This window comes from Neovison vison, chromosome 6 (genome assembly GCF_020171115.1).
Source record: "Neovison vison isolate M4711 chromosome 6, ASM_NN_V1, whole genome shotgun sequence".
Lineage (NCBI taxonomy): Eukaryota > Metazoa > Chordata > Mammalia > Carnivora > Mustelidae > Neogale > Neogale vison.
The window spans coordinates 14524376-15101091 of record NC_058096.1 but is presented as its reverse complement, the minus strand read 5'-3'; the positions used below and the strand labels follow the sequence as shown (position 1 = coordinate 15101091).

At 38.2% G+C, this 576716-nt stretch overlaps 1 protein-coding gene and 1 pseudogene across 2 annotated transcripts; both read right to left on the bottom strand.

Moving 5' to 3' along the window:
- Nucleotides 1–32110: 32110 nt before the first annotated feature.
- On the bottom strand, nt 32111–32225 carry LOC122910984 (annotated as a pseudogene).
- A 125189-nt stretch (nt 32226–157414) lies between these two features.
- On the bottom strand, nt 157415–539070 carry GRIK1 (glutamate ionotropic receptor kainate type subunit 1). Of its 2 annotated transcripts, XM_044251035.1 has the most exons (17): nt 538852–539070; nt 298441–298608; nt 294612–294869; nt 281449–281630; nt 264385–264438; nt 259956–260129; nt 251375–251518; nt 215042–215149; nt 212634–212678; nt 207615–207728; nt 205600–205803; nt 204701–204924; nt 198786–198904; nt 194024–194241; nt 180524–180749; nt 175279–175529; nt 157415–157878 (listed from the first exon to the last, which is right to left on the bottom strand). In XM_044251035.1, exons 1-17 carry the CDS (start codon nt 538967–538969, stop codon nt 157723–157725), a joined length of 2763 nt encoding a protein of 920 aa, XP_044106970.1. In that variant the 5' UTR covers nt 538970–539070; the 3' UTR covers nt 157415–157722. The 2 variants fall into 2 exon arrangements, with proteins under 2 accessions (XP_044106970.1, XP_044106971.1); XM_044251036.1 differs by lacking the exon at nt 212634–212678.
- Between the last annotated feature and the right edge of the window lie 37646 nt (nt 539071–576716).

Sequence of the window (576716 nt, the reverse complement as noted above, 5' to 3'; positions counted from 1 at the left end):
TAAGAGATAAGATTCTTTCAAGTGAATTCATGGGAGTAGACAGTGCTGGGGGAGCAGACGGGAAGCTTCTATTCCTAAAGTCAAGAGGAGGGGCACCAAGAACGCCTCACCTAGAGATGGGATTCTCTGCGGGAAGGGGAAGCTGACTTCTCACTCCTGAATGGGTGCCTCTAGTCTGCAGAACCTTGAATGTTCCCTCTCTGTCGCTCTCAGAGGCAAGTTAAGAGAGGATTCTTGGGTGAATCTGAGGTGAGTTCTTAGGAATCCGAGAGGGGAAAGTCTGCTGGTGATCGGGCTGAGGAGAGACAGCAGCTGGGGCATAGCCTGCACTGTCACCGGTGGCCACCACACCGGAGCCCGCAGTGGGGCCAGGCGTGTGTCATAGGAGGTTGGGAGGCTACAACCATATAAGGGACAGCCTTTATGACAAGGGACGAAGTCCATATGCGGTGAGGGGCAAGTGTCTCAGTGGAACGGTGGCTGTCAGCGGTCCCGGTCCATCTGACACGGCCTCACCCATGTCCCTGGGGAGGATCTCTGAGATGGCCCTGGCTGGGTCCCCCGGTTGGTTATCTGCCTTGACAAAAGGGTCAACAGCCAAGCAGGAAGCATCAACAGGAGCTGCTGAGGAGGGGAATGAAGAGGCTGGCCCTGAAGGAAGAGGCCACGTACCTTTCCACGGGGTGGGGCCCAGAGCCGAAGATCAGCCACTGTCCGGGGCCGGAGGAGCCGGGCTGCTGGACCCAGGGTGCGCACCTTTGCCCCTGCGGGCATTGCTCGTGGGCTCCTGACATTTGTGGCCCCGCAGGCTGAGGGTTCCCAGATCTGTGGGAACACAAGAAGCCACCCAGCCGGCTTTTCGTGTGCAACGACTGGATTTTCACAAACAATATACGTTTTAAACAGATTCTGTCCCGGGTTTTGGGATACCTGAAAAGGACAAGGGGAGTGAGATAGGAGAAGGGAGTTGGGGTAAATTGGAAGGGGAGGTGAACCATGAGAGACTATGGACTCTGAAAAACAATCTGAGGGGTTTGAAGGGGCGGGGGGGTGGGAGGTCAGGGTACCAGGTGGTGGATATTATAGAGGGCACGGCTTGCATGGAGCACTGGGTGTGGTGAAAAAATAATGAATACTGTTATGCTGAAAATAAGTAAAACAAACAAACAAACAAACAAAAAACTGTTCTTAGACTCCACAAGGATGGTAACATTCTGAGATGTGCGCCAGCCACCACCAGGGGGTAGGGAAGAGACATGGACAGGGTATCAGAAGTGGTGGAGGAAAAAAATCAAACTGTTAACTGGATCGTGTGTCTTCCGAGTTGGGCCCATTTCATGTGGCGGTGACAGCTCTAACTGCCAGGTTTCGTTTTCCTTCAGGGTCCAGGGTCTTCTCCTGTGGCTCTGAGGCATCTGCTAGTGAAACGTGCCCATTTTCTTCTTTATTTCCTATTTACGGTGTTGTGGTCTGGCTTTTCTCTCCCTGTCTTTCATGAAACTGGTTTCTAAAATTCACTTTGCAGTCAAGTACCCTCCCATGCTCTTCCTCTAGGTCCTTACCCTCGAGCAGGGCATCTGGGCATCTCCGAGGTATGGCTGCAGATTCTTCTGGCACTCCTCCCGGTGAAAGGGGGGATCTCTGTCTCCTCTCTTGGAATCTAGCTGTGAGTGCTTTGACCAATAGATCACAAAAGGCCATGCAGTTTTCCCTTAAAAAAATAAATTGGGTGGGGCGCCTGGGTGGCTCAGTGGGTTAAAGCCTCTGCCTTCGGCTCGGGTCATGGTCCCAGGGTTCTGGGATCGAGCCCCGCATCGGGCTCTCTGCCCAGCAGGGAGCCTGCTTCCTCCTCTCTCTCTCTGCCTGCCTCTCTGCCTCCTTGTGATCTCTGTCTGTCAAATAAATAAATAAAATATTAAAAAAAATAAATTGGGTAAGTTGGGGGTGGCGGGTGGGGGGATGAAGCATGAGAGACTGTGGACTCTGAGAAACAAAGTGAGGGTTTTGGAAGGGAGGGGGGTGGGGGGTTGGGTGACCCTGGTGGTGGGTATTAAGGGTATTAAGGGGGGCACGTATTGCATGGAGCACTGGGTGTGGTGCATAAACAATGAATCTTAGCACACTGAAAAAAATAAAATTAAGATGTTAAAAAAAAGAAAAGAAAAGAAAAGAAATGTCCAGAACAACTGTTCTTGGACCCCTCAGTCACCATGAAGGAGACCAACTACTCCAAGGCCATTAGGTAGTGAGAAAGCCCAAGGCTCATGGGAAGGCCATGTGTGGGCTCTTCCATCGGCAGTGCCAGCTAAGCCCAGGCCTCAAGTCATGTCAGGTTCGGTGCCAGATATGTGAGTCAAGAAACCTCCACATGATTTCAGCTCCCCGTCAGGCAAGCTGTGCCCAGCTATTTGAGTCTCCCCATCTGAGGTCTCTGATCTCGTGGACCAGAGATAAACCATCCTTGTCCTGGATTCACAGAATCCATGAGTGTAAAGAAAAATTATAGGGGTACCTGGAAGTCTCAGGCAGTTAAGTGGCTGCCTTCAGCTCAGGTCATGATCTCAGGTCCTGGGGTCGAGCCCTGCATCGGGCTCCCTGCTCAGTGAAGAGCCTGATTCTCCTTCTCCCTCTGCCTGCCGCTCTGCCCACTTGTGCCCTCTCTGTCAAATAAATAAATAAAATCTTGAAAAAAAAAAGAAAAGAAAAATTACAGTTACGGCACTGAATTTTGAGGATGATTTGTTACATAGCATTCGATAGCCAGGACCATAGACTGGAACATCTGGACCGTAGACTGCCTTCTCTCCATTTGCATGTCTAATCATCACCACAAACTTAATATAGCCCAAAGAGACCTTCAAATACTCTTTTCTGATCCGAACCCTGCTCTCCTTCTGGTTGTTTCTGTCTCAGTAAATTATACCATTGCTCATGGCAAAATCCTTGGACTCATCCCTTATTTCTCCCTTAGCTTTATTTTTTACAACCCATCTGCCAGCAATGCCTGGTGGTTTGACCATAAAACCCAGCTCTAATCCCATTGAGGGGTCTTCTTGCCTGATACCAAGATATCATCTCTCCACTGTGTGGCTGAGATGCCTTCCAACTCTTCTCTTGATTTTCCTCTTGTCCTTTTGCTTTCCATTCTACACAAAGGAAAGAGAGTGATTTCTATGACACGGGAGCAGGTCACATCTCTCTTTGCCTAAAATGCTTCAGTGGTTTCCCTTTTTGAAAAAAATAAATAAATAAAATAGAAACTCTTTTCGATGGTTTCTATCTTTTCTACCCCACCCATTACATTTCATATCACTCCCCTTTTTTGTTTTTCACTTTCAGTCAGGGGTCCTCCCCATTCCTTCGATGTGCCAAAGTTTTCCTTTGTCCTTTATGGAGCACTTGAAAAGGAGTTGGCCAAGAACTTGGTTTGGAAGCCTTTGGTGACCGCTCCCCTCCAGCCTTCAAAGGCGGTTGACAAGGCTGAGAGGATCTTGAGAAGAGACAGAGAATCACGTTAGGAAGCAGCGCTCATGGGACTGAAACTCTAAGCTGCAGCTTAGGAAGAGGTGCGATGAGAAGGTTGTTAGAGAAGCCTTGGACATGAACCACCTAGAGTCTGGGGGACACAAAGGACTGGTGCCAACTCATGAAAATAAAAAACAAGACGAGAGGTGGATGGGACAGCGTGGGCAGCAGAATAGAGAGCTACATTTGAGAGGAACTGGATTGAGACTGGTATGGGTCAGAGCTGTAGAAATATGGAACCCAAAGGAAGGCAATTGTCTTGGGCTTATTTCCAAAGGGATCCTCTGTAAGAGGGCTTCAGCCAGGCAGCAAGACAGCTTTGAAAAGAAGCTGAGATTGACTCTCAGGTACAGCCGCTGAAGAGGAACCGCAAGTAACCAACCAAGCAAGCAACCAACCAACCTGTGGAGATTGAAACGATGAGCAGGAAGTGGGGAAAGAGGCTTGGGGAAGAGCTTTCTGTGCCTTCTCAGGTGAAGAGGCAATTGCACGTGCAAAAGCTGAGGGACAAGAGGGGGGCTGGTTTACTTGTATAGCTGCGAGGTGTGTAGTATGCTTGAATGCTAGGTGTGAGAGGGGCGGGGTGATGATGGCTCCAGATGGAGGAGTGACATGAGACGAGCTGGGAGAAGGGACAGAAGGGTCCAGATTTTCTTAAGTATGTTGTGAAGTTTGGAATGCATCTTAACGACCGTGGGAAACTTAGTAAGTTGCAATCTGACCAGTCTTGTGTTTGGCTTTCAAAGTCGGCTTTGGCTCTAGTGAGGAGAATGGCTTATGGTATGAAAGAGTGGAATTGGGGAGGTCAGTGAGAGACTGTGGTGACAGACAGGAGACTGGACTTTGTTGCCGTGCCAGCAGGAATGCAAAAGAGTGGCCAGATTCACAAAACATTTAAGAAAGAGGTGGTGGATTTGAAGTGGGAAGATAACTGGAAAAGAAGAAGAATCATGGACAACGAATCCCAGATTTCTTTCTCGAATAATGGAGTAGAAGATGTTGGTATTCCATGAGGTGGTGAGTACAAGATCAAAGCAAAGGTTTGAGGGACAGGTGCATATTCAGTGATGAAGGCACAACAGGTGAAGGACAGAGTGTGCGAGCTGATATATAAGAGTTGAGCTCAGGAGGCAGAGCTGTGTCAAAGCTTCACACTTATGCCATTAACATATGGTCCATGTTTGAAGCCATGTGTGTGGAGTGTGTATTGTGAACAGAGAAGATGGTCTAGGACAGATCCCAAAGGAATCTGCCCTGGAAAAGGAAAGAACCCACAGAGGAACACCAAAGGGAAGGGAATATCAGAAGACAGGAATAACATGGAAGAAGTGTGTTAGGAAGAAAAGTGGTATTAAGAAGGACAGGACTTGGGGCACCTGGGTGGCTCAGTGGGTTAAGCCTCTGTCTTTGGCTCAGGTCATAGTCTCAGGGTCTTGGGATTGAGCCCCACATCGGGCTCTCTCTCAGCAGGGAGCCTGCTTCTCTCTTTTTCTCTCTCTCTCTGCCTGCCTCTCTGCCTACTTGTGATCTCTGTCTGTCAAATAAATAAATAAAATCTCAAAAAAAAAAAAAAAGGACAGGACATTTCCACTGATGATGAAATGTTCAGACTGAGCTTGACCATGACCAAGTCTAGGGGGACTGGGGAACCTGATTAGTGGGAGGCAGAAAAGCAAAAACAGCATCTATAGGAAATACTTGTTTTGCTGTAACCAACAAATGCATGAAAAGATCTTCAAGTACAATAACAAGAAGCTGAAATAAAACTAAGGTTTTACAGTCAAAGATTTTAAAGATGATCCAAACTTAATGTCAACAAGTATGTGAAGAATGAGTACTATCATTTGAGAGGTAAATTGGTGCAAACTATTGGAGAAATGTGGCTAGAACAGAATGGTAGGGTGACAAAGGCTTAGGGTAGGGGACTCCCTGTATATTATAATGGGTTTGTTTTTCTCAATGTATTTTTTTATTGTAGTAAAATAAATACAACATAAAATTTATAATTTTAACCATTTTTCAGGTGTACAATTCGGTGGCATTAAGTGCATTTCAAATGTTATGCAACCATCACCAGTGTCTATTTCCAGAAATTTTCATTATCCAAACAAACTTTCTACCCAATAAATAATAACAACAATTCTCCCCTTGTCCCAGCCACCATAACCACTATTTTACTTTTTGTCTTTATGATTTAACCACTCATGTAAGTGGTATCATATAATATTTATCTGCTTGTGTGTAGTTTATTTCACTTAGCATAATGTTTTTATGGTACATTCACATTGTAGCACGTCTCAGAACTTCCTCTTCAAGGCCGAATAATATTCTACTGTATCTATATACTACATTTTCTTTATCCATTCATCTGTTTCAATATTTTTTGTTTGTTTTGAGTATAGCTGACACACAGTGTTACATTAGTTTTAGGTGTACAGCTTAGCAATTTGACAAGTTTATACATTATGCTGTATTCACCACGGTATAGCTACCATATGTCCTATTATGTGGCTATTAAAATATCAATGACTATATTCTCAATGACATTTTAAAGTAATGGTTGTTCTAGTATTAAAAATTTTGGAGTATTGTATTAACCATTATGAGTAAAGAGAAATTATGGAGTATTGTATTAACCATTATGAGTAAAGAGAACAAGCAAACACATTTGTTGTCTTGAATATGGAATTATATGTAAAATAAAAATTAATTTGGTTTTAATAAGGGGAATGTGAGATACAGATGAATGCAATTAAATGAATATATATTAAATATGTATACTATAAATATATATTTTATAATATAATACATATTAAATTTAATGACTGTATAAGGTGAGTTACTGAGTTAAAATAAGGAGAGAAAGTTATGCATGTTTCTCCATTGACTACATGACTATGTATTCTCATCTATTAGCTCCTGCATAGTTTCAAGAGAGAGATTAATGTCTACTTTTAGGCACTACCACTGAGGAAAACCTAGAGAAGTTTCTGTAGGAGGACTGCTGCACTGATGGGCTTCTCCATCTCCATGGAAACAACTCCTTATCATGAGATCATGACACTGGAAGGAAGAATACAGCTGAATGATTCCAAGCAATGACCATGATGTGCATAGGATTGGACTTTCCATTTCAGGGGATTGAGGGAGCTTGGGTGTGGTTTTCTGGAATTGATGGAATGTCTACCAATTGCATCATCCCTGGAGAAAGAACTGAAAAATGAACTATTTGGTCTGGTTTAGTAATTAGCTGAAATTTCTAGAAGCTTCCCCATGTAGGAGCTGAGTAAGTTGAATATTTGTGAGCCCAAGTCACAGAAAAACAAGTTATTGCAGAAAAACTGGGTTGTGTGTGCAAATACCGCGACTTCCTTTTGAAATACGATTCTGAATCTAGATTTTTGCCTGGAAGTCCAAGATAAGGAGAAATTTCAAAAATACTTCAGTCCTTTCTTTTGAGAAGTTAACCTTGTTTAAAGCATGATCTGTTAAAAAACACAGTAGTTTCTTTTATGAGGAAGCTGTGTGCTTTTTTATGAGGCTTTATAATAAAAATGTTTTTCGGTAGTAGGGAGGACTTTAGAAGTAGGAAAAGTGAATAATATTTAGTTATAGTAACTTAGAACCAATTGTGTCTCTTCCTGTGCTGCTTTTTTTTGTTTGGAAGACAGAGAAAATTTGAAACCCACTTCTGACTATATAGAACTTTATAGAAGCAATGTGTTTTTTTAACACCATTTCTGTTAAATTATTTATTTTTCAATTCGTCTGTAGCTTATATGTGAATTTATCTTATATAATAGTCCAATAAAGTAGATAGATATAAGATATTGAAATTAACAGCTTTCCTATTTATCAGCAATAATCAGCCAGAAAATATCCAGATAAAAGATTTACCTTATATAATGATAAAAACAAAATAGCCATTTCTAGAAGTAATTCTGGTGAGAAATTGCTGAAACTTACTTAAAATAAGTTGAAAAGCTATTTTTGAGAGATGTCATGGAAAATTTAAATAAATGGAGAGTGATACTGCATTTCTGAGTGGGGAAAAGGGTGTATTAGTCAGCTTGGGCTTCCATAACAAAACACCACAGACTGGGTAGCTTAAACAACAGAAATTTATTTTCTTGAAGTTGTAGGGGCTGGACCAAGGTGCCAACAGGATTGGTTTCTGGAGAAGCCTCTCTCCTTGGCTTGTAAACACCCATCTTCTAGCTGTGCCTTCACGTGGATTTCTCTCTGTATGCTCACAGAGAGAGATTTCTCTTGTCTTTTCTTCTTATATGACGGCAACAGCAGCCCTATAGGATTAGAACCCCACTCTCAGGAACTCATTTAACCTTAATTACCTCCCTAAAGTCCCTATGTCCAAACACAGTACCACTGGGTTTAAGGAGTCAACATATGAATTTTGAGGGGACGCAGTTCAGTCCAAGCAGAAGGAAAATGTGCAGATGTTGGCTCTGGCCAAATCCATGAATTTCCAATTAAAATACTAAAAAGATTTTTGTGTGTTGGCAGGGTTGTAGAACTTCAAATAAAATTACTCTTCCCTTTAACTGAAAAGATAAATACTTCAGCACAAATGAATAAAGAAGATAAATGAGGATAGGTCGAGGTTGGGAACATTATTCACACTATGTACTGAAAATATTATAAAGTTTCATAAATTAAAAATGTGGAAATGGGCTAAGGTTAGCATTTCGGTAGAACAGAATAGCTATCCCTGAAAATCCACTTTTAAAGGTGTATAAATATATTTATACATTATATATTATTATATTATTATTTTATATTATATATAATATATATTAATTATATGTCATATGTAATATTTATATGTAATACAATATAATATATAAAGTATGTATTATATATTTATAAACTTATATATAAACATATATTATACACATGAAATATATATTTCAGTGTTTATATAGTATAAAATATACACATGACTCTTCAGGAAAGAAGTTTATATTTGTGCGTGTGTGTGTGTGTGTGTGATAAATGATGCCAGAAAATATGGCAACTGAGGAAAAATTCCTTACTTCACACCGTACTCAAAAACAAATCACAGATATTTAAATAATAAATCAAATCATAGAAAGATTAAGTGCAAGTGAATCTTTATCCAACCTTTGACAATGCCAGTACTTTGTAAACTCAGAAGTAATGGCAGTAAAAGTATATGGAAGATACATTTAGTAGATAAAAGTAAAAACTTCTGTATGTTTAAAAGGAGTAATAAAAAACGTTTGTTGCCTGAATGAAAGATGTCATGGCAGCGTGTGAGGAAACATTTTAATTCATAGTGCGGGCACTCCCTTTGCATTGGCTGGATGCCATGTGGTTACTGACTCTCTTCCTGATTATGTAAAATATATATGGATTCAAGGGTACGTGTGTGTATGTGTGTGTGTGCATATATGTACAATGGTGGCTGCGTGAGAGTGTGTGTGTATATGTATGTGTGTGTAATCTGCTCTTCAAACAGCATGATCACATTTCTTTTTTCTCCTGCCAAACTGTTTTGAGGACCACCGTGTCTTACCTACACTGTGGAGTGTCAGGCTAGGAAGATCGGGACCTCGGTGGGCTATGAGCCCCCCTCACAAAGGCCAGGTCTGTTTTCTCCTATGAATCTGCTGGAGTTGCTACAAGTCTTTCCTGTCCCATCATCTCACTGCGACTGTCTCCTCGAGCCCTTTGAACTCTGCCCCCTCACCTCGGTTCTTTCGTTAAGCTTTCCTGCTGGAATGGCTGGTCCTGGAAGATGCGCCGATGCTCTATCCAGGGCCCAGGGAAGAAGGTGGACTCTAACCACTACGGTCATGACACTTTTTCTGCGCCTTTCTTCATGGATAGGGGCTAAAGGGAGCTGCGAGGTGATGGCAATTAAGCGTAAAAAGGAAAACGATTTTAGTAGCAAGTTTAAAGCAGTCTCCCAAAGGGCTAATATCCTTCCTATGTGAACATATGGTAAGACTCAGTAAAAAGAACACCAAAGTTTGAAGGATGGACAGGTAATAAACATGAACAAGCAAGATACCAAAGAAAACAGGGATACCCAGCAAGCAGCCATTCAAGGACTTTGGGGCCAGACAGCATGGGTTAACATTCTGCCGCCTCCCCGTGTTACCTGTATCTTTGGGCAAGTTAGTTAATCTTTCTATTTCTCAATTTCCTCATCTGTAAAATGGGGATGATGATGGTACAAATAATAAAATATTAATAATAACAACTACCTAACATGATTGTTTCAGGTACCAAGTGATTTTATAAATGTAAAGCTCTTAAACTATTCCTGGGACATACACTATTTAAATGATATAGATGATGATGATTATTATCTCATTTGAAATGTAAAAAATGCTAAGTAGAAAAAACAATGGATCGAAATTTTCTATTAAATTAGAAAAAAATAGGAACAATGAGGGGTAGTAAAATTAGTACTCTCACACAGGGGTAGGATTTAAAATAGATTTCATGAGAATATGTATGCATGTATACACACACACACACACACACACACACATAAGACTCAGAATGCAATAGTACACAGCCATAAAAAGATGAGACCTTGCTATTTGTAGCAACACAGGTGGACCTAGAGGGCATTATATTAAGTGAAATAAGCCACACTGAGGAAGACAAATACCATATGATTTCACTCATATGTGGAATCTAAAAATAAAAAAAATTGAATGAACAAGCAAGTCAGACCTATACATACAGAGAACAATCTGATGGTTGCCAGAGGGAAGAGGGGTGGGGGGGGGTGAGTAAAATAGGTGAAGGGGAGAGGGAAATACGGGCTTCCAGTGATGGAATAAGGAAGTCCTGGGAATCAAAAGCACAGCATAGGGAATCCCAACAACGATCTTGTAGTAGTGTGGTGGCAGATGGGAGCTATACTTGTGAACACAGCATAGGGTATAAAGAAGTTGAACCACTATGTTGTACACCTGAAACTAATGTAATGCATCAACTATACTCATATAAAAAAATTTAAGTAAAAATAAAATACATTTCAAGCTTTGGGAAAGCAATTATTATTTAAAACACTTTTAATTAGCCGTAACCTTTGACCCAGTAACGGTACTCCTAGCAATCCATTTTGAGGCATACCTAAAAATTCCTTTATGTATCAAGATGTTCATTGTAGTGTTATTTAGTCTAGTAAATACTTGTGATTTCCTTTAGAAATAGAAAAAAGAAATCCCTATACATAGACTCAAAACTAAGATTTATTAAAGGCGTATCTGGTGTCAGACACTATGTTCAGTGCTTTTCATGCATTTTTTCCTTTAATCCTCAGAATAGCTTCAAAAGGCAGATATACTATTTTTATCCTCCTTTAAGAATTTTGTTCAGCTAAACTGCTTATGATAAACATGGAATAGAAGGAGAAATGCTCTTGGCAAATGCTAAGTATAAAAGTAAGATACTTAGTATTATTATAAGCATGCATACTAATATCTCCCTGTGGATAAAAAAAAAAATTGAAAAGAAGTCCATCCAAGGTGAACATTTGTTCTTATTTATTCAAATTGGCTTTTGTCAGTACACATGAATCTAAAGACAGTAGCTACCACCACAATAAAACTATCAAATATAATTTTAAAGAATAAAAACCTGAAAGAGAAAAATGTAAGGGTATGACAGCCAGAAATCTAAAAGCAAGAAGTCATGTTTCACTCAGCTGAAAGCCAAAATCCTGTTGGTGGCCTCCAAGGGCTGCCATTTTGAACTTTGCCCCCTTTTCTCTGGTCTCCCTCCCCCCACCCCAGCCTTGTCCCTCTCTTGGCTCCCCAGTTCCATAAGACTCTTCTTTCTCAGCACACTAGGTGCTTTTACTCCATGGGCTTTGGCTCAAGTGGTCCTTTCTCCTGGAATGCTTTTTTTTTTTTTTTTTTTTTTGTAGATACCCCTAATGCCCTTCGGGATGACATTTGTCCCATGTCCCCTTTGCAGTGAGAATCCCCTAGCTCAAAGTGCATCCTACCTTTGTCCTCTAATCCTACTTCCAACCCCCGTCCACCACTCTCAATTTTCTCTTTCCATAATACCCGTCACCTTCTAACATACTAGAGGTTTAGCCTGTTTCTTTTGTCTAGGACTTATGATCTGTCTGGCTCTACCAGAGTGTGGCTTTTAAGGGCGGGAGATTTGAGTGATCCACGCTGTACCTGTAGCCAGGACAATGTCTGGGACACAGGAGGATGTCCAAAATGTTTGTTGAATATTACTGATTTTGGTGTCTGGGATGAGAGAAAGGAAGAAGAGTGAAAAAAAAAAAATTCTTAGTTGAGCTCTGGGCAATGTGAGCAGTGGCTTCATTGGAAAGTTGTTATAATCTTATGCCTTTTGACTTACCTGTATTGGTGACCCTATGGCACCTGCCCCGCCCCCCCCCAATCCCCAAGAAGAATTGGATTAGTGTAGCTGTGATATTATATGGCTTGATTTATCTAGGTTTATTCTGCATGTAAATCAATCGATGTCTTACAGTGACTTTAACATGAAGAAAGCTCCATAGTAGTCTACTTTGGAATGTACTTTGGTCTAACCTCTCCCCCTCCCCCACTGTTACTCTTTTCAACTGTTCTGGCTTTGTCAGAACTTAACTGCACATGGTCTCTCTTTTTTCCCAGCCATAGATGGCAGCACACCACTGCCTACGATCAGATAAACAGGCTGAGTTCGTAAGTCAGAGCTGTTGGTCAGGAGAGAGCAGCTAATGAGTAATCAGTCCAAGCTGAATGGCAAATTAATGTCTTCATTAAGTGAACTAACTGCCTTCCTTTATAAACAAGGTCAGGGTATTTATAACTATGGTGCATTTCATAAAGCAAAATGCATCTACACTAATGTAAGTTCGCTAAGGAACCCATGATTTATCTGCAGGAAGCATATGCAAAATCTTACATGGAAACCATCTTTAATAAGGATCGCTACCATTCTGATGTCATCATTAATAAAAGTCACCTTTGCTACGTAGCCTCATTTTTCTTACACAGGGTAAATGAAAAAGGGATTGCCTTAAATAGAAGCCACTCATACGGGATGATATTGGTGGCCTGTTCCAAATCAAGTTCTTAGTAATAAAAATGAAGTGTGATCCTTATCAATCAAATATGTCCACCACTTAGGTTAGAGAAGTTATTTAATGTTTAGATTAGAGTGCACAGGTATAAAGCGTGATGTTTACTAACCACTGTATGTTGCATGTGACATGCTTAATCTTGTCATTGTCAGAGAGCTATGTGAAGAGTTCAGAAACTCTTCTCACAATGTGACCAGATGTCAGGGACCTGGGGAACTTCTGGTTCTAGATCAGTGCTGTACAACAGAAATATAAACGAAAGCACAGGTGTGAGTCACCTGTGATAACTTCATTGTGTATTTTAAGTTTCCTATAAACCACACTGAAAAAAGTGGAAAGAAAGAGGTGATGTTAATCTTAATTCTGTATTATATTTCATTTAACCCAATGCATCTAAAAATATTTAGCAGGTGATCAATATAAAGGTTATTGAGATATTGTACGTTCCTCTCTTCTATACCAAGTAGTCTAAAAATCTGGTGTATGTGTATTACCCACAGCTCATCTCAGGGCAGACTAGCCACACTTCAAGTGCTCAATCTCTGTGTGTCGCCAGTGGTCACTGTAATGTCCAGTCTCATTATTTGTTATGCTTTGAAGTGCATCTCTCCAAAATTGGTATGTTGAAGGACCAGTCCCTAGTACCTCAGAATGTGACTTACCCGGACATAGGGTCTTAACCAAGTTAACATAGGTCATTAGGGTGACCACAATCCGATATAACTGATATCCTTGTCAAAGGAAAAAATGTGGGACAGACACACAGAGGGAGGACAGAGATACGGGTGATGTGTCCACAGGCCAGGGAAGGCCGGAGACTGTGAGCAAACCTCGGGGCTGGAGGAGAGCCCAGGAGCCCTCAGAAGAAACCCACCCTCCTGTCCCCTTGATTTTGGATTTCTAGCCTCCAGAACTGTGCAACAATTCATTTCGGTGTTTTAAGCCATCCTCTTTGTTGTAGTCAGTTAGTACAAAGAACCAAATATAGTTCCTTTTTTGGTAGTGGTGATTTTATTCCATAAATCGGTATCTTTCCTTTCTTGTCTTGAACCTTTTCTCCTCCTCTTCCTGCACTTCCTTCTGTGCTGTCTGTCTCTCAGCAGACTCTTCTGGAACCTTCCTTCGGGGCCTACATGCCAGTCCGGCATTTCCACTGCACGAGAGCGAGAAGCCTGATTGGCTTCAGGCCCCTAACAGCCGTTAACAGCAACAGCGTCCACTGTTCTGTCCTCTGGAGCTGCTGTTACGTGGGAAAGTGCTGAGCGAGAAAGGGCTTTGAAGCCACAACTAGATGAGAATGAGCATTTTGTGCATCTTACTTGCACATAGTCAGCACTCAAAGATGGAATCGTTAACAGACAGAGCCAGTCCCCAGCTCAGGTTTGGTGCTCGCTGCTCGAAAATCAACACTCCAGAGACAAGTGAGGTCTAAAAAGAAAGGTTGCTTTAGTCAGGGAGTCGGCAACCTCGGAAGATGGTAGACTAATGTCTCAAAGATCACCTTACCTGCCCAGGCAAATCCGGAGAGTATCAGGGGGGAGGGCATGGGAAGAAATGGGGTGGGGAGGATGTGTGTGGGAGAGGCAGGTGGCCAGGGGGTTCTTCATGGGTGGCATCAACTTGAACAGACTTGCTGTTTTCAAATGTACCCGGGCCTTATCTGCTGGGAGGGTCTGGTTCTTCACTCCTCAAGGCCAGTGGTCTGCAAATCTCAAAGAAAGTAAGTTAGTACAGCTACAGATCAACAGACTTAGGTCAGCAAGCAAGGAGTGATAAGCTTGAAGCATGTTAACCCTTAAAGCTTGTAGGAGAACTGTTATAGGATGTGTCCCCCAAATTATTTTGATTTCATCTCCTTGTAATTATTTGTAGCTGCCAGCTTGTCAGAGGGAATGAGGAAAGTGGATAGGGTCCTGACATTTCTTTTGCCATCTGGCAATCGTGGGCTTCTATGGGTCAGCTTTCCAGCATGGAAGGTATCCTTCTTTAGCCAGGCACACATGTGTTACGGGTGACACAGATCCCCCCTCCATCTCTAGAAATGGGGACTAATGTGTACACGCACACACACACACACACACACACACACACACAATTGGTTCTGTTTCTCTGGAGAACCCTAACACAACTCATTGTTCTTACTAATTCATGACAAGGGAAAACTTCATACTTTATAGATGTCATAAATGTTTAAAAAGATGTGAGGATAGGGAGAAGGCTTCTGGCACTTAACCCAATTTCCTCCTCAAATAGCAAAAGTTGGATCAACATATGCCTGTAGTTATAAAGATGTAACATAATCTTTGGAGTCTTCAGCAGCAGAATCCTAAAGGGCCCCTGAACTCCCTGCTCCTCTGCTCAGTCTTTGCCTTGCTCTAGACCCATCCCAGCTGTTTCTCCTAAGTGCTCAATTATCTGCAGATTGTTTTCAATTCATCCTGAATCCAGTGGAAGACCACTGGGGCGGTATATCAATAGAGCTGTCCTTGGAAATAATGAAATTTGGAAATAATTTTTGGCTGCTTCATAAATGAAAGCTATAGATCCTCCCATGGCCTTTCCTGGGGAGGCCAGGCTGTGGACCCTGCTTCTTTCTGCTTGACACTGAAGTGCTTGGCTTTCAAATGCTATTATGTCCTTTCCCTAGCAGGGAGTGGGCATCTCCTTCTCTCCTGCAGATTTCATTCCCATGGATCCTGCTCTCATTTTTCCTGCTCTGATTTTGGATGCGTTCCTTTGGAAGCCCCCATTGTTGTCCTAGGGCTCTCTGCTCTGTTGCATTCTGCTTTGCTCACCAAAGACTGCCCGCTGCGGTGGCTCCTAGTCTGTTGGGGTCAAATGCATGTGAGACTCCCACTTCTCTGTACTTTCTCTAGCTGTGAGTTTTAATCCCTGATCTGAGCCTCTTGTTCCCTTCTCCTCTGCCTCACTTTTCTGGTGGATTTCTTTCTCCATCTACTCACATTAATTCTGTTCTTCCCAGCGCTCTGCTTTTGGCACCAAACAGGAGTTTGCTCTAATCCCTCGCTGGGAGCTGTTGCTGTCAGCCAGATGGCAATAAGATGTTAAAAGCAGCCCTTTGAACCTGTGAATTGAGAGACAATACTCTTTACATCCCTGGAAAAACAGCTCTTATTTTGTTTTAGTTGGGGTAAAATAATATTTTTAAAAATTCTACTTTCTTAGTTAGATTTTAAGTAACAGATTAAGAATAAGTAATAGATTTTATCTATTTGCAAATACACTTTTTAGTATTTTTTATCTAAAGAAGTGTTGGTGTTTCTCAAAGTTTTGCTGAATATTACTTTTTTTTTTCTATTTTTTTTCTTTCTCTTCAGTTTCTGGTGGTAATGGAGATTTAAATGACCCATGGTATTATTCTTTTCTGTATTAAATAAGCTCACGTTTTAAAAAAAGGATTTTATTCATTTATTTAGGAGAGGGAGGGCACAAGAAGTGGGGAGGGATAGAGAGAGAGAGAGAATCTCTAGCAGACTCCCTGCTAAGCGGGGAGCCCCATGCAGGGCTCGATACCCCAACCCTGAGATCATGACCCGAGCCAAAATTAAGAGTTGGACACTTGACTGAGCCTCCCAGGTGCCCCAACTAAACTCACTTCTTACGTTAGTTTAAAAAGATGGATGACTAGAATATTTGAAATTTGACTCTGAATAGAAGGTTATCATTTTTGTCTGACAACGAGCACCGGTACTCCTTTCTTATGGTATCTGATGGGTGACACACATGGACCTTTGAAACAAGCAGGGTCAGAGCATCCTTCTTTGGGACTTTTCAAACTGTAGCCAGGAGAGAGAAGCCATCTGTGTTAGTTAGCTATTGCTGCATAACAAAGAACCATAAAATCAAAGTGGCTTAAAACAGTAAGCATTTATTAGCTCATTATTTGCAGGTCGGTTGGGCAGGCTCTGCTGATCTCATCTGGGCTTCTGTACATGGTTTCAGGGTGGAGATAAGTTGCCTGATTTAGGCTGTGGCACTGGGGTGTCTGTACCCCACACTGCAGGTTTGCATGTGTGTTGTATATGTCTCTTACCTTCCAGCATACTAGCTGGAGAATGAGCTATAAGAAAGCAAGTGACAATATGCAAAGTCTTATAGACCAAGGCTTAGAAGTGGCACATTGTTCTGCCCATATACTATTGGCCAAAGTCCCATGGACAAGCCCAAAGCCGGGGCAGAAGAACACACCACCCATGAGGGGACCACGGCTAGTGTGTGGATACATGGAAGGATGAAGAATTGAGATACTTCCATTACATCACAACAACTTCTTTCCTTTTTGTTCATGGAGCATTTGGGAATGAGCTCCATGTGGAGATGTCTGTCTACAGTAGATGAAGACAGAGCCAAATTCTAGATGGAAGCAGATGGGAAAGAAAGATGGAGAGTTCTGATAATATTCTTGTTCTTACCAAGGTCTCTTGTGATATCTGAGCTTTTATTTATTGTGATGTGGGCTACTCCATAGCTCCCCAAACTCCCCTTCTTTGTATAACTTACTATAAACTTGGTTCCTATTACTTGCAGACAAGGGATTATGATCCACATAGACAATTTTCCTGTATCAGAGGGACTTTATATAAAAAAGAGGCTTTCTTTATTCCAGTGTAAAGTTTTTAAGGCTTACTTTTGGAGAGGGATAATTTTTTTTCATGTTAGAAGTAAGCTTTAATATCTGTATTTCACGAGAGATTACTGGTTTATCAGATTAAACTGGACTACACAAATTTCAAATTAAAATGTTACTTAATATTGTGGTAAAATTATTTACAATCACTGTCAATTGAGTAAAATAGTATTTACATGAATATTTACAGTATGTATATTGGGTCACCCATGAAGTACCCACTTTATACATACAAACACACCCTCAACACCACACACACACACACACACACACACACATTTTCTTTTGATGTGCAATAGTAGCAAATTGTATTTTGAATCCACCTGTAATTTTCTCTTGCTCAGAGAGTAGATACTACTATCTTTCAGTACAATTACTCTTCAATGGACACTTTGTTTGTGCAAAATCAAAATCCTATCCTTGAATCAAAAAGCTTAAACCACACATACTAAACAACTCTGAATAAATTTATTAGAGACTGAAATCATTGTGAGCAGAATTGAATCTTTGTGCGAGAATGATGGTGTTTCTTGTGGGTGAGGAGTGGTGGATTATGTCCTTCTTTCAGTGAGGAAAGGGAGGTTTGGGGAGTATACTCTGGGGACTATAGGATCACGGTGATAGGGGTGGGCTGGAGGGGCCAAGAAGAAAGAGGACTGATACCTTGAGCTAATATCTTGAGCTGCCAAAACTCAAGAAGCAGTGATATATTATCCATCCAGTACTACTGTTTTCTTTTTCTCCATTATAATTTCCTTGTTATTCTTAATATTTTAGTAAATTTTCTTAAATGCTCATTCAATTCAGATGTTTGCTATACTTTTAGGATTTAAGAAAGGGGATTACAATTCTCCTTGGATATAGGAATGAACCTGGCTTCCATGGAAAAATGATAAGAGATGCAGTGCTGACCTGTGGAAAAAGTCCCTGGAGCTTGGTCTAGAATGAGAGTTGATTTGTGGACCATGTACGAATTCCATTGGTATTTTAGACTGTGTCTCTCTTTGTCAAATATTTATTTTTCCTCCATCTTTTTGCTGTGGAAGGATTCTACTTTCTTACTCTGCTAACTCAGGAAAGACCATTTCTGGGCAGAAGAACTAAGAATCAGAGCATACTTCTTCATGTCTCCCTTTCCTCAGCCCTGGGCCTGGCAACATTCCAGTTGGTGCTGCCCCATCACTCAGGATCCTGGAATGAAGTTGAGGTGAAGAAAGCCACAGTCAACTTTCATTTGACATGTGTGGGTGTATGGTTAACTTTATGTGTCAACTTTAGTGGCTCACAAGGTGCCTAGATATTTGACTAAACAGTATTTCTGGGTGTTTCTGTGAGAGTATTTCCACATGAGATTAACACTTGAACTGGGGGCCTCTGTAAAGTAGATATCCCTCATCACCATGGATGGGTATCATCCAACACACTGAAGGCCTGATGGAACAAAAGGAGGAGGAATGGTGATCTGCTCTTTTTTGTGTCAGTCGGGACATCTCATCTTATCCTCTCCTTGGACAGAGACTTCTACTGTCAGCTGTCCTGGCACTTAGGTCTTTAGACTCAGACTATAACACCAGTTTTTCTGGGTCTCCAGCTTATTGATCATTGGGCTTCTCAGACTTCATAGTCACTTGAGCCAATTTATCATCTATGTATCTATCAAGTATCTGTTTGTCTGTCTATCTATCTATCTATAAGTTATTCTGTTTTCCTGGAGAACCCTAACTTAATAGAGTAGGCAAAAAAATCAACATTTATAGCTATTAGCCAGTGAGACCTTGGGATTATTTCTTACTGCATCAAAACTTGTCCTGTCCTGACTCATACATTGGGATTTTTCATAAACACAAAGGAAGTAGATCATGGACAATTGTATCTCTTGTTGCCATCCAGTAGGGGGTGTTGATCTATTTTATGTGATATCTGCAGACTGGAGACCTATGAGCCTTTTGGTTGACTCTTTGATTTATACTTGGACTTTCATGTCAGGCCAAAGAATGTATTTTTACTCTTCCAAAATGTTTCTTCTACCTAAGTGGCATATTGGTTAACTTTCTCACCAGTCCCTATCTTGACTTTTGTCCCTCCAGGGACTGTAATGATAGCTGTTTAATGAGCACTGTACTCAGACTAATTAAGAGAGACTGATGAACTTTGCTTTGATTTGTGCAAAGTTGTCGAGAAGTATATTTGAGAAAACAACTGTACCCTGGACAAACCTGAGGGTTTTTGTCTTAACTATTCTCCAAATTTGTGTATTAGGAAGTCAATCTGAGTATTTTGTGTGTGTGTGTTTTTTTAAGATTTTATTTCTTTATTGGAGAGAGAGAGAACGAGCAAGAACAGGGGGGAGGGGCAGAGGGAGAGCAAACTCCCCACTGAGCAGGCAGCCTGATGTAGGGCTTGATCCTGGGTCCTGGGGATCATGACCTGAGTCAAAGGTAGAAACTTAACCGACTGAGCCACCTGAGTGCCCCTGAGTATAGGTTTTAAATGTAATGATTTGATTTGATTTTAAGCTAATAATTTCAAATACATTAAAAGTAATCCATGCAATTCCAGAAGAGCAGGGACCTAGATTAATTAGAAATGCCTCATTAGTTCCAGTGCAGGGAGAGTTGATAGGAACATCCCACTGACAGCTGAGGAGCAACTGCACCAAAATGAGTAGCCCGAAGCATACGCAACAGGCGACCCCCATAAATACTCACTCTTCTGCGCAGGTATCTCTTGGTGAAGGCAAAGAGAGGAACCAAAGCAATTACCCAGATAATTAAGGAAAAACAAACCTGTGTGTGGAAGGTAACTTAGGGAGCTTCCACTAAATTTTCTAGGCAACCATTTTAATTCTTTTCCTCCCTGTTGTCAGCAGGAATGTGAGCTGGCTCATGAGAGCTACTTTGACAATTATAATGCTCTCAGTTGGTAAATATTGCTTCCCAGGAACTCCACTACTCATCAATCTAGAATTTGAAATAGCTCTGTGAGATCTCAGGGCTGTGTTGTTCCCACTGATTCATGGCAAACCCCCAATAACTGCTGTGAAAATGTTAGGCTATTTGTGAAACTTTGGGAAGCAGCTTCTAACAACTCTTACTTGTTTTGTGATTCTGGAATAAGATAAGAATTGCACCCTCACAAGTGAGGCAAATCCAATTGTTATGGCATCCAAGGAAGAAGATTTAGGGTCAATCTGTGTATGAGGCATTTGCTGCATCTCACCCCAAACACCTTCTTATCAGGGAGATCCTACTACACTCATGTTAGAGATGAGAAAATGGAGTCACAACCAGGCACACAACTGGTGAATGACAAAACTAAGTTTGATCAATGCCATCCTGATCAAAATTCCACCAGAATTTTTCAAAGTGCTGGAACAAAGAATCCTAAAATTTATATGGAACCAGAAAAGACCCTGAATTGCTAAGGATGTGTTGGAAAAGAAAAACAAAGCTGGAGGCATCACATTGTCTGATTTCAAGCTTTACTACAAAGCTGTGATCACCAAGACAACATGGTACTGGCACAAAAACAGACACATAGATCAGTGGAACAGAGCAGAGAGCCCAAATATAAACCTGCAACTCTATAGTCAAATAATCTTTGACAAAGCAGGAAAAAATATACAGTGGAAAGAAGATAGTGTCTTTAATAAATGATGCTGGGAAAATTGGGCAGCTATGTATAGAAGAATGGAACTCAACCATTCTCTTACACCATACACAAAGATAAACTAGAAATGGATGAAAGACCTCAAGATGAGGCAAGAATCTATCAAAATCCTAGAGGAGTAAATAGGCAGTACCCTATCTGACATTAGCCACAGCAACTTCTTTCAAGACATGTCTCCAAAGGCAAAGGAAACAAAAGCAAAAATGAACTTTGGGGACTTCATCAAGATCAAAAGCTTCTGCACAGCAAAGGAAATGGTCAAGAAAACAAAGAGGCAACCCACGGAATGGGAGAAGATTTTAACAAACAACACTACAGACAAAGGGCTGGTATCTAAGATCTATAAAGAACTCCTCAAACTCAACACCCCAAAAAAACAGATAATCACATCAAAAACTGGGCAGAAGACATGAACAGACATTTCTCCAAAGAAGACATACAAATAGCTAACAGACACATAAAAAGTATTCATTATCATTAGCCATCAGGGAAATTCAAATCAAAACCACATTGAGATACCACCTTACACCAGTTAGAATAGCCAAAATTAACAGGACAGGAAACAACAAGTGTTGGAGAGGATGTGGAGGAAGGGGAATCCTCTTACACTGTTGGTGGGAATGCAATTTGGTGCACAGCCACTTTGTAAAACAGTGTGGGGATACCTTAAGAAATTAAAAATAGATCTACCTTATGACCCTGCAATTACACGACTGGGTATTTGCCCCAAAGATAAAAATATAGTGAAAAGAAGGGCCATATGTACCCCAATGTTCATAGCAACAACAGCCACAGTGGCCAAACTGTTGAAAGAGTCAAGATGCCCTTCAACAGATGAATGGATAAAGAAAATATAGCCCATATATACAATGGAATATTATGCCTCCATCAGAAAGGATGAATAACCAACTTTTATATCAACATGGATGGGGACTTGAGGAGATTATGCTGAATGAAATAAGTCAAGCAGAAAAAGTCAATTATCATATGGTTCCAGTTAGTTGTGGAGCATAAGGAATAACATGGAGGACATTAGGAAAAGTGAATTGGGGTAAGTTGGAGGGGGAGATGAACCATGGGAGTCTGTGGACTCTGAGAAACAAACTGAGGGTTTTGGAAGGGAGGGGACTGGGGGGTTAGGTAAGCCTTATTATGGGTTTGAAGGAGGGCATGTATTGCATGGAGCTCTGGGTATGGTGTACAAACAATGAATCTTCGAACACTGAAAAAAATAAAATTTAAAAAATTTAAAAATAAAATAACATTAAAAAAAAAACCCTAAATTTGAACCAGATCCTTCTGATTCCAAAATTCTTCCCACTCTCCCAGTGGCTCTGGGAGAATCCAGGGCACCTAAAAAGCTCCATGATTGTTTCTAGTGTTAGTTGCGTTGGAAACTGTACATTAGGCTCTGGCTCTCCAAGTTTTGCATGCATTACAGTCTCCTTTAACTCTTCTTGCGCACAGGGATACCTGGGTGGCTCAGTTGGTTGGCTGTCTGCCTTCAGCTCCATTCATGATCCCAGGGTTCTGGGATTGAGACCTTCATCAACCTCCTTGCTTGGCAAGGAATCTGCTTCTCCCTCTGCCTGCTTTGCCCGCTGCTCTCCTTGCTTGTGCACACTCTCCCTCTCTTTCTGATAAATAAATACATAAAGTCATAGGAAAAAATCTTATTAAACACAGATGTCTGGCATCACACATAGAGGGTCCAATTTAGGTCTGGGTTAGGGTCCAAGAATTTGTTCTTCTAACAAGTTCCCAAGTGATGTTGATGCTGTGACCTGGGGACTGCACTGGAGAACCTCCACGGCATTCAGGTCAACTCAGAGAGCCAAGTTTGATGTGAAAATGGACATTCATGATAATGAAATCAGAGATCTGCAGAGTCAACATGAAGAGAAGGTTGAGAATGGGTCCTGGTAATAAAACTAACACTTTCTAAAGAGACTATGTCTATCACGGATGGATGGTCAGAATAAGAGCATTAAATAATGGGGCAGGAAATGTATCTGACAGTTTCCATCTGGAAGGAAGAAGTGATTAAAAGGTTAGTTTCTACCTTTCCTTCTGATTCCCAGGACACCAATCAACCTTATGAACACTACTTTGATTAACTTAATTAGTTTGATTAGTTTGTTTTGTTTTCCCAGGTATCTGGTACCTGAAGGATGCTTTGCAAGTATGACTATTTTTCAGGACTAGCTCTTTGCATTTTCTCTGCGAACACCATTCATACTGAAGTCTATGTAAATGGTGCCCCCTGGAGGAGTGGAAAAGAATAGCACCCATCCTCCATGAATGATCTAACATCGTCATGATTTGAGAGCCCCTAGAGACTACTCTCATCACAAACTAGCAAACCTGAGGACCAGTCCAGGAGCTATGAGGACACGATCTCTGAGAGGCCTGCCCTTGAGAAAGGTTTTTCTAAGTAGTACCCCAAGTGACGCAAAATGTAAAGTTCTTGAAAGAAGTGAAAATGGGCGGAGAGCATGGTTAACAAATCCAAATGCTATCATGATGTTTTGTGGGAATCAAATTATTTTAAGATTCACTTACGAAGTAGGGGTGGTGACTGAAAGCTTCAGACAGATATTTAGGCACTTATTAAGTGATCTCTCTTGTCTAGAGGACAAGGCAGCCAGGAGTGCCAGGTGTTTTCCTGTCTCTCCTCTGCTCCTATATCTGGAAGCAAGAGATCCTCAAATGTCTCTCATCCTCGGGGTCTACAGGAAGCATAGTCGCTCAACGGGGAAGTTCAATGAATAAACGTGTGTCTCGGTGAGACAGCAGGATGTCTCTTAATTTGAACCCTTTGGTCTAGAAGAGAGCCCTGAAGAGGCCCCCCATTGGAAGGCTACACTTAGCCTTTGTGTTAATGCTTCTCTATGACCTGCAAGTTTTCCAAAAACACCTTCATTCAAAGGATAGGTCTACCACAAAAGAGTAACAGTTCTGCGACTTTATTTAACCTTTCTGGGCCTTTGTTTCCTTATTATGGGTTGGTTACAAAGATTATGGATAGAGAGCCATAGGTAGACAAGGCTGAGAGCAATGATTAATACCTACTTGCATTCTTCAAATGTGGCTTGTTATCATTATTATTTTTTTTTTAAGATTTTATTTATTTATTTGAGAGAGAGAGACAGTGAGAGAGAGCATGAGCGAGGAGAAGGTCAGAGAGCGAAGCAGACTCCCCATGGATCTGGGAGCCTGATGTGGGACTCGATCCCGGGACTCCAGGATCACGCCCTGAGCCGGAGGCAGTCGTCCAACCAACTGCGCCACCCAGGCGTCCCGCTTGTTATCATTATTGCTTAGACACGCGTGTCGAGAAGGTTCTCGGGATGATTTGAACCTGATGGGTAGTGAAGGGCTTGGAAAGTATTTAATTAGTGGAGAGAGTCTTAAGAAGTCCAACCCATGTATAATGGGAGAGCTAGAAAGACGCAAAGGTAGTTAGATAAGAGAAGAGTAGAGAGGTATGACTGCTAGAGGAGAGGACTCTTCTGGAAACGAGGTTATCAGGAATACATGATTCCAGTCTGGTGGTAAAGAAGGAGCTGTGGAAATGGGAGGCATATTTCAGAGAGAAGAAATGATGTTGTCCATGCTTGTATGCCCTTAACTTTCCCTCCCTCTTAAAGGTCATCTCCTTCTGCAGAGAGTTGCTTATGCTGCTTGTCATAGATGACTAGGGTACAGAAACCAATTTACATGGGTTGTGACCAGCATTAAAAAAAAACCAAAACAGAACAGAATATATAATATCAGTGTCCACTGCACATGGGGAGTAAATATTGTTTTATAAAACTTTAGTCGGTTGTGCACGTATAGGGTCACGATGTAAAATGTATTTTTTTTACTGTGGATCTTGGTACAGAGGTTTGAAAGTCACTGCTCTGCTGTGTTCACTGAGCTGGGAAGTTCTCTCATGTCTGCTCTGGCAGGGTCCTCTTGACTTCTGATTCTGCAGGCTGCCTTTTCCTCCCCAGCCTTTGGGCACCTGGTCCTTCCAGCAGGAGCCTGGGCTCAGGCCCCCCACTGTTACAGTGCTGCTACCTTTGCAAAACCCTGCAGGTGAAGATGGAGGCTGGGGGCAATCTGCTCTCCCTCCTTTTGCTTTTATGGCCCAGCCTCTCACTTATTTCAAACTATCAAACCCTGTGCCAAGTGTTATCAATATATTGGGGTAAGTAGGAGAGAAATAATTTAAACCTTGCCGCTTAATTTTACTTTTCCTGCAGTCCAAAGAAAGGGTATTCTGGAATTTAAATCCCGTACAAGGCTCACTTCCTAGATGCTTCTGGTTTAAAGTGGTATTTCCCTGACTGCAGGACCACATTCTTCACAATGCAAGGGCTTTTCCCCCAATTTTAAGCCTATAAATATTTATTAATTTTCTGGGGGAAAATTCTGTCTAGTACTCACAGAGTTCTATAATTTCTTTTTTACTTCTGGCTATTTAAAAAAGACCAGTCAAATTTAAAATACCCATTTCAGATCCAATCTGATGCCATCCATCTCCTCCCCTCCTCCCAGCATGGGCCATGCTTCTCCACAGTGACTCAGACTAGGGAGAAGGCTTGGTCAGCTTTTTTACTCCTTCCCCCCTCCCTTTGTTGGTACCTTTCTCCTTTCCTGGGGAGCAGAGATGTAAAAGGACCCTCTAGCTGAGACACGTTCAGAGAGTAGGCAGATCAGCAATGTCTGTTTCATAAGCCAGTGTAATCCTGTGGATCAAGACTACCATTTCGACTTGTTTCTGATACCCCCAATGTCTGAGAGTGCTCCTCTGTCTTCACGGAAAATATCAGAACTCTCTACTCTCCACGGATGACTTACAACTATCAATCCCTCTTTTCTCCGTTCTCCTCAATCTTCTACTTGTTTGGGGGTGGGGGAATGAGATGGGTCTGGGGATGCTTGGGATCAGTACAGTTGGGAGCAGATGGCTGGAAGCAGCTGGACCTGTAGATCCATCGGATTAAAACCTTCTGGAGGGGTTCATAGCCTCCAGCTGTTGGCAGCTCTCTTTAGATTGTGAGTTCTTGATCGGTCTTTGTCTTCAGCCCTGGGTCTTGGTAACCAGTTTTGAGACAACAGAAATAATACCATCAATACCCCATGGCATATGGAATAAGAGATCCATACAACTACTCTTCCCATACTCTGAAGAGTTAAGCTGGAAGGATCTGAGACTAAAGTTTAGAAACGTCTGTAAACATGCCTGTGGACACTGCCAAGAAGGGTGTCTCACGTAAAGACTGTCCAGTTGGGCAAAGGCCTATGGATTTAAGGGTGGACTTGGTTTATATTATAGCTGCAACACTGTCCCCAGGCAGGTATTTTTCAGAATTAAGATGGGAAATAAAAAATGCAAAAAAAGAGAGGAGGAATCCCCTTTTTCCAGAATGAGTGATATCTTGGTTTATAATGCACATTCATCAAAGAGAAAGAACTAGAAAAAAATTCATGTTACATTTACTCTCAGCAAACTTTTATTTTCAGAAACTACAGATGTACAGGATTTCTAAATTTGGCCAGGAAAAAAAAAAAAAGACATTTTAAAACTGCCTCTATATTATTTGGTCATTTTAGTAAATAAAGTCACCAAATTTGCAGTATGGAACTGTGAATTAAAAAAAAAAAAACATTTTTTTTCTCAAATACCATCTTAATTTACCATCACGGAAGCAGGCTTAGCTATTCTGAAAAATTCAAGTGGTAAAAAAGGTACATTAGATGTCCCCTCCCCACCTTCTTTTAGTTTGAAGTAGATGTTACCTAGGAAATGTGCAAATTAACTTATGAAATAGTATGGGCTGCCTTGGGCTCTGGGCAACTCCCAGAAATGCCCCTGGAACCTCCATCCCCATGACCTCTTGGCTGAGTCATGGGGGTAACTCTCACGTTGTCAGTGGGGTTGGCAGTTCTCTTGCTCAGGCTACCAGAATTGATATTCTTTTTTGTCCTCTCTCTCCTCCGCTCGGTGGGGCTTTCATTCCTGCAGCTCCTGGCATGGGTTCAATAGCCGTGTTGACGTAATTCCTGGAGTGTCTATAGGACCCAGTGATTTGCCTCCAGTTTACCCAGGTGACACAAGTGTGTGATTTCAAGATTCACAGCTTCCATGTGGCTCTCACCAATCAAGGGAAGAGTATCCATTTCTCAACCAGGGGTACTTGTTTTTGGTTCCTTCTTTCAGATGCCTATGCCCTCCTAACTCAGAGCTTGATACAAGTTACCTAGCGCCTAGACTGGAAGAAAGCAGCATACCTACAAAACTACATCCCAAATTGTTTGTTCTTGGCAACCAACAGTTGAGGGAAAACCCCCACTTCCTTACTTCCGAGTGGGATAATATTCAACATGCATATTTAATGACCAGTTGGCTTGGTCACCATGATGGAATTGGGCCCTGAACAATCAGTATGGCCAAACCAGTGCATACTGGTTGAGTATCAGCTTGGGCAGGGGTCCCAGACAGGCAGGCTCCTGGGCCTCATTGCCAGTACATTAGCTTTGTTCAATATGCAAAATGGTTTTGAAATCTGTTTCTGAGCCTTTAGGCTAGGCACACACTCTCCATTCCCAGTTTCCCTTCTAGTCTCATTTCTAAGAGCCTGATGGCTTTGCTAATTTATGTTACCCTGGCTTCCTGAAAAGCATCTGCTTGTGCCAGACTCTTCTTAAACCTTTCTTTGGGGTCTGGTCTCTGACCAGGGGCTATTAGCTCTAATTTTTCTCTTAAAGTGTCCTCTTAGCTTGTCTCCACATAGACCAGTCCTCATACGAGTGGAATTATACAAGGCCACCTCTACTTGTTGGACCCAAATTTCCACAGAGACAGGCGTGCCACTCTGGATCTGAATTATACCGATATTTCAATGGCACATTAAATTACTTCTGACTTGGGAATGAGAGACTAAATATTCAAAAAGACAATGGCAAAACCATACCTAAAAATAGAACTCTGACCCACAACCTGCAGCCACCTTCCTATTAAACCAACCCCCTTTATCCACAATAAATAGCGCAGGAAGCCAAACTGCTGTAAGTCAGACCACTATCTTGAATGCTCTAGGAACCTGAACAAGGGCCTCTGTAAAAATTGGCCCCAAATTGGCCAGGACTGGATTAACAACTGACAGTTTCCTGAACTTTTGTTCCTGCCTCCAACTGAGGATGAAGTGGAGAAAGTCAAATAAGCACCCTTCGTCAATCACAGAGGATATTTTGCTAGTGGTTCCCATCCTACAGCTTCCATGTGTCCACACCCTCCCATCAGGGCATACCGGAGCCTTCCCTTTTCCTACTCAGAAGCATTCCCACTCCCCTGCCTGCTTTTGAGTCTTTGCCAAAATGCAAGTGACCATGGCCAACTGCTTCTTATCTTAACTCTGAAATAATAGCCTTTGTTTGTTCTCATTTGGTTGGTCTTCACTTATTTCCAAGCAGTAAATTCAATTCTAACTACTTAGATAATCAAAATAATAATAAGGCCCTCATTAAAATGATAAAACACAGCAGAGAGGAAAAATAATATATGTATATATATATATATATATATTTTGTATTCTGTAAAAGTTTAAGGGGTGGTGGGGGGAAATCTTCCCTGTAGGACATTTCGAATTTCCTCCTGATTCCATTTTCCGATTTTTCCTGCCACCGCAGAAAATTGTAATAGAACAGCCCACTTTAAAATGTTGAACTTTGTTACTCTTAAGCTGAAAACTTTTTTTGAAGCTTAAGGCAGTTATTTCTGTGAAAAGATGGCTTCTGGGTTTATTAATTAAAAAGAATGCAGGGAGTATTTGAAATATTATCATCTGGATGACTTTATTCCACATTGATAAATACAGTCTCACCATAATTAAGATAAAATGAAAAGAGTTTGAAATATGGTGATAGCTTAAAACGTGAAAATAATTCTTCTTAACATGAATAATTATCCTATCAGTTTTATAACCTAATAAAAATCAAAGTAAAAGAAAATCCCTGGGCATTTTAATTAAGAGAAATCCTACGTATTCTGGGAAATTAGAAACATTACCAACATATTCGCACTTTAGAATCTTCATTGTAGATGTTCTTTCCCAGGAGATTGTCCAAAGAAGGGGATCCCATGAGTCTGTTTCTCTACAGGACCTAGCAAATATAAAGCTCGATATGAAGTAAATAAACTTAGCTGCAATTTACTTTATTTTATTTGAATTGAGATGCAGAGGAGAAATATACAGTCTTTGGATTTTGTTTCCCTTACATCTGTTCCTCTAAAAAACATAGATTTTTCTTCTATATTCTAGACAGAGAGAGACAGAGGAGTGACTCCTCTTGAAGTTCTGGTGTGTTTTTTTAATTTTCTAGGAATTTACTAACGTTTACTACGCTATGACTTATACACATGGCTCACAATATGGCTTTAAAATTATAAGTCCTTCAGAGAATTCCCCAAATGCTCTCTGGGTAGCTATAGCTGGTGTATTTTGAAGAAATGGACAAAAAAGCGTTCATTTAACACTTGTTGACGAATTGATTCAATGCAAACCAATTTTAAATTAACCTCCATTTGGAAGACGTGTTGGAACCATGACAGTTGTGTAAGACTTACTTTGTTAACATTTGATTTACGTTATCTGGCCTACTTCACCCCTCCCATCTTTTCTTTAATTAATTCACATTGACTATGTATCTTTTGATTTCTTAATTACTCCCTTTTCTGCCTGTGTAGAATAAGAATGCCTTAGACTCATCGAGCTCTAGATTTTTTTTAAGACTTAGAGGAGGAGCTACGGTATTCCCCCCTAGTTCACCTTTCCTTTGTGGGCATGACTCTCCTCCACTTTTCCCATACTTGACATAAACAGGATCACCTGAAGAACTTATTAAAAACTTGGGGTGCTAGAACTACTCCAGAGTATCTGATTCCATAGGTCTGGAGCTGGGCCCAAGAATGTTCATATCTAACAAGTTCCCAGGTGAGGCTGCTGCTGCAGCGGGTTTTGAGATCTACAGCAACTGTGCTCTGTGCATGAAATAGGAATTCCTGTGTGTGTGCGTGTGTGTGTGCGCGCGTGTGTGTGTGCGCGTGTGTGCGTGCCACGCTCATGCCTATTGATAGTGGTGGCGGTGGTGGGACCGCTAGCGTAGGGTAGGTTTGACCAGGACAGGATCTGGACACACAAAAGCTTGCAGAGAGTTCCTGGTGAGAGAGCTGTAGAGGTTCTGGAATGAGCCCAGGTTCCCAAGGTCTAAGTGAGAGGGGGAGGGGAGAAAAAGAAAACCCGATGTGTTCCTGATAGCTGGATGCATCTTCTGTTTGGATTTCACTGGAATGAAACCCCGAGATGGCTTCAGGACCCCAGAGGGACAGCTTAATTGTCACATCTCAGACTCATAGAATATCGGTCTCTGCATTTTATGCTCTCAGACTACATATTAAAACTCTGTGCACTGGCAGAGTAAGTTAGATAAATATTTGCGCATTGGACTGCACACAGCTATGACTTATGTTTCCTTGTTCTGTTCTGTCTCCCAAGAATCTGTGAGTCAGTGAAATTGCTGGCTATGAGATAATTGGCTGTGAATTTTAATCCCATCTTCATGGTCATTCACCTGCTTAAAGATGGGGGTGGGCGGATCTTTAGTGAGTCTGTAACTTGCTTCTTTCTCTGCCAAATGCTAAAGACAAGAAGCTCTACACAGGTTGCTGGATGGCTCCAGTTATTATACGTTCTTATGAAGACACTGCAAACAGGCAAATGTCAGCTCAACAGAATAATGGTACTCATTGATATTTGGATCATTCTTGCGTAATATAAAATTGCAGGTGATTTCAGGTTCTCAAAGGGCTCTATAAGCCTCAGGTCTTAACACTCCCTTTGGTTTTAATGGCACATTATCTTTTTTGTTTCAACTTTGTTTTAAATATTTTATTATGAAATTTCAAACATACCCAGGATTTGAGAGAATAGTGCAACGAACATTGACAGTACTGCCATCCAGCCCTCATAATTATCCCTATTTTGCCAATGGTGTTTAATTGGTCTGCACTCCTGGGCCACATTAATTTTATTTGTAAATATTTCAGAATTAATTTCTAACAGATAAGGGTTTTAAAACAATATAGCCACAATAGTATTACCACACCTAACAAAATTATTATTTGAAATATTATTCTAGGCCATGTTAAATTTGATTGTCTCAAACATTTTTTTTTTTTGGTAGTCCTGTTTGTTCAATCAGGATCCAAACAAGGTCCTTTATAGGCTTGGAGTGATACAGACTTTGATTGTCCCATATTTCTTCACTGGTAGCAAAGTCTAAAAACATGGGTTTAATTATCTAAGGTATAATTAATTTAATTACAAAGGAGAAGCAGGATAAATGCTTGATTCTCTCCCTTTATCTAATTCAGAATGATGAGCTCAACAACTTCAAATGTGACCAATGAGGTTTTTACTTTTCAAAATATCATTAGGAACTTAAAAATGTTATATATGTATATATTTTATAAGTAAATATATTAAGGATTTTATGACATATTTAATTATTATTTTATATACTTCAATCCATTACAATGGATTATAATGGGTGCTCAACTCGTTTCTTTCTTAATTTTAAGAGGATTGCTCTTAAACTCAGGACCTAACTGCTTCCATATCACTTTGGTTATTTTTTATAACTGTGCTTAAAACTAACATATGCTTATTGTAAAAAAAAATTAGAGAATAAAGACTCATGAACATGAAAATTACCTGTATTCTCCCTACTTAGAAATATCCCTTTTAAACGCTTTGTTGAATTTCTTCCTATTCTGCATTTATGCACATCATTCAATATCCATAGTCCATCATTATAATCGCTCCCTCAGGGCCTCTCTGCATTTCTACCCCTTGCCTTCCTCACATGGGTGTAGCAAAACCTCAGCTCTCTATCTTCTCTGCACCTGTGTCTGAGCAGCTGACCAGAGAATATCTAACTGAAATGAAAACTCCTTAATTTGATGACCTAAAGCGTCAACTTGCACCTACTATGACTCAGAAATCCCCTTGTTTCCAAGAATAATTTCATATGTTCTCCTCAAACCTTCCACAACTCCTCACTCTTTTATCCTCCCTAAGTCATAGACCTTGCCTTCTATTTAAGTGAAATAAAGCCTTCAGATGATAACTCTAAAATTCTGCCTGTCATCTTTGTGCAGGGGCCATGCTAATCTTCTCTGTATCGTTCTGATTTTAGTATATGTGCTGCAGAAGCGAGCACGATAACTCTAAAATTCTGAATGCAAACTTAACAAAGACCATCCTCATCTGTAGCTCTCTTCACTTTCCCCTCTGTCATGATGTATGGAGGGCACCGTGGGACAATCAATTGGTTATTCACCGTAGCCAAATATGGGACAATCAATTGGTTATTCACCGTAGCCAAATATGGGACAATCAATTGGTTATTCACCGTAGCCAATTCTAGCTTCTCCTCTTGTTCTCCGGACTCCTGCTCTTTGACCTTTTAAAGCATGTCACTTTGATTTTCCTCTCTCCTTGTATCAACTTTTTCTGTTTTTTAATTGGATCATTTCTCTAACCATATTCCAATTTTCCAACTCTAGCTTTTTATTTTAAGATTTATTTATTTATTTATTTGAGAGGAAGAGAGTTGAGGGAAAGGGCAGAGGGAGAGAATCCTCAAGCAGACTCCCCATTGAGTGTGGAGCCTGATGCAAGTCTCCATTTCACAACCCATGAGATCATGACCTGAACCAAAACCAAGAGTGGGACCCTTAACTGAATAAGCCACCCAGGCTCTCCTCCAACTATCATAAAACAACATCAACAACAAACAATCACTTCCTTGGTTCCATACCTGCCCAAATGTTTCACCATTCCTCCATTACCCTGAATAATCAAACTTCCCAAGAGTTTGCCAACTATCTTGTTTTCATGTCTTTCACTCTTCCTTCATCCATTTAAGCCCCACCCCTCTCCTGAAATTTCTTGTCTTAAGATAACTGGTAATCTCCAGGCAACCATATGTAATGTACACTCTTCTGTCCTCTTTGCATCCTCCTTTCAACATTTGGGAGAGTTGGCCATTCACTTCTTGAAACACTCTCTTCTCTTTACTATCATTGCACTATTATTTCATAGTTTTCCGAACTCATTGGCTTCTCCATTCAATTTCCTTTCCTATCTGGCTCCTATCATTCCCTAGGTGTTGGCATTCCTCCGGTTTAAGTTCTTGATCCCCTTCTCTTCTCCTTTTACTCTTTCTCCCTGGGTGATTTCATTCTTTCCAGGCTTTTAGGGAATCATTAGGACTTAAGACTCCAAAGTTTATACCTCCAACCCAGAAAATTTTTCTGAACACCATATCAAACTCTTCTTACCTGATAGCTCAACCTGGATGTTTTGCAGACATTTTTAAGTATACATTTTGAAGTATCCTAGACAAAACTTCTCATTTCCTCTCTACAAATGAATCCTTCCTCCATCTGTCTTATCCCAGCAAATGGCTTCATTCTTCTCCATTTGCTCAGTCCAGAAACTAACAGTCAGTCCTGATTTTCCCTTTCCATAAACCCTATATCCAAAGTATCAATAGCTCTGTGTGATTCTATCCCCCAAAATATCTGGACTCTGTTCATTTCTTTTTCCCATCTTCACAGTTAACTCTGGATGTACCCCATCCTTCACTACAGGATGTACCCCATTCTGGACTACATTAACATCTCTTTAATGGTCTCTCTGATTCCACATTTAGTCCCCTATAATTTATTTTCCACATTATAAATAAGAGCAGTCGTCTTCTAGAACTCACAAATAAAACCTTCCTTAAGAACCTTCAGTGGCTTTTCATTATCCTTGTAATAAATCCAAACTCCTTACAAGGGCTGGATGGTTCTATGGATCTAGGTGATCAGTCTCTGCTGAATTCTCCAACATCAGGTGTGCTGTTTTCACACTGTACCAAAGTCACTCTTTTTCAGACAGACCCAAGTCGCTCCACTCTCAAGATTCTCATAAATGCTACTACCTCTGCTTTTTTCTCTCCACTGTTGTCATATGTGACTCCTTTGTTGGAAATCAGCTTAAATACTATCTGTCAAGTTGATGTCTTTTCTGGCCACTCTAACTAAAACAGGTAGCATTTCTACTTCATTTACCTGTGAGGGAAGGGATCTGAATCTCTCTCAAATGCCAACTGCTTATTTTTAATATTTTCTTCTCTGAAAACAATTTCTTCCCTTATTAGCCATATAAATCTCAGTGATCTATTCTTGGAAAAACCAATTTAAACATAAAAATGCTGACTTTGATCTGATAATAGTTTCATAAGAATACACTTGGGTTAAAATTTGAAATTCTACTTGTTACTTTTAAAAGCATCTCTTTCCTCCTCTATTTCTTACTTAGTAGACAGATGACAAATCAGAATGGATGAAATAAAGGGGAGGTATGGCACAACTGCTGGTGATAGGACAGTTTTATAGGACTTCATGCACCTTTGGGCAGAGGACCCAGGAAGATATGCCCTGAATGCCTGCTCTGTGCTGGGCACTATACTAGATGCTTAACTAGCTGGTCCAACTCGGGAACACTACTCTGCCAGTGACACCAACTCACAATGTTTGAGAGTTGGGAAACGTCTCAGAGGTCATTTAATTCACTCTGTGGTGAACTTACCTGCTAAGTGATTCTTCTTACAATATGTTACCTAATGCTTTCCCAGTTTCCTCTTGAACTCCCTGCCTCCTTCTGCAGCTCGTTCTATGGTTAATAATTTTAATCATCAGAAAGTTTTAGCTTAATGCTGTATAAGTCTATCTCCATATAATTTCTACCCACTAGCCCTGCTTCTATCCGGTGTAGCCAAATAGTGGGATGAACCTGTCTTCCCCATGAGAGTCTTCTGGGTCCCGGAAGATGGCCATCAAGGGGCTCTCAGGTCTCCTTCAGGCCAAATGTTATCAATATGATCTTGTATTTAGGGTTCCTATGACTTGAACTGAGCGGCTACATCCAGAATTCCTGCAGACTTCCTCCTCTCATTTCCCCTCATGGCTCCAGGCTACATGTGCCGAACTGAGATCATTCCAGAACCCCTTCTCTTTAAATAAAAACTTCTTGAGGCATGAGTTTGCTCCTATTATTATTGTCCACAGAATAACTACCATCCAAATGTCTGCAGAGTACTTGTGCTGCATATATATTAACTTTAATCCACACAATATTCTGGGATGGTAGGTATTAGTTTGAACTGTTGAGATTATCTTTTTATAGGTCAAAAATGATTGCATATCAGCAATTTCAAATGGTTCAATTATTATTAACTTGATTTTATAGATGAGAAAAGTAGAGACTTCAACCGGTTACATACTTTGTTCCCGGTCACAAAGCCAGCAAGAGCCCACTGAGGTCTTCACCCACGTCTGTCTGGTTCAAAAGGTGGCTCATTTGCTGCACATCCTGCTTCTTTATAAATCACCTTGCAGCTGCAGATGCAAATATTCAAGGTAAAGACAAAGAGGCCAGTCTTTTGCAACACAGTGTGGCAGAGTGGAAAGGAAAGAGGAATTTGAGGTACGTGTCTATTTGTTAAGTCTTTATCCCACTACTTACTATTTGTGTGACCTTGAGAGCATTATTGAACCTCCCTGAAACCTAATTAGCTCATCCCTAAAATTAGGTTATTAATATTTAACTTGCAGTACTTGTGTGAGGATTAAGTGGATTGACATTCTGTCAGGCTCCTGCCCACTGCTCTCCTGTTGCCCGGCATGTCATGCTGTGGGTCCTGAGTACATTTACTCTCATTTTTCTCCATCAAGGTTGGCCAACTTTTTCCTAAAAGGCTCTTGTTCTCACTGAAAAACTACAGTCATTTTACATCTTACTTTGAACCATGTAAAAGCCATTCTTGGCTTGCAGACCATTAAAAAACAGGTGGGCCAACGGGCTGGAGTTGGGTGGTCCCCGCACTAGTTGGCTACCATGTAGTTTCTTCTCTGTTCTCGAGTCTCCAACAGCTTGTTACCCATACTCCCTCTCAATGATGAGATTGCTTTTTCTCTCACTGAGGAAATAGAGGCAACTAGGAAAAACCTAGCTCTGGCTCTCTTGTCACCCCTTTCATCATTGTGCCCACATTCTCTCCCTTGTCTCTGTTTGCTCGAGTTCTCTGGACTCCTGACACAGACCAGCTCCTCTGCTTATGCGCTCTACACCAGTGCTTCCCACTTACTCAGGAACATTGTTCTAATAATTGTCCCATCACCTTTAAATCTCTTCCTTGACCTCACTTTCTTCTCTACGTATCACTTACTCCCCATTTCTTACAGAGTCCCATGAGTGCATGAACTAACTATGCTGGCTAATTCCAACCTTCTTCTTCTCATTCTTTCTTTACCATCACATATCAAGGTCAGTAACAGCCTCCAGGTTCAGGTTCTCAGTCCTCATTACAGTGATTTATCAGCAGCTTGTGCCAGAGGATTATTCCTTTTGCCATAAAACCTGCTTTCACTTGCTTTCTTGGGTACTACTTGTTTCTTCTACTACATCATCTACTTCTTTCCCTCTTTAATCACTCTACTTCTCTTCAGATTCTTGGCTGTTCCTTCTCTGCTGGCTCTTAATGCTGGAGAGTCTGGGGAATAGTTCTTGGAGCTCCTCTATTTTCAATCCGTATTCATTCTTGTAATGGTCTGAAAAACCTTCTGGCTTTATCTATGTGTTACGACTACCATACATACACCTCCAGCTTGATCCATTCCCTGAGCTCCAGATTTTATTTTTATTATTATTTTTAAAGATTTATTCATTTATTTGTGTGTGTGTGTGTGTGTGTGTGTGTGAGAGAGAGAGAGAGAGAGAGAGAGAGAGCAGGAACACAAGCAGGAGGAACAAAAGACAAAGAGAGATAGAGAAGCAGCCTCCCCACCAAGTGGAAAGCCCAATGCTGGCTGCATCCCAGGACCCTGGGATCATGACCTGAACTGAAGGCAGGTGCTTAACTGATTGAGCCACCCAGAGAATGCACAAGCAGAAGGAGCATCAGGCAGAGGGGGAACCAAGCTCCCCTCAGAGCAAGGAGCCCAAAGTGCGACTCTGATCCCAGGACCCTGGGATCATGATTTGAGCTGAAGGCAGACGTTTAACCAACCAAGCTACCCAGATGTCCATGAACTCCAGATTTATATATCTGCTTGTCCACTTGACCTCTCTACTTTGAAGTCAAGTAGGCATCTCAAACATAGCTTGTCTGTAACCGAGCTTTTGACATTTTCCCATTAACAAACTTGGCTTCTCTCAGAGTTTTTCTCATTTCTGTAAATTGCAACTCCATTTTTCCAGTCACTGAGGCTAAACATCCTGGCTTCATCCTCTTTAAAAATTTTTTTAAATCAACTTTTGGAGATATAATTTATGTCTTGTAAACTCTGTCCATTTACAGTATACAATTCAATGAGTTCTGACTGATGTATATATCCATGAAATACAGCCACAATCTGCCATTGCACTCATCCCCATTTAGTAACTGATATAAATTTGTTGAACCTCAGCTATGTGCCAATGACTGTTCCAGGCACTTGGGATGCCCTATGAATTGAAACAGTCAAAAATCTCTATCACCATGGAGTTTACACACATTTTATTAATTTACCTTGCTCCTCAATCATCTTCCATCCACTAGAATAAAATCTCTGTGATAACAGGGATTTTGTCTGTTTTGTTCAAGGCTGTATCAGTAGTGGCCAGAAGAACGCTGGCAAATAGTAGGATTTCAACAAATACCAGCTGTTGTCTTTTTATTTTATTTTTCAAAATGAAGAAGTAACCCCTCGTCCAAGCTTCATTAATTGGAATAGATTCCTGCAGTGTCCTACTTTGGGCCTTGGGGGAATCTGCAGCCTGTGAAAATTGAAGACACAATTGAATTGCTAATTTAAAATTGGAACCAGTTCAATTCTATGATCCTCTAAAAATGGGATTTAAGCTGTGAAGTAGTATTAATCTAACTTTTCAGAGTACTTATCAAGAAAACTCTAGTTCTCTGCCAGCAGCCTCTTCTAAGACCTTTTGGTTGATGGGCCGCTGCCTGACTGTCAAGCGCTGAGACTGGCTATTCCACTAATTGCCTCTTCCTTAGGGATATGTTGTTTAACACCACTGTCGAGATCACAGTTTCCCAAAGTGTGGTCTTTTGATTACTTGTATTAGCGTCAGTCACTTGAGCCACTGAATCAGAATCTTTGGGGGTAGGCTTCTGAGACCTGGGGTGGTTGGTTACTTGATGTTTGCAATTATCTGTTTTATAATCTGAGTTAGGGCAACTGGATCTAGGAGGATTGAATCACTGTAATTGAAGGCAGCCTGGCAGAATCCTCAGCAGGGGGATGGAGATGTCCAGGTGAGGGTTAGAGGCTTTGAGGGAAGCCCAGGCTTATTGTTTTTGGTGATTCTTTGGTTATGGATTGAACTGTATGACGACAGTAAAGTGCCAACATTAAATACCTCAGAACGTGACCCAGCTTGAAAACGGAGTTGTTGCAGATGTAATCTGCTAAAATGAGATCATACTGGAGTAGGGCAGGTCCCTAATCAATATGACTAACCTCCTTACAAAGAGCAGACTCCATGTGAAGACGAAGACACAGGGAGAATATCATGTGAGCAGGGAGGGTTGGAAGGAGGCGTACACAAGCCAAGGAATACCAGAGATGGCCAGCAGCTCACCAGAAGGTGAGGAAGAATTCCTCTATAGCTTTCAGAGGGAGCATGGTCCTGCCAACACCTTGAATATGAACTTCAAAAGTCCAGAACCAAGAGACAGTAAGTTTTTGTGATTTTTAGTCAATCCAGAAAAGTGGATTACGATCCTTTGTCATGGCAGCAGTGAGAAAACAATAGGGCCCTTCTTCAATTGTTCATCAAACACCTAAAATGATATTGTTGAGGTAGGAACATACACCAAAGAAGAAGAGCCAAGAGTGATGAGTTCAGGGACCTCTAGAACTTAGGAAACTTTAGGTTTGAAATCTCAATGGGAGAAGAAAGATGTCCACATCTACGAGAGAGCTGATGCACGAGAGAAATGGCATTATTAGATCAGTGGGAAAGACGTAAACTTGTTAATATATAGGAGGGAGAAATTTGACTGTCAATATGCAAAAATAAAATTAGATTCCTACTTCATACTATAATAATAATAATGACAAAGTCCTCACTTCCACTGCATTTACTAGTGCTGCTCTAGGAGGTTTTTACATTTCCTAGTTGTGACTTCATGCTTACCTATCAGTAGGTTCTATCATTTATATACCCATTTTACAGATTAAGAAACTGGGGCACACTGAGGTAAAGTGTCTGGCTAAAATAATGGTGAAGTTGGGATGTGACCCCAAGCAGTCTGACTCCTGACTCCATGATTTTAATTAAGAATGCTATGTTGCTTTACACATCATACTGAATTAGTTCAAGGCACATTAAAAACTCAACTGTGAAAATGAAAACTCAAAAAATTTAAAAGAAAACAAAGGAGAATTTCTGTAAGACTTTAGAGCAGGGAATACATAAGATGGGAAAATGCAAATTATAAAAAAAATTGATGGCATATTCTACACTAACAATGAACAAAACTTTGTTCATTAAAAGACCTCATAATAATAGTGAAAAAGAGATAGATATTTGCAACATGTATAATTAACAGAGGATTAAAATGCAGTATATATAAGAAATTTGGCACATCAGTAAGAAAAGAGAAACAACACAATCAAAACATGGGCTAAAAAAACAGAACATGGAGCCTCACAGACAAAGAAACATAAATGACTAATACTTATGCAAAAAGATGACAATTGTGCACCTGTTATCTTGGCAAAAATTAAAAAATCTGACAACACTAAACAGTGACAAAGATATAAAGCCATAGCAATTCCCATATATGTCGGGGGTTAATGTACATTGGTATAGCTGCTTTGGAGACCGATTTTACACTAGTTAGTAAAGTTAAAATTTCATGTGTCCTATCATTCAGCATAGGAATACACCTTGGGGAGACTTGTCCAGATAGTCAAGGAGACCGGGACATGTTCATAGCAAAATTGTTTGAATAGCAAACATTTAGAAACAACCTCAGTGTCCATCAACAGAAAAGTGGATTAAACATGTGGCATGCTCACATGATGGAATACTATGCAGCACCGAACATTAATAAGTCAGAGCCAAATTACATTCATGAAAAGAACCCCCAAACATTATGTTGCCAGAGAAAAGCAAGTTGCAGAGAGTGTATAAGACTTAAAAACATGGGATTCCTGGGTGGCTCAGTGGGTTAAAGCCTCTGCCTTCAGCTGGGGTCATGATCCCAGGGTCCTGGAATTGAGCCTCGCATCGGGCTCTCTGCTTGGTGGGAAGCCTGCTTCCTCCTCTCTCTCTCTCTGCCTGTCTGTCTGCCTACTTGTGATCTCTGTCTGTCAAATAAATAAGTAAAAAACCTTTAAAAAAAGACTTAAAAACATATAAAAAGGACTGTATAAAAGTTCAAAAATAAGAGAATACATAGAGGCCAAAAAACAAAAGAATATATAAGATTAAAAGAATACAGCACAATACAAAAATTGTGAAGTGCTACATATAGGTAGAGTAAAAGTATAAAGAAATTATTAGAAAAGGCAAACCCTAAATTCAGAACAATGATTACCTTTGAGAGTGAAGGGAAAGTTGTAATTTGCAATGGGTAAACAGGAAGCATCAAATACAATGGATTCATGCTGTTTTATTTCTTAAACTAGGTGGTCGGTGCACAGGTACCTGGATTATTCTTTATTTCTTTTTCTGTGTCTTAAATATTGCAAAAATACATTTTTTAAAAGATTTTATTTATTTATTTGAGAGAGAGACAGAGCAAGCATTGGGGGAGGGGAGAGGGAGAAGCAGGTTGTCCAGTGTGCAAGGAGCCCAATGAGAGAGACTTGATTCTAAGACCCTGGGATCATGACCTGAGCCAAAGGCAGACGCTCAACTGACTGAGCCACCCGGGCGCTCCAAAGTACGTTTTTTAAGGTGAAAAGAGATTGGCTGTCAGCTACTGAAAACTGTGAGACACAAGCGAGTCATCAGAAAGTCAAATGTTGTTGGGGCTACAGATCAGAAAAGGTCAGAAGTGGCCACAATCTCTGCTTCCTCTGGCTTTGCTTCACTCCCCTTGTATTCTGGAATGATGGTGGAAAGAGAGGTGCCGTAAGAACCTTGCTCCTTCTCTGTCTGAGGTCCCCAGTCCCCATGTTTCTGTCCTAGGATTCGCTTCCTTCTGCTTTAGATAAGGTACTATCTGGGCAAGAAGTTTTCTTTTCAGAGTGAGTACTTCTTTTTTGCTGGGTGGCTATGGTTTGTAGTCTTTCGTGTGTGACAAGGTATTTTTGATTCAATGTTTTCTAGTGTGCTTTTTATTAACATGCTCTTAGTGAGCAAATAAAGTGTGACTGACATGAGCTAATATTGCCCCTCTACACAACCGAAGGGTCTTCTAGACAAGCAATAAATAAGAATCAAGAGCTTGGAGTCTGGTGTCTCCAGAGTGGCTTATAATCCTTCTCTGGGAATCTATTTGGGCTCAACCAAAAAGAACATCTGAAAAGAGGAGTTTTTTTTTTTCCCCCATTGGAATTGATAAATAATCTTGCTGTTGCTTATGTTTTTCCATACACCAGTGTTAACAGAGGAAATCATTTTGGATGTTGGTATTGGAAATTAATACTTTGCTACTGTGAGTTTTGCCCAAGTATTGTAGGATAGTGGGAAGAATAAATCTGATTGCAGAATATGACTTTTTGTGTCCTTTCAATAATGCTGCCCTCTTACAGGTATTTTGCATATCAGCCTCATTATTAATGTTAATTATTAATATTATTATTATTAAGGAGGACCAGGGAAGGAAAGAATACAGAGGAGTTGCCTGGGTTGATGCAAATTTAGAAAGATCCAACCTAGAAGGTTCTTTCAAAACCTGAAAGTATGTTTTCTCTCTCCTGAATATCTGTATTTATTTTAGAATTATTATTTTGGTCACAGTAATAGGGACATACCTCCCCAGGCTGTTAGTATCTTTCATTGTTGTGGAGATATTCTGTTTGTTTTCTGTCAATTGTTGGTTATTTAAATTTGGTTTCATGACTGAAATGGAATTTGGATGCTGAAGAATTGAAAGGTTTTAATAACATTGTTAAAATGCATAGCTTTCTAAAGAGGTAATAGGAGGCAGGTATTGCCTGGATGTAGTAGGATTTGGGTCAAGGGACAGGTGCAGTAAGAGTACCCTTTTTCTTGTCCCCAGGGACATTGCTTTATAAAAGCTGTGTTCAGGATGGGTCATGGGTGGGGGGGACTTACCCCTGGAGTTCTGTTTATTGTACATACCAGGTCCATCAGGGACCATCTACAGCCTTTGTCTGGTTATTAAAAATTCTGTGATGCTGTAACGATATATTTTATCACTCGATTATTAATCATCTAACAGCATCCAAACATTTTACCAGACAAATGACTGAATTTCTTTAGTAAAGAATTTGTACCTTGCAGTTATCCGAAAGAGAAGAGTTCTCTTAGAGTATCATTGACTCCTTAAAAGCCTATTTATTTTCTTGGATCACCTGCAGTTGCTTACTTGGCAAAGAAAGGGTGAAAAGTCTTTACTAGACGCAGGCTGTGGAAATAGTCATGTCGGTCTGTTTCACGCTCTATATTACTACGTAAAACAGCACCTGCCATGTAATAGATGCTGTTTAACCATTCAAAGAAGGAAGGAATTAGTGAACAACCGGACAGCAGATTGAACATGAACGTTAACTATTACGTTCTTCGTATTTTTTTCCCTAAAACTTCAGAGACCATTTTGCTCTAACTGGGGCTACTAGGGAATAAGGGGAGTAGTAGAAGTGCCTAGCAAATAAAAAAGTAGGAAGCAGCTGGAAAGCATTGGTAGGTCAGAGGCTCCTAATCTTCTTCTGTTTTATAGATACAAGATTAGAGATTCCCTGTGAGTTTTGATTAAGGATGCACAGTTACACGATTAAATATCAGTGAGTCAAATTAGAAAAGGTTTAACTCCAATCTCAGAACTCATCAAAGCCCCCACCCCTCCCCTCCTCCCTTGCATTAAGCCGTCTTTACAACATGGGATTAGAGCGAACCATCTAAGACTTCATGTCCTCGGGCTCTCTGTTACCTTTCCTATACAGCTGTCCTCATTCAGATCACAAACAATTCTCTCGTTGGGAATCAAAGCTCATTTCCTCTTGAGGTTTCTGTTTATACCCATGACTGGGTCCATTCCAGTGCCTCTCCACAGAATTATTTATTTTGGCGACCTGCAGGGTCCTATATCAGGTAAAACATGCACTCGTCTTATGCTCTGTCACGAAACGTATTAAAACTTAGTACACTTGTCTATTTTAGAAAACACCTCCTTAATCATCCCAGTAATTATGCAAACGCTCCCACGAGGCTGGCTATAAACATGTCCTTCCCTTGGAGAGACGCTTTCTGATTCTCTGTCCTCGGAGGCCACACCAAAGGAGTGTGGGCAGAAAGTGCAATTAATAACTCCACTGAGGAGAGGTTAATATGGTCTTGAGGCATCTGAGAAATAAAACTGTCACTGCTTTTATTAAAGGCTCTAATTCAGGCACAAGCTTGCATGGTAACGATAAAATGATTTCAAAGGAATAAATAAAAGGACAGGAAAGAAAAATATTGATCCGAATTCTAGACTCTATTCTAGATTCTGCAAATGTATTTCCTTGGTAGATGAAGAAGGATATCTATTGCCCTTTAAATGTGTTATTTGTTGCAAGAAAATGTACAAGGCCAAAGAGACACTATTCAGACTTGTCTACTTGAGGCTCAATACCTACCCATAGTTTTCTAAGCACACTGAACTCCTGGGGGTCCATATTTTATGTGGCTCCATATCTTTAAAGGTGATAGGATCAAGTTTCTTTATGTAGATTTTCCTTGAAATTCAGGTCATGTTAAAAAAGTCTATGTTTTCTTTTTTTTTCCTTTTGTCTCACTTTGTATACCAAAGACGGCTAGGGAAAATATAAAGAGAGAGACTTTAGTTTCTTCCATAGAATCCCAATATATAAAATAGAACTCATGATCAGGCCATGATGTAGAGTCTTGCAGAATGGGAAAGGACAGATATGAAGATAATGGGGTGCCATTTACTGGTCACATGGACTCTGTAAGGAGGTCACGACAAGGAAGAGCCCTAGACTCCTGACACATGACAGCCAACTCCGGCTGTGGATACGTACGTGAGGGGGTATATGATTTTTGTTCCCTGATCTAGGTCATTGAAAATAATCTTCATTTCAGAATGTCTCCAGGGCACAAGGGGAGGATCCCCAGGACACTGATGAGGTAGCCCTTCCAACCTTTACGACTGGAATGTAGTTTTCCCTGGGAAGGAGGAATCCTCAGACACCTGGAGATAAGGATTGGTGGGGAAGGTCTTTAGGGTCAAATTGAAAACCCTGGGCTTTATCCTTTAGACTGAAGCGTCAATGAAAACTTTTGGGTAGAGGAATAATGGGGTAAGAAGTAGGGTCCAAAGAATATGAAGTGAGGCACAAACTTATCTGAAGGCTTTCTAGGAAAGAGGCCAGTTCAGAATACTTTTTTCAATGATCCATGCCTGAGAACATGAAATAACATTGGTTGATTGATAGAGCCGAACTCTATCAGGTCCCCATTTCCATTTGGAACAGGTACCCCCACATCAACAAATTGGGAAGTGTCTGTTTCTTGGTTATCTCTTTAACTCTGAAGTTGTCTTAAACTTCAGAGCTTCTTTTGAAGATCTGAGACCACAGGAGACATTCTACTACAAACTTCTTTTAGAGTGGCTGGATGAAGATGGTAGAGCAAACACTGTGATGTGCCAGGCCACGTGCCCTCAGCCCACCCAATTTCAGGATAGCTGCCCCAAGTACCACTGCCAATGTTCTTCCCCAGTCACCTGTGCCAGGCCTCTCAGAGTTGCTATCACCAGAACTGTAGAAGACTGCTTCACCTTGGTCAGGTGTGATCCGGGATTTCAGCTGATAGCATCTTCAGAGGCAATATTCTAAGTGGGCACTATTTCAGCCTTTCACTGCCCTGTACAACAACTCTGAGGAGCCTTCTGCACAGTTGCCCAACACATCTCCAGTGAGACTGAGCCACAGAAGCCCACAGTGTTATCTAGCTCATGAAGACTCCATTGATTGACTTTCTCTCTTTCCTTTTTACTTTTCCCATGGCCTTACTCCTGCTTTTGGGGATCAACTCCTGAATAAATGATGTGCTCCAAGTCTTTGTCTCAGGGTTTTCTTCTTGGGGACCCTAAACTAAGACAAGTGGTGCCTTGGCTGGGATAACTTTTGGCTGTGAGGTTAGAGCAGTGTCAACTCTTGAATTTTTCTTAGTTCTATACAGATTGTTGCTTACTGATTTCTTTCCCTTTTATTTCATTAAAAAAAAGTATGCATATGTGGCACAAAGCTAAGAAATGTTCTTCCTATGCCTAGAGTTTACAAACTGAGATGCTTATGATCTAAAAAAGCTTATTGTGCCAGATAGTCACAGAAGATTTTTTGAGAATTTTCCATAACTCTTGAAATGTTCAGAAGAAGGAGGAATGGCGAGGGCACCCTGGGGCATTCTGGGAAGTGCGATTGCGGGTAGTTTGACATAGTTATCATCACTTCCGTTCTGACACTGCAAACGTGAAAGTGCTTTCAGTTCCATTCCTTATCCTATTTTCACCATATTCTGAATCTCACCAGCTACTCCGGTGAGCTGTTTGCATTGCAGTTAGGATCTCTGGAGCAATGGCCTAATGGTCACTGCATTGGACAGAATGAGATGATTGCTTTGCTTTGAAAACAAGAATGTTTCTGGTCCATGAGAGCCATCTCACGGAGTGGACAAAGCTGTTGCCTAATAGGTGGAGAGCAATGTATGGTTATAAGTGAAGAGTTCAAATTCTGACCCTATCACTCACTAGCTTTGTGGTTGTGGGCTGGTTATTCAATGGCGCTGACCTTTGATTTCTTCTTCTGTAAAATAGAGCAAATATTAGTACCGGCTGATTGAAAGGTTTGATAGATCAAATGAGGCAAACCATTTAAAGTTCTTAGCAGAGGGACGCCCTGTTGGGTCAGTCAGTTAAGCATCTGTCTTTGTCTCAGGTCATGATTCCGGGTCTTGGAATCAAGTCTGGAGCTGGGGAGCCTGCTTCTCCCTCTCTTCCTTCTGCCCCTGCCCCAACTTATGTGCGTGCTCTCTGTCTCTCACTCCCTCTTAGATAAATAAATAAATAATATCTTTTAAAAAAAATATCTTAACAGAGTGTCTGGTGCATGAGTAAAGACCTGAGAGATGTTAGTAAAAATGGAGATGTTGATAATGCACAGAAATTTAGCTCTTTCTGTGTGGTCCTGGAAGGTCCCCAGGATTGGTATTTGGGGTGAGTAGAGGAGGAGTGGGGGAGGGTGGACTATTTTCTGTGTGTGAATCCTCGCAGAGGCTGGGTGGTCACTTAACTTCTCTTAGGCAGGACACCAGAAGGGATTCAGGAAAGGAGTAGAAAGAGAAGATCTTTAAGATGATCACCAGCTTCATCTGACTTTGCTGTAGAGAAGCAGGGAGGCATCAGGCGAGAGTGCAGATGTGAGTCAGGAGTTTTGAAAAGTCCACAGTATTCCGCTGAACTCTGAAAGCAAGAGTGTGGTATGTGGTGAATGGCACCAGGAACGTGGGCATCTCTGCACTGGGGAAAGGCAGGGTCGGCTGGAGAAGGAGGTCAGCTCTACCCAGAGCTGTAAACAGAAATTGACAAGTTCTCTGGTCTGACCCTGGGCTTGCTCCATAGCATCGTGGGAGCAGGACTTCAGTCTCCTGTGCTCCTTGGTCCTTTATCTTGGCACCACACTGCCTATATCTATGTGTATGTCTGCTTTATCCTTTCAACTAAGGTACTCACATTTATGTCTATTTCTATTTTTGACACAACAGCAAGCAGCTTTTTCTTCTGAATGTCTGTTGGTTTAAGGGGATTTTTTTTTTAATTTTTTGGTACTTATGTGTATATTTTTCTCTTTCACATTCCTGGTACTCAAGTTAAAAAAATGAGATGAAACTGAACATTTATTTGAATTTCAACTCCACGCTACATTCCTTTTGATGGTGAGCTTATCTTGAAATTCCAATTTGGATGGCATTTGTTTCATGACTTGAAAATAATTCAGGATTCTTTCAGTTGAAAATGTGAAATCAATGCCTTTTTGATGAATAAGGGTTCTACATCTGAATAATAAATAGGCTGTTCTTTGTTTTCATAAATAGCTGGGAAAAAAAATCATAAACTCCAGTTATCTGCTGTCATTAAACTCATCCTGGGGATGTGTGGAATCTACTTTAGAAATACTTATAAAAATAAGTTCATAAGTGTAGATTATCCAAAGAGAAAACATTGAGTGTTAAATCGAGAGAGTCCGAATAATTTATTGGTTCTATATGAGCACCAGAAAAGCTTAGAAGGCAAGCAGGAAATGGAGCACAACATCATAGTAATGACCAAATATAATGCACTGCTATAAAGATCTTAACATTTATGTTTATCTCAGGTTAATTTACCAGTTACCTCATGGCCAATCTTTTCCTAGTGGCTGTAACTGGTGATTTATATTAAGCATAATGAGTAGCACATGCTTTCTGATTATTACCTTGTTGAGGCAGGGAAATACACCACAATTAAATGAACACCACTGTTATTATAGTTTTCCAATTAGTGTAACTGGTTTAAATGTTATAGACATGATATTAGGTTATCTTATTAATTTTGGGTCTGTATTAGCTTAGAAATTTATCTTATATAAATAGAGCCCTTATGGAATTCTGCTTGCTTGATTTTTATTTAGGGGAACTAGTTGATCCTTTTGGAGGAAGATTTCTTCCTGCAATTTCCTTCCAGAAACAAGTTCTAGCTCATTAATTTTTGCAGAACATAGGTAACTTACCGTTTTTAAATGGTTGTCCTTCTGAGGGAGCACAAGGAAATAGAATTGAGCAGCCAATTACAAAATTAATTTGAGTTCAGCATAGAAACTGTGTAAAGAGAAGAAATATAAAATATAAATTCTGCTACCCTGGAACAATCATTGCTACAATAGAGGTATTTTTCTTTTCAGCCCTTTTTTGGGGGTAGGATGTAACTATGCATGGTTTTTCTGTACATATATTAGGTACCCCGCTTATAATGAGCATTCTCTTATGTTACTAAATATTCTGTAAAATATTTTTATTTTGGAATAAGTGTTCACAGAAGTAAAGGGAAATCCCAATGCTCCAACACCCAGTTACTACCAACGGTTACATCTTATATAACTACAGGAAAATGTCAGAACCAGAAAGCTGACATTGGTACAATAGGTATCTGTCATTATATCACAAGTATCACTATGTATAACCACCATCAAATGAAAGTACAAAACTATTGCATCACCATAAAGATCTCACTCGTGTGATCCCTCTTATGTCACACCAGTCACTGTTTCCTGCCATCCCTCACCCATGCTAACCACTAATTTATTCTCCATCTCTATAATATTGTCATTTTACAATCATCCAGCGTGTGAGCTTTGAATTGGCTTTTTTCCCTTACTCAGCAGAAGGCCTTTGAAATCTACCCATGTTATTGTGTCTATCACTAGCTTAATCCTTTTTTTTTAAGATTTTATTTATTTATTTGACAGAGAGAGCTCACAAGTAGGTAGAGAGGCAGCAGAGAGAGAGAGAGGAGAGAGAGAGAGAAGGAACAGGCTCCCCGCTGAGCAGAGAGCCTGATGTGGGACTCGGTCCCAGGACCCTGAGATCATGACCACGCCCGAAGGCAGAGGCTTAACCTACTGAGCCACCCAGGCGCCCGAGCTTAATCCTTTTTAATGCTGAGTAGCATTTGGGGGTGGGGGGACCACAGTTTGTTTATCCATTCACCCACTGAAGAATATCGGAATAGTTTCCAGTTGTTTGTTAGTAGAGCCAAAGCTGCTATGAACAATCGTGTAAAGGTTTTTCTGTGATCGGTTTTTATTTCTCTGGGATCAATTATCAGGATTGTGGTTGTTGGATCATATGGTAAGTACATGTTTGGTTTAGCTTTGTTTTTAAAGAAATTACCATGTTATTTTAAAGAAACTGACAAGGTTAAGAAACTGCCAAGTCATATAGCGTATGAGTGATTGTACCATTTTTCATTTCCACTGGCAAGGTATGACAGATATAGTTTTTCCACATCCTCATCAGCATTTGGTATTATTGCTATTTTTTATTTTGGCTGCCTGCTTTGACTGGGGTGTAGTGATATCACATCATGGCCTTACACATATTCTTTTAAAATATGATTTTGAGTGACTGAGGTTGTCTTCCCGCAGCATTTATTTGAGACCTTCATTGGTGATTTTTTTCTATGCCAATTTAACCAATAATCATTATTACCTGTTGAAGGATCTTTCCCCAACAATTCTATGTTCACTATACTCACTTATTGAGCTATTAGCTGGCCAGGGAAGACAGCCTACCAGTTTTCTCTTTCTTTACCTAAAATAAGTTTCTTCTATTTTGCCTTCCGCCTAGCCATGTCTCGCAGGCTTGCAGAAAGAGGGAGGGAGGGATCAGAGTGTGTCCTGATTTAAAACGAATATCCTGACGCGGCTGCTCAGACCCAGCCTCTGAGCTGATTGTGCTGAGTTTCGTCTGGTGCGTATCACCTGGAGTAATTTTAAATCCCAGTTATCATATCAACATTAATGTTCCTCACCACATTGCACAATGAGTCCTTGCCATCGTCCATCAGAGGGATCACATTGGCCCTTCCCAAGGCCACAGCTCATTGTCCACAGTTACTTCGTTGCCATCTGGGGAGGGCTTCAGAGAGGGAGAACCTGAGGGCTGGGATGCTCAAGGAGGTGGGTTCACCCCTCTGATTAATGCAGTTCCATAAAAAAGAGTTTCTCTGAGGGAACGAAGTGCGACTCCATTTGTGGGAAGACAAGATTGAAGAAGAGCTCTCCTTAATGCATCAGGCAAGAGCTGCTTGATAGATATCTTTGCCAAACTCCCTTCCTAGGAAGAAACGAGTCCTGCAAACCTAAAAGCTAATGGCATGACAATTTAAAAATGGTCATTAGACAGGAAGAAAATGTGATGCCTATTGCGAACTGTAGAGGTTGCAGAGAGGGCCACATAATTAGAGCATAAGTCTGCTAGCCGTGACAGCACGCGGTCCTGGGAAGACAGATTCACCAGTCGGATGCTAAACTCCCCAGCTGGGCTGAGCAGGTGCACCTCCTGTTGCTGTCACTGCAGATAATCCGCCTGGGATAGGACACCTTTTTTTTTTTTTTTTTAAATATTTTATTGATTTATTCGACAGAGAGAGAGAGTGAGAGAGAGAGAGAGCAAGCATGAGAACGCACATGCAGGGGGACGGGAGAGGGAGAAGAAGCAGGCTTTTGGCTGAGCAGGGAGCCAGATGTGGGATGGATCCCAGGACCCTGGGACCGTGAACCGAGGGGAAGGCAGACCCTTAACTCACTGAGCCACCTAGGAGCCCCGGGATATGAAGTCTTAATGTATGAATTCACCAGGACTAGCCTTGAGACTTGATAACACCATAAATTGCCAGAAGACATTCTTTCTAATTGACCAGTTAGTAACAACTTTAATGGATGATGAGCTGGATTTTTAGAAATCAATTGCTAATGAGTGACACAGACAAGAAAATGATATAAACAATGCCCACTTTGCAGACAAAGTTATGAAACAAAGATAAAAACTGTAGGATAAAGACAACAGCTAGACGGAAAATGGACCTGAATGGAAAGCAAGTAAGAAATGGAAAACTCTCAGGCCTTAAAATAGGAGGCCAAGGATCTAGTCTAACACCAGGATGAGCTGTGTGAGCCTGAAGAGCTGTCCTTCTTCCTTCCTTCCCATTTAATGTTATGTGGGCGAATCCAATGACTTAGAGAGTCTGATGTGGGTTCCTTTTTTTTTTTTTTTTTGAATAGACTTTATATTTTTAGAGAAGATTTAGGCCCACCACAAAGTTGAGCAGGAGGTACAGAGATTTCCCATATATTCCCAGCTCCTATGTATGCACAACCTCCTCCACTATCAAAATCCGAAACCAGAATGATGCACTTTTCACAACCGATGAGCTCACACTGATACATCTTTATAGTCCGAAGTCCATAGTTGACATTAGGGTTCACTCTTAGTTTTGTACATCCTATGGGTTTTGACAAAAGTATAATGGCATGTATCCACCTTCATAATATCACACAGAGTAGTTTTGCTGTCCCAAAAGTCCTCTGTGCTTTACCTCTGCATCCTTCCTGCCCCTTAACTTCTAGTAGCCAATGATCCTTTTACTGTCTTCATAGTTCTGCCTTTTCCAGAAAGTCATGTAGTTAAAGGGAATCATATATAACCTTTCAGACTGGCCTCTTTCACTTAATCTTATGCATTTAATTTTCCTCACATCTTCTCATGGTTTGACAGATCATTTGCTCTTAGCGTTAAATAACATTTCATTGCCTGGATGTACCACAGTTTCTTTATCTATTCGCCTACTGATGTACATCTTTGTTGCTTCCAGGAGTTGGCAATTGTGAATAAAGCTGCTATAAACATCCATGGGCAGGTTTTTGTGTGAATATGCATTTTCAACTCCTTTGGATAAATAACAAGGAGTGTAATCATGGTGCCAGTGGATTCAGTGATGGTGAGAGCCTACTTTCTAGCAGCTGTCTTTTATCTGTAACTTCATGTGGTGGAAATGAAAAAGGGAGGTTTCTTGGGACCCTGTATAAGCGCACTCTAATATCATTCATAAGGGCTCTGCTCTCATGACCCAAGAAACTCCCAAAGCCCCATGTCCAAATACATTCAAACAAGGGACTGGGTTGCAACATACAAATTTTGGGAATACAGCAATATTAATTTGGGGGACATTCTCAATCATTAATGCTTCACATGTTTTTCTGTTCCTTGCTTTCTTCTCCTTCTGGTTTTCCCATTGAGCATATGTTATACTTTTTTGTCACTGTCCCATGGTTCTTCAATATTCTGTTTCATTTTCATCTGCCTTTCTTCAAATCACCTTTTTGTTTTGGAAGTTTCCACTGACATGTCTTCAAGCTCAGAGATTCTTTCCTCAACCATGTTCAGTCTACTAATAAGTCCATCAAAGGCATTCTTCATTTCTATTACTGTGTTCTTGGTCTCTTAATATTTATTTTTTGATTCTTTCTTAGAGTTTTCCTCTTTCTGCTTTCATTCCCATTTGTTCTGGTGTGCTATCTATTTTTTCCATTAGAACCCTTGGCATATGAATTACGGTTGTTTTAAATTTCTGGTCTGGCAATTCCAATATCTCTGCCATATCAATCTGTTTCTGATGCCTGCTTTTTCTCTTTGAGCTGTATGCTTGGCTTTGGAACTTTTTTCTATTGCCAGACATAATGATCAGAGTTAAATGAACTGGGTTAAATAGGTCTTTAGTAATGTGGTGGTAAGATGTGGGGGAGGAAATTGTTCTATCGTCTGTTAATTCAGTCTCAGTCTTCCTATGAACTTTTGCTTCTGGACTGTGAATGTTGCCTTTGCCTTCTGTATCCCCCTGAGGTGGGACGGAATGACTGTAGTTGGGTATTCCCTTCCCCTACATAGAAGGCTAGAGCAGGCTGCACCTGAATATTTTTCCTTTCCCAAGGTTGGTTAGGCTCCAAAAAAATCTCTGTTGTTTAGGGTCTGGGGAATTTTTTTTTTTTTTTTTTTTGGTGGGTCCTATTAGGAAGACAGAATGCTCTAGGATATTCCAAAATGGTTACCTTTCCCCTTCCCCAGTGGAAGCAGGAGTTTTTTCTCCTATATACACTGTTCTCCTATATTCACTATTTTCCTCCTATATTCTCTGTGAGAACCTCCTGGTAAAACTGATAAAAGTGTCTGTCTTCCCTAAGCCCCCATGCTGGGGTCTTCTTGGAGTTTTTAACTCTCAGGCTTGTCCACACTGAGCCTCCAGCAATTTGCCAGTTACAGCTTCTCGTCTCGTACCTTGACACACGTTTCTGCAAAGGCGTCTGTTGTGGGTTTTTGCTCCAGTAAGTTGTGATTTTCTGTCTTTGTCTATTCTCTCCAGTTTGGAGAGCACCAGTTTTCCCTGTGACCTGACTTCTCCCACAGATCCGAGAAGAGCTGTTGGTTTTTCAGTTGCTTTAGCTTTTTATTTGTTGGGACAGCTTGACAATTTCCAAGCTCCTTACATGTTGGACTGGGAACTGGATTGGATCATTCTTTGAAGAGAAAAAAAAAAAGTGATAGTCTTTATTTTAAGGGCAGTTGTAGGATTTTTATAAAAAGGAGCAGTTAGTATTGAATTCCCATATATTCCCTCTCTCCTCATCTCATTTTCCCATATCATTAATATTTTGTAAGTGTGGTACATTTGTCAATCAATGGACCAGTATCAATACACTATTATTAACTAAAATCCTAAAGTTTACACTAGTGTTCACTATATGTTTTACATTCTCTGGGCTTTATCAGATGTATAATGCCAAGTATCTACCATATCGTATCATCCAGAATTAGTTTCATTGTCTAAAAAAAATCCTCTGTATTTTACCTACTTCCCCTTTCCTCCCTCCACCTAGCCCCTGGCATCCACTGAACTTTTTTTTTTTTTTGACAGAGAGAGATCACAAGTAGGCAGAGAGGCAGGCAGAGAGAGAGAGAGAGAGGAGGAAGCAGGCTCCCTGCTGAGCAGAGAGCCCGACGTGGGACTCGATCCCAGGACCCTGAGATCATGACCAGAGCCGAAGGCAGCGGCTTAATCCACTGAGCCACCCAGGCGCCCCCACTGAACTTTTTATTGTCTTCACAGTTTGCTTTTTCCAGTTTGTCATATGGTTGGAATCATACAGTATGTAGCCTTTTTAGAATGGCTTCTTTTATTTAGCAAAATGCATGTAAATTTCCCCATTGTCTCTTTGTAACTGGACAGCTCAAGTCTTGTGATGAATTAATTCGATCACTAGTTATTAGATGCAGGCCCATGTCTTGAACCTGCTGGGACCAGAGACATAAAAAGAAATAAGAAACTGCTTTGCTCATCTGAAGTTCACATGGGAACCAGTGGAGAGATAGTGATTGGACAGTGGCCCGGCCACACAGATAGGAGGGAAGGAGAGAAGAGGCAGTGAGGAGAGCCAGCAGTGTTAGGTGATGTCTCAGAGAAGCAGAAAAGGAGGGTCTAGCAGTGTGGTGGAGGAGACGAAGTTTGAACATTAGCTGGACCAGCTTTCCATTTTGCAAGCAGGGAAGGGGAAAAAAAATTGTTAGAAAAAATTTGTCCTTCCACCAGGGGACAAAGTAATACATTAGAGGAGAGTGAGAAAGTGAGACAAGAAAATAAGGAAAATGTATTTGTAGTTCTGGTGGTTCCGAATGAATACTTGGTACAAGGATCTTACATTATTTCTTCTTGGAACATAGAAGACTCTTTTCTTGGTGCCTGGAACAAAATGAATTCCTTTCCCCTGGTAAACCTGAGTTTAGAGAGGGGTCTTTCGCTACTGAAAATCATAGCATTTTGTAACTGAAAGGAACCTTAATGGAAATTTAGCCCAAGTCATTCATCTTACAGATGAGGAGAGTAATGGCTAAAAATTAAATGATTTTCTCAGTTACCTAAGGAAGAGAAGTGTGGGGCTGGAAAGTAGGACCTCTAATTTTGATTCTAATGGTCCCATCCTTCCATTCTTCCTATAGGCACACACACACACACACACACACACACACACAACGAGCAACAGAATTGCCCTACAGCAGCTTCTAGAACATCAATACAAAGAGGAGAGAACCATAGGTGAGGCTCTTTCTTACCCCAGGAGGAGGTGAGTTCAGATGTAGCTGAAAGAAGGAACTATGACTAAAGGGAAGATGAAGGCAGTTGAGGTGGGAGAGAAGAAAGGGATGGAAACAGGACAAGAGGGGAGCTGTGGGGCAGAAAGGAACGATCCAAAGAACACTCAAGGTATTTTGATATTTGATCCACCACTTTAAACAGAATGTTGCCAAGTCGAAGGGGTCAAAAATGAAGTGCTAGACAACTTGAAATTCCACACGACCTGAGGGTGGCTAGAAATAACATCAGTTCCAGGAGGAAAATCACATTCCTGTTGTTTTCTGAGAAAATCTCAAGTATGAGGTCATGAATCTGAGTCAACACACTCTCACAAATTTTTCCCAATTCGACCCCTTTTCTCTAGTTTTCCATGTTGCTCTAGGGTACTTGGGTATTACAGCAACTGTCCTATTACTGGGAGAGTTGCTGGAAAGCTTATCTGCTTTTGCTCGGCCTGTTTGACTCCTGTGGGAGGGCTCTCCCAGGCAGCCGTGGGGGACCCCAGACAAGGGGCTGGAGGGCGTTAAGTTCTGTCCTTCTGTCTTCTTACTTTTCCTCTGCCTCTTCTCTCTGGCCTCCGTTCCTCTCTCCCTCTCTCTCCTCTCCCTCTCTCTTCCTCTGTCTCTTCACTGTGAAATAGATGTGTCTGCATCCCTCCCAGATTGCCTCCTATGATGAAAACTCCTTCTTCTGTTGACTGATGTTTGCATCTTTCCTTCTTCCCCTCCAGACAGAGAGGTTTTCCTCTACTATGGAGACAAGGAATGGGGGTGACAGGCATGGGTGACAGTAACAGAGAAAAGGAACTTTTCTAAAGTTAGAAGATAAAATGTGACCCTCTGGGTGAGTTGCAATGACACATAAATGGCACGGGGTCCCTGGATTCCTCTATCCAGCAACCTGTATGAAGAGGGGTGTGGACAGGGTGGACATAGAGAGAATATGAGAGTGCTTTCTGATGTGGCCCCCCATTGCTCTTACTTTCAGGATAAAAGGGTAAATGTATTCAGAGCTAAACTTTACAGTTTTTCAAATACTTGATCCATTTCAATTCTGTCCGGGGAATAGAGGCTTACATCACTCTTGTTTATTGAGTTTACTGATGTGTTGTTCAAGGCTTTCAGTGTGAACATGCTGAAATAATCTCCTTTTCCTGACCTTCAATCCTAAAGTCTAAATGCTTTTACCTCTGTGAGAAATTTTGGAGCAGAGGCCGGGGTGGAATGCTATGGCAAGAGACTGGAAACAGAGTGGAAGGGAGAGAAGCTGATGTGAACTCAGGGTGGGTGTTATGAGAGTCTGAGAAGTGGCAGCTAATTCCAACTTCAGGAATCTTGGAGGGCTTCCTAGAGATGACATCGGAGACGCCCTATGGAGGATGACTAGCAGTAGCAAAACCTGGTGTTATGCCGAGGAAGGATACGTACGCCTGTGGGCCACACGGTGTAAGACTTAAGGCAACCGAAGGATGGCTCCCAGAAGGTCTGCTTGTGGGGGCTGCTCAGCTCAGAAGCCTTCTCCTTTCTATCCAGTGAAGGTTTTGAGCCATGGATGAAAACTTCCCATGGTGGTATTCCTGCTCTGTGGCCACTGGGTGAACCCCTGACTCAGCATGTGCCTCGCCATTCCTGAATACCTGGAGTTTCATAGCTTGAGCTAAGACATAAGAAGTGCAGGAAGATGGGAAGGGAGTTGCTAGCGACTGTGCTCTGGAAGGAAGTGTCCCAGACACCGATGAAATCTGTCGGAGCCCCTGTCCCCTCCCTCTTAGGGGTTGGCTGTTCAACTCTTAGAGTTACTGGTCATTGCCACTACTTTCCTAATAAATTCCTTTTTGTTGGTTGTTCTACATGTGATTTCTAGTTTTTTTTAAAAAATATCTTAGCTAATTAATTCCCCACAAATCTGCCTTTCAGAAATATCCCATGTGCTAACAGTCCCCTACTCTGTTCTTTTTGGAGAGGTTCTTCAAGTTTAGATCACAGCAGACCTCCCTGGTGGCTTTAGTAAAACACAGATTGCCTGGACGGTCCTCCCTGGAAGAGTCTCTGATTCAGCAGGGCCAAGGTGGGACATGAAAATGTGTATTTCTACTTCTAACAAGTTCTCAAACGATGCTCACTGCTGCTGACCATAGAACCACACTTTTGGGAAACTGATTTATGACGTAGTAACTTTGGAATAGTTCTAGAAAAATAAAAACGAATCATGAGATGCATTACACGTAAGTGTTTATGCTTATATGGCTTAAGCAACCCATGCCCAAGTATCTGACACCTTCACATAAATGGGATAATAATCATTTCCAGTTGAAAGAGAGCTGATTTGGGTATAGATGGGATCATAGGCCCTGACTATCCCGTATATACCAATTTCAAGTAATGTTTATTCCTGCTGGTTGTTATAAACAGAACTGAATAGTTATTTCTTTTATTTTTATTTTTTTTCCCCAATTTATTTATTTTCAGAAAAACAGTATTCATTATTTTTTCACCACACCCAGTGCTCCATGCAAGCCGTGCCCTCTATAATACCCACCACCTGGTACCCCAACCTCCCACCCCCCCCACCACTGCAAACCCCTCATGAGAGACTATGGACTCTGAAAAACAGTCTGAGGGGTTATTTCTTTTAAATAGTTGCACAGAACAATAAAAAAGTCTGTTGTTAGGCCATGGGTCTCACTTTGTTTTTGTGGTTGTTGAAGGAACACCATCACTGTGGCATACAAGTAGAATTTGAGTAAACGTGGAGGGAAAGGAAGGTCCAGAGCAGGGGGCCGGCCACCAGACAGACCTTCCCAGGTGGGTACTGGTATGGCAGAGTGTGAGGGTAGTTCTGCCAGCGCTCAACCAGAGAGCTGGGACTAGGAGAAAAGGAAGGTCATGGGCAAAATGGATCTCCATAGCACAGGCCAAAACTGTGGTCCACAGGTGGAATTTCTTTTTCTCCCAGAGAAGTCTGCTATTTCGGGCCCTCTGACTGATGCAGCCTCATCAGGTGATCCAGGATAATCTCCCTTAATTAAAGTCAACTGAATAGGGACTTAAATTGGAGCTACAAAATCTTTTCACAGCAGCACCTAGATTTAGTAGGACTAAATAGCTAGGAACTTTAGCTTAGCCAAGTTGACATATTGAAAAAGCCATTTCAGGGGATATGAGCAGACTGGAGAGAGAAAGAGAGTACCAGGAAGGGTTAAATGCTGATTTTTGAGGGCTGAGAATACAAATCACTCCCTCTTCTCAATTTTGAAGATGCTCTGTATTCAGGAATTGTCTCCTAATAGACTCGGAGAAGTGTTGGGGGGAGGGGAGAAAGCCATTAATAATGGTTTCTGCAAATGTGTGCAAGCTGAATGTGGAGGGGGGAAAAAAAAAGTTGTTTTCAAGAAATAAGAGCTGGCTTACCTTTAAAAAGAAAATCAGCTGCCTCTAGCAAAGTGGAAATGCAGTATTGTCCTGGATGGCAATTTGCACTGGATGGCAGAATTTATCACCAGTCTGGCAGGGGAGATCCTGAAAACAAAAGCTTTTATCTTTCAGTGAGTCAGTAACGCAGGCTTGGATGACAGGTGGGGAGTGTGAACCTGGAAAGGAAAGTTGCCTGCCCTTCAGTTCCTGAGCATTTGATGAGAAGATGGTCCCGCGGACCACACTTTATTTTGCTCCATCATAAAAATGACTGTGGTCCCTGCAGCCGAGGGAGGTTCTCTGGGCTATTAATTAAAGATCTATCCTAAAAGTTCCATGATTGTCAGGGAATCCATCACTTAGTAATGTCAGGTAAACTGCTAGGAACTCAGAATTTAATTTGCATCTCAGAGCATCAGAAGTCAATGGGGCGCTGACGGCAGCCATGGTGGACAATGGCATATTCAGTAAGAACCCACTGGGACCTGAGGGGTTAGCAGGTACATGCTATTATCAGAGGACAGCAGAAAACAAACTTTCATAAAGTGTACCTTTCAGAGGAGAACCACCTGGCAAGGGTGGAGTTCACAAGAAAACCCTGAGTTGTAGCACGCATGTAGGAAAATACTCAGCAGGGTTAGAGGGATGGAAAAATAGTACTGCTTTTTCCCTTCGTTACTTTCTTCGTCCCTTGCATTTGAGCCTTCTAGTGCCACTTCAGTGCGCACTGGGTACCCAAAAGATCTTTGTCAAGTCTTGGGGCATCTGGGTGGCTCAGTGGGTTGAAGCCTCTGCCTCAGGGTCCTGAGATCGAGTCCCGCATCGGGCTCTCTGCTCAGCATGGAGCCTGCTTCCTCCTCTCTCTGCCTACTTGTGATCTCTGTCTGCCAAATAAATAAAATCTTTTTTTTTTTTTTTTTTTTTTTAAAAAGAGCTTTGTCAAGTCTTCCCTCCCAGGATTTTGGTCTGCCATTGACCCTTTCCCTTCCAGCCCTCTCCTTTTAAGACATACCTCTCTTACGAATCATACTCTCAGAACCCTGTTTTCAATTTTCTAACTTCTGGGAGATGCTCTGATGACAATATTGCTGCTGACTGTGGAGTTCACTCACAGAATATAATACCAAGTTCCTCCTGGTTTGAAATAGAAACGTAACTGTTTTTTCCTCCTCTTCTTTCCCGCAGTGGAAGGATGGAATACAAATACTTTCTTCCAATTCCTGGAAAAAACTAGTCTGTTCCCTGCCCTTGCTTCTGAAAAGAACAAAAAGTGTGGGGTGGGGGGAATATCTGAGCAGAGAGCATGTGTATCTAGGAAAGTGTACTTCTATACCCAAGTTTGGAACAAGAGAAGATTGAAGAAAATGGAGTAATGACGCCAGATATCATCTTTATTATTAATACCGCTGAGCTTGGAGGGTGTGACACACCTGTAGGCAAGTAGAATCCTGATCCTGAACCTAAGAAACGTACAGGCTTACCCTAGGAAGTCCCAGGCTATGTTGGACCAGGGCAGGCTCCCAGAGGAAGGCTGCTTCTCTAACAAGCCCAGCATGGAGAAGCAGTGGTGGTGTCTCCTCCCACGGGGCAGCTCTCTCTGGGGGGAGATGAGGGGGCTGGGAGGCACATATCAGTTCCTTAGCTTAAATCCTCTAAGTATGTTTCTCATCTTCTGGGGACATGGTAAGTGAGAGGGAGGAAAATGGCTGGGAATGTTAACAACTAGACTCCCTTCCTATGATGGGGCAATTGTTCTCCCCATGAGAAAAATGAACTTGGGGAGGTGCCCCTGGACTGACAAAAGGAAGAATCTACGGTCAGTGGAGCAAAGGAGTTCTGTGTCCAGCTTCTGGTAGTACTCTTAGAGGACAATAAGAACTAAGAAAGAAATGGCTTTGTGTTTGTTTAGGGAGGCAGGACCCCGGGCACTGGATTTACAGTCTTGCCAAAGATTAACACACACCAAAGCAGCATGGCCCAGAAGTGGTAGAATGACTAAGGTTCAATTTACCATCAGGTTATCAGAACAGGGGCTCAGAACCGAAATGGTTTATAGAAAACTGAGGAGTAGTAGGATTTCGCATTTCCTGAACTCTAAGATGTCCTTGACTGTAAGATGCTGAATTATTTTGTGTTCTACCAAGAAAGAAATTTGCTATTAAGTTGTGACATAGCACTATCGTATCCCCTAGGATTTTTATTTTATATTTGTGAAAATGTTTTTTCTAGATTTCTCTAGGCATAGAATTCTGCCATCTACTACTATTGTGCATAAATAAAAATAAAAAAAGTATAAGCCAAATAAATTTTAACATATTTGTAATACTTTTTCCTTTTTAGTCTTGCTTTTATGAATCTCTTTTTGATTCAGAGTTGAGAAGGTTTGCCTTTTGGTTCCAGTGTTTTCCTGTGTGCTTCAAGAGTACTGATCAGACAGTATATATTAAAATCCTGTTGCAACATTGTCTCTGAGACTTTCTTCCGAGCCACTTGCCACTTCTCTTGGTCAGGAAGAGGCAACTCCACCATGATTGCCATATGACGACCGTGATGATAAGAACCTTTGATTGAAAGAAGCATCCCAGTTTCAGAGAGGCTGAGATGTAAATTTAAAAATGTGTACCCTAGAATAAATGAATAGTTTTTTTATTGTTGTTGTTTGTTTTTGTTTTTTGTACATCTGAGTTTCATTCCCACTGCCTTGTGGGCTTCTAGGCTGTAGGGCATATGGCTGGTGATTTTAACAGGTGGGGACCTTTCTGTTATATCTTTAACCACGTAAACAGGCAGTGTTTGCTATCTGTTCCTCAATAGTCTCACTGTGTTGGTCCTTATGAGGCATTCAGCTAATTCGGGAATAGAAAAATTGGATATAGTTATGACAAAATGCAGTGCCTCTCAGTTTTATTACCTTATGAATTAACCAAATGCTAAATGTTAAATTGATGCGTAGGTCATTGGAACGCTACTGAACTGTATGATCTTGGCTGAGTTTTGGATTAGTTTCTTATAAAGTGGACAGGTTACATAAGAGCATCTTTCAACATAGCTATTCTATGATGACAGTCTAGCACATCATGGCTCAAGATATAATATCTATGGGAAATAAGATCTAAGTTGCATGGCTTGCCTTTGCTGGGGAAACGCAAAACCAACATGATTCCGACAGAATGATTGGCAGTGAACTGACTCCTGAAAGATCAGTTATGGCAAGATTTATTTATGCACAAGCAAAGGACTGTTTGGTCATTCTGGACAATTACGGTTGCTGCCTTCAAGGGATGTCCTCACAGACAGAACTGCAGATCTTTTCTAAGAGGTTTTATAAACCATTGTATTTTAATGGGGTTTCATTCCACTTCGAATCATGACTAACAACAAGATAAAGTTCATAGGCTCAAAAATCACCGTAAGAACAGAGAAAGGAATCTGCAGTGAATCCAGAAGTTAATGAAAGGCCTGATGCAGGAAAATGTGTTTTCTAAGAAATGCCATTCTTGTGAATGATGCTGGGCTGACCCTCAGAGAAATAATGAGTCTGTGGCTTTCCTGCTATAATCCTCCAGAAGACTAGCAGGCCTATTCCTCAGAGGTCTGTGTCTTTCTTTTCCAGCTGTGGTGGTTTATGGTCCTCTGCCCAGCTTCCTTCCCAGGATCTTCCTCACTGCATCTTTTCCTGCCTTGCTGTGTTTGAGGGAAGCCCAAGACTCTGTTTATTATTATTTGTTTATATTGCTAAAAATTATGGGAAAACATACAAAGATTGCCAAAAGTAACAAATCTCAGAGAAAAAACATCTCAAAATATATGAAGGAAATCATCTCTAGAATTTGCTGAAATATGAACAGGAACATACCTTTTGGAGGACTGCTTTCCAGACTCCTTCCATGATACTCCCTACTGCTTATGTTGGCCTTCCCTACCAGTCCTGTGGGCACTAGGTTCCAGCCGAAAATGCTTAGGGATCTGCCCAGGTTCAAGGAGATCTGACAGTGAACTGTGCTACTTCTGCCTACCTGCCTTCTTTCGTGATAATCCTTCATTAACCTTTAGGCTCCACTCCCCTGCCCTCCTCCCCCACTTATCTTTAGTCCAAATGGCATGTCCAAAGTATAGATGGTCTATAGAATATGACCATCCTTGTGTTCATTTTCAAGGTATTATGTCCTCTCATAGCCTTGATTCTTGAGGATGCCAAGTTCTTTCTTGCTGTTGGTCCTTCCTTTCATTCCTTGGTTCAGGTCAAAACTTGCCTACAGTCTCTCTGAATGCCAAATGAGAGGTTCTTTCCTGTGCCGTGTTTGTGAATGTTTAACTATCAGCTCTGAGAAGCAGGAGAAAAATCTGACTTGTAGAGTTTGTCGATTTCCATGGTGTAAACACTGATTCAAACTTTTGGTGTGAGGCCCCTGAACTCTGATTTGGGAAAAGATGCATGTAACAGGCTCTCATTAGTTGGGTTCAGCACTCCACAGTCTGGTTCTCTTTCTAACTAATTTCTTCAATATGGTGGCTGTCATGGCACAGGGAGAAAGCAATTTTATTCTTACCTCTCCTTCTTTTTTTTGGAAGATTTTATTTATTTATTTGACACAGAGAGAGAGAGAGAGAGATCACAAGCAGGAAGTGGGGGAGAAGCAGGCTACCCGCTGAGCCTGATGTGGGGCTCGATCCCACCCTGATATCGTGACCTGAGCTGAAGGCAGAGGCTTAACCCTCTGAGCCACCCAGGTGCCCCTTACCACTGCTTCTTTAAAAAAAAAAAAAAAAAACAAAAAAAAACTTTTGTCCCTTTTTCCCTCTCATCCCTAGAAGAAATCCCAGGCAGAGCCCATAGCTTCTCTGGTGCCTTTTTTTTTGTATTAAAATATCTACCTAATGTACCATTTACATAAAAGAGGCTGCTGGTTGGTCTGATGTTCAGGGCCCTGCTGCTCATTTTCTACCCAGGTTCCGGTGACCTGGGAGTGGGTGCAGAGGACCTTTTCGGAGCTAACATTTTAGGAAAATAAGAAATATTTTTTCAAATCAATTTTGACTTTATTGATGTGGGTCAGCAGTGGTTGGATTGTAATGGATGTTGGTAAATAACCATTGACTGCATGTTGAATTGATTTAGTATTATAAACTTGTCCTTTTAAGATTTCATTTGATTTTTTGTTTTTAATTCAAGTATAATTAACATACAATATTATATTAGTTTCAGGGGTACATAATGATTCATCAATTCTACATATTACAAAATGCTTTACCACGACAACTGTAGTTACCTTCTGTTGCTTTAGTGAATTTGTCTTTTTTATGGTGCTTCTTAATCTGACCTCACAAAGAATTTATGGACTTTGGAACTAGATTTCTTGGTTTTGAATCTTGGCCTTGCCTCTTAGCAGAGTGACTTTGAGCATGATACTTGACCTTTCCGTGCATCTGTTTTCTCATTTGTGAAGTGGGGAAATTAAGAGTCATCTGTTATATAGTGTTGTCTTGAAGGTTATAGCATTATTATGTATAAAGTATTTACTACAGTGATGAGAAATGGTAGGTGCTGTGAATGTGTTGGCTGTTACTGTTATCACTATCCAAAAATAATGGACCATGAAAACATGTGTTCCAACTTTCAAGGTATAATAAAGCATATAAATCTATAAAAAACAACAACAAACAAAACTCCTATGTATCTCCAGTCTAATACATTTGAACATTTAAGTTAAAACTTCTTCCCTGTTCCAGGTTGGACTTGTGCAGTCTGCAACCCTGTTGCAGAGAAGAGCTTGTGGTCAGTTTCACTCCTGTTTCCATACAGGAGGGCTCTTCCCACCCTTGTCCTTTGTGCACTGGGCTGCTTCTGGTTTCCATAGGGTGATGACTGTGGTGGTGGAGGGTGTTGGTAAGTGTGAGAGCAGGTTTTAGTTTGCTGGTCCAGTTGGTGGTGTTGGGGTAGCAGATGCCACAGCTGACTCTGTCTTGTGGGACGCTTTTTTTTATGGCTTCCTTGGAGATTCCCCCAGAGGACTGCCCAATTCCGGTCTTCTGGCAAGGAGATACCTCTTCAGGCTGGCCGTTTTATGTTCTCCCTCAGAACCTAGATTCTGGTTGTTCATATATTGCTTCCTTATTCACTTTTGTCCTATTTAACTCTAGACATACAGGTTACTACCAATCAGACCCTGCCAGTTGGTTCTGTTTCCCAGCTGGCACTACAGCCAATCTCTCACTTTCAGGTTTTCTATGAGTTGAAGGGACACATGTCCTCTGAATGGTTCTCGTAAGCCCTCTTTCTTCTCTCCACTTGGCTTATGGAGATCCTGGTCTCTCCTCTATGTGTGGGGAAAGTAAGTACCTCAGCCCAGAACAGGTGGGGTGGAGCATTCCTCTGTCTCTGATCTCTTCAGTCTCCTCATGAGATTCATCTTTCCAACAGCTCTTCCTTTTCAATGAATAATTCAACTCTTGGGAATCTACCCTAAGGAACTAAGGTCAAACAAAGAAAAAGCTTTCTGCTCAGAGATGTCTTTTTGATATCCCTGTTGCTTTCTCTTATAGGCTCTGGCAGGGGGTGACAGGCAGAAGCTGTCAGAATGGGTTTTAGCCACTCTTGCAGATGTCACTTTAAAAGTATGAGTATACTTGGCAGGGAATATTTTCCATTTGGGGTCTCAGGTGAAAATATAAGATAGGAAGATTGCATTTTAATACCTGTGCTACACCAGCTTCCTTGTGTTCTCTCTCTTTTTTAAAAAAATTAATTAATTTATTTTTTTCAGCGTAACAGTATTCATTATTTTTGCACCACACCCAGTGCTCCATGCAATCCATGCCCTCTCTAATACCCACCACCTGGTTCCCCCAACCTCCCACCCCTCACCCCTTCAAACCCCTCAGACTGTTTTTCAGAGTCCTTATGTTCTCTTGATTAAGTCTGTATTTCCCGTGCTCTTCTAGCTGGCTAGACTAATTCCCTTTCATGACTTTTTGTGTCTTGACAATTATTTTCTAGATAGCCTTGGTAGCACTTCAGACATTTAACAAACATACCTGTTTTTTGGTTTACCTAAAAATGTGTCCTTTTACAAAAATTATTTTGACCCATACCCTGGGCTGTCAGAGTATTTTCTTCTTCTTATAAATTAGATCTTCATATAAATTAGATATCAAGAAGATTAAAACCAATGTTGACATACTATGTTATTGCTCTGTACATGGTATGTGTTATAATTCACAATAAATTAAAGCAGGAGTATTTTTCACAAGCTCTCACCACTGCAGGTTTTCATAGTACAACACATGGTAAGAATGCCAACCAGTTAGAAGCAATTGAAATGCCCAAGAAATGCTTTGAAACTCAACTTTTGACTTCAAGAATTCATTTATGGTTCCATTAAATGGTATTTTACATGCAGTATCACAAAGCTCCTTTTAAACACTCTTTATATGTGGAACTTATGCATCATGAAAGAATCTTTTACTGTACACCAGGATACCTCACATCTTAATAGAGACTTATCATTGATTTTATTTGAAATAATGTGATTTTTGAGAACACAAAAAACTAATTTCTGTTTAATTAACTTGTAACCTCAAAAATTTAAATCTGGAAATCTGGAAAATCTGGTTAATAACATGAAATATTAAAGATATATAAAGGGTTATATATATATCTGAAAGGATGAATCAAGTGATAGTATTAGAAACTTTAAATATTTTGGGATTATGTTAATGTATTTATATGATATGTTTATAATTTTATGTGGTTTATATTATAATGTATAATTAGCAGCCCTAAATAAACTCAAATAAAAGGAACTATTAAATTTTATGAAAGGGCAAATAATGAGTTGGAATATAAGGTAAAAATAAAAATATTTTATTAGTTCTTCTTGGTAACTTTGTAACTACTTAGATTACACAAAATAATGAAATGGAATCCATGAACCTAAAAAAGTACAGATCTAAAATTATTAGAAAATAATCTTAAAAAATAAAATTACTAGAAATAATCTGAATAATAAATGAGCAGGACCCACATTAAGGAAAAAAAAAAAACCAAAAACAATGGCAAGATTAACAAATGACCTAAAATAAGATTTTAACAAATGAAAGACATACTATTTTATTGGTTGGTAGGGTTAAATATCATAAAATGGTTAACTTGTCCCAAATTAATTTCCTATTTTAATATAATTACTCAAAGTCCTGAGAGGATCACTTTGGGAGGAACTCTGTAAAAAGCAGTATCTTTTTTTTTTTTTTTAAAGATTTTATTTATTTGAGAGAGAGAGCAGAGCAAGAGAAAGCAAGCACAAGTGGGGGTGGGAGGGAGAAGGGCAAAACAGGCTCTTCACTGAGCAGGGAGCCCATAGGGAGGCTCAATCCCAGGACCCCAGGACATGACCAGAGCTGCAGGGAAATGCTTAAAGGATTGAGTGACCCAGGCACTCCAGCAATATCAGCTTTTAAAAAAGTAAAAAAAAAAAAAAAAAATATATATATATATATATATATATATATATATAAATGCATGGTGAGGAACTGTACATTAAGAAGTGTTATGAAAGGGTGCCTGGGTGGTTTGGTCAGTTAAGTCTCTGACTCTTGGTTTCAGCTCAGATTGTGATCTTAGGCTTGTATGATTGAGTTCCATGATGGGCTCTGCTCTGGGTGTGTGACCTGCTTAAGAGTCTCTCTCTCCTTCTCCCTCTACCTCTTCCCCTACCTCTCTAAAGGAATGAAAAAAAAAAAAAAAGAAAGGGAGGGAGGGAGAAAGGGAGGAAAGAAGGGAGGAAGAAGGAAGGAAGGAAGGAAGGAAGGAAGGAAGGAAGGTAGGTAGGTGGGTGTTATAAAGCCAGAATAGTTTGAGCCCTGTAAGTTTGACATAGGCTGATCGCAAGAACCAGATGCCTTGGATGAATTCTGTGATGTGCACATTTTGACTCGTGCTAAAGGAAGCAGTGCAAACAAATGGTCAAAGGATGTAGTAGTCAGTCAATGGTGTTGGGGCAAATCCATTATGTGTTCACAACAAATATCTTTAGATTTTTATCTCATACCTTACACTAAAAATAAATTCTACCTAGATAAATAAATTAGTGCAAAGTCATGTAATTTTAAAAGTTTAGAAGGAAAGTATCAAGTCTCTGGATGAGGGAAAACTTACTAAAACTTAAAAATAACAGCACAAAACCATAAGGCAAAGAGAGACTTTTTTAACACTACAAAAATAGAAACTGCCCATTAAAAACAGAATTAAGAAGCAAATACTTTGTGGATTTTTTGACTCTCTTATGAATCAGGTTCATTTTCTTTATTACAAAAAACTCCACAAAAGTCAATAATAGAAACTTTAAAACCACAATAGATAAACGTGCAAAACTCATTATCAGAAAATCATAAAAGCTGAGCACAGCTAATAAATGAGCATATGGAAACGATTTCAACAGTATAGTAATCAAAGACTTGCAAATTAAAATGACAATAAAATGTCATTTCTTCCCAGCAAATTAAGAAACACAATTTGTTTTTAATGAGAATACTTACTGCTAGTAAGATAAGGGTACAATAGAATGGGTATGCTTATCTACTGTAGGAGGGAATACAAATTGCTGAAAATCTTTGGGGAAAAAAATTTGGTAACATATACCTTCAAATATTTCTTCTCTTTGAATTAATAATTCTAATCCTGGGAATCAATCCTAAGGAACTAAGCCCAAATAATGAAAAAGTTTTCAATTTAGAGATGTTCTTTTCTGCTATGTGTAATAGTTAAAACCGGAAACCATTTTGATGTGCCACAAAATAAAATAGTTAAATAGGGTCAGTTATTATCACTTGAGGCACTATTTATGTAATTATTTTAAGATGCTTTTTAAAAAATTTATAATAGGAGAAATGTCATGCCGTAGTAAGGAAAGCAAAGTACTTCACATATATTTACATATATATACACCTATACTTGTATGTACAATTTATATATTCATGAACTTTAATATCCCGAGTGAACACAATTACGTAAAACCAAAAGGTAAAAAAGGATAAACAAAACCCCAAATTCCATTTAGATAAGCAAAAAAGGAATATCAATTTACCAAATGTTAACATTGATATTGTTTTGTATAATGGGAATATGGTTGATTTTTTTCTCTCCCTTTTTTTCTTTTATTTTCCATAATGAGCAGATATTACTTTTAGAATAGACAAAACAAAGTTTTAAAAAGTAGTACACCCACACATAATGGTTTCCCTGTATTGATTTACATAAATGCGCCATTTCATTGAGCAGAAATCCATTAGTGCCAAAATCCACTTCCTATTACCGTTTGTCACTTCAGGCAGTTACTAAGAATTCTTCCCACCTTAAAGAATATAAACCTATTTCTTTAGTTCTGCAGCCTAAGTTAAAAGGTGGGGTAAGTGCTAACATTTCTTTTTGAAGAAAGAACATCAATTTCAGTGCAGACTCTCTACCTAACACTGAAAGTGTCATTAGGAAATTGTAGTTTTTCACCTAAAAGCTTAAAAATCTAAATTATATGGATGAATCAGTTTAGACTCATGAATAATATGAAAAGGTCTTTTAATCATAAAAAGACCTGGACAATAAAATGAATCACTTTGAGGTTGGTTATTTTTGTAGAAGATGAGTTTTTTTGTCTCCCACCAATATTTGAAAGAGTGAATGTTGCAGCTGGAAATCATTCCAACAGTAGGGGGAAAATAGAGCTATAAATAGGGTAAAGAAACAAGTGAGCAATTAGGAAAGAGAGGAACAAACTCAGGGCAACAATAGAAGCTGGAGAAACATCAGCTTTGGGTTCAAAGCTGGAAGCTGTCCACGTTCACCAACAGCTTGTGTCAGTGAAGAGAAAAGGCCCTCCAGAATGTATGGTCCCATGTGATTTTTCACCATCTGACTTCACATTCTGTAAAAGATGATCCGTTCAAAACTTTAGAAATGAATAACCCTTTGCTGCCATTTCAAGATTAATAACATGAATACCTGTTAGCAGTAAGCATTCCTAGTGCTAATAATAAGAATATCTGAAGTTTAGCTTGACTTAGTTTTTTTCTACTGAAATGTTCATAGGCAACATCTGCAGATTTTTAACTCTTTCTACAGCTGAGATGTGCATAGGAAAATAATGATTAAAAAATATTTTATTTATTTGAGAGAGAGGCAGTGAGAGAGAGCATGAGCGAGAAGGTCAGAGGGAGAAGCAGGCTCCCCGTGAAGCTGGGAACCTGATGTGGGACTTGATCCAGGGACTCCAGGATCATAACCTGAGCTGAAGGCAGTGGCTTAAACAACAGAGCCACCCACCCTGATTTTTTTTTTTTTTAAACTGATCTATTCTTCCCCTGGAGAGATTATCTTCTGGTCAGTGGGGAAGGAATTACCTACATGAACAAGCCAGTTTGGAAATTAGAGCAATTGGATGAATTATATAGTCCTTCTAGGCAACACCCCAACTCTGTTGTATAATGGTTTTCAGGGTTTTAAGAGAAACTTCTCCACCTATCGTGGAGTTCACGTGTATGGAGGGAGGCTGTTTGCCCTTAGCCATGGGTGAGGGCTAGTGTGGGATGGTCCTTGACTCCTCCCTAGAGTCTGTCTTCTTTGGGGTCCCTTTGGATCCTGACTTGTTCAGACTGACAAGTTTGTAGAGTTTGTAGCTGCAGAAATCCCAATCCCTTCTAATGGCTGATGCCAGGTTACTGGGAGAGCTATCATTTCCTCTCTGTTCCCAACAGTGCTAGGCTTTGATTTCATGATTTCCTTAGATTAAATTTTCATGTATATGTGTGTGTGTGTGTTTGTATATGTGCATGTGTGTTTATTTTCATGTGTGTGTATATTCATGTCTGTGTTTTGTGGGGACAGCAGGAAGGGGAGAGAAAACATAGGTTGTGAAATCTCTTTTCTGTCTATGAAGTGCTGAGCATTTATAGGCAACATTATCAAGTTTAATCTTCACAGAAACCTTTGTGGCCAGTTATCACTTTTTAATCAATAAAGAATGTGAGATTGATTTGTGATATCAGAAATGGAGCCCATGTATATTTGAATTCAAAGTTTATGCTTATTCGATTACCTCTTAGAAGTGGTAAAAATGGAAAGAAAAATATTTTATGCTCCTTGGTGTTCATTTTGTCATATTGCCATTCAGATAAGTTGTACCAGTTTGCGATGTTACAGATTGGGCCGAAAAGTCCTAGTGGGATAGCTTCTTCATTAAATGTATGTGCTGTTACCAAAAATATTTCCTAATTTGTAAGTGCAAAATAGTATTCAAATTCACTTCAGTGCACGTATCTTTGATGTTTAGTGAGAAGGAACATGTTTCCATTTAAAAAGGTATTTGCATTTTTTCTTGTACTAATTGTTACCTATTTTCAATTTAAATGATAGAGTATTATTGTTCTTCTTACAAATTTTAATGAGAGATTATATGCTACAGAAAGAAATATTTGGCATACGTGATATCAAATATTGTTCCTATTAGTTCCCTTTTCAATTAAATTTTTTGATAAAATTTTGTTTAAATAAAATTTTGAATCTTACATGTATACATTTGTTAATATTTCTTTGGAGATTTTATTTGTTTCCTTTAACTTGAGAAAGTTGTCATTCTTCTGTGGATACAACAGGTATTTAAATTATTCTACTTTTTATGAATTCATTTAAAATGATATTTTAATGGAGATTGAATTTATTTTAGTCAATGATATATGGTAAATATCTAACTTAATTTCTTTTTAAATTATATCCTTTATCAATATAATTTGTTAATAATCTTTATTTTAGCCACAATTTCAAGTTTGTTTTATGAATATTAACTTTCCATATAAAGCTGATGCAGTTTCTATTCTTTTTTTTTTTTTAAGATTTTATTTCTTTGTCATAAAGAGAGAGAGAGAGGGCACAAGCAGGGGGGAGTGGCAGGCACAGGGAGAAGCAGGCTTCCCGCTGAGCAAGGACTGGGATGTGTGGCTGGACCCCAGGACCCTGAGATCATGACCTGAGCCAAAGACAGATGCTTAACCAACCGAGCCACCCTGGTGTTCCAAGCTGAAGCAGTCTCTGATTTATCTATTTTATTCTACTATCCTTTCTTTAAAATTTTTTACACAGAAGTAAACTTTCATAAATGATGTTTTATAATATTTTATTACCTGATAAAACTAAATTCCCCTAAAGTAACACTTTGCTTTCCCCATATTTAAAAAAACCTGTGATAATTCCATTTTAAATATTTCTTTAATATCAATTATTCTAAATATTTTTTCAGAATAAATTTTACAATAATTTTTTTAATCTTACCATCATCTCCTACTGGGAATTTGAATGGGATTATAATATTTATAAATTAACCTTGGGGAAATAGTAATCTGTTTATCAAAGTCTAAATGACAATGCTTCATTTATTCAAGCTTTCTTTTATATCTCCTACTTAACATTTGTTCATTGTAAAAGTTCTGTGTGCCTTTCAGTAAACTTTTTCACTGATATTTTATAATTTTATTACTATTAATAATAGATTTTTTAAATTATTATGTTTTAGCTACCTGTTATGGGATATAAGACTTCCATGAACTTTTTAGATGTCCCGTCTTTCCATTTCACTATGTTATTTTATTATTCTTAACTGACAATTTATTCACAATAGCAGATTCATTTGGCCCTTTTAGTTATGTAATTGTTCTAATTGTGCATAATGATTTTTCAGCTCCCAGGGTAATGTTTATGTCGTATTCAAGTAATAACAATATTTATTATTATAATTCTAGTAAAAAACAATCATAGAAGACACAACCACTAATTCTTCCTCTATTCAAATTCCCTTCTGAACTGTTCAAATTGAAGAATTAGTTAGTTCTCCTTGATGTTAAGAGCTACATGAACCTGTCTAGTCATGGTTGATTGGGTTAAAGAATGGGCACATGACTCAGAGGAAGGTAGTTCATTGGTCAGCAAGGACTGGGAGTCAGATGGTATTGGATGGGAGCTATGTGCTGTTGGGGATGGAGTTGTCACTGTGGCAACTCCAAATTTCCTGTAAATCCCAGGAGCAGGAACTGGCAGCCCTATAGGTAACAGGCTGATGGGTATTAAGAAGGGCAGGTGTTGTGAGTAGCACTGGGTGTTATACACAACCAATGAATCATTGAACACTTCAAACTCAACACACAAAAAACAGATAATCACGTCAAAAAATGGACAGAAGACATGAACAGACACTTCTCCAAAGAAGACACACAAGTGGATAAAAGACATATGAAAAAAATATTCATCAGCAATAACCATCAGGGAAATTCAAATCAAAACCACATTGAAATACCACCATACACCAGTTAGAATGGCAAAAATTAAGAAGACAAGAAACTACAAGTGCTGGAGAGGATGTGGAGAAAGGGGAACCCTCTTACACTATTGGTGGGAAGGCAAGTCAGTGCAGCCACTTTGGAAAACAGTGTGGAGATTCCTTAAGGAATTAAAAATAGAGCTACCCTGTGACCCAGCAACTGCACTAATGGGTCTAACCCATTAGCCCAGTGGCTAACCCCAAAGATACTGATGTAGTGAAAAGAAGGTCCATCTCTACCCCAATGGTCATAGCAGCAATGGCCACAATTGCTGAACTGTAGAAAGAGTCAAGATGTCCTTCAACAGACAAATGGATAAAGAAGATATTGTCCATATATACAATGGAATATTATGCCTCCGTCAGAAAGGATGAATACCCAATTTTTGTATCAACATGGATGGGACTTGAGGATATTATGCTGAATGAAATAAGTCAAGCAGAGAAAGTCAGTTATCATATGGTTCCACTTAGTTGTGGAACATAAGGAATAACATGGAGGATATTAGGAGAAGGAAAGGAGAAGTGTATTGGGGAAAATTGGAGGGGGAGACAAACCATGAGAGACTGCGGACGCTGAGAAACAAGCTGAGAGTTTTGGAAGGGAGGGGAGTGGGGAGATGGGTGAGCTTGGTGGTGAGTATTAAGGAGGGTATTAAGGTATGTATTGCAAGGAGCACTGGGTATGCTACATAAACAATGAATCTTGGAACACTGAAAAAATAAAATAAAATAAAAAAAACCCGAAACTAATGATGTACTATACAGTGGCTAACTGAACATAATAAAAAATAAGCCAAAATCACAATTAAAAAAAGAACAAAAGAACTGCACACTAAAAAATGGTTAAGATGGCAATTTTATGTTCCATGTTATTTTACAACAATTAAAAATTTTTTAATATAAAAAAAGAAAGTCAGTCTTCAGGGCATTCACACGTGCACACTCTCCACCTGCAAAAAACAATCCAAGGGAACATCTAACCTCAGAAAGAGAGAAAGGGACAGAAAAACAGAAGCTTCTCAATGTCTTTCAACTTGCGGCGAGCTGTTTCTTCTTTAGATTTTACATGCTGCCATGATAAATCCTCCTTTTTGTTTCTGGTGGGTTTTTGTTTCTCACAACCAGAAGTTGACTAAGACAATGTTAATAACAGGTGTCCTTACAATTTTCCTGTAGTTAATAAGGATGCCGCATACATTTCAACCCTTGATTTAATAGAAACAATTATAGCAAGGTGTAACCCTTTTATTCCTTTAAAATATTTTTATATAATGTTGAATTCTATTAAGTATATGTGGAGCATGTGTTGAAGTCATCATATTGTTATGACTTTGTTAGATTTGTTAAGTGGAGCCCAGGGTGTTCCATGATGAGTCCTTGTTCAAAAACAGACCACAAGAGAAAATGACATACAAAAGTTTTTGACTCACAGGCCTGCGGGGTGGTACTTTGCATCCCTCCAGTGTCCACATGGGGAGGTCAAGGCAGAGTGCAGAGAGAGAGAGGGATAAGGCCTGGGACACATGCCTCTATGATGGTTCATGGGCAGAGTGCTTTGGGCTTTCCAGGCTAAGGCCAGGTTGGTCAACTCAAACCCAAAGAGAGTTTCTGTAGGCTCCATGGAGGTCTATCTACCGGTTGCACAAGGGAAAGGGCCTGAGAGGCAGAGGAGATGGTTGAAGCTCAGCGCTATTGCAGAAGCCATATTGGGAACTGACATTTGTTTGTGACTCTGGGACTTTCATTTACAGCGTGTCCTTGCATGAGGGGTCATTATCTGTTTAAGGCCCTATAGGACACATGGTCAAACAGAGTGGATGCCAAAACCATAATACCATGGAGGAGCTTAGCTAACTCTGCACACACATTTTTTTTCCCTATTTAATCTATACATTGCGGATTATATCTATAGATAACCACATATATTGAACTATAAATCCAGATTTTCTGGCGTTTGGTTAATTGATTTTTCATCACCCCGCACAATGGAAGAGTATATATTATATCAAAGGACAGAGATCATGTGTTTTCTAATTTTCCTGGGAGACCATCACAAATTTATTAAGATATATTTACTAATTATTTTTAGTATTACCAGTAGCATGATGGCCTCATCTAATGGTTCCATCTCTGCCAAGGCTCTGATTCTGTCAGATTCCCAACTTTCTTTCTTATCAAAATTTGCCTTTTTATGACTCAGAAATGTAATTCAGAGAAATATATGCTTGCACCATGGGGATGTGGGGAGCTATTGAGAGGTACTCCTTGCCATCACCCTGAACTCAGTACTACTGCTGAAGAAATGGGTTTGGACACTTTTTTTTTTTTTTTAAAGATTTATTTATTTATTTTAGAGAGGCGGAGAGAGAGAAAGCGCTAGTAGGTGGAGGAGTGGCAAAGGGAGACCAGGAATGCTCTAGCAGGTTTCCCACTGAGCAGGGAGGGAGCCTATCACGGGGCTCCATCCCAGGACTCTGCACTCATGACCTGAACCAAAATCAAAAGACAGCTGCTTGGCAGACTGAGCCACACAGGCACCCTGGACCTCTTTTTAGTGACACTGGCAGTGGCTCAGTTCAACCATCTTTGCAAAACATGACACTTCAAATACACATTAACACATATGGTATCTCACTGGTCTTTTTCCCTCCAAATTTTAGTATGAGAACTTTTTAACATGTAGGGTAGTTGCAAAAATAGGACAATGGATTTAAAAGCTTACTACCATTCCTTTTCCCTTAGCTTCTTCCTTCTAAAGTTTAAAAATTTCATTCACTTGTTAATTGGCCAACTATTACTGTCATTCAGAAGGATTTCATGGATTTTTAAAAATTCCCTCATTTCTTTTATGTTCAGGAATGTCTGTCTGATGCATTTAAATGTGCACAATCTCTTAGTTGGAGATAATACTCTTGGGAAAACATTTTCTTTCCCTTAGAACATAGTAGGTATTATTCCATCATCTGGCATTCATTGCTATGGTAGATAAATCCAAAGCCAGCGTGATTTTTGATCTTCGTGGTTGATTTTTGTGATTTGCCTGGATGCTTGTGTAATTCATTTTTCTTGATGTCTGATAGTCTATCAGTGTTGAGGAACCTCTATCACATTTGAGATACTCAATCATAACACACTCTTCTACACTAACACATCAGTTTTTTTTTGGAACTTCAGCGTTTATTTTTTCTTGTGCTATAACTTATGACATATTTTTCAGGTCAATCTGTTGTGTTTTCTACCTCCGGGGCATTAATTCTTGGAATGGATCATCTTTGTCCTCCATAAAATTTCATTCCTCTCTAATTGTTTGAATGTCTTTGTCTTTTTCATCTGTATTCATTGCTTTACTCTCAACTTTCCACATGCCAGTAAATTGCTCTTTAGAAATGTCGATTCAGTTCCTTGCAAGTTCTACTTTTTTTTTTTTTTAGCTCAGAAATGATGTTGATTTGAGCAGCAATTTCTTGCCCTATCTATGCAAAACCCCTTTCATCTCATCCTATCCTTTTATCATCTTACTGTGTCCATTAAATAATTAAGTTGTTTTACAGCATAACACAATTTGTAGAGGAATTTCCCTCTTTTCATTGAGTAATTTTCCCTTCTAGGCTTGGTTCTTTGTCTTTTTGAAATTCTGCTCTTTTTACTACTCCCACCCTTTTGACTGTCACATGTTTGCAGAGTTGCCTTGCTGTTTCTTTTCATCTTGCTTGTGCTTTGGCAGTTCTGTGCCTGCATTCTATTTGATCTGATACAGAGCTGGTGACTTCTTAACCCACTTCCTGTCAGATATAGGAAGAATTCGTTTTCTTCTCCAAACTACATTTTGAAAGCCAACTTTCTTTTTGTCTTCTATCCATCTTTGAGTAGCCTAAGAAGAGAAGAGAAAAAGGGAGGAGAGATGAGCTGAGGATCTCTCCTTTAGGGTTCTTAAGATCTCCTCCTTTCCAAGACTTTATTAAACACACATCCAACGCAACTAGCTGAGAGGTATATCACATTTTCATGGTGGGGGTGTTTTTGACCTTTAACGTGTTCTTCAACTCAAGGTGTAGCTCTGGAATCCTGATTTTCATCAGAGAGACTTACACATATTGACTGCTTTCTCCATGTAAGCTGCTTTACCCAAGAACCATTCCATTCTTCTGTTAAAAGAGGAAAAGATAAGGGTATGCATTCAGTCTTGTTTCTGCTCAGATTTAGGGTTATTAATGAAAAATTTCAGGACTTTGTACACTCATTGACATTCCTTTTGGGATAGCAGGGGGTCTGGTAGGAGGGATGTGGTTAGGCATGAAGCTGTACTGCTGCACCTCCCTTCACACCTGAGTCTCCTATAAATTCCATTCTATTACTTTAAAAAAATGCATAACCCCATTTTCATTCTTTCCCCCTCTGTTGGTTGCTATAGCTCTCTTTTCCTCACTTGCTTAGATTTCTGTGGACAAAAATTTTGTGTTGCAACTTGAATTTGTTGTGCTGACCCAGAAATCCTGCTACGTACACTACTAATGATGCCGTGAGGAGAGTATTAATATACCCAGCCTGCAGAGATAAACAAGGTCCAGTCAAGTAATATGCCTATGGATGTTCATGTTAATAAGTAGAAGCTCCATAAATTAAAATCATTTCTTTCCATTTTCCAGATCATTACTTTTTGCATTTGAGTTCCCTAAATACTAGGCTAATTCATTCATTAATTAAACAAATATATATATTTAATATATAAATACAGAATGAATTAAATTTGTATACATATACAAATATATATATTTATATATTGTTTTACTGTGCTTGATGTATTTTGAAAATTACAAGATGAAGGATCTTTTAGAAAAGAACCACACGCTTATTTCTGTTTGTTCAACTGACACATTCCCAAAGAGCTCTATGTAAAATGAACTATTCTAGATTATATATTTCATCTCTATTTATTTTAAATACATTTGAATATATTTAAAATACATGTTTATGTTCACTATTGATTAACTTATTTCCCCCCAGATTTATTGAGATATAATTGACACACAATACTGGGTAAACATAAGGTATATAATTTATTGATTTGATACATTTATATATTGCAAAATGATTATCTCCATAACATTACCTAACACCCTCATCCTGTCATAGAGTTAATGCTTCTTTTTTTTTGTGATGAGTGCGTTCAGAATCTCTTCTCTTCATGGCACTCAAGTACGTGATACAGTATTATTAGCTGTAATCACCATTCCATATATTAGGTATCCAGACACAGTTATCTTATAACTGGAAGTTTGTACACTTTGACCCACATCTCCACATTTCCCCCACCCCGGTAAGTGCCACTTTACTCTCTGTTTCTCTGAATTTGACTTTTTTAGATTCCACATGTAAGTGATAATATATTTATTTTTGTCTGATTAATTTCATTAGCATAATACCCATGAGGTCCATAAAAGGTTTTGTAAATGGCAGGATTTCCTTCTTTCTTGTGGCCTGATTAATATTCCATTGTATATATACCCCATATCTCTTTTATCCATTCATCTGTTTACAGCCATTCCAATTGTTTCCATATCTTGGTTATTGTGATTAATGCTGCCATGAACATGGGAGTGTGGATATTACGATGAGATCTGATCTCAGTTCCTTTGGATATATACCCATAAGTGGGATCGCTGGATCATAAGGTAGTTCTATGTTTAACTTTTTGAAGAACCTCCGTACTGTTTTCCATTGTGGCTGCAATGATTTACTTTTTTTTACCAATGGTGCAACAGGGTCCTCTTGTCTTCACATCCTTGCCATATATTCATATTTGAAGTAATACTGCATGGGGCACCTGCATAGCTCAGTCAGTTAAGCATTTGGCTCTTTTTTTTTTTTTAATTTTTATTTGTTTATTTTACATAGACAGAGTGAGAACACAAGCAGGAGGAGGGGCAGGCAGAAGGAGAGGGAGAAGCAGGCTCCCCACCAAGCAGAGAGCCTGATGCTGGGCTGGATCCCAGGACCCTGAGATCATGACTTGAGTCAAAGGCAGATGCTTAACCGACTGAACCACCCAGATGCCCCAAGTGTCTGATTCTTGATTTAGGCTCAGGTCATGATCTCAGCGTTGTGGCATTGAGCCCTGCATTGGGATCCATGCTAGTCATGGAGCCTACTTGGGATTCTGTATCTCTGTCTCTCCTTCCCCACACCCTCCCCCAACTTCCTCTCATGCATGCCCTCTTTCTCTAACAAACAAACAAACAAACAAACAAACCACACTGTAAAATATGTGATAAACTAAAGAAAGTTTTAGGAATTTGATTTTCAAAATATGCATTTTGTTTTGTTTTTAAAATGATGTACACACATATCAGAAGTCACCAAGATGCTGGGGCACCTGGGTGGCTCAGTGGGTTAAGTGTCAGACTCTTGATTTCAGCTCATGTCATGATCTCAGGGTGGTGGGATTGAGCCCCATGGAGGCTCCACACTTAGTACAGAGTCTGCTTTCCCTCTCCCTCAGCTCCTCCCCACAATTCATGATCTCAGATAAATAAATGCAAACCTTTCTTGAGAGGTTTAATCCAGAATGAAATTTCATTTTGCTGTAATGGTTTATGGGAAGCAGAAGACCAGGGAAATGGACTTGATTATATTGATGTGTCCTAGGTCTCCAATTCCTTTAGAAAGCAGATTTCTCAAGATTTTAGATTTTCACTTCTCAGGGTGGCAGTGCTTTTTTTTTTCTTTTTCTTTCACATTTACTCACTTATCTCATATGGATTCTAGTTTAAAAGCTCCTCAAAGAAAAATGTTCTTCTGAGTATAGGGCACTCGACCAGCCAAACGTGTGTCTTGTGTTGATGAAGTACCTTCTGCCTCACACAGAGGATTATCACACGTGGTGCCATTTTCTTTCACTGTCAATGGCCCATGATGATCATTCTGCATTAAGGATCTATTCCTGCTTTCCTGAAATCATTTCCTACAGGCAGTTATGTTTTTATCTCAATTTTTACTGGACACTGGGGCATTTGTTTGTGAGAATATGACAAAAACCAATGTCTTTATTTTTGCCAAAGCTAGAAATTTTTGTTTTTGTTTCTTCTCTTGGTATTTTTTGGCTGTTCCTGGGTGTAATGTACAGAGGGTTCTATGTTCATGTCTGAGTTTTATTTGTATACTCACTGCTTTCATCTTCTGGTTCAGTGATTCTCATACTATATTGAATGTAAATGTAGCTTAGGATGCTTCTTAAAACATAGTATGGACCCGCCACTAAAAAATTCCCATTCAAAAGCACTGTGGTAGGACTTAGGAAACTCTTTTAACAGGGTGTTCTGATGATTCAAAGAAAGGTAGCCCATGGTCCGAATTTTTAGAAACACCACATTAGATCACTTACTATTTGGAATTTGGTCAACCAAGGAGCACATCTTCAGTATGATTATCAGACTAGTAAACATCCTTTGTAGTTCACAATGAACTAAAGGGTAGAACACCTCATATAAAGTGGCACTCTAAGTTTCATAAAAGGGGAATGTGGAATTTAAGATAGTAGTGCTAGAGATAGATATTTGAATGGGTAATTTTATTTAATTAGCCCTTAATTCCACTAGCTTATTCTAAAAAAAATGTGCAAAGGCAAATACTAAAATCTTATTGAAAATAACGATTTTCATTTTCCCCTAGAAATGGCTAGCCTATGGTGTCTGGTCGTTTGGTCAAACACTAGTTGTGATGTTGCTATGAAAGTATTTTTTGTACCTGATTAATGTTTACAATCAATTGACTTTAAGAGATTACCCTCCATTATGTGGTTGGGCCTCACCAATAAGTTAAAGACCTTAAGAGTAAGGACTGAGGTTTCTAGAAGAAATTCTGCCTTAATTGCTACAACATAGAAATTCTGCCCGAGTTACCAGCCTGCCAGGTTGCCCTGAAGATATCAGATTTCTTGGACCCACCATTGTGTGAGCCAGTTTCTTAGAATCTCTTTCTTCTCTCTCTTTCTCTGTTTTTCATTTCTCTGGAGAACCCCAACTAAAATAAATGGTAACAATTTTTGTTTTGTAAAAGATTCTTCTTGACATCCAAAAAAAGTGCTTTGGGTTTGGAATTGAAGACAAGGATTCAAATTCAGCTTTGTCCCTTGATAATTGTGTGATTTTGGACTAGTTACATGTTCTAGTTGTAAGTTGCCTTGTTCGTTAAGAGGGGATAATAACATCTTTCTAGGCTATTTAAAAGTGTTTTTGTGAGTCTCAATTATGATAATTCATGATAATTCATGGACATGCTCTCTGAAAAATATGTATTATAATACATTTGAAGAGTTTAACTATCACTGATGTTTCCTACCTTGAATGCAGGAAATATGTGACAATCTTGCTCTTATTTCAGTGGTTGGCAAATTGGGGTTTACTTTTGGAGATCTTACTTGCAATCTTTAATCTTGTACCTGCATCTGTTCCTCCCCCCCCCTACCTTTTTCTCACACACCCTGCCTTATCTATTGGTTATTCTGCAAGAACAACTTGTGTCTCTGTTCTCTTTAGGAGAATATTATCAACCACTATTTTTTGGAGACCGTATTTGTGTATCATTTCCCTGTGTGGACCTTACAAAGTCGGTGCCAGATATCTTTTCTGTGATTTCAGCTAAAGGTAGTTTAGTGATTTTCTAGAGAAACTCTTCATTAGAAATTCATCATTTATTCTGGAATGAGCTCATTTTTTGCATACATTTCTGGTTGCTTTGACTTTCATTTTTGTTTCCAGAGCTCATCTTACTAATACCATCTGGAAGAACTGGGTAGCATCATCCTGCTTATTTATCAGACATTTCCTATCACGCATTCCCACAGTTCAGTGAATAGAGTGTCTCTGTTTTGGAATTAACTTGCATGGTTCTAATGACTAGCCATTTGGCTTAGTTTCTGATTGTAGATGAATCATTACATCTGTACTGCAGAGGGTTGGCCATCTTTTTATTTCTGCCTTCCTGCAATGGAAACAACTAGTTAGGTGAACCTAAAGAAGGACAGAAAGTGTGCTAGCACTTCCTTTATCTAAGTCTCTCAGTGAGGCCCCTTTGTCTTTGTTTTGTTTTGTTTTAAGCAAAAAGGGATTTAATACAGGGAATCAGGAACTGAGAAAATCATTGGAAAGAGTGGTTGGGGCCCTTAGGTAGTCTCCAGGAATGATTCCTAGGACAAGACCACTGTTCTTGCCTACTGGGGGAGCTGCTACCCCTATAATAATCAGAAAGGTGACAATCAGTGGACACTGTTGGTACTGTAGAGTTCAAAGACATGCTACTTTGTGACTGTGATTCAAGGATCAGGAAGCACCACTGCTGCCCCCAAGGCTAGCTTTCAACACTCATGACCTGAAATAATGCTACAGAAATACACAATGGGCCCACAGGTGAGTTTGCAGCAGAAACAAAGAGATGACTCCAGCCTTTGATCTACCCTTCAAATGCTTCTAATTTGCAAAAGCAGAACCCTACCTGCAAGGAGATGGGAGGAAGTGTGGTTTTCCTTCAACTCCTGTAGGATCAGAAAACACGCTAGAGGTTCGGAGTGGATGCTGAGAGCCAGTTCAGAGCACCCACCACAACTGGTTTGGGGCTTTAGGTTCTTTCCAACTCTTCTCATCTTTGGCCAACTCCTTAGTCTTGTATTGAGAAAACTCTGGCCTTCACTTCCCTACCTCCACCATTACTAGATAGGATGCTTTTTTGTGAGCTCCCATAGCTCTATGCTCTAGCGCTGCCATGCGTGTGCCACTCCATGTCGTAATAGCCTGCTTTCTTCCCCCACTAGATGGCAAGCTCCTTGAAAGCACAAACTCAAGTCTTATTCATTATTGTGTAAGTAATGGTTGAGAATAGTAGTTCCTATATTATAAAATCTCAAACTCTCCTGTTTTTTGTTGCTCCAAATTCTCTTTTTTAAAATTTAAATTCAATTAAGTAACATACAGTGTATTATTGGTTTCAGAGGTAGAGTTCAGTAATTCATCAATCTTAGGTAACACCTAGTTCTTCTTATATCACGTGCCCTCCTTAATGTCCGTAACCCAGTTATCCCATCCCTCCAACCTCCTCCCTTCCAGGAACCCTCAGTTTGTTTCCTATGATTCAAAGCCTCTTATGGTTTGTCTCCCTTTCTGATTTCATCTTGTTTTTATTTTTTCCTCTTGGGATTAGGGTTTAGCCTGTCAGGGCATTTGCATTACCCGCAATTATTAATCCCTGAAGATACCTGAGAAACCAGGAGGAGATGAGGGTACAAATAACAGAAGGCAAGTTTGGGACTTCACAAAGTGAATGGAATTGTATTTATCAGGAGGGGACTGCTATTTAATTCACAAGCACTGATGCCTATATTCATCTGTGACACTGAAGCAGTTTTGTAATGACTAGTGTTTTTCTCCACGGTTCCTTCATGTTACTCTTTCCTTCTGCTCAAATTTCTGAGTTGTCTTCTGCAACCATGGGGAAGGGAATGTTTCATTTACCTCCATTCCATAAGAGATGGGGCATAGGTTTGTTTCCAAATGTCTGAGTCTGGTATCATATCCTTTATTAAGCATTTTCTGGAAGAAAGTATAATAGTTTTACTTTGCTTCACAACCATCAGATACATTAGATCCTGTGAGTCTTGGTAAATTATTAAGTGGTTATTGATTTTGCTGTGGTGAACATCAAGATGTATTGACTTTCACCCCAGTCAATAGTTTCCAAGGCATAATAAATCTTGATGTTTATTGAAACATGTATGTTAATCTCTCCGTGTGTGTCTCAACATTCAGATATTTATATTGTACTCTTTCTGAAGACCTTTGTAAGAACCATTTTCCCCAAAAGATCCTATTATTTTTTCCCTTGTTTTTTCATTAGTTCCTCATTTATTCTTTAAAATTTTAACCTAATTTATCCTTCCCTTGGTTGATAAAAGTAAGGAAAACCAAGGTTTGTGAAGAAATCTGTTTGCCTTTCACAAACGAGTTGGGGTTAGTCTTCCTGATGAGTTTGTGATTGATTACAAAGCAGGTATTGCTTTCTGTCTGCATCCATGTCAGGGTTCAGTAGAACAATGAGTAAGCTATAGATTTTCCCTTTCCAATCTATAACTTTTTCATTGTTCTAGTTTGTGAACAAAGAATACTTTATCCCAGAATCTCCCAGAACAATACTAAATCAGGGACCACATCTGAGAATACACTTCACTGAATCTCAGTATTTTTTTCCAGCTATAAAATAAATATAACAAACATAAGGTCCAACTTACATTTAGACAAAGTTAAGTGATCAGCTACATGATACAGTTTAATGGGTACAAAACAACAACAAAAACAAAACACCTCTTATTGTTTCCCAGAAAACCTTACATTCTACCAGTAGGGATTTATTGTAAGTGTCCTCTTAGAAAGTAAAAATTGCTCCTGGGTGGACAACAATATCAATTAGCTGACCATTAACCATTTATTGACTCTTTTCTATATGTTGTCTTCTTGAGTTGACACTTTACTTGGTTTACTCTGTTGTATCTATGCTCCATGTTTCTTTTCTTTCTTTCTTTTTTTTTTTTTAAGATTTTAAAGTTTATTTTGGGGACAGAGAGAGCGGGAAAGTTGGAGGGGCAGAGGGAGAGGGAGAATCTCAAGCAGACTTCCCACTGACCATGGAGTCCAACATGGGGCTCCATCTCTTGACCCTGAGATCATGACCTGAATAGAAACCAAGAGTTGGATGCTTAACCAAGTGAGCCACCCAAGAGTCCCTATGTTCCAGGTTTCTTTAGCCTAGTTACTGTTTTTCATGTATTAATGGGTTGCTCTGTGATCGGTGGGGCCAATGAGATAGTGCTTATTTAACCAGTGAAGTTTTCCCTTCCAGCTAGAAAACTGCATGTCATCAAGGAATGGGTGTTTTGAAGGCATGTGAGAAAGGCAAGAAGGAAAGGATAGATTTAGAGTAAGCAAATTGCCATCCTGTATATGTATGTATTGCTCCCACCATACTCTGAAAGTCTGTGTTCCTACCATCCAAATTCGTGTGTTGAAATCCTAACCCCCACATGTGAAGGATTAGTGAGGTGGGGCCTTTTGCAGGTGCTTAAGTCATGAGGGTGGAGCCCCCATGGATAGAATTGGTGCCTTGTGAAAGACGATACAGAGAAATCTCTTCCTCTTCTGGCATGGAAGGCTACCACAGAAAGTCTGATGTCCAGAGAAGGGCTCTCATCTAAGCACGCTGGCATCTTGATCTCAGATTTCTAGTCTCCAGAGCTATAAGAAATAATGTCCATTGTTTATAAGCTACCTAGTCTGTGGCCTTTTGTTATAGCAGCTCAAATGGATGAAGACACCCCCTCATATGTATATATCTCTGAAGCAAAATGAAAATAGTTGTTTCCCGTGAGTCCGTTTGGTAAGGTGACATTCCCAGGGAGTTTTTAGACAGCTCTTGAGACTTTGAATGGCAGTTTGATATTTTGATTTCCAGGGACAAATGAGGTCAAGAAAAGAGAAAGATATTACAAACCTGACAAAAATCAATCTTTCTGATGAAAACAATTGCCCTAATTGATTAGTGCCTCTAAGTATTTTAGGTCTTGGCAGGAGGAAAAAGCCAGTCTGATAAAATTGTCTCTTGCAAAAGGGAGAAAGCCTTGGCTTGATGTGGCAGAGACAGCATGACCACGGCCAACTCCACCTTTAAGCAATGTGATCTTCAAGAGCTTTGCACAGTGCTTAAGGCTGATATAGAGAAAATAACAGCTCCCGGATGCAAATTTCAAGCTAAGAACTTAGAAAATGCATTTTTAAAAAAATGTTCAAATTGTTTTTAACGCTCTACTTCAGGCCAGTGTGATTCCTGATAAAATGGTTTGCAAGCATTCCATGGGTGTTAAAGAAGAGTCATTCTGAACTTAAATACATAGATTTTCATGAAGCTTTTATAGTCCGGGTAGCCTTTGTACTTTAGACTCCTAATGTAAAGAAGAACGACGTTTAAGACACATCCGGTAAAAGCAAAGTATATTTCCTGTGGAAAAGGAGACTAGTTGGTGAAGTTGTAGATGACTCCTTTTTTTCATGCTATATAAAAATTTGGATTATAAAACATATCCGTACAAAACCCGTTTTTTCCCTGAACACCTGCGGGGTTTTGGAAATGTTTTGCTGGCTCTCCTACAGGGTCTCCATGACAATCATTTCCTCTGCAGCTATATAGATTGGGTTTGATTTGGATCTGGATGGCACTGGTGTTTCGTGGGAGGTGCAAACCAGTCTTGCCTTGTTTGTGAAAGGTTCCTGGTGAGGTTCTACTTTCCTAGCTGTGTCATCCCAGGAAGTGTTCCCGCTGGCTCTTGGCACATTGTGAGGAAATTGGTTTGAGTTCGATACTCGAAGCATCCAATATGTCCATTTCATTCCATACCTCAGCAATTACTTTTGCTCCATGGTTAATGTTCTTTTGTTCTTTATTATGCTAATTGTACTATTGTATATCAATATCTTATGTTCTCTATTACTAATTACCTTATGTTCTCTATTATTAAAGTAATAGTTTGATATGAGTAATAAAATATAATCCAACATGTAAGTTTTAGAATTAAAACAACACTACTTAAATATTTTATTAAGCAGTGAAAAGTTTTTCCCCATAAAAAGGAATTTGAGGGGTAACAGCTGATGGGGAAATGTACTGAGATTAGGGACCCTTTGTACCTACAGTGGTTTCAGCAGCCACTGGAATGCTTTGCCTGGAGACCTGTAGAACTGACTTCTATAGGTGTTCTCTCTGGATTCTTTCCTTCTTAAGTTGTGTGACTGAGAAGGGCTTTCCATGGGAGAAACTACAGCATAGAACAGTACAGACAGCATGGTACAGTGGAGAGACCCCAGGTCTGGCTTCCAAGAAATTCAGAGTCTACTGTGTGTTTAATGTCTGATTTGGACAGGTCCCTTAACCTACCTGGACATTGTGTCTTCACCTGTAAAGTGATGAAGATGATGATGGTGTACACTGATACTTGCCAAGCATTTGCTGTACACAGGAGTGTTCTAAGTGCTCAGGAAAAATGAACTCATGTAACTTTCACAATATTATAATGAAGTAGGTACTATTTTTCCTCATTTTACAGATGAGGAAACTGAGACATAAGAAGGTTAAATTTATTTCTTTTTAAAAACTATGTATTTATTTATTTTAGAGAGAGAGAAAGAGAGAATAGGAGGAGGGGCAGAGGGAGAGAGAATCTCAAGCAGACTCCCCACTTAGTGTAGAGCCTAACTGAGCCACGCAGGACCCCCAGGGTTTCTTAGGTCACACAGCGAAGTTGCGAACCATGCTGCCTGGCCCCAGGGCTCTCACTATTGACAGTGGCTTAAGTCCCTTTAAAATCCAGGATTCTATTTTTTTAAGATTTTATTTATTTATTAGCCAGAGAGAGGGAGCATGCATGAGTGGGGGGTGGGGAGGAAGAAGCAGGCTCCCTGCCTGATATGGGGGTCAATCCCAGGATCCTGAGACCAGAGCCTGAGCTGAAGGCAGCTGCTTAACTGACTGAGCCACCCAGGCACACCTCTGGGATTCTATTTTTAAGCAAAATTGTCCTCTGTGAAGAAATAGATGAAACAATGTACTTCAATGGATTTGAAGGACCCTTGATAACTGTAAGCATAAATTACTAGTTTGTTTTAGAAATACATATCTCTGCATCTCTGCATCTCTGTATCTATCTATCTCTATCTAGCATCTCTCTGTCCATCCATCCATCCATCCATCCATCCATCTACTTATCACCTTTTAAAAATGTGTACCTGGGAATCAGTCTGCTCAAGCTACCCTCAAAATTATAGTACCAAAGTGATGGCTCCTAAGAGAAACGAGTAATTATAGCTTGCTGCCAAACAGCACTGAGAAGTATTCTATCAAATTGTTTTCCTTCTAGTGGCTGGTTGTGTCACAAAAATAACTTATATTTAAGGAGGGTTAGAAAACATCAACAAAAAGAACGGCAAGGGAATCAACTCCATTAAAACCATAACAGTACAAAATAATATCATGTAGATTTGGAACCATTTTCTCTGGAAGCCTCTAAATGCTACATAGATTCATTCATTCTTATGACACCTCTAATTATTCACACATTATTTATGGATTTGTCTTGGTGTCTCTTATGTTATCTCTATGGTCTGCTTTGCTGTCATATAATCCAGTGGTAAGTGGTGCAGGGGCTCTCTCTATCAGTAGTTCTCAGTGCTCTAACTTCTTTTTCTTCAGCATCTTAGAACTGGCGGTTCCCTTCCACACTGTAGTTAAGGGGTAGGTGAGTTTTTGAAATGTTCTCCTTTCTTTGGGCACGGAGTGTCCAGGTTCATACAGTGAAGTGTTACTGACAGGCTTATTTACTGAAAGCCTCAGCTTTCTTTTAATGCTTAGGGTACAGATGTGGTTAAAATCATCCACTGACACCAAGATTTCCTGTTAGTGTTTTTGGAGTCATCGTGTAAGAGTTCCTTGGAAGAAGGTGACTCTGGATCTAAGTGCCTTACACACTCTTTCTTTTTTCTTTTTATTTATTTATTTAAATTCAATGAATTAACATATAGTGTATTATTAGTTTCAGAGGTAGGGTTTTCAGTGATTCAACAGTGGTATATAATACTCCGTGCTCCTTACGTCATGTGCCCTCCTGAATGCCCCTCACCCAGTTATTCCGTCTCCCACTGACCTCCTCTCCTGCAACCCTCAGTTGTTTCCTATGATGAAGACGCTTAACGGTTTGTCTCCCCTGTTGATTACATCTTGTTTTGTTTTTTCCTCCCTTCCTCTATGCTCTTCTGTTTTGTTTCTTAAATTCTCCATAGGAGTGAAATTATATGATAATTGTCTCCATTTGTCGATGGACATTTGGACTCTCCGCAGTTTGGCTATTGTGGACATTGCTGCTATAAACACTGGGGTGCAGGTGCTCCTTCAGATCACTACATTTCTATCTTTGCAGGATATACCTAGTAATGTACTTGTTGGATCATAGGGCAGCTCTATTTTTAACTTTTTGAGGAACCTCCATACTGTTTTCCAGGGTTGCTCGACCAGCTTGCATTCCTACCAGCCGAGGAAAAGGGTTCCTCTTTCTTGGCATCCTTGCCAACACTTGTTGTTTCCTGACTTGTTAATTTTAGCCATTCTGACGTGTATGAGGTGCTATTTCATTATGGTTTTAATTTGTATTTCCCTGATGCCAAGTGATGTTGAGCATTTTTTCATGTGTCTGTTGGCCATTTGTATGTCTTCTTTGGAGAAATGTCTATTCATGACTTCTGCCCATTTCTTGAGTGGATTATTTGTTCTTTGGGTGTTGAGTTTGACAAATTCTTTATAGATTTTGGACACTAACCCTTTATCTGATAAACCATTTGCAAGTTTTCTCCCATTCTGCCAGTTGTCTTTTGGTTTTGTTGACTATTTCCTTTGCTATGCAAAAGCTTTTTATCTTGATGAAGTCCCAATAGCTCTTTTTTGGGGGGGGGTCTTAGTTGCCCTTACTGTTGGGGCGATGTCTAGTCTGAAGGTGCTGTGGCCAAGATAAAAGGTTGCTGCCTATGTTCTCTAGGATTTTGATGGATTCCTGTCTTACCTTTAGGTCTTTCATCCATTTTGAGTTTCTTTTTATTTATGGAGTAAGAAAGTGGTCCACTGTCATTCTTCTGCATGTGGCTGTCCAATTTTCCCAAGAAAATTTGTTGAAAAGATTGTCTTTTTTCCATTGAACATTCTTTCTTGCTTTGCTGAAGATTAGTTGACCACAGAGTTGAGGGTCCATTTCTGGGCTCTCTATTTTGTGCCATTGATCTATGTGTCTGTTTATGTGCCAGTACCATACTTTCTTGATGTTGCACAACCTTTTAGTGAATTGCCTATTTTGCCCCATCCAGAAGTTGGTAGTTAGGAACATGGAAACAGTGTAAGAAACTTTTGCAACCTCATGCTTAGGATAGTGATGTACATAAATAGGCATATTGCAATCCCATAGTAAAAACTAAATCCAGGAACTAAATTCTTTGTGAATTTGTTTAGAAAAAGAGGTTAGGGAGAAAAGGTGAATTTATCCAAAAGAAATTGTACCACGAGACTGGCTATTAAGTAGCCCCAGAGTTAAGATATTTTTTTAATTAATTGATTAATTATTATGTTCAGTTAGCCAACATATAGTACATCACAAGTTTTTGATATAGTGCTAATAATTCATTAGTTTTATATAACATGTCTAGTTTGCATGTCTAGGTCCATTCTTATAACACCTTGAACCAATATAATAGAGAGAAAAACCTTCTAACCTATGCCATTAAGATATAATCAATGGCAATTAGTCCTAATATGCCTGCTCTGTGCTTTCCTGACAGCAGGGAGTAAGTATAAAATAGGATAAGATTCAGGCTGATAACGGGCTAGAACTTGACTAAGCCTGAACAGGAAGATGGGCCAGTTCCTGTGTCCAACTCTGTTTAAAGTTGTGCTGTCCAGTATGGTAGCTGCTAGCTACCTTTGGTTATTATAGTTTAAGCTAATTAAAATTAAAGATAATTGAAAAATTAGTTTGTCCTTTACACCAGCATAGTTCAGGTGGTCGGTAGCTATGTGTGGCCAGTGGACACCATACTGAATAGTGCAGATGTAGAACACCCATTCATTGCAGAGAGTTCTTTTGGGCAGGAATGGTTTAGAGTCAGCACTTTAACTGTTAGAAAGTGAGAAATCTCTAACTCATTAGGAAATAGGGGATCATCTGGGGCATTGGTTAATTAGACAGAAGGTCAATAAGTAAAATTTGACTAGGGGCACGAGAAGGGGAACCACAATATGTTCTGGAGGATTGCTCTTTCCTGCTTAATTATTGCCCAAAAGCTGGCAGAAAGTGACCTTTTGTGGCAGAAGTGAGTGGGAGCTTGGATTTGTCTTTCACTTTCGTTTAAAGAAGCCCCTCCTGACTTGGATATAAAGTTTAAAGATTTCCTCCCTCCTTTGGTCTTCTGCATTCTATTTTAATATGCTACCACTCATTCTAGAAATTCTCATACCTAGGTTTTATGAAGATTGGTGTGCTTCCACACAGACCTCACCAGAAAATTTAATGCTACAGGCCTCAGGCTTGCTAGTCTGAAGCGTTCTTTGTACCCCTTGTCTGCCTCCAGTTAACTATCTTTTTTTTTTTTTTTTAAGAATTTTATTTATTTATTTGACAGAGATCACAAGTAGGCAGAGAGGCAGGAAGAGAGGGAGAGAGAGAGGAGGAAGCGGGCTTCCCGCCAAGCAGAAAGCCTGATGCGGGGCTCGATCCCAGGACCCTGAGATCATGACCTTCACCGAAGGCAGAGGCTTAACCCATTGAGCCACACGGGCGCCCCAAACTATCTTTTATAGAGAAGGAATCCTCTTGAAACCTTATACTGCTCCAGATTAGGAGACTAAGTATTGTCCCTACAGTATAAAATACAACACAATGGTTATAATGTCTGTAAGGAAAGATTTGGAAGAAATGACTGCAAATATACATTCAGTTGCTTGAATAAAAATCAGGGCCATGGGGTGGACTTAAATTATAGAAAGGAAGATGTTGAGTGGGTTTCTGAAAAGCTTATGTGACCTGTGAGATTTCTGCTCTGGAAAATTTTTAATTAGGAAAGTTGAATATGTGTTGAACATCTTTTTCCTGCTTAATTGCGATCACCTTCTAAATTGTCTCCTGACTTTAGCATTGATCATAGTGGCCCCCCAAAAGGTATACTCACATCTTACTCCCTAAAACCTGTGAATATGACCTTCTTTGGAAAACGGGTTTTTGCAAATGTAATTAAGTTAAGGGTCTTGAGATGAGATCATCTCGGATTATCTGGGTGGCCCCTAAATCCAGTGAAAACCGTCCTTATGAAAAACAGAAGAGGAGAAGACACAGACACACAGGGAGAATGTCATGTACAGATGAAGGCTGAAATTGGAGTGGCCACAGCCAAGGAATCTGGCAACAACCAGTAGCTAGAAGAGGCAAAGAATGGATTCTCCTCTAGAGCTTCCAGAGGTAATGTGGCCCTGCTGAAACCTTGATTTTGGACTTTTGGCTCAGAGTTCTGCCTTCCACAACTATGAGAGAATGCATGTCTGTTGTTTAAAGCCACCAAGTTTGTGACAATTTGTTACAATAGCCACAGGAAATAAGAATACAGATCGTTTCTGAAATGTCCTCAAAATCACTTTTAGAATGATAAATTTGAGGCATAATCCTCATGCAAAATATAAAATACACATTCTTTAGAAGAGCTTCCAAGAACCCCTTGATCTGGTCACTGCCTGCCTTTCTCACTAGGTTGCTCTCTGTCCCCCTGTTACATTTAATAAGAGCAGACTCCTTTGTTCCCTGGATGTACTGCCAGTTTCATCCCACTGTGTTCTTTGAACACAGTTCCTACTATCAGCAATGTCCTTCTGAGGCTTGTCTGTTTCTTTTAGCTCTTGATCTTTCTTTTGAAACGCTGCTCGGTGTCTGTCCCCAGGAAGACATAAGCTGACATTACTCTGTCTTCCCCTCCTTTCCCATTGTCACCTCTGCATCATGAATAGACACCCATTATGACACAGTACTTTTCTGCATCCATCCATTCAAAAATTGAAAATGAAATTTTAATAGGTAACACATCCATAGGTTTCAAAAATAGTTAAAAAAATGATTAAAGAACTAATCCTGGAGAAGACTTGCTCCCATGGTTATCCCCACCGGTTTCTCTCCATTCCCTAGAGGTAACCATTTTAGAATACTTTGTTTCTTTACGCATATACAAAATTTTCCTTATACAATGGTGGCACACTATATATGTTGTTCTGAACATTGCTTTTTTCCATTTAGTATTATATCCTGGAGTTTTTTTGCATATCACTTTATAGAGTTCTTCCTCATTCTCCCATTTTTTTCTGGATACACAGCATTCCACCGAGTAGATGACCCTAGATAATTTAACCAGTCCCTAAATATTGGACTCTTGGTTTAAATCCATTATTTTTTATAATAAATATTGCTCTAATAAAAACTTTTATACATGTATCACTTTATACGATAAAAGTTTAGGATAGATTTCCAGAAGTTAGACGTCTGGGCCAAAGGTCAAGTATAAATGTACTTGTGCTAGACATCACCAGATATTCCCCCACAGGCACAACGATATTTTGTATTCCACTGGCAATATACAAGTGGGCTGTGGGCATGACTTATCAGCACAGAGTGTTGCACGCTTTTGCATTTTTGGCAAACATGGTGGATGAATGTAATAGTTTCCTACTGTTGTATAATAAATTACCACAAACTTAGTGTCCTAACACAACACATATTTATTATCTCACAGTTTCTGTGATTAGCAGCCTGAGTGTGGGTTAGCTTGGTCCTCTGATCAAGGTCCCACAGGCTGTTAGTAAGAACTGCAGTCCTATCTGAGACTCAAGGTCTTTCAAGTTCATGTGGTTGTTGGAGGAAGTCAGTTTCTTTGGACTGTAGAACTGAAGCTCTCGGCCTCTAGATGTTGTCTGTCTGTTGTTGATGGTTCTTAGCCCTGTGACCTTTCCCCCAGACAGTTGACATACATCAGCTTGCTTCTTCAAGATCAACAGAGGAATCTCTTGGTATAGTCGCTAAGATGGAGTCTTATTTTAGGTAACATAATCGCAGAATGTCATCCATCCCATCCGCCATATAACATAACCTAATTTAAGGAATAAAAATCCCAAGATTACTGCCATATTCTTTTGGTTAGAAATATGTCGTAGGTCCTAGCCACACTCAAGGGAAGAGAGATACATAAAGCTTCACACTTGCGGTTGAACATACTGGGGACTTCAAAGAATTCTGCTCATTGCAGTGAGAAATGTAGTTTTAATATGAATTCCTTTTATTGTAAGTACTTTTGTAGGTTTAATGGAAACTTTTCTTTTCTTTGTAAACTACCCATGTTCCTAGTCTATATTTCTCCTAGGCTTTGGTTATTTCTTTTTTCCTAGATTTCCAGAACTTCTTTATGTATCCGTAAGTGTAACTCTTTGACATTGATATAAACTGCAAATATTTCCTTCCAGCTTGTTCTTATGCTGTTTTGAATGTAAAGTTTATGAATTTTATGTGGTTGAACTTTTAAGTTTTTCTTTTTACTTCTATTTTCTGAGTCATAGTTATAAAGTCTGCTTTCATTTGGTGGCTTTAAAGTAATTCAGCCTTTCAACGTTGTTATGACTTTATTTTTTACACCTTAATTCTAAATTAATTTGAAATTGTCTTTGAATATGGTGTGATTGATGAAAACAATAATATTTTCCAGGTGGCTATTTTGTTTTCCCTAACATTATATATTAAAGTTCATGTTTACCACCACAGATTTGAACACACCTTTATCACATACTAAATTCCCGTGTAAGTTAAAATCTATTTCTGGAATTCATCTTCTCTTTATTGGTTTCTATATATGCCCAATACCACACTGTTTAATTATCAAAGTCTTAAAATGTATTTATGGGCTTATAAGTCTTTTCTACTTGGTAGAGTTCCTGGTTATTATTATTAGCTTATTTTTCCATAAGAACTTCAGAATTATCTAGTTTCAGAACAAAATTGCTTTTTTAAAGTATTCTTGTTGGGATTGTTAGATTTATAAATTAACTTAGGAAGAATTGAAATTTTTATGAGATATATATTTTTTTGATTTATAAACGTAATATACCTTTCCATTTATTCACTTTTTCTGTCAGGAATGTATCCAAGTTTTTCCTCATATTGTTTTTTCACATGCCTTGTTAGTCTTAGTCCTAGGTATTTCATTCTTTTTTGGAATTATTGCTGGCCCATTTGAAATGGAACTTTCCATTTTATCTTCTAAGTGTTGTTTATGTACATGAAAACTATCGATTTCTATAAATTTTACATATGACTAAATTACTATTTAGAAAACATTTCTTGAGTACCCAACATGTGAGAAGCTTCTGTACAAAAACTGCACTCACAATACACAGAATATTCATGGCCCTTCCCCCAGCGAGGAAGCAGAAAGTGAACAGGTAAACAAATAAATAAATGTATAAATGACCATTTGTGATCAATGCATAAAAAGTGATTTAGTAATATAGAGTAATTAAGTGGGTCTTCCCCAGTTATAGAAACTTTGAGGATTTGGTCCACACTTTATTTATCTCTGGGTCTCCGGAGACTAGCACAATGATCAAGAGACAAAAGGCAACAAATATTTATTGATCTGAAAAGAACTAATTTGCTTTGAGCTTAAGGGCAATGATGCTTTAAGTCTGTTAGCCTGATGACTATACAGCCCAGATTTTTCAAACAATTTTATATTTTATCTTATTTTTTTTAAAAAGATTTTATTTTTTACTTGAGAGAGAGAGAAAGAGAGAGAGGGAGAGAGAGAGAGAGCAAGAGAGAGAGCTCAAGCTGGGGGAGAGGCAGAGGAGAGCAAGAAGGTGGCTCCCTGCAGGGAGCCTGGTGCAAGGCTCAAGCACAGGACCCTGGGAGCATGACCTGAGCTGAGGGTAGATGCTTAACCTACTGATCCACCCAGGTGCCACAAACAATTTCATATTTTAATTCACTGTTTCTATAAATACATGATCACAAGATGGTTCTTTAGGATTGTTTTGGAAATTGTCAACCATAGTTAAAGTTTTTATCCAAAGAGTCCTTACCTGTTTTAGGCTTATGAGCAGAGTGGACTTTCAGTCATTGGCATGAATATTTTGAAGCTTTGAAGATGAGGATATCCCCTCTTTCAAGTTTTAATTGAGGGACGCCTTGGTGGCCAAGTTGGTTAAACATCCGCCTTTCGTTCTTGGGATTCAACCCCCCCCACCTTCCCCCTCATTGGGCTTCCTGCTCAGCAGGGAGTCTGCTTCTCCTCTTCCTCCCTACCTCTCCACTCTGTGTGCTCTCTCTCACAAATAAATAAATAAAATCTTAAAAAGAAATTAAGTTGTAATTGAGATGTCAAAATTAAACAACTTTGCTGAGCCTCATTGGAGTTTGTGTGTTCTTCCAAGGCTAGGAGTTAAGATTTACATCTTTTATACTATTTGGAAATAAAGAAAAGGCTATAATGGTGAAAATTCTACTTATATATATATAGGCTTTTCATTGTTGTTTTATTTTTCCTTTTTAAACGTTAATAAATGGCAAGTAAAGGGTCTAGGATTTAGTCCGTTAATTTTTATTTATTTATGGCTTTCCTAGCTTTGAAAAAGAATTCAGACCAGCTTAAAGGAATTTATGAAATGCATCAAATTTACATATATTGAAAAAGTGTGAGAAAGAAACTGGGTACAAAACAAACTTGGAGACATATGGTAGACTTGCTGTCAGAAGCCTCCGGTTTGGGCTCTTATCTTATTGAAAACATATTGAGCATTAACACAATTTACTGTCCAATTAAAATTTTTAAAAATTCCTAATAATGGCAAAAACACATTTCATGCTTACTCTCTTCCAAGCATCATTTTAAGCTTTTTAAAATGCACTACTTAACTTAATCCTTTGCAACAAGAACCTGATGGGATATGTACTAATATTGTTCTGGTTTACAGGAGAGGATCATCTATTACTAATATTAAGACAAGAAAGGAAATTATTGAGAGGATTCTTATAAAGATGATGCTGTGAACTTTTATGAGCAATATTCCCCACAATATCTGTACAGTGGGTACAACAATGAATTTCCTATATTTTTTATAGCTTCCCTTGATCTAACGGCCCTGTGATAAGCTCAGACTGATTCTACAAGGTGGCTAGTGAAGGAAACACAAGTTCTGCTGGTATAGCTTCATTCAGGAGTGAATTTAGGAATATCTGGAAGAATACATTATTTAAATATCATGTAGGCAGTGCTTTAAAAATGTTACATCTTCTAATTAAGTGATAGATGGATATAGGAAGTGCTGAGTTTGAGATGGTTTTAAAGTTGAATTAGGTGGTTTTCAAGTTGAATTAGATGGTTTTCAAGTTGAATTAGAAGGCCTTTCACCCATAAACATAGCTGGCTAGCAAACTTCCTTTTTCAATTAATGGCTATACCAGACGGGTGAAATAAGGTGTATCAGGTAGGTTATGCTGTGCTAAACTATGGTAACAAATAGGTCCCTGCATTGCAGTGGCTTTGTATACAAGATTCTTATTTATCCTCAGATAAGGTCCAGTTTGTGTCTGAGAGCTCTTCCATCTTGTAGTAGTGTTTTCTCGAGAAAATAACCTCCAAGGTCAGTGTAGCGTGGGAAAACAGCAATCTCAGAAAAGGAGTACCCACTGTTACCTTTCTGACATGGAAACTAGCACATGGTTTCTGTTCATGTTCCGCTGATAAGAATTAGTCCCATGATACCACTCTGATGCATGGGGTTGGGAAACATGGATATTTACTGAGCACTGACCATTTATGTCACAGAAGAAGCAAGTTTCTTTATTTTCTTCTTCTTCTTCTTTTTAATTTTTTTTGGTTTATTTTTTTCTAGGAACTTGTCTCTTGTTACCTATCTTCTTACCCCTTTAGACCTCTTGTCTCATGAAGCCATATCCTTATGATTCCAGATCCCTTCTCTTCAAGTACTTTGTCCTGATTGGAGGAGGTATCTATAAAGATGGGCCAAGAGACAGAACAGTAGGGAGAATGAAGAGGGAGGGGACATCCCTTCAATTGTCAACTCTCATTCTTTCTACTGCTTCCTCCCATTTCCTTCCCTAACCTCCTAGCTCTGGCTGATGATTGCACGATTAAAGTAAAGAAAGAGAATATCATTTTGTTGCTCCAAAAGCCTCTGATATTTCTCCTCCTCCTCCTCTTTCTTTTCACTTAATTTAATAAACACATTATTTTAACCCAATCTGTGAGCCAGTCATATATAAGCATTGGGTATCCAGAAATGCATAGTATGTGGCATCTGTGCTCCAGAGCCACGTGGCTCACTGGTGAACACCAAGAACTGTAAAATGTTAGAGATAGAGTGCGAACTAGAAATAAAATAATAAAAAAAAAAGTGAACAATTAAATGAATGATTTAATGCTCAGTTGAATGGATACTCGGGATTTTCACCTTTTGTGCAGAGAAGGCTTGCTTCTCAGGGCAGTTAAGGTAGAAGGCAGGCAAGGCAAAGGGAGACACAGAAGTTACAAATATTACCAGTGTCTCCAGTCTCTTCCTCAGCCCTTCCCTAACCCTTAGCCCATTCTTCTCTTACCCTACAACATAAATCCTGACCTGCCCCAGCTTCCTGTCCTCAACCCTTGGGTGCCGGGACATGGGTGGAGGCAGGGAATGTCACTGAATGTTGGGGATGTCGGAGATATATCTGTGTAGCTGGATCGTCAAATTGTTACTGTTATCTGATCCCATTCTTTTCCTCAAAGGAACATTACAGTACAGTTTGGAAAGATGTGGCACCACTATGTGTTTATTGCATATGCCAAGGTGATTTATGGTGTAAACACAATTGTGTAATGTAATCTGGTGACTTAATTGCCATTCATGGCACTATTTGCTTGGTAGGGGTGATTAAATCTCCAAGCAGTGCTTGACCTAAATGATCTCTGAGGCTCTTTCGAACCTATAGATTCTTTGATTGTGTGCAAATATGTGCCCTAAATTCTAAACAAGTGATTTCAAAAATGAGCCTTTGGAATATAAATCAGTGATTAAGAGAGAGATTGCCTGCAATGTAGCAAGTTCTTATTTCTCCAATTTCTCTTCATTCTTTAATTTTTACCTATAAATGATTCTCTTATTTTTTCTACTATTTCTGCATATTAACACAGAATTTTTCTTACTCCCAAATTGCTGTTTTTTATTATAAGCAACTCTGAATCTTCATTTGTTGTTTCATTGAGTGAAAAAAAAAATAGATCTCCAAAAGAAGAATATACTTCCAAATGGACAACAAGGGAATATTTTATTAATTTGTTTCTCAGTCTTTGCAATCATGTGCATTAAAATGTTTAGCTGATTCTTTTTTTTTAATGAAATGAGAAGTGGTTGTTAATTTTTTATCATTGCCCTAAATAAACTGTACCATTCCTAATGGATGTATAACCAGAATTAATCTCAAACAGAAATCACTAGTGACATGCAAAGAGGATTATGTGAGTTTCTTACAGGATTTTATTGAGAGGTATATTTTCCTGAAGTCAGTTTACATTTGCATTCAATTTTTGTGCTTTCTGTCCCATGTTTCAAATTTTTAAAAGAAAGAAAACTTGTACACAACTTGGGCACAATAATATTGGATAAATTAGACTTACAGAGGTCATTAACGTCTTTCCCTGCTTCCTTCCAGACAAATGAGAATTCATTTTGACATTTCATCCACTCAAGACTAGGAACTTTGCCATCTCGTTCGGTAACTAATTTTAATATCTAACGACACTTTTGGTCAGGATTTCTTTTTTTTTCCCACAAACCGTGGTACTGAAATGCCTTTTGTTGTTTTCTACTTTTCCAAACCTGAAGGAAAAAGGTAAACAGTTGGTTATAGTTTTTACAAAGTCATGAGTTTATGGTAAAATCATGATTCTTTTATTAAAGTCGTCAAACTAATGTTGCCTTTTATCATTATTTTATCAGTTTCTTTAAAATAATCTTTTAAAGTCACTTCAAATTTTATCATAAAGACCACACTTATTAATATTTTATAAATAGATACTTATAAAATATTTAGGACTGATGCTGTCTAAAGGGTTGCTCATCAAAATTCTTCTTTGATGGAAGGTACTTTTCTTTTTTTATTTTTTTTTCATTTATTTATTTTCAGCATAACAGTATCATTATTTTTTCACCACACCCAGTGCTCCATGCAATCCATGCCCTCTCTAATACCCACCACCTGGTTCCCCCAACCTCCCACCCCCCACCACTTCAGACCCATCAGATTGTTCTTCAGAGTCCATAGTCTCTCATGGTTCACCTCCCCTTCCAATTTCCCCCAGCTCCCTTCTCGTCTCCATCTCCCCATGTCCTCCATGCTATTTGTTATGCTCCACAAATAAGTGAAACCATATGATAATTGACTCTCTCTGCTTGACTTATTTCACTCAGCATAATCTCTTCCAGTCCCGTCCATGTTGCTACAAAAGTTGGATATTCATCTTTTCTGATGGAGGCATAATGCTTCATAGTGTATATGGACCACATCTTCCTTATCCATTCATTCGTTGAAGGGCATCTTGGTTCTTTCCACAGTTTGGCGACTGTGGCCATTGCTGCTATAAACATTGGGGTACAGATGGCCCTTCTTTTCACTACATCTGTATCTTTGGGGTAAATACCCAGGAGTGCGATGGCAGGGTCATAGGGAAGTTCTATTTTTAATTTCTTGAGGAATCTCCACACTGTTCTCCAAAGAGGCTGCACCAACTTGCATTCCCACCAACAGTGTAAGAGGGTTCCCCTTTCTCTACATCCTCTCCAACACATGTTGTTTCCTGTCTTGCTAATTTTGGCCATTCTAACTGGTGTAAGGTGATATCTCAATTTAGCCATCAGGGAGATTCAAATTAAAACTACATTGAAGGAAGGTACTTTTGAAACAGTCTTGTTGAAGATAATTTTATCCAGAGCTGTTGTTGAAAGAAGGGAAAGGGTGTCACGGGCCCAGGAACAGATCAGTAAGGAGGCCGCTGGTCTGGAGGTCAAGCAAAATATGAATTCTGAGTTCATTATCATTCAGGAGGGGATGTGTATGGAAAGTGGTCTCTACAAAACCAAAGGATGTTTTGACTCTTGTGAGTTAAGAAAAGTGTGTGGAGGCAGAAAGCAAAATTGCAAAACAGACGGTGGAGGGATGGCCCATCTCTTGGGTGAAAGATGGGAAAGTCCAGCTCAGGCTGATGCACTCAAGAATTTCTCTAACGAGCTGGATTTACAGCTGTGTGCAAGGCTGAGGGCAGTTATTAGTAAATAACAGGGAAAGAGTGGTAGTGTCCCAATCACTGGTTTATAATCAATCAGAGCTTGGTCTCTGTGTGTAATTCTCCTAGGGGATTGTTAGGAGGGAAACACTGCTAAGGTGAGACACTGACTCATGGGGCCCCCATTAGTTGCTTACTAGGGACAGATATCCAATTTCTGTACATATAGATGTTCTGCTTATTAGGAAAGCAAGAGAAATGACTGAGAGACCGTGTGTTTTTCTTTCGTGGTCTGTTTTCTAAAAGTAAATATCTCAGTGCAACTTAGTCTAATTGCAAATACTTGTAAGAGGCTAATGAGATGATATATTCTTATATGAAAGATTCTGATGAGCATAATGCGTAATAGAAGCAGGCTCCATCTTAAGGACGTGATGTATCTACAAAAATGCGCACGAGGTTCTGGTATAGAGACAGAACAATAGATTTATTTGTTATGAGTGGGTAGGGGATAGGGCTTATTCACCAGGGTGTTAAAAAATATAAAATCGTGATTTATTCTAGCCCTGTAGCCTCAACCTTTGACAACCTACTTCTGGTATATGATACCTATTATTTAATTGTTTTCTTTTCATACAAAATTAAAGATGCTGGTAACTGGTTTGCATTCAATACAGGGCAGATTGGGGCTAAATAAAGCTACTTTCTCTACATTAAGTGAGTCTCATCTCATTCATTGTACTTTGCTTTGAGGAGAACTGTGCCTTTTGTCTTTAATGTTGGAAATATTTTTATATTTCCTTTTTAATTCATAATGTGACAAATACAATAAAATAGAATTCAAGATACGTTGACAAACTGAGTATTTTGTTGTTGTGTTTTTCTCTTCTGCTAGTCTTAGTCTTTTTTTTTTTTTAAGATTATTTATTTTAGAGAGACAGCATGAGCAGGAGTAGCAGAGAGAGAGGGAGAAACTCAGGCAGACCCTGTGTTGGGCTCAGAGCCTGACGCAGGACTCAGACTCACAACCCCAAGACCATGACTTGAGCTGGGATCAAGAGTCAGATGTTCAACGGACTCCACCACCCAGATGCCCCTTCTTAAAAGAGTTTTTTAATTTAAATTCTACTTAGTTGACATACAGTGTGACATTAAGTGTTAGATATAATGTAGTGATTCAACACTTCCATACAACTTCCTGTGCTCATCACGACAAGGGCGTTCCTTAATCCCCATCAGCTGTTCAGCCATCACCCCACACACCTCCCTGTGGTGACCTTCAGTTTTCCCTCTGTAGTTAAGAGTCTGTTTCTTGATTTGCCTCTCACTCTCTTTTTTTCTCCCTTTGCTGGTTTGTTTTGTTTCTTAAAGTCCACGTATGAGTGAAATCATACGCTATTTGTCTTTCTCTGACTGACTTATTTCACTTATCATTATACTCTGTAGCTCCATCCATGTCCTTGCAAATGTCAAGATTTTTCTTTTTTATGGCTGCAAACTCAGTAGTTTTGGTCAAGAGACTGCTGTTGTTGGAACAGACGTGTTGGGGGGCAAGCACAAGCCTTGTTCTCACTGATCTGCGGAAGTAGGAGAATCGCTATTTGTCACATAAAAACTGATCTAGTGCGATCACTACACAATGCATGAAAGTGAATGTTAAGAGGAAGTCCAACATATAAAAGTCAGAAGCTGCCAATATATGCATCCTCAGTCCTAGCAAAACCAAATCCCCCAAGATCCATTGTGATTATAAACTCCTAAGTACTTTCTGTACATCAGGGATCTTTGTAACTCATAAGCTGGTAGTACTGTCCTCCTCATTATTATTTGTATGATTATTTGATGTTTTGTTACACTGTCCCTTTCTTTCCAATATTTAAATGCCAGTAGGTATGTCATGAGGTACAAATGATAATTTAGCACCTCTTTTCTGTCTGGTAGAAATGTCTGCATTAAAGGGTATTTGAAGCTGAGGTATTTACAAAGTTGGCAACTGTGTCTTTCCATCGGGAGTCAAGATGAAGGATGTCAAAAAGAATGGCCAGATCTACTAGCAAACAATGTAGCCTGCAGATAGCTCTCTTTCTTTATTTTCGAGCAAGACAGAACCTGGAGGTACTTGGTGGCGTGTTTTTGTTGCATGCATAGCATTGCTTGTTCTTTTCAATATATAAGAATGCACTCCCCTGTAAGCAACTGCAAATCTGAATTCTTGGATATGTATTATCTCCTATAACAGTTAATCTAGACATAGGTGCTTCAAGGTGTGGGGTGACAGCTCAAAAATGTCAGGAAAGTCAGAAATCATGTTGCTCCTTCCCATTCTCCATCTCCAGTCTACAGGCTTTTAGACCTAGTGTCTATCTGTTACAAGTTGCAGGCTGTCTTGCTGCAGGATTGGAAGCATCACGATGGTACTTAAAGGGAAAAGGGGGAAGGATGAAAGCCTCATGCAGTTCTCTCTGGTTTCATCAGGAAAGAGACATCTCAATGGCTAAAAGAGTGTGACATGGCTACTTCTTCCTGCCAACTGCAAGAGAGGCTTGAAAGGGGAGAGAGAAAGAGAGGGAGAGAGACTAATTTTAACTAATTTTAAGTTTATTCTGTTGTAAAGCCTGGAAAGTCCAAAGTCTATAGGGCATAGTGGCAGACTGGAGACCCAAGGAAGACTTAATGCCCTACTCTCAGAACAGAAGTCAGAAGAAATCACAGTTGCCTTAGGGTTGGCCTCTATCCCTTTTTCTGAGGACAATGAACTCAGGAGTACTTTTCATGGAGCCTCCGTGGTCATGTCAGCAAAGACAGGCATACCGTTCTTTTAGGTCTTGTCTAAGAAGGTGACCTGGAGAGACAAAGAGATCTCTGCAGGTAGGAGTTGTAGGTATTACAGCATTCCTAGTGCTGGAAGAGTATGAGACCAACTTGAATAAAGACCCATTCACTCAATGGCAGTCTGCTCACGCCCCCATAACAAAGTTCCATAGGCTGGTGGCTTAAAGAACAGAAATTTATTTTCTCATAGTTCTGGAGGCTGGAAGTCTAGGATCAAGGTGCCAGTATGGTCAGGTTCTGACGAGGACTCTCTGGTTTGTAGACGACGTCTTCCTGCTTTGTGCTCATGTGGCCTGTTCTCAGCTCTCAGATGTCTCTTCTGGTAAGGGTCATAATCCTAGCGCAAGGGCTCCCTGCCGTGAACTCATCTAATCCTAACTGCCTCCAAAGGTCCCATATCCAAATATCATATGAGGGGTTATGATTTCAACATATGAATTTTGAGGGAACATAATTCAGTAAGAAACATTCAGGCTGAGCAAATACAGATGAGAGATCCCTGGGGGCAGTCTCTCAAGAATCCACCAGAACGGGGGAGACAAACCATGAGAGGCTGTGGACTCTGAGAAACAAACTGAGGGTTTTGGAAGGGACGGGGGTGGGGGGTTCGGTGAGCCTGGTGGTGGGTATTACGGAGGGCACGTATTGCGTGAAGCTCTGGGTGTGCTGCATAAACAATGAATTTTGGAGCACTAAAAAGAAATAAAATGAAAAAAAAAAAAAAAAAGAATCCACCAGAACACACAGAAGAGGAGCTACGAACCAAGTTAGAATTTTTTTTTTTTTTTCTTTCTTTTTCCTCTTGGAACCTCGACCTTGGAAGGGTTGGAAACTAAAGTGAGAAGAATGGGGGAAAGAATGAGAGAACACCTTTTCTCCTTCCCCAGTAGTCTGCTAGCCAGCCCAACCTGACCCAAAGCTGAGGCTGGCTTACCTTTAATGATGGATAGAAATTCTGGGGGCCAATATTCTAATTATTAAATTGCAATAATGTTTCATGTAACCAAAAGAGTTTTAGGCAGGCTGAATTCTCATCCTGGAGCAGAGAAAGAACTAGTCTCATTCCATAGATTTTAAGGGGTAGAGAGGAACAAAGAGTTAATTTGATGAGGCATGCTGGTTCAACTTAACTATTAGCTTTATTTTACCTCCCGATCCACTTTTAAGAGAAAACAGGTAATTTGTTAGAATGATGTCTTGATAGAGTGATTAAAAAATCCTGGGGCACGATCTCTGGATCTGAGGATTTTTACCTTTGGTTTTTCCTGGCGGAATCTTGGAATTAAAACGTTTCAAGTAGCTGTAGTATCTGCAGTGGCCACTTGGTGGCAGCAGGCTAAGAAACTGCATCGCGCTCTGAGACCCAGGAAATCTTGGATTTTTGTGTGAATAGCATTCTTTGTCTTAGTGCCCCCAGAGCAATGCCTGTTCCTACTTTTTGTGGAAGCACCATTTTCCGTGACACTGTTTGTTTGTGGTTGAGCCCTCGCTGGCCAACTTTTGTGATGCTTTCTGAATATCATATATTCTGGTTCTGTTTATAAACGTTCAAATAGTTTGGTGGAAATTTAGCCGTTTGAAACCTCCGTCGGTTTGGAGGTTTTTCTTTTGTCCTCTCATTTAATCCAAGCATGAACTGCACATTGGGAAAGAAACACTGCTCTTACTTTTCCTATTCAGATTTTCTCAAATAATACATACTTCCTAAAAATCCTTACACACATCAAAAAAGACCATTTTTATGCTACGTTTGTGTCTTCATTTTTCATGTTTACACATGTCATTAATAGGGTGAGTTTCCTCTAGATTTGTACCAGATGGTGTGAGATTATATATATATATATATATTTTTTTTTTCTTCGTTAAAATCTACCCAACATTAATCTTATCTAATTGGTTCATTTCTTTAATAACAAAATCTCATTTACAAGGATCCAGTAGCCAACTGAGTCTTCAGCTGCCAGGGGGACAAATGTGGTTTTTGCAAACCAATTACTTTTCTATGGCTCTTTAGAAATGAAAGTCAACTGTTGTCTGGAGGGAGGTGGTGAAGTGGGGAGTTAGAAAACCATGACGGTTGGGGTTTGAGCCAGCTGCTGTTTAAAGCTGGCCCCAATGTTTGTGGATACATTTGTGGTGTGTCCTCGGGCACAACAATGAGGTTTTCTATGAATTTTAGATGAAATAATTTGTTCAGGCAATGAATGCTGCCTGTATGGCAGGCCCTGAGCTGTGGGAACTCAGTGACACGGTGAGCATGAGCCGTGGTCCTGGAGCTCCCAGTGCTGCTCTGAACAAGCATGACTTCCAACCAAACATGCCAAGAAGGGTACGTGTAATCACAGACTGAGGTTCATGCTCAGGAGGAAAAGAACACGCTATAGAAATACAACAAAGAGTTAATAGCACAGCCTGATCCAGGCTGGAAGGTCAGGCAGGACCTCCCTAAGAAGTCAGACTTCAGGTAAATGCTGAAAGGTACTGAGACTGACTGTTGGAAAGTCAGGGGGGTCGAGAGGGAGACAGTGTGGGTGCAAAAGAATGAGCGTGTGCAGAAGCCAGAGGTGGGAATCAGCATGGTGCGTCTGAGGAATGGAAGGAAGGCTCTGGATGTTGGAGCACATTGAGTCGTGGATGAGGAAGGGTAGGGAAACACAGTCTGACCCAGAGGACTGGGGCAGGGGTGCGGAGTTGTTGGCAATGGTGGTGGCCGTGATGCATGTGGTCAGAAGGTGGCCTCTGGCTGCAGCAGTGAAACAGGGAAGTGACATGTGTCCCAGAGCCCACCGGAGTGGAAGGGCCACTGTGCTGATCCTGGCACAGAAAGGGACATGCAGACCAGAGGAGAGAGGGCCAGGAGGCAAGGGACAGGGTTCAGGAGACAGGGAGGGGCTGAATGTTGAGGTCAATGGAGTGGGAGGGCATGTTAAGGGACGGAAAAGCCTCAAGTGTTTCTGACTCGAGTAACTGAAAATTTGGTATGTCTTTCTCATTGAGTGAGGGAACACAAAGAGGCTGGCGTTAGATTTGAGACAAAGCAGAACCCAGATGCCTAAAGGTAGGGATTGAGAAAGGCTGAGATCTCTCCAGACAGTGGAAAGGAGAGAGAGAGAGAGAGAGAGAGAGAGAGAGCAGGAGAGAGAGAGAGAGAAAGGGACTGGAGTTTAGAGGGCTAGTAAGTCACACGGGTCCAGTGTTCCTGATGGATTCTTGGCCCACCCCGAAGGCTCAGTTCATGGTCACTTCCCTGCCTTGCATGCTCTCCCCTTCACTCTCCCTACCTCTTGTCCTTCTTCTTTTTCTTTGTTTCCCTTCTCCCTTTGTTACAATTGTATCTAAATTTGCTCATATTGAAAATCAAAATTTTCCATCTTATGGCTCTCCACAGTCTTTTCCAGAATTTCTGGGAAGGGTCTGTGCAAATTCTAGCAAAACAGTAATTTTTCCAACTGGCTTGTAATTGGTCAGTTTAAATTTTTTTTTTTCTGTGCATCTTTCCCTCTGTTTCTGTATTTTACGTCTTTTTACTTGAGATCATGTATAGTGTGATTTTTCGACAAGTTACTAAACTTCCCTTCGGTTTAGTTTCTCGTTTTGAAAAACAGATGAATAATCTGATGATATAATAATTGTGCTTTTCTAAGGGGTGGCTTGGAGGGTTAAATAAGTGAAAAACTTGTGAAGTGCATTATGAGAACACAATAATTGTTAGCTGTTATTATATGCCGTCATTATGGGCTGGGGAAGAGGAATAGGTTGGGAGACCCAGGGATACAGCTCGAACTTCAGCAGCGGAGGTTGTAGCTGTGTTGAATGTATCCATGAGGTGAAAAGCCAGGGTTTCCTGAAGTTTATGATACAAGTTGTGTCCTACAAAGGAAGTTTGGAAGGTTTTTCCTTGGCCAGTGGAGAATAGGGAATGGGTGGGAAATGGGTGTTCCTTATTCCTTTACGGTGCAGTGTAAGGTTATACTCTTTTTTATACTACTTTGTGTCTCTGTGGGTGGGTCCCCTCTTAGTGATCTGAATAGCATAGACTCAGCTCACTAATAACAGTAATAAAAACTGACATTGGTGCTGTCATAGGGTTTATTATAAAAGCCCTATCAGATTGAACATATTCTCATCTCATCTTGGCAGTTGGGAAACTGAGATTATACAATTTAACACAAGGTTACACCGATGAAGCTGAGTTTGAATCCTAGCTTCAGAGTGGACCTGCGTGAACAATCTGTATTTCTCCAGTTTCACTTTCATTCTTAGAATGTTTCTGAAGGTCCAAAGTTTCCCACTTTCTTTAAGAAGAAGGCAATCATGCACCCTTTCTTTCCTTTACTTTGAAAAAAGAGAGTTTAACTGGGGAAGGTACATGTTGGTTGAAACAATCTTTAAGGACACATTTAGTCCTGACTTTCCATAGTTTTATGAGTGAAGAAATGGATGAATTCAGAGAAGTTGATATTGATGGAGGGAGGAAGCGCAGTTGTGCAATCAGATCACTGATGGCTGGTCGCTGGAGAAGGAAGACATCTAAATGAAGGAAGACAAAACAATCAGATTCCCACCTTCTATATTAGAAAATTTATTTATTCACTGAGTATAAACATATTAAATACCACCTCCAGTCCAAGGACTTTATCATGTCAGAATCCCCATCTTTATGATGCTTACAGCTTCATGAGGAGGAGGGAAATAGAAAAAAGACACATAAAGTACACTGATAATACACTTCTTGATAGAGACAATGTGTTATGGGAGCAGAGAGAATCCACGTCTAGAGATGTCTGGTTACAAAGTGGTGGGGAGTGTGAGACAGTAGAGGTGGATTTGCAGAGTAAAGAGATTATAAATGATAAAAGTAGAGGAACCCATCTCTGACCGAGAAGCATGAAGAGAAAGCCAATTCTTTGGGGGAAGGAAGAGTGGACCTGAATGAGTCTTCATTGCACCGGATTGAAGATGGACACACACATTTCCTTTGCTGAGTCTCTTACGACATAAAAGATGTCGATTCATCGCAAAATCCCTGTTGCCAGACCCAAGATAAAAGATCAGTTACAGACAAGAGTCATCATGGGATGGAGACAAGAGGATGGAAGGTGATGTATTTCTCACAGCTGGCATGAGCAGTGTTCTGGCATTCTCCAACGCCCGTTTTCATTCTGTAGTGACAGTAGCGGCTTCTCCTTTTGTTTGTCCCTGTTGTAAGTGCAGTGCTCGATGCAGAAGTGCGTGCAGGAGGTGTCCATAAATGGGCAGGTGCAGGGGAGGTGATGGGGAATGTAACAGCCTTGGGTTAGTCAACAGGAAAGAATTTGTATGCATCTCATGCTCAAAGAGGAGAACAAAATGTTACTCAAGTCTAGCATTTCTTTTCCCTTTGAGTTTCATTTGTTCATCTGTTTTAATTTACTGTGTTCCTTTGGCTCTATGAGTTCATGTGGTGTCCAGGGTAAAACTCAGGAATTTATCTTTCATTCATCAGCATTTCTAAAAATGGACATGTTAATGAGCAAAATTTGGGTTTTCCTGCCCTGGCCTGGTGTCTGAGATAAATCTTTGGAGTCTGTTCATTTGGGCAAATGAAGAACACTTGCTTGATAATGAGACCACTGTCCTAATTAACTAAGCTTTATGAAGTAATTATCTTAGCCCATGGAGTGCGTTACCTTTGCCCTCATTCAAAAGACTGGGCAGATGGTGGGTTCTGGGGGATTTGAGGCTGACATTCTTCGGAGTTTCAAACATAATGGTTATTGAAAGGAAAGGATTACCTTTAGTAGGTTTGTCCCTGTGTTTACCAAGAAGTGGGCTGCATAGGTTCGTCAGAATAGTGGCACCCCAAGGCAGGAGAAGGTGCTGTGTTCGAGGGGGTGGGTACACTCTTCAATAACCTGGTTTACACTCATTTGATCATCTGACGCTATTGATATTCACACTTCTATCCCTTTGTTCTCGGAGGAAATGAATATTTTCCTCAACGAGTTGCTTACTGGTCTCCCCTATGCTCTTGTGACCCCTTGGGGGTACCTCACCATTTCCTCCTTTCTTGGCCAACCCTTGGTCTATTCATTGTTGACCACCGATTCTTTATTGAGACTCACTGGGAGAGCCTGTGTAGAGAGAAATCTCTGGTACTCTGGGCATCATGGTGTTTCTCCAACCTCATTATCATTCCAACAGAAGTCTAAAGAAAACAAAGCAGACACATCTGCTGACAATCTATCTCATATGTCTGATATCGTTTATATAGAGATGTGTGTGTGTGTGTGTGTATACGTGTGTGTACACAGACAAAATAAGACAGCCTGCTTTCCAGGCAGGGTTTCGGTAGATGTAAAATAAATAAAATCAAATGGCTCTACTAATCTTCTGGAATAAACTGGTTTTCTCTCCCTTCAGGACCTGGCTCTGGGTACAACGGCCTTCCTCTGAAGTAGCCGCTTGGTAGGTCATTGGCCTCAAGAGCCCCCATCACTGCCTCCAGAGACCCCTTTCGCCCACTGACATATAAGAAGGGGAATGTAATAGATGCTTCAAAGCTCATGTGATGAGGGTGACCTAGTTGGGAGAAGTACTAAAGTATCTCCAGTATAAACCCTTTTTAATTCTCACCAATGATAAGACAAATCATGTGGCGTCCTGAGTACTTCCAATTAGCAAGTGAGAGACTCTAATTAAAAAATCAGGCCCACTGCATGGCAAGTGTGTTTTGGCTCTTTTATTTTGATAAGTGGTTTTAAGTATTTATTATAATAATCCACAGTCTACGGACTAATGGGCTGTAGGATGTCTTTTAACCGCGATAGAGTCTCGAGAAAATGGGGCCTCATTGTAAGCGCTTGCAGTTAAATCTTGCTTGGGACGTAAAATGAGGCCACTTTTTGATCACAATGATCACGTTTTCTGATTAATGAAGTGAAAAATAGATCATTTTACCCTATAGAAATTACAATACCGTGTATATAACAGTATGAACAAAAGGCATTAATTGCTATTAATGGTCTTGATGTCTATCCTGCAGCATCACATTTGATTGCTTTCTTCATTTGCCTTATTCAATTATTTGGATTTCTCTTTCATTACGGAAGAACAATTCTCTGAATTTTATGGCTGGGTCTTCTCACGTCGGAACTGGAGTCGGATTCTCAGTGCTGCGTCTTCCTCTTTCATGTTCTGTAACGTCAGAATCTTTTCAGACACTCAGTCTGTTTGTTCCTTTCTCCGCCCCACACAACCGGCTGACGGCTGAGGTTGGCGGGACAACACGCTGCCGGGTTCATGGGTTTGTACCGATCGGTGTGGCCTCAGCCAGTTTTATTTAACCTCTTGCCCTGGCACGGACTCAGTAGGGCTTGTGGAGGGAAGTACTTGTGTGACAAGTGGTGAGAACTCCTGAGTGGTGTTCATAGTCTGCTAATGACCTCCTTAATTGGTAGACCTCAGCAGAATGAACGTGAAGGCAAATCTCTTGGCCTTGAGTTCCCTCAGACGGTACAAGGGCCTTTGTAATTGATGGGCTTCAGTTCTTGTATAGGCCAACAGGGAAGTTAAAATAGCTCTGCCTCTCAGAAGTTTGCCAAGGACTTGAGGCCATCCTGGATGCGGCAAGTTCCTAAGTGATATTCTGCTATTCTCCTTAGCTACTAAGATCCTTTCCAAAATTTCTTCAGTTCCCATAAATTAGCACTGACTCTGCAAGAACCAGAGGGCCAGTTTCATTAATAGCCTTTTGTGTAGAGTGTTGCTGGGGATAGTGATGTCCTCTCTAGTCACAATTGGGGCTTTGAGTACAGACTGCCTCCCTGGCTTCCTGTCCCCACCAGCCTGCAAGCTGTTCTTGATTTGGTGGGACTTTGGGAACTTTTCTTAGTTACCTGCCTTGGCCGTCCATGCTCAACTCACAGGGATTTATAGCCCCTCGCCTTTGAAAACCTTACTGAAGGTAATGCAGCCTCCTGTGATCTCCAGAGTACTCTCTCCCAGGTTCACCAGTATATTGTTAGTGGTACCTTCCCAGACATGGCCAGCTTTCCCTTGCCCCCTGTGCTGGACTCCCAACCTGTCCTCTAGCTATTTCAAGAGAAATTATTTCTTTTTTTTTTTTAAGATTTTATTTATTTGTCAGAGAGAGAGAGGGAGAGAGAGCGAGCAAGGCAGACAGAGTGGCAGGCAGAGGCAGAGGGAGAAGCAGGTTCCCTGCCGAGCAAGGAGCCCGATGTGGGACTCGATCCCAGGACGCCGGGATCATGACCTGAGCCGAAGGCAGCTGCTCAACCAACTGAGCCACTCAGGCGTCCGCCAGAGAAACTTATTCTAAGGGATGCACTTTGTTCCTGACTAAGACTTCTTACTCCAAATGCCCCTCACCCTTCTCCCTAGTAAATGCGACCATACCGCACACGGGCACAGACCATCTCTCTCTGATCTCATTGCTTAAAGCCCAGAGACAGTCCAGCCGGGGCCTTTCCCCTTTTCTGTTTGGTCTTCTTTGACTCTCCTGAGCTGAGAACTTTCTAATCTGAAAATCTAACCAAACAGTGTTCTAAACACTAGAGAGAGAAAACCTCAAGGAAGGTTATCCTGCTTTAAGACCCATGCCCACAACATTTCCCTCTGGCTGATTTTTAATTATCAAAGCCATTGTTTACTTATTTAAGTCACACTCTACTCACAGTTAGCAAATCATAGTTGAGAACTTCCCTTACCTGTCCAAATAGACCTTTTAACTGAAACTTCAGTGGGTCTCGTGATACTGTCTTTTGCTCTCAGTCATCTGGATGGTTTGCACTGTCTTACTGGCAATTTCCTGCCTGCTTCATCTTAGAATTCATTCTGTGCCTTTAGAACTTGGAGAACTAGAAATGAGGATGTAAAAAAAAGTGGTTCTGGGACAAATTCCAGCATGTGTGGAGGCAGGGGTGAAGTTAGTTCCCCACACCAACAAGAAACAATTCTCAGGCACCAGTTGGGTACCCTATAATTCAACTCACCTCTGAAACTGTGTAGTCAGAGATAATCTTAGATTCTGCAGGTTAAGGGCTCAGTCCCACAAGCCTGTCCTCCACTTCAGGTATCAGTCACAAGTCCAGGTGCCTCTGACCAACTGGATACAGAGTGGATGTCCTCCTGCCCCTTGGAATTTAATTTTCTAGAGTGGCTCATAGAACTCAGAGAAATATTTTCCTTACTAGATCACCAACTTACTATAAACGAATATAATAGCTCAGGAACAATGGGGCGGAGGAAAGGCATGGGGCAAAGCATGAGAAAGCTCAGAGCTTCCATGCCCTCTCTCCCTATCTTCATGTGTTCAGGAACCTGGAAGTCCTCTTACCCCCATCCTTTTTGAGGTTTTTATGGAGACTTCATTAATAGATATGATTGATTAAATCATTGGCCATTGAACTCCACCTCTGGAGCCTCTTCCGTTCTCACAGATGGTGGTGGAAGGGGAAGGAAAGTTCTAACTCGCTAATCACATGGTCGATTTTCCTGGCAATAAGCTCCACTTTCAGGTCACCTAGGGGCTTTCCAAAAGTCACCTTGTTAACAAAACACACGACACCTTTATTGCTCTCATCGCTTAGGAAATTCCAAGGGTTTTAGGAGTTCCATAGCAAAAGAACAAAGACCAAATATTTATTTTTTTTAATAAGTCACAATATCACAGGGTGCCATTCCTGGCCAGGGAGCAGAGCCAAAATCCTGACATTGGACTCATTAGGACAAGGCTCTAATCTGTTGAGCCCACCAGCCATGATAAATATATATATATATATATATATATATATATAAATAATATGTACTATCTACACATATATACACACACACACACTTGATATATGTGCAGGCACTGGAGTCTGCAAAGAACAGGAATAGAAAATCAAATGCATTTGATGATTAATGAAACCAGAATTTTAAGTGGCTTCTCATTATATATTTGCTGATGACATAAAAATTTCCTTTCTGGAATAAGAGAGTGTAAACCTTTGGACAGGGAACAACCACGAATTATTATTTTCCCTCTAACTATATAAATGAGAGATTCTATAACTGTACTTTCATTAAGTGTATCATGCAAATTGTCACCAGAGATAGAATTGTTATAGATCCAGAATATTTATTTAATAGCAGCTGCCACAGGACGCCTGCTTTCTGAATTCAGTGGACCAGGATCTTCTCACTGTGACCACCCCCTCTCCCTCAAGGTTCATTTCTTGAGAGTAGCTTACCATCTGCCTCAGAAGCATGTAAAAGGATTTATTTCAATTATAAGACATTTCACATCTCTTTCTGCTTCTTTTAGGGACTCCTTAGAAAATTAAAAATACTCCATCTGGACTAGAGATAATAGGTATAAGTTTATGCATTATTATCTAGATGTCTTTTCTTTTTTTTTCTGATGGTAATATTAGCAGTGTAGATTTACTATCTTTTCTTTTCTTTCTTTCTTTTTTTTTAAATTTTTTAAAATTTTTTTTAGCTAAAAATGTATCCAAGAGGGTCTCACTTTCCTTTCAGTGGAGAGTTTTAATTGTGTCATTATAGGACTTTATTTCCTAAATAAAGCACAAAGAAAAGAAAGAAGGCTTTAGCTGGTTTCCTTATCTCCTAGAACCTATCCCCCTTCCCACTCCTGACATTTAGCTGGAACCCTGTCTCTGTCATTCCGTGATCTTTTCTTTTGTTGGTTCTCTGTTACTAGAAAATGTGAAGACAAGTTAATAGACAATTTACTTTTTGTTTACAAAAACAATTCAGTGGCCCAGCACAGGACTGTGTTGCAGCTGTGAGGATTAGCAGGCAGGATGGCTAAAGCTTAGAGCAGTCCTCAATGCCTAAATGCAGGTCACATGCCCTGTGCTAGTTTAAGTGTGCGTGCAAATGATGGCAGTCGGCCGGCTCTTCTACTCTCACAGAAACAGGCTTTGTTCAATATGTAATTAGTCAGTTGGGAAGTTATAAGTTTCCTACAAATAATACTGAAGCATTTAAAATAAGTATTGGTATAGAAAAAGGGTCCACTATCATTTAGTCAAGTAGTTTTTAGCTAGAGACAAAATAAAACTGATTAAAAGGCAGTGCAAATGGTGATCAGGATGAAATTCTTGATATTAATAATACTAATGAAGGACCCACTTAGTGAGCTCCCTGATGTACCCAAAGAAGAGCTTCCAGGTTTCCACAGCAAACTAAAGAGTTTAAAAGAGAAAATAGGTTTGTGGTGATGTGCTCATTTCCGTGAAAGAATATTTTAATAGCACTGAACTGCTATTGTGATGGGGGAGAGTGGTCAGAGTTTTAACCATCAGTATGGCTGCTTTTTTTTTTTTTTTTAAATGTATTTATTTATTTATTATTTTTTATAAACATAGAATGTATTATTAGCCCCAGGAATACAGGTCTGTGAATCGCCAGGTTTACACACTTCACAGCACTCACCGTAGCACATACCTTCCCCAATGTCCATAACCCCACCCCCCTTCTCTCAACCCCTCTCCCCCCAGCAGGCTGCTTTTCTTAAAATCATAATGATGAATCTCTCCCTTTGTCAACATATGGCTAGTCATCTTCAGTTATCTTAATGCTATCAGGCAGAGTGTGCGGTTGGTTTGTGCTTGAAAAGGAAAAACAGTTAAACGATCAAACTGATTTAACCCTGAATTCCAGCAGTGACGGAGGGTCTGCTTACCTGATGAAAACTGGGGGGTTTTCACATCTTGCAAAAGACTGAAATAGTGCTTTATATTTGCATTATTGAATCTATTAGTTACATCTAAAAAGTTGAACAAATAATTGCAGTGTGAAAACATGAAGATTTAGCTGAGTAAATGTAGAGATCTAATTGGTTTTATTCAATGATTCATGAATTGGTAGCATCCCACCTAGGAAGTAGAAAGAAGCTCCAAAAGGCTGTACTGAATGAAAGGCTAGGACAGAAGGAGGCAGGACAAGGGAGTTACTCTAGCAAATACCTGCTTTTTTGGGCAAGGTCACCCTCCACTGGGTGACAGCTGGAGTCTGTCAGACAGGTTACCTCACTAGTGTTGACTAGGTAATTCCAGGCTGACTGGTTAAGACTGCATTCCTGGGAGAGGCTGACATTGCAACTAGGTTAGGTATTAAATTTGGTGAAGAGGGCTTAGCACAAGTGACTCCATTTTGGGCTTGTTGTCTTTTTTAAAATAGTGTTTAAATTAATTCTCTAGGGAGAATTCTTATTAACTCTATTAAACAGTTTCTATCCTTACGAAAGATAAACAAGTTGAAGGTAGAGTGAATTATTGCATGAATGCACCAGTGCAGCTATTCTAGGAGGATCTAGAGGTGAGGACACATCTCAACGGGAGCCTTAGTATTTTTATGTGGGTGGGATGTGATTCAAAAGAAACATCAAATGTTCTTTCTAAAATGGAGCTAATAATAGCATCTTCATAAGGTTCTGTGAAGAATGAATATAAAGCTCTGAAAACCATGCCTTTGCATGTGGTAGAAAGTTAAGTATTGATTAGTATTATTTTATTAAATTGAAGAGGCAACATTAACCCAAGTGTAATTTGTGGCCTGAAAGGGTTTAGAAAGGCAGACCACACAGTTGTTATTGTCAAAGAGATGGTGTCCACCATGCTTTGACTTTCCTGGATCTGGGACACTTTTGACCTAAAAAAATCACTTCTTCCATCGGAAAAAATATATTTTTTGATTATGTTGGTATAAAGAGGAACACGATCCAGGATAGATTCATTATTATGTATGTATTATTGACTATATATGACTATAATAATATGTATTATTATTATAGTCATATTTTTTCTGATTTAAAAGAGATAAAATTAAAAATTTTTGTGGGCCCCTAAGATTTCATGGACTTTAGGCACTGTGTGTACGGCATCTGTGGATTAATGGTCCCTGTGATCAGGGTGTGGCTGAAAGGGAGGTTGCTACTTAGGGAAAGGTAGACCAGGAAGACAGTCCTTCCACGTAGAGACTCTGTGTGGACCCCAGGATCCGGGTTCACTTTCAGGCTCTGTCATGCACCAACTTAGTGAATTTGCATCATTTATTTAATTTCTCTAAACCTTAATTTCCTCATTTATAGAATAGGTTAAAATAATAATATCGGAGTGCCTGGGTGGCTCAATTGTTTAAGTGTCTGCCTTCACCTCAGGTTGTGATCTCAGGGCCTTGGGATTAATTCAACTCCCCATCAGGCTCTTTGCTCACCTTAGCCTGCTTATCCCTCTTCCTTTCCTGCTACCCAGCTTGTGCTCTCTCTCTCTCAAATGAATATCATCTTAAAAAATATTTTTAAAAAGATTTTATTTATTTCAGAGAGAGAGAGAGAGCACAAACAAGGTAAGTGGCAAGCAGAGGGAGAGGAAGAAGCAGGCTCCCCACTGAGCAGGGAGCCCGATGCGGGGCTCAATCTCAGGACCCCGGGATTGTGACACAAACTGAAGGCAGACACTTAATGACTGAGCCACCCAGGGGCCCCATCTTAAAAAATATTTAAAAAATAAAAATAATAATACATACTCAGAAGATTGTTTATAAGAATTAAAATGAGATTATTCATAGAAGGTAGTTGTTGTAGCCGCTAAGACCTAGCAAACATTCAATATATGTGAGCCATTTTATTTTTAGTTAATGTGTTGGTATATTTTAAGCATCAGTGACTTCTCTCTGTTCTACTCCCATTGTATCCTTTTTAGAGTGACTTTCAGCCTTCTGTGGATTTGGGGTCATGCCTGAGGTTCTTAATGTCCTAACAATGGTTTTTATTATTATTCTGGAGTTTTGGAAGATTCAAAGATGCCCATGGCTTGATTCCAGAGTCCAGGGGGGCCTCAACCCTCTCTTCCTGCTTATATATTTTCATATCAACCACAAAAGTCTGCCCTGTGTTTTGCACCCAAAGGATGCTGATTAACTGTCTGCTGAATTGAAGAGGCCAAGGGCAAGAAGACATTTAAAACTAAGAACTGTATCACCTCACAAAGTTCTAGGGCCATATGGAACAGAATACTCTTGACTAAACTAGGTAAACATACAGAAATACTAGCAATTTGAGATTTTGAATTCAAACCCATGACTGTGACAGAACAGAAGGAGAATAGTCCCATGATATCTTATCTTGGGGCAAAGCCGCCTCTGTTAATAGGTGCAAAACATAGAAGTTGTCTGGAGGTTTTGTTCCTCATTTACTCTTCTTAGAAGAACTATCCTCTTTCTGGAAACATGGTCCTTTTAAGCCACTGTTAAAATACACACAGAGGGGGGGATAAAAGGAGCAGTCATACTGCTCAGGCAAATCAACCCTGGTGGCAAATGGAGTGACAGACATTACAGCCAAGTTATTCTTTCATCCCATAGGAGGTGATTCCATTGGCAAGAAGACAAATTTCTGCTGCAGTTTCACATGAAAAAAACAAAAAAAGAGATAATTTTAGAAAATTTAATTCAATTTCATGTTCTCTTTTGATTAAATTTTAGCCAGAACCAGTTCCAAGGAGGAGCATAATCTCATTGGAATCATATGGTGACACAATTTACTTTCTTGAATGAAACTGACAAAATTGACAAGTGTTAAAACAAAGGGTGTCTATGATGATCAAACCCAAGAGAGTCAGCTTCAGAGTGATGGAGAGTTATTTGCAAACTTCCAGTTTTTTTTTTTTTTTTTTAATAAGCGTTACATTTGTAGTCAGTGTCTTGCTACAAACTTTGACATTTTACTTGCAGTTAAACAATGAAGAGATCAGCATATAACTATTACACTGTAAGATGAGATCCTGTAACCACCATCAATGAGTGGGTATTCTTTCTCCCATGACATAGCAGATTCTATCTTACCAAAAATACAGAAATTTAGATGTTTTAAGGATGATTTTAAAAAACTGTCATTATTGTGACTATGTTGCTGTTAGGATCCATGCCACCATATTGATCTTGATTTTCTCTTTTCTTATGGCTTCTCATCATCCTCTGCTGTCACTGATCTCTACAAAACCCTAAACTACTGGATTTCCCAGGATTCTTGTCTAGGCTTTCTTATCACCTTACTCCACATGCTTTCCTCTGCAGTCTCATTCACTCTCCTGCTTATGGCTCCTGAAATTTCACCTCAAGTCCTCTTTCTGGAGTTCCACTGAGAATATCCGATTCTCTACTTGACATCTTATTTTATTTTATTTTTTAAAGTAGGCTCCATGTCCAGTGTTGAGCTCAATGCTGGGCTTGAACTCATGATCTTGAGATCAAGACCTGAGCTGAGATCAAGAATTGAATGCTTTACTGATTGAGCCACCCAGGCACATCAACATTTCCATTTAGGTTTCTAGACAAATGAAATTTAACCCAATCCAAGCTTGATTAATTATCTTCCTTCTTCCTCTTCCCCTTCAAAACCTTCTCACTTTCCTGTTACTCCTGTCTTAGGGAATGGCAACCAACATCCTTCCTTGTCAGCCAGTTGGGTGTCAGCATACTCTTGTCATTCATTCCACATCTAAACACCAATTGGTTGCTGCCTTTCTTTCCAGAAATCTCTGCCTTTTTGCTCCACACTACCATTGGTGCTATCCTAGATTACTACAATGGCCTCCTGGTAACATATCTAGACTCCTGGTAGCATTTTTTCCTGCCTTCCTCCTTTGTAAAGGAGATCATGCTGAAGTAGATCTTTTTTTTAAAAAACGCCATTCTGATCACATCATTTCCTGACTAAAGAACTCAACAGCTTCTCATTACTCTTAGAAAAAGGAGTAAGTTCTTTTCCTAGTTCATGAGAACCCTCTACCTAACTAGACTCACTTCCTGTGGAGTCTGGGATGAATACCTTCTGTGACACTCAGCGGTTTTGGATGCTCAGTAGTCCTGCCTCTCCACAACATCTACCTTCATCAAATGCTCTTCTCTTCTCTGTTTATTTGCAATAGCCATCAAGTCTTTTTTTCAGCTTCCTGAACGTGCTATGTTGTTTTGCTCAAGCATAGATGTTCCCAAATCAACTGCTGGTTACCTTTCACATTTTAACTTAAAGGGGGATTTGCCTGGTAGAACTTTTCTGAACTCCTTTTGTTTATTCCCTGCAATACTCTGTATTTCCCCATTTTGTAGAATTGTATATATTTGTTTAATGTAGTCTCCATGAGGAAAGAGACCATTTCTACACCCAGAACTTAGAATCAGCTGAGGCATGTTGCAGTAGCTCAGTGACTTTGTGACATAAATGAAGGAATAAATGAATATCTAACAGAAGAAGACATATGGCACGAGTTTTCAGAAAGACAGTTGAACATTCTGCATTTAAATATAAGACAAAATAATGATTTCCATTTAGGGTAAGGATATTATTGCAGTTACATCTAGTGGAATGGGTGTTTATCTAGTTATCAGGATACCTAGGTTGTGTTTGTCTAGTTATCAGGAGACACAAACTAGTTGTGATCTTGGTTAAGACACAAAACACTTCACACGTTACTATCCTAAATATTGGAAATGGAAATAGTTAACTGCTTTACCATCTGAAATAAAATTACGATTATGACAGTGCTTCAAAAATGTAAAGACATATATTAATAAAATTATCTTGGGGCAAGCCTATCTCAACTCCTAGCATCTCTTTGCATTCCCTGTTGTAAAAGATAGTGGGAATTACCATCTTGGTTTTAGGCCAATATTTTTCAAAGTGTGGCTCGAGGACCATCTCTTCATTTGAGTGTGTGAATGATAATTTATTAGAAATTCAGATTTCTGGAACTCACTTGAAGATTTTCTGAGTTAGAATCTCTAACAATGGGTCTCAGGGCAATCTAACCATGCATTAGTCTATATATCCTTCTTTCCTTCCTCCCTCCCTCCCTTCCTTACTTCTTTCCTTCCTTTATTATCTATCAATTGATCAATCTTCACTCTACCTACTCTTTACCCACTGTCTATCTAATTATCTACTATTTCTATAAAAGCTCCCAAAGTAATACTTAGGCATAATAAAATTTGAGAATTACTCTTTGCCTTCCTTCATGGTGGTCCCATTGGTCAAAAAATTCTATGTTTGTTTCCCAAGTATTAACAACTTTTACATATTTCAAGACTCATTTTAAGTTACTCACTTCATCTTGAGGCTTTTCCAGATTTTTCTAGGGTTCCCATGGAACTTCCTTTGATTATATTTTAAGGCACTTAAAATTCATCAACTTTCGCACTTAACTATGCATACTGGTATGTTCTCCAGTATGCAAACTAATTGTTTCTAGGCTAGTCTTACTCCTTCGAATAGATTTCAAATTTCCTGATGTACAGAAATCTGGTTTATTCCATTTCCATATGCCTCTGAGTATCTGGGAAATGTTGAGCTCAGAGTAGGTATACCAAAATTTGGAGGGAGATGCTTGGAAGAGACAGACCTTAAATAGATGGAGAAACTAGAAAATCCTTTTTTTCTGTTCTTTTTTTCTGTTGTGGTCCTTGTTTTCACTGGTATTTCTTTAGACATCCACGTCATATTAAAAACTCTCTGGTTAGCTCTTTATAAATCTAAAAAAACACGAAACAGAACACAAATTTAACTCTTGGTGGAAGGTCTGCAAATCAGATTCACAGCAAGTAGGAAGATTTCCAGGAGCTTTAGGAAAAGGTGCTACATCTTGGGCATTAGTTTTAGAGACTGATTACAAAAGTCATTTTCTGGTTGTGATTTTGTAATCTTACTTTCAGGTGAAGTGTGGTCATTTTTGATGGGCCAACGTACCACACCCACATTATAGTGTTTTTCTTCATCAATCATGATTTCTTTTTCTTTGCTGTGAGTTTTTAAAAACAAATTGAACCAAAAGGTAAAATGGGATTTGTGCTGAGTTGAGAAACAGATAAAAGAATACTTTCAAAAATCCATTCAGAAGGGATTAGAAGACAAAACGTTTTCTCTTTTCTTGTTTTAAAGATACTAAAATTTACGAAGGTTTTTTTAGGGTTTAGGGTTTAGGATTTAGGAATCTGTAGTCTATAGTTAAAGAAAAGAATTCGAGACACCTATAAAGTGTGTATGTGTGTGTGTGTGTGTGTGTGTGTGTGAATGGACAGTATTTTGAGGGAATTTACATTCCCTCACTGGAATGGGGAAGTCTGGGAATCATCAGAATCCAAATGCTCTTGCCATTTATTGGTTTGCTCTTGCAAAATCTCCTCCAAGTAATAAGCTGGTTATTAATATTTTAATCAGAAACTTGCTGTGTACCTGAAGTCCAGGTCACAGAATTTGCATCCCAAGTGTGTAGTTCCCTCATAAATTACTTTGAAATAAAAATAATAATGGCAGTGTTACTTTCAATTTGTGAGATCTTGATTGTGTTTTCCTGTTTCTGATCTCATTTTGATTTTAATCCTCGTAACACTCCTGTGAAGTCAGGAAGCAAGGTTTACTATCCTCAGCTAAAACCACAATCTATGGTATCATTCACCATCTCTTCCGGGTGATTTGTTTCATAACATATTGCCAGCGCCATCTCCCCGCCTTTTTTTTATGGTACCTAGACATATCAACAATATAGCTAAAATACACATCTTTCTAATATACTGTGTTATATTTATAAGTTTAATTAATATAAAAATGTGTATTATATGCGTCATAAACAATTAGGGATCTCTCTGGCCATTCCGGGGGGCAAGTGGTACACTCCAGTATTGCCTGATATTCATCCGTGAAACTCACAGGACCCTCTCATGATCTGGTCCAGGATGACCTTCTGTTCCAAAAGAAGAGTCATCTTATACAGAGCACAGAATTACACAAATGTGATATCTATAGACTGTATATGGCCCTTGAGAATTCTCAGGGAATCCTTGTTTGCAAACCCATTCATTCTCACCCAGGAAGTCTTGGGGTATGAACTGCTTTCTGCTGCAGTCTTCCTGTTTTTGTCAAGTACTGCTCGTGTGCCACTTTGGGTTCTCTTCCAAATAGACTCTGGACAACCCTACATGGATCCATCTCTCTTGCCCTTGAACATCATGTGCTCTGCTCCCTGGATACAGGAAGACTGTCCCTGGGCCCTGCTGGGTCTCTGGCACTGCCAATAGGTTTCCAGGTGCTGGTGCTGTGATCTGTGACAAGCACAGGAACTACCTGTAGGGCTGGTAGCAGTGGCTGCCCAGTCAACCTCTGTCAACTCCTGATGTCCCAGCAACATTACTGATAGACCTAGCCAGACAGCCAGGGGTTGTTCAAGACTTCCTTGGACTCCACATCCTTCTCTCCTTTTCCCTTTCTTGGGCTTCACAGAGACTCATTTCTGCATTTCTGTATCTATTTTTTTAAATTAAGTTATGACTGATATACAGCATTATATTAGTTTCAGCTGTACAACATAAAGAGCTGATATTTATATATAGAATGAACACCACAATACACAGACTCACTTTTAGTCCCCAGCTGTCCCCTAAAGGTCTGTCTGCCCACTCAGTCCCCCAGCCTGTCTCCTGTCATTGTAGTCTTATGCTGTAACTCTGTGGTTCTCTTACACTTGAAGAAGCAGCAAGAGCTGGGGACAGCAGCGTATTAAATTATGGAGCTGGAATTCTACTCAGGTCTATCTAAAGCCAACATCTATGCTTTTAACCACAGCCCCAGATTATTTTTCTTTTAGAAAGTTTATCTCTTCAGAATGGGGCGGGGGAGTGATAACTCAGAACATGGTGGAGAGAGACACTTTTGTTGATGCTGTTGGGTGTTTAAGGTTGGAAGGAATTTAAATATATTATTGCTTCAGAGAAGAGCCTGAGAACAAAGGATTGGTGTCAGGGAACATGCTAAGTAAATTAGGAATTCTAGAACTCTGGAAAAGACCCAATGATCCTTGCTCTGGGAATTCAAACATAAACTAGAAAGATGGACCTTCCTCTTATCATCTTAAAGATGGTTTGTTTTGTGTGTTGGTAGGATGGAGTGAGTTGAGTTACAAAATGAGTGATAAAGTAGAAACCTATTAATTTCAGTAAAATCATAGATGGTTTAACTAGTATCTATAATTTGGGGAGCAGACTCCTAAGAAGTAGCCTTTAACTTTGAAGAATGTCTACAAAATGGTCATGTAAAAAAAAAAAAAAAAAACCAGCTCGATCCTGGGATTGTGTTCAGATAACTCTCAGATGTTTGTGACTAGAGGTAACACATGCCCCCACCCCCATGCCAGTTCTGTTTGCCTGAATGAAAAATGAAGGGGAAGAACAGGTTGAGAACTCGGGAATGGGATGGGGCTGTATTAATTTCCTAGGGTGGCCACAAATCACCACCAACGTGGAGGCTCAATACCACAGAAATTTTTTTCTCTCACAGTTCTGGAATCCAGAAGTCCTAATTCAAGGTGTCAGCAGGGCCATGCACCTTTTGAAGTTCTGGAGGCGAACACTTCCTTGCCTCTTCCAGCTGATGGTGGAAGTACCATTCAAATCTCTGTCTATGTCTTCACGTGGCCATCTCTTCTCCTTCACCTGCAAATACCTTCAGAAGATCCTGTCTAATTCACTTAATTTTCATGTGCGCTGGAGGTAAGGACCTGGACATATCTTCTGGGGAAGACACCACTAACCCCATTATAGGGTAAAGGCATTTGGAGAGGAGAGAAGGAGGAGGAGGTGTATGTAAGGGAGTGGTGGCATATATGTCCCACCCCTTCGCCAGAGCTTGTCAAAGCCAGTTCTTAACACTTACAAGGGGGCAGTTTAAGAAGCTTGAAGACTTGCTGTGAATGTGAGCATCAGCAGAGCAACTTCATGGCTCCCACAGAAAAGGCAACTGAGACATCACCCTAGTATCCAAGGCAGACTAGAACCTCTGAGTGGCCACCAGGTGAAGGGTGCAGTACCTAGTGTTGCAATGGGAATGTCTTCAACCTCTCTTCTCCCAGAGATTCTGTAAGCCATGGAGTGATAACTCCTTAAGACACCTCCTTTAGTATAGACCATGTATGGCAGGTGTAGCTGAAATGAAAACCCATAGCAGATTTGTCCCTTGCAGTCATGGCAGGCAATCCTGGCCTCCCTGAAAAAAATCGAGGAAGTTTTTGGGAATCTCTTGGGTCCCTCCATTAAGCAAATGGGAACTAAGAGCTATTGTGATTTACATATTAACTTAATAAACCTCCATTGCCTCTCCCATAATGCTGCCATCTGGGAGGGTCAGTTTACAAAGGTACAAGAAGGATTAAAACCACATCTTCATAAGGTGCCTGGAAACATGCAGTCCATTGTTGCTGCTTGTGACCTTGAAACCTCGTTTGCCTCGTTTGAAAGATCAGGAGGAAACAAGCACTGAAGCTGATAGTGAGAGGTGGTCCAGGCAGACTTGTCAGAAGCCCTGGAACAATTCAATGTTGTGTGGTGCATAAGCAATGAATCTTGGAACACTGAAAAAAATAAAATTAAATTAAGATGTTTAAGAAATGTTGGGAGAAGCTGAGGCATTGACTGGGGAAGATAGGGGAAAAAAGGTAGTGAAAAAAAGTAAAATAGAAAACGATTTTAAAAATAGTAATATGTGGTCTAAAGAAAGCATACGTTCCTGCAAATGATTATGCTAATGAGTTGACAGGGACCGAGGGGGGCACAGTTAGGAGGAAACACTGTGAGCTCTGTGTTTCCTGAGCTGGCACTGCCAGGAGAAAGAGAACAAGCCATAGTCTATGGCTGAGCTGCAAACGTGGCTTTGTGTGCAGCTCTTCTCAAGCCTGGAATGCAATAGTGATGCCTGAGGGAAAGACTTCTCAAACTGGGGACTCACCCCTTGTCAAGGCCTGATCCACCCTGAAGGCTGTGTCCTCCAACATGCCAGCATGTACATTCTGCTTATATTCCTTATCCTTTCAAGTAGGAAAGAGACAAAGAAGTAATTGGCTTTGTTCAGTACAGAAAGTAGGAAATACCAGCACAGTGCTCTTTTCTTTTTTCTTTTTTAAACCACTTCTGTTACTTTTCAGAATAGATGAACAAAGATCTGTGGGCCCTAATGGGGTTCAGAAAAGTGTTTTCCTGCGGAACACATGAAATGGTGGTGGTCAGTTGTCAACAACCCTTGCTCAGACTGTAGGCAAAGAGCTAAAGATGCACTCATGGCTGGTTCAATGATCCACTTGGGGCCCCTGCAGATTCTGGCTTGGGGTTACAGTCTCGGCTTCTCCCCTGTGGTAGATGGAGGAGTCCAGCAATTGCCTTTTAGAAGGGTTTGGCCCTGTGATTTCTAAGAAAACGGCCTTGGGAATCAATGAGCCCATTCATTGCAAACCCTGCAGGGGGCAGCAGAAAGCAAGCATCTGGTAGGAGTGCTTGGGCAGCTCTGGGCCATTGCAGTCCTCATTCCTGCCCAGGTGTAGGGAAAGTGGACATCCTTCAAACAGGACAGTGGAGAGCAGAGCAGGGAAGTTTGGACAGACAGAGATATTATGGTCCCCCTGTCTTTGTAGCTATGTCTGCTGCCTTCTGGAGGCTCTGAGAAATCCCCATCTCCAAAAGCACCTAAGACATTATTATCACAATAATAATCACAATCATCATCATCATCATCACCATCACAAGACATTTCTTCCAACTGACTGTGGGGTGCCCAGGACAAGGCCTTTTCCCCATCTCTATATCTCCAGCTCCAAACACAATTCCAGGCACCTGGTATATGCTCAATAATAAGTGTTTGTGGCATGAAAACAGGGATGGATGAACTGGTATCCCATTTTAGTTTTCCCAATATTTCTCCATCACTCATGATCAAAAATTCAAATATCCGTGGTATAGTTAAACTGGATAGAAGGAGTAAAATTAACCAGCTCTAGATAGCGTAAGACAAATGGAGTTAGACCTGAGCCTTCTCACAGCTAGGTAACGGATCAATGGCATCATATTCTGTGATACTATTCGGCAGGGTAGGCCTCAGTGTGGTAAATGGGGAGAGGTTACAAGAATAATAGCTCATAAGTTTGCTAGTCTCTGTTCCTGTGGTATTGGTGATAACTGATCACATTTGACCCAATTAAAATGCACCTGAGATCTCCAAGTCAGAAAGGGTTATTTGCAAAGCCACCAATCCCATATTTCCTTCTGGAGAGGAGTGGAAGATGCTGTTCCAGTGAATGGAATATTGACCCATAACAGATTTTCACATATGAGGAGATAAACCAGCAAAGATGCTGAAGTAAAAACAAAGATGTTCAAGCAAACAAGGCTTGAACATGGATGTGATGAAGGCCGGTTTGGGGATGAACAATACAAGACTGTCAATGTCGTATTTTCAGGGTAAACTTCATATTCCTTCCAGCAACCATGGGCTTCTACTGAGTTTTCTCTGTGCTGCCCTGTGTGTGAGAAACACTGTGCCTTTTGGGGAGAGAATGGGCAAAAGTTATTTGAAATACTTTATGTGTCCAGAAAATACATTAACTTGGTATTTTATTTTGTCCACACTGTCCTTTTAAAATTTTCATGAAACTGTCAATATTTCTCCTATAAAAATAAATTTGATTCTTCATTGTTCATGAAAATATGCAACTCTTGGTGTTAAACTTTTCTTATTTTCCTATAGTTTTCTTTCCCTAAGAAAATCTGTTGGCACAGAAATATTTTCTGTTACACTTGTCATTTGCAATCATCCTCTTGCACATATCTGCCTCATAGCTGCCTCATTAACTCTGCATTTCTTTTGAGAACTCAGCTTGAGATTATCTTTTTCTCTCTTGCCTAATACAAATTCATTTTTTTCCTGATCACTGTTATTATTTGTTTAACCCAGAGTCATATTTTTAGATGCGTTTTGTAAGGAAGATGCTGTACTAGATAAAACATACACTACCGTATTCAAAAATATCACAGGAAAGCAACTCTCTAGGTGATGGGTAAAACTGGAGATGCTCTTGACTTAATGTCCTTAAAGTAGAACAATAATGGGTGTGTTATACAATGCAGCCAGTTTTGCAAAGAAAATGGTGAAAGTAAAATTAGACATAATGTTCTTAATAGTCTTCCAACAATGCCAAAAGGGAGAGACTATGGCATATTCCAAGCTGTTGACATCTCTTGCCTGTAGGCTTTCTTCATTAGTCATTTATAATGTCTACTTATCTAGGTCCCTTATTATTTATATATTTTATGCTTTGTAATACAGCAACTGGAACCACCAAAGATTCTGTTCTTTAGAACACCAGCTGGGTTGCTTTTCTACTAAATGGGCATAGTGTTCTGGGAGATCAGGCATCTAACATGGAAATGTGCCCTCTTTCTTTGTAGAAACTGTCGAAATTTGAAAACGACTTTTTCAAGTAATAATTTGTTGTAGCAGGAGCAAAAGTTCACCATCACTTACTGAGGGTTGGGAGTAGGGAAAATTGTGGGGTGTTACTTTCTTAAGAAAACAAAAGACGATAAATCTCCCTGAAGATTTGCTATGTTCTTTGTCTCTTTCACTTTCAAAGGAAGAAGGCAACATTTTTAGTGGATAAAGGACCACAGTGGTGTTGCTCCTGAGACCTGGGGTGTCCCACCTGGGGTCTTGGGGACTTCTCAGCAGTCACTTCTGATTTTCTGCTCCTCAGTGAGCTCTGCAACTGAGAAGTGATGAAACTGAGTGCTACCTTTCTCTTTAATTGGTAAAGTTGCAATACCTGTCTTCTTCAATGGAAAAATCTGTGCTGACAATAGTCTACATGTGGCCAGAATTATGAGACCAGAAGATAACATAACATATAGTTTTAAGGCAGAATAACCTTTCAGCCATTAGGAAGAAATAACTGAATCTTCTATTCAAAGATTAATAAAAAGTAAATGCCACAGTGGGGTGCCCAAGGAGGAAGGAATGTCACTTTAAATTTTACACACACACACACACACACACACAAACGAATATTACTCAGCCATCAAAAGATATGAAATCTTACCATTTACAATGATGTGGGTGGAACTGGAGGGTATTATGCTGAGCAAAATAAGTCAATCAGAGAAAGACAATTATTATATGGTTTCACTCAGATGTGGAATTTAAGAAATGAAATAGATGATCGTAGTGGAAGGGAGGGAAAAGTAAAATAAGATGAAATCAGAGAGAGGGGGACAACCATAAGAGACTCTTAATAATAGGAAACAAACTGAGGGTTGCTGGAGGGGAGAGAGAGATAGGGGGACTAGGGTAACTATGTGATGGGCATGAAGGAGGGCACCAGATGGACTGGCACTGTGTGTTCTATGCAACAGAGGAGTAACTGATATTTACACGTGAAACTAATAATACACTATATGTTAACTGATTTAAATAAAATAAGTTAATAAAAAAATTTAGGCAGAGAATTGCCTTTTTAGGGTGGAGATTTCTAGTGCTTTTAGTTTTTGGAAATAGAAACCGACAATCCCCTGGAATGGAAAGCCCTTTTGCGGCACCATCCTTGGATAGACTGCTTAATTCTCCCAATAAGAGACTAGTGGCCATCTAGGATTCTTGGGGAAAACCTTGATATTCCTCCTTGTCTCCATCCAGGTTCTGCTGTTTGCTCATGTAAATTATTTTTATTTTGTGTATGTGGTAAGGAAGACTTTTAATAGTTTTCTCCTAAAGAATAAATAACTTACTTTGTTATTACCTCCTGCATGGGAATATAGATAGTAGGACAAGCCGCACATTTTTTGAGAGGGTCACAAAATTGAATTATGGTATGGAAAGTGAGGTGTATTTCATGACTGAATGGAAGGACTGAGATTGAGCCATTTCCTATTAGGGAGGGAATGCCCTGGGGATTCCAGCAGCTGCCTCTGAGTCTTATTCTGTTCATCTGGAGAATTAGGAGAGAGAACTGGATCTAAGCTTGGAGAAAATGAAGGGGGGAAGGTTTGATTCTGGGCTCAACATGTAGAAATGGTAGGACCTGCCATGTCCCAGCACCAAGGACTCTAAAATGCAGAGTCTGGGTGATACTGAGTGTGCATGTATATGTGTGTATGTCTGTGTCTGTGTTTGTGTTTGTGTGTGTGCCTGTGTATATGTGTGTGTGCATGTGTGTATCTTTATGTGCATGTGTATATATGTATTATGTATATGTGTGTATGTGTATTATGTGTATGTGTGTGTATAAATGTGTATGGTGTATACGTGCATGTGTACATGTATAAGTGTGTGTATGTGTATTATGCATGTGTGTGTGCGTGTGCTTGCGTGTATGCCTGTGTTTGGAGAGCACAGTTATAGGTCGGAATCAGCGATACACAAGGATGATTTGGGAAGCCAGTCTCAGTCCCTGGGAATATTAACCAACATGTATCCATTGGACTAGGTCAGCTGAAGTGAGAGTTCCTTGGAGGTATCTGGGGAGAAACAACTTTCCAAAATTCACTAAATGGTAACTCAAGATCAAAACTACTGATGTCTGGGGCCATGACTGTGACCAAGTTACATGACTGGGCACATGCAAGAGTAGGAATTTTAAAAATTGTATCTGGTTTCGGCTACAGAAATAAACTGTGATGAGGTGGAGATTGACAGGCTGTCAAAATCTGTGGACCTAAATCCTGGTCAACCAGCATATATTTAGCAAAGTCTTTCATTCACGATAACAACTTTTCTTTGTTTGTTTGTTTTTCTCCAGGTATTTCATCTTCTATCTGCCACTCCCTGTATTCCAATCAGATTGCTTATTGCCTAAGGGGATAGAAGGAGCCCTCAATGTTTCAAAAGTTTAATGCCTTTGAGAAATTTGGAGGATTTGAAGCAAAATGTTATGAGAAATACAGTCGGTTAGCTTTTGCTGCATGACAAACTGCTCCAAAATTTAGTGAGTAACACAAAAAGCATTTGTTGTGCCCCAGTTCTGCTGATTTGGGACAGGTTAGCCAGGTTTGGCTGATTGTGGATGGGCGTGCTTGTGGTTTTGTAGTCGGCTCACAATGATGGCTACGGAAGACTGAGGTTTGGAGAGACTTGGCTCTTTGCCTTCCATTATCCAGTAGGCTAGTCTGGCATTGGGGTACCAAGAGGGAGGAAAGACATGTGCAATTCCTCCTTAAGCCTCCATCAGAGCTGGCACAACATCACTTCTGCCATATTCTGTTGGCCAGAGGAAGTCAAAGGACATCCCAGATTCAAGCAATGGAGAAAGAGACTCCTGTCTTGATGGGAGGAGCCATGCACTTTGCAAAGGAGCTGCCTCTGGAGAGCGAGGCAGAATTGAAGCTGTGTTTGCAATTTACCATACCATGATAAAGGACTGGGGAACATTGTGACCAAGGGAAGGGTCTCACCCTTCTCTGCATCTGCTCACACAATAAATAAGAAAAACAGGTTTTCCTTCTCCCATTCTGGAAAAGGTAAGAAGCTAGGGGTAAGTAACAATGGTAGTGCTGAGAACAATGTTTTGGGGGCAGAGTCCTAGGAAATCTTCAAAACCTCAGATGGGTTTGTAGGACCAGAGAGAGAAAGGTGCCTTGTGGAAGAAGGTCATAGAGGAGAGATGTCTGAAATGTGAGGCTAGGCTGTTGGGCCACAGATATCCAGTAGAGATCCCTAGTTCCCAGCTAGGCACATAGACCAATAGAGTGGGTCTTGTGCCTGCAGATGTGGCAGGGAACCAGCATTGAGATAACTGAGCCCAAGTGAGGTCATGTGGCTAAGAATGAAGCCATCTTGGAAGCTCCTGGATAGACTTAATACTGAAGACAGGGATACTTACTCTCCCCTTCTGTCCATCCCAACACTTCAGTACTAAGTAAGCCAACCACCTCTACGTGAACATTCACAGGTAAGAGATACCCTGAGATTACATTTTTGCCATTCCCAACAGAGTAAGAGCTCAAAAAAAAAAATTAAGATGAAGTACAGAAATTTTTTTTTAAACTATATATTTTTTTCAGTATGGAGACTGAATTCAGCTCATTTCCTATATAGGAGATGAAAATGCATACAGAACTTTCCATTAAGACATTAGGAAAAGACAATATATGAAAAGCCCTCATTTGGGGCTCTGGGGCAGTAGGAGTAGACTTTCTGATATGACCAGGTTCTCTGGCCCAAGGAAAGCTTCAAGGACCCAAGTCTGGTCATTCTTCTATAGGTTATTGCATGGTGGCCAGCTACACAGAAGGCTGTTCTTCTTATGGTAGAAAGAATGAGGTATTTGTGGTGGTTTATGTGACTTCACTGGGTTAAGGTATGTCGGGATAGCTGGTAAAACATTGTTTCTGGGCGCTTGTTTCCAAAGGAGATTAGCATTTGAATTGGTAGATTGTGTAAAGAAGATAGACCCTCACCAATGTGGCAGAGCAATCTAATCCACTGGGGGCCCAAATACAACGAAAAGGTGGAGGAAGGACAAACTCTCTTTTCTCTTCTGTGCTGGGACATCCATTTCTTCTGCTCTTGGACATTAGAGCTCCTGGTTCCTTTGCACATTGGGACTTATACCAGAAGCCCTGTTGTTCTCAGGCCTTTGTACTCAGACTGAATTGTAACACTGGCTTTTCTGGTTCTGCAGCTTTCAGATGGCATATAGTAGCATATTTCAGTCTCCCTAATTGCATGAGCCAATTCCTATAATAAATCTCCTTTTATATATCTCTGTATATCCTATTCATTGTATTTCTCTGTAGAACTCTGACTAATATCATATACAATACTTAATGAAGTTCTAGAAAGTGTTATTCCAACTTTGAAAAGAGGTCTTTGAACCATGGCTGAGGCCAACTATTACAATGGGGCAGGAAGTGTGCATACCAAATGGAATTGAGAAAGGTTGTGAGGAAGAGTCTTGGAGGTGCCATGTTTGAAGTTACTTGTACTCTCAAAACGACAAAGTTTCTAATCCTGAGGCCAAGGATTTACAACATGGAACTACCACCGGTAGTTCAACTGAATGTTGAGAATTTCTTATTATTTTTCATTGGGTGGGAACTAAAGTGCCTGTGTTTGTGGTAAGGCTTGAGATAGTGCTGTTGAACATGGGGGAAAATGGAGCAGTTAACCAAGGAAACATTGATCAGACCCTGTACAGCAGGTATAAGATGGGGATGAGCTGAGAGAAATGCTTCTGAGGAACCCCAGGACTTCCTAGAGTCTGATAAAGGGAAGTGGTGGCTTGAGTTAATCAAAAGAAGTTACTGAGTTGAACAGTGTTCTTTGGTTTAATATAAATTAAGAGTTGGTGAAAAATTGAATGTCTTAGGAGGGTCCTGAAGGAGTTGATGAAAGAAGGCAAAGGTGATGAGTAGGGGAAAGACCAAAATAAGCATTCTTATAAATGTGAGGTGATGGGCACATGGGGACAGGGTGTAGATACAGAGAAAAATCACCTTTAGTGCTTCATTGTCTAGCTGTGAATTATTTCATCTCTTTAGGTCTCAGTCTCATTGTTTGTGTAATGGGGATAATAATAGTACTGGCCTCTTAGAGTGTTGGAATCACGTAAAACATTTCACATTGCACTGAGTATGCCATAAGTGTTATCTCTTGTCATGATTACTTGCCACACCGAATAATATCAGAATATAGGGAAGGAGCTGGGGATTCGAGTCATCTTATCTTGTTCCTATTGCCTCAGTTGAAAAGCTTCTAATTAGTTTAAGGATCTAGCCCCTAGGATTGATGTCACAGTGAAGAGAAATAGAGGACAAGGGATAGGTGCTGGGCACTGTTCTAAGTACTTTGTGTGGGCTAGGGTGAATTAATGCTACAATTAATACAAAAAGTCCACGATGAACAAAATGACCAAAATTTTAAATGATGGTAGGATCACTAAAAGTGCCATCCTAAGCCACGTTGGAGCCTGAGGCAAAGCAAAAAAAAAATACTGATCTTGCCTTTATTTAAAATTGTGATATCTTAAGCACCTTGGTGGCTCATAGGTTAAGCATCGGACTTCAGTTCAGGTCATGATCCCAGGGTCCTGGGATGGAGCCCCATGTCAGGCTCCCTGCTCAGCATGGAGTCTGCTCCCCCTAGTCCTCTGCCCTTCCCCCACTCTTGCGCTCTGTCTGTCTCTCAAACAAATGAATAAAATCTTTAAAAATATTGTGATAGTTTACTGAGGATTTTTTGAGAGAAGGAGAGCACAAGCGTGAGAGCATGTAGGGGGCAAGAGAAGAGGGGCAGGAAGAGAGTGACAGAGAAAATCCCAAGCAGGCTACATGCCTAGTGTGGAGCCCAGCTTGGGCCAGATCCCACGCCCCTGAGATTGTGACCTGAGCTGAAACCAAGAGTTGGATGCTTAACTGACTAAGCTACCCAGGTGTCCCCACTAAGATTTTTTTATATTAATTGTGATTTTTTTTAACATATGGTGCACTTGAATATTATTTATCCCAATTACTGACTTTCTGGTCCCTCTTAAACTTTGTGCTTCCCATTCTCTCCTTCCTCTTGATGCGTCTGTGTGTAAAAATTTATGTAACCACTCTCAGCCTCACTGGGGCAGATCCTATCATTACCACATTTTGACAGGTTTAAAAAAAAAAAGCATAAAGAAGATGTATATTGGTTTCCTATGGTTCCTTTAACAAACTACCACAACCTTGATAGTTTAAGATAGTGCACATTTATTGTCTTCCAGTCCTGGAGATGAGAAGTTCGAAATCAGTTTCACTGGGCTAAAATCAAGGCACCACTTTGCCTCTGGAACCTCTAAGGGAGAAGCCCTTGTCTTGTTTTCTCAGACTCGAGAGCTACATTCATTGCATTCTGTGGCTCCGTGCTCCCTTCTTTGGGCTTCAGGGCCAATGGCATAGCACTAGCTTCAGCAGACACATGGCCTTCTTCCATTGTAGTCAAATCTCCTCCTGCCCTCCTGTTATGAAAACACTTGTGTTTACATTGAGGACCCACCCAGATAATCCAGGATCTCCACCTTCTCAAGGTCTGTTCCCTTAATCACATCTGCAAAGTCCCTTTTGTCATATAATGTGACAGTCACCAGTTCTGACCTCTTTGAGGGGCATTAATCCGACTCCCATGGGCTGGATGGTAAGTGGCAATGTTCAGATCAGACTGAAGTAGACTGGCTTCTGCACCCTTTTGCTGGAGGCAGCTGATGTATCTTTAGGCCCAGGGACTAGTTAAGGAGGAGGCTGTATGAATGAGGATAAATTTCAGTCTCTTTCAGGGGCTGCCCCTGTAGTCAGAGCTAGGGGTAAGCTAGTGGGAGCCTTCCTCATCCTCATCCTACACATCTAATACTACCTGGAAGACAGTGTGTGAGGAGCTACATGGATTTGATTCTTCCAGGTGTCAAGACCCTATTTGATGTCCTGAGCTAGGGAGCGGGAAGTTTTAATAACAGAAAATGATGCCCAAGCTTCTTTTATCCCACGTTCTTCCCAACTGTCAGGAAGTTCTTTTCATGAATCCTAAATATTCACTGATTAAGTCCCATTTTCTTTGTTCTCTTGGTGAGAAGATGGAAAAAAATCACCTTCTACTATATGAACGATCCCATTTATGATTTCAGTGACTAGTGATACTTCAGCCTATTTTGTCTGATTATACACAAAGTAAAAAGAAGCAGGTCTGTGGGATAAACACTGTGATGTATTTGCTGTTGGATCTAAACCTATATAGTGAGGATTATCTTTATTTTATGCCAGCAACTTTTTGTAAATTATACATGGGCATTCAAGGACTCGACCATTTAGGGCAGGGTAGGACAGGTTTCTGCTGTAAAGGGTGACGTGGTAAATACTATTTAGGTTTTGTGGATCATACTGTGCATTGTCTGTTGTAACTCCTCAGCTCTGCTCTTTTCTCACAGAAGCAGCTATCAACAGTTTGTGAAGGAGCTTGTGTAACTGTGCTCTAATTCAGCTTTATTTATGGACACCAAACTTTGAATTTCATATAGTGGTATGTTTCATTAAATATTTTTTGGGTATTTTCCACCATTCTTTGTACATGGACTGTACAAAAACAAGGAGTGCTTTATAGTTTGCTGATCTGGGACCTGGAAATCCTCAAATTTTGTAGTTTATTTCTGGATGATATCTGGAAGATAAAATGAAGTAGGCCGGCATGACATTATTCTACTTGGAGGGCCAGGCATGTATAATGTCTCACCCATGGTCTTGTCTAATCTCCTATCCTAAAATCTGCCAATGACTTTATTTTTATTTATTCTTTATAGATTTTATTTATCTATATGACAGAGATTGAGAGTACGCAAGTAAGCACAAGCAGGGGGGACAGGAGAAGGAGAGGGAGAAGCAGACTTCCTGCTGAGCAGGGAGCCTGACATCTGGCTTGATCCCAGGACCCTAGGATTGTGACCTGAGATGAAGTCAGATGCTTAAGCTACTGAGCCACCCAGGTACCTCTCAATGACTTTAAAATAAACTACTGAGACGAGATTTTTTAAAAAAACTTATTTATTTATTTTAGAGAGAGAGAGAATGAGAGAGAGAGAGAGAAAGAGGGCAGGAGATGCAATGGGAAAGGGGAAGAGTAATCCACTAGTCTCTGTTGAGTGCAGAGCCCAGTGTTGAGGTTTGATCTCATGAATCCTAAATACTCACTGATTAAGTCCCATTTTCTTTGTTCTCTTGGTGAGAAGATGGAGATCTTGACCGGAGCTGAAACCAACAGTTAGACCCTTAACTGACTGCACTACCCAGGTGCTTCGAGATTTTATTTTACTTTATTTTTAGATTTATTTATTTTGTAAACAATTTTTAAGGATTTTATTTATTTATTTAAGACAGAGAGATACAGAGAGAGAGAGAAAAAGCACGAACAGGGGCTCTCCCAGAGAGAGAGGGAGAAGCAGACTAACTGCCTAGCCAGGAGCTGCTGGACGATGGCGATCCCAGGATGCTGGGATCATGACCTGAGCCAAAGGCATATGCTTAACCACCTGAGCCATGCAGGTGCCCCCAAGATGAGATTTTAAAAGTCCATCTTCCACCTAGTTTATCCTTCTACCTCCAGAGCTTGGTTTAATACCAACAACTGCCCTTTTCTCAGGCTCCTCCCCCCTTTTCTCAACCTCTATTATTTGAGTACATTTTTTTTAATCAACCTCTATTATCTGTGTACATTTCCCCTCTCTGTCTTCCCCACTTGGAATATTTGTTTCTTACATATAAATTTTTCTCCAAAATGACATGTTGAAGTGGAGAGCCATTGGAAAAAAAAAAAAAAGAGAGATAGTATGTCCTTTGTTGTGTCTTCATATGTCACATACTTTTGACCCAAATTAATGACAAAAGGCAACAGGCAGAATGTCTGCATTTGCAGATACTCCTTTTGGGAAACAAGTCTTCCTTCTCTCAGCCCTGAATCGTCCATCACACTGGGTCTATCCTCTGCTAATCAGAAAATGAAACAAAACAAAACAGCCGGTCTGGAGACAAACCAGAGTATGAAAGAACACACAATCAGATGGTGAAAAAAAGTTGAACCACTGTCAGGCTGATTCATGCACTAGTGAATTAATGGTGCCCTTACATTCTGGTTACAAAGATCTACTTCAAAAGAAGCTACTCACGATAAAGGATCCCCAGTCTACTGACAAGGAGAAGAAGTCTCTGAACACTTAAAATTACTTCCTTATCTTTTGGAAAATATCTTCCCACAATGCTGAGCCCTGGTATCAGCGGAGAATTTATTCGTTAGTGTAAAAGGATTTAGAATTTCTTCAGTGCTCTTTTCATTCTGTTTAAGATGTCTTTGAAGAATTGCTGTCCTTAGGTTGTTATGGGACAGTTGACAGAATGTAAGAGCAGTTGCTACACTATTGATGGACCCAAATGTCATCAAGATCTGGTTCGGATGGATGTAGCAATGAGACCCCTACACAAAATATTGTTGCCATGTTAGGCCAAAGATATCAATGAACAATTTAAAAATTCGCCTGCGTGCTAAGGGCAGTCACCCTGCCGTGTGAGGAGTAGTGCATGAGGGGCAGGAAATTAAAAGGCTTAACCACATGCCCCAAACTGTCCAAGCTGCTTCATTGTTCAAGTGAAGTGAAAATACAAATACAAATAGCCAGAAGGGTGAAATTTAAATTAAACTTCAAAATCATTTTGTGTTTTAACCATCTACGATATTCTCAGCACTGCAAATGAGTCTACTTTCTTTGGAAGCCTAGAAAAATAATTCAATATAAAAAAAACTCCTTCGGGCTCTACCTTCCTCCTTTACATGCTCTGCACATTTTCACTTTTAAAACAAAAGTTTGTCCAACATCCAGAGGAGCACAACATGGCTACTCAGAAAGAGTTTCTAACTCGGGATGGCCATTGCTGATGCCTTCTCCAGAATGAGGTCCAGTGGGCAGCAAGATTTCAGGCCAAGATTGCTGTGATTTCCCTTGTTAGATGGCTGCATTGAGAATTGCATTGCAAAACAGACATCTGCAAGGGAATCATTAGGAATCCTCTTCACTGTTTGCTGGCTTTGTGTGTTGGATAAAGATTTCTGGAGACTGTTTTTTCTTGGCATGTTTTGCTACTAATCTCCAGTCAGGAGATGGATGTAAATAGGCAGGATAGTTCTCTGAACAGTTCAACTTTTTTTTTTTTTTTAAGATTTTATTTATTTATTTGACAGACAGAGATCACAAGTTGGCAGAGCAGCAGGCAGAGAGAGAGGGGGAAGCAGGCTCCCTGCTGAGTAGAGAGCCCAATGCGGGGCTTGATCCCAGGACCCTGGGATCATGATCTGAGCCAAAGGCAGAGGCTTTAACCCACTGAGTCACCCAGGCGTCCCTGAACAGTGCAACTTTTATCTTTTGAGTCAGAGACCACCTTCAGAAATTCCTCTATGGAGGGAAGTGGGGACCCATATTGGAGCTAGGCAAGAATCTGACTGGATTGGTAATTCCATGTTTTCTCTAGGAGGCCAAGAAACCTTCTGAAAGGTTTGGGGTCATTCCCGAAAAGAAAATTAAATTTCTAAGTGTCTGAAATTAAGATAGTGAGCTAAATGCAAAATGTGAAATAGAATAAGTTAAAAATCAGTTTTTCATGGGGGAAATAACCCGGTCATAAATGTCAGAGGCTGTAAAGTAAAGGTCTCATGTCTCTCTTTCCCTACAATCCATGTAAAAGCAAGTATTTTCTTGCAAAGATATCTATTGCATTTGCTATATAGCTACTGTTTTTTTTTTTTTAAAGGACTGATGGCTTTTAAGGAGGCTATTTTACAAAATTCTATACATAGGGTTTGAAGTAGGGTAAAAAACAAACAAACAAACAAACAAACAAAAAGAAATTCATGAAAAAGGAAAAAAGGGAGTCCAGTCAGCAGGTTTTATGAACAGACGAAGTTCCTTCAGGCAAATCTGGTGAAAGGGACCAAGGTGGCTTCATGCCCTCCTGGGGAGCACCTGGGTTTCTGGGCTGCCTTGCCCACACCAGGCAGCACTCCATCACTCAAATAAAGCTCATCATGCCAAGAGAAATTTCTGCATTTGATCATGGACTGCATTTTTGCCTTGAAAGGAGTATTTTCTGTGTTTATTTCTTTTGACTTGAAAGTGCTTTTTCCTTAGGCAGAGACAAAAAAGAAAAATTCTTATTAGTAGTCAGGAGAGCCAGGAAGAACTTTCCCTGTGACTTTGTGACTGAGTGGTTTTAAAATCTGCCTGTAAATGCTTTGATATTACTTCCTTCGTCAGGTGGAGTCTATGTCCCAACTGTATGAACATGAGTAGGCCTTCATGATTGACTTAGTGAAGAGGATGGAACAACAGGGTTATGCTATAGGGCTTCCAAGCCTAGGTTAGACCATGCCATGTGGCTTCTGTGGTTTCTCTTTGGGATAGTTGGAGAGCTTCAGCCACCATGCTTGAAGTCTAGCTATTCAGAGACAATGTGGAGAACACTGCATAGTAAAGGATTAACGCAGAAAGTATTAGGTTGTCCAAACCCCTCGTGTTCAAAAGAAAGTTTTGACTTTCATTTAGGTCTTGAGAGATAAACTCTAAGTGTTTGGAATAACCCATGTTGTTGCTTATCTTAGCCTTGGGTTATGCTGGATGGTTAATTTTAGAAACGTGACTGATGGTGGGGGCCTTGGGCTGTAATATCAGCTTGAACTCTGAAGAGCTATGGTCAGTCATGTAGATGATTAGCTATGCTTACATGACCAATCTTCAAAAAAAAGAAACAAAAAAAACCCCAAAATTCCCCAAATACTGCACACTAAGAGCTCCCCTCGTTGGCAATGCTTTGCATAAATTGCCAAATGTTATTGCTGGAATTAAGTGCTGTCCATGTGACCCCCACTGGAAGAAGAAACCTAGAAGCTTGTGCCTAGTGCCATCTGGGTCATTTTCTATACAGCTCTTTCCAATGTTGATTTTAACCTTCATCCCTTTGCTATAATATACCATAATTATGGGTATGACAGCTTTCCTAAGTTCTATGAATCCTTCTTGTGGATCCTTAAACCCTACCGGATTTAAGGTTCGTCATGACTACCGAAATTATTTGGTCCAAACTTCTCACAGGGAACTAATTTAAGCCCAATAATACTAAATAATACCTAAAATAGTATTTTACAGGTAAGGATACAGTGGTTTGAAGAGATTAGGTGACACTTTCAAACTCATCCTGTCATTGTCTCCTCATGAGACCATATTTGAACCTCTGCAGAAAGTCTTATACAATGCTATTCCGAGGGAGCATTTATGGGTTCATCACTTTGTTTGGCAGTGTGTTCAAGTGATGGTCTAACAATGAACCAAATATATTTCAGATTTTCAGTGTAGCATTGAGACCAGCATTTCCCCTCATTTTGTGGCTTTGTGATGTTGACAAGTGCAACAGTGATATGTTGTAACTTTTCATCCTGCCCTGATAGTCAGGCATGCCATTCATTCATTGATTCCTTCATTCACTCATGCACACATTCATTCATTCATTCACTTGCATTTGTGACAAGGTACACTGCTAAAGATTTTTTTTTTTAAACTACGCAATACTATGTGTGGCCCATTCTGGACACTGTGGCTGTTCTTTTCCTCTGTGTTCCTCAATCTGCTGCTGCCCCATTAAGGGATCTGCCCCACAAGGGGATGACTGTGATGTTTCTGAGAGTTTTTGAAGGGCAGTTGTGGCTTCAAAGGGACAATTTATACTTTATTTAAGAGATTTAGCAGGACTTTGGTTAGTAAGTGACTCCATTCATCAGAGAAAGGGGAGGATTTGCTGTTGAATGGGTAAATGCACAGGGAGAAATTTCAGAGGCTGACAATTTTCCTCAACTCCCCTTTTCCCTTTATATAAAGTATAAAGCCTCCCATATAAATTAGGAATCTAATCAGAATGGTATGCTCCACTCAACTGGGACAGGCTTAATTGGGAAATCCGCTTAATCAGGACATCTCCCAGGGAAACGATTTAGCCCGATGATACATAATGTCTATGATTGCGGCTTAAAGGGGGTGGTAATTCTCTTTAATTGAGACACTTTCAGGTAATTTAGTACTGCCTGAAACTAGGTGTGTGTATGTGCTGTGGCCTCTGGATTTGTTTTTCTCCACAGTAAGGTGTGCAGGATTGATTCAGAAAACAGTATACATCAGTTCAGCATTGCCCCACATTCTCATCCCTCCCCACGATGCGAAGAAGGGTAGACTCCTTGGGAAAGAACTGCCATGCACCTTTTCAGCAACTTGGAACTGGCACTTCAGTCCATTTTGGGATGCAAATATGGGCTAATTAGCATTTTTCCTTTGTGCTTAGTTTCAGGGGAATTTGTTCAGGCAGCAAAAACCAGTTCTTTTCTACTGATTCTTGTTCTTTCTTTTCTTCTGAGTGGCCTTCCTGCTGGGACCTTATACAAAATCCTGGAAATTGACCTAACTTTTGTTGGGTTGAGCAGCATTAGAGAATAATTGATTGCAAGAAGCTATGACCTGAATTCTTATGTTGAATTCAATGTGATAGAGTTTGGAGATGAAGACTTTATGAACCTTCAATGTGATAGAGTTTGGAGATGAAGACTTTATGAAACTTTTACATTAAGACAAGGTAATGAAGATGGATGGAAGTGGTGCTCTTACAAAAAGAGATACCACAAATGATGTCAGCATCATCACTCGCTTTTAACATCAGGAAGATATTACTCATTTTCATCTATTCTGCGACAACTGTAATTCAACATCCATCCTTAAAACTGAAGTGAGTCTCTTATAGGTAGCACATATTAGGTCTTGACTTCCAATCTCCAGAACTGTGAGAAATAAATATCTATTGTTTCAGACATTCAGTCTATGGTATTTTGTTGTGGCAGCTGGATCCAACTAATACATGGGGCAATGGCACATGCATCAAATTCTTTTTTTAAAGATGCAGCTGCATAATGATGGAAAATTGGAATGAGGAAATAGGATGGTCATTACCAACATTGGTTAGATTTTTCTTCAATTCTTTTTATTCTTATGGGAACTGAGTACTGATCACAGTCCTTACTTTGTGTCACCCTGTGACTATTGGTCTATGCATAAACTCTACACTTAGGCATTTACTTATTCAGTCACACATTTACTTATTCCCTTTTATTTCATGCACTTTCTCTCTCTCTCTCTCTCTTTTTTTTTTTTTTCTTTTTGCTTTCTTTTCCCTCTACAGCCAACATTACATCATGCTTAATGTGTAAGGTTCCTGGTTCGTAGGCAGCCATCTTGCTGTGTTCTCGATGGTGGAAGGAGGGAGAAAGCTCTCTGGGATATCTTTTATAATGTAGTTAATTCCATGAAGACCAGTCCGCTCTAATGACCTCATCACCTCCCCAAAGCCCCACTTCCAAATATCATCACATTGGGGATTAGGTTTCAACTCTTGAACTCCGGGGAGATATACACCTTTGGCTTATTGCATACTCAGTGGTGTGTATCTACCATATTTTATCTATCATATTAGTTAAGGTAACACTACACATGCAACTGGTTAAGTTCTTCACATTTCAGAGGCTTACAAGAGCATCAGGTTAATTAATGAAGTTTAAACTCAATTAACAGTCTGAAGTGGGTGCTCCAACTTAGGTGGCTTCAGGGAGCCACACACTCCATCTTGTGATTCCACAACCTTGAACACATGGATCCCATTCTGCTCCAGGGATCACCTCCATTCAAGCCTGGTGGAAGGAGGAAAGAGCAAGAAGATTTGCACTAGGGAAGTTCTGATAGCCAGGTCTGCAAGTCATCTACCAAAATCCAGCCAAACATTCCTTTCTCTGGAATTCAGCCATGGGTTTACACCTAATCTCAAGAAAATGCTAAGAAATGTGTTTCTTTTCTCCTGGAAGAGGAGGGAAAGCCTTAGTGATAAGGCAGCAGTTTCCTGAACATATATATCCTTTCTCAGGGATTGACAGCTGGATTGCCTCTGGTTTCCTACCACCAAGTGTTGCAGTTAACACTCCCTTTTTGATACTCTGTGGACCTGTGTGAAAATATCTTTAGTTCATAAACCCCGGGTTGGAATTGCTTGGTCTTAGGATATTTATGTGCTCATTGTGACTCTTGATTGGCAACACCTGTCTGCCCTTACCAAGAGTTTTTAAGGATGCCTCTATTCCCACATCTCCATGTATACTTCTTGCTTCAGGTTTCTTTTTTATAGACTAGTGTGTATATAGAAATATATCATTGTAGTTTTATTTTTCATGTTTCCAATGGCTAATAATTTTGGACATCTCATCACCTTCTTGTTAACCCTTGGGTTCCCACATCTGTAAATTGCCTGGCTGTATTCCTTGCTCATTTTTCCACTGTGGTTTCTATCCTTTTCATGACTTGAAGAATACTTATCTGTTTATTCTTTCAAAAATTGTTAATTAAGGAGTCTTTCTTGCTCCCAAGGTCATAATGGTCACATTTAAAGTTCACCCTTGCAATGTTGTTGGTCAGGGATTCCCTTTCATTTTCTCCATGTGATGAATTAATTTTGTTACATCATTTATTGAAAAATCCTTAACCATTAATTTATAGTTTCAGCCTTATCATATCCGAACTTCCCACATATATGGGCATTTCTCTGTGAACTCTATTCTCTCTATTAGTCTTTTTTTTTTTTTTTAAAGTAAGCTCTACACCCAGCATGGAGCCAAATGTGGGGCTTGAACTCACAACCTTGAGATCAAGACCTGAGCTGAGATTGAGAGTGAGATGCTTAACTGAGTGAACCACCCAGGTGCCCCTCATTTGTCTGTTTTTGTGCCAGTATCATTTTGCTTTTTCTTACTGTGACTGAATATGTCAATATCATTACATTAGGTTTCTCCTTTTTAAAAAGTTGATTTGGCTACATGTTGGTTTTTATTCTTCAATGTAAATATTGATGTATGTTTATTCAATTCGTCAAAGAAATTTAATTTTGATTGGGATGCTTTATGTAGATTAATTTGAGGATGATTAACATCTTTATAATACCGAGTCTTCCCATTCAGGAGCCTGGACTGTCTCTCCATCTATTCGACCCACCTTCTACGTCCTTTATTAACATTTTGAAATTTTACCTATTGTGTTCTTATGAATTTTTAATTAACTTAGTTTCAAGATACTTTATGGTTTTTGTTGTTATTATGTATAAGATCCCATTTGATTACATGTTCTAAGTAGTTATTGCTGGTAGAGGACAATGAGTTGATTTTTGTAGTTTGGGCATGTACTTGGCAGTCATGAAGAACTCAATCTAATTACTTTTAATAGTTTGTCTGTTGAGAATGCTGATTTTTTTCTATTTATATTACAAATAACATTTTATCTTTCTTCATAATACTTTATATAATTTTGGCTCTCTAGTCCTAGATTAAATAGTAATTGTATTAGTAAATATACTTGTTTTGTTCTTATTCTTAAATAAATAGACCCAAAGGTTCTCATTAAGCATAATGTTTGATGCCTTTAGTTTTGGTATTTCATCTTTATTAAACATACAGTTTCCTTCTGTTTATCTCATATAAGGGACTCCTAAAAATATCATAATAGAAATAGAATCTTACTCAATGCTTTTATCTTGCATTACTTGAGATAATAGTATATCTTTTTTTCACTAGTCTACTAATGTGGCAAGTTGTATTGATTTATTTTATATTTGAAAACCCGGTGCGTTTCTGAGATAAGCCTAGGTTGTCCACAATATATTATCAACTTCAAAGATAAAGCAAGTGTTATTGCTGCTGGATGCAAGGCTGGGAAAAAAGAAGCTTTAGTTCATCCTAATCTTTCATTTTATCCTTCATCTCCCTTTCCATACAAACAGGTTTTTCTTTTTAGGCACTTACACAAACGGTTTTTGCCATTTAGAAACTTTTAAAAACACTAAGGCTCAGTTAAAAAATTATTTTTTTTTCATTCCAGAATATCAGAAATTTTGGAAAATACAGTGAAGCAGGAAGAAACAGTCACTTCAAAACTGCATCCAGAGAGAACCTCTCCTAACATGTAAACTGAAGTAGGTATAGCATGAGATGCTTTTCCAGAACTGCATTCAGACAGCAGGTCTACTAAATAGGGAAAAAAGACCAGACTCCAATACTCACCACATCGATGAACACTGCAGGGAAGAGGCTATTCACCGAAATCCTGCAGAGTCTGTGGATATTATTTTTTTTAAATAAGGTTATTTTTTATTATACTTTATGAGTGTTGCCTATACAATCTAATAGATATAAAACTCAGTCAAGAATTATAAATGACCAAGAAAGGCATACTAATAATCACATTTTATACTTTTGTAATACTTTATAATTCCATATATAATCTCTTATTTGATCTTAAATTTCCTGGATATAAGACAGAAATAATTTTCTCCATTTTACTGAAGAATATTCTAAACATCGGTTTAATATATGGCATATCCAAGATATTAGACATGTTGGAGTAGGTTTTGAAGCTAAGAACGGAATCCAGATACACTGTCTCTACATAGTTTTTTAATTGTGATATAATTGACATTATATCAGCTTCAGGTGTACAATATCATGATTTGATATTTGTATACGCTGTGAAATGATCACCACTGTACGTCAAATTACCATCTGTTATCATATAAAGTTATACCTTTTTTCTCTTGTGCTGAGAACTTTATTAAAGTATTTTATTTATTTATTTGAGAGAGACAGAGATAGTGAAAGAGAGTGCAAGTGGGAAGGAGGGAGAGAAGCAGACTCCCTGCTGAGCAGGGATCCCGATGTGAGGCTTGATCTGAGTACTCTGGAATCATGACCTGAGCTGAAGGCAGATGCTTAAGCAACTGAGTCACCCAGGTACCCCTATGCTGAGAACTTTTAAGATTTACTCTCTTGGGAACTTTCAAGTATGCCTTATAATACTATTGACTGTGATCACCATCCTGTCCATTACATCCTGCATGATGTAAGCTGTGAGTGGTCCTAGTGATTGAGCCAAGTGGCTAGAGAGGTTTGGGCTGAACTTCAAGTCATATATCTCTCAAGTACTTTAGTAGGGAATAAAAGAGACTTGGACCAGTTGGTGAGGTCTAGAGTAAGCTGGGGCTCTGGAATGGGCCTTGAAGCTAGGCACAGAATATTCTGAAATAACTGCTAATGAGGCAGAAGATTATGAAGCCCTTTCTGTTGTTTGGCCATGGGCTTCAACCATCTGTATTAACACATGATGGCATCTTTCATTTCTTTGTGTTCTGTCAGGAATGGAAAATAATTTTCTGGATCTAAATATGGCCTTCATCTTTTCTTATGGATAATTTTGGATCTGGTATATGTTTTAATTGATTTCACAGAGTTTGTGCATGATGGCTACTTTCCATCATCCCTGTAGAACTATTCTATACACTACTCTAGTGTGCTCTATGTGCTGGAAGGAGACTGTACCATACACTCTGGCTCCCTGGCCATGTGACTTCCCGTTGGGTCTATCCAATGGGAGGTTCCATTGCATAATAGTCCATAGTACCCCCACTCCTCTATTCATAGTGGCCTATGATCATCAACAGAGGCTGTGTTCTTTTACCTTTTTCCTACAGCCACAACTCCTATTGGTGCTTTTTCTCCTGTGGCCAAAGCTCTGGTTGGGTCCTGGTAACATAATTCATTCTCACTGATCCTTCTGGTTTAAGGATGATAATGCCAGTCCTTATCAGCTTTCTGCATTCTTGCCCTCACCTCTATAAATAGCCCCTTTAATAATAAAAGTTCTTTTATTAATTTATTGAGTGCACCATCTGTTTCATGTTGGGACCTTGACTAAGACTCTTGTTGAAAAGTCTGTCATGTCTCACAGACTGGTATATTTTGGAGTTTGGGGGATACTACAGGCTTATGATAAAACCTTCCTGTTCTAAGTAAGCTCTATACCCAATGTGGGGCTCAGACTCAAGAGTCATATTCTCTAGGGGCACCTGGGTGCCTCAATGTGTTAAGCCTCTGCCTTCAGCTCGGGTCATGGTCTTAGGGTCCTGGGATCCAGCCCGGCATCCATCTCTCTGCTCAGCAGGGAGCCTTCTTCCCTCTCTCTCTGACTACTTGTGATCTCTGTCTATCAAATAAATAAATAAAATCTTTTAAATTCACATGCTCTACTGACTTGACCAAGCCAGATGCCCCACAAAACCTTCCTGTTCTTTGGAGCTGGTTTCCAGCCCACTTGGCTTTGTTGTGCCCCAGCAATGAATGTTGCAATTTATAGATGAAAATGATCATGAGGAGTCCCTACATGAGCCTGCAGAAACACCACTTTCTGATTCTAAAATGCAGGTCGTTTGGCTACAGAATACTACAGTTTAACTGTGAGCTGCACATTGAACCTCATGCCTATTGAGTTTCTCTATGATTTTGTTTTGAGACCAGATGGAGATTCTCTAGTAGAGTTTTATTTTCTTCATCTTAACTTCAGGCTTTAAAATTAACAATAAATAATAATAATATAATACTTAGTGTCAGGCATGATGTGCACACTGTTAATGGTCTCACTGTTGATATGAAGAAACTGAAGTCCAGGGAGAAGTGAAGCAACTTACTCAAGTTCACACACAAAGTAAGCAGCTGAGCAGAGACTCACCCCAGGTGTACTGAACTCCAAATCCCAACCTTGAAAATAGTTGTTTCCTTCTATTTCAAAAATTCCTTATATTGATTTTATTCCACTCCTTTTCTCTCTAAGAAGTAACTTGTAACATCAGATTTCCACATGAGTTAATGTAGATTTCAGGAGACGTATTGGGTTTCACTTTGAAATGTCTAATGATAATACTTTAGTTTTGAATGTTACTTATTACTTACTGATCCACATAAATCCCAATATAGAAGAAAAATAGTGTGCTGAGTAGTGTCTGTATCTCCATATCCAATTGTCAATTTGTTCTTTAGTCTAGGAGAGTGACATTTTGATTCCAAATCACTAGATGTCTTGGCCAGTAGGTCAAATATGGGTTCCTGCTGACTTGAGCCAATATGACGCCAGGCCAGAAGATCAGTCTTGAAAAAAAAGTGAAATTCATGGTCACCTTGTCTTTAGCCCACCTGAACCTCAGGTCTGCAGTAAATACATCTCTCCTTTCAAAGCCACAACCCTTATTGGATGGCCTTCTTTAAAGGAAGTCTGCAGGTTCTGGTAACTTTTCCTTTCCCTTACTTGCTCATACATGGTCATAACAGGTCTCCATCATTGCTATTCCTATCTCTACTCACTATTTGGGAAATAGGCCCTCATGAAACTGTCTTCTTTGCTCCAGAGGGTTGTGCCAAGGGGTTCTTGCCATTATCCTCAGGTAAGAAAATTTTATTATTTACCCAAAGCTAAGCCAGGAATATGTCAAAGAATAAAACTCAGCTTTAATATTCATCTTGGGGCCATGAAAGAAAATTGGAGGGATCTAGTCAACCATAAAGAAAGCATCCTGTTGGGAGAAATAAAGATAAAAATTCCATCTGAGGACCTACAGCCCTTCTGTGGTGCCCTCATCAGCTTCTGAAGCATCCTCCATCCAATTCCTCTGATGATGCTCAGAGAAGCACCAGTGTAAGCTGAGCTGATATTCTTGGAGCTCTTTTAGGTAGTTGCTTGCAAGGTTAACACTGAATCTTAACTATAGGGAAAGAGAGTTTTAATAATATTTTGATTAAAAATTAATTCCTCCTTTCCTTCTGTTCTCACTAAAACTCTCCAATATCCTGATTACACTGTCAGGAAAAAAAAGACAAAAACAAAAACAACAACAAAAAAGAAACAAAAACAACAACAACAACCACCACCAAAACTAAAACCAAAATTATCTATCTTTGACTTAACAAAATCACAGACTTTTCATAATTTGTAGCTATATACATGATTTTTAATGACAAAAGCAAGGTGATTTGTAATGAAAATTTTAGAGTGTGGTTCAAGAGCGGCGAACCCCTGGAGCAAACGTGAGGTAGAAAATGCCTCTGTGGTTTCTGTTAACGTTGTAGTTAAAGCTAATAAAGTGTGCTTTGAAAGACCTGAAGTGGAGAATAATGTGATCAAAATGATCGTTTGAGAGAATGTACTTATGATTAGCTCTAGTCTTTCTCTGAGTTCTTCATCTTGTGCATATTACAAAACTGATCTGGTTTATCTCCATGCTAGAGTAACAAGTTCAAAGATGGGTCCCTCTTTAATCTTTTACTTTATCTTCTTAGATGAGCATGGATCATGTTAGCTAGTCACCTGCAGATGTATCTGGCAGGGGAGTGAGATGCCTGTCTTTCTTGCTTGAAGCCTTCCCATCCTCTCAGATGGGTTTGCTTGGAGCCCCTTCATGTGATTGGTGGTAGCAGTGTGGACCACATCTCTCCCTCATAGGGAAAAGGTACCACTTTCTAAGCTGGATAATCTGAAATATCTCGCACACTTGGTCTTTTCTAGACTCCTTCCTTCCCTACCTTCCTTCCTTCCTTCCTTCCTCCCTCTCTCTCTTCCTCTTTCTTTCTTTCAAGGATTTTATTTATTTATTTATTTGTCAAAGAGAGAGACAGATAAAGCAAAAGCAGGGGGACAGCAAGCCGAGGAAGAAGGCTCCCCGCTGAGCAGGGAGCTCGACATGGAACCGGGATCATGACCTGATCCAAAGGCAGATGCTCTAACAGACTGAGACATCCAGGCATCCCTAGACCTCTGCTTTCATAAATTGGGGAGGAGAGAGGGGCAGCAGGAGCTTGATTAGAGTGATACTAATAATAGAACATGAAAAGGATAGCTGCCTGCAGGTTTTGTGGCGTTGGTTACAAGGTGGACTACTTGACGCTTCTTGGTTTTCAGCTAATTTCAGCTAACTTCAGGTGCTAATTCAGGTGTAAAAGGAGCAATCACATTTGATATATTTTAAATCTCATTTAATGTCATATAAAGCAATAAAAATAGCTTGATGTCTGGTAGATCTTCTAGTCCATCTTTCCGCTTTAAAGAAGCACAATCTCTAAAACATCTCAAACAAATCAGAACTCCTGTAATGTTTCCAGAGAGCTAGCATTTGTGTCCTTTGGTGATTGGTGCGAGCATTTTATCACTGCTATCAAGAGTGTCCAACTCACTTATGACCTGTCTCCTTTAGATTATGGCATAAGCCCCTCTCTGCCTTCCTCAGTGGAGGAGTAAAACCATCCATCTTCATGTCCCAGTTCGACACTTTATAAATGTGAACATAGTTGCTCTTTAACTGAACTCAGGGACCCACCCTTCCTCCCCTCCTTCCTTCTTCCCTTCCTTACCTCCTTTCTTTCCTTTCATCTGTTAGTCTTAAATTTTTGAGTAAATTCATTTTGTGGGTGTGTAGTCACCTTGGCTAACATGCTACATACTTTTAGGGTCTGCGTTATACTTGTGTCTTTTATTTTCACAAATGACTTCTGAGGATCGTCAAGGCAACTGCAAACATTTCCACCTTGAGGAAGAATCTCCTCAACACAGAAAGTTGCTTGAAAGATCTGATGTGTTTTGTGAGTTTCTGGGAATTCGCAATATTTTGTTATATATTTGGGGACAAAATAAGATCTAGAAAACCTAAGGAGGGAAGTAAAGAGGGAAAATATGAATCCAAGGTTTTCCAGGAAAGCTTAGGAATGGAAAAGATGAGTAAGTTTTATATTTTAGTGGAAAATTTAACAGCTTTGATCAGAGTCACTTGCATGTTTAATATATAAACTATCCTGTATTGTGTGAGCCGTTCCTGGGAGTGGTGGCGAAGAGGGTGATTTGGGCTTGAAATAAAGTGCTACACAAGTTACCATCATGGACCAAATAGCATTAAATTAAGGTCAAATTTCTCAAGTGTAGATAAGTCACAGGAGAGAGATGGGAAGAAATGAGGGAAAGTTTCATCCATCTGTGGCATTTGGCTGGAGTCTTTAGGTCAAGTTTGGTCAGGGAGAGATGGAAGTAGGGAGAGAGGAGGAAAGAAAAAGCTTCCATATAAATGAGAAAACATGAGCCAGGCACAAGTTGTAGTTGGTTGGTTCTGGTTCGACGAAATTAACCTGGTGTGTGGCTTCTCTAACAGCATCATTTTCTGGAGGAAGTTAGAAGGAAATCATCTAGGAAATCTATGATGAGATCATTAAACATTTCACTGAAAGATACCCTTGCAATTAATTTCATTTGCAATATGCATGCTTATGAATCATTATATTTGTTGGGATGTTGTGAAAAGGTCAAAACTAATTATATATTTGTTATGATGAGCTTAAAATTCTAGCTGTCATTTGTTATCCTGGCTCCCTTGGGACAATGTAGACTCGATTCCATCCCTACATTAGAGTTCTGAGTGTAATTTTTTAAAGCTTTAATGAAAATGTTTCTTTCATCATTATAATTTGGTTTGTTATGCTTAATGCCACAAAATTACTTTTAAATCTTGGCATGGCTTTATTAAAAATGGTCTCATTTTAATTTGCTGCTCTAGGTACAGAATTCATCATGAAGGCAAGGAAAAGCAGTCTGCCTCTTCAGAGATATCCTGGAAGTCGTTTAATGACAGATCTACAAGTACTGAAGACATTATCAACGCATTTAAAATTCTCTGTGATGTTGGTTACTTGAAAATCTTTATCTTGTGTGTGTGTGGCACATGTTTCCTGAAATTGTTATATTTCTTGGTCTCTTACTGAAGAATTTGCCAGTATATGTTCCTTGTGAGTAGATGAGAATGTAAATCCTAGAAAACGCAAAGGCATTCATAGTTACAGTCCCTAAAAATCAAGTGAGTCAACAAAATTTCACCTTTGAAATGTGACCTATTCATTTCTAATATTCTTAAAGGCAAGGCTACGTATTTGAAATCTGACCTATTTGTGTGTAATATTTTCCAAGGCAAGGACTATATCTTCTATAAAATTTGTGACAGGCCTCTACATGGCTTATCCTCAAAAGGTTGTCATTCATTACTCAACAAGTCTGTTTATTACCCACTATGTATGAGAGGGTAAACAACTTCGATAGCATTATTGATATATTTTTTTTAAGATTTTATTTATTTATTTTACAGAGAGAGATCACAAGTAGGCAGAGAGGCAGGCAGAGAGAGAGAGGGAAGCAGGCTCCCTGCTGAGCAGAGAGCCCAATGCGGGACTCGATCCCAGGACCCTGAGATCATGACCTGAGCCGAAGGCAGCGGCTTAACCAACTGAGCCACCCAGGCACCCGCATTATTGATATTTAAAAGAAATAGTTTGAGTTACCTTGTAGACATTTATAATCAACTGGGAGTTCATGATCTACTTGTCTCCTATGAGATTCCTGGAACATGATAAGGCTTAGGTGTTTACAGGAACTAACACATTATGCCATTCATATGTTTTAATTATGATTTGAATGACTTGCCTTAGGAACAAGAAATGTTCAAAGAGTTATTTCAAATCTGTAATACAACTAGTCTGCACATTTGGTGGCGAGTTCATTTTATTAACTATCCAGGGCTAGAAATGACATTTTATTATTTAAGTATCTTGGCAAGACATTGATATCCTTAGATATTGCTTTTTGAAAACATTAATATCTATCTATCTATTCTATTAAATGCTAATGGGAGATAACTAATTGTCCCTACGATACGTCTTTAAAAGTTAGGTCAAGTTTGTTTCAATACAAAACAAATATATGTTTTAATATAAATAAAACAAAAACATTAAATACATAACTCCATTTAGTACTGTGATTAAGAGAGTCTGGATTCTGAAAGATTGAAATTAGAATCTTGGTTCTTTTGAAATTAGAATCTTGGTTCTTCAACCAATAGGCAGTCTGAGCTTGGGGAGCTACTTACTCTTTTTTCTTGTAATTCCTTTTCTGAAATAGAAACAGTAATACAGAGTGCCAGCTTCATAAGGCTGCTGAGGGGACACTGTATGATAAGGTATGTTTTGGGGGAAGCCTGAGTTTGGCCAATAGTACTCAGAGTTAGGAAGGAACAGACTGTGGTTGTGATGATGTGGCTGGAGCTATGTTGCATCGTTTGCCACTTTATAGTTAAGTGACCTGGGCAACCTGTTTAAGCCCCCTGAACCTCGGTTTTTTAACTCTGTAAAAAAATGTTTACTTTAGGGTTGCTGTCACTATTACATGAGCAAATGTTGTGAAGTACATATAATGCAACTGGATTCATGCATCCTCATTAAATGATAGCTGTTATTACAATTATTAACATCTGATAGCCTGACTTTGATATATACCAGGAACAGAATTCGTATCAGACTAAGAAAGGGGGATCTACCTATCTATCATCTCTCTTCTATCATTTATCTATATGTATATCTAATATCTATCTATCATCATCATCTATGTATCTATCATCTATCAGTCTTCTATCATTTATCTATATGTACATCTATCTATGTATCTAATCTTTCTCATAATGTCCAAATGAAATGTCAAAGTCAATCAGACACCTTCCAGATTATCTTGGATTGCTTTGACGGTGGCTAGTGGTCCTTTGACTTCTATTTGGATCAGTTTTGTCTTTTGCACTCAGTAGAAATTTTAACTTTGTTAGTAGAATTCTGTGGCTGCCAAGAAGATGAAGTCTGAGGACCAATGAGCAAAATATCCTATGACTTATTGTCTACATTGGAGTGCTTTTGTGAGGACAGGGGTGCTACTTAACCTATAAGACTTCACAATTTCAGGCTTCATGCAGAATTGTTGAGGGCAAATTAGGACATCAGGACATTCTATGAATGAAGAAAAGTGAATGGAAAATGATGGGGAAAAGGAAGGAAAAAGCATATGAATTAAATAAGCAAACCAGATAATACCTGCCCACAAATCCTTTTTGGAGTCTCAGTTAACTGACTAGCCTGTGCAATAGTGAAGTAACTTCTCCAGTTTGTTATCTTGTGATGCAAAAACAACTTCTTTGTTGTACTTGTGACACAGTAGGAGGACGCTTACCTGCAAAGCCAGCCCACATGTTTCTGGATTTCTAAGTGTCAACTTGTCAGTATGGTTTAACGTTGGTCATTTCTCTCCCAAGGCCTATGGGACTTTGAGTTACTAATAAATATAACATATATGTCTCTATTCTGGTGGATTTACTGTTCCTGTTTTGTCCTGCATTTTTCCTCCACACAGGCACTTTTTAAAGAACTGTAGCTGGAAAAAATTACCTTTTATATACAGGACAAGACATGAACAAAACTGAGACGTGCTTGTGCCTTTCAAGTACCAGCCTCACTTTTTATTACCTCCTTGCCACCCTAACATTAATATCTATCTATCTTCTCCAAGAACCCCATTACTTTAGGTGGAGTGGCTTATTTGTCCTAGCCCTGTACACTCATGTCTCTCCTACGGACATTCTTGATCAGTGAATACCAGTTCCCTTGTCCTTGCTCCAAGCTAAAGGAGTCAACGAATACATTCCTTGAGCAAGCAGATTGTAACTTGAGTCTTTTTAGACAATGCTTCACTTTGTTACCAAACACATTGGCCCCTCTGACGTTGGACAGAATCTGGTGGACCTTATCTTTGGGGACTGGTAGACTTCATGTTTCTTTAACAAAAAACCACCGCAGCATGGGTAGCTCCTAGAAACACCTTTCCTGGAGTAGTCACTCTTATGTTATTCCTCCTTTGAAACAACAATCCCAGGAGCTTCTTGGTTGAGAGAGGGGAGCAAGGGAACCCTTAATTATAGGGAACAAACTGGGGGTTCGTTGAAGGAGGGGAGGAAGGGGACTGGGCTTAGTGGGTGTTGGGTATTAAGGAGGACACTTGTGATGGGCACAAGTAAGCAATGAATCACTAAATTCTACACCTGAAACCAATTTTAATATATATGTTAACTAATAAGAATTAAAATAAAAACTTGACATAAAAAAAAGAGCATTTTAGTCTTTTAAGTCAGGCAAAGGGTTAAATTAAAGCAGGGACTGCTGAGACAGAAAACTAAAAGTTTGATCTATTTGATCTTTGTCTTGTTTCCTTGACTCATTTCAAACTAATTTCTCTCTCTCCAGCTTCTTCTGTCCTAAGAATTGAAAACTCTGAGCTCCTAGATGTTTCTACAACCCCATGAGGTCAATGCAAGCAAGGAATCACTTCTCCCCTTTCTCTGTACTGAAGTCAAGAAGGGCCCAGACTGGAAGCTTGAAAAGGAAAATAAATCTTGGCCATGAACATTGTCCTTCAGTCAAAGCTGAACTCCTTCTCTCTGGCTGAGTATTTCACCTGGGCAATCTTTTTCTATTAGCATTAAGAAATTGCTGAAGGAAGAAATGTAAGATCCAGTTTTTAATTAACTTTGCCATTGATTTCCACATAAGTGTGTATTAATCACTGTTCTTTGGTGAAAGGGATGAAAATCTCCAAGATTAATGATTTTTCTCCTCAGGGATTTTTCTGGACCAAGTTCCAGATATTCCACAATTTCTTCTTTTTCTCTTCTCTGAACTCACTACCTTACTCTGTTCTTTGCCCTAAAATATAGAGACACACAGAAACATATGTACATACATTCACACCAAACACACTTTCGGAATGAAAATATTGAGGTGGAGAAAGAAAGATGATCGAGCATATTGAGTAGTTTCCATAAAAATCCTATTCTGCTGTGTTGCCTCGTTCAAAATATTTTTTAACCCATTTGCTCATAGCAAGTATCATATGCCTTGAATGAAAATGCATGTTTGCATTTTAGTTATGGCTAAGTGAAAAGGAAAGTGGTTCATAGGCCTTAAAGCACCTGTAAACCAGATTGACACACAATATGTTTTAGGTATTAGAAGTTGAAGTACTTCTTTCCTCACAAATTACTGTAACAGTCTGTGAAGAGATACGGTAATATTTTCTGAAATGAGAGAAAAGTACCATACTGTCACATTAGAAAATGGAGAATAGAATGCCTTTGGTATAGTTTTTAGTGAACTGAGTACATCATATGTTTCCCCTCTAATATGTTACCATTCTAGTCCATCTTTAGCTGCTTGATTCACCTTATTTCTGTTTTTTTTTTTTTAATCTGTTTCTCTCTGTAAGCATATTGTTTCCAATGTAAGCATCTTCGTGGTATTTATGTGAACATCTTAATGAATTCTTGAATGAAATACATTGTCTTCTAATTCTGATTGATCCCAAATCTGAGCCTTGATCATAATCACAGGAAAATATCTGTCCAGTATCTGTTATTGCTCTTTTAAAGGTGATTTTTTTCTTTTTATGTCTAGAAACATTTTTCTACTTGAACTTTATAGGGACTAGATTAAAAGATTCTTTTTTAAAAATTCTTTTTAAAAAACTTTTTATTTTTTATTAACATATAATGTACTATTAGCCCCAGGGGTACAGGTCTGTGAATCGCCAGGCTTACACACTTCACAGCGGTCACCATAGCACATACCCTCCCCAGTGTCCATCACCCAACCAAAATATTCTTGTAGTTATAGAATCATCCTACAGAAACTAATGGGACTTAATCATATGAAATGTTGATCCAATGCCTGCTCTTCATTGGTTCCCAATATGATGAATGATACCCTGACTCTCCGGTGAAGCCTGCCTCTCCTCCGACCCCAATCTTGGACTTTTTCTTAGCCCCATTCTTCCCTCATGACCACCATCTAAATCTCTGGCCGATGAGTTGTGCCTCCGAGTTACCTCCATCATGCAGTGCTCTCTGCCTGCCACTGCTCTGGTCACCTTGCCATGTCCTTTCCCTGGGTTCCCGAAAGAGCCTTCCAGTGACCCCGTCTCTTCAGTCTCCTTGGCCTTCAATTCTTTCATTATTTTCACCCAGAGTGATTGTCACCTATCAGGTCCATTGCATCCCCTTGCATTTTGCCACACCCAGCTCCTTTTTAGCCCTATTTGCTCTTCTCTCAGGGGCTTCAGATGTGCTGCTTCCTCAGCCTGGAACACTTGCTTCTCCACCTTGTGTCCCTCCCTTCACCCTTTACCTGATTGACTTGTCATCCTAGTTGAGCTATGCTTTCCTTCGTGAAGACTTCCTTGGTTGACTATTTCTCCTGCATGGTCCTTCAGCTTCTGGCTTCCACAGAGGAAGTGCTAATCCCTCTTTGAGGAATATCATGTTTTTCTTTTTTGCTTAACTAAACTATGTGAGGGCAGGGACCATCTCTAGGCAGAACCTAGAACAGTGCCCAGAATGCGGTAGATACTTCTGTTTTTTGAATGAATATCCCTTTTTTCAGAATCCTTTTATCTTATACTCACTGATGTTCCAAGTGCCATTTTAAAGTACTTATGAAGTTAGATTTCAAAGCACAGAGATGAATAGTTTCACTTTACTATAATAGCTAGGTATTTTGTATGAACTAAAAGTATTTTTTTTTTAAACTTAGTCAGAAGTGATTCTGTCTGAACAGGTGGAGAGAGTCATCAAAATAGCAAACTGACAACAGATGACACTTGGCAACCAAACACTGTGAATGGGAGCCGTGTAAAGGGGAACAAACCAACACTCAAACCTTTTCTGGAAAAACAAAACAAAACAAAACAAAACAAAACCCTGTTGTTTTATTATTATTTAGAAAGAACACACAGAAATTTATCCAGAAGAGAGGAAAGGCATAATAAGTGAGCATACAAATTCATTTCAAAAGAACCAGTGCCGCTTCCCAAGTACTTTCTGTCTCTGTGAGCTTCTTAAACTTTTGTATTTCTTATATCTCTATATATAACCGTAGTTATATATATAGACACATGGAAACACATCATGCCCTTGTCAGGAATCCTTCCTCCCAAAACCTGTAGTGAGCGTATCTTTTTTTTTTTTTTTTTTTCTGAAAGCTGCCTGTAGATGTGTTCTTGGATCATGCCACAGTCTCTTTCCTCTGAGTTCGTCTCTGATGGCAAGTAAGGATACTTGTGAAGGGAGATTTCCCCTTAGTTCTTGACTTTTTCTTTAGCTTTTTCTGATTTTTGAGTGAGATTCCCAGTTCCTCCATGATGGCATTGAAAGAGAGACACTAGAGAACACGAAATAATAGAGCATCAGTGTAACCAAACTAGCGTCCTCCTCCGCTGATCTGTCTCTCACCTAGGTTTTTATGAATACAAGATATTGGTCTAAGGCAACCTGCCACAGAGTAAGTTCCCGGCCAGTTCCCACACCTCCTCCTCCACCCACTGGCCATTTGCCTTTTCTATTTGGGGAAACTGAGGCAGCAGGCTAGCTGGGTAGACTTTGGGGTTTCATTCACTGATGCAGTAGTATAAGACTACCCAGTTAGGTTCTCAAAATAGACAACTTACCTTTGCTGAGACACGAAAATAGAGTTAAGTTAAGTCATTTCCCCCATTGAGATGATCCAAACATTGATAGGTTTATCAAGGCATACGGACACTTCAGTAATGCTATAGAAAATGAACAAACCTTCTCTACACCAAGGCTTTGTTTTTTTCTCCCATGAAACCTTACTTTGTTCCTAAAATAAAATCTAATTCTTGATGACTTTCCTTTCTGATAAAAAAAAAGAAAAAAAACAATTTTAAATTGTATATTTTCTCCAAAAAAACAGAGATCTGGCAGCAGCAATGATGCAGCTGTGGTTGAAATGAAAATAATATGGTACTGAACTGCACAGCAAAGATGATGGCATTATACAAGGAGAAAATGGAGCAATGATTATGAAATATCACACATATGCAGATGGCATATATATGTACAGATCTATTACAATTACACTGTATGGATTCACATGCACAGTATACAAATGCTATAATAAAACATAATTTACTGTCATTTATTCCAGCCAAGATAAGATCTTCAAGTGACAAATTCTTGCTTATAGAGCTGTCCATAAAGTAGTATTGTTTTTTATGAGATCACCCTTAAAACACCCTTCAAACCCCAAAGCCGTTGGTAAAGTGTGTGGAAGGGTAACTGTGTGACTCATTTGTGATTAACTTGAAAAATGGATATGTTAAACACAATGACATTCCACCAGCTGATTTCTTGAGGTTGTGAGGGCCTGATAGGAAGACATTGGTGATTCACGCGTGCAATGCGGGAAATGTCTCCTGCAGTCCTTGCATATCAGGAGGCGACATGTATTTTTGAAAATCTACACTCCATTTTTGTTCCATACAAAAATTGAAGTAGTTTAAATAAACAGTACTTTTTAAAAAATATATTTATTTATTTATTTATGAGAGAGAGAGAGAGAGAGAGAGCACACAGGAAGAAGAGCAGAGGGATAGAGAGAGAGAGAGAGAGAGAGAAATATCTCCAGCAGCCTCCATGCTGGGGTGTGGAGCCATAGGTGGGGCTTGATCTCACAACCCTGAGATCATGACCTGAGTGGAAACCAAGAGTTAGGATGCTAAACTGACTGAGCCACCCAGGTGTGGCTAAATAAGCAGTATTTTTAATTTTTCTACTTGATTTGAGAACCAGACAGACAAATTTAGATCTTAGATGTAAATTACTGGTCTATCAGACACATACCTCCAAAAAGAGTACTCATTTTTGTATGACTTTGTCTTTTTTTTTTTTTTAAAGATTTTATTTATTCATTTGACAGACAGAGATCACAAGTAGGCAGAGAAGCAGGCAGAGAGAGAGGAGGGGAAGCAGGCTCCCTGCTGAGCAGAGAGCCCGATGCGGGGCTTGATCCCAGGACCCTGGGATCATGACCTGAGCCGAAAGCAGAGGCTTTAACCCACTGAGCCACCCAGGGGCCCCAACTTTGTCTCTTTTCCACATGTATGTTTATAGGATTTGAATTTCATTTCCATTTTCTTATAGTAGTGAAAATTCATGTTATGCATATTAATTTCTTTTCAAATGGTAAGTTGTGGCTTCAGCAAACTGAGAGGAGGGATCATGTCACACAAAGAAAAACTTCAAAATATTTTCTATGAATTATACTTTCAAAAAATATTACAGTAGGTATGTCATATATTAATTTTTTTGTAGCATAATGTGATGTGAAATTTATATTACTAAGCTGAATTGAATGTTTTATAGTGCCTTTGTGGTGGATGGTGTTGCATTGGGGTTTTGCAATTTTTGCTCAGATATTTATTTTAATGTAAGTTTTTTTGTTTGTATTTTTTATTTTATTTTATTTTTTTGCACAGGACATTTCTAATTTCAGGAAGATCATGAAAATGGAAGGAAGAGAGAGAGAGAAGGAAGAAGTGCCAAGGATTTTACACCTCACACTATTACACACAAATCTCACAGCAATCTTATAAGGTAGGAATTATTATGCTCATTATGTAGATAGGGAAATTTACTATTGGAGAAATTAAGTAATTTGTCCAGGAAATGTGGCTTGCAAGAGAAAAAGCTCACATTTGAACTCAGTCCATCTGACTTCCCAGACTCAATTGCTTTCACTTAAAATCTCCAACACCTTAATTTTTTTTTTTTAAAATCACTATAGAGAATTTTTTGTAGGTTCTTTTCCTATAAATATATGTTAAGAAATTGCAATCTTTGTGTTTTATTTCAACTCCCCAAACATTTCATTTTAGACATTTCTCTTTATTTTGCCCTAAAACTACCAAAGCAAGTCTCCAAATGTGGCTCCCATAAGAGACACAACCAGGAGGGGGCTAGAAACCCTCTCTCTCTCTCTCTTATTTTGGGTAGTAGGGCAGTCACAGATCTTATCTTGACAATACATTTCAATTATGTTTCTCTTAAACAACACAGTTTTCCTTCAAATTTTGTATTGCCTTAAAATACAACAAAGGTCTATTCTTTTGATCAACTCCAAGTATTTATTTCTTGCTGCCAGCATGAAAGTGAATATAAATATAGTTTTATGAGTGGTTTGGTTTCTTTCTCTTTGGTCACAAACAATGATTTCTTTTTGATTCTCACTTTGTCTCCAACTGTCAAAAAAGAAAATGGCAAGATATTGGAGCTGACCTTTCTGCTTCCAAGTTTTTGCTGTAGTCATAAGGCAAGATGACCTTTAAGGTCCCTACCAGCCATGAGCTCAAGCAAACCACACTCTTGTATCCACAGGAAATGAAACTGTTGAAGGTCATCTCAGCACAGAGTGGCATGAGAGGGTCTCCTATTCATTCTTCAATTTGCCTTTTATAATCTCAGAATTAAAGACTATATATATATATATATATATATATATATATATATATATATGTAGCTTCTGAATTAGGATAAAAGTTTAAGTAGCTTTCCAAAGCTTCTATTTCTGGACATGGTTTTCATGAACTCTCTTGTGTTCACAGGGCCATAGAAAATTAAGTTTAAGCATGGAAGTTTAAATTTGTAAACCTACTTCATTAGAAAGTGTCAGACATATTGATGACCACCTAGTTGCCATGCTTGGTAGGTAGGGAAATTAGAGGTAGGATAGATACCTCAGCAGTACCCTCCAGTGCTTTGCAGACTAGAACCCCCCCAACCCCGTAGCATGCATCCTGGGTCCTTTTATTTTTCTCTGGTGGGTGGAGTTCATATTTTCAATGGATCCACACATATGACCACGAATTATAGTTGTGAGTTGGCCCAGTATCAGAATGCTGGAATTTAAATTTTAGCTACAGTACCCAGAAACTGGGTTACACTGAGCAGATATTTAGTTTCTCTTTGACTCAGTTTCCTTATCTATAAAATGGAAACAATAGTAGAAGTCTTTTCATTGAGTAGTTTGTGAATGGTTGGGCAGGTACCTGTAAAACACACAGGACAATGCCTGGCACATCTCTTTCTTTAAAATAACTTTGTATATACATCACTGAAAATATTTTAAGTCTATGGAACTTGCTATATGTATTTTGTTTTGTTTGTTTGTTTTTTGGAGGGAAAGGAAGAACATTGAAAGGTTGATGCTCCTTTAATTTTAGCCATTGTTCGACTTTTTATGCACCAATTCTTTGTTTATACCAGTGTTTTAAAGTAGGTTTTCTACATGTATAATACATAGCATTTTCAATGCTTATTTACTTGTTTTACCCAGCTCATAACCCATTTTAGTATTTATGTAGTAATAGGCTTTATGACAGCTTGTGTCTTGCCTGTGAAGGATAGGTGTTCAAGCATAATAAGGAAATGAAAATTAACTGCAGTCTCTTGCCATAAAAAAAAAATATATATATATATCTCTGCTTCTGAACCCATTGACAATGAATCCCTATGATGACAAGTCTGATAGGAAAATCCACTTATAAATAAATGGGTTTATAGTAATAAACTATATTAGTGCCTTTGATGCTGTTCTGGACATCGTCCAAAGACAGACAGGTGTGTCTATGTATGCGCAAGTGTGAGTGTGTGCGCCTGTGACTTCTCTTGTAGAGGGAAGGAAGCTGAGGTACAAGTAGTCTGCTAGAAACCAGTAGCGAAGCTTCCGGCAGCCCCATAGCTCTTCTGGTTTTTACAAGGAAAAGGATTTGCTTGTTTTGCAGAGAGCCATTCCTCTTTTCCACTTGTTTTGAGCGTGCGGTGTGTCCTGAATGACCGCCCCCGCCCGCCATCATTTTCTTCTCCTGCCTTCTTTTGCTTTCCTTCTTTTGCTTCCTCTTTGGCTAGATTTTTAAAAGTAATTGCTGACAGCATGGCACCTCCTTTGGAATAATCCCCAATATTTAATTTCTTGGTACTGGTGTGACCATAATATACATTATTCTTCTTTCCTGACACCTTTATCCTTGTATTACAAATATTCCCTCAGAAGGGGTGGGAGGAGCTAATCGAGTTCTTGCTTTGTACCTAAAATAAACTGCCTTAAAAAAAAGTAGCCTGGGGGTGAAGAGTGATTTCTTTTAAGTTATAGGAAAAGCTGCATTTTAAATTTGATTTGAGTTTACAATATTGAAAGGATCAAGGCTAGGCTGACTGGGAATGACTTTGCTAGTTGTAAACTTGGCATCAGATTGTGAATATCAGATTGATTTGTTATTGTGTATTTAACATTTTTGCATTCGGTGCTTTATTCATTGGTACATTTAGAAGAACTGCTTGGAATGCATTCCTTTACACCTTACATTTTAAATAGGTTTCTTTTGCTACTTTATTGGGCTTTTTATTTAAAGACAAACGAAGTGGTCTGTGACATTGTCTAATAAATTTTCACATTAAGTGCTGAAGAAAGATATAGATAATATTTGTGTCATCTTACAGATATAAAATCTTTCATTTTAGATACATCTGCTTTAACTTGAAAGCAAGCTGTAATCTGAAGTCTTTTTGTAAAGACCCTTTTTAGTAAAATAGATCAAATTTTAGTGAAATATAGAAATCAAGGAACAGGTTACTGAGAATGAGATTATCATTGCTCTTATTTTCTTGGTCTTATCAAATTACTATCACAATTCTGTGGAGGGAATGTTTCAGTGATATATTTTTTAAGATTTTTATTTTTTTATTTGAGAGAGAGAGTGAGAAAGAGAGCATGAAAGGGGGGAAGGTCAGGAGGAGAAGCAGACTCCCCACAGAGCTGGGAGCCCAATGCAGGACTCCACCCATGACTCTGGGATCATGACCTGAGTTGAAGGCAGAGGTTTAACCAACTGAGCCACCCAGATGCCCTGATTTTTTTTCTTTTTAAGAAGAAGTTCTAAGCATTCGTATCCTTAACATTTTTAAACTCTGAGGTTCAATATGGGAAAAATCTAGAGTGTTCAAAATGTCAGGAAACTTTTTAAGGAATAAGGATGGAAGAATTCTATTCATACATTTGTTACCTTAAGACTTTGGAAATTCTGGTCACCTATCTGCATACATGTTTTATGTCTTCACAGGATAATTGATGATCTAACAGCAGAGATCAAGCTCCAGTGATCTCCCACTAATTATGTTAAGGAAGGGGGAGGGGAATTGTTGGAGTAGCCATGTGTACACAATCTTTGTGTGAGGTTCTTGTATCCCAGAACTCATAATTTGGCTACCATCTACTCTTGTTTTATCAGTTTTCTGGGTTCACTCAGAATCCCTGGGCCATTTCTTCTGCAACTATTCTTGGACTTAAATTTGAGAGGTTGAGAGTCAGCCATCACAGCATCTTCCAGAATAGTGTTTATGATTAATTGTGCCTGAAAGCTAATGAGAGAGCTGAGTCTCATCTCCTCAACTGTGCCCCAAATTTTGGGGTAGAGGAAATCTAGACACTGAACTAGAACTTCAAGATGTGGTCTCCTTATTGCCACCTGTGACCCAGAATCCACTCATCGTCCAGCCCATTTTCCTGCACCTTCCATATTTAAAGTGGCACTCCACTCCCTTTAGCCCTATCTTCCCTTTGGCTACAGTTTGTCAATCCCACTAACTCATTTTCCTAGTTCCTTTTAATCTTATGTTGTCACCATCTCTATATCCTTTTCCGTCTCAAGTCCTCTATCTTATCTTTTTGCCCCCACACTTGAGGCTTGATGCCAACATCTTTGCTCTCTCAGATCCTAGATGTAAGTTAATTCTTTGCATGAATGCATACCCCAGAATTCCCTGTTTTCCAATCTGAGCTCCTTTGAACTATAAACATACACCTGGGGGGGACACAGTTACTCAGTAACACCACGTACATGAGGATCATCTTTCTGGGGTCCATCTTTATTAAAGATTGTATTTAGAAAAGTTTTTCTTCCATTAAAATAAATACAAGTGTATAGTGGAGTGGATATATATATATATTATATATATATATATATAAATATATAAAATATATAAAAATTACATATATAAATATATATTATTATTTTTTTAGAATTCTTAAAGTTTTCACTTGGAGTGGCTGCTCAGGGCTCTACACCCAAACTGTTAGGTATCAGTTCATTCTCCTCTAACATTAGGTATAATTTCATGGAAAACTTTGAAAGGTGAGGTTAACACTGGAGCAGTACTTCATTTTGATATTAATCCATGTGCTTTTTCCAAATCTTCTGACTCTAAACCCTTTTTCCACTTTTAAAGTCATAGCAAGAGCTTTTATATGCATTACCCTCAGGGTAGGGATGACAGAAAGGAAAAAAAGTAAAATTTGCAGCTTTGAGTTCTTAAATAGATTTTTGTGGATCTATTGAAGCCACAGCAGTCTTTGAAGCTATTAATTACAACAGCCAGGTGTCTGAAAGAAGGAAAAAGAAGGCACTTTGAATTGTAAAAGTTTGCCTTAGAGCCTTCAGGGTCCAGCCAATGGGACTGGGGATGGGGTATGAAGCTAGGACGGTTCTATGTCTGTTTTCAAGGAGAATCTTCCAGCTAGGGCCTGGGAGAGCCTAGATGCTGAAGAATACCAGAGAATGAGCCCCTCACTTGCCACTCTTGGGTTAAACTCCCATGGGCTAAGATAAGGCAAATAAATGTGGGACAGCGGAGTAGATGGGGGAATCTGAAAATGCAGATTGGACATATTAAATTCCAGAGTTTGTGCCCACTCTCTGTCTCAGACTAAGAGGAAGCAGTCGCTAGAGTGCAGAAATGGCATCAAAGCCAATCATCAGGCTGGTTGGAGATTGTCCTCTGCCTCCCATGGCCTCTGAATGTTGCTCAAGGGCAGCTAAAACTTTCCATTGCCCTAGAGTGGACATGAAAGTGGCTGATAGGTATAGAGAGGTGGCTGCAAAGTGGTCCACTCAAGTGTTATGAGCAGAGAGCAGAAAGAGTTTTTGCTCTAAGGATAAGCCTCAGGTGGGCCGGACATATCCAGAAGTGAGCAACTCTCCTTGCTTAAGAATGGCAGAAATGTGTGTTTGCATGCCAACCCATAGGACCCACAGTGCCTTTCTCCTGTCTGGAGTCATTATCAGAGGCCAATGTGACAGTCTTCTTTGGCTTTCTGTCTTCTTTCTGGCTTCCCGACATTACCTGACCTGCCTCAACCCCTCTTGTAAGCTCAGAGCCTACAAATTTCCTTGGAATATAGGTCTATGTACCAATATGTACCTGACCCGGCATCCACGTTCAAGGCCTGAGATGGTATGATGAGGACAGGCTTTCCATTGCCATATAGACAAGAGGGCCTGGTCCTTTCAGCAACTCAGAGGCAGAGTTGGAGCCTTAAAAATAAGCTTTAAGAATTTTTTGCATGCCCCTTCTCATATAGAGAATGGTCTTAGCCTTGAGCTAAATTGAGCCTGATGGAGGGTTTTAGTTGTCCATAGTGTGTGTGTGAGCTACCATGCTTGCAATACCAGCTTATGTCCTTATGTAGAGGATATATATTTTTTCTCAAGCTATAAACCGAGGTGTGCAAGAAAATTATCTCATGCTATTAAAAAAATTAACAAATCCCACCTTAGTTTAGAGATCCCTGGGTATTTTTTTTTTTTTTTAAGAGAGATCCCTGGGTATCTAGTGGATATTATCAACTCAAGGTTACTCACTCTTCATTTAAAACTAAGTTTCTTTTCTAATGACTCAGTTAAAATGAGTCTCTCCCCATCTCCCTATTCCTCTTCTTTCCCAGGTGTATCTGGGTAGAGGAGAGTTTAATAGAGAGCCTGGGCATTGTAATAGTGGGAGAAGCTAGTCTATGGCCATGCTTTATCCCTTGGCTTCCACTGGGGTGTGGCATCCTAGTGGGTCTAGGATGCTATACTCTCTCTCTGCTGTGTTCTCTGAGATGCTTGTGGCCCCACTATGGTCTTCATGTCACATTGAATCTTTTATACTCCAAACTCAACTCTTTTAGTCCAGTGGTTCTCTTGGCTCTTCCACAAAGCTCTTCATTGGGAAGCATCATGGAGTTTTCACTCAGACACTCTAGGACAGAGCAGGAGTATGAAGCTGTTCGGGGTTCATGGCTTAGACCTTGTTATTCCACCATTCTGGAGACAGTTGGATGTAAAATTTCTTTCAAGTTTTGCCATATCCTGGGTTATACCCTCTGAACCCCAAAATAGTATTTTCTGTTTAGGATCCTTCCTGAGCTTTTCTGAAGTTTCTATTTCCTGTCCTCAGGTTGGGACTTGACTCAGGGATGGTCATGAAGCCTTCTCTCAGGAATTCTGGTACCATCAAGTTTTAATGACTTCCCTCCCATTCTTCCCTTCTTTCCTAGGGGTCAAAAATTGGTCAGAAGTGGAACAGGAGGGAGGAAAATATTTTGTGCATTTCTCCAACTTTGGGTCTCTGGGTTTTGGATCCTGTTAATTAAAGATAAACTATATGAATTATAACAACTAACTTACTCAATGAAACATCTGGTTCTTTAACCTGAAAGCCATGGTTTTCAAGATTTTGCCTATGCTACAGATCTGTAAAGTCTACTTAAAACTCAAAAGCTAAAAGTTTGATTCATGTCTGGCTTGGAAGCAATACATATAAAAAAACCTTGATTCTTGAAGGTGGTGGAGGGTAGGGGTAAAAGTAATAGACAGTAAGAGCACATCAACCTTTTTCTTTGTTTCCTTTTGTCCTTAGTAGAATTTAAGTTCCCTTTGCAGAATAGTTTTCCCCCATGCACTCCAGTCCCACTGATATCCCCTTTCTTGAGTTGTGATTGAGAATGTAATCAGTTCCATAGCTTCAAATAACTTCTAACTATATGTCTTTGTTTGGCACATTTGTTGTTTTATTTTGTTACTATTTTTACCTATCCTGTGGGCTCATCAAAGTCTAGAATGATTTTACTTTTGTAGCCTTCCTTGTGTTTGTCATGCTTTGCTTATGAGTGGATGAGAACTGTTCCATTCTTTGATGCTATGATGTTGGTTTTTCTATATCCAAAGTGGACTATTCTATCCTGAATCATGGGCAGGGATAGGTAATTCTGCTTATGGCAATAAGAATTTAATATGTCCAAGGTAATTGCATAATATTGTTTACATTTATATTTGGCCAAACCTTTATTATTATTTTTTTGGTCCTGCTTCTATATTTTTATTTCTTTCCCACTTTTTATCAAACTTAAAAAATATTGTGGCTGGAAGAGAACTTTAAATGTCATCTCCTAATTGCACAGATGGGGAGACTGAGAGTGAGGGAAGAACACTGACTTGCCCAAAGTCACATACCCATTCAGTAATAGCACAGACACCTGCATTCTTGGCTTGTGATTCCCAGGTCACATTTCCATTGAGCCGTTTATACCTTTTAGAATTTGTTTGATTTAGAAGACACTACCATTGTACCCTGGAAAAGTTATTTCTTTCTTTTTTTTTTTAAGATTTTATTTATTTATTTGATAGAGATCACAAGTAGGCAGAGAAGCGGGCTCCCCACAGAGCAGAGAGCCCGATGCAGGGCTTGATCCCAGGACCCTAAGATCATGACCTGAGCCGAAGGCAGAGGCTTAACCCACTGAGCCACCCAGGTGCCCCATTTTTCTAAATAGTTATTAATTGCTTCCTGGCCTCTCCATGAATTAATGAATGTTTGGGTTTCCAGGCAAAGGAAAGCCTCTTTCCACAATTACAGAAACAACCTATTGAGAGTTCTCCAAATCATTTTCTAAATAAAGTGATCAGACTATGTAAGAAATGAAGCTGAGGACACTTGGAGACACATTATCAGATGATAATGTGCCAAGTGACAGTTAGGACTTAAGATAAATGTGAAGATAGGGCGGGTTATCTGTGGACAGGAGTTTCTTAGTTCTTATGGTTGGTAAAGACTAAATGATAAGGGCACCATTCTTTTTTTTTTTTTTTTTTTTAGTTGAAATATCCGAATGTTTGAATTCTAAGCACTTCAGTTAAAAAAATAGGAAGAAAATTCTGACCCTACTACCTTAAACTTAGTGGATAAATGGAACAACAACAGTAACTTCTTTACATCACTCAGGTCTTACTCATTATTTTTATGTGTATTTGGCGTGTATGTTGTGATATGGAGACATGGTTGTATTGTGCAATTTGGCCAATTAGCCCTATTTGGTTTGCCAATTACAAATCTCAGATCCTGTAGCATGTGAAACTACACAGAACATTTGGTTTTCTATCACAAAAATGTTCTTATTTGTGCAAATAATACTTCTTTGAAAATTTAAAGGAGAATCCCATTTTCCATGATATCAGTCTCTATGGAGGATTTTGAAAACAAAAATGAATTTAATATGCTTGTGCATCTGTGCATATAAAATTCCATAACTGTGGGAAGCATAATGAGATGGTTCCTAAAGGCAAGTTAAAACTGCAGCATCAAGCAGAAATTTTTCATTATCTATAAGAGTTAATTAATAATGCCATTTGGCACATTCAGATGTGCAGAAAATAGTGCAAGAAGTAAGAATGCTTTGCTTTCCTTTTGCTTTCAAGGCTAGGCTGCTTTTAAAGTGCTTACTGGGAAATAGACCTTATAGTGTAAAGGGTTATGGGCTTGGAAACTAATTTGGAATCATTGCTTTGCCATAGATGGCTTACATAGAACATTATATAGTGCTAGTCAAATGCAGTAAGGTATTTGGAAATAATTTTGGGAAAGGTTTAACTATATGATCCAGCTGAATTTCCTAAGAACATTATCTCTACCCACCATATGTTCCTTAGGTAGTTCCAATTTTGCTGAAAAAACCCTAAAATAATTCAGGTTATAATTTTAGTCTAAGACAAAATCAGCTTTTTTTTTCCTTATTATTATTGCATTGGCTTATAAAACAGGCTTGCCAGGAACCAGATTAGACAACATTCTGGGCTCCATAGTTCTTGATGTACTTGTTCAATCTTTCATATCTCTCTGCTCTCTTGCTAACTTGAAACAGTCTTCCTTCAGGTATAATCCACAGAAAAACTGCCAGTGTTAATAAAAGCTCACTCTTACCCTTTAACTTGAAGTCAAATTGCTGTATTCTATTTAGCTCCATTTTTAAAAATTATTAGAACTATTTTGCTGTATTTTATATGGAACCTCTTTTACATCCATTCACTTGTTTTAGTTGTGGCTCTGGACCAAGAAACACTCCTCATTCTTTGCAAGTGCATTTTGGCTCTCTGAAGACCTTGCTCATGCCTTCCACGGATTGTCTCTTCTTTAAGCTAAGCATCCTAGCCATCTAGCTTTAAAGAAAACTCATGCTTACCAACATTTTTAAACACTTGTATTTAAGATTGTTGGGGAAAAAACTCATGTAAGAAAAGCTATTTTACAAACCTCTTGTACTGAAGATAGTTTTAATAAAACCTCATGTACATGACCTAATTTTGGAGAGAACTGCTATATTTAAGCTAATTTTTATGAAAACTAATGTGCAAAGTCGTTTTAAGCACTCACTTCCAGATTTTGTTAAAAAATACCTGTTCCTGGATTGTAATCCCTGAGAAGGAATCTATGGAGATGAAACCTATAATCAGTATTTTATGTAATTTCCCTGGGGGATTCTTAGGTACACCAAAGTCTGAGAACTAATGACGTGAAAACAGACTTTGGAAATTTTTTTTCATGCTCAAGCTCCCGCCCCCTTTTTTCCCTAAATTTCACTTAAATGCAATGGTCCTTGGTGGGGTCACTGTGGTCTCAGTGGTTATTTACTTGGTATTAAGAACTCGTTATCTAGGGCATGTATAGAAGGAGAAAGAAGATAGTGTAGGGAACCTATATTTCTGAAATGTATGGAGGTCCTTGGGGATAAAAGGGTGCAGAGACCATAAACTTCTGATTTGATCATTTGGTGTAGGCTTAGCTCCTATAACTAAATATGAAGGTTATCAATTGAATATAATGAAATTTTTATCTCAAAGATGTGCAGTTTCTTTTTGAATTCTCTCTAGAGAGGGTCTATTGAACATTGAATGCCAAATATGTGCTGTATATCTTGCTTAGAATTAGTGGTCATACCTCTAACATCAATCAGTAAACATGAGTGATGTACTGAGTGCCAGTTATATGCATATAATGCTTTAGATCTCTACTACATGATAGAATCAACTGGTTATCTTAAAAAAAAAAAAAAGCTATTGTCCTGCCTCCATTCCAGAATAATCAAAATAGAATTGCTGGAGACGAGGTTCAAAACTTCTACTAGATCCTCATGTATTGTTGATTTGGGTCCTTCTCTTGCGTGCAATGAAATTGCCCTTGATTTTTAATGCTTGTGTAAGGAAATATGGTTTTAGGTATAGTTTGAACCTCTAAACTGGAAAACTTCCTTTCCAAACTGACTTCGTATTAAGTTTCATGGTAAACTGTACTTACTGCCCACCTGACCAGAGAATAATACTTAATTTCTCTATAAGGAACTAGCATCTGCTAACCAGTATCTTTTAACAGGATTATTACAAATGATCTCATTTTCTATGCCATGATATTATTTCTTTTAATTCTCCTAGTAAATATAGGTCAACAGATTACCTTCAACTTACAACTGAGAAAATTGAAGCTCAGAGAAATTAAAAATTACCCCCCAAACCAAAACTCTTGTTTATTAAATGGCAGTTATGTGACAGGCATGGCTAATGTGTTGTGTACATTATCACTGGATGAGATGCACACATCACACCAGTGTTCCCTAGAGTATGATCTGTAGAACAATGGTCTGTCAAGATGCTTTTGGGGAAAAATAAATTCTGTTATCTAATAAGCATGGGGAGTACTGAATACTTTCCAATTTTGTTGAAAATGCCCAATGCACACACACACACAAAGATAATTCCCAAAGCATTATAGCATATTAAATACCCTGAGATATCATGTGGTAAAGGAATGTTTAGAATAATGCTCCATAGTTTCCTCAAGCAGGAAAATCTTGTTTGGGTGACAGTTTCCAGTGGGACCCATTGTGAAGGACACTCCTTCAAATATAACCCTATGATGTAGAAATTATGTCCTGGTGTTACATATTAAGAAACCAAAGCTCTAAGAAATTCAGTCACTTTTCTACAATCATTCAGCATATGGCTATGCTAAAACCTGCACCTAAGTTTGATTGATTTTGAAAATCGTCTTCCGATTCTAAAATCTAAGACTCCAGGCTGCTGACTAATATCTATTTCTCTGTTAATAAAGCTAAAATAAAATTGTTGAAAGGAATAACTGTAATGCTGTATCTTTTCAAATATCTCAAGACATTCTGAAAACTGTAAAATAACATATAAATATCAGGAATAGGTAGGATACAGCTTAAAGTGGCACACAAATATTAATTTTATCCAAACCTCTGAGTTACAATTTTAAAAGATAGTCTGTAGAAAAGTGAATTTTGTTATTACTAATCTTGATCATCTAAACTTCATCAATCATCCTTATAATTTTTTGGTAGCATCTTTGACTTATTAAATAGCCCTTGGAATATAAGTTTATATAATTTGTGATTTCTATATACACAATCAATGAATTATGAATAATAAAATATTTATTCCAACACCTGACTCTATTGATTATGAAGATGCAAATTCTGACCTAGGACAAATTCTGGTGCTTTTAATAGTAAATAAATGTTGGTGTAATTTATAGGTATTATCTTAAAAGTACATTTATTTAAAGAAGAAAGCAAGACTGAGAAACAATCAGGGCAGGAGTCAACTTTCCTAAACATGCTTTACTGGAGAAATATAACGTTGACTGGGGAGATCTGTGGTTCAAAATTTGAAACCCACTTAAAGCTAAGCAAAGAGAAGGCAAAATGCTACATGATTGCACAGATGGCTTATCTTTACTTCTGAGAAATATGTTTTGGGGGCTAAAATTCATATGTCAAAAGGTAATCCCATTTAAGAGAACAAAGACCAACTTATTCCATATTGAGGGGAGATGAAAGGCATCTTCAATTCCCCTACTCACGGCAAAGAGGAAAAGAAGCTCAGAGGGACAGCAGGTATCCTTCATAAGAACAAATTAAGTATGCAGTTGGTTTTCTGTGTCACCAAGCTGAGACAGAGTGGGAATTATTTACAACATTTTGAATGCAGGTGTAAAATAAATCTCCAGAGATCTGTAATGTGTGTGGAAATTCTTTCCTCTATTTATTTTCTCCTCCTTGCCCTTCTCCCCAATACACTTGGAATGAATTGATAATGACTAAGGGTCCAGAGAAGTGAGTGTGAAAGTGGTAATGCTCAGAAAAGATTGCTATGAGGACAACCACTCTATTCTGGGTGAGTAGGAAGGGAATAAATAACGTCTTGTGAAAAGATGTTTGTCAATGCAGAGTGAGAGTAAGTGGAAAATAGAAGATGTTATGCATTAGTTCCTAGTTTAGGATCTTCTTTGGAGCTTGCAAGAAATGATCTGTAACATGAAAAAAAAATCACAGTTCTTTAGAGACTCCGAGTGTACTATGATCTGAACCTACAGAGGATTGTCAAGTAAATGTTACAGGATAATGATAATGAATTTCTACTCAGGGATCATTCTTGACTGTGTTGTGCCTTCCTGAGTGATGTTCAATTTAGCTAAGGCTCTTCTGTGACGCCAGAGGTTTCAAGTTTATTTTCCATTTTCTGGATCACGTTTTTCAATTTTTAAAATCCAAGACATCTTTGAGTCTTTATGTAAATAATACAGTTTAAATAGTGGAATCAATTTGAGTTGAACATCAATTTGTTATGGAGTTACTACAAAAAGATAGGGCTTGGGCAGTTTGAACATGTGGATCTACAGAACATAAGGGACAGGGAGAAGGAAAGAGGAGAAAAAAGTCCACAAAGATGAAAACAATTCCACAATATTTGCATTTTGTTTTTATGCTTTGCACTGTTGGAAGTCTGGATCTACTTTTTCATGAGGAAAGACTTGCTTATTTTTAATGCATGAATATAGAACTAAGATAGTCATTGTCTTAATGGTATAGCAGATTCTGGAAAATACACATATCTTGGGAGTTTATTTACCCCAATACACCTCAATTTCAACACAGATTGCACATCTGTTCTCATTGCATTGAATTCAACGTCTAGAGTCCATGAGTTTTGCTATCTTAAAGAGATAGGGAATTGTGGCTATTTATGCTTAGTAAATACAGATATCATCAACAACACCAATTAGCAGAAACAATCTCTACTGGGCATACTTTTTTTCCTTTAACTGATTACACAGTATGAACTGAGGACTGTGTCCGAATCCCTCTCTCCTCTCGAATTAATTTGCCACATTCTAAATCCGTAGATAATGTGGTTCCAGAAGTAGAGTTGGTTGGATGGGTTTGCTTACACTGCAGTCCATAAAAGAAACAAAAAGCCTTGCATGCAAAAGAAATGAGAAAAATATAGAAAAAAATGAATAAATCAGAAGCAAAAATGAATGTTTAAATGAAAATTTAAATAAAATGAAGCTGGCAATTATGAGAAGCACATTAAAGCATAACATGTACAGGCTTTTATTTTTCAAATTAGTTGCATAAAACAAGACACCTCAAGAGTAAATTGAAAGTTAAAACAAAGCAGAACAGTCCATTTTCCCCTTCAAGCAAAGATAGTTTTCTCTAACAAGAAAGGGGTGCTTAATGTTCTCACAACTGAATTGTAATTGTGGGAAAATTTTTCATGGTAAAACCACGTTATAATCAATCCCTCCCAGCATTGGGACTATAAGGAGAGTTTCCACTTAACGGAGGTGGGACTGGTAGGGGATTATTAATCAGAACTGGCTACATAATATGTGGGGTTCAGTACAAAGTGAAAATGTGGAACCCCATTATTAAAATTTATTAATTTCAGGACAGTGACAACTGAGCATTAAACTAGCCCTGTTAATAATTGTTTATAACCTCAAAATTTTAACAGGAATATTAAATTGAATGGGTGGCCTAATGCACCACAACTGGCATGAGCTTTGTACTTTGCTTATTCTAGAATGCTTATGAAGGAATTCTTTTTAATACAATCGTCTTATTCAGGATGGTGTAAGTTCTTGGTATGATCTCTATCAAAAATAGCAGTGACAGGCAAAAATGATCAACTACTGAAATCGACTATAATCCTAAATGCGATTTGGAAAAATAAAGTCTCTAATATGTTTTGCTGTCACTCTGTATAATTTAACATATTCCTGGGCCTCCCCAAATTGGTGAATTATCCTTTTAAGAATCATATTTCGAGAGAGGTGAATGCTCAGTTACAAAATACCTCATTTATATCTTTATGTAAATTGCTTTGCATTAGTACATGTGCTCAGCATCTAGACTTAAAGAAAGGATGGTACCATTTATCTCAAAGATCTTTTTATAACTTTTCCAATTTCGGATTTATTTCATGCTTGCTTTATCTAGGTTTTCTATCTTAAGAGCAAATAGCTGTCCAAGAAATTAACTGAGTTTGGAATTTCTGCACCGCCATTCCAAATAGTGCTAATTGGATTTAGTATACAAGGCACTTCCTTCTTCTCATTAATAAATGATGGGGCTACAATGCCAGGAGCACCTGGCAGGGATTCAATAGCTCTTTGCTCTAACTCAGAAATGGCTCTTCTGGGCATCTAATTCAATAGACTGTTACCAAAAAGGGCAGGCATCTTTAAACCCCCAAATTTAAGACACGTAATGCAAACTAAAACTACCTAGTCTTAGAAAGTGACGACTCACCTGTTCAATATCATTGTTCTTCCGTGATTTGTATATGAATTCCCCAATGGCTACAAATACAGAAAGGACCAGTCCAGCAGCCAGAACAATGAAGATGCCCCCAATATTTTCTACTCCCAGAGCACTGGCCTCTTTGTTGTCCTCCTCGGGGCAGCCATTTCCCCGCCACCACTTCTCTTTCATCATATGCAGCTTGCCCTCTTCTTGTAACTGAAGAATAGCAATAGTGATTTTATCCCGGTAAGGAGACCCTGTAAGGAAGTTCATTTGGAGATTGGTCACCAAAAGGTTGACGACGTCAAGAGGGATTATTGTCTTAAAGGTAACCACTTTATGGCTTTTGGGAAACCCCAATCCACACACTGACTGGCAAAGGGCATAGAGGTTGAATTCTGTATTCTGAAGTTCTTTTTTTTTTTCAAAGATTTTATTTATTTATTTGAGAGAGAGAGACAGTGAGAGAGAGCATGAGCAAGGAGAAGGTCAGAGAGCGAAGCAGACTCCCCATGGAGCTGGGAGCCCGATGTGGGACTCGATCCCGGGACTCCAGGATCACGCCCTGAGCCGAAGGCAGTCGGCCAACCAACTGAGCCACCCAGGCGTCCCTGTATTCTGAAGTTCTAAGCAATTGGAAAACGGATAGCTGACGGGCTGAGATGAACTCTTGCTCAGACTGTCGGTTCTGTTTCAACAAGGAAAAGATGAGCTGGGAATTCTGTGACAGCCCCCTGCTTCTGGTGAACTTCCCATAAATCTTTTCCCACATTGGTGGGTTTCACTGTTTAGATTCTGCTTTTTCTCAATTGTCGAACATTGTGACAGCCTGGCTAGACAGTCACCAGTGCCATCTTATCTTCTTCCTAGGCAGCAGCTAGACATTTTCCAGTTCCAGTCTTATCTCACATTTTCCCAACATTGTCCTCTACTTTCTCTCTCCATTTCCCCAAATATGCAGTAGGAAGGAAAAGACTTCAAGTCACTAGGGATAGTGGAACCATCAACTGGAAGTAGTATGGGTACCAGGATAACTGCATGAAGCAGCCTCTCTTTCAATGCCCACTGGACCATGGCAAGGTCAACAAACAAACATTTATGGTGTAAGCCACTTGAACATAGCAGATGTTGATTATAGTAATTAGTCCATACTGACTAATATACTTAGTAACATACTATTAAGATTAGGATTGAAATACTTCAAAGGTTCTAAAAATTCCACAAGGTTTAGAAAATTTGCAGACTTCACTGATATCTTTTAGGCTCAGTCGTCTAGTAATGTCACTGAACTTTTAATTATGTTAGGGTTAGATAGTACTGTAGCCATAGCTGGCCCAGTACTGGCTTCTGATGCCAGTTGATGCAAAAGAAGATTTTAAAAGATGGTAAGATGCATTTACTCAATTTCTCATTAGATGCTAAGAATTTTTGTTGGTATTTAGTCTACTCAGTAGAAAGGTAGCATACCTTCACTCTTTCCATTGAAAACTTTAAATAGTTCTTCTTGGTAGAAATAAAAAAATGCAAAAATCAAACAAAATAGAAAAAATGGTCATACTAGAACCAAAAGAAATCTTAAAAATCATATAGACCAGTCCATGTATTTTAGCCTTGAAGAAATTTAGAATGTGAAAGTATGAGTAAAAGTACTAGTTACTGGCAAGGACTTAACTCATTTTCTCTTACTTCTCACCTAGTGTTATTTCCCTGAAAGCTGCTTGCTCTACCCCACAGCCTGCCCCTCTTCCTGTCTTCAGTCTCCACATACACAAACCTTATGTTCTGTGGTATGCTTTATGTCAGAAAAGCAGAAGGTTAACATTGTGGCATGTGTCATTTTTCTTTCTTCCTTCCCAAAACTTCCTAAAGTGATTGTTAGTACTCAAAATCAAATTTAAAAGAAGGGCAAAATGTTTTGGGGTTAGATTGTGGCTTGTCAATTAGAAGAATAGATTTTTTTTTTCCTTTGGTGAGAAAATGACTCTTGTAAGCCAAATTAAAAGATATTGGCTGCTTGCTTAAACACCCCCAGAATAATGGTTAGTGTCAAAATTAGCATCATTAACATACCCATAGCATGTGAGCAATTAAGTGAACCAGGAGAGCTTTGCTTTAATGTACAAGAAAATGCTTTGAAGAGCATTAAGAATGATTCTTATGGTGGCGGTTGCTGCTGTAATCATAGCAGTATACACAGTGGGCACTCAATAAATGTTGACTGACACTCTCCTTCTGCCTTCAGGCTGCACAATACCTAAAACATTTCAGACAGACGGGGATCGGATCTCCATTTAAAGTTGTTCTCTAAGGAAGGTAATTTCCAGCCTCTTGGTAACCTGTTTAAGCTGTAACTGCTCTCATTCTCCTGAAGTTTTATTTTTAAAATCCCTTAGGAGGCACATTTCCAGAGCTTCTGTCCTGAGAGTCTCAGAGAAGCAAAGTTTTCAATTTTGTGTTGTGACTGAGCCTACTTTGCCAATCTTTGACCATGGGAAAGAGTTTAGCTCCTTCGGGGAGTCAGGGAGGGCAAGACCAGAATTGTGTGGAGAATTTTTTTGTATCTGAATATATGTTAGCTTCAGTCTTGTTGTTGTTGTTTAAGTGGACTGAGTGACTTCAGAAGTGATTTATTACAAGTCACTTGAAAAAATATATATGTATACACACAGATCTTCCTGAATAGCAACTGAGCTTTCTTAAAGAGTCAATTCATCATAGAAGAAACATCTCACAAATTTATCCAACAGCTGTATTCCCAATGGATGTATTCTCTCTGAGGTCTGCCATCTGTTCCAATTATTCCTTCATTGTTTTTGGTTTAAAAGCCTGACAGGTTTATAACCAGTATGAAAAATTCCTGGAGTGTATTTCTTTTCATCTAGGGAGGCGGAAGAGCTCTTCAACTTTGGAACTTGTGTGTTAGAGTACGGATGAGGCTGGAAAAAAGTAGACTGCATGGGAACACTCAAATCTCTATATCATATAATAAACAATGCTGTGATACTCATTGAGCTTCGTTTACATGAGGACAAAGTCATTTTCAAATTGCTGCATTAATTTAGGACTGTTGCAGAAAGAAGCCCCTTGCTTCCTTTCCATTATCCCTACTCCCAAACTTTAACTTCAGTGTTGTATTCATTCATTAGAAGAAATGTTCATTAAAAGTATCATGGTAAAGTACAAATATTCTCAGAAGGAATGATACACAATGCTATTTTCTCTCATCATTACCAGGTAGGAAATTTGGTGAACAAGGAGTAGTGTTGAAGGTGATCAAGGTCTGCTTATGAGGCGGAAGATAAAATGAGGAAAATGCAGTTTTCAATTCTATAATTTAATCTAAACATAGTTCTATTAGGGAACCACAGTTGCTCCTCTGAGAAGATGTAGAATATAACAAAATCAATCTTAGGGTCTTGATTTTGAAGATTCAGGTAAAAGCAACCCACTCCTAGTACTTTTGTCTGACTTTTGGTCCATTTAACTAAAATCAGCAATTGTTGGATATAAAAAAAATAGCATCTGTCTAATGCTCCTCGTGCCTATTATGGAAAATGAGGTGACCGAGGTTGGTTAGGGAGATAGTAGATTGTTTTACAAAAAGACTCATAACATTCTTTTAATTAGTGTCTAACAATTTCACTGAGACTCCTGCAGAACATGTTCACTTAATCAAAGGAGAGTTTACCAATTGGGGAAAAAAAAAAAAATATATATATATATATATATATACATATACACTTAACTAGCAATATTGGTATTTTCATCAGGGAAAGTTATTGAAAATAAAGGGACAAGAAAGTAGTTATAGGTTCCCCAACTCAATCATTTTTCAGATTTCTTTAGAATTCATTCTTGATAATGATAGTAATAATAATAATAATAATAAAGTTTATTTCTCCAAAGTATATATTTCTAACAACAGCTAAACAGCAAGGAATCAAATTGGTTGTGTATTCATAATAAAAGGTAAAGAAAGTTGATCTTTATCTGGTTAATTAAATTAATATTGATCAAAATTTGAATATAAGATATTTAGTCTTTTTTTTAATGAATTTGGGACTAAATGTTCTAACATTTTGGACAGCCCACCTAAAATCTGATTTTTTTAAATGAAAAATAGAACATTTAACAACTTGTATTCAAATTCCCACATATGCAATTCACTAGCCTGAAAGACAATTGCCCCCTTTGAATGACCACATAGTCTCTAAGTTTCCATAGTTGCTACCATTCCCTATGGGTTTCTCAAGCAAACAAGTTTATTCAGTTATGGTGTCTCGTTAGCCTCTATAAGCATTTGTGTTTGTGATCTCTGTTTAATGTTGAGGGTTGAACTGGACAATCTGCTTCAAACAACAAAAATAATAATATAAATAAGCAAAACTAATCTATCTTGGATCCTTTATAATATGACTTGATTTTAACCAAGATATCAGATTATTAGACTATCCAGTGGTCTAAGGTGGCCCCTGATTTCTCTTCTTTGGAAATTTTACCACAAAATCACTAATCATTCACTTGAGAGAAGCAGATTACCACCAAACCCAAATCTTATATGATATAGTTTTTCTATAGAGAGAGAGCTTATAATTGTTCCTTAAATATAGAACACAGTTCTATGTGTTAAGAATGCAAGAAAACCTTGTTATATGGGTCCATATGCCTGCAAGGCAATGATATCCCTAGGGAAAACAGTAGCACAAAATACAGAAATAGCAATATTTGGAGGTTTTAGATAGTTATCCTTGATTGCATCTAACATATTGCCAAAGAATTATAACTCAATCTTCATCATTCTTCTTTTATAGATATAGAATTCTAACCTTTCAACTTTCAGCATCTATATGCACAATTAATTTTGATATATTCCAATATAATTTAAGAAAGAATAACTAGATAGACATGCATAGGTACTGAAGACAATAATGTTAAGAGGATTAGTCAGGAAGATATTCTTTTAAAGATATTTTTTTGAGAGTAAAATAATAAAGTTGATACACTTAACCAGGTATGTAATGGTAAAGCTTTAAAGAAACAGTGGGTTGAAAGCTCATTAAGTTAAATATTTGGGAATTGTCAATTCAAAACATGCCTCTGACCTATATGGATGTTTCCCTTATTGATTAGTCCACCATATGTATTGTAGAACTTCTCGGAGTGTGGAGTAGATATCTCTGAGTTTACTCCCTTCTATCCTTCATAATCGACATTGCCTATCTAGTCTTGGCTCATGCTTTGCCTCTCTTACCGATAGGTGTTCCCACTCCGTAACCTTTAGAGTCAATGAGGCCCCCAATCTGAGTGAGGTTGCAGTTTCTCTGTGTCACATACTCAATGCTGGTGGACTCCATCAGCAGGGCATAGTCAGTCGTGAGTACTCGCTGGATTCCTTCATCACTATTTTTAACCAGGGCAGTCTGTTGCCTGCTGCTCATAAAAGCCCACATCTTCTCATAGGTGGATATCCTTGATTTCTGCAGGGAAAGAAAGAACACCCACCAGCAGAGGAGTGCTGAGAAAATGCGTCCTAAAGCTACTCAAGATCCCAGTGGCCCAAGTAGTATAGAGAGTCTCTCTTTTCAGGTAGAGAACCAGTATGGTGGATCCCTGGACTTCAGTTTGGTAGTTAAGAAGAGCCCAATTACTATAGGAAAACACTGGAAGTTCTGAGGCAGCTATGGAGGAAAAGGAGGAGATTTTGCCGATTAACAATATAAGATATTGGCTCAAAGTCCTTATGTTGCTTTCTGTTAGGGAAGAAAGAACACTGGTATTGATGACAGCATTTACCTAATGGACTGTGGTCACTAAGAACAAATCCTCAAGGCATACTGGGCCAAGGAATGACTAGCTCACTCCAGGACTCTCTTCATGGACTCCATTCCCCTTTATCCCCTCAACTTCAGCAGGCACTGTTTTACTATCTTCTGGTATGTACATCTCTGGACCTGATACAGCATGCCTTTGCTGGGGGCAGCCCCGAGATAAATCACATGCTATTACTGCTTTGTTTATGAAAGAGCTTCCATTCATTCATATCTTCTCTGGAAACCTTAGAATACAAATGTTCTTTTCAAGTTGAAATTCAGATCAGAAAATTCTTCATACTGTACTTATATGCTTTTTAATGTATATGCTAAATTTTAATTGCAACTATATTTTAGAAAACGAGGGCTGACTATTTCATTTCAAAGTGTTCTATGATGTTGTCTTTCCCCTTATTCTTCAGCTTTTTGATAGATTCAATAATAAACCATAAATATACTTATGATATCTGCATCTATACATTCCATTATCTCATTATCATACTTTCTTTGTTAAAGTATGCTGCCTTAGTATTCATATTGCTTGGGTATGGATTTTCTATTCTTTTGAGTAATGATTTATGATTAGGCATTTTACATTTTACTCTGTAATTTCCATATTTTTCCATTTTTTTTCTGAATTTGTCTTCATTTGCATCCACACTCCCCTCCATTTATTTTGAAAATGAAAGACATTATGGAAATTACTGATAATTCTGAACTAATTCCTGCCCCCACACATGAGACAGCTTCTTTGGCAGGCATCGGGTCTATCATCTTAGGAGTGCAGAGAAGCTTAAAACATGATTTGGGGCCATAAGCAATAAATGGAATACCTGTGGAATCAACTCTGGCGTGGTTATTCATTCTCAAGTGTTCCTGGGGGCTCAGTTAATTCCTAACTCTATTTAGGACCTGGGTTAATGCTGTAGACTTTATGAGTAAAGGGAGGACAGATGGCTTTATTTTGGATTGTTAGGCATTTGAAGATCCCCCTGAGAAAGGTCTTGGGAGACAAACAACAATTCAATAAACAGTACCTTATAGATACTGGTATTTTATGGAACCCATTCTGTCATGATTAGGCCCCTGTGAATTACTCCTCAACCCTAGAGATATTGCAAATTGGAGCTCATGTGTCCATAACAAAGGCATGTTTTTTGGGATCAGGGTCAATGTCTCATTTGGTGTGTGATTTCAACCTCTAAGAGATAGATAATGTTAAATTTGTAATAAAGAACTACTTGAAGGAGTACAGGGATGTCAGTCTGTCTTTTGGTAGTAAATGCACAGCTGGAAAATATTTTCCTCCTTCAGGAAACTATGTTAAGTGAAATAGATTTTTTAGAAGTATGAAATTCTAAAGTTGTCACAGACTTTAGAAATTTACTCATTCAAGCCGCTGTTTCCACAGGGGAGGAAATTTTGCTAAAGAAGTTTTGGAGACTTCATCAAAGTCACAGAACTAGTCAGTAGCGGAGCTAATACAGGACCCCAGGACTCCCAACATCTAATTCAATGCTCTTTCCACTGGACCATGATGATCTGGGGGAAGCGGATGTCCTTATTGCCAAATTTCCTCTGAGGTTGATTTTAATCTTATTTTCTCTGCCTGTAACACTCTAACTTAAATTCACAGATTTATATTATTCCCTGAAGCAGTTTGCTCCTTTGTATCATGTTAACACAAACTTAGAGTTGGCCTCCACATTAAAAAATCCCATGAAACATCCATTTTTAATCATATTTAACTTTTATTAAAAATGAATGTTCTAAATACTTAGAAAACTGGACTTTTAGTTTAAGGACGTTGAGGACAAAACAAAGTAAATTATGAATTCATTCATGGTAAATGGACTAGTGTGAGGAATTCAGGTCTTGAAGGACATGGAGGGAGATGAAAAGATTCAACTCAAAACCTCCAAGCCTGTCATTGAGCCCCATCAGATATGTTCTCAAATTATCTGATGTGGGGGGTTGTCTAATTTCTCAGTACATGAAAGACCTATCTATGGTCTTACTAAATGTAGCTAGCATGCGGCTTGTATAATATGTGGCTCACAAAAAGAACTCAACAGCCCTCAAGATCATCTACACTCAAGGAATCCATCATCATGTACCACAATATCTACGAACAAAAATTCTCAACTTCTACTCTCAATTTCTTTTCTTGTCTCATCACAGCTTGGTAACACCATTTCTCCCGAGTTGGCATGATCTTCACAACACAACAGGCATAGTGATGTTCTGTGGAGCTGGAGATCACGGATTTAATTCAACCATATCTACTTCTTTCTTCTCAGGGTAGAAGGTTGCTCCTGACCTGAACTCCCTGTGGTGCCAGAGGCGAAGTCTAGCTGGTACAAACTCCTTTGCAGTGATGAGGGCAGAATTGGCTCCCAGTAAGAAAACTACCACTTGGTAGAGGACTTGGTCAAATTGAAGGTATAGGAAACAGTCTAAATTTCTTTGACCCCGCCCCCCTTGCCATTCTTTTTTTTTTTTTTTTTAAGGTTTTATTTATTTATATTTATTGGACAGAGAGAGAGATCACAAGTAGGCAGAGAGTCAGGCAAAGAGAGAGGGGGAAGCAGGTTTTCTGCTCAGCAAGGATGCTGAGGCAGATGCGGGGCTCGATCCCAGGACCCTGAGATCATGACCTGAGCTGAAGGCAGCGGCTTAATCCACTGAGCCACCCAGGCCCCCCGCCCCCTTGCCATTTTTGATGCAGCTTAATAATGGTAAACAAAATGGATCATAGACTAGCACCTTTCGGTTTCCAGCTAAAATTCCCTTTCATTATTTAGAAATTTTGCTTTTGTGGGACACCATTGTATTCCACATTTGGAATTACAGACTATTTGAGAAGCTGAGGAGCGTAGATATTCAGAAAGACTCCCAAAATATGGCTACAGAATAACTTTTTAACTATTAGAAATACCTCTGGGTGACTCAGCACCTTAGGACACAGTCCGTTTTCCACCTTTGAAGCCTACAGAAAGAACTTCATGGTTGGAAGAGTTTCCCTTAAGGATTCTTTAACCCTTACATTCTATTCTCTGGACCAGCTCCTTCATTTCACTTAATGCAAGTCCTAACTTTGGAGACATGCAGAAGATCACATTTGGTTAGTGAAAGAGCCAGAACAGAATCAGGGTCTCTTTCCTTTTTACTTCTGAGTTCTGTCCGTTGTCATGCCCTGTTCTGCAATGTTTATTTTTGTTAGGTCAAAAAGTACTATTTTTGTAGTAGTTAGGTTTATTTCTTTTTAACAGAATTTCCATTTTTAATACACAAATCTTAGTAATTCTTAAATGAAACTATTTGAATGACAGATATTTTTGTGCTTCTAAATCTTCTGGAGTCTCAGCTTGCTACATAGTTTTAATAACATATATTTAAAAAAATAGAAACAGTGAATGCCTCTTATTTCAATGAATATGTCAGAGGTTAATTAGAATATTTGTAAAGTACTCTGAGTTTCTTAGCAAAAGTACTTAAAACTGAAGTCTTATTTATTAAATCTGAAATTGTTTTTTGTTTTTGTTTTTGTTTTTCCAAATACTGTAAGAGCATCAGGTTTAGATAATTTCATTTTGCCTGGTTAAATCTGATTATGTGGCTGTTCTGTTGCTGATGAAACACTGTTGGCAAAGATTAAGCATATTTTCATCTAAAATCCCTTATAAGGGAGTATTACTGTATCTCTATTTGATGATCATCATTTATTTCTCTTTTTCCCCCTATAGTGCATGCAAGTTAAATACTCACTGGAAAATGATTTACAATGTGTCTGTGTTCAGTTAAAAAGTACTTACTGAAAATAGTAATAATCACCAGAACATGCAGTGTTTACTATTTGCCAAGCACTGTTCTAAGCACTTTGTGTATATTAATTCATTTAATCTTCAGCGTGATCATTTGAGAACGATGCCATTTTTATGCCTCTTTTATATGTGAGAAATCAGAATGCCACATGAGGAAATGATAAAGCTAGGATTTGATTCTAGAAATCTGGCTTCAGGCTCTGTGTTCTTAACCAAAAAGGAATCAGTTATTTGTTTCAATACACCAAACAACAAACTCATGGTTTGGCTAATGTTTTAACAGCTAAATTATCTAAAGAGACAACTTTAGTAAGTGGTGGTGCTATTTTTCTATGATAATCAGAACTGTTGCACCTCTTGTAGTCAACATCTAATATATGGCATAAAGTTAGGCAGATAACATACATAAAAAATTAGATTGTATTTTCAAAAGTGTGACAGTTGGAACTTAGAAGGAAGTGTAGATATTGTTTCTATTTTTTTCCTTTATGGCATTTTATATTTCATATAATTCTGTTGTTTGCCATTGCAGGGTTTCTGCTATAACGTGTAAAACAGGTGTAGATTCTGTAGCGTAAGAGAGTCTTAAGACCAAAAGAACCTCCATTTTATAGACATATCCCTCTAATATCTCGTTTGTACTGAGAAAAGGATGATTTATCACATTATTTCTTCAATCAGGTTATAGGGCTTCTACATTGGAGGTATATAATCTTATTACTTAGAATAAGCAATTGTGTAATTCTGCTTAAGACCAATATGCCTGAAGACTTTACATATAGATCCATGTTTATATAAGATTATTAAATATATATATCCATAACGCCACATGCATACATATACACTGGGAATAAATTATTCATATTTGATCTTTGTTGTCTTATCAAAAGTGCTATTATGAATATGGTGAATATAGCCATATTGAACAAATAAAATGCCAAAATAGTTACATTTTAAAATTTTCTAATTATTTTTTCTTTAGATAAATCTTGATTTAAGATAAATATTAAAAAAAAAGATAAATATTAAAAATCAGTTAGAGACCTGGAAATCATCTAGGTAGAAATCCAAGCTTTTGAAGCAGACACATCAGAGGTAATTTGCCTTTAAAATAATAATTTTAACTCATAATTTAAACATGTTGTTTCATTAAATAATATATTCTCATGGAATTTTAAAAATATGTTTTAATTTACAAAAATCCCTTTGAAAGAAGATCTCAGAAGAAAATATTTATACTTACAGTGAGGGCCTCTGTCTTTCAAATGTATATAATATGATCATTGCAGTTGATTGTGCTCTTATCTTGAATTGATAGAAAGTTATGACATTTGCAGAATCTTCAAGGTTTTAAAAATTCATGTGCTCCCTTTAAAAAATTCCCTCAGTGAGATTTAAACACCTTTGCTAAAACATTTTTCATGCTTTTCTCCTGTCTAGAGTTAAAGATTTGTCCATTATAGGCAATATACCAGGATTTGAAAAAGGCTAACTTTAATTGACCTCATGGATTTTTTTTTTTTCCCAAACAGATACATATTTCACATATGGGGACTTAACATTTTGGGTACTGGTTGTAAAATTAGCTGAATCTTTCAAACACAAGCTAATATCTTCTTATGCAGAGAAGTCTGAGAAATGTCTTTCATTTTGTACTTCCTTGTATGACATTCTGTCTGAAACCTGTCTCCCCATAATGGCTCATTGCCTCAGTTCCACTGGTGTGGTGCTCAATAACTTCCTTGAAATGTCTTTGGGGTTGATAACAGCTCCTAACTACTCTTTGGAAGGAGATTATAAAGGTTAGAAAGTCCCTTATTCCCATAGCCAGTCCAAAGTCCCTAGACCATGAAAGCAAGAAATGACAAGCCTGTTACGATTTTTTTAAACCTATTTTATCCAAGTCTTTTTAGACGGAATCATATAATCTGTGTAATCCTCTAGTTTGGGTCTGAGAGGACAGTGATGTGTTACAAGGCAAGCTTCTACTAAGAAACATTTCTTACATGAGTATTTTCTACCCTTCTGGCTCACAAGGACTTCTGTTCACACCACTTCCTGTCTGTACAAGACAGGCTCCTAAACCACCTGTCGCCTTGTGTTTATCAGGTCTGTGTGCATCTTTTCTCTTTATTGCTCTTCAGGTCTTTAGCGTTGCACACAATTTTATACCTGTCCCCCTCCTACCTCTTAACACTACCAACCTCATGCGCAATGACTAGAGCTATGACTGGGGATCCTAGAAAACATATAAACTGAAATGAATCCTTCTGAATTACCTTACTTTGCTTCTCAGCTGAATTCTAAGGACAGCCTTACCATCTGGATGGCTATCTACCATCTGGAAATGGTTCCTCTGCAAACACCATGTATGTATCTAAGAAAGCTTCCAAAAACTAAGGTTTTTGTCTGGCCTTGCCTCTGAAGGTCTTTGAGATCTTGGGCACAGACACTCCCTCTGGACTCCTCTGCCCATTAGCAGAAGGCACACCTTCCAGAGATCACTGACAGTAAGAGAGTTGATCAAAGACTAACATAGAGGGACAACTGGGTGGCTCAGTTGGTTAAGCAGCTGCCTTCAGCTCAGGTCATGATCCCAGCGGGTCCCACATCGGGCTCCTTGCTTGGTGGGGAGCCTGCTTCTCCCTCTGCCTCTGCCTGCCATTCTGTCTGCCTGTGCTCGTGCTCTCTCTCTCTGATAAATAAATTAAAAAAAAAAAAAAGACCAACATAGAGTTTTTTGTCTGTCCATCTATCTGTCTGTTTTTTTTTTTTTTTTTTTTTTTTTTTTTTTTTTTGTTAAATTCACTGAGACTGAAAAGGTAGGAGTAATAGCTAGGGGTGATTATTGAATGCTAATGGTGATGGCGGTGGTGGAAATTATAATAATATCTGACTTCCTGATTGATTACAATTTGCCAAGTGGTACTGTAAACACATGACCTATTTAGTCATTTATTCTTTAAAATAATCTTATGAGTTAGCTATGATCCTCAATAAACAGAAAAGGAAATCAAGGTGTGGAGCTTAAAGAACTTGCCAAGGTCTAGGTAGCTAATAAGTGGTAAAGTCAGAATTTGAAGCTATGCTGTCTGGCTCTAGAGCAGGCACTCTGAAGCACTTCACCATAACTTTTAAATCATATCCCAGCAACTGGTGTTAGGTGTATTTCCTGAGGAGATGGGCTGGTATCCTCAATTTCTGAACAATGGACCAGCACCATTATCCTGTTTGAATGCTGGTTTGCAAGGGGCATTGGAAAATCCTCCTTATTCAGGCCTCAAAATGTTCTTAGACTTTTTATGACAATGCTTTCTTCAACTGAAAAAAAAAAAATGTGACTTGCCAAATTGTCGTCCTAAAACTAGAGTTTAGACTCTTCCATTTATTCTGAAAAGTAATTAGCAATTACATCAAGAAGAAAAAAGAGAATTTTCACACTTTCCTAACTTTCTATGAGAGAAGGAAAAACTAGTGTTTTCGTGCTCCATTATGAAAGGGGAAACTGCCGCTGAATGCTCTTGCTGTCAACTTACTTAAGTATAAAAGAGGAAATAGGTTATGTCAACCTTGGGGAAGTTACACCCAAGTTGTATCCACAGCTTGGCCATGAACAGACTGACCTTTGTATTTCCTACAATGCTGGTGGTGGTCTGAGGGGTTTGGGAGGTCATGGAAAACCTTTACTGTTCCTGATTTTGGAAAAATAGAAAGAACTAAACAATTCTTCTGTAGACAGCTGAGAAACCAATATAGTTAATATCATAGTATTAATTAGTACTATTCTTAGTGGAAAATAAAAGGGAGTTTGTTGAAAATTTCTTGTAAGTGAAGTGTCTTGAAGTTCTGAATTATTAAAACATTGACTTATAAAAAATTCCGTTTACTAATTGACAGCCTGACAAGGAGAAATAAAAGATCCCCTGATATTTGGAGAATTTCCTCACACATCTTCAACAGTCCCTGGATGGTTGATAAAAAAATACCCTGCCTCTCTTTAACCTTGTCTTGGTAATTGACCTAGTGGTAACTGAGACCCTTTGACCAAATGGGTATTGTATAATCCACAGTGCTTAAGACTTTAAGACTCCAAGTGCTGATGACCTTGAGAAAATTTGATGCTTAAAAAGCATCATTAACCAAGTGACCTTGGCCACAAAACCAAGAGTTGTTCCTTTTTATATGGACAATATCAAATTCTAGCTGTCCATCTAAAGCCTAGTGAATGCATGTGGAATTGAATTTATGATTTAATCCTAGTTCTCTTGTGTAAATACAGTCCTTGATGACCAATGTAATTGTTCTATGTACAAATGACTCAGGGAAGGAAAACTGCTTCAGCCTCTCCTGTCTCAGACACATAGCACATTGACCAGCACTTGCTTAATAGATGTCAATTTATTCCTTCGGCCTTACCTGAATTCCCATGGTAGTGCAATTTCACCTGAGCTACTTTAAAAAATTAAATTTTGTTGTTGTCGTTTTTTATGTTGAAAATAAAATAAACTAAACCTGAAATCTGGGGTTGTGTTGTCTGCAAAAGCAGAAAAGTCTAGGGAATAAAGCCAGTGGATTTTGATTAAAATTTTAGTGAGCAACTTCTGGCCACACTTTTCAAAGAGGAACTTCTCTAAATGCTTATGACTCAAAGACCAGAAGGGCTATCTGTACCCCAATGTTTATAGCAGCAATGGCCACAGTTGCCAAACTGTAGAAAGAACCAAGATGCCCTTCAGTGGACGAATGGATAAGAAAGATGTGGTTCATATACACTATGGAGTATTATGCCTCCATCAGAAAGGATGAATACCCAACTTTTGTAGCAACATGGACAGGACTGGAAGAGATTCTGCTGAGTGAAATCAGTCAAGCAGAGAGAGTCAATTATCATATGGTTTCACTTATTTGTGGAGCATAACAAATAGCATGGAGGACATGGGGAGTTAGAGAGGAGAAGGGAGTTGCGGGAAATTGGAAGGGGAGGTGAACCATGAGAGACTATGGACTCTGAAAAACAATCTGAGGGGTTTGAAGTGGCAGGGGGGTGGGAGGTTGGTACCAGGTGGTAGGTATTAGAGAGGGCATGGATTGCATGGAGCACTGGGTGTGGTGAAAAAATAATGAATACTGTTATGCCAAAAATAAAAAATAAAAATAAAAAAAAATTAAAAAAAAAAAAGACCAGATAGGAAGGATTGGTGTATTTTGTGTCTTCACGGATTTGGGTAATTTCTATAGTTCTTTCTTTTTTGCTATTTCCTATTCCATAGCTGTAAAAACAATTTAGAATCAACTTGAAAGCAAAGAGACAGATTTTTACCATTTGGATGTTGCCAAAGGGATGGAGATGTATATATGTATCCCTCCCCCCGGAAACAAAACACTTCAAGTTACACTGTGTGTAATAAGGAAATGCTTCTTATTAGAAGTTTCCTTGTGATTGAGTGGAGATGAGACCCAGCTGCCCAAATAGCTGATGACCCAACAGTGGGTCAGACTGGTCGAGGGTGGTTTTCCTTATTCATTCAACAGCCCAAGAGGATATTGTCTTTGATTCTGAGAGAGAGGGAGGGAAACCTGACCACACAGCAGAAGTGAACTGTTAATGAAGACCTGGCTCAGGACTTAGTTTTTTGACCATTAACTCCTGTCACTCAGTGACTCAAGGTGGAACTAACCTGAGAGCCAAAAGCCTGGAATGTTTCTTTCCCTTGTGGAATAATCCAGCTTAAAAACCCTGTGTATCCCTGTGAAGCTTTCTGACAGCTTGCCTCCCTCAAGGGGAAAACTAAATCGGATTTAGTGCTTGTTCTCTTTTTTGCAAATAAATTCCTTCCTGATAAGTAGGGTTGCCGGCTGCAAGCTAACTTGTCCATTGAGGAACATGGAAACTGTGTCTCTTCCTGTGTGGGTCTCTATTATCCCCCCTGCTGCAGTCGGAATGTGTCCCCCCCTCACATTCATATGATAATCTTTAACCCATAAAGATGCTGATATTAGGAAGTGAGGACTTTGGGAAGTGTTTAAGTCATAAGGATGGAGCCTTTATGAGTGGGATTAGTGCCTTATAAGAGGCTCTAGAGAGATCCCTTGCCCCTTCCGCCATGTGAGGGTATAATGAAGAGTCTGTGACCTGTACCAGGGACCTCACTTGACCATGCTGACACTCTGATCTCAGACTTCCAGCCCCCTGAAATGTGAGAAACACAGGTCTGTTTTTTATAAGCTACCGGGTCTGCAGTATTTCAGGATAGGAGTCAGAATGGGCAAAGACACTTGTTTACCTTTCCCCCTTTTTCCCTCCCTCCTCTGATGAATTCCGTCTGTCTTAGAATTCATTATGCATTTGTTCATCTTTTGAAACATGTTCTCTGAGTGCCTACTATGTGCCAGGCATTGTTTTCGGTTCCGGGGATGTAATGGCAAACAAAACAGAGCAATTCTCCATTGGGGAGGGTATGTGCTTTTGGGTAAATTGGAAGGGGAGGTGAACCATGAGAGACTATGGACTCTGAAAAACAATCTGAGGGGTTTGAAGTGGCGGGGGGGTGGGAGGTTGGGGTACCAGGTGGTGGGTATTATAGAGGGCACGGCTTGCATGGAGCACTGGGTGTGGTGAAAATATAATGAATACTGTTTTTCTGAAAATAAATAAATTGGAAAAAAAAATTAAAAAAAACAAACAAACAAAAAACAGAGCAATTCTCTACCCTCAAGGAGCTTCCCTTGTAGCACTCTGAAGTTTGGCTGAACCCTGGCTCTTGTACTGACAGCTTTGTAAGTATGGGTAACGATACTTACTGAGCTGTGCCTCATTTTCTTCCGTATAAGGGGGTAATACTAGTCCTCGCCTCAAGGGGTCTTTGTAAAGATCAGATGGGATAATCTACATAGAGCATTTACAAACAGAGTGTGTGGCCCTGAGCCAGGGTCCTCTGCAGGCTGGTATTCTCATTGCTGTTAGTACAACCATCACGTTCTTTCTCCCTGAGATGCTTATTGACTCATCATTTGCCTGGGGACCTGAGAGACCACTTTAATTCATGCCTTATTTTCAGGGCCAAGGAGCAAGCAGGGGCCCTCTTTGAAGAGGTCCAGGGAGCAGAAGTTGTGAGAGTGTCACATGACGTTGTAGGGAAATACACTATCCAACATACTGCAGTGGGTCCTGCTGGAAAAATGGGGACTGGTACCCTTGATATACAAGAGATGGGAGCAGAAACAGAGCAAAACGAGGCTAAGCGGTGCTTTGTGAATACACAGCCTGTTCGCACAGTAGTAAAGTCGGGTCTATCGTCTTTGCAACAGGCAGCCTCTCCCTCTTCTATAATTGTAGTATACATCCAGAAGGTAGCAGATTCTTCTCTGCCTCTACTTACCTCCTTCCTGATACTTTAAAACTTTTTGATGCTGGTAAAAGAGGTAAATTATTTCAGATATTTTTTCAGACATACCGAGTTCTACTTTGGCAGTGTCCGTTGGTCCTTTATGCCTTGCAGGTAACTTTTCTGGTTTCTGACAAGTATCATGATAGATTACTAGCTTGAGGTAACTTCTGTCTCTTCACACTATTGATTTTACAAAAATCCAGGCTTTCATAAACTTGGATAGCCATATATTTAATGTCACTTGTCCTTAAAACAACACTTGTCTAGGGAACAATCACCACACTTTATACAGTTACTAAATCAATGATGTATTTCTTAAAGCGAAAAGAATGTTTAAAAATCATCTTTTTCTAATATAGGGGAAAACCAAATCCTAACTTTTCATGTTACTCTGTTTTTAATAACCCTCTGGACTTTAAAACAGAGTAATTTTAAACAAAGTACTTAAAGCAAAGTAATTTTTATTTATTAATCATTATTAATTGATTAATAAAATTTACTGCATAGGTAGTACCTATTTTTGTGAACCAATACTGGTGTACAAAGAAGTATTCCCATTTTTCCCACCCTTAGGTTTTTTTGGTTCTAAATTAATATTCTTCCTCAGTTTTTGTCTACTCAATCTTGAGGTGACAACTTCGTTTTTGGTTAGCTAGGTATGCAACCTTGACACAGGTGTTTTTTTAGAGTTTATTTTGGTTGCACAACTGTTTTTCTTTTTTCTTTTTTTCTTCACATGAACAGTTAAAAGAAGGTTCTAATCCATCCCTGTCTAGCATCAATTTTGTGACTTTGAAAGATAATTTAGTTTCTGAAGATTTTGTTTTCTTCATTAGTAAAGTGAAGGGTTGACACTCTTGATCTCTAAGGTGTTTTCGCTATCTCTACAATTCCCTGGATCTTTTGAAATCCATCCCCCCTAGCCCCGACCCCGGGAGCTATGATATCTGGCATTTCATAATAAAAGTACTAAGGCTTATTCCATAAACAAGGCAGAAATCAGTTGCACTACTCTAAGTAAGCAATTAAAAAGACTTGAACAATGAAATACACTTGACAATAAAACTATATTGACTTTAAGTTAATTCTTCTTTGGTGCTTCGGAAGGCACTCCTGGCTACTGGAAAGCTTCAGACCACTCTGGGGGCACTGTCCTCATTGGTGCAGACACAATATTCGACTGGGATCCCCGGGGAATTTTTTTTGTTGTTGTTGTTCTAAATCTCCAAATAAATTCCAGTATCAACACATTGATTTATTATCTGCTTCTATCTCATTAAATACAGACCATAAAGAACAAAACAATGATATTCAAGTATTCTGTATCTGATTATCAGAAATTCAGATTAAGGAATCTTTATTTTACAGGTTTCATGAATGAGTTATTCGTTAATGGGTGGTTGGACTATGTTCAGAAAACAGCTTTTTTTGTGTGTGTAAAGGAAGAACATACTGATCTGTGGATCTCAGTGTACTAAATTGGGGCTAGAAGGGGCAGAGAAATTGTTTTATGGTGACTGCTGAGGGTGCATGGGTTCCTTATAATGGGAGTGTGCTGTTATAAGTTTAATTAACAAAACAAAACAAAACAAAACAAAATCGCCCACATCTTTTTTTTTTCTTTCTTTCTTTCTTTCTTTTTTTTTTTTTTTTGGAGAGACTCTTTTATTCCACGTTCCCCTCCCCTCTGTGTGAGAAAACCTTTGAGAATACATTGTCAGTTTCTTACCTTGAAGAAGGTCATTGTTGATCCATCTCTTACCGCCCCATATTCTATCTTGGTTTGCTTTGCCAGATCATCGGCTGAATCTATGGGGGATTCCATTCTCTCTACTGTCAGGAAGGCAGCCAGATTGGCAGTGTAGGATGAAATGATGATTAAGGTGAAAAACCACCATATCCCTCCAACTATTCTGGTCGATAGAGCTTTGGGCATCAGCTCTGATCCTGTGATGGTATCACCAGAGTAAGAGTGTTAAACAGAGTTAAGAGAAGACGAAAGACTCATGATTTGACACTAGTCTAGGGAGATAATGTATTTTTTTGTCATAAACATTATAAAGCCACTAAGGACTCTTTTGTGTGTAGGTGAAATAGACGTGTTTTTTTGAAAATAGAGCAACATCTAAATGATCTTTTATCACTAATTGCAACTATTGCTTAAAATATAATTTATCAACATTTGATGGTATTAGATTTTTTTTTTTAACCCTGGGCTATTCCATGTCTAATATTTATGGAGTTAGTTTAATTGCTTAGATTTGGGTTAATTTTCTTGTTTTTGTTAAAAAGTCAATTCCAAGACCTTGGGGCTTTTACTAAACTAACTGACATGCATCTTATTGTGTGAAATAAAATGTTATCAGTCTTTGTACAACTATGAAAGCTTTGAAACACTAACTTATTTTTGATTGAAGAATTTTTGATTTAAAGATTAAAGAATGTGAGAAAGTTTTATAAAAAATTAACATATTATGCCATTTGTCCCTATACTTTAACAAAACTTTAGGACTTTACAATCAAACGAAATAGGATAAAGCTACACTTGACAGTAGATAAATTAATTTCCATTGTTTTATGTTACTTTTAAAATCAAATTATTTTTTTAATGTATACTCTTGTGGGACTGAGAAGAATATATTCATTGAAAAGCATACTGTTGTCGTTTAAAGTGCTAATTTCTATTTTTATTTATTAAAATTTTTTTTTTTAAGATTTTACTTATTTATTTGAGAGAGAGAGAGTGAGAGGCACAAGAGTGGGTTAACGGGCTAAAGGAGAAGCAGACTCCTGCTGAGCAGGGAGCCCCTTACTGGGGCTTGATGCTGGGACTCTGGGACATGACCTGAGCTGAGGGCAGATGCTTAACCAACTGAGCAACCCAGGTGCCCCAAAGTGCTTGTTTTTTTATTATACTTCAAAGGCTGGCTATTTCTTAGGTGGAAAGGGGTCCTTCCTGGTAAACTTACATGTTTAGATGTCATCCGATGTTTATTATTTGTAAAAGATAACATGGGGAGGCATGTAACATGTTTACTGAGAGGACCTTTCTCTCTTAAAAGAAAGGGTATATGGGCCAAGTTTACCAACACAAATGGTCAATATTTGTGAAAACTCTCCAGCTCAAAACTGTTGGTCAACCCGAACCCCATCTAGTAGTAGAATTAGAAAGGGGCAGAAGGGGGGATGCAGGGTTCACTCCAATTGTCCTCATTCATAGGTGGATTTTGGACCACTATCCTTGCCTGAAATTCACCATGGGTTCTGTACTTATCATTTCCTCCATGAACTTAGAGACATGGTGAGTTTATATCATCCGTTAAAAAGTGGAAAATATAAAAATCTAAAAGGTAAAGTTCAGCAGGTGAAGTATCTGTTTTCAAAGATTCTTTCACTATTCTGATTGGATGTTTTGGAGTTTTGGAGTTAATGGCTGAAGATGGAATGGGGAACACAGATAAATGAATTTATACTAAAATTTAATCTATAAACAGACACACATAATGCTCATGAAATCAAAGCCAGCTCAAGGCTCATGATAAGCAGATCAAGGTTGGCAGAGTTTCTGGGTTTTGAATTAACAGATACATTTTCCTAATGCTCTTACGTATCTGGGAGCTTTATTCTCTTTTAATGAGGTAAGTAGTTTCACTGCAATTTGTATTTCCTTCTTTTGTTTGTTTGTAAGAGTCTGGGTGTGTAATATTACACAGATTTATAATAGTTTCCATTAAATTGCCTCAAGGATTTAGTGGGATAGTTTGTTGCTGTTGTTTTAATCTTGTAGTTTAATGGGATTTATGTGCCTGTGGGTGACCGCGTATGCTTAATGCCCAAGGTTATTTCATATCTTTGTACTTAATTGATCTAGCAGCCTTTTGGCAGTGTGATATTATTTAGATCTTTAGTTGTTATCATTAAAATACCATTTATTTCATAAAATAGCCATGGGAAGTAAGTAGTACAGTTAATAGGTATATTTTCTTAGCTTATAGGTATAGATTTTGTGCTGCAAATTTATCCTTTTGTTATTTGGTTGCATTCATGAAAAGATAAGGCAGTAAATTTATTACTTGCATAATTATGTATTATGTGGCAGTAAAACTGGACCACTGAGTAATCAGAAATAATATAAATGTACAAATAATATAATTTTAATCAGAAAAAATATGTTTATCATACTTCACAATAAATATACTTGTGACTGAAGTTTTAGTTTTCAAGAAAACTAAAGAAGAATAACTACTAGAAATCTACTCAGATTACATTTTAAACCCTTGGTCTACGGTACAAATTAGATTTCTTGACATTACACTGTTTTTTATTTTCACACAGTTTTGTGACTTTCATGATTTTCAGCGTTAATTGAAATACTTAGAAATGGCTTTCCTCAAATAGAGATGATTTGTCTAAGTTGGAAACTGGAGAGGATGAAGTTATGTAAGCAGTAAAAGTCGAATAAAACATCATTAGAAAATATTTGGGATGAGAGACAATACTTGCTGAAGTCTCTTTAGTGCCTTTTATGGCAGACATGACAGCCAATCCTGATCCAGACTTTGCTCACGCTCTGTAGAAAAGAGAAAGTCTGATCATCACATTAAAAAAGAAATGAAACAAAATGGTTTCCAATTGAGTACAGTGACAAGCTTCTGCTAGCAAGAGAGAGCACAACAGTTGATAGAGACATTAGCTACCTGGTCCAATGCCACACACTCAGGACAGATGCACTAAACAGTCATCAATACCACCAATTTGTATATGACAATATTTATGTCCGCTGACAAGTATTTTTAAAGTTCTTGAAAAACAAGCAGAGTCTGGTTGGGGCTGACTGCCATGTACCCAAGGTAGTGGTAACTAGCAGACACTGCATCCCACGGTCTGCTGTGGATGTTGGTAAACTCCAAAGAGAATATGAAAGAGAGTTTGGGGAGCTGGGTGCACTCACAGGCACCCAGGCAGTCAGGCTCATTACCTGCAGGGATTTCCTGCATCAAGGGCACGCACAGACTGCTCTGTGGAATCCACACCTACATTTTTCTATTCTAATGGTACACAGAAGCAAGCTATAGGGAAGGTGTGTGTGTTAGGAGAAGTTGGTCTCCAGGTTCTTTCATAGTAATTGCTCCTGAGATAAATGCCCTAAGAATTAAATGCACTGGTGAAGCACTCTATGGGTTTTCCTGCAGGATTTACAGTTCTGTGTTACCCTCTAAACCTATGCAAGTGTTTTCTAGTAAATTCAGTGCTATGTCTGTAAATATTTAGCAGTGCCCGCATAAACCACTGAACTGCCTGATGAGAGAATTTACTCACTTTTCTCAAATATTTGGTGTTTTCCTCTCTCCCTCTTGTTTATAACCACAGAATATAAACATTTCAAGTAGTATGATTAAAACTCCCTCATGAGAAGCCCGAGGTTCATCCCCTAGTAGCAGACATATTTAATATATATCCTCGTTGAATTTTCCTCTGCAAATTTATTTCAGTGTATTGTCAAATGAGCAGATTATTCTAAAAAAGACAGCATCTGTAACTTATAATTTTCTTAAATTAATGCATTTAATCTTGGGATGTCTTTTCTAGACCATACCCCTAGATTCAAAGCGGAATCCACAAAAGGGCTGGATTTCTTCCAAAGGTTAAAATGACTCCCTCCTCCCTCCCCAACAAAATCAAAATCCCCCATCTCATAGAAAAATATATAAAATATATTACTTTTCTATGGTTCGAATTTTATTTCCGCAACCTTCACAGTTTACAGTTGCTATGGTTACCAATTGAGGGAGATTGCAAAAAGTTACAAGCGAGGATAAATCCCAGTAGGGTTTGTTGGAGTAGTAATTAGGTGACCATTTTAGGTACTGTCAGCTACTGGAAAAATGTAAACCAACTTGATTTTCTTTTTTTTTTGAAGATTTTATTTATTTATTTATTTGACGGACAGAGATCATAAGTAGACAGAGAGGCAGGCAGAGAGAGAGAGGAGGAAGCAGGCTCCCTGCTGAGCAGAGAGCCCGATGGTGGGGCTCGATCCCAGGACCCTGGGATCATGACCTGAGCCGAAGGCAGAGGCTTAACCCACTGAGCCACCCAGGTGCCCCATAAACCAACTTAATTTTCAAATGATTCAAATTCCATTCCTTTAGAGCCCCTGACTCATGACTTATGGTTGGAAAGGAAAAGTCTCATGCTTCCATCTATGCAACTTTGTAAATAATTTCTAAGGTACTTTAACCATTACTTCCTTCTAGGAAAATTTGTATTGCTGGATAGAAGTCTTCTTTTAGAAATACAGCCAAGAACTTACATTCAGGTCATAATTTTATCTTTGCTCTCTTTAGAACTGACTCGGAAGTCAGGTTGTATTTTTTAATTCCTGAGGTGGTTTTTCAGCCTACCCTCTAGCTTTACGGTGGAGTTTACCAGCAACAAAGCCTGTCAGCAGATTGTGGGACGCATGTGACAAAGAGAGGCAACCGATGTACCTTGCTGCATGAGAGCTCCAACTCCAAACCAGAAACTGTTTAGTAAAGTAAAATTGTTTTCCACCACGTCTGAGTCAGGGTTGCATGGGTGGGGGTTATACCATTCGTAAGGTGTAAACCTGCAGTAGTTAACAGAAACAGTCTGTAAACATCAGATAAATACATGAGGCACCAAGCAAAACCTGCTGAACAATGCAGAAAACCCAACAATTAGTGGTGAAAGCATCAAACCATTACAATAAAGGCCATATCCATCAACTTACAACTTCGGTGAGCAAGGTTCAAAGGAGATGTGGGGCATTATCTTTACCAAACTTCTTATTTCTAGGCAACGTGCTCTGGTCGGCTGGAATTGTATTTCTCCGGCCTATGTCTAATGAATTCTTCTGAGTTTTTATTCATTTTAATTTTACTGAACAGCCAGTTTGACTATAAAGATAGGTTCACTCATCCCAAGGATTTACCCAACTATAGTGTTAAGACATTTTGTTGCTAGCTGCTGGGGGACACAAAGAAGAGGGGTGACTTGCCTTCAGGGGGCATCTGTGGACAGATGCTCAAAAGAAGGATGTGGTTTAGTGATTGGGTAATGCACCAAAGGAGCTGCAAGGGCAAAAAAGTGAACAGAAAGAAGGACAAGATTTGGAGTATATTCAATTTGTTTTTAGGATACTTCATGTATGGAAAGAAAAATCATAATTTTTAAAGGAAGTGATGAAGTATATGTATATATTTTAAGTAGGTTCCACACCCAGCATGGGCTTGAACTCAAGACCCTGAGATCAAGAGTCACATGCTCTGTCACTGAGCCATCCAGGCACACTGAAGGCTGGAAGTTTAAACTTAATAGTATCCTGGCCCAGGGATGGGGGAAGTGATTCCTCAGTGTTTACTCCATAGCATGTCTCACTAGGAAATGTCACACTCAAAATTCCCTTTTGATTTGTTTTTATTTATAGAATGATGGGCTACAGTCACTTGATCAGCAGCCCTAGTGAATTAGGAAGTTGATCTTGAATAAGTCACTTAACCTCCCTGGCCTCAGTTTCCTTTTAGTAAACAAGAGGGAATCCAGATATCTCTGGGACGGATGAAAAGAAAAATCTGGGGAACTGGATAAACTTTTGGTTCTTTCTCTGTTTTCCAAATATCTGTCTGACTTCTGTAGCCCAAGGAGTTGCCTGTTCTGTGGTTATTTTGTAGGGCTATCTTGCCAAGGGGCACTTATTTCCCCAAAGAGACATAAGCAGATGCTCTGCAAAGGATCTGGAAATGATTTAAAATGCCATAGTTCTTAGCACTGGAAGCTTTGCCATTTGCCATTGGGTTCTTTTAATGTAAGCAGGAGCATTAGAGTAATGTTAAAACCCCATAAAACCGATGGGAACATACGGAATGCTCTCCAGCCATAAGGTTTCAGCAGTAAACAATAGCAGGTTGCTGACACAATGGGGAGAACCGGGATTAAGGTGAATACATTATCTATAGTGAAAAGCAGGACACACTGTGAACCATGCACAAGGAACTGGGCAAACAGCTCCTCTCAATGAAAAACCATTCTCTAGCCCCCCTGCACACCTTCTGGAAAGTGTACACTGTCTCCTCATCAATTCTTATGGGTACAGGGATAATAGCCTCATGGTTTACCCCACAGTAATGGTATCCAACTCATGACTGTGCCTCCTCCGCAGCTGCAGGGCACACAGTGCTGGTTCCTGTGAAGCTTATGAATATAGCTGTAATTGACAATGCCGTGCCAATACATTTTAATTACTGTTTCAACAATATAATTAAGTTTTGAATTTATACACTCTTCTAACCATAGTAGTTTGCTGAGCTGAAGAAATGAATACCAGTATTAATGAACCCACTAATTGAAACAGTAAGCACAGTAAAGATGCCATTACTTAAACAATATCATTGTCACTTGTACAATAATTTTAAAATATTAATTGCAATAAATTAGGAATCTTACGCACTCACAAGGAGTCTTTCTCAACAGACCATAAAATGGGGCAACCACTAACCCCCCTGACATTCAGGTACTTCTTCCTCATCTATGCGACCACCAGCAAGATCACCACTTTCCTCTTTGAAACGCTGCCTTTGGTTTTGTGTCAGTGTTTCATACTTTGCAGTTCTAAGTGAACAATTAATCTAATTTTCTAAGGCAGAAAGGAAAACTGTCTAAACAGCAGTATGATTCTGCCTGCTCTGCAAAGATTATTTTAAGTTCTTTCTTTCCAGGATTCTGAGTGATTTGCATTGAATGGAGGGATATTAAGTGTCAGTAGAACGCCCTGCTGAAAGACACTGGGTTTTCATGATAAAATAGGTCTACCTGTTGCCTGGATGTAGAAATTTTAGCTTGAAATGCCTAATGCCTGCTTAACGATAGCCAGTGAGACAGCAGTGTCAGCATCAGGAAAGCTGGGGGGGAAATTAGTATATGATGACCTGCACCAATGATATTCTGAAGCTGTTATTCCCAATTGATATTGATATTTAGTAAAATGACAGAGAAAGGGACAAATGTGTTTAGTATTGGTGTCAAAATTTGCATATAAGAGAGTAACATTATGTTGAAATGTAAAGGTTCATTTTGGGTTTATGTTTATAAATACCAAGCTTTTACTTGAATGGGAGATATAAAACAATCCCGAGACTGGAAATCTCTAATTAAGGGATTCTTTTATGGCCGGGAATGGATATTGGGCTGCATCAAGGAGTGGGAGAATGGTTCATCGTTTAAAGGACAAAGCTTGTGATATAACCGTTGGGTTTGTATTATAACTTTAGAATTACGGTCAAAAGTTTTCTTAATTTTTTTTTTTGTTACTAAATGACAACTTAAAAATGTTCATTTTTAACAAGATAAACATAAATCATAAAATGTAAGCAGATGTGATATCTGGATATTTGGTTTATTTAAATTGTGTGTTCATGATAGACATAATTCCTTGGGGTTAAGTGTTTTCCAAAAAGTAATTAAAAAAAGGTTAACCACAAACCAAAAACCCTGACATGCACATTTTTAGCATCATAACTAAACAAGTCATAGTAACTTAAATGTTTATATAGTTTTCTTTAGTTTGTCTAACTTTATGAATTCAATTCAGTTTAGCAAATGATTTTTAAACATCTATCTAGTGAGACCATTAGCCTAAATGCAGTGATGGGCTTTATTTTTTTCCCCTTTAAAAGAATATAAAAGGATATACTTCAAAACACAAATTCAAAAACCTTCCCAGAGCTAACAATGATTATGAGATTACATTTTTTTAAATTTCTATTTCACTAACTCTGAAGACAAACCACAAAGGTGGTAGCAGGAAGCTGTCTCACATCTTCGCTTCTTGGTGCAGAATGACCAAGTTCACTGTCTCAAACTATGGTGATGGGAAGTAAAAGCAAATTGGCACATCTATGCAACAAGGGTTTTGTCTTTGGGAATCATCTCCAAAATATATTTAAGGGTTTTATGCAGAGGAAGTAGGAATGGATTCAAGAGTGTAGAGATGAATGTAGTTGGATCCCCATGATGGTACACCTGTGCACTGCAGGGAGCTTTTATCCACCCCCACATTCCACCACAACGGTGTTTGCAACAATCCCACTTTTCTAAGACCCAGAGTGAGAAGAAAGGCCATGAGAGACAAGGAGAAAAAGCTAAACAAAGATCTGGTTTATAAATGGTGCTGTTGGTGAGTAGGAATATTGTGTAGATAATATTGATTGGGGGGGTGGGTTTCCTAATAGAGATAGAATAAAGTCAGAAAATATAGGGCTCTGAGTCACTGATTGCTGATACAGAAAGAGTCAAAATGAGGAGGGGAAAATGACTGAATGTCACATTATTCTGACATATTCTTATAAAAATAAGGCAATTTAAAGGCACAGCTGGGGTCCGGTGTAAAAAGGTACTTTCAGCCTGTATTCTTGAAAGAACTTCAGAATGCTGCTTACATGTTCTGTCTCCCATTGGCTATGATCAAGTCAGTATGATAAATAACATTTCTGGTCATCAGCATTGTCTTGTTTTTTCTACTCATCAGCATCCCTGCTTAGACAGAGCAGCAGATTGGGGGAGATGGAAACCCATGTCCCTCTGCTGCTTGGTTGCTCTGCTGTCTCCAATGTCACCCAACAAATGTGGGCCCCAGAAGAGAAGAATGGAACAATGAGTCAATGCAAAATTTCTTATTCCTTATTCAAATGTTCATCAAGTGGCCATTTATTATATAGCCATTCTAGGGCAGTATTAATTTCACTTACTAAGAAGTAATAAGAAATGCACCTCCAGAGGTGAGCAACTTATCTTTTAAAATTTGATACCCAAAGCAACATCTTCTTTAATTTTTTAAAACATGGTCTCTCAGTCTTGGTGCTATTGACATTTTGAGGTTACTCTTTTTTGTTGAGAGTTATCTGCCTACTATAGGGTGTTCAGTGACATCCATGAACTCTGCCCACTTTATGTCAGTAGCATTTTCCATCCTCAGTTGTGATAACCAAAAAAATGTTTTTAGAGCATGGACAAATGTTACCTGAATGATTAAAATCTCTCCTAGTTGGGAACTACTGATTTAGAACATTAAAGTATAAAAACACAGTATCACTGCACATACACACTAATATATTATCTTCTGTGGGGAGACTTATGGAAAGAGAGCTTTGGTCATTATTTAAAGTAGCTTAATACTTGGCCAAAATTTGGAAAATGACCTGGGATCTGGTAATGATACACTTTATAAGGCATGAATTATGGAGAAAACCTCTATTTCATATTGAATGTATAAATAACCACATGTGAGCACACATATTCATTTAGTTTGACTGTATCTGTGTGTCTCATGCATCTTTAAGACTTTCTAGTCTGGGTTATTTTCCCAAGCTAGCTTTATAATTATGCCAGGGAAAGAGTTACCTAGCATTAATCAAAACCAGAGAGTGGACAATGACAGAGAGCTGGCATGAAGATATATTTCTCATAGAAATTCCTGGAGGGAAAACAAAAATTGATCAGGGAAAAAAGTTTGCTGAGTTTTGTTGAAAGATGAAAAAGATTGAAAACAAGTGGGGAACATACAAAAGCAATTATTTTTTTTACATGGTCTATCTAGGGATATCAAATGTTTAAGCCAAGAAAGATGAAATAGCTGTGTTTCAAATTCAGCATCAAAGGTATTTAGAAAAATATAATCTACTGAAAGGTATAAAGATCCTTTGAAGAATTGTGTAAAGTGGAATGGTTAAATATAGAGTTATCTCAGAAAATAAAAGCTAAGCTGAATCATCAGTGGTAGCATAAATATTTCATGCCTCTAGACTCTACCTGTTAGTAATCTTTCTTTTTCATGGTTATTTCTAGAATGCTCTTTCACTCTTTAAAGTTTTTAAAAATAAATTTTATCAAATTTTCAAAGTAGTTTTCTTTGTTCCTGAGGCTTATGCAATCTTGTTTCACCCAGTGTTTCTTATTTGCTACAATAATTCCTAGCTAACCTTTCTTCTGTTTCGTGTAATGGAATATTCCAAGGGTCAAGTATCTGGACACCATTTTTCTCTTCCTGTTGAAACATTTGAGATTTATTAACTGAGCTGTTGCTTTGTTGTAATATAATTCAGGGAAAATAGGTAAATAAACATTTTATGCTGCCTGAAATACTGTGATGATTAAATTAATATAAAAATTATCTTCTTGTTGTCTTTTAAAAGTATCCTTATTTAAAAAAAGTCAGAAGATATTCATTCACAGCATGGCCTTTGAGGAAGAACTTGACAGAATAGAGCACTAGGCAAAACTAAAATAACATTTAAAGTTCTTAACCTATGTTTACCTAGTCTAGAGCATGCGTGATAATATGCGACTGACCTAAATCTGTTTTTGTAAATTCAGTAGTTCTCAAACTTACCTTGCAATTACAAAGAGTACACAACTGACTCCCAGGCAGGCTAAGAGCACATACATCCAAATGTCAGGAGACAGGGGGTTGAGGAAGGAGAAGACTCCCGGATTGGTACCATTGGGCTTCCTGTAGAGAATGCTGATGCCGAGGGTCATGAAAGGTTTGGAGAAGTCGATGACTTTCTCCCGAACGTAGGTAATGGTAAGAGGAGCCACTGCCAGATCAGCCTTCTGCAAAAGCAAGTTAAAAATCATTGTCTTAGTCCTCTCACTTCCCAGCAAATGTCTGGACTTTCCTGGACTTTTCCTGATCTATATTTCTCAATTCCAAACGTTTCTCATGCAAAAAGCTTCTGTAATGATTGGCTCTAGCATAAAAACGGTTGATTTACACAGTTGTTCTTGTGAAATAGTATTTATTAGCAAAAAGAAAAACCAGAAGGTATGAAATACAAACAGACAGACATATATATACATTCTGGAACTAAATGGAGGAAAATGCTGCTGGGGGTTATCTTTAAAAAGGACAGTGAGCCAAACAAGGAAGGAGCCTCTTGGTCATAAAATCAGATGACAAGATGAGACTTTAAGCTGCAAACTGTAGAATTCATTATCAAATTTAAGAATCACTCTGGTTTATTCTTCAGCATGAAAAACGGACCTATAAATTTTTGTCCTCAGTTTGTGTCCTTACTTACCCTTCTACATAAGCAAACTCCATTTCCTTGTTGTTTTCTCCTACTCCTTAAACCATTATTAGGGTTCAAAACAAACAAACAAACAAACAAACAAAAAAACCCATGACATTTCTTCTGACCCCGACTCAATCGTTTTTTTCTCTTACCTCTTGCTATGCATTTTGTAAGACACTTAAAACACACATATAAAAGATGCATTTCTGCTTACATGATCTATAAGTTCTTTGACCATTCCATTCCACTCTCCTTTGTCATTCTGAGCTCCGTATTTACCATCAGGGACAAGTTTGACGTCATAAATGAAACCCAAGATGTTGGACAATTCCTTCAACAGGTCCAGGCAATAACCTTCAAATCTGTCATTTCCATATAAAGGCTTATCAGATTTCCTGTACATCACATAGGGTTCTTCCTAAATGAAACAAATCAAATAGGAAAGCCCTGTTATAAGGAAGGCAGAATTTCCTCCATCAACAGTCAGAAAGTATAAAATATTTGAAAATGATTATTAAGATTTCAGAGTAAGTAAGTTAGTCACTCACCTTCCTGCCTTCCCTAAACTCATTTTCCTTATACCCTCTACCAATACAGAACATTTCCCATATTAGTATCTCTCCTTTTTCAGCATGTGAATGAGACTGTTTTCCTCCACTGCTGAGGACAGGGCTGTGAGTGACTAGTATGATACGGACACAGTTGAGGACACAGTTGAGGTCCAGCAATGAAGGACCAGATGTCTGGGTGTCTGGCCTTCATCTATCCCCACACCCAGACTTCCTTGCATGTTCCCCCTCCTTCCTGGCTTTTACATGAGAGCTTTGTCTATGAACAAAAAGGAAATTTAAATCAACAACTACGGCTTCTTAGTCTTCAAACTTCCTACCTACTAAATATTCTCATTTCTTCATCTCTCAGTTAAATTTCATTTCAGTTTCACTATTCACTTTTATCTTCATATTTTCATTGGTTTTCTTTAGGGTATCTTGTACAAAGACTATTTCGATGTCTTCTTATATTATCAGTTCTGTCTTCTTATTTGAACTCAAATACTTCAAATCTTATATTTGGTAATTCTTTGCTTATATGCTTACATAATAAATCCCCTATTCCATGAATAATTAGCATTTCCTTACTACCACCTTTAACCTTATTTTCATTTGGCTAAATGAAAATTTATTTTATAACATATGATAGTTACTAAATTACTGGTATGTCCTATAGCTTCTCATACATTTTTCCCCCAGACATTTAAGAACCATTTAGGCTTATCCTCAAACAAACTGTTAGAAATAGAAAATTCTACATTTCCAAGAGTTGGTTGCTGGGAAAGTAGTCACCAGAAAAACAAAACTATTTTTATTATGGATGAACAATTCTCAGAAGTTAACGGTTTCATAAATAAATTGGTCTATCATTAGAGACTGAATCAAATAAAGCAGGAATGTCTGAAAGATTTTAGAGGTGGCCACTCCTGACTTTAATTCTTTGGGTTAGGGCTGGAAAAGAGAAAAAAAATGAACAACCTGTGGATATACAATGACAGGATGGGGGTATGGTCAGGGTTCTAATTAGTAGCAGAAAGTCCCCTCACTTGGGTTTTGAAAAACTTCTTAGTAAAGGGGTTATTTACAGAGGTGTGAACAAGGCAAAGGGAGCCAATAGGAATGGAGGTGGGAGGAATGGTGGCGTATAAACATCCAGGAACCAACATAATAAGGAAGCTTGTAGCACTTATGGCTAAGGCAGGCAGGAGGAAATAGTGCTCCTGGAATCCAAGACAGCAGAGGTCTGGAAGCAGGATCACTGACAGAATAAAAACTGTGGTTATGAAGCATAGAGGTTCTGAGAAAACCACTGGAGTGGCAGGAGTAAAATGTTCTTACTTCTCTTTCCCTACTTCCTTGATCTCTTGCCAGAGTGTCTATTTGGACGAAGCCAACCAGCAGCCAGGCAGCAAGGGAGACTAGCTGAGTGGGGCCAGAGAGTGGAACAGGGCAGAGTTGAGAAAGGATTGAAGGTAGGAGATATGCAGAACATTACAGGAAGCTTCTAATTCAGTACAATTATAGGTGCATACAAACATGAGTTTTTAGTGTCCTAATTAAAAATTAAAAATAGGCATTTGCAGACAAAGTTGTTGGCATGAAAAAGATAGCTGAAGAATTCTTCAAAGTCTAGGGCAGGAGTATGGAGAAGACCCTGAATTCCACTCAGTCTACTTACCAAAATGGTGGTGACGATGAGTGTCCGGTTGGCCAGTGAATCTGTGATATTGTTGGACCTGTCTTTATTGCCATCGGTCATGTTAAGCCCACTGTTGGAGTTCCAAATCCCAATCTACACAGAACATAATACATCAGAGGCTGCTGGCTGTCAGTGACCCCATTTACATTAAAGCGAGGCCCCTTCTACACCAGGAATGGACATAAAAGCTTAGAGTCTGGGGAGAAGACACTGAAGCCACTCACTGTGGGAAAATGAACGACAAAGGAATAAGTGTGCACAGGGAACAGGAAAAATTAGTGCCATTTTGGATAGAGTGGGGAGAGGTCTTTTTGTTTATTAATATATTAAGCTCACTGTTCTTTTTTAAATAAAGAATTCTTAAATGAGTATCAGATTTTTCTTCCAATATGTATGTGTTGAGCGCCTATTCTATGCCATGCCGTTTTCTGGGCATTGGAGGACGTAGCAATGGACAAAACAACCAAAGCTTTCTTCACTGGCAGAGCTTATGTTCTAGTGATACAAACCTCACATTGCCAAAGTGGTACCATTGGTGTCTGTAAAATTTATAAGGAATGAGATGAAAGGAGCTAGCTGGATGATGGAGAGATGGGGCATCTAAAAGGGAAAAACATAAATGGAAGAAAAAAGTGTGGAGGAACAGTAGACTGACCCTGTCTTCATTGAGGAGTCAGTGCTGGGCAGGGGTGCCTATTACTCTTCTGTTTATTTGTTATGTCTGTGCACTGCACTATGAACTCCTTCAGCAAGGGTTTCATTCTTATTGCTCATTGATCTATCACAGAACCACCCATGGTGATTACTAGTCAGTGAAACCCAATGTTCTTTTAAAAATTAATGACCCACAGTTTTCTCCAGTGGCCAAGTCACTCCTGGGTTTGTAGGCTCTAAAGAAGTACATTGATTTGTTTAGCTTTTGGAGAAACCTAGGAGAAAAGCCTCAGGGAACCAAGCTGTTTATCTGAAGCTTTCTGTAGGCATTTATCGCCAGCCTGGTGAGACAGACAGAATGCAGATGTGTTTTAAAGGCAGGCAAAGCTAATGTCTGCGTGACCTTGGGCAAGCTGGTAACCTTTCTGAGCTCTGGTTCTCTAACTGTAAAGTACGTCATCTGGATATGGAGAAGACCAAATAAGAAGGTACACGTAAAAGTGTTGGTAATTGTTAAGAGCTACACAAACATTGATAATAAAGGGAATTCAAATAGCTGCCCCAGTGACTTCTTCAAGCTTGCCCTGCTGGGAAAAATTTGGATTGTGAGTGAAATTATTTATTTATTTATTTTAATTTAGAGGCAGATTAAGTAGAGGAGCCATGAAGTACAGGGGCAATTGAGGAACACTAACACTTGGACACACTCTGAGGTAGGCTGGGGTAGACCCATGTTTGATCCCTGAATATAGTCTCCCAATGGGAAGACATTGCCTGCCTGGGCAGAATATAAGCATTACAGACAGACTTTTGTCCAGCTCTTAGCTTTGCAATATCCCAGCAGTGTGACCTTGGGTAAGTTCATTAACCCTGCTGTGCCTCAATTCCTCATCAGCAAAGTGGAGGAAGGAGGGCTTTTCTGATGATTAAATAAAATATCACCAGTGGGAATGTTATGCCTCTTCTTTCCTTTTCTACCTCTTTACTTTGATTTATTGCCTAAATATAGCAGCTGGAAATTCATTTAGCTTGACAAATACTCTTTTCAGACACATAAATTTTTTGAGGAAGTTTCAAGAACTATCACACATCCACACATCAGTGGGAACTATTTCAATGGCACTGTTTTCTTTCTATGCTTAGTAAGAGTTAGTTGGCCAATGAGATAGGGAGACAGGTCTAGGTTAATGGGGGCTTGGAGCTAGTGTTTGCTTTTGGAAGTATTTTGAGTCTGTCTGTAATGAGGTTCCTAGATGCAGGCTTGGGATATAGGACAGCACCTTTAATACCCATTTAGTCTTTCTACTGTCAAGGTTGATACCTGTCATAGAACACAGCCAATGCACACAACATCTGTGAGCTGAAGAATCTTCAGATTTCTTTGGTTGGTTTAAACTCAGGAAAGGGGGACAACTTTTTCTGCTCTTTCTTCTCAATGTGTACTTCTTCTCCCACTTTTTTGAGGCAAAGACCTTTGTTTTTAGGAAACATAACTCAGATAGACATACCTGGAGTCTGTTGGTTTTCATCCAAAGCTATACTTTACGTTGTGAGCAATTGACTACTAACTTGATGAATGATGTGTATAAATTGGGCTGTGGCTATACTTCTAATTAAAACTCGACTTAGGCACTGGGGAGAATGGAACCTAACTTAATTAAGTATTGAAAAGTGGAGAAAATAACTGTGTTTGTAACCTATTTGTTAAGTGATGGAATGTGTTCTCTTAATTAATTTCTATTGATGTCAAGTGTGTTTGAAGGAACTATACTAATATTTGAAAATGGTAGTATTGAATGGCCTCACAATATCATTCTCTTTTAACATACAAACTTGAAACGGTGCACAAATGTGTCCCACATCTTAATGTCTGGCTTTTATTTCTTTTACCATCCCGACCCAGAGTGAGGAGTTCAGATATCATTGCTGCAGCATTTCCAATCAACTGAGTCCCAGAGTCCCATTCAGTGTGAACTTTCTTCCGTGAAATGAGAAAGGGAGAATATTTTTTCCTACTATCTGTGTAACAGAGGTCTTTTTAAATGTGAAGAGTATCAAGGTTATTCCAAGGTTATTCCTGGGAAGTGGACAGTATACATATGTAGTTTGAATGACCACAGCCTTCTGTTTTTGAATTGTTTAACCAGCAAAACAGAAGTCTTGTGTGTACATGTGTATGTGTATATTTTGAAGATAAGTAGTCAACTGACTTTACCTGTTAATTAAATGGACACATCAGCAAATGAATGTCTCTTTCAAAAGAAACAAGATCTCAGGAGTCCTGTGCATTGGAGGGAGGGATACAGTTAACCAGATGCCTGGGCATTTAGTATTTCAGTCTTGTTCTCTGACCTTAGAGGAGTGCCTCCAGGAAGCAGAACCTCAATTTTCAAACCATAGAGCAAAAGCAGAGAGCCGTAATTTGCCAGTGAGAAGTAGCAGAGGGTGGATCAATTATTTGTGGGGAGGAACACTCAAGAGCTAAATTGTCTGGTCTTGCCTTCTTTCACTTTGTAAACGGGCATGCGGGAGCAGCCATTTATTATCTAGGACAAGTAAGAGAATCTTCTGAAAATGAGTGCCTAAATGACGTTAAGTAAACTTTTTTTAAAAAGTGACACAACAAAAGGGTGTTCAGAGAGTGACTAGCATCCATTTCCAGACCTACAGAGTGATCCAGATAAAGTCAAAATCCAAAATTGCTGAGTGAAATATCAAGTATGTAGGAAAGAAAATAAAAGACTTGTCAGTTTCTTGTACCATGAGACTTATGAACACATATTTTAGTGACAGACTTTGGAAAGATTGCTACATCTTCTTTTGGGAAAAAAATGCAGGTGGACTCTTCTATACTCAATAAGGTCAGCATTCAAAGAGCTTTTGGAATTTGAATGGGCGTCTTGTTGGAAAAGGACAATAGATCTTATGTGCCAGTGCTCGTGTTACTGTAAATTGTTGATGAGCAGTCGTAACACAAAACAGCACACCACAGTATATGCAACTTACGACGCAGGCAATGTTAGGTCAGCAAGAAGGGAGAGGTACAAAGGCATGATGTTGTATCCCTGGGAAGTGTGGGTGGGAAGTGATGATTGCAGTTTAGTGACAAATAGAGGACATTCCCCTCCCCTGCAAGTAATTTCAGAGCTTGGATTCCATTCCCTAGGATATTTGGTTTGAATTAATTCAACATTGCATAAAGTGCCTGGAGTCTCAAGCTGGATTAGTGGAATAAGCTTCTTTCTGGGGGCCAGTTAGGTCCGTCTATTTATTAGCAATAAGGAAACGGGATTGCCTTCCCTATGCCTTTGGTAGTCTGATTCATTGAAGATTAAAACATGGATATTAAACTTACATGTTTTTAAACTTAAAAGGACATTTTTGAACTCATCTACTGAGTACTACCAAAAGAATTCAAGTTTTGGACCACAAGGAGAAACTGTTTACACTTTCCACGGCTTAAATGATAATTTGGAAGATAAAAGCAAACCCAACAAAACCATTCAAGTTGAACAACCTGAAGTAATTCAAGTTGCACCCGTCAATCATTAGATATTTTAGCAATTAGGTTTAGGGAGAGAGAGAGAAAACAAAAGACAATGTTTGCGTATCACTCGGACATTTTCCTGATCCAAATGTTTTTAATGTCTAACATTTGCCTATACAATAAATCTGTTGCATTCATTGACAACATGATACTGTACAATAAACTATGAAATAGGGGGTGTTAGAATTTACAAGATAATCTCATTTCCCTTCCAGAGCCTCTAATGTTTTTGTCCTCTGGAAACTGGCTCTGAAACAAATAGCCAGACGATATGCACTGACAAAGATCCTACGCAAAACAAAGATATCTCCTGAGAGAAGGGAATTTCTGAAAATGGCTCCTGTTTTATGGTGGTGACTTTGAGGGAGATGTCTTATCCTAGCCTTCTCAGTCTAGCCTATCTGAACAGTCGGATGGATCAAATCTATTGTTTTTGTGCCTCTTAGGGAAAATATTTAATGGTTTGGAAAGGAATATAAATGGACAAGTGTCTGCTTCTGTTGCAATAACCTGCTGTCAGTGCTAACTAGGACTGATTCTGCCTGAGAGAAACAAAAATAATCTGGGGGGAAATATTTAATCCATCACTATTTAATACATCTCAAGCGTGTTTTCAATTCATGAGTCATGTTATTGAGAGACAACATACTCAATCACCCCATTCTCTATACAGATGATTGCCTCTAAACTGCAATTAGAGATCTACCCATCGGGTAAAACCAGAAAGGTGCAGGCTTCTCCTCTGACATTCCCCACCCCACTCCCAGAGCTCCTGCGGTTTTTGTCCGAGTACAAACCTTCTTCCACACTTTATATAAGTGTTTAGACACTTCGCCAGCAGCCTTGGTTTTCAGAAGGAAAAATAAAAATAGCACTTAATTAAAATGGAGCATGGAACCCAGAAGTATCAAGGTGTGTGAGCGCTCAGCGTGGTACATTCCCCACCCACTGTTTGGAATCTTGCAAGATGCACGTTAATTTATCTTGCACATAAAACCTGAACACAGTAAAGAGATGAACTAAGTACTTGGGTCCCACAGAAGTTACTTCCACTTAGTAGTACAGCCCGATGTTCACTTTTCCTTTCCCACATAAAAAAAAAAAAATCATCTAAAGATCATTTTAATATGCACAGCTTTGTTGCAGAGTGAAAGGGTCTTCATCATTCTTTAAGAAGACCTGTTCAAGGTATTTCCATAAGCAGAATCAATCTACACACTCACACACACACTATTGCTAAGCAAGAAGAAAGCACACTACACTTGATGACATGTTCTTTGATTATGGGCATCCAGGCAATAGGAACTTGAGTGGAAGTGAAAAAATGGGACTTTTTTTTTATAAACAATTTTCTCTGTGGACCCCATGAGAGGCTGACATGAAAAAATTGGGCATCTCCTCCCGTGGTTCCTGAGAGAGACGGGCTGGCTTCCCCATTGCCTTAAGGCCCAGTCATTCCTTCCAGGAATGGAGCCCAAGTCACCTGAAGAAAGAAAAGTTATTGCAAACAATGAAGAGATAAGAAACAAATTGAGAAAACACTTTCATCTAATTTGATTTTGTCTTTGATGGGAAAACACCAATGGAGTGTGCATAATATTGCCGTGTATAAATAGCTGTGAAGACACAATGATGGCTCCGTCTCTTCTATCACACGTCGGAGCCAGAGCGATGTTTTCTTAACAGCTTTTCTTCCCCATTCACTTCTATACATTAACAGAGTGGTGGAGGGGGGAGAGAGGCATGCACAGAAGAGCAGACATTTTTTTTTTTTTTTTAAACAGCCATTAGAAGCTTTCAGTCCCTAAAAATATTCTTTTCTTTTCTTTTGTGTCCACAGCCCTGATGGAGGCGAGGTGGGTGCCTCGTGCTCTGTCAGACGTGTTAAACTAACAAACCAGCAAATCCAAGTGAAGAGACCCCAGGGAAAGAGGCAGAGAGATGGAAAGACAGGGCGGGGGGAGAGACAGACAGACAGACAGACATAGAGAGAGGGCCAGGAAGAGCCAGAGAGAGAGAGGGAGAGAGGCAGAGACAGAGACACAGAGAGAGGCAGAGAGACAGAGCCAGGAAGAGAGGGCATTTTCGAAATGGGAACCTGTGCACATAATGTGTACCCTCCGAGCTGCAAACTAATAATTTTCCTCAAACGTTTCCACACCAGTGGTCACCATCTATTACATTCAGCCTAATTAATCTTTGTTTGTTTTAATTAGGCTATTTAGGAATGGGGCATAGTCGGGACCTTAAAAAAATATGTTTTAGTAACCAAAAGAAACAGAACATAAATGGAAATCTTATCTCATTTTTAAAATCTACCCAAACATTTCAGTTAAGTAAGTAACTGGTTGCCAAAGGTACTCTTCTATAGGAAATGTACCTTCTTGTCCACTACAGTGAAAAAAAAAATGTTGGATTTCAGAATTTTGATTTTCAGATGATTGTTTGGGGGGTTTCAAAGCTTTTTTTTTTTCCTTTAAGTCCTAAAGGGCAAAAATCTTCACAATATAAGTGTTAATTAATTCCAGTACATAATTGTGAATAATAAAATTAGTATAATAAAATACACCAAGAAGCCACGTTCTTTGACCATTATTGTTATTATTTAACTAAATAGTTCACATTTGCATTACTCTGCATGAGCTCCTATGGAACTTGAAACTTTGAGAGATTAAGAATTACAACTAAAATAATCCTAAGATCAGAATGCAGCATAAAAATGATTTTTTGGCCTATTTCTTCCTAAAATCAAGGCTCCAGTAAGTCCTTTCTCTCCTACTTTAGTCTGTCCTTCTGTCAATCTCAAGTGCAATTAAAATTCATTGCTGAGTAGAACTTGGAAACCATTCCATAGATAAATCACTGACAAACTCCTTGTTTTCCACATCTAAACTCAATTTCCTAAAACCTTTGAGAGATGGGGCTAATGACAGCTTACCCACAGGGCCATATGTATTTAATACTGTAATCATGCCTGCTGTATAAACTAAGCACTAGATGAATGTTAGCATTGCTATTAATAACACACAATTTCAGAAACTAGCACGTCAGCATCTATCAGCAGAGTATGGAGAGAGAGCTAAAAACTGGCCATAAATGAACATGCTAAGAAAATCATCTTATCGCTCTGCTATTTGTGGGTACAATTAAAATGCTTAAACAGTGCTCTTTATTTTATTCTGAAATTTATTATTGAGAAGGTTACCTTTTCAGTTCCTTCTTCTTTGAGACTAATAATGTCCAGATCAAAATCCTTCCTCAAGCCATCGGTTTTATTGAAGGTAATGCGCCCAGTCAGACCATCCCACCGGGCCTATGGACAAAAGGAACATGGCATTACTGTTTCACACTTATCATAATCCTAACACCATCAAAATTGTAATACCTCGAATTCATCATGGTATCCAATTATTTGGTTTCACGGTGGTGTTAGAAAGCATCGCATCGCTTCAGTAGCTCAACGGCAGAACACTTCCCTGTTTTATTAGCACTCATTTATTTTGTCAGTTCTAACATCTAACATCAGTCAAATCTGTGATAGTGACAATTTAAATGGGCAGTATGGAAGGAATGACTGTAAAATACTCTACACATGAAGTAAACAAAGTCTGGGAAGCCATAATATTCTGTTTTCCAAGGTCAAGTCAAATCCCTTTTAAGGTACTGACAAGGGAAGTATCCCCTCCCCACTTTTTTTTTTCTCTGTGAAAAGGATATAATCCGGTGATGCATTATTGAATTTTTAGGGTATTCAGATTTAGGCCTTCCAATGTCTTTTGGCCACTGTATTAGTTTTCTGTAGCTGCTGTAGCAAATTATCACAAAGGGTGACTTAAAACAACAGAAATTTGTTCTCTCATATTTCTGGAGGCCAGGAGCAGATGTCCAAAATCAGTAACACTGGACAAAATCAAAGTGTAACAGGGTCATGTCCCCTCACTGGAGACTCTGTTCCTTGACTCTTCATGTTCCTGGTGGCTGCCAGCAATCCTTGTCCTGTGGTGGTATCTCTCCAGTCTCTGCCTCTGTGGTCACATTGCCTTCTCCTATTCTGCCATCTGTCTACTTGTCTCCTATAAGGATACATGTGATGGCACTTAGGGCTCCTGTAGATAAACCAGGATACTTACTCCATCTCAAAAATCCTCAGTTGAGTTATATATGCAGTGTCCTTTTTTTTTTTGCCAAAAAGATATAACATTTACATGTTCTAGGGATTAGGACATGGATACCGTTTAGAGGAGCCATCATTCTGCCTGCCACATGTATATCCACATCATGTTAAGAACTAAAAGTCACAGCGGTCTCCCCTTCACAGAACTCACACTGGACATCTTTGGTAGTTTCATTAAATAAAAAAGAGTGACCCCAGAGTTTCTTGAGCTTCAGTCTCTAGGTGATTTTTGGTAATCTGGTCTAATTCAAGTTGACTTACAAATGAGGACAAGAGGAAACTCAATCCTAGCTGTTTTTCTCTTTCCTGGCTTTACCAAAATCACTGGACATTTGTAAAATGTGAAGAAAATCCTGAAAGATGAACTATATCTAAGTTGTCTATACCATGTGCACCTGCTGACTGATTTATCTATTTGGCAAGAGGTAGAGCAACACAGAGGAAGTATGAGTTTATCACAGAGCTGGGTTTGAATCTCTGAAGTATGACTTCATGGAAGTGACTTAACCTGAATCTGGATTGTCTCAGATTTCAGCGTCTGATCCATGCAAGGTTTCTGTGAGATTTAAATGGCACTTCACACAATTCTTAACTCACTGAAAGCACTGAAAACTTAAGGATTACTTTGACAACTATCCCTTGTTTTCCTTCCCACATTCTCCATAAACTCTGGAGTTTGGCTTTTATTACCTCACATGTCAAGACTCACATGTAGTGTCTTTTCGGATCTCTTCTGCATTTCATATTACAAACCAACATCAGATTCATTGTCCCAAAATGAAATTCTCATACTCGTGCGATTTCTCCCAGTACATAAAGTACATAGTGGACTCATGCTGCCTACAGATTAGTTGAAATCCTGACTTTACATTTGAGGTTGTGATGGTTAAGTTTATGCGTCAGCTTGGCCTGGTCATGGGATGTTTAGTTATCTAGTTAAACATGGTCTCTGGATATGTCTGTGAGGGTGTTTCCATTTGAATCAGTAGACTGAATAAAGCAGATCTCCCCAAGGCGAATGGGCATTATCTAATACATTGAGGGCCTGACTAGAACAAAGAGGCAGAGGAAGGGGAATTGTGCTCTCTCTGTCTCATTGATTGAGCTGAGACATTGGTCTTCTCCTGCCCTTGGACAAGGATTTAGCACTGTTGGCACTGCTGCTTCTCATCGTCTCTGTGCCAGAAACTATCTCAGAATTTAGCACCTAGTAGTTTTCAGTTTAGCAGGAACAAGAACATTAATGTATTTCAACAAAGCCCTATGGGTGTGAAGAAAATATCTGCACATAGTAATTGAAGAAAGAAGTGTAGGGAAGAAGTACTTACCCCAACTGCCCAGAAAGAAAGATTTAGCAACGACTCCTACAAGAAGGAAGGCCCAAGCTCTCAAAGGATGAGAAATTGACCAAGCAGGGCACCTAGGTGGCTCAGTCAGTTACACGGCTGTGTTTGGCTCAGGTCATGATCCCAGAGTTGCAGGATCAAGCCCTGCATTGGGCTTGCTGAGCGTTGAATCTGCTTCTCTCTCTGCCCCTTCCTTCTACTCCTTCTCTCTCTCTCTCTCTCTCTCTCTCTCCCTCTCATGTGCTCATTCTTTTTCAAATAAATAAATAAATAAATAATCTTTTAAAAAAAAGATTGAAAAAATAAAGAAGAAGAAATTGGCCAAGCAAAGTTCTACAGCCTGAGTAAAAGGCACGAAATAAGTATGTCTGCCATGGATCTATAATGCAAGGTAAGGAATGATGAGAAATGAGCCTAAGAAGGAGGTAGGTGGGCATTTGTTCTTAAGGGTGTTATGGATTGTGCTGCTTTTTGCTTGGACTTTGCTCAATAGACATGTGGGAATGGTCAGAATGTTTTAAGCCTAGGAGTATCTTGAGCAGGTGTGCTCTCTAGGGAGATCATTTTAGCAGAACTAGGAGAAGATGAGTCAAAGATCAAGACTGCAAGCAGAGGATTGGATGGTAAATAGTTCTCACAGAACAAAATAAAACATATTCACATGCACACATATGAACATAGGGACAGCACAATTCCTCCATCTCCCTGTCCCACCAACTTGCACACCATTAACTATCAATGGAAATACTTCCCTAGCAGGGTAGCTGGTTTCAAGAAGAAAGCATTGCCATTAAAGTTCTTGCAGACAGAGTAGAGAATGGGATCAACTCAATTATCAGGATCCAACACAATTAACCCAGATATATTTTCTGGCCACCATGCAGATGGAATAAGAATCATATTGGAAGGAGATTTTACCACTTGATAATGCTGGAAGTTAAATTCATGTCAGGAAATGACACATAGATACATGAATACTTTAGCTCTCATCTGAGCCATCTGTATGGCCAAACTAGATGTTCAGTGACACAAAAGAAATACCTCAGATCCTTGAAATTTGCCTCCAGAATTTATTGCCAAGGGAAGTCATAATGCCAAATGCTAGCACTAGCTTTAAAAACGAGATGATATATTTTTACAGTTGACAGTAACACCTGTTGTTACATTTGGTGAAATACAGGTAGTCACATTCTCTATACTGGGACCAAAAAAATCGATATTTGAGCCAAGTAAGGCGTGTCCTCTCCTGTGTTTATTTAGGTACACTTCCTGGCATTGCAATCTCTTTTTCCTCTCCACCATATTCCAATCCTACTTTTTATACTCTGGCCACTTCTTATTTTGCAAGTAAAAGGCTGATTTCATGGATTGGTGGGGTAGATGAGAGTCACTAAATAAACTGCTGCATTCATGTTGTAGCATCTAACTGAGGGTGGGAGACAATTCGTCTAAGACTTCAGTTGGGTGGAAATCTGTGCAGTGTTAGGGGTTTGGACTAAATCAGTGTTTCAGGCCCGTTCTTCGTGCTTCTCAAAATGTGTAGTTTTAACCCTCCCTCTGATCGGTGTGGAAAGAGGTAGTTTTCTTCATTAAAGTTCTACAGGATTTTCAGACAGGTTTTTTTCTACAGACAACTTTTCCTTCTTGGGGGTCATGCTGTGAGTCAATTCGATACATTGTCCAGAGTTTAGGGAGCTCTCTGAAAATGGGCAAAATTGGTAGCATTTATCTCTTGATGTAGCATGTAGCTCATAGCAGGGTCTTAAAATCCAGTTCAGAAATCCAATTTCATTTCCACTAAGTGTGTCTATTGTGTCCCTTTGTTTGGATTCTGTTGCGTTGCTTTGGAGCTTGAATTTCGTGTTCCAGTCACTGGTGCAGTGTAATTCCCACTTCTCGCTTCTCCTTCCTGCTCATCCAAGTGGCAAAAAAGTTCCTTTTTGTGCTTTAACAATGCTTCCTTCCCTGCCTCATATATCTACAAAGACTCCCTGCCTGGTTCTTTACTGAACTGAAATATCTTTTGACCTTCAAAGTCAAGCTTCTCTTGCTGACACAATTGCCTTGTCTTCCTACCTCCCATCCCTATACGAGCACTTCTGTCCATGTTCTTTGTTTAGTTTTTCAAAGTAATTGTTGATTAGCATTTATTAATCATCAATGTATTATTGATTAGAGTGAATAGGCAATGACTAACTCCTGGGTATGAGGAATAAGATCCATAAGGAAACGATTTTCTGGGGCAAGGCTGAAGCAGATACAATTTAGATAATGACATATAATTATATTAGTCATAATTACAATTTGTTTGCCTTATGTAGAAGCATTTGCGCAGGGGACAATTATAGTATTCTTAACTGAAAACAATACTTAATCTATTGTCCCTATTTTAGGAAATAGCTTTAATTTCTACCCTGCATAAGACCTCTTGACAATAATTGTCTAATAGCAAGTAGATCAAATGGGGTGACTTTTTTCTTTTCTCTTATCAGGCACATTATTTGATGGCCAAGAAACAGAAATCAAGAGCTGAAAGAAGAAAAAGAGAAGTTTTCATTAATGTCTTACTTGTATGCTCTTTCTCAAGATAATCTTTACTATCCAAATGAATTATATATATTTTAGTTTTGAGGAAGTGAGTGGCTCGTACCTAACTCTAGGCTCTTGTAATAGTTAACTTTAACTTCATTTTGTAAAAATGATCGCTTCTACTCATTTTTTTTTCCTAAAGGGAACTTAAATATATAAAAGCACAAAAAGCCTTCTTTCTTAGAATATTCCCTGACACAGCCATTCCTATTTACCATGGGGAATAAATTCTTTCTTATTGAAAGAATCTTCCGTTTTGAGAGCAGGAGAGAATGTGCTTCTCTAGTAGATAAAATCTTGTAAGGACAGTGGTTTCTAGCATTTTCATTTATGTATTAAGGAATTTTGCTTTTTTGTAAGAATATTGTAAATAGAAAGTTCATGGCAAACCCAAAGGTTAGCTTCCTTTTGAATTAGATTAAGATGAGAGAAAGAAATTTTTCCATGACTATCCTATGTGTTATTGAAACTTACCAAAATTTGAAAAGAAAGGAAAAAAAAAAATAAAGACTGCATGCCCTTTGTCATTGTGGCCCTTGTCTAAGAGGCTCTCCCAAAGATGACTTAATTCTCTAAGGAAATATATCTTAATTCCCAGACTTTGTAAAATGTAAATCTATGATGTATGCGATCTCTGTCTAATAGAAAATATAACCCTCAAATTATAATTTTATTGCCCTGGCATGTTAACCAGTTTTGATTTTCCAGGTAGCCTCCACAATTACTTTTCCTCTGCATCTCCCCAGAATGAGCTTCATTCCCTCAAAGTTAAATGTGTCTTCAACAGTGGCTCACTTTATATTTGTGTTAGTCACATTTGTAACTATTTTAAAGTTATACTTTGTTTTAGAGATGGTTCTACCAAGATGATGAAATAAACTTACCCGCCAAAGGTAAACTTATGGATCATTTTGTCCTCTTTATCCTAGTCCTGGAGCAGATCCCAAACAGTAATGGATTTTACCTTTGCTGATTCTTTATTTCTCTTGCTCTTTTTTTTTTTTTCACTCTATATTTTGATACTGACTTTTGCCCAAGTATCTCAGTCTGTAAGTACCTTGCCTAACTCATGATTTGGGCTCTTTCTATTTTTATACTGGTTGCAGGGACCAGTGTATCTGTGTCTGGTCTCTGACCACTGGACCAACTCTACTGCATAGTTAAGGGGGCATTTTGTGTCTCAGAAGATCTTGATTTTGAAAAAAAAAAAGTCTTAGTTTTTGCCATGACCAAGTCTAGGGACTAGTGGTTATCTGCATGTTAATCTAGTCTCAAGAACACAGGCAGAAGAACACGCTGTGTACATGGGAATCTGATTTGCACGTGGCCACTAAGTCATTCTCTATTGGTTGCAACACTGAATTGGAATCTGGCATTTTGTTCTGAGTACATGGTGGTCTGTCTTGTAAAGAAAGTAATCTAATTCTCTGTCAGTAGTGTGACAAATGATTGAAAATCTGGTCTGTTAGCCTTTTTCTTTTGTCTGAGCAAGAATACATCTCAGGTTCGCTGGAAAGGAGAAATACTCCTTGAATTCCATGTCCAAGATTTTTTGTGTTCTATGTTTACTTTCAACTCATGGCTAAGAATGTGGAATTAAGGCTGCAACCTTCAGAGACTGTATCTTTGATTACTTATGTTAATATACCCAGGATTCCTATTATATAGAGAAACTAAAGTTTTATTATATCTTATGTGCTACCCTTAAAAAAAAACTTTCAAAAATTTCTAGCTCAAAAGCATTTTTATGTAAAAACCCAAGTGCATCTTTGACCACATTTAAGAATTTTTTAAAAAATTAACTGAAACAATCAATACATGTCTTTCCCTTAATTTTAGCCATATTGAGTTACAGTTTCAGTTTTCCTTTTTTTACCAATCTGTTTTTTTGTTTCTTGATGAAGAGGGTAAGTAGTCAAATTTCTTAAACTTCTTAAAAAAATATTTTATTTACTTATTTGAGAGAGAGAGGAAGAAAGCATGCACAAGTGATGGGGAGGGGCAGAGGGAGAAGCAGACTCTCTGTTGAGCATGGAGCTCGACTTGGGGCTCCATCCTAGGACCCTGGGGATTATGACCTGAGCTGAAGGCAGACACAACCAACTGAGTCACCCCAGGCACCCCATGAACTTCTTAAACTTCTTATACTGGTTTACTGAATTGCTAGAATTGCTACATAATGTTTAAAATGAAGGAGATATAAAATTATGTATGGAATCACATTGAATTAGAATTCTGACAAAATTTTTGTTTCAACAGTAATTGTGCTTTGTGATGTATCTGTTTAAACATAATTTCCAAGTTCCTTACTGAGTTTAAGACCTCGAGCTAATGATAAATGAAGTTAATGGATAATCTTTGAGTATCTAAATGTCTTCTCAGTAAAGGTAATACTGATGTACTGGTCACTATATATGTGTGTGTACATATATACATGTATATCTCTATATATCTTATTATTTTTATATGTTATAGAGAAACTGTCTTTTGGGTCATGGTATTGAATATGCTTCTTTTTGTCACATTGAAAAAGATGTTCAAAGGCTATATGTGGCTCTATAGGGTTGCATAGTGCACATAGTGGTTCTGTGATAACAGACTTCTCCTGGGGTCCTCTTATAAAGATTCTTGCAAACACATCAGGCCCCCAGATAATTCAGTATAATCTCTCCAATTTATGATCCTTAACTTGATTACATCTACAAAGTTCCTTTTGCATATTTTAAGCTATGGGGATTAGAACATGGAGATTTGGGGGCTGGGAAGGTGCTATTCTCCCTACCACACAAGGGTAAGAATCTAAATCCAAGAAATTCATCTGCACAGCATTCCTATAATGCCTATGTATATTTTGGTGAATTTTTCTTTGAAGTACCCAAAAGCTGATAGATTTCCTGACCTGTCAGGCAATGACCTTCCTTACCACCTATAAGTGTGAGATTCCATAAATCACAGAACCAATAACAGACCAGTTTCCTGAAGCAGTTTCTGGCTCTTGGGTCTACAAATAAAAGAGAACATATGTTCCTTAATGGTGGGTTTGCTATATCTAATTAAATGAGATTTATTCTCAGATGTAACAATCCTGGTATGACCTCATTTATACAACCAATTTGTCAAACTCTATCCTGGTAAAACAGAAGACAGATATTTGTTGTCTTATGCAAATGACCACACTGCCATAAAATTTAGTAAGCTGTTACTGAATTCTGAGACGTCAGGGAGAAGAAAATACCATGTAAGGAACGTGTCATGTATAGGTTAATATGTTGAGGTTTGCAGGTAAAGAAAGGACATCTTCACTCCCTTAATAGAACATTTAAAACCATATTAGCAATACTCAAACCCAGATAGATAATCATACAACTTTCTCATCACCATTCATTTAATCTTACTTAAGTCTTCTACATCTGGACCACCCTGCTTTCATGAGGTCTACTCTGGACCTACAAAAAGAGTTCAAGAGGTCCCAATTCAGTGCTCTTGTAACAGTCCAAATCATCTAAGTGATATCACTTTAAGCTCCAAAGTCTGTGGGGAGTAGGGAGCCTGATGTAGGGCTCTATCCCAGGAACCAGAGATCATGACCTGAGCTGAAATCAAGAGTTGGACACAACTAACTGAGCCACCCAGACACCTCAAGGTAGGTGTATTTTTGGCACCAGCCTTTCTTTATATTTGTATGAAAACCATGTTGATAACTTTTATAAAGTTAAATTTTGACAAATAGGAAGTGGTTTAGGTATATTAGGTCCTTTGATCTTTACAGCAGCCAGATAAGGTAAGAAGAAGTGTCTCCACTTTACAGAAGAGACGAGGCCCTACAGTTACTAAAATGCACTGGAAGTATCCAGAACCTATTCTACCTCATGTACTCTCTCCTTCACTACACTGCATTCCTATGAATAAGGTCATGAAAAAGAAATTGAGGAGGTGTGGGCCAGTTTCTCCCAATTTAAATCTCACACTTGACTTTGCATAGATCATGAGGAATGGACATTCTCAAGCCAAGACACAAAAAATTAAAAAGGAAAGACAATTGAAATGTAAAATCAGCACCAAAATCTTAGCTTCCCACTAACTCAGTGGCACTTTTGAAGCCTGAGTTGCCCAAATTGACCCAACTTGGATCTTCTCTGTTTGGTTAGAAAAATAAAACCTCTGACCTGGCCTCTAGTATCTTACTTCTTAGTTTCTTCATGGAGCACAGAGCAGCATGTCCTGAAGATCAATATCTCATGGCTAGAGAGTTCTGGTATCTTGACTAAGCTAAAAGAAGTCATCAGCCTTTCTATTAGAAATCATGGAATAACTGGACGTACACACAGCATTCCAATGGCCATCAGGGTGCAGAGCAAGAGGAACATCTAGAAAATGTTGAACTCTTGGTATTAATGCTAGTTTGGTTGAAATGCCTCTAATTTTCCTGTCATCACTTACTTCCCTTTGCTGCCGTTCAGAACCCACCTTACCTGTCAATTAGTACATTAAATAGAGCAGGATGGTTCTACTTTCTAGGGTTTCCATTTTGGATTTACTTGCATGTGCCTGTTCATTGATTTTGTACCACAAATGTTGATAACTTTTGCTGACTTAAAATTTATCTGTAAGACTGAGGACCATGTTTTAAGGCCTTTATCTTTGGTCACAATCAGTCTCCTCCCTTTGAGCCTTCTTCCTGGATTTCCCCTGGATTTCCTTCTTATCAGTACATTGTCTTCCTCATTGTTTATCGAGGTAAAAAACCTCCTTTTCTGTTATTCTGAGATGTCATCGATGCCTTGACTTTTATAAGACACATCACATGGCAATGTGACAGAATCAATTTGAGGTTCAGAAAGCTGTATGGAAAATGCAGTTTCCAAGTAAAAGAGAAGGATTTAATAAAATTGTAAATTTATGTACTTTCATGAGTTTAACAAAAAAAATCATAAATTGTATTTAAAAGCAACAAAAACATACTGCTAATAAGCTCTTCATTGGTCTTCACGTATTATTCATAAACAAATTTTAGTTAATCCCAGCATTGTAGAAAAGATCGTTTCAGACATAACAATAGTTAATTTTAATTGTTATCAAGTTTTAATATGGTATATTAGGAAGAGCTTGACTTTGGAATCAAATGACATAGGTTTGAATCTTGGCTCTATCTTTGATTAGCTGGGTGACTCTGGACAAGTTCCTTAAGTTCTTCAAACTCCATTTGCAAAAATCAATACAGTCTTTACCTAGTTGTTGTAAAGATTAAAAGAGATAATGCTTCAAAGCATCTAACAGAGTACTGTCAGATGGAAGCTCAATAAAAATTCAGTTCTTTTATTACCTTGACCTAGTTAAAAATTCCTTAACTCTCCTCACAGATACATGATTACTCGCAGACCATTTTGCAATAAACCTTAATCCATCTCAGAGCTTTTCTTTTGTTAAAAAGAAAACCACAGGCCCCAAATGCTGTTACTTGGACCACGACAAGTCACCAAACCGGGGCTTAGTATCTAAACTAATTAAAGTTTCAACCTCCTCTAAGAATGTAAACCTTAAACTGTCAGTCATGAATTTTCTGATGGGTGTAAATGAGTTTGTAACATGATCCCTGTCCTTCCCACAGTGGAAAGGACATCCCCCAAATGGAAAGTGACCTTGCCTGAAACAATCCTTTCTTTTCCTTATAACTTTCTTGCCCCATCCTCCTTCCTATAAAAACCATCCATTTTGTACAACTCCATGGAGCAACCCTCTACTTGCTACATGGGATGTTGCCCGATTCATGAATTGTTTAACAAAACCTATTAAATCTTCAAATTTACTCTGTTGAATTTTGTATCTTAACACTCTATGCTGCTTGTCAGAAAAAAAAAACAACTGCCTTTCTACATCATCAATTATATTAATGGAGTGGCTTTCAAATTTTATTCTATTTTATTTTTTTAAAAGATTTTATTTATTTATTTGACAGAGAGAGATCACAAGTAGATGGAGAGGCAGGCAGAGAGAGAGATAGAGGGAAGCAGGCTCCCTGCTGAGCAGAGAGCCTGATGCGGGACTCGATCCCAGGACCCTGAGATCATGACCTGAGCCGAAGGCAGCGGCTTAACCCACTGAGCCACCCAGGCGCCCATGGCTTTCAAATTTTAAAGAGTCTAGAATCATCAGGACACATTTGAGGTGGGAATGAGGGAATCTGCATTTTTTTTTTAAAGGTTTTATTTATTTATTTGAGAGAGAGAGAGACAGTGAGAGAGAGCATGAACGAGGAGAAGGTCAGAGAGCGAAGCAGACTCCCCATGGAGCTGGGAGCCTGATGTGGGACTCGATCCCGGGACTCCAAGATCACGCCCTGAGCCGGAGGCTGTCGTCCAACCAACTGAGCCACCCAGGCGTCCCGAATTTTTTTTTTTTTTTTAACAAACACTCCACTTGGTTTTGATGAAGATGGTCTTCAAACTATAATTTGAGAACTATTGAAATAGGGCTCAAAACTTTTCCGTGGACCCTATAATATTCCCCATGTTTGCTGAATATTCTCACTAAGCAATACCAGTAAGCCATCAAGCGTGGAGTCTGATTCCAGTTCCAAATGAGCTCAAATTTGGATGATTAAAGTCTTTCTCTCTTTTTGTAGGGAATATATAATTAAAAAGTAAATAGGGGTTCCTGGAGTACTCAGTCAGTTGAGTGTCTGACTCTTGATTTTAGCGTGGGTCATGATCCCAGGTCCTGAGATAGAGCCCTACATGGGTCTCCCCACTCAGCAAGGAGTCGCATCTCCCTCTTCCTCTGCCCCTCCCCCTGCCCTCTCTCTCTTTCTCTTAAATAAATAAATAATTCCTAAAGAAACAAAAAGTAAATGAGTGGCACTGATAACAGTTTCCCATAATTAGGAAAAGTGAGCCTTGAGTGGTATGGTCAGTACAGTCTTCAGGAGAAGATGGAGATTGAAGTCACAGAAGACAAGAAGGGTTTGAAAAACTATATGCTCTTATGACTCTCAGTGTAGTATTGGTCTAGTAAAACACCATCACCATGTAGCTAGGCATATAGTGATTGGATCCTATACTCTTATATTCTAGAAAATTTTTAGAAATAATATAGACTTGTCTGAGAGAAAGCTTTTTGGTGTCTTGTGGGAAAAAGATCTTCTGAGTCTCTTCAAAACCTGTCCTTGCCCTGAAAAAATAGATTTGCCCCCAAAGATTCTGGTTGCTATAATTATCCTTGGGGTCACACTAACCTCACAGTTTCTCTTTTGGGATATATGCATCAATCCCTTGCATGGTCCCAAACCAAGTTTTTAGGAATTTTTTTTTGTTCTGGGTGTCTTCTTCTCCTTCCCCTGCCTCCCCTCCTTCTCCTCCTCCTTCTTCTTCTTCACATCCCCTCCCTGCTTCTTCTCCTTCTGCTTCCTCTTCTTCCTCTCCTACTCTTCCTTCTTCTTCTTTTTCTTCTTCTTCTTCTTCCATTTCCTCCTCCTCCTTCTCTTCCTCCCCCTCCTCCTTCTTCTTCCTCCCCCTCCTCCTTTTCCTCCTCCTCCTTCTTCTTTTTTTTTCTTCTTCTTCTTCCTCTTCCTCCTCCTACTTCTCTTCCCCCTCCTCCTCCTTCTTCTTCTTGCCTTCCCTTCTTCTTCTCCTTCTCCTCCTCCTTCTTCTTCTCCTTTCTCATTCTCCTTCTCTCTTACCCCTCCCCCTCCTCCTCCTCCCCCTTTTCCTCCTTCTCCTCCTTCTACTTCCTAGCATTTCCTCAGTGGAACACTATCCTGGTGATAGATGAGATTCCTTGGCACGACCATAGCAGTCCAAAGTTTACACAGCAGTGTGAATCTGAATGAGGCCTGGAAATTTCAGGGCCATGCTCAGAGTCCAGGGACCCCTTCTTGCTGTCAGTCCTGGAAGGATTTACACTGATCTTCAGGTATTTTCCAGTGCTCCTGCAGAGCAACAATCATAGCAGTTATAGTGTATGTACCATGGTGTTTCAGATTCCTCATTAGAGCATTTCCTTGAAACAGTATTTTGAATTATCTAGAGAATAAAAATCCACCTTTCTATATGTACTATTTACGATTATTCCCTATCACCCTTTCCACCTCATCTTGTCATTGAAGGGGAGCAGGATTTGTCACCCCAAAATATGTCATAAGCATTATTTTAGGCTGATTATTATTATTTTTTTTTTTTAGAAAACAGCAGATACAATGAAAGTCTGAAAACCAAACAGAAATTATTCTATTGTGGAACAATTTACATTTATAAGGGAATCTCCAAATTTGTAAGGAGGTCTCCTTCTCTGTCACAGGAAGAGGAGAATGACCAAATCTGTAGAAACTTATCAAGGGAAAAGACATGGATTTAAATCTGCATTAATAACCATAGCCTTGCTTACTGTGTTTTGCTGGAAAACCTGGTTTCTTTACCCCTTCAGAATTATCTAGGTGTCCTGGGCATATCCTATATATACAGGAAGTATACACATTATTAAACTTCTGTTTGTTTTTCTCTTGTTAGTTTTTTTTTTTTTTTTTTTTTTTTAAACAAGGTCATCTCTTTCAAGAATTTAAGAGGGGTAGAAGGAAATTATTTTTCCTCCTTTATAACATGTTTCCTCCCAATGGCTCTACATGAACTTTGTCTTTTATTCATATGCATTCCTTCCCAGATTGCACGCATATTCAAAACTCATTAACTTGTTTTTGCTACTACCTTTACCTGGAATTTTCTTTCCTGGTATGTTCTTAGATATACTTACTGCTCATTAAATAAAGGTTAGCTTCCCAAGGGCAGGAGTGATTATCTATTCTGTTCATCGATGTATCCTAATTACTAAGAATAGTATCTTCATCTAGTGTTCACTAAATACTATTGAATGAGTAAAAAGAAAAAAAAAATCAAGATCAGTTCAAATACTGTCTTCTCTCTGAAGTCATTCCCAATCCCTTCTGTTCGACTGTATAGCTTTTCTTCTGGAATTTAATGGTCTTGTATTTATTTTCTATTATAGCCCTCATCATACCAGTCTTGTATCATGATTAGTGTATTTCCCTCCAGATTATGGACTCCACAAGGTCAGGAGCAGGTTTGTATTCATCTTTGACTTTCACTGCTCCACTCCAATTTCACCTAACAGTGCTACATGCATAGAATATACCTTGTACATGCAATAAATTGGATTTCTGGCTAAAATCTTCCATTTAAAATTATTTTATTTCATCTTTAGAAGACACAAGCATGACATACTTTAATCAGAAATTATTTTGAGATAACAAGAGCCCTTCTCTGTTAAACGTTCCGTCAGAGACTTTGGGATCCTATCTTGATCACAATAGGATAGTCCAATTTTTCTCAATCTCAATCCCCTTTAACTTTGAGCTCCCTGCAAGTAGTAAGACTTTTGTGGTTCTGGGAAAATCACTTCATCTCATGGGGTTTCCATGTCTGCTTCTATACATGAAGATGTTCAATGGAACATTGAGAGTCCACTGTTCTATTTCTTCCCCTATTTGGTTTGGAAATTTGCCCCAACTCCCTGCATGTGCTTACACCAGTATCTGCTGCCTGAGTGCAGAGTCCAGCCGTGTTAGGAACCCACTCTGGCCCTCTCTAAAAACTAAAACCACACTTTTGGAAGTTAAACAAGATAAATGGCCAATCTAAGGAGGAATGTCCCAACTCTCTAATGAATCTATTAGAATGTCATGCTTAGGAATCCTAATAAGGAATAAGTCCTTTCCTTTGTTTCTATCCTTCCTTGGTTATCCTTACTCAGCTCCAGGATACTTGTTGAACTCTTTTTTTTTTTTTTTTTTTTTTTTTTGAGAGATACATAACTCTCTTGTTCATCAAGCAAATAAACTTAGCTTTACAAAATTATCTTGTATTTTAGCTCTGAGGTCTTCTATTATTCTCTGACAATTCATATTGCTATAAATCCCAAGTGCTCATCTTCCTACAACTTCTTAATTCACCCTTTTGCAGCGGTGCCCACCAGAGCAGAGAGACGCGAGTAGGACTTGCCTAAAGCAGTATCATGATATTCTGGCAGAACTGCTGAGTAAGTCCTTCAGTTTTGTTTTCAAACATCACATTAAGCAATACTTTTTCAACCCAAATACTTTGCAGCATTTATTTCCTCGGGACCAGAATTCAAGGGCTTAGATTCATTCAGCCTCTCAAGAACTTTCAGTCAAGTGAAGAAAAGAGTCAAATAAATACAGTGGCATTTCATGAAACTGCCTTAAAACCACCAAAGATTTAATTAGACTATGGTTATTTGACTTAATGGTGTTTTAAAACAATATTCACAAATTGTGGGTGAGAAAAAAATCACTCGTGCCATACTTCAAAGATGTCGCCTTTAAAATTGCTTTAAGGGGGAAGCAGCATACATTACTCTGCCTATTGTAGAATAATTAAGTTGGAATGGTAAGAGTCAATTGTTTTGATACCATTACAGTTCAGTTGAATCATGTTAATTAGAATAGGTTGGGTTTGTTCTCATTTAGATCAGCTCCCATTCTCTCTCTTGGTGTGGAGCAAAATTTACTATCAGCCATCACTGAATAAAATGTTTTAAAATAAGAAAAACCAATTATAAAAGATGTATTTTCCAGATCTCTAATTAGCAAACTAGACAGAAAGTATATCAATAAAAGTACAACGCTGGTTTAATTTTTAATAATCTTATTACTGCTGCATTAAAAATACATAAAACACCTTTTGGAGACAGGAACACAGCGACATAGCAGTGATGGAGGTGTTGCTGTCCCTTAGCAGTGAGAATGCAGTAAGTGAAGTTGGTTCTGTGCAGTGTGAAGCCTCCTCCTACAATAATACAGCTGCTGAACGTCTGTTTCTTTGTCATCTGACATTTGTGATACCAGTTATAGGTACTCTTTAAGTTCTTGCCAGATTGTACCCCCGGGCCAGTTTGAGCAACAGATACTGAATCTGATTTTGCAAAAAAGGCATTACACAATCAAGGAGATAATAAAAAGATGCAGCAGGTACTTAAAATTTTGCACCAGGTATTGCTGTTCTCACCTGTGCACAGCTTCTACTCACCCACCACCCACTGTGCAGTTACCCTGGGGCAATGGCCTTACAAGCACTCCTGGACAGGCCTATTGCCAGACGCTGCTGGCAAACGGGTCACACTCCAATTACTAAGGCAGGCTGCTTATTTCCATTTAATGTAATTTCACTGAGCCTAGGGAATAAAAGATCATCTTACATGTCATCCATATTTTTCTTGGTATTAAAAACATTACAGATAAGCAGAGGCTTGGCGTGTGGCATCAGATTCACATATTTTCCCCTCCATCCTTAACATGCTTCGGGGCAAAGTGCCTTTAGAGGAGTCTCTGGGGGCTGCTTTTGGATAGTCCGGCGTTGGAGAATTTGCAACGGCTTACTTATTTTTAGAATATATTTATTCAAAATCTGTTTCTTCTCTATTGCTTCGAGATCATTTGAATTGCAATTCTTCTTTATTGAAAGACGGCTTTTGGCTTGATTCTCATGTATTCATTAACCCCTTAGTTCCAGTTTATTACATTTACCCTCTCTGGAAGGCTTGGGGTAGCCTACTATCTTAGCACCATCTTGATAATCTCTAATTGGCCTTCAAAATTCATCTTTGATGTTCTTTCCTCCAAGAAGCCCTAAATCTTAAAGACCAGGTTAGGTGTTTTTATTAAGTTTCCCATAATGTTCTGTAATTTGCCCTATGAATGTATGCATTACTCTGCATTGGATTAATTGCTACCTTGTATTTCCTATTTAACTATTGATTCATTGAGAGCAATGTATTAGTACTTCAAATAACTTAAAATAAATGTTCGTACTGTACCTGTTGTGAGACTGTCAGTTAAACATACTGAACAGAAATTTCTTCAGTGGAGGCAGTTTTGGTATGTAAACAAAGCAGCATGGACTCTGGCATCCCAGAGTCCTAGAATCAAATCCTCTCTCCGCTTTACCCATTAGACAAGGTAATCAAACCAACTGAGTTCCACTTTCCTCATTTATCAAATGGGAAAACAAAAACCTACCTTGCAGGAATGTTATGAGGATAAGAGCTAAAATATTCTTCATATCTAAGCATCAAAAGGTTGTCTGGAGAGGGTCATGGTTCTATTTACTTCTTAGAGATTTCCATTAAGTGCAGAGATTGAATTCAGTCTCTGTCCACGGAGATGCCATGTTGTCTGTGAAGAGGTGTGTATAAAGCATGTGTAAAGCATTTGATGTGAGGAAGTTACTCGTCCGTTAATGTAGGATATGTCCATCTGCAAACATGCTGGCGTGGATGTAGATAGGGGACCTAACAGTATTAAGTAGACCAGTGGGTAAAAGCAAACCTTACCTCTTTGCTTTTCAAGGGTTGGGTATTAACTGAAAGGTAGCAGTTACTTCTGTTCTGAGTGGAAGCAAATAACTAAGTGATCTCATGTAAGGTTTACCAGCAGTTTTAATGGGACGAGGGCATCACACGTGGAAGTGTTACAAGGCACAGAATTGGAACTCAGTCAAGCAATTTGTTGAAAGAGATGGCTTGCTTCCATGATAGCCCTTCTTTCAACTCCCTTGAAATAGAGGACATGCTATAGCCTTTGAAGGCAAGTACTTTGTCAGGTTTGCTCCAGAGAGATTATCAACTATTCTCATTCTCTTGGGAATAGTCTAGTCTCTTCTGAATTTAAATTTTACTTGTGCTTTATTCTGAAGTCAGAGGGTTGCTGGCAGTTGCTTGGATGAGAAAAATCTGTGAAGCAAGAACCTTACTGTGTGATCCAGGCCCTGGGTGGGGGATAGAAGGTACTGATATTCTGGAGAAGACACTAAAGTTAACAGAAAACCAGGATGTGTTCACATCCTTCTTTGGTCTTAGCATAAGTTACTTAAATGGTATGAAAGTTAGCACATCATTTAAAATTCTGAGTATTTGCTCTTGGCACCACGTGACTATGGGCTTCGTGTACACTGAGGAAATCCAATTATAAATTGATTCAGTCAATGATGTGGCTTCCTGGAATTAAAAAAAAAATAGCCAGCTTTCAAGTTGATAGAGGATAAAATTCTAGCATCCCAATGGCTCAAGATAGAAATTAGTAGGAATAAATCTTTAAAAAATTACTTCTGAATCAAGATAGAGCTTTGCTTAGTACCTACTGAGAGAAACCAGGGATGACCTATAAATTTTCAGTTTCTGCCTCAGAACAATCAAGTGTGATACCTGACAGAAATCCTGTCATGTAACTAGGAACTTCATGTAAAAGCAACTTTTGAAAAAAAAAAGAAAAAACCAAAAACAAAAAACACAACTTTCGAAGCACTGGGCAATGGTGGGGGGCAATGAAGAGGACATAAAACTTACTACTACTTGTTTCATTCTCAATTTAAAATGTGGATGGGCAAATTATGTATTTACATAACCTAAAACTAAAGAGCCAAATACACTAATTTCTCAGTTCACAGGTAAAAGGAACCTTCTTGCTACAACAAAGTAGGCTGGCCAGTAGGACTTGGTTTGCCCTGGATTGGGATTATCTGGGTTTTAAAAATGAACTCTCATATCCTGCGGATAACCTTGGTCCCTGGCAAACCAAGGGTTGGTCATTCTAATTCTAGGACAACTCCAGTATTGAATGGTTCTTCTTCCCCATAAGTAGATTCATGATATTAGTCAAGGTATCTTAATTTCTTTCTTTCTGAAAGTTGCATACATAACTCAACTAAGAAATGTTTTCCAGGCATGCATTTCAATATATTTTGTTCATTTGGAAAGCTTTTTGAACTATAATGACAATTAAGAATTGTATATACTTAAGGTATACAACTTGATGATTTGATATATGTAAACATAATTTTTCCTAATTTCTGAGTCAGTAAAATACAATATCGAACAATATAGCTCCAACATTCATTCTGTGCATTTGATGGGTTCACAAGACCACAGTTCTGGAGATTTGGGGAGACCAATTCCTAAAATTAGTAGGCAAATTAAATATATGTAAATCAAATTCAATGTGAAATATTCTAAGAATACTTCCTATTCAAAGAATCCTATGGTAAACCTTTCTTTAAAGTGAGTAATTATTCTCACATTTGGTCTTGAAAAATGAATTGTCATACTGGTCTTGTTTAAGTTGGGAGCACTCTATGCTGGAGTGCATGATTTAGAATAAAACTGATGTGATTGAAATCAGTCTTCTTTCTCCTACCAGTGGCCATTTTAGTCAGTGCCACACTCAATTCCCCTTTATCAGTCTGATGTACTTGCTACAGGAAGTGTTGGATGCCGTTGATCTAAAGGAGCCTGCCAGTTTGGAGGTGCCTAGGGGCTATGCACCAAACTCTCAGGGGTGTGGTACCCAATAGTCATTGAATGAGTAATATTAGGGTGTGTTAGCTTCCCAAGGGGTGTATGCATGCTGGGGTGAAAAACACATTCCGAACTTCACTGGTGTGATAAAGCTGGGGCTAGATGTCTCTTAGTTCCTTTCTCTGTCCTACTGAACTTCCCTCATTCCACCATTGGCTTCTCCTGAGAGCACTCTCTCAATAAATAAACTTGCACAAGAGTCTGTATCTTAGGTTAAGCATTCCTGGCTCCTCACCTGTACTATACATTATGATCATAAATACATAATTTACCAAAACTTTATTTCCAGCTGGCACCTATGTTACTATTTATTTGGCTCACATGTTAATAATGATAATATCTTCAAGACAACATGGAAAATTTCCCTAAGGTCATAGAAGGTAGAAAGATAGGAACCAGAACATTGACTGCATATTATATAATGTGTCATCTCATTTAATCATGATTAAAACCCTCTAAGGTCCATGGTTTTATTTCCTTTCTTTATTGATAAGAAACTGAGTCTCAGAGAGGTCAAGTTAAGCTCATTTGTTAATGGGGAAGCCAAACTTAACTTAGTGGTCTCATTCCAAATATTTTCTTATTTTTGTTTGGTTTTGTTATTTTATTTTTCTACCTTCTTTTGCTTCTCCTTCCTTTTATCAATTCCTCAATTTTTCATCCCAATCTAAAAATGATGAAAATATCTTTAGTTCACCAGTACCCAATAATTTTATCAATAGTCAAAGTAAAAATTGTTGGACTTGAGCTTTTCATAAGCTATAATTAATATTATGTAAAAAAAAAAGAAAAAGAACGAACAAAAGTACTTGTATAATTTTGTAGATAAATTTGACCCTATCTAAGTGAACATATTATGCACTAGCACCTGAAATATGAATTCTATCAAGCTAAATATATGAAGAATAATTATCTAATGCTTAAGTAACCTTTCACAGAGAGAATTTCATTTATTGTCCTTATTTCCAAAATGTTTTGCTGGCAAATCTTGTTGATAAAATGTGAGGGCTGTGAGGGTAATTGCAATTCCTGGCTAGATGTATTCTTTGTGTAAAGATGCTCTGGTTCCATTTCTAATAACAGTAAGATGAAAAGAAAGTGTGTTTGCTCATTGAATGGAGCAAACTTAGCTGAGGTTCAAAATTAGATCAATAGTTTTTCACATTTACAAATCTTCATTATTTCTTTAAAACCAAGACCCTTGCAGTTGTTGGAACTGTCTTTGAAAATATTTGACAGTAACAGAGAAAGTCAATGATCAAATGGTTTCACTTACTTGCAGAACAGAAGGAATAACATGGAGGACATTAGCAGAAGGAAAGGAGAAGTGAATTGGGGGAAATCGGAGGGGAGACAAACCATGAGGGACTTGGAGTCTGAGAAACATACAGGGTTTTTGGAAGGGAGGGGCGTGGAGGGATGGGTGAGCCTGATGGTGGGTATTAAAGAGGGCACTTATTACATGGAGCACTGGGTGTGGTGCATAAACAATGAATCTTGGTGCACTGAAAAAAATAACTTAAATTAAAAAAAAAAAAGAAAATATTTGACAGTGACCACACACACTCATCACCTATACTGATTCAGAAAAATGTTTATTTTTCTATTCCCTTCTCAGAATAATTTTAACCACAACTACTGCCATTCTCTGATTAGATATTTTTGTGTGTGTCGTAAACCTTGACTAGATTATTTGAGTAAATCTACATTACTTGGGTAATTAGATAATGTTGTTATCAGCCTGTTTGCCATTGGTTCAGAATATTTACTTTAAAAGAGTGTAGGATATTTAGAAGGAGAAAGGAATATGTCCTCCTTAAAAGACACTGCCTATTATTTATCATGCCACATAAATTTTAAAGTCTTTTTTATCAAGGAATCAATTAAAAAAAAAGGAATGAGTAAAAAAATCTCTAACATTTATACCCAAAAGGTTAGCACAAGTCATGTGTCAAAACCTGACCTTCCAAGGCAAATCTTAGGATTGTTGATTTAAATAAAAGCCAACAATGAACATTTTCATCCTTTTCTCTGAATATTCTTTCATAGGCTGCACGCAAAGGGAGTCAGCATTCAAATATTATTTCCAGCCTATAATTAGTTTGACGTTCAAATGACTACTTTGGAATTTCAATAAGGTAGACATCTAAAGCTCTGACCGTGGGCTGAACTTGCTGGTTGGCCCACATAGGACCAAGAAGGAATGGTGGAAGGATGGAGAAGAGGTTTGCCCTCCTCCTCTGCAACCCCACATTTTCCCCTCATATCCCCCACATCCCTGCTGTTCTGAAAATAAGGGGAAAAGAAAGGCTTGATCCAGGCCTTTCTTCTTTTCTTCCTACTCCTTCCTATTCCTCAGCATGAGTTCATTGCTTCTCTGTGTTTCTCTGTTAGATCTTCACTTAGATCTGACATCTTGAGGGCAAGAGGCCATACTTATTCTGGCTAATTTCTCTCTTAGCATCTTCCATATTCTGAACACAGATGAAAGGTGATTTAGGAATAATGGTAAAACAGCATGAATATACTTCTCCCATCCTTGGTTAGTGATGAATTATACAATACAGCGAGGATAAAGGATGGGCAAAATCATTTCACTTCATCTTGTTATCTGCAATGCACTTGTCACCAAACCAGAGTAAGAATCACCTCAGTTTCTGGAGGTTAAGTGTAGGAAATAACTGCTTGTTTTGTTTGCTTTTAGTGGTTTCTTCAGGTGATGTTTGGTACACATCACAGTTTGCCTTACAGGATTGCTCCTAATCATTAACACAGTGTAGAATGTTCCCCATGAACTGGCCTCTGCTCACCACCTACCATGTTATCTCCTACAGTAATTTATCCTCGGCCACCAACTAGTCTCCAAATATGGAATACCTTTCCCCACCATGCTGCCTCCTCTACTCTAACTCACTTTTTGAAGTGAGCTTCATCTTCTCTGAGAAGACTTTTTTTTTTTAGGGTTTTATTTATTTATTTGACAGAGAGAGATCACAAGTAGGCAGAGAGGCAGGCAGAGAGAGAGAGGGAGAAGCAGGCTCACTGCTGAGCAGAGAGCTTGAGGTAGGGCTCTATCCCAGGACCCTGAGACCATGACCCACACTGAAGGCAGAGGTTTTAACCCACTGAGCCACCCAGCCGCCCTCTGAGAAGACTTTTAAAGCAACTCAGATGAACAGCACTGTTGCCTTGGTAACCCCTACTTTATCTTAAAGATACTTCTGGTTTACAAGTCAGTCCAGAGGAAGACACATATTTGTCTTCATGTTTACCTTCATGTATGAATCTACTTTCTTTTAAGTCAGGGACCACATGTCACCTGTCTGATGGGCACAGTTCTTGTCACAGTTCCCAGCACAGGGTGTATCTTGCTTAATACTCACTGCAGAATAAATATTTCAGAATAACCCTTGTAAATAGTAGGTGTGAGTATTTGTTCCTTCATTAAACAGTTCTACATTGGAAGAATTTTCATATCTAGGTGATGTAGCTAACACCCATTTTTCCCCCTTATTGTAAGGAATCCTGACTAATCATCCAAACTCTCACCTGAATATCTTGCTTTCTAGCTTATTGAGAAAGTGGAAGCAACAAGTTCCCACAACTGCATCTACCCACCTAATTACCAGCATGTCTGCCTGTATTGTCCCATTTCCCTCATCTTACTAGGATGCACTATCCATGCTCATACCCCATGTGTGCACCAGACTCTCTCACCTGTGCAAGGATATTGCTTCTACAGTTTCCCTCTCTTGCATTATCGATTTGTTCCTCTCTGACTGATCATTCCAATCAGCAGACAGATGTGCTACAAAATATCTCGCTTTGGAAAACATTTTCTGAATCCCATGTAGGATACACCAGACATTTTGACAAATGTTATTTTCTTTCCTTCTCACGCTTGTGTGAAGTAGAAATGATTAGCTTCATTTTATGAGATGAGGGTGTGACATACGCAGAGCTAGGCACAGATTCAGACCCATATTTTCTGACTCTGAAGAAGCACTTGGCAGAGGAAATGACCAAGTGTATCAGAATGGTATCCAAAGAACACACACCCAGTGCCTGAGCACCCAGAAGGTTCTCTCCCATCTGTTTGTGATGCTCAGAGACTGTTACTCCTACTCCCTGATCTTTATTTTCCCAATTGAAATATGAAGAAATTGGGAAATTTGCTATAATACCATGAAACTTTAACAAGCTACCCTTCTACAATGTCATCTAAAGAGTACAAATTAATTCTGCCAGATGTGAAGTTGCTGAAAACTGAACTTCAGAAAAGTTCTGTGTTATTATATTTACAGTGTAGATGTTTCATTTCTTTAGTACATCATAAGTGCAAATGTGAGGAATAGGAACTATAGTGGACACAGTCATATTTTGCATCAAAGTAGTGTGACTATTCACTGGCCACAGAGAGCCAGATCCAGTAAAAGCCCTGATCATTTCATTCAAAGGGGAAGAGGGAAACTCTGAGTCCCTAGTATCTTTGACTTCAGGCTGTCATGGGGTAGGAAGCATGTTATGTCCCAGAGGACTCTGAAGAATCTTGCTGAATAACTCCAAGGTTATTAGACATATTTATTAAATAAATAAAAGCACATACATAAAGAAGCATTGTCAAGTATTTGGGGGCATGTTAATTGCATACCACTAGGTAGAGATGAGAGCTTTATCTAGTCATCTTAAAAGTCTGGAATCTTAGAAAGTCAGTGGAATACAGAGGTGGAGATGGTCGACTCAACAGTGTAAGATTGTAGCTGGGTTGAAATCTAGCTTGTAACTTTGGGCAAGTTATCCAAACCTGCTAAGCCTCAGTTTCATTAGGTAAAGTGGAGGTGAGACTTGTAGGGGTGTTATGAGGCCACGTGGAAAAATAGTTGATCAACCTTTCTTCCACTTTTTGGAGTACTTACTACAAGGACACAGACTCATAGAATCTCAAGGTCACTTAAATCGTTGACGTGACCTGCTTAACTGCACAGCTCAGAAGTAATAGTACCAAGATGACACTGGTCTTTTTCTTGAATTTAGACTCAAGTATATATGAGTGTGAGTGTGTGCACACATACATGTTTTAGAAGCATACTACCTTAACACATTATGAGAAAGGGTTAATGGAAAGTTATTGTATATATATAGTCATACACAGTAATAAGCTTTCCTCCTTTGAATGGAATGGTCTGCCCCCATCTCATGGGAAGTAATTCATTTGCTAATCCAAACACAGAAATATAACAAAGGAAAGTAGTACTCTTGACTTTTGATTATCTGTGTTAAAAAAAATCTGAATTTAAATTTTATTGTTTTTAGCTTTAAACTATGGCTGTTTTAGGTTGACTGCTGAGTTGTAGGTGTCAACATTTGGAAGGCCTGAACACAATGGAAAACTGTCACCTCTTCTTTCATTTGTATTTTAAATAGAGTTTTTACTAGAAAGGCAGTGTTTGACAATTCTCTCTCTAGTTTTGTTAATTGATTCATATACTCTGGTCATAATTTTATTGATTAACATCAATGTTTAGCACCATCAATTTTTTTATGCATTGGTGAGCTCACTATTTCTAGTCTAGAGATGATGAAGAATAATCAAATATGCTAAATGAGTCACCAAGCACATTTTCAATATGAACCTTTGGCAAGGAGTCTCTCTTTTTTGCCCTGAGTGCCTGAAGAATGGATTCCATTAGCAATGCAGTATTGTAAAAATAAATGCTGCATATTGAAATGGCTATTAAGTCACATTGCAGGAGTTTTACAGCCAGAAGAGGGGTTATTCCAAAACTTACTGCTCAAACTGAAAAAAATCAGAGTTATGGGAGGTAAATATTTTAAGAAGGAAAAATACAAGCATTGATTCTGTATTCATGTAGGGGGCTCCTTGTTAACTCTCTGGTACTTCATTAGGTCTTGCATCATTTTACCTTTGAATTTTACCACTTGCATTTGGTAAATACTGAAAATATTTGTAGAAGGTATGATTGAATAAAGTAACAATTCCAAAATTTGCTCACTTAAATACTGGGAGAAAGGTAGAGGGAAGGCAGCAAGACCTGGGAATTAGGACCTTCTTCCCACTGGCCATGATACCGAGGAGGTATCAGCTACAGGAGTACATTGAGGAACAACAAACATCTGTGCCTTACCCCATTCTCCTGACCCCTTCCCTCTTCTTTTACAAAACTGTACAACATGCATATCAAAGAAGTGAGATTGTTCGACTTTCTTAAGGCTATGGTGTCTATGGCGGTAAGATTGGATGGGCAGAGAGATTTAGTTTATTTTCACTCCCTCAAATCAGATCTTATACCCCAACCCAACTCTAAAGAGATTTTTTTTTTTAAATTTTGAAGGTTTTCCAGGCTTAGAAGTTCCCTATTGGCCTGTGATTGTGTGGGAAAAGAATTACGTCTTTAAGTATTTGACTCCTTAATTCTAGTCATTCATTTAAGGAACTTTCATTTTGCTAACACTTTCTCATGGAATTACTAACAGTAAGATCAAGACAGAAAGGTAACTTCAGGGTTTGGAGAATAGTGTTGAGAAAAGAGAACAGAGATAGAACTTTATAGATTTCAAAAATTCGTCTATAATTTGTCTCCTGAATAGAAGAGTTAACGAGGGCAATTCATTGCACTGTTATTTCACTTGTTTTTAATTAAAGGAGGCTCACTCTGTGTTTATTGTATAAATGCAGTATTAATGGTCTAACTGTACAATTACTGTCTTACTCAGGTCCCCAGAATGCAATACAATGACAAATCTCTGAAATTCGTCGTCCATCTGAGCAATGTGAGCTCTACCTAGTCACCCACAATTTTAAGTCAGTTCTCAGAAAAGCTATTTAAAAACAAATCTGAAGTATACATAATAATGGTGATGAAAATAAACATTAAGCAAAGGAAGAAATGATAAACATAACCTTTAGACCACATAACTTCCTTGGATGTCAGCTATTTCAGGAACTGAAATGATGCATTTATCATATTCTCATCTGTTCAATATATAATTATTTTAACTATTATGTGTGTTGTTTATAACACATTATCTTGCAATAACAGCTTGCATGGATCACTGCATAATTTAAAAATATAATGGCTTTTCTTGCCAATATTTGATTTTCAACTCTAAATCTGCTGACTTTAACTATATCTTCCATGCACTTTGGGTAAATGAGTTTTTATTTCCTAAGAATTGATCTTAGAATATGCACCTGGATTTTCTTTTCTTTTTCCTTTTTTCCATAAACTAGTTTCTTTGGCACTGGTTTATGTGGTAGCTCATTTTCTGAAATGGAATGGATTGGCTCTGTACTTGCAAATCAACCAAATGGGCAGGAACACAAATCTGAGACCCAGTGGGTGTGAAATGGGTGGGAATAGGCCACTTGTCTAGTTATTTAGATAATGTGATCAATAAAACCTAGAAATCAGGTCTTTTGGTCTTAAATTACTCAAATTACTCTGATCGTTAAGGAGGGCACTTGATATAATGAGCACTGGGTGTTATATAAGACTGGTGAATCACTGAACTTTACCTCTGAAACCAAAAATACATTATATGTTAATTAACTGATTTTAAATTGAAAAAGCATAAAAAATAAAAAAATAAAGAAAGTTATTCTGGTCCCACTAATTATTGTCTTTGCTGGGTAGGTACTTATTATTATAGCTGATCAATACATTCCATGTCTATCAAGATAAAAATAGGGATCCCATATATATTGACTTCATATATTTCCTTAGTTAGCTTGGTTGGATGAGATAATGTATTAAGAAAACTTTTATTTATTTAGTCACCAAGATTTATTGAACATTTGAAATGTGGGCAATCCCAACTGAGTGTTATACGTTTAAAATAGAAACTGGATTTAAAAAACTTATTATGAGAAAAAGTTAAATAATAATTTTTATATTGATTATATATTGAAGTGATAATATTTTGGATATATTGTATTAAATATCTTATTAAAACTAATCTCACCTGTGTCTTTTAATTTTTTAATGTAGCTACTAGAAAATCTAACAGCTATGTGACTCACGATATTCCTACTGGACAGTGCTGCTCTAGGGAAAATTTTGCATTGGTTATAAGAAACTATCAGATGTTCATTGTACCATTGTTTCTATATGCCAAGAATAGAAGAAAAAACAGGTATGAAAATATCTATTCATAAGGGAATTGATAAATGCACCAAAGTATAGCTGACCCTTGAACAAGGCAGGAATTAGAGTCACTGACCCCCCACATAGTCAAAAATCTGCCTATAATTTTTGACTCCCTGAAAACTTAGCTACAAATAGCCTATTATTGACCAGAAGCCTTATGTTTATACAGTTTATTCTTATAATAAAGCAAGGAAAAGAAAGGAAAATTTAGTAAGAAAATAATAAAAGAAAATACATTTACAGTAACTGTATTTTTTCTTCAAGGACACCTGCACACCCTATACTCTTCTGAACTTTGCTTTTCTGATATTCCTTGTCATCCTTTGAAATATTATATGTCTTATTCCCCTACCATTGCATTCTTGATGTCTAGAATAGTGTCTGCCACATACTAGGTATTCGGTAGAAGTTTGTTGACTGAATGAATGATGGAGCAGTAGATCTCAATGAAAAGGAACAAACTGGAAAAAGAATACATATACATCAACCCAGATATCTAATCAAAACTTAATTAAGATTGATTAGAAAAGCAAATTGCTGAATGAAATATATAGACACACACACACGCAGAACATAACTGCACCCACACATCATCATATGTATATATGACATTCCTTTAAGTAAATTAAACACCTGCATATTAATGTGCTCATATGCACACTTACACATGTGTGTAGACTGTGGTACTGAAAGCAAATTCTTCAATCAATGTGGTGCAGAAGCAGGACATTAGTAGCTGAATGGGAGGAGGGTAATTGACCTGAGTCTCTGAAAGCTATCTGATAAATACTCATGTTATTTAGAATCATACAAACTAAAAAGAGTTTGGCAAAACCTCCCATCCTATTCCAACACTCCCTTTTCTCATTTCTGACAGGTGATTATTCACCTAGCCACTGATTCCCAGTTTCAGAGATAGGTGTCTTAGCACCTTAGTTACATATAAGACAGTGTATATAACTGGTAAAACTATGAACTATGAACATTTAGGAACTGATCTCATTTCTCTGTCCAGAGTTGTATGGGAATGGAGAAAAGGACCTGAAAACTCCACTCTTTCTTCAGGTCTAAATATCTTCAATGTGAGGGGGTATCAGTGTAAATGACTTTGATTTACACAGTGCAACGCTAGGTCGTGGTGCTGAAGACTGAGTTGGATGCAGGTGGTTTTCAATAGGTGCAGAATGAGAACTACCCCAAAATCCTCACTTTCCCAAACAGTAGAGATTTGAGTGAGTTTGTTGCCAGATCCAATGTTGTCTAATTAATCCAAGGGACAGCTTGTCCTGGCAATCAAAATCAAATGGCATGCAATAATGGGAAGTGTTACCCAGTGGAGCCACAACAGGATGAAAACATGTCAGAACTTTGCTTCTCCAGGGGCTTTAATTTTTTTTTCAACCCTTTAATTTTTCACCTGGATCCCATACTAAAAAAAAAAAAAAAAAAAAAAACAACAAAAAAGCAAAAACAAACACTCAATACTGACCTATTAAGTAAAAGTCCAAGTAAATATTAAGACAAATATATAGAAGCCTCAGTGGAGAATTTATCTTCTACGCTTTGATTTTTAAAAGCTTAAATTCAATGATCTCATTTATATATTCAAATTAATAATCTTCATTTCATCAAAATAGAACAAGTAAATTACAATTTCATAGTGAACCAGTGGCAGAAAGCTGTCCATATTTTCAGTGCTATCCCCATATACATAGGCATTTGGAAATAATTTTCACTCCTATATAGTAAATCTATTTTGGGCCAGATCAATTAGGAACTATTTATATAGTTTTAAAAGTAAGCATTAGCTCAGCAAAATTTGTTAAGAGTTTGGTGGATCTTAACTTCCTGGGTTCTGTTCAAGAAGCAACTTGTAAATGCCTACCACGTATACACAAAGATAAATTGACTTTGTCTTTGTTCACGGAAAAGGTCTCACAGTGTCTGGATGAAACAATTTAAGGCTAACATAGAGATGTAAAGTAGCTATGGAGTTCAGTGGAAGAACACCCCCCAAAAAATGGTTTGGGAGAGGATCACTAGAGAAAATGAATTCTGAATAATAGCCCAAGTAAACAATAGGAGGGAGTGATTTCCGGCCTGAAAAACATATGAAAAAGGAGTGTCATAAGGCAGGTTTTAGTCTGGAAAGACCATCTGTCTCACTGTGTGAGAAAAGCATGGTGAATGAAGGAAACTACAAGTAAGTTTATGTTTGTAGAAGGTGGAAACCTACTACACATTTATGTACATCACTCTCTATATGGGGATTTTATATGTGGAATTTATATGCCCAGTTTATATGTGGACAAAAGTTATAAAAGGGTGGATCCAGGTGAGAAATAACGAGGGCAGTAGATAAGGAAGGTTGCAAAACATTTAGAATAGAAAACTAATAGGACTTGCTGAAGTGTTCTGAGGTGGATGGAGAAGTTTAGACAACCTGTAGAAGTCTGGTTTGATTGACAAGTTTTATTTTACTGTAATGTTTCAACCTAGTTACCAATATAATAGATATCAGGATACCAGAGTGGGTAGATAAAACTCAACAGTTTCCTGTACATAGGTACAAAGGAAGTGCCCTACAGTGATTGTCCTAGAATTTTTGGACTTGTGCATGAAATTTATAAAAAGGATCACATGTGTGGTAGAAGTAGTTGCTGGAGAGATTTCTCTGGAGAGTACCGTTACCTCTTTGAGTCCATACTCTTCTGCCTTCAGGATGCCATTTTTGAATCGTGGTAAGTAGGATTTCAGGGGGCCATTCAGAGAAATCTGAAACAAGTTGGCTGTAGTTGGAGAAGGAGAAGACCAATAGCTGGTTCAAACATGAGGAAGTCAAGGTAGACAATGCGCTGTGGTGTGGCTCCTAGGTGACAAAAGAGGACTACACAAGAGCTGACCAACTGAAGGGAGGGCCAACTAGGACGTGCTGCATCATGATCAGAGGCACTCCCACGACACCCAAGGAAGGAATGAGTGGGTGCCAGATTCGAATCCAGAGTACCTCAGGGGGAGTATAGTCAAGGACTCTCTACAAGAGTGAGGAGATTTCAGCAGAAAAAAAGCAAGTTATGTACCACTGGATGTCATGGGGCTGAGGAAATATGATACACCCCCATCTAAAAGAGATCCATTGATTGGTTCAAATAAACATCAGGAAAGACTGCCCAATAGAAAATCATGAAGAGTCAAAGAGTCAAAGAAAATTCTTAAAAAAAAAAAAAAAAAGACTTAAGTTTAAAAATTCCCCAGACCCACCTGGGGACTATTTTTTGATCCCAGAGAGCACAGAGCAGGTCCACCAAGAAAAACTGTCCTCATTCTTTTTGAGCCTGGTAGGAGGTGCAATAACTAATGGTTTGGTGAGGGCGGGTGGAAGGAAGGAAAGAAGGAAAGAAAGGAGAAAGAGGAGAAACCAACCATAAATCACATTCCTTCACTTCTCTAGTCTTCCAGCAGACTGGAACTCAAAGGGAAAAGAAATTTGAAGTTAAATCAAGTTGGACTTCTGATTCATATTAGAATAGAACTTCTAATTACTAAGTTCAGGTTTCACCTAAAGGAACTCTAGAACTGTTATTACCTTAAGAAAATACAAAAATCCTGAAAAATCTACCAATTTACACTGAATAATATTAAGAGGACAGTAGGAAAAAAAATGGTTTTGTTGTTCCACTAGTTATGTTTGTTTGATATCCTAATTAACCTTGTCATTATTGACATTGGGCTTATGTAGCAATAATAGATTTAATGGATAAAACAACAGATTCTCCCATTTAGGAATTTGTTGATGCAAGAGTGGCAGCAGGGCATCCAAATGAATTTTTACAATAGCTGCATGAATTTAGATCTGTGGAAGGAGTCAAGAAATACTTGTATGTTTCTCTTGAGCAATTTATTTCCCCCTTTAGTTCTTTATGAATGACGATCACTTCAAAACCAAGATATCTATAATCCCTCATTAATCTTTGTGGGTTTATCTGCTTTGATCAAACCTACAGAAGGCTATCAAGATAAATTCTCTGAAATACCATATTTTTGTGCTTCAAGAACAGTGACTACCAATCTATTATCAATCAAATTTGAATTTTTCAGCTCAGCAGATAATTTTTACCAATTGTCTCTCCATATCTACTTAAACTCATTTTTCATATCCACATGGGGCCACTTTTCTGACCCCAGCAGAAGTCTTTATGCTTCATTTACACTTTTGCTATTCATCATACTGGAACACTCTTTCAACCAAATTCTATTTTCAATACCCAATTCAGACACCCTTAACATGGGTTTCAGGCAAACCAGGGTATTTCTAAGAACCCTGAGATTACAGCTGGATTTGTATGCCTTTTGTGGGAACAATTAAGACAGTTTTTTTTTTTAAAGATTTATTTATTTATTTGACAGACAGAGATCACAGGTAGGCAGAGAGGCAGGCAGAGAGAGAGAGGGGGAAGTAGGTTCCCTGCTGAGCAGAGAGCTCGATGCGGGGCTTGATCCCAGGACCCTGGGATCATGACCTGAGCCGAAGGCAGAGGCTTTAACCCACTGAGCCACCCAGGCGCCCCAATTAAGACAGTTTTAACATAGGATCCATAACCCAGAAAATAGTTAATAACCACTGATATAACCTAAAATCTATGATTCACTTCCTGTAGCCACTGTTGGCTGTCCTTCCCAGCATCGGTGATTACAGACTCTCTTTTTCCCAAATGCCTCACTGTGCCTGCTCTTGCTGTAGCTACTCTCACTGCCCCACGGCCAGCTGGAACTTACTCTGGGTCCAGAGTAACTCTGGCGACAGACACAAGGACTTTAGCTTCCTAAGCCCCCACATGGCTACTATTTCTCAGACTAACCTGAGATGTGGTTTGCCAGGTCTTCTGGCAGCTCTACCTAGTTGCTGATTACTTGATGTTTTGGGTCCCTCCTGAAGAATCATGCATATGCTCCATGACGGAAAGTCCCCTCATCCCCTGGCATCATTGCAGTTGGCCTCTTATGCTATATTTATTTCCATAGAACTCCTGATGTTCTACTGCTAGCTCCTGTCCTCCTTTGACAAATAATCCTACTTCATCTTGGGCTCCGATAACAATAATGTTGATGCCAATAAGAACAATATCAAGCATGCTGTACATGGGCACTAGGCAATATATTTACACTAGGCAATATAGATAATGTTTTATATGCGTTGCCTCATTTCTTCCTGACAATGACCTTATCTGATAGACATTTTTTGGCAGGACACTCCGTTTATGGTAGCTACCCTTTACTGAGCAAGCACCACATACGACACATTTTGTTAGTCTATACATACATGTAATAGCCACGAACATATACAATGGGTTTTTTTATCTGCAATTTTTAGAAGAGGAAACTGAGAACAAAGATTCTCCATGACTAACTTCACTGAGATAGCAAATTGCAATTAAATCTCAGGTTCTGTGCTCCCTGCGCCAGAGTTAAAGAAGCTGTCCTATTCCTCAGATCCCTGCCTCACTGTCCCACCAGAACCTATGGTCCTTGTAGGCAAGTCCGGCTGATCCTGGTATTGCCTCTTCAAATTGTTTCTGGATATGATATTCATGTACTGAGTATGTCCTAAAGTACTAGCTTATATGTTGCATGTGCTCTTCAGTTCCTTTGCTTGTTCATTCATTAATTTATTAGTTTATTCACTTGTTTGGCATCTACTTGTTGGGTGTTCATTCCATGCTAAGTCTTCCTCAAAAACTAGGGGAACAAGACTGGAAAAGCACAGGTTGGAGATGGACATGTAAATAAATATGATGGTCTAACAACAAATATAATGGGGTAAGGAGCCCAAATTTATGAGTTAAGGTAAGCACATAAAGCTAGCCTTTGAGTTGAGACATGAAGGCCTTCCAGCCAGAGGTTTACCAGATTTAGAGAATCTGGTAGGAACATAATGGCAAGTTCAGAGAGCCCCAGTAGGTTTAGCAAGTGCTGGGGTTGGGGCAGGAGGTCAGAGGGATGGCATAGGAGATAAGGAACCAGATCACTGGGGAGCCTGCAGATCCTGCTGATGAGCATAGGTTTTATCTCAGACATAGGATGGCTTCAAGGGAAGCCTGCCATTCCTTCACTATGTAGAATTTATATTAATACATAGTAAAAACCACAGCTTCCAGTTTGGGAGAAAATAGTTCCCTGTAGTGCCACGTTAATGTTACTTGTATAATGGAGCCCTGGTACTGCTTGCTGGGTGGGAATTTATAATCTCCTAATACATTTGTTTAGCAAATGCCCAGAGACATGACACTATAACACACTCTACCAGGTTTAAAATGTTCTTTAATTCTTCCTCTTTAGTCAGCCTGAAACTCTGAAGGATGGTTAGCTTGAAAGACTTGTCTGAAAGGCTTACTGATTCTAAATGATGTGTGAAGTTATCAAGGATTAGTGCACACACAACAATCTCTGAGCTCGGAAAATTTACCTCCTGTGACGAATTTGATCTTCACCCCATAAATTCAATCTGCTGACTTGCTCCTTTACATGATTTCTGTTTAGAGATTAGAAATCCTTTAGAAAGTGAGAGTCACTAAAAGAAAGGACCCGGGGAACTTTTAGCACCACACGCCTGATTTCATGTTTCTTTTTTTTTTTTTTCCTGATTTCATGTTTCTTAATAAAACCTGATGCCTGCAAAGTTTTGTTGAATTATGTACTCCTTGAAAGAAACATCTACATTCTCGGACTTTTGCATGTTTTGGTCTGTCTCAGAATTCACTCTGTGCGATCTTTCAAAAGACTGGGACACTGCTCCTGATCACGCCCGTCCCATATCTGCAGGTACCTATACCCTGCCAAGAGTGGCATATAGCACTGTAACTCAGGGGGCAAAGAAGAAGAGCAATAAAACTTTTTAATCCATGACCCGCCTCTCCTGTCAGCCCCCAACTGTGGAGACTGAGAATGGGGAATTTGCTCTTTGGACTAAAATATCGTAAAATGTTTTTTTGCTTTCAATGTGGTCCCTCATCTTGGAGTTCATTATTTCTTTAAACATCTCTAACTGTGGCTTGATAATTTTACCTTCTTATGCAACCTAAGTACAAGCAAAAAGGTCCTTGGGGTGCTCCAAGTGTTTGATCCTAAGCTTTCATGTGGCCTCCTGCCTCTTCTTGCTCTGGCAGGAGATGAAAGGAAACCAGCTGTTTTCTTGTTAAAGATCAAGGTGATCAGGACCTAGCCATGACTGCTGCAGGGAGAGCAGAGACTGGGCAATGTCTTTCCATTAGGCACAGTATGTCAGATTTGTGTAGCTGTCACAAAGTGTATTTCATTTCATGCCTATTTGTGATTTCTTTGTTGTTGTTGTTGTCATTGCCAGGTTTAAATTCCTGGCATCACACTCAGTAAACTGAATGAGGCTATTATTAGCAGTCTATTCCAATTGTAAGAGAATAGCTAATATCTCAGATTCTTACTATGTTTCTGTATTGTTCTTCACACCTTATTTTTATCCTCACAATAATGCTATGAGATAGAAGGTGTTATTCCTGTTTCACGAAAGAGAAAACCAAGATACAAGAATTTAAGTAACTTGTATAGATTATATTGGTCATAAATGTTAGTGGAGCTGGGATTAAACCCAAGCAACCATGCCAGGACTACGGTGAGATCAGAGAGGTTCTCAGGGGCATAAAACTTAAGGAAGCACTCCCTCAAAGTCTCCTATAAACTCAAACATAAGAATGAGTGCCTTCTTAAATCAGGTACCCAGGATAGTCTTTGCTGCTTGCCATACCCTAGATCCAGCCTTGTTCTGGAGCCCGAGTTAGTGTTAAACCTCATGCATATTGCGCCTCTCGTTCTCACCTTTATGGATCAGAGTCACCTGTCAATGGGGAAGCAGATTAAACAAACCATGAAAGGGTTTGTAGGTGCTTAAGAGACCAGCAGAAATGAAGCCCAAAATAGGACTTCTTGCTCTTGCTTGGGCATTCTTCTCTTGCATTATGACCTTTCCATTCTTTTCTCTTAATGGCTCTGTCTCAACTCAACCTTCTCCAACGCAGAGGGCAATAAAGATGCTCTTTACCTGAGAGGTAAATTTCTGCATCCTATAGATAAAACATTAGAACAGCAGCGCAGAGTAGGGTATGTACTCAGTTAAGCCTTATTTCATTTTGTCAAGCCCAGACACACCCTGAGGTGTATGTTGATGTCAAAGATAAACCAAAGATACATGTATATGAGGAATCTCAGGGCCTCAGAGCAGGATCTGATGAAGATAAGTCAAATTGTATCAGGGAAAAGGAAATGTAGGGGATAATCCAGGATCCCAGGGTAACAATGAAAAACTCTTTGCCAAATACCCCATACTCTTGAAAACCTTTTAGTACACTTGATAAGTTTTGAATAGATTGGGCTTTTCTAGTTTGCTGGCAAATGGCAAAATAATTCTTATATTATTAGAACAAAGAGGTTCTTCTATTCAGTCCTATACAATATGATATTTAAGAAACCACTGGAATTATGGGCTGATAATGTGAGAACTATCCCTGGTACCCTCCAGTGATGGGCCAACGCACTCTTTGATTCAGGGCATGGAATAAGCACCTATGAACTTATGAACATATGTGGAGGAGAGCCAGCAGCAACTGAGACCATAGCTGAGATGAAGGAAGGTGAATGTTATGATCCAGTAGCTTCTTTGAACTTCTCAACATCATACTAGAAAATTCCTGGTCAACAGACTTTTATCAGTGAAATCCTAGCAGATTGCATGATGATGGATTCTCCTTGTTTATAGGTATCATGCCCAACAGAGCCATGTGGGAAGAGCACAGTAAATGAACACGTCAGATCACTATGGCTAGGAAAGAATTGAGCCATGAACGAGTAGCACTTGCCTCTTTGATTAAGTTCATAAATCTGGGTCCAAGACGCCATGGTTTGTGTCGATGACACTGCAAGGAGCTGACGGTCAGCTGGGAAGCCCGATGGGAGGCAATGGCCACCATGTACACCGCATCATACATCAGAGCTGCTTCAGTCTGTGGAGAAAAACACACACCACATCTTCAATTTCACCTTTGTTTCCCTTCCTTTACCTGCATAATCATTCTACCTGCTTCCTTATCTCCTGTTTGTCTGATCTCAATAGCTATTTATTCTCCAGCTGAACAGTTTTCACTCTCTGATAACTATTTTTTCTCTAAAATAATACCTCATACTTCACAGTAAATTGAAGTGATAGCTCTGCTTTGTTTTGAGTTCTTAAAAAGACCAAAAACCCTCACATCAGCCACAAAAGACTTGATTCGGGAAACAAACATTTTTTGGAGCACCTTCTATGTTAAGCACAGTGTTAAAATCAACCACATTGAGTTAGAAGATACTAAACCTCAACATTTCAATATCAGATTTTGCGTCTCAGGACTTATATCTATTTATATATTTATTTACTTGTTTCTATTTGGTAGAAAATACTAGCTGCAAGCAAAACTAATAGGTAATTTCCAAATAGGGATACTTGTGTTGGTCACTTCCATTTACTAGAGTCAAGAAGGTTTGAGTTGTAGAATCAAATCCAATAGCAAGTTGTGGAAGACCTTTTGAAAAACAGACCTGTGTAACTTGCTTGGAATATGCCTACCTTTGTCAGCACTTGCTTTTTGATAGAGAGTATAAGTAGTCCTTGTTTTGGGGGGTTGAGCATCTCATTCTTCCCTTCCTCATGAAGTTACTCTTATTTGAAAAATTTCACATAAGACTGTTTGCATTTTATTTAAAAAAATTGTCCTATGGTTTTCTTTAAGGATAAAATTGCATAATACCTTCAACATTTTAGTTAAAGGTCTTCACTGAACTTCATTTGAAATTCTCAACAAGCTCCCCAAATCAAAACAGATAGATAAAACTACTTAGGTAGAAAAACTGACCCCCAGACAGGATATTGACTTGTGTAAGGTCCTACATTAGCTGACAATTGGTAGAGTTAAACCTAGAATCCAGGTCATAGATCAAAGATCTTTTTTTTTTTTTTTTTTTTCAGAAATCTGTTGATTTGCTCAACATTTACTATGCACTTATTGAGAGCATGTTTTAGTGGAAGTGCAAAGAGAGGGTAAGAGTTACTACATCTCACACTAACCATATGTGACTCCAGAGATTATCCCCACTTTAAATCTATATCCCGTGCAATCTCTACCATTGCATTTTCCATATGCATTTATAGTGATATGGGTTTCTCAGTAACAATGTGGGCTGTATGAATGCAGAAATGTTCAACTTCATGCTTTAGTGGTTAGTACAGTTAGCTAGCACATAAATGATATTTAAGGTTGTTTAATAAATGTTTGCTGAAGGAATTGATATTATTGCATGCCTCACAATAAAATACATTTTTATGAAAACTGTATAACCCCAAGGTTTTAAGATGTACTTCTAAAATAAATTGTCTCACTTATATGATTGACATAAAGAAGTTAGATCTATCAGTAGTGGTGCTGGTAGTGATTATTAACGCTTAAAAATGTTTTGCTTTTTTCAGTTCAAAACTGGTGTATAATCAATTTCATAGATAAGAAAACGGAGGCTCAGGAAAATTAGGTGATTAGTCCAAGACCACTCTGCCAGTCAGCTGCCTGGCCAGGGATTGAACCCGTGACTATCTGATTCTAGTACCCATGTTCTTCACTACTCTGCTATGCTAACTTTGTGTATTGAAGGAGAGCAATCCATTGGCAGAATGAGACTTTCTGAAACTCAATCAATAATTATAGATGACTCTTATCAAGTTCTTATTAAATGTAGGGTGTGCTCTAAATACTTTGTAAACACTGAATCTTCACCATAACCTTTACTCCTTTATGGAGAAAGATATGACCAGGTTAACTGGCATCCCCAAACTGGCTGTGGGAAGATCAAAATTCGAACTCGGGAATTTGGTGCTAGGGTTTAGTTTCTCAACCACGAAGCTGAGCTGCTTCTAAAGCAAGTATTTGTCTGATGATTTAATAATGACAGTAATACTCAATTATGGTGAATGTTCATGGACAACTTCCTACGCACCAGGCATGTTAACCATTCTACACATCTTGTTGCCTTAAATTATTGAAATCATGCCTTTAAATAGGTATTGTTGTCCCCATTTTACCAACAGGAAAATGGAAACTTGGGGAAGGAACTTTAGGAAATAACTTTGATAACTTGTCTAACTTACCAGGCAAGTGAGAATTTCAACTCAAGATGTAAACTTAGATTTTGGAACTCACACTCTTAATTGCTATGCTATTAGGACCTGGACCATTTTAGCAGTGGATTATACTTTTTTTTTTTTTTTAACAAATTTGTATATATGTTCACTACTAGACTAATTGAAAGATTTGATAGAGAAGGCCGAGGAGTGAAGTTTTGATCTGACTTTTCCATAAGCTGGGCTCAGGAAGGATTTTGACTTTCTTTGTCAAGGCTGCTTCCACACTGGGCTGGCTAATAACATGGCTCAAAACCATGGGTCTGATCAGTGCTTTTCACATTCAAAGAAGAAAACCATTTATTGTAAAACCATACTTCCCTTTGACATGTAATGTTTTCTTAGATGGAGGAGACATGTCTTTACCTATTTTATAACACTAATAAACCACCCCTGAATTTCTTTCCCTTTTTAGTTCTATGCTGGAGACCAGCTTATAGAGCAGCAACTTTCGAGCTATTTTAGGTAAATATAAAAGAAATTGGCCTGTGTTTCAGATTTTGTTTCTCTGAAGGTGTTTATGTTCACATTTTATTTATACCAAAATCCTGAATGAAACCCCATTACTCAGTGTTCCTAAGAAAATCTCTTCATAACAGCATGGATCATGAAGCAAGCATATGAAAAGCAGTCTCACACCATGTTCAGTTATCACAACAATGGGCAGTAAACAGTTAACTCAGCAGGACTGGAGTAGTCACACTCTATGTATCCCAAAGAAAGGACTGGTTTTTAACTGGTTTCTGGGAGATAATGTCTGAAACCTTGGACTATTCTGCTCGATCATAGTATTCCTATGGGGTAATGGGCAATGTTAGATAGTTTAACAATATGATTTATGGTGGATGCTTATTTTTGTTCACCTAGGGCCCTGGGCTGTATCAGTTTGCCCTCTGGAATGGCTAAAGACTGAATAACTAAGGTCAGTGACAGGGCTGTTCTATGCTTATGTGACTGACTGACATCAAGGCTTGGGAAAGTTTCCTTGGTTGGCAATGCTTCGTACATGTGGTCCCACATTATTGCTGTAGAGATTAAAGTACGGTCAATACAAATTTCCTGGGACAGGACCACTGTCCTGTAGCTCTCACATAATTATTATGTGGGAAAATTACATAATTTCTCCTAGACTTTGCCCTTTGCAACTTTTTCCTTTGCTGATTTTAATCTATATCCTTTTGTTGTAATAAATTGTCAACTACGAGTTTAACAGCTCTTCTGATTTCTGTGAGTCTTTCTACCAAATCATCAAACCTGAATATGGTCTTGGGGACCCAGCACAATGCAGTAAGATGTGACCCCTTAGGAATGAGGACTAACAGGATATGGCTTTATAGGCTCCTTACATTTTGCTGCCTTCCTGGTATGTAAAATTGTTGGAAAAAACTGGAAGAGATTGGAGTATTGAGGGAAGAACTTAGTCTTTGTGAAGCAAATGGGCAAAAAGTATAGGTTTCCCATCTTCTCTGGAGACAGAAATATTCAGTAACCTGATATGGATGGACAAGGCAGTTTTCTAAAAAGAGAAGCTCTCCCACAAATAACACCCTTCCCCATCATTTCCTAAATGTATTCTTTCACTGATTCCTCTTTTAAAATCCAAATATCTTACCCACAGCATAGAGCTAGCAGGAATTTGTCTCAGTATGAATTAGCTAGTTTCCCTTGTTGGGGTCGATGCTGCCGAGGAGTCAAAGTGGTGGGAGAGGCAGTGAACATCCTGGATGCTGGCAAGAGCAACCCACAAGTAAACTGGGTGTTGGAAATGGTCTGGGGAAGGGAACAACGATATAATCAAGTACTCACAATTTAGAAATTCATTAATTAGGGCAGCAACTCCAGTAGATCCAGTGAAACATGGCACAGAGGTTTACCTATTTTTACTCCAATAAAAATTTTTCAGCTTTTGAAAGAGACAGTGAAAAATTGGGAAAAGAGGACCATATGTGAAGTTGGAAGACACACCTGGGTGATTCCACTGGTCACACAAGGTCACACAGATCCCCGGGAAGGGACGATCTTGGACTACACGCACAAGTCAAAAAATGAGTCTCTTGTAAACAAGTAAGTATTCTGCCTCTGCATTTCAGAATGTCTTTTGTTCCTTTATTGACTACAAACTGGCATAGCAGCAGGTACCATCAAGTAAATTCAATTTTATGTCCTGGAGCTTTTGTATATATTATCTAATTTAATTTGTAAAGTAACACTGTAAAGTATTATTACACAGATTTACAGATAAGCAAGGAGCTCAGAGAAAAGAAATTTCAGAGAGGCTCCATAACCTAGTCATGTCATTTAATTATTCAGTAATTTAGTCATTCAGTCCATTGTCTTTCATTACTGGAGCAGCAGTGGACACTTAGGTGCACACTCAAAGGTCCACCTAAGACCTCTTAGATCATGATTATAGGAAATGCTCAGATGTAACATAAGGTTACTGACTAAACTTGATACTGTGAATGCATCTGAAGAACGGGAAGGCCAAGGACAGATCAATGTTGTGTTTTTTCTATGATTCCTCTGAACTACTGAATCATACACAATTTTTGTTCTCATTCAGAGAGGAATCCACCTAAAAATGGGCTACCCATTATCCCCATCTTGCCAAAAGCCAACAGACTGAATCAGCCCAAGTGCTAAGAGAAATGTAAACATAGTGAAAAGAAAAGTAGATTTTATAAAATTACTCCAAACTTCTATGGTGTTAATGAACACTTCAGTTGATAAAACATTTTCTTTTTTTTAATCTCAAGATGTTTTAAATAATGAGTTTCACTATTTTTTAACTCTATTGACTCAGTACCGGGTTTCTTAATTAACATGATTTTAACCCAATTTTTAAAGTCAATGTTTTTTCTTTTTTTTCTTTAATTACACCTATGGCTTTTAAGTCTGGAGTCAAAACTCCAACTGGGACGTGATTTTCAGATTTGGATGTGTTTTGACATGTATAATATTATTTGAAGGTATTTTTAGTGTACAATGTTCTAAGAAATTTCTAATAGTTAAAATATGAAAGAAGAAATTAGATAAGTAGGTGAAAGTCAAAACACATGGGTATTTTTAAACATACATTTTTTATATTTCTATATTATATATTCATACAGGCATCTGTATATGTATGTAGCACATGCAAAATATAACTATAAAGGGCAATAGGAAAATTTGCCTTGGAGTATAGTGGTATAATGCATATGATTTCAGAGAACATAACTCTATTCTAGTAATGGCATTACTTAAACATAAATAGTCGTTTGTCTAGGCTAATTTTTAAGATAGTCTTATTACTTTAGAATAATCTCTGTCTAAACTACACATGCCTATTTCTTATTTATAGGAAATCTCTTTGGACATTTACAGACTTTTACAGACTTTGGACTTTTATTTTTCATGTAACATCTTGGTCTTAGCAGAAGCTTAATTCCTATTTATTTAGCATTAGTTCCCTTATTAGATACATATTTATTGAAAGCCTGCTTTGCACTGGGCCTTTTCCAGTGCTGGAGATAAAGCATATCATGAAAAGATAAAGCCTCTGTCCTCATGGAGTTTATATTCTTGTAGAGGAAGGCACTTAGCAAACAAATTGAAATATAGCATATAAGGCCACAGGGCTATAGAGTGAAGGAAAACAAATCATGGCAGAGAGAAAAACAGACCTCTCTGCTGAAATGCATTCAAGCAAATGTGAATAGGGGAGGGTTTTAGGCAGTGAGAGACACCAGAAAGCGTGAACCATGGGATCTGAGAAATACAGACCCACTGGAATTGAAACCACACGGCTTTTCATCAGGAAGGTAGGGAAGAAAACGGTTTGAGTACAGAGGCAACCTGAGAAAAAATATTTGTTAGATTTGAGCCCCAGCTTGGGGACACGGCATGTGCTCTCTTGACTCACACATGAGTCCGCTGGATACCTTTAAACCTACCCTTTAAACTCACTGTGACTCAGTTTTCACATTCCCAAATTGGCCCCCTTTACTAGAAGCCAAAATGAAACTGTTAACTTCAAATCAGCCTTTCTGGGTAAGTAAAGGTCAATATTAAACTTCGTGGGATCAATTTCCAAACTATTTATTTATTTACTTTTTATTGTGTCTGTTTGAGATGACAGATGCTAACTAAACTAATTGCAATGATCATTTCACAATATATGTAAGTCAGTTTGTATCCCTTAAGCTTACACATTGAAGTATAGCAATTCTATCTCCGTAGAACTGGAGGGGAACGGATCTGCATGACTATGGGATCCGAATTCTAGTGGGGGTTGTGTTCTACCACTTTTTTTGACTAGTATAGACATAACCTGATATATCTACTCTCCCCACTTTTAGTGCCCTGGTGAGATCTTCTCTTCTGTTCTGATAAATCTCCATTTCCTTTTTCTTTAGTTTATAATAAAAACAAGAACAACAACAAAGCCTAGAAATCCTTTTCTTAGGTAAGAAGACGGTAGTAAACTTTAGGCCAAATAAGACCCCTTCCATCATTGGAACTTGGCTCTACCATGCTTCCTGCCATAGAACTGCCATTTGCCCAGGCCATCAACAACAGTCCTGGGGGAATAGCAGCACCCCATGTCTGGCCTGAGTTGGTGTGACTTGTGGGACCCTATCCTTTTTCAATGATTGTCCTCGTCTCAGTGAATATGTACAAACTATCCTGTCAGCTCCGTATAACTGAATGCAGCAGATGCTTTTTTTTGTAAGTTAAGGCACACTTATGATGAATATTTAATGTTTGGCATGAATTGATAATCTGTGTTAACACAGCTCCAAACTCTTAACTTTTTTAGTGGTATATACCTAAGGCAGGTAACAATTATTAGAGATCTCAGCCTGTGACAGAAATCTCACTGGGATGCAAGATGGGTGGGCAGAGGGCTTGAGCCATATTTGCATTCACTGGAATTACAAATTCAAGAGGAAGAAGAGAAAAACCAGTATTCCAGCATAACTTTCTGTCTCTGTTTTTTTTTTTTTTTCCTTTCTCTCTCTAGCTTGCCCCCTTCCCTTTCAGAGGGTCTGCTATTTCCCTGGATATTCTTTATTTATTCCTAATCAAAGCAATATTTCAAATCAACCAAGGCTCATTTGTATCAAAATGCTTTCCATCATTATCTCTCAGATCAATTTGCACACTTTAAGAGTTATGTCAAGTTTGAAAAACAGTCACGGAGCTTGAGCATGGAATCATACAGAACTACTTCATTCATGCATTTATTTTTTTTTTCTATTCATTTGTTTCTCATAAAAAAAATGGTAGAAAAAGAAAAGAAATGCCAAGTTCATTTCTCCACAAGATGATACCTTTCAGTTATTGGTAAATTGTATCTTAAAAGCAAGAGTGCTTCTCCCGATGATGGGAACAAGAATGAAATACTATGCCAATTTCAAATGCTATTACCTGCCCACATTCCCAGTATCTTTCTCTTTAGATTACATGATTCCTACATAGAAAGCTTTTTTTAAAAAAAATTTCCTGCTCTTTTCTTCATCACACAGGGAGCTTCATTAGAGAAATAAAACCAGGGGAGGTGCCTTTGACAACAAAAGACAAATGATGCTAGCGAGAAGCTCTCTGATGAGGCAGTTTGCAATTTATCTGTTCAGCAGAGTACCTCTCCCTTGTCAGGAGGTGGACCTGGCGTCTGCTTCAAGAGTGACATATGGCCGGTGTGAATCACTGTCAATGTCTGCAAAGGTTTCCCTGTACAGACCCAGGCAGGAAGAATGTGAATGCACCGATGGTATGCGAACCTGACATTTATCCATGTGTGCCCCACTCGTTGAGATGCATAAGAAATGAGGGAGGCAGAATGGTTCTGGATCACCTTTGTAAGCTCCACGTCTTTCCCTACCCCCCATCCCAGGGCCACACTTACAGGCCTAAAACTCTCTCCACTTACCCTTGTTTTGGTTTCTGCTTTGTCTCCATTTGGCTGACAGTGAGGGCTAACTCCTGTTAACTTTTTAAAATTAATTAATTAATTAATTAATTAATTTAGGTCAGAGGCACATACGGTCAGAAAGCTGAAAACAGAGGTTTTTGGTAGTAGCCCTGCATAGGCTTTCAAATCACCTAAGAACTTTACTCCTTCTTCTCTCATTCAAGTCAAGGCATGGGTTATAATACTTTTACTTACACTATAGAAGGCATATACAATTCTTATCCTAAACCCTAAGGAATTAAAAAATCATCACAAATGATTTTATTTTAAGTCTACTTACTGTCATCATGCCATCCAAGAGGCCAGTCTCCGGCCTGGGGGGGGCCTGTAGTCTCTCCATGGACCACTTCTCAATGATGGATGACACGTGAGGGTTGTCAATATTAAGCAGCCGAAACCCAGTCATGTTTACACCACTGTACCTATAGAGTTCCAGATCTAAAGCAAATAAGTCCTGTGCAGTATTAAAAATGATAAAAGTAGCGTTAACATTTTCAATGTTCTTTGTGTAAAACAGAATAGTGATTGCAGAAGCAACAGGTAAATTAACATTAAAATGGCAGCTGTCCTCACACTGCTTCATCAAAGAATATTTCCTGCTGTTCTTCCCTTGCACACTGCTTGGGAAATTCTAAGGCAGCGAGCATTTTCATTTTTCCTCTATTTTTTTGCAATACTATTAGAATTCAGATGAATCAAGAAGAGGAATTTGGCTGTTGATTATTCGTATGTTCTTGGGAATAGGTTACTTCTCAGAATAGTATTCTGAGAAGTTATGGTTCTGTTTTTAAAATATAGTGTTTGGGGGAATTATAAGGGAGTGGTAAGTTGTAAGGGATTTATTTTATAGATGAAGACTCTGAAGTTCTCAGTGGTGATGTGAGTGGTCCACGGATGACCCACTTGTCAGCCTCTTCTCCATCACTTCTTGCTGCCTCAGATCTTGTAAAAAAGATGAAATTTGGAACTTGCCCCTGCATGTGATAGGAAGATCACTTCCAGGAGGAAAAAAATACCATTCCCTGGCTCATTGACCCATGCCCCATACAATGAGGGCATGAAGAACATTCACTGGACAGAAGCTCTCAATAAGAAGTGAAGGGTTCCCCTTCCTACACTGTTGGTGGAAATGCAAGCTGGTGCAACCACTCTGGAAAACAGCATGGAGGTTCCTCAAAATGTTGAAAATAGAACTACCCTATGACCCAGCAGTTGCACTACTGGGTATTTACCCTAAAGATATAAATGTAGTGATCCGAAAGGGCACGCACACCCAATTGTTTATAGCATCAATGTCCACAATAGCCAAACTATGGAAAGAATATGATGTCCATCAACAGATAAATGGATAAAGAAGATGTGGTGTATATATACAATGGAATACTATGCAGCCATCAAAAGAAATGAAATCTTGCCATTTGCGATCACATGGATGGAACTAGAGGGTATTATGCTTAGAGAAAGAAGTCAATCAGAGAAAGACAACTATCATATGATCTCCATGATATGAGGAAGTAGAGATGCAACGTGGGGAACTTGGGGGGGGCCGGAAAAGAATAAATGAAACAAGATGGGATTGGGAGGGAGACAAACCATCAGAGACTCTTAATCTCACAAAACAAACTGAGGGTTGCTGGGGGAAGGGAGGTTGAGAGAAGGGGGGTGGGGTTATAGACATTGGGGAGGGTATATGCTATGGTGAGTGCTGTGAAGTATGTAAACCTGGCAATTCACAGATCTGTACTCCTGGGGCTAATAATATATTATATGTTAATAAAAAAATTAAAAAAAAAAGTGAAGTGTTCTCTTTAAGGAATAAACTGGAACTTAGAGTTGTGTGAACATGAGTATCATGACCATAGAACTAATTCCCCTTCAGGCAAAGTTTCAGGGAGAAAAGTTTAACCCACTTGCATTTTCCATTACAGATGAGGCTGAGTATACTCCAGAGGCTTATGTTCATTTATATTTATTTTGTCAAAGATTTTATTTATTTATTTATTTGAAAGTGAGAGCATGAGCAGGGGAAGGGGGATGAGGGGGTTAGGGACAGAGGGAGAGAGAGAAGCAGACTCCCCGCTGAGTAGAGAGGGACTCAGGATGTGGGATCCTGACCTGAGTCAAAGGCTTAAGCTTAAGATGCTTAAGCCACTTGCCTTTGCTGATTCATATTTAAAATGATATAAAAATTTCAAGTTTCTTCTGGTGAAGAAAGGTTTCACTCTAACATATGTCATTAAAAATATCTCACATTTAAAATAAACCAAACTTTCAGTATAACATTTAATGGGAATAAAAGGAGAAAAACTTCCATAAAAATTTAGTAGCAGTGTAACTGTTTTGTAAAAGTGCAAGGCAAGATACTACAGGATCAGGGGCGGCTGTGGTTCCAAAGGAAAAGTAGCTTCAGAAACACCTCATGATCTGTATTTGTAGAAGATATGCACGGATTTGTTCTTTTGAATAATTCTTTACACTGCTTCTTTCCCAAGATAACATTGGATTAGACTGTAAAGCTTTAATAGGGAAGATCTGTGCTCCTGGCTCAATATCAGAAAAGCGTTCTGCCTTCTAAATTGTTCTGTTTTCTCCCCTTGTACTATGTAACTTTCTTTCTTCTTTAAGTTTTGTCAATACTCATGGGCAAGAATGGTAAGAATATAAAAAGCATGGCAGAATGCAGACAAAACCCAAGGAAAATGCTTAAGGAAGCAAATTTAAAGAATAAGACCCTAAAAAGAATGATTTCCTTTAGCATGCTCAATGAATGGAAGGAAAGTTGCTTAAACTACAAGAAGGCAGAAGATTCCAGGATGCATATGGAACCCCTCACAGGCTCCACAGTACTTAATGAGGTGCGCTAAAATAAATATAATACACAGGTACAACATTAAGTTGGCGCACAAATTGAGCTTCCTATGCAGTATAGACTATGGAAAGTCCAGGATCTGGTTTGTAACATCTGCTTGTCAGTGAAGGATGAAAAAAGCAAGACTGTGAGGGCAAGTTGTTTGTTCCGAAGGGTCTCTGTGAAGACCAGGCTTTTAAGGTTTCATTGTCTCAAATCTCAACAAAACCAGCTCTTAGGAGTGTGTACAGTGGGATGATAGAAAGTTCTGAGGCAGGTGTCCATGCTGTCTTGAGCAGAACCTTCATGGTGATGGGGGAAGGGCTGTACTTGTGACCTAAGTAAGATGCTTTTATGTTCTTAGGGGTTTCTTCAACTGTTAGGATATCAGAGAGGGAGGGAAGATCATGGAAAGTTTAGTTTAAGATTTTTCTGCCCTGCATCCCACTCCCTTACCCCAAGCTCTGGAACAGTGATGCTTTTAGCACCTGCCCTGGAACATTGGTCTCATGGTCCCAGAGATACTTGAGCAAGGAGTGGAATTCACTGCTTCCATCAGTAGTATGTATTCAAGGACAGCTGCCTGGTTCTTGTTCCAAATTATTTTATTTCCCTTACTCACCAGCTTACCTTGCCAGTTTTATTTCGTAAAATAAACTCTCAGGAAATTTCCCAGAACCTAGGTAGATTGCAGTCAACACACCATGACAGATTAGCAAAGAAGACTGGTTAGGAGGGGCGCCTGGGTGGCTCAGTAGCTAAGCATCTGCCTTCAGCTCAGGTCATGATCCCAGGGTACTCGGATGGAGCCATGCGTTAGGCTCCCTGCTCAACGGGAAGACTGCTTCTCCCTCTCCCACTGCCCCTGCTTGTGATCCCTCTCTCGCCATGTCTCTCTCTGTCAGACATTACATTTAAAAAAATTCTAAAGGAATTTAGGGGCACCTGGATGGCTCAGTGGGTTAAGCCTCTGCCTTTGGCTCAGGTCATGCTCTCAGGGTCCTGGGATTGAGCCCTGCACTGGGTTCTCTGCAGGAAACCTGCTTCCCCCTCTCTCTCTGCCTGCCTCTCTGCCTACTTGTGATCTCTCTCTGTGTGTCAGGTAAATAAATAATATCTTTAAGGAAAAAAAAAAAAAGGTTGGTTATGTGTTTTCTTCTCCTATGAGAAAGTGAAGTCTGTGTGTGTCTGATTTTTAAAATTGAATGAGAGCTATTACATCATTTTGATATGTTAAATACCCTAAATCATTCTTCCTTGATATGAAAATCTCAAAATTTAGGATGTTATAGTCTCTTTTGAATTTCTTAGGTTCAGAACCATGATTCTTCTTCTTCTTCTTTTTTTTTTTTTAATGGTGAAAAATGTTCGCTGTGCAGAGCATCTCCCCCATGCTCCTTTTCTTGATGATCTTCAAAACACCTGGTCGGTGACCACGGCTAACCTAGCTATCCACTGGACATAGGCAGGTAAATCATATAAGATCAAAAAGCTGAGATACACTAGTGTGCCTTCTAATGTATATAGAAAATGTAGGTGATTCTTCTTTATGACTAGTTTGTACTTTGACAGCTTTTATTTAATGAAAAGTATCATTTAAATCCCTTTCCAGATGCACATGCACTGATGCTAGTAAAAAAAAGAAAAAAAAAGAGAGAGAGAGAGAGAGAGAGAGAAGAAAGGAAAAAAAGAACCTGCTGTTCAGCTTTTCTGGACTTTCAGGATTTTTAAGAAAGTAAGATGAATCTCCATGATAATATCATGACAATACCCTGCCTCTGACACCGGTGGGGCTGACTACTGAAATAACTGGAGACATTTCCTATATTGCATGCAGTACATTTCTACCTGAAGTGCTTACCAGGGTTGTGAAAAAGTAGTGATAGTACTCAGTCATCATGCCCATGAACAGAATCTGCAAAAAAGAAATAAGGGGAAAGAATCAGAAACAGAATTACAATAAGAAATAGATCATTAGCGGGACAATTGCAATATCTTGGGGACACAGAGCAGGAAGGGGCTTTGGAAATCCACAGATTCAGCAGATCAGAAACCTGAGACAGACCCGTGGCTGATAGGGAGCTGATGTGGGCAGATGAGGACTCAGGCCATTAACCTCCATCCAATGTTCTTTCATTAGACTATGTTCGTTCGATCTTCACTGAAGTGGTAGGTCTAATTTAAATTTTAAAAAATTAAAAATAATTTATGTGCAACAGATTTAATATTTGGATCTGACCTTAATAACAGTGTTTTGCTGTCCTTATTGCCTAAGTGTCTTAGTAACTCCATGCTTAGATATTTTATTGATCTCCTTAGCTTTAATACTTATCATACTGCCTCAGAGAACTCATTAAATGTTGAATTGCAATACTGGTATGTAGATATATTTAAATGAGGGCTTATACATATGCATATCTCTGAAGCCTTTCTACTGCTTTCCCATCTTATCCCACAGTATGAGTAGGGGAAAAGAGGATTTGTTTCTAGATGGAAGAATGGGAACTATTTTTTTTTTTAAAGATTTTATGTATTTATTTGACAGAGAGAAATCACAAATAGATGGAGAGGCAGGCAGAGAGAGAGAGGGAAGCAGGCTCCCTGCTGAGCAGAGAGCCCGATGTGGGACTCGATCCCAGGACCCTGAGACCATGACCCGAGCCGAAGGCAGCGGCTTAACCCACTGAGCCACCCAGGCGCCCCAGATGGGAACTATTTTGTACAAATGTCACACTGCCTCTTAATTTTGATCATCAATTACCTACTTGGGACGTTGACAGTTCTGGACTAGACATTCTGTGCATTGTTTTTACCTGGTAGGGAATGGGGAAAAGAGGTGAAGAGAAAGGACACTAGGTAGCGTAAGTTGATTAAAATGTGATCCTACTTTTAGGTTCCTGGAAACGGTGTCCATTGAAAAGAAGTAGTTGCAAATGATTTGGAAATAAGGGAAGGTTTCTATGTCTTCTAAATCAAGAGCATCACCTTCCTTAGGAGGGGGGATGTCAGCAAAGGACCATTTGGGTGCGGTTTCTTGGTATTTGTATAGAAATGTATGGAGAAAACTCAGAAATCAAATTTCCAAGGCGTTATCCTCACAACTCTGATAAAACTCTGAATGCAAATGAGAATCCCCTCTGGAGGTTTTACAATGAGATATTCTTTGATTCCATCAGAGAGACATCCCAAACTGGAATTCTCCAGGGCAGAGCCTGGGTTTCTATTTGCCGCAGCAGTGGTTGAAAAACGCTGCTCTATGGAAAACATGTCCGTTCGGATCAACTTCAGCAGAAGAAAGGGGTTGAAAAGATCTCAGGAAAGGCAACCCCTGTTATCAGAGGTCCTAGAAATTGTCTAAGAAATGTAAACTTGAATGATTTTACATGAGAAGGGATAAAGAATGAAGAGGGTATCTGTTGACAGCACGGAACACATGAATCCAGTACTTCTTTTGCCCTGTTTGCTAATGTAGAGACCAGAGGAATATTTAGTGAAATTGTAATGTCATGAAGGTAAGACAAATGACAAGAAACTCTCTGAATCATGAGCCCACCGTGTGTAAGTCACTCCTATGGTGATAACAAGACCAGGCACACAAAAGAATTTTAAAAAGGGTAGAATTGCTTTAGGCCATCAATAACGTTTAAAGTCACGCATGGTGAGGTCTTGTTAGCTGGTGTCTTATATCATTGGAGCATAAAGAGCTAACTTGCCGGGGTCAGTCAGGAGTCCAATTTTTCACTTTGGTCCTTAGATAGTGTAATTGCAGCCAAGACTACCTTTTCAGAGAGGATGGGGCAAGTTTTATGTCAAAATACAGAGCTGGACACTGAGATTCAAAATATTGTTTCTGAAACTGAAAAAGAAACAAAAAGACACCTGAATTTTTAGCTTTGCACGTGGGCTGACTTTTCTTTTAAAATTTGATAATGGAGACATTTAGTTACCAGTTGAGGGCATAGGCATTCCCCCTTCCCTTTTTAAGCAACCATTCAACTAATCCTTCTTGTTATTTTTTAATTCCTGAAGGCAAGTATTCATTTGATATACCTCTTATTTAATGCTAGAAAAAAGTTATGAAGAGACAGTGAATACTCACCTAGCAGGTCTACTTTTAATGCAGAAAGAACCCTTGGGTCGTCTGAGTATGTTTTTTCATTTAGCACACTAGAAAAATCTCTGTTCTTGGCTTTCCCTACCTAGTGCATGGGTCAGTGCCTCCTGATTCTTCCCCTGAACATCCTAGAAATGGGAATTAAGAAATAGGTATAGTTGTGAATCATTCATCTGCCACCTTTGTGGACTTTCTAGGACACAGGTGAATGAAGCTTCTGGGTAAGAATAAAGCCAGAAGCACGAAAAGTGTGCTTTTTAAACAACTGTCCATGTGAGAGTCTGCAGACTGGTCTGGACCAACAGCTCTGTCATTTAATAGTAGCATACTTTATAAATAAAAGTATTACATTCACATGACGATTTTCTCTCTGCACATTGGTATTTCAACTAAAAGTCATTAAGGGATTAAGAAAATGTCACATCAAGATAAATGTCAGTTTTTCAAATAAAAAAGTATAATCATGATATGGGGAGTTTTCTAATCTTTGCAAAATTCACTTTTTCCTTAGAAAAACTAACCTCTTTGAATTTTGATAGTGTGCTTGTCTGCCAGACTAGGCAGGCGGTGCTGACCTAGGCAATGTAACTTTACCAAGGCAGTATTGCCAGAAACTAGTTCTGGCTATCTTTAAATCATTTTTAACAACATAAAACACAACACATCACACACACTAATGTCTAATAAATGTGGTTGTTCAATAGTATTGATATTGATGACATATTATCCTTCATTGCTTCTGCTAATATATTCTTTAAATAATGTTTTTTTCTTAACAGAATTATTCTTATTAAATAACTTGACATCATATCATTGACTTAGATTGATAGTAAAAAATTCAGCCCTTTCAATAACATTATATATTTATAAGAGGGATAGACTGACTATCTACTACTCTTCTTGATTTCAGAAGACCCATAGTTTGGACATAATTTGTGCCACTGCCAAGTTCCCAGCTGGAAAGACAATGGGTAGGATTGCATTTCCTGCCCTCTTGTGTGGGCCCTTTTGGGTGGGGCCATGTGCTGGTTCTGGCCATGGAGGAAGAAAGATACTGACATAGGTCACCCTCTAGAGATTTCACCCTGATAGGTGACTAACGAAGTTATGAGGGCCATAGCAAACTGTTTCTGTTCTGAATAAATACAATTTCTTGTTGCATGAGTATTGCAAGGCGTGTAAGTACTTTTTTTTTTTTTTTAAATGACTTTGTTTTGAATGCTGGGGAGTTGAGGGTGAAAATTGTGTTCTCCTTTAGCAACAAGTAGAAATACAAGGTATATATTTTATGTGTGCCAGTACCATTTAGCTTTGTCTTTCTTATCTAATATCCCCTTTCTTTCCAACTCTTCTCTTTAAAAAAAAAAAAAAAAAAAGGACTTTGTTTCAAATGTACTTTTAGGCTGAGTTAATTCCTTGTGTAATAAATAAATAGCACATAATAAATTATCATGATTGGGAGAAGATGAAAGATCTTTTTCACATAAAGAGGGATGGACTATTCAGGTCTCATGTAGCTGAGTTAGGAAACAGAAAAGGCTTCCAACAAAATAATATTCAGAGTTAATCATACTCTATGTCCCTGCAGAATTGGTTATAAAAATTTAAAAGAGACTATGATGGTTCATTTCATGTGTCAACTTAACCAGGTCCATGGGTTCCTAGATTAAACACTATTTCTGGGTGTGTCTGAGTGTGCTTCCAGATGAGCCCCCCAACCCCCGCAATGTATTGGGTATCATCCCTCTGAGACCCTGAATAGAGCAAAAAGGCAGAGGAAGGAGGAATGCATCGTTTTTCTTACTGCCTGACTGAGCTGGAACTTTGCTTTTCTCCTGCTCTTGGACTAGGATTTTCACCATTGGCTCTTCTGGTTCTCAGGCCTCCAGACTCCAACAGGAATTACACCACAGCTTTACTGGGTCTCCAGTTTGTGGAGACAGATTGCGGACCTTCTCAGCCTCCAGGTCAGGTGAACCTATTCATAATACATCTTTTCACATCTATCTCCTATTGATTCTTTTTCTCTGGAGAACCCCGATTAACACAGAGAAAAATACCAAAAGACTAGAAGTCTTAATACTTTGCCTATGTATGTTATTCCATGTTATCTAGAAAACACATTCCTTAGACCAGCAAGAGGAAGGGTGACTCATACCTATTGGAAGAGTTTCTCTGGATTATACTATTATGGAAGTGCCACATGGCTATTTTGTTGTTTCAGTGGCTTGAAAGTAATTACAATTTTCTTCCTTTTGTAGTTAAAATGAATCACCAGAAGATAAAATAAAACTCATTGGCAGTTGACTCTCCAAAGGATAATTCTAATGGTCCCACTCTTATTATTATACCGTGATACATAGTTATTACTCATTAACAAGGGTGGCCCCACCTCATCCCATCTGCTCTCTGGAGCTTTTATAGCAGAACACTCATGACCTTGTTAACAGCACCATTGACTTTCCTTGGTGTAGTCCTGTTGTTCTCAGTAAAGACTATCTCTTGGATTTAGATGGGTTATCACATAATACCTGAGCAGCACAAAGATCATGTTTTAGTTTGTCTCAAGAGCCCTCATTCAAGTGCAGATGAAGATGACCAACATAGTTTGTGGGTTGTAACTTCTGTGGTTGGTGACACAGTTGGCCTATAAGATACCTAGAAAGTCATTGGGTAAAAGTCTTCCAATAACATGTCCTGGTATCTCAAGTAGCCTGTACCATATTTCAACATGATCATTTTTCAGAAGGCAATGCAGTGCTATAGAGGCAGTAACAAAAAATCCTCTACAAATTCTCAGCATCCATTACTAAGGGCAAGCCGTATGTCACAAATAATTGGTATCTGCTGCTATCGTAATAGCAGAAACTTAAAATGGAAACTGGAGTGCTCCTGAGCAATTTTTGAGTATTCTTGTAATATTTATAAAGGTTTTTATTACTGCCTCTTTCCATTGAAAAATAGATGTCTTTGAAGTTTATATTGGCCTACCTAAAGAGTATTGCTCCTTTTATAGCCTTCTCAATATCAGGATAAATTCTCAGCCATTAGACATGGTTTTTAGTCAATAATTTCAACTGAACAACTTCCAAATGTATGACATGCTATGTAGCTAAAATAATGGTTTTACCTCAAGATAGAAATAAGTTATTTCTTCATAAGAATAATCTTTAGGAAATCAGTTGAATGGTATCAGGTTTCAGAGCAGTGATTTTAAGAAGAAGGTCTGAGAGTTAGGGTGTAGTTCTTTCTCACCTGCCAACTGGGGTATTGTAGGCTGCATCTACACTATCCTTTTGGGAAGGATGCTTCTTTGACAACACACTTTTAGTAGAACAAGCTAAGTATAAGTAGCCTTGAGATCAGTCTTTATCATTGTAAAAAAAAAAAAAAACTCATGTCAAAATAAATGATCATAACCTATATCTACAAAGGTAACAATGGAATGCATAGGAAATAGCATTAGGTATATTGAACTCTTTATGGAGCAGGCTAAATAATGGTCCCATAGAAGTGTCCATATCCTAATTCCTACAATCTATTAAAATGTTACTTTATATGTGAAAAAAGAACTTTGCAGAAGTGATAAGGTTAAAGATTTTAATTTTGGAAGGGGTTACTCTGGCTTATCCAAGTGGGGCCAATATAATCACAGGGATCATTATAAACTGGAAGCAGGGGGTCAAAAGGCAGAGAAGGCGATAGGAAAGTAGATGGGGGTGGGAAGGCCATTGAGGTGGGGCCACAAGCCAAGGAATGAGGATAGCCTTTAGCAGCTAGAAAAGGCAAGGAATTGAATTCTTCCCTAAAGCCTTCAAAAGCAATGCAGCGCTGGCCACACCTTGACTTCAGACTTGTGACAACTGTAAGAGAATACCTTTGTATTGTTTAAAGTCCCCACATTTGTGAAAATTTCTTACAGCAGCAATAGGAAAGCAATGCACTACATCTGCTCATCTTTTGTGATCCCAGCACCTGAGACAGCACCACTTTGGTATAGTAATAGCAAGTGCACGTGTCAAGGAGAAAAGTGTTTGAAGTTGAAAACATTCTAAATTTTTCTGTGTTCCTCCATTCACATACACATGCTAACGATGTGCATATGTACAGATACAAGTCGCCTACAAAGAGAGTCTAGGGCTTTTCCCTCCTCTGGAAGGTGGTGCTTTGCCATGGACAAACCCAGGCCAGTTTCCTCCTGCCTCCAAGAGAAATGAAAGAAAAGCAAAGGATTTTCCACAAAGTGCTGATGGATGAAATGGCCATACTATTTGGGAACATCTTTACGTTTTAATTTTTTTTAAGCTTCTCCCTCTAGGAAGTTTGGCCAGGAGGAGAAAGGAAACTGATGTTCATAGATATTAATAAATGGAATGAAAACCAATGAGGTTTAGTTTTACTCTGGGATATCATCCCACTAGAAGAACCAGATTGTACCACCCAGGTGCACAACAGAAGAGATTATGATATTTAAGGGATATGGACTGCTGACAATAGAGCCAGAGAAAAGATTTTCCCTGGCAGAATGAAACAGGCAACCCAGCAAAAGGAGAGAGTAAGGATTTTGGAGGATTACATGAAAGGAAAGAATAAACCCTCTGCAACATCCAGGAAACACTGGTGGGAAAATGATATTTAAAAAAGAAGAACACGGGGTGCCCGAGTGGCTCAGTGGGTTAAAGCCTCTACCTTTGGCTCAGGTCATGATCCTGGGGTCCTGGGATCAAGTCCCACATCAGGCTCTCTGCTCAGCGGGGAGCCTGCTTCCTCCTCTCTCTCTGCCTGTCACTCTGCCTACTTGTGATCTCTCTTTGTCAAATAAATAAAAATCTTAAAAAAAAAAAAGAAGAGCACAATGGAAGAAAAGTTTGAACAGCAAAGTGTTCAACAAATCTACACAAAGTACTGAACAAACCGGGAAAATTAACAAAATAAAGATGTTGAATACATTTTAGTCTTTTTGTAACAAGCTACTTTCCTAATGGTGGTAAAAAAATCTATATCTCCAATTACCCTGAAGATAACTATTTGAGGGAGAGATGGGCATGCAGCCATTAAATAGTGATCTTGCTGGTCTCATGAGATATCTATAGAGGAGTGAAGTCATCGTGAGTCTGGGTTCCGTTCTTCAGCTTTTCAGACTTTTAGTCAATTTATTTAATAACTATCAGGTTTAGAAACTATTTAAATACGTGTTTTTCAGTGTATTTTTAAAAAACACCAATGCCTGTACCCCATCTGTGAATATCCTCATTTATTTGGTCTGGGATATGTTCTAGGCATTGGTATGTGTTCAGACCTCCCCGGGTAATATTCACATACAGGCAGAGCTGAGAACCATCTATTTATATTAACCAAGCTTATATTTTTAAGCTATAACAATAATGATCATAGTGACTGTTTTCTGAGTGTTAGAAAATGCCCACTGCTATCCTAGGTTTTGGTTTGGGTTTGGGGTTGTTTTGTTTTGTTTTGTTTATTCATACTACTGGAGAGAAGGTGCTTTCTTCAATTTATAGATTTGAAAGACAGGGCATTGTTATAGCAGTTGAACCCAGGTTTGATTTCAATCCTGGGTTCTCTGTGCTATGTTAACTTACTAATTGATTATAGGAGGTATATGTGGCAGGAAAGTCAATATTTTTTTTTCTAAGATTTTATTTATTTGACAGAGAGAGAGCACAAGCAGGGGGAGTGGCAGGCAGAGGGAAAGGGAGAAGCAGGCTCCCTGATGAGTAAGGAGGCCAATGCAGGGCTCAATCCCAGCACCCTAGGATCTTGACCTGAACTGAAGGCAGAAGCTTAACTGACTGAGCCATCCAGGTGTCCTAGAAAGACAATAATTTGTGCAAAGTTCTCCTGTTCAGTGAGAACCCAAATAAAAGTGTATGGTTGTTTGGTGAGACCAGAGTTAGAACCACAGGAGTTGGAGCTTTATCATAAGAAATGAACCCCCAAACCAAGAGAACTTGATAAGCTGCCCATGTAGTTTTGAGGGAGCCTTCTGTCCAGAGAGTTAGACCTAGCTGTATAAGGTTGTGCCTTAAGGCAATGCAGGCATGGTAGTTGAGGGCCCAAGAATTTCAAATGAGAAGAATGAGGTCACATTTTTTATTTGGAACGCACAGTTTTTGAGGTTACATGGATGCTGGATGGGGAGGAAAGGGGGCTTGCAACAGAGCGATCAATTGTTGCAGCGTAGGAGAAAGATGATGACAGAGATGGAGGAAAGGAGGTGGAATCTGAAACATATTCAGAAGGCAGAAGCTACAACATTTGGTAACTCATAAATAGGAAGGATAAGGTAGAGTCAAGCGAACTCCTAGGTTTCTGGATTGAACAATTGGCTGGTGTTTCTGGTCACCAAAACAGGGGCAGGAGGAGAAAGTAGTTCTGGGGAACTGGATGGAGAAAAGTAGAGGAGAAAATGTAGTGTGTTAAATTTGGTGTGGAGATTTAATGACATCGAGCAAGGTATAATAGGGAGGCTTGGAAAGTCAGGCTTGAGAGGAGGTTTGGGGACCATGGTCACAAAGTTTAAGAAGTAATGCAGTGACAGGGTTAACAGTGGGAAACACTGTATCAGTCTTGTAGTTTTGCCTAGGCACATATCACTAATGATATTGCTGATGGTAATCTCTCACATGTGGAATATTTCATGCATCAGCAGTGGGCTTAATGCCTTATAGGCAATGTCATATTTACTTCTCTCAGAACAATGTGAGATATGTGAGATATGTACAATGTGAGATATGCACTATGACTTTCCCATTTTACAGATGTAGCAAATAATGAATCGCAAAGTCCTCTGTTAAATAACGCATCCAATACACTAGAGTTTTTCATTATATTTTATTCCCCCTACCTTGGCATAGTCTTTAAGACATACAAAACATCTAATATATGCTAGCTGAATAAATAGTGAAATTTACGTCCTACATGGTCACCCTTAAGCAGAAGGATTTGTCTAACAGTCATGGGGAAAGTAGGGTGGGAAGATTCTTTTCGTAAAATCTTGCATTTATGAAGGGTTGAAGAAGCTGATGTGGTTAACATAGCAAAGTGATTTTTAACCTACTTCAGTATTAGGTTTCTTTAGAGAATCTGATAAAAGCTATGGATCTTTTCTCCTGGAAAAGGCACATGGAGGTGAACAAACATCCCCCAAATTTTGAATAATGCCGTGGTTCACTAATCCTGCTAAAGGTTTAAGACATGCTTTGATATCAGATGTTTATAACCTGATTCCTTCTAAATTACCCCCACTTCTTTTGCAAGGATAATTTCTCTTATCTCCTATTACAACCAAATTCTGATGTAGCTGGAATTAAGCATTAGAGTATTTCTGAGGCATACATGTGATTTTTATTACCTCTCAATTCAGATAGAAACAAATCTATATTCTTTTCCAAATCTACTGTTTGGAAGTTTTTCCAAGTATGCAATTGGGCATCCTGTGCACTAAGAGTATAGACACATTGCAAATTCCTTCACTACATTATTAGTTATTCACAGAGGTCAATTAATTCTTGTGCATATTAAGTAACATTCTCATATCTATGAACCGTTCCTTACAACCAAAACTTACTCTATGCTCAGGAAATGTAAATGGATTTTAATATCAGCCTGAGAGAAACAATTGGGTTGAGAATGTGTTGCCAAAATAATTATATACTGTACTACAAATTATCATCAGTTAGAATAAATTGAGAGTCATCATTATTACATCGTCAGGATTTAGCCAAAGTAATGAACTTCCCATCAATTAATTGTCTCAAAGGCTACCAAAGGACTCCAGGAACTTAAAAAAAAATGAACTGCTTAATTATTCCCTCATTTCTTTGAAAGCCTACTAAGTACAAGGCAATGTGCAAATTCTTTATGTCTGGACACTGGGAAGAGGATTCCTAATCACTTATATGCATGGAGGCTCAGAGCAAAGGAGAATTTTAGCGAGATTAGAATCCAACAATCCTATTTTGCAGATGAAGTCACTGTGTTGAAGAAGAATCAATGGTCTTGCTCAAAGCAGCATATTTAAAAGATCGAAGAAACTCAAATCATTGCCACGGTAAGCCCTGGCTTGAAATTCCAGCCTTGCCATTAATTAGGTGGATGACCTGGAAATTCATTTATCTCATCTATAACATGGGATATTTTGAGAGGATAAGAAGATCTCCTAGTGGAATGCATAGCATATTCTGGCACTGAGTGAGTACCCAATGAATGGTGACTATTTTATTCTATTAGGGCAAGAGCAGAATTTGCAACTGGATCTACCAACCTTCAGTCTAAGACTCTCGTCCCAGTCCCTGCTTTAGAAATGAGTTTCCCTGTATTTCACCAGTCTGTGGCATTGGGTAGCCACATTCTGTGACTTTAATTTTCAAGCTCTTTCTTTTTTTTTTTTTTTTTGATCAACGGGGCAGGGATTTATTTTATGTTGTTGTTGTTGTTACTTTTGTATCTTTCTCACCTTCAATCAGTGCTCAACAAATATGTGTTAAATGAAAGAGTGAATTTTTCTACTATGTCTCTACTGCAGTCTCTCCTTGGTTTCAATATAATCAACATTTCTTAAGGACTCATGTAAACTACACAAATGATGGGATGTTGGAGAATAGAATGAAACACTGCATTAAAGGAGTACAGAGTCTAATTAGAATGTGTTCCATGGGGGGCGCCTGGGTGGTTCAGTGGGTTAAGCCTCTGCCTTCGGCTCGGGTCATGTTCTCAGGGTCCTGGGATGGAGTCCCGCATGGGGCTCTCTGCTCAGCAGGGAGCCCGCCTTCCTCCTCTCTCTCTGCCTGCCTCTCTGCCTACTTGTGATCTCTCTCTCTGTTAAATAAATGCATAAAAAAAAAAAAAAAGATTTAGAATGTGATCCATGGTGTACTGTGATGAGAATCAGTTGGCATCTTAGTGTACATAAACAGCAGCAGATTGGGATTTTTTTTTTCCTTCCCTTTTAAATCCTGAGGTAAGCTTTGAATCCCAGCCTCCCAGCCTAGCCATTGCTGGCTCTGTGACCTTGGGCAAGTAACAAAAGCTCTCTGAGCTCGGTCAGTTTCTTGTGTATAGAATTTTCTCATAAGAATTAAGTGAATGATGCATTTTATCTTCTTAGCAATGGTGCCTGGCACCCAGGGAGTTCCATCAGAGGTAGTTCTTAAGGTCTTTGGCCTACTCTGTGTGTGTCTGATTAGAGATGGGGTTACATATCTGACTTAGTGGGTATGGATTCCAAACATAGGTTTATAACCTCTTGGCACATCACAGTTATACTGCTTGACTGTCTGTTTTCTGTGTTGAGAGGTGAAGACTGACAGTGCTTCTATCCTGTGGAAACACGAAATGAGCCCCTTCTAACCACCTCTCTTTGTCCCAGTCCTGGGCAATAGGTTCAACTTCTACGAGGAAAGAATCAATGCATAAAATTATTTGATTAATCAGCATTGCCCTTGCATGTCCTAGTAGAGGGAAGCCAGGATTAAAAAAAAAAAAAAAAAAAAAAAAAAAAAGAATTTTCTCCCTGGCCTTGTTATGCTAATTGACAGAAAGGAAAAAAAATAAAAACAACAGCACACAAATGTTGACAGGAGAAAATGTGATATAATTCCACAAAATATTTTGGCACTAAAATGTTTTATGGAGACTAATGGCTCAATTATAGCTTCATACTCATTGCTCTAAGTGTTGTGAGGGGAAAGAAGTCTCTCTTCTGACACAACTTGTTCATGTAAACAAGAGAGCAGGTTTCCTGAGTCAGAAACAGTATGTTCATGCTTGGTATGGCCGCTCTCCAGCTCAGGGATTTGGCCCAGGGACACAGCTTCGCTGCTGGATGGAGTATCACAGTGTTCCCTCCCTTTCTATCAGGGAAGCATTAGGATTCCGGCTACTCGGCTTGAAATTGTGACTTGCTTTCTCAATCCTATTACAGGATTTGAAAGTGACTATGCATTTCTCTGAAGAGGCAAATTTATTTTCAGGAAGTGGACTCATAGGCTGAAATGCATTATAGTTCTTAATATAGGATTTCGGGGATTGAATAAAATCTTCCTTTGAGGAAACTGAGGCATAGAAGAACAACTTGTTCAAATGCTTTGGCAGAGTTGAGAGTATAGTACACTAAGTCCGATGGAAGGGAGGTGATTTTGGAGATTGCTTTTATCAAGAGCTTCTAGTATAGTTCTTGGATCATTCATTCACCCTTTTCCTTTACACATTCAACAAAGCAGTATTGAATGCTATGTTTCAAGTAATGTACATGCTCGGGATTTGGAAGAACAAGACAAAGGAGGTTTCTATCCCCTTGGAGATCATAGTGTTCTAGGGAATATGGACAACAAATGAGTCAATGCTGGGATGTTTGCATTAAGAACATACTCATCACATGGTAGATGAAATTATTACTATCTCTGAGCTTCAGATTTTTTTTAAGATTTTATTTATATATTTGACAGACCGAGATCACAAGTAGGCAGAGAGGCAGGCAGAGAGAGGAGGAAGCAGGCTCCCCGCTGAGCAGAGAGCCCAATGCGGGGCTCGATCCCAGGACCCTGGGATCCTGATGAGCCGAAGGCAGAGGCTTTAACCCACCGAGCCACCCAGGTGCCCCTGAGCTTCGATTTTTGTGTGCAAAAGAGGGATCAAACTAATTATACCAAAAATTACTGTATAGATCCAAGGAGATAGTTTCTTAACACCCAGCATGGCACTGGGCACATTTTAGGCATGCTAGTACAGTCTTCTTATCTAGTTCCTTACCTTTAAATTCCCTCCCATCAGCACTCTCTTGGTAGAATCATACTTATAAGCCAACAAGGGGGCAGACAAGGTGGCACTGAAGAGTCAGTGGGAAGAGAGTGGGACTTGGAGGAAGTGAAATCAAAGAGTTGTAGAGAACTGGGAGTGTCCACACTGGAGACAGGCTTGGAGAGGGGAGTATCCTTGTGAAGCAGCAGGACCCCAGCTGGGAGGTGGCAGCTGCACAGGGAGAGGAGAGGACACCAAGTAATGGGATGGGTCCCCTGTGTGTGCTGCTGGCTGCTGGAGCCACTCTCAGACTACAGAAACTCATGAAGACAGTTCATTCATATGAAGTCTCTGTTCCTCTGTAACCTAATCAAGTCTTGACATTTGAATTTCTAACTAATTTTGGGGAAATAACTTTTCAGATTCTCATCATATAGCACTTGCTCAATATGAATAGAAATAATTACTTTGCTGGAGTGATTAGCATGCCCAAGAATAACTATAGACTTTTCCCCAATTTTTACTTTTAGATAAATGTCAGATATCTTCTTTAAAGTGCATTTGATTTCCTTTTTTTCCTGAAGAATCATTAAAAAGTAGTAAAATATGATGAAGGTGCAGAGAAATGCACGGAAGTAATGGGAAATGTACTTGAGAAGAAAGCCAAGTTGACCTGGCAGAGAAAATTTTATCAGCAATGATTTTAGTCACGAAAAAAGCAGGAACTATTAATATTAATATCCTCTAAAGGAGGCCAGCAGCAGGTGTTTGTGTTTTCTCCAGACATTTCTGGAAGCTTATTTTGAAATGGAAGGGCTTATCCATTCTGAATGGGGGTCCTTCACGGTAAAGTGGGCACATAGGCTCTGACAATAGGTGGTCTCCAGACCATGAGGCAGCCTGGCCAATCAGAGAGTGACCTAGTTGGGGCACTTAACATATCTGAACTTTAGTTTCTTCAACTCTGAATTGAGAATACCAAATTTACCCTGGGGTTATTTGAGGCTGCATAAGACTGTATAGAGGATGCCAGGCACCATCATTTTCACTTCAGTATAAGAGGTAGGAAGAGATTGGTTGACTGGTGGCCAGAATTAGGACCTTGAACTCCTGCACTCTCCAGCTTCCCTAGAGACACGCTTGGCAGACAGAGGGGAGGTCTCTTCATTTCTACAGGTTGTTGCCCAAAGGTAATGGGTCAAGTCAAGCTGGACCACACGGAGCACTTGGGCCTCATTTTGACCTTAATACAAAGTCCTGAGGTCTTCAATCTTTTTCCAACCATGCAGCTTCTTGGAGGTCCAGATTAAACCTGGTTAAACCAACCAGGAGCCCCCCACCCCCATCTGTAGCTCAGCAGTCTACAACAAAAGTTGGATGAACATGCTCTTTAGTAGTTTCCTGCAATGCCTCACAACAATCTTACCATGAACCTAATGAGGAAGAGTAAACACAAGATAAAATATGACATGGCAAGGACAGAGGCAGAAGGGTGCATGCCAATGGCTAGAACAAAACTCAACTAATTCCTCACTCCCTTGCCCCAGCAGACACTTCTTGGGTGTGCTAGAACAAAACTCAACTAATTCCTCACTCCCTTACCCCAGCAGACACTTCTTGGGTTGTTTAAAAAATTGGTCTTTGGGGCACCTGGGTGGCTCAGTGGGTTAAAACCTCTGCCTTTGGCTCAGGTCATGATCCCAGGTCCCTGGATTAAGAAACCGCATCAGGCTCTCTGCTCAGCAGGGAGTCTGCCTCCCCCCACCCCCACCGCCTGCCTCTCTGCCTACTTGTGATCTCTGTCTCTATCAAATAAATAAATAAAATCTTAAAAAAAAATTGGTCTTTGAATGATGTAATCTCTATGCTACCAGGAAAGAGTCAGTTGCGTCAAAAGAACATTGCATCCATATTTATTGAAATAGAGGAAAAACTCTAGCAGCTCTTTCCCAGCTTGCCCGTTCTAAGCCTGTGCTTTAGGGGAGAGGTTGCCAGTTATGTGAGCCAAATGGGTATCTCACCAGGAAAAGACACATCGGCAAGTCTTTCTCTTAAATGTAATGGAAGTCCCCAGTCTCTGTTATAACAGACTCCTGGGAAGAGATGCTTCTTAGCATTTTGAGGGCTACACATAAAATTTGGGTGTTTTTCTCAGTTCTGATTCACACCCCATTACACACTTTAATGAACTGTATTGAAATTCTCAAATGAAGCCTTAAGATAAAGTGGGCTGATTCTATTTATTTTACCTTTAAAGTGAGCTGTGGACATCACTGCAACATGCTTGCTTTCTTTAATGAAAGATCATTTTAATTATAATATCTGGAGATTTGTTAATGCAACTGTACCTAAAAGTTGGTAACACATACTTTTCTCCTAACTGGAAAAGCAACATTTCATAGTGGATAAGATGCAGGGTGGGAGAGAGGAGGCTGAGTTCCAGTTTCTTGATCCTCTCAAGTGAGAAGATTAGCCTTGATGATGTCTCAGGTTTTTTTTTGTTGTTTATTTGTTTGTTTTTAAGTAGACTCCATGCCCAGCATGGAGCTCAATGGGGGCTTGGATTCACAACCCTGAGATCCAGACCCGAGATGACATCAAGAGTTGGACACCTAACCAACTGAGCCACCCCGGTGTCACTCTAAGATTGTTTCCAACTGCAACTTAAAATATGTTCTATGACTTGAAATAGATTTTTTGTGTAATCATCCAGGAGATAATGGGAACCTCTAGTCAACTTTCTTGATTGTCTACTTTCAGTGAGAATTAAAGACTCAACTGTGAATTCAATGGCTTCGGAGAGATGCCCTTCAAATATGAGATCCAGTACTGGAGAGTCATGCACGATGGCCACTCTAAGAGCTCTCCCAAGTGATTTGGAAATCCTCAGCTCTACATTTGTGCAGAGGGTTGGTCTACTTGTGAAATTAGTGCCCATTTCCAGTCAACCACATAGCACACCCCAAACCTTTTAAACCGGAGAGTAAAATAATGGTTTGTCATTTCAGATAAGAACACTGCCTTATGCCACAATAACTGCTTAAATTAAATAAAAGAGACACCCATTAAAGCCACGTAAATATGGCGTGGGTATTTTCCCCCGTGTTTCTTTAAATTCATCCCTTGATCTTTTATTAATGCATCTATTTTAAGCATCTCACTAGCCTTTTCCATTATCTTTGTCTATGCCAGAGTTTTTCAACCCCAGCACTACTGGCATTTTAGGGTAACAGTTCTCAGTTGTGGGGGATGTCCTGTGCATTATAGAATATTTAGTAGCATCCCTGGCCTCTAAATACTAGTTGCCAGGAGAGTGCCACTGTCCCCAATATGACAACCAAAAATGTGCCTAGACATTGCCAAAAGTCCCCGAAGGCACAAAATCACTCCGGGTTGAGGACCACTAGTCTATGCTTTATCTTCCTTAGACCAGTAGTATATCCTGAAGTGCTCAGGAATGATTACCCTGCTGTTTTCATTATTCCTATCATTACTAACATCTTTCATTTACATACGATTTCACAATTTGTCAAGTGTTTCCACCTACAGTATTCATCAAGATTATGCATGGCAGCTCATTGTCTGTGACAAGTCAGAAGAGAGAAACATCTTTTCTTTGTTGTCCCAGTGTCCTCTTTTCACTATGCTCAAAATCCTACATGTTTGACAAAAGAGGTCTTGCCATGAGGAAGATGTATTTAGGACAAGTCAGGTGTTATGAAATGAAATCTGCTCAGTTCTTTCAAGGGATATACAAGAAAAGATGCTTAATAGCCTTGAAATGTCATCCTTCTCTGCTGACAGGATCTACACACCTTCCAATACATAGGACCCCACATCTACAACTCTATCCAACAGGTGGCTTCTTTGAATTCCCTGAGCCCTATGAACTCCCTGAATCCTTTAAAAGTGTTCTGAAAGCTGTAATCCTCATCCTAAACCTGACTGCTGCAGTTTCATCACACTGCACTGAGTGAAGCCAGATGGCATTTTTGAAAAAGAGATATGAACAAATCCACCCCCCCCTACTTCAACCCTCCCTACCCCTCTTACCTGCTTAAGGATTTCTGCAGCTGTTCCATGTGAACAATCAAATATCACATAGAACTCCTTGCCCTTCTTCATCTCCTTGAGCAAAGGCTTGGCATCTTTATTCCCAGAGGGCAGCTGGCGGATTTTGATTTTAATGTTATATCTGGAGGGAGCTTTGATGAGCTCTTGCAGACGAATGAGACCTGGAAAATGACATTCCATCATGCAACAGACCGTTCTGTCTGAAGAGGATTTGTTTATTGCCATTTGCAGTCAAACGCATATCATTCCCAAAATGTAGCAAGTGGCCACCTTCCTAAAAGTTACACTATTGACTTCTCATTTGTCATTTCCTTTTCTGAGGTAGATTATATTGTATTTTCCTTTTGTGGGCATGTGTGGTTTGGGAACACAATTTTCTTAAGTGAATGTTGAATTTAGTTAAATGCACTTATCCTCTCCAGCTTTCGGCCAACACCACAAATCTTTAATAAACCAAGTCTGTAACTGTAAAACTTTTGTAAACAAAAGTTGCCTGAAGTTTCTAAAGGTGTTAAATGAAATGGATAATGCTTGCTTAAAACAAAACAAAACAAAACAAAAACAAAAAACAAAAAACAAAAAAACAAGCAGACAATAGAATACTAGAATTTCTTGGGGCTGAAACCTCTGTAAGCTTTTCATTGAGTATTAACGTATAGCATACTGTTTTCCAGCTAATTACCTGGGCTTTTTATATAATTTTCCAGTTCCTACCATATAAACTATTTAGAAATGGCTCATCACATCTTCTTTCTAATATGATTGAACATTAAAGTGGAAAATCCTTTCTTGATTAAAAAAAGATAGATTATAGAGTTTTTAGAGACTATGATAATAAAAGCAGAAACAAATTCCTTTAAAATCTACCATCGATAATTGTTGGAAAGTGTACACAGCCAACTAACATAACAGAATATTTGATTTACCACAAATGTGAATCTACTGAGCTACCATTCTTTAACAGACATACTTTACTGGGAGAAGGCAAACAGCTGTACAAAGCCTCTGTTTTATTTCCCCAACATTAACTTGTGATTGCTACAGTGCATGATTTAGGCTTTCACTCGAGGACTCTCATCACATTGGAAAATTGAACCCTTTTTTTTTTTTTAAATTATGACACAGTTCTGTGTCTTCAAGATTTGTCAACTTCAAGTAATCAATAAGAAATGTTAAGTTTTATCATATTCAGACACAAACTTGGGTATGAACCGTCATGGACATGGATGTCAGCTACCTCCGGACTTGATACATGTCTTTCATTTTCTTATTTTATTTAATTAGTTATCCACCCCTCCACCCAAACCATATTTTCGTGTGTCAGATATTAAAAGATTCCTCTAACATCTTGGGTAGGTTGCGATAACTTTGTAATTAAGCTGCTCTTCAGAGTCTAATGGATATGAGCGAATGCAACGGGGCGGGGGGTGGTAGTGGTTAGGGTCTGTAGGACCATAACACGTTTTATCGCTCATTATTTTTTAAAAAAAAATTTTTACATGAGAATTAAAATTGTTAGAATGTAGCCTTCATGGATTCTTGCTTTTTTTTTTCCAAGCCGGTCTGCATGGTTGAAGGCTCTCAGGTACCAGTAATGAGCCACTTACCCTCTTCACTTCTGGAACTGCTAGTCCTGAGCCACTGATAAGTACTAAAAATGGAAGAAAACCAAGCACATGGGATTGCCTCGCTGTTAATCCTCCAATCATCCTGTGAAGTAAGCGTTACTAACTTCGTTATTTACAGCAAGGAAACTGAGCCTCAGAGCAGTTAAGTAACTTAGCAGGGTCACAAAGACAGTTAGTAGGAGCCATGAGTTCAAATTGTTGCCTGTAAGTCCAGCACTCGATCTTTCTACCTCACAGTCCAGCCTTACAAACACTATTGCTGGTGCTGAGGGAACAGAGAGAGTTTGGGATTATTTGTTGAGATGGGGAAAAAATAGAAATAGGGACCCACTCATTCCCCTTTCTTCTTTACTCCTGGCTACTTGAGTCTCATTTGCATTTTTTTTCCCTCCTGCTTTGAAATTGCATAGTTTCTCCTCCCCCACCCCCCCTTTTTTTAAAATACTGGAGCATAATCACAAAGGAGATCAATGTGGCCTTTAAATAAAATGGGAAGACCACTGAAAAGTGCATTTCATGTGCTGCAACAAACTGCTCTTTCGTTCTTTGCTGAATGGAATGTTCATATGAAGTGCATCTTCTGATCATGGAGACTTACCCATATTAATGGTATTTTAAAGTTGAATATATTTTCTTGCTTCGTTCATTCATTTTTATGGGAAAACATTTCCCGGATGCTCATTATATGCCAAACTCCATGCTAAACCCAGAGTGTGGGACATGAACCCATCTTGCTTTAAGAAAGGGGCTTCAGCCTCTGCCTTCGGCTCAGGTCATGATCCCAGGGTTCTGGGATCAAGCCCCGCATCGGGGTCTCTGCTCTTCTCCCTCTCTCTCTCTCTGCCTGCCACTCTGCCTACTTTTGATCTCTGTCTGTCAAGTAAATAAATAAAATCTTAAAAAAAAAAAAAAAAAAAAAAGAAAGGAAAGGGGTTTCAGTTCTCCCAGAACCATAATAAACAATGTTCTGGTAATTCGTAACGTAAGTATTGCAATATTTTAGTAATAATCTTGCAGCCTTTTTTTCCAATGTTCATTTCATTTTGATCAGCTGAGCACATTGCCCTAATTGTTTCAGGTATTTTCATTACACAAAATCTACCATGTGTCCAAGATGACTTAATCTATTTAAGTGTTGAACCGCTAGCAGAACTTGTAAATTTACTAGTAATTCAGAATTAGTAAGCGTTTAGTTTTATATTGAGATCCTCAGACTGGAATAAAGCGGTATAAAAAGCAAAAGCAAAAAAAAAAAAAAGTCCGTAAAAGGATTTTATCCCATCAATTATTGTGACATCCATGAGTATCAATTACTACTCAATTTTTATAAATCATGAGCTGAGGCTGATAGAGGCTGATGGAGTAACCTGCTCAAGATGCGAAGGTCTTATTCAGGTCGTTAAGCCCACACCTTGAAGCCAGGTCTACCTTCTGACTCCCAGTCTCCGATTCTTTTTACCAAATCAGTAATCCTTCTTGACTTCAGGATTTCAGGTCAACTAACTGACGGCATGACGGACTAAGTAGCTATATGAGTAAGTATCTGGGTCAATAAAAGATAGAAAGAAAACTTTGCACTAGCATAGGGCATTCAACCTTTAGTTGGCAAATGAGGTCATGAATAGACATTTTGCTCTTTCCTCCTCAAAAAAGGTGACCATGCATTTTTACCACTGTTTCCCCAAAGAGAGTTATTTTTAATACCAATAGAGGAGAAAGGAGAACAACTCAGTACAAAAGACCAGTTTCTAATTGGTCTAAATTTATCTTTTGGAAATATTCACTACTAAGTCCCTCATTTTCTCAGTTTGCTTGCAGGTGAATTGGCCTCGGGAAGGAAGAGCTCAGCAGATTTGAAGATTACAGATGAAGTGGGGGGAAGAAGAATGAGGGTGGGACAGTGGGGTTTGCATTTCTCTTCCCAAAGCAATTGTTCGCTTAAAAAAAAAAAAAAAAAAAAAAAGCCTTTCTGCCTTCATTAGCAAACATTGTAGAATTTATAATTTAAAAGTCCCCTCCACCTCCACCAGAAGAAAAAAATTAGAGAAAGCTTCCCGTTTATTTGCACTTTGCAGCAATCCATCAATTACTTGCAGTTCATTGTGAAGTTAAAATTTATTTGCTAAGCAAAGGGAAAGGAAATTGATTTAGGCACCACTCCTAACTTGGCTAATGGTCCTCCTGTGTTTGGAAGCTAGCCTTGAGTGACCCACTGCTCCCGGATGGGATTCCAGCTGCAGAGGACAGACAGGACCGTGCAAATCTGGTGATGGTCGTAGTCTTTCTAGCCCACCATGGTGGAGGGACTTGAAAAATAAAATGCAGTTGAGGAGACAACCAAACCCAACTGAGGGACATTCTGGAAAAAAACTGATCTGGACTTTCATAGTTGTTAATCCTCCAAAAATCCTGTGAAGTAAGCATTGCTAACTTCATTATTTACAACAAGGAAACGGAGTCTCAGAGCGGTTAAGCAACTTGTCAGGGTCGTAAAGATAGTAGGAACTAAGAGTTTAAAATTGTTGCCTGTGAGTCCAGTACTCAATCTTTTTACCTCACCATCCAGCCTTAGAAACACAGATGGCTGGTGATGTTGAGGTCAGGAAAGGCAAAGGAAGGCTGACCCAAAGGAGAGTAAAATGAGATGACAACTAAATTCAATGAGTGATCCTGGGTTTAAAAAAAAAAAAAACCAAAAAACTAAAAACTAAAAATAAAACCTGTAAGGGCAATTATTGTGTCAGTTAGAGAAACTATAATATGGTGTGTGTATATCATCTCTTTATCATCTTTCTACCTAGAGAGAGACCAGAGAGAGAGAGATCAGTGCAGATCCAACAAACTCCATCAGCCTTTCCCTGTGGGGAGAGGGCGTGAGGTGTACCTGGGCACAGGTGACTTCTATGAGGGCGGGGCATTGGGTAGCTTGGCTCTGAGTCCCTTTCATCTGGGTAAAAAAAGCCAAAGGGCCCACAACACCATTGGTCAAGAGCAGCATAGCGGGCTCTGTCTGTGCCTGGGCAAAAGCCATGTTCTGGAAGGGAAACCATGGTGCCCACTGGTCCCTGGGAAAGCCACAGTTGTTTAGCACAACCTGCAATGAGTCCTTCTGGCCAGCAAACACCTGCTCCCCTAGACTCTGTCATCTATGCAGAGCATTCTTTAAGAACTATTATCCTATTTGTATATAATTATATTGTATTAGTGTTAAGTTTCTTGTATTTGGTAATTGTAGTGTGGCTATAACCAAGAGGGCCCTAGTTCTTAGGCAAGGCGTACTAATGCATTTAGGGGTGAAAAGATCATGATGTCTGTCACTTACTTTCAAATGATTCAACAACTCTATTAATTATTACTATTATTATTTATTGTTGTAGTAATTCTTTTATATGGAGAGAATCACAGAGCACTATAACAAATGTGGCCAACAGATTACAGGCTGAACGTAGATGAAAGGCATATAGGTGTTCATTGTAACTTTCTGGCATCTTTTTTCTGAGTTCACATCTTGCTAAATAAAAAGAGTAAACATGGAGATAGAAAATAACACCCTAAGAGTCTCTTTCCTCACGCCCACCCCCAGGAATGTAATTGGAAACCACATCTTTGGTTTTAAAAGCACTTCAGAGCAAGGAGCCTATTTATTTCACATGAGTTTGAGCTGGGCTCTGCATACGGAGATAAGTTTCAAAAATGTTCAAATGGCCAATTCTAAACACTACTTTTGGCCGCCTATCCACTCTTGTGCACTCAGACATGACACAGAAAAATGCTGATTTGCATGCACAGAGAGTGACTCTGGGAACAGGTGGAGCATATGGAGGAGGAAAAAAAAAAAAGCTGCTATTTCCAGTGAGGGTTTAAAATTTCCCATGTCTTCTTCTTAAATAATAATAAACTGTGCTAATGACATCACCCCTTTTAGGAAGGATGCTACATGCCTTCTAAATATCTTCATAAACCTCAGAATATACCTTCGAGGTGAAAAGGTATCAGTACTATTTTACATTAAGAAATGTGAGACACAGTGAGGCTAATTGTTTAGGTAGGCCCTAAAAAGAAGTCACAGATGCCAGGAACTGGAAGGGAACTTAAGGTCAGACCCCTGCTTGATGCATGATTCCCCCCGCACCCCCTTCCCCCGCCCAGCAGCTGCTGAACACCTCTCTTTTTGAGAAATTCTCCACCTCATGTTGCAGCCCAGTTCATTTCTGGACCGCTTAGTTATATTTAATAAGAATTAGTTTAAAAGGAAAGTACCTAGGTTTTCTTGAGTCTTAATCCTATTCCCTGTTCATTAAACCACTTCAGTGGGGTTGATGCCATAAAAAGGAATACAATAAACCATTGGAACCCACAGATAAGATCCTACATTTTAAATGTGAATTTCCTCTTCATTTGTACTTAGAAACATGTAAAATGTCATTTCACAAACTTGTTGGTGTATTAATATACCCAAATCTAATAGGATTCTTAAGGGGATCTATGTATCCTCCAGAGGTAAGGAAAAATCAGAACTGAGAAATGGAGTCGGGGAAGTAAGTGAATTACCTGGGGGAAATACAGCACTTTTAAGGGCAGATCTTCATACATATGATTTTTCAAAAGTGCATCAAAAAAAAAAAAAAAAAAAAAAAAGGCAGAGACTTCCCAAAAGAAAAATTGTGTCCCTTGATCAAAGAACCTCAAAGAAGAATCTAGTCAAAATATTTGAGATGAACTCTGTTGCAGTTAGCTCAACCAGAGTATTTCAGTCTTGAACTCTTGCTGATATCAATGGTAGCTAAAAATAATATACCTCTGTGCAATATCCAAATTGAATTTTGAAAATCTGAATAGGGTTCTGGGCAGAGGACTGGAGTGGGTGGATAAGAAGGATAGAAAAGAGTGAGGATAGAGGGAAAAAAAAGAACTATAATTTATTATCTTGTTGGTTCTGAGTGACAAGGACTTCTATTCCCTCAGCTGTTTCAGGTGGAATTATGGGAGGGTATCAGAAGTGTTCTGGCTAGCAAGAATGGTCATCATAACACAGTGGGTGAGCTGTGATTGCTGAAAGGGAAAAGATTGACTTATTGTTTTATTTGGCACTGATTGCTTACTGAATATCTTTCATTTTGGCTTGGACAACACTTATAGCAAAATGTTAATTTTCTTCAAATCAGAATTTTAGGCTTCTGTTAAACTTCTTGGTTCTGGACAATATATTCTTTCTGATTTCTATGGGAAGATGGAGGGAAAGGTAATAAACATAATAAATCCAAGTCACTATTAAATTCAACCATACAGCCACAAGAGCTGTTATTTTACTTATTTATAGAGTGGTTGAGCATATTAACTGAGTTAATTGTATAAATTATTTCAAAGAGTGTGTACCACATAATCAGAACTCAAGAATTTAGTTATTGTGATGTTTGTGGTTGTCATTTCTCTTGTGTTTTCTCCTTGAAATTATTGTTTTTCCAGTCACTAACATTTTTATGTATATTAACCTTATTTCAAATTAATCCTCTTCCTAAATCTTCGAGATAATATTTCAAATGATAGTTAATAGTTCTTTATTGTAGGCTGTGTTTTAGGACTCTCATGGCTCTGCTATGTTGGGAAAAATGACTTAGGGAAACTATGGATGAAAAAAAAAATCTCTTGAAGACTATGTGCTGTGAACTCAGGGCTAGAGGCATCTGGCTCGAACTCATTTCCTTGATGGCCTTATTTAGTCTCATCTATATGCTGAGGACTCTCAAATCTGTATCTCCACCTCAAATCACATTTTGAACTCCAGACTTATATATTAGCTGCCTATTCATCACCTTCATTTGAATATAGTAGATATTACAAATTCAAACTTACCATATTTATGACTAAACAAACTCCTGCTATCATCCATATTCCTCCAAAGTAGTTCCATCTATAACCTTCCTTACCTCAAATGAGGTTAACTCTTTCCACGGGCTCAGCTAGAAAGTTTAGACTCACACTTGACTCCTCTGTTTCTCTCTCAGCCAGCCTCCACTTCTTCAGGGCATTATGCTAGCTCAACATTTGAAATATTTCTAGAAACTGACAGTTCCTTACTCCTCTTTTATTTACCTTCCTCAGTTGTCTTGATTTTTTTTCTGGAAGCTACCCATTTTTACCCTTGCCTGCCTGTATTGTATTATTCATACAAGAGCCAGAATGATCTTTTTATTACGTAAACCTGATCATGTCACTCTTCTGCTTTAACTGTCCAATGGTTTTCCTATTTCATGAAAAGCAGAAGCTCTCCCTGTGGTCTGTAAAATCCACCATTATTGATACGGTGCATTTCTCCGACCTACTTTCCCACTACTCTTCCCTCTCACACTGATCCTACTGCACGGGCCTCCTTGTTTGTAATAAAAAAAAGGTTTATCAGAACACACCATACTTGTTCATTTGCATGTTCCCTATAGCTGTTTTCTTGCTACGTTGGCCGAGTGAACTCATCGTGACCCTATGATCCATAAAGTTTGAGCTATATACTATCTGGCCCTTTAGAGAATAAAGTTTGCTGGCCCACTAGTTGTGGCTACATTTCACTGAGATTGGCCTTGAAAAAGCAGAAACTGCTGAATATCCTCCACACTGCATTTGGTGCTCAGCTTCTCAGTTCTTTCTGATGTGTGTGAGGGATAGAAGCCAGGATTCTACCAGGGGTCTAATGAAGCAGAAGGGATGACCAATGAGCAGCCATTTCTCATTGCCTTAGGTCACCTCTGAATGTGGGAATCAGAGAGAAGTAGGTGACTAATGGGAAGAACATCCAGGCAGCAGAGAGAGAGAGAGAGAGATGAAGCGAAACAGAATTTCACTCCCCCAACAGTTCTCAAGGGTCTTTCTACATTCTCACTTGCAGAGGACAGAATTCTGCCTGCTAGTATTTAGTGAATTGAATTTTGTCCTTAGAGACAAGCACAGTACTCCCCTTGACTTCAATGGGAGTCGTGGGCCATTTGGTCCCCCAGACATCTGTGCTGGCTTCAGGCTATTTAACAAACTCCTAAACAAATCCCAATAAAGTGTTCTTTAATGGGTACTTAATTCTGGTGTGAGGGTGGGTGCTGAGCACACCTAAGTCCTTTCTTTTCCTTCAGGTTTTCTAAGTTTTCTCCTTTTTATGGCTTGATAATTACTACAACCAAAACCCTGAGTCAAGCAGTATTAAACCCACTCAAAGGCAAAAGATGTCTACTTTTATTGATCTCAGTTGACCTGTTTACTCTCTGGCTTCCAATTTAATGGCTCAATTGATTATTCATTTACATTTTTAATTTCTTTGTGGGCAAAATCATTTTAACATGAATCATTTCTAACTTAATGCACAACATACAGACTCATTTGGGATTTTCAACTTTAGCAAGTATGTATTGAGCAACAGGGCTCAGGTGAACTTAATAGGGATGAAAGCAGATTTCAGTTTCTTGTAAAAAAAAAATGATAGAAATGGTAATTTGAGTGTCCTCCTGTGCAAAATTCCCATCACTTAATGAGTGCTCACCTGAAATCAGAAGGTTGGTTAAGACTTCAATTTTTGCGTTATCCTTTTACAAATTATATTTTGCCTAAATTCAATTTGAAATCTGTAACAGTTATGCCCATGGCTTTAGTTGAGCTCTTAAATTAAATCTAAAAGTTTTGATAACATTCATTAATTTGCTTTCCCTTTGGATGGCCCTACTTTGCTGGAGTTGTAGAAGTAGTAGAAAAACTTGTACTATCGAGTGTACTACATAATAAGAAACAGTGAGACTTTATTAACTTGTGCAATTCTCTATTTACAAAGGTAAGCTACATGGAAGATGTGATTACACTTACATTTATAACTGAAGGGGAGCAGAATTTGCCAGTCCAAAATGGGTCTCTTTGGGGATTAATATAAGATGTTTATTTTATTTCTTTTTCAAAGATTGTATTTATTCATTTGACAGAGATCACAAGTAGGCAGAGAGGTGGGCAGAGAGAGAGAGGAGGAAGCAGGCTCCCCACCGAGCAAAGAGCCCCATGCAGGGCTCCATCCCAGGATGCTGGGATCACGACCCTAGCGGAAGGCAGAGGCCTTAACCCACTGAGCCACCCAGGTGCCCCAAGATGTTTGTTTTTAAGCAACAGCAGACACAGATGAAGCCCTGAAATCTGAGTGGATGTTACCCTTTTATAAGAGATGTTTACTTGCGTAAGGGAAATCTTCATTTGTAAGGGTGTGCCCTCTCTATACCAGGAAGAGGGGCATGACTCAATCTCTAGAAATTCTTCTCAAAGGAGAAGGCAGTGATTTAAATATGCATAACAACCTTATCCTTATTCACTGTGCTTTTCCTGATAACCTCCCTTAACTGACTCCCCTCCCCCAACATCTTCTGTCTTTAGCAGAAGATGATATTTGAAGTGATGGCTTTGGCTATTTCAGAGAGTGACTTAAGTTTTCTTGGGTCTTTCCATCCTTACAGGTGGTATACATCTTATTAAACTTTGTTTGCTTTACTCCTGTTAATCTGTCTCGTGTCAGTTTAATTGTTTGAGCAGCCAAAGATCCAGGAAGGGAGGAAGAGAAAACTTTTCCACCCATACACATCACAATATTCCATCCCAAGACCTTTTAAATATGCTGTGCAATTCACTTGATAGTATGTTTCTTCTTCCCAGCAGCAAGTGAAGCTTTAAGAATATGACTGCCTGTGGCTTATTCTTCTCTGTAAGACTGTTTTGAATGTAACATTTATAAGTTATATATCCAATCACCTACCTTCACTTCTTTCTAAAATGAGATGAGGTATAAGAAAATACATAAATGCATATTTCCAGCCAAAACAGTCACTTTTATCTGACAGTTTAAAAATGGAACCAAAGTTTAGTGCAAAATAGAGAAGGCTTACTATTCATACTCCAAGAAGTAAAACGTACTATTGCTTGGTGAAAAGGACAGTGGAAAATGAAATACTATTAAAATATATTGTAAGTGCTTTGCTTTATTAATTTTCACTGATAATTTTCTTAACCTTATTACCTAATGTGTAGATCAAGAAATGAGCTAATTTTAATTCTTGGAGGAAATATATGCAAAAAGTAAAAAGTTTTATTCTTAAGTGTTATTACTAAGTACTTTCCTATATGCCAAAGTTGTGCTAGGTGGTGGATTATAAAAATGAATAGGATAAAAGTCCAATGTTTAGGAATTCCTAGTCTTTTAGATGTGCAAACAGGTAATTGAAACATATAATATAATGCTTATATTTTTAAAGTGCTATTGAACTGAGAACTGGTGGTCTCAGAGGACTTTAAGGAAGAAATAATATTTGACTGTGATCATGCAGAATGAGGGAGCTCACTGTCTTAGGGGTTGTGTGGAGGATCATGCATAGTAAGGGGCCAGCTTCAGAAAAGAAGAGTTGGACATATTCATGGATATATCTCATCAGGTAAAAGACATAAAAGCGAAAATAAACTACTGGACTACACCAAAAAAAAAAAAAAAAAGTCTGCACAGCAAAGTAACCATTACCAGGACCAAAGGCAACTTACTGAATGGGAGAAGACATCTGCAAGCAAAATATTCGATAAAGGGTTAATATCCAAAATATATAAAGAATTTATACAACTCAGTACCAAATTTTAATCCAATTAAAAATGGCACAAGACCTAAATTGACCCTTTTCCAAAGAAGACATACAGATGGCCGACACATGAAAAGATGCTCAACATCACTCTTCACCATGGAAATGAAACCACAATAAAATATCACCTTATACCTGTCAGAATGGCTAGTATCAAAAAGACAAAAAAGAGTAAGTGTTGGTTAAATTGTGGAAAAGAAGGAACCCTCATGCACTATTGGTAGGGATGTAAATTGGTGCAGCTACTATAGAAAACAGCATGGAAATTCCTCAGAAAATTAAAAATAGAAATACCATATGATCCAGTAGTACAACTACTGAGTATTTACCCAAAGAAAATGAAAGTACTAAATCAAAAAGATACATGTACCCTTATGTTTATTGCAGCAGTATTTATAATAGCTAAGATATGAAAACAACCCAAGTATCCACTGATAGATGACTGGATTAGAAAGATATGGTATAAATACTGTGATATTACACAGCTATAAAGAGAATGAGATTTGTGACAACTTGAATGGCCCTAACAGGTCTTATGCTATGGGAAATAAGTCAGACAGAGACTATATGATTTAACTTATATGTAGAAGCTAAAGAAACAAAACAAATGAACAAAGGAGCAAACCAAAAGAGCAGACAAACCCATAAATACAGAGAACAGACTGAAGGTTGCCAGAGGGGAGATGGGTAGGAAGATGGGCAAAATGGGTGAAGGGGAGAGTGAGGTACAGGCTTCCCATTATGGAATGAATAACTCACAGGAATAAGAGGCAAAACATAAGAAATATAGTCAAGGGCATTGTAAAAGCATTGTATGGTGAGAGATGGTAGCTGTATTGTGGGGAGAATAGCATAGGATATAAACTTGTTGAATTACCTGAAACTAATATAACATTTTGTATCAACCGTACTCAGTAAGAGTCAGCTGAAGTTGGGGATATGTAAGGAAGGTTAATGGGTTAATGGAGTGCCAGAGTTAATGGAGATGAAAAGGGCAAGTAGGTGAATAGCTTCAAATTAGAAGATCTTGACAAAGGAGAGTCACCAGCATGGCAGTTTAACTGTATAAAAGGGAGCCTCAGCTCCAACAAACTTCAAAATATGACTAGAAGGTAGAAAGGAAAGATGCCAGGAAAAGAAACTTGAAATGCAGGCAAATGGGAGAAAGTGTCTAGAGAGAGGGGGGCTCTAATCATCAGGGTTCTGTTCTGCATCCTAAAATAAGCAGTGGAACAAGGAAAGCTTTATTTGAGGTTGTTTTCTGGGGGTTCTTAGTCCTCTTCCTATGAAAAGGTCAGTTTTATCAATATAACCTCTAACTAGATTCCTCTTGGTTAACCTACTTTTAAGAAACTTATCTAACATAGAACATTTACATAGTTCCTTAGCAAGTTGGAAGCATACTTCATGGTCATGTTCCAACTTTGCATTATTTTAGGAATGGAGTCATTGTCACAGTCTTAATAGAGTTGGAGAAATGTGATCACATCTTTAACATTCTGATTAGATTACTACATATATCAGTATGGTAATATTTGTCAAACACTGCCTCAAAAACTAATGATGAACTATATGCTGGCTAACTGAACGTAATAAAAAATATAGTCACAAAAAATAAAATAATAAAATTCATCTCTCATCTAAGTCCTATGTGTAATATAATTAAAAGTTCAAAATTAAACAAAAACAAATCCCCCAAGTATGACGATAGAAAGATCCAAAAGAATCGAACATGGTGACACATGGAATTTCTAAATTAGAATACCCCGTTAGCTTCATTTGCATGCATTCCATCTGATGAGTTAATGTTTCTAGAACACCCGGATTCCCTTTGTTCAGATCCGACATGGTCAGGGGAGGTCTTGTGCAGGTGCCCTACCTGTGCTGTCTTCGTACACCACCGTCACTGTTTTCCAGTTATAGTAGAGGACCAGATCCAGGACTGCCCTACTGATCGCTGCATAATCTGGGTACAGGTTGATGTAAAACAAGTCTTTGTTGTCCACGGAGGGGTGTTTCCAGCGGGTTTGTATGTGCGGAACTTCAAGAGCATTGCAAATCGACTGCACGGCACTGACAGAGGAGCTGTGGGACGGGCCAAAGAGGGCGGCCACCCCAAGAGCCAGCTGGTCACAGGCTGGTGGCCACAGACAAGGATGGGTGGAGAGGGAGGGCAGGGAAGGGGGTAGAGAAAGAGAGAGCCGTGAATTTCATTTTTCCTTCATGATCCCTCTTTTTATCTTCATTATTAGAAATTTTTCTCCACTCTCCATCTGTACATTGAGAAAATATGCTTAATCCAACTTCCAATATCCCCAAGATAGTAAAGTATTGAGAGATTTGAATGTGGACCTGATCAACAACACATCTTGGGGCCAATTTTGGGCAATCAAAAATGAGTGGCTAGTGTCACACCATTACTTTCAATCAGATGGGGTCTATATCCCATGGCATAACCCAGGGGTGCTCAGAGCTGCTCTGCAAGACATTTCCCAAGTGAATTTCATGTGAGTGAACTTCTGTCTTATGGCTGGTTGTCAATGAAGATACTAAGGTGGTCTGAGAATTCAAAAGATTCTCTGGATGGCTGCAAAGTACTTTAGTTTCCATCTTCCCAAAACTCAGAAATGACTTCCAGGCTATCGAAAAACTGCTAAAGAATATCAAGTGATATTGTTCCCTAATTAATTAATTATAGAAAAATAGCAGAGCATAGTTTAAAGGGCTCTTAGAAGCCACTTGGTCCAACCCACTAATACCATAGACAATGGAGTGAGTCAGGGCCACAGGGTCTGTACCAGAGCCCAGGGGCCCAGCTAAGGTCAGGCCTCTCCCTACCTCAACATTAGCCAACATATAGCCTAACAAAATCGTCAATATGTACTTAAAAATAAATTCATAAAATGTATTTATTTTTCTCATTATAAGATTTTATACATTCATTGAAAGAATTCAAAATATTTTAAAGTGTAAGGAAGGAAAAAGAAGATGTAATTCCATCACCTTTGGGAAAATACTTATTTGTACTTTGGTATTCCAATTTATAAAAAATTAAGTCATTATACAGATACAGTTTGATACATTGCTTTTTTCATTTAACACTGAATATAAAACTAAAAGCACAACTTTCCCCCAAGTCCCCTCAAAGTCTTCAGAAGTATATTTTTCTTGTCTGTAGAATAGTCCATCCCATGGACATGTCATTATTTATTTAACTATTTCTGATGCTATTGAACATTTACGCTGCTCCTAATTTTTGTTGTTTATAATTAATATTATAGCACTTTTAATATTATAGCACTTTTCTTAGTTCTTATATTTTTCTTTCATGTATGTCTGTGTGTATATATATACGTATGTATATATACACACACACATATATATATACACATATATGCTTTCTTAGAGTAGATTTTCAGCTATAATTAAATGGTATGATATTTTTAAGTTACTTGATACATATTAAGCAAATTCCCTTCCAGAATGATAGGACTGATTATCCTCTATAACCATGTAAAATAGTGTCTACTAATTTCATGTTGATATAAATTTATGCTGGCATTATGTGTAAGTTTAAAAGCATTTCAAGTTTATATTTTAATATTAATTTAAAGGAATTGGGGACTGCCAAGAGATGATTAAATATTTGAATTAAATAATAACAAAATTTATAAGTAGAAGAATTATATATATAATTTGTTAAAATTATCTGACTTGATTAATAACAAAATTTATAAGAAGAATTATATATATAATTTGTTAAAATTATCTGACTTGATTAATAACAAAATTTATAAGAAGAATTATATATATAATTTGTTAAAATTATCTGACTTGATTAATAACAAAATTTATAAGTAGAAGAATTATATATATAATTTGTTAAAATTATCTGAGAAAAAATAATAAATGAAATTTTGAAAGCTGTATTGCAAATATCTATGTAACTGTAAATGTTGACAGTCATTCACGAGGAAAACTTTCTGATACTGTGCTCTTTTTACTGAATTACTACCTGACGTATGAAGACATATAATTTTCTGCATTAAGAGCTATAAGCATAAATTGTCATTGTCTTCAGAAGCTTATTTTCTGGATATGTTTTCACTGGTAAGATAAAATGAGAGCGTGAGACCGCATGAACTGCTATTCTGTCTAACATGGGCAATGGATTAAGATTCCTGCTAATATTTAGTTCAGGGATGCTAATATGACTTGACAGAAAATCAATTTTTTGAATTCTGTTTGCCAGCAAATTATCCATTTTAAGAAGCTTTGGGGTGTTTAATTTACAAGCATGGCAGATACTTGAGACCACAAAAAAACTTTCAATTTTATGTGGGTTGAAGTGCTGTTGTTAAATGTGTTTGCCTTTCTAAGGTATTTGCACAGCAATGTTTGCATGCATGACAGTCAGGACAGAGACAGACAGAGAAATAGAAATGCAGAGAGACAGAGATAGACAAAGACAGAAACAAAGACAAGAGACAGAGAGGCAGAGAAAGAGCAGGATCTCACCCACAGAAATAATTCATGTGACAATAACTTCGAAGTGCCATATAAATAGAAATTTTTATTATTTGTTTATAGGCACCTCTGACCTATGTAGTATCTGCAACTCTCCCCAACTTTAAAAAGAAAATGTGCTTACACTCAGGTTGCACCATAGACTAAAAAAAAATTTTAAAAAAGAAGAATCATTATGCATATGCTTTAAATCTGTGCTCCTAGGAAAACAAGTTTTACTTTTTGCTTATAAAGAAAGCTAACAATCCTGCAGAAGAGTATTTAAGGTGCACACATCTTATGATCCTGAGGTAGTTCTATATGGAAACACCAGTATTAGTTACTTGGCAATCAACATAAACATGGTGTTCATTGCATTCCATTTATTTGGGGGCGAACATTCTTCTATGAGGGAAAGAGCGAGCCCCCTGTACACCTGCATGGAGTCTCAACACCTCCCTGGTTAAAGGCCAAGTTTCAAGGGTACTGAATGTGACTGTGCTCCAGAGTTGTCTTGGAAGTATTTGGGGGATGTCTAAACAAACCCCACAATCCCAGTGACTGTTTCCATGACAGAGACCTCGAAGCCTGGTCTATATACAAATCAGATTATTTTGTAGGATCTTGTCTTCTACTCGGAAGAAAAAGAGAACCAGGAAAAGAAATGCAGAGATTGTCTCATTGTTTTAATTTTTACATTTCTATGATATTGTGGAAACCAGTTTAAACAAACAAACAAACAAACAAAAAAAGTTGAGAAGATGCTTGGTAAACCTAGTAGTTTATAACCTGTTAAAATTTAGGATGTGAATTATGTGTGTTGTGGGCTTTTCCACATGTTCGGTGGATATGACCTTCTACCAAGTTTTATTTGACTGCACTGTACAATTTCATGGTGGTATCTCAGGCTCAGGAAGGAAAAACAGATCAAGCTTGACATTTTCTGTTCACAGCTGAACCTGTTAATCATAGAGTAGAGGGCACTGAAGGGTGAGCTAATCAGAATGGTCCAGAAAACATAGCTAGGCCAACATCCATTAGGATAGTTCAGATTGCACTGGACAGTGACATCGAGGACCGAGATTTCCTACAACCCATTTACACAAAGACGTCCACTATGAAAAAGGGCAGGCAGCAGAAAAGGTGACTTGTAGAGCAGACACATCACCCAAAGAAGCTTTTAAGAATGTGAAAATAGTTACCTCTCCGCGAGGCTTCAAAACTATCAAAAAGGTTAATTCTCTGGATGTCATAGGTTAATGTGGTGTTAGGCATCAGGGTTCGATTTCTGTTGATGCTGGTGACTGCGAACTTGAATGCTAATTCTTCAACATTAACAGGTTCGTTTTCCACAGTTTCAAAAATCCCTCCTGCGGAAACAAAAGAGATGCATGAGAAGCATTAGTCACATCATTCCTGTGTAGTTTTTAAAAGAAGCATATCAGTGATTCACACAGAAGCCCCCCGGCCCCCCACCCTGTCACACCAAATAAACGTAGTGATGGTCAGAACAGATTCTAAATCCACTATCAAAATTTGTCGGCACATGTCTCCCGCCCATAAACAGGTCTTCATGCCTATGTCTAACGTTTCAAATCCAAAGCTGGACTGTTTGTCACCTCTCGGATGGCCATTGTATCCAAATATTTAGTACCACGTCCAGTATAACAGTACCACGTCCAGTGTAACAGACAATGTGGTGGAGGGTCATTTTCTACAGTTTGGACATGAATCACGCTCTGGTTGACTGAAACATAAATTCGAGCTGTATCTGGCAGGACCATCCTTCCTCAGAATGAAGCTCTTTTGATTCAAAAGCGGACCTTTTTGACTCCAGAGAAATCAGTCAGAGAGCTGAGTGGGGTCAAAATGAGACATACATACACCTAAATTTTTCAAAATAAAAAACATTTCTTCTTTTTCTCTGGCTCAGAATTCTGGGGTCATAGTCCAGTCCCTCCCAAAGTACACAGGCAGATACAAAGAACTTTTGTTCGTTTTGTTTTGAGAAACTGTTGTGCTCTCGCCTCAAAGCAATCCTGCATCCTGTCCCCAAAGACGCGTTGCTCCCCCTAAGAGAGAACATGCACTAAAACTTTGATACCTCAAACTGGGGCATCTCCAAAGGAGCAGCAGTACAAAATACCAGTGCTTAAGGCCTCATTGGAGAATTCAGCTCTGACTTTGCTTGCCGTGGTGATGTTAATAGAGGTAATTGGAGTATCATTAACTGTGCATTCTTAATGTTCTTAACAAGAGTTGTCCCGGGATTATCAATAGATACAGGACACACAGTAGAGGCTCTCTTAACTGACCTGCACTTATCTTATTCCTTGATTGACCAACACTCCTCATCTCCCCTGAATAAAACCTTAACTGGAACCGGTGAAATGCTGAATTCTTGTAACTAGCCCTAATCCTGGAGGGACTCCTTACCAAAGGTCAGATGTAGGTTTTTTCCCAAACTTGGCTATGCCAAATTGATTTGCAAGTGCTTCAAGTTCTCTCTACGCTCAAAAAACAAAAACAAACAAAAAAATCAAGAACAAAAACAAAACAAAAAAAACCTAAAACGGAAAATCCCAAATATAGGTCACAGGCACCTGTATGATTTATGTGTATTCTTAGGAAAAGAACTCTAATTAGCAAACTCTAATTCAAAGAAAGGACTTTGATCCTATTTTGAAAGACTAGTAAACAAATATACATCTATAATTTTTATTAATTATAAGATTAATTATTATTATTTTGCAATTTCCTGCTCAACTGACTTTCTCTGTTGAATAATCAGTTACAATGTCAGGTTGCAAAAGCTGAGATGTGTAAGGAACTACTTTGGCTTCCTTTGAAAATGTCTCTGGCTTTTGGGCTGATGATATTCATGCAGAAATCACTTCCCTGTTCTCTGAGAGACCAGAGTTGAACATTGTGTGACTATGGTATGAGACCACGCTAACCTTTACCTACAGATTCCTACTGGACACTCATTCTGAAATCCATGTTAGGAAAAATTTTTCTCTTCTGTGACTTTGTTTTCTTGTTTGATTTTTTTTTTCTCCCTGGTAAGTAAGTCATTTGGGGGGTATTCTCTGTTTCTCTGAGGACTTTTAAGTGTGTGCTCCACAGTGAGGTGATAAGCTCAGATAAAAGAAGAAGAGAGACATCAAGCTGATCCACAATTAGAATAGCCCAGACTTAAGTTCAGAAAGTCCTTGGTGTTAGGCCCTTCACAATAATGATTACCATTTTAAAAAAATCTGTTTATCTCCTCAAGCACAAGGTGAGAACCCTTAGGAAGAGAATGTATCTTGTTCAGAATCACCATCTTTCTGGAGATCAAAGTCTCTTACGATGCTCAGCCTGTAGCTATGTAGGAGTCAATCAGTCCTCCGCACAAATGTAAGCACCAATCATCCGCATAAGCAGACGGTAGGAAGAAATACACCCCAGAATGGGAATCAGAAGTTCTGAACTTTGGACCTGGGTCCACCTAGTTCCTCTTCAAGAAGGAATTTTAAATATTTGGAAGAAAGTTACTATGAAATAGTTCTTTGGTGATATTTCATTTAAGCCCTATTACATTCCCTGTAGGAGGTAGTATTTCTTTTTTTATGCATGAAAAAGTGAACTGAGAAACACATGCGTTGCCTACCTTATTCAAAGTCCCCAAGCCTTGTTTGTGACAAATTCAGGTGTTTTACTCTCCAATTTATACATAGATTTTTAAATACATGTTATATTATACTATATATCATTATTTAATAAATACATTAAATATAACATAATGTTTATTATAGGGAATTTGTTCACATGATTATCATATAGAGAACTATATATAATTGATTTATATATATGTATTTTCACTTTATCAAATTATTTCTGATGTCTTTCATCTCTAAGTGTGGGTATATAATGCTTGCTTGCTTATTTTAGAGGATTTCTCTGTAAAGGAAATGTTCTAATGCATGGATGGTGCCCTGAAACCTCAATCATCTCCCAGAATTAAGTTAATATTAGTACACATGGATAAAGAGGAATTAACAGTTGTTATAGAACTGCCTGCTTACCTCAAAATTATTCCTTGGATACATAGTTATTTTTTACATAAAGCTGAATGTTCCTGAGTTTAAGAGAATGAGAAGTGTTTTTATTATATGTATGTGTTTTATTATGTGTATGTCGTGTGTAGGTGAACTCTGTTTTGTCATGTTGGGGCAATTTTCTTCCTTTCTGGCATCCAACAAGCATTATAAATGTTGTCATTAGTTCAACGTCCCACCACACTCTCCTTTTTCCCTCAGGAAGGCTTGCTGCTGAATACCAAAGACCTGCACTGAAGTGAGGCGTACAGAGAATGGAGGAAGTTCCAGGGAAGTGAAATCTGATAGAGACAGGACAGTTATTGATGGGAGCCATTCCAGTTCCTCCTAAGGGAGCAGGCTTATAAGCGTTAGTCACTTCCTCTCTCCTCCTCCTCATAACTTCAGATTAGACAACACTGAATTTGCAGAGTCTTTAATAGGAGTAGAGAGATACGTGCATGATTTTTATTTAACTTGTGGGTGTGGGCTTGTCAATTAGACATTTTTTTTTCCTTTTTTCTTTTTTTTTTTTAATGTTATGTTAGTCACCATACAGTACATCATTAGTTTCTGATGTAGTGTTCCATGATTCATTGTCAATGAGACATCAAGTCTTTGGGTCTCTCCATGTAGTCAACTTCTGGACTCAGTCATTTTTACACGTGGGTCCCATGGTTTCAAAAGAAGGAATTTGTACCTGGTTCCTTCTTTTGTTCCTCTTTCTTGTCTGATGTTCCCCTCCCTTTGCCCTGTCCCCCTTTCCCTTCTCTGCTAAGGTCAATGAATCTCTCTCTTTCACCTCCCATGTAAAAGAAAAGGAGAGAAGACAGCTGTTTACAAGCTGGGAAGGAGGCCTTCTCGAGACCCCAGCTGTGCTAATGCCTTGACTTAGACTTTCCAGCCTCCAGAACTGTGAAAAATAAGTGTCTGTTGTTTAAGTGTCTATTTAACACCGGGTCTGTGAGATTGTTACAGCAACCAGAGCTAAGATATTCTTCTCCTCCTCCTCCTCCTCCTTCTTTCCCCATGGGCTTTGAAATTTAAAATGGACAATTTTAATGGAAATCATATCTATGTATGTAAAATTCTCTTCCAACAGGATTCTAAATTTATCGTAGAGTGGTTTAAGGTAAGCGGAGAAAAAACTCACTTGAAATCTCAATACAGAATTAGATAGCAGAGTTCCATCCCCACAGGTGTGTTTCTCTCTTTGTTGGGTAGATCCTGTACCAACAAGGTCAGGCTAAGACAGGCAGTTTTGTTTTGTGATCATGTAGAAATAGATGGAAACAAGAGATGGCTACCTCCTCCACAAGTAACAGGTTGCCTTTAATAAGGGATAGTGGTAGGCACAGGGAGTGCAAGTGAGAACTTGTGATTTTGTGTCACATAATTCCTTCTAGACTTCCAGGAGAATTTGGTCAGAATCAGAAACCCACCTACTGTTGGGTCAAAAACATGATCAATATAGGTAAAAGGGAGTCAAGGCTTAGACAGAAGCAAAGTCAAGGCTAAGACTGACTGTTGGGCTGTTTGAAAAGATACCTAAGGTAAACCCAAAGTAATGGATTCCAAACATTTCCTTGACCCCATTCCATCTGCACACAATCATAATGTGAGGGCTGTAGTCCAGAAGTCATCTGCATTTGAAAAGGACCCAGCTTGGCTCTAGGTCCCATTGACTGATTGATTGATTGATTGATTGATTAACTGAGTTTTTTCAGGTTCCAAGGGTATTTTATAACCTGCTTCCTCATGTGCTTTCATGTCACCACGTTCATGCAAAGACATTGTAACTCCGTTCACTTAGCATTTATTCGGTATGACTCTGGAGTATACATATGTTTTTCCTGACTAAATCTGTGTTTAACCCTGACAAAAGAGAACTGGGAAGTCACTAGCTTTCTGTAAAGCAGGGAGGTATCCCCGTCAAACTCAGTGTGACTATAACCTGGTAGAAATTGAGGCCCTTGTTACACGCACATAATGAAAAGAAAAGCAGTTCTGCTATTGCCTACTATGTCCACCCCTGCTCCCTCTAGGTACAGCTTGTGCTGGATGATGAATGGGAAGCATGAGATTTGCCCCCTTCTCCGAAAAGGAATTTAAGAAAAACAAAGGTCCGGTGTACCAGGGAATCCATGATGAGACAGAAAAAAAACCATGAAAATAATAACATTGACTCTCATTTCTGTAAAAGGAACACACTGTTCTGACTTGACTTACCTTGTAATGGTGACTGTATTCTAATAATACATTTACAATAATACCATTCAGAAATGTAATAACCTTATATCCTTACATATATTTAGGTTAATTTCTTTGTTCTACTTCAACTGATTGTGTGTGTCATGTCTATGACTCTACTGAGAACTCCTATTATCATTTACTAATTCATTCACTCATTTAACTATTTATTTATAAAATGCCAGCCTCCTACAAGCCAGACGCTATACCTGGTGCTGGGGCTACAACAGTAAACAAAATAGACAGACATTTGACTTTTGGAGTTTATATAGTAGAAGCGGAGCTGATCAAGGAAGAAGGGAGTTGACATGTTAGGGTAGGAGGCCAGGAAGGATCTCATGGAGAGCATAACTTTGAATTAAGCACCTGCAGACAATGAGGAAACTGTCCTGAAGATACGGATCGATGAGCATCCCAGTCAGAGGGAACCCGGTGTTCTAAGGTGTGAGCTGATGGTGTTGATTTTGAGAAGCTATGAGAATGAAGGTGGGTGAGTCTGGCCTGGGCTGGTGGAAGATGAGCTTAGAGCAGTCATGGGGGTGGATTAGAGCATATCACAGAGGGCCTTATAGGCCATAGTAAGACCCTGGATTTTTTTCTGAGTGAGACAGGAAGTCACTGGAGGGTTTTGAGTGGAGTAGAGACATATTTCAAGAGGATCACCCTATGTGACACTGTAATCTATAATAAAAAATATTTATTGGTCTCCATTCTCTCTTTTGGTGCAGAGCTCTTAAAGCCCTTAGAATTTCCTAAGTGACAAGAGCAACAAAGTTGTCTTTTGTCATGTTGATGAGGTGATTTGGGATTCCCTCCTAAGGTGCTGGTTGCCCAGATCAGAGAACCATATGATTAGAGGGTTGGGAACTCCCAGATGCATTCTCTGACCTCCAAGATGGGGAGAGAGGCTAGAGGTAAAACCAATAGCCAATGGCCAATGGGTACACCGATCATGCTTATGTAATGAAGCATCCATAAATGACCAGAAGGATGGGGTTCAGAGAGCTTCTGAGTTGGTGAAAACATCCACATACTAGGAGGGTGACATATCCCAGCTCCATGGGAACAGAAGCTCCTATGTTTGGTACCATTTTTAAGACTTGCCCTGCATATCTCTTTATCTGGTTGTTCATCTGTATCCTTTAATAAACTGACAAATATAAGTGTTTCCCTGTGTTTTGTGAGCTGCTCTAGCAAATTATCAAATCCAAGGAAGAGGAAGTCATAGAAACCTTTGACTTGCAACTGAATTAGGCAGAAGTTGTGGGTAACCTGGGGACCCACTAGCTATTGGTTATCTGAAGGGGCAGAACAGTTTCATGGGACTGAGCCCTTATCCTGTGAAGTCTAATACTATCTCCAATTAGGCAGTTTCAGAATTGAGATAAATTGTAGGACACCTAGCGGATATCAAAGAGAATTGCTTGGTATGGGAAAACTCCTACCCATTTGGTGACCAGAAATGTCCATACCAGAAATATTGTGAGTTGGTAGTCATGTGAGAACAAAGGAGACACACATGGCACTGGGTTCTTAAATCTCACCCCATTTCCTGTACTACAAATGGCCTGAAGTGAAGAGAGAAGCAAGAGAAAAAGCGGAGATCTGTTACCAAAGCCACTATAATATCAAGATGACTCTAACCAGAGGCACTGTGATGACTGACATAACTGATGATGAGGGTTTGGTGTAGATTAGCAGTGTGGGGGTGTGGCAAAAACTGGCCAAATTCTAAATAAAAATTGAAGGTCGATCTGGCAGGACTTGCAGTTCAACTGTAAGCACGAAGAAGAGAATCAAGAATGACATCAGGCTTTTGGTCTGAAATTGCCATTCACAGAGATGAAGAAAAAGAGTGGGTTCTTGATTTAGAGCATAAGTACTGTGTGCTGTTCATTACAACTCTGAACGTAGATGTCAACTAGGAGGTCACCTGTACTGGCTTGGATTTTATGGGAGAGGTCTGGTCTAGAGCTAGAAATTTGGGAGTCATCACTGAAGGTTATGGCTAGGTGGTATTTAAAGCCCTAAGCCCGGGTTGACATCACCCAGGAAAGACTAGATGGAGAACGGCAGAGATGGGAATGATAGAGTTAGACACCAAGGAAAGTCTGGAGCCACCAGGGGCTTGAGGAGGTAAGGGATTTAGTCTTCCCTGGTGCCCTCAGAGGAAGTTAGATCTTGTTAAAAACTTGATTTTGGACTTCTGGGCTCCAGAGCTGTGAGAGAATAGGAATCTATTGTTTTTAAGCCACACACTGTTTTGCCATTTGTTACTGCAGGAAAAATACAGTATCACAACTGTCTTAAGAAAATTTCAGTAGTGGATGCTCTTAATTGCTGTAATTCTCCTTTGTAAAATATTACTTTATTTAATATTTCAATTAACAACCTTTAGCTCTCTGCCTTGATTTGGCAAATAAAGCAAGTAACTCTATTACACAACACACTGGATTTCTTTGTTAATTACATTTTCCTGTCTTAGCCTTTATATGACAGGGTCAAGCTTTGTTATTACACATATTCTAATAAACCTCTCTTCCTCCCTTAACTAGCTGTTGTGTACCCATTGTGACAAACTGAGAAGTCATCCAGGAAAGAAGGGTAAAACTATTAGCTGGCAATCAAGAAATGGAAAGCTCAATAGTGTTGACTCCTGTTTTGCATTCCTGGGGAATAATAACCTTTCCAGAAGCTATCAACAGAAAACAAGATGGCAATTTGATCTATTCCTTTGCTGATGGCTGCTCCTTAAATATACAGTATTATATTGCCTCTCTTTATTGCCACATCCATAATCCTAGTTTATTACATCATAAGCAATTTACTATAAGCCTATATTTACTGCATCTTTAATTTCAAGGCTACATATTTATATTCTAAGATTCCCTTAGATAAAACTCTCCTTCCCATTCAGCTCACCTCTTCTTGTTTTACTTTTGGAGACTGATATAATCTTGGTAAAGATTTCATGCTACATGAACTTGGATGGAAAGTAGGTGTTCTTTGACCTAATGGAGAATGAATGAACAAGGAGTACCTGAATTTTTACCTTTCATGTAGTCTTGATTAAGGACAATGCTGTAGCCTCAGTGGTCTAGCTATTGCCCAAAACTTCTAAAAGTGTCTTCAGATATTGGCATTCTTTGAAGAGAGGGAATGGGGTTTGATGTCACCCCTGATACAAGAACCACATCCAAATTCTCTGTGATGTTTCAGAGAGCTGCATGAATTCAGTAGGAATGACAGTATGTTTTAGAGTAAGGAATTCCTGAGACGCTTCAGATGGTAACAGTTATGGGAAAGGCCAGTTAAGGGAAAGGCTATGGGTGACGGGCAGTTTAACACATGCTGCCAGTAATTTCTTTTAATAAATTTGAGTTATACATTTAAAAAGGAAAAAATATATATATCCAAAGCCAAAGGTAATCTATTCTAATGATATTCAATATTTAATTTAATTCAATTCATCAAACGTTATTTGCCATCTATTGATATCTATGATTACGGTGGCAGCAGTGGAGGACACAAAGATGGGAGCACTTGGTTCATGCCATCAGCAGAGCTTCCCATAGAGTGGTGAGAGATTACAGAAAAGGAATCTATTCCTAAAAGAAGTCCGTTATCTCATACAGAACAAGAAGCCCACTCTTTGTCCCCTCCAGTGTGGAGTCTTTTCTGTTTCTTCCAGCGAAAGGCGAACTCTTCCCTCTATTTTGATAACATATAATCCAGTGCATATTTGGGGAATTCATTTTGGTGTAAAAACACAAGCTGGGAGTCTAACCATCCTTTGAGGGTAGGGATGATGTTTATGGATCCTTGCCTTCTGCTGGGGCTAAATGTCTTGATTTGGGCAGAGTCCATTGTCCCCAAACAATGACTATCCAATTGAGTTGTCTCTCTTCTTTCTGCCTTAACACCTCATCTAATGAAGTAATATGTTGTCATACTTAGTATCGTATGTTGGCATACTTGGAATAGTAGTATGCCAAATCAGAGAGGCTTATGAGAGTGCTGGAGAGAGGGAGGGTGGTTGTTGAGGTACATAGAGACTGACTGATTTCCTCTTTCAGCCTTTTCAGCAGTGATTGCTTCCTTTCTCCCAACAATCATGGTGCATGATCCCCAAGCACTTTCCAAACTGACTCTTTCTTAAAGGCTCACTTTCCTCAGGCTGCCAGCACCTTAACACCTTAGAGGAATGGCTCATCTCCTATTCAACTGCAGATTTCAGGCAGGAACCAGGAATATTGCTTAAAGGATTCATACTTTTATGAAATTCTGTGATTGCTCTCACATCTGTTGAGAACAGTTAGATTTTAAGCTTGTAACACCTCATTTAAATGACACATATTCATAGGAAAAGGCTCAAATTTCATTTTCTACTCATTAAATGAATGGAATATGCCAAATTCACAACTTGTAGTTCTTGAAGTCATGTAATACACTTTATCACAACTGTCTAGTTTCCTTCCCCCGCCATTTCTGCTATTTCTCCTTGCTGAAAAGGAAATATTGCTGCTAAAGATGAGAGCTGTTGTCTGAAGCCAGAACAAATGGAAGTGAGTTCACAGCTCTGACAGAGTAGTATTTACCAATCTGTGTGTGCACAGAAGTCACCCATGAGATGCCACACACAAAAGGAAGTGCAGTGGTCAAGTACATTTAGGAAACATTGCTTAGGATCATTTCTTTTTGGAAATCTACACTGCACAATAACATATAAGAGTGTCTCAGAAAACCTACAATAAAGAAGCAATTTGACTCCAGGCAGGCCATGGTTTCTCATTCATTTGATGATAGGACGTTTTCCTTGTAACGAGCATATGCAGTGGAAAGGTTTGACCCAGTGACCTGTTCTCTTTGGGACTGACAAAAATAATTGCAGTCTTAAATATTGTTTTGGTGTGCATTTTAATGAAAAATTGGACACGGGGTTCTTAATCGGAAATTTAAACTCTCTGATTGTGACACTGCTTTTTGAAAAATTAGTATTAGATTTATAATGTCAATTTTTACTGCCTTTTTCCATTTTAAAAATAATCTAAGCAAAAAGGTGATCTGTATTTTATGAAAAAGTAATCTTCAATTTTTTTTTTATTTTTAAAGATTTATTTACTTATGAGAGAGAGAGGGCATGCACACACGTATGAGCAAGGAAGGGCAGATGGAGAGAAACTCAAGCAGATTCCCCGCTGAACACAGAGCCTGCCCCCAGGTTGGTACCAGGACCCTGAGACCATGACCTGAACTGAAATCAAGAGGCAGATATTCAACCAACTGTGCCACCCAAGTGCCCCCAAAAAAGTCATCTTTTCTTTTTTTTAATATGCTATTTATTTATTTGAGAGAGAGAGAGAGAGCACAAGAAGGAGGAGCAGAGTACAGAGAGAGATGGAGAAGCAGGCTCCCTGATGAGCAGAGAGCCCCAGACGGGGCTCAATCCCAGACCCTGGGATCAAGACCTGAGCTCAAGGCAGATGCTTAACTGACTGAGCCACCCAGGCGCCCCTAATCAATCATCTCAAACATATGTTGTTGACAGAATGTAAGTCCTTGATGTTTAATGCAAATATTTATTTACTTTATTATTATTATTAATGTAAATTTTTTAAATGCAAAGTCCTTTGTTATATTGTTTCCCTTCTCCATTAGTTTTTTTAAACCTTGGCATATTTATTTGATACATTTATACAATTTTTTGTTACTGACTTAAAAATTGTACAAAATGGTGAACTAGGCGACAATAGTGTTTTAGAACACCGAAAAGAGTTAGAGTCTGATTTAAGCACTCACATGTTTACTATGACCCTCATCATTTAAAGAGTCTCAAACTGAGATCCTGTATTTAATACTGTTCAAGTATGCTAGTTCAGAAGGTATCTGAGTTGAGCATACCCTCCCAGATTTGCTCACAGTCACATTCTAAGGTCCAAAACTATCAAATGAACAGTTTTCACTGACATAAATAATGAGCTCAATGGAACTTACTTCTCAGAGAAAATCTTTGTGAAACATTTAGGTCCCAGATAAAGAGAGATAAATTTGACTATTACGTGTGTCCAGGAGAGGTACAAGTTGATCAAAAATAAAGCACAGTTAAATGTTATGTCATAGAGGGATCTGTGTATTGAATGCCACCAACTGGAACTTTGGGAAGTGTGCACCACTTATTTTAAAAGTACTAAACTCTGGAAATTCTCTTTGCTTCTAATTTACATATATATCATTGACATATATATTTTAAATATTCTGTATCTGTGAACTCCCATAATGGATACCCCTCTCTGCTATGTGAGCAAACATTGTTTTCTGTTCTAAATAATTTTCTTTTAAGTGTAAGGGCCTACTTAGCCAGAGCGAGCCATTTCGTTGTTTATGCAGTAAACTTAGATTGAACCTGCCCCTTCCCCGCAAGAGGAAAGTGCTTAGAAACAGAACTGGTGAAATACGGCCAAATAGCTCCAATAATGGAGCACAGATACCAGGACATGTCAGGCTGGACAGAGATAACGAAGCCCAGATACAGGATGTGTCCAGCCAGGTGGAAACGTCCAATCAGTGAAAGCGCACAGTATTACCTCCCTACCCGACAAGGATGAGCCAAGCCAGGAAAGCACCTGACATCCAATCAGGAAAGCACCTCCCTGACCACCCAAAAATGTGGGCCCTGCCTTTTGGGCGCCAATTCTGACCAGAGTGATAGGCTAGTTCAAATAAATACTATAGGGTGAATTGTAATTCAATTGGCCACCTGTGTGTGGTTAGGCTCAACCATATGGCCTTTACAAAAGTTAGTCTGTGAGGATGGAAGGGGTCGCCTCTTTGCAAAAGATGGCCCTGGGCGGTCAGTTTGATTCTCGATGCTTGGCACGAAATAAAGCTTTGCTTGACCTTAGCTTTGTATCAGTCTTGTCCTTTTGTCCACGGACCCTTTCATTAAGAACATACAAATTGGGCAAAAGTTGAAAGAAAGGGAAACACAGCAAAATGTAATCGTGCTGGTGTGAAACAATTATTACTAATATTTTGGTGATTTTTCCTTCCAATTTATTTCCATATATATCCGAATTTTTTGAAATAATTAAGATGATACTATCTTATTATCCCCTGAAATTTTCACAAAATCATTATACCATAGGCATCTACCCCTGAAAACAAGCTTGATTTTTAGTGGTTGTGTAATATTTCATTGGATATAGCATGGCTCCCTTAATCAACATCATTACTTATTTATTTATTTATTTATTCATGTAAGTTGGTACTGATTCTTCACTGTTATAAATCTTATTATGACTGACATTTGCCAGGAGAAACAAAAATACCTTGAAATGTATTTAGTAGGTCCTAAGTTATAAACTGTTTAAGCTTTTGTTAAATACTACTAAACTTCGGTGCTGGGATGCCGGGATGGCTCAGGGCTTAAGTGTCTGTTTTTGGCTCATGTCATGACCCTAGGGTCCTGGGATCCAGCCCTGCATCAGGCTCCCTGCTCTGCAGGAAGCCTGCTTCTCCCTCTCCCATTCTGCCTGCTTGTCTCCCCTCTCTCTGTCTCCCTATCAAATAAACAAATAAAATCTTAAAAAAATATATAAACTGCCATGCACAAGGGAAAGCTAACTTGTATAGGTACTTTCTATCCACTGTGTAGAAATGTCCAGCTGAACTGCAACCTCCCAAGAACCTGTGTGACTTTAGTTTGTAGCAGAAAGTCCTTACTATTGCTTTAATATGCATGCCTTTGAAAATGGATGAATTTAATTTTTAAAACTTATTTGCTACCTGTTTGTATGTCTGTAATTTTAAATTACTTGTTCCTGTCCTGTGTCTTTTTTTAATATTTTGAGATAGAATTTTTGTTATTGATGTAATTTACTCTCTTACTCATAAGGATTTAAAGCCTTTGACATTTTTATTGCAAATATTTCTGAGTTTATTATTCAGCTTTTAATGCTGATTAGATTTTTAGGCAGAGAAATGTTTAAATTTTTATAATGTCAAATATATTGATTTTTTTCTCCTTGAAACATGAAACATTTGTAGGAGTTACTAATATTTCTGGTTCTTTCCCTCTGAATATATGAAGGGACTGTACTTAACTTAAGGTTGGATGAGGCTGGGTAACTAGTTCTGTTCAGTGACTTGTAAACAGAAGTTCCCTATGTCACTTCCTGGACAGAGGGTTAAACTGCCACCAAGAGAACCTTCAGAGCTTTTTTCCATTTCCCTCTGTCTCAGTGACTGGAGCAATACAGGTAGCGGCTGCACCCTCAACCTGGGATTCAGAAGGAGGGCTGGAGGAGCAGAGCCTGCAACAAATTCACTATGGCCATTAGAGCAAGAAAACCCCTTTGGGTATTTAAAGTCTTTGTTTTGAAGGAAGTCATTTGTTACAGTAACAGAATCTAACCCAGTGGGACGGTTGGAATGTTTATGATTAGAAGTGTCTCTTCTGTCCACCAAATTGATAAGTATTCACATGCCTAATACTCTTAGGATTTCAAAAAAAGATTTTTACTCTTTATAATTAGTTATTTAGTCCTTTTGAAATTAATTCTGGCGTATGATATTGGGGGGAAAGCTAATATAATTATACTATATATAATTACCTTCTGATGTGTATAATTACCTACTGATATGTTATAACACCTTCCTCACATTCTGAATTAGTACATAATTTAAGTTCCTGACTATTCTGTTCTGTTGACCTTTCTGCCTATGTATATGCTAACATTATATTGTGTGAATACTAGTTTTAACACTTGCTGCGTAAATAGACACATCTTCCTAAATTACTGCTCTTACATAAGATTTTCTTGACAAATTTTGCCTATTTATTTATTGAAATTCTTTTGGGAATATCATTAAATGTATACACATTTTTTTGAAATGTAAAAAAAAACCTATCTTTCTAAGAACATAAGCATTTATATCAAGATACCTATATTTATTAGTTTTAGTTTATAGTTTTCAGAAACAAGTAATATTAGTATGCTTTCCTAGATATTTCAGAGGGTTTTTTTTTTTTTTTGATAGTTGAGTTTGGTATATTATAATATGTATTTTTTGTAATTACTGATTTTATTTTATTTCCCACCTTCACAGAGGAATAATTGACAGGTATAATTATAATTGACCATATTTTTCTAGGTGTACCTACATCTACTAGCCTTCTAAAACTATAATTAAATACTTAATTTTATGTTTATTTGTTGTGTTTTCTCATAATGGAATTATCTCTAAACAGCCACCATCTCTGTTTTGTTTGTTGCATTGGCTATAATTGAATTAAAGGCATAAACCATGATATAATTATATCAGTGCTCTTTTGAGCTCACAAATTTTTAAAATATGAGCCTGAATGTCAAGTATATTGATTTTCATACTATTATGTCACGGAAAAACATGAAAAATATCTAGTGTGAGGAAGCAGCAACCCCTCTCTTATGGTAAATACCAAGAAATCAGTTTGCTTTTTTTGAAAAACTAGAAGATAAGCATTGGTGTGACTTTCCTGAATCTCCCCTTGTATCTAAATTGTACTTTCTGTCATTTCAATTGTTAAAACTTTTAAAAGTACCTATAAGTTTTTTTTTATTAAAGCATTTGGGTTTGCATATTTATATCTCCACATAGTTTTATCTGTACTTCACCTATTTTAAAAGCTGTTTCTGCATTTTTGTTATTTTATAGATATTCTTAAAATAATGCATTATTTCCTCATGGGCTTGAAAGTTAGTAATATTTAAATTTCAAAATTTGAGTTTTCTTTAAATATTTTTTTCTAATTAAAAAGAAAGCAGCTTAATTGCATTATTAAAAGTTTAGAATGTACAGAAAAGGAGAAAAAAAATGGAAAAGTCCGCCAGAGTTAACAATATCAAAATTTAGTTGTAGTCCCTACCAATGATTTTTTTGTAGTATGTAGATCTATAGTAGAATCATATTGCATATAAAATGTTGCATTTTTGTGCTTTTTCTCTTATTGGCATTCTCTATGTTATTTAGTACTTATTAAAATAATTTTAGTGATGTATAATATTCCACTTCAAAAACAGGAATTTGTTTACGTAATTCTATTGTTAAACATCTTTATTTCCAGTCCTTTGCTATCAAAGATAATTCTTCAGTAAATATATCCTTGTGGAAAAAAAAATACATTCCTCTTTATTTCCTCTATTCCTTTTTATGAAATTCAGGGTTTAATAATATGTTAATTTTTAAAGATTTTGATGTGTATTACCTAATAATCCTCAAGAAATATTGCATCGATTTACATGTCTACCATGAGGACATGAAAGAACACATATCTCTGAATTTCTAGGCGTTGTAAATAAAAAGAAATCAATTCCCTTGACAAAACTTTTGCAATTGATGGCTATTTACATTCACATTTCATTGACCATTAACGAAGCTGAACAGTTTCTCAAAATGCCCTGTTGTATTTCATTATTTGTTCCTTTGTCCATTTTAAATCCTGGTCCTTGAACATTTTGAATGAGGTATTCATATTTATCTTATGCATTTATGCATTAGGGGAGGAAATTACCTTCCCATAATTCTTTCTAATACTTTTTCCTGTTTGCTATGCCTTTAATTTTATTTAACATTTATTTCCCAATTATGAACATTTTGCTATGCCTTTAATTTTATTTAACTTCTTTTTCTGATTATGAAAGTTTTATATTTTTATGGTGAAAATAGTTACTCTCTCTCTCTTCTTTTGGGAAAATGCTTCCTACTCATGCTTCTATACCATTCTTGTCATGAGGCAGGAACAGCCATGTTACGCTATGGTGATAGCTGAGTGTTTCAACACAGGTAATATTTCTTTTGCTGGATTTTTGTCTCAGGCCCAAGAGAAAGTTGAGTCCATCTCTTTTCAGGTGTCCAAGCCATAAAGACTCGAAAGTTCTGAAGCTGCTGGCATACTGCCATGCATCATGTTGATTAGAGAAATGGGAGAAGCCATGTGCCATGAGGAAAATGAGGAAGACACACGGGGAAGAGCAGAGATAGAAAAAAATTTTAATGGGGTGCAGTTCATCTTCTAGCTATTTCTGTGATCCAGACACATCCTTGCCCTTCCATCCCAACATATGCATAAAAAATTCCCCTTTCAGCTTAAATTGATTTTATGGGCTTTTTTGTTAAATTCAGTCATCGTTGTAACTGATATTTTGTCTTCATGATTTTTGTTTCATGGCTGTAGTGCTTCAAAAATTCTCTCCGTTCTAAGAAATATTGCTTAATAATTTTTTCTGTTGATTTTTACACTTTTAGTGTTCTAATATGCTTATAATTTATTTTGTATATAATGTGAGGTAACTCTCATATATATATATATACGTGTGTGTGTGTGTATATATATATATATATATATATATATATATATATATATATAAAACCAGCATGCCTGGATGACTCAGTCATTTAGATGCTGGCTTTTAGTCATGATGTTGGGGTGGTAAAATAGAGCTGGAGCCTGCCTCTGTGCTCACAAGGGAGTCTTCTTGAGGACTCTCTCTCTAACTCCTCCTCTGCCCCTCTCCACTGTGCCCATGCTCTCTCTCTAAAGTAGAAAAATAAAATAACATGTGTATATATATATATATATATAACAAAACATAAAAACATTAATAAATATGCTATACAAAAATAAATTCTGGGGTGCCTGGGTGGCTCAGTGGGTTAAAGCCTCTGCCTTTGGCTCAGGTCATGATCCCAGGGTCCTGGGATCAAGCCCCGCATCGGGCTCTCTGCTCAGCAGGGAGCCTGCTTCCCCCACTCTCTCTTTCTGTCTGCCTCTCTGCCTACTTCTGATCTGTCAAATAAATAAATAAAATCTTTAAAAAAAATTCTAACTCTATGAAATTTTAAATAATGAATAATAAATCTTGATTGGGGGTTAAGATATGCTTCCTGAACTTTTCCATTTTGCTGTGAAGAATGTGTGGTATTTTAAGATGTGCAGAAACAGAGAGATTATATCATAGGCAGAGTATTAGAAAAGACTTTGAAATTCAGAGAATATTGGCCAGTTTGGGACAGAGGTTCCTGGAAATCAACTTTTCCTGTGACTATTTGTTGTCTCCAGCTATACACACTTTGGTTATGGCATCTTTTCATCTGTAGTACATGAATTTATTTCTATTTGTCCCCCTTTCTGAGCCATAAATCTGAACTGTCTTGTTTATTGCTACAGTCTCCACATCTATACAGTGTGTGACACGGAAGAGGTGGTCAATGGATGTGCAGTGAATGAATAACTGAGAATGAGTTTCAGCCAGCAGGACAGGCAATGGGAAGACAGCTCAGAGATTTGCCTGGAACATGAACATGATCTAATCTGTTTTAAGCAGGTAGTTTTATAATTAGAATTTCACGATGTATATTTAGAGTGTCTAACTTTTTGCATCATTCATTTATTGATTGTTTTCTGACAAGTGAGGTACAAGTTACTTTTCACACTTCTCCCCGTGGTTGTCTTTGGTATTTCAAAGCCTATCATTTTTCATTTAATTTCAAAGTATTAGCTGAGTATAATGATGATTCTTAATACCAATGCTGAAATTAAACTGCTATGTTTTGTGTAAATCACTAAAAAAGTAAACTAACAAGGAAGAACAACAAGAAAAGAAAAATCAGTGTGCATTTGCAATATGGAGGTATTTCTGGTTAGAGACAAGGGTGACCAACCACCCTGGTTTGCCTGGGTTGCCTGACCTTTGACGCTGAACCGAGGACAGTAGCTCACCCTACAACCTGACCAGTCTGAACGTCTTTGGCTTGACCAAGAGTAGGTGGGTGTCTGCAGGCTGGACTAGGTAGTGTAACCTATGCCAGGTAAAAGCCTCGTGATACCTTTTATTCTTTCTAAGTTTGAAATTGGACAGCATCTCAGGCAAAATAATTGCAGAGGCTGAGAAAGGGACTAAAAAAACTCAGATGTAAAAGTTAATCTTGCTGAAAATGCATTTTATAGCTTTGATTGGAATTTCCACAGAAATTCTTTATAAAGAAATCTCTCTGTTCCTCAGTTTTTTAGCTTATCCAATGGGGCTGGTGACATAAAATGATGACTATCAAAATTATGACAATGCTGAGAGATTGAAAGCATTCTGTAAATATTGCGTTAGTTTTCTTCTAAATGCCCAACCTTCTCTGAGGATGGAATTTAGATATTTTATTCCTTTCACTAGCATTCAGAGTCCAGCTTTTCATAGGACGGGGGAGAGTAACTTGAAACTTGCTATTGGGTGAACTCTTCAGTGTTTGGGGCAGTAAATGATCACTGATCCCCCTTCTCACCGACTCCAAGACCCTGGAGACTTGGGTGGGAGTCCTTTCTCATTGCCACATAACTCAGTAAGGTTCAGGAATGCATGCAAGGGTCAGGATACTGCCTCATACCGAGCCCGTAAACTTAGCTAAAATTGCACTCAATTTTATAGCATAGGAAAATGAATCTGAAGAGTAAACAATGTCCCTGGGGGGTACCATAATCCACTGATGGGAGCCAACTTGAGGGAAAAGGGGGTTCACACCATTCTAAATGCAAAGAGAGAGGGAACAGAAGACTCAGGAGCTAGAATTCGGATCGAGGTGAGGTAAGAGAGGCATTCACCTAGGAGATGCAATTTAAGAGGGCACCAGAAAAATCAGTAATTGAGATAAATACTACTTTAATTCAGTATTTTAAAAACATCTAAATGCAAAAAACCTCATATTGGACAAAATATCTAAATTGTGAATAAAGTCAGGATCCTTTGTTGTACTTGCAGGACTCGGCTCACTTGTCTCCTAATCCTGACCAGGCCTGGGTCTATACTCAGAGTTGTGGTCACAGTCACATCACAGAGTAGCCTTCCACCAATGTGTTGATGATGATTGTAGCTTCAACCATCTGGAGTGTTTTGTGGCTACTTCAGTAGTGAAGTAGAAAAGTTAATACCATTTCCCAATGTACTACCTTTCTATTGGAGAGTAGCTTAGGTACTAAAAATAGGTATTTTAGATAAAAATTGAGTATTCTCCAAGTGCCAAGCACCATGTTAAATGCTTTATATAAGTTACTATATTATAACCCATCCAATCAGTTACCTTATGAGATAGATGCTATCATACCCATTTTCTAGAAGAGCAAACTGATGTTAAACAGTTTTCCTACTGCCACTTAGCTAGTGAATAGTAGAATTTGGGAACTGGGATAGTATGGTTATGAAACCCTTGCTTTAATTTATTATTCATCCATTAACACCCCCAAAAAGCACAGAATTAAGTGAAGTAACTAAAACTGTACAAGTGAGTTCAGTGAATAATAAAAGAAACACACAGAAAGATGGCTCTTTGGGAAATGTACTCTGATAATTAACAGAAAGGCAAGAACCAGGCATATTGTTAGTGTCATTGTTAAGGAGGCAATGGCAGGGGTGCCTGTGTGGCTCATTGGGTTAAGTCTCTGCCTTCGGCTCAGGTCACGATCTCAGGGTCCTGGGATCAAGCCCTGAATCTGGCTCTCTGCTCAGCAGGGAGCCGGCTTCCCCCTTTCTTTCTCTGCCTGCCTCTCTGCCTACTTTTGATCTCTCTCTCTCTGTCAAATAAATAAATAAAATCTTTTAAAAAAATAAAAGGTGATGGCAGGGGGCACCTGGGTGGCTCAGTGGTTTAAGCCTCTGCCTTTAGCTCAGATCATGATCCCGGGGCCCTGGGATTAATCTCCAGTCAGTGGGGAACCTGCTTCTCCCCATCCTTCTGCCTCCCCCTCTGCCTGCTTTTCATCTCTGTCTGTCAAATAAATAAATAAAATCTTTAAAAAAATAAAAGGTGATGGCCGGGGGTAGCATTGTTAGTAAATATGATGGGGAGAGTTGGGTAACTCAAGACCTGGCTTCATGGTCAAGTTTCTAACTCAACGGCGAGTCAAATGGATATGATGGACCTATATTTGCAAACAAATATATTTAAATGATACCTTTACAATGCATAGGACAGAGCTTTGAAAGTGGCAGGTGTCCGTAACACTTCACAATAGCAATTGCATGTGTTGATTATTGACCACAGAGACCTAAAGTCGGTAAGTTGTCATGGTCTTTTTTTTTTTTTTTTTAAGGTTTATTTATTTATTTTAGAGAGAGTGTGTGGGCCAGTAGAGGGAGGCGGGGAGGGGTAGAGGGAGAGAATAACTTAAGCAGACTCTGCACTTACTGCAGAGCTCAGCACAGGGCTGACCTCACAGTCCTGAGATCAGGACCTGAGATGGTCACTTAACTGACTTTGTCACCCAGGTATTCCTGTCTTTGACCATTTTGAGAATCAGTAACATAGTGCTTGTGCATGATCAGAAATGCTTCTCTTCCTGGGCATCAAGTGCTCTGAATTTCTAGTCCTCCTTATCCTGGTTCTCATCCCCCAAAGACACCCTTCAAATTTCTGCAGGGAGAAGTGGGGAAAGAGAGATTGCAAAGACTATTTCTGTTAAAATTATAATGGACAAAACTCACAGTGACATTTCTATTGCCTTTGCACTTTTCTCCAACTTCTGTACAAGTCAAAATAGATTTGATTTGAAGAGTATAAAGTAGATACAAAATTCATAGCTTTGGGCTAGTATTTATAGTAGAAAGGTACATAAAAGCTCTTACTTTATCCAAATGGAATGGTTTTTTCCCTGATCACAGTGTATTTTAAAATGTCTTTCAGCTTTATTCACTCAAGACTTTAGAAATCACCCCCGAGTCTATTTTGAGTCCATTGACAAAGCAAGATCCTGAAACTTCCAGAATTTCCCATCAGTAAAGTTACTATTTTCAGCCTCAGAGAGCAGAGTTTTTGCATCTTTATCTTCATCAGTTTTTACATTTCTTTGTCAGAGTATAATTTTTGTAAAATTAGAACAGTATTCTTTCAGGAGAACTTAAAATGTATAGATTTCAACTATTCAGCTATGTCTTAAGAGGAAGGACAAGAATGTGGTTTCACAGAGACTTTTTTTCTCCAGTGGGCAGAAACCTTAGCTTTGGAGCACCTGGGTGGCTCAGCTGTTAAGTGTCTGCCTTCGGCTCAGGTCATGATCCCATGATCATGGGATGATGATCCTCCATCACGCGTCCTGCTCAGCAGGGAACCTGCTTCTCCCTCTCCCACTCCCCCTGCTTGGGTTCCCTCTCTTGCTATATCTCTTCTGTCAAGTAGATAAATAAAAGTCCATATCTTTTTTTTTTTTTAGTTTTATTTTTAAATTTTAAAATTTTTTTACTTTTTATAAACATATAATATATTTTTATCCCCAGGGGTACAGGTCTGTGAATCGCCAGGTTTACACACTTCACAGCACTCACCATAGCACATACCCTCCCCAATGTCCATATCCTTTTTGACAACAGCTTCTGTACTATATAAAATTAGCATTATGCTTCTTAAGCAATGAGATTCACTATTTCCCAAAGAGATCAGTTTGAACGAAAATAACTACTTCCCAAAGGACCAATTGGCATAATTCACATTTCAAGACTTCTAAGCAATTTGTCCCTCTCCCCTTTTTTATAGAAAAAGATTATTTATCTTGATTCACTTACGTAGTATGTTATAATATACCATAGCAGATTTCAGAAATACAGGTTAAAAGCTAATTATATCAGAAAGTCATCTTTGAATTCTCTTCTCTTTCATTTTTATAATATTTTTAAGTAGGAAAGAAACCAGAGGTACTCAAGACTTCATTAAAATTTGGACACTCTGATTTCTAATTATATTTCTTCTGATCATGTTTCTACATTTTAAAAGATGTAGAAAAGAAAATTATTCATATAGCTAATAAATAAAGCCCTTATTATAGTTCCCTAGTCCCCAAACTACATTAATGATAATTGTTAGGTCATTAAATGTAAATATGGTTTCTGTTTTTTGAAACAGTGTATACATATTTTTCAGATAACTATTTTAATTTATTGTTTTCCTTCCTGTGTAAAATATAGGTTCTTTTACTTTGGGCCATTTAGATTTTATGGGTATATTTTCTCATTTTCAAACTAATGTCAGTTATGACATATCAGGTTATCTCTGATTCAGGAAAACCCTCCTATCCCTAGTGTCTGTGCTAGTTTACATGTTTTGTATTTATCCCCATGCATTGAATTCTTCTTGCTCATTTGAAGTTGATAAAGCAACCAGGACATGTAAGCCATGTAAAGTATGATGATGTTTGGAGCTAAAAGAGCTCAGAATGAGTTTCCCTAAAATATGTCATTTTGGCATGTGGGCTATTTTGAGCTGAAAGCAATGAGACATTGTGGGCTCAAGAGAAATTTTGCCCTTCCTTTTGCTTCCTAGAAGAATTTAAATTGCAGGTCTTTCCCTAAAAGAGTTATTACCAGGGATAAATCTTATCTGAGTGACCCATCCATATGGCAAGGCAAACATTTAATTACAAATGTCATTCTTATTGCCCTGTTAATTACCTTCCCACCTTTTGAAACCCCAGGGCCTTATCCCATTTCTTAATTCATGATATCATACATACCTCATTTTACCTGTCTTTGAACCTCTCATGTATGTGGGGTGCCCATATGTACAAAATTAAATTTATTTCCCTCCTATTAATCTGTCTCATGTCAATTTAATTCTTAGACCAACCAGAAGAATATTTGAAGAGTATAGGAAAATTTTTCCTCCCCAACAGAGCTTATTCTACTAAAATGAACTACCATGCCCAGGTAGTCTCTGAAATGGCTGGTGGGCTCATGAAGCTTCAAGGACATCTCTAAAAGATGAGAATTTAGTAACAGCCTGCCAGATGGATCTCCAGACAGTTGCCCTCTCTACCCTCACTGTTGGAAGATTCTTATTTGGCTCAGAAGCACCTCCACGAGAGATTATCACTTCCTAAAAAATACATAAGCATCCCAAAACTGTTGTTAGAATTCATATTCTAATGATGTTATAAGGATTTCATCTTTCTTAATATGTTGTACACCTTTACTTTATAGGCATTTACATAAATTTACAGACATTTACCAGATAGAACACTTGATAAAATTTAAGGTATAGGGGGAATATTATATAGAGAAAGACAACCCGAGATCTGCCATTTTCTCTTAAAATGTTCACAGCAGCCTGCACACAGAGTCTAAAACTGTGAGGAAGATCGTTAGATCGTTAGATCTTCCTTCCACCAAGAGAGTAATAGAAAGCTGAGTTGATGCTAGGTAAGAGATGCAAGTGACTGAAAAGAAATCTATTCATGACAGAAAAAGAATCAGCAAGAGTAACAGGAAAATACATATGAAAAAAATAAAGGGAAAAGACCTGAGTGTTTCCTGAGTGACAAATACACAAGCAAGCAAATACACAAAGAAACAAAAAACTGCTTTAGAAGCAAAGTGTTCCAGGTTTAACAACCTATAAAACTTCTGATTGGAATAAGAAACACGGCTTACTCAGGACTAGCAAAATTATGAAATGTTTAAATCACTGTTGGGTGCCTCCTCCATCTCCCTTAAATGTCCCTCTACAGGTCTATTCATTCTTCCTGACTACTCTGCCCTATTATGAGGAATGCAACAGATGAACTCAAAACTACATTACACGGTGGGGGGCATGGAAGAGGATACCATATGATCCAGAATTCCCAGTCCTGGATATATATCTATCTGAAGGAATTAAAATCAGCATCTCAAAGAGATATCTGCACACCCACATTCACTGCAGCATTATTCACAAAAGCCAAGGTATGGAAATAAACTAAATGCCTTTGACAAATGAGTGAATACAATTTTTCTTTTTTGCCATTTGTGACAACAGGGATGAATCCGGAGGACATGCTAAGTGATGTAAGACAGAGAAAGACAAATACTCCACTTATATGTGAAATATTTAAACGACACAGACACAAACAAACAAAAAAAAAAAAAGAAAAAATCCTTATTTAATAGAAACAGAGAATAGAATGGTGAGTTCTAGGGCCTAAGGGAAGCAAAAATGGAATGATATAGTTCAAAAGTTTATATTTTCATTTACAAGAAGAATAAGTTCCAAAGATCGAATGTATAGCATGGTGACCATAGTTACTAACATGATATTTTATACTTGGAAGTTGCTGAGAGTAGATCTTATGTATTCTCACAATATAGACACATATAACGTTAACTATATGAGATGAGGGATGCACAATAATCATATTGTATACTTAAAATATATACAAGCATATTTGTATTATTTGTTTTTTTTTGCTTTTTTGTATTTTATATATTATATATGTTATATTATGTGTCAATAAAATTTTTAAAAAGAGGGTTTTCATAATAAAATTTAAAAAGATAGTTATCTTTCCTCATTGAAAAGTTGAAAAATGCTTATATTTCAAGTAATATTTCAAGTTTCTCAGGAGGCCCATTGATAATTTGGTTTTATTAAAATAAACCTCTGACCTCAGAAGAGCTCTGGTATGCCTATGCCTTATGCCTAACCTAATGCTTTTGTATTCAGGGGGTTGCTGATTTCTCTGGGGTCCTCACTGATGATAATGACTGCTCATATTAGAAGTAAGACTGATCAAGGCCTGGATGGCTGGGGCAAATTTGTGGCTGCTTCATTACAAATAGCCTTGTAGGAGGGTATTATCAGGAAAATAAATTTAGAAAGGGAGAATAATCCTCTTATATGCCTTTCAGCCATGTAAAGATGAACTAAGATTAGTTGGTGGTTGAGACAAAGATTTAAAGAATGAAAAATACATGTTTTTACATGCATTGTATGAAAATGATGTGAAGAAGAGCTAGACCACCAAAATAACATTAATTCCCTCTTTATTTCCCATCAATTTATTCTGCTAGTTGCCAATATACCCTTTCTATGTTCTAGTCATACAAGAAGAAAAGAAGTTGACATGAGATTTGTTGAGAAGCGATCTAATTATAATTAAGATTCTATGACTACAAAGTTTCTACGAACATGTCTAATGAAATGTTAAAAGTTAAATTTTAGGGAAAATGATTATAGATGATTTTTCCTCTTATTCTTTATAACTGTCTCAATTTTAAATTTTCTTCAAGTAATATCAATTACTTGGCAATAAGATCTCTTAATACGTAAGACTTGCTAAAATGCATAATTCCGTTATTTTCTCCTTCAAGTGAAAAAACTAAATTGCTTTCCTTGTTTTAATTAATTTGAAATTTGAACATGCTAAAGCATTCTTCAGCAAAGAAGTTGAAATACTGGGGTGCCTGGCTTGCTCAGTTGGTTAAGCGTCTGCCTTCAGCTCAGGTCGTGATCCCAGGGTCCTGGGATCCAGCCTTGTGTTGAGCTCCCTGCTCAGCAGAGAGCCTGCTTCTCCCTCTCCCTCTGCCTGGTGCTCTGCCTACTTGTGCTCTCTCTCTACCTCTGTCAAATAGATAAATAAAATCTTTTTTATAAAAAAGAAGTTGAAATATTAACTAATGGAATTTTATGCTTGTATAGAGGGGTCTAGTATAGAATCTTAACTATTTAGTACCACTAGCTACTTACTTAAAAGAAAAATTTGATCTTCTAAATTTTCATTGTGTTTTACAGATTTGGGGAGCTATTAGTCTTCATTTTCTTCATCAGTAGTTTTAGAATAAGTTCGCTCAAACTTCTCAGATGGTGAGACTCATGGGGCATAGGGAGAGGGGAGATTATTAAAACATGACAACAGATAAACAGATTCCCAGAATCTCCAAGTGAGCAACCCTGAAATTTGCTTTCTGTTATATGATTTAATAAGTTCCCCAGTTGGTTCTTAGAAGAGAAGTGGGGAAACGCTATTTGGAAGTTCAAGTTTTCCTAACATTATATAATTCTGGAAGCATATTCACAGTTAATGCATAGGGAACAATGGACTGACTAGCCTTTATAAATATTTCTGGTGGCAGAGAGTGGAATGATTTTACTCCTGATATTTTTAGCCTTTTCTGTTTTTCTGACTAGTATTGTTTGTCCTCTGCATATACTTTTTAGAGCTTACCCAGGCAAGCCTATGCAAAGAAATTGCCCTTCCTTTCTCGGCATTAGCCTGACAGTTTCTGTGATGTGTAAACTCAAGTAGAGGTTAGAATAACATAATTTGATTCACAGGTCTTATCCTTCACTTTTCACACATGAACCTACATAATCAACAAGAATAACTGCCCAGAAATATTATGCCTAATTGGTTTAAAGAGCTGAGTGTTCCTTTAGAAATATACAGAAGTAATTTTCTTGAGATTCACTTGCGCTATGTATACAGCAAAACAGAACTTTAATATGAATATAACTTCAGCCACCACCAAATCGATGTTTATGGCCAGGCCATTAACCAGATATTTCCTTTCGCACAAAATCAGTCAAAATGATTGTTTTGATGTCCGAAATTTTGCAACTGATTCATTTTTATGATGTGGATAAATACAATGCAGTAATTCCCTGCGAAAAAAATCTTACCTCACTGATCCTTCCTGTGTTGTAAGAGAGAGTTAGATCAGGTGTGAGATTTGAGTCTTACTGGACAATTATCAATGTGGTAGGATTCATTTCTTCATCCACTGAAGGCTGTTTGTATCTTTGGAGTTCCTCATTCTCCTCTTCATTAGTGAATTCTAAAGCATTGAGTGAAGAGACAGCAGCCCCCCTATTTACAGCTTTATGTATGTGTTAAAATATGCAAGAACTGGGAGTCCTTTAGAGGGGAAGCCAAACAGATTCCACAACCAAATATGGATGAGATGTTTTTGTGATACTGTTGACTTCTTTTTAAAGAATACATTATGTTTTTTTAGGAGGCTGCATTTTCTCAGTAATGATTTAAAAATACTTAGCTCGCATTGATGAAATAAATACTTTCCCAGTGGTGTGGAACAGTTTGATAGAAGACCATATGGGCTCTAATTCCTATGCATAATAGGCCTGAATTAAGGGGCTACAGGAGCCCCGCGTAAGTGCTGCTTCTCGCATTTTTGCTTTGTGGGAACACATAATGTCTTCTTAGTGCATTTTTTTCTCAATTGGATTTTCTTAGTTTTTTTCTTGAAGGTCATTTGAAGTGGAAATTTGGCATTCAGTATTTAATTTTATTTTCATATCACTATGCAATTCTGAGTCGACTTCAGTGGGATTCCTTTACAAAGCTGTTGAAACCTTGGCTACTTTATCACCCAGAGTAAGACTCTACTGCCACATAGGCTGTTTAAAATTATTAATTACATCTTATCCAAGAGTCTACTCAGCCAACACTTCAGCTGGAAAAATGTGTTCTCATCGAATGTTCAATTGTAGAAGATTGTGAATAAGGTGTCTATCTTCAGCAGCCTCTAAATAAGAAATAAGAAACCAAAAGCATAACAAATATCATAAACACTGTGAAGAATGGCTCTAGCACCTGCTAACAGATCATTTCTAATATATAAACATATTAGTGAAAGTGAGCAGCAAGATGTCAAGGCTGCTGTTCCAGGTCAAGGGAAAAGGATGAGTCACACACCGTATTTCATGTTTTCAAACTTTCAAGTGTCTTCTTCCCAAAAAGAACTTGAAATTACCGGGGTGATTTTTCTCTTTGATGGTTTTGTAGTTTGGTGAGGAAAAAAAGCATATAAGTTATTTAAATACAAATGGATTGATAAATCTGCATGTCCTACTGGAGCACAGTATGAGGCAAGCAGCTGAGATTTTAAATCGCACCCTCCTCCCCACAGTGGTTTATAATAGAAAAACCAAGAGACTGCATACCACCAGGTGTAGCCATAATGTAGCACTATTAGAGCTGGAGCTTCATTGTCAGAAACTTCATTTAAATGTCCATAAAACCATCCTGATACAAAGAATGAACTGTAATAGCTTATAATTATGATAGTGCATAAAGTATGCTTCACAACCCATTACAAAGCCATAATTTTAGCATAAAAACCATAAACCAGGAGAACAAAACTTGCGAACTTCAAAATAAAATTACAGCTTTTGTAACAGCCCAGTAGAGCATACCTTTTTTTCTCCACAATAAATGATTGTCTCGTCTGCCTCCCACATGCAAAACAAGGGTGGATTTCTGGTTTTTCAGGCTTGACACTATAGCACTTTCCCAGAGGTATCTTACAAGTGGAGCACGAATACATTTCCAAAAGTGATTTTAATACCCATTTGAATGAGATCTAGTTTGGGGTGGAAGGATGGTTATTATTCACTTATGTCAAAAATGGGAGATGAAGAGGAAAAGCTTTTGTGCTAGGTCTGCTTAAGAAGTCCCTCCTGTCATGAGGAAGAGGGGATGCCTGTTTTGATCATCAAACCAATGCAGGCAGGACTGAATGAGATTTATCAGTCTTTATGTGAACAGAGGAAAGTGAACATTTAAAAATTGCATTTTATGAAAATAAGCAGAGTCTCCACTTCAGAATATTGAAATCTTTCTCAGTTTATTTAATCCATTTTTACGGTTTCTTTAAAGCTCCCTGATTTTTTTTTTCTCATAATTTAACTGATATACAATTTACATGGTATCAACAAACCAAAGTGCTCTTAATAGCTACTCATATATGTACGCGTGTGTGTGTGTGTATATATATACACATATTTTGACTTTCCATATATATATATACATATATATAGTCAAAATATGTATGCCTCATAATACATTTTTAAAATATACCACTTGCTATTATTATTGAAATAATATTGTACGTTCAGAATAAAATGAAAATCACCTATAAACCTACCACCAAGAGATAACCTTACTTAATATTTTGGAATATTTCTCTTGAATATATACATATTTAAAGCATTGTTAAATTCTCTCTCTATATAGTTATGTATAATTTAGTTTTCAAAAAAACATTACATTACAATCATTTTCATGTCATTAAAAAATCTTTTAATATGAGATGCCTGGGTAGCTCAGTCAGTTAAGCCACTGCCTTTGGCTCAGGTAATGATCCCAGGCTCCTGGGATCAAGTCCCACCTCGGACTCCTTGCTCAGCAGGAAGCCTGCTTCTCTCTCCACCTCTGCCTGGTTGTGTGCTCTTTCTTTCTGACAAATAAAATAAATAAATAAATAAAATCTTTTAATATACCACTTAATGGTTGTATTAAAACCTTATTGTATGAATTTATTATAATTTAATTAATCCTAATATGGGGAAATATTTACGTTGGTAACAGTTTTCTGATATAATTTATATATGTGTACATATTATGTGAATCTATCTATTTCTATAATTAATACATTGGGATCAAATCTTAGAAGTGGAGCAAAGAATAAGAATATAGTTTCAGGTCTTAGTATTAATTTGCTAAATTAAAATGACAGATTTGGAGATTATTGTTTAACATATTGGTTTTTTGAAGATGATGTTTCAGATATAGAGAATGTTAGAATGTTCTCTAATTATAAAACATGCCATATTAAGGAGGGCATGTGACATAATGAGCACTGGGTATTATATAAGACTGATGAATCATAGGCCTATACCTCTGAAACCAGTAATACATTGTATGTATATGAGTTGAATTTAAATTTAAAAAAAGGTTTAAAAAACATGTCATAATGGTATTATATGTTGACAATTACATTAGAATCCTCTCTATACAGGGGTATGTGGAGTAGAAACTACTGTCTTTGCTCTAGTTCCTTGAACCCAGTCCATGATATGGGTTATTTGACAAGTATCTGAGAAGACAACTAGGCTACCCAATGTAGGAATGTCAACCATGGGTGTAGGGAGAGAAAAGTTTGTAAGTGAGGGTAGATGAAAGTTGAGGAAATCTACATCTGATAGTTTCCTTTTTCTCTTCAAAATATGGGATTACAACTTTCCTTAAGAAAAAGTGAAGGAACCAGGGAAATATCTGTAATTGTCCATGTAGAAGAGTACAGAACAGGATAGAACAGGATAGAGAGCATCAGTAACAAATCTGCTAAGCAGCATTGAGGTCTCGGCTGATGTCCAAAGACACAATATTGTAAGAGCATCCACACAACCATATTTTCTCCCATGATGATTAGTACTTAGGGATTCAGGATAGATTCAGTGATATAGGTTTGGAAAACTACAGAAATATGTAATAGAAGGTCAAGATTATCAGGGTTTAGTGAACTGGGGAATGAAAATTTGATATGAAGGAGAGTGGGGTCTAGGTTGAATAAGGAAGAAAGTAAGAATATAATGAATTATTAGTTTGGAGATGAGGGAAGGGCCAAGGAATGATGTGAATTGCTGGACAATATCCATGGGCAAGTGCTGTGGAAGTGAGGAAGTGAGAGTTAGCCTTGTCAATTGTAGTTCAATGACATAAATGATGTAAATCATTACATCACAGTGACGATGAAGTTTCATAATAGCTTATACATGGAGAATGCAATTATCAGTTAAATTTTTCTATTCCTTCAGCCAGTACATAATTACTGAACAATTGCCATGTGTCAGGCGCTGTTCTAGGTCCTGAGATAAAAAAGCAGACGGTGCTTAGCTTCATGGAGCCAATACTCTGGTGGAATAAGGGTGGATAATAAACAAGATAAATGCATAAAACACACATCCAATGTAAAACATCTCAGATGATTTTAAGAAAGCAAGACAGAAGAGTAAGGAGTATTGAGGTAAGAGGGGGTTTGCAATTTTATGCAGCATGGACAAGGAAGAAGTATATGAATTTATGACAAAAATGATATGAAAGAAGAGATTACCATCTAAGCAGAATCCAGCTTAAGTACAGCTTGAAATTGTCATCTGGTTTCGACTAATTGTAACTCAGAGTTCCATCCAAAGAAATGAGATGACTGGCTATGATTGGGCACCCAGGCATTCCTAAGTTTACCTTCCCCCAAAACTTTCTTTGACATAATATGTTGGAAATAGCATCCTTTGAAGCCAGAGTTTCAAGCCCCTTCAAGATTCTTGGGCCTCCAAGTCTAGATATACATATTTTTTAATGCTAAGGGAAAAGGGGAGCCTTGTGGGCGATGGAGGCTGAGAAATTCTCAAATTCTTGTATATTACATGTGTGGAAAGCAGAGAAGGCAGAAGAAGGAAGGTAGGAGGTGACTCCAATGTCCTGCTTATATTCCTTGGGTAGAGTGGAGGGTGTGAATAAAAGGCCAGAAGGGAACTCATAGACTCTGACAACAACTCCCCCAGGACACCTTACAAAGAGTTTCTAGGTACAGAGAGGTCACTGGCAAGGACCTTGGAAGCAGTGGCTCCCTTTAGAAGCCTTTTTTAGAAAGTAGGATACCTGCTCTTCTAGTTCCTGCAAAACCCACTGTGCAGGAAGTTCAGGCAGGAAGGAAACAAATAAGACCACCATTCATGCTGAACTGCTTGTTCATTTGTTTTATCTGCTATAATTTATACAATAATTATTGAACCCCAAAGGCATCTCTTGGGATAATCAGTGAATGAAACAGCACCAGGTCCTGCCATAAGAGCTTACACTCTAGCAATGTATATAGGGCAATTTACAATAAAAAACATAGGTAAGGTCTGCAGTCTATGTGAGAACTGTGAGTTAGGTAATTAGAAGACAACAAAGGCCTGGGAATCTCACCTATGAGATGCAGTACCTGATCTTCCTTGGTTTTCATCATTTGCAGGCATTTTGCATGCCTATAATTGTGCTAGAGAGAGATGAGATTTCTGGAAGCATTACCAGTGTATAAGGGGTGATTCTATTTATTTTAGATTGGCTTTTCATTAGGAGTTTAAAAAAACAACTGTAAGTGTCTAAGAATTCTGGAGAGCAGCTTTGGTTTTTTTAAATGCTTGTGGATGTCTCTGAAAAAAAATGAAGACATTTTAATAACCCATTTTCAGTCTTTAATCATCTCCTGAAATGAGAGAAAAAGGTAAATGCCAAGATGCATGGCTTTGAAATTATTATATAGTGCCTCTATGATAGTTTCTACATTTCTCCAGTGGCTTTATTATGGGACTTTAACTATGGTCTCTGTTTCCAAGAAAGCAGAATTTATAAGAGTTATGGTAGTACACCCAGTAATTTGTAAACATTGCCTAAATTCCCAGTTAGCTAGTCTATATATGAAGGAGCTGTTTAACTTTACAAAGTACATAATTGGTGTCTAAATTTATTTTTCCACATTCCACTGCTGAATTGAGCCACTTATGATAATTATTGTATTTTTCTACCACCTCTCTGAAGGAATTTTTGTGTGTGTGTGTATATAGAGTTTTAAAATACACACCTGGAACAGAGCAAGAAGAGGGAATGTAATCTCAACATCACCTCCCAAAAATGTCAGTAATGATACATGGATTTTTTAAACAAAAGTATTTATATCAATATTCTTGTGTTTTTCAGTGTAAGTGAGCTTTCAAAACGAACATTTCTTAGAAACTGCATCTAAGATTTCAAGCAGATAATTACACCAACCAAAGATATATCTCACAGAATCAACTCTGAGCTGCCATTCATAGGATGGAACTTAGCTAAAATATTGCTTATCTGCTCCCTGGTTCCTTTTTTATCTAACTTCTAGTTTATTAAATTAGCTTCTATTCCTCAGCTTGCTCCAAATAGATGTATTTTTCTTTTACCATTTTTCTTTCCTGTTCACAAATCTTGGGTGATCTCATTTGCTGTCATGACTTTACCACTGCATCCTAGTCTCCCTCCCCCTTTCTTTTCAACTTCCTTTTGGATCTCTACCTAGAGTAGTGTGACCAACCATACTAGTGTACCAGAGATGATTACCAGGGACTATCTCAGGTTTAAATCCAAAAGTCTAATGTCCTGCGAAGTTCTCTCCTCCTGACACAGGACTCCAGGTTTCCAGAGATGCTGGGAAAAGGTACAAAACCCACGAAGCCTGCCAAAAATAAGGGCTGAAGGCAACGCTATTTTTAGTGTTGTGGATAAAATGGATGCAGTGTTGATTATCTGCTTTCCATTGTTGTTGCTACTGTTTTTTTTCCCCCAACCACTGAAGTGGACAACCATGATTTGTGGTTCACAGTAATGGATCATTAATTGCTGTTTCTCTTCAAGTGATGTGTCTTAAGTGGGAGACTTAAGTGGGTACAATCATGAGTATTAATAATCTGTCTTTGACTCGGATAGTGGATTAATTGTGTTTAATTTCAAGATAGGCTTTAATTTGTTGAATGTCCAATATCTAATGGTATATCCATCATGAGAAGGCTATACCATTGACTTTATCCCATGAATATTAAGAATATATTTTTAAAAAGAGAAATTTCTTAGTGGGTTGGGAGAGAATTTCTTCCATCCATTGGGAAATTCTTTGTGGCTATGCTAGTATAAAAGAGGGTAAGTGGAAACAGAAGCTAGTATATTTACTTCACTCAGTTCTGGATCACAACAAAATGCAGTTTGATTTATTGTGGAATTAATATATCCCTTTAAATATGTTTTAGTCCTGATTGACAAAATGTCATAGAATATCAAAATGATAACAATTTAATAGGTAATATCTATGGTTAATTTCTTAGTGAAAAGAATGTAATATCTATGGCTAATTTCTTGGTGAACAAATACATTTTACTGGCCTAAGAATGTGTAGCAAAAAAATGATAAAAAAGACAACGAATTGATTCTTACAGAACATTTTTTGCCAAACTTTTATATCTGTGGCCAACCTAAAATTGAAACTTAACTATCACTTCACAGATGGAGTTGCACACAATCCACTAATCTTTACCCCCAAATATTATATTTGTGATTTACTATTGAAGTATTTCCCCCTCTTGAACAAATTATATTTCTCAAACTGAAATTTTATTTAACTTCAGTACTTGACATGGCACATTTTTAAGTTAAATCTTAATCATTTGTGGAGCATAACCAATAGCATGGAGGACAAGGGGCGTTAGAGAGTAGTAGGGAATTTGGGTAAATTGGAAGGGGAGGTGAACCATGAGAAACTATGGACTCTGAAAAACAATCTGAGGGGTTTGAAGTGGCGGGGGGGTGGGAGGTTGGGGTACCAGGTGGTGGGTATTATAGAGGGCACAGCTTGCATGGAGCACTGGGTGTGGTGAAAAAATAATGAATACTGTTTTTCTGAAAATAAATAAATTGGGAAAAAAAAAATAAAATCTAGGAAGAGCCACCTTGTGGTAAAATTTAGCATTTCAATTATTTCTGAAGAAAAAGATAAGTGGCACTAAATTGCATAGCAAAATAAGGTACTGATACTGTATACAAATCCTATAATATGGTTTGTGAGATATATAATTTGATTTTCACATTAGCTTATATTATCAAAATGCATTGAGAATTTGAAAAGCCTAGATTAAAATATGCAAAAGATATTACATACATTAATGACTTTATATTTTAAGTGCTCATTTCAAGGTTATAGTTGTCTCCTAGTACACTCAGTTTCAGTTTTGAACCTTAAAAATGAAAAATTAAGGGTGCCTGGCTGGCTCAGTTGGTAGAACATCTAACTTGATCTTGGGGTTGTGAGTTCAAGTGCTCCATTGAGGGTAGCAATTACTTGAATAATTAATTAAAAAGTTTAAAAAATTTAAAAAATGAAAACTTAAAAAGAATATCCAATTTTTTTCCTTGATGTGTAATTATAATACAGCTTCAATTTTGTTGTATATTTAAATATATTTATATAACATTGGTTGTCACCTTGTATCAATAATAAAAAATACTCAGTTTTAAAAAAAAAAAAAAATAAATAAATAAATAAATAAAAAGGCAAAAAAAAAAAAAATCTTAATCATTAACATTTCTCCATCACTTTGAGTCTAAACAATCAGCAAAACCACAGATTAGTCCCTGATATTTAGTGTTTACATGGAGCAAATACGTCTATCATGTACAATTTTTAAGTTTACTTTACAGACATAAAAAAACTATAATTTTAATGTACACAATTGATGAGTTTGGAGATAAATATACATCCATGAAACCATCACCAGAATCTATGCCATGCACACATCTATCATCTGCAAAGTTTTTCTTCCATCCTTCTTAGTTATTATTATTATTATTATTTTGTGTAATAAGCATGCTTCACATAAGTTCTATCCTTTTAGAAGTTTGTAAGTATACACTGCAATATTGTTAACTATAGCTCTATGCTGTGCAGTAGATCTCTAGGATGTATTACTCTTATGTAGCTGAAATTTTGTACCCCTTGACTAATAACTTTGTTTCCCTCTCTCCCCTCAGCCTCTGATAATCAGTATTTAGTCTCTGCTTTTATAGTTATGGGTATAACTATTTAGATTTTTTTCTGTAAGTGGAATAATATAGTATTTGTTCTTCTATGGCCGGCTTATGTCACGTAGCATGATGCTTTCCAGGTTCATCCATACTGTTGCAAATGGCGGAATTTCCTTCTTTTCTAAGGCTAATATTCCATTGCATATAAATTCCTACATTTTCTTTATCACAATGGGTAATTTTAATCTACCAACATGATTTCACTCCACATAGATCTGGGAAGAAATGGGCAAGCAGTGCGCCATTTATGGTATTTTTTGCTATATGGATACGAAGGATGTAAAAAGAAAAAAAAAACCTAAAGATATAGATAGCAGTAAATGAGTGACATAATTAGGAATTGATGCATTTTTAATATTTATTATCTTTGTTTTTAATGTAATATCTTTAACTGTAAGTATGTATAATTTAGTTTTTACATAACGGGCTGTATTTAACAACAGACTTGTAACACTCCTGAAAATTTAAGACTTGCCTTTTGGGATCTGGTACAAACCAGCTCCAGCACATCAGTGGCCTAATCTGAAGAGGCTTCCCTTGAGAGAAACAATGTTGTCCTTCCAAGCATCTCCACCAGTGCTTCTTCCTCTAACCTACTGACATTCCTCCCACGATCACCATGTGGTCTCCAATTTGCCATTCCTGATGCCCTCATGTCCCATCAGTCCATTCCCACTATGATCCTTTCAATGGCCATATTATATCACAGAGTTCCTCTTTTCAAAATTCTCCAATGGCTTTCCCTCTCACTCAGAACTTAACCCAAAGCTCTAAGCACTACTGCCTTTTCAACTTGGCTCCAATGACCTCTCTGTCTCGTTTCCTACCAACTCTGACATTTTGTTTCTACATCAGAGACTCCTTGCTGTTTTACCACATACACAGAGATTCCCAGCTCAGTGTCCTCACAATTTGTTTCCTCTACCTGGTGTGCAGAGACCCCCAACCTGGACACTCCCTGATTTGCCTTGTCACTAACTCAATGTTACTTTCTCAAAGAGACTTACATGACAATTTCATAATAAATAGCATATCCATCCCTAGACTGTCTCTTTTCTCTTTTTCTACCCTATTCTTCCTTGTTCTCTATTGCATGGATCTTAATTACCATATTACATATTCATTCATTCATTTTCAATCTCTGTTAAGAAGGTATGCATTTCATGAAGGAAAAGACTTTGTTTTATTTGCTTTATTCACTTTTGCTGTATTCATCTCCCCAGAGCCTAGAAAACTATCTGTCCTGTAATAAGCATTGGTAAATACTTATTGAAACCATATATACATATTCTAATCATTGTTTACTTTGAAATGTGTTCATTTGGAGTGAAGTTCACTACCATTTCTCCCAGGATAAGTTCTCCAGTGGGTCAAGGGGGCAGGAAGGGGCCAAGTTCTGCTGTGCCCCTCAGAGAGGGCTCTGTTTCTAATTCTTACAAAGGTGCTATATGGGCTCACGGTGGCCCTAATTTCATCTTTTTGACAAATTATGCTTCCCCGTCTTCCACTATTTTATAACTAAAAATATTTTCTTTCCTGATCCTACCCAAAATCTTCTAGTGACTTAAGACAACTTGCATTCATCACTCACCTTTCTGGGAGTAAAGAAGATAAGTGGATATAATTAAGTAACCAGAATATCATACTTTTGTTGAGAGTGGGTTTGTGGATAATTAAAAATTGGGAACATCTTTCAAGAGATCGATCCCTAGTTCCACAGAAAAAGTGGTGAGGGAAAGGAGTAAAGGAAAGGTTGTAATTGTTTATAATATTTCAGAAAGGCTCAGTTAAATGTGAAAATAAATCAAGCCTGTGCCTTTCGCCTTTATTATGGCCCAGATGAAATTAAGTCCACGGATCTAGAAAGCAATTAGAACTCATTGGGATGATTGCACGCAGAATATTTGTAAACTGCCTATTCAGAAATTTACAGATCATGTTCTATTTTTTTAAAAACATAGTCCTACTTTATCTATGGCCAGGAAATCAAATAAAAAGGATAAAAATGGAGCAAGAAAACAGCCATCCCATTCCTGATTCACTTACATAATAGAAACACACCCACAATGTTCAGGGATAATTTTATCCAAAGTTTAAATTCAAAGTTACTGACTATAGATATTTCCTTGAAGATCTTTATGTCTTTATTTGTGAAGTAGGTATAGTAGTATCTATCTCCTCAGAAAAAGTTATAAAAATCAGGTAGTATGTGACGTCTGGTATTTTTAGCCTTAAAGATAAGTTTTAAAAATTAGGCTAAATATTTATTAAATTGACATTTTTATGAAAAAAAAAGTTTTCTTAAGACTTTAACGTTGTTTGCATTGCTCTTTAAAAGTTTTTTATCATCCACTTAAGGAAATGTGAGTTCTTTCAAAGAATACATATGTTCAGACCTTCAGATGTACTCCCCACTTATGATTTAGCCAATACTATATAAAAGTCACTGACGCTTAACAATTTCAAAAGTCAGTTTCATCTTTCCAAGAAGTCTCCTTTTAAATGTGGCCTGCCAGACCTCGCCAGGTGGCTTATCTGACGGTCTTGGCAAGACTCTGGCCTGAGTGATAATTCTGGCTCCGGCATTTCTGCCCAAAGCACAAAGAAACTGAAGGCTCATTTCCCAGAGGATGGGGGAAGTTGTAGCTCTAACTGTTTAAAATTGGATTTTATTGGGTAATGCTTCAAAGCGCTCACTTTGCATTTCTGCTAACAAAGCTGAACATTCAGCCAAAATATTGGAAAGGAAATACTCAGGCAGAATGAAACGACAGAGGAGGCCTGAGAAGTGGGGAGCCAAGCCAAGAATGACAAAATAAAAGGGGCACATTCCAGAAGGAGAAGTGAAAGAGAAAACTGTTTTTACCACATCAATTAGAGCCTCCTTGTCCCACAGTCATACCCAAACCTTGGAAATAACTAATCCTTCGCTGGTTTTTCACTCTTCCTCTGATATACTCACTGAAAGTCTTATGCTATCACATTAAATAAGACTTTACTAGCCCTTCTGTGCAATCCAAGCTTTTAATAAAAACCAGAGCTTTCCACGGAATGACAGGTATGGAGGTCACAGGAAAGTTTTGGACCCAACTCTAGACATCAAATGGCTTTAGCATTCATGCAATGAACAAAGTAGGTATTCTGGACAAATACTTCTGTCAGAAGTAATCATCCAAAACACAGCTCTGGGAAGTATTGTGAGTGCCATATATGACAAGAGCATCTCTACTTGTTTGTCTCCTGCTAGGATAACTTTATTTATACGATATTGATTTTGCTGTAAACTGTACTGCTCCTTGAAAAACTCCGTTTATTTGATCATGGGAAGCCAATCCCACGGAAACTTCCTGAGCAGATTAGTTAGAAATGGCTCAGGGCAACCACAGAAATGGCTCGGGAAAGCAGTCTAAAAGCTATGAAGGAGGGAACATATTGCATGGAGAACTGGGTGTGGTGCATAAACAATGAATCTTGGAACAGGAGAAAAAGAAAAAAAAGAAAGAAGAAAATAAAATTAAGATGTTAAAAAATATAAGAGGCAAATCAGAAAACAGGACAGAACACAGAAGTTGTGCTGGGCAGAGACAGACTTGGATGAACTGATTTCGTCGACTTCCCACATTGGTAATTTTGTCAACAATGACTCTTGCATTCCTAGTCCCTTACCCTCTGTGTGTGTTTGTGTGCACATGCATGTGTCTGTTTCCACATTTCTCTTATAAAGTCATCTTTACTGATTATAGCATACTATCTTTCCACCTTTGAGAAAACTCTGAATATTGGAGTTCAGAATAAACAAACACGTGTCTAGGTTTTAACTCTATCCTGCCTTGAGAGGACAGTCAGCAAAGCAATCTTTCTGCAACCAATTGGGGATGGTTAACTTCTTTTCCAAGTCTTTTTGCCTCGCAAAGAAATGAAACTGGCACTGGTAAAAAGCAAAAAGTGACACTTTCTACCTAAGAAATTTCTAAAAATAAGTCATGTGGAAGCAATTAATGATGAATTTGGAAAAAAAATTCAATGGTTTTTCTTTTTCTTTTAGATTTGACGTCTCCACATGGTTTCTGCAGGGAAGCTGTATTTGAAAAGATAGAAATTCATGGATTGTACAAGGTGATTCTTTTAATGTATATATCTGTCTTAAATTATCATAATGTCAAAGAATTTAAAGGGAATCTGGTCATCTAAAGTTCTTATTCACAACTTTGCTGCCTTTTGGAAACAAAGTCATGATTATTTGCTGACATATCTGCAGATAAGGAGACTAGACCTTGCTCCTATAAATAACAACACAGCCTTTTGTAATGTATTCAAGTCAATACACATTCGTTAGAAAATTAAACTGTGCATAATACTTTCTTGCTTATTTATTTATTCAAAATGTTTGTTGGATATCTACAATGTGCCCACTCAGGCAATGGGCTTTTGAGAGTGAAAAAGTAAGACCAAGTTGCCGCCTTCATGGAAATTATAGCATAGTAGAGGGAAAAGGCATTTTAGAGAAAGATATTTAATATGGCAGGCAGCATAAAGTGCTGTGATTGACGATAAAGCAAGATGAGTGATCGAGAGTGACAGATATAAGGGTGCTATTTTAGATAAGATAATCCAGGAAGACCCCTCTGGGAATATGACATTTCAACATGGACTTGAATGGGATGGGAATGAGGACTATGGCATTCTAGGGGGAGGGCTCCTAATGCTAAATGTGTGCCACAGTAAGAAGAGAGGATGTGTTTAGGGTCATTCCCATGGCCAGCGTTCCATGTGGATGGAGAAATGGTAGAAGAGAAGGCAGGGAAGAGATGTGGGGCAGGACTTGATGGGATTGTGAACTCTGTTTAAGAGTTTGACTTTCTCGGGGCACCTGGTGGCTCAGTGGGTTAAGGCCTCTGCCTTTGACTCAGGTTATGATCCCAGGGTCCTGGATGGAGCCACGCATTGGGCTCTCTGCCCACATTGGGCTCTCTGGCCGCATTGAGCTCTCTGCTCAGGTCAAGCCCTGCATCAGGCTCTGCTGGGCAGGGAGCTGCTTCCCTTCCTCTCTCTCTGCCTCTCTGCCTACTTGTGATCGCTCGCTCTCTCTCTCTCTCTCTCTCTCTGTCAAATAAATAAATAAAATATTTAAAAGGAAAAAAAAAGTTTGACTTTCTCATAAGAGAGTAGGAAATTGGAGAAGTTTCAGAAAAGGTAAGAAGAAGGCAGAGCTGTATTTTTGGCCAGTTACTCTGGTAGGGCGTTGGGGTTAAGAAGGATGGAGAAGATCATTTATTTTTTAATATAGTGTAAACTAGAGGTCTTCAAATATATTTACTTATTTATATTTTATCACATATATTTGATGATTAATTTTATGTGTCAACTTGAGTGGGCCATGGGGTGCCCAGAGAAGCATGATTTGGAATGTGCCAGTGAGGGCATTTCCAGACGAGATGAACATTTGAATCTGTACATTCAGTAAAGTAGTTGTCCTTCCTATCATCAAATCCACTGAGGGCCTGGATAAAACAAAAGGGGGAGGACAGAGAAATTCATTCCTTTCCCTTCTTGCCTGATTGCTTGAGCTGGGATTTTGGATTTTACCTATCCTAGGTGTTCCTGGTTCTTAGGCTTTCAGATCTGAACTGGAATCCAAACCATGGGCTCATGTGGTTCTCAATGCTATGAATTCAGACTAAATTAGACCATATGCATTCCTAGATCTTGAGCTGGCAAAAAAAAAAGATAGTGATATTTCTCAACCTTCATAATTAGGTGAGCCAATTCCTTGTAATCTCTTTATATTCCTTATAACAAAAACCTTCATACATATCTTTCTAATACACCCTCCCTCCCCACAAAAATAACTTTGCACAGTATTTTTAAATGTTCATAATGTGTTTAAATACTTGAAAAGTATAATTTCCAGAGTACTCAAAATATTAGTGTTTTAAAATAATTATTTTAGTCTATTTGGAGTGTGGAGTAGAATATAACACCAGGGTGATTCAACTGTTTAAAAATGTAGAAAGTTGTAACTAGTTCTATATTCACACATCCTTCATCTTTCCCTCTATTCATCATCTTTATCCTTCATCTTTCTTCACATAATTTTACTTTAAAATAATACATTTTTATAGTTTGGAAATGTTTAATGGATAAAATTCTCCTATTTCTTGCAACAAACATACGTACACACTGTACATACATGTACATATCACATATTTATAGCACACACTAATTTAGTTAATATAATTATTACTAATATATTTTTAATAATTTGTATATTCATATCTTTAATAAATAGAATATTTATAATTATATATAACTCATCTATTTAGTTAATATAACAGTCATAATAGCAACAGTCCTTCCTGTAGTACTTACTATATACCATTTTCTATTTCTGGTGCCCTCCAGTTTTAACCTTGGTTAACTTAATCTTCACAAACTACCACTATGAGGTAGCTCAGAAATCTTGTTCAGGTAAACAAGGAGCGGTAATCTTGTTCATATATACAAGGAGTGGCAATGGAGAGACTTTCATTAAAGTCATGTCATTCAATCCTTTGAACACCTTCAGCATCACATGGCAAAATCAAACAGTGAGCCATTATCAAAGGGTAGAGTGGTCCCCCTTTATCCATGAGGGACACGTCCAAAACCCTCCATGGATGCCTGAAACTTGAGATAGTACCAAACTCTACACACATGGCTTTTTCCTAGATATACATCCTGTGATAAAGGGTAATTTATAAATGACACACTATAAGAGATGAACAATAGCTAATAAGAATAATTCTAATGTATATTGGAATGAAATTTACATGCATGTAGTATTTCTCTCAAAATATCTTACTGTACTGTACTCACTCTTCTTCTTATGATGTTGTGAGGTGATGAAATGCCTACTACTTGATGAGATGAAGTGAGGTGAGTGATGTAGCTTAGTGACCTAGCATTAGGCTAATAGTGACCCTCTGATAACAAGCCAGAAAAAGGATCATCTGCTTCCGAACCTTGGTTGCCGGTAGGTAACTGGATCAGTGGGAAGTGAAAACATGGGTGGAGGGGGAATACTGTACTATTAGCTAATTCACTCCCCTCTAATGTTTTGGTAGCAAAATACTTAAAAGTGTCTGATCTGGAACAGGATTTACCTCATCTCAGGACCTTGATTAGCAAAACTCAGGAGTCCTTACTGCCTTGGGCACTGCAGAGAGATGAGAGGATGGGTGGGTGGGGCATTGACCTTTCCTTTGTGAAGGCAGAGAAGGTCCATTCACCACCCAGACACTTGGAGGGCTACCTTCTTAGGCAAACGGATTTTAGGAAAGATTACCGGCGAAGCTAAAGATCTAGAAACCAGCTGCTTAAATATCTTGTCTTGTTTCCCTTGGAAAGCCTTTCTGCACTATGAAGGCCACAAATAATCCGGTCCTCAGACTGCTGGTCAACGCCGATACCTTCCATGGCCACTTGGGCAGGGCTTTCTTGCAGGGAATGTTCAACATTCCTCTAAAATAATTTTTTGTTGTTGTTTTTATTATCCTTAAAAAACTTCTTATCCTTTTCAAGGGTTGCTTTTCACAATTTAGGAGACTGAGTCCTCGAGGTATGAAATGGCTATCTTGGGGTCATGGTTTGAAAATAGAGACTAGATTTTGTTGTATTGACGAGATCTCTTAATGATGTTCAGTGCTTGGCAGGTTCATCTATGTTTTCTTGGGGTTCTGATCCATTTTATTTGTCCCTCTTAAACAGCAAAGAAATATTTTAAAATGATGAAGACTGGGGCACCCGGGTGGCTCAGTTGGTTCAATGTCTGCCTTTGACTCAGGTCATGATTTCTGGATCCTGGGATCGAGCACCGCATTGGGCTGCCTGCTTAGCGGGGAGTCTGTTTCTCCCTCTTTCTTTCCCTCTGCCCCTCCCCACTGCTTATTCTCTTTCTCTCTAATAAATAAATAAGTAAATCTTTAAAAAATAAAATGGTGCTGACTGTGAGTAAAAAGTGGGTAATGGTAGGGGGCAACACTGAAGACTGTGGCAAAAAAAGTCTTTCCTAATTTTATCCTTGGAATTCTAGAATCATTTTTAAGTCATATGGAGGGGGAAAAAAGTTATTTAAATTTAAGCAGGCTATAGGCCTCCTAAAAGACACATATTTCTTGAAGATACACAAGCCATTTTGATATATTAATTTTCTGCCAGAAGTTTTCAGTGCTTGCTGGTTGAGTGATCTGTTGGGACATGACCATTTTATTAAACTGTCATATTTTCATTTATCCAACAGTTACTTTTTTAGTGAAAAATCTCATTTTACATGTTTCCACAGGTAGAATGGTAGAAAATTGACTTCTATTGTTTCATTTGACAAATTCTTGGATCCTCATATATTTTCTTGCCTTTGCCCATCACCAGGAAATGGGCTGTTATCACTTTGCAAGCCTTTGCTGTGGGAAGGAAACAGAGTCCTTTTGAAAGCTCTGGGTGATGTTTGTGAATATTTAATCATGGAGGTGGTACAATGGCCTCATTTACAACTATAAGCCAAAATTAATTTCATGGTATTCTGTCAAAGAAGGAACCTTACTATATGCCCTCAAATAAAAATAAACAATTTTTTAAAACTCTGACAAGGAGTTTACCCAATTCTGAAAAATCTTTGAATGCAAGTTTCCCTTAAATGAAAATAGAATCACTCATGCAAACATGATTGAGTTTAATTTATTTCAGTTGTTAAAAAGGAATTTAAAAAAGGAGTTTCTGTCTTCTGATGCTTCTATATTCACACTGAATATCTTTAGCCGAGAGTCCCATGTTTTTATTAGAAGTGCATTAAATGCAAAATTAAGTAGGAAGACAGAGGAAAAACAGGAACCTGACAGACACATTTAGAAGGATGTTAAATACTTGGAGGTACAGTGTGTAGATTCTCCAAGCATAACATTGTTCCCTGGGACTGGGACAATACTACATACGGTGAGTCTGCCAACACAGGTTTAATACCAGTTTCCTAGAGGAGAGCCCTGCTCTGCCCGAAAACACGGAACTTTCATTGTCACAGAATCATAAGCCCTACTGCTTGGTTCCATAAACAAATGGAATGCAAGACATTTTTGGATGAATTTCTGTAGCAAAATTTCACTTTTGGCCATGTGATGTTTTCAAATTTTCAATATAGGGACATTTATCAATTTTTGAAATTGTACCTGGATTATTTATTTATTTACTTATTTATTTTATAGGTACCAGGATTTTTTTTTTTTTCAGGTTATAATGAAATTCACTCATGCTTTCTTTCGGTATTATTGATTTTCATTTTTTACATATAGTTATCAAATATCCATTCAGAGTCAACTTTTATGTGTGGAGCGAATCCAAATTTACATTTTCCAAATAGCTATGTAGTTTTCAAGACACTATTAAAATGTACATTTCCTCATTGTTTGGAGAATTTCACATTTTGTGCTTCTAATCCTATGTACTTTAGTCTTTTTCTAGGTATTCTATTCTGTTTCACAGGTATATCTGTCTAGTCATGTTCTAGTACCACCAGCTATACCTATAGAGGTTTTACTGTTTGGTTTAATAGTGGGGTGGGCTACATACATCCCACCCAGCTGCTCTTCTTTGCTAAGGTGTTTTCAGTTGTTTCTGCATATTTCTTTAGGAGGACTTAGGGATAAAGTATTTTAATTTCTGTAGCTAACTGTCAAAAGAATATATGCATATGTATATGAACATAAAGAAAAAGATAAAGCAAATGCAGCAAAATGTTGTCAAGTGGTGTATCTTGATGAAGGATATTTAGATGTTCTTTATAGGATTATTGCAAGCTTTTTGGTGGCCTAAAATTTTTCAAAATAAAATGGGAGAAAAATAAAAAAATAAGTTGTAAGAAAACCAAAGCGGTTTCCCATTAACCTTTGGGAGAGAGTGGAAGGACATGGGTATAGGACCCAGGTTTCTCAGTGTGTATTTTGAAATGTTTTATTTTGAAGAAATCTAGATATATTAGTGATTCAAAATAAAAAAATAAATAAAATCTAAGTTAACATAATTCCCTCTAATATGAGAGCTGTGAAGTGGATTTCAAACTTCATGAGTGTTTTGCACTGGGAAATTTAACAGTATCATTAAATTCTTAAGAATGGTTCAGCCAAGGATGCTCTTCCTGGTGGTCTGGCTTGCTCTGGTACTCGAAAGTATTGCTTGAAAGGAGCCAGGAGCAGAATGGCATCCCACTTCCAAAGGAGAAATTCCCAGAACTCTGGTTCTTTTGACCGAGACATGGCAATTCTAACTTTTCTTCCTACTCTCCTTCTTCTTTCTCTCTCTCTGGATGTTTCTGAATGTTTCTGTATTTATTAAAGGTCACAGGCAAGGACTATGGGTTGGAGCTTAATGGTGCATATGCACACACGTCTGTCTACTTCTGACATCACTACTCCTTTCTCTCTCTGTCTGGCCTTTCAGGAGGGAGTGCCAGAGATGAGAGAGGACAAGGGATCCTGCACAGACTAGCTCCCCTGCCCTCCCCTGCCTTCAGGGCTTTCTTTCTCTCTGGAATCCTATTCTCATACTTCCTATCCGTCATCTGGCTACCACTGTCCTTAATCCAAGCCTCAGTGTGCACTTCACTTATTCTGAAAAGTTTGTTTCTACTTTTTGACATGGTGTTAATTTCTTCCCACATGCTCCTGTAATCCTTTGAATAATCTGAACACAGGCAGTTCCCACTGTGCTGTGATGACCTAATGATAACTAACATTTACTGAGGACTCACTCTATGCTCCAGGCTCAAGGTGCTATTTGATTTACACATCAGTCTCATGAGGTAGGAGATGTTCTGATCACCAGTTTTTTAAAAAAAGGAAGTAGGCTTAGAAAGATTTCATCACTTGCTATAACAGGCAGACCCCAAGATGGCCGGCAACGACCCTCACCTCCTGGTATTGACAGTCTTGTGTAATTCACTCCCCTTGAATACGGACTGGACACAATAAGTCATATAGAAAAAGTGATGAGATGTTACTTTCATGATTTGGTTATAAAAGATTGTGATTCGATCTTGCTAGTAGAGTCTCTTTATTGCCTTCTTTGGACTGTACTCTTTGATGAAGCCAGAGTGTGTGTTGGAGAAGCCCTGATGGCAAGGAACAGAGGGTGGCTTCCAGTCACCAGCAACTGAGGTCCTCAGGACAACAGCCCTCAAAGAATGGAATCCTATCAACAAATGCATGAAGGAGCTTGGGAACAGATTCTTGCAGAGCTGGAATTACAGATGAGGTCACAGTCCTGGATGTGACTGCAATCTTGTGAAAGACCCTAATCCAAGAGATCCAGTGATTCCTGACTCACAGAAACCATAATATAATAAATTTGTGAAGTCTTAAGCTGCTAATTTTGGGAAGAAAATAGATAACTACAAACTTTTATCAATAGACAACTGATTACACTTAAGTCCCACAGGTAGAAATGGTGAGTTCAGGGTTAAAACCTGGGGGTTCTTACTCTCTAACAAATCCTTATGTTATACTTCCTGGTTATTTACCAACTCTTTCTTCTTTTAAACACTTCCTGACTTTTATTGCTAACATTTAGTCCTTAGTCTGGTATTTTGCGTGTCCTCAATAATTATGGGATGAAAAATGAAACTTTGTATGGTGAATAGCCTGTCGAAGCAAAATTTTTTCATCTTTACTTTTCTAAAAATTTGGATAAAGAGAAAAGATGCACATAACAAGGAGTTTTGGAACTATGATGCACTTCTGCATACTCATTTTAACATCAGCAATATCAATTTTAAGATCTATCTACCCCAGAATATGGATCAGGGAGCACATGTGGGCCTTAATTTGAGGTTAAATCCTCTATTAAATGTTTTTCAAGCACACTCCGTATTTTCACCTCTGTGCCAAGCCCTTGGGATACAAAGTTGGATAGAACAGTGTAAGGGGCAAGACCAAATGCAAATAGTGACATTTTGGTATGACCTGATAAGTGATTTAATCAAGGCTTGAACAAATAACTGTGGAATAGAGTATAAACCAATAATCAAGAGGGGTGACCTTCCATTGGTGGTGTGTGTGTGTCTCTCTCTCTCATTTTCTCTTTTTTTACTGTTTTTGCTCTCTATCTGCACACACACACACACACAAACACACTTATAGATAGGGTTTTTGCTAATCCAGAAAATCATAAATGTTCGTTCAGAAGAGTGAGAATTTTACCCAGTGATTTTAATTATAAAGTGATTATGAGAAAAAGTTCAAGTGAGACAAACTACTTGGCTGATCTGAAGTAGGACACTATTGATTTTAGTGAATCATTGAGGAACAGAGGTTAGAGACTTGACATTAGAGAAGATGACACACAAATTAAAACTAGAGAATTACCAACTGAGGAGGAGCAACTGAAGAAGCAATGTAAAGTGTCATTCTTTTGATGTTCAAAGTCATTTCTGGTGGTTTTCACACACACGCACACACACACATAGACACACATACATGTGCACGCCCACACACACACACACACACAAATCCTTTCTTCTACATCAAGATACTGCCAAAAAAAATAATCAAAGATAAAAAAGTATCATTTGCATTCATCCATTTTTTACACCCTGTTTAGGTAGAAAACCAGATTTTCATAGGTTTACTTACAGTGAATTTGCATTGTTGCACCCTCAACAAACTATTTTATAATGACTCTTCTTGTCAGCCTAGTGGGATACCATAAGGTATCACCTACCGACTTAGAAATAGAAGAAATAAAGTTGCTCTTTGAAAGTTAAATTATAAGCCAAACAGATAACAAATAAAAGTAGAGAATCACAGTTCCTTTATAGACAAAAGAGTTCCCAGTGTGGCAAGACTTGACTTTCCCTGCCTGTATGTCTTAGTACTATGGAAGACTATATTCTCAAGAGATGGCTGTACAGCCATGGGAAGATAAAGGAATAGAAAGTCTAGGAAGCAATGTTGGCTGTGCTATTTCAGCACAGCCCTAGCCAATGAGCAAAGTTCTCTCTTTGAATTGGATGTATCCAGCTCCTATACACTGCATTAACCACTCCAGTTCTTGCTGTGTTCTCTTTTTATGTTCAGCAAGGAAATTTCCAGTTGCCTTCTGAATTACTGGTATGGGTCAATGTTAGCGAGGTAGACCCTGAAAAGAAGGGAAGGAAGAATTGTAGGGGCACCTGGGTGGCTCAATGGGTTAAAGCCACTGACCCTGGGTCAGGATCCCAGGGTCTTGGGATAGAGCTGGCAGCAGGCTCTCTGCTCAGCAGGGAGGGAGCCTGCTTCCCCGCCCCCTCTCTCTGCCTACTTGTAATCTCTGTCAAACAAATAAATAAAATCTTTAAAAAAAGAAATGTAGTGTTAGTTAATTGGGTAAAGAGTTGGAAAGTATGAACTGTGATTGTAGACAGTTTCAATAGCTCTCAGAGGAAATATTCTTTGACTTTTTGCTAATCTTTTTAACTCTGCATGCTGGACTCTTTGCCATTAGAAAGTAAGCATGCTTAATCCTCTCCCTTCTCAAAAAGCAAAATAAAATAGACAGACAGCCCCACTTTCCCAACAATACCTCCTCCCTGAATTCCAAATAGTATTGTGGAAGCAGGCTATATGTTTATTAGCTGTATCCATTTACTTTTTTGTTTTTTTTTTTTTAACCTGTTGTTTCTTGCTTGCATGGAGAAAAGTCTTGTTTGAATAGTTGAGTTATACTATGCAGATCAAGGGAAGGGTTATTTGTCTAAGCTTGTTCAAATTTAAATTTTAAAGAGTTGAAAGCCATAGTCCTTGGTGAAATGTCAGAGGAGGGAGAGTCTCATGGACAGGTTCACACCACTGGGTCCTGCCACTCTTTTTCCTCAATATAGCCCCCCTTCTCAGCATCTTTGCCAATCTGCACCCTCCCTTTCAGATTTTAACATTTGGAAACTTTCTGCAACTTAAGAAAACATAAGATCCAGCATTCTCAAACTATAGGAATAACCCAAATGGATGATTCCTTTCATATCCATAAATTTGGCCAGTGACACAATGACGTCGGCAACTTTGCAAAGTTTTACAGGTAATGACTTAAGGACCCTGCTAGGCTGAGAGGTATCAGCACTTGTAATCAATACCGAAAGAATCCATGTGGTATAAAATCCAAATTTCAAAAATTGAGTAAGATCACATGTTGTGAGCTTCCAAAGAAACATGCAGACATAGGAACGTGAAGTGCTGAAGCTACCAACAGAAGTGATTACTCCTTCCTTTGCTGTAAACATGAAAGTGAGAGACAGCCAAGGGCAGTCAACAAGTCAACATTTTTTTCATATTTCTTGTGGCAGCCACCTGGAATGGGCAGGGAAGAAAAATGCAGATAAGGAAGTTAAAACCAGTCTTCGGGGGACCAAGGACAGCTTTCTGATCCTAATTTGATCTGGAGTTGGGAATGCAGGGGTGTTCTGTAACAGTTTCTTCTGCATGGTGGAGAGCTGCGATTTTTCTGCAACAGTGTCTCCCTGGAAGCTACACAAAGTCCTCTTTGATTGCCTGTGATCAAAGCCATGCAGGCATGTCTGCGATATCTTAGCTTCAGAAAGCCAGGAAAATCAGAATGTTGAGAGTATATTAATAATTCCTAAGCACATTTTGAAGGTGAGTGGTACTTGTGAGAAAACTTCATTATTACTAAAGATGATTTATTTCTACCCTTCATGCTGTATACCTAGGGAAAAAAGTTAGCCTTGATGTTCCCATTAGTAAATTGCATGTCATGGTGAATATTGAACAATATGGTCAGGTGTTCTACTCAAAATTTATGCAGCTGATCATACAGAGCTGGAGAGGAGTCAGTGATGGAAATCTCTCAGATGTTCAGATATCTTAGCATGAATTAGTATGCGGCATCTGACCAAAAAGAGTTTGTATTTTTTAAAAAATGCAGCAAGCTAAATAAATAAATACATAAATGATACATGTGGAAAGAAAACATATTTTAAAGCCAGAAAACCTGCTTATACATTACAACTGTGCAATTTATTATTTGTGTAAACTTCATTAAATTATTCAAATTCCCTGAGTCTCAATTCCTTATGTGTGTAATAAAGCCTTATCTTGTAATAAAGTTATAAAGGGGATCTATTTATGAAAAGTATAAATTTTTAGTTACTATATAAAGCCTGTGCTTGAATTGTGATATCTTTATCACTTTTACTATTTATCTACATTTATTTATGCTTTTCATGGATATCAATAGTAGAGGTAGTAGAAGGATATTGGTAGGAGTGGTTGTGGTGGTCAGAATTACCAAATTATTTTTTAATGATGACATTTCATAAACAGTGAGGAATCAGGTAGAGGAATTGACTGGGGAGAAGATAGGGACTTTCTGGTACAATTAAAATATGTATGGCCATTCTTAGTATAAGGGATAAACTAATCATCCGGAGTATTTTTTGATTCCTTTCTCCCTCCGTCTATCTACCGTTTTTCCTTCCTTCCTCCCTCCCTACCTCCCTCCCTCCCTTCTTCCTACCTTTACCTCTCTTTCCTCCCTTCCCTCTCTCCTTCCTCCCTTCTCTTCTTTCCTCTTAAATCTCTTTGCTATCCACAAGCTCCAACCTTTGGTGCACTCTAAAGAAAAGGTAAGCCAACCACAGGATGACAGCATCATTCTGGAGCACAAGCTCCACATCAACAGTGACCTCAGGAGGCAACAACTGGGAATGAAGGAAGTAGCTATTTTATCAGGACTTACGAAGAATTGAGGCTCACATTGGGGGAACCAATAGGAGTGTATAGACAAAATGTGCCACCAAGCTTGTCCTAAGCTATTGCTTGCTGAGACAAATTTTTTCCTAAACATAAGACCCTGGGCAATATGGTTCCAAGTTTCCTTGTTTTTCTGACCAGAGTCCCTAGTGAGAGAGCAGAAGAATGAGAGAAGCAAAAATTGGAGACTACTGGAGAGTCAAGGTCTTATAGATTCTCCGAAGGAAAAGGAATACTGTGTCAGTGAAACAGATTCAAAATAAGATCAGTTTGGTAAGAAAGCTTCCTCTTACTACCCCACTCTAAACTCAGCCTTTTGCCCATCCCAGGCTTTATCCCAAGTCTCTTTCATTCAGTAATCAGAAGCAAGAAGGTAGAACAGGACCTGTCTTCCAGCTCACCTCTGTCAACTTGCCTTTAGATGCCACCTCACCCCTCAAGACTGCTCTTGACGCTCAAGGTTTATCAGAACTTTATCTCTGTCAGCTGGAATAGGGAATAAGTATTGGTTATTAGTGATGATCCTGGGTCCCCAGAGAACTTTCAGCTCTGTGCCCCAGATGACTTATTTCTTCAAGCCACAAGAAGTTCTGCTAATGCCTCAGTTTAACCTACCCTGTCAATCTGTGTTGTCCAAGAAGGTTTTTACTACAATGAGAAGGAATCTTTGGGTATCACCTGCTGGGTACTATGCCTCCTGATTTTTACATAGGTGGCACATAATCTGACCAATTAATGTAGTGACCTTTAATGAGCATATGCCTTATGATTGTTTTCATTACATTCCAAGTTTTCACTGAAAGAACCGGCTACATCTCTATTTTCTGGTAACATGCTTACAGAATTGATGAAAAACATTTTATTTGCTTCCAAACATGGCTGGCATAGGTTGTCTTGGTTATAGAAAATTGGAATTAAAATGGTAAGTCCTTATAGAATTGTCAAGAAATACTAACCACTATAACTAAGGCTCTTCTGAGAAATCTATCGTGACTCCAGGGTCTCTTAGAGTTCAAGAAGATAATGATTTTTCTCAGTCATAGCATCTTGTTACATGGACTTTGTTCCAACCCAAATTCAGTTCTATTAGCGTATTTCTTTCTATTCAAACACCAATTCTTAATAGTTTTTAAAACCCCCTTTCTGGCTTTGTTTTCAGAAAGAATTTTCTTAACTTTCTTCCCATGCATTGATGTCATAATTGGATTTCAGTTACCAAGGATCCTGGTCCAGAAATGTTCAGTTCTTCCCTAAGAAATTTTAGATAATCTCATTGTAGTAGTATGTTTCTTGTAGGGAGAGTTGGTTTTATAATCCTCTTGATCTCTTTTCACTTCTAATTTTCAGTAAATTGTGATCTAGTAACTTCCATGAGATGGGATTGGGGCTACAGAAGGTTGTTACTTTGCTTGCATTACCATATGTCTGAACACTTGACCTGGAAACATATCCTTTCCATTAGCTTTTCCTATTTGGTCATTCCCCTCCCCATGCCATCTTAATTCTTTATAAGAATAAGGAGCTTTATTTTGTTGATGTAGATAATCAGGAAATTGTACTTAACTGTTTGGCTATACACTGTGAGCACAAAGAACATGTGAACATTTATTAAAGAGAAAGTTTCTTCCTTGTCTTCAAGAAGCTTACCATTTCTTGAAGGAGATCAAATACCTACAAAAAAGAGCTTAAAGATATTATACAAAGCAAATTCAAAAAAAGGGTTCATGTGTCTAATGCATCTATTGTTGAACGTTAATGGAAAAGAAGTTTTTTAAAGATTGGAGAAGGTGGGAGCAGAGGACTCCGCAGGATGGCCAAGCAAGTTCAGATTTGATATGAGAGTCAGCACTAGTTCCTATTTGGAGAGCTTGAAATACAGTGTACAGAAAGTACTATGTTCTTGATAGAGGGTAACATGCCAGAGGCAAGAGCTCTCTCTGTGGTGTGTGTGTGTGTGTCTGTGTGTGTGTTTTATGCATTTGCAAGCTATTTTCTTTCATTCATTCTTATTGGAAAAAAATGTTGCCCCAGAGTGTGAGCTAATAACAATTTCACAATATAAATTGTCTAGTGCAATGTAAGAAATGAATATTTGTTTCTCCATTAATAATAAAATACACTTTGATTAAAACAAACAAACAAATTCTTCATCTGCATTACACAAATAGGTAAGAGGTAATTAACGGGAAGATATTTTTCCTCCTAGGAAAATCAATTGTATACTTGGCTAGCTCAGCTCCCTGTCAAAAAGACATCTTAACTCTCCATGCACAAAATATCTTAGAGGCAAACAGCATGCTCTTGACATGAAAACTACGCTGGTATCAACATTGGTCCCTCCATGGACAGTGGGCCAGCTTAGCGAAGCCTTCTGGTATAGAGGAAATTTTCATTACTGTCAATTACCATAACTTTGTTCCTACAAAACCACAGAGTATTTTACCAAGTCCCAAACAGCTTCAGGGCAAGAAAGCGAAGTGGGAATAAAAAATAGAAAAGAAATCACTCACTCTGTTCTAGAATATAAAAACATATGTAGCCATGCTGTTTCTTAAACAAGTACCTTTGAAAGTAATTCCTTTATTTTACTAAACAGAATAAAATCTTTAATTTTGTATACAGATATAGTGAAGTTTTGAACTGAATGGTATGAAGAATTGGGCAAAATTCTGTGTAGCTCAGAAGAGATAAGGTGTACCTGATTGGTTAATTAGATAAACTCTTCACTTGTGCACAGATACATATATAGTATCATATGTACGGTAAGCAAAAACCACCTGGATTTGGACATCTAAAAGTCTAAATGAACCAAAAAGAGGGGTTCAGATCCTTCTTCTCAAGGAGGAAAAACCCTTCAAAGTCAAGCACACTTTGCAAGGTAAGCTGACTTATTCCCACAACTGTAGGACACGGACAAATCTTAGGTGTTCAGAACCTGGCCTTGATATGGTGACATCTCTATGTGCAAATTTGTCTACATAGTAAAATATTCCGAATAAACCATGTCTCCTGCAGAGTAAGATGCCAACCAGTTATAAAGAGAGATTAAAGCTCTTAGAAATGGACTTTGTTCACAGGGGGTTACTCCATATTAATCAATTGAAACAGAGAAGTGGATAGTACAGAAAAATGGAAAAGTCCAAGCTAACTGATGTGTGGTTTTGTAATATACCTACACAGAGATGATCAGGAATCAGCATCACACTCACTGGAAGACTGAGGTCCTATCTAGGAGACACAGTTGTAGAAGAAGCAGCTCAACTTCCTACAGAAAATGTACATAAAATAAACCTTAGAACCAAGCAAGCAAGATTTCAGATCTTGGTTCCTACTATTTGGTCTAGTTACAGAATCTCAGATCATAGAATCACAGGTTTTTCCATTTCTGAAATGGGGATAATTCCAATGCTGTGAGGTTTCTCTAAGTAAATACAAAAGCACATGTCTGACCCAGTGTAGTGTGATCGTTTTATATGTCAACTTGGCTACACTGTAGGACTCAGTTATTCAATTAAATACTAATTTAGGGGGTGCCTGGGTGGCTCAGTGGGTTAAGCCTCTGCCTTCGGCTCGGGTCGTGGTCTCAGGGTCCTGGGATCGAGCCCCACATCGGGCTCTCTGCTCAGCGGGGAGCCTGCTTCCCCCTCTCTCTCTGCCTGCCTCTCTGCCTACTTGTGATCTCTCTCTGTCTATCAAATAAATAATTAAAAATCTTTAAAAAAATACTAATTTAGGTGTGCTGTGAAGGTATTTTGTAGACATGTAGACATCTACAATCATTGATTTAAGTAAAGGAGATTATATTCTATAACCTGGGTGGAGCCCGACACAATCAGTTGACATGATTTAAGAGACAACCGAGGTTTCCCTTAGGAAGCAGAAATTCTGCCTATGCAGTGCTAGTTCCTGCCCGAGAGTTTCCCTCCCAACTTCCTCTCTCTCTCCTCTATCATCTATATTAATTATGTTTCTTCCTTTGAACCCTGACTGATACAAGTAGGAACCCCCAGATGTTACTTCCTATAATTAAAGTATGAGGATATATATTTGAATACATAAATTCTGTATTTCTGTCACACTATAGTGGTTGGTAAAAATAGATGTTTTCTGCTCATTTTAATTTTAGATCACCTTACTTTTTAAGTTAGAGGAGAAAGGAACTGTTCCTTAAAGTTCTCTCCAAGACTTTTTCTGCTAGTGCATTGTTAGTATGGATTCACCTGTTTAAGGGATAACTGTCATACAGCAGCCCAGCTTTAAGGGGATCAGTAGCAAGGAAGTTTGATTTTCCTGACTGAGAAGAGGAAAGGAGGATTCGAGTAACAAGAATGGCAGCATCCATGCCTACATGGAAGACTATTTAACATGTGCCAGGCATGATTCTCAATAGTTGGCTAACAGACATTCACTTACAGGAGATAAGTACCCCTCTCATTCCCATGTTCTAGTTGGAGGGTAGGGTTTGGAAGCACAGAGTTTAATTATTTGTCCTGGAATGTGGAGGAACCACAGAGGTCATGGCAAGAACACTGCTCTATAGAGCAACAAGGCTGAGATTAGAAGCTTCACTTGTGACACCTCCCTATGTGGAAAGATGGAAGATTGGCAGGCTGCCTGGGCAGAAAAGCACAAGACTATAAAGTGTGGAGTGTCCACAGATGGCTTCTGTGTGGAAGGAGAACTAGAGGAGAGAAAGCAAAGGAAGAGGGTGAGCCAAAGGGGAGGAATGCTGAGAACAGGATGACTCAATCTGTTAAGGTCTGACTCTTGATTTTAGCTCAGGTCGTGATCTCAAGGTTGTGAGATCAAGCCCTCTGTCAGGGTCTGTGCACAGTGAGGAGACTGCTTGAAGATTTTCTCCCTCTGCTCCTCCTCTCACTCACTCTTTCTGTCTCTCAAATAAATAATGAATCTTAAAAAAAAAAAAAAGTAGTATATGTTCAAAATCCCTGCCATGAATTGAGTAGAAAGGTCAGGATAGCACTTTACCAAGAGCTGGCCTAGAGAAGTGCAAAACAAATCTTCACCGTCTGTTTGATTGAGGCTATGGTTATTTATGGCCGTCTGATCTATAAAAACCTCTCAAAAATTTCAGAGACATTTTTGAGTTCTTTAAGTAGAAGTCTCACAAAACGTTTAAGGAGAATCTGATTATGGAGATGAGATATTTGAAATAAATGAAAAGATTTGATCATATTTGCATTCTTCAGTTCGCCACTTGAAATCCAACCCGGTGATTCAAATATACACCATCCAGGGACAGTTCTCAGATCAAGAGACGATTCTCAGTCCAATTCTCACCGAGGAAATAGCTTTAACTGGTAAATTTCTGCAGAGAAGGAATAACTGAAAAGTCAGGGTGGAAGCTGTCCTTTAATTTCTCAGATTAACTATTTCAGTAAACCACATTAACTCTTACAATACAGTGCTAATATTAGGGTGGTGAAACTTAGGATGAAAGTGTATCAGTTAACCAAACTGCCCTACTTCTGTGAATGAAAGATGTTTTTCTAAATATGTCAATTTGATGAAAATAATTTCTTAAATATAGAAAATTTGAAACATAAACAGTCACTACCTCTATGACACTGATTTTTTTTTCCTAACAGATTCTTGTTTAAAAGATTGTTAGCATGAAAATAGTATCTTTTTTTTTTTTTTTTCTTCTTAAGTTCTTACTCAAAGGAGTCAATCAACAAAAATGTATCAAGCATCTACCAGGTAATCATTCTTTCAGAGGGTTTAACTTTGACCAGGGTTTCTCAATTTTAGATAGCTCTGGTGACATTTAGGCTGGCTAGTTCTTTGTTGAGGGGATAGTCCTGGGTTTTGGGGTATTTAGCAGCATTCCTGATCTCTACCCATTAGTGTCAATACCACCCTTCCATGAGTTGTCACTATTAAAAATGTCTCCAGACATCACCATATATATCTCTAAGGTAGAAAAAAGCAAAAACAACAACGATAAAAACAAAAACAAAAAACACCCAATTGAGAATCATGGCCTTAAATACATGAAATAGATAGTACATCACAGTGTAGGCTGTGACAAACATTTCCAGATCTTAGTGGTTTGAGACCAAAAAAATTTACTTATTTTTTCTCTTGTCAGAGTACTGTAGGGTCATTATGTTGGGGAAAAAGGGGACATGTTCCAGGTTAGGGACTTCCATCTTCCAGTTGCTTTGACCACATTCCCCTTGGCCAGAATTTAATCCTGAGGCCCTACCTAAGTGCCACAAAGGCTGGGGAACATTAGTCTAGTTTCACACCAAAGCAGGAAAGGAAAAAGTTGGGTGAATAAAAGGCAGTCTCTGCCAGATAGATTATAATGAAATAGACCCAAATCATGACAGACAGATCAACATGATGGCTTTGGAAAAGGATCCTCACAAACATCATTAGAATGGTTTACTTCCAATCAAGGAAGCCAATATTTGCTTATATGGTACTCAAACATCACACCAAAGGCAGAGCCTCTGCAGGTCATTAGCAGGGATTTAGGGGGACACTGGAGATTCTTCTAGTCCAGGGTTCTCTTTGGATCTTTCAAGCCCATCTCAGATCTAACAGGGTTATAACAAAAGTGGTGCCTCTGATCTGCTATCACTGGGTTCACATGAAACTCAGGGAAACACCAGGAAAGAAGAGCAAAATAAACGTGTGGTTCTAATTCAGGGAAGCCAGCTAGAATGGTTGTTTCACACCAGCACTGGGAAGGTAGTGAATGAGACCAGATTCAGATTCTGATTTCAGAAGCAACTTTCCATGAGACCTTCAGATATCTTTTTAAGTTAAAAACAGTGTGTGTGTGTGTGTGTGTGTGTGTGTGTGTGTGTGTAAAAGAATAATGCTATGTTTTCAAGATTAAGATTAGTTGAACAAATGCATGTAAAACATCTAGCCAATATAGTAGCTGGCACATCATTTTTTTTCAGTTTGCTTCTTGCTTCCCTGGAATCATGCATTATACTACCCACAGGTGACCCACAGACGCACAGATATGATCAACATGAGGAGGGAGCAGAGGGAAACCAGAATCAGGAATCAGAGCAAAGGAAGTGAAAAGAAACAGACTCGGGGGACTTCAACAAGTTGAGAGTTATAGAATATCTAGCTTAATTGTAAGTATGATGCATTCTTTTTCTTCTTCTTCTTCTTCTTCTTTTTTTTTTTTTTTTTGAGAGGGAGTGTGTGCACACATGCATGCAAGAATGAGGGTGTTGGGGTGTTGGGGGAAGGGGCAGAGAGAGGGAGAGACTCTTAAGCAGGTTCCATACCTAGCACAAAGCCACATGCAGGGCTTTATCTCAGGACCCATAGTCAGACACTTAACCAACTGAGCCACCCTTCAGGTGCCCCAAGAAGGATACATTCTTAAAGTCCGAGAAAGAATAATCTCATTAGCTTTATCTGGATTGTCTTTGGTTCGTTCACTATGTGGTTCTTTCTAGTCCCTCTAATGTATATCCCTATTACCCCCCCCCCCCAGAAGGCAAGCAGTAACAAGATGCTAAGATTGTTTTGTCCTGGAGCATTTTAACAAGCGTATTTTCCCTGTAGAATTTTCTAGTTTTGAATAGCCCCAAAGCAAAAGTTTTTGCAATTGTTCGAGTCTTTTCATAATTATGGTAACAAAGAGTGCTACCATTTATTGGGCATCTACAGTAACATTTATTATGTGTCTATTGAGATTCTTGTGGCTCTGCATGAGACAGATTTGTCTGTTTAGAGGTATGGAGTCTGGGACCTAAAGAGATTGATTGGTCCAAGGCCAGGTTCCTATGATTTGAATCCAAGTTTTCTGATGTCAAACCTTCCTTTCTTTCTCCCTAATGGGTTTCCTGCCTATTCTATGGCACGGAGAGTGTTACCTAAGGTCTGGTGCTGCTCAAGTGCATGTTCTTTCCACCTCCACCATGTTCATATTCCTGGTCTGGTTGTCAGATTACACCCCGGAAGCCCTCACTGCTGGAGCAAGGTGGCAGGTGAGTATATTACAAGGTGGCCATCCTTTCAAAAGCTTAATGCAACTTAGACATACTCCCTAAAGTTTAAGCCATGAGATCATCAGGCCTTTAAGTAAGACACAGTGGGTATTTTCAGCAACTTAAACACAAGTGAACTTGGGGGATAGAGAGGAGTTATTTGGAGTCTGACAGTGTCTTGGAACTTTCCCATTTCAGCATTAATGGTGGCATATAATCAAATTAGCCTTTAGGAACAATCATTACTCCGTGGGGTGGCACCATGGTGTACTGAGGTGCTTCAGAGATTTTAATTCTCCCTAACAGCTTCCCACAATAAAATAGTTACTGAATTTGAAAGTCATTGGGAGTAATTCCAGTAGGCCTTGTTTATGCACCATCTTGCAGAGGCTTCTCAAAAACTAGTGGCTACAGATTGAGTCATTCTCTGCATTTAAAGTTGTGGATATGAGCACAGATAGAAAACTGTACATCTGTCAGTGAGTCACACTTCATACAACCTCAAGATTCAAATTTCTTTTGAAAGGGATTTTCGTAATTCGGATAGAGAAGCATCCCAGATTTCAAGTGATTATGTTTGGAAATTGCAAAGGAGGAGACTCCACAATTTCATGGACTTACTGTTTTAATTTAGCAACATTCACCCTTCCTCTATAGCTTCCGTAAGATATTTGGTGATAAGGACAATGCTATGTCCTGGGGAACTCTACGGCCCCTTGAGTAAGGTGATGAACAATTCCACAGTGAGCCCTGAGACCTGCTCAGCTTGTCAAAAAATTGCCCTTTCTCCATAAGCTCTTTGTCAGGCTGATCCATTTCCTTTGGACCCCAAACCCCTTGCTGACCATACCCATTTGGCCCTTTTCACTAGCTTCTTATCCATTATGTTTGCACTTAATTCATGCTCTGATGTGGACTTCCAACCTAGAACCTATGATCTCAGACCTGCAAGAACTTTTAGCATTTTTTGCCATCCCAACCTGCCCCAGTGCAGCTGGCTTCCAGAAAGAGGAAAGTAGATGTAACAAAATACTGTTCATCTCTTCTAGGTATTAAAACAAGACCTGCCGTTTAGCCTTGTTAAAGATTTAATTAATATGTTGAGAAAACATATCAAATATGTTTGTATTGCATAACTTTCAGTGAAAAAACAATGCTGAAATCAAAAAACAAAACAAAATTATATAATAACGTAAATATTCATTTCCCAAGAGGATTCACTGTGTAGCACCTTCAATTAAGCCTTTCAAGTGGGATTCCATTCATGTCTTTACCGTTAGAAAGACTTCTCAAAGAGTGTCATTTACATGAAATAAAGTAAAACTATACAGTTCAACATTTGGCCACATGGAGATTTTTGAAATATGAAGATTTTTTTTTTTTTTCAGTTGTTCTGAGGTTTCTTCAGGTAATGGTCTGTCCTACTCAAGAGGACATGGTTTCTCCAGTTAAACAGATATTCTGTTTTGGAAAATGATAGATCTAAATCTTCATATCTTTCCAAGAGGCCATCATCATTGTGTTTTTTTTTTTTTTTTTTTTTTTTTTCTGGGTGGCTCAGTGGGTTAAAGGAGGCCATCAACATTGTAAGGTGTCCCTGCGCATAACATTCTAGGATTACCTAATTTAAAAGAAAAAGTCAGAAATGTACTAAAGTTAATTTTAAAAACCTTTGCTTCCGTTTTTCAATTTTGAATTTATCATAAAGGAAACAATGGGTCCACTGTTTCATTCTGCAAATTGCCAGGAATTACTTTTGAAGGTAAGTAGGTCACTTAGGGGTTATCCATCCTGGTTTCAATAATCATTAAAGCCGGTTAAGTAATAATTGTTATTCTAATTCTACTAGAACTCCCACTATGCTGGGAAAAAAGACGAATGACTTTTTAGGGGCATATATATATATATACACATTTCTTTAATTACGTAAGAGGTAGGAAGACAATAAGTAAATCTGCTTTTACTTACTTTCAACCACTCCCATCTGTCTGTGCAAAAATTTGAGAGTACGGGTGCGAGGAAGATAGGACCACCTGAATTCACATTTGGAGCCTCACAAACTCACTTGTAGACTGCATAGTCTTCCTTTCCTCACAGAGCCAGCCGGCCCCAATTTTCCTTCTATCACTTGATTTCACGTCAAGATGGATAAAACCCTGCCAACATATTCAGTGTCCTATCTGACGTGTGAATACTTGATGTGCCATGCAGATAGCTGAGATGATCTCAACTTCTAAGATTCTGATTAACAAGGAAAACAAAAGGCCCAAGTCTTCTTGCACGTCCCTTAGGTTTCTATCTGCTACGGGGCTTGAATTGCATCTGAACATAAAGCCTTCAGGGTATTTAGCTCTGTCTAGTAACGGTCAATTTATTTGCAGGGGTCCAGGGCGGGTGTGGGTTTTGTATTAGAGCTTACTCATGGCCTGTCTTTGTATTTTTGTCATGTCTTTTCTCTTGTCCTAGAAGTGTCAGAACCAGCAGGGTAAATGGAGTGTGATGGCGGACATTCTGGTACTGCTGAAAGGGGTAATCTTTACATAACTGGGATTCCAAAACCCCAAACCAAGGAAAGATAAGGAGACCAGAACAGGGGCCATACTGAGCTCAAGCCTCCCATGACAGTGAAAACATGGCCTTAGAATCAATGTCTGCTGTTGAATACATAAAACTTAAATTCTTATAACTAAGGAATGCACAATTTGATTTAAATTTAATTTCTGGCAGTTGCTAGTTTTCAGTTTGGAATAGTCCCTCACTGCGGAAGCTGCCAATTTGGAGATGGATGTTCCAGACCTTACGTATTTCCTGAATTCTTTGAAGGTGCCAAATAGAGTGTTGGTTAAATGAATACACAAGTTAGTGTTCCAAGAAAGACACCAATTACTTTCAAATTCTTCTGCTCTCTTAAACAGATGTGTGCCCATTCAAGAGCACAACTGGGAGGGAGAAAGAAAGGAGAGAAATGTGGAGCGGCCAGAGGCTCGGGTGGAAACGCTTGAGAGGACCGTGGAGGGTATCTGGGAACTGGGACCAAGAGATACACTGGCTTCCTATCTTTCCGCAGATTGGCAGAATGAGGTTGAAAATGCTGTCTAAGATTAAGTACTACTTTCTAGCTTAAAATGATCAGAGAGCATATTATTTTTCCAGTGGAGTTCAGAAGCCTTTATTTCCTCCTTTTCCTGACCAGTATCGCAGGAGCCCAGGGACTCGGTAGGCGAGTATCATACTAATTTCATGCAGCTGCGGGGCCTCTCTCCAGGCAGTTAATTAATATTAGTTAACAGTGTTAGTTACCCACAGCCGTAAAGAAAATAATTTTCCTCTTGCAAAGTCATCTAGTATTTTGTATCAGCTCAGACCGTCCTATTTCCCCTGAATGTCATTCAAAGGGAACACCACCAAAAAGAGGTAATTAACTTTTATAGAAATGACTTCTACATCCAAAATATGATTCCCACACTTCCTAAGAGACATCAATATTGAAACCACCAGCCCAAACAAGGCTGATAGCTTATTTCCTCATCAGCAAGTGACCTTATCGTAAGGGTCTTAAGGTTATGGATTTCTGGATTTCCTACCCAGTAGCTCAAACCAGGAAAATACCTGCCTTCACGGAAGGTGTCAAAATTAAAGACAGTATATACTCACTTTTTGATAGTTTGGCCACAAAAATTAAATGCATTCTACACTTACATAAATTTCATTGCATTTACCTTCAATAGAATTTTAATAAGAGTTATTAAAATTATGGATTCAGAAAATCTAAGAATTTCAGTCTTTAGATCCCAGACTATTTATAAAATGTGTTCCAAGCTCTTTGAGACATTTTATACTTGATTCCTGGCTTTAAGATAGAAAGCTAATAGGTTGAAATAAAACATTATTTTCAAATGGGGAAAGTAGTACTGAAATATATTTCTTTTTTTTTTTTTTTGAAATATATTTCTTTTAGAAGACGGTGACCTCCGCACTTGTGTTTCCCTTCTGAAGACCCAAAGGCACACGCTCTCAGAAGAAGAGAGGAATATGCTGAAGTAGTGCCAAGAAGTCAAGACCTTTATTTATTTTTAAGTTATTTGAGCACCTTACATGTACTGTACTAGAGCTGTAGCATTTTTCCTTCTACCTTTATTTTATAATAAAGTCTAACATATATCTTTCTTGGCTTGCTTTTGGGAGTAGGTATTACGCTTTTAGGTACCAGGGAAATCTCACTTCTCCATTGTGCAATTCTCTTCCAATCTTTCTTTTCTTATTTTTGGCCACAGATTTATTTAAGCTTTCATAGTTCTTAGGCTTTCTATTATTCAACTTTAAATTCTATGAAATTCCTCTCTTTCCAGCCCTAAATTGGCTATTTAAGATCACTTTTCCCAGTTGTTACTGAAAGGCCCTTCAGGAGGAAAAAAAAAAAAAAAAAAAAGGATGTTCTTCTGGCTGTGTCCTGGACCACCATCTGCCTGGGGACAGGAAATTATTCCTTGAATGGGAACTAAGCCAGAGAGGGACTGCAGGGTAAGAATCTTGTTGGCGAATAGAGCAAATTGAGATTACTTGTGGTATTGTGATTTAATAAGAAATAGATATATATTTGGTTTTCCTCCCTAGTTCCTAGCACAGACCTCCTGAATCCCTTATAATTTCTCTAGTGGTAGAGGTCCTAGGGCTATTTTTGTTGTATTTGGTCTCAATCCCAGTTCTGGTTACAAGACTTTCTCAGTGAATCTCTGGAGTGATAGGAATGCCTTTTTGTACGCTAACGAAATGAGTGGTGCCCGGGGTCTCTTAGATAGCTTCAGGACCATGGCCAGAAAAACCAGCCTTAGGATTAGAGGGTTAGAAATTTCAGCCCCACCCTGAAACCTGGGAGGAGAGTGATGAAGATTGATATAGTCAGTCATGCCTAGGTAATGGAACATTCATTAAAACCCCTAAATAGGGGCACCTGGGTGGCTCAGTGGGTTAAAGCCTCTGCCTTCGGCTCAGGTCATGATCTCAGGGTCCTGGAATCGAGCCCCGCATTGGGCCCTCTGTTCAGCAGGGAGCCTGCTTCCCCCTCTGTCTCTACCTGCCTCTCTGCCTACTTGTGATCTCTCTCTCTGTCAAATAAAATAAATAAAATCTTTAAAAAAAAAAAACCCTAAATAAAGTGATGTTGAGAGCTTCTGGGTTGATGAACACATCGGGATGCTGGGAAGATGGTGCACCTGAGAAGGTCTGGAAGCTTGTGGACCTTTCCACAAATCTGGTCCTATAGAGGCACCTGCATGGCTCAGTCGTTAGGCATCTTCCTTCAGCTCAGGTCATGATCCCAGGACCCTGGGATGGAGCCCCACATCAGACTCCCTGCTCAGCGGGGAGCCTGCTTCTCCCTCTCCCTCTGCTGCTCCCCCTGCTTGTGCTCCCTTTAAAAAAAAAGAAAAGCAAAGAAAAAAAAAAAGGCTGGCCCTATGCATTTCTTGCATTTGGCTGTTGGTGAGGTGTATCCTTCATAATAAACTGGTAATAGTAAGTAAAGCACTTTCTGCAGTTCTATAAGCTATTCTAGCAAATTATCGAACCTGTGAGGAGGTTGTGCAAACATCCCATTTATAGCCAATAGGTCAGAAGTAAGAGGCTCTGATCAGTGATAGTTACCTCAAGTGGGGACAGTCTTGTAGGACTGAGCCCTTAACCTGGAGGACCTGTGCTAACTCTGGGTAGTTCGTGTCAGCAGAGAATTGGAGACCCAGTTGGTATTCAGAGAGTTGGAGAATAGATGGGTGGAACTCTGCCCCCCCCACCCTGCCCCCACCCTGGCAGATTCAGTGTCAGAGGTGTTGTGAGGAAAAACCACTGGGCTTGTATACATGTGGGAGCCAGGAGCAAGAGCTTAGCTACCCCTCAATATTCCTTTGCCGCTGTTCTTGTCAGCTCTAAATATTGTCTGAGAATATGGTTCTTCAGGGAACTCTGTATGCTCATGGTGTATCATATACCCAGACACAGGCCTTAAAACCCTTCCAAGAGGGATGTTATTAACATAAAATGATGATTCTCAATTGGGGTGATTTTGTCCCCTGGGGGATATTTTAGAGTGTCTAAGGTGTTATGGGTTGGTTGAGTTCTTCTGGTATCCCGTGGGTAGGAGCCAGGGACGCTGTTCCACATCCTACAATGCACATACAATCTCCACGACCACGGGGATGACCCTGTCCCAAATAGTCTGACACTGAGAAATCACGACACAGAGCTTGGACTTCATCTCTTAAAACCAAAAATTGCACAAGATTTGGTTGAGAGGCATGCAAAGGAAGCTGTTACAAACACTATGGTTTAGATTTTAATTTACTGACAAGGTCAAAACTAGCAGTTCATCAAGCCCTGAAGACCACCAACTAGCATTGCTACAGTAATAGCTACCCCTAGCTTTGCTACAGTAATAGCTACCCACCTCCAAATATTCTTTTTTGCACACGAGGACAGCTGTCTATGAGCATGGTACTATATGCTTCATTCAACATAGGGACTATGAAATTTTGTCTCTATAAGAGAAAAAGATAAAATGAAGTTTATCTTATCCCCAAGGGAAGCATGCGCTTTGAAAATAGGCTCTTTGAAAATGGCTTTTTCCCCTCTTCTAAATCTTCTTGAGGTTATAGCACATAGTATTTTCTTGGAAGTCGCTTCCATCTGTCTCTCTTCATGCAACAAGCTCCCCAAATGTGTGAAAACCTATATCACTGCATTGTTTCCCAAAGACTGAGGATTCTGAGGTTTTAACTCATTTAAAGGCACAGACTGGTTTAACAGGAGAACACGGGGCAGGGTTAACCTTCTCCTAGCACTTTCTTGGGTCTGCCTCTTTATAGAAATCTCCAACGTAGCTGGACAATACCTTTTGCTCAGTGCAGCTATGTGACTCTCTACCTTTTCCAGAGTAGGCCTACAATTCCGCAAGCAGAAAAGGCAGGAAGAAAATTATCCAAAAACCACTGGCAATTAATGAATCATAAAATTTGGGGAAAAGGTCAATAAAAGAATGAAATAGTATGTTTTTTAAAAAAAATATCCTGTAATTCTCAGTCTTGTTCTCGATGTCAATTGTGGTAAAACGGGATTTTTATCTATATACTACAGCATCATAATGGAATATACAGTGATAATGGAATTCTTTTGAGACATCTTCCACTCTAATTAATCTAGATGGCAATTGGTTCATTCGTATGTAGCTTCTGGTGCCACTAGGAGAATACAGGCTCCCTGCATTATGGAACTTGAGGTGAACTTCACAGAAAAAAAGTCCATTCAGGGGAAATGCACCTTTCTGAATTCTGAATAAAAAATCTTTTATAAATTATAATCTTTTAAAATACAGGCTCTGGACATCATGGGAGGAAGCACCTCATTTGTATATTTATTTCTCTAAAGTGGCAAATTCTCCAGCAATAATCAGAGAACAATTTGAGAGGTCTCAAAAGGCTCCCATGCTTCAACTTTTAGTTGGGTGGTGGCAGAGGCAATTCAAGCAGGCTTGCCTTTGAGTCAGATGTCTCTACTCTTCTTTTTCTTTTTGGTTCTAGTTAATTTCTCCTCTGTTGAAATTCTTGTTGTTTTTTGGATAGTGGAAGGTCCCTAAGAGACAGAACATCAGAACATTTGCATTTTACTTCTATGGCTTGCTTCTTTAGTTCCACCTCAGGTAAAATTATTCTTAAGCTTCTTTTAGAGAAAATTGTTCTGTGGTGCTGGCACCTGGGACCAGCTACCATTCCTCTGTGCCCAAGGTGATGGTATGGAAAGGATAGAAAATGCTTTCTTTCATGAAATATACTTTGACGTGCTTAGACCTGAAAGGTGGTAGATGAGCGTTTTAGATTGAATGACTTCTGATGGGGAAGATCTTCATGAAGCTAAGAGATGTAGGTACCAGTTCTGGGTATGTCTAAAGGTGCATGGCTTTAAAAAGTCATTTGGAAGTCAGTTGTTGCCATCTTTGGAACTGGAATAATAAAATCTGATACCAAATGCCTTAGATTACAAGGATTGCCTTCAAAATGAGACTTGAGGCCAAGGCTTCAGTGCAGGTAGTTTAGTTGGGATTGTGATTTTGGGGAGCAGTAAGTATATGAAAAGGGAATAAAATAAGAAAGGAGGAAAAGATAGTAGGATGCATGATTGAGTTGGCCAGCACAATGGTTAAATGACATTTGACTCTGGGATCCTCTGAAAGCCTTATGAACAGTGTCTCAGAACTGTACCCCCAGGAGACAAAAAGGGGAAACATGATTTATTGGTTTCTGTCTCCATCAGTGAAGAATGGTAGTGGATGCCCCTTCACTGTTGGATTGCATGGGAATGAGTGCAGGATGGATGCTTCCTGAATTCCAAGTTACAGATCAGGGAAACCCAAGAAGGAAGTGAGAGATGTATGGCTTGGGCCAAGCTGGGGATCACTCTTCGAACAGCCTCAGGCACAGAGCTCCAGTCAATCAATTATCATTGCTCTTCCAGAGCTATTTATCTCTGTGGTTATTACTATTATTATTTTTAAAGATTTTACTTATTTATTTGAGAGAGAGACAGTGAGACAGAACATGAGCGAGGAGAAGGTCAGAGAGAGAAGCAGACTCCCCGTGGAGCTGGGAGCCCAATGCGAAACTCGATCCCGGGACTCCGGGACCATGACTTAAGCTGAAGGCAGTTGTCCAACCAACTGAACCATCCAGGCATCCCTATCTCTGTGATTATTATGTCTGCCAGATTATTAAACACAACAGGGCAGAATCTCTGTTTTAATCATTTGTAAATGTCTCACAAAGTAACTGGCCACTAGTAAATGTTTCTTAAGGGTTGAATTATGTCATTCACAAAAAGACATGTTGAAGTCCTAACCCCCAGGACCTGAAAATGTGACCCTATTGGGAAATAGGGTCTTTACAGAGTTAATCAAGTTGGAAGGAGATCATTAGGGTGGGTTCCAATGCACTATGACTGGTGTTGTTACAAAAAGGAGAAATTTGGACACAGAGACAGGCATTCAGTGGGGAAAGATGATGTGAAGACCCAAGGAGAATGCCACCAGCAAGCCAAAGAATGACTGAGGTCACCAGAAGCTAGGAGAGAGTCCTGGGGTAGATTCTCCTCCCCAGGCTTGAGAAGGAAGCAAACCTGCTGACATCTGGATTTCAGATTTCAAGACTCCAGAACTGTGAGAATATCAATTTCTGTCATTCTAAGCTCCCCAGTTTGTGGCTGTTACAGCAGCCCCAGGAAACTAATATGGCACTTAGTGAGTATTTGAATTAATTTGGTTGTATAGGCAGATGGCTAAGATCTGAATATAGTTTTGTTTTTATAGTGGTTCATCCTACATATCTTTCAAGATCCAGATAAATTCCCATAAGTTCTATAGTCCCTAATCTTTTTGATGCAGAGTTCTACCAGAAAATATATAGTTTTTCTTTTTTTAAAATTTACTTTTTGTTATGTTCAGTTGGCCACTGTATAGTACATCATTAATTTTTGATATAGTGTTTAATGACTCATTAGTTGTCTATAACACCCAGTGCTCATCACAACATGTGTGTTTCCTTCTTCTTTCACTTGATATAGACACTACTTTGTGATTTTCTTGAATGGCTTGGTAACTCATCTTTTAAAATTTATGGTTCAAGTATATAAGTCTTTGTCCTGAATTGGAAACATGCTGTGTTACCCACAGTGCTCAGCTTCATCTAGGGGACTTACTAAATGTTCTGAGTGTGAATTAATGCCCAAATCTGCTTCTTTAATGGTGTTCGTGTCGGAGTCAGGTTCTGATCTCTTGCATAGCATTTCCGACATCAGCGTGATGAAATGAAAGAGCTCCAGGGTGCTGATGCCTCTAATAATAACCCTTCCAGTACTTGTGGGATTGGGACAAATGATTACCAACATGTATTTGCAACTTACATGAAACATGCACATGTAATCATACTGGCCACAGGGGCAGCTAGCCTGCAGGGAGATATACCTGTCACTCAGATACACACTCTCATAGCCCACAAAATGATTTCTTTAAACAACTTCACTCAAGTGAAGTTCATAGCTATTGTGCAAGCAGATTAGTACTTTTAGTACCTTTATTGCCTTCTTGTCCCAACTTGCTTCATTTAATGACAACTAACAAAAATGTCTTATTTTGGTATTTTTTCATGGCTCATGCAGACACTGTTTTTGGCACAATTGTTTCAAAATGCTCTCATGAGAAATTCGTGAAGGCAAAATACTTACAGGCCCAAGTCCTCATAGTGGTTTATGAAAAACTGAGCAATTAATATCACTGTAATCCAGCATAAAAGAGAAAACAGTTATTTTCTTTTTAATAAGCCTTCTAAATTAGTAAGTGGGATGGGCCAGGAGGGAATTACTGACACCAAAGGGTAAAAAAGATTTAATGAATATGGATGCATTAGAAAAAGTTTAATTAAAAATTGTTTCATATTATAATTTGTTCTGATATTTTATTAACATGTTTTCATGTGTAACTATAAAAATAAGCATATGATCATGCTGTTTTTAATCATTTGAGATTTATTTCAGCAAAGTGTTTAAATTAAAAACAATGACAACATTTTCTTTTACTTGAATTAGCATAGCTCCTGTAGCGTTTAAAAAACCCCAAACTCATACTATTTCATTCTCTCAAAACAGCCACTCATTCAGTTTTCTCCCAGAGAATTTCATACAAATATCTGGTAAAGTAGAGACCTATTCTTATTCTACATAAATACAAAGACTCTCATATCTCATAGAATGGAAGATATAAAATATAAGATTTGTGGGAGGAAAATGAGTCTATTAAGAGACTGATTATATTTACTATTATTTCATTTGTTGGTGGTTGACTTTTGTTGCAACATTAGCCAGGTGTGTTGTCCCCATACTCTTGAATTTAGGACCATCTGAGATCTTGGTTAAAGCAGAGGGCATACTGTCCAGTGAAGCGTCATTACTGAGTTTTGATCACAAGTAGGCAGAGAGGCAGGCAGAGAGAGAGGAAGGGAAGCAGGCTCCCTGCCGAGCAGAGAGCCCGCTGTGGGGCTGGATCCCAGGACCCTGAGATCATGATCTGAGCCGAAGGCAGAGGCTTAACCCACTGAGCCGCCCAGGCGCCCCCGATTTTTCCTTCTATAACAAATGAACTCTAGTCATGGTTGGTACCTGACTCCCTGGGAAAGGTATGCATACACCTGGAGTCACACTGCTGTGAGAATGCTGATCTGCTGGGCTATACAGACCCAAGCCACAATAGGTAGGACTTCATTGAGTAGTAAACAACATCTCCTTGATGAGAATCATACCATGTGACATCAATCAGTAAGCAACTTTTGGCTCTATAGTAGTTAAAACATCAAAATACTTCCATACTAGTTGGTGAACGGCTGTTGCCTTGAGCCCCTGGGAGCTCCCTCCCACGCCTCCCATGCTACTCTAGCATTCCTGGGGAACTCTGGGGTCACTGATATTTCTTGAATTCTAACAAGTTGAAGATTAACACTTGGTTAGTATGGAGCCTCCTGCTTTAGCTCTGGGACACAGATCCATTCTCCCTAGTTTATGCCATAGCTCTCAGTGGTTAATTATTTTGAATAACACCCCTGGAATCATAATATCAGCCTCATAATTTGTTAGTTGAAATTCACTTATTCTCAAAAGGTCAGTGCATCTTGTGGCTTAAAAAAAATTAATTCATTTTGTAAGACCTGTTTCTTTTTACAGGCATATTTCTTTCACTCCAATGAATCCTTCTAAATAGGAACATTTAAATACTCTGGATGTTTTTTTTAATTAAAATGTAGGTCTTGGTTCATAAGGTAAGAAATCAATCTAAAACAATTTTGTTCATTACTGAAAAATGTCTTAAGTCATATTTTAAAAGTGTTTGCTGCCCTTTTTCATTTAAATTATGAAAAAAGAAAGACTTTAGTTAAAACTAGTTTTGAGCAGCATACTATTAGTCCAGAATAGCATTAACACTCTTGGAAATGAATCTTTGTGGGCATCATCTTGGAGCTTACTAATAAATTCCTAATAAGCTGGTGTACATAACTTCTTTTATTTATTTATTTATTTATTTATTAAATATTTTGTTTATTTATTTATTTGATAGACAGAGATCACAAGCAGGCAGAGAGGCAGGCAGAGAGAGAGGGGGAAGCAGGCTCCCTGCCGAGCAGAGAGCCCGATGTGGGGCTCAATCCCAGGACCCTGAGATCATGACCTGAGCCAAAGGCAGAGGCCTAAACCACTGAGCCACCCAGGCGCCCCTGTATATAACTTCTTACATAATGTTTTAACAGAGTCAAAAATCAATGGTAAAATATTTCAAGCTACAAAGGTGTGGTCTGTCATGTAAGCAAGGGCAAAGCTTTATGTTTCATATCTTTTTGGAGAGGAACACAATGAACTATTTGTCATTCCCCCCCTTTTTTTGAGTAAAAACTGACTGCAGGCACAAAATTTTTCCCATTAAAAAAGGACACTGGGTAAAACTAGGCTGTAAGTTTTCATCTCTGAAACCCAAGGAAAAGATTCTTCAACGATTAAAGTACTAAAAGTGGGTGAAGAGCTATAAACAAATTAAGAAGCTCACCCACCAGGTGGGTCATTTGCTTCACTATTGTAGAGGTCTATCCCCACTGTTAATTACACATGTATAAATATTATGGTCTGGGATTATTTGTCAGTTTACGTGAATTTTGCCACTCTATATTTCATATATTCTTCTTTGTCAAAAGTTGTATCCTAGATTTAAATTTCTTAGAGGCCAATGATTATATTCCTTGTTCTTTTGTTGAAACCTATATTTCTTCATTTAGGAGTACAAAGGCAACTAACAAATATTATTGACAAGGACAAGGGCAATGATGTTGAAGAAGGGGAGGCTGATGACAGTAGAGAAAGAAAAGTACACATAAATATAGAAGGATGTGAACATTTAGTTAAATTTCTCATTAAGAAGTTTGGGCAACAAATTCTTTATAAACTTTTTCAAAAACGTCTTTTTGCATTAGTTATATTTAGACAGAGCAGGAACAGGGCTACTGTCCGCTCTGTATCAGTATCTGTTCCACTTTTGAATATTCTGCATGCAAGGGAACAGGCAAAAGATAAATGTCCAGGACACAGAGGCCCTGTTTCTTCTAGGTTTCAACTCATTTTAACCCATGCCGGTGTAACCTAGAAATATTTCAAAATGAGCACTGAAAGATATTCATGTAGCACTGAAAGATATTCATGTGACAGGGCTGGCCTTTCTTCACCTATGTTAGGTAATTAGCATTAGGTATTCCCAGGTTTCCCTCCTTGTCTACTGGAACTGCGCTGGCAATTCTTTTTTTTTTTTTTTTTTTAAAGGTTTTATTTATTTATTTGACAGACAGAGATCACAAGTAGGGAGAGAGGAAGGCAGAGAGAGGAGGGGGAAGCAGGCTCCCTGCTGAGCAGAGAGCCCAATGCGGAGCTCCATTCTAGGACCCTGGGATCATGACCTGAGCCGAAGGCAGAGGCTTTAACCCACTGAGCCACCCAGGCACCCCTGCGCTGGCAATTCTTTTCGATTTTTAGCTACCTGTCCTTTTGCCAAGGTAGAGTCATGAAGTGTTTCCTTTCACTGTATCACACTCTCCATAGAGCACACACTGCTTCCTCAAACACAGCCAGGAACTAGGTAATGCCACTGGGGTTCCTGTATATCTCTATAAGTTACAACTGTTGCTTTCCAACCTCTAAACACCACCACCCATCTAGAAAGTGATAAAAAAAAAAAAAAAAGTGTGTAGAGCACACACAGGGACAAAAGGGTAAGGGCAGAGGGGGTGATTATCTCAGCACATTTGCAACATAATCGGGGGTATGCATGCCCCTGGGGGGGAATTCTATCGCATACTAATGCCCCTGGACTGCCTTCCTTCTGCTTGTAATAAAAGCAAAGCAATATGCTTCCTCAAGTCTTGTCCATCTTCTTTTCCATCTGAAAAATTATTCATTCATTCAATCCAACTTTTATTGTGAGGTTATATATAGCCAGACTGTATGCCTCTATGCTAGATTAGACATACAAAAGTAAAAATGCCACATTTTCTGCTACTTAGTGGATTTACATATTTCTGAATATAAGCTCTACCAGCAGGACATCCATTTTTCTTTCCTGCTTTCCCCTCCAACTCTGTTTGTCTTCTGCTGGAAATTATAATATATTTATACCCGCTGGTTTCTTGGTTTATCAACGAAAAGCATTTTTGTCCTCTTGGCTTACAAAACAAGCGGCCTGCTTCTCTTCTTCTAAATATATTAATACAATTTTAACATATTACTCGACATCTTAACAACATAAACTCTGTAAGTAAAATAGAGCTTATAAATTCTAGATGCAGACTTATTATAAAATCTAGATATAGATACAGGATATCACAATTGGAGCAGAAAGTATGGAAGCCAGACATCTTTTGGGTGTCAGTATTGGCTGTGGAGAATCACGTACTATTTCTTGACCTCCCAATTTTTCAAAGCTGGAACTCTTGACCAGGGCTGCCTTGATGGACAAGAGACCTGCGTATTCACAGGATCCTACCCTGAGAAGGAACTCAGGCTTCGTTTCATGTTCTTCTATTACAATCTTAAATATCTTAATAATTTTTGGGCAGTGGGTCCACATTGTCACTGGTCCTGTGAATTATATAGCAGGTTCTGTCCTTGGCGTGCTGCTCTGGGGTTAGCTCATTCTTTGCCTTTCTGCTGAACAGTCCACTGAAATTTGTAGTTGCTTTGATAACATATACCCTTAAACTATCGAGGAACTGAGGAGTTTGGAATCCTGGTACTGCAGGACCAAAGACCTACTGCAGCCCATCTGAGAGGCACATCTCCCTGCCTGCTCTCTCCAGCCATTAACCAAATCAGTCAGTAAGCGGAGGTGACAGGAACAGCAGCCAATATGCTTACAGGGGACTGCTTTCCTACTCCTGGCAAGGTCCAGGGAAACTTTCACCATTGGGTGGTATATAATCAGGGATGAGATCTCCTTCCTTAGGCTAATTTGGGTCCCAGCCTATTGTTCTCTGTCTTGATACTTGATCCTCTTATTATTATTATTATTTTAATTGTCTATCATTCTTGTTGGGAGGGTAGGAACTGAATTTGATTGGTTCAAGAAGAATCCCAGCATAAAAACTCACCTTTGGGTGCTATTTCTCTATCAGTCCTGAGCCCTCATCCTTTGAACTTTCTTCCTTCCAAATCAGAACACACATAGAAACGGAAAACAAAACAAAACAAAACAAAACAAAACAGATGAGGTCTCCAGCCTCTCTGCTCTGCAGTGAGCTCTGTCCAGCTGTGTGTTATTTTACTCCCAAGTATGTCCCAAGTTTACTCCTGTTACCATGGTGATCAGTTGCTCTCTACTCTAAAGTCATTTTTACCTTTCCTTTTCTTCAATAGGAAATTTGCATTTTATAACTTTTCCTTTAAGCCTGTTCTTAACATCGCAACTCCACTTCTCTCCCTGGAGGAACACACATCCTTTTTTTAAATTTAAAGAAATGAAGCCTACTTAGAATAGTTTTACACTTATTTTGTGTATGATTTAATGTTTCTCTTTACCTTTATAAGAAACTGCCCCTTAAAGTTCAGCATAGTGTGGTCAAATATTTGGACTGCATAAAATGGGTATTAACATAATTTGTATTAATAACACACTGATGTGCTTGGCATATAATTTGATTTGCTATAAAGTTAAGACATGAAATGAAGAGATTACTAGAGAATAATATTTAAAAGAAAGGATATTTTTCAAATTTTATTTATGGGGTTGAAATTTAAACCTGCACAGCTAGGTATCACCCCTTTTAAGACAAGGGGAAAAAAAAAAAAAACAAACCTGGAGAAATAGAAACCACTTTGATTCCCTAGTGTGGAACAGGTAGATGATATTTTCTAAATAGTGACAGTCTATTTTTAACCTTTTTAATTCCTGTTGATAATAATAGATGAACCTGAAGTTTAAAAGACATTGTCATAGATGACCTAAATAAGCAAATTCAGCTTTTTCAATGACATAGACTTTTTCTTTATGGGGGTGATTGAGGGCACTTTAACCATTAATCATTGGCCAAGGATCTTAGGTGAACATCCATTCACCATTCAATTTTTCAAGACATTTTAGTTGAATGACTAATACAGAATCTGGGTTTTTATGCTGGAATTTTTCTTGAACTGATCGGATTCAATTCCTACCCTCTTAATAAGGATGCCAGACAATGAAAGAAGAAAATAAGGGGGTCAAGTATCAAGACAGGGAACAATTAGATTGAACCCAAATTAGCTTAAGGAAGAAGACCTCATCCCTGACTATACATTAGAATTGTATTGAGAACCTTAAAAACAAAAGCCAAAAAAAAAAAATCGTCCATTTCCCAAGCCCCATTCTAGACTAGGAATGTCAAAAACTTTGGAGGACAGCTTGAAGCATTAGTACTTTTACAAGTTCTCCAGGTAATTCTCATGCGTCAGGGTTCACCTACAGGGCAGTGGTCTCAGACTTCCAGCAGCATCAGAATCATCTGGAGCATTTGTTGTTGTTGTTGTTTTAAAATTTTATTTATTTATTTGACAAAGAGAGACAGAGCAAGAGAGGGAACACAAGCTGGGGAAGGAGAGGGAGAAGCAGGCTCCCGGCTGAGCAGGGAGCCAAACGTGGGGCTCAATCCCAGGACCCTGGGATCATGACCCAAGCTGAAGGCAGACACTGAGCGACCCAGGCACTCCAACCTGGAGCATTAAACGACACATTGTGGAGCCGCAGCTCCAGAGATTCTGATTTAGTAGGTTGTGGGTAGGGCCTAGAATTTGTCATTAACAAGTTCCTAGGTGTGCTGAGGCTGTTAGTTAAGGGACCACCTTTTCAGAAACAGTGTTTTATAAATGCCAAGAAGTCATTCCAAGGATGTACTATTTCACCCAGGACTAGAAGGACACGTGGACAAAGAGAAAGCAGGTCACTGGGGAGGGCTCTGGGCATAAAAAAAATAGCTTGTGACAAGGCCTAGGTCAAGAAAGAGCACTTGAGAGATTGAAAAAAAGTCTACATTATGCTTGGAACACAGAAAGCAACGTGAAGTATGTTTAGAGTTATACATAGTTGAAGTGGCAAGCAGGGAACATCTTGAGTGACGTTGTAAACCATATTAAGGAGTTTGTACCTTGCTCTACAGCCCATGGTAGCCTACTGAAGGACTTTAAGTAGGGAATGACACACTCTGATCCTCAATTTGGGAAGTTAATTCAGGTTGCATAGTCAGACTAGAGGCTGTTGCATTTATGCCGGTGGCAGAGTGGATAAAAAGAAGTAAACAGACTCAAGAATGATTCCATAGAACTTTAAGACTAACCAGTGGTAGGTGACGGAGAAGTCAAAGGTGACTTCTCTTTGGACTTGGAAAGCTAGGTAGAGGGTAAAGCCTCTGCATGATGTGGGGCAAAGAAACTGAGTCAGTGGAAAACAAGCTATGTGAATTTCAGGGTCCTTGTGTGTGAAAGAGGAATAAACATCAAAATCATGGGGCCATTATGAGGATTAAATGAAACTATGAGAAAAATACTTAACATGGAATCTAGTATATAAATTCTCCTACCTCCTGACTTCCCAATTTAATGACAATTCTTTGTCCCAACTAAGGAAAAGGGCAGATCTTTAAGCACATAATTTTGTGTTCTTAGTGGTCTACGGTAATGTTCCACTCTTCCACTCCAAAGAATATACGCTGTTAACCCCAGTAAGATGACAGAAAACCAAGGTGGTGCTATGACCCTGCTAGACTGAGACACAGGGTTAGGCCAATTCTTTATTTTCTCATTTTGACAATTTTTACAAAATTAAAATGTCAAAATCAATTTCTGAGAAATATTTGCAACAATGCTTTGTTGCTTCATAATAGCAGTTTATTGTTTTGTGTGTATACTGAGATGCTTCTGTGAAAGATATTTGATGGACAAGACTAATGTCTGCTTCATAGGCTGACTCTTATCAGGACTTTTCTCTGTGTACTTAAGCTTCAGAGGAAATTACTTGACCTAGGATAGAACAAATCCATCCAATAATCAAAGATGTTTTAGTAGGGTTTTACCCTATACATGTCCTATCAACAATGCAATCTGTTGACTGTTGTTTTGGCTTGTTTTGTTTCTCAACTAAAACATGATGAAAATGGAACTCCTGGTTTTCAGGTTCATTGCTGGTAGGTGAATGTGTTGTCTTGAAACAGAGATGGCTTCCCAGGTAGAAATCTTGACTTAGACCCTCAACTTCAGTGAAATACTTGCTGGATTGACCATTTCTGAGGAATTGTTGACCCTGTGCTTTGAGATTTGCTCCTCTAACACCTTTATTTCTTATTAAGGAATTAGCTTCTCAGAGGAAAGGGAATTAGAACTATTCAAAATTATTTGGGAAAATATTTTAAGATCTTCCTTGGAATATTCCATATTGAATTATGAGATAATAACCCCAAGAAATAAATTTGTTTGGCCTGAGTACCTGGTAGTATCACAGGGCAACTGATTGAGCACAGGGCAACCTGAGTTTAGGATAAGTTCCTAAAAAGAAACGGAAATGTTCTATTTTCCAAATCCATTGAAAATTATCTTTACAAAGGTGACATATTTGTTTTCAATCCCCACAGCAATAGCCATTTTTATACTTAATTTATGCTCAAAAAAAGATGTCACATGAAATGCATGTGATAGAAAAATTGTTTTCTCCTTTGTTATGATTAAGTATTATTGGGGAGATAGGAAAGGGGAGTGTCAGGGCATTCTACATATTAAGGGCTTATGATTATCAGTGATATTATTTATTTCTACTATAATTAGACAGTCATTCTATATTTTGCTCTTTCATGCTATTTGTACATGTGTATGTATATTTCCTTTTACTACCCATAAAAAGTGAACTTTAGGCTGTATCAAGAGGCATGCAAGAAACTACACAAGGGAAGACTTGACATTCAGAAATATGTAAGGCAAGCCCAAGTGAATATTTTCTACTCAAAATCTTTTCTCTCAAACAACTTAGGGACTACATGCCTGCTCTTAAAATTCTAACTTGCTATGATAATCTTTTTAGAGATGTGACCTCATAAAAAGTAAAATAACTTTTGCTGGAGGGATCTAGCTTATGGGTGTAGGCACTCTAATTTGTGAGGATTTGTAGTTTATATGGCTATGACCTGCACAGTGTAAGTGCCAAGAAAAAGAAAAGCTCATGCTTGGATTTCCTATACTGTAAAATAGCTGAATTGTGTATCAACTCTGGTATCCGTTTCCTTTATGGTCTTACTCAAACTCCCTAACTTCAATGACCTCAGATTTACTCATCTGTAAAACTGGACTAATTATACCCATCTTATAAGTAGATATTACCTTTAATTAGGAGGGATCAATGAGATAGAATATGTAGGCAGTTTGTTAAGTGCTAGCTGGTATCTGTTTACTCTGAAATTAGTAAATGGTAGTTGGAATCTCTGAAACTTACTTGTAGGGAATACCATATTTAGCAACACTACTATCTCCAACCATGTACACACAATCATGAGGGACCTTCATTTAAGATTTACATGTTTTGGGGCTTAAGCTAAATTTACTCATATTATACATGCTTGCTTAGCCATTATTCTGTAATAATGTTATTGGCATACTCACAAACATAGTGAAATAGAAAAATTCAGGGCATTAGACAAGTTAGGAAAACAAGCATTCTGAAAAGAAAGTGGGTGATATTGCCTTAATTGTTCACACAGCCAAGTGCTCCAAAGGTTACCAAAGTCTTCATTTCACTTTGCTAGGGTACACATATCTGAAATATTAGCTGCTTTTCTAGAGTACCCTGACTGCAGCAGTAGAAACAGAAGCAATTCAATCAAAGCACGCAGGACAGTGAATGGCTCAGGGGAATTTCTGTGCATGGCCCTTGTGGGCTCAGGCTCCTTCTGTTGCTTGGTTTCAAGCTCAGAAACTTGCTTCTGATGGTTAGATATTGTTTTTAATTATAGAAGAAGCACCTTATAGGTTTTCTATCCATCTTAATAGTGCATTTCAATATTTTGTAAATGAAATCACTATTGCTTCTCTCACATCTGCCTCATGTTTGACACACTGGAGAGTGAGGGAAATGATTAGAGACCATGTTTATATGAAAGTAAAACCAGGAGAGGGGATCTGCTGTGTCTGCATGCATTATTTCTTCCCATACCTGAAATTATGCTACCTATCACTTCAGATTATAGATATAACACACCCTCATGGAATAGCCAAGCAATACAGAAGAAATATTTAAACAAAGAAAAACACAAGATCTCACTCCAGGGGTGACACTGATGAACACTTTTGGTGAGCATTCTTTCAGAATCTCTTTATATGTACACATGTGCACACACATCTATAAACACATACATGTATACAGTATATACACATCATTGTGTACGAATAGATTTATACTATATGTGCTGCTTTGTAACATTTTCCCTTCCTTTCTCTTTTCCTCCCTCCCTCTGTATATTCCTTCCTTCCTCCCTCCCTTCCTTCCTTTTTCTTTCTCTTTTTCTTTCTCTCTCTCCCTTCCTCCCTCTCCCTCCCTTTCTTCCTTCCTTCCTTCCTTCCTCCTTCCCTCTCTCTCTCCCTTCCTTCCTTCCTTCTTTCCTTCCCTACCTTTCTTCTCTGTTCAGATAGAGTATAATTATATACCTCTTCCATGGCATATTATTATCCTTAGTCCATACAATATCCCTCTTTATAAGTTATATATGTGTGTGCCATTGTATTCCTATTCCCCATTCTCATGACTGTCTTCCTACCCCAGACTGGTGACCATGCGATAGGATTAATGCACATCTTGTTAATATCTGGAAAATGTCTATAGTGGTTCTGTTTGCTTGTACTTTTAACTTGCATGAAGGATAGTGTTTTGTTTTGCAGATATCCTTCTGTTTCTTTTTTTTGTTCAGCACTACCTTTGCTCTTATATGTGTGTAGTTAATCTATTGTTTCTAGCTGCCTTTCGGGCCATGTGATGTCATCTGCCCATTCCATAGGAACGGGCATTTGGTTACTATCAGCTTATTGATCCTTGTACAGTAATGCAGCAAATACTGTCTTAGATGCTCCTTTATGGGTTTGTGAGAAAACTTCTTTGGGGTGTAGATCAGGAACAGAATTGCTGAGTCATGGACAGAGTTTATAGTGAATTTGACTGAATATGTCAGTTACTCTCCATCAACGTTACTAATTCCGATGTTGATAAAAACTCTGGCCTTGCTATACAGGATTCTGTCTTCTCCAAAGGTCAGGAGGTGGTCAGCCATCTGAGATGGAGCGTCACCCTCTGTGATGTCCTTGACTATAGATAAGTTACTCTAACTGGATCATTGCATGCCTGTCCTAGGCTGAGAGAGAGCAGCAGCCTGGGTAACCCATTTGTATTAAAGATTGGACTGGGTTGTTTCTCAAAAATGGGGAAAGATTTCCCTACAGGTAAAGTCATAGATTTGAAATACTATTTTTTTTTTTGAAATACTATTTTTTTGAAATACTATTATTTTTCATGATGGCATAGGTAGCTTTCTTAGTTAACAACTGTAACTAACTTGTTTCCGTTATGATGGCTCCAGAAAATTCCCTTGCATTTCCCCCTATTTCATTTTATCAACTGTTTAGTGGTACACATTGAGGATTAATTTAGTTTTTTCACTCTTATAAACAATGCTGGAGTGAACATCCTCACTCATACAAATTCTTCTGCACTTCATTGTTTTTCTCTTTAATGTAAGATTCTGGATGCGGAAGTGCTCCAGTAAAAGCCATACACATTTTACTTTTTGAATTGTCAGATTTTCCTGTAAAAAGGCTACATATTTTTATATAGCCTCCCACACAATGTATGAAGGAATCCATTTCCTCCATTCTTAATGATGAATTTATCAATTTCTAATAATATGATTTTATATAGCTTTTATAGTTATTCTTTGATTTGAGTGAAGATGAGTATTTTAAATATATTATTGACCTTTCTATAAATTTATGTCCTTTGCAAATAATTCTTTTAGTGTAATTTATATTCATATTATTTATAAGATCTCCATGAGGGCAAAAGCTGTTTCAGTTTCATTGACCTCAATTTCCCATTTTCTAGCACTTAGTAGCTGCTTGATAAATGTTTGTTGAATAAACATTAGTATTTTTTTCTTTTGTATTTTGTGGTTTTTGTTGTTTGTTTTTAAATTGTATTTTTGCTACATATGTGTATATCAATCTACCTATCATTTTTCCTTGATTTTTGGCTATCATATATTCTTAGTCTTCTTGATACTTATTTTATTATAGTACTGTTATGGCTTTATTTTTTATCATTAATTTTTCCAATCCATGTGTAATGCACTTGATGAGATTAGTAAAATAGGGGTCTTGGTTTACATTTTCCAACCACTTTTATTGACTAGTCTGTCTTTTACATATGGTGATGCATTTATCTTATACTGGATTCCTATGTATACTTGGGTCCAATGAAGAATTTTCTACTCACTTCACTAAGTTGTTACTTAAAAGAAGGTTACTTATAGGCTATATGGCTCATATTTTTTTTTACTTTATTTACTTTGAATACATAATGTTCAAATTCAGAAGATACCAGAATGTTTTGCAAAATGTTTCTTCTGTACATTACTCTACCAGTCAAGCCCTACAAGCAAACAACTGGGCCTCTGAGCATCCTTTTAAAAAAGTAGTCTATTAGGGTGTGTGGGTGGCTCAGCTGGTTATACATCTGCCTTTGGCTCAGGTCATGATCCCAGGGTCCTGGGATGGAGCCCTTCATCGGGGTCCCTGCTCAGTGAGGAGCCTGCTTCATCCTCTCCCTCTGCATGCCGCTCCCCATTCTTGTGCTCTCTCTCTCTCACTATCTCTCTGTCAAGTAAATACATGAAATCTATATTTAAAAAAAGTATATTACAGGGATTGTTCTGTATTCTACCTTTTTTAGCTAAATAGTAAATCCTGCTATGCCAGTATAAAAGGAGCTTCTTCAATCATTTCATTGCATGATGGAATGTTATATATTCAAACAGTTTCATGCTTATGGATATTTAGGTTTTCTAAACTTTGGCTGTTACAACAATATTGAAATCAATAACCTATACAAACTTCTTTTTGCATGTGTGAGTATATGTGAGGTATATTTCTTAGAAATGCAATTCCTACGTCAAGGAGTAATGCATTTTTATATTTCTGACAGATATTGACAAATTGCCCTCCCTAAAGGCTGTACTAATTTTTTTTCTACAATAATGAATGATAATGTCTAATCTTCCTCCACATAGGCATGGGCAGTGTGTTTTTTAGTAGTATTCAATCTTTTACTTAGGAAATTTTTAACTCCCATTAAATAATTAAATAGCAGCCTATTTTATTCAGAAATTCATGGGCTATGAGAATTTTATTTATTTATTTATTTATTTTGAGAAAGAAAGAAAGAGTGAGAAGGGAAGAGCAGCAGGAGAAGGAGAGAGAATCTCAAGCAGGCTCCATATTCAGCATGTAGCCTGACGTAGGGCTCTATCTCATGACCCTGAAATCATGACCTGAGCTGAAACCAAGAGTTAGTTGCTTCACCCCTGAGAAACCCAGATGCCCTGAGATACTTCTATTTAATGAAGCATGCTAGACGTAGAAAATCTCTTGCTTTTCATTTTATATTTAAATGTGCCCTCATTTTAATATCTGTAGTTGTTTTTACCTGATTTTAATGTAAGATTCATGGACCTAAAGATTAAATATAGACTGTCCATTGTTTAATATGCACATTCCCAATGTATTATTTTTGATAGCATCTTAAGTGTTTGAAATGTTGTTAATGACTCACTATTATGAGTATTTTAATCTATTAAAAAGCAAAGAATAAACTTAGAGCATTTATTTTCAGTTTTTAAAAATCACCTCCTTTTATGTTGTTTAACTTGAGTATCAGGGGGTATCCTAGACCTAGCAAAGTATATAAAGTACTCTCCTTAAGCATTGTCTCTCTATAGCTCCTGCAGCCACCTCCCGGTCAAGACTAGAATATTTCTACACTCCTTAGTGTCTGCCTGTTCGCACACCTTTCCAGTTTATACCTCCCCATCCCAGAAGTGACCCCCTGCTTTTGTTTACTGTGTAATGTGTAATGGACTTGATGGCTTCTGTAACAAATGACCTCAAACTTGGGGGTTTCAAGTAACAGGAATGTATTCTTTTATGGTTTTAGAGGTCAGAAGGCCAAAATTAAGACGTCAACAGGAGTGCACTCCTTCCGAATGCTCTTGGGGAGGATCCTCCCTTGCCTCTTCAGTTTCCGGTGGCTGCGGGCATTTCTTGGTTTGTGGCTGCCTCAGTCCATTCTCTACCTCCATCTCCCATGACCCTCTTCTCCTCTGTCTTTCCTCTGTGTGTCTTTGACCCTCATCATTGGATGTAGAGTCCTGTTGGATAATCCAGGATGAATCTCATCTCAAGAGCTTTAATTACATATATAAAGACTCTTTTTCAAAAGAAGGTCACATTCACAGGTTCTAGAGGTGAAGATGTGGACATTGTGTGCGTGTGCATCCATGTGTGCGTGTGCGTGCGCACATGCGCTGCGGTCATCTTCAAACTTATTTTACCTCTGCTCTGAATTACATCACCATAGTTAAGTTTTGCCTGTTCTTGAACTTCATATAAATGGCATTGTAACAATGTCCTTCTCAGTGTCTGCATTCCTTTATTGTTGTGCTTATTTTTTTTTATTAAATTGATTTATTTATTTTCAGAAAAACAGTATTCATTATTTTTTCACCACACCCAATGCTCCATGCAATCCGTGCCCTCTATAATACCCACCACCTGGTACCCCAACCTCCCACCCCCCCGCCACTTCAAACCCCTCAGATTGTTTTTCAGAGTCCATAGTCTCTCGTGATTTACCTCCCCTTCCAATTTATCCCAACTCCCTTCTCCTCTCTAACACCCCTTGTCCTCCATGATATTTGTTATGCTTCACAAATAAGTGAAACCATATGATAATTGACTCTCTCTGCTTGAGTTATTTCACTCAGCATAATCTCTTCCAGTCCCGTCCATGTTGCTACAAAAGTTGGGTATTCATCCTTTCTGATGGAGGCATAATACTCCATGGTGTATATGGACCACATCTTCCTTATCCATTCATCCATTGAAGGGCATCTTGGTTCTTTCCATAGTTTGGTGACCGTGGCCATTGCTGCTATAAACATTGGGGTACAGATGGCCCTTCTTTTCACGACATCTGTATCTTTGGGGTAAATACCCAGGAGTGCAATTGCAGGGTCATAGGGAAGTTCTATTTTTAATTTCTTGAGGAATCTCCACACTGTTCTTCAAAGAGGCTGCACCAACTTGCATTCCCACCAACAGTGTAAGAGGGTTCCCCTTTCTCCACATCCTCTCCAACACATGTTGTTTCCTGTTTTGTTAATTTTGGCCATTCTAACTGGTGTATGGTGATATCTCAATGTGGTTTTAACTTGAATCTCCCTGAGGGCTAGTGATGATGAACATTTTTTCATGTGTCTGATAGCCATTTGTATGTCTTCATTGGAGAAGTGTCTGTTCATATCTTCTGCCCATTTTTTTGATATGTTTGCCTATTTTGTGTTGTTGAGTTTGAGGAGTTCCTTATAGATCCTGGATATCAACCTTTTGTCTGTACTGTCATTTGCAAATATCTTCTCCCATTCCGTGGGTTGCCTCTTTGTTTTTTTGACTGTTTCTTTTGCTGTCCAGAAGCTTTTGATTTTGATGAGGTCCCAAAAGTTTATTTTCGCTTTTGTTTCCTTTGCCTTTGGAGACATATCTTGAAAGAAGTTGCTGTGGCTGATATCGAAGAGATTACTGCCTATGTTCTCCTCTAGGAGTCTGATGGATTCCTGTCTCACGCTGAGGTCTTTTATCCATTTTGAGTTTATCTTTGTGTTGGTGTAAGAGAATGGTCGAGTTTCATTCTTCTACATATAGCTGTCCAGTTTTCCAGCACCATTTATTGAAGATACTGTCTTTTTTCCACTGTATATTTTTTCCTGTTTTGTTGAAGATTAATTGACCATAGAGTTGAGGGTCCATATCTGGGCTCTCTACTCTGTTCCACTGGTCTATGTGTCTGTTTTTATGCCAGTACCATGCTGTCTTGGTGATCACAGCTTTGTAATAAAGCTTGAAATCAGGTAATGTGATGCCCCAGTTTTATTTTTGTTTTTCAACATTTCCTTAGTGATTTGGGGTCTCTTCTGATTCCATATAAATTTTTGCATTATTTGCTCCAGCTCTTTGAAGAATACCAGTGGAATTTTGATATTGTTGTGCTTATTAAAAGGAATCTGCCCTGAAAAGTTTTCTGGGGCATCTCTGTACTTAATTTAGTTCCCTGTGAGACCAGAAGGGCCTGAGTAGAACAGCAATTACTACCCATGGCTGATAAAATCTAGGAGCTTCCGTCATGGCCTTGCCAGCTCAGCCTTCCCATGCCACAGCAAAATCCCACATTTGATCCAGCAATTTTAACTTAAGGTTCCTCAACTGTAAGAGCATTAGTGTATGGGAATTGAACTGACTCCCATTAAACCCTCAGATAAGGGTACCTCTGAAGAAATCAACTGAAGTATAGCCTAGCTTCGAATAATAATATCCTCAAACTCACAAATATAAGAGACCCTTTCATAGCTCTATATTCAGCTCTTTTCATTTACCTGAGATTCATTGTAATGCATTTGTTTCCTCCACTTTAATGAATGGATATTGCCTCCCTCAAATTTAAATTTCTTTTCAAATACATATTTATGGTATCATTGTCTATGCTCAAGCAGGCGATTTTAAGATGATCTATAAGTGTAACCAGACAAATTCACTGCTGAAAGGAGTTCTGCCAAGATATTTCTCATTAATCTTGGAAACATTGCAGGTGTGTTTATTAATACAGAGGTCTTTGTGTTAGAATGCTGTGATCTTTTCTGACATATTAAGCCATTTTTGATTTGCTGTTTTCATTAAAAGCCTCTCTTTTTCAAAGATATTAGATAACTCTAGGGTATTAAGCGACAGAGTGATTTGGGGGTGTAAGGAAGAAGGGGAGGAGCTATTAATCTTATGCAAATGTCTATTTAATTTTCAAAGGATCCAGGCACCACTGCAAACAGGAAGATACATAGACTGTCGGGGGTGGGGGGAGATTTTCTTGTTTGTTTAATTGATCCTCTGTAACTTTTCTATTGGCAGGTATAGCTCACTAATGGAATTTGCACAGTTCAATCATTATTAGAAATGTCAGTATGGCATTTGATTAATCCAGTCTGTTTATATTTGGAACACAAATCATGTATTTATTCTAACAACATAATTAATTACTATTTTCTCTTTCTGGTTTTCAATATATTTAGAGATTCCCTTAACATTTCCATCTATAGCCTATAGGTGCCATATCTCTCTCTGAAGACTGGGTCCATGCCAATGTGATATTATAGACTGATGGATAGAGCACCAGGAACTTGTATCAATTTTACCACTGGTTTCATTTAAATTGTAATAAGTTATACATTTCTTTAGTGGTTTCTAATGCTAGGAATTGAATGCAGAGTTTTATGAGCCTCTTCATTTTAGGGTCCCTTATTTTGGTCCTCCTTTCCCCTAGACTCCCAAGAGAAATCATTTCTTAAACACTAATGATTTTTTCAACAAAATTTCCCCGTCTGAGACAATATAATTATTTTTATCCACTTGTTTGTTCATTCGTTCATTTAATCCTTTGCTCGCTCATTCAGTCATTAACAAATAATTGTAGATAGTAATGATACAGCAGTGAATAGAAGGAGTAGAGTACCTGCCCTCTTGAGCTTATATTTCAGTGAAGAGAGACCAACACAAAAACAGCCAAAGCTGATACAATTGTGATAAGAGCCATGGGGTAAAATGTAACAGGATCAGGAGTTTGAAGGATGGTTTATTATAAGAAGAGTTATTTTGTTATGTAAGATGGTCAAGAGAGGCTTTGTAAAAAGATGACATTTGGGTAGACACGTGAAGGCAATGAGAGAGAAAGACGTGTCATTATTCTCTAAGATATTGAGCCAGAGGTTGAACAAGTCCAGAAGGCTTGGAGCAGGAGCATGCCTAGCATGGAAACTTACTTATGAGGCCAAAGGGCATAGGTGAGATGCGTTGGACATAACTCAGAACTGGTGGAAGTCAGATCACATAGGGCCTTGTAGATCACAGAAGATACTAAGTTTTACTTTGAATTAGAAACCCACAGGGAGTAACCATATTAAACTTTATCTGAGCCCTGTGTTCCTGGGAATCAGTGGTGGTTAAAAACAAATCCACCCACTTTTACAGCTTACTGCGAAGAACTACCCTTCCCTCATGACGTAGATAAGACCTGGGGAAGATGTCTTTGTTTACTCAGGGTAAAGCCAGACGCTGACCCTCCTCTCCATTTCCCATTCTTTGTCTCAAATGATCAGCTGAACTGTTTATCCCCACTGACCAATTAGAACAAAATGCCTGTTAATTTAACTTGACCAAATTTTAGTTAAGTGTCACTCTTCTTCTCAGGATGCTGACCTTGGCTTACCCCTAAGGTTAAACATTGGGATTTAGAATATTTCCTCCCTAATGACCTCTGCTGCTCAACTGTCCAATCAAACCATGGGCTCATCCATTCCACCACACCTGTTTCTTTCTAGTCTTGTTTACTCCTATCCATAAAAGACAATCCCCTTTCGGCTTGGGCTCTGTATTTGTTTGCAGACTTTACAGCCTGAGATTTCTTCCTGTTTCAGTAGCTCCTTTCTATTATTGCTACAATCTTTTTGACTAGTCTCTCTTTAAATCCAGATTTTTTTTTTTGCTTGTTTGTTTTTGTTTTGGGGGTGTGTATGTGTGTGTATTTATTCTTATTATTTGAAAAGAGGAAAAACATGGACTGGAGTTTCATGAATAAAAGGCTCTTTCTGGGTGTTAAGTGAAGAAAAGCATGCAGAAATATGCAGAGGAACAAGGGAGACAGTGAGGAAATTAGTATTTATTTATATGCCAATGAACTTTGAGAGGTTGTCATAAAATCTCATAGTTTGGTAAAACTTGGTCCTGGACACAGGCTAAATTGGTCCTTTAAAATCCAGTCTTTGGGTAGATGACGATTAGGAAGATGAAGATTTGGGTAGATGAAGATGGAGATTGATGGGAAAAGCACATGAGCTGGGTGACATGCTCACTCAAGTCTCTTTTTGCCATATCTGAGGTAGATCTTATCATTGGGAGGACCTAGGAAGTGATTGAAGTGATTTAAGACATAAATCATGATGAATGTCCAGTTGAGAACATTTATCTTATTAGCCAATTTATTCACTCAACTCCTATTTATTCCGTGCCACTTTTATAGATAATATTCCAGATTCTAAGATGCTGCAGTTGAAGGACACATATGGCTTTGGGGGATTTGCATTCTAACTGGGGGATGGATATGCAGTCTAAAGAATCAGTTTAAAAGCAGTACAGATTATGGTAAGAAGACCGTGAATGGGATTATAGGATAATGCCTGAGGAGTATGGGAGTCAAGTTTACATTGGATGGTCTGGTAAATCCTCTCTGAGGAGGTGACCCTGGATCTAAGAAGTGATGGGAACAGTTAGTGTAAAGATTTGAAGGGCCAAGAATTGGGCCAATCCAGGAATAGAAAGTAGGTCACTGTAGCTGGATTTGGAGGAGATGCTTGGTGTGAGCTTCCTTCACTGCATAGAGCCTGTGAGACCTTAAGGGACATGACAAGGAATTGGAATTATAAGTGTGATGGAAACCCAGAAGATTCTGTGGGACACTGATGCCAAAGGCCCCTCTGCCTAGAATTTTCCCTGCCTCTATCTGCTAACAGGAACAGATGGGAAAAGAAAAAAATAAAAAGGAAAGGGAGTCTTTCTTGGTATCAATGATTGGAGAAAGAATGCTTTAAGAAAAGAAAAGACAAATAAACAAACAAAAAACCCAACCCAACCCAAACCAAACCAAACAGAAACCCATCACTTTATATAAATGGAGTTGTTACTGTGGTATAGTTCAGGGACTCCTATTAGGTTCCAGCATCAACCCATCAGATGAAGCTGTACACACAAGAGAGAAAACGGGCGGAAGGCAAGGGAGAGGGAGAAGAAACAGTTCATGCAGCATAGTCTGGGGAACTTAATGAGCTTGAAAGAGTCGATGCATGATTTTAAAATTTATGAAAAAAAGAGACAAGAATTTTAATGAATTCTCAGCTTGGAACAGAAGGGAAATTCATTCTTCAGGTAATTGATTAGTGATGGCTTTGTAGTAGTCTAGTAAAGCATTTGAAAGCCCTAGAGAAGTATTGACTAATGAAGGGTTGGAGGCCTGATAAAACACAATACAGAAGAGGATGAGGATGACTATAAATAAGAATGAACAAGTTGAAAATAGAAAACTTCTTAAATAATTTCTGAATATGAGCTCTCTCCATGGAACTATATATTCATAATACTATATGTATGTTCATACATATATTAATAGACTAGATAATATATTGAAAAACCATATATATTGGGTATTTCATTATCTTCTATGGAATTTTTTTCAGTTGACTATAACTGTCACTTTAATTCTGATTTAAATATGTAATCCTTATAAGTTGAAACTCTTATAGCACTGTTGATAGAAAAAATAGGTTTTAATAAATAATTTACATATAAATTGTATAATTTGACTCAATTTATAAATTGTGAACCAACTTTTATATGTGTTTTATATATATGTAACAATATATATTTATCATAAATTCTAAAACACATGCATTTATTATATATGTATATATAAAAACATATTTATATATTTGGCTTGGGTAGCCACAACTTTTGAGATGATTAGAATATGAGGCACTTCCCTTTGTTCTATCTGTGAAAGAAAGAAATGATCCCTACGGTTGTCATGAGTATATGAAATATGGTAGAGTTGTGAAGTCAGTGTCAGGTAAGTGCCCATGGCCACCATTATTTGAAATTTCTTCCGGACGAGATGACAAAATTACTTCCTAAAGGTCCATTTACTCTTTAAGGGTACTGGTTTGTCATTCCCTATCATTATGAAGTAATTTCCTAAAAGGAACAGTCCTCTCAACATGTGAGATTCTAGAGCATTACTAAAAGCAAGTTTTGTCTGAAGTACACAGTAGGCATTCCATAAATGTATGCTGGATGTACACAATTTGAGCAGCTGGTGGTGATAATTATGATTTAACTATAACCAAAATGTCCATTAAGGCTGATTAAATATGGCTGCTCTGAAATATCCCCTTTACGAGGCTCAGTGCACACGATGTACGGACCTCCAAAAGCACCATGGAGAGTTGCTGCTAAGGTTGTATCACACATTACAAACAGATCTGTTCCTATCTGGGATGTGTCTTGATATCAAAGTGACAGTACAAATGTAAACAACCTCATTAGCAGCAGTTACTAAATTTGAATTTACAGTATAGAGTCCTTGTTTTACTGGGGAATATGTACTTTTTTATTCTTAATACGTTTTCTCAAGATATGGATGGAGTAATTTCCCCTTTTGTCTCAGGAGCCCTTAGGTGTGATTGCACTATTTAATGTCACTGTTTCTTATTGTCTTATGTCAATTAATGTACCTCCGTGACATGTTAGCACAGCCAGTTCTCCCTCACACTCAGATTGTAAATGAAACCTGGTCTACGTAAACGGTCCAGAAAAGCAACACACAAACGCGGATTTGGGGGCAATTCTCCTTTCTGTATGCATATACCACCTCACCGTACTTGGATCAAGCATGCAGTGCAACGTAGGGGATGGATAAAATTCGGCCAGATGACAGGAACACTAGGCTGTTGCTTGTGGATATCCCTGATAGGCACTGTGTGTGTGTGTGTGTGTGTGTGTGTGTAATGCGAGTTACAATTTTATTACCATTTAGGGCCATTGCCTTGGACCACCTCAGGGGCGACCAGTCACAGTAGTGACCACGTGAATGGTGGATGAGTTTCCAAAGCTCACAGCTTGGAGCCAGACACGCTAGTGCTGCTGTCGCCAGGGGGGATCACTCTTCTTTGTCTCTTTCTCCTTTCTCTTTCTTCCACTTTTCCCCTGGGTCCTCTTCCTCTTCCCACATTTGTTCTCCCCTCTCTACTAAAAATGGAAGATGGCAGAGGAAAACAAACAGACAACCTTGCTTCACTTTCTCATACTGGAAGGAAAATATTTTAATAATGTAGATGTTCACCAGATGGATAAATCAGATCAACTAGAAGGAGTTAAGGGAACACCAGCGAATGAGCTCAATTTAAAAAAAAAAAGAGTTGTACTTATTTGAAAGCAGTAGTTTTACAAAAAATGGAAGCTTAGGAAATTTTGCCTGTAGCTATCCTCAGACGATTTGCTTTCATGATATATATACAATTCACATGTGATCATTTCTCTGTTAGACTGATGCGTTTTAGGAAATTGAAACATCCTACAGACTTTGTCAGTCTTCATAAATTCTGTCCTTATGAAAAACACATAGTCCATTTTAGCATGGCTTTGTCCAAATTATGACAGTTATTGAAATATACTTTTACATATGACATAGTAAGAAAGAACTGATGGGAAATAGGATTGTTTGTAGTGCAAAAACAATAAAACATTGTTTTGATGATGATTAATCATTTAATTTTTAGAAACATTAGGGTTTTCTTTGATAAAACAGATATAATTATACCTGCTTTAGTTTTTAACATTCCACAGGTTTCATAAGACTCAAATGTTATGTATGAAAATGATTTCTTTAAAAACAACCTGTAAATATCAGATTTTAGTGCATAGAAATCATAATTATTAAATTAAAGGAACTCTTGTATATTTAAAGATCAATTTAAAAAATCTGACTCAACAGCATGTCACATTAAAATTCAGATCTGTAGACATTATTACATTTGAGAATCATTATCTAATTTTTAATTTTTTTATTATTTTTTAAAGGCTTTACTTATTTATTTGACAGAGAAACAGAGAGAGAGTACAACTAGGCAGAGCGGTAGGCAGAGAGAGAGGGAGAAGCAAGCTTTCTGCTGAACTGAGAGCCCAGTGTGGGCCTCAATCTCAGGACCCAGGGATCATGATCTGAGCAGAAGGGAGCTGCTTAACCAACTGAGCCACCCAAGTGCCCCTAATTTTTTAAAGCCAGTGTTTTCACAAACTTGAAATACTATCTGAAGAAGTCATTTTGAAATTGTCAGGCTCTGAAACCTTGTCATCACTGTTAAAAGTAACTGGAAAAAAAAATGTAAGTGGAACCAAAATGCACCAAGTCCTTTGTGGATTCATGAATTAACCGATGGGAGGGACCTACTTTCTGGGAAGTTGGATAAAATGCCTCTGAATATTTGCCTAAATTTCCTTATATTTGGAAGTATGTTTAGAAATAAGCTGATAATTCTGTCCAGGGTCTCCAGAATCATTCTTCCTTTAATTAATCTATTTCTTGTTGATTGGAATTAGCCGAATTTGTACACTGCGTCACACTTACGATGGAGGTAACTTGTTCGTATATATATATTTCCAATTTTAGATTTGTCTCTTAAAGGATACTTCTCACTTTTTACTACTCTAAACTTTGTGTGCATTTTATAATTGTAATCCTACTTATTAAGGAATTTTATGCAAACACATGCTCACACATTTATGAATTTCAAAAATTTAGAAGTATGTGATTCAGTGGGTTAAAGAATCTAGGAAAACTTGAAGGTGAATGCCATTTTCTAGTCTTCCTAGTCTTTGTTATATTCCCAAGGCTTCGTGTGGTTCTTGGATCACTGCAGGCCCCAATTAAAGTGTGTTTCATACATGGAGACCAAGTAAGCTTTCGAAAAGACTTTTGAAAAGTCTCTCCAATCAATTTAATGATAATAGATACAGATCAACTTTAATCCTTGTAATCATCAATTTTCATCCTTAAGAGGATGAAAATAGATGATATAAAATAATACATACTTTGTTATATAACCTATAAAATAATATTTAAGCTATTTTATAGTTTCAGACACTCAGCAATTCACTTGATTCCTGAAATGAATACATGTTAGCTGTTTGGTCTGTTTTATTACATGCAGCTAACAAGACTACATGTAAGCCAATACTAAAACAGAATTTAGTTAGTTTCTTATGTAGGAGTACAAAAGGAAAGTTTTTCAGTAGCCAGGGTAGAAAGTGAATGTTTCCAATCATCAGGAAGTCAGGTAGCCTACCATTAAGCTGCCAGCAAGACTGTGCTCTTACCTCTGCAGCAAAGTGGAGTATGCCTCAGAGGTATTTGGACTCTCTCTGCTGTGTGGGGAAAGACAACCATTGTTTTCCTAAGCTTGTGGGAGAAATGCAACTGGTAGACTTTGTCTCTGTCCAAGGGAGGAGGCCCCGGGGAAGCCACACAGAAGGCATCCATGGCCGTAGAATAATTGGTGCCAATCAAATCATTCCCGCCAAGAGTTCTGAGGTGGAGGACTTGTCACACATATAAATGAATTTCTGATTTGACAGACTGCCAGGAGCAGTGCTATTTGCCTTCTGTCACCTGTGGATTACATTCTTGTTTTCTGTCACCTGTTGAATCTCTTCCTGGAGTATAGAGATGGAGTGACATTGGAGCTCCGTACACAAGGAGGTGGAGGGTTCCATGGTCACACCTTCGCTTTTCACTCATTGATAAATTTCTGCCTGGGCAAATGTCTCCATGTGGTCTCAGAACTTTTTTTAGTTAATCTATGATATATGTACAATTAGTTAACATTTGTCAATATAATAAAGTAGATGGTTGAATTTGCAATGCTGATAGGCTAAATTCATCATGGATCTTTTTTTTTTTTTTTTTTTTTTAAATCGGATTGAAAAGGACGGTTCCATGTAGAAGTTATAGAATTTTAACTGAAGGCCAACACTCTACCTGAGCTTGTCTTTTTAACCATTCCCTGCCTGGATCTCTTTTAGTCAAAACAAAGCACGAGGTGTTCTCCCATTGGAGGAAGTTCATTCTTTCTATGTTCAACCATCCTTCTCCGAGTGTATCTAAACTCTTGTAATTTTTGTGAAATCCTGATCTTTCTTCAGTGTGACTCAAAGCCTGTTTTCAGATCTGTTAAAGGCCAAATGACTAAAATATTGTTGTCTTTTGCTTTTGTGCTCATGAATTCCCAAAGTATTTTAAAAACAAATTAGAGAGAGTAAATGATGTCTATGCCCTATAATGAGTCCTGAAGACAGACTGTTAGAAATTTACTACACTACTACATATTCTTTTTATTCACTGCCTTATATATATATATATTTGGCTCTTTATCATGCATTGATCTCACTTGATAATAAGCTTTATTGGGTCTCTCCTTAGAAAATCCAAGGATACTATTGCTAAAAGTGCTTAGACGTTCAGAAAGAAATGACTTAATTCTTCATTCAGGTTTTCTGGATGTCTGTATAGAAAAAGTTAACAGCAGCATTGATAAAATTGAACTCTATTATGTGTTTCAAGGTTATCTTCCATTCTCTGAATATAAGTGATACCAAATAGTTTAACTTTAAATATGCTAGTTCTTTTTCTTATAACTATATAGCTTAGAACTATAAAGCAATTTATATATTTAGTTTTCATTTCTTTCCTTAAATTCTGCAACTTGAGTAAATGAGGTCTCCAAGTGACCCAATCTTAATGTTGTATCACACTAATTTGAAAGTAAAGCAGGGCAGTAATCACAATAAATCTTATTTTATTTTAGTACTTTATTTTTTAGAGAGAGCATACATGCACCCGTAGCAGGGAAGGCAGAGGGAGAGAGAGAGAGAGAATCTTAAGGAGGTTCTAGGCTCAGTGGGGGGCTAGATATCAGGACCCCGAGATCATGACCTGAATGAAAACAAGAGTCAGACACTTAGGTGACTGAACCACCCAGGCACCTCAGTAATCTCAATACATCTTAAAATTCCTCATCCATTACTTGCATTGCTGAAAGAAACTTTAGAGTGACTTCAATGAGCAATTCACAGAAATATTTCTAAGGCCCCTTTTCCTCTCAATTCCAATTCCCTAATACACGTCAGTCGGCATTGCAAAGCCTCTTTGGTGCTTGGAACGATTTTACACATTCTAGAGAATATGCATATTTATTTGCTTTAAACATCCATTGGCTGAAAATGTCACCATTCGGTCTGAAGTCAATATATGAGTGGTTTGCTTTGTTTGATGGTTGGTTTAGTTGGATGCTGTATGTTTGATGGAAGAGAGAAGAGGGCTGGGGAAGGGCTGAAAAGGACCAGTCAATTCCACATATCCTTTTTTGACAATAAATGATAATCTTTAGAGAACATTATCTTTGAAAATACCTGGGTGTTATGAATGTGGCCTGGAATTGCGTTATTCCAAGAATAATCTTGGGGTAAATGTCGTCATGTTCAATAAAAGTTATCAACATTTTTCCCACATCTATTGTATTCCATAGATATATTCACTTTTTTTCCTGTCCTGTATTGTACATGAATGTGCTATCAAACTACCAGATTTAAGAATCTATCTTACAAATTTTTTTTAATAATCAGAATGTAAAAATAAACCATAACTGTCTTAAGATTGAAACTGAAATGGGCACTGACCATGTGTATGGCACTATGTTGGGCTGTATGTGTGGTATCATTTAAGGTAGAAACTAGAACATCTCTCATTTAATAGAGAAAGTGAACAAATGTATAAAGACTTCAGGTCAGTGGTCCAGGCTCCTAGTAAGGGTCTCCCTCGGATTGGAGCACAGGTGTGTGTGATTCTAGAGCTTAAGTTTCAGTGTTCCCATTCTTTTTTTTTTTTAATACATAGTTAATATTTATATTTGGATAGAAGTCCTTTTTATGGCATTAATGAGCAGGTCATTTTAAATAGTTTCTCTACAATAAACCATGGAAGAATTTTGTTAAGTAGGATATGGTAAAATATATTTAAACCTAAGAGGGTCCTCATAACTTCTTCCACAGATGAGGTCATTGTGCTGGAGCATCTCATAGGTCCCAGCCAACTGTAAGTTATTCTCTTGCCATGGCATGAGAACTTAGACAATTCCTTTTTATGCAGGTATGTGAAAGCAAATCCCTTTTAAGTTATCAAGTATAATGAAATATAGAATCTGGCTTTCTTAAAGTCCACAAAGCCAAAGGCACTGACTCTTCTGCTATTCCCTCTAGACATGCAGTAATTCAATTGTAGCAGTTGTTTCCTTTCTTAGGTGTCAGAGTTTATCTAGGAGAACAGTAGAAAGTGATTTTACAAATAGAAAGGAAGACAATGTTTTTCCCACATGTGTGTGCTTGCATATGCCCCCTGCCCATTTATCATTTTCCTTCACTCCAGCTTAAAGGATTTTAAAAAGAAGAGACCTTTCTCATGCAAACATTGAAAGTCATTGCTACTGTATTCCCATATATATGATAGAATGGGCTGTTTCAAGAGTATGTACTAAGGTCTTGAAACTTTAAAAAAAGAAATATATGTTCTTATCATTACCCAGGAATTACTTTTTCATATATCATATTTGATGATTTCTTGTTGGAATTTCTGTTGATCTATTAGACCAAAAGTTCTTTGAGTGAATGCTGTCTGGTATTTAACCAGACCCACCTGTTCACAGGGTTTGGCCCAACACCTGCTGTATGTTTGATGCTACATCAGATAGTGTAGAGAATACAAGAAAATACAAGGCATGGTCTCAACTGCAAAGACCTTATAGTGTATTGGGAGATAAAAGGATACGAATGTAGTGGGGGAAAATGTAAGACATGTGCATACATGGACAGAGGAGGGCAGAGATTGGAGTCCAAACGGGAAGTCATGATGGTAGCACTGGGGAAAGCAAGGTCCATGCACAGAGGGGGCAGGGAGGAACCATAGCATGTGCTTCATGTGTGCTGAAGGGTCAGGACACTGTGCCCAGACAAAGGACAGTACTTGCTTTGGTGTTTTACACCATGACTCTTAGGCTAACTACTGGTTTGCTGGAGAATCATGATCTCACCAAAAATGCTATCAGATTTCTACCCGTGGAGATGATCATTTTTAACTCTCCCATTTTACAAGTGAGGAAACTGAGGCAGAGAGATGTGAAGTCCTCATTCATGATCACATAGCTGATTTGTGACAGAGATGGACTCGGAAACCCGGGGGTAGTGACTCTTATGCTTTTCAGTGTACCATTTTCTCCACACCACACCCCAAGCCAGGTGCTACTGTTACTTGCTCCTCCAAGCGGTACTTCTCTCTTTAAATTTAGGTGATCTGGTTTGAAGAGTGGAAAACTCCGTCAATTCTTTTTAGTCTGTATTGATCAGGGGCTTGAAGTAGGCAGCCAAATTGAATTCAGACTTCACTAATTTGCTGAAGCCTGAAATGGAACGAACTCATAGTTGGTGGTACCTGGATTCTAGTGCTGGATTCTATTTGCTTGACTACTGATGTGTACTAATTGGCTGTATTTTCAATAAAATTATGATTAACTACTTTTTATAAGACTGCATGAAGATATAGGGATGTTTTGCAACTCTTGGATGTGTTTAGAATTGATTTTGATATATACACTTCTACAGATATTTACAAATATACAGTAGACCCTCCAACAACATGGCTTCAAATGGCAGGGGTCTACTTATACACAAGTTTTTCCAACAGATGCAGTACGTATTGTCAGTGTGTTTTTTTATTATAATTAATTGCATTTTCTCTTGACTAGTTTATTTTAAGAAAACAGCATATAATATATATAACATACAAAATATGTGTTGACTATGTATCAGTAAGGCTTCCAGTCAACAGTAGGCTATTGTTAAATTCAGTGGGGAATTAAAAAGTATATGTGGGTTTTTGATGGCACGGGGGAGTTGACGCCTGTATATCCCATACTATTCAAAGGTTAACCATGCATATGTAGAAAAAGATGCAAATGCTTTTTCAGAAATAATTCTGAATTTGGAAATTATTTGTTAAAGGAAACTAATGTTCTTCCACAACTAATAACCCAGCAATGTTTATACCCCAGACTTCTTCCAACTTTATTTCACTGAGGATTTATTTCACTTGTCTTTTCTTCCCTAGAGGTAAGCTTCCTTCAAGTCCTACTGAATCAGTCTTTGTGAGAGAACACAAACTGTAATCAAGCAAGTCTGGGCATGGAAATCCAAAGGTGCAAGGATTCCTCACTTACATCTTAGTATTCCTTTCTCTTTGATGGAACAATGAGTGGCTCCACTCAGAAGCTGACATTTTTTTCCCAGTCACACGAATAATGACCAGAAACAATTCCCTTCAACTGCTGGCCACTTAGAAGGAAGTAGGAGATCACCCAACATAAATAACAATGGTCTCCCAATCCAAAAGCTATGGAGCCTCTCCTTTTTGTGTTTCAATGCCATCAAGTTCAGCCATTCCCGTTTTAGAAAATATCTTTATGACTTTTACTCATTGTGTCTCTGTCGTCATCTTAACTTCAGACTTTATTACTACCTGTCTTCGATAAGCTTGCTACTTCTGTTTTCCGATAATTAACTTGACACTTCCTCACCCCTCTCTCCCTCTTTCTCTTTCATGCACACATGTGTGCATGCACTCACATTCACACACAGACCGGAATGACTTATGTTTCAAAAAAAAAAAAATATTGCTTTCATGAGTTCCCTGCTCAGCAAGTGAAAATCTTTTTGTTCAGCTTTCATCATCCGCCACTCACCCTCCAACATGATTTACTGGGCATCATACTCTCTGCACTCCACAGGAGCTTCTAAGATCACCTTTGTGGTTTGGTTCAGGCTATTCCCACTGTCTGAAATGCAATTTCAACAGTACATATCTATACCAATCATAAAAATAGAGACTGAAAGACTACCCTTTTTCTTGTCTATCACCTGAGACCTGTTTTAAACCCTGTGCTTCCAAGAAATCGATCTGGACCAATCTAACCCCCCAAAAGTATATATGGACTTGTTTTCTCAGTTACAACTTAAAATTTTGTCCCTAATCTTCCTTTAATGTTTTTATGTGACTCACAAGGAGTTGCATGTTCCTTTAGGAGATCTGTATTATTTTAGTGTTCAGTGTAATCTTATGGATATGAAGGCTGCTTATTAATTGATTAACAAAGACATCAGACATATGATACAATTTCACCACATGATACTCGAGTTTAATTCAGACCCTAAAGCCCAAATGAGATGTGGATGTTTGCCATCTAGGCCAGATGAATGTTAACCATCCCTTTATAGGCAGTGTTGCAGTCAGTCATAAGATAATGCTAGAAGAAAAGGAAATCATAACTTTATCCTTCAGCTCTAGTCTTATAGGTGAGATTTGACCCATAACTCCATCTTTATTTATTTAAAAAAGTGATTTTATGAAATGCATAAAGGGCATTTTGACAAGTCAGAAAATGCCATAGTTATGGTTCCTGTGGGGCTAATGTATTCATCTTTCACAAGCTAAATGTTAAGGCATACATCTAAGTGCCAAACTAATCAGCAATTATATGCACCTCAGAAGCAAATGAACATCTCAGAACCATAGGCTTTCCATTTCCTGGCTCCTGTCCTCAGAATAGAATGAAGAAAAGTGTCAACAAACTACAGGAGAATGCTCTGTGTTCCGTTGAGAGATTTTTCTGAGACTGGGCTGCTCTATCACCCCTGAAGGCAATGGGGGATATAAACTGGTAAGAGGGATCCTGATGACCCTTCTTCTGGGTAACCCCTTCAGTATGTATCTGGCTCTACTCCAAGTATGTGTGTACTCTTGCAGAACTCTGAAGAGTGCACTAGCTACCTTCTTACCTCTATGAATATGTTTTTCAGCTCTGTCCAAATCCACACTTGCCTTACTGCCTCAAAGAATTGGTAAAATAATAAAAAACAAACAAACAAAGCTTTTATCCTCCTCCTAAGAAGTTCCTAGCTATGATGCTTATAATTTTCCTATACTCAGGATCCTCCAACCCCTTATCCAAGCAATAGGCCCCACTTCTAGTCATAAGATGTGCACTATAAGGCTAGCCCTATAAATTCATTCTCTAGAACTTTTTCAATCATGGATTATGAGGAGAGGGCAAAGAATTGATTTCAGTCTTGTGTCTGACATCATTTGGCTAAAGCTGGTCTGGGGGACAGTACTGATACAGAAAGGCAAATGGCTAGAAGAAGGACAGATGGTTGTGTTGGCATCAGAGACCATGTTGCCCATCATTTCAGTCTCTCCAAAGGTTGGCAACTCAGCTTCCTTTTGGAATTTACCTCTTTATCCAGTAACAACTCCCCCCTCCACCCATTCCCTCCTTAACTTATATCATGCATAGTCAAAGAAAACTTTCTAAAATATCAGCCAAATCCTGTAAGAAAGTTTTTAAGCTATATTTTAATCTGAGAAAAGGAGATTCTAAGGGCTTGTTATTTATCCTTTTCCAACAGCATGTCCAGCTTCCACATCACACCAGAAAATGCACCAAAGTACTTCATGAGAAAAAAAATGCGCATATGAAGGATAGTTCTTTAATTAGACAACCAAGTATGGTCCATTTTCAACTGTGATTCAAAAATAAAAACAGAACACAAAACTTCCCTCAATAGGAACAATATTCTTTGAATGGAATGGATATAGAATCTGGCTCTAATTATGAAGTCACCCAATGGTGGCATCAGGTTAGTGAGAGGAATGTGTTGAGAGCACTGTGTGATCGTACGGCAAGTTATTTGCCACTTAATTCTGACTCTCTCGAAAGAAAAAAAACATCCCATTTTACATTATCAATTGCTACTACTAAGTTCTAAGAATATGAACTGCTCATAGTTTGGGAACTTTCCAATGCTCTGATCCTACCATGCAAATCCCATTTTGTATGTCTAAAGATAAAGGCATCTGAGAGAAGTTAATTACATAGCAAAACTATAAAAAAATAATAACATCTAAGAATTGTATGGTTTTTACTAAATACCAGGTATTATTCTAAGTTTTCCACATATATAATTTCACTTTATTCTACCAGGCTTATAAGTTATTAGTATCCCCATTTTGCAGATTAGAAAACTGAGGTGCTGAGCTGGGGAGTTTAGCTTGGCCAAAATTACACTGCTAGTAAGAGGAAAAGGTGGTGTTCAGATGCAGGGATTCTTGCTCTGGAGCCTGTGATCCTAACTGATTGTACTTCTCAATGACAGGCTGTTAGGTCATGGAGTAGACACCTTTAGTTGCCTACCCAAACTTTGTTTCCCCCTTATTTCCCCCCCACACACACAATTTCCTAGATTTTATGAGGATGTGCAGTCCGTGAACTTTATGAGAAGCTCAGTATACTCAGAGCTACTGGAATGGAGCCTGGATGCAAAGGCCAGTTAGCATAACACCATCCCCCAGCGAGAACATTTCATTCAGGAGCAGTTTTGGGACCCAAGAGAACCACAGGGACAAATCCCCACCTTCTTGCTACCATGCTAGAGCAGGCCCTCACTTTCCCAATCCCCCATGGTGTAGCATATGGCTAAGAATCCTGAAACCACTGCAGCCACCTGACCACCATGAGGGAACTGGTCTGCATGAAGCTCGCTGGTGGAAAGTGGGGTAAGAGCGACAGAAGCCTTCACAACGTCATTGAACCACAGATCAAACTGACCCTGAAGTCCGACCTCCCATGAACTGCCTGTACATGAGCCAATGAATCCCCTTCTGGTGTTAAAGCTAGTCTGAGCAGACCACAGAGTATAATCCACCTGCTTTTTACATGTTGAGATCTAAAAAGAAATTAGCAGTGTCTGTCTAGTGGATAAACTGCCCTGCTAGAGGGAGTGGAGTCAGAACCAGATCCTTTAGAAAGTGGCATTAATTTAGGTCAAAAGAGCAGTCAGCAACGTATGTTTTTACTTTACAAATGTTTGTTGATGTAGTTCGGAGATGGCAAATACATAGTGTGCAAGCTCTCCTCATTCTGATACCCGTAGCGACGTTGCTCATTGGCTATGACAACACTTCTGTTGAGCGTTCCTTCTTGTCATCACGCTTGAGGTACAATCAAGATATCAGAGTTTGCAAACAAAATTTGTGATCACTGATATAGGTAATCACTGATTTTACTACAATATAAATGTGGCAATTTTGCGAAAACACTTCATTGTAAATCAGCATTTCGTTGTATGAACACTATTATAATTAGGACTTGCATTGTTATCTAAGAAGCAAAGGGGATCATGGAAAATGTGAGAGGAACACACAACTCCCCTACAAACCTTTATAGTAATTTAAAATAAATAATAAAATCATACTCCAGAAGCTGTTAAAAAAGACCTAAATTTATTGTATGCGTTTTTGTAAGGCATCCCAATATACTGTGAATGACACAGCTTATAAAATCATAATTTTGTCACATCATAAATTTTACATAAAATGAATCTAAGGGGCACCTGGGTAGCTCAGTGGGTTAAGCCTCTACCTTTGGCTCAGGTCATGATCTCAGGGTCCTGGGATGGAGCCCTGCATAAGGCTCTTGGCTCAGCAAGGAGCCTGCTTCCTCCTCTCTCTCTGCCTGCCTCTCTGCCTTACTTGTGATCTCTCTCTCTGATAAATATATAAATAAAACCTTTAAAAAATAAAATAAAATGAATCTGTGATATATATATTAGTTGAAATTTTAATTAATATTGATATTTTAATTTACATAGGCATTTTTGATGTGATTGGATGGCCCAGGTCATTTAAATTGTTTTAAAAAGATTTTATTTATATATTTATCAAAGAGAGAGAAAGAGAGCACAAGCGGGGGGAGCAGCAGGTTCCCAGCCAAGCAAGGAGCCCAATGTGGGACTTGATCCCAGGATCTCAGGATCATGACCTGAGCAGAAAGCAGATGCTTAATTGACTGAGCCACCAAGGATTCCCAGCCCAGGTCACTTAAAAAACAACCAATCAGTCAGCCAATAACAAACCAATTATCCAATTAAATCAGAGAGCTTTTTTTTTTCCTTAATAAAAAGAGTACAGAGAGTAGACAAATCTGGAATCATTCCTCTGATATTACAGTAAATCTCAGATTAGGTTTATGTTAATGGTTGTGGCACTTTTTCTCACTAATAATTCTGAAACATTTCTTTTCACCCTCTCCTATCCTGTTAACTATTGATGTAGCTATTCCATATCATTCAAGTATCAATCCAAAGAATAATCTTAAATATTGATCCTAAGTATCAACCCTACACTATTCCTTATCATTTAAGTATCAGTCTTGACTAAAAATGTAGCTATTCCATACCATTCAAGTATCAATCCACACCAATCAATCCCATGGTAATACCCATGTCAAAAATCACTACTCAGACATCTTTTAAACTATTTTGGGAACCATCCCATAATATGGGATCCCATAACTTCAGTAAGTTATTATAGAAGTGCAACATTAATTTATATGTGAGTATCTACCTTGGACTGAGTGCTGTTTAAGGAACTTGGGACATGTAGCAATGAACAGAACACACAAACTTCCTGCCTGTATGGGATTTAGCGTGATATTTGTTCAATGAAATAAAAGTCAACAATGACCAACATGCATAATTATGTCTATCCTTAATCTGAATGTTTTAAAGATATTACAAAAAACAATTGCAGTTACTGTTCGATGTGACCAGTGAAAACAAATGTATTTTAATACCCCAAACCATATTTCAGGTATTCCTTGCCTTTTTCTCATTGAGAGGTTCTGTCTTTCCCTTTTCAATGCTACTTGATTAAGATGCACAGCACAATTCTTGTAGGCCTTCTGGTTTTCAGGACCTGTTGGCAGGGTTTGGACATAGCAGAGCAACAGCTTTTCCTCAGTCAGCATGACATCTTACTCCTTACTCCACAGTTCAAGATGTGAACTGAGAATTCTTTTAGAAATCTTGCTCATGACCTGGTAATGACCTGGTAATGGAGATCCAGTGATGTATGAAGTATTATGACAGTCTACCAGTCCAGTGTCATGTCTCTGTGGCAGCTGTGGGGTAGGAGAGATATATAACCATGTGTACAAACTTCCAATGACAGCACAACTTTTATCTGATTCTCCCATCCTTCTAAGTAGCTGTACTTTTGGTTGGGATGAACTGGGAAGGCATGGGAGTATGGTCGGGGGGGCACCCTGAAGTTTAAATGTGGCATTGTTCCTCTTGAGTTGTTTCTGTAGGGTTGGGTTGCTAGTGTCTCTTTCTTGCTCAGGCAATAGATCCTTCTTTCACACAGCTAGCCAAGTGGGGTGTGTACTTGATCTTGGTGGTGTTCTTATTCTAAGACACAGGATCTGTTCCATGGTGGCATATATATATATATATATATTTTTTTTTTAATATTTATTTATCTGTTTTAGAGAGGGAGAAAGGGCAGAGGGAAAGGTATAGGGAGCTCCAAACAGATTCTGTATTGAGTGCAGAGCCCAATGTGGGGGTTAATCCCATGACCCTGAGATCATGACCTGAGTTGAAAACAAGAGTCAGATACTTAACCAACTGCACCACTCAGGTTCCCCAATGGTAACTTTTTTTTTTTTTTTTTTTTTTGGTGACATATTTTTAACCTCAGTTTTGATTAAACTAAATTGAGCTCAAAATTTGAGTACTCTCTGAAGAAAGTGGTCAGGGATTAATTAATTCTTCCTTCCTCTACCTCTCTCTTTCCTTCCTCCTTCCCTTTCTTCTTCTTCCCCTTTTTCCTCTCTCTCTTTTTTCTTTCACAACCGAGTTAGGTATTTTTATCTTTCTATCCATAAAATATAGTTTCATACATATCTTGGCACTTAGGAGCTTGATAGAGAATGTACCTTTTTTAGGGAAATTAAAAAACACATAATATATGTAAAAATGGAATTATTAATAGATTTCGTGTGTCAGACACTGGCTATATATTAACTAATTTTATTTCCTTTTCTCTCAGGGCATAGAGATAGCTATATTTCTCTGCTTATCTAAATAAGTGTGTCCATATAATTGAGTTCTAGGAAACGTAGTGTGTTCAGAAGTGGTATATACCTTTCCATCCATGGCTACTAAGATCTTTCCACTCATGATCTATAAGCTTGAGGCAGACAATCATGGCAATGGTAAGAGACACAACAAAAGGAGCCTGGATCTTGAAATCACCATTTGGAGGAAAAGTTGGTGTCAAGATCATCTGCTTTGAACATCTGGGGGCTGGGATTTGTTATAACAGCCAAGCATAACCTTAACTGATACACTCAGTACCTTTAATTATCAAAATCTAAAGAATAAAAACAAAGGCAATAGATTGACTTTCAAGTGGAGATGTTCTCTTTTAAAATTGTCTTCTTAAAAACATATTTAAAAATCTATAATTACAACAAACCATAGCAACAAAGCAGAGAATTCAAGAACCAATTTGTTTATACACACTTATTACCCAACAAAGCAAGTAGTCTGTTATTACAGAAGATCTTCAGTGTTTTCCAGGACCAGGCCCATCCACCATTTTTCTCTGATGGATTTGGAATAGGTGAGAACATTAACAGTCATTTTTACTTCTCAAGATGAATCTGGAACTTAATCACCACAGTGAATGTCTAGGTTGAGTTATCGATTCTTGACAGCCTCGTCTGTTCAAATGGGCTGCCTCCATCTGAGGACCCAGCCAGTTTCCACAGTGATAAGCACTGGGCACACCTGGGATCTTCTCACTGAAGGGCTTGTTGCAGTTCACAAGAACTTGTGACTTTGCAAAGGGAATATGTTAAAGTCTTAGGATGAAGAAAGGAAAGGTTCATTGTGCATTCAGAATGGTCTCTTTCCCACTGGATTTCACCTTTTCCTACTAGGAATGAGAAATGAGAATGAAAAGGCAGAAGAGAATGGATTCCTGTTGTCACATAAATTTCCAGAATCAAGAAGGGAAGTTTTATTTTTAAGTCAGAGCTGAGGTGCCTGATAAGAATTTGTGAGACCCCACAGAAAGCCAGAGATGGATTAATTTCACTCTCCAACACTTATGCTTTTGGCTCTCAGATAGAAGAGCAGAACTCATTGGCGAGTTCCAATGATCTGCTCCCACAGTGAATAGCTAGAAATGAATCAAAAGCTGGCAAAAGCTGAAATGTGAGTGGGCAGGTCTCTGGCTGACAAGGACAATATACAATTTCTGAATACACATCGAGTGGTAGCATCAAGAATGGAACTCGCCACCATGGGCCACCCTTGCAGGAGATTTTTTTACCACCTTTTTGATAGGTTATGTGTATTAGAGTAATGACTGGGACATTCAAAGTACCTATGAAGAGAAGATGGGTTGTTTTTATATTAACAGATGAATAGAAGTCACATAAAGCATGGCCAATTTCTTTTTGAAGTTCTGGTATCATTCAATACCAGTGTTCCTCATTCATGCTTTGGCTTCTTCCAGAAGAACTAAAGGGAATTGTGTGCTTGTAATACAAGCTGCTTATCCATAATTCCTTTTGAAAATGCATCTTTCCAATGTTCGGCTTTCAGAGTTAGCCAGCATCTGCAATGCCCCCTGTTGTTCAAGGTGAGATTTGTAATTTTCCTCAACCCCTCATTCTCCTGACCCCGTAAAATGTTGGGTGAATTAGAACAAAAATGTGGGAAAACAATTTCCTTGAAACACACGAAGAAAGTGAAGGATTCTTCAAGTTCAAGGAGACAGATGCACCCCTTGAATTTCCCAGGGTCAACTGAAGAAGATTGTATTCTCAATTGTGTTTCCATTTAAATAATTAGCTTCTTTTTCTCCTCTCAGACCACCTTTTTCCTCAGCCCCCATTTTTCTTACTGATTCCTAACTTAGCAAATGTATTTTCTTTCGTTAAGTATTTCCCTTTCGATGCACTTTATAAAAGCATAAGGGAAAGTGGAAAGAAACATGATGAAATGAATTGTAATTTTAATTGATATTGAAAACCAACAATTTTGTGATAGGTAGGGGCTAGTGTAGTCAGATGTGATTAGCTAACACAGTTCCCATTTTCCTTCTTCAAAGTCAATTGATCTTGTTTTGCTAGATCTTTGGGAATACAAGCATCTGACTCATTTTAAATTTGTGCAGCCCTCTTCCACTTATTGAATCCCAAAGAGAGAAACGCACGAAGTCAGTAATCTCAGGAATTTAACACAGTATCCATATGATATCCGAGGAGCTTACCGAGCAAGTCAAAAATCGAGAAGTAGCAATAACGGACTCAAAATTCTGCCATGCTCCTTGGTTGCAGCTCCACCAGCTTGAAATGCTCATTAAACACCCATTACCATTCCTGCTTAGGAGGACACCCCACACGGCGGGGGAGGTACAGGCTCAGATAACAGCAAAGGTGATATGGCAGCTGGCTGACTCTGGGAATGGGAGCACAACACGCCCCCGAAGTAATGAAATTTCTTATTAAAAGGGAAGATATCTTTAACCGGCCCTTCATTTCCCCCCTGAGACTGACAGGCAATTTCAACTGTTTATTTTTACTTAGCTCCGATGAATGGCTCTATTTCATTCAGCTTCACAATAATTTGGTGGTGCACACTGCTGCGGGCACTGAGTGGAACTGAGAGTGAAGGGCATCATTAGAGGCATTCCACAGCAATCTTGGTGAAATTAGATTCTTTGGAAACTAAATCAAGCCTTAGTTTCAAGGAGGGGAAGTTGGACAAGAGGAAAGTAATATGAAATCGGTTGAATTATCCGTAGCTTTCAAGGCATTAGACAAGGTCAGGAAACCAAAATTCATATTTTCACTCATGGGTGCACTGTCTATAATAACTAGTTAATAGGCATATTGATATTTACACCATGTCTGTTTACTTTTAGAGAGCACATTTTCATTAAATTGTGCAATTGCAGATGTACACATACAGTGCTCGTTGGTGAATTGCTTTATTCTCTTTACTTGAACTCTAAGTAGATTTTAAATACAGCCTAGCAAATACTAAATGAGGCCAAAGAAAACATTTCCTTCTGCCTACCAGCTCCTCCTTTCTATTCTGAGTGTGCCCAATGAGGATTCCTAAATCTCGAGCATGTTCACAATTCCAGGCATTCCTCCTGCATTCCTCTCTACCTGGAAACTTTTTTTGGTTTTTGTGGGTTTTTTTTTTTGTTGTTGTTGTTGTTTTGGTTTGGTTTTTTTGTAGCCCTGCATGTCTCACTCTCTTACTTTCTTCCTACCTCAGGTCTCTGTTGAAAGGCCCTCCTCCAGAGATGCCTTCTGAAACAGTTCCATTTAAAATGGTTCATCAACCCTCAGTTATTCTTTACATCCCACCTACCTTATTTTCTACCTGTCAGTTACCTCCATGGGCAACAATATCTACCATTTCAATTACAGTTTGTTTGTTTTTTTTTTTTTTTTTTTTTTTTTAAATTTCCTACCTTTTCCAACAGAAAATAGGCTCTCTGGAACTTTGTCTTATTCACTGCTATAACCCCAGTTTCTGGGATAACACGTGGCACATAGTAGGGTCCTTTATTTGACAGATCAATGAATAAATAAGGGAAAGAGACATGGCACTGTTATAAGAAATTAAAATGATGCTTATCAAATTCCCAGACAAAGACCTTGAACTCTGTCTTCCACCCTCTTCTATAAGAAGTCAAAGCAGTCCATGAATGACAGGAATGGAAGAATGTCCTTGTATCTTCTGTAATTTATTTATAAAACAAAAACAACCACCTTGATCTCCAATTTTATTTTTTAAGTTTCATTGGTAATGATTTGCTTCCAGTCATGACAACAGCATGTTCCAACATCTGTCTTAAAGACCTCATGGTGTGAAGACAATTGTGACTAGATCAGGGTGACATGCTCGTATTCTCCTCCTCTGTGAACACTTTAATTACTTTTGGAGTCTCACAAATAAAATAATCAGCATCTAGCATTCGGTGCCAGCTCATTTGTGAAGCCGCTAGGAGCCACACAGATGAGTGACTATGCTCCTCTGATTCTGAAGCATGCCGGCCAGGGCTGCTTGGAAGCGATGCCCTCAGTCCCCCTGGATCGCACTGAGGGGTCTGCTCAGATCAGCATGTGAACATTTCTAAAGGTGGGAAGCCTGCAGCAATATTTTCATTGATGTGTGTGACCTCTTCATGCAGTTCATACTTTGTGAATGAGTGCATAGAAATAATGGATAGGATTTTAAAAACTCTAAGAAAAAGAGTTATATACAGGGAGAGGCCAGATATTCTGGGTGGAGGATACATCACCATATTTTCCATGCATATGTGTTCATAGAGTGAATCTAGCACTTGGCTTATTAGGACAGGGTGGTCTGTAGTCTCTTCAGACACCTATTTCAGAAGCATACAGTATTTTCTCTTATTACATGCCTGACATGTGTATATAAACATTTGCCATGATTGAAAGGCATGTTCCCAAGGTTTGGTGACAGTAAGCACCATGCAGGGGCCCCTGGGTGACTCAGTCGATTAAGTATCTGCCTTTGGCTCAGGTCATGATCCCAGGATCCTGGGATCAAGTCCCACATGCGGTTCCCTGCTCAGTGAGGAGTCTGCTTCTCCAGCTCCATTTGCCCCTCCCCTTGCTAATTCTCTCTCTTTCTCAGATAAATAAAATCTTAAAAAAAAAAAAAAAAAAAAGCACCATGGGATTGCTGGTATCACCACCTGAAGCAGGAGAAGAATTTGCCTAAGAATAATTTAGACTGAGGGACTACTAAACAGTGTGAAGTAGAGCCCCGAGAATTAATTCTTGCCATAAAAGCAGCATTCTGCATTTTTACTGATGCATCGGTTTACTCATATCTTTGCATCATCAGAATTTAAGTGAAATCGCTGCCTGAAAAGGTGGGTCCTATCAGCCGAGGAGCACAAGAGTGTAGAGTCTGTAAAATTTTGGGAAAATCCAGTCGTCATCACAGTGGGTGATAAAACACTTGTGTGTTTTGTCGAGGAACTAGGTTCTATACATATTTTGGGGTCCTAAAATTTAATGTCTGTATCCGGTATTGCTGAGTATTATGGACATTATGATAAATAAGGGTGTGTGGCGTTACCCAATGATGGGTTGGTCCAAAATATCTGTGTCTAAGGAATGGGACAGTCAATGTAGTCTGTATATTAATATAACCCGTCTATTGCAAGCTAATAATTCCTTCCTGGAGCATAAGGTTTATATTTAGATATTTGTTTAATATTATTTGATTTGTTCTCCTCACACAATATTGTAATGAGAACCAGAATCCTGTTAGTACTGATTCTAAATGAAGAAGCTGAGACCCAGAGAAGTGGCTTCCCTAACCATCACGTAGTAAACCTTGAGATCACGTTAGAGCCTGAGAATTGATACATAAATGGGTAATGTCACAGGAAAGATGCTGACAAGTTTCTACCTGGTGTCTGTGGTGTACTTTTTCGATACACTTATTAATAGAAAACAAAGTAGTTAACATGAATCCCTTAGTCATGGAAATTTTCTAGTCCCACATATTAATATATAAGGGGGTACTCAATAGGGGAAAATCTTATTTTGATCCACGAGATTAAGGAACAAGAACTCTTAAGGCCAAAATGCATTTGCTAAGTGGTTTTTTTTTTTTCCCATTCTGGGCAGCAGATTGATCTCTGGTTTCCTCACTTTTTTAACTAAGGAGAAGGAGGCTGGAAGAATTCTCTTTCCCTCATTCGCTTGCAGTAGTTTGTGGCCCCTTTGTGACAAAGGAGAGACAGGCACATGCTATCCATGTTTTCTTTTCTTTTCTTTTTTTTTTTTTTCCTCTTATTTACTCTATGTAATGTTTTATGTAACTGAGATGCTCCTCTTGTTCTGATTTGGGGATGCTGGGTGTTGGGAAAGCCCACATATGGATGCAAGATATCCTACCAGAGTCCCATGAGCCAGGAGTGCACAGAGGCAGCTGCACCATTTACAACCTAATTGGCAGAGCTGCAGATCCCAGGATACCCAAAGTTCACAGAGAGGAGATAAAGATGTCAGAGAGGACCCCTGAAGATACACATCAAAAGCTTCTCCCTTCTGCCTCTCTCGATAAGGATTCCAACTGTGTATTGTGGGTTGCGTGTTGTTATGGCGACAGGAGGGGGAATAACTGGGGAGGTAAAGGAAGAAATAGGTTGGTCAGGAGCTCGTGTCTGAAATCTTCACATGTAAGACAGGTCTGGAATACTGGGTATCCTGTGGGATGTCTAGTTGGGCTACAGGATATAGGACGAGTCTGGGCATTTTGTGGGTAATAAAGCTTTTTTTTTTTTTTTTTTTTTTTTTTTGACAAGGCAATAGCACATGGTGCCAAGGAGAGTCAACCCTAACACCAGAATGTCTTGTTTCATAGTGAGTCTCCATTACTTAATCAGCTGTGCCATATTAGCTTAGTTACTTTAACTTTCCGGATCTGTATAATGGGGATAGATGATGGTATTCATTTTATAAGCACGCTTTGAGTGTTAAATACATTAATGCACAGAACACATTTCTACACTATAATAAGTGATTGATGCATTTTCATTGTCATGCTTATCCCACACTTTCACAGGAGATAGTATAGTGCATGAGTATCCTGAAGGCTCCTCTGGGTTTCAATTCTTATTCATTCCTTTCCCATATGTGTTTTTTTGGCCACTTACCCTCTCCAAACCTCAACTTTCTCATCTGTAAAATGAAGATATTTATAGTAGGTATTTTGTAATGTTCTTTTAGAAGAACTAGGAATAAATTAAGCACTCAGTTGGTGTGAGCTGTTCTTATTATTTAAGGAAGTTATGATTAGTAAGGTGGCAGGATACCAGCAACAGGGGTGGGATAACAGGGCTGGGCTAGGGGTAGCACCCTAGCACTGTGTATAACATGATTCAGAGTTCTGCCTGCAGTATCATTTTACATCTACAGTAAGAGTCCCACTGACTAAAGAAATGTAATCCATGATTCTTCTCCTCTCTTAAAAACTGTGATAAAAATAACACATGTAGGGCACCTGCGTGGCTCAGTGGGTTAACCACTGCCTTCGGCTCAGGTCATGATCTCAGGGTCCTGGGATTGAGTCTCGCATCGGGCTCTCTGCTCAGGGATGCTTCCCTCCCCTCTCTCTCTTTCTCTCTCTCTTTCTGCTTACTTGTAATCTCTCTCTGTCAAATGAATAAATAAAATCTTAAAAAAATAACACATGTAAAAAATGGGTGTATAAAAATAATGTATCACTATATCATAGACCATGTTAGATGATTATCATTGGTATGAGAACAATTAACAATACCCAACAATTATTGCTGGCCAGTACTTATAGAATGGAAATAATAGATATTAAAATTGATTAAAGCATAATGTCTCTTAACTCATAATTACCAGCAAAATTGAAAAGAAATTGAAATTTTATGACTTCATGGTTATTACCTAAAAATAATAAGCTGAATGGGTATGCATTGTTCCCAACTACTCATTGCCTCGTAAGAGGCAGAGCCCACTTTCCTCTTTTGTGACTTTGGGTTTGGCCATCTGTCTTTTTTGACTGATGGAAAATAGATAGGGGTGACAACAGGCAGGTATACTTTGGAGATATTATGGGTTCAGTTCCGGATAAAGCGAATATTGCAATAAAGTACTTTATTGCTAAAAAATGTTAGTCATTATCTGTGCTTTCAGTCAGTCATAATCATTGATCAGAGATCATCATAACTAATAATAATAATAATAATAAAGTTTGAAATATTTGTAGAATTACCAAAATGTGACACAGAGACATAAAGTGAGCACATGCTATCGGAAAATGGTGCCTATAGACTTGGTCCTTGCAGGGATGCCACAAGCCTTCAATTTGTAAAAACAAAACAAAACAAAAAACCCCCCACAATCTGCGAATTGCAGTAAAGTGCAATAAAATGAGATCTGCCAGTAGTATAACTTTTATATGCACTGGGAAACCAAAACGTTCATTTGACTCACTTTATTGCAATATTCACTTTATTGCAGTGGTCTGAAACGGAATCTGCAGTATCTCTGAGCTATTCCTGTACTGTTTCTAAACAAATGTGTTAAGAAACATCTGGGACTCATGCCACTGTCTTGAGTTTCTGCTCTCCACCATGCCAACAGCACTTCCTAGAGAAGTCACCTACAGCCCAGGGGAGCCAAGCCAACTGAACCTGACAAAAGGACAGCAGACCTGTATCCATCGTGAAATGAAACAATGCATAAAACATTTCTTTTGTAACTCCCTAAAATTTAAGAGTTGTTGGTTGCTCCAGCAACAGCTGAATAATAAATATAGAACCATTTATAGAGGACTTACTATATGCCCAATGTTTAGGTAAGCATTAAACGTACGGTCTCATTTTATCTTCTTCCTATCTCTATGAGCTAGACATCATTATACCTACTTAGCAGATGCAAAACAGAGTAAATGTTGAATAATTTGCTATACAACTTATCATGAACCAAAATGAGAGTCAACTCAGGACCATCTAACTCCAAAGACTGAAGTCTTAGACACTTACATGTATATAATGCATCCTAAGGATGGAAACTATTAGAAAAAACAAAACCAAAAAACAAACAACTCTCTCTATAAAACGGATGGTATTCAGGGTGAAACATGTCCAAATTCCAGCCATTCCATACAGTTCAACCTGAGAATTCTTTATATATGTATATACCTGCAGGAAAAACAATGCACACAGTATTTTTTTAAACATATCTGCAGTAAGTAATAAATATTGAGAAATAATCAACATTTTCCAGGACTAAACCTTTTCTGAAACTAGATTTCCTTAGGTGATTCAGACACAACCCAAACCACACTGAATTGTACTCAAAGGACTTGAATTCTCACGGAGAAAAGAAGCTGGGTTTTTAGTTTAATTCTTTTCGATTCTTAGCACAGTCTCCGTGGCCCTTTCTGTATAAACCCTGGCCTTAGGAAAGACCCCTGGGCCTCCTGGACTTTCTCTCCCCAGCTCAGCTTTGAGGATTTCTCTCCAGTTGAAAAACGAATAATTCAGAGTTAGAAACAACATGCGTCCCACCACGCCTCAGCTTCCCAACTTGGTCATATCCTCATTATGGGAAAAGCCATTCCAAAAGGCAAACAGCTTTTCATAATTGTTATTTAATGGATATTGCCTGCTTCAGGGATTTCTTTCTCAGTATCTATTTGTAATTCAAAGGTCAGCATAACACCACTGGCATATACAAGGATTCTGAGAGATTTGTTCCTCCTGATTGAAATTCAGATACAGTGCACAGTAGATTAGTCGAGGAGCCTCTTAAGTGGCACAGGTCACAGTCAGGATGAATCTGACGCCGTCTTAATTCTGGGCCTTCACCAGTCACTGAGAAAACTGACCTATGAACATGAAATATACCGGGAGCATCCTCTGAGCTTGGCCTTAGGGCGAGGTCACTAAGCGCAAAGCCTTCATGCTCTCCTGTGGTCATTTTCCTTCTCCTTGACTGGCCCTAAAATCACCCAAATGGGTTTCCCCTTAAGGTAATTTATGCAGGAAAAGGCGGCCCTTGAGAGTAATTTAGGCATCATGTATGTCCATATTTGCAGGATTTATAGGGCAAGCTACACTTAAATTAGTAATGGCAGTTTCATTTCAAGATATTACATATTGAGATATTATTCAACAAGAAAGCTATTTTCCAAGTAGGCATGGATGATGATTATTTTTTAGGTTAAAATTCATCCCTTCTTCCTATCTCATCACCACTTCCATTTTGAATGAGCCTGAAGCTCTCACACACGGCAGGTTATGCATAAAGACTGGCTATTTAGACGCACTTGTGGCTGGAGCTCCAGGGGAGGAAAATACTCCCATCAGGGTCACCGTATTTATGGTAGGTATTTGTTTACTTCAAAAACAGAGCCAAATTAAAAATCAGAAAGGACAAATTCTAGGGCTGCGCACATGCTTTGTGTGTATGAGAAAGTTTTCTTTTTCTTCTTGTGTTTAGTTTATGGGATGACATTTGGAGTTCACTGTTGAGCTTATTGCCAATCAAACTGCTTTCAACCCTGGAACAACGTACCGTTGTTGTCAGCATGGGTGCTAGTGGATTACGAGCCACACATTCTGTAGGTTTACATGGAGGATATAAAACTAATGTCTGAAAGGTTAACATCATTTGTCCTCCTCCCGAGAAAATCTGGCAGTGTCTCTGAGGATTGAGATTCGAAGGGAGCAGCCGACAGTACTTGAAATAAAAGCCAGGAGAAGAATTAAAGCTTTTGAAGCTAGCAAGCAAGGTCAAGAGATCCCGTTTCTGTAGGAGACCCTGAGACCAATAACGAGGATAACCCTGCAACCCCCTCCTACCCACAGGACCTTCACCTTAGCAAGTTGTCAGCTGTTGATTTTTCCCAAATAGTAGCTTACACAGTGAGGCTGGGATGAGCTTGAAAGAGAGACCAGTCATTTTTTTTTTTTAAATATTAGATACGTGAGACTGAAACATGATGTGACTAAAGAAAGTTGTCTTTTTCTTGAGTTTTCTTTAAAGTCGAAACCAGATGCAACTTGCCATGCAGAGTGCTCATCAAATGAAAGATGCTGATGTGGAGCTTTCAGCACACCATCCCAGATACAGACAAGAACACGGGGTGTGTAAAAATCAGTGGCACACAGATGTGGAGCGCCCTGTGGGCCGCAGCATTTATTATTCAACTAGTTCTTGGAAAAAGTTGCCTAAACTCACTGCTTCCAATTTTTTCTCTCTCGTTCTCACTCCGCATCCAAAAAGATCTTACCCTCTGTCATTTCACTCTGCGTTTTTTTTTTTTAAGATTTTATTTATTTATTTGACAGACAGATCACAAGTAGGCAGAGAGGCAGGCAGAGAGAGAGGAGGAAGCAGGCTCCCCGCTGAGCAGAGAGCCCGACGTGGGGCTCGATCCCAGGACCTTGGGATCATGACCCGAGCCGAAGGCAGAGGCTTAACCTTCTGAGCCACCCAGGTGCCCCTCTGCGTTGTTTTTATTGTGGCATCCATCATCGCCCACCCAATGGTTCTTTCTCAGTATGGATCTTTCTGGATCTATCGGCAGCAGGTGATGTTCTACTTCTTGTAACGATCATGAAGAACGGAGTGGGAGCCTGAGCAAAAGTTTCCTTTGAGAAATTCTAATTAGAATCCCCTTTATGGGAAAAATAGAGAAGATAGGCTGGCAGAGCCAGTGATGGGATGGAGGGGAGAGAGGACCTGACACAGATGCCATGGGGCTGAGGGATGCCCATGGGAAAATCACAGCGAGACTTCAGTGAGTGTTGTTGTATTGTGTACCTCCTTCACTTGTCAGAAAATCATGGACTTTGTGGGCTGTATGTCCCCACCCCCAATGTCAATTAATGCTGTAAACATTTTTTTAAAAGAGTTTATTTATTTATTCGACAGAGATCACAAGCAGGCAGAGAGGTAGGCACAGAGAGAGGAGGAAGCAAACTCTCTGCTGAGCAGAGAGCCCGATGTGGGACTCAATCCTAGAATGCTGGGATCATGACCTGAGCCAAGCGCAGAGGCTTTAACCCACTGAGCCACTCAGGTGCCCCTAAAGCTGTAAAGAGTTTTTAAAAAGATATTTATTTATTTGAGAGAGAGAGAGTGAGAGAGAGCAGCTGAGCAGGGGGAGGAGCCAGAGAGAGAAGGACAGGGAATCTGCAGTAGAATCTGCGCTGAACATGCTGCCCCTGCCAGATTTGATCTCATGACCCTGAGATCATGACCTGAGCTGAAACCAAGAGTTGGAGGCTCAATCCGGGAAGGTACTCAAGCAGCCCCACAGCTGTAAACATTTTAGAGTGGGGGGAAAATAATAGGTAAGATCATTAAATGTTTGTTACCTGCAGAGCATGAATTTAAGGGATTACAGACATAGATTTACACCCAGGAGTCACCCAGGCAATCAGGATTCTTATCCTGATTTTACAGATAACAAACTGAGGTCCTGAGAAGTCTCAAAGTTTATCCACCTACTAAGTGAATGTGCCAGAATTTGAACATAGCTTTTGGAACCACCAGTTTAGCCATTTACCTGGGAGACTCTAATAAACATCCTATACCTTTGAAAACCATGAATGTGTTCAAATCATGGTTTTTTTGCTGTACTGGTCACTGCATTATATTGAAAACATACCAGGCACTTTTCTAAGGGCTTCAAATGTGCCAGCCTAACCCTCACAACCTTATAAGGTGTGTGTGTGCACGCACATGCACGTGTGTGTCTGTGTATAATTATAGTCCCCATTTTACAAACAAGGACACTAAGGGATTAATGATTTGCCCCAGTTCTCATAGCTAGTTAGTGCAGAGGTAGGTCGAAGCTGAGATATATCCTATTTTATTACCGCCTTGCATGTGTATAACTTATAAACTAAAAAACATACAGGTGTTGGGGCTCTTTTTGGTGGGGGCTTTCTTTTTATACTAACAGGGTTAGTAATTTAAAAATCTTGAGTCTATTTGGGGCGCCTGGGTGACTCAGTTGGTGAAGCGTGTCTGCTTTCAGCTCAGGTCACGATCCCTGGGTCCTGGGATTGAGCCCCGTGTTGGGCTCTAGCCCCGTGTTGGTCGCCCGGCTCAGTGGGGAGTCTGCTTCTCCCTCTCCCTCTGCCCCTCCTCCCTGCTCACGCTCTTTCTCTCTTTAGCTTGCTCTCTCTCTCTCCCTTTTTTTCTTGTCAATAAATAAAATCTTTTTTTTTTTTTTTTAAGATTATTTATTTATTTATTTATTTGACAGAAAGAGATCACAAGTAGGCAGAGAGGCAGACAGAGAGAAAGGAGGAAGCAGGCTCCCTGCCTCGCAGAGAGCCCAATGCAGGGCTCAATCCCAGGACCCTGGGATCATGACCTGAGCCAAAGGCAGAGGATTTAACACACTGAGCCACCCAGGCATCCCAATAAATAAAATCTTTAAAATAATTCGACTCTATTTTAGAAACTTGAACCCACTGACCTCGAACAGGAATCAGGAAACCTTTTCCGTAAATGGTCACATAGTAAATATTGTAGGGTTTGTGTGTCACATAGTCTCCATTCCAACTTCTCAGCTCTGCTAAGGCAGCCATGGACACTATATACACAAATGGGCATGACGGTGTTTCAGTAAAACTTCATTTACAAAAACTGGTAATAGACTGGATTTGGCCCATGGGCCATACTTTCCAGACCCCTGAATATTCTGTTTAAAGAAAAGTGTCCTTATCATTTTATGACTATTAGAGAGAATGTTATCCTGTCATATCTATCATCACCATTTTTTTGTTGTTTGTTTTGAAAGTAGAATCTATTTTTTTTCAAGGTGGACATATGTCTGTCCAGAATGGAAGGTACTCCATCCCTTATCTCTGACTATGTGACAAGTTCTGGCCAATGGAAAGTAAGCAAATGTTGTCTACCCATCTTCCAGGAAATATATGCAGAAGGAGGGAATCTCCTTTTTCTCATGGGCTGGTATTTGGATGGAATATATGGAGTTCCAGCAGTTATTTTGGCCTAGGGGATCACCGTCAGGATGGAACTATATATGATGAAACAGAAAGATAGAAGAAACTGAAATTCTCCAGATCTTGGGGCAACAAGGCATCCTATATCCTGACCTCCTCTACGTGAAAGAAATAAGCCTCTTTCTTGATTTAACTTGCTATTTGGGTTTTCAGTCACACGAAGCTTACCCTAATTCTACATGATGCAATGATCACGTATCTTTAACTATATCAGGAAAGTACACTTGTTCCACAGTACTGAGGAAAGGACAGGATGGGAAGGTGACTTGACATAAAGAAAGAGAACTTCACTTGCAGCCAAAACCTGGATCCATCACTACTGTGTGATTCTGGGCAAATTGTCTTAACATCACTGCCAGATTCCTCATTTGTAAAATAGAGTTGGCTACAACTAATTCATAGGGGTTTTTGTGAGGCCAAAACGAAATAAAATATGTAAATGCGATGGGACAATATTTACTCAATATTTGTAGGATATATGTATGTACATATATATTACATATTTTAATATATATCTACCCATGCATACATATATGTATATAAATATGTATGTGAATAGATGTGCTTGCATAATATTACCTGGAAGAGATGAAGTAGGTAGGAAATGTTAAGAAACCAATAAGGGGTATTCTTCCAAGCAAGGCTGACCTAACCGTATGCCAGCCATGCTGCATGATTCAAGGTGTCTAATTGTGTTAGGCGACTTTTAGCTCCTTGTACAAGGACCTCTGTGTGTCCTTCTAACATGCATGCCACTCGCTGTTTAATAAACTTTTGCTCATCTGTAAAATCATTTTTTTCTTTCTAAAGTCTTTTCCAGCTCTCCCAGCAGAATATATTTCTACCTGAAGTTCTCTCCTGCACCGTGAATATGTGTACTGTACTGTAGCATTTCACAATTCTTCACTCTCATTCCAAACTGGAATGGAGCTTCTAAGACATCTTTCACTTTCATTCATTCACTCAAAACATGTTTTTGAGTGTCTTTCACACATCAGAAAGTGTTTTCTTTGTTTTCTGGTTTTTTGTTTCTTTTTTTAAAAGAGAGTGTGCATGTGTGCAAACAAAGGGGAGCGCGGAGGGAGAGGGGGAGAGAAAAATCTTAAGCCGGCTCTATGCCCAGCACCAAGCCCAATACTAGGCTCAATCTCACAACCCTGAGATCATGACGGGAGCCAAAATCAAGAGTCACTGACTGAGCCACCCAGGTGCCCTCCTCAGGCACTGTTTACATTCAAGAGTTACCATAGTGTACAAATAGACAAGCACACTTTCTTCATTAATGAAGCTTACATTTCACTGGGGCAGTCAAACCCCGGAAAGCTGAATATATAAAATATCAAATGGTGATAAGCCCCAAAAGCATGATTAGCACGTGGGAAGTCAGCCAGGGGTTGCTTTTCCATTATTCAGAAAAGGCATCTCTGATGAGATCTCACTTGCACAGAGAACTCAGTAAAGAAAGGGGAGAGCTTTGCAGGCAAACCAAGACCCTGAGGCAGGAACATGCTGAAAGGATTGCAAAAAAGCCCGTGCAGATGGAGCAAAGTGAATGTGGAGGGGTTATTGCACATTTGCTTAGAGGAAAATGACCAAGACCGTAGGACATATTCAACTTTTATTTGCAGTCTATGAAAGGTTTTGAGAAGGCAAGTGACAACCAGTCTACTTACCAGGATCCCACGGACTTATCTGCCGAGAATAGATCCGAGAAGCACTGACCAGGGAGGAGGCTACGGTTGGTCAGGGAAGGGGTGATGGTGGTCTGGGTAGAGTGGTGAGAAGTGGTTTGAAACTGGATATGTTTTGAAGTCAACAGGAGCTTAGTATCTCCAACCACAGAGCAAATATTTAATAAATTTAGTGGGAAGGATGAGTTACTAAAATAAATGATTCAAGATTAGAGTTAAAGAGTCTTAATATTTAAATGAATTTAAATGAATACAGGCACTGTACTCATTACAGAAACACAGTTAATCCTTGAACAACACAGGTTTGCACTGTGTTGGCTATTTTTTACAGTACAGCACAGTAAATAATTTCTCTTGGATTTTTCTTAACCTTTTTCTTTTAGCTTAATTTGTTGTAGAATATAGTACATAATACATAGAATATGAAAAATAATGTGTTAATGGACTGTTTAGGTTATTGGTAATGCTTTGATCTACGTAGGCTATTAGTAATTAAATTTGTGAGGACTCAGAAGTTATACACAGATTTTTTACTATGCAGGAGTTTCAGTGCTCCACGCCCCACCCTGATGTTGTTCAAGAGTCAACTGTGAATTCAGTTTCAATTCCTAAATGGACAGTCACCAAAGAAGAAAAAATGAGGGCACCTGGGTGGCTCCATCGGTTAAGTGTCTGCCTTCAGCTCAGGTCATGATCTCAAGGTCCTGGGATCGAGTCCCACATCAGGCTCCCCGCTCAGTGGGGAGTCTGCTTCTCCCTCTCCCTTTGCTGCTCCTCCCACCATATATGCTCTCTCTCTCTCAAATAAACAAATACGATCTTAAAAAAGAAAGTCTGGAGTTAATGTAAAAAAAAGGAAAGAGAAATTTAAAAAAAAAGAAGAAGAAGAAGAAGAAAAAATGATTTTATGTGTTCCTTGGATCCCTGTGAAAAAGTTGTAAATCTTTTGGGAAATGTTTAAGTTTGTGCTGCAAAAGCAAAAGGTTTTACAATCATGGAAGGAAGACTTCAGTGTCTATTTCCAACTTTTAAAACAATAGTGCATTATGTATTGAGGGTATCTTTAGATAATAAGTCAGTCAGTCCTGTTAAGAAAGCAAAAATATTTTTGCTTCACACAGCCCAAGACATAGCTTAGATGAACAAGAAACAATCAAAAATGTTTATGAAATTTCTATCTGTGGGTTTTGAGAAAAAATATTCTGAGCATTTGCATAACTTTTTAGATGGCATATCTTTGGATAACATATGAATATGTTAATATTATGCAAAATTATGATAAATGATATTTTTCTGACTTTCTGCTGAGAAAGGATAACGTAGCTAAGTGTAATTATGATGGGCTATTTTGCTAGTGGACCTTTAAATTTCTGTAAATCATATTGAGAGATCACATAAAAGGGAAATATGAAAGCTGTAAAGATGACCCAAATCCTACATTGTTCTTAGAGAAAAAGAGTGTTGGTCTAAAGAAGAAAACTTGAAGAATATTTTTAGATTTTCTAAATTACCTCCAAAAACAATCTTCACATAATTTTTTAGTTTGTAATGCACATGCAACCATATTTGGGATGATGTGTGTTTAGATTCGAAGCCAGAATTGTTCTGAAACATCTTATTTGAACGCCATTTGAAGGAATAGTCCTGTCCTTCTTCACTCAAACCTGTATGATCTTCTGTAGTACTAATTTACACTCCTTCAGAATCATTTCAACCCATAACTTACATCCTCCTCTTTGTCTTCACAGTCATTTCTCTTCAAGGAATGGTAGTGATATCAGGTAGTAAGACAGAGAAAAGCATGATACACATGGTTTGAACTTTCCTCTCACACTCTGCATACTCTTTTCCTTCCTTACGGATGGATACGTGGTTAGAGGTCATCCGTCACTAATGTGGGAGGTTTGAGTTGCAAGCCCATCTCGCCATTTCTCTAAGTCATGACTTCTACTCAAACACTGCTACTGTTCATCTCCATTTGTGTGATACCCGAGACCATCTCTTAGTTGGCTCAGATCTCAAGGTAAGTGTGGTAGTTAATTTTGTGTGTCAACCCAGTTGGCCCATTGTGCCCAGAAATGTGGTCAAACATTATACTGATGTTTCTATGAGAGAATTTTTGAAAGAGATTGATGTTTAATCAGTAGACTTTGAGTAAAGCAGATTGCTATCCTTAATGTGGGTGAGTCTTTACCAAATCCACTGATAAATCAGTTGAAAATATGAATCGAGCAAAGGCTGACCTCCCCCAGGCAAGAGGGAATTCTGTAGCAGAAGTGTTTCATACTTGAACTGAAATATTTTCTCTCCCCTGAGTCTCTTCCTTGATGGTCTTTGGCCTTGACCATCAAGCATCAACTTGCTGGTTCACTCTGCAGATTCTGGATTCTATAATTGCTGAGCTAATTCTTTAAAATTATATTATATATATATGCATAATACATATTATATGTAACATATCATTATATAACTATTTCCAGTAATTATATAAAATATCATTATATGTGTGTATATATATATACATGTATATATATATGTATTTATTATATATTCATTCTCTGGAGAACCCTAAATATTACCCTGGATACTGATAAAGGGACTTGAATAATTATTACTTCTCAATTACAAATAACTATTACTCCTTAAATTCCAACACATATTATTTTCAAAATACCAATAGAAGAATCAATTGCTTATATTACCATTATTATTATTTTTAGAGACAGAGAGTGAGAGAGAATGTGAGTGGAGAGTGAGTGAAGTACAGAGGGAAAGGGAGAGAGAGAACCCCCAGCAGGCTCCATGCCCAGCACTGAGCCTGTTTTGGGGGTCAGTCTCAGCACCCTGAGATCATGACCCAAGCAGAAATCAAGAGTTGGATGCTTTACCAACTGAGCCACCCAGGTACTCCTCAATTGCTTATATTATAAACCCGAGTAATAATTTCTGAAGTCTTCTACATGGTACTAACAGATTTGAAAGTAGAGATATTCTCATGGGAACTGATACCTTCATTTCAAGGGCAAATTAAGCAGTCTTTGCCAAGATCATGCTGCTGAGCTAAAGTGATTCAGTGAGATCACGGGGCTAATGAATTATCCCTTTTGATAAAACTTCCAATTGTTAAACTCATCTTCAATAAAAATTTGGCAATACTTTAGGGTTACTTAGGTGGTTTGGTATAATCAGAAAAGCATGCTTAATAAAGAAATGCAGTAAGAATTAAGTTGAAGAGATGCTCTAAAATTTCACTTCTGAAATTCTTACATTTGAGGCTTGAAGTTGCTATTGTAATTCAGAACACACCACACATTTTAAAGCGGACAGCATTTTGGACTCAACCTCTAGGTGAAAATTTTTTTTTTGCCTCTTTAAAGAGAATCCAACCCTAACAGAAATAGAGATTAATGGACAATGGGCATTTTATGAATACAAATATGTATCATAATATTTTACAATGCTCAAATCATGATGAGTCAACAGTGGGTTATAGCGTTACAGAAGCATAAGAAGATTTAGGTGACAATGTTCGTGAAACTGATCTTACAGACTCGTAAGTCTTTATTTGATAAATGTTCAGCAACTACAGCCAAGTTGGACACTCAAGTTTCCTTGAATCCTATTATTTTATAATTAACATGTGTTCTAAATCCTGCAAATGACTCAAGAATGATATTTTAGCTCAACTTACAGGAACCTTTACAGATTTACCAACGGGTTATCAGTAAAATGGAAACATATGGGAAGAAGTCTAAAAAGTGTGTGTGGTGGGGGAAGGGTTTGAGGAAAAGGGAATAGCCTTATTCCAGTAACCTATTGCTGAAATAACCCAAGACTTAGTGTTTTAAAACTATTTTATTCGTCCACTGTCTCTACTTTGGGCTGGACTCTGCTGGACGGTTCTTCTACTGTTCTTTGTCAGCAGTTACTTATATGGCTGTGTTCAGCCGGGGGGTCTGTTTGGGGCTTGAATCAGCTGGGACACCAAAATGACCAAGCCTGTCTCTTTCTATAATATAGTCTCAGGACTTCTCTTGATCTGCACTGTGCCCATAAGACAACAGGATTTCTCACATGGTGGTGTGGGTCTTTCAAGAGAGCAAGAGCAGAAGCCACTAGTCTCTGGAACGGATGCAGTGTCTTTTCTGCCACCTTCTCTTAGAACCAGGGAGCTGGTTCAAAGTCATTACACTGGGCATCCCTACCAGGACTCGTGGTTCACCAAAGGTCACCAATATAACAGACTGTCACAAACTCAAAGCCATTTATGTCTGAAAATTTTAGGAGGTGATTTGGGTACAGATCAGCCTATGTTTTAAGTGGATTTAAATACAGCTGAATTAAATTTAACATTATAAATAGATACTTTCCTATAAACCCTGACATGTTCAACACTTCATAAAGGGCAGGGATAGAGCAAAGTATCTTATATAATTTATTTCTTTATTATACCACCTAGTGAGATAGGTTTTCATCATTAGCCCTATTTTGTAAATGGAAATGGACTTAATCACGGGGGTAACATCTGAGATACGTAGCAAGCATTCTGTACCAAGGCAACCTTTCTACTTTTCACTCTTTGTATGATATTCAATAATACATGAGATATTTAACACTTTGTTGTAAAATAATATTTTTGTTAGATGATTTTGTCCAACTGTAGGCTCGTGTAATGGTTCCGAGCACACTGAAGGTAGGCTAAGTTTAAGCTATGGTGTTCAGCAGGTTATATATATTAAATACATTTTCAATTTATGAGATTTTCAATTTATAGTGGATTTATCAGAACACAACCTCATTGTAAGTTAAGGAAGATTTATATTTTACCACGTGTTCCGATGAACTTGCTGAAATTCTGTTAAAAGATAAGCCTGGCCATTCTATTCACTAATTTCAAGAAGAACCTATTTCTGGATCAGTTTGGTGGTGTATTCTCCATATATTACCTTCTTCAAATCCTGCTTGTAGTGTAGGCAGTGTATCTTGGCCAACCTGTGGTCTCTTTACAACATGGACCAGAGTGAGATATGATTATCTTACATATCTTTACCAATAGTGCTGTTTTGTGGAATCAGAGGCTGTGTTACAGTTCCCCCCACCCAAACCTCCAGCATTGAGCACCCTGCAGGAACCAAGTAGGAACTCAATCAACATTTGTTGAATGAATGTTTGATTGTGACAAATACCTACATATTTTTCTATCTGTGTTAGTAAGCAGTGCCACTGAATGTCATTTCATTCATTCTAAATGATCGATTCTGCCACCGAAGCAGAAACACAATGAGCTGATGCAGATGAATTTAAGAAGCCCTTTGAGGACCTTTCTGCCATGGAATGTTGCCTGATAGAACTCAATACCTCACACTGTCAGATATGAATTATTCATTGACAGTTCACTCCTACATCATTATACCTTTCATTCTGCTGTGTCTGCACAGATAGGATTGATTCACACATCATACTCTGTAACATTTATAATCAGAAAGACTGGAAACATTTTGAAAGAGAAGAAAAACATGTAAGAATGTGCTTAGGAGAGCCACACTGGTAATTGGTTCTCCAGTTTCCAACTAAGCAAGAGAAGTGTTGGAAGAAAGAAAAAGTGTGTTGCTTTTTGTCAAAATATTCATTGTTTAAGAATTGATTCAAATATAGAAACCCATATTTTCAAAAGGTATAAGAAATATGAGTCAATTTGTAAAATCTTATACTACATGTTCCAAATTGGGTATTTTGTTGGCAATGACTGGAAAACACTGGTTTGGAAAATGTAAACAGAATCATTCCAACCATGAAAATGTGTGAATTAATACCGTTATGAATTAATTATCACTGCATGTGCGTGTGTGTGTGCCTGTGTGTGCTTACTTTCTTTAGTCTTTCCCATGAGAAACAAGCCATGACTGTTGCATTAGACAGACAGATCCCTACACATATGAACACAAACATGTTTACATAAAGAAAGCAAAAGCAAGCAAATCAAAGTGAATCAGACATGAGGCTGAATTTGAAGAAAACTTAAGACACATTCTACCTCTTCTTTTAATTTCTTCTCTGTTTACACACAAAAAGTGAAGTACTATGTGCCATACATATTGTGAGTTGACCAGGAATGGAGTGGTGAACAAGACAGATAAAGGGCCTGTTGCATGAAGCTTAGAGTCTCTGTGATGACAGCCTGTACTTAACCTAATAAGGCTCCTTTTTATTCATTTATTTATTTAGTTAGTTATTGAGGGTGGGACAGACACAGAGTGAGAAGCAGCCTCCCCATGAGCAGCGAGCCCGATGTAGGGTTCCATCCTAAGACCCTGAGATCATGACCTGAGCTGAAGGCAGACACTCATCCCACTGAGCCACCAAGATGTCCTTCTTATAATTTAGTTTTTATAGAGTTCTAAAAAGTGCTGCAATCTTTTACACAACAATTGCAAGTATAAATTTACATTGAATGAGTAAAAGGAAATTCAGAAAACCTAATGCCATAGAAGTAATTTCAGCTCATAAAATTTAGATAATAAAAGTTTGTAAATGCTTATTAAAATAAGATTATTTATGCTATCATATGATGTGTCCAAGGATCATAGAGATTAAAAAAATGTAAGAATTCAAGGTGATTAATAATGCAACAGTGGTGCAAAGATATTTATGATATTAAGATGAAGATAAATCACAGAATCATATGCATTTGGTTGGGAGGGGATATGTTGTAACACAAGGAGAAAAGCAAGCTCCCACAGATCGGTCTATATGGGCAGTTATTTATTTATTTTTTTAAATTCTTAAATGTTTATGGTGAAACTCTCCTATAAGGTGTGTACTATATACATTATTACCACAATTTATCACATAAAATAAATATATTGGATATTGAAGTGATTATGAAACATACAGGCATATGTTTTGTGCTTAACGTATGCAAAGGGGGAATGGCAGAAATGCTTGGCCAACCTGTCCAGTGCTGCCTGCTCAGGGTCCTGGGGTTCCCCAGCTTCACCTCCCACTGATCCAGCCCTCGGCCTCTTCTTCCACTTCCTTATTGCTTCATGCTACCAACCACCAAAGGGTGCTTGCAAATGATATGCCCCCTTGCAGAAATATACTTTCCAATTAACTTTTAGGTCTCATGTCACAAACAATTTCAGCTAGAAGCCCTTCCTTAATTGCCATGGCTATGTAGAATCTCCACTGTGCCCTCTCAAAGCCCATGAACTTCCCCATTGTATTTTTGGCAGCCTTAATATTAGATGTATAAATACAGTCAATACATGAAGTAATTGCATGTATAATTTTACTTGTAGTTTTACCTACATATTAATATAGGTCTCTCCCACTACACAAGGTTTACTGCAGATCTGTCACATTGTCAATTCCACTTTTAAAGTTTTATTCATTTATTAGAGAGAGTGAGCATGAGTGGAAGGGAGGAGCTGAGGGAGAAGGAGACAAGCAGACTCCCCACTGAGCACAGAGCCCAGGGCTCCATGCCAGGAACCCAAGATCATGACCGGAGCTGAAACCAAGAGTTAGATGCTCAACTGATGGAGCCACCCAGGCTCCCCATGTTGTAGATTCACGATATATGTTTATTAAATTAAAAAATGAATAGGAAGAAAAAAGCATTAGCAGTATCTGAGAGTGTTACTGTAAATTTTGAGGATTTTTGCAGTTTTAATAGTTCTTAGAACAATGATTGGATAATATTTGTTATCTTGTTAGGAGGCAACTGTATTAATTTCTACCAAAGTATAAGCAGACATTTTGAGGGAAATTTATATTTTTGGAAACAATTTAGCAGAAACAAATATATTCTAAAGGCTATATATGTGATAGTCACTGGGATAATGAAAGAGCTTCCTGATACAGCATAATCTGTTATCACTAGCGATGGTCAGTGAAAATAACAATTGGGGAAAATGTGCAAGGAGCCTGCTTTCTCCCCCACCCTCACTTCACTCTTCATTCCTTGGTTGATTCCTGTGATTACTTGGCTTCTTGCCTTCTACTGGACCTTAGGAGTGTTTAGGAACGTGAGCTTAGACTGGGACAGACCTGGGTTTGAATGATGGTTTTCCTAGTATATTCTACCTCATAACTTGTCTACTTCTCAGCTTCCTAATACAAAAAATAGGAATAAAACCTCTGCTTTACAGTTTTTGTGAATGTTTAATGAGGTAATGTATGCAAATTGCTTAGCACTTTTCTGGCACAAGTTAGGATTCATAAATAGTAGGTTTTTCTGTATTATTATTCTTACACTTGTCTTCATTTCTGTTCTTCTGGTCTTGGCTGCAGGTTTGGGTTTTCTGATTTTCATACTCAATCTTCCTATGGGCATGATGTTTCTATGCTCTTTCTTTCTTTCTTTCTTTCTTTTTTTTAAGATTTTATTTATTTATTTGACAGATAGAGATCACAAGTAGGCAGAGAGGCAGGCAGAGAAAGAGAGGGGGAAGCAGGCTCCCTGCAGAGCAGAGCCCAATGCAGGGCTTGATCCCAGGATCCTGAGATCATGACCTGAGCCAAAGGCAGAGGCTTCAACCCACTGAGCCATCCAGGCGCTCCTATGCTCTTTCTTATCACTATGTTTTAGATAATATGCCGCACATGGTAGCATGTTTTTTTTTTTTAGGATTCTTTTGTTTTAGATCCTCCTCTAACTCAGTATTTCCTTCCTTCCTTGCCTCACTTTTATCTTGCTCTGTTGCTGTATTTTTGTATTTTTATCTGTTAACTTGCAGCCCCTAGAAGTTTCTGCCTGTGCTGAACTTGCTTGGCACATTTGTGAGTGAATCCTTTCTCCAGGCCAGGTGAGAGTCTTTCCAGAGGAGTGACCCCAGGGGGGCTGGCTGCAGGGTAAAATCCTGAAACACCAGGTCTTTTCACTGCATCTTTATCCTTTTCTCCTTATTTCCACATGCTGTCCTCCTGCTCTAAGACAATCCATCAAATCCAAGCATCTCATTCATCAAAACCTTGTTGAGAACACAATTATGTTTTGAGAGTTCTCTAGAGTCTCTGAATCCCATAATCAGAAAGCTGGATGAGGATAATACATATCTCCAAACAACTGATCACTTGATGAGAATATTTTGGAGTATAAAAACAGCCAGAGAGAAATTTTGGATTCAGGTCTTCTCAGGAGCTTTGAAACTATATTTTATACTATATAAATATGCTTGGTCCAGGACCCTCGATACAGATAATATTCCTTTTCCCTAGAAATTAAGTCACATTTACTTAAATATTAAAATATGACTTAACAAGTCATATTTACGAATAGCCTGACATGGAAGATCGATTTTTTTTTTTCCCCTTTCTGTTCACTTCTTCACTGGTCTTACCCTCATCTCTAAAAAGCTCCATCCAGAGCTAGCAATTATCTGGTGGCTTGGGTCCCATTTGGTTACATAATTCTGCCTCAGTAACCTGTTCCTTAACTGCAGATGGTTTTCTCCAAAGCACGTGAGTATTTGTTCCTGCCACACTTGATGGCTACTGGCACGTGTGGTGAAAGAAATCTGTAGGAGAGACTGGTCCCGTTGAAAACACTTGCATGTCTCCCCTTCACAGCCCTGGCAAGCTGCTGCCCACTGTTCTGTTGCCATGCAAAGTCATGTCAGGCTTTTAATGCACTGCCCTTTGTAGAGTATAATTTCTTACAAATAAAAGCAGGAAGCAGAAGCCAACCAGCAGGAAATTGAACTGAAGCACTGGGAAACTTAAGAGAGAATTGTGATATTTCTTTGTTTTTTAATACAATGAAAGAACCAGTCACAATAAATAACATGCTTTCGGGGCCAGGCAGGGAAAAGATGCCTGTGCAAAAGTACGAAGTCAGATGATCCATCTCTAGGAATGATTGTGACACATGCAGACAGACATGTGTCCCCTGGTTTATTTGCAGATGTTAATTTTAGGTTGTTTCTATGCAGTACAGCTTCTATTTTTTTCCTGGCCAATTTAATCTGCTTTATGAAAAGTCCCTATGTACAGTGGAATGATTACGATGATAATTATAGTAAGATATATTAAATCATAAAGTCTCTGCTAGATTTGGATTAAAAATAAGATTTTCTTTGAATTGCCATGGTTGCATGGTTTATAAACATGGAACTCTGATAAGGATATGTAAATAGCTAAATAATGAATAAATATCCATGTCTGCATCCACATAGAGGTCTTTACACAGATGTTAGTAGACACTCACTAAATCTTATAATATGAGCAATAAGACAAATGTTATGCTAACCCCCTAGTCATGTGCACATACCTTTTTCCTATGCTTCAAAAAGCAGTAGTTGTATTGGTCATAGAGAAGACATGAAGTTTAGTTATCTTCTTTTGGAATTCACCTAGAACAGGATGATCATTGGGAGAGTGTGACAGATGGGAGCATAGAAAAGAAAAAAACTTAATATATTTTTCTTGCAAGGACCTCAGAAAATTTTACTCTCAAATTTGCTCATAATTTTAAAGATAAATTTACCTTAGATGTAAGTTTCCTCATCATTTAGCACTCATTCTGTCTCTACTCACTTTGGCAAAAGGGGACCCTTTGCTGTCAACACACCCTAAAACCTGCAATCTTCCAAACCTAAAATGTTATTTCATACTCTTCCTACATGTTGTTATACATGGGATGCTCTCTTTCTAATTGTTTGGCTGGCTAACTTGGAACTGTAACTCAAAATTACCCTTCTGACTTTAAAAATCCCTGAAATGTACATCTCATATTTCCTCGTATCTTCCTTCCTACAAGGAAATCTCGAGAAGGTTAGGGGATAACCTCATATACCTGTGTCTGGCCCAGGCCTGGCACATAGACAGAGCTCAGTACTTAGTTGCAGGGTGAAGGAATACATGAGTGATTGAGGTTGAACCTGTCTTGACAAGGTTGAGCTTGTCTCCCACTAGTCAGCAGTGTTTCATAACACCTGATGCTTGCTAACATAGGTATTTCTAAGGGAGAGTAACTATTGGATATTTACACCTACCTCATTATCAATCAATCAATCAATCAATCAATAAATTTCGTTAGAGTCACAGGAGACAGAACTATGAGAGAACTGAGAAACTGGAAAACAGGTTAGCTAGTCTTCCACTGAGGGGGCGTAAGAGACAGCATGGGGAGACCTGGGAAAATGGACAACTTTCCCTTTGTACTTTATCTTTTTTCTTTTTTTTAAAATTTTTATTTATTTATTTATTTATTTATTTATTAGATTTTTTATTTTTTAATTTTTATAAACATATAATATATTTTTATCCCCAGGGGTACAGGTCTGTGAATCGCCAGGTTTACATACTTCACAGCACTCACCAAAGCACATACCCTCCCCAATGTCCATAACCCCACCCCCCTTCTCCCGACCCCCCTCCCCCCAGCAACCTTCAGTTTGTTTTGTGAGATTAAGGGTCACTTATGGTTTGTCTCCCTCCCTATCCCATCTTCTTTCATTTATTCTTCTCCTACCCCCTTAACCCTCCATGTTGCATCACCACTTCCTCATATCAGGGAGATCATATGATAGTTGTCTTTCTCTGCTTGACTTATTTCACTAAGCATGATACGTTCTAGTTCCATCCATGTTTTCGCAAATGGCAAGATTTCATTTCTTTTGATGGCTGCATAGTATTCCATTGTGTATATATACCACATCTTCTTGATCCATTCATCTGTTGATGGACATCTAGGTTCTTTCCATAGTTTGGCTATTGTGGACATTGCTGCTATAAACATTCGGGGAGCACGTGCCCCTTCGGATCACTACGTTTGTACCTTTAGGGTAAATACCTAGTAGTGCAATTGCTGGGTCATAGGGCCGTTCTATTTTCAACATTTTGAGGAAGCTCCATGCTGTTTTCCAGAGTGGTTGCACCAGCTTGCATTCCCACCAACAGTGTAGGAGGGTTCCCCTTTCTCCACATCCTCGCCAGCATCTGTCATTTCCTGACTTGTACTTTATCTTTTTTCTGAGTCAACCTTACTCCTGGACATATATTTAAATCTACTTTTTTAAGATTTTATTTATTTATTTGACAGACAGAGATCACAAGCAGGCAGAGAAGCAGACAGAGAGAGAGGAGGAAGCAGGCTCCCTGCTGAGCAAAGTGCCAGATGTGGGACTTGATCCCATAACCCTGGGATCATGACCTGAGCTGAAGGCAGAGGCTTTGATGCACAGAGCCACCCAGGCTCCCCTCATATGTTTAAATCTAAATATTTCAGAATCTGTCAAGAATAAACAAAAAGGAAATTACCTTATCATTAAGTTAAACCTAAAGGCAAACTCACCATGGGAATAAGATTTAGAATAGCAAAACAGCAAAGAGTATGTATACACAGTACAACTGATCCACATCAGTGGTAACAGGAGGAAAAAAAAAATACAGTATCTGTAGACATACATAGACAGAGACAGAGACAGAGACATAGACTCTGATGCCCTGAGTATAGGGAAAAAAACAATATTCTGTACTTTACCCTAAAGAACCTCATAATTCTGGGGAAACTAATATCTACCTTTCACTATTCTGCTTAGGAAAGCAAATTTAGAATTTTCAGAAGAATGTGTTTGATTACATGCTATGGATTCTGGAAAGGAAGATGGTTCAACAAGTTAAAAAGTGAAATTTCTATGTTCCCAAATGAAGAAGAAAAGGGAGAACCTCATAAAGGAACAAGCATGTTTGCAACGATCTATTGAACGCACTCTGAGAGCTCATCCTATGCACGGGAAGGAGAAGTCCTAGGATCCAAGGGCAAATTAGATGTAGAGGTTCATGGAAGGGTGTCAGAAAGTCAAAGTTCTAACAACTGGGGGCTGCAAAAACTGGGTTGGATAACCCAGATACAGTTTTGGGTTTCAAAAACTGGATAGCAGCATGGCTCTCAGAACTTGGTGGTGGTGCATCGACCATAGATATCACAAAGGAAAAAGATCCTCACAGCCATTTAGCTTCTCTTTTGTTTGTGTTGAAAACAGAATCAAAGGGAAATGGTTATTTTTAAGTGGGAATTCAAATCCAAGATAGGTTCTAAAGTTCTAAGTGGATTCTGGACCCCAACACACACATACAGGAGTTCTGGCTGCTGGCTTATTGTGGTTAAATCCCAGGGCACTGGAAGACCTTCAGAACTCCAGAATTCTTGAGAAACACAGCAAATGGGAGAGGTATCAGAAGGCTGGGGAAAGGCAAATCGCTCCCTCGTTTCAACAGCATGGTGTGGATTTTACAAAACAGAACACTGAATTTGAGCTTGAGGACAGCAAAGATTCTAAGAATTGATTATTAAGGAAGCGTCCCATGATATATTAAGATGAGATAATTTTTACAAAGTTCTGACATGGTTTGCCTCATTAAAAAAAACATGAAAATGAGGCTTATCTTGTCAGAAGTATAAAGCACAAAGATCACAAAGATTTAATTGACAGCATTTAAATTATATAAAGGAACATGGCATACTTTTTCCCTATGATGTGAATAAGATGATAAAAATGAGTTTAGGCAAATCCTTAAACAGCCGAGGCCACTGTACATGAGAACACAAATTAATGTGAAGTCGCTGTACATGGAGAACACAAATTAATAAATCAATATCGTACTACAGAGAATTTTCTGGTTGTGCTTTTGTTTATTGTATTTAGGAGTGGTAAAACCACTGTAAAAATTTTAATATGGTTGACACATGATGCTACATCAATTTCAGTTATACAGTCTAGTGATTCAGCAAGTCCATACATTATACTAAGCTCACCATAAGTCTATCTGTCACCTACCACCATGCAATGCTATTATACTATCATTGACTATATCCCTATGCTGGGCCTTTTATTCCCATGATTTATTCATGCCTTAACTGCAAGCCTCTACCTCCCACTTCCCTTCATCCATTTTGCCCACCCCTTAGCCCCTCTCCCCTCTGGCAATGATCAGTTTGTTCTTTATATTTATAGATCTGATTCTGCTTTTTGTTTCCTTAACCTATTTTTTTTTAAGAGTCCACATATAAGTGAAATCACATGGTATTTGTCTTTGTCTGGCCTCTTTCACTTAGCTAATAACTTCTAAATCCAACCATGTTGGCGCAAATGGCAAGGCCACATCCTTTTTATGGCTGAGTAATATTCCATCATATATATACACACACGTGTGTGTGTACATATGTGTGTATTTATATGTACATATAAATGTGTGTATTTATATGTATATATACACAACACATCTTCTTTATCCACTCATCTATTGATGGGCATTTGGGCAGCTTCCATATCTTGACTGTTGTAAACAATGCTGCAATAAAAATAGGGAGATATATATATATATATATATATATATATATATATATATATATATCTTCTTGAATTAGGTTTTTGTTTTCTTTTGGTAAATACCCAGTAGTGTCTGTGATTCAAGATTGTCCATGAAGTTAACCAAAAATAAATGTAAAACTTGCAAATAAGATGAGATAAAAGAATCTGTATCCAGAAATTTTTGGTAGACGGTATGAGTAGTCTGTATCTGAATGAAAATTGTAAGATGTTATTCTTGGGTTAAAAAAGAAAGAAGACAATTAGAGAAGGGAAAAGATGAGGCTTGCTGGCAACATTGTATGCCTTGCAGATTTGGGTGGGGCATAAATTTAGTATGACTTACCACTGAGATGTTCTGGAAACCAATGCAAAGATCCCAGTCTATTACATGGGAACTTTATCTGGAATAAGTTTATACTCTGTGCCTTTCATTTCAAGAAGAATTGAGAGTAACTTTGTAGGGAAGGGTACTAGGATAGAATTCTATATACCACATCTTATGAGGAATAGTTAGTGAAACTGGGATTATTTGGTATGAAGAAAACTAATCATTCTAGTGGCAAGGCAGGTTATATTGGGCCTCAGTTACAAGAAAAGTCTTCACGTGGAAGAGAAGTTAGACTATTCTATGTAGTCCCAAATGCCCAAATTAAGATGAATTGGTAGAACCTTAGAGAAGACAGATTTTGACATTATCAAGAAGCCCTTAAGTGGGGGCCTTGCTTTCCTTCAAGTACCAGCTAGACTTCCAGATGCTGTGGAATGGAACTGGAGAATAAGAATGTAACATTAGACTTCAGGAGTCAATGGCCCTTTCAACCTTGAGATTAGATGATTCTGTGATTTGGGGGAATATGCTTTCATCTCTATCCTATATGTAACTCACCATTTAAGAGAAGAAAAGAAAAAAAAAAGAGAGAGATCAGAAGATATACCTCACCAGCAATGCAAACATGACTTTTAGGAAAGGGGAGGTGAAGTCTCAAAGTGTTCAAGAATATTAATACTTTTGGGCACCTGGGTGGCTCAGTGGATTAAAGCCACTGGGATCCTGGGATCAAGTCCTGCATGGGGCTCTCTGCTTAGCAGGGAGCCTGCTTCCCTTCCTCTCTCTCTGCCTGCCTCTCTGCCTACCTGTGGTCTCTGTCAAATAAATAAATAAAATCTTAAGAAAGGAATATTAATACTTTTGACAGTTAGATACTTCTAAAAGAAATCACCCCTTGCCGTTTCACCTTCCAGAAAGACATCAGAAGGGAGTGTGAGTTTCAAGTCTATAAATACCCTTTTCTTTTGTGTATGACTTTTTTTTTTCCTATTACATTGTCATTGAGACTCTTTGAAACAGCAGGTGGATAAGGGACAATCATAGCTATTTAACCAACTGGAATTCCTGAGTTTCACTTTCTAAGGAGATGCTTGCAATTGGCTTGAGGAATCACTACCTAGCCTATAGAAACCATCATTTCAAAACAGTCATGCAGAGGACGGATCAGGTTTGACAAGGGAGTAACAGTGGTGAAACAACAATCTTGTGCAAAATAAATTCAGGGATTGTTTTGGCTCAAAATAATATGCTTTACACTGTGTCTGAACACTTAATGACATTTCCTAGTATTCTTTTGCTGAAATACCAAGATGACTCTCAATGTAGAACAAGAAAGCTTAAGGCTGAGTCTAAAAATAAGGCATTACAGAAAACAGCTCCCAAACACAGCCACCTTGATAGCCACAATTTTATAAAATACACACACCAGCTGGAAAAACATAGATGGGAGATTTGGCTTGGCAAATAAATGGGAAGAGGATATGACTTAGCAAGTGGCTGATTGTATTGGTTGACTGAACTTAACTTTACATCTGGGTGGTTTGGCATTGTTTAGCTATGTAGTGAAAACATATACAGTATTTGGCTTCTCATTTCTTTTATTATATAAACAAATAAGAAAGTTATATCAATTACATATTACTTTTTTAAAAATTGTTTAGTACATATCCTAGCACAAATTGGACAAGGAGTTATATTTAACTCAGTGATGATACCGATAGTAACTTTCCACTGTCAATTTAAAATTAACGTGTCCTTCCCAAATTCAGCAGAAATAAACTGTTAACCAATGGAATACTTCCAAATTTCACAGCGTACATCAAAATTATATAAGCTTGTGCATTCCTTCTTTCTGTTTGTGATAAATGCTATGATTTTAGATTCTGTGGCAGGGATTTTTGAATGCTTCATAATTATTTTAATTTCCATCTGAGGATAGCACACTGCTTCTGATTTGAGGACAGTATTTCAAAAACTTCTCAGGAGTGAAGTTGTTATTCTTCCGATAGAGATAATAAATGCAAGTGCCTGTTCATTCTTTTGCCCTACCTTCTTTGAAATAGAACAATGATTCCATCTTGGCCATGATAGAGTTAATAGGTCCACACATGACAAGGATCCATGACAAAGGGATAGAAATCATTCACAAGTGAAGCCAAAATAAGCCATTATAGGATGAATCTCACCTCTGAGAATTCAGGTCTTCCTCCACACCATTCTCTGCATTGGAGTATGCCATCATTACCACAACAAGATGGACATGTTATACACTGATCTCTACCTATAGTCTGAACAAACTTCTGTTTATCCTAACATTACTTGTTTGTTGTTGTTGTTTGTTTGTTTGTTTTACGACTCCTTTTTTTCCGAAGATTTTCTTAGAAATAAAGTTGATAGTTTCTTGGATCGGCTGCCGAATCCCAAATACCCACTTTGAGTCCTGCTACAAAATGAGCAACACTCAATCCCATATAAATACCTTTCACTGATTCTCAGACTCACTGCTTCCTAATAATGGTTGACTCTGTCTCATATGATCAATTTTTTATTATTTCTGGGTGAATTATCATATGATGTCCTAAACCTCCAGTTGATCCTTTTTTTCTGTGTGCTTTGCCTTAGCAAACGTAACAGTCTGATCTGCCAAAAACATGTAATGCATTACAAAGCCAATGACAAATAATCTTGATAAACCCACTCTTTTGGACTATCCCAACCATGATCTGCTTTCCAAAGTGAATATTCAAGAGATTATGTATCTTTTGGTTTTGGTTGATGGCCCAGAGAGGACATAACCAGAAATGTAATACAGTTTACCTTTCTATTTCTGTTTATTTTCTCAGTGATTTGAAAGTGTGTTAAGAATGAGAAAATGAAGTATGTGTTGCAAAGGATACTTATGTTCCATCTTCTCAGGAGCATAGACTGAAGTGAGAAATAGTGAAATAAAGAGAAGGAAGATTTCTCTGTTAGCTACAAGTGAGTATATGTCAAATTCTGATAGCTTACTAGAAGTTTTCAGAAGTTTTGATGCACATTTTCAGGGAGTCTATGCAAGACTGTTAATTTCAAAAGAAAGATCTCGTATTTGATATTTAGCAAAGCAGTACTTAGATTTTAAATATGTATAGTTTTGATCATGATAGGAGAATCATTCCCAATGGTAAACGTTTATTAGCTCCAAACATTATAATCAAGAGGAGGAGGGCAAGGATTGGGTAGTAATATCTCAAAAGTATGTGATGGACAAGTCAATATTAACTTTTTATTTTCTTATCTTATTTTATTTATTTATTTAGAGAGTGAACATGAGTAGTGGGGAGGGGTAGGGGGAAAAGGAGGGAAAGAATCTTTAGCAGGCTCCCCACTGAGCATGGATCCTGACTTGGGGCTCAGTCTCACAACCTGGAGTACATGACCTGAGCTGAAACTGAGAGTCAGACACTTAACCAAATGAGCCATTCTTATATTAAAATTTTTTTTGTCTTTGCTATGTAGCCTCTACCAAAAAAAAAAAAAAAAAAAAAAAAAAGCATTCGACCAAGGGTGACTTTATTTCTGATTTTTGTTTTGTTTTCCTATGTTGTGTGTAGCTTAATACTTGGTAAGAATCTTAATATTGTGGTATTGAATACAACAGGAATGCTTAATGATTTCTCACTCTTACGAAATTTTACTCACAACATAAGACCTTCTTAAATTCACTTCTTGGGGCCCCTGGGTGGCTCAGTGGTTAAATTCACTTCTTGGGTGACCCTTTCTCTGGAGATCCTGTATCTCATTTAAATGACTGATTTTAGAACAATAATGTAGGGAGATGGTATATCAAAGGAGATTTAAGAGTGTTTCTAACCTTATATTCTAATTATTTATTTCTATTTATGTGTTTCTGACCTTACATTCTAATTGTTTGTTTATTTCCTTCTTTTCATCTGTATCCCCAGTTCTTGAGCTCTCCAGATTTATGAGTGTCATATATGTAATAGGGCACAATAAATACCCAGAGAATATAAGAATGAATCATTGAACAGTTTCTTCTGAGTACCTTCATGTTGTCAAAGTGTCACATTTAAAGGATTTGTTGGGTTGGTTCATGAGAGGGGACACGAAAGCTCTCTAGACATCCGAGGTAATGATGTTTGCTGCTCAAACAAGTTACACACACTCAGAATCTGAATCAGGACCCCTGAGTCCAATCTAGTTCTGTTTCCACTGTAATTTGACCTTTGAAGGACTTAGTTCCTTTTTTTTCTTTGATTATTTTCAAAATCTAGATCTATTAGTATCTGTAGTGAAGACCAAACGAGTGTTTTGAAAAATACGAAGCAACATATCCATAGGGTCCTAAGGTTTGAGGCTTAATGTAAATCTAATTGTGCTAATATTTTGAAATCTGTTGAAAGTAAGATTTTTTTTTTTTGTGAAAAACATTAGATATTTTTCTTATGTGTAAGATATGGACCCGATGTTTTAAAGGATTTCTTATTTTAGAAATCTGGTTCCTGCTGAAAGCTTCAGAGGACAGCTGGGAAAGAGAAGCCTCTATTTCTATAGAAGAAGAAAATCCCAAGAGAAGATAGATGGATTTTAATTTAGCAGGAATAGACCTACAAATTAATTCATTTGTCGGGGTTGGGGAAGGTGACTAACTAAGGGAGATAATTTGGGACCGGCTCTTCTTCCTTCATTAACAGAGCTCTGCTTTCCTACTGATTTAAATTTATATTCTCACTCCTTCTGGAGTGATGATTCTTCCTTTTGACTGCTTCAGTCCCTACAGACTCCTGGTTGTAGGGCAGGAAGTTGGTTATGTCACATCCAAGTTTTCGTTCCATGATAGTCCGTGCATTGGGAGTAGAGCCGATACAGGCAACTGTCACTTTCTGACAGCGGAGTGACAATGGGAGTTGTCATTATGCCATTTTGAAAGGCACAGCATCTCAGGAGTAAACACTCAGTAGTTTATTGGCCTTAATTTGATGTTTGCTCTAATAGACATTTCTGCCATTCTGTTTCTTTCTTCTGTTTCATTTCACTTTATTTCCTATAAATATGGATTTTTTAAAAAAACTTGAAAGATCTAGAGCTCTAATTTGTTTTACTTTGGAATGTAATGTATTCTCACAGTTCTTGAACTATTTAGTCAATGCTACCAATCACCTGAAATTAGCTCACATCCAGTAGTGCTGGAACCTGATGGTCAACATTAACCCCTCAGCTGGGGTCTGCATGCAGTGAGGAGGAACTTCCTACTCTAGAATGGTGATTTGGCACATACTCTTCTTCTTCTTCAAATGTCTATTAAGTTTAAATTTCAATGCTTTTAAGGGAAAGATGCTGAAGGGAAACTAAAGGAACTATTTTCAAAACAAGTGAATTCCTGAAAATCCCCCTAGATTTAAGGAAAATGTAATGAGAAACATGAATATTGGGGTCATTATGGATTTTTAACTACAGATTTCAACTTCAGACCATATCTTGTGATGCTATCCAGAGCAATCATTAACAACAGTGTCCCTTGTTACTGCACAGAAGGAGCCGTAAATGTACTTTCACGTCTTCCCACTTCTTTATTTCGCCGCCTGCCCGTGTTGTTGAATTACATCATTACTTTCACATTAGTGAAGTTTGTAACATTTGCATAGTATTCCCTCAAATTACTTTAAAAAAATTACAGGTTGATTGATCTTTGTGCTAATATTAAATATTTGATGCTGATAGCTAGTCTTTTTATTACAATTTTTCAATTCCCTAGGTCTTTATTTTGATTTACCTATTCTTGGCTTGACTGTTTTTATCTGTAAGGGCCTATTTAGCCAGATCGGCCCCACCTCGGTTGTGCAGTCATTTTGCTTATGCAGTAAAACTTAAATTGACCCTGTTCCCCTCCAGGGGAACTTACTTAAAAGCAAGTCCAGGAAACCAGTCCCAGGTAACAAAGCCCAAATACAAGGGCGGGTCAGGTCAGGTGGAAATAACGCCCCAAATGCAGGGATGAGTCGGGTCAGGTGGAGACATCCAATCAGTAGAGCGTGCATACTGTCTCCCTAGCTACTAAGGAGTGTAGGGCCCGCCTTTTGGGCACCAGTTCTGACCAAGGTGATAGGCTAATTCAAATAGGTACCATGGGGTGAACTGTAATTCAACTGGCCACCCGTGTGGGACCTGGCATGACTATGCAGCTTTCTCTGTGTGATATAATCTCATTGGCCACCTGTGCGTGGCCAGACCCAACCACATGGCCTCTGCTCTATAAAAGTTAGTCTGGAAGGCAGGAAGGGGTCGCCTCTTTGCAAGAGACGTCCCTGGCTGGTCAGTTTGATTCTTGATGCTTGGTGTCAAATAAAGGTTTGCTTGACCTTCGCTTTGTATCAGTCTCTCTCCTTTGACCATGGACCCATTATTGGGGGACCCAACATATCAAGCAAATTTTTCTAGGGAGAGGCTGAGTTGTTGGGTGGTCCAGAATGCATATCTATTGTTGATGAACAAAGAAGGCAATACTAGTTTTTCTCTTACTTGCAAAATTATCCACTTCTTCAGACATAGAGTGTTAGGAAGGAGAAGTCAAAGGACACTCATGTTATTCCTTCCTTATGCTCATGTGAAGATTCTCTTTATTTTTAAGATTAAATAACTGCAGGGTGATTGGCTGGTTTAGTCGTTAAAGCATAAGACTCTTGATCTTGGGGTTATAAGTTTGAGTCCCATGTTGGATGTAGAGATCACTTTATTTTCTTATTTTTTAAGAGATTTTATTTATTTGTTTGAGAGTGTGAGAGAGAGAGAGCGCAAGCAGGGGTTGCAGCAGGCAGAAGGAGAAACAGACTCCCCACTGACCAGGGAGCCTGCTGAGGGGCTCAATACCAGGACACTAGGATCATGTCCTGAGCCAAAGGCAGACAATTAACTGACTGAACCCCTCAGGCATCCTAGAGATCACTTTAAAATAAAGTTAAAAAGAGATGGGGTGGGGCGCTTGGGTGGCTTGGTGGGTTGGGCCGCTGACTTTGGCTCGGGTCATGATCTCGGGGTCCTGGGATCGAGTCCCGCATCGGGCTCTCTGCTCAGCAGGGAGCCCGCTTCCTCCTCTCTCTCTCTCTGTCTGCCTCTATGCCTACTTGTGATCTCTCTCTGTCAAATAAATAAATAAAATCTTAAAAAAAAAAAAAAAAGAGATGGGGTGCCTGTGTGGCTCAGTCGGTTGTATCTACCTTTGGCTCAGGTCATGAACCCAGGGTCTTGGGATCGAGCCCTGCATCAGGCTTCTTGCTTAGCCACGGGCCTGCTTCTCCCTCACCCTCTGCCCCCCTCTCCTCCCCCACTCATGCTGGCTTCCTCACACTCCCTGTCTCTCTCTCTCTCAAATAAATGAATAAAATCTTAAATACACACACAAAAAGATTAAATTAAAAAAAAAAGATCAAGTAACTTTACTAGGATATTTTAAAGTTGATTGTACTCTTCTAATTTTTTTTTCAGGGACTTGGGATGTTTGCCTAGAATGATTGTTGCTTTATTTCGGGAAAACATTTTCCCTTTATATTCTCAGATTTTTTTCCTCCTGTACTTGTTGTGATCTCTTTTCGAGGAATACTAATGAAGCAAAACATATGTTGAATATCTTTTTCTGTCTTCTGTATCTGTCACCTTTTTTTGTGATCATTTAAAAAGTCCCCTTTCTTTTCCATTTTGTTTTGTGAGGTTTCTTAAGCCTGGCCACCATGTTTCTATGGTTCTCATTTCTGTTAATTCTGCTTGGTTACTCTAATGTGGCTTTTTTTCTTTAAAACGTTCATGCTACTCTTTCATTCCTTTGTTAGTTATATTAACTCACCCCAACCTTCTTTTTAAAATCTCTGATTGGCACATTTTGTCTCCTCTTTACATCATCCTTGCCCCTTTCCTCAGGAAATTATCCTGTCTGCAATTTACTAGAGAAAATAAAGAGTTGTCTAAAATCATTTTTTATTTTTTTTTCCTTGATGTATTTGTTCTTCATTGTCTTTTGCTGATTTTTATCTTTCTCTTTTTATTTCTCTGCATTGTGTGGACCTATGTTCCATGTTGGGTCCTTTCAGATTATTTTTCCTTTTTCCCACAGGATTAGTAGTTTGTTGAGGAGTTGTGTGGGAAGGGGCAGCAAGACAGAAAGTGAGTGAGCACACTACACTCTTGCTCCCAGGTGTAGCCTGGAAACCCTCTCTCTAGTACTGTTCCATGCCTTGTCTCAGGGGAGAATCTCTCTTTTTCTTTCAAAAAGGTGTGGCTTAGAATAAAGTTCCTTGATTCATAGGCTCTTGGTTTATAATTTTTAAGACCCACTCACTCTTTTCTTTTCTTCCTTCAATTTCCTTTGTCCCTGGGTCCCCTCCTCCCTCTTAGCTGAAGTAGCAAGCAGAAGACACATGACTTCCTTTGCACATTTGTCCTCTGTCTTTCTCAGAGTGGGGCCAAGGTTCACTGAGGACGTTCCCCATTTTGTTTTTCGGCGACTTTTTTTTTTTTTTTTTAAAGAGAGGTTTTATTTATTTATTTATTTGAGAAAGAGAGAGGGGATGAGCATGAGCTGGGGTGTTGGAGGAGGGACAGAGGGAAAAGCAGACCTGAGCAGTGCTGGGTTCATCCCAGATCTCAGGACCCCCAGGAACATGACCTGGGCCAAAGGCAGATGCTTAACTAACTGAGCCACCCACATGCCCTTTTCTGCAACCTATCTTATATATTCTTGCTTTACTTGAAACCAGAGCAGGACTTTGTAAGAATGTGGCACACATTTTATTTACAGAGAAATTCGTGTCCTGCCTAAAGACTGAAGAAGTATGCTTTTCTTCTTGCCATCCTCCTTCATTTTGGTTCTGATTTGAGGGTATTTATAGTTTCTGGATTGCAGTTATAACTATTTCCTTGTATTTTCTTGTTTCCTTCATAATGAAATTTTTTTATCATCCATTTTTTCTATATATATATCTATATTTAAATTACATATATTTAAATACTTTGAAAAATTTTTGAATAAAAATGTGGCATAAATGTGTGACTTTGTGTAATTGAGGTCCTACTTTCTCTTTAATACTTTTTTTATCATACTTTCTATTTTTTTATTTTTTATTTACTTTATTTTACTTTCTATTTTCTCCTTCTGTCTCTTTTTAAATAACTCACTGTTTAAAAATTCTTCATAATCTTAGGAATTTCAAAAGGTGTAATTCTTAGCCTTCTACTCTGCTCTTAACTCTCATTGTCCTTTTTGTTACTCTTCCCATGATTTCTCTCTTTTTCCTTTTCTTCATCTCTCATGTCATCTTCTCCTTCTTCTATACATGATCTCTCTACTTCAACTGTTGCTTCTATACAAAATACCCAAATTTTTCTTATTTCTGGGCTTGGTCTTTTGAAGCTTTCTGTCTACATTGTAATGGCTTCTTGTCTTTCTATTATTAGCTCAAATCAAACTACTTCAAAAACAACATAGCATCTTAACTCTCTCTCTCTCTATATATATATATATACATATATTTTAAAGATTTTATTTATTTATTTGACAGAGAGAGATCACAAGTAGGCAGAGAGGCAGGCAGAGAGAGAGGAGGAAACAGGCTCCCTGCTGAGCAGAGAGCCCGATGCGGGACTCGATCCCAGGACCCTGAGATCATGACCTGAGCCGAAGGCAGCAGCTTAACCCACTGAGCCACCCAGGTGCCCTTATCCTTTTATATTTGCTCTTTGGCTGAACTTCTATGTTTCCATCAGTGCAATCTGGACAGTGGATAATGGCTTCAGGAGCTGTATGACCATCCCTATAGTATTGCCATGATCCTTCCCAATTACTTGGTTTTCTTTATTCAATTTTTAATTCTCTCTCTCTCTCTCTCTTTTTTCTCTTCTCACTTTCTCTCACACATAGAATTAACTAGAATACCACTTACCCATAACTAACCAGTAGGAACCTTAATATTCTCTCAGTTACTCAAGATTAAATTTGAGTTTTCTTTGTCTTTTCCTTCTATCTTGATTCTCACAACCAATTAGATTCCAATATTTTCCTTGGCAATGATCATCTCTGTCCCTGTTTCTCATTCCACTGCTACCACTCTAAGACCCTAATTCCCTGCTCACTAACTATCCTACTACAATCTACTATTGTAGATTTTAGGGACTCACTCTAAATTCTTTTTCCATTGCTCTCACTATATAACACATGCTGCTGCCAAATTAGACTTCCTGAACCAAAACTACACAGTATCACTCCTCAGCAATAATACTGTCTGTGATCCCATCATTCTCCTAATGAACAATTAATTTTTCCACATTCTCTATAATGGGCTCCAACCTGTGCTCCCAGCCGACTACCCAACTGCCAGAGCTCTATCCTCCACTTGTTAGGGTCCAAAACAGACACAAAGCTCATAGAGTTGCATTTATTCAGAAGTTCTGGTTTCCGCTCTCATGCTTATCAAAATCATATTCATCTTTCTCAAATGAGAACCTTCTTTAGGAAGGCTTTTAGTTCCCTGTGGCTAGATGTGCTCTGTTTTTCAGCCCCTGCTGTCATCTGCAAGGATCCATATAACCTGGTTCTCTGCATACCATTTATTATACTCCAGCCTGCTGATCTTCTCTGGGTTCCTTTAATACACTGAGCTCTTTCCTCTTTCAGGATCTTCACGTTAGCTCTTTAATATACCTAAAATGTTCTTTCCCTTCTCATTACGATGTGCTCTTATATTGTCAGAACCTAGAAAAAAATTTTCCCCCCACCCTTTTAGAACAGATTTTTAGAACCTCCTTGTATAGCAAAGGATTATTTATCTTATTAGTCTATTGTCTTTTCCCCAAATGACCAACAATTCTCTGAGGATAGAACAAGACCCAAATCTATTGCTTTAACTAGTGTATGCACATTTACTGAATAAGTGAATGAATGAATGAGCACTTGGTTTGTAAATTTTCTTGTGTCATGTTCATATTATACTTTCTAATATACCTGTTTTTACCATTTTTATAAGGCTTTAAGTCCTTTGAAGTAAAAACAAAAACCAAAAACAAAAACAACAACAAACCAACTTCGTATTATTCATCTTGGTATCTCCTAACTCTAGAATGGGACCAAGCATTTATGAGATTAATAAATGTTTGCAGAATTAAATCAATTTGAATTAAACCTTCAGAACAATATTAAGTTATTGCCAGGACATCACAGATGGTAAATGGCAATCTCCTTTGCTAATAGCTTCCAAGGTTGATGACGAGATAAAATCAGTCAAGCATCTATCAATATGGGTAAAGCTCCTAAATACAAAATCCTCTGTTCTAAAGTCACTGTACTGTTGCCTCATTGTCATATCAAAATTCTTGGTTTCATGTGCCCATTCTTCCTTAGAGTGTTCAGCATTGCTCTATGTGTCATTGTGAAGAGGATAGGTGTGGAGGAACAGAAGGAAGGAGTAAGGCCATTAAAAATAAGCTGTTTGTTTGGGGCAATGTTCTTCCTTGACCAAAGACTATGTGTCTATGTGGTTTTTGCTCCCTTATCTTTACTTATCTCACTGATTTCAATTTCTCAACCTACTTCTAACGAGATAATGGGCATTAAATTCAAGGTCAGTAACAAGGAGGGCTCTTAAAAGCTTGTGCATTTCAAGCACATGTTGAGAAAGCTACCCGAGTGTTCTGCAGGTGTTCATTATTATAGATCTATAATAAAGGTGGAAAATATGAAGGGACTTGCTCCTCTGGTCTCCACACCTTCTAGTGCCCTCTAGTGCCTGGAAGGGAGAAATACTGGACCAAACAGCAGATTGCCCTGTCTTTTGCCGATGCTCTCTATTAAGTGGTGTACTTGAGTGAACTGAAACAACAGCTGGCCCCAGCAGAAACATTTTTAGTGTGTAGAATTATGTATAAATCATAAAAGAGTGTATGCCCATGAAGCTTATGCCTGCTCTTTTTAGTTCCTTTTTTAATTATAGTTGACACACAATGTTATATTAGTTTCAGTTTGTGCAGTGTAGTGATTCAACACCACTATATGTTATGCTATGCTCACCACAAGTGTAACTACTGTCTGTAACCATGCAAGGCTATTATAATACCATTGACTATATTCTTTATGCTGGGCCTTTATCCCCATAACTTATTCATTCCATAGCTGGAAGCCTGTTCTTCCTACTCTCCCTCATTCCTTTTACCCATTCCCCAAATCCCTTTCCTCTGGCAACCACCAGTTCTCTGTATTTATTGATCTGATTATTTTTTGTTTGATTTTTTTGTTTCACATATGAGTGAAATCATATGGTATTTGTCTTTCTCTGTTTGACTTATTTCACTTAGCATAATTTCTTCTATGTCCATCCATGTTGTCTCAAAGGCACGATCTCAATCTTTTTTTATAACTGAGTAGTATTCCATTGTGCATGCATGGTGTGTGTGTGTGTGTGTGTGTGTGTGTATCTACTTTATCCATTCATCTAGTGATAGACACTTGGAGTGCTTCCATATCTTGGCTATTGTAAACAATGCTGTGATAAACATGGCATGGATATATTTTCTGAATTAGTGCTTTGTTTTCTTTGGGTAAATAACAGTTGTGATATTACTGGATCATATGGTGTTTCCACTTCCAATTTTTTGAGGAATCTTCACACTGTTTTTCAGAGTGGCTGCATCAGTTCGCATTCCAACTAACTCTCCACAGGGCTCCATTTTCTCCATATCCTTGCCAACACTTGTTATTCCTTGCCTTTTTGATACTAGCCATTCTGATTGGTGTAAAGTGATATCTTATTGTGTTTTGATCTGCATTTTCCTAATGATTAGTGATGTTGAGAATTCTTCATGTGTCTGTTGGCTATTTGGAAAGATGTATATTCAGGTCCTGTGCCATTTAAAAATCAGATTATTTGTGGTGTGTGTGTGTGTGTGTGTGCTGATTTGTTTAAGTTCTTTATATATATTTTTATATTAATCCCTTCTTGGATATGTCACTTGGAAATATCTTCTCCAATTTGGTAGGTTACCTCTTCATTTTGTTGCTGGTTTCTTTTGCTCTGCAGAAGCTTTTTATTTTCATGCAGTTTCATTTTTGGTTTTCTTTCAATCACTGACCTTTAGAAGGATCAAAATATTTTCCTCATTTCATTAACTTTTGCCAATAGAAAATGTTCAAAAACTATCTCAAATATTTAAATAAGCTCTTTCCCCATAAAAATAATCTTCCATTTGTCTTAGAGTTGAATATGTATGTGGATCTTGAGTAAGGCTTGTTAATTCCTACAGACATAAACATAATTCAACAGATGTAAAATTTTTCTTTAAGGATAAAAATTAAACAGCTTGTAGGTTTTTAAATACATATATATATATACATATATATATATATATATGGCTATGTATGTTAACTCCTTTTAACAAGTTTAAAGATAATGCTGCCATAGGTTTAATGTTCTAATCACATACACATCCTGGACCCAATCTCTGGCATCCTCTTTCCTGCCTACGCCTGTTCAAAGCAACAATAACAACCATAACAATGACAACCACCACAACAACACACAAAAACCAGGAGTGAATAATTGGTCTCAGGCACCAGAAGGTTATTGATGAAAGTAATTTTTGAGTCCCTACTTTGTGCTTACAATATCCTGTGTTCTTGTTCTCTATCTGGGCTCTGAGGATGCTTCAATCTTACAATGTACTGGGCACATAAATCCTGTTCATTAAGAATTGGAATCACTGTTCTCATTTTGTATAAACTCATCAGTCATATCCTCAGCTCATGCCGAGGTGGAATAAGAAGGGAAGTGGCAAATGTTACACAGTAACTATCAAGTAACAATATTTGTCTCAAAGCCAGGGAGTAACCCAAAATGAAATTTGTTATTTTAATAGAGTGGAAGCAAAGTTTGACTTATCCTCCCAATTCAAGCTAATTCAGAAGATGCCAATAAGAAACTTCCTGCTTTTTATAACTTCCAGTTTGTACAAACCCATAGCTTATTTTAAGATCAATAAAAAAATGAATCTATGCCTATTATAATGGCCCACGACAAATGATTTTCTGAGACATGACAGTGATACTCCTTGGGTCCTTGGTTGCAGATGCGATAATACAGAAGGGAAACAAATTAATAAATGTGAACAGCATCTTCTTTCTATATATTGGCATCTTCTGGGATCACACATCAGCCTGTTCTTTGCCTTTGCTCCTCTTTTAACCATATAACCCAGGGGAAACATAGGAGTCAGGCTGACCTTAGCTTAAATCCTGGTTCTGCCTCTTACCAGCTGTGTGATTATGCATTTGTGACCAAGCACATTAATCAATGTCCCTGGGAAACATTTTCTCTTTTGCAAAGCAAGGATCTAATAAGTAACTTACTGAGCTATGAACTTAACTAAGGAAACCATTAATACAGCACCTAATGCAGGTCAGGCTTACTAACCCACCCTGTGGCTTCAGCAATCTTAGCAACTGGCACGTTCCTAAACAGCATCTTTATGCTGGCTGGACCCTCTTCTGAACTGCAGGCCTCTATTGCAATCTTGACATCTTCATTTGGGTGAAATGCCCTGTCTTTAAATTCAACATGTTAAAAAATCAAACATATTTTCTGTTTCCCCAAATCTGCCCCCATTCCTAGTGTCCTTGGTTTCTCTTAAAGGTACCATCATCCCCCTCATCCTTGCTTACATGTGGCATATCCTAGCCATCTTTGACCCCTCTCCTTAACCCCCGACCTTCATGGAAGTGTTGTTAAATCCAACTATTTCTTCTTCCACAAAATTTCATATATCTGTTCTCATTATCAATATCCCAGTTCAGACCTTGGTTACTTCTTTCGCGAACTCTTTTGTTGGGTTTCCAACCATTCTTACTGACTGTAGCCTCCACTCACAACATCTCATCTTTACATTTCTTCTTCAAGGATTTCCCTTAATGCCTCTTATCATGTAAGTACTTCTGTCTGCATCTGCATGCCAATAGCTTGACATTTAAAGTCTTCAAGAATCCGACCCTATTTTATTTAAATAACCCATTATCTCCCACAAAACAACTTTCATTTATGTTGCGCTCAAAACAAAAGCAAATAGTCAGGTACAGAACCATCCCCATACTTTGGGCACCTCCATGCACTAAGGCTTTGATCACTGTTAATCCTACTAGGAAGGCCCTCTCCTGTGGAAATTTGATTCATTCCCCAAAGCTTGGATTAAAAACCACTTGCCCTATGCAGACTTCTATCCTCCTGCTACCCCTTGCTAAACCTCTTTTGCCCTTTATCACTTCCATTTTGTATTTTAATTCTCTGTGGTTTCATCTTATTTCTGTTACTGGATTGTAGATTGTGTACTAGAGAGCGTAGCCCATATTTACTTTTCATGGCACATAGTAGGCACTTAATAAACGTGGTCTGGAAGTTAAAGTGAATAAAGGAACATTCACATAAATATGAAAGTAATTTAGGAAACTTTACTTTTACATTTGTCAAAATGTTTCTTAGCTGGTGAATGCCTTATATAAAGTGTTATGTCATTTCTTTATGATAGAAGAGAGTATTTTCTTAAGTCAGCTTGAGAACTATTTTTTAAGTCTTAGCACTTGTGTCAAATTACTGTATTTCAACTGTAGATTTGAGATTGCAGTAGGAATATATATTTATCTTAGTGCTTCTTAATTTATAAAGCTTCTCTGATAAATATGGCATATTTATCAATAAACTATGTGGAGTGTCTAAATAAAAAACTCTTGGTAATATAATTCATGCTGATTATATATCTTAAAGCCTCACGATTTGCATAAAATCAACATCTCCTCTCACTCTTAAAGTACTATTTTGTACTATTTTAAAAGTAGTAAAATGATTTTTTTTTAATATAAAAGGAATTCTAGCCTCATTGAACAGTTTAAGTAAACCACTTTTCCTCATCCTTCCACTGGCAAAATAGTTTATATTATCTTTAAAAACCCTAACAGTTCAAAGGAAATGACTATAAAATTTGTGCCATAATATCTTTCTTTCAAGTAAAAGCCCAATATTTAGAAGAAAAAAAAAAGCCTTAACATATACCTAGTGGTACAGGATTTCTCAAACTCCACATGACTGGCATCTTTGGGTTTGCTTAGTCTTAGTTTTGCTGTATGGGCTATTCTATGTGTTGTAGGGTACTCAACAACACCCTTGGCCTCTACCCACTCCTACTGTGACAACTACAAATTTCTTCAGATATCACTACCTATCCCTAGCGAGAAAAATACCCCCACTTGGGAACTATTATAGTAGTAGAACTACTTACTAGTTTTTATTTGCGTTTTTATTATTTAGTCTGTCCAACTCGGGTTTGGGAGAAAAAAAATAACCCCATTATGCTTGTCCCTTAGTCAACTGTGTATGATTCATGGAAATGTCTGATTCTCCCCATCTGTTAGAGAGCTGATAGTAAGTATTCAGTGAGTGTTCATTGAATAAATATGTATTGAGTATCTACTATACACTCTGCCTTCTTCTAGGCACTGGAAAAATAGATATAATAAAATAAAGCAACATTTCTGAAACTTATTTTCTAATGGGAGAAGCAAGACAACAAATAAGTAAAAACTATAACGTATCAAATAATGTTAATAGGAGGCAAAAATTAAAGAAGCAGTGAAAGGAATAGGCAGTGCTGTAGTAGCAATGGGTGCCTGGTGGGGGGTTGAGGCTGGGGTTATAATCTTATATAGAGTAGTGAGAGCTAGTCTCATTGTGAAAGTGATTTCTGAGCAAAAACCTAGTGGAGGTAAGGAAATGAGCCCTAGGACACTTGGCAGAATAGATTTCCAGCCAAAGGGAACAAGGACAGAGGCCCAGAAGAGACAGCATCCCAGCCATGTTTAGGGATAACAGGAAATTTGGGGTTCTTGGAGTGGAGAGAGAAATAGGAAGCATTCTCCATTCTGGAGAATGGAGGCATATGTGAAGATCACATAATATTCTGTAGGTTATTGTCAAAGAGGAAGGAATGGTTGTCAGGTGAGGTCATATATAAAAATATTGAAAGCAAAAGTGTTTTCTATTTCTAAATTGCACTCAGAACCCTGACCATAATGATACAAGGACTCCAGGAGTGATGTCTCTCTGGTTAACCTTTCTTAACAATGCCCACACTCCTGATCTTTCACTTCCCTCTTCTTTGATCAAAATTAAACAACCTCCTTCTGTCATATGTGGAATTTAAGAAGTGAAACAGATGGAAAAAAAAAGAAAAAAAGAAAGAGATGAATATATGGCATTAAAAAAGAGAGGCAAGCCATAAAACAGACTCTTAACTGTAGAGAACAAATGAGGGTTTCTGGAGGGGAGATGGGCAGGGTGATGGGCTAAATGGGTGATGGGTATTAAGGACGGCATTTGGGATGAGCACTAGTGTTATATGTAAACGATGAATCATTTAATTCTCCACCTGAAATTAATATTGCACTCACTATATGTTAATTAACTAGAATTAAAAAAAAACCTAGAAACTACAAAAAAAAATTTAGGAGGCCAATCCTTTAAGATCTTGCTGAGAAACTGTCTCACTTAAATGATGAAGAAATGCACATGAAGGTATTTATGGTTTAATAATGCTTTACCCAGGGCACATGTGTGGCTCCGTTGGTTAAGCGTCTACCTTAGGCTCAGGCTGTGATCTTGGGGCCCTACGATGGAGTACCACTGGGCTTCGGGCTTCCCTCTCAGGGGAGTCTGATTCTCCTTCGGATCCTCCCCCTTCCTGTGCTCTCTTTCTCTGTCTCCCGCTCTCTCTTAAGTAAATAAATAAATTAAAATAAATAATAATTCGTTACCCAAAGATATTTGCATCTCAGAGGAAGGCTTCCTAGAGAATTTACTTTTTTTTTTTTTTAAGATTTTATTTATTTATTTGACAGACAGAGATAACAAGTAGGCAGAGAGAAAGGCAGAGAGAGAGAGAGAGGAGGAATCAGGCTTCCTGCTGAGCAGAGAGCCCGATATGGGGCTCGATCCCTGGGATCATGACCCGAGCCAAAGGCAGAGGGTTTAACCCACTGCGCCACCCAGGCGCCCTGAGAATTTACTTTTTAAATTGATTTTTGAATGTTAAAAAAAAAATAGATCATTAACTCAAAACCACAGTCTCCTTAACAGACCAGAGAATGAACTACTTAAGGCACTGTGAGTCTTTTTAAGACTTGGACTTGTGTTCTGGGCCTAAGGTCATAGACCGTCATCTTATGTTACCAACTAAACAAATATGAACTGAAATCCTCTGATGTACCACTTATTGTTTTTAAGGCTGGAGAGGTAGTGATGAGAAAGATAAGTTCCAGCTTTCATCAAATTATTTTCCTATAGAGTGAAAGAGACACAAAATAAAGTAGTGAAATAAAAGAAAATGAGATCAGTTACTGATAAGCACTATTGAGACTGTTAACATACAAAGATGTCCCACACAGTCTGCTTATAACTTCAGAGGGGCTGCTAAGAAAAGCCTTTACAAAGGAGTGGTATTTAAGCTGAGCTGTAAATGATGGTAGGAGCAGGAGGAAGAGTTTTCCAGGAGAGGAAGTAATTAGACCAAAGGTAACGATAAGTTTTACCTGAGAAAGATGCCCAGTGTTTCAGGCCAAGTAAATTATGTAGGTAATAGAGACATGTAGTCATAAAAGTAGGCAGGGGCCAGGATGCCTTTATAAAGTATATGATTTTCCCCCCCCAATCTGTAATGGGAAAACAAAGGAGGGTTTTCAGAAGTGAAATGAGATGCTCTAATCTGTGTACTTAAAAGATCATGGTTAGGGGTTGAGAATAGATCATCTGGGGGAGCAGATATTGGAAAAACTTGAAATACTGAGACCAGTAAGAGATGAGAATGGTAGTGCAGGTAAAGAAAAGTGGAGAGACAAGGAATAATTTTTGCACACAGAATCAATAGGAATGGGGCGCCTTTGCCTTTGCCTTTGCCTTCAGCTCAGGTCATGATCTCAGGGTCCTGGGATCAAGCCCCGCTTCGGGCTCTCTACTCAGAGGGGAGTCTGCTTCCTCCTCTGCCTCTGCCTGCCTCTCTGCCTATTTGTGATCTCTGTCTGTCAAATAAATAAATAAAATCTTAAAAAAAAATCAATAGGAATTTTTGATGGATTAGATATGAGGGATTCTAGACAAAAAGAATGAATACAAATTCCTAAAGTTTTAACTTGAACAACTGGGTGGTTTGGTATATATTTAGTGAAATGTGGAAGAGTAGGGTTGGGGAGACACATTAGCAAGAAAAGCAAGAGATCAATCTTGGAAATGTTAAGTTTCTGATTCAGATGTGAACAACAAGTAGAGATGTCTAGTTGGCCATTGGCTATATAAGTCTGGATTTCTTGGGAGAGGTCACATCTGGGTTGCAGAGTAAAAGTCAGCCGCAGTGATTGGTCTTTAATACAATGAGCCTGGGAAAGTCCTTCAGAGAGACTACACAGCTAGAAAGAAGAGATCCTCATCCTTGCACCTGGTCTACATCCAAGAGACTGTATGGAAGCAAATGAGCCAGCAAAGGAGACTAAAAAGTGCAGATACTGATTTAGAAGGACACTTATTAGCATGAAGTGTCAGAGAGTCCAAGAGAATGGGGTAGCCAGTTATGTTGAGAACTTTGAGGGTTGAGGGACATGGCAACAGAGAGAAGTGGCATTTGGTAGGACTACATGACAGTTACACGACCTCTCGAATGTTTGCAATGACCCAGGTATGCTGTAGACATACAGTGAATGCTTGTAAAATAAATTAAAAAGACACACATAATAAAGGCTGATCATACTGATGCATTTTTGGTGGCTTGAAAATCATTCATCCTGAAAATCATTCTATTCTGAAATATTTACATGTCCCATCCTAAGTGCCAGACACCGTGTAAGCATGGTGTTGGGGAAATAGAAGATCCAGACGCAATGCTTGACCCTTTGGAGCTTACTTTCTAGTGAAGAAATTTAGATACTAATCAAGTGACAATGTGTTTTCACATAATGATACATGCAAAGATGAAAATAGGGTAGAGGAAATTTAATGGAGAGTTCCTGAATGAAAAGAGGAGCTTACAGAAATCTCAGAAGAATGTGGGTCTTAAAGGATGAGGCCAAGGCAGCTATGTAACCTTGAGGGGAGTGTTCTGGGCAGAACAAAATAAAGTTTAAGGGCTGTGGTTGGAAAAAAATTTAGTATGTTTGAGGAACTTCCAGGGGCTCAGTGTTGATGGGATGGATAAACAAGGAGGTGATTGTTACAAGATGAGCTGAGAGCTCAGTGGACGAAAGATGATGTGACCTATGGGAAGGACTATTTTGTCATTCCAAGTATAATTGGAAGTCATCGGAGGACCTGGTGGTTAGATGTACCTAATCTTGTATCAGTTTCAGAAAGGTAACACTATCTATGAGATATCAGACTATAAAGGCTGAGTAGTAATGTGGAAACAGAGAGATCAATTCGAATGTTACTGTAGTACTCAGGCAAAAAAAGATGGCGGCTTGAGGTAGGGTGAGAGAAATGAGCAAGGTGGTAAACAGCAGAGCTGGGACTCCCACAATGGGCCTGACTTCAAAACTCTATTCTTTCACATTATTCTACACTACCTCTGAAACCAGTGATCCACAGCAATTTGGCGATAATTCAGGAGTCAGTTCTGCAGATGCCTGCCAAATCACCAAGAAATTTCTCTTACAACAATACATAAATGTGACAAGCTTGGCATTTGTGTAAGTTTATCTATCTGGGACATAACAATAAAAACAGTGAGTTAAAACACAAATAAGAACAACTTAATGCTTTAGCAGGTGTTTATCAGACCTTTCATTATTAGATATTGGCTATTTCCAGAAGACCTCTATTCCGACAATAAATTATTTCTGTGATATTAGAAGGGCATATTTTGTATTGAAAACTTAAAAGAACTAATTTTCATAGTAAAAATAGTAAAAATTAATAGTCTATTTCGATTATAAATCAAAAAATAATAATCCTACAATTATATATTGCAACATATTTCTTTTTTTTTCCCAATTTATTTATTTTCAGAAAAACAGTATTCATTATTTTTTCACCACACCCAGTGCTCCATGCAAGCTGTGCCCTCTATAATACCCACCACCTGGTACCCCACCCTCCCACCCCCCCCCCGCCACTTCAAACCCCTCAGACTGTTTTTCAGACAAATAGCATGGAGGACAAGGGGCGTTAGAGAGGAGTAGGGAATTTGGGTAAATTGGAAGGGGAGGTGAACCATGAGAGACTATGGACTCTGCAACATATTTCTTTTGTTGGATCAACCTGGTTGCTTATAGATCTAGGATTTGAGTCACTGTGTCAAGACTAACCACAAACCCAAATTGCTTAATATCCATTATGGTCTGGTGTCCTGTGAAGACACCGATTCCCCAATTCTCCAAGAAAAGAAAGGCAACTGACTAATCATCCTTATTTTCCCCAGGAGGCAGAGAATTGAGAATGACCCCCTCTTGACCCAGAAAAGGCAACTTTCTACAAGAATGGGATCCTCTGTTCATGGTGCTTTGTCCATGGTCCTCTTCTGCCACATCTTGTTTGCAGTACCATCTCCTGGGGCAGTCAGGGTCTCATGGTGTCTTCTGGGTGCCTCTTAATAGTAACACCTAGTAGTTGTCCGTGTGAGCTCTGCTTCCTGAAGGAAGTGACTTCCCAGGGGCTACTCCCATGGGGTCCCACATATTTCTTATTTCTGCTAGAAAAATACTCAGGTCTCTGGGTAATGCCTGGACTGTTCAGTTCTGAGCTGATAGGGAAGTTTGCAACATGAAATTCTTCTAAGGATCTTGTTTAAGAAATCATGGGGCTGCATGAGAGAAGCAGCCAGCCTCATGAAACACCACATCATGGCAAATCCTACCTGCAGCTCTTCCCAGAGGTAGAGGCTGGCCCTTGGTTGGTGCCAAATCCCATTTTCCTTAAAGGATATTTGGTAGTATAGAAAAGCCCTTTTTTTCCATTCTGACAATATCAGAACCCATGTCATCAAGGAACAAACCCACAACCTCTTTGCATCCCTTCCCATGGGATCAAGGGGCCCAAGGCACAGCTTTGGCAATTCCAAACTGACTCAGGAGAGTGAGATATACTAAATCCTAAAAGGGTCAAGGACCGTATCCCACAGAGTCCCACGGCCCTCTTCTCCCCTCAGGGGATTATAGTAAAAAGATAGAAGTCTTCCAAGGAGGTGCTGAGTGTAGAAGGTAATCCTCTTCCTTCACATTGTGAAGGTGAAAAGGAAAACATCCTTCAAGTCCAACAGTGATGCTCTTGGCTAACTGACATTGAAGGCAGAGGATGGTTTTTACTCATAAGCATTAAGGGAGCATCACTGGAGATCCTGACTCTGTGATGACAACACCTTATTGTCTCATCAGCCCTTACTGTGCTTTTTCATAATGTTTTGAAATTTCTCATCAGAGATCAGAATTTGAATTCTGCTTCTGCTCTTCTCTGACTAGAAGAGCTCAGACCGTTATTGTAATTTCTGGATATCTTGGTACTATTTTACATTATGAAAAATAATGATACCGGGATGCCTGGGTGGCTCAGTTGGTTAAGCGGCTGCCTTCAGCTCAGGTCATGATCCCAGCATCCTGGGATTGAGTCCTACATCGGGCTCCTTGCTCGGTGGGGAGCCTGCTTTTCCCTCTGCCTCAGCCTGCCTCTCTGTCTGCCTGTGTTTGCTCTCGTTCTCTCTCTCTGACAAATAAATAAATAAAATCTTTTAAAAAAATAACGATACCTAACCCTTGGGGTTGTTGTGAGAAATAAATGAGATACCATTTACAAAGCCTGGTCGCTCATCCTGGCAACAGCAGGTAATCCATAGATAGCAGTGATGATCATCTATTGCTCTTCATTCACAAAGGAAGAAGGTGAGGTGCATAAAGGAAAGTCACTTGATGTCTCATGAAGACATGCTGTGAATCAATAAGAATCAAGGACTTCTAATATTTGCTGCGGCCCAGGGTTTGTTAAGAGATCAATAGCATACACATGAGATGTGTTGGTGTCTAAATGGTCCTTCCAGTCAGCACAGAGACCCCAGGGAAGATAAGAGGCTCTTTACTCCAGTTCCTTGATTGCTGGAAACCTGCCAGCTGCAACTTGAGAGCCTTGAGCACAGAAACAGGCCGCTGCCGTCATTGCCAACCTGGGGAAGCAGCCACACAATTGGATCCCTCTCTTGCTGTCTTTTGGCTCAAGAAGAGAGAAGAGAATGTCCACCTGCAAGGACACAACACCAAGCAGACAAAGCATCTGGCTCGTAGGAAACAACTAAGCCCCTGTTACTAGTCCTGCTCCCACCTTTGATCTACTACCTTTCCACCTGTGCACCCTACAAACCACAAAGGACAATTTATGTCAACAAATGTGTCAAAGATATTATGTTCAGCATTAGTACACCCATGGTCTTCGGTATTGAAGTGACTCTTTGGCAAAACTTTGATGGTTTTGATTGCTTTAAATGTAAAGCTCGTAGGTGGGACATGAGTGTGATCTAGAGGAGGGGAGTAGGTAACTATTACAAGTAGATTCATATATATATATGAATAAGATATATATATAGATATCTATATATATATATCTTTTAGAATTTTAAAGTTTTAAAGTGGGACTATCCGGTATAGTAACCACAAGCCTCATGTGGCTGTTGAGCACTTGAAATACAGCTAGTCTGAACTGAGTGTGGTGTAAGTGGAAGATAAGCCTTTTGAAGTCTTAATAGAAAGAAATGGAAAAATAATGATTTTTAACATTACACATTGAAAATAATAATATTTTGGATATAATAGGTTAATAAATATATAATAAAATTTTTCTCACTTGTTTTTTTTCTAATTTATTTATTTTCAATAAAACAGTATTCATTATTTTTTCACCACACCCAGTGCTCCATGCAAGCTGTGCCCTCTATAATACCCACCACCTGGTACCCCAACCTCCCACCCCCCTGCCACTTCTCTGAAAAACAATCTGAGGGGTTTGAAGTCTCACTTGTTTTTTTAACTTCTTTCAAGACAGCTGCTAGAAAATTTAAAATATGTCATTTAATTTTGTGCTTTACCCTGAGTTGAACAATGCTGCGCTGGAAACAAGTATTTTATTGAGGAGGAGACTTAAGCTCAGAGGGGTGATATCTGGAATCATATACGGTGTTTTACAAGTGTTCTGCCAGGCTACATGACCACTACCCGTGTGACGTAAACCAGTTAAGTTTTCATAGTAGATGCTTTCATGATTACCTTTGATTTATATGTGTGTATTCTGTTGTGCTTGAAATTGTTATGTTTTGGGTAAGAAGCATGTAAAATGCCACCTTCTCCTATCTGATAAGTTACAAGACACTTGTATTAAAATTTATATTTATCCTTTATCTTTTATCCATAACTTCGAACTCACTAATTTTTAATGGAAAAATTTGTGTTGTTTTTGTTTTCTTTTTTTTTTAATTGAAAAAATTCATTGTACTAATTAGAGTTACACATTCAGTGGCAAGAAATAATGTAAAGATCTCTCGTACATTTTGTGCAGTTCCCTACAATGTTAACATTTTGCAAAACTGCAGTGTACTATCACAACCAGGACATTGGCATGGACACATGAGACCAGTCTTTATTAGGTGTCCTCAGCTTTCTTGTCGTCACTTGCATAGATTCTGTATATGTTTTTCCAAAGTGTATACCTAAGTATTTCGTTTCTTTGAAGCAATTATAAATGGTATTGTTTTTAATTTGAGTCCTGTATGTCCATTGTTAGTACTATATTGAAATGGGGTAGATATTCGTGGGTGTTTGCTCCTGTGGCTTTGCTCACTTATTAGTCATGGGAAGTCTTTTTTTTTTCACCTTGAGGAGTAGATTCCTTTTTGGAATTTTCTACAGTGACAAGAGTTTTATTATTTCCTTTCCAATCTAGAGTCTTCTTGTTTCTCTTCTTGACTGTGTGGCACTGGCATACTCTCAGTCATACGTTGAACAATCATAGAGAGAGTTGATGGTCTTCCCTGTTCCCAGTCTTAAAGGGAAAACATTCAGTTTTTCGTCATTAAGATGTCAGCTGTATGTTTTCTGTACTTGTTCCTTATCAAGGTAAGTTGACGCCTCTCTTTTTCTGACTTAATGAGATTCATTTTTATCATGAATGAGTAGTAGATTTTATCAAATGCTTTTTCTGCATTAATTGATTTGATTATATATTTTTTCTCATTTAACCTGTTGATATGGTGCATTACATCAATTTCTTTGTGAATATTGAACCAACTGTGCATAACTGGAACAAATCTCATTTGGTGATGTATACTTCTTTTTACACTTTGTTCAATTCACTCTAAGGTTGTATTGAGGAATTTTGCACTGAAGTCTTTGAGAGACATTGTTCTGCAGTTTACATTACTGTTTTTTTTTATTTTACATTTTTATTGTCTTTGGTTTTGTTGTCTGGGTAATACTGGCCTTATAATTATTGATTTTTGATATGAAAATATTTTCTTCAGGATTTTTTTCCCCTCCCAAATCCTGGTTTTAGATGATGGTGTAACCTGCATTTTATTTTTTTTCCTTTTAATTCCAGTCTTTTTACAAGAATTAAAGAAAAAAACATTCTAGCAGTGTTTAATTTATTATCTAACCTATTGTTTATCATTAAACAGTAAAATAGAGTTAATTAGCTCCCCATGACCTAAGTGAATTTGAAGATCAAAATTCATGGTATATAGGGATTACCTTAGTTCCCCAAAGCTGTGTGGTGTGGCTCATCCTTCCACAACTTTCCTCATTTACCACAACATCAGCTGGACTTCATATCATCTGCTTCATACAGATGCTTATATTCCTTTGTTAATTGTAAGAAAAAAGAGCTTACTATTAGAAAGAAGGCAAAAGGCAAACATTCAGGGAATGTGGGTCTTATGCTTTTAGTGATCCCCTATTTGTAAAGACCGATCAGTCTTTATATGCACCTAGGCAGAGTGTTCATACTTATGATAGAATTATCCAGGGTCTTCACATAAATTGAAGATTTATGTGCTATGCTAAGCATAGGTTAAGACTAAGTAACCAGCAGGTGAATTTTTTATGGCAACATAGACCTTAACATTTGATCTGCTAGCAGTATTCCAGTGGTGATGAACTATATAGATAGATAGATAGATCTATGATATAGATAGAGATTTGAATATATATATGAATCCATGTATTGAAATATTCCACACATTTTGAACCATAACATTCTTTTGATGTTGTTTTTGTGACTCATATCCTGAGACTTTATTTTTTGTTTGTTTTTGAGAGAGAGAACACAAGCAAGTGGAAGTGGGGGAGGGGGAGAGGAAGAGGAGGGGAGGGAGAGAGAGGCTCTTAAGCAGGCTCCATGCTCTGCATGGAGCAGGCACAGTGCTGTACACAGAGTTCTACACAGGGCTCGATCTCATGACCCTGAGATCCTGACCTGAGCTGAAATCAAGAGGCAGATGGTTAACCGACTGAGCCACCCAGGTGTTCCTACCTATATCCTGAGACTTTAACACACAAATATCATACATGATTTTTTTCCCACACATTTATCTGCAGAAGCATCAGTTGAGGAACCTTTATAAAAATGCTGATTCTTGGACTCAGTTGCTAGCAATTCTAATTCAATAAGTCTGGGTTTGGAGGTCCAAAGCCGCACATCAAGCTTCACTAGCAACCGGACTTTTTGTAAGTTTTCAGTATTCGGACTCCCTAAGTTTTCAGTATTCGTATTTTTCAGTATATTTCAGTATTTTTGAAGGGGGTACATGGATGGCTCAGTTGATTAAGCGTTGTCTCAGGTAATAATCCTGGAGTCCTGAGATCTGGCCCCATGTTGGAATCCCTGCTCAACAGTTGCCCAGAATTGTGTAATATCAATTTGTGTTTTATGAGTTAACTAAAGAAATACCAAAAGTTTATTTTGCAAAAGAGGAATTTCCCATCTACTCTCCAGAATCCTAGATTCAGACTCATATATCACCTGCTTTTAACACCTAGCTATTTCATTTGGCAGTTATGCACATTCTTAAATATTGCTTTTATATTAGTATCTTGATTCTTTCTTTGATATTGCTATTAAAGAGGAGGCTATAACTCACTTAGAAACAATGGGCATATTTTTTTTTATGTCCTGCCATTCTTCTAATGTTGTTTGTCAGAATTAAAAAAAAAAAAAATCAGGAGTCCGTGTTTCCACTACCACGCTTATTTAAATACTGCTCACAGCTAAGACATGTAATGAACAATTTCATTTTCCCCACAGCTCTTTGTGTTTTTTTTTTTTTTTCTGCAGGTAATAATGTTTTTTTTTTTCATTTGTTTAGCTTTGTGCAGATAGCGATCACGTTTTCTTTCCCATCTGTCTCACAAACTTGCACGAGCTTTCTCACCAAGGTCAAGCACATGAAATAGTCTGATTGGCTCCATTGTTTTCCCTTGGCTGTACTATGCCTGTGTCCTCTCATCCCACTTCCAGTGTGAACAAGTTGCTCCCTAAGTTTTCAGTATTGGTATTTTTCAGTATATTTCAGTATTTTTGAAGGGGTACATGGATGGCTCAGTTGATTAAGCGTTGTCTCAGGTAATAATCCTGGAGTCCTGAGATCTGGCCCCATGTTGGAATCCCTGCTCAACAGGGAGTCTTGCTTTTCTCACTGGCCCTTCCCTGCTCCTTCTCCTCTTTCTCTCTTGCTCACACTTTCAAATAAATAAATAAATCTTCAAAAACAAATACATGATTTTGAATATTCTTTTTGCCATTTTCTGTTATTTGATCTCCCCTCATTTCAGTGAAGTTTATTCAGTGGAAGTTTTCTAAGGGTGCATTTAAGGTATAATTTTGATACATGTATTTGTGATAATGTCTTCATTTTGCCATCATGCTTGATTGATAGCTAGGCTTATTAGAAATGTCTAGTTAAATATTATTTTCTGTCAAAATTTTAAGGGATAGGATTTCATTATTTCTCCTATTTTCCTTTGCTACGAAAGCTATATATTATTCTGATTCCCAAGCATTTCATGCAGAACTTTTCCCATATTATTTTTTGATGACTTCCTCTACTTTCTCTGAATTTTGACTTTCTAAATAGATCCCCCAATTTTGCCTTTTTTACTTCATTTTCCACTTATTTTCTCTTCTGTGTGACTTTCTGAAAGAACTCTCAACTCCACCTTTTAGTCCTTTTATTAAATTTTATTTTAAGCATCATAATTGTAATAACCACAATGTGTTATTCTTGTACTTTTAAATAAGAGCTTATATTTATCTCTCAGATGCTCTGTCTAACCCAATCTCCCTGAAGGTATTAATCATAGTATAGCTTGAACTTTTCTTCTGCTCCTTATATTGCTTTTGTTTTCTCTGGCTTTCCCCACTTCTTTGCTTATTTTGCTCTTTGTCTTTAATGCAGAATTTTCTGTAAGTGATCTTTTGTTGTGCATTATTATCCTTAAACTCTGTGAGCCTGACTGGGGCTTGATGGATGTTACTGTTGGGGAGTGTTTCTCTGCTCAAGGAGATGTGTCCACAGGGGACATCTGGCTGTATTTCAAGACATTTTTGATTATTGTGGTTGGGTAGGGTGTTCTCCTGGTGTCTGATGTGCAGAGACCAGAGATGCTGGTACACATCCTCTAGCCCACAAGACAGTTCCCCCATAGAGAATTAATTTCCACCAGTGTCAGTGGTGCTACCACTATTCATAAACCCTAATGTCGGGTGATGAGGGGACAAGGTGTCAATGATTCCATTGAGTTCTTGTACATACTATTTTATTTTCCTTGTGCCAGCCAATTTCTTATGAAGAATTCTCCAAACTCTTGCCTACCTTAAGGAGTAGAATGATACTTTAGGAAGGCTATTATAATGATACAATTTCCAAAAAGTATTAAAAACTTATATACTGTAATTCATTTCAAATATAATGGTTTGTTTTAGTTTTCTCTCCTCTACCTTCCCACACACATGCAAATAACAACAGCTATTCTCTGGGCCTCTCTTCATCTACCATTCTACGTGTCCTAAAAATATTTATAAATTCATTAAATTTGACCTTTCTCATGAGAACCCTTTCATGCTATTTTCCAAAGTAAATATGTAATATTCTGGTTCCAATTGAGAGGTGATAGTCAGTCCTGTTGGTTCTATGACAGTGAACACAGTGAAGAGAAGCATATTTCAGCAAGGACACTTTGCAAATGTTGAGAACCTCAAAATCAGGTAAGACTTTTGTTGCACAAATTACTGGGCATATGTGTGAGATGATGTTATTCAGCCATTAACAATAGACTGTTCTTAATTAATGACATAAGAAATATGTGCTATGATATTCACTGACAATTGCAAACTAATTTTGAAACATATTTTGGCACCAATTTTTTAAAATATTTATTTATTTATTTATTTATTTGAGAGGGAGACAAAGAGAGAAAGACAAGGAGCAAGGGAGAGCACAAGAGCAGGGAGCTGAGTGGGGAGCTTGATGCAGAGTGCAGGACTTTATCCCAGGAACATGAGATCATGACCCAAGGCAGATGCTTAATGAGGGAATCACCCAGGTGCCCTTGGCAACAATTTTCAAATCAAATATACATATAACCTTTGACCCAGATCTTCCACTTTTACAAATTTATAGTGTGGGCATTCCCCTTCCCCCAATATGCAAATAGATGTGTGTAAAGATATTCACTATTGTTTCTGATGGATGGCAAAAGCTGGAAATAGCCAAAATGTGCATTAGTAGGTGACTGTTTACAAAAGACACAAAGCATGCTATTTGCACGAAGTGACTTACACTACAGTCCTTTAGTGCTAGGGAAATCAAGGTGTGCTGATAAGGAAGCACATTCCATGTTTGTCCTAAGGGTCAGAAGAGTTTTTTACACTTCGAATTGATTTTAGTTGCACAGAAAATTTGTTGAAAGGAAGTTCGTGAAACTTACCTGCTTTTATCTCTGAGGTATGGGATTGGGAATTAGGAGGATACAAAATTTATCGTTTCCAATTTAATCCCTTAAGGACTGTTTGAAATTTTCACAATGAATGTTCTGTTTTATTACTAACAAGGAAAATCACAGCCTGGGTGCTTGGCCATGCTGGGGGTAGGGAAGTCATAGCGACTTATGAGTCTAAATTTTGGGAGTGGAAATAAAATCAGTAGGGAAGATACTTTAAAGATTTTATTTATTTATTTTAGAGAAGTTGAGGGGACAGAGGGAGATAGAGTCTTGCGCAGACTCCATACTGAATGCAGAGCCCCAGGAGGGACTCGATCTCAGGACTCTGAGCTCTGGACCTGAAACCAATAGTCCAGCACTTAACCGACAGCATCACCCAGGCAAGACAATTTAGGTGAACAGAATATGTACAAAGGAATGAAGATGTGAAAGATTATGGCAAATCATTAAAAAAATATTAAAATGAGAGTCGGTCACACGTGACTGAAATGGCATTTCGAAGTATTGGCCTTGAAAAAGAAAACAAGTTTGAGCTCAGTCTTCAAAATCAGGTCTGCTGTTTCCTGTTGCAAAAAGTCAAGGGGTATCTAGAGTGGAGAAAAATAAAGAAAGTTCTTCAAGCAAAGTACACTTGAATATCTACATGTCCTTTCAAGTTCTGTGTTTACTGCCCTTCTTTCAAGTGTCGAATTCATTCAATGTGTGGGCCTCCTGCAGCTGTTTGAACCCAGTGAATGGTCAGCAGATTTGTATTTTGTTTTTATATGATTAATAAGTGCAAACAAAGCACCTGAGAACAAAAGGATAATGGCATTCTCAGCACATGTTCAATAACCCTTCATTAAATACCCCTAGTCTCTTGTTTCCAGTGCAAGGAGAGACTTTTAAATCTGTTAGAATATAGAAGCTTTGAGGACCACTTGCCTGCTTCTTAGTGTGGAGCTGCCTTAGTGAGTTAGAATAAAGGAATCTTGGGGACAAAGGCTCTAAAGCTGTTTCTCACAATAAAAGGACAAGAGGCAATGCTCAAGATGAAGAAGCGAGACATAAGCTAAGCTTAAGAAAATAGGACAAATTGAAGAAAAATAAAAGAGAGGGAAGATGAGATGGAGCCTGCAGGAGACCAGAGGACACCCGAGAGAGGAGAAAGGGCCAGAAACTCCTATGATGCACCTGATATATCCTTTTAGAAGTGCTCCTATAGGGGCATTATTCAATGATCAAAACTTCAAAAAAGTCCAGAGGCTGAGATGCTTTAAGACAAGCAGGTGTAGGGAAAGAAATGCCCGAGAGATCCCTCCACCATCCATTTGCTTTTCAACAGCTCCTCTCTCAAAATCAGATCTGAAAAGACGGTGCTTGGTTTGTTTGCTGCTTGTGTAACTCTTATTTCTAAGGAAAACACATATAAAAACTGAAAATACTGTTGACCCTTGAACAATGGAGGGTGAGGGGAGCTGATCCCCAACCATCAAAAACCCACATATAACTTTGATTTTCTCAAGCTTGACTACTAATAGCCTACTGTGGGCCAGAAACCTTCTGGATAACATAGTCATTTAACACATATTTTGTACATCATATGGATTCTGTACTGTATTCTTAAAGCAAGCTAGCAAAAAGAAAATGGTAAGAAACTCATAAGGAAGAGAAAATACATTGACAGTGCTTTCCTGTATTTATGGAAAAAGTCCATGTGTAAGGGGAGTGCAGTTCAAACCCAAGTTGTTCAAGGGTCAACTGTCTAGTGGAACGAAAAGTAAATCTGCGTTAAACAAGGCAGTCTGGTTTAGAGCTGTCATCCTCTGTGTGCCTGGTAAGATCCCACAAAAATCGCTTTTAGAGGGAAAACACTAAAGTCCAGTGGGGGAAGAAATCTGGAAGCTGTAAGATGTTTTGGAATCTTTTCTTTCAGTTTTGTTGTTTTCAAAGATCTTTGAGGACTCCTGAGCCCTATAAAGTTTCTCTACAAACATATTTTTTTACTGATCTTTATTTTTCTTTATATCCGTTTTTATGGAGCATATATTTCTACTGTGGTATTTGCAAAAGCAATCCTGGGAAGCCATTAAAGTTATGGAACTGGGACCTGCATATATACAAGGTTAAGCCTAATGAGAAATACCATCTAATATTTCTGATCTTATTTCTGTTTTTTATTTATTGCCTCTGTTTTTCAACAAATGCATATGGAAGCCCTGCTAAGTGGTGTGGAGGAAAGCAAACGGTTTGTTCTAGAATAATGGGAAGGCACTTGTGATTGGTTGGTGGCATGGTGGTGGAGGAGAATTGAGACAGGGTGGATGCAAAAGAATTTGTTAGTTGGTGATACTTAAGCTGTATTCTATTCATAGTCCTGGTTTTAGGCCATGGAGCTAAGGGTTACTTGAAAGAGCTTTGTGTCTGATGTTAATTTGGAAATCAGTGAGTATCCTAACTTACATTGCTCATAAACAGTGGCTGCTGCCAATGTTAAAAGTGTTGGACTTACATAGGAACCTATAAAAAACATACACATTTCTTTCTGCTTTTAAACATTAATTCATGCTTGTTGGAGAAAAATATAAAGATAAAAAGCATATTAAATCTAAAAACAAATCTGTAATTAAACCCCACCACTAATCTCATTTCAAAGTATTTCCGTACTATCTTTTATCAAGGCATATCTTCACCCCCAACAACCATAAATGAGTGCACTTAATATATTTTTTATCTTATACTTCTAAATGGTGTAAATTATACTTTTTTTGCAGATTCTTTAAAGTGAATGTTGCCAGATTCAGTGAATAAAAATATGAAACACCCAGATCCATTTAAATCTCAGATAGACAATAATGTTTAAGGTTAAGTATGTTTCATGCGATATTAGGACTCACTTATGCTAAACGAATTATTCATTTTTTAAATCTGTAATTCAAATGCAGCTGAACATCCTGTGTTTTATCTGGCAACTTTATTTAAAACACATAGTGATTATAATTTTAAATGTCCTCAGAATATTAGATTACATTGATTTATCATAATTGAGTGCTTATCCATTCCCTCTTTGTTGGAAATACATATTTCCAAATTTTTAATTCTGATAAGTATTGTTGCATTTTACATTATTTCCCAATAGAGATGCCTCAAAATGAAATTATTAAGCTCAAGGGCAAAAGCAAGCCTTCAATTCATGATAACAATTGCCAAATTATACTTGCTTTCATCTTTCCTTTGCCAGCATTATAATTACTTTTTATAATCTTAACCAATTTAGATGAACAATAGCACACTTTTTACACTAAATAAAACATAGTTAATGTATGATTTTCTTTCAAAATATACTGTTTCATTATTTACATTTTTAAAACAGTAAATTTCTATTTAGCCACTCAGATCTGTGCTTCTTCTCAATATGTAATTTCGGATTTAACAGACTGCCACATTCCAATTCAGCCTGTTCCCATTTCACTTATCTCTTCCCTAAATTCCGTCTTGCCTTCTACCAATCTCTAGAACATAGCCAGAATTGCATTTATAATATAACCCTGATCCTATTTCTCTATGCTTTAAATGCATCATTGACCCACTTCCTCTCATCCCATTATGAATGGGATTAGGTTTGAGTGCCTTGGAGACGTAAGGTTTTCAATATCTGACCCACCTAGTTTTGCAGTTCACAACCTACCCATCACAGATCAGGCTTCAGTCACATGGACTGCCTTGCAGTTTCCCAAGCCATGGGACATATCCGGTCTCCTGCAAATGCTCTCCCAATGCCAGCAATGATCTGCCTCCAGCCCAACCTTCAACTCTTAGCTGGATTGCCACCTTTTCTGTGAGCCTTCTTTTGCTTTACTGGAGTAGAACTGACATCCCTCATCCATCTTGCTTGTACCTTTTCTTTTTCTGGAAGCAGACCTTACCAGAGAGCTTTCTGACGGCAGGAATTATGCCATGTTTAGTTAGTTTCATGATCTTGTGCAACTCCTGGAACATGGTAGATAACCAATTTGCCATAATAACAAAAATAAATCTAACATGTTTGGAACACTTATAAAATGTGAAGTGCTCTACAAATCTCCCTGTATCTGTATTAGCTCACTTCTTATATGCACATACGTTTATGGTGATATGCTAGTGGTCCAAGGCAATGCATGATGTATGGAGAAAAAGAAGGACCATGACTCAGAATTTTTAAAATGGCTCTTGTTGTTTATTCAAGATCTGAATATACGAATAGGTGAGGGGATGTGATTACTAGAAAAAGCCAAATCTTAACACATCTCTTAACACATCTGTACAGCATCTCTTTGGCATATGTGTATACTTAGGATCCCCTTAGCCCAGTGCCACAAAAAAAAAAAAAAAATGAGGACAACTAAACCCAGCATATTTTTGGGGAGTCAGATAAAGGCTTCAGAGAGAAGGTAGGTAGGATTTCAGAGGGTTACCAGTAAGATTCATAAAAGAGTAGATGCAAGGAGTTCTAGAGATAAGGAGGGAGGTTGGTCCTAAAACATATTTACAGACATATAAACTTTAAACTAAATGAAATAAAAGTCATTGCATAAAGAATTGGAAGGCAAGTCCTGGTAAAAAGGAATGTTTGAGTGAGAAAGGGCATTAACAGTCACTAGTTCAACATCTCCTAAATAGGGGTATTGGAATCCACTTTTATGGGGGATAAGAGGCATTTCATGAAATCGTTTCCAATAGTAAAGTAGGTTTCACTGGTTTAAACAAAACCGCATAGAGTTGTGCATGTCAGGAGATCAGGAGACTTCTCAGGGTTTTAATGTGCTAAATTCCCCTAAGATACCATAGGGAAGGGCTAACACATGCCTCTGTCTAAGAGCTCAGGGCCCAAAGTCTGAGAGACCATGGTTCACATCCCTGTTTTGATACTTAATAGATACCTTCCTTACCTTTTAAAGCCTCGGTTTGTTTTCTGATCTACTAATTAACTATGCAGAGTTGTGAGGATCAAGTAGTATGAACCACATGGTGCTCCTAGTGTCTGGCACAAATGAAATCCCTAATAAACAGTAGGTATTTGACAGTCATGTTATTCAGCATCTTCTAGCTTAGTTGATTGGGAAGCCCCATTATATGGTGAAACCTACTGTTGAACTATTGTTCTAGTTCAGCATTGCCCATAAGAAATTTTAGGACCAGTTTTCAAGAGCCTTGAATGTCTAAACGAAGATTTGGGTTTTATCCTATAAAAAATGGAACGTTTCCAACTGACCAGGGGGATGATGTGTTGAAGGTGTGTTGGAAGAAAGTGTATAGAAATGGAGTATAGCAAGCAATTGGCAGGTAAATGCAATAGTTCCTTTTATGGGGGCAGGAGCCACACTGGGGTGGAGTGACTGGGGGTCAGGTGGGTGGTAAGATGGAGAGAACTTGGCAGCTGATCATCCATAGGTTGTCCAGCTTCCATACTTTGTAAACACAACAGATTTGTGATTCATGATTACCTAGCGGAAGCCTGCTATTTCAAAGTTCTCATTTTTTCCAAACTATTGTTTATTAAGAACAGGCATACTATTGATTCTGCTGTTTTTCTGGGTACATATCAGAGTTCACATAGAAGAGTTCCAGTTTTTAAAAGAAAAGTGTGTGTAAACATAATTTATTTTGTCAATTTTCTCTTCGTGTTTCCTTCAAAATCATTAAGCTTGCAAAGAATAAATTTATTTTTACCTCAGCCCTGCTTCATCAATACTCCTTACTAATTATAGCCTGTTTTCCCTGGACATCTGAGGATCAGATTACTGTTTAGTGCTTCTGTAATTGGCTCAAGAAAACACTTTTGAGTTTCTGGGCCATCATTTCCACCAGGTTTCCTGGTCGAAATTTTTACTCTCTTTCCTCAGTCAGTGATGCATTGAAATCAATAATCACTACACGTTTCCCAGATGTCAAGAGATTCTCACCCTAGGAGAGAGGGGAGGGCTAGATTTGGTTCCAGGACAGCTTTGGTTTAAATTTCTGCTGTGCTCAGTGGTACCATTTCTATTAATTGTCAGCCATGTTGGTAGATCCCAAATGCCCTTTGCATTCAGCTCCAGTGGCACCTCCAATGGCCCACAGCCACCATAATGGTTTCCATTAGATCTCATTGGGTGCTTCCACTTAGGGAAGCTTCTAGAAACAATGACTCCCAGCCATCCCTCTTCTTTTGTATCCCTGCCACCCTTTTCCACATCTCCTAGTCCTCCCTGTTCCTCCTCTTCCTCACCCTTTTTTCTTTCTCTTCCTTCATTTTTTTTAAGCCACTATACACTTAGAGCCCAATATGATCCAAATACCACCCTGGGCCCTTCATATATTTATCATAATTGAATCCACTTACAATCTTTTGAGACAGCAATTATTACTTCCATTTTGGAGATGGGTAAATAAAATCTCAGGAATATCCACTGGGATTCTGAAGACGCCTGACTCCAAAGTTCATATTCTGACCCCCTGAGGACAGTGGAGACAACTCATATTCAAGGTTTCCTGTCATGACCTATGATGGCTTTCCTCAGGAGGATTTTTGATAGTCACTGTTGGAAAAGCTGGAATGTCTATCTGGCCTCTCAGTCATTTAGAGAGCAAGGGGGTCCTGGACAGCCACTCAAGGACAGGTTCCCACCTGAGCTGCCACTGTCCATGAAATGATGAGAACCTCCCTTAAGGGCACCTTTGTCAATTGGCACATGGTCACCCTTGAAGTGGTCCTACAGTCTGCTTCCCTCAATCTGGAGATCCAGGAAAGTCAGTGGTATAATTCAGTCTGAGGCTTAAGGTGGATTTGACACATAAAATCAATCATCATATAGATGTGTGTGTGTGTGTATACACTAATATATATATATTATTAATTATATATGTATTATATATATATAATACAGGATATACATATGTGATTTTACATATGTGATTCCATATTTATGGGGATACACACACACACATATACTGACAGCTGTTAATTACTAGGTACATAGTACCTATGTGCATAGATGTTTTGTCCAGACAGTTGAACATAGTGAGTTATATATAAAAATGTTGCTAATAACACTTACCCCATATGACTACTGAACTGTTCTATGAAATAGCTTATTGGAACTGCTTAATGTGATACCTGGTAAGACTAAGTAATCAGTATCTGGTAATAATTTCTCTTTCCTTTCCCTTTTTCTTTATATCAAATACATTATTCCCCCCCCCAAAAAAACCCATAGCAATATATTTGTATCTCATTGTCCCAAGTTCTGAATGCTGTAATTATCTTAATTCCACAGATGCTTTGATGATACCGAAATCTACCCCATACCAGTGTGCATTTTTCATCACTTTATTCTTTTTTTTTGTAATTTATATTCAACATGCATGATTTTATGCTGCCTTTTCTATAACTGCTGGTGTTCTCATCTTGTGATGCTTGCATTTCCCTGGAAAGGTTATCACTCAGAGCTACACCAATGTTTTCCCAGTGTTATTAAATGATGTAGCTGTGCTTCCTTGCAGTTACAACCAATGCCTTCTTTGGAGTTCATTCTGGAATCAGAGTTAGAAATTCATGTAAGCATGCTTTATTTTTAAAGGAATCTATAACATTTTGGAAAATTCTTTACTTTTACCACATGCATGAATTTATTAACTAAGGTTTGATCATTCCTGTAGTTTTTTGGAAAATAATTATGGTGCATCAACCATGCTTCCTAGAGGAACCACTGAACCAAGGATATGCACTACATGATAAATTACATCTATTTAATAAACTGCAAATTAAGAATGCTTAGTTCAAAGGAATGTAAATAAATAGGCTCTAAAAATAGTTTCATTTGAGAACTTCCCAGAAGGTGCATCGTAAAAGATTTATTTTCCGTTATATTTAGAATAAAAATTGCTAAACTATCCCTAAAGTGTATCTTTTAGAAATCTGTATCTCTGTATGTCATGACAAAGATCAATATTTATTTATGCATTTACAATAAAAGCGGTGTTGTCTTTCCCTCTGAAGCCTGCAGAAATAAAATACTGTATATAACCTCTTTATGTTTTTTAACTTTAAAGTTTCACTGACACTAGTTGCAGAATAGTGTAGAGATGTGTTCCTCTTTGTGAAGGAATTTTAATCCTTAATTAATCATTTTTGCAAATCTATTACAGAGGGGGCTTTTGAGGATTAACGAGAAAATATTTCAAAGCATCTTCTTGTTAATTCTCAAAATCTTGGATAATAGGCACTAGATAAAATGAGAAGGATTATATTACTATTATTCACAACAAGAAAGCAAAAGTATCAAGCAATTCCCTAACTAACTTTTATTGGATAAAATATATAAATCATGAAGATTTGGATTATTAGGACGAAATGACACCCAGTTCACAAAATGATATCTCATGCTGTATTGCAGATTGTGGATTTGATCTCTTCACAGCTTCACAATGAATTTTATTAGAGATATTTACTGGCAGATATGCCTCCTATTAGTATTCTTGTGGTTAGTGGTTTTTGCTTGTCTTAACATGGTTATTGAAATAAAACTCAGTCCAACTGAAAGCTTGTTATTTTGTGGTTCTGTCTAAGTTAGGTGAGAAGCATCAAATTTTAAGAGTAGTATAACAGAACACAGAGAACTTTGTTCCTAGTAAATATATGGTAGACATAGAGCTAAGCAAGTCACCTTCTTTACTTTCCTCATTCAAGTAAGAAAATCAAGCCTGGCAAAACATCTTGGACAAAATAATAATTAAAGATGTAATAAAAGAAGTAGAAAAAATGCTTTTGAATGTAGGTTGGCTGCTGTAAGATTCTGTCTAGAACGTGCCCTGGGAAGGCTTTTTGGAGAAAAAATTTGAACAATAATCTTAAGCATAGAAAGCACTTCCATTAAAAAAAAAAAAGGATGCAGAAATAAGGATATTTATCCTTGGAACAGGTGATAGTAGAGAGGTAAGAAAGTGTAAATTATGGAATAGAACTCTACAAGAATGCAAAATGTAGTCTGACGGGTGTTTAATATCCATGTTTGTTTGGACTGTGGGAATGGGACAGGAGGCAGGAGGTCAGCTGTAGCCTCAGCAGGAACCAATAAGGAAATGACTGGGAAAGTGTGCTCAAGTACTTACTGAGCATCTCTTGTATACTGGGAGGTAGAGACAGGAAGGTCAAGGATGTTATACTGCAATGGGAATGGCACCATGATGGACATGAGGATAGGGTACCACAGAAAAAATTTGGTAGGAGAATGTCACCTGGAAGGGAGTTGAAACAAGAAGTCGAAGTGAAAAGGAGGCTATAAGAGAAAAGAATGGAATTAGGAGACTTCAAAGGTGAAGCAGCAGACTTCAGCCACTAAATGCTTGAAGGAAGAACAGGAAAGGGAAGTGTCAAGGATAAAGCTGCGTGAAGTTCCTGATCTGAGGCCGGAGGGTCTAAGACTGTTATTGCCATGAACAGAATTAGAAACACAGAAGGAACAACTTGGAGTGGATAACAGAGAGCTCAGATGTGGACATGGATTTAAAATAATTGACAAAAAACCTAAAGTTCTCAAAACATAGTAGGAATTGGTGGTCTAGAGTTCCTGGGGAACTCAGATAAAGAGATGTCTCCCTGGGAGTCATCAACACAGAAAGATCACTAAAATGATTGTATCTAGGAGAAGCTTAGGAGTAAAGGAAGCTGCTAACGAGGAAGCAGAGCTAGTATAAGCCATTGAGAAAGCACTCGGTGGCCCTGGCCGTGTGGTTACACAAGTCACATCATAGAAAATTTTCAGATAGCTGGGTGTTTGTTTGGATGGATCTAGGCATATCCAGCAACTTTATGACAATATTTTCTATTCTTTTTTTTCTATTTTTCTTTTAATTAGGTGTATGTAGAATTGGTTCCTGAGTTGATTCATCTTTTTAAAAACTGATGATTATAATGTTGATTCATGGTTCTTCTGCTAGTCCTGGTGTTTTTCCCCTTAAGTTTAACTAGTAGAACAATTAGCAGCCACAAGCTTCCATCTGGAGACATTTTAGGACAAACAGTAGCTCATTAGAGAGTTATTTTATTCAAAAGAAACAGCATAATAAGGTCAAACAATTCTGTGATTGTCTTCAACTCAGTTCCCTTAGATACAATGTAATAACTTCTTCCTACAGACCTATTGTTTGAATTTTTTTTTAAATAAATGTTTGAAATCAAACAGGAGATGAAGGAAACTTCAAGCAAACAGTCTCAAAGGCCTATTAGCACTTAACCTCTTAATATTTTGTGGCGAAAAGAATTTGCATGGGTAGTTGTTACAATAATGATTTCCTGAAGCCCTCAGGGACCCTTGTGTTACTGTGGGGCTAGAGATTTCCAAAATACCACTTTTATAATAACCCTAATCAGGAAACAAAATTACTCTTGCTTCACTGTATTTTAAATATGGCACTCTTTCTCCTCTACTGTAATCAAATATGGAGGTGTTAAATACAATTATAAACTTTGATTCTATATTTTTGAATGTACCATCTACATTCCTTAAACATGGACAAGAAGGAGATACTCACCTTTTATTTGTCAGCAAATTAAACACGCACACACGCAACCATTATTAGAAAAAAAAATCTTTACCAAATCATTTTATGTTACTTTGAATCAGAATGATTTTATTTCTCTGCCAAGGAAATGTAGCCAACTTCAGCTGTGCATTAAGAATAATGGTCTAGCAAGATAGCAAATTCCAATTTCCTATGATCAGAGAATCTTATTACCTTTATCCGCTCCTTCCTTCCTGTTCACATAGAAAGTTAAAAGATGTTTTTCAGTTTGAATTTGCTTAGCTTTACATTCTCCTAAGTGGAAGGTGATGTTCTGGGGACTGGCCCAGCAATAACTGCATCTAAGAAATGCAATTCCAAAGCCCAAGTTTATTTCTCGTTGCTGTTGAATTTTCCCATTTGTTTTTAAATGTGCAGATTGCAAAGTAGCGTATTGTTCATCACAACTTTGCACAATGGTGGAGATCTGCAGATGGTGTCTTTTCAAATATGATAAATGCCTAATTTAAGGCTGATTTGTGGCAATCAGGACAATGCTGCAGGCACTTTGGGCTCGGAGATGTCTTGATAGTAGATCCAGGGCAGCGGGTGGGCTCAAACTTATGCATGAGCTTGTGACACAGCACACCAAATGTTACTCACTGTAACTGTTAAAGCACTTCAGCTGGAAGAGACCTTCATTCTTATAAATGAGCAGACGGAAGTCCAGGAAAGGTAAATGATAGGCTAGAGAACTTTGGGACCGGTCGTGCCCCGCAGTGAGACTACTGAATGAGAGAAGTGTGATCTGTTTTGAGAAGCACCAGGTGGACAATTTTAAGACTTGAATTTTGCAGAAAAGTGTAAGACTGTTTTGATTTTATAATCTGGCATGGATTCTTATATATGTAACTATCAGTAAGTGTTTGTAGAATGGAAATGAATTTAAATGATTTCGAGTACTCTAAGCTATCTGTACCTTTGGCTAACATTGAGCCTCTTATTCTGCCTCTAGTTAACACCCAATATTATTTGGTCTGAGTGCTGTGTACCTTCCAACTGGTACTAAAATGCTATTGGGTATATGTTTATTTGTCCTTATTAAGAGAAATGCATTAATCATATTAAAAAGGTGATCTATTTTCCTAGGGGTTCAGCCACAAGGAGAGGTTGTTAAAAGATAGTGGGATCCAGCCTCTGGAGCTCCATAGGATTAAAAAAAAAGAATTAAGAATCAGAGAGGCCGAATGGCTTGCTGTGGACCACAGAGCAGATGAGTATCTTTTTCCATGTGCGGCTTAGATTCATCTAACACATTTCTCTGAAACTCTGCTGGAAATGTTTACATGCAAAAATCTTGCTTAACAATTTCTAGGTCCCTCACTTTATAGACTAGGAAATCAATGTCCAGCCAAGGTAAAAGACAAGTAAAAAGGTTGCCTGGTTCATGGGAGGAAAAACTGGAATATAAATCAAGATTACAAGATTTCCTGTCCTATTCTTTTTTACTGCACCATGAACCCCTTTGTTAGAGTCGGAAATCAATCCTCTTTCACAAGTAGAAATCATCTCTTCGTATAAAGAACTACATATATTTATTAGCTTTTGTAGACAAGTGTAACCCAATATGGTATTCAAAAAAACTATGTAATTTTTAATTTAGGAAAAAAAGCGCATTTCTGTAGAGGTGATACATTTTCCATATTCTTTGGACCACTGTCCATTCATTTTGTTGTTCCATTCACTTACTGAGCCCCCAGGATAAGTCATACACACACACCTTGCTAGGTCATGGATGGAGGGGAGGGTTTAAAAATTAAATTTAGTCCTTGGTCTCATAGAATGTATAGAAAGGAGAGAACAAATTTTTGGGATAAGAATGTTTGAGGGAAAGCCTCTAAAGATTAGACTAGAGATAAGTTAAACAAAAGTGATGATATATAATGAAATAAGAAACAAGCTTTAACAGGGATTTTTAGGTAGTCTAGGAAAAGATAGGACATTTAGGTGGTTTTACTATTTGGAAAAAGATGGAATTATGTGTAATAATCATTGAAAGATATTTTGAGACAGATACTCAGAAAGCTAGATTAACTGTTATACAAATCTGGCATAAGTTTCACTTTCTTGGTTTCATTCTTGTCTTTGATGCTCAATTCTATGGTTTTCTGATGTCTAGCATATTATTTCAAGTGTCTTTTTTTTTTTGACTTTTAAAAAAGTGTGGCCCATCTGTAATATATTTCCAAACATTCACCAGCAACAAAACTTTCATGAACTATTTCTTTCTTTGTTCATTCCACTTCTCCATCATCACTGAGGGAATGCTTCAGTGATAGAATTGTATCATGATTGAGAAAGATGATGAAAGAAAAGAGGGCTGGTGGATAAGAACTGTTTTTGATATTTCCTTCCCAGTTCTGTGCTGTCATGATAACTCTAATTTAGCGTTTGGTTCTTTGAAGAAGTTACAAAAAAGCACCTTGGGCTGTGTCATGGGTTGAAGGTACCACAAATTCCTTGCCCTTCCTCCCCTTTGGTCTTAGCTTTTAGCCTGTGATTTGCTTTGACTGACATCTTGGAAATTCCAGCCCATTTGAGCTGTCAGATGACTACAGTCCCAACAGTACTATGTGAAGAGGAACCACCCAACTGATCTCAGCAAACCCACAGAGTCAGGAAAGAATGATATTTTCAAGCTACTGAGTAGGGGAGTGATTCGATATACAGTGATAACTAAAAACAGGTAAAACAGGAATCATGTGTATAAAGAAGATGTGAAGGGAAAGAGGTCATGTTCATGGAACAAAAACGAGTTTTCTTGAAGACAAAGAATTATCTTACATGTGTATTTTCTGGCCAGTTATGGATACTAGATAAAGGGGCACGAGTCACTGACTGAACCTGGAAAATTTCTTTCCATTCTTCCATTCATGATATTCTTACTCATCTTTTAAGGCATAACTAAAATTAGGCCTCTCCATGAAATATTCTCTACTGTGGTTTATATACATTCTGTTTTTAATATCATTTTTTAAAGATTTTATTTATTTATTTGACAGAGAGTGAGATCACAAGTAGTTTTCGAATATTGAGGAATGTAGAACTATGTGTTGGTATATTCTGGAAGTGGTTCCAGTTACCTAACTTCAGTAACCATTTTTATTTACCTCATAAACTCCTGAGGTTCCATGAAACATTATGAGAACCCTTAATAAGTGAAATAGAAGACTGGTAAGTCAAATAAAAATAATAGCTTCACACTTGACCTTTAGTAAATAAAGAATTCCCAAGTAGATAAACTTGCAGTGGTTCTATTTCATTAGGTTGACTCAGTGATGCGTTGACTAATGGTTGTTTCAGGAAAGAAAGTCATAACTAACAAACGGGCTCTTCATACCGGCCTCCAAGGTCCCAGGCTTTCCACAAAAGCAAGTGGTGCACATTTTCCTTCAATTGGAAGGAAGAAAAATAACACAAGAAAGCTCCTTTGGCCATCTAATACTGGATATTGTTTAGTTACACACAAGACCCCCAGGAAGGTATTAGTATAAATAGATATCAGGTTAGAAAAAAAAAAAAATCAGGGTATAATCCTGTGAAATAGTGAATGAAAAGAGAAAGGTTGGTTCACAACAATTTAAACAACTTATAATATTTGTGTATTTCTTCCCAAAACATACTTCTTCCATCCTACCACTGTCTTCATTACAAGAAAATTAGAACAGACATATTTCAAAGGCCCTCAACTTGGGATAGCTATACCCTGCAGTGAATACCCAGGAAACCACAGAATAATTACAAAGAAAATACCTAAGCCAAAGCCAATCAAAACAGCCCCTATGGGCTTCAACAGGCTTCCTTCAGGCCTGATTCTTCCTAAAACGGGGAACGCTTTATGCAATCTACTGATAAGAAATGAGACAGACAAACATCATATTGATTCCCACATACTGCTTCAGTTAGGACAGAGAAGCAATTGTCTAGTATTAAATAGGAATTTTTCTTTATAATATGGTTCAATTTTCTATCCATTTCACTGTTCTATAAGCTGCTGTGAATAAAACACATTATTTCTTTTCTTTTCTTTTTTTTTTAAGATTTATTTATTTATTTATTTATTTGACAGAGAGAGATCACAAGTAGGCAGAGAGGCAGGCAGAGAGAGAGAGAGGAGGAAGCAGGCTCCCCGCTGAGCAAAGAGCCCGATGTGGGACTCGATCCCAGGACCCTGAGATCATGACCTGAGTCGAAGGCAGCGGCTTAACCCACTGAGCCACCCAGGCGCCCTAAAACACATTATTTCTAATGCAAGTTGGAAGAACAGACAGATGAATGAGTTTTCAAACATGCATGCTTTTAAACAAGGCCAGATTCTAACATATGAAGATATTAATGAAAAGGTAATGTGAAGGATAAATATGGCCAACATTCTATCTTGACATGAGTGGATTCATGAATTACTGTACTGTTGGTGGCCTTCTGTAAATGCTCTATCATTGTCAGTAACCTTTCTTTTTGGGGGGACTACTGTGCTATCTCTTATTAAGCACTAATACTTAGGAAGTAAATGAACTTCTATAATCCATCACCAGCATTCAAAATCATCATCAGTTTGAACACCAATAATTTTCTAAATTTATAAGTGATATAAGTAGGAAAACCTGAACTAAACGTTTGAATTGCTGCCTTCCCACTATTTGGTCTTCTTTATCTTTCCCATTAGAATCATTGTTAGTCTAGCAGTCTTAACTAATTCAGAGAAAGCGTCAGTGGAAGATCAATGTATGAATCCCTCATGGCCTATTTCATGTTAAAACGTTCCTTTTGTCAAACACTCTTCCTATAGATATAGAATGTGTTATTGCCACAGTTTCAGAGTGACCTGCAAAAATGCTCAGTAAACAATGCAATTTCTTCCCTAATGGCATGAGTCAAACGTATGCTGCGTACAATTTTTTAAAATTCTAATTATAACATGAGATTAATTGAACAGAATGTGAACTCAAATAGGAGATGCTTGCAAGTTCATAATTCATAAAATCTAGTTTGAGAGAGAAAAATTAAAAAAAAAAAAGTGTCTCTTTTGGCTCAACCCCTTCACCTCTTCTTCACGTTGACTTTGTTCTGTGTTTGTGGATATTTGCCATGGAAACCAACACTGGCACAGTTCTGGGGACATGGAATCAGGCTAATACCCCGGTATGTTCATTGCACAGGCTGACAGTAGAATCCAACCAGGAATGTACTGATTGCAAAGGGACAGGAGTGGGGCAGGTATTTTTTTTTTTTTTTTCTATCAAACGCCAACTACGTAAAGGCCACTGTAGGGAACTATTGCTTAGTACTAAAAATATATCCTTTTTGTGCACAACAACTTCAAGGGTAAATTTAAAAGACCTAAAACATCTCTAATTACTTCCTTTTTCCTACTTAAAAACAATCCTCTTAACCCATTTCCCTGGCTTACCACATCCACCTTTACCGCCAGGTTAACAGAAGTCTAGGCAAGGCTGACAGTCAAATATGGGAGTGTGTGCATAAACATAAATCCCTGTATATGCGTGGATACTCAGAAACAAAGAGAAAGATCTGTGAGTTATGAGATAATAACAAAGCCCATTTCAAGGATAAGTGTGTGTATCTGAGCATAGGTGTACCTGCAGCAGTTACAGGGAGGAAAAACATCAAAAGAAAGTTGAAGAGAAATACTTTATTAGACTTATTTCGGGGGATGATTAAGGCAGAGCTCATTAAAATTCCTTTCGTCTTTCTTCTCATTTATTTTTTTTTTCACCATAAGCATGTGAACTTATGTTAATTATATGGTAGTTTTATAAATATTGAGCAAGATTTTCTGGCTAAATTGTCAAAAGTACTTTGATTCTAAATTGGACAACTTTGAGGTTACATTTACTCTTTGATGATACTGAAAGAGAAGATTAAGAATTCTCAGACCATGGGGCCATGGCTTCCACTATCCATTCATATTGTTGCTTCCCCAAAACTTCAAGCATGCTTCAGTTTGCTTCTCAAGAAGTCTCAAGAAGTGAATTTTACTAATTCTTCACCAAGTCTTACTAACACTTCACCAAACTTCTTGGGAAGTTTGGACATTCAGAAGTTCTAACTCAAAAATCCAAGACACTCACATCACTAGGACCCATATTCAACTTCATTTTTAATTATCTGAAACAAATAAGCTTTCCTAAGGGACTTCATCCAAATCTTCAACTTCATCAAGTAGTCAGCTGGGGAACTTAGATATTGATAGACCAAGATATCAGACCATCAAATTAACAGCAATTTTTGCTATTCCAAGGGTAGCAGTTAGGACTATGCCAGACTTCCAGCAACCAAATACATAACCAACAGTGACTTAAACATATTTGGGGTCATTCTTTTCACATAACAATTTCAAAGTTAAGGGGTTGCCTTGCATGGGCTGACCTGCTCAATCAAGCCAGCCTGAACCCAAGTTCTTATCATTCTCTTCTTGTTGCCTCAGTGTGTTCGCATTTTCCATTACAGCTAATTATCTCATGTTATGAGATCACTAGAGCATTTCCTGCCATCACACACTATGTTAATGGCAGGAGGAAGGAAGCGGGAGTGAAAACAATTTCCAGAAAATGTCCCATTCTGTGTAATAGGGTCAGTCCAGGGAAGACTGGAGAAATAAGCATCTCCTTAGGGCTAGGTGTAGCACTTTCCTGAACAAAATCAGGATTCTGTCTGCAGGGAAGAAGAGGAAAATGGGACTTGAGAGACAACTAGGAGTGCCAGGTGAGCTGTGGTATAAACCAACTCCTCAGAGGTAGAAGTGGGGCTTTTCAAAAGATGAGAGCCTCTCACATTGTCCCCATTTTATAGTACTTCCCTTCTTAAGGTTCATTTACAGTCTAGTTGTGTATTTCTAAGAAATACACTAAGAAATCCTGAAAAAATCCCTAAACTCCCAAACAGAACTATTCAGTGATTGACAACTGATGAGCAGCATTGAACAGTCTGGAGTCTTTTCACATATACCTATAAGCACAAAGAAGCGGGATTCAGAGTCTGGACATAGTACTCACCAAAGACATCCACCAACTGGTTACTGCTGTGCTGGTGTTTTAGATTACAGGAGTTTATTCTCCAATATCCTTTGAAGAACAGGTTATTGTCCTGACCTTCCATTACAGGGAGGTTTCCCTCTTTATAAATGGCAACTCAAATTGTCCCATCCTGTTTTTTTTTTTTTTTTTTTTTTTTTTTGTAACTCTCTCCTAAATTCTTCACAGAAATGTCCCAAATTTCTGTTCAAATTTCTGCTTCTCCTTCTCAAAGCAGCTCTGAGGAAATTGACTTCTCAAGGACAGAACTCTTTGCAAGGGCCTCTTCAAATGAGGCAAACAGACTTCTAAAATGTCATTTGAATCAAGAGTAGACCAGCTCTTTAAAAATATATTAGAATTTTTTGACTACAGAATACAAACTAAACTTCAGAGGGTGATTGGACTGAATAAATAAGTGTGCACAAGGTAATAAACAAAGAAAATGTTATGATACACTGAGATTGATTTTCTTTATTTGAAATACTTTTAAGAATGTGTTCATATGCATTTTGAACTTTAAAAAGATAGAGGAGATCTTCACATTTTATCCACTTTAAAGGTTCTCTTGGAGGACAGAAGAAACCTTTTTTGATTGCTTACTCCACTGTGACACACTCCAATTAGGATAAATCCAGAATTATAAGCAAAGTCTGCATCTTTCTGTAGAATTTTCCTGATTTCTGAAATCTTGCCTTTTTTCTTTTTTCCCCCTCAATTTTTCCCTTTCCTCTTCCTCCCCCTTATTTTCCTCTTTCTTTTTCTCCTATTCCAGTAAATATCCTTCTATATAATAGGCATTTCACAATGGGTTATCTAATGACATTGCACCACTCTATAAATCTTGTAATAAGTTAGCAAAAATTATGGAACATACATGATCTAAATTACGGTTGAATAAGGAAGGTCATCCCTCATTGTTGAAACCTCTAATTTCCATGGCTTGTGCCATCAACTTGAAATTGTTTCATCAAAGAGCAGATAAGAGAGTTAGAGATCTATTTACTTTACATTTTCATGTCCTGTATTTTAGACAACTTCTAAATGTAGTTACATAGAATTATCACCAAAGAAGGAAGATAAAATTTCACTATAAGTCCATAATACATGTAAGCCATCATTATAAAATTTAATAGTATATATTTTGAATAACTACGTCCTTTTTAAAGTTTATTTGTTGCTGTTGTTTTTAAATACCAACACAAGCTTTATCCCATCTATGAAAATCTGTAAGCCTTTTGGACCAGAATAATTATATTTACTTTTAAATTTAATATTTGCCTTTCATTTGACAATTAAATGTGATATGTCTTGTCTGAATTATAATTTCTAATATCATAAATATTTTCACGTATTCCTTACCTCCAATTAGACTCCAAAACTCATAAAATATTCTCATTTTCCTCAGTGCCCCATGTACCCCCATAGGCTTTTGATTGATTACGAACAATTACAAAATTAAATGGTACAGATTTCTCCTTTAAAAATGACAATACTTTTTGGTGCATTTGAAAGTTACCTAATATAATATCTAATTTAAATCAATCTTTAACTCCCTTCCTTAAAGGATTTTCACCATGAACTTCCTTTCTAGCTCTTAAGTTTTACTTTCTGCTGAGATTTTAAGTTTTTTAATTTCCTGCCCACAGCTCATTGTGCATTCACTTCATAAATACTCAGTCTCAAAGAATCAAGGAGCCAGCCAATAATTACTACCCCAACCAATGGAAATCAAGCCCACATTTCTTAATGTCTGTGAAATTATAAGTACAGCTGTAGATCTGTGTTTCCTCCAGAGAAAAAAGATATTGCATATTGTGTGATACTAGTAAAACTTAAGTACAAGATGAAATATTTCTGAAATTCTTCAGAGTTAAGATGTTCTAACAGGAAGTAGCCTTGATTTTGCCAATCTGGTCTTATTTATTAGGTTCTGTAGAAATCCATAGCCAATATTGTAATTGGCAGGCACCCAATATAAATACCACAAACATGGGACGCCTGGGTAGCTCAGTGGGTTAAGCCTCTGCCTTCGGCTCAGGTCATGATCTCAGGGTCCTGGAATCGAGTCTCGTATCGGGCTCTCTGCTCAGCAGGGAGCCTGCTTCCTCCTCTCTCTTTCTGCCTTCTCTCAGCCTACTTGTGATCTCTGTCTGTCAAATAAATAAATAATCTTAAAAAAATACCACAAACACATGCATAAAAATATAAAACTATAAGAAGGTGTCTTTACTACACAAATTGGCAGGAAAAAGTTGGAGATAAAGAGAGCTTATATATATAATTGTCAGAAAAAAAATAACACAAAAGGGGTCAGTTGATCTGTTCCTTTCTTCCTATCTGTAACACATATACCACCATCTGTATGGTGCCTATCTGTATCAGGAAACTATTCATTAATATCAGGTGACTATAATATCTTAAACTGATCCACACAAAGTTTCTAATATAACATCCTCCTTGACATTTAATTCTAAAACTAACTAAAAGTTCATGCCTCGGTGGACTGTGATGCATTAATAACTTCTGTCAGAATGAAACTAATCATTTTTAGACCATTTTGATAACAATGATTCTACTTTCATTCTCTTCGATCATCCCTTTTATGAAAAAAAAAACAAAAAAAATGCTTAGCACTTAAATTATAAAAATGGAAATATCTCTAGTATGAATCAAACCACTCAGGATCATCCAAAATCCCAGAAAAATATCATACATAAAATATTTTCATTTTATGAGTCCAGCATGGAGGAGGGAATGGGTCTTTACTCTGTGTAGGAAGGCAGCCAAGTGCTTTATCAACATCTTTTAAAATTTGGATTTCATTCTATTATAATCACACTGATGGTCTGCATGGTGTGCACCATGCATTCCACATCTACAAAATGGTTATGTCTAAAAATTCCATCCCCTCCCCTTTCTGTGATAAAGATTTGTTTTCCACATCATCAATAGCTGAAGCAATGCTCATCTGTGACCATCTGTTCTTATTATAAAACAGTAGATTTTGGCAGCATTTTTGAACATTGAGCTTGTCCAAACGTTAGAACACCTGTTTGATCTTTACCAAACCAGATCCTTCAGATGCTTCAGTGTGGGTGAGAAGTTAGGCACAGGGAAGGTAAGGTTTCACATTTTTTTTTTCTTAGAATTGGGATATATCAGATAAATGAAGTAATTTTTTCAGTTGATGATTATTCTTCCTCTACTTTTAGAAAAGAGTTACTGTACTAAGCATTGAAAACTCTGATTAATATCAAAACATCCATAGATAAATGGGGGAAGATGCACAGATATATTTTTTATCACCTACACATGAAGATATTGTTAGTATCATTTACTGAATAACTATCTTGTCCCTAGAGCAGTGTCAATGCACAGTGGGTACTTGATATGCATACGCTTAATAAAGAAACATGTGTTTAATTTTGATAAGGCAGTGGGATTTGTATTAGTATTCCCATTTTACAGATAAGTAAAACTGAGGCTAACATAATTTGCAGAACTTCGACTCAGCAATCTCTTCTGACTTCTAGCTATGTGATTTTCCATTAGACAACGTGATTAACTCAGTCTCAACTGTATTTCCTCTACTAGTAACTTTTCTCGAGATACTAGAAAGACTAGAACTACCCAACAGGTAGTATTGGTTTGGAAAAGCTAGCCAGAGGAAGTGAACTTTGAATAGTTTCGAAAGTAGAAGCAATACGGTTTGAAAAGCTAGGAGTAAGCAAAGGAGGTAACGTGACTTCTATGTTCACTACAGAAGTGCCACAAGCAGGCTGTGAGAAGAGATATTTCTATTTATGTGAAGGCAGGAATAATTGGTAGAGAGGTTTGAAACCTACAATTAGGAGCTTGGATTTGATACAAAACAGAATTGGGGAAGTGATTGATGTGATTAAAACAAGAGTGGCAGATGAATGCTGTTGCTGAGTGAGAGTATATTGGCAGGTGTGGGGCTCCTGGCTGCCTGGAGGGCTGGCCCAGCCGTACGCAGCCCAGCCCAGCCGTACGCAGCCCAGCCCAGCCGTACCCAGACCAGCCCAGCCATACCCAGACCAGCCCAGCCGTACCCAGACCAGCCCAGCCCAGTCCAGCCCAGTGTCTGATGGTTCAGGATTGAGCCAAGACTGGGAAATACTACTGAGGTAGAATCTATGAACTTGAGCCACAGTCTCCTATGTCCTTCAACAGCCTTGATAAGTGGCGAAGCTCTTCATTTTGTCTTTTCCTTTAAAACATAATCTTTTCAGTATCTCTATGTGCATCACAGTTGTACATGAACTAAAACAGAAGATTTTCATTCTGTTTTGTCATCCAAGCAGTTCCAAAGTAAGCAAAAAGAATCAGAGGTGATTTGAAAAGTAAAAATAATATAATTTTTAGACTTGGATGGAAATTTAAAGATTATCTGGTCTAGCCATTTCATTTTATTTTCCAAACAAAGAAATTGGAACTTAGAAAGGTTTTTTTTTTCTTTTTTTAATGTATTCATTTACCACAAACTCTAAAGTCACATTCAATAATTTGCATTATGTCTTTCCATTTTTTTATCTGGGTAACTTTAGAAAAAAAATTTATTTTCTCAGTTTCTTCACCTATAAAATAATGATAAATATTGTGCAATAATCATAATCTGAAAAAAATTATTTTTCCAAGGCACAAAAGTATGGTGGTTAATGAGATATGCTCTGAAGTGAGACTGCTTGGGTTTAATCTTCAACTCAACCACTCACAAGCAACAAAAACTTGGACCAGCTGCCTAATCTCCCTGTGCCTCAGTTCCCACGTCTGTAAAGTGTGATATGTATTTATATAGTATTAAATGAGAAAAGACAACATATATATTTCAGCAGAATTCACCTCAAGCTAATGGCTCTGATTAAATGCTAGCTAGCTATGGCTGTGATCATTACTGTTCTCACTGTCATTGTTTGGTTAACACTATGTGTTGGGCATGGCATTAGATATAGAATGTACAGAAGGGAAAGACACAGCTCCTTTTCCCAAGGTGCATTACAGTCACTACAACTACAATCCAGTGTGATCAGTGCTACCATAAAATTTCCCCTCTGTCCTTCCTACAGCTCAAAGAGGTATCGGTGAATCAGAAACAGGTTGCTGTTGGTGAGTCATCTGGGTTGAATCTTGAAAGATGATAGTCGTTAGTAGACCTTGGAGAGAGGTGAAGGAAGAGTTTGTGTGTGTTGGGAGCCTGGGAAATAGAGGGTAGGTCGGCTAGATAGAAAGCATGTACTCAGAGACAGAGGAAACCTGAAGGTTGGTGATCATTTTGTATGCTTATTGGTAGTTTCCACATGAGGAGTGGGGGGAGGAGAGAATGAAGAATTCCACTGAGGCTTCATGAGGAAGAGCCTTATTCAGTGCACTGCTAAGTGCTCTGCACTTTATCTTAAAGGTGGTGAGGTACAGTGAAAGGATTTTAATTAGAAGGATGGCCTGATTAGGATCTCTTTGTCAAATACTGATGGATGCCCTCTGGACCCATTCTGTCTTGTATATAAAGATGCTCTAACACCATTACCTTTTGTCCAATTGTTTTCCCTTCCCCACCAGGTGATAAGTCCCTTGAGGGAAGTGATCTGACTTTCTATTTCCAACATCTGTCATGATGCCTGGAAGAAGTAAGTACCTGATATTGAATAGATGGATGAATGGAAAAGACAAAGTGAAAATTCACTTAAAAGGCTTTTTTTTCTCCTTAATTTATGTGACTGAGTAAGGATCTAAAGGTGTTGGTGGCAGGAGACACAGAAAGGGGACAGGTTCAAGTGATATTTGAGTAAGAAAATTGGTATGGGTTGAAGCTAGAGACTGCTTGAACTGAAGGCAAGGAAAAGAACTTAGCTATGATCTTCAGATTTAGGGTTTGGTCAACTCAGTGAATAATGGTAATATTCACTAAGAGTGAATATCCATGGGTAGGTTTACAAGTGTGGAGTTTACTTCTCGACGGGTCTAATCTAAGGACACTGGATCAGATGAAGGAAGAACAAGTCTTCTTTCATCTATAGAAGGCATTTAAAAAACCAAACAAGCCAATAACTAGTAGAATGTTAAAACTGTTTGTGCATAATAATTTTTGATAGTTATAAAATCAAAGAAAATAATTTTTTCTTGACTGCCTTGAATGTCCTTAAACCTATCTTTGTCTCTGGAAATGACAGCCATCCACAGTGAACAAGTCTTTCAGGAAGCCTTGTCACACCCTTCCAGACACAATGAACACATGCATAGCATATGATTTTACTTTGTCTTGAGCATTTGTACCAATGCATTCAAGTATCTGTATTCACCTTCCTTTAATATATGCAAGACAGAATGATGATTAATATCATAAGTTTTGGAATCAGACAGATAAGGTCTTAAAATCTCAGCGGCATCACCTGGGATGTGAGTGATCTAGGAAAAGCGGTTTGCCTGCCCTTATCCTCAGTTTTTCTCATATGTAAAATTCAAAGGCAACACCTACCAATGAAAAGTTGAAACACTCCACAGGCTTTCCATCCTACTCAGCATGGGGCTCTTACCTCTGCTCCTGCCACATTGATGCCTTCTCTGGCCCGGGATAACCCAGGCATGCTCTGTCCCCCTCGAGTGCTCGTCCCCCAACGGTCCACATGGCTGGCTCCTTCCCTTTTTGCAAACAGTTTCACAAAATCCTCTTTTGTCATAGGGCTGTAATAGGGATGAAAACTCGGCTAAGTCTAATATGAAACACGCATGCATATTGACAAAGGCCGGAAGGAAATTTTTCCAAAGGAAATTGTATCAAGGAGGAAAATTATGTGTAAAATGGTCCCCTCATGCATTATAGCCTTTGATGTAGTTTTGACATTTGAAATGCAATTAAAAGTTCAATCTCCCGGTGAGATGTTCCCTGGTCCTTTATGTAAAATTTCAGTTCCACACCGCAATACTTTCTATCTCTCATCTCTGGTTTAGCTTTTTTTCCTCTTTAGCATTCATTACAATCTAATTGTAATTACTTTACTTATTGTAAAGTAAAGTAAAATTACTTATATACTTACTTATATGTGTATACCAAATAGGAAACTAAGCTTCTTGAAGATGGAGGTTTTTTTTGTTTTTGTTTTCCTTTGTTTTGTTTTGTTTTGGTCTGTCTCATTGACTCTTAACTCTCTAGTACATAGAGTAGGACCTGGCACATAGTAAGCACTCAGAAAATATACAGTTGACCCTCAAACAATATGGGTTTGAACTGTGTCAGTCCACTTATATCCAGGGTACTCTCTTTAATAAAGAGAGTACAGTATTATAAAAGTGTTTCTTATGATTTTCTTAATAAGATTCTCTTTCCTCTAGCATATTTTATCATAAGAGTACAGTATATAATACAGATAACTTAGAAATGTGTGTTATTTTTGTTATCAGTAAGGCTTCTGGTTAACAGGAGCTGTTAAAAGCTAAATATTTTAGGAGTTGAAAATTACACACAGATTTTTAACTATAATGTGGGTCGATGCCCAACCCCATAGTTCTTCAAGGGTCAACTGTATTTTGAATGAATGAATGAATCAATTACATATGTAAATTGCTTAGCAAAGTTTCTGGCATGTACCACGTATTCATGAAGTGGTGGCTGCTGTCTGAATTTTGCTAATATTCTATAAGATTTTTAGAAATCATGAAATGTACTGTATTCATTACCTTATTACTTCTACTACCTAAATCAATGGATAGGTGAATGAATGAATTACACAATCAAATGTATAGGTTCGCTCCTTGTGTCATGATTGGAGATGTATTATTGCCACCAAATCAACCATCCAGGGCTGGAGAAAGGCTTAGAAAAGGAGTAGGTTTAGGAGAGAGCTCTGTATGCCTGAGTAAATCCCCACCTTACCCTATCCAAACACTTCTAATGGCTAGGTTATTATGATTGCTTCTCTCACAGTCTCTGAGTCTGTGAGTCCCAAAAGCTGAGGCAAAAGGCAAAATCTTTTACCTCTTTAACTTTCTTTGAAAATAAAATTTCCTTCATGGTAAATGAGACATAGATTTAAACCAATCAGATTGTACATCTTTTGCATGCAAGCACACACTCGTGCGCGCGCGCGCGTACACACACACACATTCTTGACCAAAGAACTTCTAATCTTCTTTTCATGCCTTTGTCTCAGTGACTTCTGGCAAGTGTGACGATATTTCCAAAGTGTTATTAATGACTTAGAAAGTGGGAAGTGTGTCTGTCAAAACTAAGCTTAGGTAGTCTGGTGGCAGGCAGTACCAAGAGGCAGAGTGAACTCCCGAGTTTGAATTACAAAGAACTATTGATCCTGACAGTAAAGCATGCCTGGAAATGAAACTGACATGGAACGAATCTGACATTGAAATATTATCTTAAAATGTTGAAAAACATGATGGAGAATTCAATTATATAACCAAAGGGAATTGGGAGAAAACGAATAAATTGGTAGTGATCTTTCCTTCAAACATGGATTTTTCTGTTTAGGTCAAGTTCACTTTTACACATAATTAGTTATCCTGGTTTCTCACTTCTTTACTTAATCAATTTCAATAATGATTTAGTTTAATAATTAGAAAGTTTTGAATTCATGTTAAAGCCAAAACAAATCGAAAAAGCTACAGAAGCAATTTGAATCCAGGTTGCAAAAAGAGCTCTAGTTCAGAACTTGGATTGAATTGATAGGACACCTTGAAAGTGCTGGATGTGAATCTAGACTCTGCGTCAGAGAGCCATGAACCATAGGCAAGATATTTAATCTCTGTCTTTTAAATTCTTAAGTTGTGAAACATGAGCATGATAATTCCCACTCCATTGTCACTGCTCTGAAGCATAAAAAAAAAAAAAAGATATGTTATTGGAACAGGCACATATAAGAAGACAAGTAAAATTCATTTTGACATATGTTTGAATAAAACTGTCATGTATCTTATGGGGTTGAAAAATTGTGTAAATCCAGGAGAAGAAATGTTTGCAGTTATATTTTATTGATGAAGAAACATGTTCTGATGGGTTAAGTAGCTTGCCCTGGACACCAAGTGGGGGTTAAGATTTATAATCTTCTGATTCTTGGCTCCTGTTCCTCTTAACTCAACTACATCTAGGTATTCAAGTAGCCTGTTCTTGGTTGAAGATTGTTAAGTATCTTAGTAGGATTCCCCTCTCCCTCCCACAAAGGCCTAGCTGCACATTTAATGACCTATTTGATCAGCAGATATTTTAGAAGCTGCTGCTATGTACAACGTACTATTCTGTTAGCATGCAAGAGTAGAGCAGAAGTGTCTGTTCCATGAAGTTGTGGTGGAACTGATTAATCCAGTGAACTTTCATTGAATGCTGTTACATCTTAGACACCATCTAGGAACTAAATATTTAACAGGTCCTTGTCCTGACATTGTGGGTGCTGAATGAAGCAGCTGAATGAAGATATGGCAGGTTCAGAACTCAGCAGGCTCAGACATGGTGAAGGGCGAGGGGCTTAGGTCAGCCTTAGTATGTCCAGAGAGATTTTCCAGGGATACTGGTGGATGAGCTTGGTCTTCCAAAGACCAAGGTAATCGAATTAGCTGAAGCCAATGAGCAAAGTTCCACCTGAAGAAAGACCTCTGCCTTGCCTCGAAGTTTAGTGTGTTTGGTTTAATACCTAGAGGATGGCATACCTGCTGGGTTATTAAACCATGTGGGTTTTCTGAAATAATTGGGTTTCTTAATGAAAAGGGAATTAATTCTCCTTTTACATAGTATGATTTTGTAGTGGATTCAGAAGTCATGCTGGTAGATTGATGTATTATTGTTAATAAACCAAATGTTTGTGTCCCTTCAAAATTCACATATGGAGGACTTAACCCCCATTGTGATGGCACTTGGAGGTGGGACTTTGGGAGATAATTAGCTTTAGATGAGGATGGGATTCTCATGAGGGTACTAGTGCCTTTATAAGAAAAGGAAGACAGGCGTCTCCAAGAGCATGCACCAAGGAAAAGCCATGTGAGCACAGAGCAAGAAGGGAGTTGGCTACACCAGGAAGCAGATTCTCACCAGAAGCTAAACTGACCAGGACCCTCATCTCAGATTTCCGAAACGTCTAAAACTATGATAAATAAATGTCTGTTTAAGCCACATAGACTATGGTAATTTATTATAGCCACCAGAGCAGACTAAGATGATGACATACTTTTTCTTATGGGGTTCTGTGAGAAATAAGTATGTGAAGGTGGACATTAGCAGACCAAGATCATAGGGATGCAGGTAATTGAAGGAATTTATATATTTGAATTAATGGTTGACAATAAGAAAAATATTTTCACACATAGTGAAACATTCATACAATTGAATAGTTTCTGCATATTCTAACTGAAAGATAGCATGTTTGGCCCTCTCAGAGGCAATTTCCAGCTGTCTTCTTTAAAATGACTTACCAAATCGAAATAAGAATTAAATTTTGAAAATCAGCTGAATAAATGGAATATTTCTCAAAATGTCCTGAAATGATTCTGAAGAGTCCTAGGCATTAACAATACCTAAATTCATGATTAAGTCAGTCGGGTAAATCATGGCTTTGGATATTTCTGATTTTTTTTTTTAGCCTATTCAAGTTTAGCTTCAATTTAGTATATGGTTCTCTAGTACCTAGGATTTCCCGAAACATTTTCTGCACAAAAATCCTTTCTAAGCCTGGCTATTACAGCAGCTTTTTATGTTTAATGCAGGTTTGTCTGACTGGCCTAATTTATTTTTTAAATAAATCCCATCCTCAAAGTTTTCCATGCATATTTTCATTCTCGCCCTGCCATCCTGATACATAGTAAGTAGCACGCAACAATGATTTGAGGAAGCATAGTATCAATTAAGGTACAGAGGCACACTCTTTCTTTCTTTCTTTCTTTTTTTCTTTTTTTTGCTTGTATTTAGTTATCCTGTTTATATACCCTAGGCTTGAGCAGGTAAACCTACTCCAGTTTTTAATACCTTAGGACAAAATTTGAGACAACTTCAAAAGGCTGATTACAGATGTGTCACATTTGTGCCTAATCTAGGGGGCTATTTAAGGACATCTGGATAGTATATACTGCTTGCTCCTGTGCCAAAGCTGCCCCAGTCTGGAGTAGAGGGAAATGCTAAGACAGGCTTGCTCAGTTGGACTGAGGCTGGAGAGCTATTGGCACTGTCTCCCCTTATCTCCAAATCACATGCCTAATTAAATGCATATCCTGTGCTCAGTGCAAGAATACATGGATTCATTTACTTAGCAAATATTCTTTTACTACTTACTGCATATTAGGCATTCCACTGGTTGCTGGGGACACAAAGATTATTAGGACACATTCCCCACCTAAGACAGCTCACGGCATTGTGGACACTAATTTTATTAAAAAAGAAATAGGACTCAGGTAAAAACCTAAGGTTGTCTTTTTTATTTTATTTATTTATTTATTTTTAACTGAAAGTGGAACTACTTTGAGCACACAGTAGGTGAATGAATATTGTTTGCAATACTGGCAAGAGCAAGTACTGAGAATCTTTGCTCATTTTTCTGTTCCTAGTTTAACACAATCCAGCACAGACTATGAAGTAGCTCTGTGTTTATGGAGAGAATTGATTGATTGATCCCCATGTTCCTTGACTATTCAGACCTCACCAATCTGTACTTCTTAGAACTACTACAATCCACTTATGTGGGACTGGCATTATTTTATGTGTGCTATTCTCTCATCAATTAGATGCACTGATAGAGTCCTATGCTTTCTGTGTGGGGACATGTGAGGGCCTTTCTGAACTCCTCCAAGCACAAAGCACGTGGTAGAGCACAAGAGGCTCTCTACAGAGTTCCTAGAACCAGGAAAAGTTGACCTGAGCCAGAAGACTGGGATGTCCAGAGTTCTGTTCTAACAGACTAATACTTCTCCCTTGGGTCCTCTGTGTTCGGTCTCTGCTTCTCCAGACCCTTCTGCTGGTGGCTCTCACTTGGCTACACCCCAGGTAACTGACATAGAGCAACTCTGGAGTTCCCAGGGTCACTATGGACCAAATGCTGCTGCAATTGTCAGGCTGCTGGAGGTCCTCTCCATCATCGCAGAAGCCTTACAACCCTCAGAGGTGTGAGACCTATTGGAAATTCAGAATCAGAAGGTCATAGTGCCATGTTTTAAACCAACCCATTTTAAATGTGGATCAACGCCAATGGCCCAGGTCATTTAGAACTCGATTATTTGCTTACTGAGTGCAACTAACTTTCGTCTCTTTCCTTACTTGATCGGGACAAAATATTTGGGAGCTCAAACCCCAAATCATCCATTACCACATACCAGAGTTTCCACCCATGAATTAAAGAGCAGGTTAAGTTAAATTACATCATCTTATCTCAGATTCACTAAGGATGAGAAGAACGGGGTCCCCAAAGGTCTATAGAACAGACAGATGGCACGATGGCTTAAGCAAAGGGCTTTCGGGTCTAATTTTTAAGAAATATATCTTATGTGGGGATGTGCATGCATTCTTTCAGGGATTAAAAAAATCAGATTCTCTAAGAAACAAAACAATTTAGATGAATATCAACTGAAAAATATACTAGATAAAAAATAAATTATTTTTCATCAATCTATGGAATATTGTTAGAAAGATGTAAGAAAGGGAAAATAATTTTAGCTCATCCTATATATTTCAGGTTATTTGCAAGCTACAATTTATTGCAGAGCACTACAATGTCAGGCTTTGTTCTAATGAAATATAATCCTCAGGTGGCTATGAGCAATAACTGAGGAAGCTATATATTTTATACTGAATACATGTACAAATCCTATTAAATGTTGAAAGCAACTACACAAATTATTTTTAGGGTACAATGCATGTGACAATGTTTCAGGGAAAATATAACTTAAGTAATAAAAATGTTTTATTTCAACATCTTTTAAGTTGCCTTTCATGATATACTTTATTTATTTATTTTAACTAGATTGTCACTTGTCACTTTCTCTGTTGACTAAATGATATTCAATTCCTTGTTTACCTTTATTTCATTTTTGTTTTAAATTTTACATAGACTCTAAGTTATAGGCTTAAGAGGTTTATAAATGGTTATAGGTAATGGGTGAAGATGAAAACAGAGGTGAGTTAAGAGGGAAAATGAAAAGGCAAATGGTTAAAATTAAAGACAGAAGGGTTAACACAATATTTAGATGAAATTACACTTTTACAAATTAATTTATCTTTGACTGTCATGTTTAATAGTCTTCTGAAATTATTTGGAAGATATATAGTCTTCTTTTATATATAATATATGTATTTTATATATAATATAATTATATTGATTATATAATAGTATCATATATAAAATATATAACATATTTAATATATAATTTAATTACATATAATATATAATATATAACTATATATATTATAAATGGATATATATACTCCATTTGAGTAGCTGTTACTTTTTTTTTTTTTAAAGGAAAAAGGTGGAAGGTGGCAGAGGAAGAGGGAGACAGAAAATCTAAAGCAGGCTCCATGGCCGCATGGAGCCTGACACTGGGCTTGATCTCACAACCCTGAGATCATGACCTAAACCAAAATCAAAGCCACTTAACCAAATGAGCCACCCAGGTACCCCTGAGTAGCTGTTTTTTCTAAAGAAAAATTCCTTAGGACTGCTAACCATGTGAAACAATTGTGAGACAGTCAGCATGTATGGTGTTTACTGTAGTTTAAATTGATCAAAGAATGAGATTTGGTGTACTTATAAAAAGTAACATAGTATAGGCCTGAAAATCCTTTATTTCCCCTTTACAGAAGAGTCAAGAATGAAAATGAAAGCAAAAACAAAAACATAACAAAGTCAGACAAATAAATAGTATCTTGGGTTTCCTACAAAGGACCTAACATGAATGTTTCAGCAATCTACCTGCTATAAGTTTGCATCAATAAAATGTGATAACTTCTGGGACTTTTGACTATTTTTACATAAAAAAAATTCAATATAATTCACCTGAATGGAGGAATAGGAGTCAAAAATAATTTCAGAGTTCCATAAAAATTTCATTGTTTGTATCTGTTTTTATCTTTTTTGGTTAACTACATAAATCTTGAAAACTGAGGTGTGTGCCACCCTGAGAAAATATGAAGTAAAATTTCTAGATTTTTATCATAGAATCTATGTTCTAGACTTTACAATAGTATTCAAGTTGTTACATGATAATTGGATGCTTATGTTAAAGAGGTAGCAGATATGTGTCATAAATCATAATGAAAGGCAGATTCTTTCAATGTATTTTATAGTTATTACTTTTATATATAATTACATTGCATTATATAAATATAATATATATTACATTATATAGATATAATATATAATATTGCAATGAAAAATGATTGAGGAGAATTTAAATTCACCTCATACATTTTAAATCAATTAAACAGTTATGAGTTTTTAAATTTTTTAATACTTATTATGTATTATGAAAAATAATAAAAATCTATATGTATGAAAATGAGAATTAAAATGGTAAAAGGAGCTGAAGGAGAAGATCATTCCCACAGTTGCTTTGGCATGCCAAAGACTTTCACTTTGTCCATTACCTGCTCTTGAATTAAAAAACACAGGGTTCATGACCCAGCAATTGCACTACTGGATATTTACCCCAAAGGCACAGATACAGTGAAAAGAAGAGGCACATGCACCCCAATGTTCATAGTGGTAATGTCCACAATAGCCCAACTATGGAAGGAGCCAAGATGTCTTTCAACAGATGAATGTATAAAAAAGATGTGGTCCATATATACAATGGAATATTATTCAGCCATCAGAAATGATGAATATCTACAAATTACATCAATGTGGATTGAACTGAAGGGAATTATGCTAATAAGTTAATCAGAGAAAGACAATTATATGGTTTCACTCACATGTAGAATATAAGAAATAACACAGAGGATCACAAGGGAAGGGAGGGAAAACTGAATGGGAAGAAATCAAAGAGGGAAAAATCCCATGAGAGACTCTAGATCCAAAAAACAAAGTGAGGGTTACAGAAAAGGCGGCTGGTGGGTGGATGGGGTATCTGGGTGATGGGCATTTAGGAGGGCATGTGATGTGATGAGCACTGGGTTTTTTCTACACAACTAATGAATCATTGAACATTACATCAGAACTAATGTAAAAAACACAGGTTTGGATTGCATGGAGCACTGGGTGTGGTGCAAAAATAATGAATACTGTTATGCTGAAAATAAAAAATAAATTAAAAAAACAATGTAAAAAGAACTTTAAAAAATAAAAAAAATTTAAAAAAACAAAACATATCATTTATTAGAAAAAAAACAGGTTCAAAAGAGAAGAGCAATTTAATATTTAAGGGTGGTAATTTTTAAATTCTTACTTTACATTCCATTCTATGTTAAAAACCAATAAGTTATAGTTATAACTAACATGAATATACAATTATATGTAGATTTTTATTATTCTTTGTTAAAAACTGACTTCTGTTCATTTAAGAAAATATATTGGTGATACAGAATCTTCATTTATAAATTAAACAAATCCAAGCAAATGATCCCTTTGTTCCTGTAAAATATAATAATAGTTAACATTTATTAGGCACTTATAATACCCCAGACTGCTCTAAGAGTTTTATATATATATATATATATTAAAAGAGCATTAACATTTATTAATCATGCCCTCCTCCAAAGGAAAAAAAGACTGTTTCATGGATTTATGAAGATTGTACTCATTTCTAATTTTATTTGCATAGAAACTGAATAAAATAAATCATAAAAATAATAATCACATATTATAAAATATAAAATAAAAATAATCACATATTATTTCCCTAATTTTCAAATAACTACATTTCCTAGATGCCAGCCTGCCTTTCCACCATCTTCCACTTTCTACTGTGAGCTATTTCTTTCCTCCTTCCCACCTCATCTTCAATCACCAGTTTCCATCTCCTCTGGTGTCATATTGGCCCAATCTATCTCGTCTATATTTTTTGCTGGTGTTTTTCTCAGGGCTGGCCAAATCTGCAATATTGTGGTAAAGAAGCTGAACTGCAGAGGGTAGCTTCAGGAACTTTCTACCTACTCTTTCCACAAGAGGCAAATTAGAAACTAAGGTATATATTTTTTAAGTCTCTAAAATGTGTTGTTTTTTTTTTTTTAATCAAATGGTGCCTCACTGATTGAGCAAAGTTGCAAAGGGTGCATCTGTATTTTATAATGTCCATTCAATGTGAATCATTATAATAGAAAATTAAATGATACCTTTCTAGTATATTACAAATAAAGAAGTAACTGATATTATTTACTCATTTATTTAAGCAAAAATTAATATAGAACTTTCAGCACTGAATAAGATTTCTTCATTAACAGTGACACTTTATTTCATTTGACTAATGCAGATGTGGCCTCTGCTCATAAATAATTCAATGAAGTGTTAAAAACCTCTCAAGATTTGCCTCTACAAAATGGTTTGGGGGGTGGATTTTCTTTCTAGATGCACAAATTACATAAACTTTTTTTTTTTTCATAAACTTTTAATTTGGAGCACAGAAGACATAAGAATATATTTTTTCATTTTCTTTTATTTCTTTTCAGTGTTCCAGAATTCATTGTTTATGCACCACACCCAGTGCTCCATGCAATACATGTCCTCCATAATAAGAATATTTTCAAAACACTTAAATTTTTTTATAAAATTAAATTTCATTTGGAAAAAAAAAAACCCTTCATCTGAGTTTATTTCACATTCTGTACCCATTTTGAAACACATACTTTTTTGATAGAAAATCCAACTTAAAAAGGAATTGTCTTTTCTAGTCGACTAAGCCACAGACATTTGAAAGGGTTTTTTTCTTAAGATGGCAAATATAATATTTAATAGTGATCTTTAAGCATTCTAAAGATATTTAGATATTTTTGTGAAATGAAAAGAAATAATTTTATTGGCTGGTTCATCTCATTTTTATTACTCCATAAAATATTAAGTCAATTATCAGTTTTTATTGAGGTTTTATAATGGTTATTGCAACAGAAACATAAGAAAATTTTCTCACAGATCTCTATTGTCATTAATGTGTATGATTATGTTACCAAACATGACTGCAAATAAGATAAAACTATACTCATGACACTGGCAAATGTTTATGTAGTGACCAAAGTCAACCCATTCTAACACATTCAAACTAATACATTCAAACTAAAATAGCTCTCATTTAATTAGTTGAAATCTAAGCTAAGCAATAATAATTAGAAAAAATAAACTAATGGTTACTTTGTGAAATTAGATGGAGTTGAATTCTTTAAGCCTAAAAATCTTGAACAATTGGTAAGGTGTTCAAGAAACTGCTTCCTAAAAAATTCTGTTAAGGAATTATTCTGTTAAATATTTATTCTGTTAAAAATTATTTTAAGGAATATTGTTGGAAAGTGGGGAAACTCCAAAGTATTGAGAAAAAGCAATATGGAGCCATCTTTTTGACATCTTTATTGAAATAATTGGGAACCACAGACCTACTAGCATAGCTGTTATCTCCCAAAAGATGCAGTGATGAATCATTTTAAAAAGTCATTTAATTTGTAGGCACTTGGAGGAAATAATACTATAAAGTAGCAGACTGAACACCTGTGCAAAAACACCCCAAAGAAACATGTTGGCCTTCAACAGACCTTTTCAATAAAAGATGACTTCTCAAACTCAGTGCTTAAGAAGATTTAGAGAAGGATTATTGAGAATTATGATGAACTTTGATGACATGTAATAAACTTGTTTTTATCCCTTTAGGCTTGCTGAAATGTACAGGCATCCTTGGTATCTACACTTGCTCCAACTTACATCCAAGAAACTCATACTCCCTGAGGTGAAAATAATCTTCAGTTGACTTTGGTCATTTGGGGAGGTCTGAGGAGGACAGAAATGACCTATGTGCAAATTTCTCTAAACTGAAAGAAAGTGAAGGCTAATATTCTTTCCTTATAGACTTCCCCTTGACCTTGTGTACTGCATGATACAGAAAATTGAATTGGAATTATAGAAAGTTTATGTCTAAATAGCTAAAGGAAACAAAGATTGGATATGCAAAATACTCAGTTCAATGAGAATTAGATTTTTTTTCTACGTGTAAATTCAGGCACATAGTAGGCTCTTTGCAACTAGTCATTACAAAGCATGTTGTATTATATATTATACCCATTTTCACATGAAGCTTTTAATCTGGTGTAGTAATTTTAGGTAGCAAAAATAATAACTACTAGCTCTATTTATTCCAATGACGTGTAGCTAGAGAATACTGTTTTTCTCATGCCTACTATGAAATCATAAATAAAGAAACCAGCTAATTTTCTTTCTATAAGAGTGATTTCATTGGTTGGAAGTAGGCATTATTAGAAGTCTGTATTGGCAGAACCCAGACACCTCCTATCCCAAATATGGATGGCTTTTGCATTATTTCAGTTATTATTTAGAAGCTCTATATCAAGTGACATGAGGCATCAATAATAGTACCACCAACAATAATAAACACACACAGGACTTTCCGAGAGTTAAATATTGTTTTAAGTGCTTGGCATATCCTCACTTATTAAATCCTTCCAGTAATCCTACGTGGTAGTTACTATGATTATTATTGCTATTTTATGTATGAGGAATACCTAAAGCCTAGAGAGATTGAGTAACCCGTTCAAATTGACAAAGCTAGGAAGTGGTAAAGTCAAGATTCAAATGAGGTAATAGGATTTTGAGATCTATTGCATTAACCACTATTGGCTACTAAACACAGACTCAAAGAATTTATTATATAACATATAGAAGAATATTCTCCAAAATAGCTGATTATAGTGTTTAAGACTATAACTGGGATGAATGATCCAAAAGGCTGAGGCACCATTATAGATTTAGGAAGACTAAGAGATGTGGTGGCCCTCTGCAAGGAAGGTCCTCATTGAGACCATAGACTAAAGAAATATCACTGTAAATGTTATTATTGGGATAATTAGGGAAATTCAAATAAGGTCTGCAGATCGAATAACATTATATCAACATTAAAGTATCTGATTTTTAAAATGTATTATGATTAAGTGACTATCTGTGCTCTTTAATAAATTACAGTATAATATTTGGGATTAAAGAGGCATGATATACACACGGAGAATAAACAATACATTGAATGTGGCAAAATGTAACTAGTGAATCTGAGTAAAAGGTATATGGCTATATAGCACTATGCACACAGTTTTCCTATAAGTTACGTAGCATTTATTGTGAAGCCCAAGATATGGAGAGACTGATAGACATGATTTATCCAGGATTTTAATATTTGAAACACATTTTTACATTGTGGACTATGAGGGTGAAGTTATACCATGGTTGATGTCTGTCTGCAAAACCATTAGACAAAAGGAGGCATGTTGATGACTTACTGACCTTTAGAATGATGTGTAAAGAAGCCCTCCCCAAAGTTGCTTTTTTTTTTTTTTTAAAGATTTTATTTATTTTACAGACAGAGACACAGTGAGAGAGGGAACACAAGCAGGGGGAGTGGAAGAGGGAGAAGCAGTCTTCCCACCAGGCAGGGACCCCGACGTGGGGCTGGGATCATGACCCAAGCTGAAGGCAGACACCCAACAACAGAGCCAGCCAGGTGCCCCCCACCAAAAGTTTTATTTTAGGCAAAATTGAGTATTAGCCACTAGAGTCTATGCTAGTGAAACTATGACAAGTATTCTAAAACAGTAAGTATTCAGGAAGATAATTTAAAATATTTTTTTTTGTTTAGGATGTTTAATATGATTCCATGCAGCCCCTGGCTCAAGTGCCAAGAAAAAAACATTTTCATTGTCTATAATTGTAGACGTTATGTGTTTAATAAAACATTTTTATGCCAGCAAGCTAGCCAGCCTTTATGGAGATGATGTTATGAAAGTGATTTTTCCTGTTCTTTCCACTTTGAATTCCATTCCAAAGCACCTGTGTGTCACTGGCAGTTTGGCAAGACTTCTGACTTGAGAAAAGGACTGGGTTAAGCCCTAGCTCTGCGCAACTTGAGACATGAACTATGGAAACTGCCTTCACTCTGAGTTTCTATGAGCAAATCTATGAATGGAATTAATGAAAATCTACCTTGCTGTACTCTTGTGAAAGTCTAAAGCACTTGCCATATATTAAAAGCATAATATGTTTCAGTTTTAAAAAATATTTATATTCAATTTTAACTTTAATATATATTTATAATATATTAATTTAATAATAATTTACCTAGGAATAAACCTAACCACAGAGATGAAAGAGGTACACTCAGAAAACTATAAGACACTGATGAAAGAAATTCATATCATAAAATATATGGCAGTTAAATGAAGGAAGAGTTTTGGCAGAGTGTGTAGGGTAGGCAAAATATCTACTACTTCATGGTTTTGTTAGAGCTAGCCCCCATGTTTAATAAACCTTAATAATATTTATTTTTTTCTTTTTTTTAGGTTGTTAAAAAATTTTAATTTTTTTTATAAACCTATAATGTATTATTAGCCCCAGGGGTACAGTTTTGTGAATCACCAAGTTTACACACTTCACAGCACTCACCATAGCACATATCCTCTCTTAATAATATTTAACTTAAAGTATATTCTTTGTGCTTAAGCATGATACATGACTATTTTTTGAAAGACTTGGAAGGAGATGTAAGTGTCCTTAGGACAACTTAGGAAAAGCAAAATATATAGAATTCAATCTGTCATAAGAAAATAGTCGATTTAAATGAATGAAACCTTGAAATGATTGGGGAGGGAGCATTTATTGGTGTAATTGCCGTGCCTTCTAACTAAAGCATCATTGAACACAGTTAAATCTTTTGGTAGTCTGAATATTGGGGAAAATTGTGCTTTTTCTCATTAATTTATTCTTTATTTATGTTTTCTAAGTTACACATACACAGAATTTACAGGTGATGGTTATTTTTCAAATGAAAATATGTAGTCAGTACTCATAAGGACTGGGAGACACTATTGATTGCACTCCTAATTGGCGTTTCTACTTTCTCTTTTGCTGAAAGAACTCAAATTTTGTTCTGACTCAGTGTGTCCAGGCTCAAGGGATGAATATTGTTTGATTTAAGATAGGATTTCTCAACCTTGGATATTGACATTTTAGACAGGATAATTCCTTATTCTGTGCGGTTGTCTTTTGTATTATAGGCCATTTACCAGCATCTCTGGCCTCTGCTCACTAGATACCTGTAGCTCCCATCCCCCATTTGTATGACATCCAAAAATGTCTCTACACATTTCCAAATGTCCTGGGAAAGCATGTGCAAAATTGTTCCCAGCTGGAAAACCTCTGTTTAAGCCAATCGTGGTGGCTTCATCCCCACATGAGAAAGAATTGTTCTAGGGAGTGCTATAGGACCAGTGTTGACCAACAAGACACAGAGGGATATCTGCTGGTACTTCTGGGAAAGCTTCTAAAGCAAGAAATGTGAAAAGAAATTCCTTCTATTTCCTTCTTGCTTGGAGAAGCAAGTGTCATGTGAGAATTTGGGTTGAGGTAATTAATGGCACACATGTGCACACCTTCCTGTCTGCTGGAAATGTAGGATAATAATGTGCAACTATTTAGGAAGAGTCTGTTTTTCTCCAGTGCACAGGGAACAGGGTCTATTTAAATATTGGAATAAGTCATTCGCTTGTGAATAAGATTCACAGTCATTATAAATGTTTAAGTGCAAACTCTTTAGTGACCAAATTTAAACTTGATATAATGAAATCATGCCTTCATTCATCCAGGCACTCAACAATTTTTTTAAAAGATTTTATTTATTTATTTGACAGAGATCACAAGTAGGCAGAGAGGCAGGCAGAGAGAGTGAGAGGGAAGCAGGCTCCCTGCTGAGCAGAGAGCCCGATGCAGGACTCGATTCCAGGACCCTGAGATCATAACCTGAGCCGAAGGCAGTGGCTTAACCCACTGAGCCACTCAGGTGCCCAAGGCACTCAACAATTCCTGAATGCTCACTATGTTATAGGCACTGTGCAACAGTACATTTTTATGTCCACCAACCAGCCTGTCTAGTCATTAACATTAACTCCTCCTACAGAACGTTAGCAGATTCTCTGGAGAACAAGATAGCTAGTTCATGTCTCAGTATTGCTATCTTAGGGTACTGTTGACTGTCAACATCATGTAAAGTGAACAAAAGCAGTAAAAACGAACACCACCACCATAGGCTTGGGAGCTGGACCTGTGTGAGTTTAACTCAGTCTGTCCCTTAAAAATCCATGACAAAAAAAAAAAAAAATTCATGACGTACCCAAATCCACCCTTGTATACTCCAGAACTGACTGAAAAATAGTTCTGATGAAATGAAATATTACTGTCACCTCTGTAAAAGGCCCCCGTGGACTACAAATCTAGTCAATGTTGGCTTTATCAAGCAAACACACAAGCAGTCTATACAGTCCTGGGCACAGAATATACACTTAGAAAGTGCTAGCTTATTATTTTTGCCATTAACAACTCCAAGTGAGAACTCGAGAGAACAATGTTTACTTAAAAAAAAAATCTATGTCTATATAGACTTAATACGTAATTTAATGCAACAGGTAACTCATATGAGGAGTCTGTTAGTATCCTTATGTTTATTCAAAAAATAGGCTAACACCCCCTAAACGTCTATCCATAAATACTTAGAGAGGGAAAGAGGGAGGGAGGAACAGAAAGAATCTGAAAGGAAAGAACTAGTTAATAACAAAAGCAGTAGGATAGCAATTGCAACTGTGTGGAGACAAAGGAATAAACCTTCTTTAGATAGTAATTCATCTTATTGGAACTAAATCACTTGTAAGTGCCCTGTTTGCACTTTTCAATAAGAAGGCCAAAGTCGATTAAAATTTCAAGTCTTAAATATCACTGAGTTTAATATTTGTAAACCTAGTGTTCCTGGTTTGCAGCCTTGTAAATAAATAGACATAATAGCAGTCAGTGGCATAATAAAAGGAGGGTAGTACTTATATGTTCACAGAAAATGCTTACTAATAACACAAAACCTATATGTGTTTACATGTGTGTATAAATATATAAATACTACATTTTTAAGCTGACATTATATATGACACAGTTCTTCCCAGAAAAAGTAATGATATTTATTTTCCTCCAAACCACATACATTTGACATTTTTCTCATTATATTCAACATGATTAAGATTTTAGACATCTTGTTGTCATATCATTTGGCATGTTTTCATGTACACACCTAAACACTTAAATGCTTCAACAATGAAGATTGGATTTTAATGTAGGGTAGCCAAGGGTGTTCTGCTGGGTGCTTCTGCTGTTCATTTTTCACAGAAGCCAACATACCCAAAAGCAGACCAAAATTAAAACATGTTTCCATCCCAATTCAGTGAGGTGTTTGGGTCTGTGGTGGAAATTGAGAAAAAAATGAACGATTAATCACATCTAACATACTGGTCAAGCTTGCATATTGTTATTTACATTTTCTGCTGCCATTTTATGGCAGTGTTCAGGAGAATGAGATGCTGATTTTTGCACCACTCACATTTTTAAAAAATAATGGCGATCTATGCTGTGCTTTTATTTTTGTTCAGGAGTCAGAAGGAGGAACGGGAGAGAACACAATCTAATAGCACAGCGATCTGCTGTAATCCTACTGTGTGCAAAGCACTTATATTGTAACATTCTCTTCTCTTAAACTCTTCAACTGCTTTCTGTTGAACTGAGTATAAAACCCCATCCCCTTATCTCCTTGCTCTGAGGACAATCGTCTTTCAGCATTTTTTTCCTGACTTGTCCCTAAAATAATGTAGAAAACTAGGTCCTCTTCTCAAATATTTTAAGTCAGTATTTAAAATTTTGAATGTAAGTAAAGACAGTCTTAAAACATGGAATTTATTGTTTATTATTATTGTATTTGTGCTTTATCTATTTTCATTGAGTCATTGGAACTTAAGATATTTTTTTTTCACTTTTCGGAACATATCTATGTTACCACTAATTTTTAACACTTGTCCTACTTGTCAAACCAATCAGCCAAAAATAATTTCTGTTAAAAAAAAAAAGGTATGATTTACTTAAAACACAGACACAATACGGTCTCCCTAACTAAGAGATGACTTCTGAGTTCTAGATCTAGATTAGATAAAGATGGAATAATGCCTGGATGGATGGGATGGATGGATAGACAGAAGATGATAGATGGGTAGATGTGAGAGGGGGTGATGGGGGGACATGGTCCTAAATATCTCGCTGGATAAAACAAAACAAAACTGCCTTTTGTTTTGGTGGTTCTGCTCTTTCAGGGCTCTCTCTCAGGGCATTAACTTCTGCCCAGGGGCACTGCACCAAGAGTCAAAATGGGTGGCAGATATATTTCTTTCACTAAGTGGGAAAAGGACAAATATGGGAGAGGTGGGAAAGGAGAACTTGCAGAGCACAGGTGCATTCTCAGTGGGATCGATTTTAGGAAAGAGTAAAGAATAGAAGTGGAGAATCTGAAAGAGATTCCTTTACATCTAGTGATGCCCCTTGGGAAGTCTTCATGGCCATCTAGAGACACACAAACTTGTTGGAATGGTTCACTTTAGCATAAGTAGGTCCTTGCTGACCTCAGACCTCTCTCCTGCCACACTGGCCTTCCTTCAGGTGTTCAAATAAGCCAAGAGCATTTCCTTGTCCTGGGGCCTAGCCCTTTCCAGAGGGTTCTTTCTTTTTCCCTTCACATCTGACTCATGGCCTCCCATAGGGTGCCACCTTGAGTTGTACTCTTTGGCCACGTAATATCTATATTAATATCTCCCCCTCAATAATTTACTTGCCCAGTTTCTATGAATTTGTTTTCTTCATAACATTAACTCTTCATATTTATGTGGTTTTTTCTTTTCACTCCCATGTAGCATTATCCACCACCGTCCTTAGAGTCAGGAATCATGTCGACTTTTTTACCAGGGCAGCCCCAAGGCCTGGCTCAGTGTCTGGACACTGTAACCTAAATAGACCAATGAAAAGCCCTCAAAGCATAAGAAAATGTAGAAAGCAGCAGGAATTAACTTTTCATTGATTGAGACTATAAAGCTACTCTGGTCCTGCCATATTTTCATTATATTAGTCAATTAAATTTTTACTGTGTATTGGCTTTGAAATATAGTCCAGAATTCTTTCGAGTAAATCTAAATATATAATAAAACTTTGTAAGGTTATATACAAAATCAATCCTTACCTGCTATAGGAGGTTAACTATGCATAAATATTCAGATTTTGTCTATTCAAAATACTGTGAGTGGTGGAATATTGAGAGGGTGAGTATTTGATTACCAGGTAATAAAACATAGAAGTAACAGCAGAAAGGATGGAGGTAATGAGATAGGAGAAAATGAAAACAAAACTTAGCACATGAGAAGAACATGGCTGGAGGCAACTAAAAATCACCAGAAGATGCTTAAAATCTACGGGTAAAAATATTAAAAATATCCCTATCTATTTAATATTTTAAGAGTAAATCTGGATAGTATACAGCCCAACTAAAAAAATGATCAGGAAGTGAACACTAAGGATAAAAAGAGGAAGACATAAGCCCAGAATATTGAATTTGCTGATATGATTTTTCTGTTTACCTTTGGATTGAGCTTTATTTTAACTTTTTTTTCCCCTTAGAGGACATAGAGCTTAAATATCCAATTGATAATTCCTAAAAATTTATATTAAAAAGACAATTGTCATTTTATATATTGACTATAATTTCTAACAAAATTTCATACTCACCATTCATCTTTCTTTTTTAATATATTTATTTAATTTTATTTTATTTATTTCTTTCCATGCTCATTGTTTTTCAATTTTTCAGAATTCATTGTTTATGTACCACACCCAGTGCTCCATGCAATACGTGCCCTCCTTAATACCCACCACCAGGCTCACCCAACCCCCCACCCTCTCCCCTCCAAAAGCCTCAGTTTGTTTCTCAGAGTCCACAGTCTCTCATGGTTTGTCTCCCTCTCTGATTCCTCCCAACTCACTTCTCCTCTCCATCTTCCAATGCCCTCCATGTTATTCCTTATGCTCCACAAGCTAGTGAAATCATTTGATAGTTGACTTTCTCTGCTTGACTTATTTCACTATGATTTTAAAAAAGTTCTCTGGGTCAACTGTGTGGCTCAGTTGGTTAAGTATCCAACTCGGTTTCAGCTTAGGTCATAATCTCAGGGTCCTGGGATTGAACCCCACATGGGGCTTTACACTCAGAGGGGAGTTCACTTGGAATTTTCTTTCTCTCTCTCTTCCTCTGTCTCCCTGCTCATGAGCATTCTCTCTCTCAAATAAATAAATTAAAAAAAAAAGAGGTCTTACCAATATGTTGCAAGATTTTACTAAGGTGCTTATAGTCACAATAAGTTACTGAGTTTAGAAATTAATTGAGGGATGCCTGTGTGGCTCAGTCAGTTAAGCGTTTGCCTTTGGCTCATGTCATGATCCAGGAGTCCCAGGATCAAGCCCCGCATCAGGCTCCTTGCTCAGTGAGGAATCTGCTTCTCCCCCTGACCATCCCCTTTATTGTGCTCTCTCTCTCTAAACTAAATTAAAAAAAACTTCAAAAAAAGAAGAAACTGATTGATAATGAGGAAAACTTTGTATTAAATTACTGTATACTATGCTAATATAATAACCTCATGGGAGTAGATTTTTTGTTATTTTGAATATGGAACCAGAACGTGAGACAAATGATTTAATGATCTGAACTCATTTCTTTTATCAATTTTAGATTTTTCATATTGATCCAGATGAAACATTTTTTTTTTTTTTTAATTTTTAAAAGGGTGGCTGGGTAGCTCAGTCATTAAGCATCTGCCTTTGGCTCAGGTCATGATCCCAGGGTCTGGGATCAAGCCCTGCATTGGGCTTCCTGTTCCACAAGAAGCCTGCTTCTCCCTCTCCCACTCTCCCTGCTTGTGTTCCTTTTCTCACTGTGTCTCTCCGTCAAATAAAAAAATAATCTTTAAAAGAGTATTAAAATATGTTGGTTTCTTTTGTTAACATAGTTCTACGGGTTGATCCATGTCTTCCTGAACTTTTTCTTGCTGAAGTAAACCAACATCTCTCTCTAAGAACCTATAGCAGAGCCTGCCACAGAACAGGGGCACAATATATGTTTCTTGAACACATGAGTGATTCAGGGACTAAAATAAGAAAATGATTCACAACTTGAAAACTTTTTAACTGATTAAATAAACAGCATCTATTCCTTGGATGACATTTATTATCCTAATACATCATATCACTAAAACTTCCAAGAATCTAGGATTAAACTTTCTTATTCAAAGTTATTTTATTCCCAAATGGCTTCACAACTTTTCCCCTTAAATTAGCTTTTGTGAAAATGAAACACTTTCTAAAATGGAGTTCCCATTTCTGAGCTGTGAAGAGCCTCTTTAGGTTATACAAAACAAAAAGAACACTTACAGTATATAACGAATAGAACCTCTCTGACATGAATTTAGTATCCATTTCAAATGAATCATATATTTCTTGCTGTACATTTACCTTTTAAACATGATTTTATTTAGTATAGCAAGGGTTTTCTATGAACTTGTTGCCTCAAATTGATTTAATGGAGCTAAGTCGAGATCATTCATATATATATATATGTATATACACACACATATATATGTGTATATATAAAAATATAAATATATATATAGTTTTTTCTGAACTTCAGATATTCAGAGACTTTAATCCTATTAATGAGTAACTTTCTTAGAATTTACATTTATAATATGTATTTTGCAACATTTTTGAGAAATTTAGTCTATTGTAGAATAAAAACTGCCACAAAAAGTCAATGATCTTGGCTTGTCATGATGGGAACCTGAGAATATCATTTATTTTCTCTCATTTTAATATTGTCTCATCCCTAAAATGGGCACAATGTTGATAGTAGCTACTTCTTAGAATTGCTAAGTGTTATGGACTGAATGTTTCTATCTTCTAAATCTCGTATGTTGAAACCCTAATCCTCAATATGATGGTATTTGAAGATGTGCTCTTTGAGAAGAAATTACATCTAGAAAAAGTTAGGAGGGTGGAGCCCTCATAATGCCATGAGTGCCCTCATAAGAAGAGGAAGAGACCAGAGCCAGCTCTCTCCCTCTTGTGAAGAGATAAGGCAGCCATCTCCAAGCCATGAAACAGGTTCTCACCAGATACAATCTGCTGGCACCTTGATCTTAGAATTTCCAGTCCCGAGAATTGTGAAAAATAAGTCTATTATTTAAGCCATTCAGTCTGTGGTGTTTTATTATAACACCCTGAGCAGACTAAGACATTAAGAAGATGGAATAATACAGATTCCTTTATAAGCCACAAATAATTATGTGCAATGACGTACTAGCAACAATAATGACAGTTAAATTTCTTAAGCAATTAATGCTCAATTAATAACTCCATATTCATCAATATATATCTCTTATTTAAGCTGAAAGCCTTGTAAGGCAAGACTTACATTTTTCTTGCATCTTTCATAGTATAGAATCATGCAGGGGAGGGGTATCAGTATTTATGTATCAAATACATTCATTATAGTGCACCTGTTCTGGTAGCCAACTGAAAAATAAGCAAATAAATGTCAAAAAACAACAGATATATCACATTATTAAAATGACACTTTAAGGAAAAGCTAGGTGGAATGATTTTGTGTAAATGGAAAATGTCTGAAATGCATTACTAAATGGCACATTTACTTTATCTTTATGGTTCCACTGTGCTATCAAGAGATGTTTCCACCCAGTTGCATTAAACTGTCTAGGTCGGTGTCCTAGCAGAAAGCATATGGCACACTCACAAGACGTGACAGAGAGTGTTTGATGAAGATGCTCTTTAAAAGCCTGTGCAGAGTAAGAGGAAGGTAACAGATTGTAAGGTGACTCCTCGGTGTTGCAAGATCTGTAGTCACCATCAACTTATGTACCTTCAGGTGGAAGGGATGATCTGGGGTACCATAAGACACTTAGAATTTATGGGAAAGATACCCCAAATGAGCTAAGACTTGTGGAGGAGGAACTCAGGCACTGACAACTCACAGGAATCAGCAGATAGGGAATGGAGGAGACAAATAATTAAACCACATTCTGTTCCTGTCCTTCTGTCCGATGGAGTTTTCCATTGACCCAAAGCAACACAGAGTCAGCACGCAAGAGAAACTTTTGATATAACTCCTGAAGGTCAAAGGAGAGTGGATCTGGAGGAGCAAGCACAGAATATCCATCATGGTCTTGGAGGGAAGGGTCTCCTTTTGGAGAAATGTGGTTCCGGTGATCTTGGTGGATTAATATGTACATACGTAGAGGCTATAATCTAGATTCGCCACAAGAAGTATTACAACAATCTGTTAATGAAGCATATATCGCTAAGTATTCCATAAATACACACGTAGACAACATGATCAGGATACTCTACAAATTCTTGGGCTTGGGAATGTAGGATAGATATTCTGGGCCCTTGTCATCTTAATTCTTCACTGAGCAAAGGCAGCATTCTCTAAAAAACTTTCAGGATAATCAAATATTCATCAGAACATGGTGTTTGCTCTCTACCTAATTTCACTGAGCAGATTACATTTGAGAAACTCTTACTTGACTCATTCTTAAACCATATTCTTAAATGGCTTCTGAACTCCTACAAAATATCAGGTTATATATAGTGTTTTGAAAAGGTTTAGTGTGCTAAAAACAGTTACCCTTCAGCAGGACCAACATGCTTCACGGCAGTATATATTTTGACAAGATTTATCAAATAATGAGGATCCTTCTGTGTCTCACTTTACTTAATTTGTATCAAAATGGGAATCCTTCCTGAATCTGACATTCTCTAATTTCCTATGTTCTTTGGCCAAGGATGGAAGTGAAAAGTAGAAGAAAAATATTACAGAGATGAGAGAGGACTTTCCCAGAAGCAGAATAGGATGAGTCAATAAAGATTTAGGCAAAGAGACATATTTTTATTTAATAATTTGGGTAGAGGGGGCAGAAATTCCCTATTCTGCTCCTTTGTTCACAGTTCCTCTGGGGATGATTAGAACATTCTATGTCATTTCTGTATGTCATCAAAAATAAGATTTAAATTTTATCTTGGGAGATATATCTATTGGTTACATAACTGTTTATGCATTGCAATTTAAGCTAAGAAATGGTTTATTTTCCCCATTACCTAGAAAAAGTGACTAGAAAAAGATTATTGCACACACAGCGAAACAAAAAGTATTAATAAAAAGCTAAAATTTTGGTAAAAATACACTCCTTTCCACCTCTGAACTTGCATGTATGCTGTTCTTCTACTTGAAATCCCTTTCTTTTTCCTGAGTCGATTCACACTTCTCTTACAGATCAAAACTTAACAATTTTTTTACTCAGAGAAAGTTCTTGAACCTTCTTGAACCTTGTCATTTTCTCCCTTTAAATGAGCTCATAACACAGTGATCATCTCATTCATATTTTTTACAGTTTGCAATTAAGTATGTATTTGTGTGATCATTTAACTCAGGCCCATTTGTCTTTTCTACATGGTGAGTTCTGTGAAGACCGACTGTCTACTGTGAGCATTAATGTAAATACTCAGTGGCACTCACTGGAGAGTCCCTGAGTGAGGGACATTCAAATGCACAATTTGGTAACTTACTGAAGTGTCTGCTTGTGTTTCAGATGGACATAATCTCAGGAAAGTCCTGGGGAAGGGAAGAGTTATTGAAAGCTGCATTCCTGACTGACAGCAAATTATTATCACAGTTCATTGTCTATGTCTTGAGAATATATGATTGACTTATTTATTTATTTGGAGCAAGATTTCCAAAGCAGCTACACTAAATCTACACGAGATTTGTGTAAATAATCTCTATTTTATAACTGGTCGATCTCAATACTATTAATATCCTGGGCTGGTTAGTTTTTGCTGTGGGGAGCTGTCCTGATCATGGTAGCAACGTTTAGCAACACTCCTGATCTCTACCCAATAGAAGCAAGTAATAGCTCCCTCACTCCCAAGTAGAAACAAACAAAAATGTCTCCAGACATTGTTGAATGTCCTCTGGAGGAAAAAAAAAAAAATTATTCCCAGTTTGGTGTCACCGCTCTAAAGGGAAAACCTGACAGACTTAAATAAATATATACAAGAAATGGGAAATGCTGGTGGAAAGTTTTTCCAATATACTTCACAATAAGAGGAGTGTTAGTCTTCATTGTGTGGTCCACTAAGGGCATTATTAATTCAGATTGCTGCTATTCTTAATGGTTTCATTTCACTGATTCAAAATATCTTAATCTATAATCATTCCCTAGGGGTTTTCAAGTAAAAATTGAGTCTTATAAATCAAGTAAATCAAAAAATAATAGGCCAGCATAGGTCAGACTTCTAATATCTAAAATTTCACTCAGGTTCCCTAAGCCTTTAATTAAGACTTTTGAATTTGGTTTTGTTTCCCAGCACATAGGCTCACTTTAATATAGCTATGCAAATTAATGTACACTGAGAGCCCGAAGAATAGAATTAGGGAAAGGTCTAAAAGAAATGTAGTAAACTGAGAATTTTAATTTCAAAACTACTACTCGCAACACAGTTCTTGTATTCCTTTAGGTACTGGCTGCATATTAACCTAAAGGAATATGATTGATTTTAAAGTTTAAGTGGATTTACCTTTTCTTTTGATGACACACTAAAATTGTCCTGCTGGGTGATGCTATTTTCTGTACATAAAAGCAAACAAAAGAAGGGTTGGCATTTATACAAATATAGACCATGCTGGCAATTAACTTGGACAGTGAGTTCACAGAATATATTTTCCCTAGCTGAGCAAAACACAAGACTGTTCTCTATTGACTTGATTTTTGTGTTTGAAAGCTGGCCTCAATTTTCACATTACCAAAATGGTTACTTAGGGAATAACTACCTTCTACTTTGGGGTAACAATAAAGATTTGGAATATAAACATGGCTATCACATGATCCATGTCTAAGAAATAATGTTTGAGTTTTAAGGTGAGTCAAAAAAAACCACTAGTATGTTTTAATTTCGAAATAAGGTCCCTACATATTTGTTTATTTCCTCAATAATATTGTGAAAACAATAAATCTATCTTTAACAATGTTGAATGGATATTATGAATCTCAAGAAAAGTAATCTTAGAGAAAGTATTTACAATATGTATTAGGAGCAACCTAAATACACTCATTTTCATTTTCTCTCCTTTTTAACCAATTTTCCTCATGCCTACATGTTAAAAATTATATTACTTAAATAATTCCTTAAAAAATAAATAGGAACAGGTCTCTGTTTGAAAACCCTAGGTACAACCCCATAACCTCTGCTGTTATATTCCTCATTCCTTCTTTATTTAATTTTCATTATTGGGTCCTGCATTTGCATTTCCCTAAACAAATCGCTTTCTTGCACAGCTTTTGGGAATAATATGTTGAAAGCATGCAGGCTTTTTTTTATTTTTTTGACCAAAAAACCTTAAATATTAGTGCTTGGTATATAAGAGCAGACAGCTGAAATAAAATACTTTTTTCAAATATGTATTAACCAGAAGGTGATCACTTTTTGACTCCCTAAATTGACTTCTCAGCTCCTGAGATTTTTGTGATTCTGTGCCATTTAGGTGTGTTTATGCATGGGAGTAAATGGGTCTTTCCACAAGGAATTTTACAATTCCTTTTAACTATGACTTATGCTGTCTATAGATTTATAAAATAGAATGCATATTTGGACGGTCATGAATTGATTTGCAATATGACATTTTCCCTCTTTCAAAGGCCCTGAAGAAGTTTGTTTCTGTTTGTTTATTTTCTCTATCCTGCTTATTTATTTTCAGTAGAACTGTCAATTTCAAACATTTCTCAGGCAGCTGTAATAGGAAAGTTCTATTTCTACCTAATTTCTTATGCACTACATTCATATTAATGTTTGATAGAGAGGAAACTAGATAATGATTGTAATTTTTTTTGCAGTGATAAATATGTGAAATAGAAGTAAGCTATCATTAACTCAATTTACAGTTCACCTTGTCATTTTACAGATGTGAGAAGAATCTTTATCAAATTATTTTTTGGCTCAAAGTATAGAAGTGTGGGTTTGGAAACAAAATATATCATAAAGTTTTAATGAATGCTTCCTTTCTCCCAGAAAAAAAGGCAAGGAATTCTACAAAACTTAAAATTGTTCTTCAGAATCCACAGAGAAAGATCAAAACCTGAAACTAAAACAATGTTTCAGGTTTTGTTTGCTTGTTTAAGTCTGAAAACCATTGTACTGTTCCAAAATATGGAATCCAGAGATCTTTGGCTTTCAGGGTATAGACATAAAAACAAAATTTAAAGTTGCTCCCTTTCACCCTTATACAATCAATGATCCTATTTAATGAAATAGACTTTTCTAGAAAAAGATGATTGGGATTACAGTGAAGTTTTTGGGAGGTTCAGAGTGGAAAGATGTATGCTTCATTACTCACCATTATATGTAAAGGAGATTCTAACTAAAAACAAAAACAATAAGGGGAATGTGGGTGGCTCAGATGGTTAAATATCCAACTCTTGATTACAGCTCAGATCATGATCTCAGGGTCCTGGGATCTAGCCCCACGTTGGGCTCTATGCTTAGCAGGGAATCTGCTTAAGATTCCCCTCTCCCTCTCCCTCTGTTCATGCCCACACACCCCCAACACACACATGTGCTCATGCTCACTCTATCTCTCTAAAATAAATAAATAAATCTTTAAAAAAAGGCAACAAATGGTGCAGTTAAGCAAATATAAAATACAAAATCTAAGAAAACAAGATAGTACAACAAATAGCAAATTATTTTCTGAGCAGTGGTCATGTATACAGTCATGAGGTACTGACCACGAGGCGGTAAGTTTTATTCTATGTTTGCTGTAAGAAAAAAAAGATTTAAAACCAACAGCTCTGAAACCCAAATTATCATGGTGGACAGACTACACTGAATCCATTATTGGCTTATAGATGTCGCTATAGGAGGTTGATGTATGCACACTTCTCAATTTATCTATCTTAGCGTTTACCTGTAAGACACATTATTTAAACCTGATATCTTGAAGAGCTTTATTTCTTCCTCCTTATTCTTACTTTTCCCTTTTGATGGCCATGGTCAATATTTGACATGCCTAGTCTTGCTCTCTAGTGCAGACAAATGTGTATCATCTATTCATGTATTTGATGTGATAAACTCAGAGGGATTTTCTGAGCAAACCTTTGACTATGCTTCTTGGTGTTTCATCCACACAGAAATGAGGTGGTCTTTTATTCAAGGAGATCTCTTGTTTGGGTTTCCTAATTTCACAGGAGGACCTCATCCTTATCCTCTGATAGTTTTGATTTGCCTTGAACCAGAAATGTGCACTTCACTACAATCCTCTACCTGTTTAACTTCCTTCAGTTAACCTCCCAGTAAAGCTCAGATTCAAGGAGCATTGATGATGAACAATTATGAAACGATATACAGTTCTTTCACTCCCCTAGAAATTAGTGATTTGGGATTGAACCAAATGACTTCAGAGCTCCTTACTAGGCTGTTCTGCAGAACTGCTTTAATTATTATTTGGTGTCTTGTGGAGTTATATTGGGCACTTTCAGAAACAAATATATTCATCATACTATTTATTTCATCATCATATAGTTATGCATCATCCTATTTATTTATTTCAGTCTACAACATCACATTATTTCTCTTCATCAAGATCACATGATGAAATTTCTTTCTTTCTTTTTTTTTTTTTTTCATCTAAAATGCCTGTAATTCATCTAGGCAACTAGACTCTCTGAAATTTGTGATTTGTCTTATTTCCTCTTCTGACTTCAGCTGCTAGAAAGTTCTGATACAATAATCTGGCCCACTTTTGGCCTCTTTTCTGGGACAGCACCTTTGCTTTTCTCTTATGTTACCTTCATGTTCATTTTCATCAATGCATTTGTATCAGGCAATAATATATGCATTTGTTTGGGATATTTTTATAATAAGACAAGCTATAAATAAAATAATGAATAAGCAAATGATGAAGAGTGTGTGAAAACCTAAATTAAAACCTCATCCTCCGAAGGGAAAAGGGAAGGTCAAATGTGACATTCAAAACCCAGCTGCCAGACTGAAAGATGACTTCATGTGAAACAAGTGGCAGTGTAGACTTTAGGAACAGTGCAGCAAACTTAATTTGGCGTGCTGTCCAGGAATTGTTTACTGATTTTTTTTTTTTTTTTTATAAGCATCACATTAATTATTCATTCTGCCTCACTTTGCTCTATCTGATATAGAGGTAGAAGGATGACTCTCAGAAGTTGTCTACTGTGGGGGTGCCTGGGTGGCTCAGTGGATTAAGCCGCTGCCTTCGGCTCAGGTCATGATCTCAGGGTCCTGGGATCGAGTCCCACATCGGGCTCTCTGCTCACCAGGGAGCCTGCTTCCTCCTCTCTCTCTCTGCCTGCCTCTCTGCCTGCTTGTGATCTCTCTCTGTCAAATAAATAAATAAAATCTTTAAAAAAAAAAAAAAGAAGTTGTCTACTGTGGACTGCCATTCTGATTTTTTATGACATTCGTAAAAAGTGAGTGAGTGTTGTTATTCCTGAGGATTCCTCCCTTGCATGTAAATGCATTTAGCCTAACTGAAGGCTAACACTCAGTGTAATTAAATTAAGGTAATAAAAAATATAATGTTAGTACACACTAATCATTCTAAATTGCTAGGCTATAGCCCACTCATTTGTAATTGCTATTTTAATTATTTTTCTAAGAGTCCTTGCAGATGAAGAAATTTCTACACACTCAAGTAACTGGAAGACGAGTTGACCAAAAATGCCTAAATAACCCGAAGCTCAAAAACAATTTCAAAATATGTGCAGTTTGACACATTTTTTTGGAATTTTTAACAGAAGTCAGACTCTCCTTGGATTTTAATATTTCAATAATTATCACCACTTAGACTGTACTTCATCTCCATTTATTCTATTATTTTTAAAGACATACTCAAACCTTCTCTAAAAAGAGCATCCAGATTGAAAGTAACCACACTGATTAATTCTGTAATTTTTGTATTCTGACACTGGTATGGATTTTATTACTTGATTACAACCTCTTATTCATTCAAATATGGATTTTTAAGAATCCTCAAATGAGTTGTATGAGAAAAAATTTGTAAGGAAATAACACTGAGATGTAAATTAAGAATTGTGGCTCAGGAGCTTCTGGGTGGCTCAGGCAGTTGAGCGTCGATCTCTTGATTTCAGTTCAGGTCACGATCTCAGTGGGGTGAGATCCAGCCCTGATTCAGGGTTCATGCTCCTTAGAGAAACTGCTTGAGATTCCCTTTCTCTCTCTGCCCCTCCTGCTGCCACTCATTTTTTTCTGAAATAAATAAACAAATCTTTAAAAAAAGGAATTGTGGCCCAGCTACCAGTCCCTCTTTCAGTTTAGTTTCTGGGGCCTCAGTGTTCTTATTTATCCATGAGAAAGTTGGATGTTAAGGTCTTTGGATGTCCTACCTTCTCTTAAACAACATTTAAAATATTTATGTATTTATTGATATGATTTTTTATTTGTATATAAGCTACATGAAAAGTATGTCTCTATTTTTTATATTGATATGCATTCTGTAGCTTGTTCAAAGGGACTTTTGGTCCCATTTCTCTCTTTTCACCACTTAGTTATAATTTCTAGAAAAGTATGCTGCATATATTAAACTAATAATGCACAATAATTTACAGCACATTTTTTGGTATATTCTGTTAAACTATGATTTCCCCTTAAGATATTTATTTGGGGGGCGCCTGGGTGGCTCAGTGGTTTAAACCACTGCCTTCGGCTCGGGTCGTGATCCCAGGGTCCTGGGATTGAGTCCCACATCGGGCTCTCTGCTCAGTGGGGAGCCTGCTTCCTCCTCTCTCTCTGCCTGCCTCTCTGCCTGCTTGTGATCTCTGTCTATAAAATGAATAAATAAAATCTTTAAAAAAAAAGATATTTATTTGGTAGCTTAATACTGACTATTTTCTGATAAATGCTCTACAGGTGTAGCTAAAATATGATAAACCCTTTCATGTTAATTGGGTCCTAGATTATGGAGTGTGTACCTTGCTGTTCAATGTGACCAACAGAGGTATTTCCAGTAGCCACAGAGTGACCATTTCAAAAAAGATTGTAGCCTGAGAACGTTTTGGAGACACAACATATTGTCATCATCTAGGCGGTCCCTGTGTCCCTTCTTCCTCCTTTCTACCCTTCCCTCACCTCCCACAACCCCAGTCACTGACAGAGTATTTATCCACATTGCTCTTCCCTAGTTATTAAAAATTCAGTGGTATCTTTACATGTGACCTTTTTTTTCCTATGTAGAATGAATGGGAAAAACAAAAACAAATTGGACTTTTAATATATATATATATTTATATATGAATATATCTATATTAAGTAGCATATCTATTTTATAATAGCATTATATATTATGATGTGTATATTTAATAACATGCATATACTATATATACACTAATTATATAATATAATTATACTATAATACATAATAATTATATATGGGGGGGGAGAGATATGGGTCTTAAAAACCTAGATTTTCCACTGCAAAAGCCAGGAAACTGAAATTTCAGAAGTTTGTTTTTAAAAGTTGCTTCTTAATTTAAAAAGAAATTTTCTCCTAATTTTAAAAGCTTCATTTTAATACCATCATTGTATTTATAAGCTGAAGCTCAGAGTTCAGGTAAACCTGAGACACTGTGAGAATCCAGCTCTCTGTTTCTCCTTCCTGCAGTCTGGGAGTGGGAGGCCAGTAGAACCCCTTTGATCTGGGGAGGACTTTTGCATGTACCATGGTATACTATGGAGAGGACAGCACCGCAGTACCTAGTGTTCCCTCAAGGTGCATGAAGAAGAACTAAGAAAAGGCTTTGTGAGCTTGAACAGAAAGGGCCCAAGGTGACAATAGTCTGGGAGGTAACTTGCTGTTGTGGGGGATTCCTCCTTGATGACATCTAGGAAAATAGCCTACTTGAAAGACCAGTCTCAAAGGGTCATCAGCCCCGAACTAATCCAAGGGGGGGCTCCCCAGTTGGGTGTAAGCAATAGATGCCATGGAGTTAGAAGCCAATACCCAGGATCAGGACAAGCTATGCCACAGTGAATGTCCTGGAGGAATGACAGCAAGTGCCTCTCCCTTCAAGGGAGGAGTCTTTGATCACTGTAGGGGGAAGGAAGAAAATAGATTCCTAAAAATTTACATTTTAAATTACAAGCGAGGACTTTGATGTAGTCCCATTGGAAAAAGGGGCTTGTGGGCATAGTTAAGTGTAATTTCAGGGAAATGAGCAAAGTTCCATTTGTACACAGGTGATGCTGTGGCTGTAAATGCTAAGCATCATGGGGTTGTACGTCTTCATGCAGCATCTCAGTTCAAACCAAGGGCGATATGCAGATCCAACACTGGAGAGGGAATGTGGATCTAGAAAAGGTTAGTCTGTGCACCCAGACACCTATTCACCACCAACTCCCCTCTGACAGACAAGGTCAACAAATTTACTAAAAGATTATGTGGCATGGCCACTCTAAGAATCACCGGGGCTAGAAACATTCTCATTTCAGTGCAATTTTCACTGCGCCAAACTGCATGCAAATGACAGCTAGATTAATCTAGAAACTACAGAGTGGTAACTTTCACCAATCATTTTTAAATTGGGCAAACATTAATAGGAATCAAAGTGAAAGAAAAAAATCATCATCTTAGCATAATAAACGGACTTCCCTTTTCCACATTTATCCTCTTGTAGTTCTGATCTATAAACAAGAATGAATTATATACATTCTCAATCCAAAGTACAGAAAACTATGAACTATGGTCTATACAATTTCCTAAGCATTTTCTGGTTTTAACACAGGAATTTCATCATAAAATTCTATTTAATAGATCTTTCTTTCTTGAGTTCATTCTTTTCTTTTCTTAACCATTCCCTTCTGTTGAACATCTAAATGATTCACAATTGTTAATAACAGCTCTTGCCAATTCACTGAACATGTATAGAAACAGCCTTAGGGTTCACGTATATACCAAGAACAAAAGAAACACACGCTACCCAGAATTCAAAAGGCAAATATTGCCTTTAGACTTAAAAGATGGCTCTATCTGACTAATTCATTTTTAGAAGATGAAGTACAATAACATCTTGTACATTATAAACATAGGCAGGTCACCGGAATTCAACTTCTGTTTATGGATTGCCAAAGTAGGTAATCCAACATCTTAGAAGTTTTTAGAAGTTTTCATTCAAACAGAAACAAAAACAAAAACAAGACAAAACAAAAGCCCTTAAAAGTTGTCATTGAGTCGTCATAATGAAAAACAAACAAACAAACAAAATCTTGATTTTCACCATCCTTTCTACAATTTGAATTATGAAGTATTTTATTGGTTCTGGGAATTAAGTATTGATTTTTTAAGGGCATATTTAGGCAATTTTGCTAAGAAAAGTAATCCGCACAAATAGTTTGCTATGAGTATTAACTCAGAGACATTAGCATTTAATGCCTCTAACAGAGTATGTTACAATGCTTGAATCAATATTCAAAATTAAATTATGTTTAATTAAGTACGAAAGGCATGGAAAAGTTGAAAACCTAGATGCTAATAGATAGAAACAGCTAATGTCTGATTTTCTATAAACTCACTATGTTTTATCAATAACAATTTTTATATACAGTTTATTTCTTTCATGATTTTTCCAACATTACATGCCATTGTCTTTATTTTAAAGATACTCTAGAAAAATCTTTATGTAGCTGTTATATGGAATTGATAATAGTTTTTCTGTTTGCCCCAATACAATTAGTTACAGATTGTTATGTACTGCAGAATAGGTAGGAACAGTAGCAGAAGAAACCTTGGTATGGATTGAGTTTTTGGGATTTTTTTTTTGTAATAGACTTTCTTTCTTTCTTTTTCTTTCTTTCTTCCTTTATTTCTTTCTTTAAAAGATTTTATTTATTCGACACAGAGAGAGAGAGAACACAGGCAGGCAGAGAGGCAGGCAGCGGGGCTTGGGGGGGAAGCAGGCTCTCTACTGAGCAGAGAGCCTGTTGCGGGGCTCGATCCCAGGACCCTGAGTTCATGACCTGAGCCAAAAACAGAGGCTTAACCCACTAAACCACCCAGAAGCCCTGTGTAATAGACTTATTTCTTTATTTTTTAAAACAGTTTTAGATTTACATAAAACTTGTGAGGGTTTTACAGAATTCTCATCCACTCCACTTCCAATTTCCCCTGTTAATACCTTTATATAAGTATGGTGCATGTGCTAAAATTAATAAAGCAAAATTGATACACTATTATAAGTAATATCCATATTTACTCAAAGGCCCTTAGTTTTTACCTAAAGTCCTTTATTTTCCCATTTCAGGATCCCACTCAGAACACTGTATTATAGTTATTTGTCAGTCTCCATAGGTTTCTTTAGGCTGTGACAGTTTCTGAGACTTTCTTTGTTATTTATGACCTTGGCCGTTAACAAGTATTCGGCAGGTATTTCGGTAGAATGCTCCTCTACTGTTTTTTGTCTGATGTTCTTCTCACGATTAGAATGGGGAGAAAAACCAGGTAGATTAAGTGCATTTGCATCCGATCACCTAAAAGATAGATGCTGTCAACATGATTTATCACTGGTGATGCTGACCTTGGTCATCCAGCTTTTCTGCTTGGGAGATAGGTCTCTTCTTGCCCATTTGCTTTCTTACTTATTTATGTATTTACTTATTTATGTATGTATTAATCATTTATCTACACCAGTATGGACTCATGCGTATTTATTTTATACTTTGGGTTATAAGCCAGTACTACTTTTTAAAATTTTACTTTTCAAATTAAAGCAGTTTTGGCCAATGGGAGCCTGATACCTGGTGTCTGTGTCTCTTTAGCATTATTTCCATCAATGAGATTATTTTGGAGCACTCCCTTAATTTTCTGGTGGTACAAGATAGTCCAGGATCATCTTGTGTATTTCTTCTAAAGTCCCCAAATTGTCTATTTCTCCAGGTGTACCTGGGGGACAGGTGTGCTCATTGCTATTGAGATATCACTGTTTGTAGGGCCTCTAAGCTGGGACACGTACATTATGTGTACAGTAGCACATTTATGGTTTGTTTCAATCAATCAAATAAGTCTTAGCATAGTCTATAATCTTGGACCTGTTCAGTGTAATAAGTAATGCATTTTGTTAAATTCCTTTGTGCTTTTTAAAAGAAAAAAGTAAGTAGTAATGAATTGCAAGTCTCCAAAGTGATAACTGATGATAATAGGAATCATTATAGATTTATATGAAATAAAAAGACATATACAGTTCTTGTATAAAAATCTGTGTTATTGAGCTCTTTTGGAACATCCTTCAGCAGAAATTTTAAAGAACATTAATAGACTTTTGTGTGTTGTTGTATTTTGTGTTTTGTTTTCCTAAGTGAGGATAGCACTAAACTAGTGATTCAGCAGAAGACATAAAATAGGATTATTTTTCAAATGTATTCACCAAGGAATATTCTGAAAGGATTTAGAGAGCAAAATGAAAGTGTTTTCAGAATTGTAGGGTGCTTCTGTGAAATTGATTTGTGGTCAGTAGAGTTTACTCTTCAATTAGTCAATGTCCTTGCTTCTTAATTTCACTTTGTAATTAATCTTACCTTGTATTTAATGAACATGTTAACACAGCATTAAACAAAATTACAGTCTTAAAAAATCTTAAACTTTTAATATGAACAAAAAGAATGAAGTATCATTTAAGTGACTTGAGGAAGTTATCTATAGATTTTAATTTTTATTTTTTTTAGTAGTTCACAAATAACATAAATACAAAATAAATATTTTTACCTCTTTATTGTTTTTTCTTTTCTTGTTTTCTCCTCCAGGATAAACCAGTTTTTACATTTGGCTTATTATTACTAATACTATAATGTTGATGTAATAAGATTATAGGTTTTTCCAATTTGATGTGACAACTTGAACTCAGCAGCAAATCACGACAAACTCATGAAGTTTATGTAGCTTGTATACATTTCTTTTTATTTTAAATGCTTTCATTTCTCCATGAAAATTGATCTTTGAAAAAATCAGATGTTCCTTTAAAAAGAAATAAGGTGGTTGAACTTTAAATATAGATAGCCTTATAGCTTATTACAGATTATATTCTTGGAAAATCTATTATAAATATAATATGATTTTTCCATTTAAAATCATGTGAAGAAGCAAGATGGCAGAGGAGTAGGAGACTGAAATATCATCAGGTCCCAGGTGTTCAGCTAGATAGTTATCAAACCATTCTGAACACCAACAAACTCAACAGGAGATAGAAGAGAAGAAGAGGATCAATTCTAGGAACAGAAAATAGACCACTTTCCAGAAGGTAGGACATGTGGAGAAATGTTTCCAAAGCCAGGGGAAGATGGACCGTGGGGGGAGGGGCCACCTCCTGGTAAGTCAGAGAGCAGTGATACACAAAATCAGAAATTTTAGAAGTCTGCTCTACTGAAGGACATCGCTCCAGAGGCTAAGCTGGGGAAGCAGCCCTCACGGAGACAATGTGGTCTCAGGACTGGCAAGGTCACAGAAAGACTAGGGATGTCTGAGTGTGGTAGAGCTCCCAGGTATCAGAGTGGGGAAGCCAGCAGCAGAGATACAGTTGAGCAGTGGGCTCTCAGCATGCGGTTACCTTAAAATGTGATCTGAGGCACAGACTATTGCTCTTTGAGCAGGGACCCCACAAGTAGCAGATCCAGAGAGACCCCCTCCTTCCTCCAGCAGGAGAGATGCAGGAGTGCACTGTAGAAATCTTCTGGGTTTGGAAACTCCAAATGGGGCCGTGTGCCAGAGATAGAAACACTCGGTCACAGGCCAGGTAAGCACGGAGTCTGGTGGGAGACCAGAAATATGGGAGGGATTGACTGCTTTCTCTGAGGGTGCACTGAGGAGTGGGGCTCTGAGCTCTCAAAAACTCCAGCTGGAGATTTGGAGGCCCATCCTCCAAAGTTCTACAGAAAACATTTAGGGAACAAAAGCTACCAAGAGCACACCCAGAAAATTACTTAACCTGGCCCCTGGCAAGGGTGGTGTAATTCTGCCTCAGACAAAGTCATTTAAGAATCACTGCAGGAGGCCCCTCCCCCAGAAGATAAGCAAGAACATTCAGCCAAGACCGAGTTCACCAATCAATGAGAACTGCAGAACTCCCGAGCTAGGGGAAAGCAACACATAGAATTCTTGGCTTTATTCCCATGATCCTTTAGTCTTTCAAAGATAAATTTTTAAATTTGTTTCCTTATCTATTATTTTAACTTTTCCTCTTTCCTATTTTCATGTTTTAACATCTTTAGGCTACTTTATCTTATCAATACCTATTTATCTATTTATTTATTTAAAGATTTTATTTCTTTATTTGACAGAGAGAGACAAAGCAAGAGAGGGAATACAAGCAGCGGGAGTGCGAGAGGGAGAAGCAGGCTTCCCGCCGACCAGGAAGCCCAATATAGGGCTTAATCCCAGGACACTGGGATAATGACCTGAGCTGAAGGCAGAGGCTTAACCCACTGAGCCACCCAGGCACCCCTTATCAATACCATTTGAAAAAAAAATCTTTTTAAAGTTTCATTCTTAAAGTCATATTTTATCCCTTCATTGTATTTAACCTTATTTTTGGTATACATATAGGTTTTTTTTTCCTTTAAAATTTGGGATAAAATTTTTTCTCATAGATCAAAATATACCCTAAATTAGTGCATGCCTTTGTTTTAGTGATGACATTTTCTCCTCTTTTTTTTCTTTCTTTTTTTCCAAACAACTTCCTATCTCATCAATTCCTTTTTTAGAATTTTTTTAAGTTTTCATCTTTACAGTCATATTCCATCCATTCATCATGCTTACCCTTATGTTTGAATATATAGAAATTTGTTTCTTAAAATATTGAGAGGTAGTTTCTTCTAAGACACTAGAATACACTCAAAATCAAGTAGATGGCTCTGTTCTAGTCACCAGTCTAATACATATTTTTATTGTTTATTTATTTATTTATTTATTTGATTTAACCCTTTCTTCTCCCCCAGTTTTGGGTTTCTTCTGATTTTGTTAGCATATATTTTTCTGAGGTCTTTGCCACTCTTTTAGTATTTTGTTCTTTCATTCATCTATTCTATCTGGATAAAAGGACAAGGCAGAAAAACTCACCAAAATAAAACACCACCAAAGCTAGGGACCTAATCAATATGGACATTAGTAATATATCAGAACTAGAGTTCAGAATGATGATTATCAAAGTGCTAGCTGGACTTTTGAAAGCATGGAAGATATTAGAGAATCTCTTTCTGGAGAAATAAAATCCCAAAATAAAATAAAAGAACTAAAATCTAACCAAGTTGAAATAAAAAAAAAAACATTAATGAGGTGCAATAAAATTTGGCTATTAATAATGATAAAGTGCAATAAAAATGGATAATACTGCTAGAATAAATGAGGCAGAAGAGAGAATTTGTGATATAGAAGCCAAATGGCAGAGAATAAAGAAACTGAGCAAAAGAAGACAAACAACTACTGGATCACGGGGGAATTGAAGAGGTAAGTGATACCATAAGACAAAACAATATTAGAATAATTGGGATCCCAGAAGACAAAGAATGAGAGATGGGGGCAAAAGGTATATTGGAGCAAATTATAGTAGATAATTGCCCTACTTTGGTGGAGGGAACAAGTATCAAAATCCAGGAGGCACAGAGAACCCCCTCAAAATTAATAAAAATAGGTCTACACCCCATCATTTAATAGTAAAACTTACAAGTCTTAATAACAAAAAGAAAATCCTGAAAGCAGCTCTGGACAAGAGGTCTGTAACACATAATGGTAGAAAGATTGGTAGCAGACCTACCCACAGAGACCTGGCAGGCCAGAAAGGACTGGCATGATATATTCAGAGCACTAAACAAGAAAAAATAAGCAGCCAAGAATACTACATCCAGTTATGCTCTCATTGAGAATAGAAGGAGAGATTAAAAGCTTCCAGGACAAGCAAAAATTAAAAGAATTTGCAAACACCAAAACTGGCCCTACAGGAAATATTGAAAGGGCTCCTTTAAGCAAAGAGAGAACCTAAAAGTAACAGATCAGAAAGGAACAGAGACAATATACAGTAGCAGTCACCTTACAGGGGATACAATGGCACTCAATTCATATCTTTCAATAGTTACCTGAATGTAAATGGGCTAAATGCCCCAAGCAAAAGAGACAGGGTATCATAATGGATAAAAAAACAAGACCCATCAATATGCAGTCTACAATCAACTCATTTTAGATCCAAAAACACCTTCAGATTTAAAGTGAGGGCTTGGAAAACAATTTACCATGCTAATGGACATCAAAAGAAAGCTGGGGTGGCAATCCTTAGATAAACTAGATTTAAAGCCAAAGACTATAATAAAAGACGAGGAAGGACAGTATATCATACTCAAAGGGTCTGTCCACAAGAAGATCTAACAATTTTAAATATCTATGCCCCTAACATGGGAGCAGCCAACTATAAACCAACTAATAACAAATTCAAAGAAACACACTGGCAATAATACAATAATAGTAGGGGACTTTAACATATCCCTCACTGAAATGGAACAGATCATCTAAGCAAAAGCTCAACAAGGAAATAAAGGCTTTAAATGACCCACTGGACCAGATGGACATCACAGATATACTCAAAACATTCTATCCTAAAGCAACAGAATACATATTTTTCTGTAGTCGACATGGAACATTTTCCAAAATAGATCACATCCTCTGTCACAAATCAGGTCTTAACAGATACCAAAAGATTGGGATCATTCTCTGCATATATTCAGACCTCAATGCACTGAAACTAGAGCTCAGCCACAAGAGGAAAGTTGGAAAGAATTCAAATACAAGGAGATTAAGATCGTCCTACTAAAGAATGAATGGTCAACCAGGAAATTAAAGAAGAATTTAAAAAAAAATCATGGAAACAAATGCAAAGAAAACACAGCCAGCTGTTTAAAATCTTTGGGACACAACAAAGGCGTTCCTGAGAGGAAAGTAAATAGCAATACAAGACTTCCTCAAAAAACAAGAAAGGTCTCAAGTACACAACCTAACCTACACCTAAAAGATCTGAAGAAAGAACAGCAAAGAAAGCCTAAACCCAGCAGGTGAAAAGAAATAATAAAGATCAGAGCAGAAATCAAAGAAATAGAAACCAAAAGAATAGTAGAACAAATCAAAGAAGCTAGGAGTTGGTTCTTTGAAAGAATTAATAAGATTGATAAACCTCTAGCCAGACTTATGAAAAAGGAAAGAGAAAGAACCCAAATTAATAAATCATGAATGAAAGAGGAGAGATCACAACCAACACCAAAGAAATACAAACAATTATAAGAACATATCATCAGCAACTATATGTCAGCAAAGTTGACAATCTAGAAGAAATGATGCAATCCTACAAACACATAAACTACCAAAACTGAACCAGGAAGAAATAGGAAACCTGAACAGACCCATAGTCAGTAAGGAGATTGAAGTCGTCATCAAAAATCTCCAAACAAACAAGAGCCAGGGCCAGATGGCTTCCCAGGGGAATTCTATCAAACATTTAAAGAAGAATACCTGTTCTCCTGAAACTGTTCCAAAAAAATAGAAATGGAAGGAAACTTCCAAACTCATTTTATGAGGTCAGCATTACCTTGATCCCAAAACCCAAAACCAGGCAAAGACCCTACCAAAAAGGAGAATTGATGATCATGTCCTTGATGAACATGGATGCAAAATTCTCATCAAAATACTAGCTGATAGGATCCAACAGTACGCTGGAAGGATTATACACCATAAGCAAGTGGGATTTATTACTGGGCTACAAGGTTGGTTCAACACCTGCAAATCAATCAATGTAATACAATACATTAATAAAAGACAGAACAAGAACCATATGATACTCTCAACAGATGCTGAAAAAGCATTTGACAAAGTACAGCATCCTTTCTAGATCAAAACTCTTCAGAGTGTAGGGATATAGGGTACATACTTCAATATCATCAAAACCATCTATGAAAACCCACAGTGAATATCATTCTCAATGGGAAAAAAAAACAGAGCTTTTCCCCTAAGGACAGGAGCATGGCAGGATCTCCACTCTCACCACTGTTATTCAACATAGTAGTAGAAGTCCTAGCCTCAGCAATCAGACAACAAAAAGAAGTAAAAGGCATCCTAATAGTCAAAGAAGACGACAAACTCTCACTCCTTGCAGATGATATGATACTTTATGTGGAAAACCCAAAAGACTCCAATCCAAAACTGCTAGAACTCACAGAAGAATTCAGTAGTGTCAGAACATAAAATCAATGCATAGAAATCAGTTTCATTTCTATACACTAAAAGCAAGAGAGAAGAAAGAGAAATTAAGGAGTCGATCCCATTTACAATTGCACCCCAAACCTTACGATACCTAGGAATAAACCTAACCAAAGAGGCAAAGAATCTGTACTCAGAAAACTATAAATTACTCATGAAAGAAATTGAGGAAGACACAAAGAAATGGAAAAACATTCCATGCTCGTGGATTGGAAGAACAAATATTATGAAAATGTGTATGCTACCTAAAGAAATCTACACATTTAACATATTCCCTATCAAAATAACCATCAATTTTTTTTCAAAGAAATGGGACAAATAATCTTAAAATTTATATGGAACCAGAAAAGACACTGAACAGCCAGAGGAATGTTGAAAAAAAAAAAAACAAAGTTGGAGGCATCACAATTTCAGACTTCAAGCTCTATTACAATGCTGTAATAATCAAGACAGTATGGTACTGGCACAAAAACAGACACATAGATCAATGGAACAGAATAGAAAGCCCAGAAATAGACCCTCAACTCTATGGTCAACTAATCTTGACAAAGCAATGTCAGAAATAATGTCCAATGGGGGGAAAAAAAACCCAAAAAACAAAAAACAGTCTCTTTAACGAATGGTGTTGGGAAAATTGGACAGCCACATGCAGAAAGATGAAACTGTACCATTTTCTTATATCACACACAAAAATAGACTCAAAATGGATGAAAGACAACAATATGAGACAGGAATCCATCCAAATCCTTGAGTGGAACATAGACAGCAATGTCTTCAACCTCAGCTACAGCAACTTCTTCCTAGAAATGTCACCAAAGGCAAGGGAAGCAAGGGCAAAAATGAACTATTGGGATTTCACTGAGATCAAAAGCCTTTGTACAGCAAAGGAGTCAACAAAACCAAAAGGCAACAGATAGAATGGGAGAAGATATTCACAAATGACATATCAGATAAAGGGCTAGTATCCAAAGTCTATAAAGAACTTATTAAACTCAACACCCAAATAACAAATAATCCAATCAAGAAATGGGAAGAAGATATGAACAGACACTTCTGCAAATAAGATATCCAGATGTCCAATGGACACATGAAAAAGTACTCAACATCACTCGGCATCAGGAAATACAAATCAAACCACAATGAGATACCATCTTACACCAGTCAGAATGGCTAAAATTAACAAGATAGGAAACGACAGATGTTGGTGAGGATGCGGAGAAAAGGGAACACTCCTACACTGTTGGTGGGAATGCAAGCTGGTGCAGCCACTCTGGAAAACAGTATGGTGGTTCCTCAAAATGTTGAAAATAGAGCTACCCTATGAGCCAGCAATTGCACTACCGGGTATTTACCCTAAAGATACAAATGTAGTGATCCAAAGGGGAATGTGCACCTGAATGTTTATAGCAACAATGTCTATGATAGCCAAACTATGGAAAGAACCTAGGTGTCCATCAACAGATGAGTGGATAAAGAAGATGTGAGCTATAATGGAATACTATGCAGCCATCAAAAGAAATAAAATCTTGCCATTTGCAATGGATGGAACTAGAGGGTATTATGCTGAGTGAAATAAGTCAATCAGAGAAACACAATTATCATATGATCTCCCTGATATGAGGAAGTTAAGAGGCAACATGGGGGGTTTAGGGGGTAGGAAAAGAATAAATGAAACAAGATGGGATCGGGAGGGAGACAAACCATAAGAGACTCTTAATCTCAAAACAGAGGGTTGCTGACGCGTGGGGGTGGTAGGGCTAGGGTGGCTGGGTTATGGACATTGGGGAGGGTATGTGCTATGGTAAGTGCTGTGAAATATGTAAGCCTGATGATTCACAGACCTGTACCCCTGGGGCAAATAATACATTATATATTAATTTTTAAAAAGAAAAAAAAAGATAGGAAACAGATAAGGCACATACCACAGAGAGGGAAAGAATAGTCCTGTATTGCTGTTATGACCTGTCCTTTGGTGACAAGAACAGTTCTCTGAAGACTATTGAAAACCAGGATAACTAAAAATACTAGGGTTGTATATTTCATAGTAAAGAGTGCTTTAGTTTAGATAAAGATATATTTTCATGATAATTTTAGACCATAAAAAACTAAAATGTGGGCTCACTAGAAAAGTAAATAAGCAGCCTCTTTCATTGTTGCATCCTAGGGGCACCACTAAGCTTGGTGCTCCAACACTACTCTCCAGCTTCTTTCATTTACACAGTCTTCAACAAGCATCTGAGAACCTACAATGAACCTGGCACTGTGCTGAACACAGAATAGGCACATAGGGAAGGACTTACTCCCATCCTTTGAGAACTGTATCCAGAACCCTAATATCCATCAGAATCTTAAGATATAGAAATAAACAAATGGCCTATAAGAAATATAGGAAGGAAAAGGGAAGAAGGAAAAGGGAAGGACAAAGAAGATAATGCCCTGAGCTTAAGATGCTGAAGATGTAATTGGTGAGATAAGGCATAAATTAAAGCAAACAAAGAATTCACGGCAATATAGTACAAACAAAGTGAGGTAGAATGAAGTATAGTAAGGCTGATGGGAGTTTGGAATAGTGGACAAGTCAGTAAGGAGGCCAAGTGTCTCTGGTTCACCAGACATTAGATGAATGACATACACCATTTAGAAGTCAGTTCGTCAAATTGCACTGTTTGAAGCTTATCCCCTGTTTTCTTTCTATTCCTCATGGTCAATATTGTATCCACTCAACAAATGATCAGCCCACTCTCTCTTATCTATAGAACATCCATTTTGTTCAACAACCCAACATCTTCCATATGACCAAGTGCTTCTTTGGAAAGCTGGGATGATCTCCTCTTGCTTGTCAATACTCAGCTTAAGAATGAGAACATGAGCAAGTCTGGTCAGTAGAGACATTGACAAGAATTCTGGAGGCTTCTGGGGAAAATATCTGCTCCCCCCCAACTCTTTTAAAAGGGAGACTGGTAGGGAAATACAAATCAAAACCACAATAAGATACCACCTCACACCAGTCAGAGTGGCTAAAACTAATTAACAATGACAGATGTTGATAAAGGGGAACCCTGCTACACTGTTGGTGGGAATGCAAGCTGGTGCAGCCACTCTGGAAAACAGTATGGAGGCCCCTCAAAAAGCTGAAAATAGAGCTACCTATGAGCCAGCAATTGCACCAGTATTTACCCTAAAGATACAAATGTAGTGATCCGAAGGGGCACATGCACCTGAATGTTTATAGCAGTCAATCAGAGAAACACAATTATCACATGATCTCTCTGATATGAGGAATTTGAGAGGCAGGGAGGGGGGTTGTGGGGAGCAGAGAGGAATAAATGAAACAAGATGGGATCAGGAGGGAGACAAACCACAAGAGACTCTTAATCTCATGAAACGAACTGAGGGTTGCTGGGAGTGGAGGGGATAGGGAGAGAGTGATTGGGTTATGGACATTGGGGAGGGTACATGCTATGGTGAGTGCTGTGAAATATGTAAGCCTGATGATTCACAGACCTGTATCCTTGGGACAAATAATACATTATATGTTAATAAAAAAATCATGTTAAAAAGCAAGACTAGAGAAAAAAAATTAGGAAAATATCCCCATGTCACATTTCACAATAATAAAAATTATATACCTTTCAGCATAGGTAATGTGGTATTTAAAATGTTTTTAATATAACAGAGAACAACAAGTATCCAAACATTTAAATGTGCAATTGATCCTTGAACAACAGGGGTTTGAACTGCATGGGTCCACTTACATGCAGATTTTTTTTTTTTGATAAATACAGTACAGTACCCTAAATGTACTTTCTCTTCCTTATGATATTCTTAACATCTTCTTTTTGCTAGCTTTCTTTATTATATGGATATAGGATATAATACATACAGCTACAAAATCTAAGCTCATCAACAGTTTGTGTTATTAATAAGGCTTCCAGTGGACAGTAGGCAACTAGCAGTGAAATTTTGGGGGGAGTCAAAAGTTACATGAGGAGTTTCAACTGCACAGGGGTTGATGCCCCTAACCTCTGTGCTGTTCAAAGGTCAATTGTACTCCTAAAGCTTTATTAAAAGTTCTGAGGTAGAGTGGACTGAATTTTGGTTAGACTGAAGAAGTAGTAGGATGTGTGGTCATGTGAGTTCTGATATGTGGAAGTTTTAAATTTCAGTGATTTTATGGGCCAGTGTTTTCTGAGATATGTTCTAAGGAGTGAGAGTCGGTGAGACATTAGTCGTTGTGATTCAAGTAAGAGTCCTCTGATAACGAAATGTAGGAAATACTGGATTTAGAAAAAGAAACAGGTTTCTTTGTGCAGAATCACAAAGAGCCTTTAATACACACACCCACCTCATGAATCTCTAAGTGACAACATTTCTCCACACTTAGTTAGCCACACAAATAAATTATTCTAGAGCACAAAATTGCCCTGTTCATTCACAGGGAGGGAGAGAGAGAGGGAGGTACCCTGGTCAACTCTACCATATGACCCTCATTTTACATATGATACCACATTTCATCTTTGCAACAAACCCATGAGTTTGTGACTACTTCTTCTCTAGCTAACAACACACACACACACACACACACACACACACACATACACTCCCCCCAAAAAACACATGTTAGCAATCTTTTCAAGGTCAGCCAATTAGGAAAAGCCAGGTAGAAAAGAACTCCTTCTACCTGGAGTTCTTCTTCACTCCTTCTTCTAGGAGACATAACTTCTGGAAAATTTTAGGATATAGATGACATTTCCTAGATTATACAGTTAATTATCAGTGGAACAATGGAAGAGGATTGAGAGGCTATGGAAAATTACCACCACCAGACTATCTCCATCAATTCTCCCTCAAAACAGGTCCATGAAGTGTAGGATTTCACTAAAAATGGTGTGTTTGCTAGGCATTCAGGAGCAAGGCTTTCCCCTCCAACTGGATTGCCTTCCTTAATCCCCTCATAAGTGAAATTATGGAGAATCAAATAATAATACCATATCTCCTTTTTGCTAATTGCCTAAAATATGCTCAAATATAAATTACTTTAACTTTGATTTATGTGGTTATCCCTGAATCCCTAAGAGCAACATTTCATCTCTCTTATATTTGATTTCAGCTTAAATAGTTATGTAACTGCATTGCTAAATCCATACACAATACCACATACTTTAATGCAAGTAGCTTGAAACTTGAGAGCAGAAAACTAGTTTCAAGTTCTGGCATTTCTACTAACCAGCACTTGAATTTAGGCAAAACTACCAAGTCATGGTGTTTTCACTGAAAACTGGAAATTAGAAACCATTTCCTATAGGAAATTTAGCCTCAGTTGACGTTTAACATAGTATAAACATTGGGATTGTAAAATTAATATAAAAGAAAAAGACGAATTATGCAGGGAAGGTAATATAGTAAAAGAGCTGCTCATTTGCAGAAATATGTTCCCATTATCCAGGCACTCTCTTTCCATCATGCTAAAAGACAGTTTCTCTCTCAGATTTTTCAAGGACTAATGGCATTCTCAAGTTGATGTTAAGACCAACACCACCCTGCTCTGTCTGAGTAAAATCTACCTGAGGCTGAACAGATCTGCCCAAACAAAGGTAAGAGTTTCTGCTCCAGGTATGGCAGAATGAACCCACTCTCTCTGTCTTCTGTGCATTTGGGGACTTAAACTTATTCCATGTAGACTATGCCACCGATGTCATAAGTCAATGGCAGAAATGAACTGAAAACTAACTCTCTTGAGTATAACATTTGGAATGAAAAAATCAAATGTCCGTATTGGGCCTGATGAAACACTTCAGTGGTTATATACAGTGCACACCACCAGAATATAAGCCTAAGGGGTCAGATGTGTTTGCCTGTTTCATTCATTGTTGTATGTCTTTTTTTTTTAAGATTTTTATTTATTTATTTGACAGAGAGAGATCACAAGTAGGCAGAGAGGCAGGCAGAGAGAGGGGGGGAAGCAGGCTCCCCTTGGAGCAGAGATCCTGATGCAGGGCTCAATCCCAGGACCCTAAGATCATGATCTGAGCCTAAGGCAGAGGCCTAACCCACTGAGCCACCCAGGCACCCCCATTGTTGTATGTCTTGCATCTAGAATTATTTCTGTCTCATAGTAGCGAAGTAAGCATGTAGTAAAAAGCTGTTGAGTGAAGAATGAATATTAAAATGATGAAAGAACATGGTTTCTAAAGAATAAAGTTTTGAGTTTTTGTACATGGAAGCAAATATACAAACACATACGTAGGCAACATATTTTGGAACTTTGGGGATCTTTGGCGTCAAATATTAAAAGATGATGTTATGACCAACTTGATAATTAAAATAAAATCCATTTGGATCTCTCTTAAGGAAATAAGAGCATTGGGATAACTATATTGTCATTTAACTTTCCACACTCTCCATATAAATTTCCACAATATTTCTCTTTATATGCTATATTTAATTGCATAGTAGTAATACATTTTTTAATGGTTTGTTTGCAAGTCCTAAAAATTGTTTATTTGATCCTCTCCCTGTGAAAGAGTAAAGGTAGATATGTTTGCCTAGCTAATTCACAGCAGAAGAGATTTGGGCTCTGAAATATTAAATGTGTAACAGAAATATCCCACATTTACTACTGATTCTCTGTTCAGGAATAAAATGTAAATAATTAAAAAAAGTGAAAACAAAACAATAAAATGATTACAATGCAACTAATGTATCCAAATACTGTTCCAAGTACTTTCATATTCTATTTCAGGTACTTTTACCAATGTCACCGTGAGGATGCAGTTGTTTTAGTTGGATTTTTCAGATGCAAAATGAAGGCTCGGTGAAACTGAATAACTCTCGCTGACCTATCTAGTAAGTCTTAGAAAGGGGACCCAAACCTGTGCTTTGTGACAACAAATCATGTGACAGAAAGTCTGGCTCCCACCACTTACCTCTTAACTCTATTCTTTTACCACCACCTCTATGACTGTGGATATTAAGATGATATGTAAAAATGTAGGATGTAAATATATCTTTCTGTTATGATTATTATTAGAAATAGGATAAATCTGTCTCAGAAATTACATATGCACATGGTGTTGTTTTTCTCTTCTCTTCTTTTCTTTTTCCCTTTTTCTTTTCTCCTTTCCTTTCCTTTCTTTTCCATTTCTTTTCTTATTTCTACTAATGGAGGTGTGTTATTATCTACTCAGGTCACCTAGACCCTGCTGTGACTATTAGTTATAGGTTGGCTGGCCATGTGACTCTGAAGCTAAAGTGTGTGTGTGTGTGTGTGTGTGTGTGTGTGTGTGGTGTTAGGAGAGTGGAGATTAGCTGGTTTTTAGGGTACACTGGAGTATACAGAGAAGAAGGGAAGACCCAGCATTCCCTAGGGAATTCCCAGCAGCTAGCCATATTTCTCTTCCATGTAGGGTGCTGGGAAACCTCTGGAGTACAGTGGTAACATTTAGAGCACCTCCATCCTACGGGACTCCCTTCATGTCCCTAAACTGTTGTGTGAGGTTGATTAAACTTTTCAACAGATATGCACAATATGTGTGAGAACCAGGCAAATGTACATATTAAATGACCTCTCCAATACTAGCACGCATGGATTTATCTTAATTTTTTTACCTTTCATTCACATCCCTCAATAGCTCAGGTTTAAGCAGACGCTCACAAGCAAGTAGACCGCTAAATAATTCATTCAAGCATTTAAGTGTCATTTCATATAAACAGTGCAAAGTGCCTAAGATTAATGCTATGCTTTAGACATTTTAAGTTACTGGAAAACATGGGAGTCAATAATCAAAAGCCCCTATTTCTGGTTGGTTGGCTGGAGAGTTCATGGTTAGTGGGAAAGGGAAAAAAAGATGAGAGATGAAAAAGAATGCATTTCAATTTTTCTCTTTCCTTCCCTACACACACACATACACACGTGCACACACTCATAGACACACAGACTTCACACACTTGCTTAGCCCCTAACTCCTTTGATATTTTGTATTCAGTACTGGACTTGGCTGACATAAGAAGCTCCCTGTAAAAAGGCAGGTTTCCTCTGAGTTAAGGCTGGTTTCCATGGTGCTGAAATGTCCGTTTAAAAGTAAGCATCATCCTGAGGTACATACAGGGTAGGGCTCATACCAACACAGGTCACTCTGAGCCAGAAGGAGTTAGGACATCTGTACTGCACATAAACAGCATCAGGCCATGCAATTTTACTTTATGCATTTCAGCTCCCATTTAGAAAAAAGAAATCTCATTATCTTGTACCATATATTTTAAGGTCAGTGAATCATGTTGGGATGTTTTCACTTTGAAAACCACATTTAAATGGATGAGTATAATTGCTTGGATAAATACTCATATCTGTGAACAAGTATGTTTTAAAACATCCTCTTCCACTCCTTCTGGAAATCTCTTTAGATTTGGGGAATGCAGGGGAGGAAAATGCTATCTTAAGTTTGTTATATAGGAAAGAGGGTTATTGACTGACATAACCTGTTCTTATACATCTAGATTTGTCTCTTTTAAAATATATAAGGTATAAGCAAAACACCTATTAAGTTAATAAGCGTTGGAAATTGTAACACACGTTCATCACTTATTTAGTATTGTTAAAAGGAATTTGTTTTTGGATCATGGAGGGCTCACTGCATCCAGGAAAAAAAAAATCAAGATGTTAAGGTTAGAACATATCTAAGGTGAAGAATATTTTGGTTTTGAGTGGTATTTGTCTGTGTGTGTGTGTGTGTGTGTGTGTGTGTGTGAAAGGAATACTTTGGAACTCTTTTAACAGACAGTCTGAATTATCCAAAAATGCACATTATCATTATCCATAATCTAGAAAAACATATCTGCAGTAAAAATTAGCATTCAGTATCTTTTCTTTTCTTGAAAATTAGATCCCACATGCCTAGAGAAAATGCATTTCAAAGTAGTGACTTTTTTTTTTTTTTTTTCTTTAATAGTGATGTTGAGTGACAAGAACTAGTTTCTGAATCTTTGGAAAGAGGTTTGCTAACTGCGGGTCAGAATCAGTAAAGTGAGAAATTTCAGCTGCTCAGGGGAATCACTTGGTGAGTGCTTGCAATGCTCTGGGCACTTTCTGTGGCTTCCAGGAAAGGGTGTGAATTAGAAGACCTTAGAGCTCAGGACCTCATTCCTGCTACCTCAAGTGGGAGACTAGAGAAACTGGGAGACCCATGGGGTATCTGAGCCTCACCTGTGTCTCTCTCTCTTTGTGTCCCTAAGAAGCACAGTTGGTTGGGGAAGGGAGAGGAGAAACTGAGACCAAGGGAACAGAAATTGGGTTTAGTATGAAAGGAAGAATATTAAAGAAGGCAAAGAGCTTTTTGAACACACCCCTCCCCCAACAGCCTAGAAATTCAGCCTAGAAGTTCAGTGCCTCCACTAAACCATGGTGGTGGGTGCTGTGCGTGTAGATTTATGACCACACACTAGCAAAGTACCCCCTTCCCCAACTCTTCTATTGCCCTTGCTTTTTGCTCTCTTTAGGCCGCCCCAGAGTTCCTACACCCAGGCTTCCAGTCCTTTTTTATCCCACCTGAGAAAGAAGTCCAGAGTCTTCCAGGGAGTTATCTTGATGGATACTGGGTCATTCTTAGTGGCAGGCAGGCATGGTAGATAGGGATCAAGTGGGACACTTAGGTACCTGCTCTTGGTACTGACTGACTATCCACTCCACTCCTTAAACTCTCAGCCAGAGTCAGAGCCGGCCTCTGCCCCACTCTGGAGGAACCCTCCAGATTTCGGAGGCTCCATGTAGAAGAACCCAACTTGGGGATGAAAACTTGGAGGCTGGGGTTACCAGCTTCTAGGAAATCCCTGTAGTTCCCGAATTTTACTCTTGACATCTGGACATGCCTGCGAGTACCAGGAACCCGGGTTGCCTGGGACCTGGGCGGCGCATCTGGACTTCCGACGTCCATCCAGACGCCCAGAGAGCGCATCTCCGCGCCCAAAGCAACTGGCTGCAGCCGCGCGACCCCGCGCCTGGAGTAGGGTGCCCGCGCGGGCGAGCCTGGCCCCCTGCACTCCTGCCCGCGTTCTTAGAGCCCGGATTGAAAAGCCCGCCAACCATCCCTCTCGGGGAAGCCCGGCACTCGCCAGGAGGGCAGCGGTGACGCGGCTTCCCTTTCTCGGAGCCTCCTGGGCGCGCTGCCCTCGCCACCCCCTGGCTCTGCCCTTGCGCCGGCGCGCGCTGCCTCCCCGGGACCCGCCGCCTTCGCGCCGGCTGCGGGGAGCGGCCAGGTCCCGCGAGCCGGCAGCCCGGAGCGCTCTCCCCGGGCGCACTCACCGATCCTGAGTACTTGCGGGGCGGTCTGCGGGAGGACGTAGCAGAGGAAATAGACGAGTACCCAGCTGGCGTCTCTGGTCCAGAGCCCGGGCTGGGCGACGAGTGCGCGGCGCTCCATCTTCCCAGCTTCTTAATTCCTGCCGAGACCCAGCCGCGGCCGCACGCCCGCGAGATGCAGCCCGCTCGGGCCGGCTCCCTGCCTCATCCTCCCCGGGAGGCTCGGCGTCGGCTCCCTGCACGCTCCCCGCGGAGAGAGATCGAGGGAGCGGGCGTGGGAACAAGGAGCTGGCAGGCGGCGCTGGGCTGGCTCCGGGCTCCTCGCTTCTGCCGCTAGCCCATCACTGCTCCTCCTCCTCCTCCTCCATGGGCCGCAGACCGCGGAGCATCAGCGCGCTCCGGCTCCCGGAGCCAAGAGACCAGCTGAGGAAAGTTGCTGCCCCAATTTGCGGGCACGTCTTGCTCATTCGTCCTCTGGTCCGATGGAAAGTGGGGGGCAGGTGGAGGGGTCAGTGAGAGAAGGGGGGGAAGGGGAAAGGAGGAGGAGGAAGGAGAAAGGGTACTGGGTGAGTTGGTGCAGGGGCTCTGAGCGAGCTGGCTGGGCGCCTGCAGGTTAACTGGGAGCGGAGCCACGCTCTCGCCTCTCTCAATCCTTGCTTTCCAAACCACCCCTCCTTCGCTGGCCCCACCCTTGATTTACTGCCCGCCCCAACACCCCTGATCCAGACACTCACACACGCACACAGGCACGCACATTCCCCCTTTCCCTCAACTTTGCGCTGCGCTGCTGGAAAGTCGATGGAGTGTTGCAGACTCGAGACCGAGAAAATCTGATCTACTGGTCGGGACGGAGGCAGTCTCCGCTGTGGGCTGTGAGTGACAAGGGGCCTCATTGGTTATGTCCCTGTGTCCCTGTTAGGGGGTCGTGGAGATGACCAACTACTACTCTCCTCATCACTAGATGGAGAATCGCCTTCTTGGACGCCAGCATTTCGGAGAATAGCAGAGCTCCTGTTTTTAACTCTGACAAGGATGAAGAGGAAGAGGAGAAGGAGAAACCTCCAGTACTCTAATATTAGAGTGGCTTCTTTTCTAGTCAGATCCCGAGATATTCTCTTGTAAAATTGCTTCCATTTACAGATGCAGAACTGGGAAAGGGGCAGCTTCCAGCGCCACTCTTTTTCTTGATTTCTTTTGACTGTCACGTTTGAACGCTGGAAGACAGGCTATTTTAGCTATGTAGGTTTGGAGACTATTTCTCAGTAGAAGGACAAGGACAGTTCCGTGGGGAAATCATCAGCATTTGATCATTTTGGTTTAATTTCCTTAGAGCTTCCTGGGAAATGTTCTATATAAATGGTTGCTAGCTGTGCACTAACATTCATAGATTATTTTTTTCCCCCTAAGTATGGATTTTGGAAAACTGACCTAAACTGAGTCAATCTATTGGAAGAACATGTCTACAGACATACCAGCCTAGAGTAAAAAGGAAGTACAAAACAAATCTATTGTATCTTGAGATTCACTCACTCATTCATTCATTCATTCACCAAATACCTGAGTACCTTGTATGTGGACCAGAAACTACTTTTTACTGAAGACCCTTTCTGGGCAAAAATGCACCACCTGTCTTCCAAGGGAGATTATAACCCCACCACTGGAAGGTGGTCAGTTCATACCTCAAGTGGTGGGCCTAGTTCCGGATACTATGGGATGAGAGTTGCCAAAGCAGAACACATTCATAGAGAAGAAGAAGGATTGGTCTAGATTTAGGATATCATCTTATGCATGGATTTATAAAACCAAGAAGAATTAGGAACATATGCTGGTTATCTTCAGAAATTTGAAGAATTCTTATGTTAAAAGAAAGTAGTCTTAGTTAAGTGAAAAGAAATAAGAAAAATAAGAAGATTGGATGGAAGTTGTAAGATGAGTATATTTCACCCAGTTTTTGTGTGTGTGGGTGGGAGCACTGCTAAGCCAGGAAAGTGTCAAACAATGGTATGTCTGCTTCAGAAAGGAGTCAGACACTCTATTCACTCAATCATTTACTGGTTCATTCAGTGCATATTAAGCACCTACTTTGTGGGAGGCATTGTGCCAAGCCCTTGGAGACAACAGCCCGAATACGGCTGCTACTATGATGAAACTCAAAGATAGTGAGGAAATGTGATGAGTTACAAGAAAAGAAAATGATACTTCGTGCATGAATAAAAGGAGAAATTTAAGCTCATTATAGGAATTTAGGAAGGACTTGATGAAGGACTGATGCTTCAAAGCTGAAAAATGAGTATTTATTTGGATTACTTAGTGAGAAAATAAATATAAAGATAGAGGACTTTGTTGTTGTTGTTTTCTTGCTACATCCAGGGTCAATAGATAGTAAAGACTGCATCCCTAGATCTTGAGAACCTAAAGTCTAGAATTAGGTCAGCTTTTGAACTAATAGTGTTTGAATCCTGGTTTTTACCTAATTCTAGATTTGTAGCCTTGGTTAAGTTATGTAATTTCCTGGGGATAGAGCTTGCTAGTGCTTGTCTATATCCATTTTTCTTCTTCCCAGACACATTAAAGTCTGTACCTTTTCAGTTAGGTGTAATCAAGTGACAATTGGTAGCTAACAAAATATGAGGGGAAGTGATATGTGCTATTTTGGGGTGAAAAGGAAGGCAGTGGAAGATCTCATATGGCCCTTCAGCATAGTCTTCTCCTGGCAGAGTAACTCTGGAAGTCAGAGGACAAAATGAAATCAGCCTGGATCCCAGAGTCATTTTATGGAAAGGGGCTGCTCTGAATAGCTGTCAGAGCAACAATAAACCAGTAACAATATCAATGTGTTTTGAGGTCTGTTTGTTACTTAGGATGACCTATTTCACACTGACTAACACACTCTCTAAGACTTGATATCCTCATCTGGAAAACAAAGAATAATAACATAATGGGGCCATTGGAGGATGACATTAACTACTACATATAATGTTTTTTCCAAGGATCTTGTTACTCAGTATAATTAGTTCATCTGTGGTAATTACTCTTTTGGTTAAATGAATCTATGCATGTATTTCTAGTTTAAATATGCCTCATATAGTAGAGGTTAGAATACATTGTCCAATGGAAAATTAGTTAATATTGATTTAATTAATTGTATAGTCATAGTACTTGATTCAATACAATTTAAGGAAATTTTGTTACTTTTATTATTTTTATTACAGTTCCTTTTTGACTGGTAGAGATCTTAGAAAGATTGGATTTCCTAAAGCAGGTTTTGTTTTAGTTTTTGTTTTTAAGGATACCATCCCACCTAACTTACTTTTCTGTATCATTTGTAAAATTCTATAAAGCTTAAACCTGAAATTTATTTCCTTGTTAGAATGCTTCCCTTCATTGCTCATGTACACAGGCTCATGGTGTTGAGTTACTCATGAGTGATCAGCAGCTGCTGTTCATTTGTTTTGTGCTTTCTAGAAGGACTGTATTTTGTGTATATATGCATTTAGTTATTTTTTGCCCAAAATGACAATGATAATCACTTTTGATTCACATTTTTATAGTGTCCTCTTAAAAATAAAAATGTCCCATTGAATACATACCATCTTTCCCCAGGCCCCAGACCTCAAGCTTAAGTTGCTAGTGTGGCTAATAAGAAAGTAGTAGAAGAGCATGCAGCATTGAGCTCCCTACGAGAGCTGATGACATACTTAGATGCTAATCCATTTAAAATTGCTTAGTTTTTAGAAGATAATTAGATACAATAAAGATAACTAGATATAGAGAAAAACAGCTTAAAATAAACTAAGGAATCCAGATGAAAACTGTGTTTCAGAATGTGGTGAGTATACTTAAGTATACTTGGAATGTTACCCAGGGCACCGAGAGCAAAAGATCAAGTGGCTTGTAAAGCCTGGTAGGAATGCATCGCTGATTCAGGATAAAATCCTCATTTAGGGCTACTTCTTTGTCTATTCGTTTTTTTCCTAGGCAATGTCATATATGTCTACGATGTTAAATGCCTTGAAGCCAAGAATTCCCAAATTTTATCTCGTGCTCAGATTTTGCCTCTGAACTCGATTCACACAGCTGATTCTAATGACTATTTCTGACCCAACATGTCAAACTCTTGATTCTGTGCCACAGCATTGCCCCCTCCCCAAATCCCCTTCCCAATATTCTCATTTCCGTATGCATAGCCCCTTCCATCCAGCTATTAAAACTGGAAACTCAGGATACCATCCCTGATTTTTCCTTTACTTTTCCCCCTATATTCAGTCCGTTTTCAAACAGTATTGGTTTTAACTTCAAAATATCCCTTTATTCTTTTTCTCTGTAGATCCATGACTACTAGTGTGGGGTTCCTCAGCCTCAAAACTTGTGATATTTGGGCGAGAAAATCATTTCTTGGGGAGGCTGTCCTGAGCATTGTAGGATGTTTACCAACTTCCCTGGACTCTATCCACTAGATGTCAGCAGTACCTTGCTCCCAAATTGTAACAAACAAAAAATATCTGCAGACATTGCCAAATGTCCTCTGAAGTACAAAGCCATCCCAGGTTGAGAACCACTGCTCTTATCCAAATCACCACAGTACTCCCTCAGGTCTCTTATAGTACACTCTTCACTGTCCATCACCCCACATTGACCTCTTTCTATCCATTCTGCCCATCTGAATCTTAATCAACTGCTCCCATTAATTTCTCCTCACAATGGCTGGCTTACTTCCCTCGTGGTCATTATCAACTAACTAATTATTTACTTACTTGAGTATAAACTCAATGATGGCAGACTACTCTTTTTACTCACTTGCCTAGCATTTAGGGGGAACTTGATAAATGTTTGTTGAATGAATGAATGAATGAATGATATCTCATAAGCCATACAACCTGTAATTCATAAGTGAGCATTTGTAAGATTGAACTGAATAATAAGCTAAATCCCTCTTTTGGTTTTATTCAGATCTCCTACACGGATCGGTTTTTGCTTAGTGTTATCCCCAGGACATTAATCTAGTACACTGTGTTGAGCAAAACTGGAGTATAATCTCACATATGTTTCTTCAAATGTCAGTAAAATGTGAGATGGAGTAGGGCTTTCTCTGACCATTTCATTCTTCAACACCATGGCTATCATTACACACACAGCTTAACAATTTTACTACAGTTTTTATAGTAACACTGGTCCATCTGTGAAAGCACTGTGGAAAACAATTGCAGTGAAATCTTTGAAAGGAAAACAAAAATATCTTATTTATTCCTATCTTTATATCCTATTTTAACAACCTAAGAGTGTAAAGAAATTCGGTCAGGTGGAGACTTAAAACCAAGCTGGTGTTTGGCTGTCTCCACACATAAGTGCATTCCTCCATGAGTAAAGAAAAGATCCAGGCTGAGCACTCAGATGTCATAAGACCTGCATCTCAAACCTGGCTTGATCACCAACCGTGGCTCACTTGCTCTTGGTCAAGTTGCAGAACTTCTTTAGACCTCAACCAAAACTGGAAGTAGTTAGACTAGTGCCTAAAAGTCAACGGGGACTAATGTTCTCCATTTCTCTTTCCAGTTCTGAAAGCCATTTCTCAAAAAGAAGGGCTCATAAATTTGGAGAACAGTGTGGAGATTCCTTAAGAAATTAAAAATAGAGCTTCCCTATGACCCTGCAATTGTACTACTGGGTATTTACCCCAAAGATACAGATGTAGTGAAAAGAAGGGCCATCTGTACCCCAATGTTTATAGCAGCAATGGCCACAGTCGCCAAACTGTGGAAAGAACCAAGATGCCCTTCAGCAGACAAATGGATAAGGAAGATGTGGTCCATATACACTATGGAGTATTATGCCTCCATCAGAAAGGATGAATACCCAACTTTTGTAGCAACATGGACGGGACTGGAAGAGATTATGCTGAGTGAAATAAGTCAAGCAGAGAGAGTCAATTATCATATGGTTTCACTTATTTGTGGAGCAGAACAAATAGCATGGAGGACAAGGGGTGATGGAGAGGAGAAGGGAGTTGAGGGAAATTGGAAGGGGAGGTGAACCATGAAAGATTATGGACTCTAAAAAACAATCTGAGGGTTTTGAAGGGGGGTGTGGGAGGTTGGGGGAACCAGGTGGTGGGTATTATAGAGGGCACAGATTGCATGGAGCACTGGGTGTGGTACAAAAACAATGAATACTGTTACGCTGAAAATAAATTTAAAAAAGTAAAAAAAAAAAAAAAAGGGCTCACAACTCATCTGTTCCCTTTTGGTTATAAAGAAGATAAGTTTTTCTTAAAATAATATTTATTGTTTCTGGGGCACCTGGGTGGCTCAGTGGGTTAAAGCCGCTCAGGTCATGATCTCAGGGTCCTGGGATCGAGCCCTGCACCAGGCTCTCTGCTTAAGGAGGGAGCCTGCTTCCTCCTCTCTCTCTCTCTGCCTGCCTCTCTGCCTACTTGTGATCTCTGTCAAATAAATAAATAAAAATTAAAATAATAATAATAATATTTATTGTTTCTACTGAGTTTGTGTTTATTCAATATTCTAGGCTCTGTTTGTTGTATTAATATACCTAATATTGTGAGTAACTTTGGAAGGTAAGTACTCCTCTCCTGCAAATGTTACTGGTGAGGAACTTGAGATACAGAAATGTGGAGCAACATGTCAGAAATTATACAACAAAGTGACGAGCTAGAATTTGAACCCAGTCTAGTTCTAGAGTACTCACTTTTTTTTTTAAAGTTGTGGTGAAATTTACATAAACTAACTACTTCAAAGGGACACTGGTATTTAATACCTCCACAGTGTCACACAACTACCAACTCTACCTAGTTCCAATGTGTCTGTTAAGTCCTGAGTGAGACAGAAGCAATAAAGATGAACTCAGAGAGATAGTGGGTATTTAGATCTGCCAAAGAATTGTGGGATTTTGTGAGGGCTTTGATTTTTAGTCTCAGTGAAATGGGAAGTCACTGATGGCTTTGAATAGAAGAGTGACATGGAAGGCTTATGAAACATTCTGTTTCAGGTACTATATAAGTATTAGAGACACCGTGAATAGGTTTGGTTCTTTCCTTCATGGAGCCTCTAGTGAAGTAAACAGTTCTGCAAATAAATACAGAACAACAAATCATGTCAGTGGTGAATGTTATTGATGATGGTGATGATAGCTGACTTTTGAAACTTTTTAAAGTACAATGGGTACAAATCTTAAGTGCAGAGCTCGAGAATGAATTATCACAAAGCGAACATCCTCATGTAATCAATAATCCAAACAAAAAACAAATCACTATCTAAACATTTATGGCATCTCTCAGCCACTTTCCATTCCTGCCCCCAAATCACCTCTACCTTGATTTGAGACTTCATGTAAATACAATATATGTTCTTTTGTGCCTGACTTCTTTCAAATGATAACTAACATTTACTAAGCCCTTATTACACGCTCAGCACTAGTTTTAGTGGTTTACAGTTCAGAGTCACTATGACACTTTGAGCTGGTAACTGATAGTAATACCCTCATTTTACAGACAAGGACACTGATCCATAGAGACAGAATGCAGTTCCCATGAAGGAAAGTGAAAGGATGTGATAGACTTGAAAAGAGGAACTTGGCTTGGACCTTAAGAAAGTTTTAAGGAAGTAAACTTTATAGTTTGCCTTGTAAGAGTAGATGCATCACTGAAGGAGGAGAAAAATCCAGGCAGAGAGAAGGTTGTGGGAAGCTCCTAACCATAAAAATGTTTGAGCTGGAGAGAGGGTGGCACTGTTGAAATGGGGAATGTGAGCAGAGCCCAGATCCTCTGGAATCCCTACCAGCTTCTCAAAGATTTGAGAATTTATTCTAAAGTTGATAGGAAACCTTTGGTTCTGGCTTCATCTCTCTTACCTAAACTCCTTTGTCATTATTTACTTAGTCAGTTATGTGCTTTGTAAGACAGAGTCCTAACCACCCAGGCTGTGTATTACCTTCTCCTTGCGTTTGCTTCTGGTGATCCTCCCCATTCTGTGTTTCCAGGCCATTATGTAGAACTTTCTCACTTAGATGCTATTGCACTGGTCCTCTGTTGGTTCTCACTCATAACCACATCTTCATGTCACAGGACATTTCCCCAACCTTCTCTCACCACCTGGAACTCTCTTTTCATCACACTTTTCCTAACGAGGGATTATTCACGCTTCACATCTCTTTACTTTTTGGGGGTCCACAATGAAAAGTATATGCATCCATGACTCTTTTGTGTCCTGTATTTCTCCTTCTCAGCATTGGTCACACATTTTAACTATTACTCATCTGTTTATGTTTCCCTCCTCTTACAGATTATAAGCACCAGAAGTGCAGGATCTATGCCTACAGTGTTGAGGTTCTGGATACATTCAGAACCTTCCCCAATTCTTGATACATAATTAAAGCTCATTTAATGTTTATAGATTGGTTTTGACTGCTGGGGAGGTCAAGAGGTCTATAAGACATGACAAGAAATCTCAGTTCAGGAAAGGAAGTATAAAAATGTTGTATCTTGGGACGCCTGGGTGGCTCAGTTGGTTAAGCAGCTGTCTTTGGCTCAGGTCATGATCCCAGTGTCCTGGGATCGAGTCCCACATCGGGCTCCTTGTTCGGCAGGGAGCCTGCTTCTCCCTCTGCCTCTGTCTGCCTGTGCTTGTGCTCTCTCTCCCTCTCTCTCTAACAAATAAATAAATAAGATCTTTAAAAAAAAAAAAGACATGACAAGAAATCTCAGTTTAGGAAAGGAAGTATAAAAATGTTGTATCTTGGGACGCCTGGGTGGCTCAGTGGGTTAAGGCCTCTGCCATCGGCTCAGGTCATGATCTCAGAGTCCTGGGATCGACCCCCACATTGGGCTCTATGCTCAGTGTGGACCCTGCTTCCCCCGCCCCCCTCACCTGTCTCTCTGCCTACCTGTGATCTCTGTCTAATAAATAAATAAAATATTTTTTTAAATGTCATATCTTAAAAAAGTCATATCTTACGCATGTAACTCGTGTATGCAAAATTTCCTTGAAGTTTGGTTTTTTGTATTATGTTTTTTTTAAAAAGATTTACTTAGTTATTAGAGAGACAGAAAGAGCGAGTAGGGGCAGACTCCCTGGTGAGCATGGAGCCCAACGTGGGGCTTGATCTTGGGACCCCGAGATCATGACCTGAGCCAAAATCAAGAGTCGGGTGCTTAACTGACTGAGACACTCAGGCACCCTGCATTGTGTTTTAATAATCATTATTTTCAGTAATCTCATAGACTCAAATTATCTCAGTTTCGAAATGATTGAATACTTGCACAGAAATCTTAAGAACCTAGGTTAGAGAGCTAGTGATTGCTTTTAAAAAGTTGAATTGGAGCTCATAACTATTACAACATTCCAACTTTTATTCAGCCCACCCTTCCTTAACAAATTTCAAGGTCATGTCTCCTGCCAACAAAAAACACTAAGCTTCTTTATATTTAAATCATATAAATTAAACCAAGTTTCTAATTACTACATCTTGGCTTAATTTCTTTCCTCATAATCTCCTCCTACAAGTGTCATGTATTTTTAGACTATTATTTTTATTTATCAAATAAATACACATATATAATTTGAAAAGCTAGATAGCACTAAGTAAAAACAATACAACAGCTTTTCAAGCTCCTCCTCTCCAACTTGTTCAGTTGTTTTGTCCCACATTTGTTCATCCCATATTTCTACCTATTATACACACCTAGTTCTCGCTGGCTTCAACAGTTTGAAGTGTGATCTATCATCCTGTCATAGTGTATAAAACGTTCACTCTTTTATACCATCATCCCATTGGCTTCCCCTTCTCCTCTTCTTATTGTACTAAGATTTTAGATTCAATTTGGGGTTTATATTCAACTCTGCACAGTTGAGTACTATAGTGAGCTGTGATTACATTTTCCTCTTACTCTTTGTTTTTCCTATTTGTCTTGTTATTGTTGTTGTTTTTTAATAATCTTGATTTCTTTGTATTATCTCCTTTACAGAGATCCCAATAGCCTCCCTATCCAATCTTCACAAATGTTCTTATACTTCTTTATATTCCCTTGAAGGCATCTCCCATGGAAACCTCCATGTTCCTGCTCTTTGTTCTGGTCTGTCTTGGCCTTCAGTGTGACTGTCATTTTGGCAGTTTTCTTCCCTGTCTAGGAAGGAAATCTATATTATTCCTGGGGCGCCTGGGTGGCTCAGTGGGTTAAAGCCTCTGCCTTTGGCTCAGGTCATGATCCCAGGGTCCTGGGATCGCGCCCCGCATTGGGCTCTCTGCTCAGCGGCGAGCCTGCTTCCCCTTCTCTCTCTGCCTGCCTCTCTGCCTACTTGTAATCTCTCGCTGTCAAATAAATAAATAAAATCTTAAGTTATTCCTGTTTTTCCTTTCCTGGGATGCATTCTCTGCTCTCTGGAGTTCATTCCCTTGGACTTAGCCAAATTGTTAGGTTTAAGGATACAGTCCCCAAGACATTTCTCACTTCTGACACCAACTGTAGATTTGAGGGATTCCCCAAATCACCCCTGAGCTCAAGTACTTGTTAGAAAGAATCACAGAACTTGACTAAAAGCTATTCTACTCATGGTTATGAGTATTATAGGAAAAGGATATAGATTAAAATCAGACAAAAAAGAGACACATAGGGCAGAGTCTGGGAGGGTTCCAAACGCATTGCTTCTGTTGTCCTCTCCCCATGGAGTCAGGATGTGTTTTTCTCCTGCGATCATCATGTGACAATATGCATGGAATATTGCCAATCAAGAAAACTCTCTTGAGCTCTGGAGTTTTTGTTGAGACTTTATTACATAGGCATGACTTTATTACATGATTATCCACATGGTTAATTACTCCCCAGATCAAGGGATACCATGTAAGGCAAACTCTTTACCCTAAATCATATGGTTGGTCTTTCTGCCACGGCCAGCCTTGATCCTAAAATTATCAGGTATGGACAGTTTCTTCCCTAACTAGAGACATGCTTGTCAGATATAATAACATAGACTCCCTCTCTAAGCCCAGGGCAAAGGCCAGTCCTCTCTTTAGGCAAGGCCAAGTTCTTCACTACATACATGGGGTCCTTGGTTTATTCTCTCATTTTGGTAGAGTAAGTGGTCAGGAAGCTCTTTTATGTGAAATAAAAAGAATGACAGAATATCAAAAGAGATGATAGTGACAGGCCTCTACAGGTCTATTTTTTGAATTAACACTACTTTTATCAGGACTGGTAGCTATCAATGTGCAGGTCATTGTCCCTCCTGGTTGGATCACCACCTTCATCCTCATCTTGGAAATTCTTTTCCTTTTTTCTATATTTCATCTCTGGTGTTTTTGTTTTAGTTTAACTTTGAATACCATCTATTCCTGCTCCTCCTCCTTTTCTTCTTATCCCTTTTTTATATCTCTCTGTCTCTGTTTCTGTTTCTCTTCTTCTTTCTTCATTTTCCTCAGTACATACTCAAGTAGCTTTTAGTAGAAGTACTTGCAAGATCTTTATTTCTAAAATTCAATTTATTCAGATATTGTACCTGTTACATTAGTGCATCTCTTTGTCAATTTGTACATCCTTCTGGGACATTTTCTCAACTTGATTTTTAATCCTTTTATGATTTTTTATTTATACTATTATGTTTTTATATTATAAGTGATATTTTACTCTGAATTTTTTTAAAAAAGAGTTTTGTTTCATAGGTGCATTATCTTTTTTAACCCCTTGAGGGTATTCTTGGAAAATTATCTCCCCTAAATAGTCTCTCTTACTTTCAAGATACTTTTTTTTCTGTGTTTTTTAGTCCATGGTGGAAACTTTCTCAAAGTTCCTATGACCCTTTGTTGTCTGTTCATATTTTAGGTAGGGGAACAGAATGCTGGTTGCAACCTCTGAGTAAAACTAGGCAAGGCTTATGGATTCTAAATTTTGCTAAAGAAAAACACAGCATGACATCAGAGGCTGTCAGTATATTTAAGAATCTAGGAGTATATTTAAGAGTTTTCTCTTGGATTGGTTACATTCCCAAGAGAAGGCTGTTTCTGGTAGGCTTTTCTTTAAATTAAATTAAATTTTAAAAATTTCAATATAATTAATGCACAGTGTCCTATTAGTTTCAGATGTACAATATGGTGATTCAATAATTCTATTTATTACTCAGTGGTCATCATGATAAGTATATTCTTAATCTCCTTCATCTATTTTACTCATTTCCACCACCCACCTTCTCTATGGTAAACATCTGTTTGTCTTCTATTACGTAGGAGTCTGGGTTTTTTGTTTTGTTTTGTTTCACTCTTTTTTCTTTGTTTTGTTTTTTAAATTCCACATATGAGTGAAATCATATGGTATTTGTCTTTCTCTGACTGACCTTTTTCAGTCAGCATTATACCCTGTAGATCCATCATATTGTTGCAAGTGCAAAGATTCCATTCTTTCTGTGGCCAAGTAATATTCCATTGTTTATAACTTCTTTATCCATTTATCTACCAATGGACACTTGGGTTACTTGCATAACTTGGTTATTGTAAATAATGCTGTTGTAAACATAGGGGTGTATGTATCTTTTCAGATTAGTGTTTCATATTCTTTGGATAAATAGCCAGTAGTGGAATTACTGGGTCACATGGTAATTCTATATGTAATTTTTTGAGAAACATCCATACCACTGTCCACAGTGGCTGTACCAATGTGCCCCTCCTTCTGGTGCCTCTTAAGAGTAAGAGTCTGGCTGTCTATGAACTGGGTGGCCACTGAAGGAAGAGCTGGCTGGCTTTAACCTCTGTTTGCATCTGTGTTTACTTAATTCCCCAAACCAGACCATTTTCATGATTTTAGTTCAGTCTGGCATCCATCCATCTAAAGAATCTCTGTCTTACCCTCTCCAGAGAATATGCCTTCAGTTTTACGTGAGGGTGGTGGGGATCGGAACCTATCCTGTGGTATGGATGGAACTGTTTCTTGGAAGAGGGTTTCATCAATCTTGTTTCCATTAGCCCTGCATGTTCCCTAGGTCCCTGCGGGCAGCGAGACACCAGGCTATTCACTCAGAGCCACGGGACTTCTCTGTCCTGAAGAGCAGGCTGGCACTTCCTTTCTGGCAGTTCTGATTTAGCATTCTCGAGGTGGCCTATTAGGTTTCCACTCCTCAATGGCTACATTTTCTCCCAGCCTTGGTAGTGCAGTTTTAATGAGATTTCTGGAGGAACTGTGTTCCATCCTTCACCTTTATCCAGAAGCACTTATTTTATAATTTTTAGTGTACATTGAGGGAACAGATGCTCTCAATACCCCACCCATACACTGTCAGTGGTAACCTCTGCATGTGAGTGGGGCTTCCTGAAAACAGCTGCAAATCTTCCGATGGACAGTTTTTTCCTTTTTGACTTTGGAAGATTGGCCTGTGCTCAATACCAGCCAATGCCCTTGGAGGCGGCCCCCTCAACTGGGAGAACTCTGAGGTGTTTTCTACATTTTCTCCCCAAGATCTCCAAAGGGATTCCATTCCAAGTGCCTGCAGTGATAACATGCTAGGTAATGCATATTTTATCTTCTCCCTCCTGTTTCATACTACCAGCCCTATACTGATCTTTCCTGGAATCACTTCCCAAATTAACTAATAACAGTTAAATTCTTGTTTCTGCTTGCTTCTGTGGGGACATGAAAGTATATTTCTCTAGCCATTTTCCAACCTAGTTAGATGTTTGACCTGCCCTGCTATTTTTTTTTAAAGTTGGTCCATAATTTTCAGATAATTATAATTTCTGAGAGTTGGGCTATTAATCTTATCTTTAGTGTTCTGGTCACTGCAACTTAGACCAGTCACAAGAACATTATTTGAGAGTCTGTTTCTTTATGGTAAATGCTTTCCTACCTCAGGAAGGTAATGTATCTCCTTATTCAGGAAGTCATGCATGTTGTAAGACATCACTTGATTCAAGTGTCCTGAGTTTATCCAGGGCCAGTCAATTTTGGAAGCATCCCCAAGTCTGTGTACTAATTGCCTTGAATCATCTGTAGCATAATAGCAAGGTGAGAGTACGGTGACCTCAGTCATGAAAAGCCACTAAATCCCAAATGAGTGAAAACAGAAATGCATTACTTCTGTGTAACTCCTATATTTGGGGCAGATGAAATGATCTCTAAAAGCTTGCTACATAATGAGAAAAGAACAGATAAAAGCCCAGTTCGATGGATATTTATCCCAGGGCAAGGTAAACAAATGTCCTCCTACCACAGCAAATTATTGAGCTGCAAATTCACACAGGAAACCATATCAGTTTATGAACTGATTCTCTGTTTATCCTTTAAAATCCTCAAAGTGAAAGCCCTTTGTAAATTACTACTACAAAATACCTGCATTCTATAAAATTACTTAGACAAGCAACTGAAGATCTTAGAGTAGTATTGATTTTTGTCATTGAATAGTTCTACAATAATCAATGGGAATATTTTTTCTCTCACAGCAGTAGATATTATCAATGTTTTAACTCTCTCGGTTTTTCTTCTCTAAGGACCATAATAGACAATTTCAAGTATTGAAGGGCTCTGCTCTCCAGTGGCCAATTCATTGCATCCTGTATATCCCTCCCCCTTCTTTTAATACTCTCAACATAAACAACTCTTTTTGTTGTGTCCTCTACACAACTGCCACAGACATTTGGAACCATATGTTCCTGTCTGGTGCACACCATGAAAAAGTGGAGAATGTCAGAATATGGTTTACAGAGTCTCTCTCAACAGCCCAGAAAATCCTGCATGACATGTTGCTGCACCCCAGCCAGCAGGAGAGACTGGAATCTCCCCAGGATGTTGGGGAAGGAGTCTAGTGAGGACACACTGTGGGTTTACTCTTCTCTTCTGGAGTCACCTTGATATTGCTACTTACATCTTTGCTCAAGCCCACAGAATCAGGGGAGTTATTTATCATCTTCTACAGCCAACTCAGTGATGAGAGCCAAAAGATTGAAATGAGATGCTCGTGGCTTTATCCTTCTGCTCAGTCCTACATAAGTGATCTAAAATCAAGGTAAGGAAAATGTGGTCCATATACACTATGGAGTATTATGCCTCCATCAGAAAGGACGAATACCCAACTTTTGTATCAACATGGACGGGACTGGAAGAGATGATGCTGAGTGAAATAAGTCAAGCAGAGAGAGTCAATTATCATATGGTTTCACTTATTTGTGGAGCATAAGGAATAACATGGAAGACATGGGGAGATGGAGAGGAGAAGGGAGTTGGGGGAAATTGGAGGGGGGAGATGAACCATGAGAGACTATGGACTTTGAGAAACAAACTGAGGGTTTTGGAGGAATTGGGGGTGGGAGGTTGGGTGAGCCTGGTAGTATGTATTTTGGAGGCCACATATTGCATGGAGCACAGGGTGTGGTGCATAAACAATGAATTCTGGAACACTGAAAAGAAATTTAAAAAATAAATAAAAATTTTAAAAAATCAAGGTAGTACCACCTCAATCCTTAACCACCATTTAAAACAAATTTTAAAATAGATTATATTCTTCCAAGGTATGTGAGAGGAAAAGGAGTCATGAAGAGACTTCAATATTTTTGTTCTAAATCACAAAGTAGGTTTCCCCTGCTTATTACCCCCCAACTACATTGTGCCTCTTCACGAATTACAGTTTTATTCATCAATCCATTGATTTGCCAATGTTTATTCTATTCTGAACAAGATATGAGGACTATCTCTTCTGGGAAATTGAGAGGATGCATATGATTCAGAAATGAACCAAAATGTGTGGTCAAAAACTGCTTGCATTAAATACCTATATTATTTCAAAGTGAAATAAAAAATAACAACGAAGTTAGTCTTGGCAGTGCAATCTTTCTTTCCCTTTTCTCTCTATGTCTTATTCTTTTTTTAAAAGATTGTATTTATTTATTTGATGGACAGAGATCACAAGTAGGCAGAGAGGCAGGTAGAGAGAGAGGGGGAGGCAGGCTCCCCGCTGAGCAGAGTGCCCGAAGCAGGGCTCAATCCCAGGACCCTGAGATCATGACCTGAGCTGAAAGCAGAAGCTTAACCCACTGAGCCACCCAGGTGCCCCCTCTCTGTCTCATTCTTGAAACCACTTCCTGGGGAACAGTTTCAGATCTTCTTTTTTTTTTTTTTTAATTTTAGTTATTATGACTTTTTTTTTCAATTTATTTATTTTCAGAAAAACATTATTCATTATTTTTTCACCACACCCAGTGCTCCATGCAAGCCGTGCCCTCTATAATACCCACCACCTGGTACCCCAACCTCCCACCCCCCCGCCACTTCAAACCCCTCAGATTGTTTTTCAGAGTCCATAGTCTCTCATGGTTCACCTCCCCTTCCAATTTACCCAAATTCCCTACTCCTCTCTAATGCCCCATGTCCTCCATGCTATTTGTTATGCTCCACAAATAAGTGAAACCATATGATAATTGACTCTCTCTGCTTGACTTATTTCACTCAGCATAATCTCTTCAGATCTTCTTGCTTGTCTTATTGATGTTTGGTTCCCAAGCCATAATAATTCTACTCATATGAATGATCTAGGTTGGATTTAGGAAGACACATCATCTTTTTAAAGATATTGCTGATATTTACTTACTAGTCTTCTTCACCTTTTCCTATTAGACGAAAGGAAAAGAGAGAAAGAAAGAGAGAGATCCATGGGGCACCTGGGTGGCTCAGTCAGTTAAACATCTGACTTCGGTTCAGGTCTTGACCTCAAGGTCCTGGGATTGAGTCCCGTGTTGGGCTCCCCACTAAATGGGGAGTCTGTTGCCCCTTTCCCTTTGCCCCTCCTGACCACTCATGCTTTCTATCTCTTGCTCATACTTTCTCTCAGATAAATCAATAAATAAAAAATAGAGATCAAAACATTCAGTAAAAGACAAGTATTATATATAACCATGTGTGAATTTAGGCCATAAAAATATAAAATAGAAGTTTTTTGTTTGTTTGTTTGTTTGTTTGTTTTTTGCAGCAGCAATTTGTGGGTCCCCGAATTGGCAATGATAAAATTGTCCAAAGTCACAAATACAATACATAGTTAGTCACGGTTGGTGTTATTGGCTTAGAATAGACTTTTATTTTGTCTTTCTTTCCTTAACTATGTTCAGAATTGGAGAAAAGAGTGACAAGAACCAGCAGGAAGAGAGAACAAAAAGCTAGCAGACTCATGGAAGTGTTCAAACAGCCAGCTAAATTCATTGCACATCTCGACTGCAGAAATATTTCAGGTGATTCTGTTTTTGACAAAACGTGGGAACCACAGGATCCACAACACTTACAAGCAAAACTCAACAACTCTAATAATAGTTGCAGAAGTGAAAGCCAATTTGGATAAAATAAGACATTGACTCAAGTCCTTTGAGAGAAGAGTTTTGAACACAAAGTTTACAAAAAGCTCACTTTGCCTTTTGGGAAATCACATTCCTCTTTGCACCTTTTCTGGATTTCTCCTTTTCTGGATTTCTCTATGCCTGGGAAAACGGACCTGCGGCATTTCTTCTCCAACATCATGAAATGTGATTTTTTTTCCCTTTTTTTTCTGATCATAAGGTGGGTGACTATCGCCTGTAACTTTTCTAATAATATACACAAAGGGTAGCAGAAAACACAACCTTAGCGTCTATAAGCTCATTCTCTAGGAAAGGCAGAGTCAGCATTGTTTGTACAGAATTAGTATAACCTATTCTCAATTGCGGCCACTTCTGTTACATGATGCTTAAAGTCCATCAGCTGGTTCATATCCATATATAATCAAAACTAAGTAGATTGTTTTGTGTTGACAGTATTTTCAAAATGTGTAACATGGGGGCACCTGGGTGGCTCAGTGGGTTAAGCTGCTGCCTTCGGCTCAGGTCATGATCTCAGGGTCCTGGGATCGAGTCCCACATCGGGCTCTCTGCTCGGCAGGGAGCCTGCTTCCTCCTCTCTCTCTGTCTGCCTGCCTCTCTGCCTACTTGTGATCTCTGTCTGTCAAATAAATAAATAAAATCTTAAAAAAATTTTAAAAATTATCCCTAAATATATCTCCTTCTATTATAATAGTTTCTAATGATTTTCTTGTCTCCCATAAAAAACAAAAACCCAAAAAACCCTCTTTGTTTTCCCCTACCACCAAACTTTCCATCTTTTATTCACTTACACGTGGACTTGAGGAGGCAGTGTTGGTCTTGGTGTTTAGTGCATTCTGTCACACTTACATCTCAATTTTGTTGTGAAGCATGTCATATCCTTATTCAGTATGTATCGCTCTCCTCTGTTCTTCTATTTGAAGTTGAGCCCGTCAGGGACATGATTAATGCTTTTTTACTTTGTTTTGTTTTGTTTTATGTAATGCCAATTCTTAGGTTAAATTTTTATTAGGCAGTAAATACATATTTATTTATTGAAAAAGGTCAATTATATTTAAGCATTAGCTGATCATTTTTCAAACTATACGCTTCTCATGAAATTTTCCTGGATTTCCCAGGTTGAAAAACCTCTCCCATGTAAGGTCCCAAAACAAATTACTTTTACCTCTGTTTCCCCCTACCATAGATTATTTATTTATTTATTTATTTGACAGACAGAGATCACAAGTAGGTAGAGAGGCAGGCAGAGAGAGAGAGAGGAGGAAGCAGGCTCCTTGCCCAGCTGAGAGCCCGATGTGGGACTTGATCCCAGAACCCTGAGACCCTGACCTGAGCCGAAGGCAGAGGCTTCACCCACTGAGCCACCCAGGTGCCCCACCTCTGTTTTTTAACTGCCACTTATCACATGCTACATCATATTAAGGTAATTCCATGTGTATTGTAACCCTGCTATGTTAATCAAAATTTAATAGTTTCTGTATAATCAGCACCCATTTTATGGTTTGATTATGTCATGTGTTCAAAAAGTATTTTTTTGAGTATACTTGATTATAAATGAATGAATTCCTGGTTGAGTGCTCAGGTTTGTGTCTGGGTACTATACACGATCTATATTATCTCTCTCTATAAAACACCTCTGATTTTGATTGTTCTTGTGTTGTGTTCACTCAGCTTCCTTTTGCTTGAGAACAAGGACCATCTCTTTTCCTGGCTTGTACCCTTTCATTCTATTTCCTACTTACGTATTTTGCTAATGCTAATTGCTAAAACTATATTTATTGAATGAAGCCATGCAGGATATCCAACCTGCCATTTGCAGAATGTCATCCCCAAGTTTGAAAATTGGGTGCCCATAAGTAATTGAACAAAATTTATTATATCTAAGTGAGGAAAAAAGGAGCAAAAGCTATTGGACAGACCACCGACAGTGTTTATCCCCATAGCACATTGTATATTTTCAAGAAAATGTTTAAGATCTTGCATATTCACAAAGAATTCTCAATATTCGCAAGGAATTCTCAAAATTTCAACACTTGGTTGCATTAAACTGCATGTTCACTTCTTAGTAATGTATACATTTGAAGTTGTTTTTTTTTTCCATTGGTTTAAGTGTTGTAAGTAGTACATAAGCCTTATCTTATATACCACCTGCAGAGATTTTTAAGTGTTTTATTCATCTTTCAGCAAAGAAGAACTTCACAGATCTTAAAGTACAAAACACCTCTGGAAGATAATGTAGAAATGGTTGAACTGCACCAAAGCAGGCCTTCTGCACAGAAAATAAGAAATTTCCCTTTAATTAGAATGGCAGCAGGAATTTAGGAAGATAGAATTTAATGTAATTAAAATAGGAAAATCATTATTTAACAAGAGTCATGCTACATTTCTCGAAGACAACACAATGAGGATCTTTTAATTTCAGATGAGTCAATAATTTTATTTTTATTTCTCTCCTGAGCCTGTTCTAATTAAAAGAGTATGGAAGATAAATTTGTGGAAGTCTTCTGTACTTCCCTATTCTCAATTGCAGTCTTTTGCTTGGGAAGGATGTTCACAACATTAAGTTGAATTTAAAAAAAAAAAACCCAATATTTTAAAAACTAATAGGAATGTGGGGAACTGAGAACATTGAATAAGCAATAGAGAATCCAGAAATCAGGGATAGCACTTAAAGAATGAAAGATATAGCTATACCAATTCATTCTGTATTCACTGCTGCTTGTCGGCTTATCGACATTTTTTATTAAGGAAAAAATGTTTTACCATGAGCATATTGTAAATCTACACAGTGTATTTAAACTGTGGCTGTGTATTACTATTGCATGTCAGGTTTTGTGATTTTGATTCTCCTAATTAAGTATAAATTTAAGATTAAGGTGCCCAGTTTATTAAGCAGGGGAAACACACATAAAACAGTTGTTCTACTCTGTGTCAGAAAAGGGGAAAAATGCTGTATTGTGTCACATACTAACTAAGAAAAAACCATGTTTGAGGAGAACTAATTTGTTACCATGCTGATAGACAGAAGGGAGTTTTTAATTTGTTGTGGTAATTATGCCTTAGATATGGATTTAAATGTGAGTTTCCATCACTACTGATGGCGTGTGATGCAGGATAGGGAGAGTTTAGGACCTGAAATTTATTCCCCTACTGCCACATTGCCAACAATAATAATGGAAATGAATGTTTGTTGGGCTTAGTTCATCCTGATTACTTCCTATGCGTTATCATTTTTAATCCTCACAAAAGTACTCTGGGCTGGGTCTTATCATTCACACTTTTCAGGTGAGGATGTAAAAGCACAGAAAGTTTAAGCAAATTACCCCAGACCACTTAGCCAATGAGATACGAAGCCAGGATTCAGATCATGTAGTCTAACTCATGAGTCTGTGCTCTTCAGAATGCAATGCTCTAGTTTCTAGGTTTCTGTTTGAACACGACTATCGATGACATCTATACTCTCTCTAGAGCAAATATTTCTCTATAATTGTGAGTCTTTTGTTAAATCAGTTTTATTTTACTTGAGGTCCAGGAGCATTTGCATTCTTATTTTGTATCCTTGGATTACGTTTCTTACTTCCACATTCGTCTAATGCTAACAGACATGCCAATAATAAGGGGTAATACAGAGGTAGAGCCAAGATTCAAACCAAGAAATCTAAATTACTAGATCCTGTGTCCTTCATCACCATTCTCTCTCTGCTTCAGTCTCCTGTTCCGCAGAGCAGAATGCAGGGCGAGACCCATGATCCTTCAGGATTTTGCCATCTCAACAGTTAAGTCATTGTGTATGGTGGGTATTCTTGGCCAACACAGAGCTGAGGAAGATCCATCTCTGTATGGAATGTAATGACAAAAATTAATTTACTGGAATGCTCAAGAATGGGCTGGTCTTGCATCCTATTCCTAAGAACCCCACCCTGAATCAAGGATTAGCGTGTAAGTCATTTGGGAAGTCATCCCAGGATATAACCACTCAGTAAAGGGTCTAGAGAGAGGGGAAAGAGGAACGGTGTCTTGTCAAGCAAATTGGTTAATTTCTGTGGGGGAACTCTGAGGAAAATGTAGAACACAAGGAAGTTATACTATTCCACAGGAAGGCTGCTGGGACACTCATTTGTGAATGCTGCCCTATGGGCTAAAGACAGAATGGGTTTAAGAAACCAGACAAAGTACCCAAACAAAGAAATGCAGATGCTAGCCATGGAGAAAGTCTGACCTGCTCACACTTGAAGGAATAAGGGCAAGCAAATATGCTTGGACATTTTCCACAGGGGAAATGTTAACAAACTTAAGTTTCAGGTTGAGTTACCTTGAAATAGTTGTTTGTTTGTTTATTAGTTCTTCCTGGTAGACTAAATTTTATTTTCCAAAACAGTACAAACTTCATTCTTGTCTTGGTAAATAGAGTGTAAATAACACAATTGAATCTCTTCGATGATTAAGTTTCTTGCCGTAGCTCAGTGCTGTTAATATGACCAAAGTTTGGGTGATTTCATCTTACCTGAAAAATGGTTTCATATAGCCTGATGCCTCAGAGAAATACTTCATGACGCGATCTCTACAAATATAGTGGAGGGATTTAGGAGCCTGGATGATGGCTGTTATCTTTTCCTGCCTCAATGTGAAAGAAAGTGTCTATCATAACTGTAATTGTAATTCTTTCAAAGCAATGATTTCCAAACCTATTTTTGTGACACCCCAGAGCACTCTTAGGAATATCATAAATTACTTGGGGAAAAATAGAAATAAAAAAACAACTAACAAAATCCTGAATCAATATAAATTTAATTTGATTTTCAAAATGTAAACATTGCATGAAACACTTCTTAGGAAGTGATTCATCTAATAAAATGCAACGAAAATAATAAGTGCTAAAATTTGCGAAGTTTGCTAGTAACCTTTGTAGCAAGCATATATGCCCTAGATATATGCCCAGGGAAAGACTATATATCTTAGAACTGCTTGAGGCTAATTTACTTATGTGGGTTAGAGGAGTCATATAAATAAATTTTTGGCAGGGAAATGTGAGCATAAGAGTGGAGTTTTAATTCTGGTTCTGAATGTTAGAAAATTGGACCAATGTTCCTCCACATCTTTTCCTCTGTCTGTTGTAAGGAATATAGCTTTGGACCTTCTCATGAGGACAATGCACTAGAAGGTGGAAAACAAAACACATGCGAAGAACCTGCGTCCTCACTGACTGCATGACCACAGCTTTCTGCCAATCTACACAACTTACTGCAAAAGTGATATGAGTGAGAAACAAACTGGTTTTTTAAAAAGATATACTTATTTATTTCAGAGAAAGAGAGAAAGGGAGTGAAAGCAAGCATATGCAAGTGGGGGGGAGGGACAGAAGGAGAAGGAGATAATCTTTTTTTTTTTTTTAAAGATTTTATTTATTTATTTGACAGAGAGAAATCACAAGTAGATGGAGAGGCAGATAGAGAGAGAGAGAGGGAAGCAGGCTTTTATTTGACAGAGAGATCACAAGTAGGCAGAGAGGCAGGCAGAGAGAGAGGAGGAAGCAGGCTCCCTGCCAAACAGAAAGCCTGATGCGGGACTCGATCCCAGGACCCTGAGATCATGACCTGAGCCAAAGGCAGCAGCTTAACCCACTGAGCCACCATGGAGCCCAATGTGGAGCTTGATCTCAGGACCCTGAGATCACGACCTGAGCCAAAATCGAGAGTCAGATGCTCAACCAGCTAAGCCACTCAGGCACCCCAAAATAAAATGCTTTTCCAAAAACTTTCATTTGGGGCTGTCTTTGTCAAAGCAATTTAGTTGCATAGCAACAAATGCATTCCTCAATAGGTAAGGCTGTTTTATCCCTTGAACTACACCAATTATCTCAGAGAAACTTTATTCTCCTTACCAGGCAAAAGAGGTCAACAAGCGTAGAGCTGATTAATGAAGGCTTTCAGTTTAGGCATATTGGAACAGCTTATTAAGTACAATATTAAACTTTTGGTAGCAGACGCTTAAGAAAATAGCATTGCATTTTTTTTTCTTTCCTACCAGAATGAAAAATTTTGTCGATTTGAGAGTAACGTAATATGAGTAAGTGAAATCATTATACTTACCTCATTTGCATGCTTAAGAATCCACCTACATTTACTTTGGTGGTAGGGATGGGAAATTAACATCCGAATATTTGGTTATACATCTTATTTAAGGTCATGATAACCGTATGATTTTGGAACTATCAATTAACACAGTGTTGACAAAGATAAGGCTCAATCAAGTCTTGTGACAATGAAGATGATAATGATACTGGCAAATAAGGAAAAAAAATATAGAGAGAGATAAAAGAAGAAAGAATAGGAAAAGATGTGTATGGTTAGCTCTAAAAGAAAAAAGAAAGAAAGAAAGAAAGATAAACAGTTACTTATTTGATTAATGGATCCCAGCCACATAATTGCTCAGGGATGGCTGAGGAGAAAACTCCTGTTGTCTGTGTGTTCTTGGGCTGTTATGTCAGATCTCCAAGGAATATCTTCTTGAATGGCCATATTAATAAAATTTGAAAGCCTGTCATGTTCACTGTATTAGTTTCCTAGGTTACTGTAAAAAATGACTTCAAACTGGGTGGCTTAAAACAATGAAAATTTATTGTCTCACAGCTCTGGAGACCAAACATAAGGTATCGGCAATGTGTGTTCTCCCCAAAGTCCCTAGGAGAGGAACCTTCTTCACATTTTCCAACTTCTGGTAATTCCATGCATTCCTTGACTTGTGAAAGCATAGCTCCATTCCCTGCCTCCATCATCATGTGACCATCTTATCCTGGTGTCTGCATGTCCTGTGTCTTCACAGAGGTTTATCTGTTCTAATAAAGCCACCTTCTCTCTTGTATAGACACCAGTCATAGTAGATTAAAATTCCATCCTACTCTAATACAGCCTCATCTTAAATCAACTAATTACATCTGCAATAACTCTTTTTCCAAGTAAGGTCACATTCTGAGTTATGTGGGGGTGAGGACACCAACATGTCTTTTTATCAGAGATAAAACTTAACCCATATCACATATGATAGGGACTTATTTTTCCAAAATGAAAAATAATACTTTACAAAGGTTGGTCTATTTTTCATTCTTCTTTTCAATTTACTAAAGAAGAACTAAAAAATTTGACCCCTTAGTACATTGAAAATGATCATTAAAATATATAACTGAACGTTAAACTCCTCTTATTTTTATTTAAGATAAAAGTAAAAGTGTGTCAGAATTCTAAGAGATTGTTTTTACTGTCAATTCAGTGAACTCTGTATCTTAAAGCTTTCTTAATTTTTTTTAGAAATGGCATTGAAGACCGAATGGACTGGGAAAAGAAAGAAAGAAAGAAAGAAAGAAAGAAAGAAAGAAAGAGACTTAGACACCACAATCAATTTGTACTTGGCGAATGAAAGAACTTCAATATGCTTTCTAAAAAGATTGCATGTGTGGAACCGTATCCATAATGTGTAGGCATTAAAGTTGCCAAGACCACAAATAAAACTCCAATTATTACAGGTTAACGAGCTTATATTTCTTAATGACACCTTCAATTGATTTCTAAATAAAGCAATCCAAAATATCTCACAAAAATCTTCCAACCTTTCTAAATATTAAAGGCTTGTAGCAGTAAATTATTTAATTTTTTTGGTCTTCACATGTTCTATTTGACCATCTTTTTATTTATCTTTTTATAGTCCTTTGTTTCTTTGCAGGTGCTTTAAAATGTAAAGATCTCCCATCTATTTTTCTGTTTCCCAAAACAGCTTTATTTATGTGGGAGCCAGTGAAGATTTGGGCAAACCTTCCTTTTCATGAAACTGCTGAGAGTTTTGACAGTCTGGCTGCTCGCCTGAATTTTGTGGCACATCTGTAGTTATAAATACAGAATTTCAATTATGTAAATCACCTTGGCAATGTCTTTTTAAAAGCTAAAAAGAACACTGTAGTTTATTCCCTGTGCACTTTCGTAATATTCTTGTGAATTAGATCCATGCTACCAAAATCTAGTTAAAAGCTATATACATGCTATTCTTTTTAAAGGGGGCTTTAACAAAGATTTGAGTTTCTCTACAAGAAAGAGCAGACTACCTCATTTATTGTGTTAAAGGTTTAGAAAATAAAGAAAAATGATCCTGTCTTTATTTTGCTCCCTTCTATAAAATTATAATCTAAGACCAGAGCAGTAACATAAGCAACAAGATCAGCAGTAGAATCACAATTGTACCATGAGGAACATTATTCCTTTTTTTCCTCTTTCTTTTTTATTTTTTTTAACACCTTATGTCAGAATTTACCAATGCACTTTCCACAAGAGAACAGTAATATGGCTTCATTTTCTACAGTTCTCTTCGAAATTTCCTATAGGAAGAGGTGTCTTTCAAATCTGAATCCCCAGCATAGGTCTTGGCATATATTAAATGCTCATAAATGTTCACTGTGTAAATGAGAAACCAGGGAGAATAAAAGGGCAACAAAAACCACAGCCAATGAAGGAGTTTGTGTTGTAGTGAACACTAGCATTCCCACAGGTCAGGTTTCTGGGTGTTGCCCTGGTGATCTGCGCTTTATACCAGTAGCTATGTTTTGACAAGCTGTATCTGTCTCAGAGAGGATCTCTCCTTGAGAGATCTAACATAGATTAGAATCTAACATAGATTCTAATTATTTATTTATTTATTTTTGCAAGTACTGAAGGCCATCCCAAAGGACATTCTTCTCATTTTGCAAATTCATTTAGAAATCACCAGGTCCTCCCTAAGGAGAGCAAATTAAGCGATAGCACCTTCCTTCAGCAGGACACCTTTATAGCTGTATACTTCGGCTGGTTCTGAATCTATGTTAGTAAAATCTTCCTTTGTAACATGAACCATGTGCGCAGGGCCCTAGGCCTTCTGTTTTGTGGACTGTTGCTTTTCTTTTTCCCCCTTTGTAATCCTTGACTTCTGCCTAATTCACATTCTGTCCACTCTATTATGTTGCTGCATGAATGCCTTGCCTTCCACTAGCTGATGACTTCTCAGTTACTTGACCCTGCAGAAACACTTTACTGCCTTTTTGCTACAAAGCAGGACAGGATAATATATCTTAGTCAAAATATCTCATTTCTCTCTGCTGAATGTGTCTGAAATTTCATGTTTCCATCAGCAGCTGCTGAAACACCCACTTGGAGAAATACTGAAAATGTCTTCATGGAGAAGACACCAGTGTCTCTAACTGTGCTTCCCTTTCACAAATAGAGGTCACTGTGGAGGGCTTCCAGGCCAGGGGACTTCAGGTGTCCCAATCATTCTTAATCATTTCTAAAAGAAAACTTTGACACAACCTCTAAAAAATGTCTTGGATTGTGTCTGAATCGTTACAATAACAAAATCAGTCATTTGCTAATGAACAACTCCCATACTGCAATTTAGATATATAAGGCAGTGGTTTTTAATGATAATAATGTGCTCTGAAAGCTGAGAAAGTAGATAATCAGCATAGGTATGTTATCTTTTGCACACACAAAACAGTTTGCCCCGAACCCTGATATCAAGAATCCTTAATTCATGCCATGAAACATATTCAAAACAAAAAAGGAAAGTCTTATTCTATCACTTTTAATGAGTACATAATTTCCTTTAATTGTGCCTTATGGTTTTTTGTTTCTAAGTAGAAAATGCCCTGTTGATAGTATGTTATCAAGAAATATGTTTATTTTGACATTTTAAAGTAATGTTCAGGTGATTTTGATAATTACTATTTTTTTCCTTTAAATTATAGAATTATTTAAAACTGAGTAATTCTTTCTCTTTCTTACTTGAAGTGAAAAATTGTGATGCTCAGAACATTCTTAATAAACTTGAAATTCTTTCTTGAATCACCATATGGAATTGTGTTTCCGTAAATTCCCTGAGGAAAATATTGAGTACTACCTTATTGTTTAAAAAGTAACTTTTGATCAGAATTCAATTATCTCTGGTTTTGGTTTAAATTTATTTTTTCGTTATATAGAGCTATCTTTTATTCAGCAGTAGCCACTGAAGAAGAAATAATGCTATGCAATAGTTTGAAAGATGATAATTATTTGTATTCCACATCCCAGAGTAATGAAATCTTGGTGCTAAACCAAAACAGCCCAAAATCCACTATATGATGTCTCTTAATAGGTAAAAGATTTCTTTCCAAGGTCTGCCAATGCCTAAAATTCTTGGCTTCAAATGAACCTGTAGAAATACAGTTCTATGTCAAATTATTTTAATGGATAGTGTTTACATTCTGATCTTCAGTCATGTCCCTTTTGCAACTTTTATAGTGATCAATAATTAAAAAATGAATAGCTTAATGTATTAGTTCACACTCTGCATTGGACCTTTTCTCCCTGAAGCATGAAGGTCTTAACCAAAATTATCCTAGAGTCCTTAAATAAGGATGCAGTTCAAAGTATATTAGAGGATGGGACGCCTGGGTGGCTCAGTTGGTTAAGCCGCTGCCTTCGGCTCAGGTCATGATCCCAGCGTCCTGGGATGAGTCCCACATCGGGCTCCTTGCTTGGCAGGAAGCCTGCTTCTCCCTCTGCCTCTGCCTGCCACTCTGTCTGCCTATGCTTGCTCTCGCTTCTCTCTCTATGACAAATAAATAAATAAAATCTTTAAAAAAAAAAAGTATATTAGAGGAGACCCCATTCTGCCATTTTATCTCCGCACTGGTACCCAATAGGATACAAATGGGCTGCCTCCAACCTACATCAGTCCTTGAGGCTGACTGTGGCCTGCAAGAGACTTGATAATCACTAGAGTAACATTTTGTGTAGTAGTCACCAGCCCACTCGTTCTAGGTTGAGTCCTTTGAGGATAATTAACAATTAATAATCCTTTAAGGAAAATTAAGGATACTTAATTCTTCTAACAACCTAAAGAAGTAGATGTCATTCCACTTTAGCAATGAGTAAACTCAGGTTTGGAAAACTAAAGTAGTGGGTCAAAATTATCTTGCAAGTAAACATGCAAACCCTTATTTCATTCCAGAACCTAGTCTTTAAAAATCTAACTCAACTTTGTTAGCCCTCCCTCAATTTTGGGGGAGTCAGCTGCTATGGGCTTGCAGACAAATGGAAGTACTTAGTTGTCCCAGTTCTTGAGAAGTGGGACTTGTCTAGTTCTTTTGTCTTCCTCCAAAACCTTGTTTTGTTTTGTTGCTATCTTGATCTCCTTGCCTGCCTCTCAGGGCATGTTGATGTCTCTCACATAATGCCCTTGATGTTTTCAATTTGCTCATTGCTTTGTATAAGAACGGCATAGTAGCACATGCTTTGTGCACTTACAATTTATTTCTTGAAAACTTATCACCTAAACACTGTTTCCTGATTCCCCGGATAGACTTGTTTCTAAGACCCATACTCAGTCTTCCCTACTCCAATCATTCTAATTTAATTATTTTAAAGTTAAATATTATAACAACCCATGAGAACAACTCTAATTTTCAGTTATGATTTTCATGTCCAATCATAAAATGAATACTGAAAAACATGTACTAGCAATTAAGCAAAAGAGAAACCATGATTCCTGCCATGTTCTAGTCCTCTTTGTTCTTATCTATGAGATGAACTCACCGTCCCTATTACCTCCCTGATAGCCATGTTTTATCCATTTCACAATTGAGCAAATAGTCATTGAGTCCTTTATTCTTATCAGGTACTGTTATAAATGTCACAGATACAAAAGTGAACAACAGAACAAGATGTTGCCTTCAAGTGCTGAACATTTCTTTTGAGTATATGACGGGACTGAGGACGGGTGACTATACGTAACAAAATAAGGAAGGAAGGATGTAAACAAACAAACTAAAATATTGGATAATGGTAAGTTCCAGGGAAAGGGTTAGAATGAAGAGATGTTATACAGAATGAGTACTTTACCTTGGCAGTTTGAAAAAGCTCTTTTGGAGAAGTCAGAATTAAGCTGATTTCTGAATGACAAAAAGAAGCCAAATGTATAAACATCACAGACACCTCAATGCCATGTGTTCAACCAGATTCTTATCAAGAGATTCAGCAAGTTGACAGAGAGGTCTGAGTAGGCCTCTTCAGTGTTGTATAAAATATCTGTGAAAAGGAAATTTCCTGTGGGAATTCCATGGAAGATATCACCAAACCCTACCTCCTTCTTGACCCTGAGCAAGTTGTTCTGCCAGATTGGGTAATGTGAACTATAGGTTATTTGTCTAGGACATCACGTGCAACCGAAATAATGTGAGAAATAAGTCCATTAAAAAAAGAAAATGTATACCTATTGATGGTACTCTTTAAACAGTATCACTTAAAACTCTATTTGTAGAAGTGACCCTTAGGGTTTTTTTGGCAACAATACCTACTTCCAGACTCTGGCCACTCTCCCTCTTCTTAGTCCTGTTGCCTTTAGGCCATATCTGACTTATATCTGACTTATTTAGAGGTATGAGAAAGGGTGTGTGTACGCAAGCATAGGTGATACAATCATTTTACGAAAGCAAATTCCAATTATCTTAGACTTACATAATTAAAATATTGTTCATGACTTTTATTTGAAAAGATGCCTTATCTTATTAAGTTTGACAATAATAACATTTTACCATTTCTGTGGTACTAAAACCACGGGAAAGTTCAACATTTGTTGAATATTTTGCAATTAAAGAATCACAGCACTGGAAAGCCCCTCCTGTTTTTGGGTAAATGAGTGTCTAAAGCATCTGATGTCTATTTCCTGCTTAAGAAGTCCAAGGGAAGCTGACTCTAAAAGTTCCATGAAATACACCTTTAATATTTCCTCATCTGAAAAATAAGAAATTGTCTTTTTGTCAAGTCTGAATCTCCTTTTTTGTCTATCTGTTGGACTTTTAAGGGAATTAAAACACAAGTAGTCACCAAAAAGTTTATGAAAGTGAAGGGATAATTAAACGCTTTTAGGTCTCTGGGTCAAAAATGTATTTTTCCATTTCCTCAGAATATTTTCTATGGATTTATATAGACTTTATATAGTTGTATCCCAAAACTATATGATGTGGCTTAAATGGTTAGTTAGCTTAACTAAAGAAATTCTAATAATAAAACAGACTGCTGACTTCCACTTCTATCATGACAGACTAATTGGTAGCCCAGTTACCCTCTTGCCCTCTTGCTGAAAAACAACTAGAAAGTTGGACAATGTATGCAACAACTGTTTTTCAGATGCTCATCAATGGGCAGCAAACTTTGGCCCCTGAGAAAAGAGTAACAGCCGAGACGGGTCCTACAAACATGGCGACTCTATGCCTGGAAGCATGTTTTGGAAATAAACAAACAAACAAACAACAAGATAGAAATCAGTGTGTCGGGGGTTGATACAGTAGGGATGTCTGGTAGATGGTAGAGGGAGCCACACAGAAATGGCACCCAGAAATCTGCATGATCTCCTTGAGTCTGTTGCTGAATATTAATTCACATACATGTATGGAAGCTCCATGAGACAAGATAAACTACCACGAACTGTAGGCAGAACAAATTCCAGACTTTATTAGGACTGAGTGCTGTATGAGTTCTGACCAGACACAGTGGCATGACCTTGACGATCAACTTTATTCAGTAGAGGTCCCAGAAATGTAATATAATGGTAGTAACACTTGGCTTTACAGAATAGTTTAATTCCATCCTAACAAATTTTATTTTATTTTATTTTATTTTTTCATCCTAACAAATTTTAAAAACACATTTTAAAATAATCAAGATGAACTTCAAGTAGTTTAATAGATAAAATGAAATTCAATATTCTTTGAAGGAAGAAAACAGTATGGAGGCATTCATCACCTTAACATATACAATGTTCAGAATTGAATACAAATTGCCAGATCTATTTAAAAAAAAAAAAAAAAAGGAAAATATAAATCACAACCAGGAGAAAAAATTAGTCTCTTGGAACTTCCCTAGAAATGCAGGGAGGCTGAAACTACCATGTAAAAACAAGCAACTGCCAAGAATTTAAAGAAAGACATGAACACAAGGTACAGCAAGGTAGATTGTTTGGGGTAGTAAGGGACAGAACAAATGAATTTTCTAAAGGAGAAAGTTATAATATCTGAAATGAAGATATTTTTCTGGATAGGATTAATAGCAGATTAGAGAGTGCGATGAAAAGACAGGGAAACTTTTAACCATAACAATAAAACCCAGCAAAACTCAAGCAGAGAGAGAGAAAATTTTTTTTTAATTTTTAATAGAGCTTTTGTAAAGTGAGCTATGATAAATAACATACAGAAAATAGGAGTCTCAAAGCATAAAGTAAAAAAAGAAAACAAAAAACAAAACAAAACAAAAAATAGCAAAAAATAAACCAAAAACAACAACAACAACAAAAAACTATTAAATAAATAATAACCAGAAGTTTCCTTTAAAAAGAAAACTATAAACTCACAAAACCAAGATCAGTGACCTAGGCAGAATAAAGACAAAACCACACACCAGTGCCTAGCATATCAGAGTTCTGAAAAGTAATGATAAGGAAAGAAAAATCATAAAAGCCAGCCAAAAAAAAAAGGACTCTTTACCTACTGAGGATTCTTTACCTACTGAGACATTTCACTTGGAAAAATGAAAGGAGTATGGTTGAAATTATTCAAATATGTTTCTAAGCAAAAGAAGCCTGATCCAAAGAAATACCTGTTTATTTCTAAATACATGAAAATTCTAAAATGGGCAAAGTAAATTTGAGTGACAGGAAACAGATTGTTTGAACCTGGGATAGAGCAATTGAAAAATAAAGGTGCACAAATCAAATTTTTGTGCAGAAATCAAATATTTGAGGAAATTTTGATGTTCTATGTCTCGGTTGTGATCATAGGGTTGTATATATTTGTCAAAAATATCAAAGTGTACAATTAAAAAATTAGTACATTTTCTTGTATTTAAATTACTTCTTTTATTTTTTTTAAAGATTTTATTTATTTGACAGAGAGCTCACAAGCAGGCAGAGAGGCAGACAGAGAGAGAGGGAGAAGCAGGCTCCCTGCTGAGCAGAGAGCCCAATGTAGGGCTTGATCCCAGGACCCTGAGATCATGACCTGAGCTGAAGGCAGTGACTTAACCCACTGAGCCACCCAGGCACCCCTTAAATTACTTCTTAACAAAAGGTTTTCAAGGGGTGCTTGGGTGGCTCAGTGGGTTAAAGCCTCTGCCTTTGGCTCAGGTCATGATCCCAGGGTCCTGGAATAGAGCCCCGCATCAGGCTTTCTGCTTGGCAGGGAGCCTGCTTCCTCCCCTCTCTCTGCCTGCCTCTCTGCCTACTTGTGATCTCTCTGTCAAATAAAATAAATAAAATCTTTAAAAAACAAAAAAACAAATGATTTTCAAAAACAGACTAGAGGTCATGTGTTCTGTTGTTGTTTTCTTTTTTTAAGATTTTATTTATTTATTTGAGAGGCACCCAGGTGGCTCAGTCATTAAGTATCTGCCTTTGACTCAGGTCGTGATCCCAGGGTCCTGGGATGGAGCCCTGCATGGGGATTCCTGCACTATAGGAAGTCTGCTTTTCCTTTCCCACTCTCCTTGCTTGTATTCCCTCTCTAGCTGTGTCTCCTTCTGTCAAATAAATAAATAATATCTTTTAAAAAAGAATTTATTTACTTTTTGAGAGAAAGAGAGAGTACCAGTGGGGGAAGGGCAGAGAGAGAGGGATGAACAGACTCTCTGCTAAGCAGGAAGCCCTATGTGAGCTCTGGGCTCCATCCCAAGACCTGATGAAAGGCAGAGGCTTAACCAGCTGAGCCATCCAGGTGCCCCTAAAGGACACGTTAAAAGGAACAAAGATGGATGTAAATGTGTGCTGGGCATGAGCAGATTAACACTAAATTATCTTGTAACTCTTTTGGAAGCCAAGGTTAAAAGAGAACACATTGGCCTCTATCACAGAATTTGATTTACCAAGATACAGCTTGTTTTTTCCTCAAAAAACTAACCAAGGTAAGGAGGGTGGTGGTTATCTGAGAGACCTTTGATAACACAATGGCTAATGTCTTCAATTCTGATTTTCACAAAGACACGAATGCTGCTCAAATAAATAATGCATGTACGAAACATTTTTGTAATAAGGACAAGCATTTTTTTAGCAGTTGAGAAAACCTGGTTCAGGAACACTTAAATTTCTACTTGTCTCCTCTAATTCACTAATGGAGTTGAATACATAGCTAATACAGCCATTAGACTGACTCTTAAATATCTAATTTCTTAAATGAAACTGTGAGAAAAGCTAGATTGTAATTAATTAATAATTGAATATTCTGAGGAGAGCTTTTAGTATAGATATTCTAAACTGTTGGCTGAAGAGAAAGCTATGAACTCTTTAAATATCGGACGTACAGGAAACAAAGTTGCACGTCATGCGAACTTTAAAAACTTAAATTTATATTTTCACACAAAGAGAAGGCCATTACCTATCAACCCAAGTGTAAATGGTAAAAGAGATTAGGTGCTGAATTTCCATTTTTTTCTCCCTGAAAAAAGAAAGAAGCTTTGGATTGTCTCAATGGTTTAAACCATACTGTTTAAAGTATGGTTTAAACCCAGTAAACCAACACTGGGTTACTATCCCAGTGTTCCATATCATGTAATTTTTTAATCCTTTGACATCTCTGTGAGCTCCTAACACTTCTGAAGTTTATCAATCCTTTTAAAAATGAGTTGAGGCTTTAGGTACTGGCCATTTCCACTAAATACTGTCTCTCCCACAGCTCACACTAAAAACAGGACAAAGGATATGGAAGTGGGTTATTTCACCCAAAACACGTAAGTTCATTATAAGTTCTTTGGACCTTTTTTTGCAGAAAATATTCCAGAATAGCTCAATTTGCTAACTTTATTTTCTGTCATATAATTTTCCTTCCAAACCAGTGGGTCAGCCCATTACCTCTTTTTTTTTAAATTAAATTTATTTATTTTCAGCATAACAGTATTCATTATTTTTGCACCACACCCAGTGCTCCATGCAATCCATGCCCTCTCTAATACCCACCACCTGGTTCCCCCAACCTCCCACCCCCCACCACTTCAGACCCATCAGATTGTTTTTCAGAGTCCATAGTCTCTCATGGTTCACCTCCCCTTCCAATTTCCCCCAACTCCCTTCTCCTCTCCATCTCCCCTTGTCCTCCATGCTATTTGTTATGCTCCACAAATAAGTGAAACCATATGATAATTGACTCTCTCTGCTTGACTTATTTCACTCAGCACAATCACTTCCAGTCCTGTTCATGTTGCTACAAAAGTTGGGTATTCATCCTTTCTGATGGAGGCATAATACTCCATAATGTATATGGACATGATACTCCTGCTTTAAGCCTTCCTCCCATGCTGAATTAGTTTGCATTCCATATACTACAAAAAAGCTAAATAAATTTATTATAAAATTAGCATTTTAAACTTTCAAAACAACCTGAAAGACACTTTTCTGAAAAAAACAATTATCTAATGTATTTCATACCTAAATATTAAGTATTATTTTTAATATTCTACAATATTGGCATTGTCTAAATCTCTGTCAGTCCCCAGTAGAACATTAAGTTAAAATTTCCCTCCTATTTATTTATGATTTTCTTTCTTAAAAAAAATGGAAATTACTCCTTTGTCTCTTGAGTAACTTATCAAAAAGAGGGAGTTGAATTGACTCAGGACATTTTAATCACTAGAGAAAAATACACAGAGTTCATTTTTGTACCTCCTGTACAATGCCTGAATATTTATTCCTGAGGTTAATTAATATTATTTTTGATGTGACCTTATGATTATCAAATGTTCAATAGAAATAGGCCCCATTGCTTTGAGTTTCATTAGCCTCAAGCTGATATGTCCCAATATGGAGTAGTCAAGATCATATAGTTGGCCTCTCAGTAGGAGGCATCACATTGTAATGTAATTCCATGGTTTGTTTTGTCAGATCATATCAAGGAAGGTCCAAGGAGGATCTGCCATCTTCCTCTCCCATTTTAATGAGCTCTTTCCTGCTCCAAGGCCAGGAGGGGTTTCACACTCCCATCTCAAGAAGCTCCTGAAAGGAATTGGTGACATTGTAATAAATAAGCTTCAAAACACCCACAGAAAAGAAGGGATTCATAAAAAGCCAAATGTTAGCTAAGCTTTGTATATGTCTCTAACATTCTTGGCTTTTAATACTAGTAATGCATTTTAGAGTGATCATCTTTATAGGGACTTGAAGGGGCTTTTCTCTTGAAAAGAACTTGTTTCAAGGCAGGAGAACTAATTTCTTAGAGCCACCAAAGTAGCAAAAGAGAATGAACGGCAACCTCAGTTTCTTCCTCTGGAAGGTATAGCTTGCTTGTCTGATACGAACTGGGGAGGAGTGGAGACCTTCACTTTGTCAGCTAAAACTAATTCATACTGCAAGTGAAGAATGTGGATGGTATTCAGAATGGCTTTAAACAAATACACAGAGGCTGAAGTGCTTATGAGGAACTTTTGTCAGGAAGCTGTTGGCAATTTTATATTGATTCTCCTCTCTGCCTTTTTTTAAGAAGAACCTCTAGAAATTTCTTCTGTTTACTTTGCTTGGTAAGATTGTGTAGCTAAAGTAATACTAATTTTCTTCTTTTTCTTCCTTGCTAGGGAGGTAGAAAAGAAGAGGGTAGGTGGAAGGAGATATTTAATACCTAGGATTATAATCCTGCAATCCTACACAATAAAAATAGTTTAATCAAATGAATAAAACTCTCTTTCTTTAAATATACAGGGACATAACTATTTAATAAGGCTCTTCAAATGCAGAGGCTGAGGTAATTTAAGCAAAGTAGCGCTGGTTGCATAATTAATATGACTATTCTGGCCTCGAAAACAGTATTTTTATTATAAAGCTCCTTTTATTTCCCCAGTTTTGGAGATTTTTCCCACATGCAGTACGGTGAATGGATTCGTCAGGATTGGAATAATTTTATCTGTAAGGGTGTTTATATTTTTAGGCAACCCATAGGAATACCTAATGAGCAGCTTAATGAATATTAAGGTAAAATATTTGAATCCCAATTTAGCCCCTTATTTTTATCGGGGTCTGTAACCATATGGGCCATCAACTGAAAAATGAGCACTTTTGTAGCAAACAGATTGCTGTATATATTGGTTACAACAGAATTTTAAACAACAGTCATAAGCTTTGTCCTTCAGCCAAGTAAGAACAAAAATGATTCGTTCTCTCACTCTGAAATTCTGTAATTCCTTTGACCTCAGAAAATGACAAAATCATCCTCCCTCAAAAGGAGAGGCAGCTATGGAAACTCTATAATGAACTTGACTCTCTTCTGTCCTTGCTGGGATAGAGTTGGTGAGGGTGGGGAAATGACAAGGATCCAGCTGCCTTAAGCTCTCACTGACAAAGTCAATGAGGAGTGTAAGGTTAGACCACAGCTGGAGAATCCCTTTGATTCCAACACAGGCATGAATGGGATGCTATGTGTCATTCTACTGTCTTGCAGGGGGATAACATGTACTATTTAGGGGGTGCGACATAGCTTGGCCAACCAACCAGTCTACAGATACTCTAACAAACACACAACTCTTTTGTATCCCTTCCGTAAGGGATACAAAAGAGATAATGGTGGTAATGAGATAATGGTATTGCTGGAGGATCTGTAGAAGGTTCTAGAACTTCTATGTAGGGGAAATTTAGGCATGACAATCTGGTTTTGAGAAGTAACTAATAAAAGCATGACTCGGAAGTTGCATCCAATTTTTACTCAATTTATGCTCATTTGGAGTTGCCTTTGGTGGTTGGATGGTGTATGTTGGAGGTTCTACAAGGAAGCCAAATCTACAGATCAAACACAAGAATTTGTTTAGAATGCATGTCTCAGCAGGGTAGGCTGTATGGAACTGCCACTTCCATGCTGCCTTCCAGGCTTGCCCTTGGCAATGCCACAGAATGAGCGCACCTCTTCTTTGCACCTCAAGGTCAGAAGTTTTTGTGGAGTAGCTCCGAGTTCCCACTGATTCTAATTTGCATCTTGGCTCTTGTGTCACTAAATAACAGGATATATGGCAATCTGTGGTGTTGAATCCTTTGGAAATATTTTAGTGCTCCTTGAAATATCCGTGAGAGAAAGTCAGTTGCCATTACTTTTATTTAGCCAGTCAGGAAACTGAGGCATGGAGAAAAAAAGTGTTTTGTCCAAAGAACTAAAACTCACAAACTTACAATTGAGTCTACTAAACTGCATTAATACATTTCTTAGAGAATTTTTCATATATATATATATATATATATATGTGTGTGTGTGTGTGTATATATATCCTCCAGAGGGATTTTTAAAAGAAGTATATGTTTATCATTTATTTATATATATGAAAAACTTAAAATGATTTTATAGAAACTATGCATTTTTATTACTCTCCCAAATATGAACAGTGGCTCTTATTATTATAAATGACTATGAAGGGAACTTGACAAAGTCTAAAATATTTAAATGTTATTCAACAAAGTAATAAAATCTTCAACTGTGCACAGAAAATTTATTTTTATTATAAGGACATGTATGTTGGTAACAGATCTTATCATTA

Excerpts from the sequence above, each read along its gene's own strand:
- GRIK1 (XM_044251035.1), bottom strand. The coding sequence starts at position 538,969 with ATGGAGCGCCGCGCACTCGTCGCCCAGCCCGGGCTCTGGACCAGAGAC. Across the intron at positions 260,130-264,384 it reads ACTACTTTTTCACAACCCTG|GACTTATTTGCTTTAGATCT; the intron begins GTAAGCACTTCA and ends AATACTGCACAG. Across the intron at positions 175,530-180,523 it reads CGGAGTGGGAACACCTATCG|GGTCTCCTTACCGGGATAAA; the intron begins GTAAGAGAGGCA and ends ACTTCCTTACAG.